We start from the raw sequence: 576,716 nt of genomic DNA on the forward strand, positions 1-576,716 counted from the left end.
AGTGGGGAGCCTGCTTCTCTTCCTCTCTCTCTCCCTGCCTCTCTGCCTACTTGTGATCTCTGTCTGTCAAATTAATAAATAAAATCTTAAAAAAAAAAAAAGCACAGTGACGTTTTTCATGTACTTCTCTACTTCTTTGTCAATAACTCTTAGAGCAAATGGCTCTTCCAGGCTTACACCCGGCCCATTGCACTCTCTTGACTCTGTAGAGAATTTCATGATAAACCCATGCCACTTGTTTCATTATCTCTCCATGGCATTTGATGATGCTTGTGACCTAGACATTACCCTTCAGCCTGGATCTGTCTAAGAGGATGTGCAAAGCAGAGTAAAGAAAGACTACTTTCTTTACTGTTGATGTGGAACAGGTTAGATAAGATACCTCCATTATCAGGTGACTACAGAAATCAACACTGCTGCATAACAAACAATGCCAAAAATCTCAGTTGCCTATACTAATAAATATTTATTCTCTCATTTATGCATTTGAAGGTGAGCAGGGTTTAAGCTGGGGTTTGGCTGAACCTGACTGAGCTCAGCTGGACTTGGCTTAAGGCTCAAGATTGGACGTAGATCTACTTCATGATTCTTTAGTTTAGGACCAGTGACTATCCGAGGTATGCTTTGCTGATTATGGATACCAGGAGGGCAAGAACCAAGTGAAGTCATGAGCATTCCTTTAAAGCCCTTGCCAATATGTCCCTGGATAAAGTAAGACACATGGCCAACCCCACCATTGATGGGGCAAAGAAATCTACTTTTGCTACTCGCGAGATACTACAGAGCCACACAATACAGATATTTCCAGCTATTGTTGTGTAAAGAGGCTAATGAAACCTCTCTGCAAAACAAAATCAAATATAAGATTCTATAAAAATTTCAGTAACAATCATTTCAGTATTATGGATATTGAAAAAAGGCAGATAATAGTTGGGAAGTATTGATTGCAAAAAATACTAAAGAATTTTGTGTGAGAAACTGTGGGAATATGCAGCTTTTTTGGGGGTTGGAACTGCTTCTATGCCTCCCCTCGCCCAGGCTGGTCTGTGAAAACTATAGTTTAATGAGGGTCCTGGTGGCCATGAACGTCAGCAGTTTTGTTCCTGAGTGGGAGGACTCAATTTGGGACTGGAGACAAAAACCCATGGCCTTGTCATTTAAAAGTGCCAAGCTCTGTAGGAAACAAATGGGAAAGTCTATAGCTTTGTTGGCCTGAGGCTCTGATTCTATTTGGGGCAAGTAGCAGACCAGCTAGTAATTTAATGTAGAGATTTGGGAGTGAGAGAGCCATAAAAAGGCTTAGTACACTTTCCACACATTCTTGGAATATTTGGGATGGTGAACTATGCACATGGCCAGAGGAGACCAAAAAGAGCCTAGTGGTGAGTAAAAGCCTGGGCATACTTAAGAACTATCTAAGTATGAATGTGTTCCCCGATCTACATGCAAAATGACTGGCAGACATTGGAAGTGCTTTTGGACTTGGAGTGTTTAAGCCGACTTCAACAAAAATCATTAACTGAGGGGCGCCTGGGTGGCTCAGTGGGTTAAAGCCTCTGCCTTTGGCTCGAGTGGTGATCTCAGGGTCCTGGGATCGAGCCCCACATCGGGCTCTCTGTTCAGCGAGGAGCCTGCTTCCCCCTCTCCCTCTGTCTGCCTCTGCCTACTCTCTGTCAAATGAATAAATAAAATCTTTAAAAAAAATCATTAACTGAAGCTATTAGTAATGCAGGGGTGAGTCCTAACAAGGTAAGCTGAAAATAATTATAAAAACACAATTTCAAAACCTAAGTAGAAACAGTAGGAACCATATACAAGGTGGGAGACAGATTCTGCAGGTTATGTTCATTAACATTACTTTAAAAAATCCTTCAGAAAAAAATCACTCAATAGGTAAAGCAATTTTAAAATTGCTCCATTATCTTATCTAAAATGTCCAGTTTTCAACAAAAAAAAATATGAGCAATGCAAGGAAACAGGAAAGTGAAATTCATACACAGGACAACAAGGAGGCCATACAAACTGAATTTGAGTGGGCCAAAAGTTTGAAATTAACAGATAAAAACATCTCAAAGCAGCTATTGTAAGTATGCTTGAAGAATTAAAAGAAACCAGGTACAAAGAAGTAAAGGAAAATAGGGTGAAAATGACTAAAAAATAGGAAATCTGAATAGAGCTATAATCTATAAAAAATAGATATTCCATATTTGAAAAATATGGTAACTGAAATGGCAGGTTTACTCGATGGGTCAACAGAAGGTTTGAGAAGCTAGGAGAAACAACTAGTGTACTTGAAGATAGAGCAATAGAAGTTATCCAGTCTAAAGGACAAAAAGAAAATAAGATTGAAGAACAGTGAACAGAGACTCAAAGACCTGTAGGTCAATGTCAAGCCTATCAATCTACTTGTTAATGGTAGTCCAGGAGGATTGGAAAGAGGGAAAGGGGAACTGCTGTTGGTTTTTGAAAAAATAATAACCATAAACTGCTAAGTTTGATGAAAAATCTTAATTTATAGACCAAGAAGCTCAGTGAACAGGAAGTAGAATAAACATGAAGAGATTCACATCTAGACGCATGATCACAAAAACTACAAAAAACCAAGGCAAAGAGAAAGTCTTAAAGCTGCAAGAGAAAAATGATTTGCTGTGTCTGGAGAATAACAATACAACTAATGGCTAACTTTTCATAAAAATGGCGGATTTAGAAAACAGTGCAAGAATATATCCAAATTATTAATAGGGAAAATAAAGTCTCATTAACCAAGAATTTTTCTATCCAAGAAAACCATTTTTCAAAAATGAAGGCAAAATAAAGACCTCCCCAGATAAACAAAAACAGTCCTGCCCTATAAGAAATTCTAATGACTGTCTTTCAGGCTGAAAGGACCAGGTAGTAGATGGTGACTCAGCTCCAGAGGAAAGAATGAGGGCTTCTAAAAATGTTACATGTGTGAGTTAATATAGAAGACTATTTATTGTTTTATTTTTTTCCCTCTAAGCAAGGACCATTGGGAGCCACAATTATGATGCTGTATTGGGGGGCTACATGCACAGATGTAATATGTATGACAATACTAGTACTAAAATGAGAGGAAAGTTGCTATTATTATTATTATTATCATCCTGAAGCAGAATGTGATAAATTGAAAATATATATTGTAACCCTTAGATGGACTATTAAGAAAATAATTTTAAAAATATAGCTATCAGAGGAAAGAGCAAGGTCCAGCTGTAAGCTATCTATACAAGGCATACTTTTTATTCAGAGACACAAGTAGTTGTGAAGTAAAAGGCTGGAAAAGCAAATAGTAACCATGGAAGAACTGGAATGGCTTTATTAATATGCAAAAATAGGGGTGCCTCGGTGGCTCAGTCGATAGGCATCCGCCTTCAGCTCAGCTCATGATCCTAGGGTCCCAGGAGCAAGCCCTGGATCAGGCTCCCTACTCAGCGGGAAGCCTGCTTCTCCCTCTCCCACCACCTCTGCTGTGTTTCCTCTCTTGCTGTGTCTCTGTCAAATAAATACTTTAAAAAAATTAATATACAAAAATAGACTTTAAGAAAAGAAAAAATTCTAGAGACAAAAAAACACATTTCATAATGATAAAATATTTGATAAATCAGGAAGAAATAGCAATTACAAACGTAGAAATATCTAACACCAGAATCCCACAGTACATCTAGCAAAGACTGAGAGAATTAAAGGAAAATAGGTAGTTCAATATTGTAGTGCTTGAAAATGTCAATATTCCTCACTTTGTAATTGATAAAAGAATGAGCTAGAATATCAATACGGATATTCAAGACTTGAACAATAGTACAACCAACTTGACATAAATAACATAGCTGACTCCATCTAGCAACCGCAGAATACACATCCTTTTCAAGTACACATAGAACTCTCATAATGAACCATATAACAGGACATAAAATGAGACTTATGTTTTCTGACTCCCTCAACATTAAATAAGAAATCAACAACAGGAAGCAATTTTGGAGTTCCCAAATATTTTGAATTTCACAGTATACTTTAAGAAAAACAATGAGTGAGAGGTGAAATCACAAGGTAAATTAGAAAATACACTGAATTGGATGAAAATGAAAACTAACATATAAAAATTTATGAGATATAGCTAACAGAGTGCAGAGAGGTATACTTAAAACTCTATGTTATTATGTTAGAAAAGAAAGAGATCGCCTATCAACAAGTTAAGCTGCCATTGCAAGAATCTAGATAAAAAGGAGCATATCAAACCTTAAGTAAAAGGAAGGAAAGAAATAATAAAGACCAGAGAAAAAATAAGCGAAGTAAAAACTAGAAAAACAGTAGAGAAAAATCTGTGAAAATGAAAGTTGGTTCATATAAATGATCAACAAAATTAATAAAACTTCAGCTAGAATAAAGAAGAGAAAAAAATAAGAAAAGACAAATTAGTAAAATTAGGAATGAAAGTGAGAGCATCACCACAAACTTTACAGAAATTAAAAGTATTAAAAGGGAATATTATAGGGGTACCTGGGTGGCTTAAATGGTTAAGCATCTGCCTTCAGCTCAGGTCATGATCTCTGGTCCCGGGATCGAGCCCCACATCAGGCTCCCAGCTCAGTGGGGAGCTTCTCCCTCTGCCTCTCCCTCTGCTTGTGTTCTCTCTCTTTCTCTCTCATATGAATAAATAAAATCTTTTAAAAAAAAAAGGGAATATTATGAACCACGTTATATAAAGAAATTAGACAATATAAGATGAGATAGTTAATATCTTGGAAAGATACATATTATCAAAACCATCTCAAGAAAAAATGAAATCTGAATATACCTGAAATGCATCGACTTCGAATTACTAAGAATCATCCCACACCAGGTGACGTCACCACTGAATTTTATTAAGTATTTAGGGAAGACACAGTATCAATCTTTAACAAATGTTTTTAGGAAAAAAACAAGGAGGGAAAACCTCCCAGTTTGTCCTTGAAGGCCAGTATTAGTGTAAAATCAAAGCCAGATAAAGATAGCACAAGAAAACTATAAAGCTTCAAACCCCTCAGATTGTTTTTCAGATTGTTTTTCTCATGGTTCACCTCCCCTTCCAATTTACCCCAACCCCTTTCTCTCTAACTCCCCATGTCCTCCATGCTTTTTGTTATGCTCCACAAATAAGTGAAACCATATGATAATTGACTCTCTCTGCTTGACTTATTTCACTCAGCATAATCTCTTCCAGTCCCGTCCATGTTGCTACAAAAGTTGGGTATTCATCCTTTCTGATGGAGGCATAATACTCCATAGTGTATATGGACCACATCTTCCTTATCCTTCATCCGTTGAAGGGCATCTTGGTTCTTTCCACAGTTTGTTTGAAGTGGCAGGGGGGTGGGAGGTCGGGGTACCAGCTGGTGGGTATTATAGAGGGCACGGATTGCATGGAGCCACTGGGTGTGGTGAAAAAATAATGATACTGTTATGCTGAAAATAAATAAATGAAAAAAGAGAAAACTATAAAGCAATTATTTCTAATGAACATAAATGCAGAAATCCTTAACAAAATATTAGTAAATTGAAATCGGAAACATATGTTAAGTTTATATATCACAGTCAAGTAAGATTCATCTCTGGAATGCAAGAATGATTTTATATCTGAAAACCAATGACTATAATATATCACATTAATAGAATGAATGACAAAAGTTGCATAATTTTTTAAATAGTCACAGATAAAGCTTCTGATAAAGTCAGTATCTATTTATGATAAAAATTCTTAATAAATTATTAATAGAAAGGAGCTTCCTGTACCTGATAAAGGGCATGTATGACTCTTAACTGTAGTCTTTTGACTATAATTGTGAGTAACTACAGTCTTTCCCACTGAGATTGGGAATAGGGCAAGAATATCCATTTTCACAACTCTATTCAGTGTTTTACTGAACATTTAAGCCAGTGTGATAAAGGAAGGAAAATAAAGGTCTTATGCTTTTGTATGAACAAAAGCCTAAAATTATATATATGTATATGTTAGAACCAATAAATGAATTTAACAAGGCTGCAAGATACAAAAGCAGTATATAAAAACCAATTTTTTTTTGGTGTGCATGGGTGGCTCGGTCAGTTAAACATGTGCCTTTGGCTCAGGTCACAATCCCAGGGTCTTGGGATTGAGCCCTGTCACAGGATTCCTGTTCAGCAGGGGATCTGCTTCTTGTCCGGCTTGTGCTCTCTCACTTGCACTCTCTCTCTCTCTCAAGTAAATAAAATCTTTAAAGAAATAAATAAAAATCAATTTTATCTGTTTCTATTAGCAATGAACAACCTAAGAATACATTTAAGAAAGGAATTCCAGTCAAAAATTTCAAAAAGAAAAAAATTCAAAAGAATAAATATAACAAAAGAACTGCAGGAGCTATATACTAAAATAGTATGAAACATTGCTGAGTGAAATTACAGAAGATCTAAATTCATGGAGCGATACATTGTGTTCATGGATTGTAAGACTTCTTAAGATGGCAGTTCTCCCCCAAATTATCTATAGATTTAATATAATCCCTATCAAAATTCCAGCAGACTTTTTTCTTGCAGAGTTTATATATATAAACTGATCCTACAATTCATTTTTATTTTTTTATTATTATTATTAAAAAAAAAATTTTTTTTAAATTTAACAGACAGAGATCACAAGTAGGCGGAGAGGCAGGCAGAGAGAGAGGGGGAAGCAGGCTCCCTGCTCAGCAGAGAGACCGATGCGGGGCTCCATCCCAGGACCCTGGGACCATGACCTGAGCCGAAGGCAGAGGCTTAACCCACTGAGCCACCCAGGCACCCCATGATCCTACAATTTATATAGAAATGCAAAGAACTTGATTAGCAAAACAATTTCGAAAAATAAAAGTTGGAGGGTTTACACTGTCTGATTTCAAACTTACTGAGGCTATATAGTCATCAGTGTGGTATTAGAATAAACATATAGGTCAATGGAACAGAATATTTTATAAATAATTTCTAAGATTTATGCTGAATTGATTTTCAAAAAAGATGCAAGCACACTTCAATCAGGGAAATAATACTCTACTAACAAATTGTGCTGAGACAATTAGATATCCATAGGCAAAAAATTTTGAAATGAACTTAGATCCTTACTTTATACTGCATACAAAAAAAAATTATTTCAAAATGGATCAAAGACCTAAAAGTTAGAGTGAGAACTGTAATATTTCTGGAAGAAAATCAGACAACATTTTTGTGACCTTATGTTAGGCAACACCTTTATATTTTATGTATTTTTTAAGATTTTTATATATTTGAGAAAGAGAGAGTGGCGATGCACAAGCAGGGGAAGGGGCAGAGAGAGCTGGAGAAGCAGGCTCCCTGCTGGCAGGGATTCAGATGTGGGGCTCCATCCCTGGACCCTGGGATCATGACCTGAGCCGACACTTACTAGATGGAGCCACCCAGGTGACCTAGGCAACTCTTTTTTAGATCTGATGTGAAAAGAATCTGTAAATGACGAAATGGATAAATTGGACTTTATCAAAATGAAAATATTTTACTCTTCAAAAGATGCCATCAAGGAAATGAAAAGATAAACCACAGACTTGGAGAAAATATTTGAAAATCATGTATCTGATAAAAGACACATACTCAGAATGTATAGCTCTTATAACTCAATTATAAAAAGACAACCCAATTTAAAAAAGGACAGAAGAACTGAGCACAACAAGTCAATCAGAGAAAGACAGTTATCATATGAGCTCACTAATAGGTGGAATTTAAGAAACAAAACAGAGGATCCTAGGGGAAAAGAGGAAAAAATAAAACAAGAGGAAACCAGAGAGGGAGACAAACCATAAGAGACTCTTAATCATAGGAAACAAACTGAGGGTTGCTGGAGGGGAGAGGGTGGGGGATGGGGCAACTGGGTGATGGACATCAAGGAGAACACATGATGTAATGAGCACTGGGTGTTATCTAAGACTGATGAATCACTGACCTCTACCTCTGAAACCAATAATACATTACATGTTAATTAATTGAATTAAATGAAAAATACTTAGAAAAATAGACAGATGATTTGATGACATACAGATGGCTAATAAGCACATGAAAATATAAAAATACTTGGGAAAGGTAAATTAAAACTAAAATGAAATATCACTACAGACTGGCAGACCAACTATTATCAAAAAATCCAATAATAGTGACTCATGTCAAGGCTGTGGACAAATGGAATTCCTTATATAACGCTTGTGAGGATGTAAAATGTTGCATCCACTTTGGAAAAGTTTGGCAATTTCTTGACAAATTAGACAGATGCTTAATGTGATGCCCAGCATTTCCACTTCTCTGTCTTTGCTCAAGAGAAAGGAAGTCACAAAAGTACTTGGATGTGAGCATTCATACCAGTATTATTTTTAATAGCCCAAATTTGGAAATGATCCGAATGTTAATCAACTCAGGAAAGGAGAAGCAAATGTGGTACATCCATACAATAGAATACTATTTAGCAACAAAATGGAATGAAGTTTGATACAGGCGACAATATGAATGACTTTCAAAACCATTATATTAAGTGAAAGAAACCAGACACAAAAGACAGTATGTGGTGTTTCTGAAAAAGGGAAAACAGTATAGGAGATGATAGCCTGGGATTGGGAACAGGAGATGGGATCGATTCCATATAGCATGAAGGTGAGATAAATGCCCTAAAATTGCACTGTAGTGATGGCTTCATTACTGTATCGATTTACCAAAAATTGAACTATGAGCTTACAGTGGGTGAATGTTATGGCATATAACTTAGACTTCAGTAAATCCGATAAGAAGTCACATGGTAACAAGTATATAATGTATAAATATATAATAAGAAGGAAGAGAAAAAACTGGAACAATAATTCAACCTGTCACAGTAACCAAATATACTTTTTTTCAAATCCATAAAATATGTTGGCGAATATTCTGGGGTGGTCCAACTTGAACTGGTAGCTTCTCCAGCCCATACCTAACATTGACTTCGATTAGCCTAGACATCCACATGTCTGTGGTTCACCTCTACATCCCTAGCAGTTAGCATGGGGCATATAGTAGGTGCTTTATAAATATTTTTTGAATAACATCAAGATATCCTGAAACTATAGTTTTTGGTATCTACTATGCAGCAAAAAACCACTCTCCATTTTCCAGTAACATCTAAAATTGCATTATAATTTTAAAAATATTCTCTTACGATTTCATTTCAGTTTGATGTTTTGAGTATTCTTGCCAGGAGAAATACATATGTAACTCAGAGTAGCCCAGTTATGGACCACTACTTGTGCAACTGTTTAGAGTCTTATGAAGCCCTGAAGCCTCTCTCACTCCCTTTCAAGTCCCAGCAGCCCAGGGTACGTTTCCTGTGTGCTCAAACGCAGTTTGACCCCCTGACATTCTCGCTGTACTTCTGGAAAGAGTAATTTCCGAGCTTGTCGCTGTTCTCACTCTTCCAGATCTGGGATACGGTGCTGCTTGCCTGCTGGTCTCTGCCACACTGTGAGCAAGCACCATAAAGACCAGCCAACAACTGGGCTAGGCACGAGGCAGCAACGAGGTGCTTTGTGTTTGTGCTTCTCCACCATTGGTGTTGGCCATATCAGGGGTACACTGGTGGCTGCCCTAAGTGCTCAGCATGATGAAGCTTTGGGGTGCCCTACTGTGGAACTGGAGAATATGCCTTCCTACCTTTAGGGTCATATCATGATAGAAGTGCCTTAAAGCAGTGATGCTTGGGCCCCAAAGTGTTTGACTTTTAGTTTTACTTATAGCCTCCTTTCTCCTTAGGCTTCAGACCTGTACCAGGGGAGTCATGTTAGGACCAGATTTGTGTCGTTTCAACAATACTATTCTTAGAATCCCTATTCTCCTCTGACTTGAGAGGTCAGTCTTGCCATATTTGTATTCTTCCCTGCCACTGAGTTCTTTAGGATCCCCCAAAATAGACTTCTATCAAGGCTACACCCGCAAGTTGACAGACACATTCAGATATGCTGAAAACATAGCAATGAATGATGGTTCAGTATGATTATTACTGACTACATTTGGAATCTCAACCATCATTATTAAGAAGGCCCTGGTTCAACACCCGGGACAATGGACTTCTTCTTTTTTTAAAACTGGACTGACCATTTCTTTCTACCTTATGAAGGTTATCTTTATTTAAAAACCAGAAATTTAAAATATAAAATTAATTTGTAATGTATTGTTTACAGTTTTGATAATGGAAGGGTTTCTTCTCTTTTTCTGGATTGTGGCAGCTGAAGCAAGACGATGAATAGAACAGAAGTGGTAAGTGTCACAGTGAGAGGTACGTCTTGCATGATCATTAAGTCTGAGTTTCAGAACTTGACCTATTGCATATGCTGAAACCCTGTCGTATCACAGGCTAGTAACTGCTTCTACAAGTGGATTATCCTCTTACTCCTCAGTAACCAAATCCTTGCAGTGGACCCAACTGCAAGCTTTACTTCCTAGCCTCCCGTGCACATCGATGTGGCTAATGGGATATAAATAGAGGAAGACTTCTAGAAACGCTCCTTAGGAATAAGGGGATGAGCATTCTTTCTTCTTTCGCTTCTTCAGGGGGATCTGATAGCTAGAATTTATCAGCCAGATTGTGAGTAAGTCTTGAGGATGGAAGCTATGTGATGGGAGGGTTGAGAAGAAAGATACAGTCAACCTGGGCCTCTAAAGGCTTTGAAAAGTCATCGTGGTGGCTCTGCTCTGTCTACATCCACCTTCTTTTAACCCTCTGAGCCACCCAGGCGCCCCTCCCTTTTTAAAAGATTTAATTTATTTATTTGACAGACAGAAATCACAAGTAGACAGAGAGGCAGGCATAGAGAGAGGGGGAGGCAGGCTCCCTACCGAGCAGAGAGCCCGATGTGGGGCTCCATCCCAGGACCCTGGGATCATGACCTGAGCCGAAGGCAGAGGCTTTAACCCGCTGATACATCCACCTTCTTTTAGATCTAAGGGAGAAACAATTTAGTTCTGTGTTGTTAAGATTCTTCTTTTTTTTTTTTCTGGAATATACAGTGGAGTGTGATTCCTAAATTATCCCATCTGCTAGGCACAAGAGAAAGATGAAATGTCCCTGGTATCAGAAGAATAAAGCCCCCGATTCAGGAGTGGTTGTTATTACAAAACAACATCGCAATGGAGCAGCTGTTACAGTGTCCAGTTTATCCTATGCATTTTAAATATTAGTTAAAAACAAATGCTTATGTTTATGAATCACAAAGTCGTAAATGTCTCTGAAGCAAAGCTGGTCTAAATGCTAAACTTCTGAAATTGAAGTCAAGAGAGGATAATTCTTTTTCCCATGCTGTGTCTCCTGGGGATTTTGTTTAAAACAATGCTAAATAAATCCCCATTCTGAGCCAGAGGATGGATCCCACAATGCCCTATGTCAAGTGTCTCGGTTCTTTTGGCTCTAAGGGAGGACTATTTATTAAAAAGTAATGCATCCATGTAATAAGAAATTGAAACAGTACAATACAATAGAAGGTGTCTTTTAACCTCCTAAAACCTCCCATCTATTCTGTTCTATAGATCTTAACTAAGAACTTTTCTCCACTTTATTGAGGTATAAGTGACAAAGTTGTAAAATAAAGTAAACAATGGTGACTTGATACATGTGTCTATTGTGAAAGGACTCCTCCCGTTGAGTTAACACATTCATCACCTAGTCACCATGTTATGCATTAGATCCTCAGATCTTGTTCAAAGAATTTTTTTGTGCTTACCACAGTGCTTAGTATATTTTAGTCTACTTATTGATTGAAAATTACTAAGGTGGTAATAATTTTCATAATCATAATATGTCAAAGATAAAATACAATTAAAATGAAAAACCCTCATAATCATTTCGTAGGACATTTTGGCCTCCAGATGTTGTAATGGGTTGAGTAATATCCATTTATCTAGAATTGGGTACCCCGTCATCTGAAAATGGTACCTTCTACCCAATAGCTCTCTTTTATATTTGCAAATTTACGATGTGAAGGATTCTCTTCAGAGAAAATCAGCTGGTCCCCTGACTGCTTCGTTTTCCATCTAAGGTCCCAATAAATAAAATCTGCCTGTTGTATGGGGGTGCCTTTAGCTGAAGCTGGTGGTGGGACAAGACAATGGGAAATTTGGGAATACAGTTTCCATAATGCAGAGGTAAGCCTGTGGCAGAGAATTGGGCTCAGTCTCTAGACACAAGTTATTAGAGGGGAGTGATGGTTCTGGGAGCGTGGACTGGCAACAGAATTCACCCTTGTCAGTGTATTTATTTCCGGGGGCTCCTGTAACAAAATAACACAAACTTTGTACCTTAAAACAATAGAAATTTATTCTCATGCAACATTGGAGGCCAAGATTCTAAACAGTGTATTGCAGGAACATCCTCCGTCTGAAGGCCCAAGGAAAAATTCCTCTCTTGCCCCACTCTCCCAGCTTCTGGTGGCTCCTGGAATTCCATGGCCCGTGGTGGTACCACTCCAGTCTATGCCTCTGTTTTCATATCTCTGTGTCCATGTCTCTTTCTTTTCCCTTGTAAGAACTAGTCATTGAAATTAAGGCCCATTTTAATCCAGGGTGATTGTCTCAAGATCTTGACTTAAGTACTCCACAAAGACCGTTTTCTAAATAAGTTCACATGTATAGGTTCTGGGTGGTCATATCTTTTGAGGGGCCACTCCTCAACCCGCTGGGGTCCACGCTCTGGCTCTCCAAAAATTTTATTTATTTATTTATTTTAAGTTTTAAAACATTTTTAAAATTTTTCATTAACATATAATGTATTATTAGCCCCAAGCTACAGGTCTGTGAATTGCCAAGTTTATACACTTGACAGCACTCACCATAGCACATACCTTCCCCAGTGTCCATAACCCAACCACTCTTTCCCTATCCCTTTCCCCCCGGCAACCCTCAGTTTGTTTTGTGAGATTAAGAGTCTCTTATGGTTTGTCTCCCTCCTGATACCATCTTGTTTCAATTTTTCCTTCCCTAACCCCCAAGCCCCCCACGTTGCCTCTCAAATTCTTCATATCAGGGAGATCATATGATAATTGTCTTTCTCTGATTGATTTATTTTTCTCAGCATGATACCTTCTAGTTCCATCCACGTTGTTGAAAATGGCAAGATTTCATTTCTTTTGATGGTTGCTTAGTATTCCATTGTATATATATACCACATCTTCTTTTATTTTTTTTTAGGATTTTATTTATTTACTTGACAGAGACAAATAGAGATCACAAATAGGCAGAGAAGCAGGCAGAGAGATAAGAGGAAGCAGGCTCCCCACCGAACAGAGAGCCTGATGCGGGGCTCGATCTCAGGACCCTGGGATCATGACCTGTGCCGAAGGCACAGGCCTTAACCCACTGAGCCACCTAGGTGCCCCATTATACCACATCTTCTTTATCCATTCATCTGTTGATGGAAATCTAGGTTCTTTCCACAGTTAAACATTCAGGTGCATGTGCCCCTTTGGATCACTACATTTGTATCTTTAGGGCAAATACCAATAGTGCAATTGCTGGGTCATAGGGTAGCTCTATTTTCAACTTTTTGAGGAACCTCCATACTGTTTTCCAGAGTGGTTGCACCAGCTTGCATTCTCACCAACAGTGTAGGAGGGTTCCCCTTTCTCCGCATCCTTGCCAGCATCTGTCATTTCCTGACTTGTTCATTTTAGTCATTCTGACAGGTGTGAGGTGGTATCTGATTGTGGTTTTGATTTGTATTTCCTTGATGCCGAGTGATGTGGTGGCTCTCCAAAATTTATGTCCATTGCATATGCAAAATATATTCACCCCAATACAACATTGCCCCAAGTCTCAAGCCATAACAGCATCAGCCCTTGGACTAAAATCTCATGTTATTATCATCAGCTCAGAGACCCCCAAGTCTGATAATCTAAATCAGGTATGGGTGAAACTATGGGTATCATCTATCTTGGGACAGAATTCCCCACCATCTGTGAGCCTGTGGACATAGATAGCAGGTTATTTGCATCCAAAATACAATAGTGGGACAGGTGTAGCATAGGCATCTACATTATAAAAGGGAGAAGTTAAAAGAAATGAAGGGGTCACTGGTACCAAGCAAGTTTGGAATCTGACAGGGCGGCTTTCATTAGGTTTCAAGACTTGAGAGTAATCCTCTGTGGCTTGGGGTTCCTTTCTTTGTGCCTGTATGGCTCCATCATCCCCTGCATCCTCAGTGAAAGCTTCATTGACCTTGAACTCAGGGTCCATGACAGTCTCACCTTGAGACAGTCTATCTAACTTTTTCTTGAAGAGTACCATCTGTTTGCTTCTGGGTATCTTTATAAATCAATTTCCTGCCTATAGAATTCTAGAAGTAGACAACCTTCTTTCATGTTGTCCAGTCTCTGTCCCTTCAATCCAAACTGGCAATGTTTGTGCTGGTATAATATTATCAAATCCTTATGGGCCTCCTGTGTATCCCAAGGGGGTCCACATCACTAGACAAGAGGGTTCTCCACAGATTCTTCCTGGATGACCTCATCTCTATTCTTGGCTTCTGTTGAGATGCTTCATTGGAAAATGAGTCACACACCAAACCTCTTTAGCAAAAGGTTGTCCAGCTACACTCTTGGCTTTTTCTACAGAGCAGGTTTTCTCAACCGTGAATTTCCCAATTTAGCATTCTTTGCAATATGGATAGACTGAGAACCTCTCAAATCATGAAGTGCTGGTTCCTTTTTGCTTAGCAGTACTTCCTTAATTTATCTCCTTCCTTTTGCATTTTACTATAAGCAGCAAGGAAAAATCAAGCAGCACCTTCAACACTTTGGGAATGTCCCCAGCTAAATATTCAAGTTCATCTCTTCCAAGTTCTGCTTTTCCAAAGTAGAACACAGTTTAGCCAAGTTCTGTGGCTTTTAAACAAGATTTGTCTTTCCTCCAGTGTCCGATAACACATTCCTCATTTCCTTCTGAGATCTCACCAGAAGTACCTCTAACATCCATATTTCCACCAGTCATCTCTGCAGAGTAATCTAGGATTTTTCTGTCAACCACCTCAGAATGATTTCAGCCTCTACCTATATAACCCAATTCCAAAACCACTGCCACATTTTTAGTTTTTTTTTTTTTACAGCAGCACCCCATTTCTGAATGTCAAAATCTATATCAATCAGTGTTCTACTAGAGAAACAGAAATGAAGGAAATATAGAAATCTCATTCTTTCTATCTAGTTATCTCTCTGTCTCAACGAATTGGCTTATGCGATTGTACTGGCCGGCTAGTCCAAAATCTGTAGGACATGTCAGCAGGCTGGAAACTCTCTGACAGGAGCTGGAGCTGCTGTTGCCAGGCAGATTTACTTCTTTCTCAGGGAACTACCAGTTTTGCTCTTTTGAAAGAAACAGAATTTATTGAGATAAAATTCACTCAAAGTATACAATTCAATGGTTTTTAGAATATTCAGAGATATGTACAAATATCACCATGGTCAATTTTAGAATATTTTTATTACCTCAGAAAGAAATTCTGTATCCTTTACCATTCCTCCCACCCCAACAGCCCTAAAGAACTACTAATCTGTTTTCTATCTCTGTAGATCTATCTGTTTTGGACTTCTATATAAATGGAATCATATAGTATGTGGTCTTGTAGCTGAGGTCTTTCACTTACCGTAATATATTTTTTTAAGAGTTTATTTATTTATTTGACAGACAGAGATCACAAGTAGGCAGAGAGGCAGGCAGAGAGAGAAGGGGGGAAGCAGGCTCCCTGCTGAGCAGAGAGCCTGATGCGCGGGGCTTGATCCCAGGATCCTGAGATTATGACACAAACTGAAGGCAAAGGCCTTAACCCACTGAGCCACTCAGACACCCCAACTTATTTTTAAGGTTCATCTTTGTTATAGCAAGTATAACTACTTCACTCCTTTTCATAGCTGAGTAATATTCCACTGAATGGATTATAGGATGTACTATTCAGTCCTCCATTGATGGATATTTGAATTATTTCCACGTTTTGGCTAATACGAATCATATTGCTATAAGCATTTGTATATAATTTTCTGTGTGGATATATGTTTTTATTTCTCTTGGGTATACATCTAGGAGCAGAATTGTTGAATCATATAATAACTTGTGTTCAATCATTTGAAGAACTGCAAGACTGTATTCCAAAATGGGTGGATCATTTTACATTCTCACCAGAATTTTTGAGGGTTCCAGTTTCTCCATATTCTCAGCATTTGTTGATTATCTGACTTGTTTTTTTTTAGCCATTTTAGTGGGTGTGAAATGGTGTCTCATTATTATTTGAATTTAGTAATGATGTTGTGTATCTTTCCTTGTGCTCAACAACTGCAATATATCTTCTTTGGAGAAATAATTATTTGGATACTTTTCTCATTTGTTATTTGTCTTATTATTGAGTGGTAAGAGCTCTTTATATTATATAAGATATCTTATCAGATATATAACTTGCAAATATTTCTCCCATTATGTAGGCTATCTTTTCTTTTTTGATAGTGTTCTTTGAAACATAAAAATTTTTTATTTGGATGAAGTCTAATTTATTTTTTCTTTTGTTGTCTGTGCTTTTGGTGTCATATCTAGGAATTATTTGATAAATGCAAGGTCATGAAAATTTTCCCCTATATTTTCTTCTAAGAAAATATTTTTGCCCTTTTATTTAGGTCTTTGATACATTTTGAATTTTTGTAAATTGTGTGAGATGAGATACTAGCTTAGTTCTTTGCATGTGACGATCAGTTAATCTATCACCAGTTGTTGAGAAAACTATCCTTTCCTATTGAATGGTTTTGGTATCCTTGTTAAAAATCAGTTGATCATAGATATATGAGTTTATTGCTAAACTCTCACTTCTATTCCATCTCCCTTCCATTTATCTGTATGTTTATTTTTGCCCATATAATCTGCTATACCACTGGTTTGTAAATATGTTTTGAAATTGGGATATGTGAGTCCTCCTTTATTCTTTTTTTTTTTTAAGATTGTTTTTTCTAATTAGAATCCCTTGCAGTTACATATCAATTTTAGAATCAGCTGGGATTTTGATAAAGATTGCATTGACTCTGTATTTCAGTATGGGGAGTACTCTCATTTTAACAATGTTAGATCTTCCAATCCACAAACGTGGGATGTTTTTCCATTTATTTAATCTTTAATTTCTCTTCACAATGTGTTGTAGTTTTCAGATGTTTTCCAATTATTTTGTTAAGTTGATTTGTAGTATTCTTTTTGATGCTATCATGAGTGGAACTATTTTCTTAATTTTAAGTTATATTGCTTATTGCAAGTGTACAGAAATAAAATTTATTTTTGTGTATTGACCTTGAATCCTACAACCTTGCTGAACTCATTTATTAGTTCTGATAGTTTTTTTAGTGGATTCTTTAGGATTTTTCTATATATAAGACATGTCACCTGCAGATAGACATAGTTGTATTTCTTCCTTTCCAATTTGGATAACATTTATTTCTTTTTCTTGCCTAATTGCGATAGCTAGAATTTGAACTAATACATTGGCTATGCACAAGGAGATCAGACATCCTGTCTTGTTGTTGATATTAAGGGGAAGCATCTTGTCTTCAACCATAAAGTATGGTGTTAGTTGTGGGTTTAGCTTTGCTTTCAAGGTCTTTCAGCTGATTGAATAACTGCCCCTACCCCGCCCCCAGATTACTGGGAATAATCTCCTTTACTTAAAGTCAACTAATTGTAGATGTTAACTACATGTATAAAATAACTTGACAGCAATACCTAGATTAGTGTTTAATTGAATAACTGGGGAGTATAGCCTAGCCAGGTTGACATATTAACTGTGATATCCAGGTTCTTTAAAAGGTGGGTGTACTCTGAGAACAAATGGCTATCTGTGTGGTATAAAAGAGGTATAATAGTGAAGTCTGTAATGCATTAGAGCCCTCTGGTATTGAGCCCTTTGAGGATTAAAAAAGAGAAGCACTCCTTTTTTCACAAGAGGGTTGTCAGGGACTTTAGCTCTGAAGTGCAGCATCACTGTTTTGGTTTCACTAACATCAGATTTTCTAGGCAGTTTCCTAAAATCTACTTTTTCCTTGAGCTTCAACTTGATGAGCATCCCACAAACACCTCAAATCTAAAATATCAAAATAGAACTAATTTCTCCTTCCCATGCTTTCTTTATCTCCTCTATTTTTGCTTCTGTTCTAGTCCCCGCCTCAATGTGTGGTATCATTAAATACATGATCTCTTAATTCAGAACCCTCAGAGTCATCCTAGTTTCCACTCTCTCACTTAACTTCTCATTCAATTAACACTAAATCCTACAAATTCTTTCCTCTCAGTTTCTTTCAGACTACCTCCTTTTCTAGTCCCTCCATTACTACCATAGGTCGGTCCCCAAATGGTCCTTGCTGCCTGTGGTCATGTTTATTCTTCACTGAATCCTCCACACCATTACAAGAATGGTTTTTCTAAAACCTAAATCTGATGACCAAATGCTCTTCTTAAAACTGTTACTGAGAGAAAAAACCTCTAAACCTCAGAGTGTGGTTAGTAGGGCCTCCATAGCCTGTTTATCTGTAGCCTTGTTTGTTATTCAGTAGCATGTCTTCAGCTTTACTATCTGACTCCCACCAAACAAGCATCAGAACAACAGCCATAACCCAAGTATTTGCATTTTCTTAAATATGTTATGCTGCTTTGTACTTGTTTTTTTTTTTAATTTAAATTCAATTTAGTTAACAAATAATGTATTATTAATTTCAGGGTAGAATTTCATGATTTACCAGTTACATATAACACGCAGTATTCACTATATCAAATGTCCCTGTTAATGCCTAGCACCCAATAACCTCATCTCCCCTCCAGAAACACCCTCTCCTTCCCTCCAGCAACCCTCAGTTTGTTCCCTACAGTTAAGAGTCTTTTATTCTTTGTCTCCCTCTCTCTTTTTATCTTATTGTATTTTCCTCTATGTTTATCTGTTTTGTTTCTTAAATTCCACATGAATGAAATAATAGTGGTATTTGTCTTTTCTCTGACTATTTCATTTAGCATAATACCCTCTAATTCCATCCACGTCATTGCAAACAGCAAGTTCATTCTTTTTGATGACTAATATTCCATTATATATATACCACATCTTTTTTATCCATTCATCTCTTGATGGGCATCTGAGCTCTTTCCATATTTGGGCTATTGTCAACATTGCTGCTATAAACATTGGGTGCATGTGCCCCTTTGAATCACTAGTTTTGTATCCTTTGGATAAATGTCTAGTAGTGCATTTGCTGGATCATAGGGTAGTTCTGTTTGTAACTTTTTGAGGAACCCCCATACTGTTTTCTAGAATGACTGAACAAGTTTGCATTCCCACCGACAGTGTAAGTGGGCTTCCCTTTCTCCACATCCTTGCCAACATCTGTTTTTTCCTGAGTTGTTAATTTTAGCCATTCTGACCAGTGTAATCTGGTATCTCATTCTGGTTTTGATTTGTATTTCCCTGATGCTGAGTGATGGTGAACACTTTTTCAAGTAACCATTTGTATGTCTTCTTTGGAGAAATGTGTGTTCATGTCTTCTGTCCATTTCTTGACTGGATTTTTTGATTTTGGGGTGCTGAGTTTAATAAGTTCTTTATGCATTTTGGATACTAGCCCTTTATTTGATATGCCATTTGAAAATATCTTTTCCATTGCCTTTTAATTTTGTTGATTGTTTCCTGTGCTATGCAAAAGCTTTTTATTCTGGTGAAGTCCCAATAGTTTTTTTTCCCCCAATAGTTCATTTTTGCTTCTGTTCCCCTTGCCCTTAGAGATGTGTCCTGTAAGAAGTTGCTTTGATCAAGACCATAGAGGTTGTTGACTGTGTTCTCCTCTAGGATTTTGATGGATTCCTATCTTACTTTTAGTTCTTTCATCCATTTTGAATTTATTTTTGTATATTGTGTAAGAAAGTGGTCCAGTTTCATTCTGTATGTGGCCATCCAGTTTTTCCAAAACCATTTATTGAAAAGACTGTCTTTTTTCCATTGGATACTCTTGCCTGCTTTGTCCAAGATTAACTGATCACAGAGTTGAGGGTCTCTTTCTGGGTTTTCTGTTCTGTTCCATTGATTTTTGTGTCTATTTTGTGTCAGTACCATACTGTCTTGATAACAGCTTTGTAATAGAGCTTAAAGCCTGGAATTGTGATGTTTCCAGCTTTGGTTTTTCTTTTTCACCATTACTTTGGCTATTTGGTTTTTTTTCTGGTTCCATAAATTTTAGGATTGTTTGTTCCAGCTCTCTGAAAAATGTTGATGGTATTTTGATAGGGATTGCATTGAATGTGTAGATTGCTCTGGGTAGCATGGACATTTTAACAATACTTGTTCTTCCAATCCATGAGCATGGAATGTTTTTCCATTTCTTTGTGTCTTCCTCAATTTCTTTTGTAAGTGTTCTATAGTTTTCAGAATACAGATCCTTTACCTCTTTGGTTAGGTTTATTCCTAGATATCTTATGGTTATTGGTGCAACTGTAAACAGGATCTGTTCCTTGATTTCTCTTTCCGTTGCTTCATTGTTTGTGTACAGAAACCAGCAGACTTCTGTGCATGATTTTATGTCCTGCAACTTTGCTGAATTCCTTCATCAGTTCTAGCAATTTTTTGGTGGAGTTTTCCTATCCATTTACTTTTTATTCTGGTTCTTCCATCTTTTCCTAATGCTTTTTCTGCCTATGGAGCTTTTGCACCTTCACACATTCAGGATGGCACCTACTTATCTTTAAGACTCAATATCTAAAGGACATGGTGGGAAGGTTACTTCCTCTTCAGAGATGGTTGAGGAAGAATTATATATGAGAAGATACACAAGAAGGTACTTTGCCAGGAATAGTTTTAGGAAATAACGTAGTTACTCAAAAAAGATTGAAACTATAAAACATCCAAACAAAATATTTACTTGGGACTCTAAGAAGTTGACAGACTTTTACTTTTTTTTATATTCAACCTTTCTAAGAGAATTTTTTTTAAAGATTTTATTTATTAATTTGACAGAGAGATCACAAGTAGGCAGAGTCAGGCAGAAAGAGAGGAGGGAGCAGGCTCCCTGGTGACATGACCTGAGCTGAAGGCAGAGGCTTTAACCCTCTGAGCCACCCAGGTGCCCCGGGAATTTTTTTAATACACAAAGTTACTTCACAATGTTTTCTTGTAGCTTTTTAAAAGTCTAATAGCTTGCATTGTAGGTATGACAGAAGCAATGTATATGTATCCTATAAAGTCAAAACACATCTTCCTCTAAAGAGTGATGTGGACTTTAATTCTATAGCCAACGTTATCCATTATCTTCTTGTTTATGGCAGCCATTTTTGTTATGTGTCATAGGACCTGCCATGAGTATATATTGTAATACCTACATGGTTGTCCTGAAATTTAATAAACTCACTTCTGGACTTCTGCACAGGACATTTATATCATACCCCCAAAGTAAGTTATCAGACTTTACGATGTCCAGGGGAAAGAAAAGAGAGTACACAAGGGCTTTATGAAGACTCTGCTGTATTTATGTGTGTGTATGTGGATGTCCAACATTTTTGTGTACATGTAAATATTTATGCATATGCAACAGATATTTCTGGTGTAGTTTTAAGTCTGTTTCCTCCCACCTTGTCCTGAGTGGAATGAAGTTAAGCTTGTCCTCATCTTTCTCAAACATTTTTACCCTTGACCGCTGTTACTAAGCCATCTCTTAGCTTATTCACTGTTCAAAAATTATCTAGTTCTTCTCATTTGTCTTCTTTCTATTTCCCAATTGTGAACTATTTCCATTTAGAAGACATTCATGGTAGGCTTTAGGGGTACAAAAATGGGGGTCCCTATTTCAAGAAATAACACTGAAAGTTTCAGTAGGGTAGGAGACTGATTCTTCCCGAGGGTTTTCTAGGAGATACTTTTATTTATCCAAATATTTAAATGATTGCAGCAGTCATAACACCATTTCGTGTGTCAGGTATCATTCGAAGAATTTAAAAACACTTAGCAATTTTTTGAACAGAACAAGGGGATCTCGTTGATTTGCACTTCAGAAAACTGCAAACCTAAAAGTTCTTAAAATCTTGGCATTTTTTTTCTGAAGTGGAAAGTGGCCCCTGGCTTCCACAGTGTTACAGGCTGTGGCATTCACTGATAAGCGAGCCAGAGTGAAGCACTTATTATCCTGTAAGATTACATTCCAGTTATTGCATAAGTACGTTTTTCATTATACAAATGTACTTCAGTGATTTTAAATCTTTGACTAGTTGTAATACTAAGAATACTTTACTCTCCACAAAGATTTTAGTTACAGTAGTATTTACTCTAAAATGCCAAATGATAAGGTCCCCTCAAATCTGTGTTGAAATGAGCAGGCTACAACTTCAGCTCTGCACGGTTACTGGATACCAGAAAGTGGGAAGAAGGATTCGCTATACTGGTGGGAATTGCCAAGAATTAGTCTGTGGCTTATACATATGATTTTTTCTCTGTGCATATGTAATAAGGGCAGAGTGACCTGAAGAGAAATACCTTAATATCACATTGGCCACATAGCCTGCATCCCAGGTCCCAGCTGGGGAGGAGGGGAAGGCATCATCGCCCTTCCTTTCCTTATGCCTGCCAGAAGACTGAGATGTCTCTGCAGGCCCTGGGAGCAGAGGAGGAGCAAGAGAGGGAGGAACAATTGTGGGTATTCATACTTCTGGATCAACCACAGTAAGCTGTCCTCACACCGCCTGTATGGAGACCTTGCTAAAAAGAAGGGATGTGTATCTAAGAGGTGATGTAAGGACATGTGTTTAGCAAACAGCTGTAAGAACACCCATGCATCCACCCATCTCCCTAGAAAGAGGATGAGAAGAAGCTGCTATATACATTAGGTAAGGGGATCTCCATGTCCAAATCTGCTTCCTGTGACCCCCGAATACCTTATTCTCAAACTCCTTTCGATGAAAATAGTCTTAGCCGTCCCATCTCATTTGAATATTCTTCAAGCTTTTTCTTGGCCCAGGGAGATCATTAAAACATATTTGGTACCATAAAGCTATTGAAGCTTCCCTTTTACTCTTATGAAATGATATTAGAATGAAAATGACCTCTCTGCTGCCCCCATTTTCCTACTGCCCACTCTTAACTAGTAGCTTGCTGTGATTGCTGCCATTGCTGATGGGGTTCCTGTCCGTGAGCATCTATTTAATGACTCAGGAGTAACTTACACGTACTGGGGCATGATAACAGCCCATTGAACACCCCCATTTCTTAAATCATAACATTTTTAAGGCTATGTTACTGAGCAAGAGTGGTGCTTTTTCAGCTAAAAGAAAAAGATCCAATGAATATTTTTGTGAAATGCATATTTATAGGTCAGAATTTCATTTATATTCGATTGTAATAAATAGGTGGGTTTTTATCTTTTTGGAGGGGGAGTGGGTACCCACTTTTTTTAAAGTGGGTAAACCAATTATTTAAAGGAATTTCCCTGATTCACCCTATTTTATGTTTCCTTTGTCTTCCCAAACCTAATGTGACAAGTCTGATACAAGTAAGACAGAAATAAATCAGAGAGAAACAAAATCTAGCCCTCCTTACAGCTTTCAGGATTAAATATAATAAAAGTAATGAATCCTGTTATGCTGAAAATAAATAAATTTTTAAAAAAGTAAAAAAAAATAATAAAAAATCTTTATTTCTTCTGTTAAAGGGAGATACAAGGTATTAGGAAAGACTATTTTAGATGAGCTCATACTGAGCTTTATGTGTTTTTAACCTAAGAGTTCTTCTGAAAATCGTTATTAATTCCACTTCTCTAAGGAATAGAGAGGAAGCAAACCAGAGGCATGTTTTCTAGGTAGGATGAATGCCTGGGAGAGTTTGCTTGAAGCGCGAGAACTGGGGAGCCAGGAGCACCTGGGTGGCTGGGTTGATAAGAGTCTATCCTCAGCTCAGGCCATGATCCCAGGGTCCTTGGATCGAGTCCCGAATCAGGCTCCTTGCTCAGCATGGAGCCTGTTTCTCCCTCTCCTTCTTCTGCTCCCCCTGTTTGTGCTCTCTTGCTTTCTTTCTGTCAAACAAATAAATAAAATCTTAAAAAAAAATTAGGAAGCCATTCATTTAGCTGACAGCAACACATCCCCCCCCCCTTTTTTTTTTTAAAGATTTATTTATTTGACAGAGAGAGAGATCACAAGTAGGCAGAGAGGCAGGCAGAGAGAGAGGGGAACAGGCTCCCTGCTGAGCAGAGAGCCCGATGTGGGGCTTGATCCCAGGACCCTGAGACCATGACTTGAGCTGAAGGCAGAGGCTTAACCCACTGAGTCACCCGGGTGAAATCAGTTGCCCCAGCAACTGATTTCTTATCTGGAACGGATGGAGCCGATTCAGTCTACTTGGGTCTCCAGTTAGGAATGCCAACAATAGGCTAGTGAGTCACATCTAGCCATTGGGAGGGAATTTGAAACTCCCAAATCTGCCTTGGAACTGTTTGATAACTGTTTTCATACTTCTCTCAGCAGAGCAAGAAACACAACAAGTACCTAGTGTTTCTAGTGAGCCAGATAAAACAACAAACACAAACATGGGTTTGTTGACTCCTTTCTTTCAGGTGTCTCTCTTGGTCATTGTATGGTATCCTCACATCTGGAACTCTTTTGAAGGTGGAAGGAAAAGAGAAAAGTGTATGAGAGGACTGAGAAGCGTGAATGAAAATGAAGTTAGTTCAGGAGGGAGGAAGACCTTCAAGCTGATGTAAAGAAAAAATCACTTTTTTGTCTGCTTTTCCTTCTCTGGACTTTGAATAATTTGGGGGCTCAGAAGATAGCAACAAAAAAGTAAGAGAAAGAATTCTGCTGACACCCCACTTTTCTGGAATGAAGAAGATCCAGTGGCTCTAATTTTTCTTTTGAAAACATCCTATAAGTAAAAGTAGGCCAAAAGGCTTTGCCCAAACCATTAACTAAGATAGTGCCAGAACCAGATTTTCTATCAACTGGTTCAGAAAAATTGCATTTTCCGTGATTAAAAATGATTTTCTGTTTTTTAAACACAGCCTTAGTAATGGAAGATAAGTAATGCTCCTAAATTGTCAAAACCTTGTAATTTCGTTTACAAGCCCAGAGCTATCTTTTTTGCTGTTTTATTTTTGTCACTTTCGTTTTTTCATCTTTTAAACTTTAATAGCAGATCAACATTTACTTATTAAACATAGAAATTAAAAAGGGGAAATGTTATGAAGAGTAGATCTATAAAATTTACTGTGTAAATTAATATTTCTGTTGGGCTTGGCTATGTTGAAGTTCCCATTGGCTTTCAAAATTTGTGGGATGGCACCAAAGCATGTGGGTTCCATTCTCCCTATACATTTTCACTCAGAAATTATTGACGCTGAAATGATTGTCTATAGAATGTACAATGCCCCGAAGAGACTTCATAACATCCTTTATTGGTTATTCCTCACATCGCATGTATGTAGTAAGTAAGAATTACCAGGAAGGTGATAAAGATCATATCCTCAGACCTGAGACAAAAACTCCGAAAACTCTCTCAATAACAGAGAGTAATGTTCAGGATCAAGGGATAGTTCTAACACTCTACGTGCGTATTTACATCCTTCTTAATGAAAATAGGACCTCGAGTCTCAAAGATAGCTTCTGCACTGGATACAAGGAAAAACTAAATCTTTACAAAAAATTGAGCTTCAAGCCACCAATTGGAGAATAAAAGAAGAGTTGAAATTTAGAGAAAATACTGTGGATAGATTTTGCTGCAAAGGCCTAGACTTTCAGGACACAGGACTCCACAAAGAGGGAGAGCAGGCCTCTGCAGTGGAATGACGAGGGCTCCTTCTTCAACGTAGGCAGGGAAACCATCCTCAAATACAAGCAGGGACAGGAGAATCCAGAAGGTGAGTGAGCAAAGGAATCATCACTGGCAGGATCATTGAGCTTTTCCTGAATTTTTATCTCTTTCAGATCCTTCCTGTATGCCACCTGCCTTGTTAAAGTAAGCCCAAGAAAGAAAGGCAAAGTGGCAAGAATAAAGAAAACCCTGGAAAATATAGAATAGGCCTCCATTACATGTCTTTCTGTGGTGTATGCAGAGACAAATCATCTGAAAGATGCCTCTGGTTATCCAAAATATGAATTTTTATTTTAGGCCCAAGGGGAACTTTATCATATTCTGCTCTTTGAATGGGATAGCTCTTCGCATATGTTTTATTTAAGAAAATAAATATGGAGATGGAAAATTATTTAAGTGGGGCAGAGTTAAGCCTTGGAAATGATCTTAGAATAAAATCTGATGAGGGTAAAGGCAGCTTCGCTTTTCAGAAGTTAATCACTTAAAAGAAAAATTGTGCATGTGTAACTGGCAATACATTTTGGAGAACTGATTAAGTTCAGAGGAGTTGACAAAACACTCAGCCAAATTTTTCAAAAAAATTTTTTAATTTAAATTCAGTTAGTCAACACGTTAGTTTTTGATTTAATGTTCAATGATTCATTAGTTGTGTATAACACCCAGTGCTCATCACAACATGTGCCCTCCTTAATGCTGTCACCCAGTTATCCCATACCCCCACCCACGTCCCTTTCCACAACCCTGTTTGTTTCCCAGAGTGAGGAGTCTCTCATGGTTTGTCTCCCTCTCTGATTTCTTCCCACTCAGTTTTGTGTCCTTCCCCTACTGTCCTCGGCACCATTCCTTATATTCCACATATGAGTGAAACTTGATGATAATTGTCTTTCTCTGATTGACTTATTTCACTTAGCATAATACCCTCCAGTTCCATCCATGTGATGCAAAAGGTAGGTACCAATTTTTTTTTTTAAAGATTTTATTTATTTATTTGACAGAGAGAGATCACAAGTAGGCATAGAGGCAGGCAGAGAGAGAGAGAGGAGGAAGCAGGCTCCCTACTGAGCAGAGAGCCCGAAGAGGGACTCGATCCCAGGACCCTGAGATCATGACCTGAGCCGAAGGCAGCGGCTTAACCCACTGAGCCACCCAGGCGCCCTAGGTACCAATTTTTAAAGACTTTTTTCTTATTCTTTGTAGGCTTAAACTGTCATCTAAAGACCCGCTGATTTTGCCTTGTCATTGCGGTTAGTGGAATTTTTGTGCTGTGTGATTTGGATATAATCCATATATCACCATGGCATAGTTGGTACATTTATTAGTATCTATAACACATTATTAAGTGGCCATAACATTTAAGTTCAGTGTGTTGATGAATACATCCACTATTGAGTTAATAAAGATCATTATAATATATGTAATATTTTATAAGCTTCCACTCCAAAACATAAAGAGATTGTTAGAGATAACTATTCCTAAGGTGAGACCACAAAGACACTTGCGATGCAGTTCTCAACTTCATTCCTATTTCCACCTAGCTGTGTAACATGTGTTATTAATACAGGGCTGGGAATATGTGAGGATGTGAGTGGTAGAGTATATTTCATCATTATTGTAGAATCAGCTATACAAATCTTTATCTGCCCTCTGGTAGGACTTTGCAAGTAACAAACATCCTACAAAGTTGATGCCGTGCTAAGTGGTTTAGACTTTGTCCTGTAAGGAATGAGAGATATTAAATAATTTTGAAGTGGGAGGTCCCTTGACCAGGGCAGATTATTTAAAGAGCTGTCTGGTATAGTGTGCTAGAGGGATGAGAGGGAACTGAGTCTGGAAGTTGGATGAACTCTCAAGAGTTTAGTGCAAAAGCTACAGAAAGCTTGGAGTGCAATAATGAGGGTAAGGAAGCAAGGGGTGAGATGGGTTCAAGAGGCAATTACAAGGAAGACTGAATTACTCTAAGAGGTGTGAGAGACGTGTCAGGTTCTTCCTCAAAAATTTGGCTTGGACAACTGGGTAAATGTTGATGTTACCCACCCTATCGGGAATATGGTAGAAGAAGCAGGTTTGGCAAGAGAAGAAAGAATATGGCCAAGTGTGGGACAGGTTGAGTGTCCAGTGCCTGAGGGGCGTAAGTACCACAGAGCAGCAGTCTCTAGCACATTTGGAAATCTGGATCTCAAGTCCAAAAAAATGGTTTGGTCTGGCATATAGATTTGGAAATTGCACGGTTGGTGTTTGGATTCTTGGAGTTGATGAGCTCAGTAAGAAATAAATCAGTGCAAAGGAGTTGGTATTGCTTCAGTGAACTTCCTGATGCAGTGTTCTTTCCATAATAAAAATGAAGCTTCAGAAAGCACAGGGAGTTTCTCAATATGAGGCTCTTGGCCCTCTAGCTTTGGAGAGGTAGCTCTCTACTGTTCCCAGTAATGATAGTTAGCATTGTTGCAAAAAAGGAACAGGTGGCCCTTTCCTCATCAGGGCTCATTTACTATGAATGTTTGTTTATCTCAATTTCTGCTGAGATCTTGGCCTCCATGCTCCTGGAATAGCTTCTAAAAGTATTGCCCACTAATGTATTCTTGGAATAATAGTGTGGATTTAGACTCCTGTGTGATACTGTAAATCATAAGATCTGCTGTCTGAACAGCTACTGGAGACATGCCTTTCTACATTATATTTGCCAACTTCACAGAAGCATGAAACCAGCTGTGTATCAGGCCTAACCATACTCAACATCTATAATACCAGTCTGCTTGGGAAATTCACAAAGTCAAGATGCTAACGCCATATTGGAAGGAAAGTTGGGATTAGTCAAAATTTAGGCACTGAATCAAGATTAACTTAGGCCAGTATGAATCAGTTTCTCGGGAGTTTAGAGTGTGGTAGTTAGGAATTTCTGTAAGTGCTTCTGTGATAAATATTTTAAAATAACTTTATCAGACAAATCTTCAAAATTAAGATTTGCGCTGGGGAAATGTACAAAATAAGTGTGATGAATATAATGTGAGTATCCAAATGTAAAGGGGAAAATTGTAGATGAATAAAACTAATATTTCTTTTCCACAGAATAATTGGCCAAAGAGGAAGAACAAACCATTTGCATACAAGAAAGAATGAACAATAAATCAATAAGCTTGATCATAGCTACATATAAATACATGAAAGACCATAGGAGATTATCCTTCTTATATATGACATAAACAAAGATAAATAAAATAATAAAAACTAAGTATTCGGGGCAGTAGAGAAAGAAGTACAAGTAAGATTTTACAAACTTATAAAACCATCCTAGAAAAAATTGGAAATGAAAACAATAAATATGATAGTACTGAGTGATCAATAATTCCACTTTTGGGGATGCAGCCTACGTAAATATTTCTAAGAGAAAAAATGTATCTGTTTTCCAGATGCTCATGGCAAATTATTCATCATATTAAAAAATTAGAAGCAAGCTTTAAGGGTTGGATTAGCAAATTACAACCTTTATCTTGATAAATGTGTGACCTATGTGGATACTTGGGAAATTACATAAAAAGTAGATTTAAATAAATGAAACACACAAGTAACATCACATACTTACAACTACATAAAATTTAAAAATAGATGTATGCACCTATAAAAGATTGGAAAAGATGACACAAATAGATAGTGTTTTAAAATTAAGGTACAGGCCAAAGAGTTCTTTAAATATAAATTAATTAAAAATGCTAATGCAGAAGAAAAGATTTTTAAATCTTTATTAGTTGTCTTAAGTTTAAGTTCCTCTCAAATTAAATGGGATGTTTAATCATTTTCAGGGGGCAGAGGACAAGATAAGACATAAAAATAAATGTTATATTTAACAAAATTCTGAGAGTGTTAGTGTCAGGGATAAATGTACACTCTTAAAAAAATTCAGAAAATCTCTAGTGGGTAGCATGCGTCTTTGGAAGGTCTTAATTAAGCCAACCTATTGTTCCTTATGCAATCATGTTAGTTAATTGTTCTTCCCTGTTCTTTCTTTAGATGTTGACATCACTGGATTGTTGTTAAGGTTTTGGTTCTAACATTTGTCGTGCCATCACAATGATTTCAAGTTAGAGGAAAACCTTAATAGTTTTGACCTTACTAAGTTGAAATTTGTAATAATTTAGGCAAGATGTATTTTAGTTCTCTGTGCATCAGCATCATACTGACTGGTCTTACTAGATCAGGCAAACTCTCCTGTGGCAAGATTTCTCAGGGACTACAGAGAGATTCTGGGAACAACTCTTCTCCAATCTTCTTTGTCTCTTGTCTGTCCCCATGAACTGTCTCTGTCTGAAATTTACCTGTTTTACTTAAGGATTTGCTATCAGCCAACACAAAAGTCCCTGGGGGAAGCACTCTAAACCAGAGGTCACAGTCTAGATCCTGCCAAGAAGTTGGGTCTTGTTCAATCCACAATGGTGTTTGTGTTTCTCCTCAGAATGTGAAGGCCTTTTGATAGGACATACACTTTTCCCTTCACTGGGATGCTCCTGTCGTCCTTACACCTGGCGACTTCATGCCTTTGCATTCACCACTTTAGCTGTGAAAAGACTCTCAGAAAACCATTTCAAAACATTCCACATTTCTTTCCTTGCTGTTCTCTAGTATAGTGTTTCCTATCAGAAGTGCTCACTGCCGCACGTATTTTCTGCTGCTTTGCTTTATGTTTATTAACATTTTATGGACACAGCCTGGGTTCTTCATTTAGTTGTATCTGCTTGAGGGCAGGGATAAGTATTAAATAGTTTTGTATCTGTCACCATGCCTAGTAGAAGGCCTTTTAGTCTAGGTGCTCCGTGACTACTGAATGAGAGAGATAATTGAGGATAAATAAAGAGCCTAACAGCAGATAGCATTCTATTCGTGTTGTCCTTTAAAGCTTGCAAACCATATGGATTATGTCCTTTGATCTTTCCCATCTCCTTTGACAGGAATGGGAGTGGTGACAGGGAATAGGGCATGAACACCCTAGATTCTGAGAAGGGAGTTGGAAGTTGGGATCTATACAAATGCTTATCCAAATACATTTCAAAATAGTGCTTTCACCCTGAATTTGAGTTTTAAGACCCAAATGTCTAATTACTGCTGTGTTACAAGAAATGTACAGTTGAGGAAATAGATACTGCTGCTATGCCTCAGTGTTTATGGCCCCACTCTTCTCTAGATAGAATTGCAGTAGGTGGAGTTGTCCCTGCCTCATGTAGTTGGAGTTGGCCATGGGACTAGTTCTGACGGGTGGGTTGCAGGCAGAAATGTATATAAATACATCTCTTTTCTTAGGACAAAACATTGGAGTGCCAGTTCAAAAAATGCAATCCTCTTCTTCCATATGGCTGCTGTCTTGATAGCACATGTTGCTTTGGATGTGACCTAAGACTGAGGCAATCGAGAATGTTCTATTGACACAGGGAGAACTATGCCTTGGTAATTGGCTAGAATTTGCAGGATTTGGAGAGTGTGAGAAGTGATCTTTCCTTGTATTAAGCATCTGTTGTTTTGGGGCTCTTCACTGCAGTATAGCCTTGACTGTCCTGATGAACAGTTCTTGGGACTGGGGTCAAGCACGTTGGAGGAACCGTTACTGACTGATTCCAGAGTGTGGTTGTCAAGAGTGTGGCCCCAGAGCCCAGTTGCCTGTGTTTCTATCCAAGAATCATTGCCAGTTCTTGAACTTCTCAGTTCCTCAGGTTTCTTAGCAATCATTTGGGATAATAATAGCACCTAGTTCATAGGGTTGTGGTATGGATGAATGAATTGCTTAAGGCAAAACACTATGAACCGTGCTCAGCAAGAGTTATTATTAATATTATCACTAGTCAGAAAGCTGCCCAAGATGATAACTCTAGTGTCTGGTTTCTTACCACTGAATCTGCTTTTTCTCTGTCTCCTATCATAGTGGCGTCATGGTTAGTCATGCTAAAAAATGTGGTACCTTCTTATCATGCTCTGTCACCAGCCATATTCAACCAGTTGCTGGCAGTTTTATTTTGACAATATAAATAAATAAATACTACTATATAATCTCTTAAAAATACATCCTCTCTTCTCTTTTCACATGGCCACATCATAATTCATTAGCACTGCCTAGATTATAGCAATAGCCTCCTAATTTGTCCGCCTGCATCCAATATTTGGGAAGCAGAATGATTATAGTACAGAGAGGATACAATTTGACCTTCTTGTCATACGACCTGACATTGAAGCCTGGCTCTATCTCTTGCCAGCTATGGGATTTGGGGAAAGTTACTTAATGTCTTTTTCTTCACCTATATAAAGGGGTACCAATATTTTCTTCACAGAATTGTTGAGAGATTATATGAAATAATTAAGGTAAAGCATTCAGTATATAGTAGGGGATCAATCATTCTTAATCTGATTCTTTTTCCTCCCTTGCATTTAGCCCAAATTGTTGCCAATATTATTTTCCAGAAGTCTAGGCCAAATCAAATTCCTTCCTTCCTTAGAACCATAGAGTGTAAAATAAAATGCAGATTCCTTAATATGGGATTCAAGAACCTCCAGAACCTGCTTCCATACTTTTATTTTTTTTTATAAATTAATTTATTTATTTTCAGAAAAACAGTATTCATTGTTTTTTCACCACACCCAGTGCTCCATGCAATCTGTGCCCTCCATAATACCCACCACCCGGTACCCCAACCTCCCACCCACCGCCACTTCAAACCATTACATTCCTCTTTGGCTTTGCATTCCATGGCTTGCTAGTCCTTGAACATGACTCTGAGATTCCGCCTGTGCTTTCCTTTCAGCATAGGATGATCTAGTTCCTTGGTGGTTATAGTTAATAATACGGTGTTGTATCCTTGAAAAGTTGCTAAGACAGTAGATCTTCAAAGTTCTCATCACTAGAAAAAGATCATAACTATGTGTGTGGTTGGGAGTCAACTAAACTTACTGTGGTGACCATTTTGCAATATATGCAAATATCAAGTCCAGTTATACGTTTGAAATTCATATAATGATACATGTCAATTACACCTTAAAACAGCCACTTCTTCTAAGTTCAGAACTAATGCCATATCCTCTGAGGTGCAAGACTTCCTTCATCCCTCTGTGTATCAGTAAGCTATTGCCATAAAATTGCTATGCTGTATGCCACACTGAAACTCAGTGGCTTAAAACATCAAGCACTCATTCCCATAGATCTCAGGGCTGGCTGAAGATGGAAGTAGGCTGGGCTCAGTTAGAGTGTCTAGTTTTGTTCTGCCTGTCTCTTCTTTTCTATTAGGACAAGCATGTTAGTTAGCCTAGACGTGTTCTTCTCATGGTAATGGTAGAGGTTTGAGAGCTCAAGCAAAAATATGTAGGCTTCTTGAGTCCTGTCTATGGAGCGGACACTCCATGAATTTTGCCTCATTCTGTTAGTTAAAGGAAGTCACATAGCCAAACCCAAAGACAAGGTGCCTCTCCCACAATGTATGGGCACTTCAGGGTTACCTGACAAAGGGTGTGGTCATAGAAGAGATGAGAAATTGGAGCCACTAATGCAATCTTCCACACTCTATTGGAATGAATGGGTCTTGTTTCTGGGATCCTAGCATCTTTACTTCTATCTCTATTATAGGGGTTAAATAGTTCTGCATTGATTGTTTCTTTGCTTACGTACTTTTTTTTTTTTTAAGATTTTATTTATTTGACACAGAGAAATCACAAGTAGGCAGAGAGGCAGGCAGAGAGAGAGAGAGAGAGAGAGAGAGAAGCAGGCTCCCTGCTGAGCAGAGAGCCTGATGCAGACCTCAATCCCAGGACCCTGAGATCATGACCTGAGCCAAAGACAGAGGGTTAACCCACTAAGCCACCCAGGCGCCCCTGTTTTACTTTCTTTAAACTTTACTTTCTTTAAACTCCCAGAAGGGAGGCAGAGATGTGTTTGACTTATTCTTTTTTTTCCAACAGTACTTAGCATCCTGCTTTTACATAATCAGTGTTTGGGTAATGTTTTTCAAATTACTATTTTATCTATCTATCTATCTATTTAAAGATTTTACTTACTTATTTGAGAGAAAGGGAGAGAGAGAGAGTATAAGCAGGGGAGAGGGCAGGGGAAGAGGGAAGAAGCAGGCCCCTCTACTAAGCAGGGAGCCTGATGGGGGGTTCGATCCCAGGACCCTGCAATCATGACCTGAACCGAAGGTGGACACTTAACCAACTGAGCCACCCAGGTGCCCCTCAAATTAGTATTTTAAAATTTAAACTGAACTAGCTAACTAAGAGATGTGCTTTAGCATTTTGTAAAGAGAAATTTATGAAGGGTTTTTGTTCAGAAAGGAAGAAATTCAGATATTGTTCCTAAATAGAGGCAAAAGAATTTTTCTCTACAGAGTCACTAAATTATATATGAATTGGTGCTCATAGCAATCTACCAATGGGTAAAAGAAAAAAATTTGCAAAGAAGGAAATTTGGAAGGGTTTATGAAATGTATTAGTAAACATGGATGCAGAGGAAGAGGTGTTTGTAAGATGTGAGAGAACATACATTTTGAAGTTTTTAAAAATGGGCATAATAATTTTTTTTTTTTTAGACTTTAATTTTTTAATAAACATATATTTTTATCCCCAGGGGTACAGGTCTGTGAATCACCAGGTTTACACACTTCAAGAAGATGTGGTATATATACACAATGGAATACTATGCAGCCATCAAAAGAAATGAAATCTTGCCATTTGCAACAATATGGATGGAACTAGAGCGTATCATGCTTAGCGAAGTAAGTCGGGCATAATAATTTTTAAGAAGGTTAAGAATAAGCACATTGTATACTGTGGCTTGCCAAAAATCATCATCAAAAACGCATTTATTAGTGTTCACTGATGATCCGTTGTTACATTGGAGATGGTAAAATGGTGAACCTCTAATTCTATTATTCCTTACGCATTTATTGACCAGAATGTTTGTAAAGAAGAGCTTTTCTTCCCTCTCCCCACCACCATTTCCTTCAAATGTCCCTGTGGACTAATGGAGTCTTCTTTATTCAATATCTCATAATCAATATGGTCATTATTCTTTCTCAAGCTAAAAGAGCCCCAAATTTGGCCAGTGGGAGATCCTTTCATCTGGATCGTATGTTCTTTTGATACGTCCCCATTAGTTTTAGAGCACTTCCTTGCCTTCAGGCCAAACAAGATATTCTGGGATCACCTTGTATTTTCCCTGACTCCACCAAAAATTAGCCATTTCTCCAAAGATTCCTGGTTCCTTTTCCTGGAGAATGGTGCTTAGAAACCAGGATCTGGCTCTGAGTGTGTTCACTGTTACTGTGAAGTCATTGCTTGTAGGTCCTTTTAGTGGACTTATATCTAAAATTTTTTATTTCTGTCCATAATTGCTGCACTAATACCATTATCAACAACAAATAACCTATTCAGAGTTTAAGATTTCTTTTTAATACTCTTTGTCCAATTATTAGGAAACAGGAATGTGAGAGCACAATCTCAAATTATCCCAGCAGATTACTTAGTAATTACAAAGAGATAATATACCTTTATAATTGAGAGATCTGGTAGATACCCCGAAATCAATGATCACATTTGCTATTATCAATAATGGGACACACTGACATTTTGTACCTCCTGATAATTTAATGCATTGGAGAAGTTCACAAAATTACCTTGCCAGAAATGTTTATCCTTAATTTATTCATGAGAAAAGAATCAAACAATTCTTGATTGTGAAGTATTCTGTAAGGTAATTTTGGCCCAGTCTTTCCAAAAATGTCAGTGTCTTGAAAGGCAAAATAAGATGGAGGAACTATTCTAGATTAAAGGAGACTTAAGAGAAAGGATAATTAAATCCAATAAGGGACATTCATGGGACAATTGTAGATGCTGAATACTGATTTAAGTGTAATTATAATCTATGCATATTAGAGATTATGAAGGAAGGAAATGTGCATTTATGTGGTACATTTGTTTTTGTTTTTATTTGTGAAAGAGAAACAAATTCTTATGTTCCATAGTAGGATGTCAATGGACAATGGAGAGGAGTAATGTAAGTGTGTCATTTTGAGCTGTGAGGGTTAGTGTCATCAGTTTGAATCACTGAGGGGCACCTGGGTTGCTCAGTAGTTAAAGGTCAGACCCTTGATCTCAGCTCAGGTCATGGCACTATGTTAGGCTCCATGCTGGGCAAGAAGCCCACTTTTTTAAATTTTATTTTTAAAGCTGAAAGTGGTAGCCTTTAGGGAGGGGGAAAAGGTGGTGGGAGGTCAGAGGACTGGTGTTGAACAACTTGAATATTTTAAACTTTGCTCATACAACTTTGACAAAACGAAAATCTCAATTTAAAAAGAAAATCAGTTTCAATTTAAAAACAGAATGAAAGGGACATTTGGGTGGCTCAGTTGGTTAAGCTGCTGCCTTTGGCTCTAGTCATGATCCCAGAGTCCTGGGATCGAGTTCCACATAGGGCTCCTTGCTCAGTGGGGAGTCTGCTTCTCTCTCTGCTTCTGCCTGCCACTCTGCCTGCTGTGCTCTCTCTCTCTGACAAATAAATAAATAAAGTCTTTGGAAAAAAAAAACCAGAACGAAAAAATGAGTGTAGGTGATGAAGAGCTACAGGGGAGAGGGATGTTGGGGCCAGACTGTGAAGGAACCAGCGTCTGTAAAGGGGAGTTTAAACCAAACTCCACTAGCGGGTAGCCTCTTGAGTGTTCAAGCAGGGTCATGGTGCTTCTGCTCCAATAAGGATGGAGAAGCTTTTTTAGGGTCTGCTTAGAAGTTACTCATTCATTTATTCATTCAGACACCGAGCTGGGTGTCTGCAGGGTTGTAGTGAACAAAATGTTCCAGCCTGTCGCCCTGGCGGAGCTCACTTTATGTACGGCTCAGGCTGATGTATAGAGTTGGGGCTTGTGAGGAATAATCATGCCTTGCCTCAGATTGGCACCTCAGAATTCTTTGAAAATGCTACTATATGTGTGTGTGTGTGTGTGTGTGTGTGTGTGCTCACGTGCACATGCTTTCCAATGGAATCCAGCACAAGTGATCTTCAAACACCTTTGTGACTCTGCGTGACTCTCAACAGCCTGTCCAAATCTCCCAGTTGGCTCTTCTTTCTGGTACTTAAGGCCGGAAATCCCAATTCTTTGTCCCTATTTCCTTGAACCCTGGTTCTACGCAGGATCCTTTGGCTGTGAATGGGAAGGGTGCCAGGTGATGGGAGCCCAGAGACCATCGAAAGTGGGCAGAGGTCACATCAATAAAAGCTACTCTGGAAGCTAAAAGGATGCTGATGGGGGTATGAAGATGAGGGGCTGCCTCCCCAGAGGAGGAGGCCAGTGCCTGCTCCAGGAATAAAGGCCTGCACAGAAGGAGGAAGATTCTAAAATGGAAAACCAATATTGGGGGAATGGATACCTGGATCACAAGGAAAACCCTTAGAAAACTTCAGACATGAAGTGATGAGAGAGAAGGGAACCTGTGAGAGGAGAGATACAGAATTTATCTCTCTTGTTTTACATTTGCATCATTATCAGACTGCCTCTGGTAATAAGATGTTTGAAAATGCCTTCAGATAGAGATGGGATCTTTCATCCATATCTGTAGTAAAAGAAATTAGGGCACATTTCTCAAGAAGCTTGATCAGTCATAATGAAACACCAGGAGTGCATCTTCTCTGCATCATAATGGTGAGACTAGAGGCCATTTTTTCCCCTTAAAGTATTTTGATGGGGTTGGGGGAGGGAAGAAAAGAAAAGAAAAGAAAACATATTCAGGTAGATAAAATCAATATTCTAAAGGATTTCTTAAAAAACAAACAAGAAACAAAAAAACAACAGCTAGTTTGGAAAAAGGGTTGTCATATCTTTGCTATATTGGAGGAGGAGGAAAAACCCAGTGAGGCAGTGCCAACTCTAACTGTGTTTAATTGGGGGTTATTTCCACTCAGGGTGTGTTCTTGCAGGAGTTGAGTGATGCTGGAAATAACACCATGCAAATTCTTCTCTTTATCCCAGAGAACTTACTATCACATCACAACTTCCATCCACTTTCTAGGTTCACTTATTCTTTTCTCTGCAAGTCTTGTATATTCCCCTCTTCTTTCCTCCCCTCCGTCCCTAGTGTATATTTTGGAAAAGAAAAGAGACTATGTCGGGAAGGGTTAAAGAAATGTTTCTCTGCATATACAATGCGAATGTGTTGTAGTGTATTGTTACAATGTACACAACAGGCTCAAGAAAATGCAGTGGATAATGAAGACTTCTGTAATTCTTGGAGGTCCGGCAGGGCTTCAGGCCAGAGGGGAGGGGGTGAAAGTTGTTTATCCCTTTGACAAAAGACTGCCTGGGTTGAATAATTAATATCATTATGATAAGAACAAAATAGATTCTTTTAAAAGAGTAATGATGGTGGAATCAGGATCTTAGTATGCTTGTGAGAGTTATTAAAATTGGATGCTCTGTGTTTCCTGTACACTTCAGGAATTGCAAGCAAAAGAAGATGGATTGGATTCAGTAGAATGCATTAATATGCATGTTGTCAACTGAGCCTTTAACGAATTATTTTTTCAAAGATAAAATTCGAATATTTTCTCTAGAAACTAGGAAGCCTGTTTTACATTAGGTAACGAGCAGAGGCAGACTGACTTTGAAGCTAATGCAGCTTCAGATTCCCAACCCTTCACTTGGGGCCCTTTCTTCTAAGGCTGTGGGAGAGGCCCTAATAATGTGTCCAAATGTTTTAGTAAAATTTGCAAAAGTAGCATATTTTAATTGCAACCATTTAAGCTTGCTGTCTCTTTCCACTCTAACTTTCTCTGTCTGATTTCCTCTCACACTGGGTGTCATTGGAGTGGCAGTGAGCATTTCTGAGATGAAGCTAAGTGGAGGTTGAGTTGGGAATAATTTAATTTGGGTTCAGTGAGATATATTTGTGCGGCTTGCCATCAGTTTCCTATAGAGTTAAGCTGTTGCCAGCTTTTTCAATGAAGGAACTCTGCAGCACTGTGACATGGAAGTCTCAGAGACCATGTGCTCAGTGCAACATCTCCTTATTCAAGCTGGGGCAAATGCTGTCTCCAGCTTACCTGAAGTTGCAGACTGCTTTTGTATTCCGTAATGCTTTTTTTTTTTTTCCCCTTTCCAATTTGTCTCACAAATAGAATATTTGACAACTTAGAATTTTTTTAAAGAATCAAAGTGTAGGATGTGAGGGCGATCTGGCTGTGACATCTGTCACCCCATTGATTGCCAGGGTTGATTCGGCTGATCTGGCTGGCTAGGCGGGTGTCCCCTTCCTCCCTCACTGCTCCATGTGCGTCCCTCCCGAAGCTGCGCGCTCGGTTGGAGAGGACCGTTCTTCGGTCAAGGGTATAGGAGTAGCTGCGCTCCCCTGCTAGAACCTCCAAACAAGCTCTCAAGAATCAAAGTGTAATGCTTCCCATTGGAAAGCCGTTGAAGTTTTGTACCATGAGTACATCAACATGAAGCTTCGAGAATTTTCCATAGGCTGGAAGGGAAACCCAAACATAGATTTTTTAAAGTTCCTTTAAGAGTTGATAAAGCTTGAGTTTACCACTTTATCTGCAGTTTGGAAAGGATTTTTGGACATTTTAAATGAAACAAGTGAGAAATTACAGATTGCTGTTTGAGCCATAGTTGAAGAGTTCTTTATTATATACATTTATTTGTTGAAGAACCAAGAGAAAATTCATATAATAATTTACACATATGAAATAAAAAATGACAAAAAGATTAGCACGACATCAATAGAAATCAACCTGACATCAAGAGGCAAATTGTAACATTTTTTTTTCAGATTATACCAAAACTGTAATTCTTTAAGAAAAAGGAGAAACTTTTAGGAATGAATAGGCTCCTGGATTATTTGATAATCCAGTAATAGAAGAGGAGTGAAACAAATGAACATTTTGGAAAAAGATTTAAATTTCTGGCTGGTTTGAGACAAAATACTAACATTGATGAAGATAATGCAAAACTTAAAATACATTGCAAACTGTCATCAGTTCAAGGGGTATTTAATATTAACCACTGTACACAGAAACTTGAAATCCTTGAAACCTTATGACTTATATATAAAAGAGATTTGAGGGGCACCTGGGTGGCTCAGAGGGTTAAGACTCTGTCTTTGGCTCAGGTCATGATCTCAGGGTCCTAGGATTGAGGCCTGCATCAGGCTCTCTGCTCAGCAGGGAGCCTGCTTCTCCCTCTCTCTGCCTACTTGTGATCTCTGTCAAACAAATAAATAAAATCTGTTAAAAAAAAAAAAGAAATTTGAGGTTTTCCCTAATTTGACAGCAATTAAAAAAAATTGCACTACTACCAATAAGAAATTTTTCTAAATGATTAATAATGAAAAAAAATTTTTTGAGCAACCATGGTAAAGGATAGATTTGATACTTTCTGTTACTTTCATATAAGTGATATTATAAATCATAATGTGAAGAATATAAAGTAAAAAATATAGAAAAGTGAACATTACAGAACATTTAGGCAAGAAGTAATAAAATTATAATAACAAATTTTTGTGGCATTAATATCAAAAAAATTTTTTTTAAGATTTTATTTATTTGACACAGAGAGAGATCACAAGTAAGTAGAGCAGCAGGCAGAGAGAGAGAGAGAGGAAAGCAGGCTCCCTGCTGAGCAGGGATCCTAATGTGGGGCTCGATCCCAGGATCCTGAGATCATGACCTGAGCTGAAGGCAGAGTCTTAACCCACTGAGCCACCCAGGTGCCCCAATATCTAAGAATTTTTTATTTCTTTTGATTTATTTCCTCATTTTAAGTAAATATTTACTTTCACATAAAAATTTCTACTCTTGGGGCACCTGTCTGCCTTCGGCTCAGGTCATGATCCCAGGGTCTTGGGATTGAGCCCCGCATTGGGCTCCTAGGTGGGCGGGAAGTCTGCTTCTCCCTCTCCCACTCCTCTTGCTTGTGTTCCTTCTCTCACTGACCCTCTCTCTGTCAAATAAATAAAATCTTTAAAAAATTTCAACTCTTTTCCTTGAAGAGGAACCCCAAATCATAAACTTCAGGCCTTACCCTGTGGTATCAGTGCTTGATATGAAAGATGTTGTGAGATAAATATACTCCCCCACACCTCCTGCTTCTATTGATTGACTGATTGATTGCTGGGCAATTCATGGGCTTTGCATGTGTTGACTGGGCCATGGACAAGAGTGTTCGCATCTCTTGGGATCCTCTCTTTTGGTCAAGAGAGCTGGCAGAATACCTCCACCAGTGTCATTAGCAGCCTCAGGTGAGAGTTTTTCCCTTGCTAAATGATACTGTGAAATATAATCCAACATCTTGTCTTTTTAGAGCTTTGCTTTTTGTGCTTCCTGACTAGGAGTTAGGAAATGCATATTTGCAATGTTATGAAATAATGTTCCAAATTTCATGAATCTGGATGATCCTTGAAAATGGTTTTATTGAAAAGCTTGTGGTCCCTGGAGGCAAAGGTCATTCATGAGACGTGCCAGGGAGTGTCAGGGAATCTGAGGAATAAGGAGAGAGATCTTCTCCCATTGAATGGACAATGGGCAATGAATACCATGGAGAAGAGATGCCACCTTCCACTTACAAGCTGCATGGTCTCTAGGATTAGCTTTTCCGAGCCAGAGTCAGCAAGATTGGTTTCTAATAGTCATTTAAAAAAAAACAAAAAACAAAAAACAAAAAACAAAAAACACAACCAGACAAACCCCAAACTTCATAATGTATCAAGGCACCATTGCATGCCTGGAATCGTGCCACTGTTAGAGGAGGTCATTGAGAGGAGGTGACAGTCAGTTGAGTCACAAGCTGGTTCTGGTTAATTGGAAGGTCCTTACCCCCTGCCCTGTCCTTGGAATGCCTGTTCTACCCATAGTTCTCACCTTAGGAGCCATGTCAAGGATACAGCTATGAGATCAGCTGGACTGCACACATGACTGAGCCCCATGAAGACCTCTATATAAAATCTTATGATTCTGGTGGGGAGGTGCTGAGATCCATTTATCTTGCAGCTGCCCAAGACAGGCCTTGTAGGCAAATGGTCTTGCCTATTAAAACTGCCACCCAGCAATCCGGAGTGGTCTCTCTTTTTCTTCAGTCCTTCCTCATTCTCCGTGTACAGGGACCAATTAAAAATTTCACCAGGGGAACTCCTGAGATTGCTAACCAACCATCAGGTGCTGGGAATAGATGGATAGTGTAGATGCTTGTCTAGCTCCTTAAGTAGTTAGATAAGTAATTGGAAAGACTGGAGAAATAAGTATACAATTTTAAGTTTAGCCTTATGAAATTGCCTTTTTATTATAGGGCAATGATGGTTATTTCCGGTGATTGGCAATTTCATATGATTGAATACCAACAGTTTCAATATGGTTGAACCAGTATGGTTGAACGTAAATAGCTTGTGGCAGTATTCTTTTCCTTTTGGGCCAGTTCTTCCTAATGCAAGGCCAAATGACCAACTTGGTGTGTGTCATATCTCTGGCACCCACATCATGCATGTCAGTACTATCCCCTAGTCATCTGATAACTGACCATACAAATTCCCCTACACATTTCCATGTGCAAACGGTGGGAGGCAGGGGCATGGTGGTGAGGGCACATACCTCATTGAAAAACTTGTAGTTGTTACAGAAATCAGTTTAGGCCTGGTGGACTGAAAATATCCTCAGATGAGGTGGGACTTGATCTAGAAATTGAAGGGAAGGGTGGACGTAATTAAGGAGTTGGAGAATTCATTTTTTCTTCCACACTTGCAAAAGTGAATGGGCTGGAATGGAATTACTGGGTTCAGAAAGGGATGAAAAGAAAATAGAGACGAACCACCCAATTTTGGTGAAGGGGATTCGAATAGGAAAGGGAAGGTGGGCTCTGTGTGGTTTTTTTGTTTTGTTTTTTGTTTTGTTTGTGTTTTTGTTGTTGTTGCTTTTTCAAGTAGGTTAAAGGTCAACGCTTGAGTGAGTTTGGGTCTTATTCTGAAGGTAATGGTATTCCCTGGAAAACTCAAGGAAGTGTTTCTGGAAAGCCCCATGGGGTCCTTGCTCTGCAACTTAACACCCCTCCTGGAATCCATGTTCTAACAACAGGAAATCTGCACATAAAGGGGTTTGGGTTGGCTGCTGTGTATCAAGGGGCACAGCAACTCTGGAGTGGGTCTCTGGAGTAGTCCTCCAAAGAGGTAGAAGATCAGCCCTACCCTGTCTTAGAAAAATAGCAATTGCCTACTTGTGATCTCTCTCTCTCTGTCAAGTAAATAAAATAAAAAAATTAAAAAAAAAAAAAAAAGGAAAACCGCAATACCATTACTGAGAAAGAGTAATTTCAGTATTTGTGTTTCCATAATGCTTTTGTATTTGTGTGTGCCTTTAGAAATTTTAGATGTGACCATTAAACCTAACAAAAACTAGAAAACATGAAAGAATTAGGTTCAGATTATTATGACTACGGTTTGGTCTATAGGACCAAATATACTTCTGATCTAATCTACATAGATCAAAGCTCCAAATGACTAGGTGTAACTGCTTCACACAGGAGTATTACCTGTGTGTTTATATGGCTGCTTCTCGGCAACGTTGGTGAGAAGTTCATGATATAGCCAATATGAAAATGCTCCACCACTATAATATTCGAGATCTTCGAAGAGACAACAGATCAGAATAAAAATGGTGCATACATGATGATATTAATATTACAAATAATAATACAGGTGGTGGTAAGTGCTATTAAAACAGAAAACAGGTTAAGAGGGAGAGAAAAGAAGGGCTGTTTGCTTTTTGCAAGAGTGTGGGTTCGCAAATGCCATGAAATGTAGTTTCATATAAGGATTATTCACCTGTCTCAACATTTTCTCTCCTCAAGGTCTTTCAATAACAGGATCCACTTTAATAAGAAATGTCCAACTCCTCGAACCTTCACTAGTTGTCAGTAAAGCACATATGTTATCTTACTACACCGTTTAGCCCTTAATTCCATTTGTTTGCCTTCCTTTGTTTCCCATTGTTTTCCCGGCAGCCTCGTGTACTCAGAATAGACCTTAAGCTTCTTGAAGGCAAGAACCCGGCTTTAAACTGCGCCCAGCGCTCGCGCCGCCCGTGGGAAGCAGAGGCTGGTGTGTGGGAAAGAGAGCAAGAGGTCTTACATTTCAAACTGCGGCTCCGCCTTTGAGATGCTTTCCGCAGCCGGGTGCGGCCGCCCACCGGGGGCACTGTCTCGCTCCCCACACCCCTTCGCGGCCCTTCCTCTTTGCTGTGCCCCACTGCGGCCAGCAGGAGGCGCCACGGACTCGGGTTAAGGCTTTTCCCCCCTTCTTACCCCCCCCCCGGCACGTGACATGGGGAGCTGCCTCTGCCGGAGTCTTAGCAATAGGAGTGAGGGGGTGACGGGGTTTGGGGGTGGGGTGGGGTGGGGGGTGTGGAGAAAGAGGACGCCCACGCACACACACAACACCCTAGGAGCAGAAACATCTTCCCCAGCTTCGTGGGTTTCTCCTCCCACCCGAGCCAGTGTGTGAGAGGTAGGTGTGTGTGCGGGGGGGGGGGGGGGGCACGTTTTTGGGTGTGAGACCCAAATGCAGACCGGGCAACTTGTGATCTCCCGCCCAACCCCCGTCCCCGGTGATTAATACCCATTTTTCTTACTCTCCCCCTCCTCCCCCTGCTCGTCTTCCTCTCCCGCTGCCGCGCGGTTGACTTGCACAACGTGCCCCCGCCCGCTTCCCCTCCCCCGGCTCCGATCATCACCAACTGGAATCTGGGCTTCTGCCTCTCCACCCCCCCCTTTTTTTTTTTTGGAGAAAGGAAGGTCCCCCCCCCCCCCCCCTTTTCAAAAACCACTTCCTTCGGCTTCTTCACCTCTAGGAAATCTCGGGGCTTTGCTCTTATCGAAAGTGCTCGTCAGGGTGATTTTTGATGACCACAGTCCAGAAGTGCTGGCGTCCGAATGCATTTTCTTTGGCTTCGCCACGAAGAGTCGTGAACTTCAAAACCCCGACCCGGATTATCAATCCTGCTTTGCAGGAAAGGAAAACCCTCCATCCCCGGCCACCCGCCACCCGTCTCCGGAGATTCTGCAATCGCCCAGGCGCTCGGAGTCGGTACGTAAATACTCGCTTCGGAGTCTCCTGTCTCAGTGTTGGGGCTTGGGGGTGTCAGGGAGATAAAGGATCCAAGCGGTGGAACCGTTAACTAACCTGGTGTTGGGTGAAGCTCTTGAATCCAGCAGAACCCGGCACTTGCTAATTTGGACGTGGCTTAAAATATATATACATATATATATATTTTAGGGTGAAAGGGGACGGCTCTCTCTGGTCTCTTTTTGGGAGGGGTGTTAATCCCCTTACCGAACGGAGAGGTTGGGCGTCCGTGCCCCGGGCCGGAGCCACGCGCCGCGACCATCCGTCCAATCGACACGTTGCAGGTGAAGCCCCGTGCGCTGCACATCAGCGCGGCGGCGGCGTGAGTGTGCGCGGGGGTGAGTGTGCGCGGGGGGTGAGTGTGAGTGCGCGCGCGGGGGCGCGTGCGCGTCGGGGGCGTGTGTGTGTGTGCGCGCGTGTCAGTGTGCCCCTTCCAAGAAATGCCCAGTGTGCACCCAGTGCACAATCAGAACCCATTGAGCACAAGCCTGGGGTGGGAGGAGGCGCTGCCGCTGGAGGGATGGGGAGAGCGAGACAGACATGTCAGCAGCAATGCAGATGGGGCTGGGGGCCGCACTTGCTGGCGAGTTAAGTGGGGATTGTGTTTCTGCGTGTGTGTGAGTGTGTGTTGCTCCCTGGTGCCGCTTCTCCCTCCCTTCCTCCTTCCTTACTGCTTCCCTCCTTCGCTCGCTCTCTCCCTCTCTCCTCTTCCATTCAGGTTGGCATTCCCACCTCTCATCCATGCCTGTCCCAGGAATGGTATAGCCAGACCTTTTCTGAATTATTTATAGACCGGTGCCAGCTGTTTTCAATTCCTCTCGTGTGCACTCTGTGGGAAATGCGGGGTTTCCTCCCCCTTTTCCTTAAAACGAATTGATATCTTTTTCGGAATGCATTTTTCTCACCCTCCGGGGACACTCAGATCGAACCCTGACCGCCTCTTTTTCCCCCTTAGGAAGGGGACGCTTTGGGAATGACCATGCTCCACGGAGGGACAGAGCCGGCCCCCAGCTTCTCTACACAGAGCCTCCTCCTCTAAAGCTCCAAAAAGCAAAAACCATAATTGCCAGAAGAATCATTTAAAAAATAGCCCAGCCACTAACCTCACATGCAAATGGAATAATTACTCTGGATTCTGCATTGTGAGCTGCTCTCCATATCCTGAATTACCTTTGAATTCAGTCTTTTTTTTTTTTTTTCCTTTGAATTTGCATCTCTTCAAGACACAAGATTAAAACAAAATTCACGCTAAATTGGATTTTCAGTTACCTTCCTTTCATTTATCCTTCGTCTTTCTTATGTGGATATGCCAGCGAGAAGAGGAAACTGGACATTCCCAACATGCTCACTCCCTTAATCTGTCCGTCTAGAGGTTTGGCTTCTACAAACCAAGGTAGGGCAAATTCTGTTTTATTTTTGTCTCACCTGGGGTAGGGATTCCTTGTTTATCTCTCTCTTCTAATCCCTCAAGTGGAATTTTTGGAAGAAAAGGCGATAAGATAATAAAATTTTGTTTGGGGGAAAAAAGGCTTTTTACAAAGGGGGAAATCTCCCATGTATGGCTTTGCTTTTCTCATCTAACAGGTTTTGGGTTTTGGGGAGGCAGTGGGGGTGGATGTATGGAGGGACGGAAGATGCTGGGTGACATAAGGGTCTGTGTATGTAGACATGCATGGGAGACCTGTGTGATTTTTGAGTTAAATAGCATTTTCTTCACCCAGGGCTACAGCTCTGATTTTTATGGGAATCTAGAAAAAAAATTTTTTTTCAGGCTAGCTTTTTCCCCTTGCCACTTCCATGCCCGTCTCCTGTCTCTACCTTCCTAGCCTTTTTTTTTTTTTTAATGCCCTTTTAAAAAAAATGAAAATAGTGATTATTGTGGTTGTTGCCCTGAAGTCCACTTGCTGTCTAAAGCATTGACACGGGGCCCAGAGATCCCGGGAGGCCTACTGCAGAGGGAAAGGTCTAGGTGGGGAATCTGGCTGGTCTAGCAACACCTGGAATTGAAGGATGCTGCAGTTTAAAAGGACTTCAGTCTTAAGCTTGCAAAGAAGGAATTCTGTCAATATTCTTTTAATTGATATTTTTTTCCCGGTGCTATTATTTTTGAGCTGTAAATTTCTCCTTCTGTCTACACATCTATTTATACCCACACATCCTCCAAGCAAACTGTTACTTCCACACTCTTGCAAAATGGCTATCTTGCAGAGTTCTAAAATGCTGTGCATGAGGAAGGGGTGCAGAATTCGACACGTGAGTCTTTGTGTTAGACAAAGAGATGTGCCGTTTGCATGTGTTTGTCTCTTACCTTAAAATGAGAATGAAGACTTTAACCCTCCCCCCCATTAATTTTTACAGTATGTGAAATGTGGCTAGGCAGTATGTTTTTTATGTACTTGGAATAGCAGGAGAAACGGAAAGGACTTAGCTAATGACTCTTCAGCTAGGCACTCATGCAAGGCAAGACAACTCCTGAGGCCGTCAGACCATCCACAGGCTGGAGGGCAGTGATGGTGAGCTGGTGTGCTCTTTTCCTTGGTCCCCTGACCGTCCACCCCCAAACTCTGAGGGTGCCCAGATGCAGAAATCAGGTTGAGATAATGATCTTCAAAATCCTGTAGCAGAATCATGGACATCAGTAGTCTTTCTGAAAGTATTCTCCCCTCGAATCTTTTTTCTCTGGCATTTTAATGACTATACTTAGAAACAATCCAAAATACTAAAGGGATTGGGGGAAGGAGAAGATCCTTGTCCTTCAGCATCAGACCAGAAGATAGTTCTTCATTGTCCAGAAGGGATGGATATCATCCACATTCACTACTCCCCTCTCCCCAGGCAGGTTTCCTTCTTTTGAGTGTTTAACTGGTAATCTGTGCCCATCTGTACTGTCAGCAGAATGGGAGGGTGGGATCCCGCTTTGAACCATGTTCTCACCATGTCTACAAATAGCTGAGGTTATCTGGTGTGTGCTCACCTTACAGACACCTGAGCTGGTTCTCCATCTGCTTCTACTCCTTCAAGTGGGAGGATGTATTCTTAATTTTCCTTCAAAATAGAACAGAGGTATGGGTGAGAACAGCAACTCCATGTGCGGTGGTTTCCTACGTACAGATGAGCAAGGTGAGGTGGGTGTCCCTAGGGCGTAGGCCCCTTTTCTCTCTCCTGGTGTCTGCAACGGTGTGCTACAGGCACTAGACCCTTCCTCGTGTTGGTTGGCATCCAGGTTGACAGCAGGCCTTTGGACAGAGTCTCAGCCACAGTCTCCTAGAATGCTAATGGGATTAAGCCAGGTTCTAGACCATCCTTACTTGGCCCTAAAGCTAGACAAAGGGGAAGAGGTTAAAAGGGGAGGGTGCTGAGGAAGAAGACGACTGGGTGGTAGGAAAGGTACAAAGAGAGGGGGAGCCATTCCAACTGTTGTTGGCTTATTAGGATTCAAGGTGGAATCACCACAGGTGGTCTGTACCTTTACCACAACCAAAGCCATTTTGGAGCCCTGAGGAGACAGGTATGTTGCGTGCCTGTGAGCAATCTTGGCAAGGCTGTCTCTGGGCCACTGTTCTCTCTCTCTTTATTTTTCCCCTCATGGCACAAAGAGCTGACTGGATTCTATTTTGTCTTCTCTCCTTCTGCCATCCCCCGTACAGTGTGGGTTACCTGAGGAAGAAATGTGCCTATTGGGGGGAGGAAGAACAAATTTAATTTCAGCCGAGGAGCCTCTGTGATGCACAATTAAGAAAAAACAAAACAACCAAAACTAATGGGAAATAAAGACTTCTCAGGCAAGCCTGGCTAAGGAGTTTAGATTGGTGATTTGAAAGGAAGCAGAACAACATGGTTGCCTTCTGTCCCTGTGTGTTTCAAGTGTAGCAAAGCATGACGGGTCTGGGATCACAGAGCCATGTGGCCAGAGATACCTGTTCACATGCAAGGAGAGGAGCAGGGTGTGCCCCTCCGTTGTCTCACTTCTTCTCAGCATTGGTTCCATTCCTAGGAAGGATATCTGTCTCAAGAGTCTTGCTTTGCTACTCCCTGTGTGTTGTTTCTGGCAGGAATAGATGCAGAGAAAGCAAAGAAGTAACGAGGCAAAATTAAGGGAAAGGAGGAGGACCAACACATTCTCTAGTCACTACTTTCCACACCAAGTGCCTTTCTTGTAGGCTGAATGCGAAGAAGAGCGCCTCCTTCTGGTGAAGGGGTTAACGGCAGGTAGCTGGATTTTGTATTGCTCTTCATCTCCGGAAGAATGGCTTCAGAACCTGGATCCTCTTCTTTGACCTTCAAGCACATGTACTAGCCTGTGCAAGGAGGGGCAGTGGGGCACCTGGGCGGCGAAAACACGGACTGAACTTGGTTGAGGGGATGAGTGGCGCTGGACAGGGAGAAACGGGACTGAGCTGAGTCAGCCCTTGACCACACCACCATTGCCTTGTAAAACATTCTCCCATCTCCTCCATGAAATGAGGTGAATCCAGGATGCAGGGCTTTGCTCCCCTATTTTCTTGTTCAACAGTACGAAGATGAAGGTGACATGTCCACTATGCTAACAAGTTAAAGCAAAAATGTCATGAATATTTATGGAATAGGATATAATGGGCAGGGGAAAGGACAGGTTGTATGTGAAAAAGTCGTAGCAAAATAAATAAATAAATAAATAAAAATCAGCCTATAGAAGCCAGGGGCAGGAGGGAAGTCAGGGTGGAGCTCACCATTCTAAAGGTTGGCAAACTGTTGTTCTGAGCGATAGCCTTTTCTCCATAATAAGGAGGGAGGGAGCTGACAAAGTCTCTCATCTCATGTAACTTGTTGGGGTCAGGAGCGATTATACTGGCAAGAGAGGTTCCTTTTCCTCACTGCCATTCTCCAGCCTCCTTAGAAATTCTAGAAATTTCTTCCTTTCAGTAAATTACATTTTCAGTTTCTGCTAGTGTGCATGCAATCAGATACGCGTGTCGTCTCTATAAATAAATATAGATCAAAAAGAGTTGCTGGTCTAATGAATTGTTCACATTTATTAAAGTGCATCCCCTCTTTGAAACCACAGAAGCAGTCTCCAGGGAGAGTAGATTAGTGGTTGAATTGATATGATCTTTCAGAAGGATGCCGAAGCTAGAAGAACCCAAGGCAGTCGGGATGAGGGAGGGGGCATAGCTCTGAGGAGGTGGGCTTTTGGGGGTGTGCCTATGGCTGTTAATGGTCTGTCTGTGGCCCTTACACCAGATCCATTGTGTGGATGTGCTTGTGGAGTTTTGTGAACTCGGAGAGGTGTGTTCGGGAACCTTTGGTTGGTTCGTTGATGTTCTCCATCTACCTTGTTTCTGTCTTTGCACTTCCAGTGTTTGCAGCTGAGGTTGGCAGAGAAGGTTGGCACGGTGCATATGTTGGCCCTCTGCTAAAGTCCTGTGTGACTGCCCTGAGCAGAATGGCTGCTTTGCCTTCTGGGTCTCACAGGGCTGGTTCATGATCATTACCATACTTTGATCCTAATTTTGTTTTTATGCTCTGTTAGCCTAAGAAGTTTGTGAGCTCGAGGACAGAGAGAGATATTTATCCATCCTGAAATCATTTGTTCTGAACACAGTGCCTGGCACATGACAGACACTTGAGAAAGATATTAGGTGAGAGGAGAGAGGAAGGGAAATATTAATTAGCAAATAAGGCTCTCTGTTGTTGGTTCGGGTGGGCGTGGGAAGGGTTTGAAGTTACCGTGTCCGGTGAGATCAAGAAGGTCAGAGCTTCATGATGGTTCAGAACGCGTTTACTCTGACCTTCTCATTTGATAGGTGAAGGAACTGAAATCCAGGGACGTGAGGTGATTGGCTTAGGTCGTGCCGCTCCTCGGTGGTCATGCTTCATGTCCCGCACCGCCAAACAGACACCAAGGTTATCTGTGGATGTCAGATGGCTACCTCAGCATTCGTCAAACTTTCTCGTCTATGGGAATCACCTGGGGATCTTGTTAAACATTGACACTCTGATTCACTCTGGGGTGGGGCCTATGATTCTGCATTCCACACACTCTCCAGGGATGCCACTGCTGTGGGCCTGGGTCTACAATATTCCTGAACCGAATTTTCTGTTATGGTTCACGTGGGCAGCTCCGCAGATGTATTCTACTTTTGTAACTTTCAGAATTGCTGCTTTTTTTTTTTTCCCCCAAACAGAAAAGATCCAAGAGGAGCCTGTGTGTTTCATTTCACCCACGTCCCCTCTTCTGAGTGTCTCCCACCATGTGTGTCTTTTTGCCTCTTCTTTTATCCTCTGTGTGTTCTTATTCTGGCCCTTTTTGTCCTCGATTCTTCTCTTTCTCTTTATATTCTTCTTCCCTAGATCGAGTTTATGTATTTATTAGTGTCTCTTAGTCTCTTCTCTTTCACGCTGTCTTCTTTTAACTTCATTTTTGTGTCTTTTGCTCCACGTCATTCAACAAACGTTTGTTAGGAACTTGTATTATCGAACATGGTGTCACAACAAAGAAGTAGCTCTGGTTTGTACCTTCCAGTAGCTCATACTTGAATGGGGGAGACATGCGTAAAGAGATTATTATCTGCTTAGGTAAGCTCTATGAGGAGGGACGCCTGGAAGAATGAGGTGGGCTTCACGGAGGGGTTGACAGTTAAATTCTGTCTTTAAGAATAATTAGGATTGTAGAAGGGGAGAATTGTCAGTTTAGGAGGATGGAGAGCAGATGGAGAGGCAAATTGGTATAAAAGGGCAAGTCTTCTGCTTTTCCTCATGTCCCTTAACCTGAGGAAGAGAGAAAACAGAAATGTGCTGGTTCTTGGATTAGGAATTTTGGGTTCCAAATGAGGAGGCCCGAGAATAAAGTCAGGGTCTTCTGAAAAAGATAAGGCAGAGGCTCTCATTTCTGCTTTAGTGATTCTACAGTTAATGAATCCCACTCCTGTTTATTAGGCTCGCCTTTGGAATGAGCAAATGATACAATTTTACTCTTAGACCACTGGATTGCAACTAACTTTGTTGATGGCCATTATAAAGAAAGGGACAGCTGTTTGTTGGTTTGTGGCCAAGGAGAGAGCTGGATCCTAGCCCAGGCCAGGCTACTCGAAATGAAGGACCAGCCTAGCCCCATGTATTTCCAACTAGTGAGCCTGAAAGTTGCCATGCTATTCATACCCCCGCCGCTGTCTTCAATGGCAGAAGGAAGCGATGGAAGATAAGGGGCTCAGTTATTCCCAGGGAATTCACAGAATGCTTTTTGGTAGCCTTTTTAGCTGACCTGGTGTTTTGGAAGCCTTCTTCCAAATGTCTTAGTGTAGAGGGGATGGAAAGACACCTCTAGCATTTGATTGAACCATAGGATGGGTGCCTCAGGGAGGATGGGTTTGACACGTGTGGTCCTCTGAATTTTATTTGCACCTTTTTCTGCTGCCCACCCCTCTACCCTTTCACCCCACCCAAGGTGCACCCGTTTTCTGTGTACTGGGGTTTGTATTCCTTCATTAGCGAAAGGATCCTAGGCTCCCCCTGTAGACTTTTTAAGGAGAGTATTCTGAGTCTGAAGGTATCTGGATGAGCCAGACTCAGCCCTGGCTGATTTGAGGGACATTTGTTCCCAGGTACCCTGAGGGGCGGGGCCGTGGAGGCGCAGTGACAAGGCTGCGCGAGGAGAGGGACCGGGAGAGGGGACAGGCCGCCCCGAGGGATCGGCAGGCGTGGAAGGAAACAGAAGTACAGGCTTTGACCCTGCTTGAAGTCCAGCTCTACAGGGAGGGGAGCATTTGGAGAAGAGAGCTTCCTAGATTAGGATAATTTAAGGTTTGGACTAATTAACTCACTCGACTCCTAAAAACCAGGCTGTGCTTCACACACGCCCTCCTCCATGTCTTTGTTCCCAGCCTCGAGAAGACGGTGAAGTTCCTTCTTGAGAAAGAAATGTCAAGTTTCCATTTCTCATTAATCTTTATATAGAGCCTATCAGGGTTTCAGCTGGTTTGAATTTCTGAGGAAATCAGATCTCATTTCTTTGTGAGAGGTGGGACTTCAGAACAACGGTGGGATAAAGCGTGGCATTGTTCGGATGGGGGGAAGAGAGGCGTCGAAGAGACTGGAAGCTGAGGTGATGGCTTTTATCCTCTACTCCAAGCTAATTGGACTCCATGAAAATGTGTAGACATTGCGAAGCAATCCCCCCACTTTCTAGGGACCTCACTGTGTTTACTCAGCTGCCATGGTGGCTGGTGTCTTTGGGTTAGAAGCCACTGTGTTCCATGTGTGTCCCAACGTGCACACACCCCATGTACCCATACACGCTAGGCTTGCACGTGTGTTGGTATATTTGCATAGTGTCTTACCCACTGAATAGCAACAGTAAAAAATAATCTGAAATGCATTAAATGTGTCTGCGGAGCTTAGGTACAGTCATATGTGTGTGTGTGTGCGTCTAACATGCGATAATAAGAGTATTAATGCTCTGAGGTACCTTGAAGATGATCTGTCCTCCACAACCCCCATTTTAAAGCTGTGCAAATAGCTCCAAGGTGTAAAGAAGACACACACCTGGGGCAGAGCCGTATCCCCTGACTTCCTTTCCAGTGCTTTCCCATTCACCGCCCTGCCCCTCAAGTCCCTTCGGAATGCATGTCTCTTCTGTTAGCTGGCGGTGGGCATTGCTCATCCATGTATCTTCAGAGCCCAGGGTTCTCCTTGGGGTGTCTTCAACAGTGTTAGGGATTTCCAGGGTGTCTGGGGGCTGCCTGAATGATAACGGACGTAGTGGTGGCCTTGAGGGTCAGAAGCTTCTTTCTTTTTCCATGTATGATATTTCACAGTGTGCGAGCCATTGCCTCGGGGCCTCGATTTTCTCATTTCTGAATCAGTGGGACAGGCTATGCAGGCCTCCCGAATCCCAGCTCAATAACAGAATCACCTGGAGAGCTGGCACAGACATAAACAGAAGCAGCTCAACAACAACAACACAAGCAAAACAGTGATGTCCATGCCCAGGCCAGACCCCACACTGTGAAATTAACACCTCTCAACAGGGGATCCAGGCAGGGGTCATTTAAAAATATTCCCCAGGGGATTCTCCCGTGTGGTCATGGCTGAGAACCACCTGGCAAGTTGATTGACGAGGCACCTGTTCTCTCTAAACATCACGCCATCCTAGTGCTTTAACCTCCAGAGGGAGACCCCATCGCCGTCAAGCAGATGCATGCCTGGTGGAGGGTCGCCGAGCTGGAGGGAGAAGAAGGGGCTGGTCCACGAGGGGGCTTAGCGTGCAGAGTACACACAAGGGGTGCGGCCTGGCGTGGAATTAAGTAAGACCAGGGCTGTATTTATTCCTGAGCTCTCTCACCCTCCACGGAGGCCTGGTTGCAAAGTTAGGAAAGTTAGGGAGCTGCTTTCCCCGACACCCTTGAAACAGGTGTGGCTGTGAACTGGGGCGAATGGCCCTGGGTTCTGCAAACCTCCTTCGTTCCTCTTAGTCCTTATTGAGGACGCCCCGTTTCTTGTTTCAGGGAGAAAGCCTCATTGCACTCCTTTCTGACACTGCCAGTGTGGGAAAACTATTAATAAATGGGGCTGGGTAAGCAGACCCTGATTGACTGGTGAGGGGTGTGAATGGTACAATTATCTTAGTGCTGGTTGGAATTCGCTAGCCACGTCACCCTCCCTCTCAGTGCCTGAAGTAGAATATTAAAGGCACAAAGAGGAGGAAGAGGGTAGGAGGCATTGAGCTTCGTTCTTCTCTGACTGTAACTTTAATCACTGCTTATTAGGCTTAGCTGGGTTAATAGTTTTCTCGCATCCTTCCTTTTGGGCTCCCTCCCTGCCCGTTTTAAAATAAATGTGAGCCTAAATGTAGAGGTAAGAAAAGAACAGATTTACGGATCTGTGTTCCTTTAAAAGAGACAGACCCGAGGAGAGTGAAAACACTAGTTCTTTTTTGGACATCTGTAAATAGTGGTTGGAAATGCAAGAGAAAGGTCATGAGTGTGGTTTGGACTCTCATTGGTGTTTGGTGGGATATGCAGAGGTGGGAGGCATTAAATATTTAGGAGAAACCCAAGAAGTATACTCACTGATCTGAATTTTTAGATAAATATTAGTTAACCCTGTGGACGGAAAACATCCCAATCACTGAGATACTGCAGCCGGTCCCCTTTTGTGTTTCTTATGCAGATCAGCGTTATCAGTGAGTTTTGGGGTGCAGGGGACCAGAGTTGATATCTTCAGCATGCATGGCTCTCCTTTTTATCACCTCGTCAGAAATTCCAGAATTGTTTCCGGGCTTAAAGGGGGAAAGGGAAGAATTTCAGTCTGTATCTGGTTCTTTTTTATGTCTGTTTCCTGGTTTTTCCTGCAGCTCCCATAGGAAGGACTACAGAAGAAATCCTACCCTGGCCAACTATCCAAATATGGGTGCTCAGATACGGAAGGTCTTTCTTGGGTCAGAGAATGTTGGTCCCTTGGATATTTGAAGAAAAAGTACTGAATGGGTTTTCTTAGAGCCTGCATACGGAAGAGAAATCACTTTTGTTTGTTGATGAATTTGTCATTTTTCTATGAGAACAAGATTCATGCTTTATGTCACTTTATGTCCTCAGTGCTTAGCAGAATGCTCTCCGCACTTGGGCAGTGCTCAGAAAATGCTGGTTGTCGATAAAGATGATGATGAAAATGAATGTGCATTGAGGATGAAGTTGACATATTTATACCTTTTATGTTTCCATTTCCTTGCCATCCAAGCACGTCTCGATGCTTTGGGTGAATTCTACTGAAGTTGAATGGATGAGAGTATCTTTTATGCTAGCTGTAGGCTAGGCTGACAGAATGAAAATATACCCATTTCTTAGTGTCTCCCCTCTTTGGTCTTTATTTTACATTGTGTTCAAAGAGGGTGTTTCTTCAAAAAGCTCTGACTCGTCACTAGTTATATTTTCCCCCTTTCCTTCCAATTCCGTGTCAATAACTGTCCATTCCTCCAGTCTGTCCCAAAGGCTCTCTCACCCATGAGGTCTTGCTTCATCTTCCCAACTTGAAATAAGCTCTCCCAAGTTGTTGGCTCACATCCTATTTTTATTTTCCCTTTGCTTGTAGCCGTTTTCTTATGCTGGCTTTTGGGGCAGATCCCTTGAGGGCCTTTTCATCTCTATCCCCCAAACACCTTCACTGCACTGGGCTTTCTGGAACGAATAGGATCATGGTTGTTCACCTTCTCCACCTCTCCTTTCTATTCTGCACTATTTGCAAAGATGCTTTGATTTCAACATAAAATTCAAGGTTGTCTCTGAAGTGTATGAATGATCTTTCAGTTGCTGTGGCGAGGAACCTAGTTTATTGATAAATCTACATTCGTGCAACTGAGACAGAGGTGGGGGAAAGGTGTGAGAAGGTCCTGGGATGAGATAGTCAGAATCCGTAGACCATTTTAGAGATAAACAGTGGAATGAAAATGTTAAGAGTTATTGTCGTCGGTCCAAACATAATAGTAATCCAAAAGGCGTTGTCTTGCCTTTGCTTAAGACAATATTCTGTTGAACTTGGGCCTGGAATTGGCAATAGATGTTTGTGGTGTGCCCATGATAGCCTGGGTTATGTTAACATACGTTATCACATTTTTTTTTTTTTAAGATTTTATTTATTTATTTGACAGACAGAGATTACAAGTAGGCAGAGAGACAGTCAGAGAGAGGAGGAAGCCTGCTCCCCGCTGAGCAGAGAGCCCGATGTGGGGCTCGATCCCAGGACCCTGGGATCATGAAACGAGCTGAAGGCAGAGGCTTTATCCCACTGAGCCACCCAGGTGCCCTTATTATCACATTTAATCCTTACCACAAGGCTGACGTTATTTTGTTTCTTGGGTGAACAGAGTGAGAATTAAAGAATTCAAGGTCACACAGCTGTGAGCCGCAAACCAGGCTTCCAACTACGTCCTTGATTGTAACTTTCTTCTCTTTATTTTGTTTATTTTTTTTTAAGATTTTTATTCATTTATTTGAGAGAGACACACAAGTTGGGGGTGGGGGGCAGAGGGGGAGAGGGAGAAGCAGTCTCCCTCCTCAGCAAGGAGCCCAATGCGGGTCTTGATCCCAGGACCCCGGGATCATGACCTGAGCTGAAGGCAGACGCGTAACCAACTGAGACACCCCACCCCTTGATCTTTAAATTATAAGGAGCCGCCTCTATTCAAAAGAACGTTGAGGGTTTATGTTGTATGTAGAGGAACCTGTAAGTAGCATGTACGTTGAAGCCTCAGCTGAGGTGACTTCTTGATCACGTCTCTTTGCATCTTGCTTTTGGTAAAAAGCAAAGTTGTTTTCAAATGAAAAATATGGAACCCTACAAAATAGCCAGGCTCTATACCTTACTTTAATTCAGTGAGGGCCAAGGTGAGGGATTCGTGGCAGTAGCAATCAGCATCTCTTCCATTTCACATGACGATTAAGGCTGGGACACCATCTTCTGAGCCCAGGTCTACCCATCTTTACATACACACCACCACCAAACTCGAACTCTTCTCCCTTTAAGAGGAAATAGTCCTTTCCTACTCATTTGGTTGTGGACCTTACGAAGAATGCTCATTTTCTGGTGCCCATTTCTTTCTCAGGCACTTGACTTCTACTTTGGGTGGAAACAAATGGCTAGAGTAAGAGAATGGCAGTCAAGAATATGGCTTTGTGGGGTGCCTGGGTGGCTCAGTGGGTTAAGCCGCTGCCTTCGGCTTGGGTCATGATCTCAGTGTCCTGGGATAGAGCCCCGCATCGTGCTCTCTGCTCAGCAGGGAGCCTGCTTCCTCCTCTCTCTCTGCCTGCCTCTCTGCCTACTTGTGATCTCTCTCAGTCAAATAAATGAATAAAATCTTTAAAAAAAAAAAAAGAATATGGCTTTGCTGTTACGGTTTGGTTATTAACAGGAATCATTATTGCTCTGTGGGTAAGACTCCCCCTTATTCCAAAACAAATATGAGGGAGTTAGTTTTGTTTCAAATATTTGGATTAACTTTTGACTCAGAGGGCAGTTTATATATAAACATATAATACGAAGGTTAAATTCTGTGTCTTTATTTTTCTAGCCAAGGCAGGACAGCCTCTCTTGGCACCACAAAGAGTTCTCGTACCTTAGCCCTACCACATGCATGTTTTTACACTGCTTTCCAGTGACTCCAAGTACAGTGGTATTGAGGAAGGAATAGTGTGGCCCTTGGGCCAGGAAACCAGGCCCGTTCTCACCCTTGGCTCCGTTCTGTGTGATTTGGGCAGACTCATAACCCTGCTGAGTTTACTTCCTCATCTGCAAAATGACGTCTTCATGAGGGACAGTTAATCTATGCACCTACAATGTTGTTACTCCTATCCATCCTGCCCGCAATAACAGCCTACAGCGGCCTTTTGTGCAGTGCACCTGCTCCCGGTGAGCAAGGGAAGAGGAAATATTTGTTGGAGAAGATAGGCAAGTGGGGGTCAAGTCACCAGTATTCCCAGTGCAGAGCAGTTCCAAGGTGTGTTGTGACCTGTGGTTGTTAGTCTTTTCGGTCCATGTCTCCACAGGTTCTCTGCCACCGTATTTGTCTAGAAAACGAGAGAAAAACTTGTCAAAAAGGGGAGCAAGAGGACTCTTTCTAGCTTTAATGTATAGAACTTTTTTTTTTTTCCGGGCATATCTTTTATCTTTACATGACCGAAGAAGAGTAGCTAGCGATGGAGATGGTGACACAAGCTAAGGAAAGCTTAGCCACGAAAGGCCCTTGTACCCTCAGGCCTTTGCTCCTGCCTCTCACTGTGTCGGCAGTGCCCTCCGCAGCATCTGTCCCTGGCTTCAGTCCTGTTCCGCCTTCAAGAGGCAGCTCGGGGATCCTCTGCTCCAGGTCTTTCTGGCCCCCCCAGGCCGGGGGCACTGTCTTCGTGCACCCATAGATCCCCAGTTTGAGATGATGCCCTCTGCATGTCTGTCCCACCCCCCCTTTGCCTCCTCTGGTGTGAATTTCTAAAGGGCAGAAACAGCCTCCCCTCCCTGCCCTATGTGTGCCTAGCAGAGTGTTGGCCCCTGGTGGACGTGTAATAACCAGCTGCTTACATGGCACGAGGGCCTACAGGCTCTGTGCTCTGTGCCTTCCGTGCATTTGTGAATTTAGCAGTTACAACTACCCTCGAAGGTAGGCATAATTATTACTTACATTTTATGCATGAGGATTCTAAGGCATGGAGAAGTTAAGACTTGCTTAGCTCGAGTGGCAGAGCCAGGATTTGAACCCAGCTGGCTGGCTTGACCTCACATTCTTCAGCTTTATGCTCTATAGCTTTATAGTAAGTTTTTATGGTTGCTCTGAATGATCAGAGACTTAGAGGAAACATATTGTGTGTCTGGTTTTACATAATAACGACAGTAGAAAGAGCAGACAGGGCACAGTGGGACTTGAAGAGTGGTTAGGACTTGGATCTGTAGGAATATTTGTGGACCTCATTCTCCTGATGGGCTAATTAATAAAATACTATAAAATATTAATATATATATTAAAAAATAACCAGGTCTTCCAGAAACCCATGGGAATCTGGTTAGTATAGTTATTGTTGAGTTTTGAATGAAGCAGGCTGTGTTTATAGAACTTGTGCTTCTGACCTGCTTGCTGTTTCCTTTTGGTTTCTTCCATTTTCCTGGCTGCTTGTTCCTCCAGGAGCATGTTAAGGGTGCTGGGTTCTGTGTACTCCTCCACCCATTCTTACTGCAGCCCAGTATGGTGATGGGTGTAGGAAAACAGTGACCAAGACCAAGAACTCACGAGTCAGACAGTCAGGGTTTCTGTTGTTGCCACTGTTAGTTTTGTGGGCGAATGTCTTCAGTTCTCTCTATGCCCAGATTCTTTATCATAAGATGAGGTGTTAATCATTCTGGCTTTTCAGTTACTGGGAGAGTTAAGCGAGTTGTTTCATTTTGAACAGTACTTGTTACAGAGTAAGGATTCTGTAAGTGTTAACTACTTGGATGGTCCATGGTCCCAACCTAGTCAGAGCCAGTTCAGGTGACAAGGGTGTAATGTAGGTGGCGGTTGTGTCTGAATTAGAGGCTTCCAGGTCAAGACTGGCATTGACTTCTTTGAGTATCTCATCAAATCATAACAGGCAAGAGAAGAATATATAGGGCCATGAGCTGACATGTTTCTAGAATGTTGAGAGGACATGACTTCTTAGTGCAAAAAAATGCAGAAGGTACCCATGGATGGGAACCAATTAATCAAGGATTTGAGGATTGAAATGAGCTCTGGGCAAAGTGACCATGAACTGATCAAACGTTGGACAAAAGGAAAAGCTATAAGGAAGTATGCAAACAAATGTAAATTTTGAGAAAGAAAGGAATGGTTTCAATGAAAGAAGGTAACAGAGGCAAAGACAAACCAGTGTGGATGTAATAATGAGAATCATTTGCATTTCTAGAGTGCTTTACGGTTTTCTAAGGGCTTTCCCATATGTCTTTCTTCACGACACATGTCTTTCTTCACGACACGTTTTTCTGGTCTTCCCAAGAAGCCACTGGGAAGAATCCTGGGCAGAAAGTCTCATCTCCATTTTACAGATGAAGAAATGGAGGTGTGAAGTACTCTAGCAATTGTCCAAAATTGCACTGTAGGGAAGAAAAAGAGGTGGAACTCAGCTTCAGCTTTTCTGAATCCCAAATCCCTTCAATCTCTGCCTCCACCTTGAGAGAGCTGGAGGGAGCAGCTTGTTATCGTGGTTGAGAAGCTTGAAGGAAGTCTAATTGGATAAACAAAGAATTTATTCTAAGAAGAAAAAAAAAATGACTTTCATGGGCAGGTGAAAATGTTTAGAAATTGTAAAAGTTGTGAAACCTATTATACATACTATACAAAATGTATATACAAAAGATAAAAGGGTTTGGAACATGAGAATTATTATTTCACTTCTTTATATTTTTCTTTATGTTCCAGGATTTCTACAATACAGCACATTATTTTCATATTCAGAAAAGATGAGTTAGGAAACAAAGGCAAGAACTTTAATTATATCAGGAATTAGATAGAAGGAAGTAGGGAAAAGTCATCTGCATACCAGCAGGGGTTGCATTCTTACATTCTTAGAATAGGGAACTGGTTACTAATACAGTCACACACGTGTGTGTGTGTGTGTGTGTATAATCTGGATTCTGTCATGGGTTAGGGAATCTAAAACCCAGTGAAAATTGGAGAGGATTTTATTTCTTAATTTTTAATTTTTATTTATTTTATTTATTATTTTTTTGAGAAGGAGAGTGCATGTACACACACAAGCAGGGGACAGGGGCAGACAGAGAGAGAGAGAATCTTAAGCTGTCTCCACCCACCGTGGGCAGCCCATCGTGGGCTTGATCTCACAACCTTGAGATTATGACCTGACCTGAAATCAAGAGTGGGACACTTAACTGACTGAACCACTCAGGTGCTCCTTTATTATATACTGTAATTTAAATTCAAGTTAGTTAACATATAGTGTAGTACTGCTTTCAGGAGTAGAATTTAGTGATTCACTACTTACATATAACACCCAGTGCTCATCACAACAAGTGCCCTCCATAATGTCCATCACCCATTTCGTCCATCCCCCACCCCATCCACTCAGCATTTTGTTCTCTGTAGTTAAGATTCTCTTATGCTTTACCTCCCTCTCTCTCTCTTTTTTAACCTTATTTTATTTTTCCTTCCCTTCCCCTGTGTTCATCTGTTTCTTCAATTTCATATGAGTGAAATCATGTGGTATTTGTCTTTCCCTGACTGACTTATTTCACTTAGTACAATACCCTCTAATTTTATCCACGTTGTTGCAAATGGCAAGATTACATTCTTTTTGATGGCTCTGTAATATTCCATTGTATATGTACACCACATCTTCTTTATCCATTCATCTGTTGATGGATATCTGGGCTCTTTCCATAGTTTGGCTATTGTGGACATTGCTGCTATGAACATTGGGGTGCACATGCCCCTTTGAATCAGCTTTTTTTTTTTTTTTTTTTTGCATCTTTTGGATAAATACCTAGTAGTGCAATTGCTGAATCATAGGGTAGTTATTTTTAACTTTTTGAGGAACCTCCATATTGTTTTCTGGAGTAGCTGCATTAGCTTGCATTCCTACCAACAGGGCAAGAGGGTTCCCACTTCTCCGCATCCTTGCCAACAGCTATTGTTTCCTGAGTTGTTAATTTTAGCCATTCTGACCTGTGTGAGGTAGTATCTCATTGTGGTATTGATTGGGATTTCCCTGATGCTGAGTAATGTTGAGCATTTTTTCATGTGTTTGTTGGCCATTTGTAGGTCTCCTTTGTAAAAGGCCATTTGTATGTCTTCTTCTTTCAAAACACCAGTTAAGAGTGTAATAAATAACCTCAGGTCTTGATGGCACATTCTAAAATGCCTCCAACCCAAGGCCACTGGAGGGCCAGAGGCTGACCTTTGAGAAAAATCACAGAGGCCTGGAAAGATACCTGAGGGCCAGTTTATAACATTAAAAAAAGAAGAGATGATGTCTGGAAATTATAAGTGTTAGATTGGAAAAAATATCAAACATAATAGTTAGTAATCAAAACCTTGAGGAGACCAGGGCACAGTAACTATCCAAATTGTTTTTGAAAGAACAAATCCTTTGGGGTCTGTGGTTTTATGAGGAGGACAGGCTTGGAAGGCTGTAAGAAACTGACTTAGGTAATTAAGAGAAAGAAATAGCAATGAAAGTTTTAGATCCGACTTCCCCTGAGAGTCTGTCTTTTAAACAGGAAATACTGGGTAGGCTAAGTAGTAGGTGCTCAAAGTGGAGCCCCATGGAGAATGGCTGCCCACACAGGTGACGCCATAGCCCCGTGGCTTGTTCACAGCTGGGGGGCCCTTGGGTTGAGGTGGGGAGCGTGAAGTGCCGTGCCTGCCTTCCACATCCGAACGGAAGAGGGGCTATGCTCCTGGCTGAGGGGCGAGTTGGTGTTGTGTCAGGGTTGGCTTCCCAGCTGTCAGAACAACCCTCTTTAGGGCCCCCAGGCGCCATGCTACCGGGCCCATTCGCTGCTGTGTCTCTGCCTCCCCTCCCGCGGCCCATTGGCATGCTGCGTGTGATCAGCAATGCCCAAAATGTCCACTCCGGATCCTCTTTTCAGAAAAACCCACCTTGATGGAAACAGTCCCAGTATTCCACACAAAGTGTGAGGGCGTTGAGGACCCCTGAGGCCCATCCATGGGTGCCAGCTTCAGAACCCTTGCTCTAGATTGCGTGTCCTGGGCCCGCCCTGGCAGCTGTTCCTCTAGTTATTTGTCTCTGGAAGGTGGGGACCTCGGGGAAGAATTTTCCTTGGGAGCCCCACTCCTTTGTTCTGCCAGGATTAACCAGCCTCGTGAAGTTATTTCCAGAATGTTTATGAGGCCTTGGGCTAAGTGCAGGGCTCCGGGCTCTTTTCTTTTTTTTCCCTGTGGAATCAGGCATAATGCCTGGCTTCTAAGAGCTGACAGACCAGAAACTGAGATTTGGGCAGAGCTAGCTGGAGAAGGAGGCAGAACTGAAGTGTCTTTAACATGGTCTATACCAAGTGAGGTAGGAGCGCTGGCCATCTGGCCATCTGGCTTAGACTTGAGTGAGCCAGTGTGGGCACTTGGGAGCTGGGCTGAAGTGCTCTGGAAGGAATGTAATTCAGATGAGACAGACGTAAAGCAACAGTAACTTCATGACTCTACCTACTGCAACAGCCTTCTCCTCATCTACCCCAACCACCTCCTGACTCTTGTCGAAGGCCCTGAGAACAGATTCTAGCCAGAGACGAATTCTCCTTTGGGACCCCAGAGTGACGACGACTTGATTTCTTCTAGAATCCCCCTCACCTCCCAATGGAGTTGAGATTCAGTGGAGATAACATTTTTAGATTTCCTTCTTGCCTTCTCACGATTGGAGCCTTGTTTCTTGTTTTCTCCCTTTTCAGGACACCTCAGGTAACAGTGTCCTCAGCATCTCTAAGCTGGTACTGCTATGACTTTTCAGCCAAGGCAGACCTAGGTTTTGAATAATGTAAGTCTAGAGGTAGACTGAAGCACCGTGACCACTGCTCAGAGAAGCAGCCCACGGGACTCCAGAGCCAGATCTTTGATGTTAAAGCGACTTCAGTTCAGAATCTCAAATTTGCCACTTGCCACCAGGTGATCTTGGATGAGGCACTTTGTATTTTGGCCCTCAGCTTCCCTCTCCTGTAAAATCCAAGTTATATGAAGGTTGGGTGCGGCAAGGTGTATATAAATGAATATTTTTTTAAGATTTTTTATTTATTTAATTGACAGAGATCGTAAGTCGGCAGAGAGGCAGGCAGAGAGACAGAGAGGAGGAAGCAGGCTCCTTGCCGAGCAGAGAGCCCAATGTGGGACTCGATCCCAGGACCCTGAGATCATGATCCGAGCCAAAGGCAGAGACTTAAGCCACTGAGCCGCCCAGATGCCCTGTGGCAAGGTGTATAATGTGTCCGGAACTTAGCTCTCTCACCTCTCCCAGCTCCCAAGTGAGCGGGGCTGGGTGTTCGCAGGAGGGCGGGAGAAAGAAAGAATAATGGTCCTTGCTGGCCTTTCCCATCTTCTGTTTCTCTCACACAAATATCTATCCCAGTTTCTCAGCAGTCCTCCGCTATGGCTCTAGTGTAAAGAGAAGAAATACAGAAGCCAAATGTGTTCCTTTCTGCTTACAAGGGGGACAGAGTGAAGCATATGGAATCCAGTGGCCCAGGCAATGGGGAGTGTTTTGAAATAGGTCTTGAAAATTAAGTTATGTTTAGTGGGTACAATCTGGGGAGACCTGAGGGCTGAGATCCTTGAGTTATTAGAGACAATGGTAGTTGCGAGGAGAGAGGGAGAGAGAGAAAAAAAGAGAGGTCGACCAAAGGAAAGAGAGGAAAGCCTCACATCCAAGACCTGAACTTCCTTGGCTTTTCCTCCACTTTGTGTGTGGAGGAGGAAAAAGACCGGGAGGGGAGAAATCGAAGAGGAAAGGTGGAAAGCAAGGGGGTGTAGAGGAAGACGGGCCCAGGCGGGGGTTTCCACTTCCCTGCCAGCGGGGACGGGTCTAGTGTAGAGTGCTTGTCTCCCTGTGGTCCCCAGAGAGAAGTGGTCCCCACTGCCCTGGCCACCTTCCCGCCCTGGCCACCTTCCCACCCTGGCCAATGAGGGAGTCGGCAGCAGCTTTGGCACGCTTCCGGAGGAGAGTCAGAGAGCGACAGCTGCTCTGCCACCCTGGGAAGTTCTGTCTGGACTCCGGGGAGTGTTCATGACCTCTTCGTGGAGGTCAGCCAGCCCGTCTGCCCGCCAGCCCCTCCGCAGGCTCTGCTGGGCGTTCCAGGCTCTGGGATGATCCAGCAGGCTGCAGAGCAGATCTGTGCCCTGGGTAACTCACTCCGCATACATTTCTTTGTCTTACTCCTGCCTCTGAATGGTGGCAGACAGACATTTTGGGAAGGAATTAAGCCTCACTGAGTTTACAGAATGCCAAGCGTTCAAACGGCAAATAGACACCAATTTTGAATTTTTCTTAGTTTGAGGTGATTTGTGTCGTGGTGCCTCCCAGGAGCATCGGCAGTTCAGGGAGACTCACCCACAAAATGAACGCGGTTTGCGGAAACCAGAGTTTCGTAACCGCAGGCTGGTGGGCTATTACTGGTTTCGGCGAAACCCTTTTGTTTCCAGGAGGAAGAGGGACGGTGTCTGTTCAAAGCTCTGGGTCCTGGTCTCCCCTTGGTATCGATCAGAATTGGGTGGGAACGAGGTGGGGTGTGCAGGCGAGAAGAGCCTCCCTTTGCTCCTGCCTCGTTCCTCGGTGCAGTTGGGCTCTAGCCCAGATGCAGCTGGAGGACGGAGCTGCTGCCAAGTAAAGCTGTGCTCCCTGCTGCTTGCTGTGTGCAAGAGCCAGCTTAGTGCACGTGTGTGCGTGTGCATGCGTGCATGTGTGTGTCTGTGTGCATGTGTGTAAGAGAGGGACCCCCAGAGAACATGAGAATATGAATGAGCTGTGATTCCTTCACAGGGTACGAGAAACTTTAGAGAGCATTCGCAAGGGCACTGATCCTGATTTGCTACCCGGGCACCAGTATATTTGAAATGATGCCCAGGCGCTTGTAATGTACAGCCAGGCTTGAGAATTGCCCTTGCAGACCTTCTGCCCCAGTTCGCCCACACCTGCTCCTTTGTCTCGTGTGTGTATGGTTAGGCTTCACCTCCAACAGTGAAGTGCGCGCAGCGTCCACTCTAAGGGAGCAAGCTGGTCCCGATTTCCTGAAATTCCTGGCTGTTCTTGTCTGCCAGTCCAATGGACCCGTGTTTCTAGAAGACATGGTAGATTGACTAAGTAAGTGTTCTTAACCTTGTAATTTTATGCACACAGCTCCTCATGCTGTGGAAATCACTGTTCTTAGATTTTTCATTGTAAGTGGGTTGTTGAGATTGCCCAGAGGGAAAGAACTTTCTCTAATTTTCATAAAACAAGTGTTTATTTAGCTACTCAGTTAAAATAGTCAACACTTTCGCTCTTTATTCCATTTTCTGCTCTATTTCAAAATAGGCACTAAAGAGTGTGTATGTTGGATTCGTGCGTTCTTGCCCTTTTCCGCTGAACCTCGGCCACTTACCGGCTCCGAGGATCCACCGTGTCATCTCCGCAGTACCTCCATTCGGATCTCAGGAACATTCCTTCCCTAACTTGCAGTGTGTCTTTCCTACCCAGTCCCCTGAGCACCTGGGTTCATCCTCCTTGTGACCTTCAGGCTTTGCTTCCTCTATTTCACCTGAATCACGGACCCTTGACTGTCCATGTGGAAGTGCTTGTCGCTTTCTTCCCTCCCCGTTCCGCCACTTTGTGTCTCATCACACTTTAATTTCTCCACTCCAGAGCCGTTCACCTGTGTCATACCTGCTTTTGCTGTCATGCTATTGAGGATGGTTGGAGACAGTCCCTGAGGTGAGGTCACCTGGCCTGCTTCAGAGTCCTTCCTTCTAGAGCTCCACTGTTACCAAAAGATGGGGTGCCTAGCCTTTGCTTACGAGCCCCAGAATGACGCGCTCACCCAGTTCTTCGACATCACCTTCCTGAGCATCTTCTCCGCGCTCCTGCTTAGTGGATCGCCGCATCTCACGTGGCTGAGAAAAACCACATTCCCTGTTATCGATGTCCATAATCATTCTCTTTTTGATGTAAGAGTTTACGCTTATCTTTTGTGTGCTGGAAACTCAGGAGGTGCCCTTCGCTGCATCTTTGGCAACTTGGATGTCCTTTGTTTCTGACGTGGTTCATGTGGTGTCATTTGGAGGTCTCTCGTCATGCTCGGGTCATGAAACTCTGTCTTCCCACTGATCCTTTATTGCTGCTTCCGGTGTGGCTGCCTTAACAACCTTTATCTGTTCAAAATAAAATTCCTTTTTTTTCCCCAACCTAACTTATCTTTCTAGGTCCCTGTTTCTTGGCTGAGAGCTAGAGTTCTCCCAGAGCCTCAGTCCTGGTCCTGCAGGGATCTTGTATCTCTCCCTCAGACCCTCTCCCCAGCCCCTGACGGATGCTGTGGAATCTGCTTTGCATGGGACTCCTTTCCACAGAAAGGCAGTAGAGCCTTGTGGTAAGAATCACGGACCTTGGAGCCAAACTGCCTGATGTCGGTTCCTAGTGGTAGAACCTTTGAAAAATCACATACCTTTCTGACTCTTGGTTTCCTCATTTATATAATGGAGATAATAATTGCACAGCTGTTTCACAATGTTGTTTTGAGGTTTAAATAAATTAATTGCTATGAAACACTTAGAATAGTGTCTGGCACATTGTGAGTGTTCAGCAAACAAATGTTGGACGTTATGATTGCCTCAACATATGAGGGGTTCTCTGGGGATCATTTGCCTCTCAGGGGACATTTGGCAATGTCTGGAGACCTCTTTGAATTTCATGACCAGGGTACCTGGAGGCTGTTGTCATTTAGTGGGTAGAGGTCAGTGATGCCACTAAGCGCCCTATAGTGCCCAGGACAGCCCCTGCTCACAGTTGTCCAGCCCAAATCTCAGGAGTGTTGAGGCTGAGAAGCAGTGCTCTGCATCTTGGCCCCAGAAGCTGCCACCATCTTCTCAAGGTGTAATCTAGTGCCCATTTCTGTTTTTTGTTTTTTTTTTCCCTTTGTCCTCAACTCTTTGGAAGGCTCACTTTATGACATGGTTTCAGTTACAAACTGATTTCCATGGTTCTGAAATCTACATTTCCAGTATCCTGATTATGTCCCCAGGGGTTTTCTAGAATAATCTCCCAATCACCTACTCTCCATATTGCAAGATGTTAAAGGTGGAAAAAAGACCCCGTGTTCCTCTCCCTTCTCCATTCAAATATTTCCACCGTTGCCAATGGCACACAGTCCTGGCATTGGTTCTCACTGGCTGCGTCTCCGAAAGCCCCCGCTTCGTCTACACCAATTTCTGCCAGTTCTTTCTCTGCATTGTTTCCTCTGACCCTCATTTCCATTTCCATGGCTACTGCATAGTGCAGGACTCTGGCTGGCTTCCCTGCCTCCCCTCCTTGCTGCCATCCTCCACACAGCTGCTGGAATTGTCTTCATTAAACACTGTTTTCCTCTGCTCAAGAATCCACAGTGGCTCTCCATTACCACTTATTAGCAAAAGGAAATTCCCCACGAAGCCCTTTATGGCCTGACCTCCCTCTCGGCTCGGGGGGGCCCCCCAGCGCTCACCCAAGCAAACCACAGCCTTTGTGTTACTCCCTCCAACTCACTGGATGCTCACCTGTCCGAGCCCCTCTTGTCCCGGTCTGTGTGCCTTGATGTATTAGAATTTCCCTTCCTGCAATGCCTTCTTCTCTCTTTTTTGCCAAACTACGTCTGTCACCTCTTTCAAAAGCTGGCTCAATTTGGAACTCCCCTAGGAAACCTTCCCGAATAACCCACCAGATTCTCCTTGTCCTATTACTCAATATTTCATTTTGGTCTTAAGTACTTATTAAACTCAGCCTACGTTAATTTGCACCTGCTGGTGTGTATAAAGAATCCCGAAGTATTTTTAAAGCTTTTCCAAATGTGTATGTTTCATTCCCCCTCCCCTTTTTTGCTAGTACTTTTTTTTTTTTTAAGTGAATTCCCACAGCCCAAATAAAGTGTATTGGATATAGCAGGACTTCAATAAATGATGTCTCTATAACTGTCATTTTTTTTTTCTTCAAAGCTCAGGAGGAACTCCAAGGGCATATTTTATGGGTGACTTTAAAATAATCAGCTCTTCCCTTGCTGCTTGTGTTGGGTGGGTGGAAGGAGGGCGAGGGGAGGAAAATCTGGATTTAACCAGCACACACCATGAAATGGCTGCTTAGGGGCCTGCCAGCGGGAGCAAGGATGCTGTGCGAGAAAAACACGCAGGGGCCACACCCTCCATACTTGCTAATGGAGGGCCTTCCTAGGGATAAAGGAGACAAGTAGGAATCTTCAAACACCGAGCGCTCTGGTTGCCATCACTTATGAGGTAACACCTAGCTGTGTAGCATTTTCCAGCCAACAGGCCAATCTTAAATATATTCTCCCCTTGGATTTATGAGGGAGACAATGATATTCCACTCTGCAGCTGAGGAAACTAAGGGCAGGAAAGATTAGGTGACTTGCCCCAGGGATTCGTGACTCTTAGAAATTCTGGGTTCTTCCTCTTGTACCCCACTCCCTTCCCTGTGAGGGTAAGGCTTTAGGGTCACCGTCCAGTTCTGCTTCCTGGTCTTACAGATTGGGCTGCTAAAAGGGATTCCCTGATGGCACCAGAACTCTGGACAGGTAAAGCCGGACCTTGGATTAACTCCTCATTAGTGCTCTTTTCACTTTATGGCCAACACTACATTTCATTCTTGATCCGTGGTACAGATAGATCTCTTTATGACAACCTCGAGGCCGACATTGTCCCACAGAACTTTCTGCTGTGATGGAAGTGTTCTGTATCTTTTTTAAAAAAATATTTTTATTTATTTGACAGACAGAGATCACAAGTAGGCAGAGAGGCGGGCAGAGAGAGAAGGAGGGGAAGCAGGCTCCCTGCTGAGCAAAGCCGGATGCAGGGCTAGATCCCAGGACCCTGGGATCATGGCCTGAGCCGAAGGCAGAGGCTTTAACCCACTGAGCCACTCAGGCACCCTGAGTGTTCTGTATCTTTGTGTTCCCATGTGATGGCCTCTAGCCACGTGTGGCTGGGGAGACTGGAGAACTGACAGCAGACACCACGGGCTGTTGCTTTCCACTTTGGACAACCATAGTGCTGGACTCATTGTTTTCTTATATTTGTCAGAATTAGTGGTTTACCTAATCTGGGTTTTCACCTACTCTCCCTTCCCCTTTCACCTGCTGGGAGGTCACCGTAAAGCATGAGGAACCAGGATGTGGGAGTCTGGAAGATCAGCAAGAGAGAGGAGAGAGTTTCTTGTCTAGGAAGGCCGACTGCTGTCCTTGGGTAGGAAGTGTTTGTGGACGAGATTCGTCCATCTCCAGATACTGCGAGCTCAGGACTCATACCTGGGGAGCCTTGGTTGGACCTCTTGGGGGAGAAGGCTGAGGAAGGCAGCTGAACTGTTTCTCAGATGCTGGTGGAGGGGGTTGGGAGAGGGTGCAGGGGCAGCTAGCCAGCCTTCTCTGGGTGGTCCAGCGAGAGGTTACTAAGGAGATAGATGTAGGGGCGCCTGAGTGGCTCAGTCGGTTAAATGGCTGCCTTCCGCTCAGGTCATGATCTCAGGGTCCTAGGATGGAGCCCTGCATCAGGCTCCCTGCAGGGCTCCATCTCTCTCCCTCTGCCTGCCATTCCCCCTGCTGTGCTCTCTATCAAATAAATAAATAAAATCTATAAAACAATAAAAAAATTAGATAGATTAAATGAATTCATTTGGTGCTTCTGTCTTTCATTTCCACTGAGAAACAGCTGAGAAGTACCTAGTGGCTGAAGCCTCTCTTCACAGCCCCCCTTCTCTGTCTGTTGTGTGTTTGTGTGTGTCAGTGTGTATACCCACATCTTTCTTCCCATATCTTGTGTTGCTGAAGAGGTACTAGTTACTGTATTTACTGAGGCTGGGACCCCTGCCCCCAACCAGAAGAGGCTCTTAGTAGCATGCTGAGTCCAGTGGAAGCACCCAAAAAAGAGAAACCCAAGAGAATAGTTAATGGAAACTAAAGGCCTATAATATGGCATGGGAGGGCCTGACCTTCTCCCCATTCCCCGATTTTTTCCCCATTCTTGCTCTTATATTCTGTGCAACTTTGATTTTAATCTAGTTCATTATTTATACCTACAAGAAAAAAAAAAGACTAAACTCTTTTTTAACCCAGGAGACATAAGTATTGGAGTTTCACCCTAGGTAAATTGAGTCCGTTGACACATGGAGATGAAAGATAGAGGAAGAAAGAACTTTCCTTAGAAATTCAGCCTTTAGGGTCACTTGGGTGGCTTAGTGGGCTAAGGTTCTGCCTTCTGCTCAGTTGTGACTCCTGGGTCCTGGGATTGAGGCCTTCGTTGGGTTCTCTGCTCAGCGGGGAGTCTGCTTCTCTCTTTGCCCCTCCCCTGGCTCATGCTTGCTCTGTCTCTCTCTCTCTCTCTGAAATAAATAAAATCTTAAAAAAAAAAAAAAAGTCAGCCTTTAATTACAATACTAGAGGGAGGGTTTTGACGAGTCCAGAGAAATGTGGAATAACATGACCTTGACATTAACTGTGTAAGGGACATAGCTGCTACTTATCCACGTAAAACTTTATCCTTTGCTCTTCATTGCCATGTATGTTTATAGGAAAGTAGAAGTGGGACGCTCTGCAGATCATGGGCCTACTGGTGAGCCCTTAGGGGATACTTGGGTTTTGCTTGTGATGTCACAGCTCATCACTGGGCAGACAGATGTGACACCACACAGGACATCCAGAGTCCATATGGAATGAACATTTGGGGACAGTGACTTGTCCCATGTCCCAGGAGAACAGCTGCTTGTTTTCAGACTGAGGCTTTTAAAAAAGAGTTAGGGTATGAGCATTCAGAGGAGTGGTGACAGAGAGAAAGAGCTATGGCCCTAATAAGAGAGTTTTGCAGAAATTTTCTCTGAGGAATATAGATTTCAAAAGCATAACTCAAATTGTCATGAGTTGCCTTTTAAATCAGAGATCTGATCTCATCTGCCTTCCCTGAAACCTTTAATGGCTCGTTATTGCATGCAGAATGAAGTCTTTGCTGTCCCTCACCAGCGTTCACAGGCACGTGCATGATGTCTGACTCTTACAGGCCTGCGGGCCTCCTGCCCGCTGCACGGCTTCTCCTCTCTCCTCCGCTCTTGTCATCTCGTGCCCTTGACAGACAGACAGCTTTGCTCAAGCTATCCCTCGTCCCTTCAGTGAGGTCCAGCAACCCTGCCTCCCACCAGAACCTTTTCAGAATTCTATCTGTTCCTCAAGGTCCTACTGGAATCCCACTTCCTCTGAGAAGCCTTTCCATATCCTTCAGTCAGGCGGACGTTTCTCCCTCCCACATTTTGATGTATCACTCTCTATTCTCAATGGCGCTTGTCACCACCGTGTCTGATTTTGGTTATTAATATCTGTGTCTGACTCTACTGCCTGATGGTAGGCCCCTGGAGGGCCAGGCTGCGTCTTGTTCATCTTCACGTTCGGCACGGAGTCTAGAAAAGTACACTGCATACAGTAGGCCCGTTACACGGAAGTGTTCTCTGTTGCTCAACTGAAACTCCTGGCTGCTTAAGCTTTCTCTGTTCATTTGCTTTTTATATGCCTGGTTCATCATTTGTAAGTATTGGGCAGTAAGTTTGGGTCCACTCCTGAAATCGAGCTAAGGAAGAAACTTGCGCCCTCTTGCCCAGCCCCCGCCAGTACATGACCTACATGATGAATTCTCCTCAGTTCATCTCAAAGTCATTTGGATGCAGAACGGGTTTTAGTGAAGGAGGATAAATGCAGTTTGCTTCAGTTAGAACTGGTTCAGCTTGTTTCTCACTCTTTCAGATCATCAAAGTAAGGCTGCGGATTTGAATGCCTCCCAGGTTCTGTTCGTTTGGACAGAACCAGGGTAGCAATTTAGGCCAGACTGGAAGCCCACCATAGACGTGTGGCGACACTTTGGATTTTGTTGTTAGCCTACCCGAGTCTTGAACGTTCCTTCAGGGCATTGGTTTTAAATGTGTGTTTTCTCAAATGGTATTTACATGTATTTACAGGTCAAATCCTGCTACAGGAAGTAGCTTGAAAATGAAAATCTCTCTGTACCAAAGAATGCCAGGTTTAAAACACATGGTTGGTTTGTTTCATGTAACATTCAATTGAATAGGATTTTTGGATTTAAAACTTACGGTCAAATTATTTCTAGTTTATTGCAGTATTTCATTTCCTTCAAATATCTTGAAGATGTTTTGTTAACTCTATAATCAATTTTGTTAAATTCTCTTCTCCCAGGATGGAAAAGAGATCAGGAGAGGTGAGCTGAGAAGAATTATTTATATATGTACCCTAAGAGGAAAAAAAGGAGACCAGCCTGAATTTGTCCCTGTATCAGCCTATCATGGAGGCATTTTATCTAAAGTGGACACTTTCTTCCATGGTAGGGTAATTGGTGGGCTCGGTTTTTCTTCACTTTTGAAACAAGTTGTGCTTTCTTTATGTCCTAAGATTTTCTTTTTCCCCCTTCACAGAAGAACAAGTAATTTTTTTCATGTGGTTTTTGAACGTCCCCAAATAGTTCCACTGAACTGGGCTCAGTCTATATACACGTAGACTTCTTTCTTCACCGCTCTTCGTCTTCGAAAAAAACTCAACAAATACCTTTTGGAGTTCTTTTTTTTAATTGTCCTACATACACAGATTACTGTTAACTTAGAGTGTGCTTGTATGAAAAACCCACACAAATAACATATCTGTTCTATTAAGAGTATTGAGGAGTATTTAGAAAAATAGGTTTCTTTTTCCTCTCTTTAATGATGTACTCCCAGTGAGAATCTTCTTACTCTCAATTCCCTTATGGAAATCGTGCATGTCAACCAGCTGCTTTGTGTGGCGGCCAGCCACTGTTAAGGTTGTGGGCATCATGGATAAAGTAGACTCTGTGCTGGCCCTGGAGGAGCTCACAGTCTGGAGGGAGAGACAGACAGATGAGTGGATAATCGTATTTTGTCTGATGAGTGCTGTGATGGAAGTAGGTACAGTGTGTGCGGGAGCAGGTGGGTTGGACACTTGGTTTCCATGAGGTCTTCCTAGAGTCTTGACAAATGGGGCAATTGTACAGCTCTACCAACCACGAACTGCATGTGCTTGGCTTTTGGAATCAGTGTGCTCTCTACAAACAGACCGGATTATTTGACTTGAATATCCTATTAACGAGACAAGCAAATTTGCCCAAGGGGACCTCTTCACCCCTTACATTTAGGCCGAATGCTTTTCACGTTGGGGTTTCTTATTCTGGGTTCCTGTCTACTGCTGGAATACATTTTCTCTAGTCTGTCTACCAAGTAGAGAGACCGTTGGGGGATTACTCTGGTTTTTCAATATTTCTGCCTCATTTCTGGCCTTGGAACTCCATATATGGGAGGTTCTTTGACCATGTCTAGAGTTGGCAGATTTAGCAAACGAAAACATAGGACACTCAGTTGACTTGGAATTTCAGATGAACAACAATAATTTTTTAGCAAAATACATTCCAGGTATTGCCATATTTGCATACTTACATTAAATATATATATATTTATTTATTTATTTATTACTGAAATTCAAATTTAACTGGGTACCCTGTGTATTATCTGGAAAGCCCTATTACCACTGTCCCTGGCTTCAATCTTCTTGGAAAGTTCCCAAGGGAGTGGGAAGTGTTTGCAACTTTTATCTCTAGAAGCACCACTCTGCGGGGGTAGATTTTGTCTTTTGTTTTCCTCTTTCCTGGTCAAGCTTAGCTTTTCTTTTTCTTTTTTTTTTTATGTTGTATGTGACTAGGCCTGTCAGTCAGAGCAACTGTGCTGAGCTTACTTCCGATATGGACTCTGGTGATATTAAAAATCTGGCCTGTCATTGAACTGCTTCTACCAAAGTGATATTGTACCTAAAACTTATTTTGCTCCATAAACTTGGAGTGGAAAACTCTTTGTAAGGAATGGTGTCCAAAGCATGAGTCAGAGGCACGAGTGTAGGCTCAGGGAGTGAAGGGCATCACTCACTGTCGGGCAGGGATCTGAGACATCTAATGACAGATCTGAAACCCTTTTTGTTTATTTCTTCATTGTTGACTGTGATCTGGTAAACTAAAACTCTGGGCAAGTAACTTCTAGATAGACCAGGAGTCAAACAAAGGCAATGGCAGTAATTGAATGAGCATGCTTTTGTTCACGCCAGACACCATGCTAAATGCTTACCATGCATGTTGACATTGAAACTTGATGACAACTAAATGGACCTTAGTACTCTTACACCCTCATCTTCCAAGAGAGGAACCAGGCTTAAAGAGGTTAAATAACTTGCCCAATGTCCCATAGTCAGTGACCACGCTGGGATTTGAACTCAGGTTGGTTTGATGATAGAGCTCCCACTTTGAACTATAACCTTACAGTGCGTGGGGTTAGGCTGGGCTTGGGTGGGGTGGAGGGGTGTCTCAGTAAACACTTGCAGGTTGATCTGTCTATTCTGTTTTAATGATTTCTAACAAGAAGGGGTCCCTTACAACCTCTTCAATAAGTTCCACCTCTGTGCGATGCCCCATTTTGACAGGTTGTTTTTCTATATATGAATATAATGTTCTTCCTTTGCAGTAAAAACCACTCCTTAGCCTCAGTGGAAATAGCAAACTCATCAGTATCTTCTGTATAAAGTGATAACTTTTCTTTTTCCTTCAGCCATCTCTAGACGGTCTTTTAGTTTCTGTAATTAACATCACCATCAAAGATCATTCAAGTGCCTATTTCCTAAAGTTTTGTACTCTTTGTGGCTCTCTCTTTTGAATTTCTTCTCAATTACATGTAGTAAGTGCATAGTAAATACAAATTTGATTGGCTTGGATCTTGCAGCCTTCTCAGCTGCAAATATGGCACCGCCGGGTGCCTATCAATAGGTGTGGAGTGCTTTGTGGGTTTCCTTTGAGCTGTACCCCTCTCGTTTCCTTGTTCACCAGTGTGCTACATTCTTCTTGATATGGTGGTTGGTGATCTGATTCAACAATTCCTGAACATGCACACAAATAAAAGGGTTTGTTAAGAATCCTGGGTCCACTAGGGGATGTGTGACATACTGGTGTGGAGGCCGAGAACTGTAGAGATCTCACACATGGTGTGATCATGAAACCATAGAGCTTCTCACAGCTGGAGGGATCCCCACGTCAGTGGCTCTGAGTGGATTGCAGAGTTCCCCTGCAGCTTTTATGTTTCAGTCCTTAGAAGACTACAGGAAGTCCTGTTGTCCGTCGGGCTGAGTGTTCAGTTTGAGGTTCTTGGGAACCTCTGGCAGCCCTGAGAAAAAGATTCAAAAAAAGGGTGAGGACATTTCCTGCCATTGATCTCAGAGGCCCTGTAGGATATGGGAGAACTTTGGAGTTAGAACCATTAGGAACTCTCTTTTTGGGATTTGTCTATAGCAGTGAAGAACTTTTGAGATGTCTGATAATTCTTTGACCCAGCTGAGGTTTGTGAGCTATACAGGCTGAAAATGTAGGCCCACATCTACCTTCCCACTGATTTCTGAGTTCTGGGTTCTTCAACCAGTAGACTCAACCCTGATCTGTAGCCCCAAGTGCTCTAGGGATTGAAGCAAGGATTCCCCAATGTCCAGCAGCCACACATATTTCTGCTGTCACCTGCTGCAAGGACTCACGGCCTTCGCTCTTGGGGACCGGAGATATGGGGAAAGCAGGAGGACCTCTGGGAGCACCAGTTAAATGCTGATTTAGCCAAACTCCTTTTTTGCAAACACTTAGTTCTTTCCAAAGAAAAAGGAGTTGGATGGTGAGTTTGTGGTTCCTGGGTTTCTTGAGTAGCTGCCCATCAGTTTAGAAGACTCAAAGTGCTGGTGACTCCAGATGGTCCACATGTCCACGGACTTCCCAGTGTTCACTGATTGCCTTCCTGACATTCAGTCTGCCTCTCTGAGGAACACAAGTCCTGATCCACCCTGTGGAGCAAGATGCGCCATCTCTGGTCTGCGGAGGGGACTGACAGAACTGACATTCAGAGGGATTTCGACTTTTATGGCTAGAGGTACAGTGGCTTCTTGCAGAATCCAGGTCCCTTAAGTCTGAGCTCCTCTTTGCTTCAGAGACATGGCTTTTGAATGAGCAGGCTTGTTAAGTCACCAGTGCTGGCTGTGCTGCCAGCAGCTGTGTTACAGGCTTCGGCATCAGAGCAGAGCCGGATGACTCTGGCAAAAATGATTTTGAGATGAGGTGTGTATGTATATATATATAACCTAAGACCCAAATAGGTAGGGCTGTGCTTTGTCTGTGAACAAAGAAAAAAATAGGCCTTCTTTGCTATTTACAGTGCTGTCTCAGCAAGGCACACATTTCCGCAACTTTAGTGCCCCCAGAGGACTGACAAAGGTTGCTGTTCTTTCATCGTGGTCCATTTTTGAATTTAGTGTTGAAGCATATGGGGCAGGGTTGGATTGATCCTTATGAGAAGAAAGCGTTTACCTGAAGGAGCCCCCCTGGCAGGGACTTTCTTTAGGCTCTTGCTATGAGGCAATGTGGCTATATTTGCCCCAGAACCTTCTTTTTTGTCCCCGTTCAAGCGTACTTGGCGTTTTGTATTGCATTTGCCTGTGCACTAGTTCTGGGTATCATCTCCTTCCTCCCAGCCTGGTCTACATGGCACTGAAAGATCATTGGCTTTTTCGAAAGCACAGATGCTGTACTTTCAGGGTCTGGGTGGCCCTGTGGGAACTTTTATCACAGTTTTCTTGCAGAGGTGTCCTAAGGAGAGTGAAAAAAAAAAAAAAAACACCACTTCAGTTTAAAATGGGATGCCCCAAAGACCGCAATGCTAAGAGTAAATATTCCAGTGTGGTGGGATTATAGTTAACCTTTTTCTTTTGTCTTTCCTAAAGGCTTAATATGCGTTTAATTTTACTTTTTAATGAAAACAGCTGTTATTAAAAACCATCACTGAATATAAAAAAAAAAAAAATATGCCACTTCCTTGGTTCCTAGAGAGGCCAGTAAACCTAGAGGGTGATAAATGACATGAGTTTAACATTTTGGAAGTGATTTGGAGAAGAATTCATGCTTCATCCTCGGCTTTGCACTGTATGTCAGTGATCGTTGCCATGGTGATGCTTTTGGTGTCATCAGCAGAGGCTTTGGGCTGCATCTGGGAAATGAGCCACAGCCACAGGTGGAGTCCTGTAGGATCACTTTTTATGTTAGGGTTTCAAGTTGAAAAGGAGAGGATAAACGGGTTATTGAAAAATATGAAATAAAGGATGGAGACTCCCTGTGGAGATCCTCTGTTACAGGAAGGGGGCTAGGATTGCTGTTGGGTGCGCGGGGAAGACCTGTGTAGGGTTGTGGCTGTTGCTGCTCCTGTCACAGACCATAGCGAGGGGGAGGCATGGTTTCTGATCTGTGTTACAACTGCCCTGGCCAGAGTTGGTTCACAAGCTTAGCAGCTTCTTGGGCCAAGCTGTTGACTCTCCCCTGCGGGGAGATAAGGAAGAGAAGAAAGCAAAAAGCAGCCAGGGTTGGCATAATCCTAGGACATGCATGTAGTGAGCCTCAGTCTTTGCCTACACCGTGGGGATACAGATAGAGGGGGTACGTGCCCCCAAGTTCATGATTTTTTAGTTACACTGACCAGACCACAGTCGACGGGAAAAGCAGAGGACCTGCAGTATTCCGGAAGTTCTCCAACTCTGCAGCCTTCACACTGGAGAGCAGATACTTTCCTGAGTACGTAAAAACTTTCAGGGAATATGAAAGCATGGAGAATTTCAAGGGATTTAGTTTCCACATCTTCAGTTTTCTACTGTATTCTTTCCTAAAACCAATCAGCTTAAGAAAATGCCATCCCCCAACCCTTCATGATCATTCTTTCTTCACTTTGCAAAAGAAAACCCTATCTCTCATTTTCCCAGAATTTTACTACATTGCCCTAAGGTGAAAGAATTTCTAGTGGGGCTGCATAAAGGGGTAATTTGAAATAGTCATGTAAGGGGGAACTTCTTTTATTGAATGTACCATAAACTACCCTTATAACCAGCTTATTGAGAGAGAGATTTCTAGTAAGAGCTTTTATATTTATTTTAAAAACTGTGGTAAAATACACATAAAGTAAAATTTAGTAAGATTTTACTGTTTAATGCTCCTCTAACAAAATTTATAACATGTATATGTTATTTTCACCAAAGGCTTACAATTAATACTTGTCATAACATCTCAGTCCAGAAAAGAACAGGTAAACACATAGAGCTTGTGATTACAGGTAATACAAAATAATCATAAACTTCACTTTATGTACATATTTTGGTTGCAAAGTGGTATGATAGAGAGTTGTCCTTAAAGTACTTTGAAACTTTCAAACATTACTACAAAATCTTGAGGGGGAGATAAGAGAGAGAAATACAGTGTTAGGGGAAAAAAAAAAAAAAAGGAATGATGTGAAATTTATGACACCTCAAGAAGAGCTTCATCTTGTATTTTATTAGTTTTTTAAGATTTTATTTATTTATTTGACAGACAGAGATCACAAGTAGGCAGAGAAGCAGGCAGAGATGGGGGGGCAGCAGGCTCCCCGCTGAGCAGAAAGCCCAGTGTGGGGCTCAATCCCAGGACCCTGAGCCGAAGGCAGAGGCTCAACCCACTGAGCCACCCAGGTGCCCCTTAATCTTGTATTTTAAAAGTGGATAGTGGTAGATAACAAGATATTATGGTATTTATATTCCATTAAATACATTAAAATCAGTGATGTCATGGTTTATTTAAAAGTGTTAGTATTTACTATATGCCAGAAATTCCATCCTTTGCAGCCATTTAGATGACCAAGAGAAAAATTTTATTGTCCATTTAAAAATGGGCACAGGGGTACATAATTTTAAGAATCCTTTTAGTGAGTAACTGAACAAAAAAGTTTGAAGATACTATTCATATTCCTCCAGCTGGAGTTTTTATATATTTCTATTAAGTTAAATTTGTGCTTTTATATATTTTATATGTTCTATTCAGTTTATACTAATTTTTTATATATTATACTAACTTCAAAACCTGATCTTCCTTGTTTCCTGCTTTGACCCACCAATCTCTTAGCTCAGTATCTCTATGAAGAGGTCTGAATCATCATCTGGAATGTTCCACAGAGCTGCCCAGCTCCGTTCCCCAATTAGGCTTGTTTGTCCACTGCTTTGCAATCATGCATTCTTATAATATGGGCAGTATTTTGGAGTCCAGGGTTACCCTGTTGGGCCTCGCTGTGCACAGTCATTCCTTGGAATTAAGTCTTTAATAGATGGTTTACCTCGAACTTTGAAGGCTTCCTACTCTGCTTCTGAAATCAAAGTTAGGTGAAGCACCAGTTGCTCGTGTGACGTGATCTTATAGACTTCAGCTGCGGTGGGACAGACCTGTTTTCCTGCCACGGTTATGTTGTTGATTCCATTCTTTTGGCAGGATGGGGTCTGGCGGCACTCCTGGGATCTGAGCCCTTACCCTCCTGACTCCTGGACATCCTGCCCCTCTGTGGCACTGCCACGCCTCTAGGCACCTGTAGGTGCTGGTTGTACCCATAGGTACTGGTGCTGTCTACTGTGCTCAGTGCAAAGGCAAGCTCTGTAGAGGGAGAAGCAGAGGGGGTGTATGTAGCTGCTGTCACTGGATTCCCAGGAACTTAACATTGTTCTAACAGGTAAGATCGAAGCTCAGGTGTTTGCAGTAGTAGTCAGTTCCTGCAGGAGCTTTCTCCACCGTCACACAGGCAGAGCCAGATGGAAGCCAGTAACACCCAGAAAAGCATCAAGACTCTAGGGATGCAGAAAACACAGTCTTAGGAAGGAAGGGCAGGTTAGTTACAAACTTGTAACACCTCCTAAAAATGCTTACTTTGCCCCTTCTCACTCTTTCTAATGTCATGACGATGATGCATTCAGTGGATTATGTGGTGGAAACCATTTGTTTGGTGGGCTTGTAGATTTTTTTTTTTTTTTTTTTTTTGCCCTGCCCCAATTTGCTTCAGGCCTTAGACCTCCAAACCCCTCATTATTTAGGAATTTTATTGAATCTCTCTATTCTAGAAAAGTACATAAGACTGGAAATGCAGATTATTTTTCTAGCCATAGCCCTCTGAGAAGTGAAGTGCTATATCATAAACAGCTCCCGTGTTAGAAGAACCGCACAAATTACCCCACTCCACAGTCCAGAGCTTGGAAAAATGAAAGCTCCGGGCTTACAAGAAAATAGGTAAGTGAAGCCCTGTTCTGTTCTGTGAAGTGACACATAGCCTCTCTCTCTGTCCGAGACACATAGCATCTGCATGAAAATTTCTCAAACCATGGGGTAAAAGTCTTCATAGTTATCTCTGAGTGACTGTGAAATACCCAGTAGGGGCTGCGCAGTTACACCAGGTCCCTCAGAGACATGGTCGTACTGCAAAACTCCCCCCGCCCCCCCACCCCGGGCCGCTGCAATGCAGAGGGGGCCCTGCCAGAACCTGGCCTGCAGAGGGCACAGTGGCACACCCAGCTATCAGAAGGGAACTCTGCTGGGCTCAGCCCTACAGCTGTTGGGAAGCCATATTGGGCCCAGGGACAAGCTTTGTACCTGTGGTATGGTGGGTGGTGTGAGCAGGAGAGTGGCCTTGCCGTTGTCACCTCTTCTGGGCAGCATGTGGTTAGAGAAGGGTTTTAGGAGATGACTGAAGGCATTTATGGGAAAGGGGTGTGTGGAAGTTCAGAGGATGTTTGAAACTTTCAAAGAAAGAGAGGAGAGAAAGAATGTATAAAATCAGCTGAGGTGGGTCATGAACAGGCGTCGCTGCATAAATGGGGGTTGTCCTTCCTAGAGTGGTTTTACAGATGAAAATTCAAGCAGGCACATCTGCATATATTGATAAAGGACTTTATGTTCGTTCACTGATTCATTAATTTGGTGGATGTTTATCGAGCGTCTCCTATGTGCCCTCAGCTGTTAAAGTGCCAGCAGCCGCACAGTGAGCAGGCGAGGCTAGATCCCTGCCCTGGCGAGGCCTTTGCTGCAGTGACAGAGATAATACACAGACGTGAATATAATGCCACAAAGTGATGAGTGCTGTCGATAAAACTGAAGACACATGAGGAGACAAGGCTCTATTTTAGATAGATCTGTCAGGACAAGACTTTTGGGTAAGGTGACATGGAGTGGAGTCAGGAGCCAAATGAGGGGGGTCATGTAGCTATCCGGGCTGAGAGTGTCTCAAGCCGAGGGAGCACACATGCAAAGACCCTGAGGCGGGAATATACATTTTCATTTAAGAGGAAGCAAGGAAGATGGGGGGACAGTGAGTGGGGCAGAAACGGGAGGCAGGTCACGGGAGAGTCAAGGGCCAGCTCATGTAGGACTTTGCACGCCGTGGCAAGAACTTGGGATTTTACTCCAGATTCAGTAGGGAACTGGTTGAGAATCTTGGGTAGGGATATAACGTCATCCGACTCAAGGATCCTTATGTAAGCAAATTATCATTCAGAAATCAGTCTTATAAATTGCCATTGGATTTGTACATCGAGCCTGATGGGTTCCTTGCATTTTGGATATAAAGAAAGTAGGGTAATCTCACAGTTACTGGCTTTGGACTATAGGCTCAGACAGACTCACAGATGAATCTTGACCCTGCGTCTTAAGATTTTATGACTTTGGAAAAAATGCTTAAATGTAGTACATTTCTCTGTTCTCATCCTTAAAATGTTGGAGTAATAATAAGAGCTACCAACAGGGCTGTTTTGAGGATGGGATGAAATAATAGCTCTGAAATGATGGCAAAGGGCCAGGCACAGCATGGAGCAGTGTCCCATGCATGGGGGGAGGGCTTGCCCTTGTCCTCTGAGAGGAAGAGTCAGGCCCCCTCATCTCCTGGGGTATTCCTGGCTACACCCCCACCCCATACTGCCTGCCGCTGGGGAGGCAGCTTTTCCCATGAATGGAGATGGGAAGGGCCTCTGCAGGGACCTGAGGGGTCAGGGACATGATCAAAGTGCCAGCCAAGCAAGGTGACTACGACAGCAGCTCTCAGGATTCTCTGTGATTTGTCCTCACGCGGAGACATGGTAATGAGATTGCGTTCTATCCCCAAGTATAGCGCTGTGTGCGCAGCAGGCCCTGGATAAATATTTGTTGGAGATGAGAATCCTTTAAAGTGATTATCGTCTCTGTTGAAGGATACTGTATTGTAAATTCTCATTAATTTGGATTCCTTTATGGTATGTGAATTCAGACCTGATCTTTATACTTCGTATGAAATGAAGAGTTGGGTATAAGTGACTTACTCGAGACTTTACAAAAAATAGATGATTACCTAATTTAGGTTTATCAGGACTTTCTTAATTAATTTGCCTTATTTTATTTTACTTATTATTCAGATGTATCTTCATTTAAAATACTACTTGGACAGTCATTAAAAGTCACAAAATAATCATTTCCAAAGGATGAGTTTTCATTAATTTTGATAAGATATTCTAACCCTTAAAAATTGCAGGTGATTTAGATTTAATTACATTATTCAGGGGTACGAGTTTAGGCTCAAAACAGTCAGTGCTCCGGCATATGGCTGATGAGCTGACAGGGTATGTAGGGGGTGGTAGGGATTGGAAGAAGAATTTTTCTCAGGCCCTTGAAAGCAATTTCCAAGGCACTAAACAGTGATAGGGGTTGCTGCTTATTAAGTGGATCAGTAGGATGTTCTGAATTTCAGGGCTGCCCTCCCCACCCCCAGTCCCATCCCTGTTCCAGTGGACAATTCCAATCCCCTCCCCACATCCACCTATAACCCACTAATGGAGTCTGTGGTCTCAGAATCCTTTGGCTCCACTGGAAAGGTAAAATGGTGGCAGCTGGGGAGACAGATTTGGATTTGCAGGTGGAAGATGGTCAAAGGCAGTCCCTCTTTCAAAGGTTTATAGGCTGGAGGATTCAAGATTGACTGCCTTGGGCCACACAGACTTGAACCAGTTGTGACTTACACATGTGTACCGTCTTTGACCTTTTGCCCAGGAGAGGGCAGTAACATGCTAACATTGAAGCTTTTCCAGTTGTCCTTACTAGACACTGTGAGAGCCTGTACAGAATTAGTCACAGCTGAGCCTCATTTTCGTTCTTCCCTCATCAACATTCAGTTTTACATTGAGTTGTTTCAACCTTTGGCTCCCATGATCTGCGCACATACAGACCCGGAAATGGCATTTTGCACCTGTTCATAGGATAGGAACAGGCTGGAAATCTGCAGTGATGTTTTCCTATATTTAATGCTGTTGAGTGCGGCAAGCCTGAGTTACCACTTCTTGGTGGTTCAACTTTAAGGGCATATTTTACCACTCTATCTCAGCTGTTGAGGTAGCGGTCATATCCCTGATTTTTCTAGACTAGCAAATCATGCTGTCCAGAGTTTACATCCTCCATCCTGCTACAGAGCTCTAGACCTTAAAAACACAAAGTCACACCCTGTCCTGTGCCTTACAGAGGGTTTGAAATGAGAGCAGTATTTTTCTTTTGTTTTCCCCTTCCTCTATCTTCCCAGCAGGAAGAGTTGGTGGTCTGCCTCAGCCTTGTCATGCATACAGCTAGGATTATTGGCTTTTCTCTTGGAGAACTTTTTGACCTCAAGGTCTATGGGGGAAGTTGTGTGCTAGTTGTGGGCATTTTTAGCTTTTGATCAGGCTTAATATAGGTGCATAACAGAGTCTCAGAATACTAAAAACAGGAGAAGGCATTGGAATATAAAATCATCCTCAATAGCGAGCAAAGATCTTCTGATCATTCTGGGCATTTGGCTTAGCTTTATTTGAAAGCCACAGAAAAGTGTGACTCGGCCCCTACCTCAACTCTCTCTCACCCACCTACTTGTGGGTGCAGGTGCCTTCTCTGGGGCCAGGGCCTCCCACAGGGGACACCAGCATAAATACAGTGGTTAATGAAAACAGCGGTAAGGAGCCCAGGGACCCTGTAAGAGAGGATGGACGGGATGAGTGCTGGGAGGTGAGGAGACGAAGGATGAGTGTGGACTTGAACCTTGCAGACAGCATAAGGTCCATAGTCACTGTGTTGCAGGTACAATGTTGGAAGGTGTGTAGAGTATGGATGTTTGTAAGATGCACTTGTGTGAGAGAGAGGGAGAATGAGAGAGAGGGAAGATGAAGATAGAAATGGAACGTTCACTAATCACAGAATGAGTGACTTAGCAGAGCAGTTCTCAGATGTTAGTGAAATGCGAATTTCACCTCTGCTCCCTCCTGTCCACCTTGCCAGGCCACAACCCATTATTCCCATTCTTGAGTGTTTGATGATTTCCAGCCATGGGGCTTCCGTGCTTCTGTGGCTTCTCCTGGGAGCTCGCTTCACACTCTGGTGAGTTTCAAATGTTTCTTGATACTCAGCCTACACTTCCCTTTGCTCAATTTCACCCCATTATCTCCTAGTTATACCCCTCGCACCATCCTCATAAATCAATCTCTTTTGCCACTTCATCATTTTGGTAGTTTGGAGAATCACCTGTTCCTGTGTGTGTGTGTGTGTGTGTGTGTGTGTCTGTGTGTCTGTGTGTTGTGGGAGAGAGAGGTGGACAGGAGAGCCAATAAGAAGATGAGAAAAACATAAAACCACTGGGGGACAATGCCTTCGGGCAGTGCCACATGGAGTTCTTTCAAGGTGAGGAGGTTTCCTTGTTCTGCTCTTCCATAAATCATAAGGCAGTCTGAGGTAAACCTCGTCACAGTGGGCCTGAGTGACTGTGTCACTCTCCCAGCCGATGTGGTGGGTGTGAAGGGCACGGGGCGCTGAGAGGTGAGCAGAGTGGAAGGGCTCACAAAGGCAGGCCCTACTGCAAATGATTTAAATCTTGGTGTCATTTCTAACCGCGAAACTGTAAATATCTCAGGGGACTGGTGAAATTTAGTGATAGGATCTGTGGGTTTTAACTTCTTTCTCTGCAGAGCTTTGTAAGCTTGCAGTGCATATTTGGCGGGTGGGTCAGGAGCCTGGGTTCCTGGGTGCTTGGGTCACTGTGGCTGCTTCCCAGCTCTGCCTCGAGCTCTGCTACCTCGAGGCTGCTGCTAACCCAGAAACACCCACCTCTCATTTTATATTCTGTGGGGTGGAACTATTTCTGGGATTAAGAACACATTTTGTGGTTTTGAACTTGCCCTGGATCCACCAGAAAATTTTAGAAACAAGATTTTAGGCCTCTACTTTGTTACAGATCAATAAAGTCGATCAGTAATGATCATATTAATAGATGACATTTCAAAGGCTATGCGTGGAATCGGGGCGCATGGCTGGCTCAGTCGGAAAAGCCAGACTCTTGATCTCGGGGTCGTGAGTTTTAAGCCCCACATTAGGTGTTGTAGAGATTACTTAAATAAACTTAACAACAACAAAAAAAAAATCCCACAAAGACTACATGCAGAATAGGCAGGGGGTAAGGAATAGTCCCAATTGTTTTGAGATGTTTTTTATTTTATTCTAATTCTCTACTTGGAAATTTCTTCTCTCTTTCCTGAATGGATGTTAGTCAGTCATGTTTGGTGTTAATGGCCAAAAAAAAAAAAAAAGAAAAGAAAAGAAAAGAAAAGAAATGAAACATTTAATTACCTTTTTAAAAAAGAAAATGTAAATCAACTTTGTTGAATTACAATTTACATAAAATTTACATAAAATAAAATTAACTTATTTAAAATGTACAGGTCAGTGACATTTGACAGATATACACAACCACATTACCACTACTCTAAAGAAAGAACATTTCAGTCTTCTTAGAAAGTTCCCTCTTAACCCCATTTTACTCCACAACTCCCTGCCCAAGTCCACCATCAGTATAATCTGTGATCCCTACAGATTAGTTCTTCCTGTTCTAGAATTTCACTTAAATGGAATTAGACATTATGACATCTTGTGAATCCAGCTTCGTTTGCTCAGCAAAATGTCTGTAATATTTGTCCATGATATTGCTCATCTGAATAGTTCCTTCCTTTTTATTGTATTTTAATTATGAGTAGACCATAATTTGTTTATTCACATGTTTATGGATGTATGGATTTGTTTCCCATTTGGGTTATCATGAATAAATCTGTGAAGAATATTTGATGTCCAAATCTTTTTGTGGACATATGTCTAGGAATAGAAATGCTGGGTCATATTGTTGCATGATAGAATTTTTTTGTTTGTTTGTTCTTTTACTTTCAACCTGAATATGCCTTTATGTTTAAAATGTGTTCCTTATAAATAGTCTAGTTGGATGTTGCTTTTCTATCTAGCATGAAAATCTCTGCCCTTTAATTGCCCTTTAATGTATATATTTATATTTAATGTATATATTTATATTTAATGTAATTATTGATGTGATTGGGTTTGTGTACTGTCATATAACTTGGATTTCATTTGTCTCTTCTGCTTTCTGTTGTTTCTTTGCTGCCTTATTTAAGGTTAATAAAATATTGTTTAGTGTTTTCTATTTTATTTTTTCTATTGAGTTTTTATTTATTCCTCTGCTTACTATATTATTTAGTAGTTTCTCTAGGGCTAACAGAATGCATTCTTAATTATGGTAGTTTCTTTAGAATCAATATTGTATCTCTTCATACTTCACAGATGACATTGCATATTTCCTCTTTCCCTCTTTCACTTCCTACCTCACACCAGTGACTTCCCCAGATCCCACTTCCCATTTTCTGATTTCTGCTTCCCACTTCACAGATGTCATCTTACAGCAGCGAAATTTCATTTAACTGTTCACTTTGTTCCTTGTAAGACTCTTATCTTAATTTTTACTTCTACACATATTGTAAACCTTGTTGTACAGCAATCATTTTTGCTTTAATAAACAATTTTTATGTAAATGATGAGAAGAATGACCACCCAGTCGTTTATATTTACTCATTTATTTTCTACTTTCAGTGCTCTTCACTTCTTCCCATAGATCTAAGTTTTTAAAATCTGGTATTAATTCCCTTCTATCCTTTCCCTTAGCTTTTATTTATCAAAAATGTCTTTATCTTACCGTTATTCTTGAGGGATATTTTTTCTAGTAATAGACTTCCGAGTTGACAGTTTTTCCCTCTTCTTTTTAGCTCTTTAGAAATATTGTTCTATTGTCTCTGGTTAGCAGTCATTTTCTTTAGCTTTGAAAGTTTAATTATGATGTACCTACATGGGATTCTGCTTCTGGTTTATATGAATCCTGTTTGGGGTTTGCTGAGCTTCTTGGAATGATAAGTCAGTGTTTTTCATTTTAGTTGGGAAGATTTTGATTGTCTTTTCTTGAGATAATTTTTTCCTGCTTCAATTGCATGCTTTTATCTTTTGTGACTCCAATTATATGTGTGCTGGATCATTTGATATTGTGCCAAATATCAATACGCATTTTTATTCAGTTCCCCACCCCCCATTCTTTATTTTTGTGCTGTGCTTGGACTCTAGTTCTCCTTACTGCAATCAGGAAATTGTCTGTAGGCAGAGAGCCAGGGTGAAAAAAGGAAAGAATAAATCAATGATATTATTAATCTGTCATCAAGTTCACCAACTCTCTGCTACCTCCAGTCTTCTGTTAGGTTCATGCAGTGATTTTTGTTCTTATTTCAGTTATTGTACTTTTTAATTTTTCATTTTAACTTTTATTTTTGTCTTTTTGTGGTTTCTGTTTTTCTCCTGAGATTTTCTATTTGTTCTCTCATTAAGATCACATTTTCCTTTAATTATTTTAACATAGTTTCCCTTGTTTTAAAACATTTATAATAGCTGCTAGTAGCGGCTTTATAAGATTTTGCTTGCCAAGTCTGTAATCTGGATCACATTTTCCATTTTCTTTATTTGTGTATATAATTTTATTAATGAATGCTGGACATTGTGGATAATTTGTTACAGAGACTCTGGATTCTGTTATTTTCCTTGGGAAAGTATTAATTCTTATCTTGCAGTTTGAATGCTGGCTGATCACCTTGAACATGTGCAAGCTTGGTTTTATGTTTGGTTATTGCATACCTATAGAAACCCTATGGTATTTCCCAAATTCCTCTAACTTGGGGGAACTCAGTCTGAATTCTGCTTTTTTTTTTTTTTTTTGTGAATCTTGTTGGGGTTTGGATTTAGCCTTTATTAGGGTAAGATTAGAGGAAGTCTTATTTTAGGGTGTGGTTCCTGTCCTTAAGAGTGGCATTTCTGGAATCTACTCTGACAGGGCTGGAACTCCACAAAGTGCAGCAATACCCTTTCCTGCCAGTGCTCAACCTCTAGTATCTATCTGTGTTTTAATTTCAACCCTGTAGTAGCTGCTATCTAGAAAAATCGTGGGTGTCTTGACCTGAGATGTATTTCTAGCCCTCAGCCATGGACTCATAGGGGATCTCATCTTGAGCTTATGGGGACCCTCCCTGTACATTTCTCTCTGCTAGTCCACTCTGCAGATTCCCGCGTTAGCTGCTCACAGCTCTCACTTCTGCCTCCGTAGCATAGTGTGACCACTGTGCTGTGCTGGGAGCTTAGCTCTCTGTACTCCAGTCAGAAAATTGTTTCTAGGCAAAAAGCCAGGGTGATCGCAGGCTGATCTCATGAATCCCTCTTTGCAGGAATTGAAATCCTGTGCTGCTTTCTGTCCATTGCCTGGAAACAGTTGCCTCGTATACTTTGTCCAGTTTCATACTCGTTTCCAGGAGGAGGGCTGGTCTGATACCAGGTATTCCATCATTGTGAGAAGCAGAAGCCCTCTACTTACTTTGATCTTTAACAATGGCTAGCATTTATTGACTAATAAATGCCTTGTGCTGGATACTCATCTATTTATTTTATGTGTGTTACTGCTTTTAATTCTCACTGTAGTGCCATGACATTGTGACTATTGTTACCATGGTTTTATAACTGAGGAAGCTGATGTGCAGAGGGTTAAGGAACTTGTGGCAAGACATCCAGCTAGCAAGTGTCCAAGAGTCTGGATTCAAACTGGCAATCTGACTTGAGAGTTCATGCTTTTAAACCATCTACTCCCTCTGGGAATATCACGCAGTGTCTGTTTTTATCACATAAAATATATTTTCCCTCCTCTAATGATGAGGTGAAGTACTTCATAAATGCAAGTATGATCCTTCACATGGGAACCCTCAAGAGAAGGTGTGGCCATGTTATATTTTAGGTTTGGTGTACAGGTGGTTTTGTAAGTCCTATTAGTATAACAATTACCAACTGTTGCTTATATTCAGGATTCATATGATACAGAGGGCTTCTAATTTCTTACTGGTCGCACATACTAGTCTTTTGAATAGCTGAGGCAGAGCCAAACTCACTCAGCCATGGCCCTGGAAAACCCCAAACTTTATCTTTTGTTTTCATATGCTTTTCTCATCTTTGGACCAACTGTTCCTCCTGTCATCTTTGTCTTAAAGTCCCAGGCCTTCTTGGCTGTCCATTCGTAGATACTTTGGGTTTTCTTTAGAAGGTAAATGGGAATAAGCATTTCATCTATTCAGGTGAGGCAGGAACATGAGAAATAAGATGTCAAGCTGTTGCCTTATGGTTGGGGCTTTTATCTGGAGACTAAAGAGAAAACCGAAGCAGACACTGTTTTCTGACTGCTGTTCACAGCTGCCTTGATGGATGACCAGGGGATAAGGATGTGTGAGCACATTGGACTTTGGTTATATCAGAATCAAAAGCCATGCTTTCCCTATAAAATGCTATTACTCTCAAGTGTATGCAGCAGCAAGGGGAAGCCAACATTTAGCACTCAGCTATGTGTATTGGGGTCTTGGCTCCTCACCAGTGATAGAGCTATGAATTTTGGTTAGTTGCCCCCATATGTCTCCCCATCATGTTATAATCATTTAATAGCCTCTGGAGGACAGAGGGTTGACCTAGGGGAAGAGATGTGCTAACAGAGAAGCTGAGCAGGGTGGCAGATAACAGATCTGGGTTCTAATCTGATTTTAAAATCATTTACAAGTACCATAATCTTGGGTAAATTACTTAACTGTTCTGAGCCTTGGTTTCACTGATTCTGAAATGGGAATCACAATACCTGTTTTATCCAACCTTAAGGACTATTGTGAGAGGATGAAATAATGTGTATAAAAACTCTATTATCTAACCTAGTGTCTAAATGATTTTCTGAGAGTAAAAGAGTCAATGGTATGCAACTTCTGGCAATTTGGTTATTGCACGTGTTCTGATTTTTGGAGAAAATATAAGTGGAACCGTTTGGCTGGGAGATTTGGACAATCACAGAGAAGGAGCACAGACAGGCTTGGGTTTTCTAGGAGTATTAGGGTCTGAGTCTTTGAGAATAACCGAAATGGGTTGCTGAGATGAGGTGGTGAGTTAGTGGACATTTTCTAAAGTCCTGGTGCTCAGCGCTGTGCCAGATGCTGTGGAGAACATAAGCAGGACCGGGGGATGGAGTTCTATCCCTTTTGGGCATGTAGTCTCCTCACAAGGTAAAACAGGGTGATGGTAACAGATGCTTCAGGAAACTCAGCAATTTGAGTCGAAACTCGGCAAGTTGAGGTTGGTGACCAGGAGATACTGAGGGGTAGGGGGAAGTTTTGAGGAGGAGGTAAATATCCACTGCTACTTTGACCAGTCCTCTTCACCTTCAGGCAGGATGAACCTCATTCTGTCAGCTTTCATCAGTTCCTCTCCCAAGTGGGGCTTTTCCAGGGCAGGTACTTCTAAACCCTTCAGCTGATAGGATCTGGCACAGATGAGGCGGATCCAGGCTCAGGGTCTGACAGACTGAGTAGACTCAGGCCCGCACACCTATAGCCTTTCCTTCAGCACTTACTGTCCCCTTTCACCATGGGGCTTCTGCTTTGCTTTCTTGGCTTCACTTCTAGTTCCTCGGGAGGGCAGGAGCCCCGCTGTGAGCCTTAGCTATCTGGGGAGGGTGATGCCCTCTCTGCAGATGTACGAGCAATACCTGAGCTATGCCATGGATATGGTTGCCTCGGGGGAGCCAGGGCTGGTAGATGGTGAAATTTTAGGCTAGAATTATAAATGAGAGGATATTTGGGTGGGGCCGTATCAGGTAGATGCCTGGGGAAATCGTGATTCAGTGGGTAATTAGCAAAACAAAAACAGATTGGTGTTCAATTAATCTGCTAGTCTTGGAGTTCAAGTAGTGACCAATAAAAGAGATAAATGGCTGTCACATGAAATTGGCAGGATGGAAGGTGCTGCTGCTGCAGGGAAGGGAGCCATCTTCTGGCCTTCATGTCTCAGTTAGGGTCCTGGCAGGAGGACGGTGGCAAGTTCAGAAGGTTTGGTTGAGGAGAGTTTGATAAAGGGGCTATTTAAGGAGATACGGGAAGAAGTAAGGACTCAGGCTGCATGGATGAGTAACAATCCAGGGACCAGAAGCTGTTATGACCAATGGCTGAAGGAAGAAGGGGAGGGAGAACGGTAGAAGAACTGTAGTTGTGGGAGAAGAGATTCTCAGGAGGAGCTGTTGTCACACACAGACACATGCGCACACACACACACACACACACACACAGCTCCCTCGAGTTCAAACACCACTTTACTATCATCTTGGAGTGCCAGCACACACATCACCAGTTTTAAATGCAATCTTTATACTCACTTTAACCAGGATCAGGATAGCACAGAAATTAGACTTTCATAATCTAAGGCCAGACTATTTTCTATTAGATCCTGTTTTGACCGCTAAGTCTAACACCAAAGGTCCCCCCAATCCTTTTGTTCTTGACTCAGCATTTCTCAGAATTTTTCTCAGCTCTGGAAATTGCTCTTAGCTCGTCTTACTCTTTTTGGTAGGAGGTTAGGATAGGCATTCAAGAAAGACTTTCCTGCCTACCCTGTGTTAGGACTTCTCTTCCATCATACTGTCTGGTTTTTGAATGCATGATACCTCTGAAAGAGGGCTTTGCGTGAAAACAAATACACCTGAATGAATGAATGAATAAATGAATAAATGAATGAAATAAAAATGAAACCTTTGCAGAGATTCAAGACTGGGGCTTTCTCTTTCCTTCTCAGTTCAACACATCTCTTCTCTGAGAGGAGCCTGAGAGTCCAGGCTCCTCTGGGCTAATCCGTTGTGGCAGGGACTTCTGGGCCCATGTTCCATCCTTTTACCTTTAGACTGTCTCTTTCTACCAGCTTCTTTTCAAAATTTCTTTAAATTTCTAATCAATTTAGCTAACATATAGTATATGATTAGTTTCAGGGGTAGAATTTAGTGATTCATCAGTTGCATGTAACACCCAGTGCTCATTATATCAAGTAGCTTCCTTAATGCTCATCACCCAGTTACCCCATCCCCTCACTCCCCTCCCCTCCAGCAACTCACGGTTTGTTCTCTATAGCTAAGAGTCTCTTATAGTTTGCTTCCTTGTCCATTTTTATCTTATTCTATTTTTCCTTCCCTTCTCCTTTGTTTATATGTTTTGTCTCTTACATTCCACATGAGTGAAATCATATGGTATTTATCTTTTTCTGACTGACTTATTTCACTTAGCATGTTACCCTCTAGTTCCATCCATGTCATTGCAAATAGCAAGAGTTCATTATTTTTGATGGCTGAAAAATAGTCCATTATATATGTGTGTGTGTTCATACATGTATATGTATGTATGGATGGATATACATACATATTATACATACACACACACATGCACATACCACCTCTTCTTTATCATTCACCTGTTGATGGACATCTGAACTTTTTCCATAGTTTGGCTATTGTGGACATTGCTGCTGTGAACATTGCGGTGCATGTGCCCCTTTGAATCACTATGTTTGTATCCTTTGGATAGATACGTGGTAGTGCAATTGCTGGGTCATAGGGTAGCTCTATTTTTAACTTTCTGAAGAATCTCTGTACTGTTTTTCAGAGTGTCTGCACCAGTTTGCCTTCCCACCAACAGTGTGGGAGTGTTCCCCTTTCTTCACATCTCTACCAGCATCTGTTGTTTCCTGTGTTGTTAATTTTAACCATTCTGACTGGTGTGAGGTGATATATCATTGTGGTTTCAATCTGTATTTCCCTGAGGTCCACTGATGTTGAGCATTTTTTCAAGTCCACCATTTGTGTGTCTTTGGAGAAATGTCTGTTCACGTCTTCTGCCCATTTCTTGACTGGACTTTTTGATTTTGGGGTGTTGAGTTTGATAAGTTCCTTATGGATTTTGGATACTAGCCCTTTATCTGATAGGTCATTTGCAAATATTTTCTCCCTTGCCTTTTAGTTTTGTTGATTGTTTCCTGTCCTGTGCAAAAGCTTTTTATTCTGATGAAGTCCCAATAGTTCATTTTTGCTTTTGTTTCCCTTGCCCTTGGAGACATATCCAGCAAGAAGCTGCTGCAGCTAAGGTCGGAGAGGTTGCTGCCTGTGTTCTCCTCTAGGATTTTGATGGATTTCTGTCTCACATTGAGGTCTTTCATCCATTTTGAATTTATTTTTGTGTATGGTGTAAGAGAGTGGCCCAGTTTCATTCTTCTGCCTATGGCTGTCCAATTTTCCCAACAGCATTTGTTGAAGAGACGGTCTTTTTTCCATTGGATACTCTTGCCTGCTTTGTTGAAGATTAGTTGACCATAGAATTGAGGGTCCATTTCTGGATTCTCTGTTCTGTTCCATTGATCTATGTGTCTGTTTTTGTGCCAGTACCATACTGTCTTGATGATTACAGCTTTGTAATACAGCTTAAAGTCTGGAATTGTGATGCCTCTAGCTTTGGTTTCTTTTTTCACCATTACTTTGGCAATTTGGGGTCTTTTCTGGGTCCATAAATTTTAAGATTGTTTGTTCCAGCTATGTGAATCATGATTGTGGAATTTTGTTAGGGATTGCATTGAATGTGTAAATTGCTTTGCATAGCATAGACATTTTAACAATATTTGTTCTTTCAATCCACGAGCATGGAATTTTTCCCATTTCTTTTTGTTTCCCTCTATTTCTTTCATCATAAGTGTTCTATCGTTCAGAGTACTGATCTTTAGGTTTTTGCTTGGGTTTTTCCTAGCTATCTTATAGATTTTTTTGTTTGTTTATTTGTTTGTTTTTACTAGTTTCTTCTATCCTGCTGTTTCTGAGCATATTTTAATTTCCTTTTAAAAACCTCCCTGAGGGGCACCTAGGTGGCTCAGTCATTAAGCGTCTGCCTTTGGCTCAGGTCATAATCCCAGGACGGTCCTGGGATCGAGCCCCATGTCAGGCTCCCTTGCTCAGCGGGAAGCCTACTTCTCCTCTCCCACATCCCTGCTTGTGTTCCCTCTCTTGCTGTATCTCTCTCTGTCAAATAAATAAATAAAATCTTAAAAAAAAATAAATAAATAAAAATAAAAACTTCTCTGAAACCTGACCTTGCCTTTTGAGCCATCATCATCTCCACTTACATTAACAACCATCATTTGTTTCAGATTATTAGCTTAGTATCTTCTCATGCTTTAATTACTCACAGCCCAGGTATTGTTGCTATCATTTTACTGAAACTGAACTCTCTTATTGTTTTTCTTGTCTCCAGATCTAATTGGCACTTCATTAGTTCTTCTCTTTGCTCTTTCTCCATCCTGCAGAGAATTAAGCAGTGGTCAACTTGGTTATTAGACATTATCTACTCTCTTTTCTCCTGATGCAGGAGCTGTTTGTATACACCTCTCATGGATAGCCATTTGGCCTCTATTTGAAGGCTTCTAAGGATGACCACTGCTTGATGAGGTAATAGTAACTGTTTGAACATTCCTTTTTTTTTTTTTTTTTTTTTTGAGAGAGAGAGCTTGTGCCTAAGTTGGGGGGAGGGGCAGAGGGAAAGGGAGAGAGAGAATCCTAAGCAGGCTCCACACTCAGCATGGAGCCTGATGCTGGCCTTGATCTCACAACTCTGACATCATGACCTGAGCTGAAATCAAGAGTTGAATGCTTAACTGACTGAACCCCTGAACATTCTTATATGAAGCACAAAGGCACCTCCTTCCAATTTCTCTATTCCTTAATTCTCTTTATTCCCTCTCTCTTTGAGAATTATTATTATTATTAATTGAATTATTCAGTTCAATTCAGTTCACTTTAACAAACATTATCTGAATGCCTATTCTGTACAGTGTGCTATGTACTTGGTAAGCATGAACAGTAAGATTCCAAACGGACTTTCTCAATTTTTCCAAAACTCTGAACTCTTGGTTCAGAGTTTGGGTAAGATGATAAAAAGTTAGTAGATGAGTGAATTTGGGTCTTGAGTTTATGAGCTAGTCTGATTTCCCTTTTATAGGTCAATCATTCATTAAGCAGACATTAACTACTGCTGGCTATGTGGTAGGTATTGTTCTAGGTACTAGAGATACAGTGATAAAGAAAACAGACAAAAGCTCTGCCCTGTATAAATATTAATAATGTAAAAGCATTATATAATTTTAGGGGCACCTGGGTGGCTCAGTTGGTTTAACATCCAACTCTTGATTTTGGCTCAGGTCATGATCTCAGGATTATGAGATTGAGCTCCACATCTGGCTCTGAGCTCAGCATGGAGTCTGCTTTTTCTTCTCCCTCCTGTCCTCCCCTTGCTTTTGTGGGCTCTCTCATTCTCTCAAATAAATAAATACTTTTAAAAAATGTATGATAAGCATGTTATAATTTTAGATAGTGTTATACTCCTTAACTAAAATAAAGGAGCTTCAGGGCTCTTCTAGATAATATAGTCATAGAACACCTTGGAGGAGGTGGCATTGGTGTAGATACCTGTTGAATCAAAGGGGATAGCCCATGGGGGAGCCAACAGCAAGGGCAAATGCCTGAAGACAGGAACAAGTGGCAAGAAGGTCAGTGGAATTGGCATATCTGGGTAGTAACATGTCTGGGTAATAGGAAGGTCAATGCAATTGCAGTGTAGTGAACATAAGAATATTAAAATATGAGATTGTAGGGGCCCCTGGGTGGCTCAGTGGATTAAAGCCTTTGCCTTTGGCTCAGGTCATGATCCCAGGGTCCTGGGATCAAGCCCCACATCTGGTTTTCTGCTCCATGGGGAGCCTACTTCCTCCCCTCTCTCTCTGCCCGCCTCTCTGCCTACTTGTGATCTCTGTCAAATAAATAAATAAATAAATAAATAAATAAATAAAATCTTTAAAAAAAAAAAAAAAAAAGATGAGATTGGAGAGGTAGATAGAGACCTAATCACTGGAGCCTTTTAGTTTATCGTTAAGAGGCTTGGATTTTTATTTTTTTGTTAGAAAGTTGTTGGAAGACATGCTTTGATTTATATTTTAGTCTAGCAGCAGTGTGAACAGTGTGGAAGGGGCAAGAGACATTCAAGTGGCTGTTTATAGTTTGGGTGGGAAATGATGGGGATTAAGGCTGGTGGAGGTGGTGGGCAGTGTTGGATTCTAGATACATGTTTATTATAGTGTAGTACTGACTTAACTTGCAGATGGATTGCAAAAGGAAGGGATTGGAGGAAAGAGGAATCCTGGGTGACTACACAGTTGGGTAAATGGTGTTGCTATCAACTGATATATGGAAGACTTGAGGGGTAGTAATTTTGGTGCAGAAAAAAAATTCAGTATTTTTTTTGTGTGTGTGAATTATTTTGAAGTATTTCTGATATTATCTACTTGAGCCTTCAGGTTGGAAGAGGTCAGGACTGGAGATACAAATTTGGGAGCCACTGGCATAGAGATGGTATTAAGAGCTATGAATTTAGATATGATGGCCTAGGTAGCTGAGGGGAAAGAAAGGTCAGAGAGTCCTATGGCATTCTAGTTTTAGAATTTATGAAAAGAGAGGGAGGCAGGAAGGAGACAACAAAGATGACCACCAAAGTGGGAGAGAACCAGGATACTGCAGGGTTATTAAAGCCACCAGTGAAAGTATTTTACAAGTAAGGGGATAGTCAACATTGTTGATTGTAGATGCAAGAGAAAGATAAGATGGTAAATTGGCTATTGGATTTGGTGGTATGGGGGAGGGGTCATGAGTGACCTTTATATAAGCAGTTTCAGGAGAGGGTTAAAAGGACAATGGAACATGAGTGAATAGTGTTCTGCAGGTATTAGGAAATGAATATCATGGTCTTTGTCTTCTTTTGTACACATTATACATACTGGTTTTTTCCACTGTTTCTAACATGATCTACTTTTTAGATTTTTTGATTTTTTTCAGTCATTCGTCAGACTGCTGCTAAATGAGCCCAAATGTTTCTAACCATGTCCAATCCAGAACTGAATATAGTAATCCATGTGTGATCTGTCCCATGTAGAATATATCAGGAAAATGATTTCCTTCGTTCTAAGTATTCTACGTCTATTATTGCAGCTAAAGATAGATGGCATTTCTTTTTCTTTTTGACAACCCCATTGAACTTTTGATTGATATCAACTTATCTAAGAGCTCTAAATCTTTAACACATACTCTTTCAAAGCGACTCCTTCCTGTTATTTTATAGACTTTTTATTTTTTTTTTAATCCAAGTGCTAGACCTAATGGTTGTCACTGTTGTACTTCATCTTGTTTGATTTGGCTTGCCAAGGTCTGTTTGGGGTCCAAATTCTGTCACTCAGGGATTAAGCTCATCTTTTTATAGGCAGGTTCCTATGCCTTCAAGTCATTAATAAACATGTTACTTGCCTTCACATATTTTGTCGAAGTCGGCAGATATAAATTATAAGTTATTGATACATAAATATAGCTGTAGACAGGCCAAAGGCTTTTTGAAAGCACAATTCAGCCATGAGGGAGGCCACATCAAGTCAGAGGGTCTGGTTCTTACTTGCCCCAGATCAGAGCAAATTGGGTAGCTGCTGTTGTCACCTGCATGTGTCTAGACCCGTTCTCTAAATCTCTTTCCAAGCTGGGTTGGTCCACTCGTCTCATCCAGTTGGGACCCTTGCTGACTGCAGCATTATTCTGTCCACTACCGTCTATCATGGCCTCAAAGATCTCATGGGAAACTCGGACAGGTATCACACTGAAATCAAGATTCCATATATTTACATTTCGCTGTGTCACCAGTCTGGCAGTCTGATCAATGAAATTTATTATAAGCTTTTATTTAGAAATAAGGTTAATAATAACTTGTAATAATTAACATTTATCTACTGTACTGTGGTGTTCAGAGTGCTTTAATCTATGTTTTCTCACTTAACCATCACAATAATCTGTGTTACCTAGGGTGCTCCATTTTGTAGGTGAAGAAGCTGGTCATTGAAGAAGTTAAGTAGCTTACGATAGGTTTCATGACTGCTTCTAAATGGCAGAACCCGGATTCAAACCGTTCACATGGGAGCCTGGAAATGGGTGTCTGGGCAGGTTACTGAAGCAGTCTGGTATTTCCAGGAGATAGGAGACAGAGGATGGCTGAAGCTTAATGCTTCTGTGGACACTCAGGACTTTGCTCAGGTATGTGACAGAAGACGGTTTTCAGATATCCATCACTTGTGGGGAAGCTCTTCTTCGGCATATCATGGGGCCTGGCTTTCCCAGATGCAGGAGTAGAGATGGGCAGAGACTATGTTGTTAAGACTCTCTGATTCCTGGCAGATGGCTAGGGCAGATATGGACCAATGGTGAACTTGTGCTGATTCCTGGTGGTCACATTTCTTTCTTTCTTTCTTTCTTTCTAGCAACCACTTGTTTAACAGCTCTGTTTTATAGCTGTTAAAAAGCAAAATTCAAATGAATAAATTTGAAGATTTATTGGTTTTACTAAGCAATTCATGAATCAGTCAGTATCTCATCTAGCAAGTAGAGAGCTCCAAGAAGTTGGACAATATGGAAGGTCTTTATAGGAGGGAGATGGTACAAGGAAGTTATTAGCCAAAGAGAAGAAAGGAGTGTTTCAGGCAAGGTCTGCTTCTCATAGTGGGTAAGACAGAGGGTCTTACTGGGTGGATTGTCTTATCTTCCTTTGAGGGTTGGAGAAGGGCCCATGTGACTAATATCTTATTGGTGCTTACCAGAAAATTCCTGACCGGTTAAGATGATATTTCTGGAGGAAGTTTAAGCTGCAGTTAGGTTAGCTATTAAGCCCTGGTTTGCTCACTTGGCCTAGGATAAGCGACTCCATTTTGGGCCTGTGGTTTTCTTTAAACAGAGCTTTAAAAAGAATCTGTGCAAGTTAGAGCTGGTCATATATATATATATATATATATACCACACTCTACTTTAGAGGTCCAGTTACTAACTGAAAACTTGGACAAGTTTTTAACCTCTTATATATTCATTCATAAAATGGGAAAAAAATGATAGTACATACTACATATAGGATTGTCTTGGGGATTAAATTAGTTAATATGTATGAAGTCTGATGATTCCTAAGAAGTCAGTAAACACTAGCTAGTGTTGCTTTGCTGTTATTCTGGTTAGTACCAGATGTATTGCTTTTTCACTGTTTCTTTTTCCCACATAGGTTTTCAGTTTTATCTTACCCATATTTGCCCTATCCTTTTAAGTTTGCAGATCATTCTCCTTGGTAGAATAGATGAAAAGCAAGATAAAAGTTGAGCACCTCTGCCTTCCCTCTGTCATCTTTTAACTTCCTGCCACCATACAAAGCTGTTTCTCTCACTTCCTGGATCATTTTCTTTTGAACACAGCTTTAACTAGGTTTGTGGGTTTTTTTTTTTAACCATTTTTTCTAAGCTTTAGCCACTTTTCTTACAAGTTTAATCCTTATGTTTTTATAACTGCCCTGTTTTTATATATTATGAATATATCCTGTTATGCATTTTGTTATATATTCTGATTTAATCTCAGAACTTTGTGGGTATCCATATTGTCTCTCTTAAGTATCTTTTGCATTGGGATTATTAGCTGTTATACTACTGGAATAAAATCATTTATTTATTTATTTATTAAGATTTTTATGTGTTTATTTGACAGAGAGAGACAGACAGCGAGAAAGGGAACAAGCGGGGGAGTGGGAGAGGGAGAAGCAGGCTTCCTGCTGAGCAGGGAGCCCAATGCTGAGCTTGAGCCCAGGACCCTGGTATCATGACCTGAGCTGAAGGCAGATACTTAATGAATGATCCACCCAGTCTCCGCAGAATAAAATCATGTAAACATTGCATATCTTTTAAATTACCTTCACTTCTTAGAAATGGTCATAAGTTCAAATTCATTATTTCCAAATTCTAATTTTCCTTCAGAAATCATCTTTCTAGACTACACATCTTACTAAATTACATATTTTCCACATTATCCCTTTCTTAGTTAGCACAAATTCCAGTAGGATGGAATTATCACTCACAGGAGTATTATTAGTTCTACATAACCATCTGGGGTAAGGATAGATAAACTACTACCTAGAGGCCACATTTGGTCTGTTATTTGTCTTTGCAAATAAAGTTTTATTAGAACACAGCCACACCGATTTGTTTACACGTCATCTATGGTACTTTTGCACTCCAAGGGCAAAATTGAATAGCTCTGACAGAGACCACATGGCCCACAAAGTGTAAAATATTTACTGCTACTTTATAGAAAAACATTGGCTGTCTCCTTCCTAGGGCTTTCTTGAGGAGGACGATTAAACCCCCTGTAGCAGCTGCCCTCAAAAGATTTCTTAACCTTCTGAGAAACACTGCTGTCAGAAGGAAAAATCAGATGCCCTGTTTAAAAAGAATTAAGCTTCTAGCATGTCTAAACAATTGAAGTCTCATATCGCTAACAGATCTTGCCTGTCTGCCAGTTTTGTGATCTCTTTCAGGAAATATTTTCAATATCCTCTGTCAGGCTAAGATGCCTGGTGGTCTACTCTTAACTGTGATATTATTTTCTGTCTTATTTTATCTCTCATCCAAATACTCTCAGTTATGTATCCTGCTTTGTGGATTTTCATACAAGTCTCTTACTCTTTAAATGCTTTCTATATAAGTTTGTCTTTTTTTCCCCCCTTAAAGATTGTATTTATTTGAGAGAGAGAGAACGTGCGCGTGTGTGTGCACAAGCAGAGGGAGGTGCAGAGGGAGAAGCAGACTCCCCACTGAGCAGGGAGCCTGATGTGGGGATTGATCCCAGGATTCCTGGATCATGACCCAAGCTGAAGGCAGACACTTAACCGACTGAGCCACCCAGGCACCCCAAGTTTGTCTTTTTTAAAAATATAGGCAGAGCCAGATAGGAGATAAAATCCTTGACTTTGTTCATCTGCTGCAGACTTGCTCTGTTCCTTATGGTTCAATTGTTGGACACCCTTTCCTGCTCTCATCCAGGTTCCACCTACCAACCAACAGGACCAGGATGGTACTAGGCAAGAGGGGGGGCAAGAGGGTCATGGTCCAGGGTGGTCTCTGAGTGTGTGCTATCAACTACAGGAAAACTACCCAGAAGAGCAGCTTCCTGGGAAGAAAGGATGCATACACTGCTTAGGTGTGGATGGTGGTTTGAGATTACCTGGGGCTCCGTAACCTAGGCATTAAGCAAGGTCCAGAACAAGAGAGATGAACTGAAGTTATGCTTACAAACCGGGGTTGGATGTTGCTTTTCGTAGTTCAGTGTGTGAAGGGACAGTTCCTTAAAAATGCTGGATTCTAGACATTCCCTGACCCCATCATCTCACCTCCATTACCTTCAAAGGTTCTGTCTTCTGAATTTGCCATTCTCCCCTGCCCTCTCCCCTGGTCTGGGTGTGCCCCTGCTGGATTTATTTCCTCTCTAAATTACGGCTTCATGCAAACAGGAATTCAGAATCTTGCTCCTTCTTGCCTCTTTTTTCTTTGCCTCTTCTGGTTCTCAGTTATGAAGTCTACTCTTTGTGTACCTCAGGTTTTTCTTTTTTTTTTCCCCCCGATGACCCCTTCAAATTAAAAGGAAGAAAATATTTTAGTAGGGAAAGAATTATGAGAAAAGAAGAGTTAATAGATTAATGGAAAAGCTGGGCTCTCTGTATTCTAACAATAGGTCATTCACAGTACTTATTGCAAGAACCATTAAAATCATCAACAGGTCATTAATGCTGACTTTGAACTAGCTCATCAAAATCTCTCTATTAATAGCCTTAATAGCTTTGGAAACTGTTTCAGAAAGCTTGAATTTTAACAGTCAGGAATTAAAGGTGGAGCAAAATGACTGTTGGGCTCCTTCAGTTTTAAGGACCCAAGGGAAATGCAGGACATTTGCGGTCCTTTCCAAAATGTGAGATTGTTGTGGAGGGCAGGGAATTGAGTTCTCTTATAAAACATCTTCTAGAGTGAATCGAGATAGAGTGGACGACATACTGGTCTGACCTGCCAAGATAGGCACACCTTCCTTTTCAAAATGGTGGAAAGGAAGCCATACTTTGAGGATGCTATCAGCAGCCATCTCAAAAATGACAGCTGTCCTACTTTCTTTTGCAGTCCTTTCTTGACATAACAGATCTCATCTTGTTTGAGTCTTTTCTAACACGGTACTCCTGAATTACTCCTTAATTTCTTCCTGTTATTCCTGCTTATCATGGGCTGTGTAAGAGGATTTTGCAGAAACTGGGGTCCTAGATGGATCAAGTCACAGAGGAGGCCTTGAACTGAGTCTACCATCAGGGCCTGGGAGGTGCTGAGAGCTCTTCCCAAGGTGGAATGTGGCAGACAAGGTGGGCAGTGTGACACAAAGTCAAGGCTGTTTCAGCCACTTCCTGTCCCTCTTAGTGTAGGGGTGGTTTTTGCTTCAGACATCCGTATGTGATACGTGGATTCTGCCTTTTATATGTTGTTAAAGCAAAGATTTTTTTTTTTTTTTCCTCTGAGCTATTAGGGGTAAGTTAGCATTTTTATCATTATCTTAATTTTTCCTTTATGACTGTGGTCTTCGGGAAGGTTTTGTCCACATCTATGTCTGGGTATATATGGGGGAGAAGAAGAAAATACCACCTTTGCACACTAATCTCTAATTTTATAACTGAGGAAATTAAAGAAACTGTAGATTAGCACTTTTAGAGTGCAAGATCTTACACAGAAATAGAAGAGTTAGCATATGAGGATCGTGTACTTTGAGGAGTATGTGCAAATCATTATGACATGAGAAGGTATAGATAGAGATGTCAGTGTGGATACACATTCCAGATCTTTCTATCCTTTCACTCTGCTTTAACCACTGTGAGGCTGAACCTGGTTTGTGTAATGACTGTTCCCCCATCCCCCACTGATCAGATTAGGATTGGCCAATGGGATGCAAGGGGAGAGAGAGCATCAGAACAATGAGGCTTGAGGTCCATTCCCCCAGTTTCAACCCTATTACTGTGTCTGTACCATGTTGTGGGGGTGGTAATGGCTGCCTTCTTCTCCCAAAGGCCACAGATGCCCTAGGGTGACCCCTCTCCCAGGGCCAGCTCCGCAAGGTTCTATTATTAGCTGCCTTACCTTGCTTCTGTAGGCATCCAGGGGTTGTAACAGATCCCACTGTTGCTAGACCCAGGGTGTTTCAGCCAACCACCTTTTTGTTTTCCCTTGACTCTGCTCACACATTTATAGATAGTCTCTTTGTTAAATTTGCCTCAGTCTCCCTATTTGGGATTGCCATCTGTTTCCTTTGTGATCCTGCTCGTGCAATACTAGATCTCTTATAGCTACATATTATACCTACTACCATGTTCTCCTTTTATATGCTGTATGCAGTGTGTACCTTAGGTCTTTCTCAGCACCAGCCAGGACGTTGTGCTGGTTAGCTCCCTCAGAAGCATTGCTTATTGATACTGAGGGGAGCAACAGGGGTAGGAATCCCTGTTCCTTGTAGACTAAAACAAGGAGTCTTGGTCTTGGTTTTTTCCAGTAATGAGAAGAAAATGCCTCTTTCCTTCCAAATTCTCCTTGCAAGTAAGTAGACTTTTTAGTTGTTGATGGGACAGCTTCGTCTCCTGGCCCAAAAACAGTGTAGGTGAATTGTTGTGGAGACAGTGTGGGGTTTGTTGGGTGACAGCGAATATCCAGTTGGGCTGAAGTTAGGCTGACCTCAGCCTTGGTCTTCATCTTCCCTTGGTCTTCATCTCCCCTGTGGAGCCTGGGAGGCTGAATGCTTTTGGTAATCAGCAAGTAGGGCGCTTAGTATTACATGGAGCAGTTCTTAGCCTCAAGCAAAGATGGTGGCCTCCTTATATACTCTCCACCCAGGAGTGCATGGCTCCTGGAAAAGAAGGTCAGTATTATCTTAGCATTCATCCCTCTACCCTGGATAGCCTGTTTCATTTTTATTACACTTCTCTAAACTCCACTGGGTTTATTCTGTCCCTATTCTTTCTCTTTAAAAGAAGGCATGTACCTAATAATTCAGACAATGTACCATAGAGGTCACTTACCATGGTTGTACTTTGCTAATGTCTGATGTTTTATTCTGTGTGCAATATAGAACTTTAATGGCATTTTAAAGTGCCTCATCTCAATATAGTCTCCTGTCTGATTCTCTGCTTTCACCTTAGTTCTAAGGTTAGGCGATTTGTTCTGTTGCGTGAATATTAGAATCATTTCTTTCTCCCAGAAAAAAATGTCAATGTGAATTTTTTTTCAAGTTCAATTAAAACATGGTAATTTTTAAATCATTTGCTTTGTCTGTAGTGGTATTTCTTACACTAGTGCCTCAAAAGGATCTTGAGAATTGCTGAAGGGCCACATAAATAGAATGTGTACTATCTACACTTAGTAGTGGCTGCGTCTCTAGTCACTGGGCTTTTTGGTTCTTGTCCACAGAAAATGATATTGGCTAATATAAGGTGGGGGAAACATACATTAGACTTGAAGGGAAAAGAAAAGGGAAAAAAGCCATAGAGTCCAAGGATCAAGATGGCAGGAATGAATACATTTCTTTTCTCCAGAGATGTATTGTTGGAACAAATGATTCTTGGTGGTTCTATGGTGTCTGAAGTTTTTGTGATACTCTCCTTAAAATTCAAAGTCCAGGGAGAGGGCATTTTTTGGCCCAGCATGGGCCATCTCATTTGACAATCCCATGGAGATTTTACTCACTGGGGGAGGGGATTTCTCAACATACCACTTGAGTGTTATCATCAGCAGGAGAGCGGGTACCAGGCAGGCAAAGCCAGCAGATGTCCACTTCAGCATCTCTCTTCAGTCTTTTGTTTATCTCTCTTCCAGATCATTAACTAAGACGTTAAATAAAACTAGACTTACCACGGGTGCCACAGGCTCCCCACCAGGCATTCCTCTGACTATGTGCATTATCACTGATAATTGTTTATTTGCCTTTAGTCAGGTTTTAGCCTCTGTGATGAGCTTCACACAACTGCCAGCTCGAATTTCATGTAAGGAATAAACTTTCACGAGCTGCTTTTAGAGTCAAAATGTATTACTTCATGGACTGCGTGCTCCTCGCTACTCATTTTGTAATCCTACCCCAAATAACAGTTCAATCTGGAAGACTGCCATGTAGCCAAAACATCAGCCTTTCCTAGCCAAGCTTTGGTTATGTGAGTGAAGGCCTGGGCTGGGATGACCAGGGGTACCCCGTGATCTGCCATTCTGGCTAATGAACTGGAGACACAATTTCGATTTCAAACAACCTGCTGAAGCACTTTAGTGCTCTCTGAACTATTGAGGAAAGATTGAATTAGACTCAGTATAGGTGTATAATCTAAGCTTATTTTAGAGTATTCAAATCCTGGGAAAATAGGTAATGATCACTGCTAATGTGTATGGGGGACATTACTCCATGCCAGACACCTTATGCTTTGCCTGTATCATCTCTCTCTTGAACCTTCACCCCGATCCTAACAACCCTGTGAAATAGGCACAATTATTATCCTCATTTTCCTGATGCAGAACCTGGTGGCGAAATAACTTGTATAAGGTTACACATTGAATAATACATATTTTACAGACTTTCACCTCTGGGGCATGTTGCTGCTTGTACTGGCTAAGAATTTAGTTCCCTGTCCGTCTATTCACTGATTGCTCAGTGCAGTGAGTGAGATCTGCACTGACTGCTTACTATGGGCCAGGCCCTGTTGGAGGCACACAGTACAGAAAGCATAGCTTAAACATGGTGCTTTTCCTGCCACGAGGGATCTTGCATTATGGTAGGTAAGCTAAGATATATATAGAAACTCAATTAATTGAGTGCTGCATGCTCTGATTGTGCAGTTCACGGGGAGTGTATAGACTCAACCTGCCTGATGCTGCTGTACCATCTAGAATCTTTCTGGAATAGAACTCAGGAGCAGCTCAGACAGGTGGGTATGTAGGTAGGAAGGCTGGAATAGATGTTCATTGTGTCTCTTAAGTCTTGCACCAAGATACTCATCATTGTAAAGGGTGGAAGTACGTCCTTCAGGTACTGAGAGTACAAAGTAGCCTTCTGTAAGAGTTATTTTCTCTTAAGCTCTGTATTTTATCCTGAAATTTTACTTTCAAGTGCCCTTTAATTTTATTATAAAGTGTCTTCATAGTATTTCTGTGATTATTTTAACACAAAAATCGGTTCCTAAAAGTAGATGCAATGGAAATAAGATACAAGAACATGTGCCACATTTCCCCAGGCTTTTACATATATCTGGTGCCATTAGGGTTGGTATGGGTACTCCAGTTCATGAAGCATGGAATAGACCAGTGTATCAGTCAGGATTCACAGAAGCCACCATGTGTATTTTGAATAGGAAGTAGTTCAACACCAGGAATTCAAGGCTCCCGAAACCATTGGAAGGTTGGGGGAGGAGGGGCCAGGGAAACCCCCTTCAGGAAAAATGTAAGTGTAAGGACTATAGTGGACAAGGGGGTGATTCTCAGGAGATGCCTGATGTCACAGGGATGTGCCAATGCCCAGCTACTTGCCTCCACTTGTCCCTGGCGTATAGTGGCTTCTGCCCTTCTGCCTTCCCCATCTTACTCTAGTATCTCTTCCTGGTGGAGTCCAATCAGAAACTTGGCAGCAAGGGCATTTAGAAAAGGTAGTTTCTGGACTTTAGAGACCTGGCTTGTAAGAGGGAGCTTAGAGATGAGAGTGATGCTGGGGACCAACAAACAAATCCTATGCAATTAAAATATGGCATTTTGGCCTAGGATAAAGCAATATCATCTCCTTCCTTGTTTTCCCTGCTGCAGCCCTACCCCTTGAAACTTTCTCCTTCAGAAGCTACTGAATCAAGGAATGATGTTTGAATTACAGGCATGACAGAGTTGGGGAAATTTCGTTTTGTGGACTCTCCTCCTTTATTACACTTTCCTGCTCTTTACCTTCTTGGTTCTCCCACTCCCTTCTTTAAAGGAGGAGAAGGGCTGTTAGACTCAGGATTGTGCTTGAATTCCTCTGGGGGCTTTTTTTTTTTTTTTTTTTTTGTCAGCCTAGGCCTCTCCAGAGATAAGCTCTTTAGGGGAGACACAGGGTGAAAAGCTGAATTGATTGAAAGGATTTGTAGTGTATTCCTCTGTGGGAATGTGATCTTTCTCCTTTGGTGAAGGGAGTTAAATGCTCCAGCCAGTTCATCTGCAACATCACTGATCTCATTTTCAAGATGCTTCTGATATGGACCCAGAGAAGAAGATTTGTTTTTCTTAGTCAGTGAGCTCCCATTGGCGCTCTGAATTGGGGGAAAGGGAGCTTTCCATTCCTTTTCAAGAAGACTTCTCTTTTTCACCTCTCACCTTTCAAGCAAGATCTTGATCAGAAGTTTTCTTTGGCTCATTTTGATGTTTCCCTACATTTTTGCAAATGGATATCACCGTTTTTTTTTTTTTTATTCAAATTAATTAGTTTAAGGCAATAGACCATCTTAAAAGATGGTATTATGTATTTTGTTGTTGTTATTGTTGTTGCTGTTATTTTGTCATTAAACCTCTAAGAAAAAAATGCCATATGGCCTCTACCTGGCATCTTTCATGTCAGACAAGGATACTATTTCCAGAATGTTGGGACCATTCCATAAGTGTGTATTAGGGATTGTTAGTTTAGAAAGGAGTTTGAATTTTAGAAAAGTTGTGAGAGAAACAAATGATTTAATTTATATGCATATTTTATTGAAATAATTGGAATAAAATCTGTGAAGAATGGGAGTTTGTAATCTTAAATGTGGTTTAGTCTGCTTTGAGTATCAGTTGCATATTGGGACTCCTAGATCTCTAAACTGTTAGGTACATTCAGAAGGTCACCAAGTACCAAAGTTAGACACTGTGACTCATAAGATTGGACTTAAGGATGGCCAGGTCTGCATGCCTATTTATGGGAAGGTTTGGTTATGTGCATGTTAATGCATTGAAACTAAGCAGGTAAATATAGAGATTTTGGGTTCTGTCTGTGGAAGAAAAGGAGCTTTGCTCATTGTGGGAATTCCCCAGAAAGGGAATTTGGAAGCAGGTGCATCTCTGTTATTAGGTGGAATTAGAAGTCTTTATTCTCTTTGAGAACAAGTGAGGTAGTAAATAAGGAAAATAAATAAAAATAGTTTGGTTGGATTCCTAGTAGTTTTGAGTGGGTGGAAAGATTGAGAAGGATTCTGGAGAAAGGAAGCTGACTTTCAAGTCAGTGTTTCCAAAAGACATCACAGTTGGGAGGGACTAAGGAATCCTTTTCCAGCTTTATTTTGAAAAAGTCATTCATCTTGGAACTACAGATCCTATAGGAGAAGATCCCAACTTCATAGTGGGTGGTCTGTGAATTAATTATCCAGACGCTTTTAGGGGAGAGAACAAGTAATAATATGCTTTCTTTTAATATGCTTTCTTTTCCCTTAATCAGTGTCTTCTTGCAGAATGTGAAATGAATAGAAAATGAAAAGGAACTGGGTTGGTCAACTCTGTTTGTGACTGATAATTAGGTGAGGGGTAAGACGCCAGGAGTTTTGTGGACATTTCACTCAACATGCTTAGATTTCACACCCTCAGACTCCTATTAATGGATAAATGAATGGCATTTCTTAGATTCAACTGAACTAAGACTTACTAACTTCTCTTTTTCATATACTTTATCTTATATCATTGTATTTAATCTTCCCAGCAATCTCATGAAGTTAATTACTATTCCCCTTTTACAGATTAGAAAAGTAAGGTCCAGAGGGGTTAAGAGACATGTCTGTTTAAATACACACTAGGAGAAAAGGGGAGACCTGGTCTCAAAAGCTACATCTTATAGATATCTCATGGCCAGTCCTATGGCCTACTTGGTTCTAGTTTCTCGGGACCTGAATTCTATCCTTGATATTGCCAGCTGACCACTGTGATGTCTTTATTTGGGAAAATCCACCCAGCAGGTCCAAAAAGCCTGGTGAGGTGACCTAATTTATAAGAGATACAAAAAACCCTGCAAAAAAAAAAAAATTGGATGTTTTCTAGCATATAGAATAATAAGCAGAAAGAAGCATTTTTTGTATATTCTGGAATGTCACTTAAAATGAGATATTCTTACAGAATGGAACATATGTTTTTCATCCAACTGTTATAGACAAGTTTTGAATCTATATTCAGTTATATTACTAGATAGTTTCCTGAGAATATCTAGCTTCCCTCTGAACTTGGGGGTGAATTTACCTTCTTATAACTTGGCCTCCTAAATGTGGCTTAGAAGATCAATTTTAAGACTCTAATGGCATGTCAGAAAAATTTCCAACATGCCCACATTTACTTTGGTCATTGTTGTCTCCTTCCTTTCACTCTGCATCACTCTATTGTACTGTACTTTATAGCCACTTTTAGCCTTCTGACATTCCTCTCGTTAAATTCACTGTCATGTAGCATCTCTTCTCTTTTTAAAGTACTGCAACACTTCCCAACATAATCAGTCCACTCTGATGATCACCAGCCCTCTTTAAAATCACTGGATCATCATCCTGTGGTGAGCTGGCTACCTGCAGTAGTGGTTTAGGGGTGTCTCTTCCAAGAAACAGCAAACACTGTTCACATATATGGTGGATGGTGGATTGCTGGGGCTTTGTAAAAGCAGCAGAAGCCTTGATTATGTTGGGGAGGAGACATTTTTTCTCTACCCTTCAAGATTCTTCCAGCTGGTCTAAGAATTAAATTGACATGAGACAATGAGATCAATAGGAGAAAATCAAATTTAATACTGTACATATGGGGAATTCACACAGACGTGAGACTTCAAAGACAGTCAGGCAAAATGAGATAGGTTTGTCATGCTGAACTAAGGAGAAGAGGGTAGGCGTTTGGGACTTTGAAGGGAAGGGAAGCAATTCACAGGAAGATGAAAAAGAGTGACTGTCTGATAAACAAATGTTTGCGGGGCCTCAGAAAGAATGGGATGTACAAAGGAATTTTAACAAGCTGACTTTGTTAAATTTCTTCCTGTCTGTCACCCCTAGTTCATACTATGTTGTAGTTACTTATGGTGAGAGCCCTCTTCCTGGAGCAGGTTCTCTTATCTAAATTCCTTTTAAGCAGTTAGGTAGAATACTTCCTGAGCCTTTTGGGCTTTGATTTTAGCGCAAAATAATCTGCATGGAAAAACAGCACATTTTGGGGTCATCTGCCCTTTGCCCCTACAATTAGTAGGATCATGGGATTTTGTTTGCAGGCCCCAAATAGGCAAGAGCCTTTTTATAATGTGGTGTGACCCAAAGGAACATGATGTTCTTGGACTGGCCACATGGATTTGGAAGAAGGCTAAGGGAGCTGGGAAAGACTGGGAAGACTGAGAGTCTCCAAAATGAAATGGGGCCAGTTTGGGGGCTTGCCCCCGGTTTAGAAGGCTCATTTCATCCTTGGTGTTTTTGACTGTCTCTCACATCCACTTCCTTAAACGTAGCTGCCCCATTCCCAACCTTACCTGGCATATTTCTATCCATTCTTCAGTCCCAGCTCAAAAGCTACCTCTTGGTAAAGCCTGCCTTGACTTTCCTGTGGCACGTGCTGCTCTATTCCCTGTGTTCCCAAACAGCTTGTGTGGACAATGTACCTTGTGTGTTGTAAATACTTGTAGATTTGTCTGTGACTGAGCTTGGAGCTCCATTGTCATTTGTGACTTTCTGGCATGTAGTAAAGGCTAGATAGATATTTATCAAGTGAGCAGATGGGCTTTTCCTCCTGTGCCCACTCCTCTTACTCAGCCCAGGGTTGTTCTTTGGTTTTGTTTTATTTTATTTTATTATTTTTTTGTCTAGGGCAAGTAGCTGAGAACAACCCAGAGAACACATTTAGCACCTTGGAATGAAGGTCATGAAACAGTGCAAGGCTCACGCATTCCAAGCAAGAGGATGTCTTCTCTCTCAGTCCCTTAGGGCCAGTCTCAGTTTGGCAAAGATGATAATTTGCGGATGATTTCAAACCTAACAAACTTTCCGATTGAAAGTAAAAGCTAACTTAATATTCTTTATTGCTTCTTGGAATCTGATCTTGGCAAGATTAATGTAAAAAATACTGTGAAGTAATTCTTGTGGAATTTTGACTCCATGGAATGGAAATGCCAGGGATCTCATTTTCAAAAAGGTCCCCGGAGTTTTGCCCCTCATCTTCATGGGTTTTTCCTTGCCGGCCTGAAAGCTCTGCCCTTTGGTGAGACACCCCACAGAGTAATCCCCTGGTGGCAGGGGAAACTCTTAGGGACTGTTAAAAGGAGACTTGCAACTTACATACATTTCCCCCAAAGGCAGTGAATCGGGGGAAATGTTGGTTTTAACCTGCATTCTAAAAACAAGCCTTCTAGTTGCCTTGTGATGGAAGGGCGCTGGAAATAGCCCTGGAGTGACCTCATTCTCCTGTTCTACCAAACTGCCCTTGATGGAGGTAGCAGTGGCCAAATAGAGACACCAGCCAGGTGGTTGGAAGGTTCAGATGTCTTGTTCCCCGGAAGAGTGGCTGGAGTTAGCACTTTGGCGACAATGGCAGTGGCTCTAAGGCGCTGTTTTCCAGTGCAGAATATAGTAGCTGCTGGTCCTATGTGGCTACTTACATTTGAATTCATTAAAATGAAATGAAATAAAAATTCAGTTTCTCTGTCACTGAGCTGCATCTCAAGGGCTCATTGACCACAGGTGGCTGCTGTGTTGGACACTGCAGATATAAATTGTCGTCACTGCAGAAAGTGCTACTGGGCAGCGCTGCTCCAAGAAGCTGGAAGCCTGTAATGGTTATATCTGCAAGATGCCTGACTTTTCCAGAATGGCCAGGAGCAGTCCGGAGAGGTGCAGCTTAAAATAGAGAGGGAGGTCAGTGAATACTGTTCTTTCACCTGTGGCCAGGGGTTGGGTGATGCCTTTGGGAGCAGCTAGCAGGTCTGAAACACAGCTAGTGGAGAGTGAGGAGGTGGAGTGGTTGAGACTCAGGCCACCGTCTAAGTTACCATGTGGCTGACGCATGCCGGAAGTTACACTGGTTGCTTTCACTTCTGTTACGTTACTTCAGCCCCTGCGTACTGGCTACCTGCCTACTTTTTACAGATGAGGAAGCCGAGATCCAGAGGATCCAGTCAGGTGTCAAAGGCCGCACGATAGTGGGGTCTGAGTTGGAACCGACTGCTTCTAAGTCAAGTTCAGTGTTTTTCTGGCTTTAGGGGTGGGTGGAGCAGATGGGCAAAGGACCATTAGTGAAAAGGGGAGACATTAATTTGAAGAAATCAAACTGTTTGCTCCATCCGGTTGTAACCCTTGGAGCCTGGCTAGTGCTCAGCCTCATGCTCAGGGTCTGTTGTCAAAGGTTGTTGCTATCGTGGATTTTTCTTCCATGGGAAGCTTGAAGAATGGGATGGTCTCCTGCATCAAGAGTCAAAGAAAGAAACAATATTTGTTAGGTACCAGTACTGTTCGGTGTGTGCCAGATACGGTTCTGAAGGGTTTTGCAGAAGTAACTCATTTAACTCAGTAACTCATTTCCGTAGAACTACCCTATGAGGTCGATGCTCTCATGATCCTGATTTTGTGGATGAAGAAACTGAGGCTTGGAGAGGGAGGGTGTACCGTCCAAGGTCACACACATCCTGACCCTGTACCCTCAAGCACGAAGCACGGGGTGGGAGGCTCACATGAGCTTGTTCTTGCAGACCTGATAATGCTCCCTGACACTTTAAAGGTGGCTTCCTGCCAATCATATTAAATATCTCACTTCCTCAGGAGTATGAATTTCTCACAGTGTCGTTCACATCTCGTTTCCTTTAATCTCTAAACCTATGAAAAGTCATTCGCTCTCACCTCTTTCTTAATGTTTCCCTCCTCTCCTTCCTTCTCTAACCCGATGGTCTCCCTTCTCTCTTGCTTTTCCTTCTCCTATTTCTCTGTGAGTGCCAAGAGACCCCAGGTGGTTATTATGCACTGCGTACAGTTGCTGAACTGCACACCGCGTGGATGTCAGCCAGTGATGGAAGGGCTGCGACATCAGCTCCATCTTAATGACCACCCCTCTTGCCGAGTGGCCAACTGCGGCCAGTCCCCTCCCTGTGTCAGGTGCAGCCCCCGAAGGGAGAGGTGGGGGGTGGGTCACATGGGGCCTGGTAAGTCCCTGCCCCCTTGTTTCCACCCCCCATTGCCTGCACCTCACCCTGGCCATGCCTGTCTGGCACCCATTTCCTCTCTGTCTGTAGCCCTGCACTACGTGGCAGAGCTTCGCGGTCCTGACAGCATGGGCAGTCAAGCCTGCCTTTTCCCAGCTAAAACCTTTCTTTGTGAGGAGGCGGAAAAAAACCCAAGAAGGAGGAGAATGAAAGAGCCCAAAGGAACAGGAACTAGAATGCGTTCTTCTGGACAGACTTTCACAGCTCCTCCACTTCTGGCAAGGCAGAGACACTGTCTGTGAACCCCCCAGTGGCTTGTGCAAATCTTTGCCCTTATCCCATCATTGTGGAGGGTGCCTGTGTGTGCCCTGGGGTGGGGGGAAGCCTCAGGCCTAGATTAGGAGTCAGGACAAAGGGAGAGAGATGAGATCATCCTCCCTCCCAGCCATGGAAGGGAAGGGACCTTCCAGCAAGGCAGAAGATAGGCTTTTGATTTATTGCCTGAGGTGAACACGTAGCCAAGAAGAATTGTGTAAAGTGTAATAAATATTGACACAAACCGTACAAAGTTTGTGAGTTGGTTCCTGGTTCCCAGGCTATGAGGTCAGAGCAGATTTCTGAGACTAATTCACTTTTGCGGATAGCCGGATGGCTCCCTTTCAGCTCACTTCTGGGGCTTCTCCCCTCCCCCACTGGCACCTCCAGCTTCTACCAATATTGGTGTTGAGGTTGAGAGTCCAATCCTATCCCTAGAGGCTGAACCTGTGATCACTCATTCATTCCTTTATTTGAAAATATCATTTTATTCTGCTTTAGGCTCATTATCTCTCACATTTTTTTCCCTTATAAATTCTGTGCCAACTGCTAGAAATATAAAAATATATGGGGTCCAGTTGTTTTCTAGAAGAATTCCTGGTCTCCTTGAGGAGACAGATAAGACTCAGCCTAGTGTCCCAGTTAGAGGTACTGTACGATCTCATGTGAGGGCAGATCAGGGCTCGGAGGAGGAGGTCCAGCCCACAGACATGCAGGTGGGGAGGGGTTGGAAATGCCTTCTAAGTGAAGGTGATGCTTGGGCTGGCTAGGTACGGAGGGAAAGACAGGCTGCCCCAGGCCCCCTTCAGCAGAAGTTAAGGCATGGAAATGCGAGAATGCACGATAGATTTGGAAATCTTCAAGTAAAGGGCAGTAGGTTTGGAGTAGATGGGTTCCTGAGGAGTCATGCCATTAGAGGAGAATGAAAATTTATGGAAATGCAAACTGCAAAGATTATTTTATGTCACGGTAAGGGATTACTTTGAACTCTATCCTGAGAGCTGTGGGAATCCACTGAAGAATCTTTAAACAGAGGAGTGACCCAGTGAAATTTACATTTTATTAAAAAAAATTCCTTGGGAAGTGGTGTGCTGGGTGGCTCAGAGTGGGGTGATTGGGCGCAGAGCTCGTGGAGAGGCTCCCGGTGACCCTGGGCCAGAGTGGTGGCAGGAAATGAGGTGGAGGGTGGAGTGGGGTAAAGGGATTAGCTGCCGGAGGGGCTGCACCGTCCCTGGGCTGGAGAGAGGAGGCCTGCCTGTCGCTGGCATGATCGTATCCGTCAGCAAACAAGTTCAGTTCATTTTTCATCCTTGCACCTAACACCAAACAAAGCGTGATGAAGGCATCGGCTCTTGAACATGCTCTTTGGAAGAAATTTGGGAGTGTTTATTTGCATGTCCTATCAGTGTTGTGAGACTCTAAGCTCCTCAAGGGAGGGCACACCGTGTATTTATCCCGTCCATTATGTGTGGCATTTAGCACACCAGGATACTTAGTAAGTCTTTAATAATAATAAGATCTGAGCCCCAGGAGTGTTATTGTATTTGTCAGTGAAGGAAGAAGTAGGTTTGGAAGCAGTTTGGCTAAGTTTAGTTTTATAAGAAAAACCTCACTTATTTGAACGGTGGAACCTCTTGAAACATAATCTGAACAGCTTCTGCTCTTGGTTTTCTTAGGTAAGTATTTTTCATTGGCTTAATTGGGTGATTGTTTCCTAAAATACAGGAGGGGTTATTTCTTTGTTGTTCAGTAATCTCGGACGATCAATCAACCTGTCTTTAAAAACAGAGTTTTGTTTTTTGTTTTGTTACCAAGTTGGTTGATAGTTTCTAATTCAGGTCCCTATTCTAATCTCTGATCTTTATATAAATCCGAAGAGCTCCCGTTATTTGTCTTGTTTGCAACACTCATTTTTTTCTCTCATGTTCACTTCCTTGTCGTGGTTATCTTTATTACTCTGGGATGTTACTACTTTAAGACCCTCTCTGCCTTTTCTCTTTCTTCCTGAGTCTTTTCTAGTCTTTGTAGCAACTTAATGGCCAGGAGGCCATCAGCCACCAGGCCTCTGCATATGTTGTATTTTCACAGTGCATCAGTGCTGGGCGCCAGATCGCACTGTGCCCCTGTCCGTTATGATACGTCCTGTTTATATTTTTCCCTGAGACTTCCATAAGCCTGATCAGAAAGTTTTGGTGGATTTAAGGACAAAAGTCACTATTTCTGGCACTCCTCCTACATTTGGGCTCCAGATCCCAGGAGATGCAGCACATACCCAATGGCCCCATCCTGAGGGTACCATTATCACTAACTCTTACAATAGGAAACTTAGACTTTTGAGCTCCTTGTGTGAACCCAGGTAGTCCTTATTAAAGAGGAGCTCTCATGAGGGGGTGGTGCTCTATCTACTTGGGCTGTTTCACAGCCGGCCTTGGGTTTTTATGGAGACTTCTACACATAGAAAGAATAGTAAGTCAACTTTCATGAAGATGTGTGTAACATGGCTTGCCTGTGACGTGGACTCCGGAGCTCCAAAACTGGCCCTTTGAGCCGCCGAAGGATCAATGAATTTGACCTAGCTTAAGGAAGTTAGAAGGAGAGAAGGAAGTATTCTTAGGCTGCTTTCCTAGAACCTGCCCACATTACAGAGTATGAGCCACTGCCCGTTTCTGCTCTGCACAGCGTGTGCACATAATCCTGGGCTCCTTCTCCTGATCACTTCCTCCGTTTACTGAGCATTCTAGAGTCCGTTAAGGTGGTCCTTTTCTTGGAGCAGTCCAGCAGTGTGCTTTGTGTCATGCTCTTCTCAGACCAGTTTGAAGGGCCTTTCTGCAGTTCCAGGCAATCAGTGACTGCACTGGGGGTCCATTTTGTGAGATGTCTCAAGCAAAGGGGACATGACTTGAAATAAGTCATATAAAAACAGTAGAAATAAGAGGTGTTTTTAACCTGTAGGAGAGAAGGACAGGGCAGGGTGTGAGTTTTCTTTAAGTATGTGAAATGTTGTCATCTGGCAGGGGATTAAACTTGCCCTGTGTCTTCCCAGGGAGCAGAACTCGGTGCAAGGCAAAGGGAGATGTTAAGTTCATCATAGGGGAGGGCTTTAGAGGGTGATATTTAAGAATTTTCGGGGGTGGAATCAAGCTTTTTGAGTTTAAATCCACCATCTGCCTGTATTTAGCCATATAAAATTGGGTTAATTTTTAAACCCTTCTAATCTTTAGTTTCCTCATCCATAGAATGGGGATAATATTAGCATCCGTCTTATGAATTGCTATGTTATCTGCTGACATGATGTCAGTTAAGTGCTCTTTATCATAATTCACGGTGAGTCCTGGGTATTGCTGGGCCCTCTTACAATAGTACCGGGGCCTAACAGCCGTTTCCAGCATTTCCTACAACTGAGCATCGTCACTTTTTTTTTCTTTCAAATTTAGAATTCTTCTGCATATTTATGTGTGGTGTTCTTATGTTTTTCTCGGCTGAGGGAAATTGATAGAGAACTACCTACCTTCCAGCGTAATTTAAATGACATAGATAGTCCTGTGAACTTTAGGAAGAGTAAAGTATACAGTGTCGTGAATTCAAAAGAACTGGAGAATAGGGTAGAATGGTCGAGGATGCCATTTTGAATTTGGCGAAAGTTGGATTAAGATTTTCTCTTTTGGGGGATGACTGAGTGGCTCAGCCAGTTAAGTATATGCCTTGGGCTCAAGTCTTGATACCAAAGTGCTGAGATCTAGTCCCACATTGGGCTCCTTCCTCAGTGGAGAGCCTGCTTCTCCCTTTGCCTGTCATTCCCCCGCTTGTGCTCTCTCTCTCTTTCCCTGACAAATAAATAAATGAAATCTTAAAAAAACAGATTTTTTTAAAATAAAGAAATGAAATTTTAAGATTTTAAATCTATTGTACACATGTCCAAGTAAGGCATTCATGGGCAGTAATAAGTAAAATGACATTTACTTAAAAAAAAAAGATGAATTACTTTATCCTGAATTTAAGAAACATTGGGTTGAGATGATAAAATATCATTTTAAATTTCTTGACTTCTTGCTTATGCACTTAAAAAATCGAGAGATAACATACACACAGTAAAATGAACTGTATCAAGTGTACAGTTGGGTGAGTTTTTACATATGTATTTATCTGTGCAGCTACCCCACAGATGAAGATAGAATCATTTCCAACAAGCCAGAGAGTTCCCTCCTGCCCTTTCCAAGTCTGCTTAGACTTCTGTCAACCTTAGATAAGTTTTGCTTGTTCTTGAACTTGGTGTGAACACAGTCCAGGAGTATGTACTCTTGTGTCTGGTGACTTAGGCTTCATATCTTTTTAAAAATTATATTATTCACCATATAATACATCATTATTTTCTTTCACATCTTATGGGTGAGATTCTATCCTATTGTTGCACATAACTCGTTAATGCAAAAAGCTTATTTCTAAATGGCTTTCCATATTACAAATAAATCTTTGGAAGAAATGTGAGGCTGGAAGGAGTCTTATGCAACTTCATGTCCATGTCCTTTGATTTACAAATGAAGCCTCTGAATTAATGATATTAAGTAATTTGCATAAATAACTAATGGCCAAGTAATAGGGTATGCTGTATCTTTGCAGAGATAGATCTATTGCAAACATTATTCTCAGTGAGAGTCATGCACACAGTGTCTAAATTATACATAGAAAATGTGAATTATTTAAAATTACAAATTATTATGTTACAAATTAATCCTGTTCACCATGGGACGGGCTTTTGGGTTGTATACACATTGTGACAATGACATTTTTAGGACAGTTTATTGTGATTATCCAGACAAGGAAGTCATTGTCATTGTGCCCATTCACACAAGTCATAAAGCCCTATAGACGAGAAACTGGAATTGCTTCTGCTAGAATAAATTCTAAATACACACATTTCCATTTCTCTGTCTCCTGTGTCGGCATGCACATGTGCAATCACAAACGCACACACTCACAAGCACACATACACCACCTACAACAGACCATGTAAAAAGACGTTACATTTTCCAGAATATAATCACTCACCTCTCTATCATCAAATGGGTGATTGTCTCTCTACAGCCTCAAAATGAAACTCAAAATGTTGTTCTTGAGATTGACTCAATGTAGCAAAGCTGTATAATAAACTGGGAGTAGATGGGAGGGTGTAAAGCCTTGCCCTTCAGTCAGCTTGCTCTTTAAATTTTGATTCGGAAAGACAAGAGGTAAGACCTGGAGTGCCTGTGGATTTGTTGGAGTTAGGAGGCCAGACACAAGCTAGAATGAATAGAGGATAAAAAGATGCCATTTCTTCTCCAGGAATATGGCAATCAGGCTAATCAGCCTGACCCTCTGGCTAAAAACAAATTAAGATCCTGGGTTTAAAGGATCTCTTAAAAGCATCGAATTGCTAAAAGAGAGTAAGGAATTGGGAGGCTGAAATCCCAAGGCCAGGAAAAGCACTGGGAGTTCTGTTTGCCCCCTAGAATTTGCTGATCCTCAAAACTGAGCAGCAGTTTTGATGGCCTGGTAAGAGAGGGCAGAAAACAAAACTTAGAATGCAGTCCAGTTGGGAAAGGGAAGACCTCCCCTGTTATGCTGGAATCTCTAAGCTATGAATGCCCACATCCCATCCCCAAGCAAGTGCACACAGAGAGTTGTCTCCGGACTGAGCAGAAGGGAAGGTGGGGAAGCGAAAGAAAACCTGTCTCTGAGAAGTGGTTAAGGACAGCAGGCATCAGAGTACTTACAACCCCTATTTGCATAAATGGATGGTCCAGAACCAATCTGGCAGGGAACTTAGTTTGAGGTGGTTCTGGGTTCCTGGTAGTCTTAGTTACCTGGCAGAAGCAAATGCAAACTTCTTTGGAGGAAGATACCTTTGTCCTAGACTCCTGGGACCTACCTCTCCCATCCATTTTCAAGGGCAGTGAGCAGTACCCTCAGAGGTAACTAGCACACAACAAAACCAACAAGAACCAGAAGAAACACCAGAGTGCAGAGACAGATCGGCAAACCCTCCAGACTTTGGAAATATCAGACCTATATTATAAATAATATTCTTATGGTATTTAAAGAAGTAAAAGACAAGCTTAAAAATATATCCAGGAACTAGAAAAGTAAGGAATATATTCTAAAATATTTGTAAACAAACAAACAAAAACCAAAAAATCCAACTAAGAATTTAGGGATTGCTCCTGGGAGGCTGGAGGAGAGCAGGTGGGCGTCCCCCCCTCAAATGGCGGGAGACAGGTTGCATGAGTGATGCACATCTCCCACATTGCCCCTGAGCCAAGGAGGCTGACACTCAGCCTCTGTAGGAGGCAGAGCTGGATCCACAGGAACCCTGCCTTACCTACTACTCAGCGGCTTATGCCATAGCAGGAGTCACTGTTGTCGCCGAATTTTCAGTGGGTTTTCATGCACGTCTTTCTCCTCCACCTTCTTCTCTTTAGGGATCAGCTCTGCTCCAGGTCCAGTGCCTGGTACCTGCAAATTAAGCCAATACAAGACAGATTAAGGGGAGAAGAGGAAGAAAAACTAAAGTATAACTCAATGCCTTGCCTGGAGTCAAATGTACTTAGGTGACACGTACCAGCTTTGCGAATTGATGGGCCATGACCCTTTTCAGGGAAAAAATTACTCAAAAATGGCAGAAGTGTTTATGGAATGTGAAGAAGAGCTGGAAGCACAGCAGAAGGAATTCAGAAGTTGAGGAGGAGGGGGAGGATGAGCACTTGCCGATCTCTGTTGCAGAGATCCCAAGTTCAGAAGCAGCAGGGGCAAACATTTTGAACAGGGTAGACCTCAGCTCATCTTCAAGGGGACTGAAGAATGACACACTCAGGTATTACTGCTGCATGTCAGCTCACAGGTCAGTCCTTGTGAACCCAACATCAGATCCAGCGGCTGCCTCACCAGTGAATTTTCCTCCTGAATCTAGATCTTTGGATAGTTCTGTTATTCAGGCTTTGCCTAGACCTGTGTTTCTGAAAGTACACAGTCATCCCAGGGATACATTGCATATTACTTATCAATATCAGTGATTTCTGGACTGTCAGGGGTAGTCTTCCAATATGATTGGTTCAGAAAGCATAAGTGACATTAGACAGTGTCATCACTTTTATGATACCTCAGCCGGGAACTAAGAGCCTAACCTGTTCAGAAGTCAGGCAATATACTTAAATTAAATAGGTACAGTATTGAAAACTGTGCTATCAAAATATGAATGAAAGTATAATCAGGAATGAAAATTGCATAATAACAAGCTACTTAAGATTGTAAACTGGGCCAAGTAGTCTTAGTTCTTAATTTAGAAAATTGTCAAGAGGCTATTGTAGCATTTTATTCTGAAGACATACCTTCATAGTTTCATTAGTTTAAAAAACTCAAAGTAATTGTTAATGGTAACAGTTTTTATTGAGCTATTAATATTTGTAAGGCTTTGTGCTACATGCTATACATAAATTAATCTCTTCTAATGTCTATGAAACAGGCCCTCTTGTTCTTGTTTTCTTTTCTTTTTTAAAATTTATTTTTTATTTATTTTCAGCATAACAGTATTCATTATTTTTGCACCCAGTGCTCCATGCAATCCGTGCCCTCTATAATACTCACCACCTGGTACCCCAACCTCCCACCCCCCCGCCACTTCAAACCCCTCAGATTGTTTTTCAGAGTCCATAGTCTCTCATGGTTCACCTCCCCTTCCAATTCCCCCAACTCCCTTCTCCTCTCTAACTCCCCATGTCCTCCATGCTATTTGTTATGCTCCACAAATAAGTGAAACCATATGATAATTGACTCTCTCTGCTTGACTGATTTCACTCAGTGTAATCTCTTCGAGTCCTGTCCATGTTGCTACAAAAGTTGGGTATTCGTCCTTTCTGTTGGAGGCATAATACTCCATAGTGTATATGGACCACATCTTCCTTATCCATTCGTCCGTTGAAGGGCATCTTGGTTCTTTCCACAGTTTGGCAACCATGGCCATTGCTGCTATAAACATTGGGGTACAGATGGCCCTTCTTTTATTTTCTTCTTAAAAATTTTAAAAGATTTATTTATTTGAGAGAGAGCACGCGCGCACGTGCTTGCATGCAGGTGAATGAGGGGAGGGGCAGAGGGAAAGGGAGAGAGAGAATCTCAAACAGGCTCCATGCCGAGAGTGGAGCCCCATGTGGGGTTTGATTGCGTGACCGTGAGATCATGACCTGAGCCGAAACCAACAGTTGGATGCTCAGTTGACTGAGCCACCCACATACTCCATTATTCTTATTTTATAGTCAAGGAAACTGAGGCTCACAAAGCTTCAGTAATTCACTGAAGGTCACACAGCTAGCAAATGGTAGACCTGGAATATCAGTACAGACTCATACACAGTTTGTGTGTATGCTACATAAGTATGTAAATGTTCTGTTGCAATGTGTATTTTTTTTTTTTTTAAATGGAAGCATTACCTTAGGGCAACAGTTTTCACAGTGTAGTCTTTGATCTTCCTGAGGATCCCCCGAGACTCTCTCATGGGTTTGGGAGACTGTCATAATAATACAAAGATATTGTTTGCCTTTTTCACTGTGTTGATACTTGCACTGAGGATGCGAAAGCAGTGGTGGGGAAAGTGCTGGTGCCTCAGTCTGAATCAACTCAAGTTGATTCAAGACAGTGGTACCAGCCATACTAGCAGTTTTCCATTAGTCACTACTTTGTACTCACAGTAAAAAAAATACTATAGTCATACTTTGTTTCCTTAATGAAGTATGAAAATGTTATTGATGTTAGCTCTCTACCCTTGAGTATGTGTGTTTTTATACTGTTTTCTGTGATGCAATGGGTCATATTCATAAAGCTGTCGGAAGCATCATGTTTATCTTGCAGAAAAGCACTGTGTGATTGACTTGTGAGCTCAACCACTTTTTTTTTTGTTTGTTTTAAAGGTTTTATTTATTTGACAGAGCAAGCAAGTGCACAAGCAGGGCATTCAGCAGAGGCAGAAGGAGAAGAAGGCTCCCCACTGAGTAGGAAGCCCAGTGCAGGCTCCATCCCAGGACCCTGGGATCACGACCTGAGCTGAAGGCAGACGCTTAATCGACTGTGCCACCCAGGCGCCCCTCAACTACTTACTTTTTAAAAGTAGAGACCATTTTTACTTGGGGTGGATAAAACACCAACTAGAACTTCTAGGAGCAAAAAATAATTGGAAGTAAGAACCATATGATTATTTCACAACAGATTTATATACAACTGAAGAGAGAATTAGTGGAATAGAAGATAAATCAGAAGAATCATCTAGAAGGCAGCAGGGAGAGACTGTTCCCAGTGTCCTCCTTGACAAAAGAAAATGTAGAAGCAAGGTTAAAATGCATGGAGAGTAGACTGAGAAGTGAAGGCAAAGAGCTTCTCTGCATATGATCAGAGTTCTAGGAGTAGTGAGAGAAAATAGGGTAGAAGCAGTATATTTGAAGAAATAATGTCCTAGATCATAGATCACACACGCAGATCCCATGATCACATCATAAGGGTAAAATTTTTATTTTTATTTTTATTTTTTTAAAAGATTTTATTTATTTATTTGACAGAGATCACAAGTAGGCAGAGAGACAGGCAGAGAGAGAGGAAGGGAAGCAGGCTCCCTGCTGAGCAGAGAGCCCTACGCGGGGCTTGATCCCAGGACCCTGAGATCATGACCAGAGCTGAAGACAGAGGCTTTAACCCACTGAGCCACCCAGGCGCCCCAAGGGTAAAATTTTTAATTTACTAGAATTATGTAACAGTTTTAAATTTGTATATACCTGAAATATGATAACGTAGCTGTATTTATCTAAATGTATATTTACGTACATTATGAATTAGATTTAGAAGAAAAGATCAAATGTACAGATTCAAGAGTTATAATGAATACTAAGAAACACAAATAAATGTATTTTTAATTTTGATTTTCAGATGATTTCTGCCTTAAAATATACATAATATTACAGCAGAAAATCAACTACATAAAGAATATTTTAAAAGAAGTCATAAAAATGAAGATTAGTATAAAGAAATGATCAAGAGCAACAGCAGAATCCAGAAGATAGTAGAAACTTTATGTGCTGAAAGAAAATAACTAGTACTTTAGAATTTCATAACAGTAAAAATATCTTTTTAAGAATGAGGTAAAAGTTAAAAAAATAAAAGAAAATGAAAGCTTGAATTTTAGCCATCAGTACTGAAGGACATTCTGAAGGTTATATTTTAAGCAGAAAGAACATGAGCTTAAGATAAAAGTTCTGAGATGCGCGATGAAGAATAAATATTGAATCTAATTGAGTATTAACCATTTATAACAAAAATAAGAATGAATAATACCAATAGAATTAAAAACAGGGAAAGTACATAACAAAAATGCATAAATTAAGTGTGGAGGTTAATGGGACTAACCTCTCTTAAGACAGTTTTTCTATTTTCTGAGAGAAGGGCAAAAATTTTAACTTTAAAATTTGATAAATTAAATAGATATGTTTTAGTTTCAACTATAAAGTAGAAACCAAGTATAACTTACAATTAGTAGATGGGAAATAGAAGTGACAAAAATATCCAGTCATCCAAAAGAAGGAAAAGAAAGAGAGAATGGAAAGAAACACATGACAGGCAGTATGAATAGAAAACACAAGATAATCACTTTAAGTCCATTAATTGCAGAAACTATAAAAATTCTCTACTTAAGTAAATAATTCTCAGACTGGGTTTAAAAAATCTAATGATACACTGTTAATGATATGTTACAAGTGACATATCTAAAATGTAAGGACACTGAAAAACTGAGTATAAAAGGTTGGAAAAATATGAGCCATGCAGTATTAACCAAAAGAATGTTGATTTGGCTGTATTAATATCAGATGTTAATAGACAGATGGCTCACTTCAGTGGTGAAAATTTTAGTGTACTGGGAAGATCTAAAACTTTTGTATTATCTGAACTTAGTAACATGACCTCAAAATACATGATATAATTAACAATTAAGTTGCTGAAGGAAAAATAAAAACATTCACAATTATGATAAGAGATTTAACAAAATCAGTCACAGATAAAACAAGCTAACAATAATTAATATAGATATACAAGATTTGAGGAATATGATCAATAAATTTGACCTAACCGATATATGCAGAACACTGCCGTAAAATGGGGCAGAATACAAACATTTTCAAGTGTACATGAAACATTTAAGAAATTGATCATTTACTAGAATTTAAGTCATATCTCATTGAATTTCAAACGAGTGAAATCAAGGTCAGGAGACCTTATTCTTTCTAATCACTGTGTAATAATTAAGCCAGAAATCAGTAGCAAAAGGATAACCAGAAAATCTGATATATTTGGGATGAATCACTTATGTGTTAAGGGAGAAATCATCATAGAAGTTCAGGAACCATTTTGATTTGAACAATAACAAATTAGCAGATGCAGATGAAGCAGACTTTAGAAAAAGATTTGTGGTCTTTATTACTTATATTTTTTAAAAAAGGCTGAAAGTCAATAGATATTTGTCTCATGAAGTTAGGTAAAGGCAAATAAGATAATCTAGAAGACCAAGGACAGAAGGAAGGACTCAAGATAACAGTATAAATGAAAAAAAAGGGATAATAAACATATTCATAAAATCTGAAGTTTTTTTTGAAAAAAAGAATCTTTTGCGCTTAAAATGTCTGGCAGGACTGGTCATGAAAGAATGATAAAAGGCACATATAATCACTCTGTGGAATGAAAAAGAGGGTAACCTTAGAAATGCCACATAAAATAAAAAGATAAACTGTTAGAAAAACCGTATGCTGGTGGCTTTGAAAATGTGGTTGAATAGAAAAATTCTTAGAAAATAGAACTCACCCAAACTGATTCACAAGTGAGTAGACAACCTAAGAATTATGATAATCTTTAAAACATTTAATCGGGGGCACCTGGTTTGCTCCGTTGGTTGAGCCACTGCCTTCGGCTCAGGTCATGATCCCAGAGTCCCGGGATTGTGTCCCGCATCATTGGGCCCCCAACTCTGCAGGGAGTCTGCTTCTGTCTCTGACCTTCTCCCCTCTATGCTCTTTCTCACTCACTCTCTCTCTCAAATAAATAAATAAATAAAATCTTAAAAAACAAAACAAAACAAAACTAAAGCATTTAATTGGTAGTAAAAGAAATCTTCCTAAAAGGAAAATGCCAGGCTCAGAGGACTTCACTGGCAAGTTTTGTCAACCATTAAAGGAAGAAAACTTTTACATAAATTCTTCCAGAGAATGTAAAAAGAGATGACAGTCCCTAGTTTTTGTTTTTTTTTCCTTGTTTGTTTTGGTGTTTTGATTATGTTTTTAAAATGAAGCTTACATAGTCTCAGTACCAAAACTCAGCATGGCAGATTGGTGGAGAAAAGAGACTTTTTAACTTTTAATAAATACTGGATACATTGGACATCTGTATAAAAAAATGTAAAAGGTTCCTCACTTCTTAGAGCATACAAAAACCAATTCTATATGGATTTGAGATGTAAATATAGGAGATAAAACTATGAATAACAGCTAGAATAGTATCTCCTAAACTTGGAGTAGGAAATTTTTTTAATATAAAACAAAATATTCCTAATAATAAAAAGCAAGTTTGATATGTTCAACTACATTACATTTATGATTTTTGTATCATTATACCATAAAGATAATGAAAAGACAGAGAGTGGGTAGATGTATTTGTAAGATATAGCTGACAAAAGACTCATATTCAGGATTGATTGCACTGTTCAGTATGGTAGCCAGTAGCCACATGTGGTTATAAAATTAAATTAGATTAGATTAAATTTACCAAGCCGTTCTTTATCTTTCTTAGCCACATTTCAAGTGCTCAATAGCCATATGTGCCTACTGGCTACCATACTGTATAGCCCTGGTTTAGATTTCTTTTTTAATTTAAATTCAAGCAGCCACCATATAGTACACAAGTGTAGTTTCAGGTATCGTGTTCAGTGACTTGTCCGTTGCATATAATACCCAGTACTCATCACATCACATGCCTTTCTGATTTAGATTTTTTAATGAAATATATATCCAGGGTGCCTGGTGTACAGTTAGTTAAGCGTCTGACTCTTGGTTTCAGTCAGGTCCCATCTCAGGGTCCAGGGATCGTTCCCCTCATCAGGCTCTGTGCTCAGTGTGAAGTCTGCTTGAGATTATCTCTCCCTCTCCTCTGCCCCTCCTGCTCGTGCGTGTGTTCTCTCTCTTAATAAATAATTTTTTTAAAATAGAAATATATATCTAGAATATACAAAATATAGTATCTCTATGTCTATATAAAGTGTTCATAATTTATAAAGAAATGAATATTCTTGTATAAATTAATAAGAATAAAGTAGAGAACTCTGTAATAAAATGTGTTAGTAAAAAGGCTTCAAAAGGCCTTTCCCAGAAGAGGATATCTAAATGGGCAATAAACATATGAAAAGATGTCAACCTCATTAGGAAGCAAAGGAATACAAATTGAAACCATTACATGTTACCACAATATGTTCAACTGATTGGCTGAAATATTTGTACAAATTAACAATACCAAGTGTTTGTGAGAACATAGATTAAGAGGAAGTCTACTGCTTGTGGGAGTGAAATTGGCCCAATTTGGAAAAGTAGCTTGACTTTGTGTATTAAGTTCGAAATACATAGAGGATAAGTTTGAAATTCGAAGGCAGGATCTATATTTGTATATGTATATATACCTACATATATCTCCTGCGAATACTACATAGAGGTTAAAAATCTTACAGAATGTCATGCATTATTGTTCTAGGTCTTGGATAAGAGTTGACATGGGAGACTAGCTCCAAACTGAAATTGATCCAAAAGTCTTATCTATATTCCAGTGTAGACAAAGAAATTGAAGTACACTTGTAGAATGGAACAGTGTATAGCAATTGAGGGAAATAAATCACAGCTCTACCCAACACCATGGCTATTATCTCACAAGTGTGATATACAGTAAAGGAAGCAAAATGTGAAATAGTACATATGGTATGATTCTATTTATGTACTGTTATAAAACTCTACCATACTACTTACGTATATGTCACTAGGTGAAAATTATAAAGCAAAGGAAGAAAATGATTATTATAATACTCAGTAGGGCTGGTGGTTTCTTCCGCTGGTAAGGGAGAGGGTTGTAACAAAGGAAGGGCACATGGGTCTTTTGGGATATTCTAATAGGTTATTTTTTATTCTGGGTGGTAGTTATATAGGAGTGTTTGCTCTAGAATTATTTGGAAGAATGAATATTTGGAAGAGTGAATACATGAATATTTTATGAACTTCTTATATGAATATTCCACAATAATAATAAAAAAAAGGAAGCCCTGAGCTGCATATATTTTTTGAGTATATTTGAAAAGGAATTATCAAGGAGGGATTTTTAAGAGTTATATGAATGCATTCAACAAATAAAACCAGGGAGAGATCATTCTAGGATGGGAACATTGTGAAAACAGTATGGAATGGAAGACAAGCAAAATGCTTGTCAATATTACCTGTATCCTTTGGGGAGAGGTGGGAAATAGATGGGAAATAAGGCTGTTGCAGGTTACGTATATCAGAGTTTCCTAGACTTTAACTTTCCTCATCTGTAAAATGAGGAATTTTTTTTGAAATTATTCTTCAATTAAAAAAGAAAAAACTCTTCATAGATACATCACTTTCCACAAGGCACATCTGCAGATTTCTTGAAAGAGAGCATAACCCTACTTAAGTCCCCATGAGCATCAAATTGAGTAAGAAAAATCTTCAACATATCAACATGCTATTCTTTGTTTATGTCACCTAACAGAATGTGGATAATGGCAGTTTCCCCATTTGATTTATTTAATTACAGATGAATCATTTGGTTTAACTCACTATTTTGATGTAGAAAATAATCATATCTAATATTTATAGATTTTTAAAATATATATTTGGCACTTTTAACAACTATGCTATGTTGCTTAGAAGAGCTTCTTGGGGCAAAAGGAGACACCTGTTTGAACGTTCCCGTCTGTTTTCATTTTCATTTGGATTGAACATTGGCTTATGTAAGTCACCTCTTCAATTGCCCTGAGAGGGCAATTGAACTTGGCACAGACCCACTCACTTTTGAGTCATATCATAGTGTCTTGTCTTATTTCTACAGAACATTATGCACTTTTTTTTTTTTTTTTAACTTTGAAAGAGTTAGGGGCCATGCACAAGTTAGTGTCACGTGTCTAATATGGTCTTGATCTAGCATCTAAATCTTTAATAACATTTTGCGTTGAGTCAGACGGTGCTGGACTCTAAATTTGTCTTCACCTTCTAAGCTAACGTGATCTGAGGCAAATGATTGGCTTCTCTGAACTTTAACATTCCTCATCTGTAAAATGAGGAATATAATTCTTACAGAAGCCTAGAACGGTATCTAACAAAACCCAATTCTCAGTAAGTAGTGGTATAGTAAAGAGTATTGATAGTAGTAGTTCTTATTTGCAGAAGGGGATATGCCAGGAAATGCAATAGGTGGGTAAGGAAGGGCATTTGTGGGATATCTACATTTGTGCTCTGCCTTTTGAATTCTACCCACGCCCAGAAAGCCGGGGGGCTCTAGGCACATAGTGGCCATGTAGTGGCAACAAAGAGTTCTTTCCCCTGTGGTTAAAAGCACCAGCCTGGAGATCAGGCAGGCCTGGGTGCAAATCCTTGTTCTACCATTTATTATTGTGTGACTTCTGGCTAGCAACTTAATCTATCTCTAAATATTTCTTAAAATATTGAATATTAAATATAATTACATGTATAAATGGCACAGCAGAGTGGCTGATGCAGAATTATTCAATAAATCAATATTTATTACTATTGTTTCCCTAGGTATAGTTCTAGTAATCAAGACTATAAGGAGCTGGGAATGACGAACAGGGAAAATTCCTTTATCTCAGGATGGGACCCTGTTGGGTCCCATTTGCAGCCTGCAAATTTGGTTAGCTGGGAAAGGAGAGACAGAGTATTTCCTATTATTGTTTCTTTTTCATCTCTCTTCTCCTCATTAAAAACGAACCTTATTGGCTGAGCTGGTGGCTGTTTAAGATAGCTCTTTTTTTATTATGAAGACGATGGCAGTGGGAGGTAGGAAGATGAATAAAGACCATATATTTACTGATTTTTATTGTGGTAAAAAGCACATAACATAAAATTTATCCTCTTAATTATTTTTAAGTATGCAGTACAATAGTTTTAACTGTATCCACATAGTTGTGCAAAAGATCTCTAGGACTTTTTCCTCCCGTGGAATCGAAACTCTAGACTCATTGAATGACAGCTCTCCTTTCTTCACTGCCCCCAACAACTACCATTCTAAGAGTTTGACTCCTTTAAATATCTCTTATAAGTGGAATCATAAAAATCATTTTCTTTTTGAAACTGTGTGACTTCTGGCTTATTTTGTGTTGCATAATGTCCTCAAGTTGTGTCCATATTGTAGTATATAATAAGATTTCCTTTGTTTGGTAAGTCTATTTGCAGGTTTTTTTGTTTTTTTTTTTTTTTTTTAAGGAACTACTGTACTGTTTTCCATAGAGCTGCACCATTTTGCATTCTCACCAAGAGTGCAAAATAGCAGACGTGGGTACCAATTTCTCCATATCCTTGCCAGCACTACTTACTATTGTTACTTTATAATGGTGATCATAATGGGTATAAGGTGATCCCTCACTGTGGTTTTGATTTGTATTTACCTGATGATTAGCGATGTTGAATGTCTTCATATCTTTGTAGGTCATTTGTGTATCTTTGAGAAACATCTACTCAAGTCCTTTGTCCATTTTTTAATGGGGTTATTTTTGTTGTTATTGTTGAGTTCCAGAGGTTCTTTATATATTGTGGGTATTATTCCCTCTAGCAGGTATATATTTGTAAATATGTTCTCCTATTCCATAGGTTGCCTTTAACTCTGTTGATTGTTTGCTGTGCAGAAGTTTTTCAGTTTGATGTAGTCTCATTTGTCTATTTTTGCTTTTGTTGTCTGTGCTTTTGGTGTCCTATCCAAGGAATCATTTCTAAATCTAATGTCATGAAGCATTTCCCCAATTTTTTTTTCTAGGTCTTTTGTGGTTTCAGGTCTAGCGTTTAGGTCTTTAATCTATTTTGAGTTAACTTTTGTATATGGTGTAAGGTAAAAGTCCATCTTCTTTATTTTGAATGTGGATATCCAGTTTTTCTAACACCATTTGTTGAAGAGAGTATCCTTCCCTCTTTTTGGAGCCTTGACACCCTTATCAAAGATCATTCGGCCCTACACGTGAGGATTTACCTCTAGGCTCTCTGTTCTGTTCCATATACCTGTCTTTATGCCAGTACCATACTGTTTTGGTTACTGTAGCTTTGTAATGTATTTGAAATACATTTGTAATATATTTAAAAATCAGGAAGTATGAGGCCCCTGGCTTTGTTTTTTCTTTCTCAAGATTATTTGGCTCTTTGGAATCTTTTGAGATTCCATGCCAAATTTTAGGATGATTTTTTTATTTCTGCAAAAAAATGCCACGGAGATTTTTTTTTTAAAAGATTTTATTTATTTATTTGACAGAGAGAGAGATCACAAATAGGCAGAGAGACAGAGAGAGAGAGAGATGAGGAGAAGCAGGCTCCCTGCTGAGCAGAGAGCCCCATGCGGGACTCGATCCCAGGCCCCTGGGATCATGACCTGAGCCGAAGGCAGAGGCTTAACCCACTGAGCCACCCAGGTGCCCCATCCACGGAGATTTTGATGGAGATTGCATTGAGTCTACAGATCAGTTTGTTTAGTATGGATATCATAACAATATTAAGTCTTCCAAACCATGAACATGATATCGCTTTTTATTTATTTGTGTTTTCTTTAAATTCCTTCAGGAATATTTTGTAGTTTTCAGTGTAAAGGTCTTTTACCACCTGATTAAGTTTATTCCTAAGTATTTTATTATTTTTGATGCTACTGTAAATGGGATTTTTAAAAAATTTTAATTTTCTTTTCAGATTACTCATTGTTGGTGTATGGAAACACAGATGACTTTTGTGGATTGATTTTATATCCTGCAACTTGCTGAATTCATTTATTAGTTGTAACAGTTTTTTCAATGGAGTCTTTAGGGTTTTCCATGTGTAAAATCATGCTGTCTGTGAACACAGATATTTTTACTTCTTTCCCAATTTGGATGCCTTTTATGTATTTTTCTTGCCTAATTACTCTGGCTATAAATTCTATATTGAATAGAAGTGGTGAGAGTAGGCATTGTTGCCTTGTTTTTGATCTTAGGGGAAAAAAGTTTTGTTTTTCTTAAGATTTATTTATTTTATATGTAAAGAGAGAGTTTGTGTGTGTGCCTGGGTGGGGGGAGGGGCAGAGGGGGAGAAAGGTAGAGAATCCCAAAGCAGACTCTGTGCTGAGCATAGAGTCTGACATGAGGCTTGATCTCATGACCCAAGATCATGACCTGAGCCAAAACCAAAAGTCAGACCCTTAACTGACTGAGCCAGCTAGGCACCCCCAAAACTCAGTTTTTTACTCTTGAGTATGCTGTTAGCTGTGGGTTTGGTATTTATGTGGAGGTAGTTTTTTTCCTTTTTTTCTTTCTACCTCCAGTTTTCTGTTTTTATCATGAAATAGTGTTGAATTTTGATAAGTGTTTTTTGCATTAATTGAGATGAACATGTGGTTTATGTGATTTTTGCCTTTCATTCTATTAATGTGGTTTATTATAGGGATTGATTTTCATATGTTGAACCATTTTTGCATTAAGTAATTAATCCCACTTGGTCATGGCATATTATTCTGTTAACATGCTAGTTTGGTATGTTAGTATAATTAAGGATTTTTACATCAATACTTACTAGGAATATTGGCTTGTAGCTTTCTTGGAGTTTTTATCTGGTCTTGGTAACAAGATAATGCTGGCCTTCCCAAATGAGTTTGGAATTACTTCCTCTTCGGTATTTTTAAAAGAGTTCAAGAAGGATTCATGTTAATTCTTCTTTAAATGTTTGGTAGAATTCCCCAGTGAAGCTATGTGGCTTTTCTTTGTTTAGAGGTTTTTTTTTTTGTTGTTTGTTTGTTTTGTTTTGTTTTGTTTTAACAGAGAGTGAGAGATCACAAGTAGGCAGAGAGGCAAGCAGAAAGAGAGGGGGAAGCAGGCTCTTTGCTGAGCAGAGAGCCTAATGTGGGGCTCGATCCCAGGACCCTGAGATCGTGACCTGAGCTGAATGCATTGGTTTAACCCTCTGAGCCACTGAGGTGCCCCTGTTTAGAGGTTTGTGACTATTGATTTGGTCTCCTTACTAGTTACAGTACTGTTCAGATATTTTATGTCTTCATGATAAAGTCTTGACGGATTGTATCTTTCTAAGAATTTATCCATTTCTCTTAGATTTCCCAATTTGTTAGTGTTAATTATTCAGAGTAGTCTCTAATGATAATTTTAATTTCTGTGACGTCAGTTAAAATGTCTCCTCTTTTATTTCTAATTTTTGTTATTGGAGTTAGGTAGTCTACCAGAGGGTTTTTAATTTCATTGATCTTTTAAAAAAAAATAACTCATAATTTCATTGACTTTTTTTTCTATTTTTATTTACTCTATTTTGTTTGTTTCTGCTTTAATCTTTATTATATCCTTTCATCTGCTAAATTTGGGTTTACCTTACTCTTTTTTCCCTAGTTCCTTGAAGTGTAAAGTTAGGTTATTGATTTGAGATCTTTTCTTCCTTTTTAACATAAGTGTGTAGCACAATAAACTTCCATTTTCATACTGTTTTAAGGCATCTCGTAAGTTTTGGCATGTTGTGATTTATTTTAAGTAAGAACACAGTTATTAAAATAATGTGGGCTCAGGACATAATTTTTCAGTAGAACTAAATGATTAAGCCATACTTAAATATTGTTATTTTCCCAATAAAAATTGTGCTCTTTATGTATCTATCATTTATCAATCATTTCTCTAATATCTGTCTATCAGTCTGTCTGTTTTTGGACTGGACCTTCAAGATTACCTAATGCCACATCCTTATTTCCCAAAAGGAAGACACAGGCCCAGAGAGATAAGTATCTTGCCTGAGAGCTAGCCACTTACTTCCAAGGGTCCAAGGGCTCCTGACTCAGTGGGAAAGCCTATTCTTGCTATGGACTGAAAACAGTTAAAAGTCAGCAGGCTTCAGGAGACCATTCTTGGGAAATGATAAGTAAGGAGGTTAATATTTTAATTTGTTCTCTTGTCAAATGTTAAAGATTTGGAAGTCTCTTAGCTGGTCATGTTTCTGTACTCTTCATTCCACAGTGGTGTTTCTCTCCTCTGTGCCTATTTGTAACTTTGGGCTTTCTCAGTGCATTGAGGAAGTGGGAATAAGAAATCTTTTTTTTTTTTTTTTTTTAAATAGGCTCCATGTCCAGCATGGAGCCCAACCTGGCACTTAAATTCACACCCTAAGATCTAGACCTCTGCCGAGATGAGATCAAGAGTTGGATGCTTAACCAGCTGAGCCACCCAGGCTCCCTGAGGAGATCATTTATTTAGAGTACGCTAACAGAAGGTGGTGGAGTGATTTGGAGAGTCTCTGCAGCGAGGCTCTGGCTGGTCTGGGGCTCTGATTTCCTCTCATGAAAAGGCATGAGTGAGGCTGACTAACCTGAGAAGCTCCTAGGAAATATGTTCTATCAATAAGAAGCTTCTCTGATACATCGGGCTTTCCCCTAGTTCCTGTCCGTTTCTCAGGGAGTTGCCAGGGAGGTGGGAGGCCAAGGGAGGTTACTTCTTTTTAGGGCAATCGAAAAGAGCAAGGGGTGGAGAAATTTAAATGTTCACAATAGTTTAAATAAGCAGCACCCTACTCATTGTAATCATTATCACAAATAGCATCTCTTATGGGGGTAAAGAGGCCGGGCATTTCTCTTGGTACTTTACATACATTATCTCATTTAATTTTCACAAGAGTTCTTCTGCAAGGTAGGTTGTTATCTCCACTTTACAGAGGAGAGACCTGTGGATAAGAAAGTTAAAACGTTTATTCAAGGTCACTCGGCAAGTATATGTCCAAGCCAGGTGTGCTCTGTCTAGTCCTTGCTAGATAGTGTAATTTGTAGTCTATCTCCTACTTGGCCCATAAAGTGATAATCATCTTTATGTATGGCGTCCTGAAGGCCCCCTCAGACACATTTTGTATTCTGGACTTTTCTTTTCAAGGACTTGACTTGTCCCCAGAGCCATGAGATCACTGAGGGAGGGTAACTGAAGAAATGGAGTGGACTTCTTAAATACGACTTAGGGAAATTATTGCCACGTAGTTGTAACTTATGTTCATTTTGAAGATATATTTCAGATGTTACAAACACCACCGTGGCATTAGTGATAGTTTGCTTAAATGATTTCTAGTCTTGTCACTTTATTGGATTCTTTGCGTGCCCTTGCTGGCCAGTGGTGATGCCACAGGCCTTCTGAGGGACTAACCTATTGCTTTGCTCTTCTCATCGGACACCCTATCCACTGCTTGGTCCTTTTCCAAACGTCTGCCTTGATCTTTAATTACAATCCTCCGGTGGACTTGTCACAGCCAAGCTTATCCTGCACCTTAGCTTTGTCAGCTCTGCACTCCTGTCCCGATCTTCTTCACTATTACTCATTTCCCTTGGCACGATCCTGCTGTTCTCAGCTCTGAGTTCATTGCCAGTTAAAGGAGACTCGGCAGTAGTAGAGCCCTCTGTTACACTCCATCTCTCCTCCGAAATCACACTGTAATCCCATTTGCATACATTATTTTCTACTTTATTATCACCCATTAAGTTTTTGTATGTAGAAAATATTTGATTATGGAATTGCCTAAATAGTATTGGTGAAATATAAAACATATATATTCTAATAGATACATATAGATTTGGCAGAATAAAAGGGAGTTAAGGTGTTCTGCCCAAGTGGTTTAAGTCTTGATTTCATCAATCTGTGCTACATATAATATTGCTCTATTTAATAGGCACAAGGATCTTAAGCCAAAAGATACCTCTAAAGATCCTAAAGTTAGAGGAACTGACATAGCATGAAAAGGATCTGAAGATCTACATTTAAAAACTTTTTCTGAAGCCCTCAGATAATAAGCTTAATAAGTCATCTTGAAATACTTTACACAGGCTAATCACAGCCACCAAGAAATCACAAAGCCGGGATACCTAGCCTAATGTTGTACAAGAACTGTAAAATATTTATAGTCTGCAGAGTTCAGTTTACATTATTAATTCACTTTTCTATCATTTCTCAAGAACTTCTGAGATTCTTGGCCTTTCAAATTTTGGAAAAAGCTGTTTTGATCATAGCACACCAACAAAACAAATACTGTTTTAGCCTCTACTTTCCGTTTATTCTGCTAATTGAGCCATTAGCGACCACCCAGGACAGTCATTCACAGATCAAAGAGCTCAGCCACCCACTCCCAACAGCTTTTGAAGTCCCTTCCTTATACAGAATGGTTCATGTGCAAGTGTTCATTTCCTGGGTAGGGGAAGAGCTAGGAGTTACTGCAGCTTTATTTCAGCTTTTCGGTTTCTTACACTCCCAGCACTGGGATGTGAACTTGGCCATATAAATTAGTTTGTAAATTAATAAATTAAAAACTGGTAGTCCAACCATACTGGCTTTGTTATGGGCTGGCCATGAGACTCTGAGAAAATTTCTTAGCCTCATAATTTCTTTGGGCCTCAGTTTCTTCCTCTGGCAAGAGAGAGGGTTGATCTAAACCAACCCATACAACACTTAGTTGCTTTTATATTCTTTATTATGTGTCTACACGATGCACACACAGTCACAAAATTTACACAATGTACACGGGCCTTTATATACACACCAAAGAGGTACAGTCCTTTAAACTTGATAACTCAGAATTAGATCGCTTACTTTATAGAAATGGTTCTTTCCGGAATGATTCATTATGTGATTCCTTTAAGTCAGAAGTAGGAACTATCTGACCCTAGACATATTTATGCACTTAACTTATCTTTATTCAGCTAAAGGGGTAAGTATTTCATATGCTTGTAATTGCTAAATCCCACCATGGCTTTAAAAAAATTCAGTGGCAGTACCTGAAAGGGGACAGGAAGAGGCCGGTACTCCACTGATTTGTTTTTCTACCTCATTTCAGTTTTATTCTTCTTTCCTTCTTTGTCTTTTCTTATTAAATGACTGGTACAAATACTTGAAATGTATGTAAAATAGAACTTTAATAACATTTTTTTCTGATTGAAAGTAACATATGCTCATTGTGTAATATTTGGAAAAAATGGAAACATTGGTAGAAAGAAGAAAAAAAAACACTTAAATTCTAACAAAGATAATTGTTGTTGACATTTTGGTGTATTTCCTACCAGCATCTTTCTACTCACTTTTGTATAGATTGTATCATGCCATTTTTTGTGCTACTTTTTAATGTAATACCACAACATAAGGGTTTTTATGGTATTAAAAACTCTTAGTAAACATAATTTTTAAGGTTATTTAGCATTCTGTCTTATATATCTATAGCATAATTTACTTAATCACCTTCTTACTCCCAGCCATTTAATTACTTTCCATTTTTCACTATTGTAAATGAAGCTGCAGTGAGCATTTTGGTATATAGAGCTTTTCTGTCTATATTTTACATTATTTCCTTAGGATAGATTCCCAGAAATTTGAATTTACAGGGTCAAAGGTAGGACCACTTTTAAGGCTTTTGGTCCATAATACCAAATGGTTTTTCCAGAATTTTTTTAATCAATTTATACTCTTTATAGTAATATGTGAGAGTGCCTTTTCCCACCATATCCTGTTGACTTCCCTCTAAAAACTAAATAAATAATATTTATGATTTGGTAGGTAAAAATTATACTCTACTGCTAAGTTAATTTTGATTTGTATAATTAGCAGTGATATTGAACAAGTTTCTGTTTGTTAATCATTTGTAGTTTCTCTTTTGCGAATTTTCTGCTTATACCTGCAGTATATTTTACATTCCTGATTATATATGAATGTAATTTTGTGTCATCAGTATATAAATCAAATGAGTGCAAACTTGCCTCTTCCTTTAAAAATGTGTTAAGTTGCTTGTTTGGTTGTTATTGGTTGATTTTTTTTCCCCCTCTCGGCCATTAGTTTCTCAAAATCATAGTTTTAAATAGCAAGTTGTCATGCTGTACCTCTGGGTAGATGGCTTTCAGATATCTGAGTTTTATGTATAGATTTTCAGGCACACATCTGTTAAGTAAAGTGAGATATGCTCATGTATGTCTTCATAGATTTCCGGATAGTTGATTGTACAGTCTGTAGCCTTCTTATGTTCTTTGCAGTTTGGCATTAGTTAGTAATGATTAAACAAAGAACTTAATGAGTTTTTTTTTAATCAACTGTTTCAGTATATTTCTTCCTTTATTTCTGTGGATTTCAGAATCAAAAGTCAAAACTTTTTCACATTGCTCCTTTCATTTGACATCACAGCTTAAGGACTATCCTGTTACTAAAACTCCTTTAAAAATAGAATTTTAATGGTTCCTGCTACCCATACCTCATTTCCAGCATCTGTCTTCTATGTTATACTCTTCACCAGTACAAGGAAAACAGGGACACACACTTCTTCAGTCATTGGCCATATGATTAGAAATCAATGTGTGTACAGGGCCCGTGAATATTTTATTGATAATGGCGATGAAATAGAGTGCGTTAGCTATTTTAAAATATGGCTGCTCAGATATTCAAAAGTTGTTTGAAACAATTCAATCAAATATATTTGTTCAAAAGCACTTTGATAGGCACCAAGTGCTAGTCATTGGTCAATGCCGATCAAGTTGTTTGAATATGGAACAAACCCAGAGCCATCTGGTTCATTCTCAGAGAATATTTTTGGTCATGTCACAACTCAACTCTGACTGTAGGTTCTCATCCCTGATGACTGTTGCTCTGAGTTTTGCTTACTCTAGTTTCATAAAAGAGAATGTACTTTCAAGATGTCCAGTGAATCAGCAAGCTAGAGAATTCCCTTCTAAAACCTCAGTAACATTTTGTCTTCCTTGGGGACTCATTTGATAACCTCCATTCCCTTAAAGTCTTCAAGAGAACCGTATGGTTAAGAGGGAGGACACAGCTAGCACTTGCGGCTCTCGCTTGAAGTCTTGGTGCTTCGCCATTTTTTCATATACCACCAGGTTTTTGAGAGTGTTTTGAGAGTGTTTTGTATTTACAGATTGAAGTGTTTTTATACAAGGTAACATTCCTTGCCTCTAGCCCTTCTGTACAACCAAATGGGATAAGCAAGTTGTGGAAGAATAGGGAAAATGGGAGTAGAGTAGAGAATACAGCTGAGTATTGTATACAGTAGAGTAGAGAATACAGTGGCCTCTGTACTCTCTTGGCTTATAGTACCTGGGAATCTTGGGGCCTCATAGGCCCTCGGGTCACTTAGGGGATCTCATTTATTCCATTGCCAGCATAGGAGGGATAAATCTAGCCTGTGTGACATTTCATTATGAGAATTTGAAATAGTTTTTAAAAAATAATATTCTTTATAAAAGGACTAGGACTAGAGAACCATGGGGACATTTTATTGAATTTGACAGATAAGCATAAAATACAAATTAGAACTGGGCCATTGGGAGATGGAGCTTCTGATTTCTTTCTTCCTTTATGTTATTATAGCCCTGAATGAAAACCTTTTCTGAGAGTTAATTTAAGAATCTCACTTTGGTTCTTTGGGACAGTTGTGTTTAGCCTGTGAAATTTCATTTCAGTTCCTTTCAGTGATTATTTGTATGTGAATCACAAGGATAACTTCTTTGGGTTGAAATCTGGTCTCTGTCATTTTTTAACTGGGCAACTGTGGTTGTCATGAGGAACCAATGATGCACCTGAGCATGGTGCCTGGTGAAAAGAAGTATAAGTGAATATTAGTTATTATCATTTTATTTATTAGATTTTACAATCCTAAAGTACAAGGCTTATTTTATCTTTATATTTTTGACAACTTAATAGAGTGCCTTGTAGGTTGTGGGCAAGTAACTGTTGAATTTGTCTTAAGTAGCTTCTCTTGGATCTGAGCGCATCGTTCTCTTCTGGTAGCTTTGGTGGTGGTGGTGGTGGAAATGAGGATAGTGGTGGTTGTGGCAGCATGTGTAAGATACATGTAATTTACTATTCTGAGGCTAAATAGAGGACTCAACTTTGCAGGTGCCAGTCTGACACCTTTTACCAGCACCATTGTAAATTTCACTTTAAAAAGCTTTGTAAACTGCATTCCTTTTTTTTTTTTTTAAAGAAAGGTTGTGTGGCTGCATCTGTACAGTAGGTGAGAACATTTAAATTTAGAATTACTAAGGAGACTGTCAGATTTCATGAAGTTAAGAATAAAATTCCAGTTTGGCAGTGAAGTACTATGACCCTCATTGCATTTGTAGCACACCTGTCGAAAGGCACTAAATAATGTCTTGGAATGACCATTATAGGTTTAAATGTAATTCAGTGGAGCCTGTAATTTTCTCAGGGCTTAGTGAAGTTACAAGCTGGTCAGGACCTTGAAGGGAGGAGGGGCAGAGCACTGATGCAGGGGGATGCAAGGAAGATGCTCTTCCTTCTTGAATAGGAATCACAGTCTCATTAAAAGAAAAATGCCAGAGTCTTGGCAGAAAACATAGATTTGCATATTATTCACTTGCATTTGCATATTGAGTTCAAGAGGCTCTATCTTCAAGTATGTAAAATAAATAGTGTAATCTGGTGCAATTGTGTTCCAATCCAGTATCCAGGGCATTGCACAAATGAAATACATAACACATTTAAAAATCACATTCCAGAAGATAAAAAATGACAGTCAACTAACATATCAGTGATTTCGACAGGGAGCAGAGGTAGTGGGGCATGGCCAGAGTACAGGATTGAAGGAGGCACTGTCCTCAGGTGTCCTCACCTGCAGAGGAAATGTGCTTGGATGGGTGCTGGACCCCCTGGAGTTTGCAGCTTTCCAGACCATGGTGCCCAGGGTTGTGCTTCTCTCCCAGAGTGGGAAGTCTGCATGGCACCCGAAGGGTAGGGTTTCCCTTTAAATCCACCCTGGTCTGGGCAGAAGTCATAATGGGTCCGGGGTATTGGTGAGCAGGACTCTGGACTTGACAGCCACCATCCAGTCTGTTTCACTGACTCTTCCAGTTTGGTTTTAGAAACCTAAATACTTGAGCTGATTTGGGAGACAGCAATGACTTAAAAAGTGGTGTGGGGGAAGCACAATTCCATAATATTGACAGCCTTCCTGTGGTACTTGCTCGTCTCAACAAATAGATACACCCAGTAAAAATAGTGCTGGCTGTGTAAATGCTGCTTTATGATAGTCCCTTAGCTGCTTTTTCCAACTGGATTGCTGCCCCTAAGCTTCTCCTAAATAGACCGTCTAGTGCTGCCACTGTGCCCATGGAATGGTGGTGGGACCCACCCACCCTGTTACTTGCTGACAGTCAGATATCAACATCCAGGTTGTTAGGCTCTGCTGTTTACAAATCTCCAGTGTGGCTTTCAGAAGCTGTAGAATGGTTCATAGGAGAGTCTAAGGACAGCCGTCCTGAAATAGTTTGCTTTCCAGGGGTGATAGCTAGATGGGCAGACCTCACAGGATGTTAAAACCAAGAAGATCTGGGAGAACAGACAGTTGGGGCAAAAGGAAATTCCTAGAGGCGGTTAGTAATAACACAGATAATAAGAAGTGGCAGAATATCCAGGAAGGACTGAGAAGACACCCATTCCTCATCAGTGTTGAAATAATATCCCTAATGTTTAAAGCCCACAGTCCTGAAAGATTTGACTTTAGAATGTCATGGAATCTTAGCAGTCCTCACTGGGGAAAGCAGGGGAGAAGACAGCAGGTGACATCAGGGAAAGTAGGACTGACGCAGCAGTTGAGTTAGCTTCAAAGAGAGATGGCTGGAGGATACACCAAGTGGTGGTGTCCAAACAGACACAAGGAACTCAGGGCCTTCTTGGGAATCTGGAGAGCTTTGTGTTCACCTAGAAGGCATAAATGCAAGAGTCAAGCAGAAGTTCAGGGCTCTTGTTGGCGAGCTAGAGTTCAAGGCAAGCCTCCAGCTGTAGCAGGGGATTGTAGATCAATCGAGGAAGCTAGCTATGGACTCAGGGTTGGCATGGCAGGGGCTGCTGGTGGGCAGCAGGGTCTCGATTCCTCCTAGGCATGGTGAGGACAGAGTTAAGGTAGACCAAGTCAGTCCCCACTGGTCCCAGAGACCAAGACTATTGCCTTGATCAGACTTCGCTTAGAAGCCTACAAAACATAAATTCTGCTGATCAGCAAGGCTGAAGAATGACTGACTGATGGGAGCTTTGTTCGCCTGATTACACATCATTGTACCTGTTATCACGGTGTATTTTAGTTTTCTGGGCTCATATCTACTTGTGGGAAATGCACTTCTCTTTGCCACTTGAATGACAGTCAGGTGCATGCCCGTTTTACCAGCGCAAAAATCCACCCTTGGTGCCATTCTGTAAGCCCTAGGAGCTTGAGAACACAAGCAGTTTGGAAAAATATGGGTTTGGCATGGTCTTGGGGAACAGAAATACGTTGCTGCTGTTCACACTCTGATTTCACATGCCAGCCACTCTCTTTAGTTTTAGGTAAGTCACTTAACCTCTTGCTCTTGGTTTGTCTATTTACAAACTGGGTGTTTAATGCATGCCTACCTCACAGAGGTTTTGTGAAAATTAATTAAGTAAAGGTTAGAAAGTAGTTAGAAAATGGAGCTCTAAATGTTATTAAGTTAGGTAATTATACTGTGCTTACCCAAAATTCCTTTAGCAGACTCAGATACGAAAGCTTCTTTATGCCCTACGCCAAGCCTAGTAGGTGGCAAAATTGTTTTCTTTGCCTAGAGGTATTATATAGATTGATTTGGGGGTTAAACTTAAGTGTCTGTCTCCCCCTTTCTTTTCTTCCTTTTTAAGAGAGAGTGTGAGCGTGAGTGGGAAGGGGCAGAGGGAGAGAGAGAGAGAGAGAGAGAGAGAAAGAATCTTAAGCAGGCTCCATGCCCAACACAGAGCCTGACCCAGTGCTTGGTCTCATGACCCTGAGATCATGACCTGAACCAAAATCAAGACTCAGATGCACAATGGACTGATCCACCCAGGTGCCCTTGTCTCTGTCTCCTTTCATACTCATTTCACTTGTTCCCTCTTCCTTTTTCATTTCTTCGCCTTCTCTTTCTAATGCCAGTTCAGCTATTTCATTGTTTGCCCAACTGACTTGGAACTGGGACAAAGGAGCCAACAGGCTTGTCGAGGCGGGTGAAGGTGGATGGGGACTTCACCAGCCCTGGGGCCAAGTCCACAGCCACTCACACAGAGCCAAAGTCACTGTACATTGGAGGAAGTGACATGGTATCCTTTCTCTTTGAGAGGGAAGGTGCTAGTAAATGTAATCCCTGGCCACAGACATCAGAAGTAAATACCTGGGGGCTTATTGGCACAGAGAAGCATTTATTGATACTCTCACCTCTTCACTACCGTTCCAAAGAAATAAAATACATGAGATTCACAAACCCTTAGTCTTCATTACTCACTTTGCATAATTATTACTTATCCTAGATGAGTGGGTAAGTGTAAGTAAGACTGCAGTAAATCCCCAAAGTGTTCTGGAAGCAGGTTGCTTTGACTAAGAATTGAATTAGTCTTTTAGGAGTTTTGATTTCGTTTTCTTTTATTTTTTTTCTGCTTCCATTCATGCTATCTCTAGCTGATCTTTTTGTAAGCGTTCAACTGAATTCTGTTTCTTATCGCCCCACCTTATGTATAATTTTATGTATTACTTTTTATATTAGTTTTTTTTTTTAGTTTCAGGGATAGAGCAAGGACTCCTTTTCTCCCTCATGACTATTTCTCTATACATACTTAATGAGAGCATTTCAAAACATCAGTGATGGTTTATTTTATATTCATAGAGCTGCATATACACTTATAGTGTATGTTTTTGTCTGTGTAATTGGTACCTATTAAAAAATATTTAAGAAGTCACTTTTGTTACTAAATTCTTATAATCTGTTTTCATCTTTATCCATATTTTTGTTTCATCTGTATCATCGAATGTTTCTTCAGAAGCATTTCAGCTTTTTTTCGTAATGATTTTCCAGCTTGGAATGTTTTTATGCCCTGGCATTTTGAAGGGATGTATAGGGTAGCGATTAAGTGCATGGACACTAGAAATACATGCCTAACTTCATATCCCAGCTTCTCCATTCAGAAGCAGTGTAACCTGCGGTTACTTAACTTGAAAATGTATTACCAGTGGTAGAACTAAAAAAGCGTAGCTTAAAATTTATGCTTAAGTTTTGTATCCCTCAGTTTATTCATCTGTTAAATGGGCTAAAAATTGCATCTGCCTCATAGGGTTGTATGAGAATGAAGTGATTTACTGGATTGAATTACTAGAGGATCACATAGAAAACATTTGGAGTATGGTTATGATACAGGAAGTAAGCGTTTAGGAGTGAGGGTTGATTCTGTGCACTTCTATATTATGGTATCAGCATTCCCGAAATTATTTTGTTGAGAAGCCCTGAAGCCCCTGGAACTAGCTTGGGTTAGGGAGTTTGGGGAAGGGTGAGTATTGGACTCCCTGCTGGAACCAAGACAGCTGCTCATGGGCATGTCTCCATCCGTCACTGGCTGATGTCTTGTCTCTGTTTCTCTGTCTGTGCCAATCTCCTTGCCACCTGGCCCTTCCTGAATGCTCGTCAGTGCTCCTCAGCTCACTCACTTCAACTCAGACCTCACCCAGCCCACCAGGCTGTTCAGCCTCACACGTCCATTGCCTTCAGATAACATTAGCTTTTCTGAATTCAGATTGCAGTTTTCCTAAAAACTTCCTCAGGGCCCAGCCCTGGAGCAAGCAAGTTCCCATGATGCTGTGTGGGAACAGATGATAAAATGCATGCTTCTCCAGAGGCAGCATCTGACCTGAAGGTCTCCATGGCTTTTCAAAGGAGAGTTCATCATGGGGTGAGCTGTTGTAAGAGTTCTGTATAAGGTGAACCGATCCGTTCTGGTCAGTTCTACGAAATAATGTCGATTGTGGCCACAGTTCGAGAAGCACTGGTCCGAGGCTTCTGTGTACTGGTGGATTGGATTGGGGAGCCTCTGGTTTTGATGCCCTCCTCGGTTCAGCACATCTGTACCTGTGGTGCCCCACAGTATCCCTTGTGGCACTTGTGAAAGGTGTGGGTCCTTAGAGTTCTGTCTCCAGAGATTCCACATCACTTTTTCTGGGGTTAGGACTGCGGATCTGCAAGGTGCCCACGTGTTTCTGAGGTGAGATGCCTGCAGATCATGTCTGGAGGACCCCTATATTCTGGATGAGTTCTGTAATCAACTGTCTACTTTGCCTCCACTTTTTTCCCCTCTGGGCATGAAGACTGTCTTATGAACAAATTGTATTTCAAAAATCCATTTATGAGACTCTTGCTTAAACTTGAGGAAGTTTGGTGGATTCCCGAGACCACCTAAAGTCTAGTTAAGCCTTCCTTTGGATTTTGTTGCCAGCACTTCCCAGACTCCTTAGGTGGCCGCCATGCTGATGTGAATGATGTGGGGATCTGGATGTGGTTCACAGGCAGGGGGCAGTGGTGGGACCTCGATCAAGGCAATAGACAGTGAAGTAGACAGGAAGGAAGAAAGAGTGAAAATTCTCACATGAGTGGGGAGAAAGAGTTTCTAACCACATCTGGGTAGTCAGAAGGGTCTTCTCTTTTATGTGTTTTCAATTTATTTAATTTTATTTTTTTAAGATTTTATTTATTTATTCATGAGAGACACACAGAGAGAGAGAAAGGCAAAGGGAGAAGCAGGCTCCCCACTGAGCAGGGAACCCCATGCGAGACTCCATCACAGGACCCTGGGATCATGACCTGAGGCAAAGGGAGACGCCTAACCATCTGAGCCACCCAGGAGCTCTGTGTTTTCAATATAGAGAGAGATTTCATCTTCCTGTAGTTGACACTTAACTCAGTTTTGTTTTGTTTGGCCCTGATTGCCCTTTTTCTGTGGTTTAGTGTTTATCTTCCATTGTCTACCAGATTTTCTACAACTCTGTAGTGCAGACCCTTGGAAATTGGTATAAAACACATAGAATTTACTTCCAAAATTGTCTCCCATCACTGACTACGCCACAGATGTCGGTGTAGAGGACAATTTTAATACAATTTTAGACTCCCACCTTCTCTGCATCTTACGGCATTTTACTTTTCACCAATTTCAGATCTATTATCTCCTCTCCAGCAATTTTTTTTATGGCCTGATTCTCTCCTACGTGAATAGCTGTAATCTCCTTGGTGCCTGCTTACTTTCTTTTAGTCAGTCTCACAGACTCTAACTAAAGTCACCCATCACAGGTGCTAATTTAAACGCACTGCTCCCTTCTCTCAAGTCTCTATGAGCAGCCAAGCTCATAGAAGGACTCTTGAAGCAAAGATGGAAAAAATATTTTCAGTGAAGGAAACCAGTAACAACAACAACAAAAATATAAACCCTGATTATATATACATATGCACAATTAAACGATTTTGTTACACTAGAAATAGAAAGGAACTTCCTTAACCTAAGACATCCACAAAAGCCCTACAAGTAATATCCTACTTCATATTGAAAGACTGAATGCTTTACCTCTACGATTAGAAACAAAACAGGATGTTCCTTGTACCTTTCCTGTGAAAAATTGTATTGGAGGTCTTAGTTTAGTAAAACTAGAAAAAGAAGTAAAAGGAAAAAAAATAAAACTGCTTATTTGTGATCATTTGGGTAGAAGGTGGCAAAGAATATACCAAAAAACCCACTACTAAAAAATAAGGAAGTTTAGTGACATCACAGGGTACAATGTCAATATATAAAAATTAATTGTACTTATATATTCTATCAATAAATAATTAGGAATTACAATATAAAAATAAATTATGACATCAAAAACATTCATATACAAATACTGAATCACTATACCTCAAAAAAAAAAAAAAAAAAAAAAGGAAGGGGCGTCTGGATGGCTCAGTGGGTTGAGGCCTCTGCCTTCGGCTCAGGTCATCCCTGGGGTCCTGGGATCAAGCCCCACATCGGCCTCTCTGCTTAGCAGGGAGCTTGCTTTTACCTCTCTCTCTCTATGCCTGCCTCTCTGCCTACTTGTGATCTCTGTCTGTCAAATAAATAAATAAAAATTTTTAAATAAAAAAAAAAAGGGAAAAGAAATCCCTAATTTCTTTGGGTTGCTCCTCCTACAATAAGCCTATTTCAATCCAAAAAAAAAAAAAAAAAAAAGAGAGAGATTTTTAGGGGTAAATTTTATAAAATATTTGACTTAGTATTGAGATATTAGCTCTCAAATTTTTGTATAGACCCAGCATAAGCACAATAAAAATCCCAGCAAGATATTTTTTGTAGAAATTGACAGCTGATTCTAATATTTATCCTGAAAAGCAAAAGAAGTCAGAACAATTTGAATAAAAGGGTAACATTGGAGGACAGATATTGTCTGATTTTAAGACTTACTACAAAGCAACAGTAATCAGGATAATGTGGTATTGTCATAAGAATAGACATAAAGATCAGTCAGGCTGAAGAGAGCTCATAGGTAGACCCACACATATATAGTCAATTTATTTTGACAAAAAAAGAGAGAATTGTATGCTATGTGAAAAATTAACTTAGAATGTGTCATAGAACTATCACTAGAAAATACAAAACTGGGGCGCCTGGGTGGCTCAGTCGGTTAATCATCTGCCTGCTCAGGTCATGACCCCAGGATCCCGGGATTGAGTACCGCTCAGCAGGTATTCTCCTTACTCCTCTACCTCTGCCCGCCCCCCCACTTGTGCTCTCTCACTCTCTCAAATAAATAAATAAATAAATAAAGTCTTTAAAAATATTTATGTCTTTGGGAGAAAAAATTTTGTGTCTTTGGTTTAGGGAAGGATTAACTAGATAACAAAGAGCATGACCATAAAAGAAAAAATTAATAAATTGAGCTCATTAATAATAAAAACTTCTGTTCTTTGAAAGGCATTGTTGAGGAAATGATAAGATAAGCCACAGAGCAGGAGAAAATATGTACAAAATGCATACATAAAGATGTTGTTTCTAGAATATATTAAGAAACCTCACAACTCAACAGTAAGACAAACAACCCAATTAAAAAATGGGCAAAAGACATTTAGCCAGGACAGAGACAATAGTAAACAAGCACTTGAAAACATCCTCATCATTATTAGCTGGCAGTAAATTCATATCAAAATCACAATGAGATATACTAACCATCCTGTAGGATGGATAATGTTTGAAAAAAAAAAAAAAAAGAGAAGGAAGGAAGAAAGGGAAAGGGAAAAGGAAAGGAAGGGAAAGAAGGAAGGAGAGGAAGGAAGCTATAAGACCAAGTGTTGGCAAAAATATGGAAGAACTATCAGTGGGAATACAAAATGGTGTAGCCACTTTGGAAAAATCTGTTTAAAAGTTAAAATTATTCTTACCATGTAGCCCAGCATTCCCAACCCTAGGTATTCTCTTAAGAGAAATGAAAACTTGTTTACAGTGAGAACTACATGTGAATGCTGTAGCAGCTTTATCCGTAATCACCAGGAGTGGAAACACCCTAAATGTCCATCTACAGTGAATGGATCGACTTATTGTGGCACATCCGTACAAAGGAATATCACTTGCTAATTAAAAAGGAGAAAGTGCTGATCCTTACAACAGCATTGAGGATGCTCAAAAGCCATTATTTCAAGTGAAGGAAATCTGATTAAAAAGGCTGCATAGGGTATGGTGGTTCCATGTACAGTATATTTTGGAAGAGACAAAATTATGGGGACAGCAGTCAGATCAGTGGTTGCCAGGGGGTGAAAAAGTGCAGAAGGTATTAATTACAAGGGGGCACAGGGAACGTTTTGGGTTCCCTGATGATGATTTATGGTGATGGTAATATGGTAATATTAATTACCATAATAGCATACAATTCTCTCACCACTATTAAGATGGTGATGGTAATATTCTATGTCTCGATTATGGTGGTGCTTACATACTGCATAGTTTGTCAAAACTTATAGAACTATATACCTGAAAGGGCAAAGTTTGTTTTCTTTTTCTTTTTCTAATTGCTTTATTTGAGTTGCCTGGGGAGCTCACTTAGTTGAACATCTGACTCTTGGTTTCAGCTCAGGTTATGATGTCAAGATTGTGCGATTGATTGATCCCAGACTTGGCTCCTTGCTGGGTGGGGAGTTTGCTTTTCCCTCTCCCTCCCCTTCTCTCCTTTTCCCTCTGCCATGCACACATACTCACTTGCTCATGCTCTCCTCTCTCTCTCCAATAAATAAATAAATAAATACTAAAAATCAAAAGAAACTTCTTTATTTTGGGAGAGAGAGAATCTCAAGCAGACTCCTTGCTGAGCTTGGAGCCCCATGCGGGGCTTGATCTCACAACCCTGAGATCATTACCTGAGGCAAAAACAGGAGTCAGATGCTTAACTGACTGAGCCACCAGGTTCCTTCTTGACCCGGCAAATTTTAATGTGTGCAACTTAGACCTCGGTATAATTGACCAAAAAAATTTTTATTATTAGTTAAAATTTACATGCTGGTATAGGTATGAGTGAATAATTTGTTAGTACCATTTAATAATAACAAACCTATATACTCACGTAGTGCCTTTCAATTTGTAAGCTACATCCATACCCATTTTCTCATGTAAGTCTCACAACCCTCAGAAATAGGCATTGTTGTTCATGTTTTGGAGATGAGCTACTTCTCTGAGGTTCAGTGAGACCAAGTGATGAGCTTAAGGTCACATAGTAAGTCTTATTTCAAATCCAGGACTTTTCCCACTATTTCTCGATGCCTCTTTAAGAAAAAAAAAATCATATTTGCCAAATTTGAAAAAAAATTGTCATTATGACTGACTTGGCTGTTCTTTCTTCTCCTGGATTAGCTAGGATTTCCTGCTTTGATGCCTTATACTTATTCTCTGGTCTACACCAATCCCAGGGAGCTTCCTGATGTTTAGCTCACCTGCCTCCCTGCTCTCACACATCCCGGACCAGAGCTCTTCTGCTTCCTCTGAAGTACAGGTCTCCTGGGAAAATGCTCTCGATAAGCCCAGAGTCACCCTGTGGCACCCACTCTGTCCCCTTCCTCTTGGCAAATGTGACACGTACTCTTTGTGTCATATATAACTAGTTGATCCCTGTATTATTTCTTTGTCTGTCTCCTAGAGAAATTTGTGTAAGAAAGAGCCATGTTGACTCTTGGTGAGGAGACAGATGGAAATTTGGAGAATTGGTGTGGGAATGAATAATCACATGACTTGTGGAAGAATGACTGAATTTCAAGGCATGAATGATTAATTAGATGCGAGGGTAAAGACTTAGCAGCTCCTTTCATTAAACTCTGTGGAGCCCAGGCCGGATCAGTTATGTCCCATCGGCCCATATCCCTGTATCTCCAAGTAGATTCTGAAGGGAAAAGGAGAATAGGAAAGAAGATGGCAGAGTTTAAAGATAGACAAACATAGTTTTGTCAACAGAGGAAGGTGATTCCAGTGGGGATATTTTGATGTGGAGTGTGAGAAGAAGTCAGAGGAAAAGATGGTTGTATGAAACCATTAGGACATTGCATCAGGTGATGAAGGAAGATTTTGGTGCTAAAACTGAGGGTTTGTCTTAGACCTGAACATGAATTAGGCAAGGGGAAAGGACAAGGGCACCTGAGGAGCTGTGGAGACATTTCAGATGTGTTAACTTTGAAGTGAGGGCAGTTAACCAAAGAGATGGATACAGGTGTAAAACTAGGCCTCTCTTTATAGCTTAGGAATGAGGAGGATTTGAGTCACAGGCTGGGTTGGGGAACGGGAAAGTGGAGGGTTGTGGTTAAATGCTGGGTGGAAACAAAGCCCTCTGGAGAGGCAGGGTGAGGAAAGAAAGAATGGTCCAGAGAAAGTTAGAGAGCAGAGCAAAAGGCTGCCAGGTGTGGGCTGACTTAGGAGATGCAGAAAGGGCAGGTGGCGGGAGGGATGGGGCAACGGGGAAGAAGCAAATGATATATCTTGTCAACACATCCAGGGACAACTATAACAGCAGAAAAAAAGGAGGCAGCTAGAATTGTTCCCACACGTGTGACTTGTGACTTGTGTCCAGGTAGTTCTAATCAAATGGCGTGGATAAAAGAGTGAAAGCACTCAGAAAGAACTCCAGAAAAGGAAATGTGAAGAAAAAGAGAAGATATGTGAGAAGCAAGGTGAGGCATGAGATGAAGGGGATGGAGTAGGAAAGACAGAATGAGTGAAGATGAGACATTCTTTCTCTCTTTTACACACACATGTGCACACACATCAGCCAGAGTGAGGCCAGAGAGGAGCTGAAAAGTATACAAAGGTGGCCTGAGGATGAAGGGTTTCATCCCTTCGTGAGGTGAGGCTGTGGGGTTTCCGTGAGAGCTTCAACGAGGCTGAAGAGGCTGGTGACAGGAACACACAGAAGAGCTGGGGGAGCAGACTCAGGATGGAGGTGAGGGGAAAGAGGAGTCTGGAGTTCCCGGACAGGTGCAGGCAGTAGCCCAGGGTCGCCATATTTAGCTTCTTGTCACCACAGGGAAACATTCGCGTGGAGAAGAGGACTGTTTCCATGAATACTCTTTCCATCAGGAACTTCCCTGAATGACATTTCATAAGTGCTTCGGTTTCTTAATCCTTATGAAATTGGGGTCTTAACTTCTAACCATGGCACTGTTACCAGGAGGCAGACGTGGACTTTGGGTGCTGTAGTAAGTCAGCCCCGCTGATGTCCCAAACAGCTCTTCAAGGCAGCTGCCGTTTCCTTCGCCTTGGAAGTTGAGAATGAACTGGGTGTAGTGATGGAGGTCTGTCCCTTCCCTTCCTTCCTGTTCTTGTTATCTCCTTTTTTTTTTTTTTTTTTTTTTAAACAAAAAGACTTCCTTTGAGAGAGAAAGAGAGAGCACAAGCAGCAAGCAAGGGCAGGGGCAGAGGGAGAAGCAGACAGCCTGCTGAGCAGGGAGTCCAACATGGGACTCGATCCCAGGACCCTGGCATCATGACCTGAGCTGAAGGCAGACAGATGCTCAACCATCTGAGCCACCCATGCGTGCTTGTATCTCCTTTTGTTGCCACTTTGGCAGTGAGTCTCTAAGCACCTTCGCCGAGCACCCACATTCCTGTGCATATCTTTTCAGCCTTCTCCCCAGACTGCCCTTTCCATGGACTCTAGCTGCTGGCCAGGTCATGCTGTTGCCCATCCCTGACAAGCTTTGTGCCTCCCTCCTTTTCTGCCTTAGTGTCGCCTCACTTGGGTGCCTTCACTCGGGCCCATGTCCTCCTCACCTTATATTCCCTCAGAGCTGCTTCCGGATGAAGTCGTCCTCAGGACTCAAGCCCAGAGCAGTGTTTCCCTGCTTACCTTTCTGCCATGCGTCATTCCAGGGTTGGGGGAACCGGGTGTGTCTTGTCTCAGTGCCCGGGTGCGTGTCCTTGTGGGCAGACGCCAGGCCCAGCCTCCTTGGAACACCTCACTGTGATTCACACCATGGGCCTCAATAAGGATTTGTCGACTCATTGGATTTTTGAGGTGAAAGGGATTGGGGCTCTGGTGTGGGGTTGTAAGTCAGGATCCTGCTCTCAAATTCTAATTTTCTCCCATTTACAGAGATGTAATGGGAGATAGCAGAACGTCTTGACTTACATATACTGTGAAATGATCACCACAGAAGCATCTGTCTTATATATGAAAATCTAAGTTAAAATTGGAAAGTCAGAGATACCCTGAGTACACTCCTGGTATGTGGATGTCCAGACCTCTGCCCATGGATTCCGGCATGGCTCGTAATGGAGTTAGGTTAGGCAGGAGCTTCGTTTGGCCTTCGTGGGGCATGGGAAGGAGTGCAGACCGTGCCTGTTGTCCCTGCCATTTCTGTGATGATGGCGGACATGGTAGTTCAGGCCAGATATACATGCTGTTCCAGCAGTATAAAAGTTCCAGATTCAGAGACAGTGGCTATGTGTGTTCTTTAAAACAATATAAAATTTGAAGGGTGACCAACTTGTGACTCCATTATTAGGGTTACAGCAAGGATTCAGACATTTTTTCATTCTTCTTCTGTTTTAACTTCTGCATATTAAGGGAAAAATGCCAAGTGAACTGTCACATATTGACTTGAAGTATCGCCTTTGTGTTTTCTTGTGTTACTGTATTTCTTGGTTTATGCTTTGGCTTATAATTTGTCAGGGGAAATTGATTCTAAAATCCATTTTTTTTTTCCCTTGCAGCGGATTCCAACCAAATCAAAGAGAAAATTAAAAAAAAAAAAAAAAAAAAGATGTTAGGGTTTCATTAACCAGTCTGTTTCTTCAGCAGTGTGAAGTCCCATTTAATGACCACATTTTCGGGTGCCTGGGTGGCTCATTTGGTTAAGCAGCTGCCTTCGGCTCAGGTCATGATCCCAGCGTCCTGGGATCATGTCCCACATCGGGCTCCTTGCTTGGAGGGGAGCCTGCTTCTCCCTCTGCCTCTGCTGTGCGTGTGCTCTCTGTCTCTCTCTCTGGCAAATAAATAAATAAAATCTTGAAAAAAAAAAAAAGAAAAAAGAAAAAAAAATGACCACATTTTCCTTCATGAAAATGTTCTGCCTTTCTCTGGACTGTGCTTTGTAGTCATTCTGATAATTGCTTGGTGTGTTTTTCTGATTCCCGATTTTTTTTTTTTTTTAACATTCCTCACTCTCAAAATGTTCTCTTCTAAAGGCTGTTCTCTTAGAATATTCTACAGATGTTTATCCACCCTTTGCAGAGGGCTGGGCACTTGGAGAGCATTGCTGCTTATGATGCTGCTAACCAGGGCTTGAGCATAAGCAGAAAGCTTTATCAAGAGAGGCTATACTTTATTCTAGTGGGGGGGGGGGTCGAATCAGATTCTGTTTCTGCTGTTTTGAAGCTAAGAGAGGTACCTAAGCATCTCATGGAATGTGGGAGGAATCTGTATTATTTATGATTAGAGCAGGAAACAGATGACACCCTGAATTGGTTTAGTTTGAATTGAGTTAAAAAAATGACTGTTTACCAAGATGTGGACAGTGCATAGAAACTACGAGAAGTAATGCAGTGTCCCAGAGCTAGAAGCAACTTGGTATAGTTCTTACCATCTGCAGTCTCCGAGGAGGAAAGTGGGAGTAATTTCTGGAATCTGGAGAGGGTGCTGTGTGGAGAGAGCCATGTGGAGAGAGTCATTTTAGGGAAACTGTGATCTTTAGTCACGTGATACAACCAACCCGTAGCAGACCTGTGGGGAAGGAAGAATGAATGGTAAATGCCCTAGACTGGTCTTTTTGTTCCCCCGAGCTCTAGCTGGTGCACTCCATTGGTCAAACCCAACTAGAAGCCAGACAATGAGGAAGCTTGTTGATGGGCTTCAGACAGGTTTGCCTCCCAAGGCTCAGAGTCAAGAAAAGTAGAGCACTGAGCTTGAGGGGAAAATGGAAGATGGAGGGATTTACAGATTTTTTAAAGCTAGAAGAGACTCAGAGAGCAACCAGCCGTTCTTCCTTGATAAGGAAATAGAGCCACAGAGCGGTTGAGTAATTCTTTCTAAGTCACGTGGCTGGTTGGTGGCAGAATTGTTATTGGGCTTGAGATTCCTGATCTTCAGTTCTGTGTCCCTCTGCTACAGCATTGTTATAGAGTAATCTGAGAGGAAGGGGAAGAGAGGAAGAAGAGGAAGGAAAATTAGAGTCATGTTTCAATTTATGATTAATTCTCTGAGGAGATGCTCAATTCCACACGTGTTGTTAGAGGGATTTAAACAAGGTCAGAGTTCAGTTATGATTGATTGTGTGGTCAACAAATATGTCTATGGATGGTAGTAATAAAACTTGCATTTTATATTAAGGAATATATGAGTATGTCTAGAGTTGGCCTAATACACAGCCAGCTTGAATAGTGTAGCTTTTGTTCCCTATTGATTCCGGCCCTGCTCTTGTGCTTTCTGTGAAGTCTTTTATGGCCTCAGCATCTTGTTTTAAATGTAGGCTCCAAGTGAAGGTGGGATCACATATGGCTGCTGTGTTTCATCAGCAGAATCATCTTAGAGCTCAGAGGCCAAGAGTAAGAGGGCTGATTATGTACATATGCATAAGTCATTCATACAGGCATTGATTCACATAAGTATGTACACATGCAAATAAACACTCAGGTACCTAAGCAATTATCAGCTAACAACTTTGACCTAGGAATGATTCCTATATGGTTTCAAGAAATTGGAAATGGTGTTGGGGTTGGTAGTATTTTCCTTCATGTTATAAGCCTTGGGGAGTGAAAGACCTAAAACAGTGCCTTCATTTCTATGTCAGTATTGCTGGAGACAGGCAATTCATTGTGGTATTCTTAGGTACTCATTCATTGGTTCATTCATGAGCTGTCATCAGTAAATGTTTATTGAGCACCTGCCCTATGCCAGGCACTCTCCTAGGAATGGGAGATAGACAAGGAACATGGACGTGATCTTTGCCTTAACTTCATTAAGGTTTGCTGGAAAGACATCTTACTAGCCAGAGTAGTGAGACTTGGGTTCTCCAGGCAGGGAGAATCATTGTTAGTGAGTGATGATGTGAGTGTTTTGATGTCGCTGAAGTTGTTATATTACTTTGCACAAAATTTGATGGTTGTTTGGTGGCTGGTGGGGAGAAGGAGGAAGTAGGTGCTGCCCGGTGGGAGGACTTAAATATTATTTATATTGGATATCAGTTTATTACTTATAGACTAGTTTTCTAGTTTTTTAGAGAACAATTTTAGTAATATCACTTGACTTTCTAAATTAATACACAGTAAAATTGACTTTAAAAAAATATACAGGCTTGTGATTTTTAAAACACTGGTTTAGATTTATCGGCACAGTTAGGGTATCAGAACTCCCTATTGCTGCCATTTTATAGCCACACCCTCCCCAAACCCTAATATGTTTTGACATGTGACAACCATTGGTATGTTTTCCATTGGTGTCATTTTTAATCTTCCTGAGAATGTTTATATACATGGTATTATGCCATATACAACATTTTAAATCTGACTCTATTCAGTCACTATTTTGCCTTTGAGATTCACCCATGTTGTTGTGTGCCTCAGTAGCTCTCTTTATCATTGGGTAGTGCCTGGCTATTTGTACCATAGTTTATGTACTAATCCACTGAAAGATATATAGATGGTTTTCAGTTTTTGGCAACTCTGAAAAGGTATTGTTTAAACAGTTGCATGCAGTGTTTCGCAGAATAAAAGTTTTCACATTGGTTAGGTAAATACCTTGGAGAGCCAGTCTACACGGTAAACTTGTTCAACATTATTTGAATTCTAAAAACAGTCTTCCAGAGTGTGTACACCATTCATAACCACAGTGATGTATGAGAGTCTCACATGCATTCTATAACCTTGCTAGCCCTTGATATTGATGCTTGAGATATCTATCTACCTGTCTATCCATCCATCCATCCATCCATCCATCCATCCATCCATCTATCCATCCATCCATCTATGCAACTGTGCATCTATCCATCTATCTGTCCATCCCTCCCTTCTTCCCTCCCTCCATCTATCTATCTGACATTCTCATAAGTGTGAGGCTAGGCTAACTTTCTAAAATAACCCATTTCTAAGGTCAATGGATATTGTGGAAGCAAAAGAGGATGGTGTGAGAGAGAGACTCCTTTCTAAGTAATTTGAGGCAAAAGAAAGTCCTTCTCTCCCTCTGAACAGAGTATATTCACATTCAATGAATAAATGTCAGGTACCTACTATTTGCTGGATGCTTTCAAGTAAATTGTTTAATATTCACAACAACTCTGTGAGGTGAGGATAAACACCCCCATTTTTTAATGAAGAAAACGAGGTCTGGATAATTTAAGTTATTGGCTCCCCTCCCCACAAAGTGTCAAATCCAGATTTCAGTTCGAGATCTCTTTGACTTCTAGATCTTTTTTCCTGCGCTTGTGTCAGTATCATTTTATTAGCAGGTATTATACCAAAGTTCACATTCACAGGATCCAAGGGACTGTCTTAGAAAATTCTAAGGCATGTGTAATTAGATTTTAACAGGAAGATAGTACATACTCTTATTATAGCACAGCCCTTAAAAAGTCAAAAATAATACTGAGAATTTAGTGCAGTTCTCTGAAACACTAGAAATGAACTCTGTATGCATAGTATCACTTAAAGCAAAGTTCCATGGGATTCTAACACACTTCTGTGGATGTAAATTTCCATGGCAAACATCAGTGGCTTGCTTTCTTCACTGTGTCATAATACCCTTCTAACTAATATTTTGTTATATATATATATTTTGAAGGATTTATTTATTTATTTATTTACTTATTTATTTGAATGAGGGGGTTGGAGAGAGAGGCAGGGAAGGGCAGAGGGAGAGGGAGAGAGAATCTCCAGCAGACTCCCCTAACCCCACCCCCGAAGTGCAGAGACTGACTCAGGTGAAGCTGGATCTCATGACTTTGAGATCAAGACCTGAGCTGAAATCAAGAGCTGGACACTTAACCAACCATGCCATACAAGCGTCCCATATATTTTGTTATTTTTGTAATTTCGGTGTATTGTTTCTTCCTGATATCCCAGGCAGAATTAGGTGGACTTCTGTGGTGCCCTGGGCATGCTCTATTATAGCTTTTGTCACATCGTACTGTAATTTCCTGCCTTTTTTCTGTCTTGGCCATGATACTGAAGGCTTCTTGTAGATTGTATCACATTCAGTGTTGGATTCACCTTGTAGCATGTTATCTGGCACATAGAAAACATTCAATAAACACTTGTCAAATCAGCCAGTCTTCACCAGAATCCTGTGAAAGCAGCGACGAGTCTCACGTTTTACAGATGAGTGGGCGGAGGGTCAGAGAGGCCAAGAAAACCGACCCAAGATTGCACAGCAAGCTAGCAGTAAGTGTAAAGCATGTGTTTTTAACTCCACAGCTTTCTTCTGCCCAGCACAACATAGCAAGATTCTTGTTGCTTGGTGGCACTGTGGTTTACAGTAGAGGTTTTGTTGATGGTTATAGTGGCTGGAATATACTGAAGCAGTGGAGCAGGTCACCTTGGGGGACTTGGACATGGCCATTTTCAACACCCATTACTTAGGTCTTTTTTTTTTTAACACAGGTTATTTATTTGTACCTGAGAACACCAGTGTTTCTTGGTAAGTGTCTATAGGTCTAGAGCCCAGCCCCTTCCCTGGCTCACAGTTGCCCTCCTGATATCTTCCTTTGACCTCCTTCCCAGTTGAGATTTTCCTGCTGCTCTGTCCTGTGCTTCTCTTTTTGTCATCCATCACCCATTTGCACTGCTCATCCCCCTCCTCCTTAATAGTCAGTGACAAGCCAATAATTTTTATTAACACTTGGAAATGCTATTTTGCTGTTAAACCAATATATGCAATTGCCCTAATCAGCTGCCAAATGGTAGTCATCAGAATCAGGTTTCAAAAGGTTTGGATTTCAGCAGGGCTGCCCACACTGTCCTTTGAGGCATATGAATTAATTATAATTAAGAACCATGTGCAGATGTTAGAAGAGAAACTTTGAACAATTTTGGTGTCTGCTCTTGCAGAATATTAAAGGGGGAAAAAAACCCCATGAATGAACTGTTGCTGGTGAGAGTACAGATAATCATCTACGTTTGTATTACACATTTCTATTAAAATGCACACACAGAAAGTGATCTATAATCCTTTGTTAGTTATCTGTGCAACCCTTGTGTTAAGAACTTGGGTGACAGTAGAAGCAATCCTTCTGCTTTGTACATAAAGCAGGAAGGAACAGCTCAGATCAAAAAGCCCAGATTTAGCCACTGGAAGTGTTGTAGGACAAGGAAAGTGCTCAGATGGTAGGTCGGCTTGGACCAAATAAGAACAAGAAGGCTCTTATTCAGCAGAAGTCCTAAGAAAGAAAATTTATCTGCCAAGGAATTCAGTGCGACATTAGTCCTTTGCAGTGATGAGGGTGTCTTCACACAGGGGTTAAAAGGACTGGCGGTCTTTGGAAAGGGCATTCTTGCCTGCGTTGTTTAAGAGGATTTAATGGTTCATCTGCTGGGTCACGGGTTTACCTCTATGTTTTCCCTCTCTCATCTGTCTTGCTCTTCTCTGATAAAACACTTTCCCAGTAGCAAGTTAACTAAGTCCCTGTTTCCTTTGATTTTCTATAATCATTGTGGCTATGGTATGTTGAAATGCATTTGGGGTTGGTTCTGCACAGGAGTGTCTTTAGATAAGTACATACCCTAACAGGACTGTTTATTGGCATGCTGGTCACTACATTAAAAATGGATTCAGTATGCTCATGGGATATTTAGGTAGACTTTTCTTTCATCACCAGATTCATGAGTACAGAGTCTTAGCACCTGCCCCCACTGCCCAAACTACCAGGATTTCTTACTGGGTTCCTTTCTGAAGAAAGGGCAGGGTCTATAGAGTTCAGAAGCTCTAAGAGCATAGTGATTGATGGTAATAGTGTGAGATTGAAGGAAACAACAATGCAGAGGGAATAATAATGCAGAGAGAAATTTTAGGTTTAAGCCAACTGAAATCAAAGATTCATGCCTTTTATATGTTATTTCTACAGATTTAGATGATGTTTAGATGATAGTTAGCAGACCCTAAATGCATTTGGAGGATTGAAATTGGGTTTCCAAATGACCTGAATATATAGACAGCATTGTAATTCATTTGCTAGAAGTATATATTGGTTTTGTATTTCAGAATAGCATTAGATAGTACATGTTTGACATCTGTGATATTCACACTTTCTGTATCAGATGGTTGGTGAACACATTTATTTCCTGAGCTAAGCATTCTGAGTCAAAAGTACCTTTTTGGTTCAGCATTTTCTCTGCTCCTCTAAATTTGAATTTAGAAAATACGACTCAAAATTGACTTGGAACTTAAATTTAATTTATGTTAATTAAAAAATTTGATTTTGGATCTGTTCTGCAGAGTAGAGTTAATCATACTTCTTTGTTCATAGCACACTTTTATTACTGGCTCAGATAAGGACATCTTATATAATTAATTAGTTATTTCCATACCTTTATCTTCCATATACATTTTAGAATAAGTTAAAAAAAATCCTTTAAAAATCTTGCTTTTAAATTTTGATAGGATTGACTTGAAGTTATAGATTAATTAGGGAGAAAACAGAACTCTGTAATAGTGTAATCACATCAGTGAATGAGGTATATGATTACATTGTTCAAGCCTTTTTTTCATACCCCTGAAAATGTTCTCTCCAGAGTTCCTATGTATTCTTTGTTAATTCCTAAATAGTTTAGATTTTCTTTTGCTGTTATGACTATCATGTTTTCTAGTTGGTTAAAAGAGAGCTGTTGATGTTTTCTAAGAGTATTGTTTATCCAGCAATCATACCCTACCCTTATTAAAAATAATAGTTTTTAAATTCTATTGGACTATCTAGTAAAGAATCATCATATCTTTATATAATGCTAGTTTATTTTTCTTTCCTTCTTATTCTTCAAAACTTTTGTTTTCTGGGTGCCTGGGTGGCTCAGTTGTTTTCAGCTGGTGTCATGATCTTGAAGCCATGAAATTGAGCCCTGGGTCAGGCTTCACAAACAATGGAGAATCTGCTTGAGATTCTCTCTCCCTCTCCTTCTGCCCCTCCCCTCACTCACACACACACACTCTCTCTCTCTTTAAAATAAATAAATCTTAAAAACAACAACAACAACAAAAAACCCTTTTGTTTTCTTGACTTCTTTTATTACCAAAATTTCTAGTAGTAGTGATAGCACTAACCTTGTTTTTTCCTGAATGCCAAAACAAATATGATCAAGTCTTTAGTATATTTTTGTACCAGGTAAAGATTGATGATCTTCTCCATTTCCTAGTATCAAAGAATTTTTTAAAAACATACACTAACATTTATATTATAAATAGATTTTTCCCTTAATCAAGTGTGTTTCCATCATTTTTTTTTTTTGAGATAGTCATGTAAATATCTCCCTTAATCCATTAAGGTGGTAAATTATTTTGGTTTATATTTTGAAGTTAAGCCATCCTTACATTCCTGGTATAAACCACACTTGATTATGATTATGATCATTTTTATTTTTTTATTTTAATTTTTTTAAAAGATTTTATTTATTTGAGAGAGAGAGAGAGAGAGAGTAAGCACAAGCATGGAGAGGGGCAGAAGGAAAAGCAGACACCCCACTGAATGGGGAGCCCTATGTGGGACTTGATTCCAGGACCCAGGGATCATGACCTGAGTCAAAGGCAGACACTTAACCAATGAGCCACCCAGCCACCCTGATTATTATTATTATTAAAATATACTATTTTTTTTGTTTAGCTAATATTTTCTTTGGAATTTTTTTTTTTTTACCTTTATGTTTATAAGTGAAAGATGATAATCTTTTCTTGTACTTTATCTGGATTTAGAACTAAACTTCCTTTGTTTTTCTATTTTGTTCAACTTATAAGAACAAGGCTCTCCACTTCTTACTTAAAAGTTTGGTAGGCCTCTGGGCATCTGGGTGGCTCATCAGTTAAACTTCCAACTTTTGATTGTGGCTCAGGTCATGATCTCAGAGTCATGAGATCATGCCCCGTGTAAGGCCCCATGCTCAGCATGTGGTGTGTTTGGGATTCTCTCTCTCCCTCTCTCCTGGCTCCTCTCCCTCTTTGTTCACTCTCTCTCTAAAATACATAAATATAATTATTTAAAAAAAAAGCTTGGTAGTCCTCATCTATAAAACCATGCATACCTGTTCTTATTTTGGCAAAGGCTGAGTGCGTGGATGGTAGACTGGTTTTGGAAAATTATAACTGGGAGACTTTAATAACCATTTTATTTTCTTTAATGATTATTAGTGTATTCAAATTTTCTATATCTTCTTGAACCTTCTTTTGCTTTTTTTTATTAGGTATTTATACATTAAGTTTAAAAGCAATTCATTTTCATAATATACTTTTATTATTTTAAATGTTCCATCATACACACACACACATTGTCCCCTTTTCATTGTCAATTTAATTTACATTTTCTCTCTATTTTCTGTGATTTGTCTTGTTCAGAACTTTGTCTATGATAGTCTTTTAAGCAATTAGTTTTTGGTTTTGTTTTTTCTTACATTTACCTTGTGTTTCATTAATTTATGCTTTTATCTTTATTATTTAATTTCTCCCTAAGGTTGATTCAAGTAATTGTTAATTATTTTTCATTTTATGTTTTATTTTAAATATTTAAAGGCATAGACTTCTTTGTCAATTGTTTTAATTGTGCTCTAGAAATTTTGATATTTAATGTTTCCATTGTTACTCTGTTCAAAGAACTTTTTAGTTTCTTGTAATTTCTTCTGTCACTTTAGAGTTACTTGGTTCTAAGTTTTAAAAAGGTTTTTGGATATGTGATTTTTTTTTTAGCTACCTTTATTTTTAAATTTTTTAAAATTTTTATTTATTTTTAAAATTTCTTTTCAGTGTTCCAGAATTCATTGTTTATGCACCTCATTGGGTGCTTCATGCAATACGTGCCCTCCTTAATACCCACCACCAGGCTCATCCCACCTCCCAACCCCTCCGCTCCAAAACCTTCAGTTAGTTCCTCAGAGTCCATAGTAATTTAGTCATGTTATAGAAAAATGTCAGTTGTTTCATATTGATTCTTTAGAATTTATTGAGTCATTTTTGTAAACTTAATATTTTCCATGTACTTCAAAAGAATATATATTCTGTATTGTACATGCTTATCTGGATTTCTGAACTAGTACAAGCTTATGACTCAGGCTTTATTTTGTTGTTGTTGTTGTTTTCTTTGTTTGTTTGTTTGTTTGTTTTTGTTTTTGAGGCAAACAGCGAGAGGTGGGGCAGGAGGAGAGGGAGAGGGAGAGAGAATCTGAAAGCAGGCTCCATGCCCGGCTGGGAGCCTGGTTTGGAGTTTGATCTCACAACCCCAAGATCATGACCTGAGCCAGAGTCAAGAGTCTGATACTTAACTCACTGAGCCATCCAGGCGCCCCTCAGGCTTTGTGTTTTTGATCATTTATGCCATTGCTTATAGTTTGTCTGTTGGATTTATCTGTTTCTCCCCAGGTATTTTAGCTCCTACCTCACACATGTTAAGCCTAGATGTTAAGATTCTGGTATGATTATGATTATTGTAACATTTTGGTACCTGTATGTGACATCTCTCATTGTCCCTTCTAATATTTTCACATTTGGACTGTATCTTGGTATTAAAATTTTGATAGCTATTCCCACCTCCAGGAAGGTTATACTCATTTATGCTTCACTTGACTTACACTGTGTGAGACTCCTTGTTTCCCCACACTCCCTAATATTATGAATTCTAAGGCCTGTTTTTATTGGTAGCTTGGGAAACTGGACCTGATGCCTAGTTCTGGCACTTACAATCTTCATTTCTCTCACTGCAAGTCATATTCTAATCACAGTCTCCTTAATTGGTTCACTCCAAACAGCATGGTCCTGACTGCATTACGGGATGGTGCTTGGAAATTTGAGTTAATCATCTATTAAATCACATTTTATCCTTCCTGTTGGTGTTGCCCCAGGACTCAGTTTTCTCTGGGGACAGGATTGGCCCAGATCCTCTCTCAGACGTATTTTCCCTTGGAGTTGCTGTGGGCCAAGTGTGGATTGGTTCCTGCTGTAGTTACTGTGTCCCAGCTGGAGGCACAAACCACAGCTGCTGTGGTCTTCTGTTTGTCAGACATCTGGTGACCCCTCGCCTTGTGCCTCAGGGAGCAGAGGGACCGGAACTGGGTAGTCATGTCTCCAGTCCTGCCCCTTTGCTGTTGGTTCTGCCTGTGCACCCCAGTGCCTGATTTCTAGCTATCATGGTCTGGGGGTGACGAGCTCCCCATTACTGACCTTGGCCTGAATGACTCTGAAATTTTGCTTCACTTGACTGATAAGCCAAGTGCAGCCAAGTAATCGAGCTGAGCTTGCTGCTACCCTGACGCCATTATAGGGCATGTTGTTCCGGGAGTTATATCTGTCCAGGAGCTAATATGTCTTGCCCCCTGTGACATTCTTCTTAACATTCCTCTCAGCCTCAGCCTGCCTTTCTCTTACCCCGCCTCCCACATGCTGACTTTCTGCTTTTACAAACAGCTAGTCTCCTTGAACAACTTCTGTAGGAATTTAAAGGTAATATCCTTTGCATCTGTAGAGTACTTTCTATTCTTCAAAGCACTCCCATATACATTCTGCCATTTGATCCTCACAAGACCTCTTCCAGGTATTTAGGTTAGGGATATATCCTGACTTCCCTGCCGAGGACATGGTGACAGGATTGGGCGACTGGTTCATCCTCAGAGGCTTAGTTCATGCGGACCTGATGCCACAGTGCAGTTGGGTGTTGGTTGGTGATTTTGTTCATTCATTCATTCCTGTTTTCTTTTATTCATACACTCTTATTATATTGAGAGGCAGCAGAAAGGGAAGAGCAAGGGTTTGGGGACAGACACGTTTTAATACCACCCCTTTTCAGTGGTGTGGACTTTGTCGGGTACTTAACCTCTCAGAAGATCAGGTTCCTCCTTTATAATATAGGGGAAAAGTGTGACTTATGGTGTTTATATGTGATTTATTAATACATGAAAGTTAGCTGGCAGTAATAGAGTCTGGCATATGGTAAGTTACAGGTCAAATGTTACTATAAATACATCATATATAAAGTAGGTTATTACTATAGATAAAAATGGTCAAATGTGGACAGTTTTATAATGGTAGAAATTCAGTGGCTTATGTTTGTTGAGTCCTTCCCTATGGTCTGTGAAGCCCTGCTAGACTCCAGGCATGCCAACAGAAATGAGAAGGGGTGTTTGTGTGTATCTTCTCTTAGACTGTGGAGGGTAGAGCCTGGGCCTCTTCCATCCCCCACACCAAGAGCAATGTCTGCCAGGTGGTCAGGGCTCCATAAATGCTGACTAAGCCTAATAGCCCCTACTTGCAAGGAGAATACCAGCTAGTTAAGATAGGCAGTTACGTGCAGTCACATAATTATATAATTACAATAAGCAGGTATTTAAAAACATGCAGGCTATCGTGAGAGCCCGGAGACGACAGCACTCAGTTCTTCCAAGGGAGAGGGAAGTCTGGTGGAGGGTTGGGGGCAAAGCAGCATCGAGCAGCTCCATCAAGACTCACTGTGGTCTGTCTCAGGAAAGGAGAAGAAGCACTTTGCTTACCTTGGACAGAAATGGACAGCATGCTTTCTCTCAACTGACCCCTCCTAAGGTGCGAAATTGAGTTTGTATTCAAAGCAGCTTCTCTGTTTGTCTCACTGCCCCTGTGTTGCTGGTATCTGCTTTAATGTATTGCTTTGTAAAGTGCTCTGCTCTGTCCTGAGTATAAAAGCAATGCACTGTAAAACCAGGTTCTATTCTTTGGGCATCACATCTAGCCATTGCATAACCAAGTCTGATATATTGTGTGAGAAGAAATAGAAGAAACCAAGAGATATTTCAAAAAGAGCAAATAAAACACCAAAATGGGAGTGGAGAGAGTGTAGAGTGCATTCAAGTTAATAAACTGTCATGGCAGAGTAGACCATTTTCAATGTGAGGGAATCTGATTTAGGGACTTGTCACTGTAGGGCAGAATATTATTGGAATGAAGTTAGCTGCTGGTTTTGCCAAATTCAGGATCTTTTGGTTGTCCTTGAGAGACAGTCTCTGGAATCGAACAGATTATTCTTATAATTATTATTTTGCGAATAGCTCTTTGAGGTGCTCAGCCTCTCTCTCTTCCCCAAATGTTTAGTGCCGCTCACCCCCGTACAGCATTGCTTTGCTTTAAACTCCAGGATGAAGATTGTGTGCCCTGGACCTCTTGCTAGGTTGGATACAGTTCATCAGCCTGGGTTTCCAGGGCTCACAGAGCCTGGAGAACTGTCAGGAGTGAGCTGTGCTCAGGTGAGAACCACTGAACTACTTGTCTTGTTGAGAAGCGATAGACGATCAATACAGCTCTCCTTCTTGGCAGTGTGGAAGGATGAGCACCACAGCAAGAGTTCCAAAATCTTTTCTGCCAAGAACTAGATTGGATTTTGTGCTTTTTGAGCCACAAAATGTCCCCAGCCTCTCACGCCTGAATCCTTAATGCCCTTTGCAGTCAGTCTGCTCAGACCGATGCTTCTTTATCTTTCTTTTCAATATCCTCATTGTTTTCTTTCTGTTGGTTGAACTCTCAAACTCTCAAAGTTTTTAGATCTCTGGTATCTTACCTTTTCTGTCAAGCAAGTAGGACGTATTAAGCCACACTTTCATCCTTGAGCTTTGTAGAAGAATGAGAATCCTGACTTCTGATTTTGGGTACAGTTTGTAGAATATTTCCTTGGAGAACAAAAATGCTATATTTACGTATTGGCATGCTGGTGTTATAATATTACTGACCTTGGGAAAATTACATAACTGTTTTGAGCTTCAGTTTCGCCATTTGAGAAATGGGGATAAAGGTGACTAATTTATAGGATTTCTATGAGGAACGAAGAGATTGCTTATAAGGAAATGCCTAACACAGGGCACAGACTATAACAGATGTGCCATAATGATTACTTAAAACAAGTCAAAACAATGTAAGTGGGGTGAGTTCTATTTAAATAAGAAGAGCCCTTGGGGGATGGCAAGAAATGTAAAGAGAAATGACCAAGCTCTGTAGGGAGCCGTGTCCTCAGTCTGGTGTACGGTGTAAGATTTAGGGGTATACGGGGAAGCAAAAGGCAGGAGTATGTTGTGGGTAAACAGTGGTGAATTTGTGCAAACATGGAGTCAGTCATCTTAAGGAAGTTGCTGCTATAGGACGCCGTGGAAAATTCTTGTAACATGGCTGTAACATTACTAGATATCAGTAGTATTTGTCCACATCACTGTAGTTTGATATAACAATTCACAATAAAACTATTCCTTATAGGGGTCCCTGGGCATCTGACTCTTGTTCTCAGCTCAGGTCTTGATCTCACAGTCATGAATTTAAGCCTACTTAAAAATAAAAAACAAAAAGCAAAAATCCTATTCCTTGTGATAATAGACTATAATAGACCCAAAAAAATGACAATGGAGAGGCAGTGTGGCATAATGCAATGGAATGCAAATTGGCTGAAAAGCCAGAAGATCTGGATTCATGTCTGTTTCACTTAATTGGTACACAGCATTGGACTTTATAGCTTCTTTGAGCCTTAACTTTAACATCTGTGAAAGGGGAATGATAATATCTTTTTTTTTTCCCCTTGTTGGTAATTGTTAGGCTCCATTGAGATGTTTTTTAAAGTACTGTCTATGTATTGGTTTTATGTGTTTCTTATTTTTTTGTTTGTTTGTTTTGTTTTGTTTTAGTAGTTGTAAAAGTCAGTTACTTAGAGTTGTTGAAGAATCTTCAGGCTCTTGTCCTCTTTGAGGTGAGCATAGAGTAAAGGGGCTTATGTTTCTGTAGCTCCCCATTGCTGGCTTATCCAGACCATGTTTTGTTCCTAGCCTCTGCTGAGTCCATTTTGCTGCTCATTTGCCTGGTCTCTGCCATGCCCTTGGCCCAAGAGCAATTCAAGGATGGGTTGTGGTAGAAGTGCCAGGGATCCCATAGCACTAGCGAGACCCCTTCTTGGAGATTCCTGCATTTGTGCCCTTGGCATGATTGCCTGGACCCCTTGTGTCCTCTTTCCCTCTTTTGCCTCTGTTTGCTGCTGATGCCCATAGCAGTAGCTTTCATGGTTTTGCTTAAAGATTCCTGATGCTTTAGAAAGCTTCGTTTTCTTTCTTCCATTTTGCCTAGCTGACAGGAGAGATCGGACACTAGGCTTGAAGACAGACATGGGGTATGATGATCAGAGAAAGGAGATCAGGCCCTTGACTTGCAGTATCCAGTCCCTAACAAGATAGGTCATGGAGTGGGGTCATAATGTAACCATTCTCTCTTTGCGTTTTCAGGGAGTCGACGAGTTGAAGATGAAGCTCAGAGCAGAGTGCTGTTCTCCCAAGTTCTGGTTGGTGTTGGCTGTCCTGGCCGTGTCAGGCAGCAGGGCTCGTTCTCAGAAGAGCCCCCCCAGCATTGGCATCGCTGTCATCCTCGTGGGCACTTCCGACGAGGTGGCCATCAAGGATGCCCACGAGAAAGATGACTTCCACCATCTTTCCGTGGTCCCCCGTGTGGAGCTGGTAGCCATGAATGAGACAGACCCAAAGAGCATCATCACTCGCATCTGTGATCTCATGTCTGACCGGAAGATCCAGGGCGTGGTGTTTGCGGACGACACAGATCAGGAGGCCATCGCCCAGATCCTTGACTTCATTTCAGCTCAGACTCTCACCCCCATCCTGGGCATCCACGGAGGCTCCTCTATGATAATGGCAGATAAGGTAAGAGAGAGTGATGGGGGTGGGGCAGGGGGAGGGTTTTGTCAAGAACTGAACTGCGCCTCTGTTTGAATGCAAAACTTCTAAGAGATGGAATGGAACTAGAATGCGCTGAATCAGTAGGTAGATCAGGAATTAGTCCCTTCCTTCAGAGATGAAAGTGAGAAGGGACAGGTATTCAGAACTCCTGTAGTCTTGAACAGGGTCCATGTGCTCTTAAATGGACTCCCTGAAATGACGACGAGAGGTTGAAGCTCATAGTTGTGTGGTACATTTTCTTCAAATATGTGCATGCGTAGCTCCTTTAAACCTTTAAAGTAAGGCGTGCTCTATTCTTTCCTGGAAACACATATTACTCCCCCACCCTCCCCTGCCCCCTGCGGCTCCAAGCCTATTAAAAGAAAAATTCCTTGAGGCAGGTTATTTGTTTCCTTGAAGATACAGATGTCATAGAGAAGTACTCCTCACTAAGTTGTCTGTGCATGTCACACGTCGATCTACACCCCAGAGTGGATTTTATTCCATGGAACCAGTAGCAGCTGCATTTTCTCCATGCTTAGAATTGAAGGCAGTGGTCCTTACCCTTGGTGACCCATTGGGTCCCTTGAGGAGCTTTCAACACTGGGGACGCCTGGGGCGCACGCACACCCAGAGATTCTGAGTGCAGCCCGGATGGCCAGCTCCTTGAAAGCTTCTTGCATGATTCCAGTATGTGGTTAAGGTTGAGCCCCGCAGCTTCGTGGCCTCAAAGAAATTGTATAGTCTTCTGTGTGAATGTTAGGCTAACTGTTCTCTGACAAGCTCATGAGCGTCTGACCGTGATGCTTATTCTCTAATTGCAGAAGGTGTTTTGTTTGTGGTTTTATTTTGTTCTTCCTTTAAAAAAAAAAAAAATTATTCAGAGATTTCCTTCATTGATTGTTGCTCACTGCTTAGGTGCAGTGCTCCTCCCATAGACCTTGTCCTTTGCAGTTATCATGTCTTAGAATGATTCATTTCACTCCAATTGTGGGATTTATTGCTTCTCATCACTTGGTCTCTATCTTTGCATTGTCCTCTTCTACTTCTTATCGTCACTTCCAGAACTGTAGTTTTGTACTTAAAGGACATGCAGTGGGGTCACTGATGTTTGTAAGCACCGCAAAAGCTAGGGCAGACAGGGCAAAGAGTGCTCCTTGGCCAGTTGAGAACCACTACAGTGCGGGGTTTAGCAGGCTCCAGCAACTGCGTGCGATCACTACCGCCATCTGTCGGCCGCGGGCAGAGATGACGCGCTTCTGTTAGGGAGCTGCCTTTATTCAATCTAGGAAAGGTCAAGTGGAAGTCTTCAAAGGAGGGGCCACCGTTGCACAGGAGAAAGGTATGCTTCCATTCACCTGGGCAAAGGTAAATGTGTTAGAAAAGAAATTCTGGTACTAGAAGTCCATGCTGGGGGACATGGTATAAACTAAACCAGAATGGAAAATAGAGACCAACAGTGACAAACCCATTGAGCTTTTGCTTCGGATAGATTTTTTTTTTTTCTTCTTAACATCATTGTCCTCAGCTGATGATGTTATATTTTCGCAGTGGTATTTTGAGGGCACGATGTTGCACTGAAAGAAGGCCAAGGTGGATGAGCCAAATTTTTTGAATCATAAAGAAGTGCATGCTTATGTTGAGAGCACGACAGGTGAAAATGATTTTTTTTTTTCTTTTTTTTTGGTTATGCGGGCTATGGTGCAACTTCCATTATTTTAGCACTCCCGCCTTCCTGCCCCCATAGGAAAGGTTACTGGCTACACTGGTTAGTTGTTTCTCTGTTGTGCCTCTTACGAATATGTAATGAAAATATCATCATATGGGGTAAGCTGCAGACCATGTGGAGGGGCTGAGCTCTTTTTGTTCATTGATTCGTTCTAGGTGCTTTCGTGTTTACTGTGTGCTCAAGTACATAGCACTTTGCGTGTATAGTCTTATTTTTTTAAAAAAGATTTTATTTATTTATTTGACAGACAGAAATCACAAGCAGGCAGAGAGGCAGGCAGAGAGAGAGAGGGGGAAGCAGGCTCCCGGCTGAGCGGAGACCCCCATGAGGGGCTCAATCCCAGGACCCTGGGCTCATGACCTGAGCAGAAGGCAGAGGCTTTATTTATATATTTTTAAGATTTTATTTATTTATTTGACAGATCACAAGTTGGCAGAGAAGCAGGCAGAGAGACAGAGAGGCAGCTCTCTGCCTAGCAGAGAGCCTGATGCAGGGCCCGATCCCAGGACCGTGGGCTCATGACCTGAGCTGAAGGCAGAGGCTTTAATCCACCGAGCCACCAGGCGCCCAGTGTGTATTGTCTTATTTAATACTCTTATAACTCAGCAATCTAAGTGATATTATTTAACTCCTTTTGACAGATGGGGAAATTGAAGTTCAGAGTGATGAAAAAACCATAGACAAAGTGAGGTAGCTAGTAACTGGCAGCCAAGACGTCAACACTGATTGCTGGCTCCAAAGGCACATGCTCTCTTGCCTCTCCAGAAAAAGGCAAGGCTCGTCAGGGTCTCATGTATTTTTCTATTCTCTACTTTGTCCTTCCCTATATAGCGCCGTGGTAGATATTACCTGACTAAAATTCATCTATCACTTGATTCATAATGGCAGAACTGGGATCTGAGGAGAGAAGTAATGAAGAGATGAGACGGCGTAGTGCTTGGATGCAGCCTGAGTCCACAGTGGACCTTTTGGTTCCTACTTCTGGGGGTAAAAGGGAGGACTGAAAGCAGTGAAGTGATGGTAAGGAGATCCCTCTCTGGTCTCTTAAACCTCCCACCATGGCAGCCACACCCAAATATTCCATCTTCTCTTTTTCTCTTTAGTGGTTTTTAGGCAATTTCCTAAAATAGTCTAAAAAATATGTAACTGACTTCTAACCTGAAAAGATTTCTAAAATGTGGGTAGAAAGAAGAAAAGGAAGAAAGAAGGAGGTCCTGAATACCACAGAAACTGGAGAGTGGATGGAAGGCTCATCCCTGAGGGGTCAGACACCTGAATGGGCTGGAAACTGCTGAGGAGGGTGAGCAGGGGACCGCCCCCCCTCCGGCTGAGCGGGCAGCAGCGCCAAGATGCCTGGGATGCCCTCCCCCCAGAGGGACATCTGCAGGGTTAAGGGATTTGCATGAAGGCAAATAAAAAGAGTCCCCCAGATCTCAGAGAAATAAGCTTTTGGGGCAAGTTTCAAAAATAAAACATCTCAAGTTCTAAGGCCAGTTTTGTTTTATTTTTTTTTTTAAATAGAAGTTTATTTTTAAGTACCATGAACATATTTTACAAACCTAGAACGAGGACACGGAATTGGACAACTATGAATCAACTGTGCGGCCACAGGACAAAACATTTTAAAAAGGAACTGATGCAAAAAATCCAAGAAATGCAGCTTTGCCACGGCCTAGTCTTTGAGGTACAGGTACCATCTGAAGGATGATAAAAAAGCCTTTCCTTTTGCTTCCCCCTTCTGGAAGATAGGTAATTGCCATGCCATTTTACCTCAGTTTTGTTGTTAGTTCGTCCAAGTAAAGCCCATTTACTAAGTGTTCTTGTGGATGGTTATATTGTAGGAATAAAGCCCCAATGGAAGGAGTTCATAATGGAAGAAAACATGGATATGTAGATTTTTGACCGGGGTGCGTGGGTGGCTCAGTGGGTTAAAGCCTCTGTCTTTGGTTCAGGTCATGATCTCAGGGTCCTGGGATCGAGCCCTGCATCGGGCTCTCTGCTCGGCGGGGAGCCTGCTTCCCTCTCTCTCTCTCTGCCTGCCTCTCTGCCTCCTTGTGATCTCTGTCTGTTAAATAAATAAATAAAATCTTAACAACAACAACAAAAAGACTTTGACCAAAGTAGAGAGAAACACAAATTCAGCATGTGGTCAGATAGCCTTGTACTCAGTTGTTTTTTTGTTTTGTTTTTTGCATATGCTAATTAATGAGTACAAACATTAATGAGTGTCTACTTTCCTAATGAGGAAATGTATTCTATACCATGGTGGAAAAAAAGCATGGGAGCTAGAAGAGTAGAGCTGTTAGAAGTTCTGAATTTGCAATCAGAGCTTGTGTTAGCCATCACCTCTAGATGTGGGAATCTGGACTACTCACCAGCCACTCACTCTAAATATTGATCTCCTTGCCTGTATAGAGGGGACCATAATACATATTATAGGGTGGTTGAAGAGAGAAAATACATAGCAAATGCTTCACTATGTGTCCAGCACAGCATTCTCCTGGCTAAGCTGAAGGTCATATGGAACAATTTGAAGAAAGGGAAGTTCGATGATACATGAAAAGAGTGGGAATTGAATAGAGTCCTGGCCAATTGTCGAGATACTTCTGAACTGGAGGCCGACCAAGAAGAAAGGTCAGGTAAAAATCAGGGGAAGGGCTCTGATATGTGAGGTAGGACCCTTGGTCATTCCCCACCATGAAGCCAAAGCTCATTGATGGTATAGCTGTGCCATAGCCAAAAAAGGCACATTCAGCTATGGAAATGCTCTCAATAGGAGAGTACACTTAGGTACCTATAATACAAACTGTTGAGAATAGTAACAGAGACCATTTAAAAAGTGTATGAGGATTGGGAGGGAGACAAACCACAAGATATTCTTAATCTCATAAAACAAACTGAGGGTTGCTGGGGAGGTGGGTGGGAAGGTTGGGGTGACTGAGTGATGGACACTGGGGAGGGTATGTGCTATGGTGAGTGCTGTGAAATGTGTAAGACTGATGATTCATAGACCTGGACCCCTGGGGCAAATAATACATTATATGTTAATAAAAATAATTAATAAGAATTTTTTAAAAAGTATATGAGGTGATTTTTTGGCAGTTTTCCCTACCTGTGTTTAAAGAGTCTCTTTTATTTTGTCTTGTTATAAATGCTTTTATTCTCCCTGAGATCCTGGGTGTAGGATGCCCATCTCAGTCTAAATAATGAACTAAAGCTAGATGACCTTATGTTTCTTTTTAGGAGGTTTCTCTCCTGCTTTGCTGAAATCTTTCTTGGGTTTTCAGATTTTAGTTCAGAGAGGTTAAATAACCCATCCAGGATACCACAGCTTGTGAATAATGGGAATGGGATCCAAATCCCAAAAGTAGCTCTCTTGAAGCTCATGCTTCCTGTTGATACAATTCTGCCTCACAGAACCCTAAAGTAAGAATTCTAAGTCCTGAGTTTTAGTCTGCATTCTCATGAGCTTTGAAAATTTGAATGAACAAATAACGTAAATTATCTGATACTCAGCTTATAGTTTAAGAGATTTTAATTTTGTTTTCTGCCCTACCCACTTCACAACACTTTGAAGATACAGTGAAATAAAATATGCAGAAAACTCTGAAAAAGTACTGTACAAACAGTTGCTTTAGGTGAGAGAATAAAGAGCAGTGTGATAGGGAATGACAGATTTACTGACTTCGGCATTAGGACCAGGGAAAATGGTTTGGGTAGGAGGTAGCAGGGAAAACAGGAAGTGGAAGTTACAGTAGGATCAGGCAAGAGGACACAAGATCTGCTCTTTAATGCTGCAAGAATGGAAAAGGGCATGCCAAGGAGACGGTCAGGGTCTGAAAGTAGTTGTGCTGACCAGAGTGCAGTAGGTAGCTAAAACAGGTGCCATATTCTGTATCTCATTCCTAATACAAGGGCATGTGAAAATATTCTCACTCTGGTGTGTGTTGTTATGATTATTTCCTTTCTAAATTGTTTGGTTGAGGGATGATGCTTTGAATAGCACTGTAATTTTTTTGCACAAAGTGCTGCATTTTGAATCTAAGTGGGGCTAGGAACATGGCCTCCACTCTTCATTGGCCCTATCTTTTCTTGCTCTCTTCCTTACTGGCTGTGTCTCTCCCAACACACATCTCATGGCCATGTGTTTGGAGAGAGTGGTTAAGCCAGCAGTGACGTGTGACACTGTAAATAGACTCTTGCCCTCCAGTTGCTCGTGTGGGTCTCTATATCCAGCATAATCTGGAAACCAAGATGGCTATGCTACTCACATTTTACTCTGTGCTTCGTCCTGAATTTTGATGTCTTTCAGTTGTTTACCTTGCTTGTGGTTGTCTGACCTGTGGTCTTCCTGGGGACTGAATACTTCAAGAGCATACTGTGGTGTTACCATACGGATGAGGAGAGTTAAGACATAGTAAATAGGACAGGAAAGCAAAAAATCTTGATAGAGCATGCCAACTTTGTGCCAGGTGCGATGTTAATGAGCATTTTAATTCTAATGTGATCCTGTGAGATAAACAGTAGTAGTATTAGGTTTTAGTTGATGTGGAACCTAGATTCAAGTGCATACCAAGGCCAAAGTGACACGGCTGGAAGAACAGTGGGACTGCGATCCAGATCCAAGTATGTTTGACTTTAAAAGTTTTTTTTTGGCTGATTTTGAAACTCGCGGTCCACACGCTGTGGAGTCAGAAAAAGGCTGGGATAGTATTCCCTGCCTAGAGGTCTGTTACTCCTCTCCCATCTTACCTCCTGCCTTGTACTATACTTGGGGGAAAGATGGGTGGCCCTTTCTCTCTAAGACCCCGTACACATGGCAGTGGTGTGGCCCTCACATCTGTGTGGATTCCAGGCCTTTCCACCTGTGTCGGTGGGGTGGGTGTCTTGTTGGCCAACATACCCTCCCTTTTAAAACTGGAGCTAGGATTTGCTTTCAAGAGACTGGCCAGTTGAAGTCCAGGTGCAGATTTAATGCTTGGAGAAACTTGGAGAAGCGGGAATTACTTTAGGCATTTATAGACCTGGAAGCACCTGGTGCTAGAAAGTAACGCATGAGCCATCCTGTGTTTCTCCTCCATCCTCCAGGAAGGTGATGACATATCTATAGGAAGGCGGGGGTGGGACACGGAGAGAAGGCAGGCTTTGGCGCTGTTAGTCTGGAGCGCTGTGCCTTCACCAGCTACGTGAGCTTAGTGATGCTTTTGAAGCTCTCTGAGCCTCGACATTTCCTTTTGCAAGATGGGGACAAAATAACACCTAGTTCTCAGTGGGTAGTGAGCTTTACGAAGCACGGTAGCTTGATAAACCGGAGGTCCTTTCTTGTATCTTCATGTACGAGACCATTTAACGCTTTGAAGGCTGTGGGATCCTCATGTTTTCCTGTTAACTGAAAGAGAAACACTTGGGTTGTTCATATCTTTCATTTTAGGCCTGGTGGATAAGCAGTGGTTTGGTGGGCTCTGCCTCTGCGGTAATGCATTTATTGATTGTGACACGGGACACGATCAGGACTTATCAAGATGTTAAAAGCTGGAACATATAGTGATTTCAGTAAACTGATACACACAGGGCATAAGCAATGAAGATAAGTCAGGAACATTAAGAAAGAAAGCCTAGCAGAATAAAATAGTGTTTGAGCTTAGGGTCGCTCATAGATTTGGAAGTGTTGATTTATAAGGAAGAGGGAGTTCTTAGATGAGGGACATATTAAAGGGGCTCGGTAGGAAGTAGTGACTTGTTATATATACAGGGGCAGGGGTCCAGTTAATTCACTGTCACCAGCCAGCTTTTAATTGATCATACCGATACACCTAGAAATTGGATTATGGTTTCTACATGAAGATTATGATTTCTATATGAAGTATATATTTTTATTCCCCTTTCTGAGTCTTCTTTAATTCTTTTTGCCTTATTCTTAGACAATAGATCTATGTTTTATTCAAAATTATATTTCTGTGGTCTGAGTGTCCAGCATGCATGAGAATCATCTTAAAGGCCAGTTTGATTCCATTTTTTTGAGGACAAAAAATTGTGGCTACAATTCTCTTTTACAGTGACCAAGAACACCCAAATTACTGTGTGTTGTTAGCCGGTTGCAATGAGCAAAGAACTAACATTGATTGGTCATTGACTTTTGTCAAGCTCTGGGCTAGTCACCTTATGTGAGCTTAAAAATGTTATTCTATTTAATTCTTTCACTGCATTTATGAGGCAAGTATGATGTCCTTTTTCACAGATAAGGAAATTGTAGATCAGAGAGATTAACTGTTTTGCCCAAGACCTTTAGGTGGTGATTTGCTCATATTGGCTCGAACTAATAGGTGCTTACTGGGGTCTCAGAACAAGACACCTGGAGATGGGGACTGCTGGGGGTGATTCAAGTGATACAGTGAAGTCAGGGCTGACTTCTGGGATTCCCTTGGTATTTTTGTCATGGTTATGAGGATGCTGTCCTAGCTGTAGGCATCATGCCCATACTCAAAGAAGGAAAAGGCGGGGTGTGGATATTAGATCAGGAGGAATCTCCTCCACGTCCCTAACCTCATGAGCTCAAACGAGGTCATGTGGCCAACTCTGTGGGCATGGTGAGGCTTTCTGGTGGAGGTGGCAAAGGGGCAAAGGTTGGGAATGACTTTTGGGATTAGTCAGAAGCATCTCTCCGAGGAAGTAACTGTTAGTCTGGGACTTCAACCAATGTCTGTGTGGTTTGAAAGCTTGAACATCTCTCATGTCATTCTCTTGGTTCACATTAAATGCTGCTTTTGTGCCCTTTGTCTCATCTCCTCATATTTCCTCCAGAACTGGGACCTTGGCTCGTCCGTTATTTCCTTTTTTCCCTTACGTATCAATTTATTCCTTTCTGCTGGCATTTTTTTTTCTAGCTTAGTGTTCCTCAGGAGATACTTGGAAATGTTTGGCAGTGGGGATGGGGGGAGGGAGGTTTGAGATTTCATAATGACTACCTTTGTAAAGTGTGTGTGTGCGTGTGTGTGTGTGTGTGTGTGTGTGTGTGTGCATGTGTCTGTGTGCTTTTGGTTCTTAGAACCTGGAAATGGGGCATGTTGAGTGTCCTGCAGTATGTGTGATCGTACCCAACAGTAAAGAATAGGTCTACCCAAAATCCAGTTCTTTCCCCCCTTAACCATATTCAGATCACTCTCATATTAATAAACATAAAGTCCTTCCTTAACCCTAGTTCTCCCTTCCTCTTTCTTTTCTTTTGACAGTTAGGCTCCTTAAAAAGTAGTTGGATTGCTGTTTTCACTTCCTTGTCTCTCACTTTCTACAAAACGCCAAATCCAATGAACTTTCTGTCATTCTTGACCTTCTGCAGCATTGAACACTGTTGACCCTTTTAGTGCTACTCCAAAAATTATGATGACAAGAGTAATTAGGTTTGTCATACATTTGGTGACAGTGGGAAGGAGAATGACTAGAATTTAGAACATGGGTAGGTCATATAAGTGGAAATGTTCTAGTAAGCCACTGGATTTGGACTTGGAAGTAGAGGGAGTGACTTGGGCTGGAAATATAGATATGAATCTCATTAGTGAGCAGAGGGTCATGGAAACCAGAAAGTGAATGAGATGGCTTAGAACTAACAAGTGGACTTAGGAGAGAGGTGAGTCAAGGACAGAACCACCTTGGGGTGCACCATGGTTTGAGGGACAGCCAGAGGGGGTGGGGATGATAAAGGAGCTGAGATATTTATATTGGAGGTAAGATGAAAACAAGAAAAATGAGGAAAGAGAGGCATTATAGAGACCAAGAAAGAGTTCTAAGCAGGGTAGTTACCCGGTCTAGAAATCAACCCAGGACACTCCCTTCCCCCTCAGGATGGTTGTGCAAACAGTGAGGAAACCCTGTGATGGTCCTCTTCCCTCTGGGCTCTGCAATGACTGATGATGTCAGTGCTGGCCTTCCTCCACCCTTGTCTACACTGCCACGTGGCAGGGTCCCTCTGTGATCTTTCAGAAACTCAAATCTGATTGTTAAACACTTTTGCTTAAAACTCTGCCCTGGTTCTCCACAGCTTGGAACAAGACATCCTCTTTGATCTGGTCCCAGGCTACCTCTCCAGGATTTTCTCTTAACCTCCCTGCCCTTGAAGAGTAATGTCAAGCCACACTAAATTATTTATCACTCCCTGACTGGTCCTTGCTATTTCGCATCTCTGTGCCTTTGTTTGTGTTGCCTCCTTTCCTTAGAATCTCCTCTGCCCTGTCCATCCAGAAACACCTACTCACTTTCCAAGAGAAGTTGTGGTACTTCTGTGAACTCTCTTCTGACTCTTATCTTCAGAGAATTTACTCCCCCCACCCACCCACTCCACGTGTGCCCTATTTATGCTTTTATCATATCCTGTCTTATTTACCCATCTGTCTTACTCGTTCTACGATGAGTTCATTGTAGATCAGGGCTATACTTTACTAATTTTTGTATTCCAACACATGCCATCGTGTCTGATGCAATAGTAGTAGCTAACTTTGATGAAACAGTTAACAATGATTAAACTCTGTGCTCTATATACACTGTAATGGGTTGAATCATGGCCCCCCCAAAAAGATGTATCTGTGTCCTAACTTCGGTAACCAGGAAATATGACCTGATTTGGAAAAAGAGCCTTTGCAGATATCATTAAATTAAGGATCTCTGGGATCTCACTGCCAAGGTTGTTTCCCAGCTTTGGCATTTACTGTGTGATCTCTGGCAAAGTACTTAACTTCTCTGAGCCTTCGATTCCTTCCTATAAAATGGTCATATAAATAGATCCTATTTCTTAAGGGTATTAAGTATGGTTATTGAAAGTGCTTCAAAAAGACAGTGAGTGTGGGTCTATGAGAGGTTTTCGGTTAAGTCCCCATTGAGTAAATGAGTGAGTGAGGAGGATGATGTAAATAGAAACCCAAGCCGTCTTAGTGATCTGAACTCGCCTCGTTCTGTGCTGCTTGGGCACAAACTTTGGGAGCTCTGTCCAAAGTGCTCTGACATTCTAGAACCCCCCACCCCCACCCCAGGGCCTGGGCCAATGCTGAAAGTGTGAGGTGTCAGCATTCTGGGCAGCTGCTTCACTACTGGGGCCTTCGGTGGAACTTTGGGGCAGTGAGGGCTGTCATTTAACCCTGGGACTTCCCTTTACACACTCCTCTCCTGGTTTTTGTTCTCGCTTCTTTGTTTTGGGTGCATGTGCATGCGTGTGCTTGCATGTGTGCGAGTGCATGTTTGTATGTTTGCAAATGTGGTTGCTGCTCTCTCTCTTTTTTTTTTTTTAAGATTTTGTTTATTTTTATGATAGAGAGAGATCACAAGTAGGCAGAGAGGCAGGCAGAGAGAGAGGGAAGCAGGCTCCCCGCTGAGCAGAGAGCCCGATGCGGGGCTCGATCCCAGGACCCTGAGATCATGACCTGAGCCGAAGGCAGAGGCTTAACCCACTGAACCACACAGGCGCGCCGGTTGCTGCTCTCTTAATCCTTTCCAGTGCACAGGATGTTGCATCTCATCCAGGGCTGCATTCCCAATCCTAAGTCCTCCTGCTTTTAGATTTTTCTTCTTCTGTACCCAGGTCAAAATTCGTGCCACTTTTCTTTTTATTCTCTTTCATTCTGTAATTTCTGTAGCCCTTATCATGGCTATAATTAATCATACTAGTTTTTTTTTTTTTAATTACCTGCCTGTCCTGCTAGACTACAAGCTTCATAAGGGGAGGAACTATGGCTTTTTCATTTTTATATCCCCAGAACCTCATATGTAGCTTGGCACATAGTAAGCCTTTAATACATTTATTAAACGTATGGATGAATTAATTATTGCAGTGCAGCAGATGTCAGTTGCAATTAAGAGAAAAGTATTTTAAACCCAGATGAAAATGGATGAAAGAATTAATCTCTGGTTGCTGGAAAATACATTTCTGTCTCTCTCTAGGCTGGTATGGCCATCCCCCCTCTCCTACTCACATCTGTCAGATGCTGGCAGTCATCAACTCGCCACTCACTTTGAGAGTTTTAACACCTATGTCCATGTTATTTCTAGCTCCCAGACATGGCAAAAGGGCCGCCTCAAGTTAGGGGTGCATTCGGAGGTAGCAGAGTGAAACTTCCATGACAAACATTTGGGGGACAGGGATAATCTTGACTTTATTAGCCTACTTTCAAAGGAGGAAGCAAAAAGACATAAGCATTTTTTTTTAAGTTCTGGAAGATAAACATGTGCGATTCACATGACATACTAATCAGCAAAATATCACCAACTAAATTTAATCAGTGCAATTAAGTTTCCAAAGGTAGTAGCAAGAGATTTTGAAACTTTTAGCAAACAGCATCCTTTCTCTTTTATTTATTCATTCATTCAAAAAATATTTATTAGGGGGTGCCTGGGTGGCTCAGTCAGTTAAGCCTGACTAATGCATTTGACTCAGGTCATGATCCCAGGGTCCTGGGATGGAGCCCCTCATCAGGCTCCCTGCTCAGCAAGGGGTCTGCTTCTCCCTCTCCTCCTGCCTGCCCTCTCTTTTCCTCTCTCTCAGATAAATAAATAAAGACATAAATCTTTAAAAAAAATTTATTAGGCATCTACTGGATGTCAGGAACTGTCCAAGGTCCTGGAGCTATGGCCTGCAAGAGAGACACATCCTCATGGTGCACTGACTGACAATAAACAAAGATATAAATTAAACAATATTATTCTGGAGGTAAATTTTTTAAATGAAAATAGCAGGAAGGGGTATCATGTAGGGCTATTTTAGGGTTGTCAGGGTAGGTCTCAGGGAAGGTAACCCTTGAGATATGTATGAGGAGAAGGATCAAGATGCATGAAAATGTCAGGAGCAGCATTTTGGCAGAGAGAAGAGGAGGTGTGAAGGCCTTGAAAAGGCATGTTTTTGTTGTTTGTTTGTTTTTTAATGAGTATCAGATGGTCAGGAAAATTAATTGAAGGGTGGTAGGCAGTGGGAGACAATGGTAGAAAATGAGGCCGAAAGGTACCATGGGGCCAGATCATGTAGGGCACGAGAGTCTTAGAGTGGAGTTGGTTATTTTTCAGTTCAGTCCAGAAGGTGTAAGAAGGGAGTGATGTAACTTGACTTAGCCTCTTTTCTGGTTGGAGATGAATAGTATAGCGGATTGAATATATATACCTGGGAGCCATTTTAAGGCATGTCTCCACATTTCAGAAGTTCGGTGACCTTTTGCTATGTTGTGTGACTTCTGTGATCTTGGGTTTTATTGTTTTTTTTTTTTTTTTCCCCATTGCTATGATGGTGGGAGTATTCATCAGCTTCAGAGTTATTATGAGATGAAATGAAATAACCTTTAAAGGACTCATTACTTTGCCAGGTACATACCTGGTTTTTAATAAATGGCTGGTAATGTCATTTTTAGTAGCACTGAAATACAAATTCCTCGTGAATCAGGAATGATTTTCTTTTGATGTATCTATAGACTACACAGCCTTCTGTTTTTTTTTTTTTTAAGATTTTTATTTATTTGACAGATCAGAAGTAGTCAGAGAGGCAGGCAGAGAGAGAGAGAGGAGAAAACAGGCTCCCCGCTGAGCAGAGAGCCCGATGCGGCACTCGATCCGAGGACCCTGAGACCATGACCTGAGCCGAAGGCAGAGGCTTTAACCCACTGAGCCACCCAGGCGCCCCCAGGCTTCTGTTTTGTTTCATTGTTTTTACAAAGTTTGCTTCCAGACCTGTAAACAAATTAATAGAGTATCATAGGCAGTCAGAAGCACTAGCTGCCTGTTGCTTCCAGTTGTTGGAGTTCCCAGACACCACTGTCCTGTGGCCAGTTCCTGGGCTTGTGTCTACATAGTTGCAGTCTGATATAATTTCCCCTTTTCCCAAATGGAGGTGATAGCACTGAGAAGAGTGACATTGGGAATGGTGCATTTGGGGTAAGATGTTGGGCTAAGAGGTGTGGCCATTGAGAATGGGAGTTAGTGTGATGGCTCAGCCATTCAGTGCAGCTTGCCTTGACCTGAGGACTTCTGGCACCATCCCTCCACCCCCAAGTCCTCCTGGCCTGCCACCCTGTGTTTTGGATATATTCTGTTACCTTGACAACATGTTGTCTAGAGTTGTAAGGCACAGCAGCCTTCAATGTCAGAGCGTCATCATGTTGCTAGGACAACAGACTTCATGGAAAGCCAGGTTCCACTGGAGTTCCTACATGCTTCTGCCACCCACCCCTCCCTCCTCCTCCTTCTGCCTGCCCGTATGTCCACTGCCTTCCGTCTGTACTCTCACTTCTTCTGCCTTCACAGATCAACTGTCTGCATGGTCCTTCCAGCTCCCTCCAGCCCCTCAGCCTTTATTCACTTGCCATTCAATGTAGTGTTCCTACTACTTATATAAAAACAAATATTGTCAATTCTCAAACAATAAAGCTGCATGACTTAAGAAGCTGAGGGGATAGTGGGAACAAAGGAGTTAAAAAAACATCCAGAAACAGGAGAAAGGAACTTGATAGAATTTCTTTAATCCAATTGTACAATGTGTTCTTACATTGACCGGACCTGAGAATTAACAGAGGGTTTTATTTTATTATTATTATATTATTATTTTTTTTAATATGAATTTTCTGGTTCCATACCCAAGTATTCTTTTGGGGTAAATCCCACTAATTGCTGTTCTTACAAATATCCATTAAGGGATTCTGTGATACTGCCAGGTTTGGGGACCACTGGTGAGTAGAACACGGCATATTGTTCTGATGATAAAGTTTTCTGAATATCAGTATCTACCTGTTGAGCTTTTCTGTTTATGGTCCCCAGTGCAATGCAATCATGTGGCTGTTTAATAATTATTAAAAAGCAGGAAGAGGAGTTGGAGAAAGATGAGAAGAAACTAATGAGGAAGAGGAGAAGGAAAGGGAGTAGCAATTAGAAATTATAAGGAGGGGCCATGGAATTGGGAATGGGGGAAAATCAACCATTAGGTTGATTTTGGTGTTTGAAGTGTTTTGGTCTTGGCTCACTTCACATGCTCTTTGGGGTATGTTGGGACTCCTGGATTTTCCCTCATTAGTAAGAGACCTAGGTGGGGCATAGATCTGGGGTTTCAGAAGAAATCAGCTTCCTCCTGTTCCCTCCTTTAAAAAAACTAAGTTCCTACTAAATGTTAGTGCCACACTTTATAGCAGACAGGGTTTTACCTACATTGAGCAGATTTAACCCTCAGAGGAGCCCTAGGATTTTGATAGGAGGATTATTCTCCTTCTTTTACAGATTGAAGAAACTGAGGGTAGGAAAGGAAGGTTAAGTGGCCCGTGGTGACACTGGTCATGGCAGTGTGGAAACGGGTCCCCTTGCCTGAGTGACAGTAAAGCCCATGGAATCAGCAGTGTGTTGCACTTCCTCTTGAACACTTTCCATTGCTAGGTCTTCCTGGGACATCTAGCTTAACCCAGGAAGGGAATAGCCCAGCTGTCCAGACAGTGGTTGACTGGACTTAGCAAAGGTGGTTCCCTCCTCTCCCAGTCCTTCTCAATTAGAATACAAACATTCAGAACGAGAGGTCAGCTCTGAAGGCGGGAGGAGAGTAGGATGAGAGATAAGGAGCAGAAAGGGAAGGAATGTTGGATGGGAAAAGGACTTGGGGCTGAGGTCAGGCCCAGTCTGATGGGGCCTGGGACGGAAGCAGCATGGGGGCCCTGGTTCTTTCCAAACTCTGGACTCTCAGGAGTGGACCTAGATCCTGAAGCCCAGGACTCTGTGAAGGGTTTGCTCCAGAATTTGACTCCGGGGTCAGGTCAGACTCTTCACGATGTTTCTGGGGTTATGGGGGTGGATTTTTTCCCCTAGCTTTTGCTGTGTGTCAGGAGAAAGTGAAATCAGATGTATGTCAGTCTAAGACTCATCTCAGCAGTTGTGGAATCTGAGGAATCTGACAAAGAGTAAGAGTATCTCTGTCTCATGGTCCCGGATGGCTGTGGGTCTCGGAGCAAACTAGATGCTCCTACTTCCTGAATGACCTTAGAGAATCCACTGTAACTACTGTTACCTTGGACCAAAATCCTTGCCAGTTCCTAAAGGGGGTACCCAAAGGCTGCTTCAACGGACGCCTCATCATCCCCTTCCTCTGAGACCCACCTTTTCCCTGGGCCTTCTGCATGCACTCTCCCTTTTAGTTTCCCCAATGATCAAAGGCCTATTTCTGTGCCAGAGTGATAGTCAGGTGTCTGAATGGTATCTGGTGTCACAGTGGAGGGACAGATATCTAGGTGGGCTCAGGCAACACGTGTGAGAGGCAGATTTATCTCTCAGTATGGCAGCCCATGCCAAAGGGGGAGGGTCCATTTGTCTCCTTCTCTTCTGATTGGGACAACACACAGCACACAGAGCGTACTCGGTACGTATTTGTGGGTAATGATAGATCCTTTGAAATCAGATGGGAACAGGCCATATGCTCTTGGAAAAGGGCCTACATTGCAAGGTGGGATGGATGAGTGAAATGTGTTTTTGCAAGTTCTTTTCATCTCTAACATCTGTGATTCTGTGAATAATTCTCTTCCCCTTGGCCCCTGCTGGCTGCTTACCTGGGATCTCTGCCAGAGCCCTCCCCAGCAGCCCCCTGGCATAAAGATCACAGAGGGTCTCCCACTCCGGGTGGATGGTTCTGGAAGCCGAAGTTGCTACTGGAAGTAGGAAAGAAGGTATGTATCCCAGGGTCAGAGCCAGGGAGAGAGGAGTTTGGGCAGAAGTGTGAGTGCCCATTTCTTAGAATCAGGCAGGAGAGGAGTGGGGGAACTTCAGCTGAACTTGTCAGCAGCAGCAACAGTAGCAGCTCTGGCTACACACATGTTGCCCGTGGGAGCTTTTCTCAGTCTGAGCAGCAGGACCCAAGACAGGGCTCGGTAGGGTAGAGAGCAAGGATGGCGACCAGAGTCCCAGTTCTCATACCATCCTCCTGCCAAAACATTTCCCCAAGGGCAGCTAGTGTCTGTATGAGGAGAAGCTCAAAGATAGGAATACTACTTGTACTACTTGTCTTTTTTTTTTAATAGATTTATTTATTTATTTATTTGAAAAAGAGAAAGAGAGCTTGTGTTTTTGGGGGGTGCATGCATAGGAGGGAATGAGAGGAACAAGCAGACTCTGGGCTGAGTGTGGAGCTGGACATGGGCTAGATCCCACAACCCTGAGATCATGACTCCAGCCAAAACCAAGAGTCAGATGCTCAACCTACTGAGCCACCCAGGTGCCCCAAGAGATAGGAATACTGTTGTGAATGCCCTGGTCTCTGATCGCTGTTGTTCTGAGATGAGATTGGTGATGAAGAAATGAAGAAATTCACCATTTCCTTGGTGATGAATTTCACCAAGGAAAGCAGTGTGGCCTTTGGGTTCTGGAATTTGTTTCTTTGGGCCCTTCAGTTTCTGTGCCCAAGGGGAAGTAGAGTTGCAGTAGACAGAGAGAGCGAAGCAGGCTCCCCTCTGAGCAAGGAGCCCGATGCGGAACTCAGTCCTGGGACCCTGGGATCATGACCTGAACTGAAGGCTGGTGCTTAACTGGCTGAGCCACTCAGGTGCCCCCAAGCCGTTTCAATTTTGCACACCACACGGAGAGGGCTCAAATCTGACTTTGCACTAAGAATTCTTCGCTGCCTTTTACTGCCCCCTGAGAGTCACCTTCTAACCCTGGGTCCTTCTTTGTTTGTCGCTCTCTTAGATTCTTTGATTTCTTCTCTCTGTTCTCCTTTCCCTCCCCTCCCTGCTCCCTGCCCCCCGCATTATCTCATTTCTGGTTCGTGTTTCTCTGTCCTTCTCTCCCGTTGTCCTCTCCCCTATCTCCTGTGACCCACTCTTGCACGTGACTTAGACTTTATGCGGTGCATGAAAGCCATCTTCATGCTTCATCCTGTCAGCGTGGAGGTCCCTCAATGGCCTACCTTAAGACCTGGCATAGTTAGAAATTCCCAGGTGGTCTGGTCTTGACTTTTGGAGCTGACAAGTGTTAGTTTTACAGTCTGTGGCAAGTTGGTCCAGTTGCTCAGAGCTTGGCACGTAATGAGGCCAAGCAAAGATGTGTGCCCTGTCTCTGTAGAACCCTGCGAGCTCTCTCCCTCCTGGCAAAGATGACCTCCAGCCACGAGCTTTCATTTTCATGCCCTTGGTCCCAGAGGGGGTGTGGCTAAGGAGCTGCAGCTGGATCAGTGCCTCATTTATTGGTAACAGACATCGGTGATAACATTACACATTTTTATTTAATGCTTATTTTGAGGTAATTGTACATTTACCTTAAAAGGCCTACAGGTATGTACACAGATTAGCTCTAGGACTCAGGCCCAGGCAGACCTGGACTCAGAGTCTGGCTCTCTTCCTCATTAATTCTGTGACCGTAGCCTGGATACTTAACTTTTCTCTGCCTCACTTTCCTTCACTGTGAAATAATGATAAAAAAGAACTGTCCTCTTTCAGTCTCCCTCTGCCTGCACTTCTTCCTCGTCCTCTTTTGTTACTAAATCTATTCTGGTACACTGTTCTGGTACACTGTTTTTCTTCTTTCTTGTTCTTTCCTTTCACCAGTGTCTCTAGAACACTTCCTCCCTGCCATTCTTCTTTCATCCCTGTTTTGTGCATCTCTTTCCATTTTGCCGACTCCTGGCCCATCGCTCCGCCTCCATTTTTGCTTCCTCCATCATCACCCCTCATTGAATTTCCTTCCCAAGGCACGTTTCTCGATCCATTTCCTCTGTCATTCACTGTTTCTGGGCCCTTTGTGGCTTCTGGGAGAATGTGCAACCCTTAATTATTTATAAGCATGAGAGGATAATTACAGAAATGATTTAATTACTTTTTCACATAGATCCTAATAGCGGCTGCTGGGCTAGGTGATGGTGGAATTGGAGCATATCAGCAGGCACACTTGATAGGAGGAAAGCATTGGTTTAAGTGGGTTTGAGGTGCAGTAACGTGAGTAACGTGTCTGTAGAAGATTTAATATCCTATGTCAAAGAACTGATAAAAGAATCCCACAATATAGGCAGTTATGCACAGCTAGGATTATGTAAAATGGGAGGTACATGTCACTTAATTGAGGGGAGAGGGACTGGGGCTATTTTAAAAATTCGCCTTGGATCAGGTAGGTAGTATGGTGGATGGGATACTATTGCTCATTTCGGGTCGGGGGAGGAACTCCTTCTGGCTTTTCTGTGGGGCTGAGTGGGATGTTCATTTAGTGGCATTGGGGCTACAGTGGAAAGAGCCTAGACGGAGCTCAGTCTGGAAGCCTGGTTCTCATCCTTGCTCATAACCAGCAATAGCTGTTTGACCCATCAAGTCCCTTAATCTCTCATAGTCTTAGGTATTTCTTCTATCAAATGAAGGAATTGAGATTTATAACATGGAGAATGCTTCACTAAAGGAGAAAATGGCACAGAAGTTTGATGAGGAAGACTGATTTTGATAAACTAAGATCTGGAGGCCGTTATGAGAAGTATGCAGCAGTCAGCTATAAAAGCCTGGCAGAAAATCCTTTCTAGAAGTATCTGATATGATGTTTAAGAGAAAAAAATGTTGAATGGAGGAGAGGGGAGCAGCTGAATAGGGGGAAGACTGAAAAAAGGAGTCGACATGAGTAGATTAAAGATAAACAGAGGAAATGAGGAACAGTGACAAAATGCGAACCTATATTGTCACGTTATGTTTTCAGACTGTGTCCTTTCTGACAGTTGCCGAGGTTTGGCATACGGAGAGCTGTAAAGAGAAGGCTACAGTTCTTTGAACGCAGGGAGGAAGGGAGAGGGGCTTCCCGAGGAAGAGTGCGGTGTCCTCGTCCTCACACCACCCTGGTCCTTATCCCTTCACAGAAGTCCGGATGAATGTACCATCGTGCTACGGTTCTTTCCTGGAGTTGGCCTAATTTTCTAGATTACCAGGTTGGCCTATGGTAGTACTTTGACCTCAGCAAAGTGCCAGTCCTATCTCATAGTACACAGTCTAGCAGCTATTGTGACATAATGAATTGCTGTCCCTCCACTTGGACTCGAGGTGAGGGATAAAAGCAAACAAATTAGGGTGGGGAGGGAGAGAATGACTTTTTTTTTTTTTTTTTTTTTTTTTTTTTTAACCTGGTTCTCTTGTGTCTGCACAGGAGATGTGGTCTAAGATGATTGATTAAAAGTGTATTAATGAACTGTCAGATAGTAATAAAACTGAATATCATTGAATTAATTTTTGGTCTCTCTATGATGAAAGAACTGTATGTTGGAGACTGCATGAATTTATGATAACCATAGCAAGCATATTTGGATGAAGTCAACTCTGTCTGGTTGGGACTCTTCCGTGATCAAAGTAACTACCTACAGGCTATAGACAGACCTTCCCTTTCATCCAAAAATGGAGCCCCGAGATGACCCCTTTACTTCTCATCTTGAAGCATCCCTCTAACATCCTTAGGAAAGAGGGACTCAAGAGTGCATGGAAATTTGTGTGCAACTGGGGGATTCATACTGGAAGGGCAAGGAAGCTTCCAGGAAGAAAGAAGAGGGAAAACCAGAGAGAGATCAGAAAAAAAACTTCACAGTGTGTGTGGCTGGAGATTTAAAAGTATACCTTAATCTTACGTTTTATGTTTTACAGTTTTCACAATGAATTTATGTGCTCTGTCTTAATTCGATACGATAGTTGTGTAAGATGGGAAATAGAGCATTAGACTGTTTCTCTGTGAAATGATAGCCACTATCACCACCCCCATTCTCCAGAGAAGAAAACTAAGACTCTAACAAGGTAAATGATACATCAAAGACTGAGAAATTTTAAGTGGCAGGTCTGGAACTAGAATCTAAGCCTTCTGGCCCCAATTTAATGGCTCCAGGAGAAGAGAACCATGTAAATCACACTGAAGTGTGTTCAGTGGCTGTGAGCAAGCTGGTGTCTGATCAGGACAGGGGAGGGAAGACAGGATGAAGAGGGTCTGGCCTGGGAAGTCTTTGCGGACCTTGGCTGAGGAGATGAAAGTTGAATAGAGTTCAGATGGACTGGAAAAGATCACAAAGTTCTTTATAGGGAAGAAAAAGAAGCTATGGCTGTAGTAAGTCTACATGCTGAAGAACCTAGACTATTAGAAATGTTGGGCAGCTATCTAGGATGGAGATTCGTGGGTGAAGGCCCATGCACAGGAATTTAAAGATAAAGGCAAGGATTAAACTTTAGCAATCATGAACAAAAGACAACCGCATTCCAACAAAAGATGGCAAACCCAAGTGTACAACTTCTCACCTTCTCTATCCTCTCTTGGTGGGGGGTGTGGCGGGGAGAGCCACAATTAAAGCTTTTCACCAAGATACACTTAAACCTGTTCGGAACAAAACCCAGAATGGGCTGGGACATTTTCCCTTCATTAACACTTCATTAAGCTTTGTCAGATATAAGCCTCCTAGCCAGATCCTGGCAAGGGACTCTTACCGAGGTGATAATGAGGAGAAAATGTACTAGGTTCTTGGCCTACTCTGGAGTTGTTGAATGTAGACTGAATTGTATTTTGATAACATTGGCTTTAAGATGGATATTAAACACCATTTTACACTGGGCAGTGTAAATAGAATCCATAGGCACAAACAGAAAGAGAGATGCATGCCAACATAACATGACACATTTCGGTGATTTGGTGATTTGTTACAAGCAAATGATCAAAACCTGAGTCATTTGGATTTAGCAATGATAGGATCTTGATAGATTTACAAATGGTATCTATTATGGTTTTGGAAATGTGTCTTCCAAAAATAGACATAATAATCTTGTGTGACTCTTGAAATGTTGGTGCTTCTAGCCCTAATTGATGTCTTTGGCTATTTAATATTTATTAATTACTGGGTTTTTTAGAATTAAGTAGTGCTTGCCTTCTAGTAGCTTTTCTGGTGTTTCTAAAAATCCCCTCTCACTGATTTAATATACTGCAAAAGTCTGAAGGTGCAGACATTTTAAGAGAAAGAAAAGTATTTGTAATCTTTGAAGAAGCTTTTGATTTGATCATCCACGAAAAATTGGAAAAAAATTTAAAAGTGGATTAAACGTGAATGGCCCCAGAAATAGTCAATGTGGACACAGTTGACTGGAAGATTATACTCAGAATAATCAGCAACCTGATGTCAAACAAAATTGGGGAGGTATGTGTGTGCATACATACATGTCTGTATATTCCAGAGAACATGACAAATGGTATAATGTGTTTTCAAGGTGTTTTTCCTTGGTCCAGCGTTGATACTGTAGTTTGTTTGTTTGTTTTTTAAGCAGTGTTGTGACAAAATAAAGCAGATTTCCTTAAAAACAGCAAAGTAAACCACTCCAATATTCCAAAGGGCAACTAATTGGAAATGAGTTTGGGAGGGGAGAAGGTTGACATTTATGGAATACTGGCTCTGTGTAACAGCTTTATGTGTCTTATCTCATTGTAATTCACTTAATTATTTTGCTGGTGAAAAGCCATCTCTTCTCCAGACCTAACTTTCACCTGATTCCCTTAATGAACTATAGATGTTAGCTTTCTTTTAATGGACGTTTTCACAAAAAATGTCAACATTAAAAAACATCATTGAATTATTGGATGATTAGCTCCTTGAAAAGTGGTCTTCGATTTGTTTAGTCACTCAGTGAATGCGAGTGAGCACCCAGCACATGTTGACATGGAGCAAATCACTGAGGCTTCGCAGTGAAGTTGGAGAAACAGACGGACAGAAGTAGGATTTTGATCCATGCTAACATGCAGAATGCATCAGTAAAGGAGTAGAAGGGCACGGAGGCCAGATGAGAAAGACCAGATTTAAGAAACTAAGATCGGGGAGGCTGTCGCAGAAAGTTTGCAGCAGTCATCTACAAAAAACGGTGAGGTCACCTTTAACCTTTTAGAGACCTGCCATAGGGCTTCGTGAACTGATGCACGTGAAACCCTCAGATACAGATACTGACGCTTGGCAGGCACTTAGGAAGAACACTCATGAGTGTTCATTGAGTGTGGAAAATAGAAACAAATAAATTGAAACAAAAGTCCTGCCTATAACACAGTGAGAACCCCGTGTGACTGAGCGCAGAAGATGTGGAGTGGTGAGTGTGGCGTTGGAGAGTGTGGTTCTAGAATGCTCCCGGAAGTCCCCTGACCTTACTGTTGACAGCGCCTTCCCCAAGCCCCCACTTCTCACTTCTGCTGGGAGTGCTCCAGTCTCAGGGGAGAATTTAGTGCTTCTGGCTCACAGCCTCTGCTGCCCATTCCTTAGAGGAGACGTTTCCTGGTTTCTTGATTCTAATTACTTGGTAATGAAGAAGGCCGTGGTGGAATGATCTAGGAGGATGTCTTTATTTTCCCCATTAAAGGTATTTTATTTTAAAAACTTTCTATCACATTAAAAAAAAAAAGTGGGGGGGAGGGAATGGGTATTAAAAATAAAACTAAGAGGTACATAATCTCAGTGTAAAGGATAGTCCTTTTAAATTGAATACCTTCAGTTGTATCAACACTGCATTGTTCTTATTTTTCTTATTTCTCTGCGGCCCAGTGATAACTTTGTCATGGATTGTCATTGATCCATGGACCGGTGTTCAGGAAGCACTGGTGTAGATATTATTGCTAGAGGCAACGTTGGCAAGGAAATTACTTCTACGAGCTATGGTTCCAGATGTGTCCCCTGAATGGTTGCTCTGAAGCCTGACAGGCTGGGGGCCCTGCTCATATCCTGCATCTCTGACAGAAATTGCAGCGCAGCCAAGAATGTGGCACTGAGCTTCTTGGGCATGTCATCACGCTCAGTGGCTGACTGATGAGGCTCAGGGGTTGAGGGGGAGTGAGCGATGTACTCTGTCTTCACTTTAGCAAGCCTTTATTTCTGTCCTGCAGGACATCTTCATCTGTAACCTGAGAAAATAAAATACAGATCCAACTTTCTGGTTGGAAGGTTATTTCAAAATTGTGGTGTGGAGGAGAAAGGACAGCCTGGGTGAGAGTTCTGCCTCGGTCATGGCTGGTTGTGTGATGCTGGACAAGGCGGGCCATTCATTGGGTCTCCGTTTCTTTGTCTAGAGGAGGAGGATCATGTCCCCAGGGACTCACCAAGATACCTTCAGTTTTCCAAAAACCCAGAAGTAACTTCATGTTTACCTCCAACGAGGCTGCTTAGGCTAAGATGAGTGTACGTTTCTTGGCTTTGAGTTAACACTTTTTTTTTTTTTTTTTTTTGGTGTGCGGTTATGCTACTCCAATACCATGGGCACTTAATAAACAGATGGGATATTATGTCCTGCCCATAGTGAGGACTGATTTTCCTTTACTACTTCTTGCTTCTGCCTCCAGGAGAATCATAGGTTTATTTTTTAGAAATGTATAAAAAAAAAATGATAGGACAAACGACTCAAAGCTCAGAATGGAAGGAATAAAGAAGATTTGTATATCAAATATAAAAATCAGCCATGTAATGTTATTTCTAAATTAAATCAACAAAGAAATACCCATTGATTTTTGGACATACAAAAGGTAGAAAATGATTTAACTCAAGCTGAATAGTACTTTGCTGAGTGCTTTATGTTTTATTATATCTGGTTATTGCATTTAACTGTATTATCTTAATGATATTATTCTGACGTTACTATAACCCGATGAGGTAGATGTTATTAGTCCCATTTTATATAGGAGAAGACTGGGGCAACGAGGACCTAAGTGGTTGTCAAGATTGCACAGCAGGTGAGAGTTATAACCAGGATTTAAACCGGGCATCTTTGGCTCTAAATCATGCGATTCCCCCTGCACCGATACATTCATTCATTGTCACTTCCTAATGCAGAGTAAGGCTCCAAGGTGCTCTTCTCAGCCCTGGAATCTTGTTTCCTATCTTATTCTGTTGTGTTTCCTTTTTTTCTTTCCAATGAGATGACCCTAAATTCCTTTCCAGCCTTATGTTTCTAGAATGCCTGGAATTCTTACCAAACGAACAGGTTGTGGAGGAAGTAGAGCTGGCCCCAGCGGTATGGAGGGGCGCCATGGTGCAAAATGGAGGCTCCAGAACGAACCAGAGCAGTGCTTCACAGGCCATGGTAATATGCCTCATGTCCTCTTAGAGAAGTGAAACATACTTCACCATTTGAATTACAGGTGTTTGGGCCTTCATTCCAGGATATACTTCTTCCTTTGGCTAGGTGGGGAGAAACATTCCATTGTATTCTGAAGGATTCAAGTGTAAAAACATTCCATGATTTCCATATAATGTAAACATACACTTGTGTGCAGATTTTCCACTGTGGAGATGTTTGACATGCTTTGAATGAGCTGTTTTGGTCTATTTCATCAAGTCAGAGCTTTTGACCTGGTTCTGGCTCACACTACAGCTGAATTTTCAATAGCCAGTTAATAATGCTGTCGGGTGGCTTTTCTTATGCACATTATTCTTGGTTCTGGGATTTTCTTGTGCCTGTCCTTGTGTCTCTGAGGAGTGTGGACCACAGTGGCATAAATCTGAGGCATGCAGTCACAAGTCTGACACGTGGTTCTTCCAGTTGGCTCTGCTTCTTGGAGGCTGCATGACCTTGGGCAGATGGCTGAACCTCTCTGAGCTAAAGTTTCTTTGTCCATGAAACGCTAACGGATGATGTAATGATTAAAATGAGATAATAGCCGTGAGAGTGCTTTGTTAAGCTGTAAGCACCATGCATGCATTAGGTGTTGTTACTACTCAGGTTAGAGGAATTGAAAAGAACCCAGGGATTTTCACCCCGATGACTGGATCTGGGGTTACATTTCATCGGGTTGAATCACTTTCAGATTGCCGTCATCTGGAAAAGGTTCTGGCCCAAACCTTCCTTCTGTGTAAATAAATCATGGTAAAGCTGCTCCTGGGCTTCATCACTCTCATTCAGTGACTTCATAGACGTTACCCAACCTGTCTCCCTTGTTTTGTGGACGTCTGTGCTCATTATGCCATGTAATTAATTTTAAGTGATGGAAAATCAGCCTGCCAGGCTGCTGTCAAAACCACCAGATTCTTTGCTGTTTCTCTTGTAGATTCATTCACCTTTCCGCACATGCATGCTTCACATGCCTGAGCTGACTTCACCCCAGAGTGTGAACAGTTGATGTTATAAACAGAGTCCTTGATGGCACCTTTTCTGCCACATGTTGGCAGAGCGAGCAGGTGAAAGGGCTGGCCGAGAGTGGTGCAGGCACTGGGGGCCCCACTAAGTGAATGCAGATCCCGTGACCTCCCCAAAGGAATGCCGCTGAGCAAGTCAGCCTGCCAATGAAGGTGAGCGTGTGAGTGCCACAGTGCCTGGAATGACATCGAAGGGGAGAGAGATGGGCTTTATGCCACCTTGCCTAAGCAGGACACCAGGAATAAGCTAATAGTTCCCTCTCTGCGAAGCCCCCGAAATACACTGGCCTCCTGAGCAAAATGTCTGGCTTCTCCCTCCCTATGTCTTGGCAGCTAGGTTAGAGATCCCCTGTGTCATGTCTGATCATGTGACAACTGGTTCAATGAAGGTTTTGACCCTATTAATCCTTCAGGAGGGGTCAGGAGAGGGAACAGGTGGGGTCGGGGGAGGGAAGAAGACCCTGACCTTGTGGGAAGTGGAGGCCCAGTGGGTGGGCACTGCAATCACAGGAGCCCATTTCAGTAATGTGACAGAACAAGCATGTACTGTTCAGACATGTTAGAGTGCACATTATTTCAACTGGTGGATGGGGAGTGAACTAAGAGGGTAAGATGAGAGGGATGAGAGTCTGGCAAGAAAAACAGTGCCAGAGTCTGGGAATTTCAGTGGCTTCAGGGTGGGAAATGGATCACATGGGTGCTTTGGGCCATGACTGGCCAGTTTTGTTCCAGGCCTGGTCATAAGAAGGGTTTTAAGAAGTGAGTTTATTAAAAAAAAAAAAAAAAAAAAAGAAGTGAGTTTATTAAACACTTGATTTTCCTCTCCTTTTCTCCATTTGGCTCATTTTTTTCCATTCTCACCCCTCTGACACACAGCCTTTTGGCTCATTTATTTTTTGTAACAATGATTGGTTTCAGTTTTCCACTTGTATCTCCCTTCTAAATTTTTTTTAAAAGATCTTATTTATTAATTTATTTGAAAGAGAGAGAGAGTGCGCGCTTGAGTGTGAGGGGCAGAGGGAGAGGAAGAGAGAGAGAGAATCTCAAGCAGACTGTGAGCTGACTATGGAGCCTGATGTGGGGCTTGACCCCAGGACCCTGAGACCATGACCCGAGCTGAAACCGAGAGTCACATGCTTAACTGACTGTGCCACCCAGGTGTCCCATCTCCCTCCTACATTTTTAAGTTCTTTGGTATTTATAGAGATCCCTCTGGGAGAAAAGGAGAATTGCAACCAAGGAACAATATAATGTTTTCTATTAAACAGATATTTATTCTTACTTGTAGGAAAGGCAGTGCATTCATGGCAGCACCAGGGGAGGCTAGGGGAGGTGGTCTTTAGCCCCTTCACAGATTTTAATCAGCCCCTCCCAATACACATCCCTCCCACCATGTGACTTACCCAAATAAGCATACATAATGAATGCTGACATGGTTTGCTATGAAGGGCACCCTCAGCACAACTCCTCAATCAGACTGCCAAGCCCAGACCCCTCTGTGTGGAAATCCTGAGCTACCAGGAAGAATAAGGTGGTGGTGAAGAGCAGTGACTATGAAAGTCAAGTTGGGTTCTGCCCACTCCCAGCTGCTTGAATTTAGGCAATCACTTAACCATTTAGAATGTCAGGCTCTTCCTCTTAAATCAGGGTGATAATACCAAGCTTGTGGGGAGGCCTTACAGTGCTTTGGGAACCCTCTCTGTTTAGAGGATGGGATTGGGAACCCTCTTTGTTTGGAGGCTGCCCGTGGGCCAGGCACTACGCCTTCTCCTCCCCAGATGCCTCCTTCAGGCCTCCCAACCATCCCATGTGAGGTGAAGGTAATTGTACACGTGAGGAAATTGAGGGCTTTGGGGATTATGATTTGATCCAGGCCACGTGTGTGTGGCGTGATGCAGAAGGAGATATCCCCAGGAGAGAGATGTGCTAGGTTGGAGGGGATGTCACAGGGGCAGGGGACGGGGGGTGCGGAAGGTGTTCATGGTGGCAGAGGTGTGGTTTCCTAGAGTCTGGGACCTAGTGAGGCCTCTGCCATGAGGCATGGCCCTTCTGGACCAGAAAAGGCCCATTCTGGGCTAGAATGTGTATGGACCAGGAAACTTGCTGGTGGAGCACAGCAGAGCAAGTGGAAATTTCAGCTTCCTATATACTAAGACTAAATCTATGCAGAGAATGATTTGCTATAACCCAATGAACATAAAAGGGGGAGAAGGAAGCGTGGGATAACAATATACACCTGTTTTCATTACTGCTGTTGTCAGACTAAGAGGAGAACGCTTTCTCCTCCAAGGTTACTGTGAGGCACACTTTCTACCCATGGGCATCTGGGTGGGCCGTGGGGTATGGGCCTTTTTTCCTTGGTTTCTGGCTTGACCCTCACCTGCTGGAACCGCTGTGTTCACTGTGCTCTGTCTTGAGAAAAGCCTGGGGCCCTAATAGGAGAAAATTGAGAAAGGCACGTCAGGACGGAAGGCCAGGCCAGAAAGGATTTTTTGTAGAAGGGAAGGTTGCAAATGAATGCGGAAGGCAATATGGTTGAGAATTAGTTGCAAGGTAAAATAAATGCCGATCCTAAAGAGCATGGTTTGAGTAATTAATGTTCCAGATGGGAGAACAGTTTTATATTCTTATTCATATTTTCTAAAGGTTCAAAGCCACCCAGTAAACTGTTTCCTGAATTCCTGTCGTCTCTGGCTTGATCCCAAAGTTCCACACATGGCAGGACTACATTTCGGCATGGCTTCCAGGTGGCTTTTTAATTTTTTCATCCATGAAATCTCTTTTTTTGTGCATCCCGAGGCCATAATTCACCATGACCCCCACCGTGGTGCCATGAATGGGTACCACGTGTGGCCAGAGTTTTCCTCTGCTCAGCCCTGTGGCTGCTGAATCACCTTTCCCTGTGGCACAAGACCACAGTCCCCTCAGGGTCCTGGGAAGCGGCCTGGGCATAGCCCAGAAGGATTGATGCTGGGGCGACAGTTCTCCAGAGGAAGGTTGAAAAGTCCTGGGTTAGCATCTACATACATGCCTTTGGGAGAATCTTCCTTAAGATCAGGTTAACTCTATGCAAATACAGTCCCCAGCCAGCCCAAATCTGAGAGGAAGGCTCCAATCCCCAACGTGTCTGAAATCTCCCTTGAAGAAGCTCCCTTGTGCTTAGGAAACGTATCCTTCTGGCCCCTGGCAGGCTTGGGGCCGCTGATTTCTCTTCCAAACCCCCTATACTCTTCCCTTTCTTCTTCTTCATAGTTGAACTATTTAACACCATGTTTAAAGGCATGCCTGGCTGCCTTGTGGAGATTCAGAGTTGCCATGGCAATGTGGCCTGTTTTTCCAAATTAGGACATATTCCTGTTGTCTTTCTTCTCCTCCTCCTCCTTCTTCTTCTTCTTCTTCTTCTTTTAATGTGGTATGTTTGCTCTCTCACACAACTCTTTGCTACATTAAGTCCTTCCCTCTCCTTCTCCCCCAGAATGCTAATTTAAGTACCTGTCCTCAGGACTGGATAGGTCCTCAGCCTAAGGGGGTGCCTCCCTGAGGTTCTCCCACCTCCCCTCATCCCACTCCACGTGTGGCTGTGTTGGTGGAGATGCCATTTCAGTGACCTTCAGAAAATCCTTCCTGGACTTTTGCTCCTGACTCCTGTTTACTCCAGGCTGGGCTGATAGCGAAGGCATTTCTGTTTTCTATAAAAACCAGTTGTGAATGTAAAGAGGTAAGGAAAAGACAGCGGCAGCTTGAATGTTAAATACTATTCCACAGAAGTGTCTTCCTAATAAGCACATGATTGTTTAGGAGACTGTTTCCTGTGAGAAATGGGGCTTTGGATAAATGAGGGTGCATACACCTTGACTTTTCCCTTATAAGTCATTGTGGGATCCCATGGCAATAGGGACTTCAAATTAGGCATGCTCTGTAATCTGAGAGCAAGGACGGAAATTGGTCAATGCTTTAAATGGGGGGTGGGGAGCAATGAATATAAGTGTTCTATTCCTTGGGAATTATTTCTGCTTCGTAGATGGTAGATAATTCTTTGAGCCACTTGAGTTATTGTCTGTGGTGAAAATGGGGGAAGAAAACCAAAAAGAAAAGTGAGACAGATTTAACTCTCTTTCTTCTCACTTTCCTTCCTGGTGCTCCATCCTTGTCCTTGGCACTAAAGGTCAGTTTGAAAAGGTTCCTTTGGTCCCTAGAGCAGGGGTGCACAAAGTCAGCTGCACTTTGGAATCATCTGGGGAGTTAAAAAATATACAGATGTCTGGGTCCCTTCCACAGGGAGTCTGATGTAATTGTTCTGGGTTGCACCCAAAGGTAATTTTAAAGAGGAGTGCTCTAGGTGATTCTAATGTATAACAGAATTTGAGATCTACTGGCTGAGATGGTGATTGTCTTTGGAACATAGATATCATGGTTTCCAAAAACTGCAAGTAGCTGTCTCTGAAATCCTCGGGAGAAAAAGGCACATCATTCTCAACCCCCTCCCTTCCCCCTACATATCACTTTGAGAAAATGTGAGGTCCTCATGGAACATGACCATTCTCTGACCTATTAAAGGGGTTCAGGGAGAACACCAGGGCAATTAGCTGGGTAAGCAGGCGGGAGCGGTCCCAGGGCCAAGGGTTCCCAGCAGATGGGGAGGGGGGCAAGAAGGGAACCCAGGCAATGTCAGGGCTTACTAATCTGAGGGCAAGGAGAGGGACATAATGTGCTGTTGTGGTCACTCATGGGTCAAAAGATGGTGCCCTTAGTGATAAGCCCTAGACAAACGTGACTTGGCATTTTGATTTACTTCTGGAGCTTGACTGAAAGCTGCTGAGGGAGCTTCCTGTGGAGGGAATAGTCCAGTTCTGGATGTTCTCAGATAGAAAAGCTGTGCTTTCACCTTTTTCTTGCCTCTGCCTGTGGGCAATGGGCATTAAGTAGAGCAAAAGGTAGTGAGCCTTCAAAGGACAGAATTTTGATCACAGTCAGGAAACATCACTAGAATAACCATCAGTTTTGTTTTGTTGTTTCCTCTGTGATATTCATTAGGGAGGGATCCTGGGGTTGTAGGAAGGGCCTGATACCTGCTTTGTCAATAGCAAGCTGCAGTCCTGTGGAGAAGTCCTTTATCCTCTGGGGAGCTTGTTTCCTCCTCTAGGACATGGAGTGGGAATGAGAGTGAGGGGGACTGCCAGGGTCTCTTCAGTTGTAAGGATGTTGTTCCCATCAGTCTCCTGTGGGCACCTGCCATTTGTTAAAACTTACCTGTTTGGTGGCAACATGGTGACAGCCCCATTTTAGACCAGTGTCACAGATAAGGCAGATGAGAGGAATTACAAATTTTGAGTAACTTGGGCTCAGAGATCACTCAGGAAAATCAATGAGGAAACAACTGAATTTATAACAGAACATGTCTTTAGTTACTTAAAGAACTGGACTTAGGAGTCAGGGAAAAGCTATGGAGTAAAATTAGAAGAAGGCCAAGGTTCTGGGGAGGCAGACAGAAAGAAGGTGCTGATGTCCATCATGACTATCCCAAGGCAGGTTCTGTCGTCTTCACAATTCTTTTATTTGAGTGGCTGCAAGTCTCTGGATGGATTAATTCAAACTGTGCGATGTCCTAGCAGTCAGCCATCTTGCAAATTCAAGGCAGATTCACTTCAGCTATCTACTTCCAATTCAAGAGATAGTTGTTTTTTATACCATACCCCATGGCAAGTATTGTTCTAGAAGCTTTGCAAGAAGCTTTGCGACCACAGCAACAACTGAAACTTTAACAGTGACCATTTGTCTACTGTATGGAATACAAGTCATGTTCATATGACCTCCTTTGTTCCTCAAGCCACTTCCTCATTCATTTGTTTATTCAGTAATTATCTACTGAGCACCTACTGTGTACATTTTAGGCACTGGGGATACAAACATGAACATGGTCACTTTCATCATGTAGTTCACAGCTGAGCGGGTCATGAAAGAATCCTAAGTGAACCTAAAATCCCAACTGTAATAAGTATTAGGAATGTGACCTATGGGGTGGTGTAATCAGGACTTCGCTTAGTCACTGCAGTCAGGAATGCCAGCTGGGAAAGAGGAGGTACAGTGATCATGTCAGGAGAGGGTGTGTGGTCAGATAGGAGAGTCAGAAGGAGGCTCGTGGGGCTACAGCCGGGAAATCAGGGAGACAATTAAGGAAAACACAAGATGGGAGACCATCACTACACATAGTTTGCTTTCAGAGTTTCGTGGTGGAGAGACCACATTGGATAGGGAACAGCAAAGAACCTCTTCACGAATGCTACTCAGAGGAATGTGAGTGTTGTTTGTCAAGAGGGGCCTTGAGAGATGGGCTGGCTCCCTAGAGGTGGATATGGAGTGGTGGGAAATGAGGCAGAAGGAGAACGAGGGTCTACGAAACCTGGCGTGCCTGGGAGGGACCGCAAATACCTGTTTTGGCTTTTCTAAAATGAAGACATCTGGGGAGTAACAGAAAATAAGGATGATAAGGAGGAAAACTGACTTTATTCTTTAGGAAGCAGCACATTTTTGAACCGTGGCAGAAGAATACAGAAAACTCCATTTCACTGACATCAAAAAATTCAAATTCAGGCAATAATGAAAAACTGTATTTTATTCATCAGGGTGACAATTTTTTTTTTAATTAAAATGCTTTGTATTGGTGACAATGTGGGAAAATAGACACTCTCATAAATTCAAGATAAGAATGTAAATTGAAATGACCTTTGTAGAAGACAGTTTGGCAATAAATGCCTCAGAAATATGTATACCCATTATGGTTGTTCAACTCCTAGAAACTGATCCTATGACAAAAGTCCTTTTTGTCATAAATATTTATTTGAAAAATGGTCATTAACATTATTTATCACTGTGAGGAATTTGAAACATTTTACATGTTCTGTGATGGACCACTTAAATTAACTCATAGTATGAAGGATAAACAGTCATTAAAAATCACATTACAGGAGAAAAGAATATTTAATGAAATGGGAAAACATCGCATTCTACAAACACATGAATAAAAGAGGTTGTACCAGTCAGCAAATACTTACTGAGTTCTGTCTAGGTTCAGGACACTGTATTAGATCCTGGGGATGGGGGTGTAAAACTCCAGAAGCTCATAGCCATTGGGATGGAGGACTTGTACGCTCTGAAGTTTTTACCTAGTAGTAGAGTGGCAAGGCGTATACTGGAGTACACTGGGGAACAGTGGAAGACTATCTCCTGTGTGGTGTGTGTTTTTCTGTGGGTGGAGAATGAGCACAGGAGGAGCCCATGTATGTGAAAATGAATATACTGTGAACATATGGGCATTTATAAAAGGTTGATCTACAGACACCAGAGGAATAAGTTCTTATCTCTGAATGGAGGTAGTGTAGATGATGTAATGTTCTGTGTGTTCTTTGCAATTCCCCAGTTTCCCACAAGTACTAGATATTCTAATATTCTTACAGTAAGGATAAATATTTATAAACAAGTAATGTTTATAAAAAGAGAGGTCTTAGGAAACGTGCTAAATTTTCATGGATTCCATTTTCACTTGCTAACACTACCTTTCTTTTGTGTTGTATAGTAGTATCAGCCAGTGCCAATAAATATAAAACATGTTCCCTCACCAGGGGGAAAAACCCACCTCTACCTGTAGAAGCATGTATGTATTTGGCAGCAGAGGCATGAAAGGCTTCTGTTATATAAGCAGATGGCCCCGAACACCTTATAGGAAACCAATGAAAAGCAGAGTGCTGCTTATTGAATTTATTCCGGGCCAGCCGACTTGTTTCTCTTAAAAGCAAGTCAGATTACTTTTTGTTTCTAAGTAAGTCAGCACAGGCTTTACAAGGTGGAGTAAGAAAAGAGACTAAAAATATATAACCAAGGAAGGCAGCCTGACCTGGCCTGACCTGGCGCAGAGATGGGGCCTCTAGTCTGCTGACTGGGTCTGAAGGATAAAATTATGGAGCAGTCACTGAGTTCCCCCACATGAGGCTTTTGTTTCTCCTTTCTCCTGTCCTTGCCCAGTTTGTTGCCATTCTCCTGGTCAGTTTCAGTCCCTGTCAGTCCATCACATTTACGGAGTGTTGCTGACCAGCGGTGGACATTATGTTAGTCTCACTCTCTCTGTCCTTGGCTTTACTCACCAGTCCTGTGCCTTCCTGCCTCTTAGGGACAGAGCTGGCATTTCTAGGGGCCAGAAAAGCTGGTAACTTCCCATCTAAAAGAGAAGATCACCGGCAATTAGTAAACACACAGACTTCTCTTACTGCTGACACTGTCATTGGGGGGCAATTTGGAATTTACCTGCACTGGTTTGATAGGGAACCAGAAAGTCAACTTACCTGTGCTTTTCACTACACAGCTGTTATGAGGTATCCTATAGATAAGCTAACGCTTATGTTGGCTCTAGAGATTATAGCATTCGTTTTTTTTCTCCAATTATATTCTCTGTAGTTTCTCGACAACTCTCATTTTCATTAAGAAATGAAAGAAATGTTATCTCTGCATGTTTGTTATAGCATCATAAAGCTAGAAGTCATATGTCAAAACAAAACAGAACAACAAACGTATTCCTTAAGGTAGAAACATGAATAAGTTGACCTTATTTGTTTCATTTTTTGCAACAGTGATGGTTTTCTTATCTGAAAGAGCCTATATGTTAATGAGTTAAATGTGTCTAGGTGTGAATAAGTCAGGAAAATAATGCAATTCAGTCATAACACAAGGTATAAAAATGAATTTACTGACTTTGTTCTGCTTTGGTTTTGGATCTCTCTCTGAGTTAAAATCCCCTACCTTAGATGCTTCCCTCTATAAGAGCCCTTGCTTTTGTGGAGTATGTTTTATGTGGGAGTTTAAAAGGACTCTGGCTTGTTGACAGACCTCAAACATTTTCTTTTCCATTTTTTTTTTTTAAAGATTTCATCTATTTATTTGAGAGAGAGGGTTGGGGGGGGGAAGGGAGAGAGAAAGCATGAACAGGGGGAGCAGCAGGCTGAGGGAGAAGCAGGCTCAGTGCTCAGGGAGCCTATGCGGGGCTCGATCCCAGGATTCTGGGATCATGACCTGAGCTGAAGGAAGATGCTTAACTAACTGAGCCACCAAGGCACCCTGGCAGACCTGAAACATTTTCTGATGACACAGTGACAGATTAACCATCTCTGACTGCTAGATAGTGGGTCTCAGGTTCTTTGCAGAGTAGATTAGAACTGCCACACATATTCTTGTCTCATATTGGGAAGAGGGAGGAGAGGATGTTTTCTTCAAGGTGGCTCCTTTTTTTAAGACAGGGCTCTGTCACAGAGGTTCCATAGTATAAGGACGGAACAACTGCTTCTGTAAAGAGAATCCTCCTATTCTTGCCTCTGAATTCAGGGATATCCTCACCTGAGAAACAAAGAGGGAAGTTTTCTGAAATCTGGACAGGTTCACCTACCAGGGCTGCTGTTCCTTTACCGCCCACATATCTCCCTCTTAGAGATTTCCATCACCTATGATTCCAAATTCAATTTCAGCAAAGATAAATCTCAAATACTCAACCAAGTCTCAGCAAAATCCACATTACCATTAGGTCTTCTCAAATTCATCTTTTAAGCCAGGACTGCAGATAATGAACCAGGGGTGGGAGTGTTGAAAAAACAATTGGAAAGAAAGGGTGTCCGCATCCTTCAGAGCTTAGTTACCTTGCTGCCTTTGCTCTTCATTCTAGATCACAGTCTTCTCTCCATGTGTTCAGAATCTTATTAAAAATGAACAGTTTTATTTAATTCAACAAATATTTACTGAGCGCCTAGTATATGTGGGTACTCTCCTATGTGGTGGCTCTTCAGGGATGAGTAGACATGGCTCAGGTCTAGTGGAATTTGCATCCTCTGCTCTTAGGGATGTCTAGATAATAAAGACAGTAATTTCACATAGTGGTTAAGCTATGAGAATAAAATAAAAGGGAATCTTAGTGCAGAGTGACTGGGAGAGTAACTAGTTTAGATTGTGTATTCAGGGAAGATATACTAAGGAGGTAAAATTTTAACTGACATTAAATTATAAGAGGCACCTATGTGAAGATATATGGTAGACAGAATCTAGGAGGTTAACAGCGAGGGTAAGGATTCTGAAGTGGAATCATGGAGAAGAAAGCAAGCAAATGTGGGTGGAATATAGTGAGCAAAGGATGATTAGTAGGACTTGAGTTGAAAAAGGGGGGGGTAGGCAGCAGATCATCTATAGTCATATAGACCATGATAAAGACTTTGAATTTAATTCTACATGTAATGTGAAGCCATTGGGGGTTTCTAAGTGCAGACAATATGATCTGATAATATTAAAAAAATGTATGAGACTTTCACTTCCAGCCATGAAGGAGTAAAGCAATCTGGAATTACCCTTCCACCATAAATAAGAAAAGTAGAGGGGAAGACAAAGAAACAGCTGATTTTTGACATTGGGAAAAAGTGTTATAGGAATATTATTCCTGAGAAAAGGGAAACAAGGTTATCCAAGGTTGTTTACCTGGAGATAATTTGAGGACCAGGCACAGGACTGATAGCCCAAGCAGAGTTCAGCAATCTCACCGAGCTGATGAAACCAAGATTAGACTTGGGAGGCTGGGCAATATTTTTGTGAAACACAACACCCCAAATGAGAAAGAGGTCCAGAAATATGTATAGAGTTCCTCTTGAGTCTTTGTCCAAATATCAATCTGTGCATATTTTTGGTGAAATTCTATCAAATTGGACAAGGGCAATTTCTGAGGAAATAACGATTATCAAAGAGCCATAAGAAGAATAATTCCAAGAGCTCCCATGGGGCCAGTTTCCTAAAGCTGGCTTTTAGTTCCCTAAAATCAGAGAAGAAAGACTCCACTGAATATGTGGGCAATCAGTAGAGATCTCAGAAGGGCCTAGCCTTAGAGATCAGGCTAAATTTGTTCTGAAATAAAAGCTATTCAAGAATGCTATAGAAAGGAACAAACTAACCTAGAAGTAACTCTGGCAGAAAATTAGTAGTAATTTAAAAAATTACTACATACACACTTACCATTTACATACATATACAAAGCAGGAAATATAACCTGTAAACAGGAAAAAGAACCCCAGCAAAACATAGAAACAGATGCAGAAATAAGATGTTAAAATATAAGTAAAAGACGCTAAAAGAGCTATTATAAATATGTTCAAGGATGCAAAGGAGGACATGAACATGATGGGGAGGAAAAAATGGAATATATATTTTTAAAGCACTCAATGGAATTTAAACAAAGGGAAAATAAAACACTCAATATTTGAATTTAAAAAGTAAACTGGATGGTATTAACAGATTAGGCATTGTAGTACAATAAAAAGGAGCTAGAAGACATAGCAATAGAAACTATTCAAAATGAAGCACAAAGAGAAAAAATATAATAAAATAGGAACAGTTTCAGTGACTAGTAGGATAATATCCCTCAGTCTAACTTATATATGATTGGAGGCCTAGATGGGAGAGCCAAAGAAAAAAACTACTGAATTAATGCCTAAAATAGAATTCCACATTTGGTGAAAACTATGAAATTATTTAATAAATATAATTTTATAAACGTTATAAATCTACAGATTCAAGAATTTAAGCAAATCCCAAGCATTAAAAAAAAATGGAGAAAATTATAATTAAGGCACATGATAATGAAATTGCTGAAGACTACTGATAAAGAGAAAAATCTTGAAAATAGCCAGAGGAAAAAAGCACATTACATTTAGAGGAAAGATAAGAATAGTAGCATACTTCTCATCAGAAAGTATGCAAGTCAGGAGAAATAGACCAATGTCTTTAAAATACTGAAAGAAAAGACTTCAACCAATCATTCTCTACCCAGCTAAAAGATCTTAAATATGAAGTTAAAATAATGACTTTCATGGGAACAAAATGAATTAATCAGTGATACATTTGTACTTAAGAGATATTAAAGTTTTTAGCACAAGAAGTATGGTACCAGATAGAAATTTGGATCTAAACAAAGGAATGAAGATCTTCCTAAATAGTAAATATGTGGGAATTTACAAACATTTTAAAATGTTTTTGAAAGATAATAGATTGTCTAAAGCAAGATAATAAAAATGTATTGTGGATTTTAGATTATATATTAAAGTAAAATGTATGATAATAATAGTCCTAATAATGGAGGGGTGAAATTTGCTGTTGTAAGTCTCTTATACTGCCTGTGTAGAGGCGTAGCATTATTTGAGGAAAGAGTGTAATAATTTAAAGATCTATATTGCAAATCCTAAAGAAATCATCAAAACAATGACAAAGGATATACAGCTAGTAAGCCAGTAGTGGAAATAACAAAGTATTATAAAAACTGGTCAATCTAAAACAAGGCAAAAACAAAACCAAAACAAAACAAAACAAAAAAACAGAAAAAAAAGATACAAAGGATAGATGTGAAAATAGAAAACAAATGAGCAGCAAAATGGTAGATTTAGAGCTAGACATATTAATAATTATACTAATGTAAATGTCCTAAATGCTCCACTGAAAGGCATAGATTGTCAGATTTTATGAAAACCAAGAAATTGATATTAAATATAGACATAGATAAGTTAAAGGTTAAGAGATAAAACAAGACACATTATACAAGTGCTAATCAAAAGAAATTTGAATAGGTTATATTAATAATCAGATAAAAATAGACTTTTGGACAGAGAATATTGACAGTTATGAAAAAGAACATTTTATAATGAAAAACAGGGTCCCTTTTTTCCCCAGAAGATGTAATAATATTAAATATGTGTACAGCCACCCACTACAAAATACGTGGAGCAAACATTGATGCGTCACTGTTGGAAAAGAAAAATAAACAAAACTACATTTGTAGTTTGAGCTTTCAACATTTTTTTCAGCTATTTACAAAACAAGTAAGCCAAAATATATTAAGGCTATAGATGACTTGAAGAACATTATCTACCATCTTGACCTAGTTGAGTTTTGTAGAATACTTCATTCAACAACAGGAGAATATATGTTCTTTTCTAGTACATACATAATATTTATCAAGAGTAGGCAACATTCTAGGCCATAGCATGAGTCTCAATAATCTTAAACTGATTGAAAGCTTATGAAATGTGTTCTGTGACTACATCAGAATTAACAGAACTGTACCTGGACATACTAAAAATTTGGAAATTAAACAATATACTTCTAAATAATACATGAATCAAAAAGAAATGACAAAGATAATTAGGAACTATTTTAAAGTGGATTACAATAAAAACAATATTTGTGCAGCAATAACTAATGCAGTGCTTAAAGAGAAATTTATAGAATTAAATGCTTAAATTAGAAAAGAAGCAGGTCTGCAATTAGAAAAGTTCTGCAATCAATGATCTAAGATTCTGTATTAAGAATCTAGGAAAAGAAAAACCATGTTAATCCATAATAAATAGAAGAAAAGACATTATAAAAAGAGGAATCAATGAAATGGAAAATGGACAAATGAAAAAATAAGCAATGAAACCCAAAACTAGATCTTTGAAAAGATCAATAATATTGATAAACCTCTAGCAAGACTGACTACATATTAAAGAGATTAAACATAAATTGCCAATTTCAGGCATGAAAGAGGGACTTCATTATGGATCCTACAGAAATGAAAAGACAAAAAAGTAGTATTATAACTAACTTTATGCCAGTAAATATGACAACTTAGGTAAGTGGACGAATTCCCTGAAAGACACAAAACTATCAAAGCTTATTTAAGAAGAAAAGATAACCTGAATAACTTTATATATTTTAAAGAAATGGAATTCCTACGTAAAATCTTTCTTACAAAGATAACTAAGTCCAGGTGACTTCACTGTTGAATTCCACCAAATATTTAAGGAAAGAATAATATAAATTCTATACAAGTTCCTCTAGGAAAAAGAAGAAGGAACATTTTAAAACTCATACCAAATGAGACAACATATGGTACCAAAATGAGACAACATATTATATGGATACTGTAAACTAATATTCCTCATGAACACAGAAGCAAACATTTTCAACAAAATGTGAACAAATATAAATCTGGCAAGGTATAAAAAGATAATACATCATGTTCAAAAAGTATTCCAGGAATGCTATATTGGGTCAACATTTGAAAATCAGTCAATGTAATTCACCATACTGGCAGGAAAAATAAAAGAGAGAGAAGGAGAGAAACCATATGATCATCTCAGTAGATGCAGGAAATCATTTTGACAAAACTCAACAGTCATTCATGATAAAAATTGTCAACAGACTGAGAATAGAAGGAAACTTCCTCAACCCGATGAACTTATCTATGAAAAACCTGCAGTTAACATCACAGGAGATGGTGGAGATAAAGCAAGGATATTTGCTCTTAACTGTTTCTACTTAGCATTATACTGAGGGTTGTAGCATACTCAGTAAGTCATGCAAAAGGAAAGGAAGAAGTAAAAGTAGTATTCTTCACACATGACATGATTCTTTTTATTTGTTTAGACAATTGTAGGGAAGATATATAAAATCATTAGAACAAACAAATGAATTTAGCCAGACCACAGGATTTAAAATTGATATAGCACAATAAGTTGTAATTTTGTGTACTGCCAGAGAACAATTGGAAATTTAAGAAATGTAAGTGAAATGCTATTTACAATGGATTAGAAATGTAAAATATAGAAAATGTAACTGAGAAGCATTGCTCAGAATGATTGAAGACCAAGTAAATGGAAGCATGTATTGTGTGCATGGATCAAAAGTTTCAATATTTTAAGGTTCAGTTCTTTTTACTATAGTCTTTAGAATCACCTAACTCTCAATCAAAATGTAATTGGGAATTTTTTATATAAATTGACAATTTATTATAGAAAGTTTATGAGAGGGGCACCTGGGTGGCTCAGTGGCTTAAGCCTCAGCCTTTGGCTCAGGTCATGATCTCAGGGTCCTGGGATCAAACCCCGCATCAGGCTCTCTGTCCAGCAGGGAGCCTGCTCCCCCCACACCCCCCGTGACTGCCTTCCTGCCTACTTGTGGTCTCTGTCTGTCAAATAAATAAAATCTTAAGAAAAAAAAAGTTTATGAGAATACAAAGGACCTAGACTAGCCAGTAAAATTTAGAAAAAGAATGCAGATGGAGGACTTAGACTATTTGATTTCAAAACTTACTATAAAGCTACAGGAATAAAGATAGTGTGCTGTTAGCATAGGGATGATATATAGATCAGTGGAACAGCATGGGGTTTATAAATGGACCAATACTTCATATAGGTTGATTCTCATTAAAGATGCTAGGGTAATTTGGGGGAGAAAAAGACCTCAGAAAAAGGTTGGAACAATTGTATATTCATTTGGAAAAAGAAATGATCATTCTTTTCAGGTATTTCTATGGAACTGCAACTTGAAATCATAGATTATGTACTTTGGATGTCTTTTATGTAAGAAAGATTGGAGCTATAGTCATCAAATCAACAAAGAAAAGGCTCTTTTTCTATATCAAAAGATTAGCAAATGGATGCACATTTCTATATTTTAGATTAAAGTAAAATATATAAGGAATAAATATTGTTTGCTTTAACCACAGTTTTGTATCTGATCCTGATCTTATCAGACAAGAGGACTTCTATCATAGTGACCTTGTGTAGTTCTCATGAGATTTAATTGGCATGGAAGGTTTTAAAAATTACCACATAGTTTTACTTCTTAGCTATTTATCTCATCAACCTTTGTCTCATTCTGTTATGTTTTAGTTACTTTTCCTCATGAACATGCTTTATTAGACCAAATAGGTTGCAAGTGCATGAACTGTGTACTTCTTTGTAGTATAGTATGACCATCCTCTAGGGCCTGATGCATTTAGGTCTTCAGCTACTGCTTGACCAATGGACAGCGTGGAACTACACTACAAATGCCTTTCAGAATCTGTTAGATTGTTTGGTTCCTTTTGACCAAATTATGAGGAGGGTGGTACCATTATTTTTAACTAAGTATGTTTCAAGTATGTTTCCGTAATTTTTTCATGGAATTCTCTCTTTTTGCACATCAAGATTCCATTTTGAAGCTCCTTTGTTACCAATTCATAAGGCTTCAGGCCCAGCTTTTTAAGAAACAACAGTACAGAAAGAAGAATGAAGAGATGCAGCAAAGTAAATTGCTTTGAATCTCATTCTCTGGTTTTCATTTAGTTTGTTATATATGTTAGAGTTAGGACATATTCCATGGTTAGGATTTAGAATATTTATGGACCATCCCTTATTGCTTCATTACCTCCCATATTTATTCTTATAATGGAGAAAGTTAGTAATGTTTAAAAGCCTTAGAAACTCCAAGGAACGTATTCCCTTCATTTTCAGTTTGGTTGGTAGAAAGAAATCTGGCTCTGGATAGGATAGCGGGCTTGCAGTTCTTATGAATTCAATGGTTCACTTGATTATAAGCTGCTTGAAGATAATGGTCATATCTTACTTAATCCTATATGGCTCCAAAGTAACTTTTCACAGTAGGTGGTATTTTTTTCTAGAAGATGAAATGATCAAGAGTCTCTGGTTACTACCTGGGCCAGGATTGATCCTAGGCAAATGGTAAATGGTACTCCTTCCCACCTATTTTTTTTTTTTTAATTTTTAAAACTTATTTTCAGCATAACAGTATTCATTGTTTTTGCACCACACCCAGTGCTCCGTGCATTTCGTGCCCTCTCCCAATACCCACCACCTGGTTACCCCAACCTCCCAACCCCGTCCCTTCAAAACCCTCAGATTGTTTTTCAGAGTCCATAGTCTCTCATGGTTCACCTCCCCTTCCAATTTCCCTCAACTCCTTTCTCCTCTCTAACTCCCCATGTCCTCCATTCTATTTGTTATGCTCCACAAATAAGTGAAACCATATGATAATTGACTCTCTCTGCTTGACTTATTTCACTCAGCATAATCTTTTCCAGTCCCGTCCATGTTGCTACAAAAGTTGGGTATTCATCCTTTCTGATGGAGGCATAATACTCCATAGTGTATATGGACCACATCTTCCTTATCCATTCATCCGTTGAAGGGCATCTTGGTTCTTTTCAGTTTTGCGACCATGGCCATTGCTGCTATAAACATTGGGGTACAGATGGCCCTTCTTTTCATTACATCTGTATCTTTGGAGTAAATACCCACTAGTGCAATGGCAGGGTCATAGGGAAGCTCTATTTTTAATTTCTTGAGGAATCTCCATACTGTTCTCCAAAGTGGCTGCACCAGCTTGCATTCCCACCAACAGTGTAAGAGGGTTCCCCTTTCTCCACATCCCCTCCAACACATGTTGTTTCCTGTCTTGTTAATTTTGGCCATTCTACCTGGTGTAAAGTGGTATCTCAATGTGGTTTTAATTTGAATCTCCCTGATGGCTAGTGATGATGAACATTTTTTCATGTGTCTGATAGCCATTTGTATGTCTTCATTGGAGAAGTGTCTGATCATATCTTCTGCCCATTTTTTTAATATTACTGTCTGTTTTGTGTGTGTTGAGTTTGAGGAGTTCTTCATAGATCCTGGATATCAACCTTTGTCTGTACTGTCATTTGCAAATATCTTCTCCCATTCCGTGGGTTGCCCCACCTGTTTTTATATAGCTCCTTTCTTCACTTCGCTTCTCTTTTTTTCTCTTCTCTTCTCCTCTCTTCTCTTCCCTTTTTTCCTTTTATTTCTTTCCTTTCCTTTTCCTTTTCTTCTTCTTTTTTTTTTAACCTTCTTTTTTTTAACCTTTCTCACTTCTGCCTTTTTCCCTGACACCAGTCCCTGTCTATTACTCAATTGGCCATTAACTAATCCCTGGTCACAACGAACTGGTCATTAGATTAGCCTTAGCATTTTTTGTATGGGTAATCTGGTCACTCCCTTTCGGAATCTTTTTTTTCCAAAGGTTTCTTTTTTATTATGTTCCATTAGCCAACATATAGTACATCATTAGTTTTTTATATACTGTGGGCCTGGTATCCAAAATCTGTAAAGAACTTTTCAAACTCAATACCAAAAAACAAATGATCCAGTCAATAAATGGGCAGAAGACATGATCAGACACTTCTCCAAAGAAGACAAACACATGGCTAACAGACATATGAAAAAATGTTCAGCATCACTAGCCATCAGGGAAATACAGATCGAAACCACAATAGATACCACCTTACATCAGATAGAATGGCAAAAATCAACAAGACCGGAAACAAGTGTTGGCGAGGACATGGAGAAAAGGGAACCCTCTTACACTCTTGCTGGGAATGCAATTTGGTGCAGCCACTCTGGAAAACAGTATGGAGTTTCTTCAAGAAGTTAAAGATAGAGCCACCCTATGACTCAGCCATCGCACTACTGGGTATTTACCCCAAAGATAACAGACGTAGTAAAAAGAAGGGCACATGCATCCCAATGTTCATAACAGCAATAGTCACAATAGCTGCAACATTTTATTACATCTTCTTAAAGGCAGAGGGATGCATCTCACAGTCTAAGTTTAGGCTCAGGAATGACCTCTGCCGAGGTCATGGTATGTGTAAGGATAAACAGAGCCCTCCGTCCTGGGACCCTTCTTTACTATATTGCTTGGTTTCAGAGGAAGAGAATGACTTTGCCTGAGGAGCTTGAGAAGCTCCATGTAAGAAATGATATTTGAGCTGGACCGTGAACAATGAGCAGTGAATTTTTTTTTTTTTTCCAATGGGGAGGTGATTTGGGGTAAGGGACGGAGGTGGGAAAGAGGAGCAGTCATAAAACATTACAGAAAAGTGGAACAACTGCCTGGGCAGAGGTAGAGATGAAAGAGTGGGGTATATTTTAGGAGCATGGAGTAGTCCTGGGTAAATGGGGCAAATGTTGCATGGTAGGAAGTGGAAGGAGACTGGAAAAACAAAAAAGCAAAGAAAGCAAAACAAAATACCAGACTGGGCTGGATTGTAAAGGACCATGTATATGATTCAAAGGAGTTTGACCTGTGGGCAGTGGAATGATTAAATTTCTATTTCAGAAAAATGGAAAAAGGGAATGATCAAATTTCTATTTTAGCAAGCCCTCCTGGTAGTGAGACCAGTTATAAGGTCGTTGCAGTAATCACTCAAGACATGGTAAAGGGGCAGCAGTGGGGAAGAAGAGAAAGAAGGATTGCCTTTTAGATAATTAGAAGATAGAATTGATAGCATTTAGTGACCAAATTCTCCCTTATCCCAGTTCATTTATTCATTAATTCCATCAACATTCATCTGGCCCCCTAATGTAGGCCAGACACTGTGCAAAATACTTGAGAAGCAAATAGGACATGGCTTCTTCCCCTAATAAGCTCAAAGTTCGGTAAGTAAGGTTGACATTTAACAATTAAAATGCAGTGCAGTGAATACTGTAGAAGAGGTAAGCAATGTGTGCTGTAGAAGACAGAGCAGAAGCCCAGGAGTGTAAATTCAGTGTTTTACTCACTGTTGCATCCTTACCACTTGGTTTGAGTTGGGGAACCTACTAGGTGCTTAATATATTGAATAAATATTTGAGCTTGGATGAGGACGTATATGGGCAAAAGAATGACAACTCCTTTTCCTCTGTATTGTAGGCTAGAGAAGACAACTTTCTCTTGGTTTTGAAAAGGGAAAATGTATCAGACTGTGCCCCTTAGTGGTGGGCCTTAGGATGGCATTAGATACTGGGTTCTAAACCTCGTCTCCTCTTTTCTCTTAGGACTCATGTAGATTATTTTGGGGCCTAAAGCCTCTGAGAGTTGGCTAGCCAGAGAGTAGGGTCAGAATAGCTGTTTGTCGACCCTTTGTTATTATCCTTTGGGATTTAGTAAGCTCTTTTAGAAAGTGCTAGATTACTCCATCAGAGATAAGGGAAACTAAAGGAGAGACTGTGCAAACTCAGGACAGAGATTAAAGGAGAGACCTAACCACAGAACCAGAGAAGGAGAATCCTTTGAGGAAGGTGAAACCCCAGCACAGGAAGCTTACATTGATTGTTCATTGCTCCTGTTCACCAGGAGAATCTTCATTTAATTCTCAACTCTGCAAATTCTGTATTTCATTTTATTACGGAAGATGGATTGAGTCAATGGTATTTTAATGGCAACTAAGAAATCCAATAAATTCTGCAAAATAAAGCATTTCTGTAATTCATTTATTGTTAAAAACTGACCCAATGTGAATTCATTTGGCAGCAAAATATGACCTGAAGTGTTGTGAAGCTATTTATGGTTTAATTGAATCTTAAAAGTGTCTATGTTTTTATGTTTTGGGGGAGAAACATTTATGTATTTGATTACAGGGTCTTGCCCTCAATTTCTGTAGGGTGATGTTGGTTGATATTCAGTAAATGGGCTACTATATTACTTTTTAAAATCTGAAAATTTAAAAATATCAAGCCTCCTCCTGCTCCTGGTGTTTTAGATAAAGGATTGTGGATTTATATTTCCTTCCAGAGATTAGTAAAGGCTTTTGGACTGTATGAATGGGAGTTGAGAGTGTTTTTAATTGAAGAATAATTAACATATTTTTCTTCATCATAACAATATTGTGTTTCAGGTGTACAAGGTAATGATTCGGTATTTATATACATGATGAAGTGGTCACCACAATAAGTCTAGTTACCCTCCCTCTAATTACCGAGTTGTTACGATATTATTCACTATATTTCCTATACTGTACATTATATCTCCATGTCCTTATTTTATAACTAGAAGATTGTACCTCTTAATCCCGTTCACCTGTCTGTCCATCCCAGAGCTGAATTTTGAAGATGCACAGAAACCTTGTTTTGCTTCTCAGCTGAAGGTAGTATTATACCCGTTATGAGTTTGCTAGGGCTGCTATGACAAATGCCACAGACTGGGTGGCTTAAACAACAGAAACGTATTTTATCCACGTTCTGGAGGCTAGAGGTCCCCAAGATCAAAGTGTCAGCAGGTTTTGTCTCTACTGAGGCCTCTCTCCTTGCCTTGCGGATGGCCTCCTTCTTCCTTTGTCCTCCCACAGTCTTTCCTCTGTATGTGCCAGTCCCTCATGTCTCTGTGTGTCATATCCTCTCCTTATGAAGACCCCAGTCAGATTAGATTAGGGCCCGCTCTGATGGCCTTGCTTTAATTTTATTGCCTCTTTAAAGAACTTATTTCCAAATACATTATGTTTTGAAGGGCCGAGGACTAGGGGTTCGGTGTATAAATTTTAGAGGGACTAGAGTTCAGCTTCTCATACTCCCATAGGATGCTTGAAAATGCATGAATGTATTTTTTTGGATATTACAATGACGGTTGAGTGTTAGTCTCACATAATGGAGACGGGCCATGACAGCTGAACAGCTTGTGGTGTAAGAGAGAGCCCCATGTGCTGAAGTGTCTGTCCAAAAGGCCAGCAACCCCTCGAGTGTGAAATACTCAGGGAGGATTGAAAGAAAGGTGTGGATCCATCCCTGGGATGTTGTCCGTCAGACGGTTCTGTCTTTAATGGGAAGTTGAGGCCTGGCGATCTTAAAGGAACGAATGTCCTCATCTTGAAACTGATTTCCACCGTCCCCTCTTTACTTACTTTTTACTTGATTCCATTAAGCGTCAATCTGGACTTTGTGAAGGAGAAATAAAGCACAAATGGATTCCACTCTATGAAGTTGAGATCAGAGTTGGCCCCTCAGTCTCTAGGAATAATGAGGATTTTACACTTTTTATGTTTCCTCAACTTACTCGTGACTCTTAGACTAAAATAACAGCCCTTTTAAAAAATAAATCCTACCTTGCCTCCAGGCTTATAGTGCTATAATATAAAATTGCATGCAGTGCTTAGCACAAGTGTTCAGATGGCCAGGGCACAAATTAGGACACAGAAATGTGCCTCTGGCAGGTGTGGGCTCCGACATCCTCCTAGAATGGCCTTTGTTTCTGGTGTGTCCCTTTTCTTTCCCACTGGATCCCTTGCTCCTGCCTGCCCTTTGGTCCCTTGCACGTTTGGAACCCTGCAGTGCTTTACAAATATTGTCACGTTCATTAGAGCCATTATACGCCGTTAATTAAACTATCAACCAGTGCATCATAACGAATGTTAGAATGGCAGCGAAGGGAATCTATTTCTTGGGCCTGTGCTGCCCAGACTGCACTTCATTTGTGTTTTCTTGAGTCATGCTGAATTATTCAGTCCTCTCTTTACAATTTCAACATCCAGGAGAAACAAAAAACTGTAACAATTGCCGCTACAATACATAAATAAAAATGAATAATTCAGAACTCCTGTCTTCTTTTACTCCCCCTTGTCTAACTCTGACTGATGCCGGCTTTGCTTTCCATTTTGTGGTACTCGGCACGGCAGGGGGAGGAGAATTTTCAGGTTTGGAGATAAAGACATAGAGCATTTCAATTGTATTCCCCAGAAGAACCATTCCTGAGCTGCTGGCAAGTCATGGCCCCACTTTAATCCTCTCGGTTCCTATGTGTGGGCTCCCCCTACCTACCCTCTACCCATCATCAGGTTATCCGAAAGAGGTTAAAACATCACCACCTTTTCTTGGTCAGCAATGTTTGAAGCCCTTTTGTATTCCTTCTCAACAATTTTACCAGCCGCTGGCACCGCAGGTTCTTCTCAGACGGGAAGCTTTTGTGCATTTGTCCATTACATGCGTGGTTGGGTCAGTGGCCCAAGTGCCTTGCAGGAGAAGGAACTGAAAATGGAAATGGGAGGCCGAGAGTCCTTGCTGCAGCACCCTGGCTGGGCCAGGAGCTTGTCTGTGGCCTGTCAGGTTCCCAAGCATCTGCTGGCTAACAGGCTTCCCGACCTTTTGCTTGCCCCCCATCCCAGTCAATGGTCTCCAGCTTGGCGAAGGTACACATCACAGAGCCAGGATCCAGACCATCACACTGCTGGCTGGCTGTCACCCCCTTGAAGGGACAGGAGAAAGAGGCACAAAGGTTACACACCTTGCTAAATAATCCATGCTTCCTTCTGTTGGAATTTTCTACCTGCTTCTAGAAGACCATTTTTAAACTTTCGCTCTACTTTCAAAGTCATGACCAAGGGATGGAAACAGAAAAGAAAGAAAACCCTACCAAACCTCCATTTGACCACCACTGAAAAAGAATAGGGGAGAGCCTCTTTGTACATTCTAATAGTTAATTAAATCTTTCATGTTTGTGTGCTGGCCTCCCAGGCAGACAAAAGAGGATAGAATCACCCGATGCATGGGCTTAGTGGGCCCATCTCTTTAATATACTACTTGGTAAGGTTTTTATTTTTGCAATGTTAGCTTTCAGGGTTTTGGCCTTTAGGTTTTTATTTTTCTCTCTTCATCTATTACCTCCCTCCCACCCTCAATAAAAGAGAAAGAAAGGATCATCAGATTTTTTTTTTCCTTTTCTTTCAGGGACAGTAACATGTATTAATATAACTAGGTGAAAGCCTGGTTGGGGCCCCACTTTCTCAACCTACCCTTTATTCATTTGTGAGGGGTTGGGGGCATGTGATATGGAGGTGGGTGTTGGAGCAAAAAAGGGAGAGATGCTTCAGTTTCAGAGGGCCTGGAGGCAGAGTCCCAGAGAGCGGTTTCCATGGCAGTGCTATGGAAACCAGTTTCTGCCGCTCACTCCTTCCCAGAGTAGAATTTCCATGCTTCGTATAGCTTGGGCTCTGAAAAACCCTGCTGGCATCTCATCCCAACTGTGACTTTATCACTGTGACCTCATTGTAACCTATGTTCTGACTTCTTTAAATAGGGATAAATCGGAGGGAAAAAAAAAAAAAAAGAACCTGGTCCAAATCACTGTTATGAACTCTAAACCTTAAATCTTCTGTGCATTTTCCAGTAGGATGGAGAGAAAAATTAGTTTTACTGTGTATCGGTTGTCATTTCCATACACATCCACTCTTCTGGATTCCATTTTCTGGCATTGTCAAATCCCACAGTATTACAGATGTCAACTCCTTATGCCTTTTTAAAAAAAATAATTTGTTGAACTAAGTGTATGGGATGTGTTTCTTTAGAGATCTGTCATCTCCTGTACATGTGTGCTGATTTTCACACATGGGGATCAGATGAAGGACTGTGGAGGATTGCTCTTCACTTTGTAAATGTCTCTCGAGGGTATGCACTGCTGGCAGAGAGTTTGTGGTATCATTTCATATTTGGAGAACAGCGTGTGTGTGTGTGTGTGTGTGTCCTGAGATAGGGTCTTGATTTATATTTGCAATGATCACCTACTTGTGGTCTTTTTTTTTTTTAAGATTTTATTTATTTATTTGACAGATAGAGATCACAAGTAGGCAGAGAAGCAGGCAGAGAGAGAGGAGGAAGCAGGCTCCCCGCTGAGCAGAGAGCCCGATGTGGGGCTCGATCCCAGGACCCTGGGCTCATGACCTGAGCCGAAGGCAGAGGCTTTAACCCACTGAGCCACCCAGGCGCCCCACCTACTTGTCGTCTTTTAATGAGAAAATTATTATGTAGGGAATGACGTCAGAGCAAGCCCATGAAAACAGTTCTAGAAGAAAAAAAGGCAAAAGTCTATAGCACATTGTTAGAAGGGAGATAGAAAATACTTAAGTAGTTTAGCCACCTTTCCACTTCATAGTGGGCTTGAATAAATACCACCAGGCAGTATTGTTTGCAGTAAGTGCTTATTTTTTTAGACTTTAAAAACGGTCAGACTTTTTTTTCTTCTTCTCTTTCTTTCTTTCTTTCTTTTTTTTTTTTTTTTTTAACTTTTCTGGTTCTCATATTACACAGAAACATTCCCCTAAGCCCATTGTTAGACTGTGAATACATCTTTCCTACAGTCTCTTCAAATGTCGTTACACATGTCCCCAGATCTCCCTTCTCCAGTGACTCCATTTCCCTCCTCAATAAACAACCCACCCTTAATTATTTTTAATCATTTTCTGCTCAAAGAATTTGTGAATCCCTGGATACTCAGTGATTGCTTTATTCTGATGGTGTCAGAAGCTCCTGTAGATATATTTTCTACTGTCTGTTCTCTGTTCTCAGGGGTGCCTGATACTAAATGGAAGTCCTGAAACATAGTCCTGTCATGTGTTTTTTTTATTTGAGAGGTTCTCGTGATTTAACCTCAGTACCGATGTATTTGCACTGGTCTGAGAAAAGGTACCTTAAGTAATGCTTGCATATCTGCTTCTCACCTCACTTTTTCATTCATTGATTCAACCAGTATTCGTTTGTTCATGCATTCACCCTTCCATTCATTCAACCATGGATGGGTCCCAGATGTGTAGCAATGTGCTGTGTATCCGCCATGCCAAAGAAACCCAAGATACCCAGTTGAACCCTATGGGATTGTTGACACTCCACTGCTTTTGACCTAAGAAGGGAAATTTTATATGCTTTAACCTAAGATAAAGGTACAGAATAAAAAGACCTAGAAAAACAAGATTGACAGAGGAAGATAGCATTTTAAAAACCAAAGAGATGAAAGTTCAAGAAGGAACTGTGACAGGAGGAACTAGAAAATGAGAATCCAAGCCCTCTCCGCACGCAGGTTTCTGTGGTGACCATACCGTCGTCACTAGCCACATGTGGCCACTTCGGTTTCCATTTAAATTAGTTAAGATTCGGTAAAATTAAAAAATCCCTTTGTCAGTAGTTTGAGCCCCAGTTCAGGTGCTCAGTAGTCACACGGGGTGGGTGGTATTTGGATGGGACAGCACAGATGAAGACATTTCTGTTTCCACAGCAAGTTCTGCCATAGAAAAGCCCCATCCCTGAAGAGCTGAATAAGGCAAGAGAACTGAAACTTCCTTGTGAATATCTGTAATGACAGAGAAGAGGTTTGGTGACTTGGAGGAGCCTCTGGTTATTCCCCTGAACTTTATTAGTTCTCTTCTTAAGTCTGGTAGCTGTTTCCGAACAGTGGCCCCAGTGAATTTGGTCACAAATCCTAACAGATAACATCAGCATCATATTATGAAGACACCCCCGACATGACTACACTCTCAGCCCACCCTCATGGCTGAGGGTCACATCTGAAGTCTGACCTGGCCCTTCTTTCTCTTCACCATCCCTCTGGCCGAGACTTAAGTGTACGCGGAGGAATACGCAGAAGCGGGAAGCTGTCATTTGCCTACCTTCCCCTCTTTTGAAAGAGTTTTATACTTGAGGCCCTAAGTTCCTAAATCCCAACACTTTCCAGGTTACCTGGTAACTCGGATGTTTGATCCCAACTGTAACTCTCTACTGTCTGAAATAGATTGGGATGACTTTTTAATCTATGGCAGCTTTCTTGTTTTATCCAAAAGGATCCATTTGGGGAACTCCTGGAGGGGTGACACATTTCATCATTTTTGCCTCTGAGTCATTGCCCACGGTGATCGGAAGACGCCACCGGTGGCGCCTGAGAGCACACGTACTCAGAAACATAAACACTGTCAGCCTTGTGCTTTTCAAATTGCCCCAAAGGTGAAGCTGCACAGCTTAATTAAACCAAGGCTGAGAGAAAACGGAAGACCTCTGAGAAGGGTAATTTTGTTGCCTGCATTGTTAGATTGGAAGTACCTTTCCTGGTTTGGATGTACTCACTTCTAAAAGGGAACGCATCCTAAATTTGTCACTACTTTTACTCTACACCTTAGTGAATGAATTAGCACTTTGGCGTGAGGCAGGCCTGGGTCTAAGTCCATATACATGACCTCTGGCAGGTGCCGTAATCCTCCTGACCTCCGGTTCCCTTGTTTGTGTAGAGTGCTCATTAGGATGAAATGAGAATGTGTTTACAGCACCGGTGCATAGTAGGTGCTTGTGAATTTTGGCTGTTCTGGTTACTCTTACTTTGCAGTCGCTGCTGTTACTGCTGCCAGCAAAATTTTTAATCCTCATCCTGTTTCCAACTCCCGGTACCCAGAGTCCCAGAGTGGAGTAATGTTTGGAATCTACGGCATTCTCACATGCTTGCTTTGCCATCTGGTTCTCATTTTTGCCCACTCTTATTCTTTCCTTATATCATAATTCTGATATTCAGTATTCAAATGGATGACTCTTTAAATAGCTTTATTGCTTGGTCTTTACTTTGCTTGATTTACAGTTTTCCATAAAATTTCCCCAAACTTCTCAATTGATTACCGCATTAGAGTCGGGATCCCAGTTTACCATGCTTCACGAAATGCCTTTGCTGATCCCCACAGCGGTCACTTTGAGGGCAGGGCCATTAGCTTTCCATTCCCAATGCAAATGACTTCATGGTTTTAAATATCATGTCTCTGTGATGGACAGCTTGAACAGCGTATCTGTCTTACTATTAATTTTCTCTTCCACTTCCATTACTTTCTGTTGTGATTTAATCTCTTGCAGATACTTCAGATTTAATAGAGTAAAACACTGAATTCTTTATTTCATTTGCACTTTTTATTTGTCGGATTTCATACTCTTCTTCGTCTGTTGAATGCCAAGCACTGGAACGGAATCTTGCTAATAGACAATGTTCAAAGTTGAAATAGGTTTAGTAGCGGAGGACAAGAGGAAAACCGGGGGGGGGGGGGGTGTTATGTACAGATGAAAATAGAGGGCGGGAGAGAGCTTAAATAGTGGGAAATGCAAATAGAAGAGGGGAATCAAATTCTGTCCAAATGCCTCATCCCCAAAGTGGTTTCAGCCAGCATTTTGCTAAGGCTGTTATTCCCATGTGGAAGAAAAGAATGCTTGCATTTTCTTGTGGTTTCTTCGTCAGGGTACACCACCAGAAGTGGTGTTATTGTCTTGAGCGTAGATAGGGGCTTGGCAAATATTTGCTGAATTGATTTTTTTATGGTCAGGTAGACTGATTAACTGAGAAATTTAACACTGCCTATGAACACCACTGTATTTTAAGAGCATAGGATGTACTTCCTTTTTTTCTTTAGCGACTTCTGTAAAACAGTGGCCATGGGTCATGGAGCCTTTGAAGGATCTGGAGAAAGCTAGAGACCCCTTTTCCAAAAAGATAGCCACGTACCAAATTCTGCATATGGTTTCAGGGGATTTGTAGATTCCCTGAGGCTATTCATGGAGCCCAGGCTTAGATCCCTGCTCCATATTCATAGAATTCCCGTGACATCTTCCTCATTCCTTATCTCCATTAAAAGATGACCCCGTGCTCTGTTCCAAACCAGAAGTCTTAGTGAGTGTCATCCTCTACTTTCTGCCCTCTAGTCAGGCTACTTGTATTAGTGCCAGATCTTGTAGCTTCATATATTAAGTAAATGATTCTTTTTAATGAAGGAAAATGCCTTTTGTAGTGCTCACATAAGTCATCACGTCCTGAATGTCATTGTGCAGGCATTGGGAGGGTGCCTCTTTCTGACAAAAATGACCATACTTCTTACAATGCTGGGTCATCTGTTAATAGGGCCTGTACCCTACAGAGTGGGAATGGGCCAGCATGGAGAGTTCAGTTTTCATCCTGACAGCTCAGTTTTATTTTGCATCTCCCTCATTATCTCCTTCCACAGTTACACACGTTCAATGCCCATTTATGGCAATTAGGCCCCTGGTCTTGGCCGGTTACCATAGGTGTCAACGGTTAATGATGAGACAAATGATTCTTGCTGCTGGATTCAATAAATTCATCCTACTCAATGTGACAAGGAGCTAATGTTTTATTGCCCACTGGTACCTTAATCCAATTCATACAGTTGGACTTCCCTACACGATGGCAAACCATTGTTTGTGGAGGTAATTTATGAGTATTGGAAAGGAGGAGAAGACAGGCTTTCCGCAACCCTCTTTTTTTTTTTTTTTTTTAAAGATTTTATTTATTATTTATTTGACAGAGAGAGAGAAATCACAAGTAGGCAGAGAGTCAGGCAGAGAGAGAGAGAAGCAGGCTCCCGCTGAGCAAAGAGCCCGATGCGGGGCTCGATCCCAGGACACTGAGATCATGACCTGAGCCGAAGGCAGTGGCTTAATCCACTGAGCCACCCAGGCGCCCCTCTTGTTGTAGAGTGTGGGTAACTGGCCCAGGGTTTGGATATATGGATCGAAGCAGAGAAGGGATATTACTTCTTGTTCTCTGATTCACTTGACAGTTAGGAGCAATCAACATTTTTGAATACCTACTGTGTGCCAAGCCCCATACTGAGCATTAGAACGCAAAAAGTGTTAAGAAGAACACAAAATCTGCCTTCATGGTAGCTGTAGTCCAGAATGAGATATAGACATACAAATTGTTCATTCGGTAATAACTGGAATTGTTCTCCTTTTCTGGGGCCTGCAGTAAGGGAGGCAGGATGCTGACAAAGTATACAGGCTCACTCACTATAAGAAAATCTTTTAGAATGATGAGGTGTTTATTCAACTACATTTATTCAACAAACATGTACTGAGTGCCCATTGTAGTCTAGACCTTGGGAATACCGTATGGACAAAGATAGTCCCTGCTTTGATGAAACGTACATTTTCATGAGGGAAACAGAAACTAGATAACACAAAAATATAATATGAGACAGAACTAAGTACTATGAAGAAAGTAAAGCAAGGTTAGGGGATAAAGAAAAATGGAGAATGGGGAGGGGGTTCTTATAGAGAAAATGCCATCTCTGAAGAGGTGGCATTTAAGCAAAGACATGAGGGTGGGAAGGAATGAGGAGCTTTCCAGGTTAAGAGAGCAGCAAGCAGAGAAGCTCTGAAGCAGGAATGAGTTTGGCAGTTGGAGAAAGATGGAGAAGCCCTCCTGGCTGGAGCAGAGCAGACAGGGGAGGAGCAGGAGATGAGGTCAGGGAGACAGGTGGGTCCCACAGACCAAGCCAAGATGTCTGAACCTCGTTCTGCACGTGCAGAGAAGGAGTCAGAGGGTTGTGTGTTTCCAGAGGACTACTGAGTGTTGGATGAAGATTAGGTGGTGGGGTGAGGGCACACCAGTGGAATGGGGGCCAATTTAGAGAGATCGACTGATTCATTTAGTATTTTCCGTAGTTCTACTTCATCCTAACTTATTCCTGCCTTTGGGGAGCCCATCTTGTAGTGCACCTTGCTGATTTCTCTCTTCTTTTCCCTTGGTGAACTTTTTTGAAACGAACCCTCAAGATGACCAGTGGGAGTGGCCGATACTCCACTTTATGCGTTCTCTCTTTCTCTCTCTTTGGCATGCGGTTCCTTGCCTTAGATCAGGATTTTCAGATTTTGAGTAATACTAATTGCCATTGTTTTTTATTTCCAACATTAAAGATGCCAAGCATATATTATCATCTCTTTTAATCCTCGCAAATACTCTGCAATGAAGTTGTTGTTATTCTCTTTCAACAAAGGAGGACATGAAAGCTTAGAGAGATGATGTCATGGCCACATGCTAGTACCTGATAGCGAGGACTTGATCACAGGCCTCTTGGCGCCCAAACACTTGACTTTTCTACCACACCACCCTGTCTCGGAGTTGAAGAGCAGGGTAAGCTTATTTGGAAAGTTAGGAAATTGGCTTTTCCGAGAACTGGTATACTAGAGCCGGTGGTTCTCATTGAAAGGTGACTTTGTCCCCAGGAGAGATTTGGCAGTATCTGGTGGTATTTTTGGTTGTCACAGGTTGGGGTAGAGAGTACTACTGGTATCTTGTGGGTAGAGGCCAAGGATATTGCTAAACATCCTACAGGATGCAAAATGACCCATTTATCAAATAATTATCTTGCCCAAAATGTCTGTATTGCCAAGGTTCAGAAATCCTGTTTCAGAGTTATTTTTCTGCATTTCTGATCTGTTCATAACTTTAATTAGCAAATATCATCAGTTATCACCCTGTTTATATTTCTTTGCTCTTGTTCTAGGAGAAGTTAAGGTTTAGCTAGAGAAGGGAGACTATTGCCAAGCTGTATTTGGTTTTGTTTTGTTTTTGTCAATGAGTGGTTGTCTCCTAGCACCATTTTCTCTATCATTGATGATATCCTGGGCTCTGATTCTAGGGCTCAGGAGTCCCTCAGGCATTCTGAGTCATTCTGGTACTCGAAGTCATAAGGTTTCTGCCCTGAACTTTCCCATTGCTTCATGCTGGTCTTCCTCTGGGGTGGCTTAGGTCAGGCTGTCAGCACTGGAAATAGCCCTTCTACAAGGAAATTGTGTGAATTGGGAGCAGGTCAACGCTAACTCCCTCCCATTACCAATCTCAAAGTGATCCTAGAAGCTGTGAGATTTGGAACACAGTCTAGTAAGCAAATTGCCCTCTACCCGATAGCACCCCTTCAAGCTTTAAAATGCTGATGCACACTGATGGGAGAGACAGAATGACCCCTGCCTCCCTGCAAAAAAAAAAAAAAAAAAAAAAGTGTACAATACAATCTTTATGGCTTTCTTAATCTAGGCATTACCATAATTCAGAGCTGCTAGTGCAGAGGGCCTTATAAAGGTAGCAAGTTCTCTGTACATTTGTATTTAATTTTATAGCATAAAAGGTCATCTGTGGTCATCATTTGTTTCTCGAGGTCAGGAGGTTCATCCCATTACTTAAAAGGATAAAAGATAATGTGTTATGTTTTCGCTTTTTAAATGTCCCATCAGGGATGCCTGGGTGGCTCAGTGGATTAAAGCCTCTGCCTTCGGCTCAGGTCATGGTCCCAGGGTCCCGGGATCGAGCCCCACATCAGGCTCTCTGCTCGACGGGGAGCCTGCTTCCTCCTCTCTCTCTGCCTGCCTCCTCTGCCCTACTTGTAATCTCTGTCTGTCAAATAAATAAATAAAAATTAAAAATAAATAAAAAATAAAAAAAATAAATGTCCCATCAGAGGACTTGTCCATAGCTGGGTGCCTTGGGTGAGGCCCCAATTCCATGACAGCCTCTCTCTGCAGGAGCGTGGATATGGAAGCAGGCAGAGGGTCCTTGATGTGGTGCCCTGCTTTAAGGAGCCTGTTGACACCTTTACTTTCCCTCCGACTTGCTGATGGCACAAAAAAAAAAAAAAAAAAAAAAAGAAAGAAAAAGAAAAAGAAAAAAAAAGCAACCTTCTGCTTAATAAACGTCTGCTTGTAATATTCTGAAACAAGGAGGCTAATCAAAGGCCCTGTTCTGCAGAACAGGGACGCTAAATGACAAGATTAATTTCCGTAATCAAGCAGCTTAATTTGGACATTTTCCCCCTCTCTGTTGCTGATTGAAATTGAGGCAAATTTCGCAGTGGTGAGATTCTGTCCTGGCCTAGTAAAGCTTACTTACTGGGACTGGAAGAGGGGGGAGGCAAGGTGACGTGGTCAGGGAATATAAGGGGAGGGAAGTGTGAGGGGAAGGGCGTCACATGAAATGAAATGTGAACGAATGCAAGAAAGTGACTGGGATTTTTCTAGGACCTCTTGTTAGAAGTGGTATGAGTCTTTCATGCGGTTGTCCCCACGGTTGACCACTCACCGACCTGGAATGTTTCCATCAGAAATAACATCACAGTTGTCATGGAGATTCATACGGCCATAGCGTGCTTGGGCAGAAGAATCCCAGAGAGATCTTCTCATCCACCTGCTTCTTTTCATAAAGCAGCCCCACAAATGTTAAGGAACTCGTGTCCTGTTCATTAACACCAGGCATAATTTTAGGCCAAAAAGTCAAGATGCTTGAGCAATCCCATGGGATTTGCAGGAAAAGAAACAGTAACATGGTGATCTTGTGTTTATATAAAGTATTATAATTTACAAGGCACTTTCGGCATATTTAAATGGCAAGGCATGCTGCTCAAATTAGAGTTTGAACTGAATATTTTTGGATCTTTAATAATACAAATGATAACAACCTACATGCTTATTGTGTCTTACAAAAGCAAACACCTCGCAGTGGGGGTGCAGGCATCTTCCTTTCTCTTGTGCTGTTCTCAGCATCAAAGAGTATTACTTTCAAGAGAACACCAAGTCCTACCAACCTTGTAGTTTAGCATTAACTCTTTGGAATTTTGAGTTTCAGGTTTTCTTTGGTCCAACCTTGTTGAGTTTATGAGGTTATTTTATGCTGTGAGCCCTGGTGGGAAATGTGGTGGGGTGGGTGCATTTGTGGGCAAGAAGCCAAATAGCTATAGGGTTTAACACTGACATTGTCTTTGATTCTCCATGAGTCATGGGACATTTCTGGGCTTCAGTTTCTTAATTGTAAAATAGGCATGCTAATTCTGATCTGCCTCATGGAAGAATAACTAATAAATTATTTCAACGCTCTTCCTAAATGTAGAGTAACCAAATAAATACCAAAAGATGAAATAGAGCACCTGGGTGACTCCGTTGGTTAAGCATCTGTCTCCGGTTGAGGTCATGATCTTGGATTCCTGGGATGGAACCCGTCATCGGGGCTTCTCCCTCTTCCTCTACCCTTCCCCTTGCTCCTGCTCTCTCTCACTCAGTCTTTCTCAAATAATAATGATTTAAAAATGGTGAAATAAATGGCCTCCCAAATAAAATGTGTTTAGGGAAAATTCAATCAAGACCAAACTGGACTGAAATTAGTAGCTGAGCAGCCAGGCTGTGTGTTATGTTGGGTATGAGAGAGGGGGAAAGTTAATCCTCCATAAATCCATGTGAACTCTAGGTTAGCACAGAGAGGTCTGTGTGGACTGACCACTGTGCCCATTAGCCCTAGCCTTCATGGCCGGGATCTTAGAGAAGTAGGGCTGGGCCAATCTGTTTATTCATTTAAAAGGTATTTAGTGACTACCCATTATGGGCAAGGTGCTATTGCTTCAAGACACTCTTCCAGACCTCATGGAGTTTAGAATTTATTGGAGGAGATAAAACATAATCAAGGGTATATAATATAAATCTCCATGAGAAACACTGTAGGAACTGTAAAACTAAGTGTTATATATGAATGCAGAGGGGAGTTTTAATTCGTGTGATCAGAAAAAGCGCCTTTCAGGAAGATTTGAATTCCAAGGATTGCCATGGGTAAGGACAAGGGCAAAGAGGAGAGCATCTAGGTGGGGTCGAGGACCAGCATGGCCAAATGTGAAAATGTATTCATTTTCAAGAATGAGGAGTTTAGATATCTTGCTCTTGTATTTCCATTGAAAATTTAGGACTAAATCCTAGGTAGGGAGAGATTATGGAGAGCCCTAACGGACTGTGGAGAGCCTGAAAGGCCTAAGAATGTATGAAAGTACAAATTGTAGGAATAGCAACGTAAAACATGGACAGAGCACACTGAACTTACTGGGATGCAATAGGAATAGAGAGTGAAAATCAATTTCATAAAACCCAAGTAATGCACAGTGTAGGGTGGACAAGCCATAGAGGATTAAAGTAGCATTCAAAAGATTTCTCATCTAAATATAATAGCTCACTAACAAAAAGAATCTGCAGAAACCACAAGACACAGTGATACCAGGAAGAAGAGGCAAAGAAGTTTGACAGGTGCATACTTGACTAACTTGGAATGCACATTCCAGTGCAAAGATGTAATTTGGCAGGTTCAGGGAAAGAGGAAAATGGGTAAATAATGAATAAAGCACTTGGTGAGGTGACAGCTTGCATTGAGCGCAATGTAGTGTACTTTACCTAGACCAGAGGGACATAAAATGACTGATTGGAACAAACATAGCTTCAGGTTCACAGGCAGAAATGCAAATGCCCATTTGGAGCTGATTCTCCATCAGCTGAGACTTGGCTGTGTGTAATCTTGTGTGAACTGCTGTTCTGCAGGAGTGTGTCTTCCTTTCTGGCTCCCGGGAGAGCTAGGAGTCTGGTCCTACCCTTTCCCCACTCACTGTAGGCTTTAGGGTGCTTTGCCTAAGATAGAAAGTGAAAGAAGTTTTTTAATTTTTTTTTTTTTTCCATACAGAGGGAGAGCAGCTAAGGGAGAGGGAAAGAATCCCAAGCAGACTCCCTGCTGAATGCAGAGTCCCACAAAGGGCTCAATCTCATGACCCTGAGATCATGACCTGAGCTGAAATCAAGAGTGGGAAGCTTAAGGGACGAAGCCTTAAGAAAGAAGGCTTTTAGAAAGGTGCCCCAAAAGAAATCTTTTAAAAGAATTTTTGTGCTTGTTCACAGTCCCTAGCATTTATTTTTGTTTTTGCATTTTTTAAAGATTTTATTTGAGAGAGAGAGTGAGCAAGCATGACTGATCACAAGTGGGAGGGGAGGGGCAGAGGCATGAGCAGACTCTGTGTTGAGCAGGGAGCCCCATATGGGGCTCAATCCCAGGACCCTGAGATCATGACCTGAGCTGAAGTCAGATGCTTAACTGAATGAACCATCCAGGTGCCCCTGTTTTTGCATAAAAAAAAAATGTTTTGGTTCAGTTTATATGGAAAACTCTTTAAAAACATCATAGTAATATCAATGAAAAATAATCTAATTCCAGGGAACAGGTATTGAGGAATGTCCATTTAGGAGTAAAAGGGGGGATAGTTTGAAACATGATGTCTAATCTCAGCTCTGATAGTTACTAGTTGTCTGAACTAGACAAGTGACTGGATAGCGGCCATCCTCTGCGAAGCCATGAGAATGTGTGATGGAACGTGCATACCAGCCCACTGCCCGGCACAGGACATGAGCTTTACTTTCTTTTAAAATTAAGAGTAACTTTATTATTTTTCTAATTACAAAAGCAGTACATGCACATTGGGGAAAAGTTGGAAGAGAAGGGAAAAATTAAAGCAGACATCATCTCACCAGATAGTAGTTAGCAATCTAAACATCTCTCGGTGTGTGTTATATAAAATCAAAATGAGGTCATACTATGCATATTGTTTTGTATCCAGCCTTTTTCTATTTATCAATATATAACGGTCATTCTTTCCTGTCAGAAACCTTCTGCGTCATTTTTAATGAATGCATAAAACTATGCAATTTAACCAAATTTCCAAATGGAGGGGGTTTACAAATAATACAATGATGGGACATCCTTGCAGAGAAATTCTTTTTTTTTTTTTTTTTTTGGTATAGCCTTAATTATTTTCTTCACTATAAATTTGCAGAAGTGGATATGCCTGGTCAAATACTATCAACATTGAGGCTTTGGATATATCTTATCAAACTGATCTCCAGAAATTTTAAACTAGTTTGCATGCTTATCAGTAGTATATGAGAGTATCTATTTCCCCACCTTTGTCATAAGGAAAGAATGTCTTGCATATTTAGGAAGGTTAAATGTTCTTGTTTGAATTTCTATTTTAGTTAATTACAGGGAACTTTTAAAATATACTCACTAGCCACTTGATTTTTCTTTTGCCTTTGTTCCGTTTTGTGATTCTGGAAGGTACTTTAAAATGGCAGCTCCTCTTTCCCCCTGTGTTTGTCTTCATGATTTGACTTAGTAAATTATTAATTTTTGCTTACATATTTGTTACTTTGGCATGACTTTCCCCTTCAGGGAAGCATCATTTTAGTCGTTCTCTGTATCCTGAGCAGCCAGGATAAGTAAGGATGCAGTAAGCATCTGGTAGGTGTGTGAATGGATAGGTGTCAGTGTGTGAAGTTAAGCTGGGGTGACACCCCTTTTCTGCTCACCCAGAGTCCACGCTGTCAGTGACTGGGGGTAGCAGGGCTCTTCTAAGCCATGCTTATGAGCTGAGCTCAGAGCTGTTCTCAGGGACCAGGCAAGAAGAAGTCTTAGTTTGACAAAAAGGGGAGGACTGTAAGACAGTGCGCAAAGAGGCCAGGAACTGTGGTACTGAGCCTGGTGGTCAGTACAGGACCAGGCGGAGGCCAAATGGGGGACAGCTCTGTGACAGGGCTGCATTTCTTTTGTTTCATCAAGTTTTTTTCCCTGTCTGACACCTTGGAATTATTCTATCTGATTTCCTCATTGATCATCTCACCCAGAAGGAGCTCTTTGGAGTATAAAGGATTCTTGCTATATTTATTTTTTTTTTGAGAAGGTTATTTTCACTCAGCAAAGACCAGTTGTTTTCATGTTGGACAGTGGGGCCATTTCTGTAGGCTGACTGGGATGTTGTCACAGGTTGTCTGTCCCCTCAGTCATTTGGAAGTTGGAGCTGGTGTGTGGCCTATCCTGGTGGTATTCTCTTGCCTTCTTGCTCTTTCTCTCTGGAAGTCCTATCTTATGAACTCCTCATATTTATAGGGTAAGATACAGAAATGAAAAAAAAAAAAAAAAAAGGAAGGACATTGATACTAGATAATAAGTTATTTATAGATTCTTAGAAGGTTTTGTTATCTGGGAGTCATAGATTGTGATCTAAACATGTCATGATAGAGCACAGAGTGTCTTACACAGTCTAGTCATGTTGGTAATATTTGCACAGTATATTTCATATAATGCACTTAATGAATATTTACTACTTATATTGACTCAGTTCTAAATCTGTGTCCACTGTCATTAAGTACATATTGGTATGGCAAATCTTGTTTTATAACAAATTGTGAATTGGTTATAAAATCACGAAATATATTGTTTGTTGATTGCTATTTTAGTAGGGACAGTTGTTTAATAAATCTCCCACTTATTAGGCTTTCAACCATAAATAAAAAAGAAAAAGAAGATAAAGCTCCTTGAGGAATATATTTTTAATTTGTATAAACTGTTAATATTTGTTGATTTATTAGAATATTCTCTTTGAAATAAATAACATATCTAGGCCTTGCGTCTTACATCATTTGCTTATATATTTAAATCAGAATATTACATGACATTTAAGATATGCATATGCAGTAGAAAATGAATTTTTGACATTTACTTGGTTTATTGGATCATTGTGGATTTCCAAGCCTTGTAACTTAAGTTCATGATAAATGGTTTTTGAACACGTGACATCCAGTTTGGCCCTTCATAGAAGTAAAGTGAATCAGTTTATAACTTTTTTTTTTTTTTTAGTTTCAAGAATCTTCTGCCCAGGAATGCATGTTGGTTTCCTCTTGTAATTTCTGTGGTTCTGAGACTAGAGATGTTGATGCTCCTTGGAAGCCTGAGAGGTGGGCAAAGAATGATAGTTTAGACAACTAGTGGAGATTTAAGTAAATTTGTACATGAAGAAAAACCAAGAAAATATTAATAACTTTGAAGAAACTTTAGCCAAGAGTGATACAAAAACAACGGTCAGGAGTTTGGATAATGGGAGTCCAACTAAGGATGACAAGTACCGTCAATGAAGGGAGGGCAGGAGAGGAGGTCATACGATGGTGCTCCACAGATCAGGGAACACTGCAAATAGTCCACTGTACCACAAGCCTTTGTTGGGAGAAGGCAAGTAGAGGCTAAAAAAAAAATTAAAAAAAAAAAAAAAGATTTATGCCCAAATGTAGCAAAGGCAGCAAGAAGTGGGGTGGGCTTCAAGGTTGACATTGAGCGCAGCTGTAGGTAAGTCATTCGGTTCTAAGTGTGGTGCAGTAGGAGACGTTCTTTAAGGGAACATGAGTTGGACCTCCCACTGGTGCCGTATTGGATGCCGATCAAGGAGCAGAAAGGCATGCTTTAGTTGGATTTGAGGGAGCTGCTTTGTATTCCCGTTACCAGAGCTCTTTATATTCTGGGGCTGATCTTTCGTCAACACCAAACGGATGGCTCATGTTGTTCAGGAAGGTCCCCTGGGAGAAATAGAGTATTCTGGAGCTCTGACATCTTCCAGGAAGGCTGCAAGTTTCAGGTCTGGCAGATTTTCATAGTAGGATCCTAAGTGCCCTCCGTCTCCCTGCTTAGCACACTCTCCTGAAGCATGCGTTCTGTCACCCTCTCTCTCACCACGGGGGGAGCATTTTTAACTTGCCTGCACCCCCTGCCATCTCTGGCAGTCAGTTTCTCACAGAAACAATCTGTGATGCTCCTGACCACCTCCCCTCCTCCTTCCCTTTTCCTCCCTTTCCTCCCTCCCTCCTGCTGATTTGTTATTATGTACTGCAGCTGCCCGGAGGATTTTAAATAGACCCATAATGGCACAGCAGCGCCTCTTGGAAGTTTAAATATAACCTTCTTGTTAATCTTGTCTGTGGCGGCAGCAGGAACAGCACCTGGAGAAGAAGGCGATGGGCAGGAGAGGCCCTTGGGGTTCTACCCCTAGATCATGGTTTAGCAGTCTCTCAGGTGTCCCAGGATCCGACAGCATTTGGACCCAACCTCATGGTCGTGGCTCTGCCTCAGTTGAAGTGCATTTGGTGTTAGATTGATAGTCCCTAGAAATGTAAGCACGATGGAGAAGAGACCCCCGGACAAGGGGGAAAGCTCTACCTTCTGCCGAAGTGTCACTCACCCCTCTCCCCGCCTTAGCATCCCCCTTCCCCCGCCCCAGAGGCAGAATGTGTTTGGTCTTATTGAGCCTTTGGCCCTGTATGGCGGCCTGGAGTGGGAAAGGTAGGTTGGTGTCAGTTGCAGGAGTGGCCCGGATTCTTACGGAAGAGGTGCATACATCATAAGCACTTTCAGTGCACGGTCTAAGGGCCTCAGATGGCTTCCGGACTGCCCTGACCCAGGGCCATGAAGTTGTTCAGGAAGAGAAGAAAGACTGCAGATTCTGGCCCCAACCTGTCAATGTTTTCTTAGACTTAACAGATGTCAACCCCTAATATTAATTCAGTTGTTCAGTGACTATTTATTGGGTACTGGTGATGATGGGAACTGTTCTGAGATCGGTGAAAGAGAGCGGCTACAGGGAAATGAAGTACCTTGTTAAATTCAAGGAAGATCTTGATGTTGGAATAATAAACTGCTCAGAACAGAGATTTTTTGGAGGATGTGTCCTAATATCCATCTGGTTCTGTTGCTTCATGTAGAAATGTTCTAGGATGTGCTGCTTATCCAAGGATAGGAATAAAAGAGAGAAGAAATTTCATGGGGGAAAAAAGAGTTTTAGTTCGATAAAGTATAAAGAACTATGCTAAACTCTTAGTTTTGGTGGAAGAGATAGGGGAGTATTTCTCATCTTAAGGCAGTTTCCGACATAAGAGGAGAGGCTGAACATATCATGATAAGCCCATCAAACTTTGTTATGGTATATTTTTGAGTATGTGCAGAATTTATATATATATATATATATATATATATATATATATATATAGCTCTATTTTATACTGTGAGGTGAACATCGTTGTTTTCACTTTGCATAGGAAGAAAAAATGAATACAAACAGATTAGTTTCCCCAAGGTCAGCCAGCTAGAAAGCTGTGGGACCAAGGCATCTGTCTCCATCTAAGATTGTGTGCTGTTCATCTTTTTGTCCCTATAGGGGCTAGTACGATGTATATAAAATTACAAAATTCACACTCTTTTTTTAACTGAGTGATTGAATGACGACCCCATGTGATCTTCTTTAAAACACTACAATCATATATTCATTTCACAATAAGCCCATAAAAACCATTTTAAACATTTCAGTAAAATGGTTATGAGGAAAGGGGATGGGTCAGGAATAACCTGGGTTATTAGGCCATAACAGGTTATAGTCATACCTGTGGGCTATTAAGGAGACATCCCAGGTCACCGTAGACACACCTTGGTAATTAGAGGGACATTCCATGTCACAGTAGTCACACCTGGGGAATTAGGGAGACATCTCTGGTCAAGGTAGACCCTCTTGGAGTTTTAGGGTGACATTCAGGTCAGGGTGGACCCACCTGAGGAATCAGGGAGCTATCCCAGGACAAGGCTGGGTGTGATTGATTGCAGAATGCATTCTGGAGTTTTGCTATTGGAAATATAGCCTGAGGACCAGAGGCATCGGTATTTTCCGGGACCTTGTGAGAAATACAGAGTCTTTTCGCTTCAGACCTTCTAAATCAAAGCTGTGACTTAAAAGATGGGCTTGGGGGCTGCCTGGGTGGCTCAGTGGGTTAAGCTTCTGCCTTCGGCTCGGGTCATGATCTCAGGGTCCTGGGATCGAGTCCCGCATCGGGCTCTCTGCTAGCCAGGGAGCCTGCTTCCTCCTCTCTCTCTCTCTCTCTACTTGTGATCTCTCTCTGTCAAATAAATAAAAATCTTAAAAAAAAAAAAAAAAAAAAAAGATGGGCTTCGCTGAGACTGAGTAGGGAGAGAGGCTTTTTACAAAGTGGCACCTGGAAATTATTGGAGGTAGGAGACAAAATGCTGGTGAGGTATTAAGCACTGCTAGAGCATCACTGAAGTGAACCAGCAGGAAGGGCAGAAAGGATCACAGGAGGGTAGCTAGCCGGCTTGTATCTTCCTGTGGGAGAACAGCTGGACCCTTCAAGTTGACCAGCGCTGTTTTATAAGATTTCTAAGAATAAAGATAATACCAAGCCATTTTTTTTGGATTTATATCCACTCAATAAGGACATTAATAACTTTTAATTCTCTATTGATATTGAAACCAGTTGTCACTTTACTCAAAATATATAGTTTTCTATCCAATTGCGTGAAGCTGGACTTATTTGACAGGTCCTGCTGTCTACTCATATTTTGAGAAGAACGTTAGGGATTTTTCCAGATTATTAGCACAGTCATGTCTGAAGTGAGTGAAACAGAATGAACCAGTCCCTGGCCCAGATGGGAACTGATTTCTCTACTTTCGCTGTTGCGGTTGTAAAGGTACAATTGATGCGTATTTTTAATCTTCTGTTTATGGCAGTGAGTGAGAAATACAAAGGCTGAATGCTTTGTCTGCCTTTAAGGAGCTTGCTGTCTAAATACAGAGAAGTGGAGGTGTCATATTTCTTGTCATAATAAAATCTTTGAGGTGAGAATGAGCAAGGCAGGTATGACAGGTAATTAGGAAAACTAGTGTCTTGTACTGTTTTGCCACTAAGTTTGTGTTCTTGGAAAACACCTTAATTCCCTTCAGGTTTCACTTCTTCTCTCTGTTAAAATGGGAAGTTGGGGCTGGGTGGACTCTAAGGTCTTTTTCTGATCAGGCTCCTAAGCCCGCAGGAAAAGGGCAACTCAAGGGGCAGAATCATGGATGAAGTTTGCCTGGCCAGAAGGAAGGGACTAGATGTGCTATAGAAAGCCTGTTTATCTCACAAAGGTTTTTTAAATGAGTTGATCTTTTTCTTTTTTCTTATAAGGTGACTTACTACTTGCATTACTAATTACCTGCTTTCAAGGTTAATGGACATTTCCATTTCAAATGTTTCTAAAAGCTTTTCGGAATTGAGGAAGGGCTTTTCTGGTCATTTGCAAGCCCAGCTGCTGTTGATCCTTGCCTGTGCCCTATAGTCACAGTTAGGCTCCCCTTTGGTCCTCTTTCCTCCACTAATCAAGTGAGATTAAAGGGAAGGATGATCGATGAGGAGTCTGGCTCAAAGTCTGAGTGCCTAGGCCTTCATTTTATGGGTCTGTACTTGGTCAAGTTTTCAGGCAAGGACATATTTTACAATATTTAAGATACATGTTGTTCCCTGAGATCATTCTATATTTTCATTCATCTTTCTCTGGCAATATCAGAAACAGGTGTTCCATTAATAGCTCACATTTGTTGGACTCTTACTCCTTGTCATGTACTGTAAAGTACTTTATATATATTACCTCATTGAATTTGTACAACATAGTGAATTGTATGTTGTTATTATGTCCCATTTTACAGGTGAGAAAACCGAGGCTTGGAGAGTTTGTGCTAGGTAGCAGAGTAAAGTGCATGGCAAGGTCAAATCTAATTCCTCCAAATGTGAAACCTACTTTTAAAAAGAATAATAATAAAAATAATAATTATTATAAAAATTATTATTATTATTATTTGACCCTGCACTAACCTGATGTTTTCTTCTAGAGAAGGCCTAACCCATATTTTAAGGGTGATAATCCCCTTCTGGTGTTACCTTGTACTCTTAACTTTAGATACCCTAATAACACTTTTTTTTTATCTTGTTAGGTGACCAAACTCAGTTAGCTTATTGTCTGCTAAATATTTCTAGATTTTTGCCCCCCTCTACTCAGTTAGAGTAGGTTCTCTGCATGAAGCAGCACTTGTTCCGGTTAATTTTACATGCTGGGTTCTGCTCCTGTCTCAGTGATGGCCTCCAGTCATTTGGAATTCTGCTCGATGAGCTGAGCAGCATTCTGGTGGCTCCTCTAAGTCCTGAAACATCAGAGTGGCCCAAGAAATCCTACAGCTCTGTGGCCTTCCATAGCCATCCCAGGAGCCGGCTCTAAGCATGGGGCAGCGCCTCTCTTGGCCAGGCTACCTGGTAGTGGAGAAACGGGGCTGAATTTCAGCACATACCTGCAGTGCAGTCTGGCTTCTGTGCCCAGGAAGACGAGGTGGCCTGGGTGTCCATCTGGACTCCGTGATCACCTTCTGGGAGGCCAAAAGCTGAATTAGATTGTCATGGCTGAACAGAAAAGGGCATTTGTGTATTCTGAGGCTTGGCGAGGAGAGAAACAGTTGCCAGTATTTGGTGGAGTTTTATCTTTCCGCTCTGTGGCTAACATTGTTTATTTGGAGCCTCATTTCTTCTGGTGACTGAACTGTCTAGAGCAACTTTGTGATATCTCTGTCAGACTATTGGAGAGGAATTTCTTGCTGGAGATGTACTGGCGTGAAAATATTTTATTTTCTTGGATGTCTCTGTGACCTCTTGGGTGGGGGAGGGGTGGTGTCATGGTAATGGAGTTAGCTGAGGTGTGGTAGTTTATCCTGGTGATTACTCATCATCCTAGTGGAGTGTTTAATTTAGTGAAAGGTGTCTTTGCAGTTGCAGTGAAATGGACCTGGTCCTAGAAAAGCATCTAAGGGGTTATTGCCATAGAAACAAGGTGGGGGGGGGGGGTTCCTTACTCAGGAACATGGAAGTATGTAAGCTAGGTTCCTTTCCTTTGCTTTAACTTTTTTCCACTTTCATGAAGGTGTGGAAGAAATAGACTTCCGAGGAATCAAAAACCTACCCTCCTCCATTTTTAGTTCCTAAAAAGTCTGATGGAAGAAGGACATTACTGATTATGTCCAGTGCTGAGGAAGATTTTGAAGAGCACTGTTGGAACCCACCGTTCACACAATTCAAACACACGGGCCAAACCGTGGAGAAAGCCAGGCCCGGCGAGGGCTTCTCCAACATGTACTTGTCAGTGAGGCGCTGCACGGCGACTCTGGTTTTGGAGCTCTTTGGGAATCAGCAGGAAGTGGATTCAAACAAGGCAACGTAGGCCAAAGAAGGGTGGGAACCACATTTGCAAACCACATTTGGCAAGGTCCTTAGTGCTCAGTTCATTCTGTTTGCAAAGGAGGGAAGGTTCTGAACACGTTTGGCCAGAGGGTAAGTGTGGCCTGAAATTTTGGGGGGACCAAAGATTGGTGAGTTTTGTAATTTGATCCAAAATATTCAGGTCCACTTTGGGATGACTTTGAATTTTAGACACCACAAATGCTGTCAGGAATATTGCATGTAACACCAGTTTCCCCAGGCCTCACCGTGTTCTACCTGCATAATATTGGTTAACAGTCCAAATCACATTGGTTCTAGCTTCCTCCTCCTCATTCGAGACCAGGGTCCCGCACAAAGCCAACATCTGCAGGTGCTTTGGGGAGTGCTCAGGAAGGTATGGCACATGTTTCCCAAACACTTCTAGTGTTCTCTTTATTGGGAATGGGCATTTTCTGTGGGTTTCCTTCTCCCCCTGCCTTGTGTTACTCCTGCCATTTCCTCTTGTTTTATTCGCATGGCTTCTCCTTCTGTTGAGTTCACCTCTGCCTGGCACCCCGACCTCTCTCCCAGACCCTGCTGTTTTCTCCCATTGAGACCACAGCCTCCTTGCAGATAGTACGGTTTTCCCACTAAGCGCCTGCCTCACGTGCACTGGGGCCTTCGTCATGCCAAAGCTTCCACGCTCTGTGATGAAGTATGTTACATACCGTTACCAACGCTGGATGCTTGTGACGTATTTCTTCTAAAGGTTTTAATGAAACAGCTTTCAAGTTTTTACTTACACCACCTCCTTCCTTGTCCCCTGAGGACACACACAGCTTGGGCTGGATGATAGGGTCAAGTGATAGCTATCAAGGTGGCTTCTGAGCCATTCATCCCATCCTGTGACTACTGCATTGTTAACAGACCAAACACTTTTTTTTTAAAGATTTTATTTATTTATTTGACAGACAGAGATGACAAGTAGGCAGAGAGGCAGACAGAGAGAGAGGGGGTGGGGTAGCAGCCTCCCTGGTGAGCAGAGAGCCTGATGCGGGGCTTGATCCCAGGACCCTGAGATCATGACCTCAGCCGAAGGCAGAGGCTTAACCCACTGAGCCACCCAGGTACCCCCAGACTGAACATCTTTTGATTCTTTCTTGTCTTAGTCTTCCCTAGGCTGCTTCTTCATTTCTCCTGAAAATAGACCAATGCAGAGCCCACTCCTCCAGTTTCCAAGGCATAACTGAACACTGAAAATGACGGTGCTGGCTCAGCTGGGACATGACCTTCTTTACTGGTCCTGGGCCAGTGGCTGCCCTCTAGGAAGTGAGAGGCCCTGCTTTGAGTTGTGGTAGGCACCCAAGGCTAATTGACAAGAGCACTGGACATTGAGTCAGAATGCATGTTATAATCATGGCTCTGGCAACCACCAGCTCTATAACCTTGGGCAAGTCCTTAGTATCTCTGACCTTCAGCTTTCTTGTCTGTACATTTGAGTTAAAAATTCCTAGCTCACCAGGCTGCTGAGAAAATGGCAGAGCTAATAGAATGGTATTCTTATGGTTAACTCAGAAATTGTAATACACACACACACACGCACCCTAATACGAACTAGAGTGTAGTATATTATCTACGGTACCATCATTTGATTCTTTTTGTCACTTTAAGTTTTGTGACTCTTTTCCACAAAAGGTAGAATGTTAGCTCTGTTGTCATGAACAGATTCTGGTTAAGTCCTTTCAGTTCTGTCTGTGCCGCCATTTATTTATTTATTTTATTCTGTAGCTATTATATGGTGACCTGTGCTAAAATAAGGAAGTACCATGCAGAGGGCTCCCCGAGCCATCTTCTCCTTTCCCTGATGGGGGACCCCAGCTCGAAGCCCCATGTCTCTTTGGACAACCTGCCGTATGTCTGGGGCAGAGCCCCAACCTTGTCACTGCTGCACCAACGCCAGCCCCTGGCCTTGCTCTGCCTTTCACTCCTGGTCCCACTCACTGGCGTCTTATTTTAGCCCTAGTCTTGCCCAAACCAAACTGCTCACCTTGGGTCCTGCTTTCAGCACTGGATTTGGTCCTAAGAATGGTCCTAATTTCACAGTAACAGCTTCAACTACAGGAACGGGTATCTTAGCTATGTTTGAGGTTCCTATTACATATTTTATAAAATCACTGCCCATTGGTGTTTCCCACTGCCCAGTGTATCACCACCACACCTCCAAACTCCCCTGCACCTCCTCCCCCACCACCAAAATAGAAAAGAGACAATTTTCCACAGAGGGTTCATGGGAGATGACTATCATGAGATGTAATTACCCCACAAGTTATGGTAAACATAATGGGAGGCTTCTGGGGGCTTCTTGCTTTTGTCTTTAACTATTTGGATCCCTCAAAAGGAGAAATAAAGACATTTCATCTGGGTCAGGTGGACTTACGATTTAGGGAACAGTAGAAAAAAATTAAGGTCTTTTTTGTTTTTGCTTTTAGAAGTGAATCTATGTATCTAAGGAAAACAGAGATAGTGAGCTCAGAGAATGATGATTCAGATCAGAAGGAGTTGGGGATGAGGGGGTGGGAGGTCTGAGGGGCAGGACAAGAGGAGGCAGGAAGGCACGGGAGGGGCAAAGGTTGGTACAGAAACATGGGGCTGAGGAGTCAGGTCCCTGCGGGGTTATTGTGCAAGGGCCCAAAGACCCTGCAGGCTGAAGATCAGAGAGATTGACTCAGAGGGACCATGTCTGTGACGGACAGGCAGGTTGAGGCCAGGAAAGCTGAGGATAGATTTGTACCTGGACTAGAGAGGCCATGCATCCCCTAGTTCTATAGGAGCTCTGAAGTTTGAAAGCTGGACAGACATCCCAGGAGAGGGGCTGTCCCCAGCTGATAACCTCAAGTATCAGGTATTTCAGGGGCTGCAGGCAGATAGCGATGAGGATGTGTCCTGCCTGAAGTTCATGCCAAGCTTTGTTAATAAGAAACTCTCCTTCCGATTTGCTTCACCTTTGTGATCATGTATAACCTGGTGCCCTTCCACATTTTGGTAAAAACTAGTCATGCCCATAAATTATTGCATCAGAAGCTCTATGGCCTGAAGACATTGTGCGTGTGGGTGTGGAGGGAGAAGGGAAAGTTGCTTCTAGTGCCTACCGCTTCTAGTGCCTACCGCTTCTCCAGCCTCCACCTCAATCCCTAGTGCCTACTGCTTCTCCAGCCTCCACCTCAATCCCTAGTGCCTACTGCTTCTCTAGCCTCCACCCCAATCTTTTCCCCTGGTTTCTCTCCAGGTGGATTTCAGCTGATACGAGTGGTAACAGGAAATGCTGAAAGACGTCCTATTTAATCAGATAAAGCAATAGCTAACATTTATGGGACATTTATTTGTTGTACTCATTGCCTTGCCAAATTCTAAGGCATGGAATCAAGGAATCATTGAATCCTTCCAACGCTCTTTGTACTTGGGTCCTGTTATTAGAGCCCATCTACCATCAAGGTCAATTTCTCTGAATATTCAGAGTCACTAGGAAGCCAATCTGGAGCTGACACTCAGGTGTAACACCAAGGTATTTACCGCCCAGATATTCTTCATTTTGGGGTCTCTTGAGGTGTGAGAAGGACTGGCCCAGGGGACGTAGACCAGCCCCCCCCCCCCCCCACCGAGCTGTAGTACCCTTTATTCCCATTCCCTGAGTGTAAACTTAAGCTATCTTCCAAAATCTTCTTGCTGGAATATGGAGGGCATGCACATTTAGTTTAATAGCAACATCCCTTTGCGGTTATTGCCACTTAAGATCTCAATTGGTGACAGGATATCATTAGTGCACTATTGTCCATGGTTTATCATTCGGCTACCCTGGCGTGGGTCCTATAGAAGCGTGGTTGTATCTGTGAGTTTATAACCTCCGGCATGCAAGGGCTATGGATAAAACACTCCTTGGCTGTTTTAAAAACATTCTCTCTTGTTTAATGAGGTTTTTAAGTGTATGTAGGCAAAGAAGACCAAGACTCCTTAAGAGGCCTTTGGCAAGAAGCTCCAGAGGTTTATCTGGGGCCGACTTGAAATGTGGAGATGAGCTATTAATCAGATGGTCAGCAAATTAAGTGAGTTCAACATTTGTAGGAGGTTTATTGCTCCATCGCTGGTTTTGTCTTCCATTTGCTTGGAGGCAGCTCAGGCGGGAGGCTGATGGGCAGAGCCGAAGATGGCCTTCATTGGAGAAAACAGAGATGGTTTCTCCTGGCAACAAAGGTGGTTCCAACAGAGTCCTCCGAGTTCAAAGGGAGATGCCTGGGCTGCAGCTATTAATACCTTCCCTCAGATAAACAGCCTTCCTGGCTGGGAGCAGGGTTTAACTCCCATGGGAAGCATCAATACAGAGAAATTAAAGGCTCCCCAAAGAAGGGGAACCAAAGTTTATATAAGAGGCATATGACATAGTCTTCTCAGTGGACACCAGGAGATTTCTGTGTCTAAGTAACTGGAGTACCTTTTGGAAATCACTCAATTTTTCCATCCCTTGGTGACCTCATTTTTAAAATGAAGGCATTGGGGTAGATGACCTCCAAGGCTCCGTTAAGTGCAAAAATTTTACGATTCTAGCAAAGTCTTGGCAAGAATTGAGTGTATTGATAAGGTCTTTATATTGAGATTTTTAAAGAAGATCTTATTTGTTTATTTGACAGAGCGAGAGAGAGAGAGCACAAGTAGAGGGAGAGGCAGAGGGAGAGGGAGAAGCAGGCTTCCTGTTGAGCAGGGAGCCTGATGTGGGGTTAGATCCCAGGACCCCAAGATTATGACCTGAGCCGAATGCAGATGCTTACCCGGCCACCCAGGTGCCCTTTGTATGAGATTTTTAAATGATACCTTTCTATAATTAGTATATAATGGTTATGATCTGTAGAAATAACAGAAATGTTATGATTTTAATAGTTACATTTGCTGAAAATAGTATATTTGCAGTTAACATTCTATTGAATTCTGTGGTGGCCTCTCTGATATACTAAGAGCTCAGCTCTGTCCTCAAATCTCAGCATCTCTTCTTAGGATCAAAGTGGAAAACTTCGTCACACAACGTCTCCCTTTCTCTGATGTTCCCTGCCTTTGGGAGTGATCTTACACCTTTCCACCTCTCCCACCTGAGTCTCTCTCCAGCTGCCACACACATAGTTATGGCCCAGATGGAAACTGGTCTTTTTCCTTTCCTTCTACCTACCTCCCTTAGCTCTTAGACGTCAGGATATTAGTCCCAAAGGGACTTAAGATTCCAGGGGACTTCATGGGCATCCACGATGCGAATTGTGACGCAATTGTAGATTGGGTGCTGACCAGTCTAGTTGGTGAGATAAAGCTGAGACCTTTATTCTTAGACGTGTGGGTTCCATGTTTACACCAACTATCTACCTTTCCCTTTTCTCTTCCGTATTGAGTGACTAGGAGCAGGTCTGGCAGCTTATTTACAGAAGTTGCTCTCATCCGCCTAAATTGTATCTTCAACCATGTTGATGAGTCTGTTATATGAGCTAGTAGTCTTAGTTTACCAGCCTTTGGAGAGTACTAGGATATATGGAATCTTTAGATAATTTGCAAACCTTATGAAAGCTCGTATTTTTCACTGTCTTCCTCATGAGACCGTTTTCTAGCTGAATTGGCTATTGCTTGTGTTTCATTTCCCCCCATTCTGCCGCCCTTTGGCAGTGGTGCTTATCCTAAGCTCTACCCATCCCGCAGCGGGAGGGGGCTGGGGAAGAAGCAGAGGCTCTGTTATGTCAGCCTTCAAGGAGAGAATATTCGAAATCGAGCCGATGTTCGTGACAGGCAGATACACAGCACTAGAATTTGAAGACTTCTATCTATGTAAGGGCATTCTTGAAAGCAAAGACCCATCTTACCTGCCATTATCTCCCTCAGTCCTCGATTGTCTAAAATAGAATCTTCGCCTTTTCTGATGATACATGTGAGCAAGGGGATCAGTGGCTGAAGAGAGGAGGAGGAGCACCACTGTAGTCTATCTTCTTTCCTAGGGGGGCTGCTGGGGAACTTACGAAAGTTCTCCATGTAACAATCCAGGGATACTTTGGCGGGCCTCAGTGAGCCTGACTGTTCTATGCAGTCACTTGTTACGCCTGTTCTTATGGGTCTTAAGCAACACACAGACACACACACACCCCTCCTAGTCGGATCGGAATTTGGGGAGGTAGAGGATGGACATATGAAATAGCAGAGAAGAACTGTCCATCGACGTTTCCTCGGAGGAGGCTGCTGACTGGCAGATTTTTTTTCTTTCTTCTTTGAAATCTGCATTTGTTGCCTCGCTTTTGTGGAAAGTCTCAAAAAGGGGGCACTAAGTGCTCTTGAATAGGTCCTTTCTCCACTCCCTCCGCAGCCCCTGCTGCTCTCAGTGGCAGCCCCAGCCCACTGTGCCGCTGCATTGATGAAGAAAGGGACTGGACAACAGGCACAGCTGCAAAAACAAGCCAGGCCACTTTCCCTTTCTTCCCTTTGGCGTTACTGAAAGAGCTATTTCCAAGCTTACACGGTTCACCTGGGCTTGCATTCAATCAGGGCTACACCCGTGCCCCCCCCCCAACCCTGATACTTTGGGAGCAAAATCAGGCCCATTCCTGGTTCCTCAGGCCTTTCGTTGGCCGCCAGCCTCTGGACACTAAGACACATAGAGCAGCCGCAAGCCCGCTGTCCTCACTGTGTACGTGTGGGCACCAGCGCTGCGAAGTAGCTGGGTTGACCACTGATGTAATTAAAAGGGAGTGCGATTTTGAAAAGCAAGTGAGCTCAGCTATGGCCACTCTTTGGGAGGCCAGGATATCAAGTAGGAAAGAGGGAGATGGCCATGCTGTGGACATCCATGCTATGTCTGTGGCTCCCACGGAGCTGCGTGCTGTTGGGAATATGGGAACTTCTGTTCGGTTGTACATTAGCAGGGTTACCGGTGCACTTCTCCTGCCACTTGAATCAGAGAAGCCAGAAATTTTCTTAATTTGGTTTTATATTTAATTTCTTCCTCTAGCTTGGGAATCCTGGCTGAAGAACGATGAATGGTGACAGTAGCAGGAGAAAGTGAAGTCCGCCTGCTGGGTTTCCATCAGGCACTTGAACTGAAAAAAGTGGGCAAAAGGCAAAAACTCTCAGGCTCTGCTGGGGAGGCCAGTCAGCAATTATATTTTCCTGGGTGGTGGAAAATGAGCATAAAATTGGGGACTCGAAATATCTGATGCTCTAACGCTGCCGATGACTCCGTGGCTTTGGGCGTGTCATTTAATTACTTCGTGCTTTGGCTTCATTTATTACAATAAATATGGGAGGTTGAAATGGAAACGTGGTGTGGCATAGAGTATCTACTCCCGGAGTCCTAGATTCACACTGTAGCTCTGTTGCTTAGTAATATTTGACCCTGGACTGGTCAGGGTAACCCTCTGAATCTCAGTCTGCTCAGCTAGAACACGTGAATAGTAGTAACGATAGCTATGCCATTCCAGGATGGCCGTGATGATTAAGAGAATGCCTAGAGAATGCCTAATGCGGTGCCAGCGCACGCCGCATACTTGATAAATATTATTATTAGTGGTGCTGTTCCTATTATTATAACGTTTTTATTACATAAAGGTATCGTGGAGGATTAGGATCACTTTTCAGAGTGGGTGGCTTTGAGTGGGATTTTGATTAGTGGGAAATTGCAAGAGTATGAAACAAGTTGGCCAGAAATGTGAAGGTGGGAGCATAGAAGACATGTCCGTGAATGGTGGAGGCAGACCAGTGAGGCTGGGACAGAAGGCGTGCGGGCGTTTTATTGTGAGACCAAACCGGAAAGTGGTGTTGGGGTGAAAGTGGGAGGAATGTGATTGGCCATTCGGGTAGCTCACACTGTATTCTGTTCTGTACGTGATGTGACCGGTTGAAATGTTGTGAGAAGGGGAGTGACATGATCATACCTATGTTTTATTACATGTGTACTATGTTTATTATGTACATACTACATTTGTTACTGTACATATTATTCAGATGGGCTTGGAATAAGGATGGATGTTAGGGGGCCAGCTAGAGATTGATTTTAATAGAGAAATTGAGAGATAAATGAGAGCTTAAAGAAGGTTGTGGGAAAAGAGGAAGGACACAAACATAAGTTATTACTGAATTAGAATCTTTTCACTTTTTCTTTTGAATTAAATTATTAGAAACTGAAATAGAACACAAATATTTAAAAATAGCATCAGTCAGAAAGAACATAAAAACAGCATTTAGTGAGATGGGTTAGTCTGCCATTATTTTATGTGTAATACACCATCCAAAACTTTAGTGGCTTAAAGCAGCAAATCCTTTACTATTTCTCAAGAGCCTAGGAGTCAGCTGGACAGCTGTGTGTGGGCTTTGGGTTGGGCTGAGTTCTCTCATGTCTGAGTGTTAGCTGGAAACGGGCTGGTCTGAGATGACCCCAGCAGGGATGGATGGCGCTCTTCCACATTTAGCTTCTCATTCTCCATTGGGCTTGTCCAGGCTGAGTCTCAAATCACAGTGGGCTTCTAAGAAAGAAAGCCAAATGTGCCAAGCCTCTTGAGGTCGAAGCTGACAACTACCACAGTGACATTTCTTCCACTTCATACTGACCAACCTGAGTCATGAGGCAAGTTCACTTGGGGAAGGAAATAGATTCTATCTCTTGATGGGAAGAACTGGACAGTCCTGTAAAGGAGCGACTATCCAGGGAGGCCATCAATCAAAGCCATTAGTACATTCTTTCTTTCACATGGGGACAGTTCAGATAGAACTGTGTGTGTTCACATCACAAATGTTTGTTGAGCATTTATTATATTCTGGTCACTACTCCAGACTTTCCTGTCTTCAGGAAGCTTCCTTTTAAGAAGGGAGAGAGACATCTATCTTCCTAGTTAGGACACAAAGAGATATGTATGTCCTCTGTTAGTTATACATTCAGTCCTGCCTTCCCCTTCCTTACCTGCTAAGAGGCAAATTCTGAAGATACTGAACTCTCAGGCTCAGACTCTCCAAGTTCTTGAGCTAATCTATATCAGGTCTGACCAGCAGTTCTAGAGTTTTGTTGCCTGAAGGGGGCTGCTTTGTTTATTTATAGTAATTTTATTTCATTTTATCCCCCATGATCATTTGCTTCATTACAGTAAAACATACTTTGTTTCATGGAAGAGCCCCAAGACCTTCGCCAGTCTCTCCAGACATTCACAAACCTCAGTCAGCCACCTTGGTCCATGTGCCCCAGAGCTGTGTGCCTAGATCATGGTGTCTTAATTACCATGATGTTTTAGCTTCTGAAATATTTCTCTGTTAACACCTACTTCACTCCGCCTGTTGCTTGGAACAAAGGGCTGCATTTCACCCTTCTGTCTCTCTGTGGTTCTCTAAAAATCCGTTCATGTTGATGTTCCTCTTGTCCTATATTTTAGAGATCAATAGAATGTCTGCAACTCATTACATGGGGAATCCTGTTGCCTATCAGCAGAAAGTAGGCATTATACATGGAATCACTAACTTATTCTCCTCTTTAACTCTGGTGCCTGAGTCCTTCCATTTTTTTGCATCCTGCCCTTTGATTACTAGAGTGGGAGAAGGATGAGCTACCCTGGGGGATTGGAATGAATTTTCAGTAAAGACATTGAGTAAGGTGAAGCTCTTCCTAATTTTTGGTGGCATATTATAAACTTTGATTTCTTTATTATTTAAGTTAGACATCAATTAGACAAACAATAGTTTCTTATGTTAATCATATTTTTAAACTTTCTCACCTGGTCCTTGGGAAAGTTTGGTTTCTTTTGGGAACTACAGTGTCCTTGGGTGAAGTCGTTGGTATTCTCTGAATGTGGGAGAGCTCTGAGTGTTCACACAGAGAAAAATGGACTGGATAGGTCCATTTTCTCCATCTCCGTAGACTAGAGGCTGGACACCTTCAGAGTTTCTGGCTTGCTGGTGAGCTGTAGTTTGACCTTTAGTGGGGAGATATGATGAGGCTAGATGTGTAATGGGGGAATAAAAATACGTGGCTGACTCAAGTCTAGAGCAAAGGGCCTCTGAGGTTGGATTCACCAAAGTGAAAGATAGTTCAAGAATGGTGTCCAAAGTGGAACAACAAAGTAGTGAGGGTATTTTTTCCTCGAATGTGTAAGAAATGAGTCTCATTACATTATTGTCAGGAAGGTAGCCACATTGAATCACCTATTTTAAAACTGGAGAAGCTGAGAGATAATCTAGAATTCTTTTTGTATTTTAGTGTAGCCTCAACCCAAAGACAAAAATGATATCTTACAGTCTGACAAATTTATCCCCTGAGAAGAGGAAAAGCATAATTCTGTTCATAACCTCAATGGCAAAGATCATCTGAATATAGAAGAGGGACATTTTCTTGCAAACTACTTAGAAATGTTGACAGTTGCGGAAGCCTAGTGCGGAAGCCTAGTGCCTGGTTGCTACCAGGAGAGTGAGTGAGAGTGAGTGTGGTGTGTGTGTGTGTGTGTGTGTGTGTGTGTGTGTACCTCAAGAGCCCCCTTCCTTCCTTTCCTCTGTGTCACCTACATAAGTAGGAAAAATAAAAATGATTCATTTTTCTCTGTAGCCTGTTTCTTTCCCTCAACAGACCTGCTGACTGGCCTATGCTTTCTAATTATGGAAAAGTGAAGCCTATTTCATCAACTAAAATAAATTCTGACCCTGTTTTAGGTTTAGCCTCACTAGCTCGAAGTCCAGCACATAACTCTGTTGACATAATTGATCCACAGACACTGAAGAGCTAAGGTGTGACTCTAGTAATAACACATACTCTGTGATGGGGGTATATATGTGTAATTACCTCACATTTATATTATAGTGTTAGACAGAACTGACACAGTTTGTTCACATTTTACTACATAGATACCATATTAATAGACTCTCTGAAGGAAACTTAAATGTCATGTAGTTCAACATCTCACTTAATGCAGGACCCTGACAGGTGGCCCTGAGCTCTTTTTGTTTGGAAAACATTGGAACATTTTTGGTGGCAGGGAACTTGCCTGGATGACCAAGAGGATCCATTTCATTCATATGTGAAAATTTTTCTTTATATTGAGACAAAATTTCCTGCATTGTAACAGCCATTTTGAGGGTCGTATTCTCCCCTCTGGAGTTCCTTTCCACCATTTTGTCCATCTGGCTGCCTTTAGGTACATTATGATAACTCTCAGGCAGTCCCTGAGGTTTTTTTTTTTTTTTTTTTTTTTTAACTAAAAAGCCCAATTTCTTCACCTGTTTCTCAAATTCAATGGTTGTCATATGTTTCATGCTGGACATTGGATCCAAGTACAGTGATCAGTTCCTTGTGTTCTGTTTACTGTTAAATCCAATGGAATGATCATCTCCCTTGTTTGGTGCACTATTCTTCTGTTAAAAAAGCTTAAGATGGTATTAGTTGCTTTAACAGCCTGATTTCCCAAGTTCACAATTAGCTGAGATTCAAAGTAAGCCAAGACTTCCCATGCTTTCTTTGTGCAGTTGCTTTTAAATTTAACCCAGTTCAGTACCATTTGCTGAGTTGATCTCATCTTTTTAGCCTGCCATATATTTTTGAAGTTTGATTCTCCTCTGATACCTCCGTCTTGTTGTCATGTGCATATTTTATAAATTTGTTGAAGCAGTCTTCTCCCAGCATACTAACTAACACGAGACTCACTAAGGATCCCTTAGTTATCCATTAGAGATACCCCTTTAAGCTACTTCTCCATTTTTCCACCAAGATTTCATAAGGGTCTTTGTTGAGTGTCATGTGGAAATATTCAGCCACATCTGTGATCAGGACACATTTCTTCTTGAGAAAAATAAAATATAAATGCATACCATGTGTACAAAATGGCTTTCGTGGTTTTTCCTCCTTGTGCAAGTTTCATAAACCATACCACTTACCCTTGCAAAACATCTTTTATATTTCTTGGCAGAGTTGTTCTTACAACACTTTTTCTGAGCCTTAAAAAGATATCCATTTTTCTCTACAAATAATAACATATAACCGAGATCTGCAAATATTCTTGCTCTTAGATTGTTTCTGACTCTTGGATTTTGACTTTCTCCTCTATAAATTTTTCTGCCCTGTAATTTTATAGACTCCTGCTCTCTGTTTACAATTTTACCCTTAATAAAAGTGAGTTCTTTAGCTTCCCTTCCCTCCATTCTGTGTAAATCCCTTAAATCCCAACTTTCCAGTCATTAATATTCCCATTTCTCCTGGCATCTACAGGATTTTTTTTTTCTTTTTTTAAAGAGTTTTGGGAAACCTGGTGTTTCTGCCATTTATTGTTGAAATGAAGCCATGACTAGGGATGGATACAACACCTGCTCAAAGGCCACATAAATAACATTCCATAATATTTGGGAGGGTAAATCATGGTAAATGCTTTTCTTTGGCTAAACCACCATGAATACTGGCTGGAATTCAGGTATAGAGATAGAAGCTGCTTACATAGGTGAGGAGACTCATGTAAAGCATAGCTCTGTGGTGAATAAGGATTCAGACACCAGATAAATAAAAATTGTACCTTTCCCTGTTTCTGTGCTTGGGCTGAACTGGCTAAATTCACTTTTGTGTTACCTTTGGTATGTCTAGGCCAGGGGAGGCATCATTTAATCTGTTAAAGATAGGGGACTGTTCTAAGTCATTATCCTCCAACCGGAAAAAGGCAGTGGCTGGGCAACAAGTTCTTAGAGAAGCTTCTTGATGTGGTGACGCCAGTTCTCTTGGATATTGAATACAAAATTGGGATGCAGATAGTAATATTGGGAGACGCAATAGCAAAGCTATGCTGGTGATCACAATAGCTAACATTTATGGATGTCTTGCTATGTGCCAGGAATTGTCCCTTCCCACTGAATTCTTGTAACAATCTTAGGAGGTATGTACTATTATTATCGCCTTTTGACAGGTGAAAAACTCAGACACAGAGATGTTATTTTCCCAAGATGAAGCAGCAAAGAAGTGGTGGCACTCTCAGTAGCCAAGTCAGGCATTCTGGCTCTGTAGAGTTGCACTGTCCCATAGTAGCCCACTAGCTTCCTGGGTCAACTGACCACTTCAAATGTGGGTGGTCTGAATGGAGATGTGTTGTAGGTGCAAAAGGTACACTGGGAACTGAAGGCTGTATATGAACAAAAGGTTGTGAATTACCCCAATAATAATTTTGATATTGATTACACATTAAAATATTACTTTGAGTATATTAAATTAAATTAAATATGGAACTGAAATTTACCTGCTTCTGGTTACTTATTTTATTGTGTTTATTCAGCAATTTAAAACTATGTATGTGGCTCAAGTTGTACTTCTGTTGGACAGTGCCGTTATAGAGCTTAACTCTCAAGGACTGCTATTTAGCAACAAACAGATAAGCAAACCTGAATATTGTAATATCCATGAAGTTAACAAGGAATGAAGAAAATGAGAGCAGAAGAGTTTGTAAGTTGTATGGGGTCCTGTAAGGATGGGAGGATATATTATACCTAGAAACTGAAAAGGACACAGAGTCAATCTGGGGTAACTGGGAAGGGTGTTATTTCTTCCTGAAATTAAAAGAAACTATTTGGTCAGGAATGAATTGGTTTCCTAGGAGCCAGAAAATCTCAGAACATTGGTCTTGGATTAAAGTATATGAAACCAAAGTAAACAAGTAAGTCAAGGGCAGGACCACCTAAAACAGTGGGTTTGAGATGATTTTATTACAAGGAAGACAGGGAAGAGATAGAGCAACATTTTCAGTTAAATAAAATGGAATCAAGTAAGATGATTCTTAATGAGCTGCTCAACTAAGTTTTAACTAGTGAGCCACAGTGTGGTTGAATAGTAATTAAACTATGGACCTACTTTTATACTACTTTGTAACAGATGATACATGAAAATAGTATGGTTGCTCTGAAGCCTGTGAGTATACCGTCCTCCTTCTAGGGTTTCCCACAGTCTGCATAAAGGGCTAATGCCTGACAGACCTGGGGCCCACAGCCCTGCTCTGTCCCTAAGGCCACCTTTAGTTCTGGTTGGCCGGTGAAGGTACCGATTGTTAAATCTTTTGAATATTATCCATGCTTAAGGAAAACTGTGACCTGTAACTTCTCTAATTTCATGTAGTTTGCACCATCCTGTAATATACTCAGAGGAAGTTTGTATTCTCCAGAACATTTTTCAGAGAGAATAATATATTCTCCACAAGAAACAATTTGGAAATTCCACCTGGAGTGGAATTTGAGTTTCAGGGATTTCAGAGTGAAAGAAAGGGTTCTCCTTGATATAGTGAGAGATTCATGAACAAGGATACAAAAGCTCCAAGGATAGGAAGATGGTAGAGGGAGAGGCTGGAGAGCATGAGTGTGGAAGTCCACTCTGGTAATCAGTATGGCCTGTCCTTAGCTCTGTCCAAATCTTACATGAGAGTGCTAGGCTCACAGGATGGATGAAAGAGGTAGATTCTTTCCCCCTTTATTTAGAAACCAGTTAAGTCTGGACTTGCTATTTCAACTCACTGGGTAGGCCAGAAGCAGACAAGCAGGAGAGAAATGGCAACCTGGAGAGAGACAGAGAAAGTAAGGCAGTGGAGTTGGAAGTAAGAAGTTATGAGAGATTTTTTTTTTACTGTTCTGGCTTAAGAATTGATATTTGGACCAAAGTCAGTAAGACCGCCCAAGAATAGGAGGCACCACCTGACATGTGGGCTACAAGCACATACTTAGCTCCTCAAATATCCATTGCATATAGTCTGTCTTCTGAATATCAGTGTTCCTTGAGGAAGGGGGGACAAAGGAGAAAGGCAAGCAAGACTCAGGAGGAGAAATTTCCCCCAGGTCTCCATGATGAAAAGGCACCAGATGATATGGCCCCTTCCCCTGTTTAATTTTCAAGTACTCCCCATTGCCTACCTCCAAGTCTAAACGCTGTAAGCAGAATTCCCAGTTTCCTGCTTATAAAATGGGAATACCACTTATGGGAAGAAAAATACATGTGGCTGATAGATGTGAAAAATGTTTAGCCTCACTCTAATGAAAAATACAGAAATTAAAACAACAATGACAGATCACTTTTCACTGACCAAATTGGCAAAAATTTTAAAGACGGTATGAACTCTGGCGTATAGTGAGATCAGCACTTTTCAGACGATGCTTACAAGAGTGTGAAACAATATGATATTTTTGGAAAATAATGTCTAAAGATGTATTAATGGCTTTTAAACAGTTAATATCCCTGATTCTTGCCTAATTCTGTGAGACTGTCTTCGTGACATCAGATGTGCAGACAGAAAAGCAGAAGCAAATATATCCCTCTCAATACTGTTTACTAAGCATTTACTGTGTCCACCACTACACTAAGTACTTCATGGTATCATCTGGTTTGCCCTGTGAATCAGGTGCATTGCTGACCCATTTTACAGGCCAGGAAGCCATGGCAAGAATGGCTAAGTAACTTATATAAGTCAGCAACTAGCCTGTCAGCGGTAGAGTTCTGTTCCAACCTAGACAATGCACCGCAGAGCTCCTGCTCTTAACCCTGAGGCTATAATGCAGTCGAGTGCTTACCTATTATATTATTTTACATATACTTTTTGTTCTTCTAGAGCTCCTCTAGAGCTTCTCTAGAAGCTTCTATCTCCGTCTCCAGCCTTTAAACTAGTGTCTGGTGCTTATGAGGTCCTTGATAATTAATCTGCTGGAGGAACAACCTAACAGAACCTTTATTGTCCTTAGAGCCAACTCCTCACTCATGCTTAAACTGTTCCCACTTCAAGAATTGGCTTCTTGCCCTGTGAATAACTAGGAATCATCACCACCACCACCATCGTCATCTTACCTGTCCTCCATGAAAATGTTCCTGCTTCCTGCTTATGTGTGATCCTTTTATTTTCTAAGCCCTGTGACACTTATGTTCATTCACTTCCTGATAATGACGTTACACTTTGCATTATTGTTTAATGTTCCAGGTGTCAGAACTGCAAACTCTTTTCCATAAAGGATAGCTTCCCATGCATCTTGCATCCTCCTTAGTGCTTAGGAAAGGGTATTCCAAGTAGTGTTTGTTCAGGAATAATTAAATTCATGTTATGGTTATGAAGGAAGTATATAAGGTGAGACTAATCATAAAACACATTCCCCAACCAGAGCTCTTGATAAAAAGACTTAAGCAAAACATTGTGTTTTGGCACCATTGTATAAATTTATAATTTCTCAATTATATGAGAAATTACTTTGTACAAGTGACCTTGCAAGATTAATAACCCAGTGGGTGTTAATCCCTTCTGCTAGGCCCTTGTCCCCCAATTAAGGCCTGTAAGATCAGACTAAATGCCTGTTCTAGACTCAACAGTTTCATTATTCCCATCCATATTACTCCTAATTTCTATCCCAGGGATGAGTATTCACTGATCAAGTTGTCTTGAACCCACATTGAGCTAATGAGCCATAATTAACCCACCTGCATGTTTACCTTTCATCTCATTACACTTCTGTTTTTTCACTTTTTGATAAAAACTCACTTGCAAAATTAACTAAATTGGGCCCAAAGTGGTTCTATCTTTATCTAATGTGTGTAACTGGTTTGGTACTCATTTGTACCAGTCATCAACTTGGGTGAAAAGAAGGGTCACATCTTTTGGTGTTTGATTTGCTGTTAAAACTGTCTCCTAAATTAATAGGAAAAGCAAATTTCACCCTTTGAAGATCTTCCTAATATCCATGCCAGATTTCTCAAGAACACCAAGAGTTTACTAACGCTACAGTTCAGCCTGATTCTAAACTTCAGATGGAAAGAGAACTGCAGTAGAGCAATCCTTGACCTTCCCCCCCACCGCCACCGTTTGTCTTTGGCTTGCAATATTTTAAGTGTATTCATTTTCTCCTTCACTGATCCCAAGATAGGTCCAATCTTCTGGGATGTTTATGTCTGGAAGGACTTCCAGAATCAGCACTATCAGTGTTAAAACTGGTCTTCCTTTGTGAACTTCCAATTCTTTACATAGAGCTGGGTTCATATTGAAGATTCTCCATTATCTCATGGAGGATTCCCTCATTTTCTTTTTCTGTCAGTGGTCTCAGTCTGGACTATAACAATGTACAGAAGAGTTTCCAGTAATTTCAAAGAAGTTGGAAGGTTGGAAGTCTCTTTTCTCCCAATAGGATCTTTGACCCCTTATTACTTCCCCCACCTCTTCTCCAGAGATCAGTGTTGTCCATACCAAGAATGATAGTTTTGTTATGCTTCAAAGTCTTTCACTTCTCCCCAAGGAGAGAATGTGTTTGTTGGTCTGTGAGTGCTTCTGGGAAGATTTAGACTTCTTTTCCAAAGCGATTCTCTGTGCTCGCATGATGAAGAATCAGCCAACAACTTTTACTAATGTTACGGTCTATCTCACCATGACCTGCTTCATGTATTTAACATATGTGTATTCTCTATGTATAGATCTTTCTGTGTTGACTCCCTTCTGCCTTTTTGGCATGTGTACACATCGTGCAGGTGTATGCGTGCACGAACTCACAACTGAGAACATTGGCGCTTTTAGATAACATAAAATTGAATTTGAGGGAAAAAAAACAAAACAAGGAAAATTCAGGCCTCTGAATAGAGAAAATTTTGACTCTTTAATAGAGCCTTGTGGTTTCAATATGGCTTAGATGGGAAGGAATTTGTGAAGTTTGTGCCTGAGAATCTGTGCCCGAGGTTTGGGTATACAGGAACAATGGTCAGTTCAACAGATCTGACCATCCAATTCCAACCCAACACCCCCACTGGAGTCCAGCTGTTCAAGGGTTCCTACCATTCTCGTCTTTGAGTGTGAGATTTCCTCACAACTATAATCAATGACATCACTGAGTTCTTCCAGAGAATGAGCCTCAGATCATTTATTTTACCATTGAGGGTTGGTAAGAATAGAGGTTGAGATTTTGCTAAATGAGAATACATTAGGTACAGAGCTGGGGGTGGTTTTGATGAGGAGGAATAGTGTTGGTGAGTGTGATTATTTTTGTAGACCTGTGAAGATATTTAGAAATGAGTTGATTTATAAAAGAAAAAACAAATCTGTTGCAAGGCTGCTATGTTGCCGGTGATAGAAATGTACTGTCTTAAGGGATCTGGATATTTAGAATTTAAACTTATTATTTCTGCCTGTCTCCTCTTACTCTTAGTTCAAGTATTCTGGGTTTTAAGCGTCCTCACATATTTAGAAAGTGACAGCTTAGGAGCCCATGCTGTTCTGAGTTGTACCAAAGGTCTGGTCAAGCTCAGAAGCTGTATTTAATTGAATAGAATGGATGTTTACTCCATGAGGACCCTGAAAACGATGAAGAATTTGTCAACCAGTTTGTGAATACGCACAAAATAAAACTTTTCCTTGCTTATATATTTTGGCCATCATATGTGGGGAGCACAGTCACACTTTATTTGTCTGAAAACTGACTGTGTGTCAGGCACTGTGCTAGGCAGCTTCCTGTGTGTTGTCTCATTTGATCTTCTTTACAACTCTATAGAGGAAGAATTAGCACTTCTATTTTATAGGAAGAGATAATGCTTGGGCAAATGAAATAACAGCCTAAGAACACACACCTATAAAAAGTTTCCAGATTTGAATATGAATTTTTAAATTCCAAATCCAATTCTCTTTCCATAGCCGAGTTATGCTTCTTCTCACTGGTTTGTTTGTTTGTTTGTTTGTTTTTTGACCTTGGCTTCTTAGTAAATCTTTTTATTTATTTATTTTTTAGAGGATTTTATTTATTTGAATAAGAGAGAGAGAAAGAGAACACAAGCTGGGGTGGCAGGGGTGGGTGCAGAAGACTCCCCACTGAGCAGGAAACCCAATGTGGGAAATCAATCCTAGGACCCCAGGATCATAACCTGAGCCCAAGGTAGACGTTTAACTGACTGAGCCACCCAGGTGCCCTAGTAAGTCTTCTTTTTAAATCCATGCAAGTTTATGCCTGAGAAAGAGATGAGTATTTATTTGTATCTATTGCATAGCTTGTTAAAGGAAAGCATTCATTTTTTTTTTAAAGATTTTATTTATTTATTTGACAGAGAGAAATCACAAGTAGATGGAGAGGCAGGCAGAGAGAGAGGGAAGCAAGCTCCCCGCTGAGCAGAGAGCCCGATGCGGGACTCGATCCCAGGATCCTGAGATCATGACCTGAGCCGAAGGCAGCGGCTTAACCCACTGAGCCACCCAGGCGTCCCGGAAAGCATTCATTTTTAATCTCCGAGTAGACTCTAAACCATCAAGTACTTTATTTGACTTTCTTTCCAAGTGATTTGTACCGACTTGCTATGCCACATTCTATGTTAGCCATGTGTTACATACTAAACAAACACCAGTGGCTGGATAAAGGAAAGATAGATAGGAGAATGCTGTCAGTGTATGCTGTTGCCCTTTCAGGGATGTGCCTGAAAACTTGGGAGCTGTGCAGAAAGCTCTGGTTGCAAGCTTTGTGTTGAAATACTAATCCTAAGGGCTCAATTAAAGTTATTTCACCTTTAATCTCCAGGCTAAAAAAACAATGTAACCTTCTTCTACACATTAAATACTTCAGAAGTAAGTCTTTCTGACAATTACTTAATCACCATTGTACATTTCCTGATACCCTCAGAATGAGCCAAATTTGGTCAAAGCCAATGAACATTCAGTCCTTTTGTAGTGATCATGGATAGACAGGTCCATATGAGATCTTGCCTGGGAGTTCAGAAGACTGAACTCTAAGTTTGATGGCTAAAGCCAGGTCTTCCATCCTAAACTCAAAAGGAAGTGGGAAATTAATTGATTTGAACTGAGTGCAGAGCAATTGTAGGTACAGTGAGGAAAAAGTCAAAGATTGGGGTGAATTTAATTTTGTTCAGGGTATGGTACTAGAGAAAGAAGGGCAAGGTGGGGGAAAAGATTGGGGTGAATTTAGTTTTGTTCAGGTATGGTACTAGAGAAAGAAGGGCAAGGTGGGGGAAATTTCATTTCTTGCAACTGTGGAGAATAAGATATAATTAATATTGTTGGAGTTATTAAAGTATCATAAAGATAATTTAATAAATTTTTATTTAACAATAATAATAATATAATTACTACTTAACATTAATAATTAATGATTTAATACAATATTGTTAATAAAATATTATAGCTAGTAAAGTGGGAGCCATATGCAGATTAGCAGAAATCCAAACAAAATAGAAGATCAGGTAAAAATAAATAGCTCCTTTTCTGAAATGTTATGAGTTGGCCTCAAGTTGCAGCAACAGCCTTCCCCAAAGCCCCGTAGAGCTGTGTGTGGGTCCTGGTGGCCTTGGAACCAGCTGTCGCATCACTTAGGTGTCTTTGCTCTTTTCAGTGTACATGTACAGTCTGCCTGTAATCTTTGGTACGTGACATCATTCGCCAGACTTTTTTCTTTATTTTGCGGGCACATTTACAAGCAACTTCTTAACCCTATCAATGTGTGTCAAAGGGATATTGTTTTGCTAAGCATCTTAAGTAGTATTTATCTCCAAGGATACTCTAAACTATCAAGTACATCATTTGACTTTATCTCCAAGTGAGTTGTACCAACTTGCTGGCCCAGTTCTATTAGCCATGGGTTATGTACTGAACAAACACCAATAAGCAGGGCCTTGGGGGGCAGGGTCTTACGTGAATGACCTTGGATTACTAGAGGGGACTCTGTCTAGCCACCCTTTCTACTCCAGCAGTCTCAGGCTCAGCAGTGATCCTCACCAAGGTGAAGGTCATCTAGGAAGATATTTTCCCCATGAAAGTGGAAAACTGTAGAATAGATTTCAAGCAAGAATGATATAAAACAAGAACATAGTAACTCTTGGTAGCCTTTTTATTTTTAGTTAGGCTCTTTTGATTGGCAGAAGCAAAGACCAGCTAAGTTATTTCAGAAAAAAGAAAAAAAACACAAAAACAAACCAAGCAAAAACAAAAACAAAACCAAGATACTGGGTAATTTATCGTGAGCTGTACCTGGAAAGAGCTAGAAAGCCGTGAGGAACTAAGACCATACCAGGCTGGCGACCTGCTGGGTCTCTCAACATTTTGGTCTGTATTTTGAAGTCTTTCTGATTCTCACATGGATCTGAAGACCTCTACTTCAGTCCTGTTCTGCCATTCCATAGCTTCTGTTTTTTCATTGTTTCACAGTGCGCATGACCTTGCTTTGTCATGGGCCCTAATCTAGTTCATGTTATAGATAAAAGACCCACCCATTTTTCTCTGGGTTTTGGCTCTGATTCCTAAGAGAGACAGACAGTCTGATGAGTTGGGGCTCTTCTTTTCAGATCAGGCCCAGAATGCTTAAGGACAGGCTGCATCAGCCATGCATCCACTTCTGGTGAGTAGTACTTGTGCTGTGCGAAGAGAAGCTGAGCCTGTGGTCAAGGGAGGTTAATCTGAAGGAAAAATTAGGTGTGATTGATATACTCCTTGACATATCAAAGGAGGAGGCTTAACTGATTGTGCCTCTAGAAGTGACTCACTGAGCAACATGAAAACCCTCTTCTAGAATATACTTAATAAATAAAGCCAATTAGGTATCTGAAATGTTTTGTTGTGACCAGTGCAAGAGATCTTTGTCTTTATGTGAAGGAAAAGATAGGGGAACCTGGAAATTATTCTCAGGGTTAAGAAGTTGAAAGAATTAAGGAGAAATGAGTTTACCCTTCATCACCAAAGTTCCTTACTGAACTTTTGCGCTAACTGAGCTCCTGAGGACATTGTGTCCCACCCTGTTTACACCTGGAATCACCTCTGTTTCAGCTTGTGTCTTTTTTTTTTTTTTTGAGAAATGGTGAGAACTGTGTTACTATGTTATTACTAAGGGATGCTATTGTTACTATAGAGCCATTCAATTTGATGAGGCCCAAAATAAAAGATCTTAGAATATATACTTGCTTTGCTAGTAAGAAAGTTAAAAAAAAAATAATATCATGCTTTCTTAATAGACTTGGAGGCAGTTTTGAGAACTGATAGCATTTAGTAGTCATCTGTGTATTTTTTAAGTGACTAGGGCTCAGGGACTTTCAAACTAAACTCGAGAAAATTTGGTATCAGGATGCTTTTGTGAGTTGCTTAGATTTAAATTTGCAATCCTACGTCATCTCAATGGAAGGAATGCTTAAATGATTGACCTCTTGACCAAGGTGCAGAATTACTGAAAGATATTAGAGAGCCAAAGGGTCAAGAACACAAATACACTTAGAGAAGGGAAAGATAAGAATTAACATTCCCCTAGCTTTTCTGAAGGAACACTGAACAGAAATCTTAACAAAATTAGTTTGCAGTTATTGGGAGAGAAGAAAGTTTTTAAACTGGATAGCTTGACTTCATAAAGGACGAGTCCTGTCATCCTAATCCAGTCTTCTGAGATGAAAATGAAAGACTGGATAGATCAAGTAGACAGATTTATATGTAATTCATTTAGACTAGAGTGCTATGGATATGATACTGTATGGTATGTCCGTCAACCCCTACATTGCACCTGAGATAGTGGACACCGGACACCCGTAATCCACCTGAGGACAAATCAAAGGCTGAGTTCAAGGCCAGTGTTACTTTTGCTTCTATCCACAGTCATATTTGGATTGAAATGCATGGGTGCTTAATTTTCTGACTGCACAGAGCTAGTGGGAGGATTGGCAAGGAGAGAGGTAAGTATAAAGAAGCTTAGGAAATGTAACAGTCCAACCATACTGCCCTCTGTTCTCATCATTCCTATGACATATTCTAAAACTCATGTTATCACTTAACTTAAGAAAGTCATCAATTATTTGGTATATTTTGATCTTACCTTCCAATTAGCTCACCCTAAGGATGAGGATGATGACTTACACTTCATCTCGACCTCCTGCAGCACCTCATATGTATTTAATAAATGTTTGATTAACAAACAATAAGGTCATAAAGGACAGGTTGTATGATGTCTGGTAGAAGAATACTGCAGGGCAATAACATGCGCCAAATCTATTACTCATTAGTAGTACCTATGTGCTAGAGAATGGGTGTATAGGAGTAAGGCTTAAGGAACTCACGAAAATAATCTGTATTACTAGCGATGAGGTAGAATTTAACTAGATGACTGTGATCATTCATTCTGTGGGTTCACAAAATAGGAGGTATAGATGGTTCAGATGGAGCTACAGAGATGGTTAAAGAAAGCTTGAAGATGTATGGGGCACTAGTTGAATGTGTGCATTCTGAAGTCATACCTAGCCAGATTCTCAAACCAACGGTGTCTTCAGGTGAATTACTTAATGTCTCTAAAGCTCATTTTCTGTTGGTGAAATGGAGGGTCATAGGGTTTACTTCACAGGTATGTGAGAATTAATAGACATAATACATGTATAGCATGTAGTACTCTATAAAGCAATTCAGTAAATATTGTAATGGGAACTATATGTATCCTTCTTAAAGCAAGCCATCATCTATCTTGAAATCAGTTTGATTTAGTTCCATAAGAATTTTGAAGGCCTGTTACATGCCTTTCATCAAGGAAAGCATGAAAGCCAAAGGGCTGACTCTGCAGCATGATGGAATCAAGATAGACGTAGGGAAGAATTTCTGAAAGTCAAGATTACCACTGGCCTAAGTAAAGGAGGAAAATTAAGGCATTTTCTTTGAAGATTTGGTAAATCATCTAGTTCTATCTCATATTCTCCCAAAGTGATTTAATCATAGACCTTTTCTAAGTAGGACTAGTGTCCTCTCAAGCCACTGTAGTTAATATCTGTTCTTTGAGATTTGGGGCTGGCATTATTTAACAGAGTTAAATAAGCCATGCTTATAAAAGATTGACATATTGGCACCTTTTAGCAATACTGAATTAATATAAAAATGTTGTTGCTGAGCCATAAGGAGGCTCCATTTTGTTTTGTTAACATGGATCACGATTCAACAGCCAGCTAATGTAAACCTGATAGCTTCAGGTGAATTTCTCTCCTGCCACTTCTAAAGATAATGAGACTGTGTATGTAAGACTCAGACTTGTCTGAGATGATTCATCCACAGGCAGAAGCCCAACTGTGAAAGATCCAGATTAGAGATTAATAAATGCTGCATCTGATTGTAACAATGACTCTTCTCCAGAGAGTTCTGAACTTCTTTCTGTTTGGAATGCCAATCGGCATTTTCTTTTAAAGAACTTTTTTTTCTCCCGTGCTTGCATGCTCCCCCATCAGAGGAAAGGTATTCAGGTGAAATGCTATGCACTATAGAAATGTTGAAGACTATTAAATGTGGTTTAAAAACAAATAAACAAACTTCAAAATAAGAATGAGTAAGTGGGCCATTTGTTTACTTCCCAAGTTCTTATTTACAGGAAGGATCTCGCCAGTTTTGATCTGTCTCTTGAATGAAGGCTACTGCTTGTCCCCATTTGGCTCATCTTCTAGAGTCAAGTTGAGATATTGACAGCATTTCACCTCCCCAAGACCCTAGAGAGAAGAATGGAAATACTGGTTGGGCTCAAGGTATAGACCACTGGGGACATTCCAATGGAGTTTTTATCCATTTAACTATAGGACTGTGGGGAAAGAAGGCAAAAAAGGAAAGATCCTCAAATGGGACTGCGGTGTAGCAGTGACAAGGTGGTTTCTGGAAATGTTGGCAGAGTTGGTACAACTGAGTCAGAGGGCACAGCCTGGGCCAGAGGAAGTGACCCTTGAGTGAGTTAGAAGCTAGATCTGCCCTATTCTGCCTTCTAAACCAAGTATTCCTTCTTTGTATGGGTAAAAAAAAAAAAAAAAAAAAAAAGAAGCATAGGTTGTTTTCAAGGAATCGTGGACAAGCTCATGTGGTTGGAAAGAATAGTTTTGGTGTGCTTCTCTCTGTAGCAGTTGAAGAGCTGGGTATTGGTTCTAATAGATGGTGTCATACTCTCAGTGAGACTTATATCCCCATGCCATCCGGAGCATGAGGACAAGAAAACGAAGAGTATGCGGTTAGGAATTCTGAACCCTTAAGGATCCACTTTTAGTGTTAATAACCAGCAGACATAAATGAGGCATAGCAAAAGTAAGAGTTGAATAATTCTGGAAAAGGAGAGCAGTTTTCCTGCTTCATATGAAATGAAAAAAGTCTCAAGTCATCTTGGATGCAGCCAGTCAAATACGGGGTACCAGTTTCACTCTGTTGATGCCATGCATACCAGAATCTGAATGGTAAGTCTAGGGAAGGTCAGAGAGCTGGGAAGCCTGGACCAAATCCTGCCAGGGGGCTGCCTGCCACAGCGTGGGGGCCAGCAAGCTCTGAGAAACCTGGTACAATTCAGATTGGCATGGCTGCACAGGGAGTTGAGATAATAATGTACAAAGCAGCAGACTGTTGGCACTCCTCACGTGCTAATCATCTCCCTGTTAAAGTCAGGCAAGGGGTGTCAGACTTAGGCTGGCGATCTGCAGAAATAGGGAACAGAGGCCAACATCAGGGCTGTTGGCAGTTTGTCAGGGACTGTGTACAATAGTTGGAACTTCTGAGTGGGCAGCCTCATCCAAAAGTGATGGAAGAAAACTCAAGACCATGAGAAAGACACTTAGTCCTTTGGATTGGACCCATGGTGAGGCTGTTAGGAAGGAAGGCTTCTTCTGGTTGGACAGGTCTGTACTCAGCCAGGCTCACATCAGGTGCACCAAATTCTGGGCCTAGAGGAACCCCATCAGCTCTAGAATATGTGGGTAAGGAGAGTTCTTGGCCAGTCCCAGTTGAAAGATTGGAAGACATGCCTGGTGATTCAAGTTCTAAGTCCTACAATTAAGAGAGGCCAAGATAGGCAGGTGCTGACGAGCTGTTGAAGACATGTATATATATTTTTAAAATGCCTGTGTGCAATTTTATTTTCATTTCTGGAGCCCTTCGAAATGCGTTGCCTCTTTTAGACGGAGGACCAAATTGGTTTGGGAGATGCGAATAAATTCAAAGCCGTGTTGATTGTGAACAGCCGTGCTTTGCTGATGTGAGGAAGCAGTGATCAGTTTTCCAATCCAGGGACATAGGAATACCGATCACCGGATGTTTAGTGAAAAAAAAAAAAAAAAAAAAAAGGAAGAAAGAAAAGAAAAAACAACAACAAAAAACCAAAACCAAAACCAAATACAAAAAACCCAAAAACTTCTCAGAAAACTTTTTTCTACCATTGGAGATACTGGCTTGTTAACCTGTGCCAAATGAGTATGACTGGTCCAAATTCTAAATTCAGGAATACTTTGTCTTTCTGTATGGAGAAGGAACAGAAGCACGAGAACTCCCTGTTTTCCAGAGATCTCTTAAAAGACCCATGTGTATGGACATAATCACTATGCCTAGAACCAGTGCTTTTGTTATTTTCAGCAACAAATGAGGTGCTGACACTCATCGCTTGATCAAATACAAAAGCCTCCTCTATCCTTCCCCTCCTGTGAGCACCTTCCCTCTTCTGTACTCCCATTGGTATGTGAATGTGATGTTCTGATCAAATATGTATGAAGAGATGGGAATGTTAATTTATTTGAGACAAATGTCAACATCTTTATTCTGAAAAACGCTGCTAGTCAGTCAAATACCATCCCCAGCATGTATTTAACCCTGTCCTTTCATTAATAACCACAGTTCTTCTATAAACTCTACCCCCTTGGCTCACATTAAGTGGAAAGACTTCAAAAGCATAGGCAGTTTGAAAGGTAGTATTTCATGCCTAATATTTCTTTTGTTTTCCCTTTCGGTTTTATTGTTTAGTTTTATGTTGCCTTTCTTTTTATCCTGTGAAATGCCCAGATCGATAATAGTGTTGGCCACACTATTTTTTTTTTTTTTTTAAGTAGGCTCCACACCCAGTCTGGGGCTTAAACTCACAACCCTGAGATCAAGAGTCACATGTGCTACTGACTGAGCCAGCCAGGTGCCCCCACAATCGATCTTTAAATTTACCTAAAAAATGTAGTCTGATAATGATAATTCTACTGTCTAATGAATACTGCTTGTTTAATATTTATACTATTTTTTCTCTTTCCATTTCACTTTCTTTTCCTACTTCTCCTTTCCCCCCACCTTCTTCCCTTGCATTTATTTAAAAGTACTTTTCTTCAACCATCGAACTTGATTGTTGTTGAACTTGTCAGCTTGCTCTTTTATAGAAAAGAACCTCTTAATAAAAATACAAGCCAATCCATCTGAGAGTTGTTTTGATGTGCATAATGGAGTAGGCCCTAGAGACGAATTTTAATTTAAGATGAAATGAAATAGGCTTGTTAAGATTTTGGCAGTCCTGATACCTTACGAGGGAGCACAAGCACATTCTAGAAGTTCTCTTAGTATTAGCCAAGCCCTTTTCTCCCTTAGTTAATTCTGTAATTCATTTGGGTATGCTAGTGAGAGGAACTCTGCCTTTTTATTCTTCTCTTATTGCCCCCTCTGCCTGTCTTATAATAAGCTTTCTTCTTGCTATTATTTTGTCTCTGAGTTCTGCAATAGGAAGAACCTTGTAGACATTCTCAAAGTGAATACCTTTAGTTTGCTTCTCAACTGTGCCTTACGCTTAGCAATTGAAGCACATCCAAGAAGGAGACTCAGTCAGTGAGCAAAATGGGGCAAAATTCAAGGAGAAAGCCATATTATCTTCTGAAAAAGCAAATAAGAAAAAGAATGCTGGCTTTTGCAAGAGTTGTTTAGTTATCCAGAATGGCTCTTAAACTAGACTGATCTGCTTGAAGTTTTGTTCCTGGGCTTTTGAAAACCCAGAGTGTTCTTGGTGTGCAGAGGTTTAAAAAAGAATGGATCTGGCATTTAGGAGGCAGGAAAGATCCTGATTCTCCACCAGTGAGCTTCCATCTTGTGTTTCATTTATGATATTTCTGACTAATGGCAAGGCTGGAGAACATCAGGCATTTTCTCTGTCTTGCAAGGCATTGCTCACAAAACTCTGATACTACTCAAAGGCACCCAAAGTAGCTAACACCTGCAGCCTTAGTCACCTGAAAAACTAATAGTGTAGAATCAGAATTTCTAGTCTCCAAAGGAAGGGGTTTCTTAGAGTTAGATGGGGAAAGAAAAATCCTTTCTTTATTTTGGGAGAGAAAAGATTTTATCTTCCATATTCTGATTCTACTCTGCTTGGTGTGAAAGAAAGAAAGAAGAAATAGCTAGGAGTAGGTGGACAATGGGCAACCTTGACCTCTCACCCCATCTTGGGGTAGATGGACAGCCTTCCATACTTGTTTCCTAAATCTGGTGGTAGTACAGAAACTTTTCAGATCGTCTAGCAGTTCTAGCCTTTTATCAAACACAGGTCCTCCTAAAGAACTGAATTTCAGGGGTGCCGCGCGCCTGGGTGGCTCAGTGGGTTAAAGCCTCTGCCTTCGGCTCAGGTCATGATCCCAGGGTCCTGGGATTGAGTCCCACATTGGGCTCTCTGCTCAGCGGGGAGCCTGCTTCCTCCTCTCTCTCTGCCTGTCTCTCTGCCTACTTGTGATCTCTATTTGTCAAATAAATAAATAAAATCTTTAAAAAAAAAAAAGAACTGAATTTAGAAGTACAGGATTTTCTTTACTCATATACTAGAAGGAGGGACTGGAAGGAAAATCAGATTTATTTAATCTGATTCTATATTAATGTTCTAGCAGGATCCTAATCCCTATGATGTTATGAAGTGCTCAGATTATAATAATGTGAAAGACTTTGTGATACTAGAAAAACATAATCTCAGTGGGAAAGCCAAAAAAGATAAAGTAGATTTGAGGATTATCTGGTTGCAACATCAGTTACTACATTTTTAAATTCAACAGACATCTACTATGGCCCCATTTCAGGTACTGAGTTGTGGCAGCAAACAGTGATCCTTGTCCTGGTGTTTATACTCTAGTTGGGAAGAGGCAGTAAGTTCATAATAAACATATCAAACTACTCATATAGTCTGTCAGATGGTGATAAATGTTAGGGCAAAAAGAAAAAGTGGAGTAGGATAAGGGGGTCAAGCAGGTGTTGGTATTCCCCTGTAGGGTCAGGATTGGGCTTTATTGAGAACTTGAGGTTTTAGCAAAGACTTGAAACAGGTGTGTGTGAATACCTGGAGAGATGGAAGAAGAGGGTTCCAGGCAGAGAAAATAGCTAGAGGTCTGGAGCAGGACTGTGTATGTTCAAGAGAGGTCCCAGTGCCTAGACGGAGTGAGAGAACCATTGGCAGGGTGGGACCCGTGGGACAGTGGCAGTCCAAATCGAGGGTGTTGGCTTTTTCTTTTTAGTGCATTGGGAAGCCATTGAGGGTTTGAGGCAGAGAATACCATCTTATGATTGAAGTTTTAAAAGGATTGTCCTGCTTCTTTGTTGAGCACAGTCTGTAGGAGGCTGGAGGGCAAAGGCCAGGAGACAAGTTGGCAGGTCCTTACAGTGACTGGCTGAAGGATGATGGTGGCTCTGATGGAGCTGGTGAAAATCGGTGGTGTTCTAGATACATTTTGAAGGTCAGCAGTCATGGTTGGTTGATTGGATATAGGATTCCAGAGAAAGAGAGGAGTTGGAACTGGAGGGATTGACTTGCTTTAACAGAAATGGGAAAGGCGGAGTCCAATCTTGGAAATGCTGGCCATATTTCTAAGATACCCAAGTGGACATGCAGGATAGGTAGTCTGATATGTAAGTTGAAGTTTTGGAGAAAGAAGTGTTAGAGGAATTTGCATATAAATAGGGTTTCAATCAGGAGATTGGATGAGATCTCTGAGGAGGTAAATGTTGATAGAAACAACCTGAGGCCCAAGGATTAATCCTGGGGGACTCAGCTTTAAAAGATCAGGAAGTAGAGGAGGAACCAGCAAAGGAGACAGAGGACTAGCAGCCAGTAGCTAGGAGGAAAGCCAAGAGACCATGAAGCCCTGGAAACCAAGGAAAGAAAGCCTAGCTAGGAGCCAAGTGATCAGCCATGTCAAATGCTCGTCATAGGTAAGGATGAGTGCAGGAGTGCTGGCAACACTGACTCCATCTTTGGCCCCATGCCTTGTGCCCAGGTGGTACAACTTGAGGTAACTAGTAGAGGCTCCCTTCTGGTGCACAGGTGTTGCCACTTGAGATAACTGGTAGAGATCCTGTGGTGCACAGATGAGAGCCGCACTTTAGATAATTACCCTATGACCTCAGCTCCATGCTCCTCACTCCACAAAAGCTGGAGATTGAGGTCTGGAGAGGGATGGAAAAGAGCTGTGGAGTGCTGGAGATCATCCATCTGCCCATTCCTCGGTAAATTGCTCTGATCAAAATTCTGGGTAAAGGGCATGGAATGGTTTGCTTTGTTTTTTGGCATTAATGTGTCTTCTCAGTCTGGAGGGTACCTTAGTGACCCTAACAGTGATTGCACGTGGACATTGGAGTTGGCAGTATCAAGGTCACCTCTCCTTCATTCGACAGGAGGAGTTTTAGTGAAGTTGAAAGTCTGGTTGGAGTTAGCGGAATAGAGAATGAGAGAGGAGGAATTGGAGGAAGTGAGTATAGATGATGTTTCCAAGAAATTTGTGGTGGAGGAGTAAGGAAGCGGCCACTAGTATTTTCTGCCTGTCTGCCTGGCTCCACGGGGGAGCCCCTCACATCTTATAAAAGCATGGTTTATATATATGTAACTATTCATAGCTGATTTCTGTGAGGTCAGTATGTGTCATCAGCACAGAAATTTGGAAGCAGATGAGACCATCAGTTATTTCGGTAATCTTCACCCAATAAAGGAATCTTCTTTTTAAATATTAATTCAAAACCACTTTTTTTTTCATATGCCACCTAGGAATCCAGAGATGAATAAGGCACAGCCCCTGCTCTTGAGAAACATGTTTTCATGTTTCATATAGGATGGACTATATGCCTCCTATGTGATAAATATTAGGATAGAGGCACATGCAAACAATTGTGAAAGTACAAGGCAAAGAACTAACTTACCTGGGGGAAGTTCAGAAAGAGGATACAAATGAAAAGCTGACACTTGAACTAGACCTTAAAGGCGAGCATGACATTTTCCAGGCAGAGTGCTGAGGAGCATCTCTTTATCAAATAATAATCCAACTCCTGTTTAAATGCTTATAGCAATAGAGAGCTCACTACTTAGAGTTTCATTCTATTCTAAATTAACTATAATTTTTGCACACCTGTTTCTTCTGTTGAACCGAATAGTGATGTTTAATATTCCTACTCATTAGTTCCAGTTTTCTCTGTTGGAACTAATGGGTAGAGACTTGTCTTTCTAACATAGAGGTCATTTCTGTGTTTGAAAATAGATGTTTTTTTTTTTTTTTTTGGTTTAAGGCCACTTCTTTTCTGTTTTGAATAAAGGGAACTGAATAGTCTCATGTTGGGTTCCCAAGGAAGCGGACCCTGAGACCAAGGTGAGCACACAGGAGATTATTAGGGAGTGCTCTTGAGATCATCACTGTGAAAAGGGAAGATCGGGTAGGAGGAGGTAGAGGGAGAAGTAAAGATGTGATGTGGTTTTAATGGAGGCTCCCACCAGCCCTGTTGGGAAGTTTTGAGAATGGACTGATCCTTCAGAGGTGTCTAGAGTCCGGGCAAGAGGACAAGGTCTTTATACTCCCTGACCAGCAGTCATTCAGGGCAATTTATCCTGGAAAGGGGTGGGGGGAGCGTGTGACTTTGGGCAAGGTGGTTCTCTCCAGCTGATGCTATTCCCAAAGTGGTCTGACAGCTACAATGTATCGCCAGGGGCATTAGCAGCAGCTGTGGTGGTTTATCCCTTATTTCCAAGTGGGTCTGTAGGGGATCTGGGGGATGGAGAAGATAAATCTCACATGCTACTAACTCTGTTTTGGAGACTGAGAGCAGAATGAAAAAGGGCTTTTTGTTTCTTATTAGCAAATAAATACCATGAACATCTAAGCGATGAGGATTCAATCTAATGGTTCTAGACTGATGGGGTCTACTGTGCAATTGTGTCTTCCCTGTATTAATTATTTCTGTTTTGGTGGCCCTTTTTACATGAATGCTTTATGGATGCTTGTGAGGCAAGGTGAAGAAGTACATGCAAGCAGTAGAGGTGCCTGGGAATCATTAGGAGATAAAAATGTAAGTGGGGGGAACATAGTGAGCTGCCAACTGAATTATCTCCCTGTCCTTCATCCTGGAAGATGACAGTTCTTGTGATCGCAATGCAGGTTGGGTGCCTGCAAAGACCGGTGTGTGACCACCAGTCCTTTCCACTCTGTGCACACGTGAAGATTGTTCTTTGATTTGTGGCTTCAGCTGTAGTTTGCAGAGCCTGTCACTGCCTGCGACTTAGAGTTCGCCCAAAGCTTTGTTGAAAAAGAGCTGTCCCATTCCCGGCTGCTGTATACCAGATTGATGTGTCAACTAAATTAATAACACTGGCTGGTCATTATACCGCAGAACACTTGCCCAAGCTGTAACTCTGTCTCTTGATTTCTGTTTGGCTTCATTAGCCTCTTCTTGGTGCCACAGACAAAATGGGCATGTAAGGTATCCTTTATTTAATGAAGGATTGGCGAGATAAAAAGTTGAAGGGGACATTGGTGGGAGAGAGGAGTCAGAAAGGATGATGGCGGAGGATGATAGAATTAGGTGGGAGGAGGTTATGGTGGCGATGAGCTGGAGCCATATTAGTTTTTCTCTTCTTACTTTCACCTTATTTTATTGGATTTCTTCACATAGTAGCTGGCTATTTCTTTAGGAGCTTTAAAATTGCAAGAGAGTTTTAAGACTGAGAGAAGAGGGTAAGTTTGGTTTATACTAGATTAGTTTTTTGTTTTCATTAGCATGGGCTCATTTACTATGGACCCTCATGGATTATCTCTCAGGGCTGTCTCTCCCTGTGTATTTGAACCAGCTGTCGTCTTCCAACAAATGGAGAATTGAGGGTATTCAAGAACCTCTTTGTGATAAGATATTTCCCTTATCGTAGAATGGGTTGAATTCCTTTGTTTACAGTTGGAATGCTGTCAGCCTTAGCCTGTACATTTTAAGGTATATTTGGAAGCTTTTGTCCTTTTGTTATATCCACTAGGTTTTGCGAAAACCCAAGTGGAAAAAGGGAATCCTCAAGTGAAACATTGTTCGGAAGTAACAGGAAAACAAATAGCTTTTTCTCTAAAGCTTTTCTGGGTGGGTGGTTCTGTCACAGACCTTCCTTTCCTTCTGTGGTTCTCTGTAGACCCATGACAAGTCTTGGAATAATTAAACTTTGTTGTCCTGGAATCCCACTATAATCCTAAAACCTAAGGACAAAGTCACCATTACCTGAAGAATAGTACTTGTGTTGTGGTAGGAGACCAGGGCAGTTGTGTCGGAGGCAGGGGCTGGTCACAGTTTGGAGTAAGTTCACACAAAGTCCATATTTTATTCTGAATGGATTCCCACTCCTCCCACCATTCTTTCTCCCATATCTGCTCTACTTATCTGAATTCTCCCTGACCAGGGAGTTTAAGCCAGAGGAGGGAGCTAGGATAAGCACCATTTTACCCCTAGCAGAAAGAACTGCCCTCAAACAACTAAGCATCTCCTGTTTCCTTCTGAATTGCCTGTGGAAAATGTGAAAAGTTCAAGCCACATGAAGCAATCATAGCTCGGCAGAGCCAAAGGGCTGGCAGCTTTCATTGCCGAATCAGGGTCTGTGGGTAGCAGCTGGATATTTCCCAAACTGTATTTTTTTCAATAGTGGGTGCCCCCCAAACACTCAACAATCTCCGTTGTACAAGAATATGTTCTGGAACGAAGAAATCACTGTATAATTTTGTTTAAAAGCCTGGTCTCTTGTGACTGTACTGTGAAGCTCTAGTCTGGGGGGATCGAAAAGAACTGCCCCTTTTAGACACCAATTTTGTCCTCCTGGATTGTTATAAAATGGGGGTGAACAATCGGATAAAAGATAGGGGCACTGACAAGAAAAGAGATGCCATTACCCAGGAGGAAGTCGGGGGAAATGGATTGAGAAAGAAGGCCAAGGCCAAGAGGGTCTTCATCTGTGGTTGCAGATTCTTCTAGCTGGAAGGCAGAGCTAAAATGCAGGGCTTGACATCTCAGAACAGCAGGTGAAATACGGCTTAAAGTGGGAGAAATTTAAAATGGCTTCTCCCTCAAAAGGAGGGAGAAAACCTACACATACTCAGAGTTGACAGAAGGCTATGTGTATGATACACAGGTCAGACCGAGACCCGTGGTGTTAGACAGGTAGGAGGAAGAATAATCTCTATGTGCGGCTCTAAACTCTTATCATACATGAGCTTGAATCCAAGTCCTTTTAACCTGTAGCTTAGGTACACAGTCTGCTCCTTCCTCTAACTTGTGTTATCTCCTTATCACGGTGGAAGACGAAAAACTCAATGTGCTATTAATCCAACAGTTATTTCTTTATAGAAAATACACTGGCCAAACCTTCTTCTCCCTGATATCCATACCAGAGTACCTCCCACCTACCAGGCCAGTGTGCTTACACCACCTCCGTCTGTAGGTTTCCGGGTAGATGGATGGCCTTTCCATTTATTCACTCTGAGTGATACACTTCCATGGTTGTGATCAGTTCAGAAGGTTCCAAAAATGAAAAGCGTGTGTAACCCTAGAGCTCATTTGACAGCGAAACCTGACCTGAGCTGATATGAGGCCATTTAGAGTCTTTATCCCCCTTAATGCGACTCTTTACATGTCTTGCAATAGAAATATTAACATGTTTGATTGTAGGAAGCTCTTTTGTGCCCCAGGGATTTCAGACAACACGGATGTAGACCTGTGTTGATTCTCCCCCTAGAGTATAGAAGGTGGTTTTAGGAAGGAAGGTATTAGAAATGTTTGCAATTCCAATTCAAATATCGCATTTTAAAAGGTGTGTGAAAAAGTAAAAAATGAACATAAACCTTTGTGCCCAGTTGATTCAGACTCTCCCTTACCATCTTTGTTTTTTTTTGTTTTTTTTTTTTTGTTTGTTTGTTTGTTTTTTACCTTTTTACTATTCTAGGATGAATCCTCCATGTTTTTCCAGTTTGGCCCATCAATTGAACAGCAAGCTTCTGTAATGCTCAACATCATGGAAGAATATGACTGGTACATCTTTTCTATCGTCACCACCTACTTCCCCGGCTACCAGGACTTTGTAAACAAGATTCGCAGCACCATCGAGAACAGCTTCGTGGGCTGGGAGTTAGAGGAGGTCCTCCTGCTGGACATGTCCCTGGATGATGGAGATTCCAAGATCCAGAACCAGCTCAAGAAACTTCAAAGCCCCATCATTCTTCTTTATTGCACTAAGGAAGAAGCCACCTACATCTTTGAAGTTGCTAACTCCGTAGGGCTGACTGGCTATGGCTACACATGGATTGTGCCTAGTCTGGTGGCAGGGGACACGGACACAGTGCCCTCGGAGTTCCCCACCGGGCTCATCTCTGTGTCCTATGATGAATGGGACTATGGCCTCCCTGCCAGAGTGAGGGATGGAATTGCCATAATCACTACCGCTGCTTCCGACATGCTGTCTGAACACAGCTTCATCCCCGAGCCCAAGAGCAGTTGTTACAACACCCATGAGAAGAGAATCTACCAGTCCAACATGCTGAATAGGTGAGTGAGGGACCCAAGGCGTCCTGATGGCAGAGGGTCGGGGGAGGGCCTTCAGGACTGGGGGTGGAGGTTCGGAAGCGCTGGGAAGAGCAGTTCAAGACGTCAGAGGGTGAAGCCGGCCACTGAGATGGCAGTTCTTAGTGATGGTGGGAGTGCTTCAGGTCCAAAGCTTGCTGTGCTGGGTTCCTGTTCTGAGAAATATTCAACAGCTCCCGCTTATTGATCATTTCCTCCACACTAGGTGTTACTCAAGGGTTTTGCAGGTTTGACCTCATTTAACCCTCAAAGCAACATTCTTTTAGGGGTTTAAGAGTTGTTTCCACTTTATGATCCAAGAGAATAAGGGTCGTGGGTGTGAACGGTCCATAGTCGGTCTCCAAGGAAGAGGCTCAGTCTCTCATACTTGACTGCCACGGAAGACACAATGGGCATTGACATGAGGGAGGACCTACTGGTCCCTTTACTTAGGACCGCTGCTATACTCGGAGGGAATGGACAATAGGTTACGTGGGTCTGGAGGCACATGAAGAGGATCCTTCCCTCAGTTTTTGTCTCCTTCGCTTCCTTCTGCCTTTTAAGTGTAAGTGTGGGAGTGCCGCTGTGGAAGCAGCTTCTATGGTTGCTCTGAGTCTGATTTCTCAGTAGGAAGGGGACATGGGTGGAGTTCCGCTCCCTTATCTCCCCTCCAAATCCAGCCATGATTCCCAGGTATCCTCTTGTGGGTGTTATGTGACTGTGTAGGACAGAAGATTCTCTGTGAGGCTTCTGTGATTCTGTGATTTGTAGAAAACCACCATACACAAACACTGTAAAAACTCAGATAATGCAGAAGACTACAAAGGAGGAGGAGAAGAGAAAAATGGCCTTAAAGCCAGCGAACCAGAGATAGTCATTGTGGAAGTAATTAGAGAACATCTTTCCAGCTATTCTCTAATGCGTGTGTACCTATATGCATATAAATCTATAATTTTACATTAATGGAAACGTGACTATAATAACTTGACTTTCTCTGACTCTACAATATGTTTTGGGCCTCCATTTTACATTCTTTCTGAATTATATCTGACAAATAGAAAACTATGCAGAAAGCACATTACTCTGGTACCATCCAGCTTAAATAAAATATCAAAGCGTCCTCTGGGGAGGTTGAAACACAATTAGTGGAGGCTGAAGGTGTACCTGCTTATACTTGTTTAACCTCTGGGAGGGAGTTGGACTAAAGCCGCTCAGCAACTCTTAAATCAGAGTAGCAACTAAAGCTGACTTTTTTTTTTTTTTTTTAAAGGTTTGTTTTAGAGAGAATGAGTGAGCTTGAGTGAGTGGGGGAGGGGCAGAGGGAGAGGGAGACTCTTTAAACAGACTCCCCACTCAGCGTAGAGCCAGACAAGGGCCTTGATCCCAGGACCCTGAGATCCTGACCTGTGTCAAAACCAAGAGTGCGCCCCTCACCCCAGAGCTCCTGTGATCCAATCCTAATATTATCCCATTTTGAACTTTGCTTTTTGCCATGCCAGTTATTACTACGTTCTTGGTTTCTTCCTCCCTCTCTAGTCATTCTGTCTCAAAGTCCTTGGCATGCTTTTCTTCCTTTTAGACATCTCTTAAATATTGGCATAAAACTCAGGGTTTTGTCCTAGACCCCCTCTTTGTCCTAGATCCTTCCATTGCCAGGACTATAACTGATGTTTGTGAATTGACTTCTGGCTGAAACCTCTCCCTTGAGCCCCAGTCTGTATCACCAACTATGAGAAGATAGGCTCTTCTGGCTGCCACAGGGCCTTAGAACACACCATATCCGAAGCTGAACTGCTTTCTCTTCCATTCCCCTCCCTCTTCCAGGCGGATCTATAGTACATGTAAAGGCTGCATCCTATTACCCAGGGGCCTCAAGTAAAAATTGCCCAGGTGTCCTTGCTTTCACTGCCCTCCCCTCTCCCAGTCTTCTAGGAGACCATCTCCTGCTGCCGTTTCCTGTGGATCCCCTCTGGAGTGCTCTCACCCGCTACATTCCAGGCCGTGCTCCTGGTTGGCTCTTCTTACCTGTATTACTGCAGGGCCTCGTAAATATCTTATGGCTCCCGGTCCTGCATCCTTCCAGTCTACATCGCGGCCAGAGTGATCAAAAATGAAAATGTGATTTCATCACTCTCCTGCTTAATGCCTTTCAGTGGCTTTTCGTTGGTTCTGTAATGAAGTCCCATCTCCTTAATGTGGTTTATAAAGTCTTCCACTGCATAGGCCAGCCTGTCTTTCCAAAACTGTGTCCTGCTGCAATCTCCCTTGGACACTGTATCCTTACAATACTGAACCTGCTTTAGTTCTTTGAAAATACCATGTTCTTTCTCACTTCTAGCTCTTTTCCCTGCCTTAAATATATTCCCCAGGAACCCCTTCCCACCAGTAGGTAAATGCTGATGCTCCTTCACCTGCCTCCTTTCCATTCTTCAGGCTTCAGTCCCAGCCTCACTTCCACTGAGGAAGCTGTTCCAGACCCTGGACTAACAGGACTCTGTTATGTGCTTTTGCCACATCTTCTGCTTTCCTAGTAAAGCCACTTTTGAGATGGCTGTCATTCTGTGCTGTGTTATGGTTTGTCCCTGCAAGTTCTGGGGAAGCAGTGACCTCTCTGTCCTACTTATTTCCATGCCCCCCACCCAGTGCCCCATGTGACAAAAGAAAGAAAGAAAGACACCTGGAGTGAATGAGTGACCTCCTCCAAGATGCTGAGCTGCCCAGCGCATTTACCTCCCCTGGAGGGTTTTTCTTGTTCTGCTGCTTTTTGCAAGATAGTAGAGATTTCCTTGGAAAAGCTTACTGTTTATTTGATTCTGTACCTTCAGGTTTTCTCCCATGGTCTTTAGTGTTAAGTTAAAATCCGATGCCGATTACTCTGCCAAATAGTAGTTCATTAAAACCAATACTAACAACGAAGACTCTCTAGACCAAAATGTCTGCCACACGATGCGAGGAAATGAAATGAGTGTTAACTTCAAGTCCATCAGTTTTCGTCCAGGAATACCTGCTTTCATCCTAAAACTTTGTCCAGGTAAACTGTCAACCTATAGATATTCTTATTTGCCATTTGGCTTACTTTCTGTTAGAATGCAAGTGTTCCCTCTGAAGCCTGGTCTCTGACCACTCTACCTTTAAAATCGCAGTTGGTTCTAACTTTTGTGACCCTGTCTCGTGGTCACTCAGAAAGGGAGACCTCCTCAGACGTTGTCATCAAGACGGCCACAAGTACCCACCGCCATCTTTGCCAGCGCAGCAGTCCTAAAAAGAACAGGGATTACTCAGTCCAGATGATTCATAAATTCCTTGAGTAGCAGGGTAGAGCCGAGAGTCCACCTTGATTTCCCACGTGGACTGCATAAGACGTGTCTTCAGATGCATCAAAACACTTTCCCATGAAGGGCTTTCCTCTGTGAACTTTCCCTTCTGTCCCAGTTCCCTGATATTATTTTGTTGAGGGGGTGGTTTCCTGTGTCTGTCCCGAGATTTCTCCTCTTGGCCCTCTCTGCTGTCTCCATAACTTATCCCTCACGCACCCCCATCTGTTCCTTCCCTCCTCTCAATTGCGGCTCCTTAGGGCACTTGAATCCAATCTCTAGCCTCTCTTGAGAATATTTTAATATCCTTTTCTATCAAGGCCCAGAAAGGATTGGGGTTGACTAACAGGGACTGTAAGGAGCTAGCCTCAAAGTCTGAGCTATTACCGTGTGGCACAGCACGCAGAATCATCAGTGGAATTCAATTAGGCGCACTCAGTCCCAGCTCCTCTTACTTCTCCTGGTCTGAAAGCAGCCTCCTCCCCCACTGTCCTCCCCCTTCAAGAGCTCTGGTCTCACTAGGGTCACTCTTTTAAATAACAAACCAAGCAGCCGCACCATTTAGCCACAGCAGGAGATCTTTGCAAATAAAATTGTTGCAAATGGTTGGTTGTTTTATGAGGATGATTTTTCTTTGGCTTGCTGCTTTTTGCCACAGCAGTAGGAAGAAACCTCCTTAGGGGGGGTATCTGGAACTGACCAGCCCTGGGTCACACCAGAAATCCAGAGTCAGGAAGGGGTTTCTCCTCTTCCCTTCTGAAAAACCAGGAATGTTACCTGGCCCTGTCCTCTCTGGAAGCTTTGTAAGGGGGAGGTAAAGCTCCCATTTCTACCTGGCCAAATGATGCCTTTCTTTCTGGGTAAGGAAGGTTCCTAAATCTAGACTTAGGGAACAGGGATTGGTGACTCCCTGTTATTGCTGAATCCCAAAGAGAGACACACATTTGAAGTGATTCACCTGTTAGTTACCAAAGGAAGGGTGTTTGTTTGTTTCTTTTAATGACACACAGGCATTCTCAAAGAGGATCCTTGAAATAAACATTATATATCAAGGTATCAGTCCACATTCCCCACTGATAACTTCTTAGCTCCTTGAAGCTTGGCTGGCCAGATATGGTTTTCGTGACTGTTTCCAGATAGGTTCTAGGTTGCTGGACAAGTCTAGCAAGGTTTCAAGAAAAATATAGAAATCCAGTTAAATTGCAATTTTAGGTCAACAATAGCTAATTCTGTTAGCACAAATCTGTCCCCAGTATTGCATGGGGACATACTGATACTAAAAGATAACTTGTTTATCTGAAATTCAGATTTAACAGAGCTCCCATTTTGTTTTGTTTTTGTTAAATGTGACAACCCTGTTTTGTACACTAATAAGGATTAATTTTCTGTTGGAACTTTGTAGCATTCATTTATGCCTTATTAGTAAATGTGATCCCATGCCCCATACTGTTGCCCAAGACATGCTGAGATAGAGTTGTTTTCCAACTGGGAACTTTATTTGATTGAAGGAGTTGAATAATTTCTTCTGTCGTTTGTTCTCTAAGTGAAGGATCTTCTTAGTTCCTGAGAAAAATCCTAATGTTTTGATACCAGACGATCTGAAAGTGTTTAGAAAGTGATTAGGCCCATCATCTAAGCCTGTCTTTATTCCCCTGAGCTAGAGAACAACTGTTAGCTATTAGTAGGCACGCGTCTATATTTTTCCTTTATCGCTTCCTCGGGGGAGTAGGTAATGGTTATTTTCCTTTTCTATGTGCTCTCCAGTACGCTGCTGGTCTATTTCTGTTGCTCAGGTGGTGGCACACTAGCCCTTGACCTCCAGGCTCGCTGTATGCCCTGAGGACCCGCCCAGTGCTCCCAACTTTTAGAAAAAAGCAGGTGCTCTTTGAGATGGCTGGATCTCAACAGCGCAAACCTCTTAACAAATCTTGCCGTATTATTCCCCCTGATGTGCTCCAGTGTTCCTGCTCAACATTTGTTTTGTAGCCATAAAGGAGCTATCTAAAAGGCCAGAATCCTCCTCCTGGTCCAGTGTTTGAGAGCTGAGGACCGCTGGTATGAAGAGCTGTTAAGCTCTTCCTAGAACTGTGATGAACTCCATGCTCCTCTAACCTTGAGGCAGGCTCCCTAACCTCAGACCCATTGTAGTAGCTGCATTGTTCCCAAGGGATGCCCACTTGACTCTCTTGGCCTGAAAAGTGCTGAGAGGTTAAGAAATAAATGAGGATTTGAGTCCATTCATTTTCAGACCCCACGGGCAAGATCTGCTTGGTCATTACCCATCTTTTCATTAGTAAATGTTCACAGAGGGCCATGCACAGACAGATCTCTGGGAAGGCAAATACGTATTGTAGGTTCACTTCATGTAATCTACCTGTGATTAGCCAAAAGATTCCGTGAAGGCATAGTTATCAATGGATTATTGAGCACGGTGGCCCTTCACCTGATTAAAGAAATCCTCTGGAGTCTAAGGAAAGCTACATTTTCATATGAAATCCCTAGTACAGCAGGACACACCTGTGTGTGTAGAGAGAGATGTTATCTGCTCAGTGGTGTAGGAGATACAAATTGAGGGAACAGTAAACTCAGGAATTTCATAACCGTCCTGAAAGATCTGTTCAGTGCTTTCATTATCCTTGGAAAAATGACTCCATTATTGAGGTTTACTCAGATTCTTGTATTTTCTTCTCATCTTCTACATTCTCCTACTGGATGTGTGGTCATTTCAGCAAGTGGTCTTAGCTTCCTTCCCTTCAATTCAAATCTGGGAAGAGCATTCATGAATGTTTAGCACTGAGACCCTTCCATGATTCTTTCCACAATAACTACCTCATTCTTTGGCTGACTTGTACAATTTAAAATGCACCCGTGACATCGTTGGTGTTTCTTTCCTGTTTCTTCTTTTCCATTTTCCTCCTCCTCCTCTTCCTCCCTGCTCTTCTACTTCTTCTTCCTCCTTAAAAAACAAACACAGAGCTATTATCAGTTGGAGGAAAGGGCAGGAGATAAAAAAGGAGTGAACGGGAAAAGACTTCCCTCTCATGGGGGGACAAGTTTGTGGTGGGAGGCGTTGCGCACATTGTGCTGGGAGCGAAGACACAGGTGGTCCGTTGTCCGTGGGAAGGAACAGAACAGTCTCGAAGAGGATGGAAGCAAGAGCCGAGCATGGTTGTGGCTGCCAGTGGAGAACAGCAGATTCTGCCTCAGGAAGGACACGGGCCTTGGTGGCAATGGTGAGGGTTAAGAAGAGAGTCATAACGTCTGTGCTGAGAAGCAGCCAGCCTGCGGAGGTTGGGAAGTCCATTGTTGGTTGTCTTTCTGACTCCATATGGCACCGCAGGCATCATGCAGTCACCGAAGATGATCCTTGCAAAAATCCTGACCCATGCACAGATCTCTGGGAGACGTTCTTGATCACAGGACAACTTGGATGCCCCTCCCTCCCAAGAACTCACAACTTGGATGCCCCCCCCCCCAAGAACTTATTACCCTCATCTCTTGCTTCATTGCTCTTGGTAGCCCTCACCTGACCTCCCATGTACATTTTATTCTTAAGTACTTTTGTTGTCTTCCTCAGACTTCACGAGAACAGGCTTTTTTTTTTTTTTTTTTTTTTTTCTTAACCTCTGTGTTCCCAGCACAGTGCCTGATGGCACTTGATAAATATTTGGCAGATAAAAGCATGAATGAAGTTGGGAATCACTGCCCCATTTTGTTTTTAAGAGGTTTGAGGACAGGGCTGCCCAGCTTAGGCGGTGCCTCAAGCCTCGGGTTTCAGCCCCTCACTCTGCTGTGCATTAGCCAAACTTAAAGGATACCCCCATCCCTGAAAATCAAAAATCAGAAGAGTCCTTGGCTGAGGGTCTAATCCAACCCTTGCAATACATGTATTCTCAGGGAATAGACAGTGGGAGGACGAGTGATGGTACAAATGTGGGGTCGGAGTCTCAGGGTGGTTCCTGAGCTGTTAGAGGTGGGTGCGGGGTTGGAGGCATCACCCAGGTGTCCTAATGGCAGGAGTGGCCCTCTTCAGAGAGCGTGCACCCTGCTTGACCGTGTCCTCAGCAGGGCTGGCCGGTAGCCTGGCCTGTCCTGTTAACCTTTGCCCCATGATTCTTGTTCCCTTGGTTCTTACCCAGATAAGGGTGCAAATTCACAGTTAATGGGAATTGAAGCTGGCCTTATTTAGGGATTGAGTGGGAGTCCTGCCTCCATCTGCTTTCTCTTCCCACCAGAGAATAAAGGCTGGCTGGGTGGAGGTAAGGTTGGAGGCGAGTTGCCAGAAAGCTCGAGCGCTGTCATTTATGGTTACAGACATGGGCTGGAAGCCTGAGTGAAGGCTGGACTGCAGCCGGCCGAGGTCCGCCTCCTATGAGCATCTGGAGAGCAGAGAGAGTTCCATGGCTTTTGCCTCTATCTATGACCTCACCCATCTCAAACACATAACGGGTTGAGGCTTTCTCTCACCTCTCTCCAGTGGAGCTGTTAGGAATACATAGGTGGCCCTCTCCTGGAAAGAGTTTTCCGGGGCCCGATGTGGCTGGTGAGGATTTGGGAGGAGCGGGCCGGTCAGCGTGACTGCCGGTCAGCAGACGGCGGGGGGCTGAGCCTGCCCTGCAGACAGGGCCCGGGGGGAGAAGCCCGGAGCCGGCTAGCCGTGGGCGCTGGGTGCAGAAGAACCTTCCCTGTACTCTCTCAGGGTTTTATTGGTGGCTCCTTCTCTTCCGGGAGGGCCTGGCGGGGTTAGCCTGCCCAGACTGGCACCAGTCCCCAAGCTGGGCCGGCTGGTCACACATGAAGGAGCTGCTGCTGACAGATTAGAGCTCCCCGCTGCTGAAATCTGTTCCCCCTTGTCCGGCTTCCAGCAGCAGCAGCCGGCCGGGGGCTGCCTGCTGCCTCCCTCACTGCCCGGGCTTTTCTCTCTTCCTCATTCATCACTGCTTCACTCCACCCCACCACCTTTCTTTCCTCATTTCCATCTCTTTCTGGCTGGGGTTGTTCTGTTCATTGATCTTTAGCTGTCCTCACTTCTCACCTGCTTTCATTTAAAAGCCTTCATGTCTTTCCTGCCTTTTTCCTTCTGGTGTTCCCAGAGGACCGTATGTAGAATTTTTGCGTGCACGTGTATATATCCACGCGGGTATGTGTTTCACATTCACAGAGCACATATTTACATGTGTCCGTTTGTGTCTGTCCGGTAGAGTCTTGTGTTAAAAGAGCTAGATAGAAACACTTTTGCATATTAAATTCTCCCATTCTTCTTTTCCACAGAGACTGTTTAGGTGATCACCTGAGAAGGCTTGTCTGTGGGCCAGACGTTGGGAGGGATCCTGTCACACGGCTTGCCTGGAGTTTGTTCTGTGAATATTGACTAGCTCTTTCCTTCCAGTCTTAATTCCATTTTCAATGTCACAATGAGTGTAAGAATGATTGCTGAGTATTTCTGCCACATTCACTGTTTGGACAAAGGAGGTAGACTCAGGAGTCGAGTGGTTCTACATACTTCTAAGAAACCCAGAAAGGTCGTCTTTTTCAAAGGACAGATTTTCTCCTGACAACACAACAGAAAAAGCCATGGAAGCCACACTGTGACACTATTATAGTCATGCAAAACAGTCCTTTTCACAGTTCCCTGGGAGAGATCACAGAAGGAGTCCAGACGAGGATTATGTGTCAGAATACATTCAGTGTTTGACATCAGGGCTGATGATCACAGACTTCAAGCTCACAATCCTGCTAATAATGAGGATGATAAAAATGACTATTTTCAGACAGAGCATCTTCATATATGTAATCTCACTGAATCATCACTACGAACCCATGAGGGCTTCTTGGATCTGCTGTGTAGATTACCTGGGGATATCAACAGAGAAAACTCAGATACTCACTCTTCATTTTCCCAGCGGCATGTCCATATACTCTCACCCGCTTTTCCCCGCTCTCCTTGAACCACAGTTATCAGGGACTTTAGGCCAAAAAAAAAAAAAAAAAAAAAAGCACAGTAGAATGTCATTATAATGTAGTTTATCATTACATAGATTTTAATGTGTCAGATTCATCTCATTATTGACTAGAGAAAAAGCCACACATGTGTGTGTGTATGTGTGTGTGTGTGTGTGTGATAGACTGACTTAAAGTAGTGATCCCACAGGCTGCCCAGGGTCATTATTCTCCTAGTTCTGTTAGCACACTGCACGTATGTTCATACAGACTTACCCCCTGTTACCTGGGAAAGCACAGGTGATCTATGTAACAACCTGATCTATCTAGGGCATAACCCAGAACCATGAAGAAAGCAGCAAAGGGTTTTAGACTCTAAATCACTGGTACAAAGTCTTGTCCTAAAGGAAATGTGGTTTATTTTAACTTAAAGTTCATTTACTCTAATTTTATATGTACCCTTAAGAAGCTTGTGGGGCAGTTGTGTTACTTAGGGCCTGTAGGGTGAGTATCCCAGTTTAAACAGGATATGTAAACATATATATGCAACTAATGAATCATTGAACGCTACATCAAAATCTAATGTTGTACTATATGTTGGCTAACTCAACATTAAAAAAAAAAAAAGGGTACATCAACATAATCAGGTGGTCTGTCCAGAGCTGATATGGTAGCTGCATGATTGTCAGGACCCAGATTCCTTCTAGCTTTCTGTTTTCCCCTCTATAGGATCTGGTCTTCATCCCCATGCCTGTACCGCCCCCAAGCTCCAGTTTCCAGCAGCAGGTGAAAGTTAGGAAAGAGGACGATCTCATCTAAGGCGGTTACCCAGAAGTCCCATACTTTGCTTAGAGCTAATGGTCAGAAATCAGTTAGTGGCAGCGGACAAGTTCAGGTTTTAACCTGGGCAGTAAGAGACCCAGTTAAAAATCAGATGGTCAGGGACCCATCTTTGGTAGGTGACCTGTTGTATTGGAGATACTTGCTTATCTGATTTCCCAGATCTTACAGCTTAGAAGCAATGAACATGATGGGAATCAGGCAGGGTAACTGACAGCATTAAGAAAGAACTCACAGAATGGTGAAGTGCTTAAAATATTAGAAAAACCCCTGTCTAAGACCATCTGGGGCGGACTGCACGATACTCCCCAGGAAGAATATGCCCCCTTTAAAACATTCCTGTGGAAAGAATAGCCTAGTCATTGTTAGGTCATTATTAAGAGCTTAAATTATATTGATTATCTTTGGTTTAAGAAGTCAGAGAACTCTATAATATCTTTCTAAAATTTTCCATTTAAAAGGCTTCCTATAATCAAGAAAAAGCTTGGTACTTAGAAATACTAAGCTTCAGCAATTTAGAAAATTTACTTAAAAAAAAGGTTATTGAGTGAGTACTATGTGCCAAGTGCTGTATAAGGCCTCATTTAATCTTAAAAGTACTGTACGGAGGCATTATTACTTCCATTTTTCAGAGAAAGAAACTGAGATCCCGAAAGGTTAAGTCACTTGCCTACTTTACTTGGGTTTCAGACCCAAGTCTTTATGGATTTCAGGTGTACTTTGCCCCATATTGTCCATCTGAGGGTCCATTCCGAGGGCCATCTCACTGCTGAGCAGAGTCAGTTAGGACTGGGACACACATGAACGCATTGTTAACCTGAAGCACAGGGTGGTTTTGTACTAACACATTTCCTTTCTTGACCTCTGTGGAATTCCCATCCTAACGTCAGAATAAATCCAGAATCAGTCCAAAAACAGCAGCTAGAGTCCGCACACTAGGGATGTCCCGGTCTGAGCCCTGTTTCCCTCCCTGTCCCAAAGCGTGTCACGGTTCTGTTTACCGGCCTTGCTATGATCTTGCTCCTGTCTTCCTTTTCTGATTGGAAAGGATGATATATATATATATATATATATATATATATATATATATATAAAATTTTTTTTTTTCTTCTTCCTGTATATTCCAAATTCCTTTATGCTCTTTCTGGGACAACAAGAACTTGTAGTCTTTGTGGACCTGAGAGTCCTTGGAATGGAAGCGGGAACAGGCTTTCTGTTCTAAAATCTGCAGAAACTCCTGGAGGTGACAGACCCATTGGAAATCCTGTCAAGGACGTGTAATAAAACAAAACAAGACCTTGGCCTCTGTCATGATTTACAAATGTCCTCCAGGGCCACTATTCATTTTTGACAGGTGGGATAAGTTCACATTTGTTTAAAGCGGAAACTTGGCCGGCGATTGGAGAAAAGTACAAATGATCCTATCAGGAGTGAAAGAAACGTGATGCCTGGGGGCCACTCCTCTGTGCCTCACACTGTTACGTTTGCTGATGACTGACTTAGTGATACGTTTGCTATGAATGTGCTGAACCCTTTGTGAGATGGTGGGTATACAGACAATACGCAGCCTCCATTTCATTGGCCCCGTAAGGAAGGGGGCATCCAGAGAAAGTTCTTTTAATTAGCTGACCGGGGCCTATTTTTCTTATAACATAACATGACTTGCCCAAGAAGCTAACAGAACAAGCCTAAGAAATGAAGATCAGAATTTCCGAATACTGTAGTTAAAAGTATCAGGATTTTCCCAGTACCTCTGGACACCAGGCCATCAAGGATCCCTTCTGATAGAGAACAAGATAATGGAGTTAAGGAGGAGAAAAGAACCATTTTAATACAGCAGATTCGAGTGTAATTCTTTGATCTTATAGTCACAAATGATTAGCCACCTGCAAGCTCAAAACCTGCAAAGGAGAGTCTTTTGAAATATATACCAGAGTCCCCGTCCCCACAGGTACCCAAATGCACTTTGAGTGCTGGCTCACCTACAAGTTTAAAAATAGGAGCCCCCGTGTTGCCATGACTCCCAGTGGATGTGCTTGAACTTCAGAATACCTGTTAGCCAGGGTCTGGCTCAGAGCGGCCTCTAGCGGCTCCATCCTCAGGGACGTGCTTCCTTCCTGGGTCACGCAGTCCAGGTCCCGAATTAACCCACACGAGACAAGTTGAACTCTTCTGTGCTCTGAAACATCCTCCCTGTGGTCAGCTCTTTGCAGAAATTTTCTCATCGGCGACAAGTGACAAACCAGTTGGCACCCCCCATGTGCTCAGAACTGTGGGGTGCGGTCCAGGCGTTCAGTGTCTTGTAGGGGAACCAAGATCTGCATCCCACACATGCTCAGCAGCAGCAGGGAAGCTGGTGGGAGAGGTAGTGATGACAAATGAGGTAATTCAAATAAAGTATGTTTGCTCTGATCATCAGGAGTTAACATTTTCCTTTTTCAGCTGAAGGAGCCTTCTGAGATGTCGGATCCAACAAGCTCAGGGATGTGTTAATGTGCTGACCTGCTCCCGTGTTGTCCTCCGTTCCCTGTGTTTTGAGTTCCTTGTGTCCATGCATCTCAGTCCTCACCCTGTGGGGTTAGAATTTCCTGGGGAGTTTGAAGAAACTGTACAGATCTCAAGGGCCTACCCTGGAAAATTCCGATTTAGTTGGATGGGAAGGGAGTAGAGGCCCTGGGAATGACCATCTCTTAAGAGCTCCAAAGTTGATGCTAAAGGGCAGCCAGGGTTGCGAATGGCTGTTCTCAACTTCATCGTCCTTTTTGTGGCCCCAGTGACAGGAATGGGGTGAAAGGCAGTGATAGTTTTGCATAAATTTGAACTTGGCACTAATAAAAGCATCCTTTCTTTCATTCTTTCCCGATGACCAGTCTAAAAATTGGGATTCCCTATTAGTGCTGTGAAATTCAAGTTCTGGGAAGGGTAGAGGATTTGGACATCTCATCGGCGATGATCCCCTTGCAGGTGGCCCATGATTTCCTGATATGGTTTTTGGTCCTTTGGCTTATGCCCCATGTGTCTATTTTATGCAGAGAGGCAAGTTACCGCCAGTAAAGCTAGCAGCATGAGTGTCAACCAAATCTGACTTTAAATGGTGTTCCAGTTCTTCTGTACATAGTTTGATTACAAACCCCAAAGAAACAGAACTTTAAAGCTTCAAAAAAAAACTTTAAAGCTTCAAGAAAATGATGTCTGCTGGTCTTGAGAAATTTATGCTTTGCTAAATTTTGGAGTGTACAAGTGGTTTTCAAATGAAAGTTATTAGCACTAGGAAATGATGTTATTTGTATTACTACGCTGTTATTCCATTTAATGGAATTGCTCCCTAAAGTGCCACAGAATGAAATCAAAGGGAAAACAATTTAGAATGAGGAAGACACAGGATGAGGGCCAAGGTGAGAAAGGAAATGGTAGGCCACCCCAATCTCTCCACCCTTCCCTGGAGATGAGGACAGCCTTCCTTCATGGAGACCGATTGAATTGGCCTTGATAATGGTCTGGCAGGGGGTTGCAGGTGGTCTCATAATGTGTGGCATTGTTGGGATTTTGGCTGCTGTGAACAAACAAGAGAGGGAGACCACAGTATAGCTTTGGAATTGTATTAAGGAAAGACGTAATTTTGTATAACAGAGCAATGCCATCTGTCCGACTAAAGACTTTGCATGGCATAGGAGACTTTATGTTTGTCCAAAAAAAGAAGAGAAATATCCCCTATTCTTGTTAAAGCCCTTTGTGATTTCTAAGAAAACCATGACTGTCTCTAGACACAGTCACCAAGTAGGTGATGGTTAGGTGACTGCTCTCATTGCCTTTAACCTCTGGCTTCTACCCACCTAGCCATCTCTCCCGCATTTATCACAAAGGTGTCTGGCTGAACAGACGGCGTTTTGCATCCTGTCCTTAAGGCCATCAGACTTGGATTTCCTTGAACAAGCAGGAGGGAATGAGTCCCAAACACTTGTTCTTCCCTGAGCTCCAGATTCCAGATCTGAGCTGTTCTGTGGAGTTTTCTGTCATCTTTTCACCAATAGCATAGCATGAGGGAGGAATGAAAGACTTATTAGAAACATTTATTAATTGCTCCAAAGTGCATTTTCCCTCTTTGGGTCTCAACCAGGAACGTCTACTCAAGGTTAAATTGAAAATGTCTCATGCAGGCAGTTAAATCTTTATTTTGTATATGCCCAATGACTGGTACCATAAGTAGGATTATGTGTGTAGTTGGTTGTTTCCAAGCATATAGAGGTTTTTCCAGATTTCCTAGCAGGGACACACCAGACCATACTGGGTTTTGCATCGGAGGTGAAGGGTGGATGGAAGGAGTTAGCACTATTACACTGCAGTCCTCAGAAAGTTCTGGAGCTGTGAATCTTAGTGCCTGTGTGCCACGGACATTCTTAGCTCCCTTCTCTTTACAGGGATTTATTTTCCCTTCCTGGCATTGTTTCCATCTTGCCTCAAGTGACATCAACTTCATTTCATCCCGGCTGTTTGGTGTAGTCTTAAGAACTCGGCAGCGTGGAGAAGTGGAGAAGGGTCATGGTGTTTAATCTCCCCAGAGGACCTCACTGTGCTGCCCACCATGCTTCTGTGTTAAGTCAGAGGGGTGATCTGGAAAATCCATGTATCTCCTGGAGGAGCCAAGGGGACAGCCCAGAGTTGCCTGGTGGGGGTTCCCCCCACTTTTCTGTGGGAGATGATAGTTCATATCTCAGTGTTGTCAGGAAGACTGAGATAGTATTTCTTTTTCCATTGCAAAGGTAAAATTGTAAAGTGGGGAAAGAGAAAGCAAGTGCATCATTTTATTCAGCCTTTGAAATCTTTTGGGTCCTGTGTAAAGGACACACATGCTAAGTCCATCAGCCCTGGCAGTGACACGTGCTTCACATTGTGAGCTTACCCCCCCCCCCCCAAATGCCTGTCTCTTCCATTCCTTCTGAGCCCTGGGAAAGGATCCTACTTCTCCACACTTGGTTGTACCAGCTGTCGAATCAGTCATTCTGGTTATTAGTAAGCAATTGACAGGAGATAGAAAAAAGGAACAGGACCTATCTGAGGGGAAGGAGACACTTCAGAAATGAATAAGAGCAGGGCGTGATCCTAGAATGCCTAGGTGCCGGGGACCCTGGTCAGAGCCCCAGAACATGTGGGGAAGGGAGGGTCCACCCTGACAGAGGGAAGATGCTATGGAAGGAGGAGCAGTGTTACAGGAGGAGAGCGGTCTGCCTAACATAGCATTGTGCTTTGATAAGAAAATGAAAACCCTGCTTTTGTGAATTTTATTCAGGGCTAAGGAGGGGTGTGTGCTCAAAATTTCTCCAGCTAGGAGAAATTTGGGCTTTCCTTTACCAAGGGGGAAGAACAAGGGCCTGATCAGACTTCAATTCCAAAAGTATGACAAAAACCCCACTAAGTGTCCTCCAAGAAGAGGATGGCTGGCAGTTGCATTGGATGATGAAAAGCCCATCACCTGGACATCTGTGTTTTTTGTTTTGTTTTGTTTTGTTCGATGGAGACATTGTCATTGAAGACCTGAAAGTGCCTAGTATAGACTTTCTTAAATCAAGATGGGGATGAGGAAGAAGTCATAGCCCATGACTTACTGAATTACGTAGCTTTTAGTATGCTGTAAATAATGAAGAATTGGATATCTAGAGCAGAAGGCTCACTTTTCCATAAATCTCTGATGGTTCCTTTTTATACATTGGATGGACTGTATAGTCCCTAGCGAGCCATAAGACTCTTGAATATCTGGGTCCAACATTCATGTTTGGGCTTATCCACATCTCTCTTCCATCTCTCTACTGTGCCTCAACGTACACTGCTTGGCATCCGGCAACTTTCAATGACTGGACAACATGATTGCCTGTTCTCTAAATGTGACCAGTTTTTTTACTACTTCCTATATCTGCATGATTTGTTCTCATTAACCCGTGTTCTCACTAACATTCCTCTTTGAGTTCCCCTGGTGAATACATGAATGTCCTTTAAGATCTGACTCAAGTGTCGTCTTCTCATCCTGATGCCTTCTTTAACAATTCTAGGCAGAATTAGTCATTCCTTTCTTTGCACTCCAAAAGCCCAGTGTCCATACCTCTATTATAACACGTAGAGGTGCAAAGCAGTTCAAATTAAAAGTATGTCTGGGAATGTCTAAGGTTGGGAATGTCTTTTGTAGCTACACCAGGACTCCTTGTACAGAAGACTCATACATATTTTATTGAATGAAAATGTGAATGAATCAATAAAGATGGAAGGCGGGGCTTATGCATGGGGAGTGAAAGAGTGATTATTCGTTTTAAAAATTAAGTATGCTATCCTTCATGTGTGAAGGGGAGTTTTCTGATTCATTGGCAGAAAAACATGGGCTCTGAACTAGTTTTCAACCTCTGCTTTATGTGCAGAGAGGGCTCATGTGGTCTTTTGCCCTATAATCAGTGACACCTTTGGACATGATTCCTCCCTGCCCTTTGCTCCTTTTCTATATGCCATCAGTCAAACTCCAGTAACTCCTGCATGGCCTCTAAGTTATGTCAGTCTTTTCTCTGCTTCCATAGTCACTGTCCTCATTGACTTGTGCCTGGATTCTTAGAACAAGCTGCTCCATGTCCGTTTAACATCACACAAATTATTTTATCCACTATCAGATTTATAATTTTCAAATATCATTTGGATCATTTTGCTCATGTGATTAAGAACCTGTGGGGACTTCTCTTAGCCAAATAGAAATTTAGCATGGCAGTCGTCCTCCCTGGATAACAAATTACTGATTTCAAAACCTGATCTCATATTAACTTTCCAAAAGGCATGACTTTTCTAGGCAAAACTTTCTCTTTCCCATCCAGACAACGTGGGCCATATAGTGGAGGAGATAATCTGCAGGGAGGCAGGAGAACATGGTTCTGATCCCAGCTTTGTTACTAATTAGCTGTGTTAAAAGTCATTTTGCCTTTACAGACTATGGTTCTCTCATCTGTAAAATAAGGTCTTAGGAGAGGTGCTTGCTTGGTAAGAATTTGGAAGAGTTGAGCCCTAGGTATGTTCTCTGTGATTCTCCCATCATTTGATTCTTTGATTTTATGAGGTATTAAACTTCTGTGTTTCCTTCCAACCTTATGATCAACGAAGTAGCTTGAATAGGTTTTGAATCCAGAACCTTGGCTTCATCCCTGGCACACTGTTCTCCATCAGCTAACTGCACTAAGATGGGAATGGAGGGTAAGGGCCTCTGTTTTAGCCTGCCTTTTGCATAGATCCACAAAATACTGGGAGCAGTCCTTTTTCGGATTAGTTTTAGTTTTTTATTCAGCCAAGCTTTTGATTCACTTGATAAAGAAAAATAAATGGGCCAGATTTGATTTTCTTTGATTGAAAAGATTTATTTTCTCTTCTTCCTGCCTCAGCAGACACTAGCCTGCATGTATTCACAGTCTAGTTACCCAATTCTGGGCTGTCTGAGTTCCTTGAATCTGCCTCTTCCTCTTCTCAGGCCTAATTTTTGGTAGAGCATTTATGTTTTAGGAAACCCGCCTAAGGATGAATGAGGTCAAGGTCAGGATATGGGCCTCAAACCACTTCTTGTCAGCTTTTCTTATTTGATAGGGTTCTACTAATGGAATTGTTCCCGTGCTGAATTTTTGTGGTATAACCACATCAACTCTGCCCTCCACCACTTTGCTCCATCTCAGGGGAATGACATGTGCATCCTTCCAGTTGCATGTGTTAGAAATTTGCAAGTCATCTTTACTTATTTCCTCTCCCTCACCCCTTAATCTAACCAATTTTCTAATCTTACTTTTTCTATGGTAAAATATATTTCAGATTTCCCCCATTTCCCCTAAAGCCCTAGTTAAATCAATCTTTCTCTCTCTCTCTCTCCACACACACACACACACACACACACACACACACACGATTTTTTAATGTTTGTGTCTTCCTCAGACTAGACTATTAGCTCCATGTTGGCAGCAATGCATTGGTCTCCCACACCACTGCATTTTAATGCTTGGCACTTTAATTGGCTCAGAGCAGATACTCATTAAATATTCGTTGAATGAGCAAATTCACTTAAGCTAATTTTAAAATTAGGGTTTGTATTAAAAGACTTTATTAAAGACTTTAAGTTCTATTAAAGACTTTATTTCAAGTTCTATTCTTAGATTCCTTATATTTTCAACAAACAGTGCAGCACCTACTCTGTGCACAGAGGTGTACTCATTGTGAAGGACAACACAACAGAAAATACATGTTCTGATTCTTTTCAGATTTTAAATTTAGTTGAAGCAAAGCCTGCACATACAAAAAGGTTGAGTGAAAGTGCAAGACAGAATATGACAAAATGCCTCAAGTATATAGTACAATTAGTATACTATAGTCAAGGAATGTTGTCTAAGTAGGCTGAAGTTGCAGCCTTGAAACATTGTGGAGGATTTGGAGGCAGTGGAACTTGACTTAGCCTTTGAGAAATGTGGAATGTAGAGGTTCAAGCAAGGTGACATTTCTCTAGTTGGGAATGATAGCATGAACAGAGTTCATGAGTGTTCATGTGAAGGTTATATTGGGATCAACTGAACCTGCATGGAATTATAGGCCAGTAATAGGGAACAAGTGTGGGGGTAGCAGTGGGACAGGGTTGGTTTTTTGAAAGACAGTGTGCTATAGTAGGAAAAAGTACCATATTGGGAGTTGGCATCTTGTATGTGACCTTAATCAAGTCATTTACTCTGTTTGCATCTCCTCCAAAATAAAAAAACAAAGTATGATAAAGAGCATGCATCAGCAAAAGGTAGGATTACATCAACTTTTAGTTATTCTGTATTATATTTTTGTAAAGGATTTGAATTAGATACTGCTGGCATATCTGTCTGCTTTATAGTCTTCTATGAAACAACCTATTTAGTTCTCTAATCCTTGGCTTGGGCTGAATGAGGGTCACTACTAACTGGTAAGTCATGGAAAACCCTGAAAGTTAGATTAATGTCATTTAACCTTATACTGGGAGGTAACCATAGGAAAAACTTGATTGTGTGGTTATTTTAAGATTAATCTTGTATGATTATATGAGGGAATGGGAAAAGTGACCCAAAGGTGAGGAGACAAGTCAGACCTACTCCAAATGCAAGGTGAAAGGGCCAGAATTTTGTTGAATCTGGAGGAGGATCTGGTGGTATCCCATATAGAGATAATACAGGAGATGTGATATCAGAGTTAGCTTTTCAGTTTTGAGATTGAAAGGATGGTGATGAATCAATGGAAATTGATCAGTTGAAGTAGGAACCTGTTTTTCACAGAAGCTGTATTAAATTCTGAGCTGAGGGCTGGGCATGTTAGTGGGGATATCTTGAAGTGCCTACAGTTATACATTCTGGAATGTGAAGTTATAGCTTTGAAATTCATCAGCATAGTGTTGATACAATCGTCAATGGCCAGCTGAGAAAAGATCAATTCTCTCGGGAGAGGAGTATATAGAGAAAGTAAACTGAGATTCCTACTAAGCCACCCAGAACAGTTGGAGGGAAGGAGGAGGCGGAACATTCAGCAAAGGTCACAGGCCTGGTGGAGGTAGAGGGAGGATTGTGGTCAGCTCTGTAAGGGGCAGGTTACTGAAGTCCAAAGAAATGACTTTTAAGAAAAGAAAAGGGGTCAGTGGTGTCAAATGTGCAGAGAGGGCAGACATTTGTGGACTATACATATCTTTTATTTCCTCTTTGATACCATTAATGACCACTAATTGGAGATTGATTTTTTTTTTTTTTAAATTCAGGCCCATTGCCTAATTTCTTTTATCACTTTATTATTTTTTAAACAATGTAGGGAAAGAATTAAAGGGAAGGGAAGGATTTAAGTATTCTCCCCTATTACCAGGTATAAGAAAATGTTGGTGGGGAAGTCGCTTAATACTCACTGCTGGTAAAATGAAATTGGGGCCCTTTGCACAATACCAGAAGCCAGATGGGTTTCTTGCTATCCTGGCCCCTAGACCTGTTTGCTTAGTGGCTTTGGCCAAGTTGCTTAAACCCTCTGAGCCTCTTCAGCTGTATGAACAGAGGTAACACTAAAGGCTACCTGTTATTTTTACTCTGGTCAAATGAGAATGAATGCAAAGTTTTTAGCAAAGGCCTGATACAAAGAAGGTGCTCATTGTTATGTTTGTTTGTTTGTTTGGTTGTTTTTTTTTTTTTCTGGATTATCCCTGCTCATATTGACATTAACAATAGAGAATTAAATAGAAAACTATGTTTATTAAGTGTACACATTGAAGATTGTATTTTCCTTTGTCATTTTTTTCCCCAACAGGGACAGATTTCTTCCACTCACATTTCCTAAGACCAAAATCTGTATGAAATCTGGGCAGCTATGTGCTCCTGAATCTTCCCTGCCATGGGCTCCCAGCATTGATTAGTCTAAAGCATGGAGATAGCACATTTGTGAGGAATGCTGAGGAACAGGCCTGGAAATGCTACTTGATAGGAGAAATGAAGTGATCTTAATCTCTCAGTGTGTTCTACTGATGTCGGAACAGGGAATCATCTTGAAAGGGGAAAAAAAAAAGTGTATATTTCTGAGAGCAAGGATGCATGTGCTGACAATTTAGATTTTTGCCCAGAGATGCTGGCATTTTCTTTCTGGGGGCGGTTCTTATGTTTCCAACAGTGTTCCCACTGCATACCATGTTCTCTCCTCCTCCCACCCCCCTACCCATATGTCTTCCTCTTTGTCTCGCCCACCCTACTCCTGGTTTCTTTCTATCTCTCTCTTCTCATAGGTTATTTCCCTTCAGTAGCAAAATGAATCCTGTCACAGAAGATAGGGTTACTTTCCCCAAACCCATTCTCCCCATCTTCAGCTATTTCTTTTCTGAAAGTTCTGGAATCGGCAAGAGATCTGGAAGAAAGAGTCCTTTCTCCATATTCTGTTTTACTTCTCCCATGTTTCTTTCTCCTCTGATGATTCACTTGGCATCGTTCTCTCTCCCTGTCTTCCCTAAGTTGTCTTCCCTGATAGCTCTTCCTTTCCTCCTCCTCTGAGCCTGTCTCCCTATGAATTGGCTAGTCCCAGCCCAAGAATGATCTGGTCTTGGGAATCATCATCATTCAAAAGTGAAGACAGACAGAGAACCACACAGAAATGGGAGGGACAGAAGGAAGGAAGGTTCCTGAGAATGAGTTTGGACATAGGTAAAAGTGACCTGAGCAACTTGATACCGCTGGAGGGATGACAGTGAATTATTTGGGACAAAGAGTTATGATAGATGGCATGACTCCCTGGGAATAGTTTACATTACCCCTCACTCCCATGCAGGGGAGAATGTTAGGTTATTGTTAGCATGTTTTGGTTTCTTGTTTGAAGCACAGGGTAGCTAGTGCCAAATAAATGGCAGAAAAAAACCAGAACATCAGTCTTAGACTTAGGTAATTGCTGACATTACCTCTTACCCAGATGGAGACACAGTACCCCAATGAAAATACCATTGCATTATGTTGTTTGATTTATGTTGAAATGTGCCCCTATTTATGCATATAGGGGTTTTACTGTTGGACAGTGAGGGAGACAGGTTTCTTTTTGTTTCTGAATACTTGAATAAAGAACTGAAAATAGATACCAGTGCTATGCAAATAAAAATCCAGAAAAAGAATTGATGGGTAAGAAAATGCTAGGTTATTTGGATATACTGACAAGAGTTATGCTAGTTTCCAGGTGACTGTTGGTAATGGTAGCAGTAGAGAATTATATTCTGTCCATGTATCCATTCATGCATTCAATTTTTACTGAGCACTGGCCATGTGCTTAGCCAGTTCTAGGTGCTGTGGGAGATCTACCACGTTTACACTTGATAACTATGATTAAAGAATTCTCCATATTCTCAATATTGAAGCACCCACATAAAGAATGTATGAATTGGCATCCTCTCTGTCTGGGCCTTTTCTCCACATTTCCTTTCTTAAAATTATCTCTGAACCCAAAAAATATAGTTCTGTCTCCTTAGGGATTGAAGTGCCAACAAGACAAAATGTTGGCTTGAGATTTTTTTTTTTTTAATTTGATGTTTTTATTTTTTAATGTGTATAGGAAACATTCTGATGCATGGGGAGTTACAGGCACTCTTTAGTGGCTGGTTGATGAAATATTGGAGAACTACCAGTCAGTGGTTCTCAAAAATTGGGTCTAAAAAAAGTTTCCAGCCCTCTCTATATGCCTTCCCACTCTTCTGAAAAGTGCACTGACTCTCTTGCTCCAGTATTACCCTACCCAACGTACAGCCCTGGGGTGGGGTGGTGGAAAGGGGTGGGGGGCACTACTTAGTATATTGCTCTTTGAGAACAACCTGAATCCTGGGCTGTTGAATGGAAGCAAACTGATTGCATTTAAATCAGATCGAGAAGTCATTCATTCATTCATTCTTCAGCCACTGTTTACTGAGGGCCAACGTCACTCCTTGCTCTGCAGGTAGAGATAAAGGGCTCACAATCTCCAGTGACAGGAGTGGCTAAGAAAACAGCTGAACTGCCAAATGCAATCAGTTTTACAGGAGGTTTGCCTGCAATGTGACAGCGAGGGCTGACACATAGAATAGGTGAAGCTATGCCACCGCCCTGCCCAGAGGAAGGGGGACATGCAAAGGTATGTTTCTGTGGACCCCCGGTTTTTCCCTTACGAACAGCTTTACATATTGCCCCCCAACACTGTTACTCAGAGCTGTTAATAGGAACATGGTTTGCCTTTCCTAGCCTTTACCCGCAACTCTCCCTGTTCCCCGAAGAAATCTCAGCACCGGACCCTCCCTCCTTGACAAATAATGACCATCTACGTCTGTATCCTTTTCATCATTTCATACACTGTAGAATAATGGATAAAACATTATGCTTTTAGCAGGACTAATCACCATTATTATCACAATAACAGCAGCTATTTGCTTCTTACAGTTTTTAGCATTCCGTCCCATTTACCAGCTAGACTCCAGAAAGGTGAAGGAACATGCTGTGGTCTCACAATTAACAAGGACACTCTAGAACATGGATCGCCCGATTCTAAAGCCCCAAAGGACTAGGTGCAAATACTCACAATTCCAAATGGTTTTCTACGCACCCTTGGTGACATGAAGCTCCAGCGCCATGTTTTAAACCTACAGATCAGTTGAAGAACCTCCAGTGAAACATAGGCTAGCGGTGACTACTGCTGGACCCTCGGCCATGGGATATAGCACACAAAAGCGCTGATCTGGAAGTCAGAAGACCTACATGCCAGATCATATTCTGCCTTCTCCCGGCGGAATACACTTAGCTGCTTCGTGTCTCAGTTTCTCCTCTTCTGTAAAATGAAGAGAATGAGTTAAATGATCCCAAGGTTAAGAGCCCAGACTTTGGAGCCAGGTTGCCTGGTTCAAATCCTGGCTCTGCCACTTTCTAGTTGTGTGACCTGAAGCAAGTTATTGCATGGTTTTCGAGCCTCCATTTTCTCTTCCCAGAAAATGGGGATATTAACTGTACTTATAGAATATCTGACTTACAGAATTGTTAGGAATATTAAAGAAGTTTATAATTTTTTTTATATAATTTTTTATTTTTTATAAACATATATTTTTATCCCCAGGGGTACAGGTCTTAATCTCACAGAAGTTTATAATTTTTTAAAAGACTTTGTCTATTTATTTGACAGAGCACGCACAAGCAGGGGGAGCAGCAGGCAGAGGGGTTGGGAGAAGCAGGCTCCCACTGAGTAAGGAGCCTGATGTGGGGCTCGGTCCCAGGACTCTGAGATCATGACCTAAGCTGAAAACAGATGCTTTTAACTGACTGAGCCACCCAAGTGCCCCAAGAAGTTCATAATTTTAACTGGTTAAACAGTGTGTGGCTTAGGGTAAATGCTATATAATTGTTTCTTGAATTAAAAAATTGGTCCCTTCAGTTCCAAGGTATTATAGGTCTTTGAAGCTTAGTTATACTGGGAGTAGAGAAAGTACAGGTTACAAAGGACTCGTTTAGAAGGGGAATGCTGAGATGGCAGAGTGTTACGATGACTTCAGCAGGAAACTCAAGAAAGGAATGGAGTGTAATAAGAAAGTTTGCTATTTCATTGGCCTAGGTGGATATTCATGCCAAAGATCTTAGGGAAGCAGAGGGAGGTGGTATCGTGCTTTGTGACTTCCAGACACAAAGCTGAACAATTGAAGATCTGCAAGGAACTTAGGCCTGGTCCTGTGGTCTGGGGTGTCATTAAGTTCATTTCTTAGTTAATACAACTGGCTTGCTTATCTACCCACTCCCATTCTTGAAGGCTACCCTGGTTTAGGGGTCCCTTCCTCCTGGCGCTGTGAGAACTCAGGGTCCGGTGAAGTCGGAGTGTCTCCTCCAGCCTTTGGGTCCTCTTCCCTGGACATTGTTTCACACACAAATCCTTAGCACCATTACTTGTTAAATAGAGGGAAAATGAAAATATTCTAATTGCCTGCATTCCAGTTCTATGATGTTTCCCAGTAGACTGGTCTATCGAAATAAATCCCAGCAAGAAGAAGGCAGAAGCCTGCAGGCATCTGTGTATCCAATCTGATCGGTTTCCGTCATTCTTGATCAAGTCCTGTCTCTTGCTTATGCTGGGGCCCAACTTGTAGCTCCTAGCTGTCCTTCAGCTCCTAGCTGTTAAGAAACGGTTGTTTCAAACAGGGACCCTGAGCCTTGGCCTCCTCATCTGTGTGACAGGAGAACACTTGCAAATGTAGTGTGATGATGAAATAAAATGCAAAGTCAGAACTCGTCAACCAGAGCACTGCCCCCTTCTCCCTCCCTCCTTGTCTTCACTGTCATCTGCCCACCCTCTACTCCCCTCCCCTGCCAGCTCCTTTCCTCTCCTTCTTCCTTTCTTCCTTGTATTTAAAGTGACACAGTTTGGTGACTAATTCCTGATCTGCTCTTTGATTTCCCCCAGAAAGGGATCCAATCCCTCCAGGGGACACTGTTGTCCTGGGGCTAGGCAGTGACAATGGAGGAGAACAGTGCCCTGGGAAATGGAAATGAGAAGCAGAGTCACACCCAGGGAAGAGTGTCCTCAGAGGGGCTACTGGTAGGCCCAGAGCCAGAGGGATGGCAGTGGCTGAATTTGTGTTAGTGTTCTGTCTCAAGGAGTTGTTTGCCCTTAACTGTCGTCTTCATTTACTGAAGGTTATGGGAGAAGATGAAAGGAGAAGATTCCTATCTCTTGAGAACCCACTTAGACACTATAATAGAATGCATTAGTTTGGGCAGTGATTTCTGGAGTCCCTGGTAGGGCCAGGATCAGTCTCAGGATTCTTCATAGCTTGCTTATAATTTCTGTTCCTCAGAAATAGCTTGTCTTAGCCTCAGCGCAAGAAATTTCTGTGGGACACAACAGAAAATAGGAACAAGGAGACTGAGGTGGGGAAAAGGGAGGCCAAGGCAAGGTGCTTCGTTGAGCTGGGAGCCGTGCTGGTGGTTGGTGCTTGAGCCCAGGCCTTTCTTGGAGGGCAGACCAGTCAGGTAACCAGTTCTCAGCCTCATGTAGTCCTTCTGGTCCAACATTGCTACCTCCCTAATCTTGGGGCCCCATTCACAATATTTAGCCAAAGTTGTTCCCTCGTCCACTGTGTCATTCACTAGGCCACCAAACCATTAGCACATCAAGAGTGCCTCTAGGAGTCCTTGCCAGACCTTGATCCTTAATTCACAAGAAAGTGCTCCCCTGCCAGTAAATTCTATATCCCGCTTTCACTGCCTCAAAATCCCCTTCCACACATGCTCCCTGCTTTCTGCAAGCTCTATATAGGCCAGGTCTTTCCCGTACAATTCCTTTGGTATGTAAGCTATTTCTTCCTTGCTATTTGCCTCTTGCTAGGAGCTGTGTTTTCTCGCTGTACTTGTGCATGACCAGACTCTGGTGATTGGCCTGGAGGGAATGAAGGGAGACAGGGCGTATTTCCCAAAGGGCAGGAGTCCTGTGGAAATGCACTTGCTTTAGATAAGGTCTTTGCCCCCTCTCTAAGGTCAAGTTTGTTTCCTCTGACAATGCAAGAGGAGCTTCTCTTGAGACCTTAGAAGTTTTAGGAAAAATCTTCTCTCACTGGGTACCTACACGTCCCCCTGTGGGGCTCAGGGTCCCATTCTTTTCCCATTAGGATTTTCATGTAGGAGAGACCTTCAAGGGTTGTGCCTTGAGTCCCTTTTATGGTATTGTCACTTTTGCAGTTCATTCCTGGGTGTGGTTTTCCTCAGTCTGCCCTGAGGCCACAGGTGAGGCAGGTCTCCTTAAACAGGGGCCTGAGAATCTTTCTGGATGTCACAAAATACCTTGGCTTGATAGCTGGTTGCCCTGACCCTTCCAGGTCCTTCTTTCTAGACTCGCAGCTATTTGACAGAGCCACCACCCAACCTGATCCATCCCCCTCTGCCTCCTTGTCACCCCACGCCACCACAGGGGACACTCTCAGACTTTGTGGTGCTGGTCCATGCCAGGAGCTACTGCCATTCCGCTCACCCCCAGCAGCGGGGTCTTTGTTAAACGTCACAACCCCAACCGTAGCCACTCCTGTAGTGCATGATCTTACCCTGAGTCCTCTTGAAGGCAGAGCCTCGGGTAAAGACTTCTAGATAGGTAGGTTTTCTTTTTGTTTTGGTTTGGTTTTTCTGAAAATGATTTGGAAGGAAACAGGAGCTGGGGACCAGAAGAGTGTGACACGGCAGGAGGGAAAATTGATACAAGGTTATGTTACTGGGTTGAGCATTGCTGAGGGCAAGCGATCCTTCATCCTGCCAGAATCCTCCAAGGAGTCTTTAAAAATGTGTCTGAGAGCTGTGTCCTGAAAGACGACAGGGGGAAGCGTTGGTTTTTCTGCTCCTATTTACTCCCCCACACTTCTAGGTGGCATCTAGTTTGGATGTAGCATGGCCTCATGGCAGCAGGGAAGCCCCAGGGCAAGAAGCCAGCACTGGACAGGCTGTGCCTGAGAGGAGGTACCACACCAAGCTGGCTGTAGCCTGTGCAAACACCGTCCCCTGGTCCATGACTGGCAGAGTTGGGGAGGGGGAGGGACCGAAGGGGGACACCCTGTGGTGCTGATGCTCATCTTCTGTGAGACTAGCCTCCTCCTTCATGTCTGCCTCCAAGCGGTCCAGCAACTCGGTTTTCTCCCCAGCCCCTGGGAGCACAGCTGTGAGGACAAAGCCGTGCATCTCCTGTTGGTCCCGCCTAGCTCCTGCTACATTTCCTACTATGTTCACTGTCTCCCACTCCAAAATGACTTCACACTCTCTCTTCTCACTTCAGACCTAAGGCTCTTCCTCTTCTCTAACTAGCACTCTCCTCTGGTAAATCTGCCTTCTAATCCATTGAGAAAATGGAATTATTTTTTTTCCAGGAACGTCTTCATTTTTATACTACCAAATCAACCAGCCTGCCTGCCATCGTAGCCTTCACATAATGACCAGAAAGGCCGGCGTGGCTTTGGCTTTGTCAGAAGCCCTGAACTTGGTAGTGCGTTGGTTTCCTATTCAAGTGCCACAGCCTCCCTTTTCTTTTCCTATTGTTTTATTTTTTTCATCATGATGAATGTACCTTTTAATCCCCATTCCCTATTTCCCCCACATGTCTTCCCTCTGATAGCCATGAAGTTGTTCTCTGTAGTTAAGTGTCTGTTTCTTGGTGCGTCTCTTTTTTCTTCTTTGCTCACTTGTTTTGTCTCCTACATATGAGTGTCACTCTACATATGAGTGAGATCAGATGATATTTCTCTTATTCTGTGTTGCTTCATATAGTAATGAGTGTTACTGTCACTTGGTTGTTACAAAGGTTTTCTCTGCCGAAGTGCCAAATGAAAACAAATATTTTAAAAATTTATTGGAGAATTTAGGTACTTTTCCTGAAAAGGAGCTATGTCCAAGCTTTGGGATTTTCAACAAATTACCAAGGTGATTTATTGACGTTTGTCTTTTTTTTTTTTTTTTTTAAGATTTTATTTATATGAGAGAGAGAGATAGTGACAGAGATAGTGAGAGAGGGAACACAAGCAGAGGGAGAGGGAGAAGCAGGCTCCCTGCTGAGCAGTGATCCTGATGTGGGCCTCAATCCCAGGACCCTCGGATTGAGGCAGACACTTAACTCACTGAGCCACCCTGGGGCCCCTTGATGCTAGTTTGATTAGCATGGACAAGTGAACTAAGGAATGGGTCTACACCTGAGTCTTCATTCAAATGGGGAAAAGCAAACATGAATACCATGTGGGAGTGACAGGATGCCCTGTGCACACTACTTCTACAGGGCATTGCTTCCGGATGCAAGAGGATCAGTATGCGGAGGAGGGCTAGGAGTGATGGGTTCTACACAGGAGTGACAATCTCCTCTGTTGGATGACGGGGGTAGGTCAGCTTCTGGCTCTGGAAATGGAAGAAGATAAGTGATGATGGGTGAGAGTGCATCTGGAAGTGATTTCGGTGTGTGAGAGACTCGTTGGGGAGGATTCGCACATGAGAGGAGGCGTGTGGGTGGATGGTGGCCTCTATCTCCGTGAGTAGTTGAGCCTGGGCACACGTCTGAGCCAAGGAGCCAGGGCAGGACTCTCGTATATTTTAGAGTGGGAGGCTTGGTAGATAAGGGCTGCTTTAGTCATTTTGCATGAGTCTGGGTTGGAGAGAGGTGGAGATGCATGGAAGCCTATTTTCTCCTCTGTTGCCATTTACGGCATGAAGGGAACCAGTGAGTGTACCCCTTTTAAAATTAAATACACCAAAGCCACGTAGTCAGTGATAGCCCTGTGTTGCATTAACTTTCTCCTCTCTACCACACTTAAGCTCATGTGACAGAGTGTGACTACCTGGGGTGTCATGTGGTTGACTAAAGGGGCTTCCGGATCTTCGTGCAAGGCAGCATTGTAGTTTTTCTTCTTCCTATTTTTTACCATCTCTAGTCTCACAGGAGATTCCTAGAGAAGCTTCCCAACACCATACAATGCTGTAGGGCAAAGCAAGCAATTTACACTTGGGTATAAGCCAGCAACAGCTCCTGCTTCTTCCCCTCACCTCACCCATTCATCTGTGAAACTGCCTTGGTCCAGGTGTTTACCCTTTTTCCTGGGGACTTCCTGCTTGGCACTTGAAGGCTTGTGTGGACTTTCACAGCTGTGGTTCTCTCCTTAAAATACTCTTCGTTGAGAGACACCTGGGTAGCTAAGTCAGTTAAGTGTCTGCCTGTGGCTCAGGTCCTGATCCCAGAGTCCTGGGATCGAGCCCCCCACATCGGGCTTATTGCTCAGTGGGGAGCCTGCTTCTCCCTCTGCCTACTGCTCCCCCTACTTGTGCTTGTGCTCTCTCTATCTCTGACAAATTAAAAAATAAATAAAACTCTTCTTTGAGTTTTTTGAATGATCAGTCTGAGAGGCTTTGTTTCCTCACCTTAAGAGTAAAAATGAGGAGGAAGAGCAGCCTATATGACCTGTAGATGTTGTTGTGGGAACTGAAGTCCCACTCCCCACCCCCAACTCTTCTACAGAGAAGTACACAGGAACAGCCACAGCTGAATCCCCACTGGAGGGAGTAGAAGAGAGAGTTGGGTGTGTGTGTGTGTGTGTGTGTGTGTGTGTGTGTAGACCCTGTCAAGCATAAAGAGAAAATGGTTGCTCATGAGAGCGAAGACTTCCTTCCATAAGAGAAGCATGAAATCATCATTGTAGATTCAAGAGACAAAGCAGGTGATGGAGGAGAGAGAAGAGGAAAGATGTGACAGAAAACATAGGAAGGAATGGCCCCAAAGAGTGCCTCAGTGTCTGCCCCTGTGCTCCATCTGGGATTTGCCAACCTGGTTTTTACTCTGAGTGGAAACTGTGGCCATCGGGGAAGCTACCTCCAGACACAATGAGATTGTGATTCGTAGAAAAAGCACAAGTTTGTTTTCCATTTTTGACCCCCCACCCACTGCTGGGCTGTGCTTTCAGCTTACCTCGTGTTTTCTGTATTTTTTACTTTTGATTTAGGACAGCGAAGGCATAGGTAGAGTGGTTTCAGAGAGATCGGAAATCCTGAAGAAGAAGTTGACCATCTGTCATAGTTTTGAAAAAAAAAGGAGTGGTTCTTGTGGGTTTTCTCACTTCCACTTCATTATCATCCAACACATATTTATGGAATGCCTGCTGGGTTCAGACGACGTGCCAGGAGCACTACTGTACCAGCTACAGTCTCGGGCACATTTATAAAGACACCAGATTTATTTTGTGGTGCTATGTTGTCCGGCAGTTTTTCTACCATTTTCCGGACGAGAAAACTGAGGCTTCCTCTCTAACTTGCCCAAGGGCTTGGTGATGGCAATAACATCCCAAGCAGGGCTCTCTGAGTTTAATTCAAGTGATCTTTTCTGCTATTCTTTTATTTTAAATCAGAATTTTATTTTAAATCAGAATTGCCACGCTCTGCCTGTTTCCTAAGCCGCAGTGTATGTTAGAGTCAGCCAGACTTTGTTACAAATCCCAGATATAACTACTATCTATTTAACTTATATAAAATTCTCTGTGCTTCAGATTTAGCAGATGTTAAAAAAGAGATATTAGTTCCTTATTTTAAGGATGTCTATGATTGAATTATTATGCACATATACACATATGTACAGATATACCTATTACCGTTATGCATAAATGTATTCTGTATAGCCTCACATAATCCATAATACGGTTCTTAGATTAAGAAATGCTAGTCCTGTTTCCCTCATTCCCTCTTCTGATGAGAATTCACTCTCCTTTTCTGTGCTTGCACAAAATTTAGTCGTTTTCTATTCTCATGATCAAAGAACCAAGCCCTTGCATATTTAGTCCCGTTAGGGTAGGATGTTACTCCAAGGACTGTCTCAGTCATAAAAGCCAAAGATGGAAAAACTAACACCACTGCGTGTAGACAGAACAGGAGTAGAATGATAGGGAGGCTCGACAGCTCTCAACCCTGCCTCTATTTTGTGTTGTCTTGAAGAATATGATACAGCATTCATTCCCACAGGATGGATTAATCCTTCACCCGAAACTGGGAGAACAGAGAGTTTCTTTCATTGAAAACATTTCATTCTTTCTACCTGCTCATTCCATCCCCCTCATTCCATCCCCCTTGTCTTTCATCCTTGAGATTTCCACATTGATCTCTTACGCGGTGTTGTTTCTCACTGCATTGTCTTCCAAAGCATGTCCTGTTTCATCGGCCTTCATCCGCTGTGACAATAAAGCATGTGGCCTGTTCAGCCGCGGTCCCTCTGAAAGAGTAAGATATCGAACGTTAGAAAAACCTTGGGTAAGATGCTGCTGTGTGATTGCTGCGGACCCTGAGAGCTTAGGACATGTTCATATTAGGCATTTACATTACTTTTGGCTCATAGCATGACCATTTCTTTCAACATATTATTAATTTTTTAATCCCAGTGTAGTTATACTGTGTAGTGATTCAACAATTCCATCCATCAGTACGCATCAAGATAATTGTGTTTATAATCCCCATCACTCATATTACCCTTTGTTCTACCCCCCTCTCCTTTCTGGTGACCATCAGTTTGTTCTCTATAGTTAAGAGTCTTTTTTTTTTTTTTTTTGGTTTGTCTCCTTTGTTCCCCCTTTGTTCATTTGTTTTATTTCTTAAATTCCACATATGAGTGAAATCATATTTTTAATTTTTTTAAATTTTATTAACATGTAACGTATTGTTTGCCTCAGGGGTACAGGTCTGGGAATCATCAGTTTTACACAATTTGCAGCACTTACCCTCCCCACTGTCCATATTATCTAAGTCCTGTGTCCTCCACGAAGTCTTCTTTGACTTCACCTCCCCACACTGTGCTCTCTTGTCTCTAAATTTATGCAGCATTTATTGCCTGTTGCATCATCCTAGTCCATGTCCTCATTTAATCAAGGGCTGTTTATTAAGATGTTTTTCTATTCAAAACTTTATCTTAGGTTTGCTGTGGATACAGCGGTAAACTAAATATTCGTGTTCCTGGGAGTTTTCAGCCTGGCAATGGCTTAGGTTACCTGCTGTCCATTGATAGTTTAGTTGTCTTTTTTGTGTTTTTCAGCCCTACAGAAAGGATTTTGGGGCTGTTAGCTACATCAGCTACAGGTTAATGATCTGGGAATTGATGTTGTAGGGGAAGTAAGTGAACACTGGAAGAACACTGCTTTGCATAGGGATCAAATTCCTCTACTTCCACAAATCTTCTGGTTACAATAGACATTAAAAATTATAATGTCCTAAAAAAAAACTTGTACTTGTATCATTATGGCCAATTTGTTATTGCTTTGTCATCAAGAGGTCATTTTTGCAATATGCTTCTGGAGCACAGATAATCTTGTATTGCTGACTTGAAAGATCAGTGTTCAGTTTTCCCTGAGACCATTCTTTTAGAACATAAACACTAGACTTCTTAAAATGCGACTTTACCTGTATAATAAGTATTCTAATAAGCAGAGAAACACAGTTCAAGGAGCCATTCATTCATTTGCTCACTTATGCATATAGTCATTCATTTTACAATCATGCATGCATTCGTTCAAAACCTTTACTAAGTGTTGATTGCATGTTTCTTGTCTTAGAGGATGAGGAACAAAGACAATTCTTTAACCTTCCATGCACGACTATTTCTGAACAGTCTGATAATATTAATAGCTTTGGTAGTCGTTTTGTTAATTCTAACCAGAAAGAAAAATATTTGTCAGTGAAATAATTGCAGTAAGTTTAACTTGAATACTGTTAGCTAGAATTTGGGGAGTTCACTTTCTGCCACATCTGTATTATTCTAGAAGTGAGTGTTACCTGATGATAGCTGAGAGGCTTCAGAAAAGTGAATGAATGAATACATACATAGTAATTATTCTCAGAATAACTCTCAGTTCACTCTGTCTGGTCACTTAAAATTTTGTTTGACTTAGTCTTTGTAGTGAGCACGAATGTGTTCATTACTTTTACCCTTATAAGCTCCATCACTATCCGGAATTGAGTACCGTAAGACCCGCAGGATACCAGCAATGCTCCAGGAACTATGAATGAGAATATTTACCAAAATGATTATGCCACCATCTTCAGGAGCTTGGCACCTAATTTAACCTTAATAATGTGGCTATAGTGCATAGAGACATATTTCTTAGAATTTTGAAAGCTCTTGGAGAAAACTCCTTAATTTGGTTCTCTAAAGACTTAGGTGCTTTATGTCATAAAATCTATTCCCAGAACATTTGATCTTCTAGGCTTTCTTATCCATTTGGGGGTAGATGGAAAGCTGGACACCTTCCCAGAGTTTCCTGTTAGGCTTGAGAATAAGGGGGGGGGGGGCAATCAGTACTTTTCATCAAAGTTCAAAACCCACACAATGCTTAGGGCTCAGCAGGACTCTGTGGAGTGGGGACATTTTATGGAGAAGAAATGACCTCCTTTTCAAAGAGCTTCAAGTCTAGGTGACCTTAAATCATAAGCATAGAAACATAATATTTCTTAGAATTCGCAGGTCCCTAGAGAAACTGTTTCTCTCCAGTGAGTCTAAAGAAAGAATTGTTCTTTGTTCAAAAATCTTCTCCATATCAAGCCTCTGTCATGGACTACTTTTTTTCTCCACCGTATCAGAGGAAGCATCTTACTGAATAGATCTGCTTTCCTCCTGTTTGCTGGGAGTTATTAAAAGAGCTGACTACAAACAGATTTTTACTGCCCGAGTGTGGACTTACATCAGGTAGCACCCAATAAGACTTGACAAGCTGACATCTCTTATCCATCAGCGGTGATGGGTGGGGGAGGGATGACAGGAAAGAGAGAATCTTACTCCCACCTACTTTCTGAGAGACGGACTTTGGTTGACTGATATAGGGCCCATTTTTAGAAATCTATTTAATTTCTGAGTTGGGAGTTTTAGAGATTTTGTTTATAAACTATAGGGCTAGAAACAATACCCATCTTGTCAGTGCTGAACAGAATCTGAAAATTACATACCCTTCAGGTCACAAAGGAGCAATAAGATGAGTCCTATTGGAGGAAGGAAAAAATCCTTACAAAACTCCAGTGACAGAGCATCTTAAATGCTGCATTGTTCTCTAGCCAGGCAGCCTAACAGTTCTGTGTGGTTGGTAATGATGTCAAGCTTTTGTTCAGAAGGAAGAAAGGTCTTATAAACCCAGATTTCCAAATATGTAAGCTTTATAGCGCCAACTTTTGTCCCATCCTCTGCATATTTTTCTTTCTTAAACATTGGTGACACTGAATTTTTTTTTAAAGGAAAAAGTAGCAGAAATTACAGCCAGATGCTGAGTTGTTCACTTACAGAATTTTCGTTTTACACGTGGAATGAGAGATGGATACATGTGACTTCTTGTTCTATTAAGGGTATGTTACAAACACTGATGGCTCATTCCTAGGAAAGAAGTAATTCTTGGCTGCCTTTTCATTGGAAGAATATGAATATTGAATTCTGCTTAGATAATTTTCAGGATAATTAGATTCTTTGATTCTTTTGGAAAGAATCTAGTGCCACTTTAGTGGGGGAGATCATACTGGTTGTCTTGTGTAAGCTGGGGATCTCTTAAATATGTGCAGTCTAAACCATTAAGGTCAATGTTCTTTGAAGATCACTTGCTAAAATTATTAGAGCTAATATGAACGGAGATTTGGTGGAATGAAATCATCAATGTCTGCTAATTATGTTTGCTACAAGCATAAAAGTAACACATCAAATGGATTGGGAGTAGGAGTGAAAAATCATGTTATAAATGTAGAATGCCTTTCGACCAAGGATGTTAAAAGAAGTACCTAACATTTCTCAAATTTATTGTGAATGTTTTCTATCTTGTTGATTCCCTGTTAAACTTTTTTTTAATTTTTAAAATTTTATTTTTCCTTATTCTTCTTTCTTTTTCTTTAATTTTTTATTTCTTTTGAGCGTAATAGTATTCATTGTTTTTGCACCACACCCAGTGCTCCATGCAATCTGTGCCCTCTCTAATACCCACCACCTGGTTCCCCCAACCACCCATCCCCCTACCCCTTCAAAACCCTCAGATTGTTTTTCAGAATCCATAGTCTCTCATGGTTCACAGGGGTGCCTGGGTGGCTCAGTGGGTTAAAGCCTCTGCCTTCAGCTTGGGTCATGATCCCAGGGTCCTGGGATCCAGCCCCACATCAGGCTCTCTGCTCAGCAGGGAGCCTGCTTCCCCCTCTCTCTCTGCCTGCCTCTCTGCTTACTTGTGATCTCTGTCTGTCAAATAAATAAAATCTTTAAAAAATTAAAAACAAACAAATAAATAAATAAATACATTAAAAAAAATTATATTCTACCTTACTCTAGGGGGCCAGCATCTTGAAGAGAAGACTATATGCTATTTTGGATTTCTCACATTCTTTAAAACCTTACCTTGCACACAGATATGGTCACGAAATACTTACTGAAGTGAAATAAATTGGAATGAAGAAATATTTATATTATAACATATCCTGAATAGAAATTAAGCACCAAGAGAAGTTATGTCCAGGAATAGTTTGAAGATGTAAGGTGGCTAGAACCTTGGGAGATAATGATCATATTAACATAACATAAAATTTTGAAAATGAATCATGGAACACTATATCAAAAACCAGTGCTTTTCAGAGTCCATAGTGTATATGGACCACATTTTCCTTATCCATTCGTCTATTGAAGGGCATCCTGGTTCTTTTCATAGTTTGGCAACTGTGGCCATTGCTGCTATAAACATTGGGGTACAGATGGTCCTTCTTTTCACGACATCTGTATCTTTGGGGTAAATACCCAGGAGTGCAATTGCAGGGTCATAGGGAAGTTCTATCTGAGGGGTTTGAAGTGGCGGGGGTGAGGGGTGAGAGGTTGGGGTACTAGGTGGTGGGTATTATAGAGGGCATGGATTGCATGGAGCACTGGGTGTGGTGAAAAAATAATGAATACTGTTATGCTGAAAAAAAAAAAAAAGAAAAAGAAAAAACCAGTGCTGGGTAATTGAATTTAAATAAAAAATTTTTTTGAAGTTAAAAAACACATGCCCTATACTTTATGGAAGATAATTTCAAAAGCCGATAGAAAGGACTGGCTTTACTTGATGTTCAGAGACTAAAATATCACCTAAAGATAAGATTCTAATGAAAACAAAGCTCACTAGATATTTCATCATATATTTTAGATGTATATTCAGTGACTTTAGACAAATGCTTTCATAGGTGGGACCCATACCTCTATCAAAATACAGAGTATTTTTGTTTCAGACAGACCTCATGCCCCTTCCTAGTTAATTTCCTACCTACCACTACCACCCTCAACTGCAACACACAAAAGCTAACATTATTTGATTTATTGCACTATAAATTAATTTAGCCTGTCTCAGAGCTTCATATAAATGCAATCATGCAATACAGGCTATTTTGTGTCTGGCATCCTTTCAACATAATGTTTTGAGATTCAACCTTGATGTTGCATTTATCAGTAGCTCTGATTTTTTTAGGCTAATATTCCATTGCATAAGTATATTAGAGTATGTTGTTTCCCATTCATGAACATTTGAGTTGCTTCTAGTTTTGGCACTCAAGAATAAAAATGCTGTCAAAATTTTTGTTCAGATCCTTATGTGGACATATGTTTTCATTTTTCTTGGGTAAATACCCAGGGGTAGAATTTTTGGGTCATAGGATAGGTATATGTCTAACTTTGTAAGATACAGCCAAGCCATTTTTCAAGGTGGTTATGTAATTTTAAATTCCCACCATAAATGTAAAGTGTTTCAGTCAACAGAGGGAATATTATACAGGAAACTGGAGGGCTGAAGGAACAAAAAGAGAATAGTGGGAAGTAATACCTTTAAGAATAGCTCTTGTTCCTGGAGCTAGGGTTGTGGTTATCAGAACTTAGAAGTTTATAGGTTATGTACACAGTCATGGTCTCATCTAAATCTCATATGGTACTTAGACCTCCAAGGAGAAGGTACGGCCCAACTGTTCTTGTTACCTTTAAGTCACTGACTCTTTTTTCTTCTGCCAGTGACATTCTGTCACTGCTTCCATTTGGAGGGGATGTTTTATTTTGGCTTCTAAAATTTCCCTTGACTTCTCTTTTAACTTTTGTTTCAAGAGTGTTTGTGATTGCCTGTTTGAGAATTTTTATAACAGCTGCTCTGAAATCTTTCAACATCTGTGTCATCATCACATTGTTGGTGCCTGTTGTCTTTTCCCTTACAAGTTGAGCTCTTCATGGTTTTGTGTATTTTGAGTAACTTTAGATTGTATTTTAGGTATTTGGAATATCATAAGATTCTGAGCCTTGCTTAAAGCCATCAAGTTTGGTGTTACTTTGAATTCTGGTGTTCTCTTCCCAATATACATGTTGATATCTTGAAACCTCCAGTAGCTGTGTCATGCCTTCTGTCTAGGTTTTGTAGTTGTGTTTAATGGGAGGAAAAGTTGGCATTTGCTACGTTTTACCTGGAACCAGAAACAGTAAGCTTGATTTTCAAAAATATACATTCGTAAGATTAAAGAAAACCCACTTATTCATTGTATCTGGGTTTATTATTTATTGTCTGGTTACCACCATTAGAATTTAAGCTTCATAAGAACGAGGATTTTTATGTTACCAGTGTATGTCAAATACTCAGAACAGTGTCTGGAACTAAATACCCATCAAAGGCACTCAATAAATATTTTGGAATGAATGAAAAATAAGCTGATAAACAAGGAATAATAGCAGTTTTGCAAGAAGATAATTTGAATGACCAACACTTGTGACATTATATAAGTTGATTAACCTTTCTGCTGTGTATCAGTGTCTTCTTTTAAAAAATGGGAAAATAATATTTATTTTATAGGGGAAAATGTAGAAAGTGTTTATCACATTGTAGGTGCTCAAAAACATAGATTCAGTATTTTCTCTCCCCTCCTCTTCAGATGCAGAGACAATAAAGGTAACTTAAGCTTTGAAGAAAAAAGAACAACCAAAAGAAGGGATCATTTCACAGGGCTGTTGATTTTGTGTAAGTGGATGACAAATGAAAGCAGAAATATTCCATTCCTATTTTTCTTCCATCTTTCCTATTAAGGAAAATGATCTTCAAATGGGAAAGAATAATATCATAGACTTGGAAGTGAGTTGGGTTTCACAAGTGCCTGCCTCTTCTTAACCTCCCTCAGGTTAAGCCCAGTTCTCTCTGTAAAGTGGGAGTAATACAACTCCCACAGATTTGTTTTAAGTGTGGCAGAATAAAAATCATGGGGGGTTGGGATAATGGGAGGGCATAGATTCTCCTCATTCCCCAGCCTGTCAAAATGAATCTTATAATTGCTAGCTCAGTTCCAAAACAAGCTCTGATGGGCAGTGGTAAATTGGCAACCTTATTAGTTTAGTTGCTGTTGACCTTTTGGTCTGGTATGGCTGGGCTAAGTTTGGCACAACTCTCTGTCTGCTGAATCTCCACCTACTCTTGACTTACTCCTACCTCCTTGATGCCTACAGATGGAAACACCACATCCATTGGTCTTCCAGCTTTGTCTGGGGACTCAGCTTGGATCCACATCAGAGAAACTCTCTACCAGAGCTCTGTAAGAGCTCTAGAAGCCTGTTTCTCTCACCCAGTAACCTTGATCAGTACTTGTTACTGGTTCTCAGGGCATCATTTCTCAGCCAAAGAGTTTTACTGTTTTCATTCCTTTTTTTTCTTTCAGGTATTTGATAGAAATACCACCCCCACCAAATTTCCAAAAACCTAAATAAAATTTCTTCACTCTGCTGTCCACCAAGCATTCATATTTTATTATTTTCACATTTTCCACCTAGCCCATGCCCTGCACCAAACAGCTCCAAATAGGTGATAAGTAAAAATTTCAGACTTTAAGACTGCCACACGCTCATGCAAGAGATCTGTTAAGTGTTCAAAAAAAAAAAAAAAAAAAGCCTTGATTTAATTATTCACTGATAAGACACTATTTATCTTTTCTTTAGATAACGGCAACATTCTAAACACTGTGGGAAGATGCTATTAATGTCTTGGAAACTCTATAAATATATTGCTAACGGACATCTCGGAGTATTCAGTTCTGTTTATGATTCTTTGGTGTCATAGCTGTTGAATTCAGGGAGATATAGGGATTGAATATGGAAAGGGGGTCAGAAGCTTCTCCAGAGTCACAGACATAATTTAAAATATGTCCTTCACAAAGTGTGAGGAGCCCTGCTTAACTGGCTATTGTCCATTCTGGAGATTTTTCCAAGATGCCACCTGATGCTAGGGTAGATCTGCTGTTCTCCTTTGAATAAATCTCTAGGATGTAAAAGGAACTGTAAGACCTTCATTAATAGGGTGAGAGGTGACCAGCTTGATAATTGGTACTTTCTTCAAGAATGAAAGCAAAACGAGACTTCCGTTTACCATCTCAGGAGAGAACAAGCCAAGAAGCTAAACCAAAATCATAGGGATGTCTTCATTTTTATCATAATCTGTGTTCTAAAAATTCATTCCCACTTATCTACAAGTGCATTGTGATTAAGGAAAATATTTTTGAACAGAAAGGGACTTATGTACGTCTTTATGGGCAGCAAGAAGCAAAGGGTGGGAGAGGCTGATTTCCATTCCATAGCCAGGCTCAACAAGAGGCTTGGCAAGGCATAATGAATGTGGTGCAAGTTCTTGAGTGGAGGGAAAAGGAGACCGTGTCCAGAAAGCCTGTGTCAAAGGGAAGGAGACAGCCATGTGAGCTACTGTCTGGGTCTGGGATGAGGCAGGTCAACATTTCTCCCACTATAGTTGACTGCCTATTGTCTACGTCTATAGCTATGCCAAGCCAAGGCAACCAGGGATTGTAGGGGTCTGATGGGTGCAGTGACAAGGTCCAAACACAGTGATACAGTGAAGGAGATGTGTACTCCAGCTTGGGGATTTTGGTAAATATCTTTACAGAGAAGATGGCATCTGTGTTGGGATTTTAAAGGCTGTTAGGACTTTGGTTAGACGTGGCTGAAGGAAGGAGGGATGAATTTATAAGCGCAGGCTACAGGAGGAAACATGTGAGACTCACTTGGGGTATATTGTTGTCCATTGAGTGGTACAGCATAAAGCTGGACTTTAGATCTGTAGGAGGCATGTTGGTGTACTGGAAAATATGGTTAAATAATGAGTCTGCCTTGGCTTTTTTATGCTCTCTACTGATTGAGTTCTGCTTAGGTCACTGGAAGAAACTTTATTTCATTTCTGACCATGTAGTCTCCCACTGAGAAAATATGGGCTTATGCATTTTTCTTTTGATCTTGACAGGGCTCAAATATGATCGTATTGGAGGATGGCACTTCTGATGTCTAATCAGAACTTAATTCTATCACTAATCCCCGCTTTTCCTCAGCCTTATTGATCCTCAGCCTTTTACCAGTTCCAATATATTTCTGTGATTAGTAAACACTGAGAGTCAACAAATCAAATAATTGGAAAGGACCTCTAGATGTCATTGTGCCTATAGGTAGATGATTTCCAAAGCCTCCCAAGATGGAGATTTTTAATTCTCTCCTTGGAGCCTTCTGGAGACAGAGACTGACAGTCTCCATCAAGTGGTTCATTCTAGTAATTAATCAGCTGGAAGGTTCTTCTTTATGTCTAATTGAAATCGTTCCTGATGTAACTTAATTTATTGTCTCCCGTTTTGTCCACTCTGGGCATGGATAACCAATGATTACTACAGTGCTAATAGTAACCCTTCATGAACTTGAAGACAAAATCTCATCACCTTTCTACCCTTATTCTCTATATTGAACAACTCCAGTTTCTTACACTGGTCACCAAAGGGTTTATTTCCATGTCTTTAGCTATCTTTATTGAAGTTCTCTGAACTGTTGAGTTTCTCTACATTATTTGAAAATAATTCCTGTAATGAGCAGGAATTTAAGTTGAGCACAAAATAACTATTTGGGAGATTTCATCGGTGACTTTCCATGTGAAGTTCATAGGCCATTTTCAATGGAAGTAAAAATGACTGGACCAGGTTTTAGGTAGGGACATTGGGAACACCGTGCATTTTTTTAAAATTTATTATTTTTTTTACAGACTTAATCTCATAACATAATATAAGTTATAAGTGGTGTAACTATGTTTTTTGGAATCCTTGTAGACATGGTCATGTGCCTTGCTGTTATGAAATGACTTACAGAATTACAGACCTAGAGAAGACAAGGCACTATGCCTTATATTGTCCACTCCCTTTTTGTCTGATCAGTTTGGGAGTGTTTCCTCTAGTGTATTTTAGAGCACTTTGTCCAAAGAATCTGAAAAAATAGACATAATGATTACTGCAAATAATTGTAAGAATATATGATATTTATTTGCTCGTGAAATGGCTTTGTGATTTATGGAGAGGTTAAGGAGATAGTGGGTAATGGGGATTAGCCAATGTGGAAGAGCAGGGGATAAAATTCAACATTCATTAGATACTTCTTATGTGTAAAGCACTGTGTGAGGTACTGTGGATATGCAAAAATGGGTAGAGATGGCATATTACCATCAGAGGAAAAGGGAAAAAAAAAATAGGTAAGATGGTCCAGTCAGGGTATGCCGGTGTGATGACACATCAGCATCAGAGAAGGAGAATCTAAGGAATTATCAGTCATGGGAATGTTCCACTGATATCATCCATTTGACACTGATTTGTCAGATAAGAGGAAACTGGCTCCTTAAAATTTGGATCTAAGTAAAAGATGAGGAATGTCAAGTGTCAGTGACATGCGTTTTATTTATACACAAGGAAACAATCATAAAAATAATTAAATTCTTTGAGCTTTTATAAGACCCCAGACAAAGTTCTCTATTTTTCTACATGTATAGTTCATTTAACCCTCACAGCAGAGCTAATGATGTGCACACTGTTTTATCTGCATTTGATAGAGAAAGACATGGCAATGAATAGGGAGAAGTCTCATGGGAATGACTGGAGTTGGGGGGTCTGAGTGTGATGCAAAAAGTTTATTTGGAGATGGTGTTAATAGGATTTAGGGATGAGGGGCCCCACATTAGGTGGGTATCTGGGTCCTTCTCCAGTTGGCGTGGCACCGAGGGATGGTGGGGTGACCAAGAAGGACTGTAACGCTGCAGGCTTACTTCAGCATATTTCTGAACACAGGTGAAAGCAGAATAAGAGGTTGTCTGTAGGTTGTGTCAGGATTTGGTTCGAGTCCTCAAGCAATGCTGGGTAACTGCACGTGTAGGGATTGACCGGTTGAACACTATGTTCCATAGGGATGGCATCCTGGTTCTCTTTATCAGCCCTTCTCCATTCTTTCTCTTTTCTCACCTGTGGTTCTGTTCTCCTCTGAGATCCCTCAGGGGCCATTTTCCCCTGGCCCTGCATAGCTGCCGAGTGGTTACCTATCTGGTGAGGTCTTCCTCACTCCATTGTGCCCTTGGAGCATAGACCTCACTGCTGGCCTCCCAGTGTCTGCCATCACACCTTTCCTAGCTGGGACCCACTATGTTGTCTTCTCTTCACATAATTGGAGATGCCACCAGCGTGACCCCATTATTTCACATGTCCCTGATAAATCCCTGCCTGACTTCATTTCTCCCACACCTTCAGAACTCCTGTCCCACCTATCTCCATTCTTGCTCACCCCTAGTCCCACCACAGCCTGTCTCTCACTTTGGATTGCAGAGGCAAGTAAATGCCTGAATCTGTACTCTGGGTGGGCTTCTGTGTGAGTTTAAGTCTGAATCTGAATGTGATTGCGAATAGGAGTGACTGTATAGAGGTGGGTACCCAATTAAGGGGGTAGTCGGGACCCTTCATAAATGCGTGTATGTGTTCTTTGGGTGAGAAGAGGCAGTTGGGAGTAAACTGATGGAGGTTGTGGTCAGCCTTACTTAAAATAAAGAAAAGGTTAATTGCACAAAAAGGCATGCCGAGGAGGGTGATTACCTAGTTTTTATAAATTGAAAACATGTTAAATTTCCATTATGACCTTGATCAAATTTTGGTTAATCATTCAATGAAATATTATGAGTTTTTAAAAATATTACATATTCTTACATGTGTGTATGTGTGTGTGCATGTGTGTGTGTGTGTGTGTGTGTGTGTGTGTGTAGGGAAGAGATGAAAGTATTAAGTGAAAACACAAGGTTAGAGCAGTTGTGTATAATATAATCTATATTTCTATTGCATTTATATATTCTTGGAAAATGTCTGAGAAAATTGCCAACATAATTATGTGGTTACCTCTGGAAGGTGACATTATTTCTCTTAACTGCATATTCTGATTTGTTACAGTGAAAAATAAAAAATTACAAGGTTGCAAGACAACAGCAATGTTTTAGGAGCAACAGAAACACGAAGAGTGGGAGCACAGGAAAAAGTCCTCTGTTCCAGCCAAATAAGGCCCATTAGCCTTTCTTCCCCTCCTCCAGCTCACCTGATAAGAGGGGAATCACTTAAAGGAAGCCCACCCACTGCACAAAATCTCTTCCCAAAGCTTCTGCCCAATTAGAAATTTGTTTGAGTACATCAATACTCCTGGGAGGGCAAGCATTTATCAGGGATTTGCAGAACTGTTTAGCCCACAAGTCACATTGGTGCAAATTAGAAAAAAGTATTCATTCCTCAAAACCCTTTCCTGCCATGCACTGGAAAACCATGATGATGAAAACACGAATTGACCACGCTTGTATCCTGGTGACCCTCCCGCGTCTGTGCAGGGACCTGGCTGCACACTCGTAAGCAACAGTCCTTCCCCGTGGTGTGAATGTAATGTGTAGTCTGCTTTCCTCCGGGTCTGGCTGACACCTTAGCTCTAAGGCATGGGAGTTGAACACATCATGTGAAGGGAAAGGAGGAACAAGCAGGAAATGTAGAACATCTTGCCCAAGATGCCTGAGAGAGCTCTGGAAACTTTGGACAGCCCGAGACAACTCGGGGCATCAAACTAAGGAAGAAGAGGGACCTGGGAGGCCAGGGTCTAAGAGAATAGAGGAAGAAGATGGGAATCCAACACTGTACTTCCAGTTCTCAGCGCTGGTCTGTGCTCTCCCGTGTCTTCCTTTGCTCTCCCTTGGAAGTGAGCTGAAGCCCCAGTTTATAATCAGAATTGCCTCCCAGCAATGGAGAGACTTGAGCTATTGTGGTGTGGAGGGCAGATTAGTGGGCTCTATGCCTGTGGAAGGCAAATTAATGGGGTCTATGCCTGTGGAGGGCAGATTAATGGAGTCTATGGCTGTGTTGAAATCCTGATGCTCATTTAACAGCTGTGCTGCTTGGTTTCAGCACATAGCCTCTTAAGACAATTTTCATTCTAGCTGTTTCCATCTATCCCTGATCCACCAAAGTCGGGAGCCCAAGAGCAGACCAGGAAACCCATAGATCTCTGAGCAAACAGATGCCATGTGCGTGCTCTGGCTGTGTTGTCATATGATGAAGTGCTCCTTGGGTCGAAGCAGTTTTGATTGATTGGTACATAAAGTAATCAACTAAAAAGTAAATACTTGAGATTCCCTCTTTAAGGGAAAGATCCTGGGAAGTGTATTTTTGAACTGGTCAAATCAGACATTTTTGTGTTATTTATTTATTTATTTATAGGTTTTTAGAAATCTATTAGCATGAGAGAGAGCGTAAGCACATGCAGGGGGAGCAGTGGGCAGAATAAGGAGGGGAAGCAGGCTCCCTGCTGAGCAGAGAGCCTTATGTGGGGCTCGATCCCAGGACTCTGGGATCATGACCTGAGCCAAAGGTAGATGCTTAACCACTGAGCACCCAGGTGCCCCTAAATTAGACATTTCTAACAGTTCTAATTCTTTTACTACGGGAATGATCGTAGAAGCTGCAGAGGATTTATCTAAGGCCCCATGGAAAACAGTTCCTGGGAATGATAATGAAAGAACTGTGAGGTACAGGAAAGAGATCCATGAGTCATAAGACATTCATTATACAAATCTTAATTAAAGTGATTATTAGTTGGCAAATTGCTAAGGTTCTGTATTGCTGAAATTATTCAAATTAAAACAAAACAAAACATAAAACCTTCTCAGAGTTTGAATTGACCAATATTGATTTGTATAGCAAAGACACTACCCTTCTTTGGTAAAGGAGTTGCATACAGATTTTTCAAGAGGCCTTCCAGGACTCTTCTCTTGGCAAATCTAAACCTCTACCTTACTTTACATTTGTCTTTTCTCCAGAGAACTCTGAACTGAGGTTGTGTTCAGGAGGGTGGGTACCATTCTCCCCTGGATCTTTGATTGTTAGTCTGGAGAAGAAGCAATAGGAACTTGAAACAGCTGTTCAACATGCAGATTTCAGTGGATCCATTCTGGGCTTCCTGTGGTCTAAGCCTGCCTTCACCAGCAGAGCAGACCCTCCACTGGGATCTGGCCTGGATTGTGCAGTGGTAGTGAATTCACTTAGAGCAGATACTGCTGTTGCAGTTGGTGAGATGAACTTTGTCGTCTTCTAGAACAAGAACCCTGAGAAGGCAGGGACCATGTCTGTCTTGTTTGCTACTGAATCCCCAGAGCCTAACATGTAATAGTTGTTTGAAATTAGTTAAGTGAATATAGTTAAAACAATAATAAATGAATAAATAAGTATTGTAGAGGAAGGTTAGTGGGGTCCCTGAGCAGAAACTAAACAGAAGTTTTTACTTCGATAAAATTATATTGACTGGATTTCTAGTCCCCCAATCTGGATTTTACTCTCTGAGTCAGTAAGTGTCAGGGCAATAATCTGTCCTTACCAAAACATAACAGACTGAGGTATTAAACAGGTGCCTGTTAGTAATAGTTTCCATTATCAATTCTTCATAACAAGTCACCTTCAAACTTACTAGTTTCCAATAACAACAATCATTTGGCTAATGGTTTGGCAGAATGGGAAGGACTAACAGGGAGCGCTTATTTTAGCTCCAGGTGGCATCAGTTAGAATGACCAGAGCTGGAGGATCTAATTTCAAGATGGCGCATGCCGATAGCAAACCAGGGATGGCTCTTACATTAGACTCAATTTTCCTCCACGTAGACCTCTACGTTTGCTACTTGGGCTTCCTCAAGGCTTGGTGGCTCGTTCCACCTGGCACAGTGTTACTTCTGTCTTGTCTTGGTCAAAGCAGGCTCCACCCAGTTTGGGGGAGGATGGGAGAAATAGACTACCTCTTGAAAGAGGAAGTGATAAAGAATTTGTAGCTATTTTTAATGAACTTCCAATATTCACTAAAAATATCTATTAGGAAGATTTTTCTACTGGTTGATTGCTCATTAGACTCTTCCTCGTAGGGAAGTTCCACAGTTAACTAGATCACATAGGTCAAGAGGAGGGGGTTAGTACTTGGCTTTCTTAAAATTCCTGCCAATTGCCCCTTCTGAGCTGTGGCAAATAAATCCACTGTTTTACTTAGGTTGTATGTCAAAAATGTCCCTGCAAGTGGCATTTTTAAGAGCTCCAGTGTGCTAACATCTCCCACCCCATCCTCCCCCAAAAACAGACTACATGTTGCTGCTCTTCAAAGAACTCCTCTTCTATTGAAATGCTGGAGTTGCCATGCTGAGTTTTAAGTTTTAAGAAGATTCCCTGGTAGACCAGATTCCCTGGTCTAGACCACAGGAAAAGAAGCAAATTACCAGGTCTGAGAGGCTGGTGTCACTAAAGTTATGATGTACCTATCTCAGTCCCCATCTTACCTGCAAAGGTATTTGGATAAGAAAAAAACATTTTTCCAGGTGTAGTCCTCTACAGTGCTAGAAAAGTCATTGGTGTTGGTTCTTCTTTTATAAATTTCAAATGGCAAGTTTCCTTTGTCAGTTCAATCTTTCTTCAGAGATTCCTGTTAAACAAATTACATATGTTAATTCCTTTGATTCTTTTGCAGTTTTCTTATACCTTTAGAATGACTTGGAAAAAGATCCAGGCTCTGCTTAGTCTACTTTGACTTAGGAGACCCAAGTAGCAATCATTTATTAATTACCTATTAGTGTTAGGCAGTATAGTTAGTCTCCCCACCAACACCCCCCCCCCCCATAAACATCAGTACATCTTGGGTATTTGGGGAAAGGAAGCCTTCAAGAGGCCAGCTCACCCAGGCCCGCATCACAGTGCCATCACAGGTGGGACGTGAGCTCAGGTCTTTCTAATTCCCCAACCTTTGTGATGTTGTATGTAAACCCCTATCAGCCACAATGGGTTGAATTTTACTAGTTTAATCTCAGAGCCAACTTGTCTCCATTTCTTGAGGGATTTGGTCCCAACCCATAATAAACTGACTTAACAAGCTATGGTAGTGATTGCATATTTTTTTATTCTTTATTTAAATTCAGCTGAGTAAACATGTACTTTATTGTTAGTTGCAGGAGTAGAATTCAGTGAATCACCAGTTGTGTATAATACCAAGTGCTCGTTACGTGCCCTCCTTAATGCCCATTGCCCAGTTACCCGTCCTCCCACCCAACTCCCCTCTAGCAACCCGCAGTTTGTTTTCCAGAGCCTCTCTTATGGTTTGCCTCCCAATTTTCATCTTATTTTATTTTTCAATCCCTTCCCTTATGTTCATCTGTTTTGTTTCTTAAATTCCACATACAAGTAAAATCGTACAATATTTGTCTTTCTCTAATTAACTTATGTCGCTTAGCTTAATACCCTCTGGTTCCATTCACACTGTTGCAAATGGCAAGATTTCATTCTTTTTGATGGCTGAGTACTATTCCATTGTATAATCCACATCTTCTTTATCCAGTCATCTGTTGATGGACAATGATTACATTATTTTTAAGATGATGCATAGATTGAAAGATTGATAGAAGCAATACGGAAATTGGAGGCAAGAGAAAATTCACCTAAAATCCCACCACTGTAACATAAGTATTTTAATTTTATTCTAGCCTTTGACATGAATATCTATTTGATACATTTGCCATCATAATGTACATCCTGTTTTTCACTATGCTTTTCAGATGATGTTGTGATGGATGAATTTTTCCCCAAGCTTCTACATATTACAGTAATAGTTTTCATTTACTATGTAATATGCTGTGCAGATGACCAAAGTAGATCCTTTTTTTGGTTTGTAAAATACAATTTATACGCACATACACTCACACTTGAAATTTCACATAAGTATGAGAAGAATGCAAAGATTTTTTTATTGCACACATAGCTAATACTGTTTTATTTTCTTCCAGGCTTTAAAAGGTTTAAAAATTTTTTGGAAATGTTACAATTTTTTTTTTTATCCAGACACACACACGTCATTTTTTTATGTACAAAAGTGGTATTAGCAACTGCAGTTCGTGTTTTCACGCCTCCACAAAAGGCATTTGTTTTCCTGATGCTTTGTTCTTGTATAGGGACCCTCCTTGGGAGGATTGTGTTGTTTTCACCAGGCCGGGATTTGTTGGGAATTGGATACATCCCTAAATGTGAAATCACGTCTTGCACATCAGGCAGCGTCAGTATCAGACAGCGCACACATGCCTCCATTAGCGGTGTGTGTTATGCATTCATTGCCTCATAAACCATGGAGCAAGGCTGATAATGATGTGGAGAGGTGACCTCTGGCTAAAAGCGGAAGCTGGGAGACACCGTCCTATTCTGGGCAACGTTGGTTACATCTGAATAAGGTCCCAGGCTATGGCCATACCACCCCGAACGCACCCGATCTCTTCTGAATAAGGTTCCAGCCTCTCAGTTAGGAACACTACCTACCTGATTGGGAATGGTCTATTTATCATTCTACATGTGAGATGGGAAAGTGAACCTTATCTGTTACTTTGGTGCGTATTTCAGAGGCGCCTGTTGAATTGGGTACAGAAGACTCATTTCCAGCAGGAGTAAATACCATGTAACAGCAAAATGTTACAGGATCAACGTTCTCTGCTTTAATTAACTGTGGAACAATAGAACGGGCATAGGTTTGCTGTCTATGTTCCATACAGTGAAACATTTTTAAAATGGGAATTTCCTGAAATGCACAAAGAAGTACAGAAAATCCTATCTCAGATACCGTGTTTTCACCGCACAGACATCATGTTCACGTGGGCCACATTTGCTTCAGATCTCTTTAAAAGGCGATGCTTCATTGGTGGTTATTTCCTCCCTAAGCACAATCTTGGGAGAATGGAAAACAAAACAAAACAAAACAAAAAAACACCTTCAGGGATGAGGAGCGTGGAGGCGGGGCCAACATTCCAGCCTTTCCATTCTAGGCCCTGCTCTCAGAATGTCACTGCCGAAGGAAATGAAGTTCCCCACCCCCAGTGCCAGTGTCTACAGCACCCACAGAAGAGAAAACAAGGGCTAGAACAAAAGGGAAGATGAAATCAGGTGTTGCTCAAAGCTAGTACAGTGACAAGGGGGAAAGGGGTAGGCTAGGAGTACAGGCAGAGCTAGATGTTAATTGCACCATCTGTGAGTGTGTCAGAAGCCCTGATAGACTCAATAGACTTTTTTTTCGTCACATCCAGAGACAAGCTGCTTCCTGAATTGGATGAATTTTAAGGTTATGGTTACACATTTAAAAAGTGAAAATTGAGGCTTTTCCCATTCTTTGCCTCTCTCCTGAGTTGTGGGAGTAATTCACGGCAACTCAGAATTTACATCTTGGAGCAGACTTGCTTGATGGTTTGTCTTCATTGCATGTAGGGGGAAAAAAAAATAAGCCTCATCAACCAGGGCCTGATTTTCTAAGAGCCCATCATTTAGGCACTTATTATCCTCTTTGTGAAGTTTCTAGGTCTTTTGCTTTTCACCCTTATCCCTCCTGCTGGGATTTGGTCATTTGGCTGCTTGTTAGGACATCCACCAGCAGGTGTGAAGGAGCAAAGAGAACAGTGAAAGCACCATTAAGTTTGCTTCATGATAGCTCTGTAAAAGGCTTGGTGCGAGAGAATTTTGAACCCTTTGCCTATGATAAGGGCTGGAGTTATCTATTGATTTGGGTTACGTATGCCCTCCCTGTCCTCCATTTAGTGCCAATAATGAAGAGTTGACTTGCAGAAAGACAGAATGGAAGGGGACTGCAAAATACAGCCAGAATCGCAGTGAGCCATGACTTAAACATGGTCCTGTAATACAATGCTGTGATGAGAGGGAGCCAGAGTCCATATGAGTTCACTGAAGTATCAAATTGGTGTGCAGTTTTTCTTCTCACTCAGCATAGGTCAGCCACACATTAAAGTAGAAGTTTTCAGTTGGGGGTGAGGCTGTAGGGTGGAGACAGATTCTAGAATCACCTGGGGCAACTTTTGCAAATTATTTGTGCTGGCGTCTCTGCATGCTAACATTTGAGGGGAGGTCAGGGTATAGACTTTGGAAAAATTGCTGAGGTAATCATGCAGTCTTGTCTCTCACTATGTAAAAGAGATGCCCGTGATTTTGAGAGGGCCTGAGCAAGAAGAATGAAAATAGTTAAAGAGCCTCCAAAAAGGTGAAAGAAAGCAGAATTTCCAAATCTGAAGAAAGGAGGGCTTCTGAAGTAGTTTAATTACTTTTATCAGACATGCCAAAGATGGGGCACATGACTAGCTCCTGCCTTGTGAAGCCATAATCTCCTTCCCCACACAGCTTCTGGTCCTTCAGATCATTCTCCATGCTTCTGCCAGCATGCACTTTCAACCTGAAAATGCTTGTGTTGCCTCCTTTCTAGGTCTTTGTTTAATACCCCAAGCTCTGTTTCCTCCTTGACTCTCCCAGCCTTCCTTCTCTTTCCTCTTGCAATTTGAGTAAGAACCAGTCAGCTCATTGCTCACTTTGAAGTCCTAAAGAGGGGAGAGTTACAATAAGAAAGGCCATACATGCAAGGTGTCATACCTTGAGAGTGGCCGGCAGAGCTCAGAGCCGTGCTGCTTCTCCCTGTAATGAGCAGGAACAATGGATGCAATGAAATCCATTACACTTCACATTCCACATCCATCTACTGGGTTCACAATAGTCTCTTAGATTGTCTTTAGGCATTTCATCACCGTTGCCACTACTGTGTTTGAAATTCACATTGTTTCTCTTATCTTGACTCTGAGCCCCTTAACTTTTCTTCATGCCAAGCATATCTTTCTTAACAAAAAAAAATTAATTAGAAAAACTAATTGGATCCACTTATCTGCCTTGTTTGAAAACTCTTTTTGGTTACTTATTTATCCAGATAGAGCATCATGTGTAAGACCTTCATAAATGACCTCAGTCTCTCTTTTAGGCTTAAACCTTGCCACTGCTTTTCCTGACTATAGTGACCTTATTCCCTTTCCTCCATCCTAGCCTGAAGCCAAAGTATCATCATTTCTGCAGACATTTGCCTTTGCACATGTTTTTCCACATGCTTCTCTCTTTTCTTCCAGGTGAACTCATTCTTTAAGACCGAGCTAAACTGGGGCACCTGGGTGGCTCAGTGGGTTAAGCCACTGCCTTCGGCTCGGGTCATGATCTCAGGTTCCTGGGATCGAGTCCTGCATGGGGCTCCCTGCTCAGCAGGGAGCCTGCTTCCCTCTCTCTCTCTCTCTGCCTGCCTCTCTGTCTGCTATGATCTCTGTCAGATAAATAAATAAAATCTTTAAAAAAAAAAAAAAAAGACCCAGCTAAACTAGCTCCTGCCTTGTGAAGCCATAATCTCCTTCCTCACACAGCTTCTGTGTCCTCTCCTATGCTCTCACTTCCTGGTGTTACTGTACTTAGCATGTTGTACTTGTGGGGTCACTTCTTTCTTTCTTTTTTTAAAATTCATGTGTTTTAATTTTTATTTATTGTTTAAAATTTTTTTAAATTTATTTTCAGCATAACAGTATTCATTGTTAATTTTTATTTATTAAAAAAGTTTTTTTTTATTATGTTCAATTAGGCAGCATATAGGACATTATTAGTTTTATATGTAGTGTTCAGTGATTCCTTAGTTGTGTATAACACCCAGAGGTCACTTATTTCTACGCTCTGTTTGTATAAGAGGGGGCAGTGGCAGGCCAGTATTTAGAAGATGAGGAGGAGGGAAAGGACAGGTGAGTGGAAGTGATGATGCACATTTCATGCAATAGTTTTCCATTCTGAAATACATATATATAAAGCTTTTGGGACATACCCAAAATACAGGTTATTTTATTTCTTTGATAAATGCTTCTTCTTGTCTGTTTTCTCTTTGGAGAATTGACTGGGGCATCCCTTAGGAATCTCATTGCAACTTTTCATAAAACACCAAGCTCCTTGTTCTTTGTCTTTGACATCCCATCAAATCCTCATTATTCTTCCGAGTCCATCACCTCTCAAGTAGAAGGAATACAAAGCCTCAAGCTTGAACAAAGGGGAAAATGAAGATAGGCAAAGAGAGATATACATACATATATATGTATATACATATATATGTATAATTTTTTACTGCACTCATGGAAGGGCTATCTTCCCTTTCCCTAGCCCTGGACTAAGGGATAAAAGTTTAGCTCTTCTCAGAAGAAGGCATTCTTTTTTTTTTTTTTTTTAAGATGTATTTATTTATTCATTTGAGAGCGAGGGCATGAGAGTGTGCATGTGTGCATGTGTGCATGTGCGTGTGGAGGGGGAGGGGGAGTTGCAGAGGGAGAGAGTCTCTAAGAGACCCCCCACTGAGTGCAGAGCCTGACTCAGGGCTTGATCCCATGACCCTGAGATAGTGACCTGAGTCAAAAGGAAGAGTCAGAGGCTTAATTGAGCCACTCAGGTGCTCAGAAAAAGGCATTCTTTTTTTTTCTCCCATGATAAGTTCATGCATCCTTGGTACCACTTAGGGGGTTGAAATAGAGGGGAAAAGTGGACGTGTGGCCAGCAATATTAATTTTCATATATGCATTTCTGTTTGTACCCCAATGGTAGGAAACAGCTAGTGCAGTAAGTTAAAAAAGTATAATTTGGGGATCAGAGAAATGTCAATTTTAATTCCCTTCTGTCATTAAATAGCTATATGACTTTGACAAAATGAGTCACCTTTCTGAGCTTTAGTTTCCTCATCTGTGATGTGGGATTACATGGGTAACACATGCAAAATATCTGTAACAGAGTAAGTGCTTGGGAGATGCAATTAACGTCTTTTACTTTTTTCTGTATTCATAGTATCTGATGTATTTTTAGGGCCCAGCGATCATTTGTTGCATAAACTTGACGTTGCTCTTGTCAGTTGCCTCACCCTGTAAATTTCTATTTTGTTGGCATTAGCTTGGGAAGAGATTCCTCAAATGTTGGGTTGTATAAATATGAATCAGAAGGATGATGTTATTAAGAGGTACAAGAACTAAGTTTTGAGATAAGGGATATCAAGGGATCTTTTGAATTCTTTGGGATTTTTATAGCAAGGCCATATGATGCAGGGAAGTACCTCTGTGGATGGATAGAGAATAAAGAGTGCTTTTATTTCTCATTCAAAATTTAGCTGTTTATTTTCCTTTAGGACCTAACTATTCTTGCTTTCTGTCTAAGCCCTTTGGTGTAAACTATGTTCTCTTCTCCCTAGTTCACCCCTTCCCCATCTCCCACCAACATTTATACAAGAGTGATTCCAAGAGTAGTTGGAGATCTGGTGCTGGTCTCAGGTTCATTTTTTAATGCCAAATGGTGTTTTTCTATCCTGGTGAATTCATGAGGGCAATTCAGCTAGGTTCAATGAATCTACCACTCCCAGGGGTGAGGAAAGGCTTGCTTCCCTACTCTTTACCAAGAGTAGGGGAATTCCCAAGGGAGTAGGAGGGGAAGGAAGTGTGCTTCATTGGATGATTTCCATACCTATCTATACAAGAGAACCACCAGGGAGCTTTAAAGTGCATGTTCTCGGGCTCTATTCCAGGTATATTGAATCCCTGTCCCTGGGGTTGCCCTCCAAATTCATATATATAACAGACTTCTCAGGTGAGCATCAGAGACCCAGCATGGCCTCTGAGTATAAAGCTGTGTGGAGGAGCGCCATGCTATCTTGGGGCTCTCGATGAATGCTATGGGAAAGCACAAAAACCCTGGAAGTCTTGATGGTTCTTTTATGTGATACCCTAAAGTTTTTGCTGGATAATTGTAAGTGTCTCAAGAAAAAGATCTTTCCAAGCACCTAGTTTCCACTAGTTGTCTTGACTATATTTTTTCAGTGGGCTTCCCCATATGTTACAGGGATAGATTTCACCAACAGGCAAGCAGCCTAGACCGTTGATGTAGGAAATTTGCACCTGTCTTTACATGTCCAGTAATATTTTCATTAATTTTATTTCCCTTCCTTAAGCCACCTGAAAAATGAAAAAAATCTATTCAAATCTATTCAAATGCAAATGACTGCAGGCAAAAGAAAGGAGTGAAAGAAAGCTAATGGCTATAGGGAAATGATTTACCTCACTTTTGGCTTTATTGAGGACTCTTAAGCCTCTTCTCTACCATCCTGAGACCTTCCTGGATGAAATTTTGATTGGGAAGCAGCCACATTTCTTTGCCTTCTCACTTAAACTGGGGCTTTGGGGATGGTTAGAAAAAGAAATGGGAAGAAGAGTTCAACTTACAAAGATCATTTATCTTCTCTGGTGGTTTTTGTCCATTGCTGAGTTCTAATCTCCTCTTTCCACCAACACCTACTTACTTGGATCTTGACTTATTTTGGCAGTTCTCTGTGGATGTGATGTGGTTGCCATGGAAATGTTATCCAGCATGCTGCACGCTGCTTCGTCTTCTCTCCCTCTCTTCATTCCTCTCCAGCGTGTGCTTGCGCCCTCACATTATCTCCCTCTTGTACACCCACCCCAACCCCCTTTGTAATTGAACACATCAAACACTGCGTTTCTTCAGGCTATTTTGCTCCTCTCCCTCAATCACATTGAATGTGTTTTAATTTTATATAATCCAAGTGACCTCATAATGATTGGAAGAGATGGAAGGAAATTGACTCAAAATGCTAAATTCCTCTAGGTTATGCTAGGATGCCCAAATATGAGGGAATTCAGGCGAGTGTTAATCAAATTAACTTCCCTCTGCTTTCACAGGGATTAAACCTTTGCTGAGGTTCAGAGAGACTTATTAATAATAACTTTCTGATTTCCACCTGGACTACTACTTCATGTCCTGGTGTTATCTACAAAGGAGAAAGTCTGAACTATCCTCAGCTCTTAATTTCCCATCTGTGAAACATTCGCTTTGTGTATTTTCTGCATTGACCCATAAATATCTCTGCAGATACTGACATCCTGGATATCAATCAAGACTTGAGCCAAATATAGAGAAGATCTTAGTGTGAATATTTGAAAATTCACCCTCACTTTCTCTTCTACTTTTTAAAAGAGATTTTATTTATTTATTTTAGATAGAGAGAGAGAGAAACAGGGGGAGAGGGAGATAGTCTCCAGCAGACTCCACACTGAGCATAGAGCCTGGCATGGGACTTGATCCCACAACCCTGAGATCATGACCTGAGCCAAAACCAAGAGTCAGAAGCTTAACCAACTGACCCACTCAGGTGCCTGAGTATTATTTTTTCTCTGTCCCTAAACTAATGAAATGAATGTACATTGGTAAAGAACTTGCAAATATTATTTTATACATATGTTTCAGGTTTCCCCAATGGTTTTAGTTTCCAGATTAAAAGAAACCATTGCCAGAAGCCACAATAACAAAAAAATTAGTATTTCTTTTTCTTTCTTATGGAATAAGATTTGGGTGGGTTATATGATTCTCATGGGTGGAGAGATGTTCTCATGGACAGTATAATGGGGAGAACATTCAAAGAGGGGAAATTTTTAAAGGGCCCATGCAAGAATGAAGTCAGCTCTGCTTTTTGTCTTATTGTTTTCAGAAAATAAAGGTTATAGGTATACCCTCTTTAGAACTTCAAAAAAATCAATATTTAGAGAGTCCCTTTCTTCCACATGAATTTGTACTAAATGGGGTGTGTGTGTGTGTGTGTGTGTGTGTGTGTATGACATAGAAGGGGTGGATGTTGGGGGGCTAGAAAGTGAGAACATAGCAGGGGAAACTTCCAAGACTAGTCTTTTGGAAGTTCAAAACAAATCAATAAGTACTTATTGAATACTTAACACAAGCAAGACACTAATTTGGATTCTGCAAAGGATAATAAAAGGACAAGATTTGATTCTTACTTCGACTAGTGTATTGTCTATTATGGGAAAGAAGATACACATAAAAAGTTAAGTAACAAAAAGCAACAAAACAGGTCAGGTTGGTAATGAATGAAATACTGAAATGTAAACTGGCAGCTTGAAAGGGCAAGGAAGAGAGAAGAGGAAAGAGGCACCTTGAATGTCACGAATGTGTAGACAGGGGGTAAGATTTGACCTGAGTCCATAAACATGAGCAAGATTTGGATTACTCAATTGAGTAAAAACAGAAGAGAGGTAGGAAAATTCATGGGACAGTGAAGTTGCTGCTTGACTTCAGCAAGGATTCATATAGAGGATGAGAAAGCTCCAAACTGATAAATGGGGCCAGGCTGTAGAGAGTCTTGACTGAAGGTGGATTTTGCTCTTGGTAATGGGGAGCCATTGGAGAGTTTCGAGTAGATAGTGACATAGCACTAAAAAGTCTAACAGGATTAAGTTCAAGTGGTATGTGGCGGGGTAGGGGATTGATACAAGGTAGAGAGCCCAGGAGGGGTCTGGGTATGATATGAGATATGACAAAGCCCTGGTTTAGGATAAAAATTGTGGGGTAGAAAGGAGGGGACAAGTGCAAGAATTATATTTGTAAAAACAGGAATGTGTTGAGGGACTCATTGGGCATGGGAAACTAAGAAAAAAGGAAGTTATCAAAAACACCTGAGAGGTTTCAAGACTAAAGGAATATTTATATATTAATAGTTAATATTTACTGAGTGCCTACTATGTGTCAGGCACCATTCCAAGTGCTTGGTAAATACCAATGAGAGAAGGGAATTAGAACATCAAGTGTTTTTAGAGGAAAGGGAAAACAACTACATCTCTAGCACTAAGAATTCGTAACATCAAGCATGAAGTGGAAATAGCCAGCGAGAGATAGAAATGAGGGACGTGAAAGAGGTCAGGGCCACAGGCATAGAATCGGGACTTACCGTACACTTAGAGGAACGTTCATGTCCTGAGAATGGCTGAAATGAACAGAGACCCTTACTGAATTTCCCAGAAATCCTCCAAGAAGGAAAAAGAGAAGCAAAAACATACTGGAAAGAAGGTAAAGAGCAAGTGAACCAAGTGCTGAGAATACTCTGTGTATTTGATTGTTCAGATCATAACTATCGTTCTGCCTCCCCTACTGAAGATAACTGATAGTCGATTATAACTCAAAAAAAGTATTTTAATATTGTATTTTAAGTCCAGAGAGAGGTTGGATATTCTGTGCCAAACCAGAATCAACTTTTTCCAATCTTAACCGAGCCAAATAAAAATTCTAGCTCTTGTCGTCTGTCTCTAACAAGAACTCCAAAAATATGGTCCTGAACTTTCATAACTGACTTCTTCCCAGAGTGTGATCTGAGGACTAATTCCTCCGTAAGTCCAGGCAAGCTCACTGCTTTGTGGTTTGTCTCCTGTTTTCCTATAAGGCAAATTAATTCCATTTCTTCACTTTTTTTAGTTAGTGCTGGTGAAATATGACAGATGGACAGCCGCTGGAGTCTGGAGTTTGCTTGTTATTCTGTGAATGTATGTCCTCCACTCTTTCTTACGGCTATGGAGAGGCAGTGTGCTGCATCCTCTTCTCTGTAGAACCTCCCTTACGAGGCTGGCACGAGGGAGAGTTAAAGGCAACTGATGCTTTATGTGGTGATGTAAATAATGATGAAGAGCCCAGGCTGTGGAGCCATTAATATCTGGGTTTAGATTTTAGTTCTAGCACGTTAGAAGTTTAGGACTTTGTTGATTCTCTTTCTCTCGGCCATTGCTTCTCTTGACAACATTTTTCTTAGTATGAGGCAGTGGAAGGAATATGGGTTTTAGAATCACTCAGAATTAAGTGGGATCAAATGCCAGTGCCACCAACCTTGGACCTCCATTATAATGTGATCTATTATTTTATAGCATTGCTGTGAGAATTTAAAATAATGCAAAGCCTCCAGAACGGAGCTTGGCATGTGCTCAATAAATAGTAGCATTGTTAGAGGTTGGTTTTTTTTTTTTTAATTGAATTTAATTGAATGACCAGAACAGAAAATACAACTTCCAAGCAATTTCACTTATAGGCTAGACAGCCATCAGATTCATTTACCTTGGGGAGAAAAAAGTCTGAGAAAGGGACAGTCTCAATCAGTCTATTTTGCATATAATGGTGAACTACAGCTGACATTTTAACTGATCTGACTGGTTCTGATAATGCAGCTAATATGAGTGGTCAGCACAGTCTTTTCTTCATTCATGTTGTAAAGATGAAATTCTTTACTTTCTGTGCCGGAATTTGAACACTATGAGGACTAGTGGTCTCATTGCTAAAAGACAGAGGAACTTAGCTTGGACTTGGCTGTGTTAAGTTTGACCTGATATCAGAACATTAAGTTAGAATGGTCCAGTCAACTGAAGGTCGGGAAGGAGATGGGACCTCTGATGGAGATTTTGGATGCCTTGATATAGAGGGGATTTGCTGATGTGATGGCTATGAATGAGTTTCAGAGGGAGAGAGCAGGGGTGAAAAACAGTCTTGGGGTGCACCCAAGTTCAGGAGTTTCAAGTGAAAATGGACAGAAAAGGAGAGAGAACTAGCCTAAGAAGTATAAGGAGAGTCAAGAACTTATTTTGTTTTAAACAACAAATAAACAAGGAAAAGGAGAGTTGCTGAAAATTTGGGAGTGTCAACCATTAAAACCTGTATAGTGTCAAGAATGATGTGAAGCAAAGCCCACTGATTTTATTTTTGTTGACCTTGCTTGGATTATTGATGACCTTGCAAGAATGGATCCAGTAGAATGATAGAGGCAAAAGCCAAGATAGCAGGGGTTAGGGAGTGAGGTCTGGTGGGAAAAAAGGGACAGCAGGTTTCAATTACTTTTTTAAAAACAGTTGGAAGTAAAAAGAGGTAGAAAATGGAATTACTTTTCAGAGGTTTGAAAATAAATCACTTTGTGACCTGCCCTGGTCATCAAAGAGTTAATGGTATAAATGCACAGTAATTTCAGAAGCGTTAAAGAGCATGTTTCCATGGAAACATCAACCTACAGAGGGAGAGAAAGAGCTAGGATCCCCTGACAAAGAAGGAACAGCAGAGTTCTAGCCCCCACACAGTACAGCAGGGAGAAATGATTACATGTTTCTTTTAGCTTCCCTGTGAAGGATGCATTTGGGGTTCATGGTGCTGTCCTTTTGAGGACAAGAAACAGGGAAACAGAGTTCATTTTAAATAAACTCTTGCCCTTACCTTGCTTCAAATTCTGACTCAAGGGTCAAGTTCGTTTTAGAATATTGGAAAAGATCAATGGGTGTCTTTAAGTAACTAGCTAAAACTAAATAAACAAGTAATTCTGATCTTCCCCTGACCTCTCTGTCCTTACCTGATCTAGAAACAGTGCCAAAAAGTATTGTGATTTAGAACAACACTTGAAAACACTCTAGAAACATAGGCTGTGTTTTTGGCCAGTAGCCTTGGACCAGCACCTTTGCGTTGGGGTTTCCATCTTGGTATATTCTCCTTAATTATATATGCATTTCATCTCACAGTTTTTAAGTCTATGAAACCCTTTTCATTACTGCCCGGTATACATTTCCTGCATCTTTGAATTCAACCGTACTTTCAGGGATGAGTCTTCCCACTCAGCTGTAGTCCCAGAAAGCCATTCTTCCAGACAGTGCTACAGGAGCAACATAAACAAAGTTGCTAACCAACTTTCCTGATGGTTCACTTTCTCCACCCCCATTTTAGATTGAACTTTGCATCTCTTTTGTCCCCCTGGTCTTTCCCTGGACCCTAGACTCAAAAACTCACTTTATTTTCTATGGGAAAGGGGTAGATGCGGCTCCCAATTCGGTTTTCTGAAAATAGAAATAAGTTTTTGAATGTGTCAGCAGCCTCCACTACTGTTTCCATATCACATCTGTAACATGATGTGATTATGAAGTGCCTGTCTCCCCTAAAGACATAATCATCACCCAGGCATCTTGACTACTTTGTCTATTTGAAACTGTTGCCTGACCCTGGAATATCCTCACTCTTTTGACCCTCTTTCTCTCCCATTCAATACAGTTGATTCTAGAAATCTCCATTTTAAGACATATGCCAATCATTATAGGGAGACTAAATTACAACTCCTTTGTCCATGGGTGACAGCTCCTCATAACTTCCACTCCCAATTCTCGTAACTGAAGCCATCTCGCTAATTCATTTGTTCAACATTTTGCTACCCTTCAGTAGAGCTGCTGGAGAGAGTTGTGAAATTAAGCCTATGGTAGCTACAGAGGGAGTAGGAACTGTGTATATGGCGGTACATATATATATATATGTAAACCTCAGTGTTGTGATTGGGTATATCTGTATACCCAATGTGTAGATTTTGTTGACCACCTCAAATGTAAGAGAGAATAGAGAAGGACCCCAGAACAGAGAAGAACAAATGGAGGAAATAGAGAAAGATCAAAAAGGAGGAGAAAAATCCCCCTTGTTCTTTTCCCTTGATATCATTCCCAGGTCACTCTGGATTCTTGACCAAGAGTTTCTTGGGTGTGTATGCCCAAGTTTTCTTACAATAAGTCTTGAAAGTTCACAAGAAGGAAAAACTCCCAGTCAAAATTGAATGTCCTAGAGAAATCTTTGCCAGTCATTGTTTGACTGGTCTTGGCATAGCCCCTGAGTAGCGATGCCAGCTCATGAGCTAAAATGGATGTCAGAAAGGCAAGCCTTCACCTTAAAATTATTAGTAAACATAAAGAAGAACATCAGTGTACTCAGGGATCAGCCAGCCTTTGACCTTTCTTGGTGTTTTCTCTGGGAAGGTCCCACCACTTAGCTTTGATAGCCTGTAGGTCTATATTCCAACAGATTGAGCACCTAATCTGTGGAAGAGGAAAGGGATTTTTTGTTCAGTGTTTTTTTTTTTTTTTTTAAATGAAAGTGAGTTTAATCGATGTGTATCATGGCAGTATGAATTCAAAAGGAAAAAAATTCCAGTGGCAATAACATCATCCGTAAGTTCTTAACTCCTTCCCACTGGGGAGTTTTACTTTTCCTACCATCTCTAGTAACTCTGGATTTTCTGTAGCAGTGTAGCACATCTCACCCCCAACAGAGGTGACTAAAGGCTGTGGGCATGAGGACAAGAAAGAATTCCCTCTCCATTATTATTGAGTTTTATCCACAGTTCCCTAAATGAGAAACAGCTTTACTGTTCAGCACACTTCACTGACATCACAAGGGTGATTCACTGTATTGTACACTTGAAACTAATAGTATACTGTGTATATTAGCTATACTGTAATTTAAATAAAAACTTAAAAAATATAATGTAAACCTCAGTGTTGTGATTGGGTATATCTGTATTCCCTATTAGGTATCCAATCTAAGCATTAAATGAAGTAGAGTAGCAATAAAAGTTTTTATTGTTTTTTGTTTTTAAAAGGTGACCTCATTAGTTCCCTAAGGAATACACAAGCAAGAGTGGGCCTCTTACAAGGGAATGTTAAAAAGTATTACACAGCATTCAAAGCAGGGCTCTGGGAGGTCAGGATGGGGGTCATTTTGAGGTGTCATTTATTCTAGCCTAAAACTATGAGGATATGAACTCACCTTTTGCCTTTCTCAGGAAGTGAACTTTATATTGAAGTATGATTAAGTAATTCCCCACTACACAAAACCTCACAGGGGTTACCAATCCTAGTTCAAAGACAAACATTCCCGAGCCTTCAGGGTTTGGGATATTGTGGGAATGAGAGGAAGTATCCTGGATTGGTAGTATAATAGAAAAGCAGTGATCCAGGAATTGGGAGACTCAGACTCTAGATTTAATGTGCCAAAGAGAAGCAGCATTTCCCCACGCTTCAGGGTATTTGGTTCTAACTAGGAAAAGTTAGACTGATCCAAAAGTCTCTGCAAAATAGCATTCTCAGAAGCCAAGCAACCTTAAAAAAAAAAAAAAAAAAAAAAAGATAATCATCACAGAAGAAGCTAACACATAAGGTTCACTAGGTGATAGGTGCAGGTCTAAGTCTTATATGTGTATTGAATTACTTAATCCTCACAGCTATCCTATGAGGTAGGTACTATTTCTATGCACATTTTTTATGGTGAAGAAATGGGGAGAGAAATTAAATGATTTGTGAGATCATACAACTTCAGAACTGGCAGGCCAGGAACTTGTGCAGAGCTCATCTGACTCCAGTGTCCTTGCTCTTACACACCACATTGCAAGCTCTGGTGGTGGTGGTGGTGGTGGTGGTGGGGTGTGTGTGTGTTTATTACATATTACATTCCTTTCCTCTTTGCTTAACCTCTTCTGTTCTCTTATTTGCTTTCTATTCCTCACTACTAAGCATTGTCATTCATTTAGGTGTAGTCTATTTTATGAATGAGGACCAGTTCCTGGGTTTGATCCAGAGGGACCCATCAGTCAGTCCAGAGGAGAACTGTCCCCTGGCTACGGCCTGTCACATTGACCCCACTCAGCGAAAGGGTGCTGCAGGTGGGCAGGAGTGAGGTCATTCCAGCTCATGGCCAAGCCATCTCCCAATGCCCACTGATTGAACATCTTTCTAGAGGAAAGTTAATGTTCTCTGGCCTCTTACGCTCAAGCTGGGATTGTTGCGCAACTTCCAACAGTGCTCTTCTATTTTCTTTCAGTTCACATAAAAATAATTCGTGATATTCAGTCATGAAGCAGAATTTATTTTTTTCTCTCTTAGACCTAAGGGCCTGAGAAGCCTTTTCATTTGCAGTAGATGGTGAGTTGATGCTTCACCATTTATCCCTTGCACAAATGCAGCTCAACCCAGACTGCTCAGGGCCCAAAGCATAGTCCTCATCACCAGCAGGCAAGAGGAAGTATATTAAATTTATATCAGTCAGTCCTCAAGATACTTTACTATCTCATTAATTTAACACCAATGGATTTAGAATTTAAATAACTAAATAAGGACTAGCCTAAACTTGAAACTTTTATGAGTTGTGAAGAATGGTTTGCAAAATAAATTAATGATATAAACACCATTTCAGAGCAAACGTTTAATTTACTGGAAGACAAACTACTTTTAATCTTTTTTTGGAGTAATTATAAATTAATATTACAATGTGCTCTTTAAATTAGTTTTCCCTGAGGTTCTCTATTAAGTATCATTATACAGAAATAAGGGAAAAGAACTGCATTCAACAGCTTAGGAAACTGGTATTTCTAAGTCTTTTGTTTAACAGCATGGTTTAATATTTTTGTATATGACATTATAGGTTGAAGGAAACCTTTAAAACTTCTTGAAATCCTTTTTCCTTGAAAAGAAAACCATGGTTGGCACGAATAAAATAATTCATTTTCAATATTCTTGAAAATATTGCCACGCAGTATAAGAACCAGGGGGTCTAAGATTTGAACAGAGGTTGTGACTGCAACATCCTTGCTCTAAAATACCACATTACGCAGCTTGGGTGATGGTGATGGAGGGTGTGGGGCAGGGTACACAGTGCAGTCCTTTCCTCTTCAGTTATTTTTTTGTTTCCCCTTATGTCTTTTCTACCAGCATTTTGGGGCATTGCCCAGATCATCATTTGCATGTAGGATGTCTTACCAATGAGTTACCTCTTCTGGGTTTAATCCCACAGGAGCCCACTGGGCAGTGGACACTCATCCCTAGCCATGGGCTGCCATGTTGACAGCATTCTATTGGATGGTTCATTGTAGATTCCCTTTGATAAGCATGAATTTCTAACTTGGGCAAGTCAGAAATTTCTACTTTGTTTATCAAACTGTAACACCAGCTGTCTAATTGTTACACATCTCTGCCTCTTTCCCCCAATACTGGTGTCTAAGTAGGTAAGCTTTTAAGTGTTTTCAAGTCCATGGTTTCTAATCCTGTGAGGAATTGTTTCTGCTATTTCGAGAAAAAAAATGTGTATATGAAGTAGTGCTAAGTGACATAGTAAAATGGTTAAGAGAGATAAGAGAAAGACTGAAAGATGTGTGGTTTTGTTATCCGGCTAATGGAATGTCATAATGTAACAACCACAGAGGAACTAGAGAGCACATCAGAGGAACATCCCTGTGCTCCCCTCATCAGGTGTGTCTGGTGGTACGAACCAGCCCATTTTATGGATGAGGGACTTGAAGGCCTTAGCAGGTGAGTTACACACCAAAGACTCAGTTATTTACAGAGTTATGAAATTTTGGAGTTAGAAATTGCAAACAAGGGGTCAAGGATTCTGGTCTCCTGTCTGGAATTGTTTTTCCTTTATTCCTTTGCTCTTAACATCTAGAGGATAGAAACTGAGAGTAGGAAAAAAAAGCCACTGTTTCTGAGATGTGGCAGTGTGAGCGGGATGTGTGCTGGACCCAGGGTGGGGATACCTGCATCCCATTTCCAGCCCTGTCATCTGATCTTGGTAAAAGCCATGAATCCTCTGGACTTCATCTGCTTCATCTAGCAATGAAAGGATTGGATGAAGTGAGAGACTTATCTTTCTTATTACCGTGTTAACAGATACTAATTAAGAAATCCAGTGCCTTGTAAAAATCTGGGGGGCAGAATGAGTATTGCAGTGCCGAGGCTGTTGGTTCTCTGGGAAGATTCTGGCAGAGCTCTTTGGGATGCCTCCCCCACAGGACATACTGCTAAATCATTGCTTTAGGTACCACTGTGGTGCAGTGGATGAGCTCTGAGTGGCATGGTCAAAGTCAAAGAGGCGCAAGGGCTTTCTTACCTCAGCTTGACCTCATTAAACCCACTGGACTATGACTTTGGCCATGTAAAGCAAATGTATTGGCTCAGAGCCCATCGGGGTTCTGAGGCTCTTTCTGAACGAGGAGTCAAGCAAGAAATGAGATGCATTTTATCTTACGCAGTCTGTACTGGGGATCTGCGGGGTCCAGGGCATGACACATGACATGAGAATGATAAAATGCACATCTGGGGCTTGCAAAACTGCTTTCACTTCCCTTGGTGGTAATCATGAAAAGAAGGCCAAACTGGAAACCAGAAGACTTAAACTCTAGGCCTGAATAGGCAGGTCACCTTGGAAAAGAGGGTAGCATCTTGGAGCCTGTTGGCCCCTTTCTAAACTGCGAGTTCTCGATGGATAGCTTCTAAATTTTCTTCTGATTCTAACAATTTGGGATTCTGTGTAATATTAGAACTTGATGAAACACAGTAAGGTTTCTTATGGGTCTATCTACATCCTAGAGACTAATTAAACGATATATGTATATTTATATACCAAGCCTTGCTGGGGCTTCCAGGAGTCTCGAGTCTTCTAGGAAAAGCTTCTGAATTTGGCTGCCACTTGAGCTAGGCTTTCTGACTGTACACTTGAGGACGGCATGTTTAGAGAAAAACAGAAGAACTGTGGCATCTCCTAATTATAGTTTAATCTTTTATACATGGAAGCTTTGAGGTTTTAATTAATGTTCAGAATTGGCAAAGTGCAGCCAGATCCAGGGGTAGTTGGATATTTTCAGGCCTGTGGAAAGTTAAATTGGCTACTACGACCATTTGACCTAGTTTATCCCCCTACGTGGAATGCAGTCTCCACTCCTCCAGTGTATTCCATTGGTAATTGGGTCTTGTTAAAATGTAGTTATCATACTTTTACTCGGTGAGGTCCAAAATGAGGCAGGTTTCTTACTTTAGATATTCAAATCATGCTAATATATTCTTTTTCTGAATTTTTCCTCTTATATAATCTTTTATTTGTATCCTATTTTCTGTGGTCTTCTATCAATTATTGCATTTCATGAGCACTTCAAGCTTACCTGAGAAGCTGGAGGGTAGAGTGGTGTTTCCATTTTAAAGAGGAAAAACCGAGGTTCAAGCACTGAAGTCCCACACCTAGAAGTGACCACAGTCCCAGTTATCTTTTTTCACAGTTCTGTTAGTAGTGAATGGATTGCCTTGTTCTGCTATTCAAAGGGCATCCTTGTTCAGGGCAGGTGAATATTTGCAAGGTCCTCACTGCTAACTAAATGTTGGCTCATCAGAGAGAATTACTCAAAAAAAAAAAAAAAAACAAAAAAAAAAAACACCACAATGTGAATGAGTAATCTATATTCTGCTGAAGGATATGAGTGGTTAAAGTGTACTTTGGAAAAGAATATTTTGTTTGTTGTCATAAAATTTATCAATATTTGGTAAGTGTAAACTGTGTGAGAAGGTCCTAGATAGAATAAAATGATCCTGTTGAGTTGGAAGAGAAAGGATATCCCAGAAAGAGTTTAAAAGAAAAATCAGAAAGGAGTAACTAGAAAAATTTAACTATAGAGCAACTACCTTGCCCATAAGTATGGTTTATTTTCTGAAAGTTTGAATTTTAAAACTTGTACACCCGATTCGATGCTGTCCTCTTCAGAGAAGTCATTGTGAGATGCCATTCTTGCCACTTATTACTTAAATTATATTTGGAACTTCTCTTATAATTGCTTTTGAAATAGACACTTAAAAAATCACATATCTTAATTCAGGTAAAGTCAGAATTATTCTGAACCATGTCCAGTAAAAAGGAAGGTACTTAAGCCAGGTGACTTATTTCTCTCTCTTTCCCTTCCTCTCTTCCCTTTCCTTCCTTTCTCCTCTTCCCCTTCCTAAAAAAAAAAAAAAAGAAGAAGAGAGAGAGAGAGAAAACTAAAATTTGTTTGCGTGTCTCATTAACCTTCTCTGTGAAGAGTTCCAGAAATTATTCGAAGCAATGCAGTATTATTGTAATAAGAACATACTTTCCAAATTAATTACATTGGGTGCTTAAATTCTGGTTTGTTAATTTAAAATATTTTGTTTTGTGTCTTTGTAATTCTTTCTTGGAACAAATTATATATGGCTTTGCCTGGAGTGTTGAGACTGTAAACTACAGGAGACCTGAGTATAATTTTCCAGCTGGTGATGGGCTTGAGCAAGCGGCGTGGAGCTAAGAGATGAGGGGCAATGCAGTGAATGGGGAAGATGCCACATGGAACATTGAGTTGAATTAGGAGTGCTACCCTTTTACCAATGGGAGGTGTCCAGAAAGAGCAGCCAGGGGATAAGAGGAGGGGACTTGAAGTCATGGCATGTGATAACTACACTAAGGAACAGGAAACATTAAACCTGACGTGGCATATGACTGTTGGGGTGGGGTGGTGAAGAGATCATGGGACTGGGAATGTGGCTTAACATGTTATCTCTGTTCCCAGTTAGCTGTGGGACATTGGGAAAATTTAATTTGACTTCTCTGTGCTTTGGTTTACCTATCAAAGCAAAATTCTAGAACTAAATGAGCTTAAGTTTTCTTCAAAGATTAAAATTTATACGTTAGCCATGATAAATGTCTTTGAATACTTGAAGAGCTTTCCTGTGGAAGAAGGATTAGACTAAGACTGTATAATATCTAAGGAGAGGGCCAGGATCTAGGGGTTCCAGGGGAGCAAATTTCAACTTGAAGTAAAAACAAAACCAAAAACCTTTGCCCATCAGTGAGATAGCTACATTGAGGTGGAAGGTGCCGTGATAGCAAGAAGAACTAAGAGAGCCAATCTTACGCTGTAGAGGGAAAGCATAAACTGTAACAAGTGGTGAACTAGTTGATCATGAAAGTCTCTTTTAGTTCTGAGTATCTCTCTTCTTTTGTGGTCCTCGGTGCTCTTGATTGCATTTGTGAAGACCGTAAGACCAGAGAATGACAGGCTGAAGCCCAGGTGGCTCTAGAAGTAAGAAGGTGTTCCATGAGGGTTTGGCTCATGCTCTCTAGTCATCTTTAAAATTGCCTGAAGGATATGCATCTTAGTATCCTTGTTGCTTAACCAAAGGTTACCTGGATGAATGAAGAATCTCACAATTTCACTGAATAAGAAGACTTAGAAGGAGAACATTTCGGCTGCCTTCTGATGCATTCTTCTTCCCTTCAGTGTGTTAGGAACTGTTGTCATGAAAAATCTGAAGCCCCTTGGAAACCTTGCAGAGACATGTCGCATAGCGGCATCAGGCCCAAGGCTCTAGAGTAGCATGTCATGTGAAAACTGGGCTAATCATTATTGACTCCTTGGGCCCTTATGGTAAAGGGACATTAATTACCATCCCCACAGTTGCACTAATGTGGTTGTAATGAGCACGCCTGTGGGAATCCCTAGCGAGGGAACCCTTCCTCAGGTCAGAGCAGTCAACAGGGGAATGGTGTGAGCTGTAGGTGCAGGTGTGAGGAGGAAGACCGTTTCATTGGTCTGACTCTAGTTACTTCCGGAGTTCCTGGTCATTTATGTGCCTGTGCCTGGAATACTTTCTAAAATACCTCCCCTCCTTCCCCACAAACCCCTGGGATTTTCTGTTCACTCTACACAAATGCAATAGCTCTGGCTTCCCGATACATCTTGTGCAACCAGTGCAACCCTGACTGCTGCACTTATCACACAGCTCTTAGAAATATGGGCTGGGCTGCATCTTAATAAGCGTTCAAAAGTGTGTGCATATTTCTGGGAGGCAGAGAGACCTAGTGCTCAATATGCCACCTTTCTTAGCAGAACATTGTCTTGGTACATTCCCACTTTCTTTTCTTCTACAACCTTCACCCTTTAATGGAGTCCTTCTAGAAGTGAATAATTGTTAATGCTTAAGGAGGGTTGACTATGGACCAGGCCTTGTGGTAAGTTATCTCATTCAAGCCTTACAGACCTAATCAAGTAGGTTTCTTTTTATCTTTTCCTATTATTCCTATTATTTGAAAGTTTGGAATTCTGTGCAAACCAAATGGGAGCTGGAGGGATACCAGTTTTCTTGGTAATATTTGTATATCGATGTGTCTGTCTCCATTTACCTTTCTCTCTCTCTTCCTAACTATCTTGTTGTTGGCTTACCTTCTTCATACCAGTAACCTTTTCTTTTATTCTGTCTTTACAGGTATCTGATCAATGTCACCTTTGAGGGAAGAAATCTGTCCTTCAGTGAAGACGGCTACCAGATGCACCCGAAACTGGTGATAATCCTTCTGAACAAGGAGAGGAAGTGGGAGAGGGTAGGACATATCTTTTGGCAATTCTCGAGCAAAGTAGATGGGATAGGGCTATAAGATTTTGCAACACATTCAGGGAAAACCAAACCAAACCTTGATTTTGGTTTCTGAGCTGGGAAGTAAGAGGGCAGTATTTTGAAGAACATAGGAGAAGCTGTTTCTCAAACTTGCATCTTTATTTTCTTGCTCCTTTGGTTAATCAAGAGACTATTTTCTTTATGCATTACCATTTTTATTGGTTATGGTACTGTCTGAATCATGACTTTGTCCTAATGGAAGAGAGTATACGTGTATAATATAACATAATTTGGTGAAGAAGTCAAATCAGTGATACGATTCAGAAATTGTATCCTACATAGTATCCTGGGGAAGTTGATGAAACCTAATTTGTAAGCACGCAGGTTTGAATTTACTGTGATTGCAGGTTTGCCGTGCTAGGCTTTTTTCAGGACCTCTCTCACTGCCAGCTGATCCCAGTGTCTGAAACTCTACCAATTGGAAATTAATTTCTGTGGGTGCTGGACTACTGGTGCTGGACTACTTAGGCTCAATTTCTAGCTCCTCTACTCACAAACTTGTCTACTTAAGACCTTGGACAAATCTCTTAACTACTCTGCCTCAAGTTTCCTCATCTATAAAATGGGATTAAAGAACAATAGTACCAGGATGCCTGGTTGGCTCAGTTGGTTAAGTGGCTGCCTTCGGCTCAGGTCAGGATCCCAGGGTGCTGGGATCGAGTCCCACGTCCGGCTTCTTGCTCAGCGGGGAGCCTGCTTCTCTCTCTGCCTCTGCATGCTGCTCTGCCTGCTTGTGTGCTCTCTCTTTCTCTCTCTTCCAAATAAATAAATAAAAATAAAAAATCTTAAAAAAAACCCAATAGTACCAAGATCACAGCATTGTTATGAAGATTAAATATATTAATATACATAAACGACTTAGGTGGCTGGCACATAGTATGTACTTAATAGGTATTTGCTTTTATTGTTATCCCTGATTCCTACTTAAATATAGAAGTTCCTGAGAGTAACGTCAGCCTTGGTGTTTCTTTTGTATGTTCTTCAGGTCATTTGTTCTTTGAGGTGCTCTGCTGAGAAATGGTTCTATGGATAAATAAGGTTGGGGATGACACCCTCTGCTTTCTCATTCTGGGAGCTTCCTAGAACATGTCAACTTTAGAAAGTTCAGAGGAGTCCTATCAATAGCAAAGAACCATCTTTAATTTTACTTAAATCTGGTATTTCCCGAATTTGTTTTACTCTGAGACACTTTTGTTCATGAAATTCCTGTTCTGTAAAACATGCTGTGATACACTGATTTAAGACAATTTCTATAGACTCTGTGGATCAGTTGGCTGAAACAAACGTCAGGATGTCAGCATGGTTCTGACTGGAATGGGGACCAGACTATATATTTCTAGAAGGAATAGCCAGGAAAAGAGACCAGGGATAAATTTCTTGAAATTCACCATCTCGAGAGAGCCCTGGACAGGTAGTTGTGTGAATGCTCACCTGGGAAACAGCACGTGTGGCTCACGTAGTGGAAACCCGGGGCCTTATTCTTCAAGTTGAAAGAACTCTATCTATCCTGTAGTTCCTTACCTCAGGGCACAGCTACAAGGCAGAGAACATCTCTTGCATTCTTGATTAATGTTGCACTCCCTCTGCTGAGTTATCATTTGTTCAGAAGTGCTTTCCCCTGGGCTCCTGCTCTTCACCCAATCAAGCCGCTTTCACTGCTGCTATAGAGACATAATAATTTAAGAAGTATTCTGGGACCTCATGTAAAACACGTACTTCTGTGTGTCTCCAGGAGAAGGGTTATTACTAACTGAGGCTTCATACGTGGATCAGAGATGTCCAGCTGGGGTAGCTTTGATGCAGTAGACTCATGATGCCTGCCTCAAGTATGGGGCATCTCACACCTGTCTTTCCTTAAAGAGACACCACTTCCTGTCACTCATGCTGACTCCTCTAGGCTAGAATCTGAGGCCTGTGACCAGCCCCCACTTTCCAAAACTAGACACACCTCCCTGGGATATGGATCCCTTCCCTTCTTAACAATTCTACCTTTACAGTAGCTCTTGAATTTATTCCTCCTTATATGAGCCAGGAGCCATGAGATAATTTTTTAAATGGGCCACCCTGTCCGTGATGCCTACCTTTATCCATTCAGATAAGTCCCAGACATGGCTACTAGAATGAGTTTCCTAAGGCACAACTCTGATTACATTCTTTCTCTGCCCAAAACTTGCTTGGAGTTTCTGTGGTTTACGCATCAGGCCCAGGCTTTCTCCTTGCATTTAGGACTCTGATCTACCTTTCAAGGTCTATCTTCTCTCCCTTGCTATTTCTTGTCTCACCATCAAGCTACACTGGGCTCTCTCTGTACATCTTGCTTCCTACAGTGTGGCATGACGTTTCCTTTTTCTGGAATGGGTGGTCCAATTATATAAATCATAACCATCCTTTGAAACCCAATTAAAATATTATTGTCTTCTCTGATCTTTGACCGAGATACAATCTCTCACATTCTCTTGTCCCCTGTAGCTTTTGTTTCTACCTCTGTTGTAGCACTGTCAGATCTGTTGGTGTGAGAGTTGCATGTATGTGTGCTTCCAAATGGCAGAGGCTGTGTCTTTATATCGCTTTGTCCTCCCAGCAACTAGACAAGCGTATTGCATAGAGCAATTCAGTAAGTATGTGTCAGATGAATGAGAACCATTGCATAATACAAGAGTCTAAAATCTATCATTAAGAATCCAAGTTTATGCTATTGCCCTTGATGCAATACCTCTTTTTTGAGACAGAGGAGAGATAAAATCTTTATGTATATTGAGTTTTCATAGATCATACTTTGAATGTACTAGGGGAGCTTGTTATTTAAAGAAAGTCTGTGGTTAATCTTTTTACAAGGCTTTTTGGGAGGCAGTGCGATCAGAGAAAATTTTCATGCTGACTTGGTTAAATTAGGAAACATTGTTAAAGAGAGGGGGGTCTTTACTGTTTATTGAGTTCACAGAGCCAGGAGGCTCCCCAGTGTGGAACCCCTTGTTAGGGCTCACTTGTGGGCAGGAAGGGTGGCAGGAACCAGGCACAGACCTAGAACATGTCTGAGATATGCTGAAATTGTGCCCTGGGAAGTATACATGGGAAGTATTTTTTCCCCATTATCCTGGCCCCCAGGATGCTCTGTATTCTCAGGATTTCTGATGCCATTCTAGAAGGTTCCATGTGGTCAGGGAAGATTTAGTGGCTGTGGACTCCATAGAGGTAGACACAGGGCAAAGAGTCTTCAGTGAGGAGATGGACCCTGGGAAGATAAATGGAGAAGGAATCTAGATTTGTGGAGGAAATGAGGGCTAAAAGACAGGACCCACAGCTTCTGGTCATGCCCCTAACTAGCTAGGTGACCTGCTCTTTTCACCTTTCTGGATCTTTCTTTTCTCACATCTAAACCCATGGCATGAGATTAAGAAGACTTCTAGAGTCCTCTCTGGCTCTAGCTTCTGGGATTGCAAATTCCACATTGCAAATAAGTAAGGGCTTGGAATGGAGTTGGGGTGTGAGCTGAAGCATATGAAAGGAACCTGAGTTTGTTTCTAAGAACAGTAGCTCCCAGGAATATTTGTCATTCTTGTCATAAATACCATCTCCTAAGAAGGCCTTCCTTGATGACTCGAGCTAATGTTGCCACCTAGTCAGAACAGCTGATTTTAATTTTCTTCAGTGTATTTTCTACCTAATGTTTTGCCTGTTTGCCTGATTGCTTATTGCCCATCTCTTCACACCAGGACAGATGCTTCCTGGAAGCAAGGACCTTGTTCACCTCTGTAATCCTAACACTTATGAAGAGCGCCTGGCCCACAGTGACCACTCAAAGGATAACTGTTAAATAAGTGAAGAACCCATATGCTTAGGGGTGTTAGTTCACTTCCGCCTGAAAGTCTCCCAGGTAGACAGACTGGTTTACTGAAGAGCATGGGAGAGCAGGGGCAGGCCCCTCGGTGGGTGTGAGCAGCGCAGCTTTGGGGTATAGGGTGGGGGGCCATTTTAGCGAGGCCCAACTTCCCAGGGGTGGCAAGCCTCAGCAGCTTTCAACAAGAAGCCTCGGGCTGAGGAAGACGCCCTCAGATGCTGGTGTAAACCATGTGATGGGCCATCGCTATATTCTTTCAGGCTTTAAAAAGGAGTCTCGTGACCGTTGTCTTATATATCTGGCTCCTTCTGAAAGACTTGAAGTCCAGGCAACATAATCTGGGACTGAGCATGGTTCTGGAAATCAGAAAGAGCCAAGATGAAACTAAAGAGGTACTACACATTGGCTAATGGAATTTAAATGATTAAAAAAAAAAAAGCTGAGTTGAATGTCCCCTGTTGCCATTTATCAGCTGCATAATAAACCAGGCGACCAAACCACCTGACTCTACTTCCCTTTTGTAAAATAGGGTTTTACACTGTTATAAAGATCAAAGGAGATTTTATAGTAAAACACCAGTTAATAGTGACTGCAACATTGGCAGTATTCAACAGATGTCGGTCGGTGCCCTCCTTCTTCACTGAGGTAACATTGCGCTCAGTTCTAAATCAGATGGTACAGAAGGGGATCCAGTAAAAAGAACATCCTCTTACCTGCGATTCTCGGTTCCCCCATGTCCCTCCCCTGAGAAATCATTGTTTCCAGGGTCTTATGTATTTTCTCTGAAAACACTTAAAGCATATAAAAATTTTATGTATTTACTCAACCTCCTTAAAAAAACAAACAAACAAACAAACAAAACAAACAGCTCCTGCTCTTGTGAACTCTTAAGGATATCCTATGTAAGTAGCTACTAGGGAGGCATGGGGCGGGGGCTAGCCTAGCGGAGAGCTCTTTGGATCAGAATCACACTCACAGAAAGCTGAATAATCTCTTCGGTCTGTAGGGACACGGAAAAGACCGTTTCACAGGGAGTGCACACATACATGTGTGCAGGGGCAGCATGGGGGAGTTGGAAAGGGCAGGGGATGGTTGACAAATGTGTGCAGAGTGGCTTTATTTGTAAGTCTTGTCTCTAAGTGTGGGACAGCTGCATTGACTTGCATTAAAAATAGTCTGGCTGGGAGAAGCACTTCCAACGAGCATTCAGGCTTCTGTCTTTATCAGAGCCTCTCATGATGTGCTTCATTGCTACCGCTCTCTGCTTCCATTTAATCGTTCCTAAAATGGGGATAATAAAAATGAAATGCAGTGGGGGTGTGTTCTGAGTAATGACTTCAAGAAATGATGATGGTGCATTTTCAGGCTGTAAGAGGTAAACAGTCTTTGGAGGGACTGTCCGGGTCTGAATCGCAGGAGAGTATGTATGGGTTACCTCTCTGCTTGCCTTTCCCCAAGGATAGGAGGCGGATTTTATAAGCCCACTTCCTCTTCTCTGCCTCAACCTATCGGGAAATGCCCTTCTTTATGTAGATTAAAACAGTCTCAGTTCATCTGGTCATATTTTGGCTCCCCAGATCCCAGTTATCATCCAAGGCTTGCACTGCTGAAATATTACAGCTCCCTCTACCCCTGACAGAAGGGCTAGGAATAGAAGTACTTAGCACACACTGCTGGGCCTGTAACAGTATTTATGAATTAATGGATCAATCGTGGGGAGAGAAGAAGGGTACTAAACCGGTAGAAGGAAAGTCCCCAAGAGTGGCAACAGCAACAACATAATAAGACCAAATGCTCTACCAGCATCTGGAGCCTGGGATGGAGGAGGCAGGTTATGAGATGCTATATGCCTCCAACAGCCTCATAGCCAGGAGACAGCGGCAAGTCCAGGCTGGGGTTGCTCTGCAATGCAAGCACCTGAGGGTGAGGGGGATCGTATTCCAGAATGATCCGTTTGGTGATGATACGACAGAGGTTGATTGCTACTGCGGCAGGTGCTGCTTGAAAGTTGTTAACTGACAAAATAAACAGCCACTCCATCTCCTCCCAGGCATGCGTGCACGTGTGCACACACATGCACACTCACATAAACAAATGCACACACATACACGCAGACACACCACACCCAGACACACACAGATACACACAGAGACACACAGAGACACAAACATATACACACATATACACAGACACAGACACATACACATACACACACACAGAGACACACACATACTCAGTCACTCACGTCCAAACTGACAGACTGCTCATGAGCAGGAACCCGTCTGTTTGGTTATCTGCGGTGTGTCTGTGCACAGCCCAATGTGAGACATTACTGAGTAAATACTCTGTGACAGCCCGAACACACCTGTGCAGTGTTCCACCTCCCACCCTTGAAGGAGGGGCCAGGGAATAATCCGAGCTCTCTTCAGACTCCACAGAGGTTGTCCAAGGAGGTGAAACAGAAGCTTCTCATGTTGGGGGTGTTTGTTCTGGGTCTCCTGATACTGCCATTTGACAACATGCTATTTTTAGCAACTTGAAACTGAGAACTAATGTGCATCATTGGATTAAGGGATTAGAAAACAGGATCCGTGGAGGAAGGCTATGGGAATTGGGTTTGTTAAGGGGAAGAAGAAAAGGCATCGAAGTGATGACTTACTCTCTTTAAATGTATGAAGACTTAGTGTACCAAGTGTTGAGATCAGCTGTTCACTTTCTCCTCTGAGACAGAACCAGATAAGTGGGCTTAAGATCAAGCAGAGAGGATTTATATTAGCTATAGGGAGGACTTCTTAATAGAGAGAAGTTTTGAGTAGTGGAAATGTTAACACCACCAGGGGATGACTTCGGAAGTCCTAAAAATGGGATATGTCCTCCTCGCTCTGCAGTATACAGCCCAGCCCAAACAACCGTGCATGAAGTATGTGGCTTTAATTTTTCCTTCCATTCTCCCTCCCTCCTTCCCTCCCTCTCTCTCTCTCCCCCCTTCTTCCTTGTGCTTTCCTGCCCTTCCTTTCCACAAAGAATTTATTGAGCACCGACCATGAACCAAACATTGCCCCCACCAAATTAGTGTTGTAGCTTTCCTAGTGGCTGGGAAGGAAAAGGAGAAACAACATTTATGATTTTCTTATAAAGATAATTTATTAAAAGACTCACTATAGACATTTTGCTTACTAAAAACACTTGTGGGGGATAAGATAAAATTTACCATTATATATACCTACAAAAGTATTTCAAAGAGAGGGGAGCCTGGGTGGCTCAGTTGGTGAAGCGTCTGCCTTCAGCTCAGGTCATGATCCCAGGGTCCTGGGATGGAGGCCTGCATCAGGCTCCCTGCTCAGCAGGGAAGCTTGCTTCTCCCTCTCCCTCTCCCTCTCCCCCTTCATGCTCTCTCTATCTCTCAAATAAGTAAAATCTTAAAAAAAAAAAAAAGGTATTGCAAGGGCAAAGGTGCTTACTATGACACTTAAAATGTCTATAACTTAAGGTGGTGTTTCAATCTTACTCTTTGACATGGTCCAATAGTTGTGTGGATGTTTCATCTTTCTTGGTTAGTAGAGACTCTGCTCCTATTCATGACCGTGGCTTACAAACGGAATGCCTGAATGACATGTTTTGGCTGCCTTTCTGAGTTGTGGTTATCACAGCCTCTCCTATCCAAGTGTTCCCCTCTTGTTCCCTGAGCTCCCAGAGCCATGAAACACCCTGTTCATTAACCCCTTTCCTGGGGTTCCAGAAAGATTCCACTGGGTGGAACACTGGTCTCAACACTGCTCTTATTACACTTGGTCCACAGCATCGAATCTAAAAAAAATTTGAAGAGAAGAACAGGATGTATTGAGGGAAGAGACTTCAAAAATGTCATTTCAGAAAGGCTAGTCATCTTCATGTTGGTCGTCAGCCGCTGAACAAAGGGATGAAAGAACAAGATAACCTTGGTTGACTTTACTTTTGAAACCTATACATGCTGATGGAAGAGGAAAAACAGGCTTGAATGTGGAGAGTGAAGCTCTGGCATAACAAAACACAGTAAAGAGGAAAGCACCCCCCAAAGTAAAAGGTGGCTGTCATCCATCTTGTTTAAGTTTTATGGAGATTCTCATTTCATGATAATTATCAGTGGTTGGCTCTTGAATCCTCTGAACTCTCTTTCTAATTTCCAGGTTATAATACTTCTTCCACTAGTGGTATTGAAGAAGAGATAGTGGTATACAGGTTAGAAGTCTCTTGTGTTTATATGCAGGTCAAAACATGTAGGATTTTCTTATCGTAAAGTCTGTAAATACTAAATATTAAATCTTTGTATTACATTTCTTCCACTTCTCACTGATGCTTTTTTCTGTGTATGTTGTGTGTGTGTAACACAGGGAAATACAGTAGAATTGAGAGTACAAATTTTTTTCTTTAAGATTTTATTTATTTTTTTTGACAGAAAGAGACGTCACAAGTAGGCAGAGGGATAGACAGAGAGAGAAGGGAAAGGAGGCTCCCTGCTGAGTAGAGAGCCCATTGTGGGGCTCAATCCTAGGACCCTGAGATCATGACCTGAACCGAAGGCAGAGGCTTAACCCACTGAGCCACCCAGGTGCCCCGAGAATACAACTTATGAACAGCTTATAATCTACTTTCGTCTCTTACTATAATAGTGTGGATGTTTTCCCATTTCGTTATTATCCAAATCATGAAACTTGATGAATGTCTAATATCCCATCATGAGAATATATCCTATTTATGTAGACTGGTCCTTCTTGACCAGATGTTTGTGTATTAAATAAAGACTGATACTCATGAAAGTAATTACAGAGTTTTTGATGGTCCAACTTTGATGCCATAAGACTATTTTTCAGAGTAACAAGTTTGACCACTTTTCCTGTTATCTAATGTCCCTAGATGCTAAAAATGAGAGTCCTTAAGCTGAGAATTGCTTGGGTAATATTAATTCACTAACAGCCAATGGACATAGATGTAATTGGAATGGAAGGTTCTCCTTTGTGATTCCTGGTCTGCAGGGTCTTCTGGAGGTTTTTTTTTTTTTTTTTTTTCCCTTTTGATCTTCTGGTTGAGTGTGTTACCCTCTAACTTTGCTGATAAGAATATTTCTTATGTTTAATAGTTGTAACAAACAGAGAATGGGGTTGGCCATGTGGTTATCTGTCTGCAGTTTTCATCATTGGGATCATTGTCTCGAGAGTTAGAGGCTTGGAAAATTCAGACCCATTTTCCCAAGGAACTCGTAGGCCTCATGCTTGGTGTGTCAACCCTTCTTGAGGTATTTTGTTCTCCATGGCACAAGAGGCAAGGAGGAAGAGCGCTCAATCCCCTTCTTGCACCAGTGGGGGCAGCCCTTGTCTAACTCATGTGATCTATAGGCTGGTGAGCCCTCCACATTGTCCAGGCCTCTCTAACAGGGTGCTATTCTTTTTATACTTTTACGTATACTTTCTACATACATTCATGGCATGTCGACTTGCGCTGAGATCTGAAGTTTGACATTAAAACTATAATATCTGGATGTCCTATACACACAAGCTCTATTGACTTAGCATGACAAGATCATCTGCTTTGGGTTTTTCCTGCAGTGATGATGGATTTGTACTAGTCCGTACACAACCTCGCTCTCTGCAATACTTATATATGAGAGCTGGCCTGGAGCAGGATAAACAGAATCCATGTACACAAGGAGAAAAGCTCTGACCTTGGCATGTTAACTCTGCTAATCGGCCTGCAATACAAAGCTTTGAAAGGAAGTATTGGCCAATGAAGAAAATAAATGGTCTTCAAGAATGAAAGCTATTAACAAAAAGCCTGGATACAAATCTCTTACAATAGCCACTGAACTCCAATCCTTTGGACTGATTTTATTATTTTCTCTATTAGAATTATCTCTATTCATAATTTGGCAAACACTTGGTTCATTGATGGGGAACATTTGGTTATATGTACATGTATGCATGTCTCTCTATCTGTATGTATGCATAGATCTATTCTATATTTACATAGAGACAGAGAGCTGGGAGGAGAGAGGGAGGGTTTGAGATGGCTTGGAAGTTCTCATCTGGTATAATCCAGGTGTTCTCCGCTGTCATAATGGCTGCCCACTGCTGGTTTAACAGGTATTCTAGGACTTGGCTCTGTCAGTTAAATGTTCTGAAGGTTTAAACTTAAAGCAAATCTGTGCTAGGGGAAAGGCGAGAAGAAAAGTGTGATCTTGGGGAGGCAAATAAAGAGACTGATGGGCATCTAGTAGAGGAAAACCATTCCCCTTTGCTATATTTTCCAGGGGACACGACATTCTGTGTTTATGCCAAACTGCTCTAGATAGCCTTTCGCATTTTTCTATTTCAAGTGTTTGGTGTAGGATATCTTCTAAAATCATTGTCTTTGGCTATTCCTGTATTATGTACCATTTTTCTTCATTCATCCTCTAGGGAAAGGAACTTGCTGGCAAAGGAACAGAATAGTACCTCGCAAGTAGAATTTCTGGTGGGTAGTTAAGCCACCTCAGCATTCTCTTTATAGAATAGTAAAACAAACAAGACCTTTATTTTCCCTCTAGGAGAAGGGAAAGATGTGCAGTTCTAGAACAGGCTAGCCTAGAACTGAGCTTTGGCCATTGAGGCAACTGACATTGATAGAACACTTTATTAACAAGGTGGTTTACCAGGAACTTTAGTGTATATGATCTCATTTTGATTCCTATTAAACCTTGGCATATGCTTGTACAGATAAGTAAACTGAGACTCAGGTCACATGATTTGCCCAAAGGCACACAGATGAGGGGCAGAGCTGGGTGTAGACATTTATATCCAGCTCCACTGACGTCCCGTATACATTGTGCCTTAACAGGTGAAAGCTAGAAGAATACAACTAGACTGATAGGACCAAAGTGTAGCAACATTAGTGGGAACAGTTGTGTAGACCAGAGGACAAATCACACCATGGAAACGCTTGAGACAGGGAAGTAGTAGCTGTTAGCCCAGATCGTGACTGGCTATTTCAGAGTAACATTTTCCTGAGATCAACAAAAAGGAAGAAGGGAGAGAGGGGGGAGGACAGGGGCAAGAAAGAAAAGAACAATAACACACAAAAAAAGCTTTTCTGTATTTCTGTATCCCTGTACCTCCTCACTGCCTATTATTACACACACACACACACACACACACACACCCTCTTTTCAGTGGAGAGCAAGAACCTATCTCCTCAAAACTATGAGGACAAACACATGTCTTTCACTAATAAAGGCATAGCCACCTACAGAAACAGCTGTCCAGGTCCTGATCTCGTCGAGGGGATTTTCTAGGAAACTGTTATCTTCTGCATACCAGGCTCTTCTAAAAGGCAGCCGCCATGCTGGCGGTGCTGGGGCCACGCAGCCCCCTTGATCAGACAGCAGCTGGAAGTGTGGAGAAATGGTGAAACACCAAGGGGAATTTAAAATAGCTGACCTACAAAACAGCCCTTAAATCTTAGGAGACTGACATGAAATTTTAACTTAGCTTTACATAAAACACAATCAACCAAATATTTTATGAACTCAACTCACTAAAAGAGAGGAGTTTGGGGACCTCATGTAAAACAAGAGGAAGGTTCATTAAGATTACATATATCTTACATTAAATATATATATCTTTCATATATATAGTTGAAAGAGCCAAATTCAATGAATAAGAACACTCATATCCTGTGATTCATCACAGCCGATTAAATGTGTCCCCAAATGCAGTTGTGGGTCTCACTGCAGTACATGTTAATTTAAGAGGGAGGAGTATTTTTTTATTTAAATTATCATCTATTTATGTTTATAGTTCTCTGTCTTTGGCGAGTGACACTTGTCTCACATTTACAGTAATGGGAAATTTTTAAGTGCATTTCTAAAAGGAAGACTATTGCGTATATTAAATTAAAAATAGCCTAGGTGATACGCAGATATGGACAAAATTGCTTCAGTGGTGACTGAATGAGGGAAATTTGGGAAATGGTTCCACAGGACAAAGTGTACTCCCTACCCCAGCCCACGGGTCACAGCATTCAAGACTGACCCACCTTCCCATTTCCTTCGTCCTTCATCTCCCTGCATTTAGCCCCCACGCCAACGTAATTGCCACTAGAGCTTCTCCAACACTTCTTGTACTTTTATGCCTATGTGCCTTTGCTTATGCTCTCCCTTTAACCCTGGATCATTAAACGTGTCCTTTCAGGCATAGTTTAAAGGCCAAGAGGCATCATAGCTCACCTCTGCACAGCACAGTGATTTGTCTACAGAAGCATAAATGAATGTTGTTCCACCTTTCTTTTCCTCAATTTCATCTATAAAATGGGAAGAATAGCCATGAGGATCAAGTAAGTTTTAATTCATGTCAGATTCTTAGTACAGTATCTGGTTTGTAGCAAGTGCTTTGCAAATGTTCAGTTGCTTTACTGAACGTATTGTAAACCAGTGATAACACAATCGAAATTGGGTTCTAGACAACAAGAAAGGGAAGAGAAATGACAATGGCATACACAGAATGAAGTTGAATTTTGGGCTTAGTCACAGAAAGAAAGGCACTGGGAAATAGCAGACTTCTTGACATGCTCAGTGATAAATCCGTAATGAGCCACCTTTCCTCCTTTGTTGTTAAACTTTTTGCACAAGGATTTTTTTTTAAAGATTTTATTTTTGGAGGGGAGAGAGAGAGCACAAACAAGTTGTGGGGGGAGGGACAGAGGGAGAAGCAGACTCCCCACTGAGCCAGGAACCTGACATGGGACTTGATCTAAAGACCCTGGGATCATGACCCAAGCCAAAGGCAGATGCTTAACCAACTGAGCCACCCTGGCACCCTACACAAGGATTTTTAAAATATTGAATCTTAAAATAGTGGCAAAGTCCATGACTTGGTATGGCAGCCCATGCTGGCCCATCAACCAGGCATCAGGGAACTAAAAACCTCCTTTATTAGATTTGTCATATTTGTGGGCTGTGGGTAACCTTTGAATAACAACCAAAACACATTAAACAATAATGACAGTTTCTGAAACCTTGTAGTGTGTCCTTGTGCCATTTGATCTCCTTGAGTTTTGTTTCATTGTAATAAACCGCCACTTTGTGGTTGGTGATAAAGAACCGCCAGGCTCCCCTTCATGGCCTCCCTGCTGTGTGGTGAGGAGATTGGCCCACAACCATTAAAGGAATTCCTTCCATAAAGAAAAGTGGTTTATGTCAAAAGACAGTCCTAGTCAGGGCCAAGTATAAAGGGGATGATAGTTAGCAATCGATGTCTGAATAGTGTTCCACAGTTTGCCCCACCGGTGTCCTCAGTGTGGTGTCCGGACCAGTAGCTTTGGCAAGCCTAGTACCTTATCTGAAATGCACAACCTCTGGCTGTACCCCAGAAGCTCCAAAAGCGAGGCCCAACGATCTGAATTTTGACCTAGAAAACGGGATAGTTTATCACAGACGTTTCCTTTTCACAAGGACAAGAGAAGTATTTGTTTAATGGATATTTAAGATGGCCACTCTGTCATTGTCCTCCGTTCTCATTTTATTTTCCAGCCATTAACTGTGAAATAAAACTGAGTCTCTGTCCTTCCATAAAGTGGAGGACAAACCCAGAAGCCTGGCAAGAAGGAGTTAAGGCCTGTCCCACTCACTCCAAGAGATTCGGAATTACCCATCCCTGGGGTATGGGGTATTCAGAAACTCCCCGCTACTAGGCTGGTAGTCTGGGTTTATTCATTCAGCAGATTTCTCCAGAATCACTACCAAATGCCAGGCACGCTTCTGGGTGCAGGGTAAACAGTAAGAAGACCAACAGGTTCCCTGCCCTCAGGGAGTTTATGTCTTGTTAAGGAAGGTCAGACGATGAACACATCAAGAAGTAAATAAATGGGATTTCAGAGGGCACCAAGGTGCTATTAGGGTGGTGAGAGATAGCGTGCCTTGGCTCTTGGCCACATGACATCATCCCCCAGAGGGAATTTTGGAAAATGGCTTTATTATTTTAAGTAAGTTGCCAGTTTCATTCCTAAGGAATATGTCCAGTGGCTGTTGTTTGAAATTAACAGTAAAAACTTTTCACAGTGTATTTATAAGACCTTTGCTTAAACTTTATATTGATCCTGTTTTATATTGAGACCCCACCTCTGAGCTGCGGGGGAAATGTGGATAGTATTTGATCTTCCATTTTTCCCCTAGGTTTCCGAGAATTTGGAACTTGACACATTAGGCTATAAACATCCCAGTATTGACTGATTTTTCCAAAGAATCAAGATGCATTAGGCCCAACTGTTTAGTAAGTTGCCTGCTTTAACCAGAAGCAGGTGAGCAGGACACTGTTTTTGCAGCTGTTGGGGTAATGACTTTCTCCATTGTCTCCATGTGACCCTGGAGGTCATGATGTGACACTACAGGAGGCCTTAGTGAGGATGTTTAGGAAAGGCAATAAACTGCAGTCCACAGACTGCTTTGGGATCATAGACATGTTCTGTGTGGCTCAAGAGAGGTGTATTTAAGATTAAATTGGTTTTTGGCATTTAAGAATTTAGAGATTTCCCCTTAGAACTTCAGATCTCTGGATTTCCTGAAGAAATTGGGGGAGTGGCAACACCGGGCTCACATTCTGCTGGACCCAAGGGATGTAGCCTTCTTTGGATGGAATGCACCCTCTCCAGTTCAATCCAGTCACTCCCCTCTCCCACTCCTAACCGCCCCCCACCCCCCCCCCCCCGCCACCCCCAGCCAATGTCTTCTTCCTTTTATTAATGATCTCCCTAGTTCTTATAGAAGTTTGAAACTCACAGAACTGAAGTAAATTCAGAAAAGATTCAGTCCCTCCTTAAGATCTAGAATGTCTTCTTTGAGAATGGGTACATTCAGGTTTAAGGAACCTGGTATTTATGGAACAGACAGGGTCTTTTGATAGCTTACTGCAGTTCACCTTGGAGTCTCTAGGGGGCAGCTGAGAATTCCGAGTACAGTCTTTAAAAGGACATCTGTGTCCAGGGCAAATACAGTTCTATATTGCACTGATTTTCCAAATTATTGTAGAAGGAAAAAGACATTACCTATCTAAAGGGATTTCTGGTGATCAATGAAATACAGAAATACAAACTGTTGATACCTTCAAAAGTTTTAGGTATATAAAGTTTGTGAATCTGGCTTTTTTTTTTTTTTTTTTTTTTTTTTTTTTTTTTTGGCAAAGTAACAGGTAATCCTAACTGGACAGACATCCTGGAAAGGCTTCATAGGGGTGAGCTTTCAAGAGGAATTTGAACGACCCAAGGGCATATCCTGGCGAAGAGGTGAAGGGTTCAGGCAGAGGAAAGACTCAGCCAGGAGACTAGGAAAATGAAGGAACGGGGTCAACAAATAAAAGAAATGTGGGATAGGAAAAACTGAAATTAGAAATGAAGGAGGGGACAAATGTGCATCTTAACATAGGAACAGAAAACTGATATAGATGAAAGACAGAGTGATGGAGTCTGAATGTAGTGAGAGAACAAGGGGACTTTGGAGATGCTCTTCTGAAGAACGGAAGTAGGGAAACAGAAAGGAAAAACAAAAAAAAAGCAGAATCAAGAAATCAAGAAAAGAGGTTGAAATGGTCCCAGCAGAGGGTCCCCACTCAGACGAGATTTTGAGCATTCAGAATAGAAGGCAAAGAGCGTTAATCATAGAAGTAGTAACACATGTATCTTTATGTGTGCCCGCTGACTATGGATATAAGGGGAATGCTTGGTCTCTTTCTATCTTGGAGACTCTGCAGACTTCCCTACCCCAGCCCCAAAGTTAGAGACACTCTGTCTCCAGATGGAACTTTCTAGTATCCAAAGAACTACAGTGAGTGTATAGCATTTTCTCCTACTCTGCAAAGTTCAGATAAACTGTTCCTCTTTGATCTCCATTGGCATTTCTGCTTTCCTTGTGAGATCAGAAGCTCAAAGTCCCTGGAAGAAGATTGCTTTTCCTTCCTGTATTTAGAATCCTCACTTCTTTTTTCAGGAAGATTCAGTTCAATTCAACAAACATACTGAAGGGCTTCTCTATGAAGGACCCTGTGCCAGATGCTAAAAGGAGAGAAAGGTAAACAAGATGCCCTGTTCTCCTGAAATGTACCCTCTTAAGAATGCTACGTGGGTATAATACAGGGAAGAATAGGATTGTAGTAGGCAGTCATGAAGATAACCCCCAAAGATCCCCATCTGTATTTTTTTTAATTTTTTAATTTTTTTAACATATAATGTATTATTAGCCCCAGGGGTACAGGTCTGTAAATTGCCAGGTTTACACACTTCACAGCACTCACCATAGCACATACCCTCCCCAATGTCCATAACCCCACCCCCTCTCCCTACCCCCTTCCCTCACCATTCATATTTTTATTCTCCACATGAATCATTGGCCACTTAAAGATTAAAGGAGGAAAATGCCCAAAACTGAATATAAACCTGTTGTACTCAAAGCTACAATTTCTTTTTCAGAATGGGAAGAATCCTGTTCCATCTTGAGTGATAACCTCTCTTTTAGGCAACAGTGTTTATTTGTGTCTTATTCCAAAAGTATGATAATTGTTCATTAAGGAAAACCTAATAAAAATAGAGAAAAACATGGAAAAGGAAAGTTCACCTCGAATTCTATCATCCAAAGATAATTTCTGATTACTTTTTGGTTTCCATTAGCCTGGTCTTTTTCTTCTATGTTCTTATATATTATAAATGTGCTTTAGAACTATAAGTGCATATGGGGCACCTGGGTGACTCAGTCAGTTAAGTGTCCAACTCTGGATTTTGGCTCAAGTCATGACCTCAGGGTCATGAGATCGAGCTCTGCATCAGACTCTGCACTGGGAGTGGAACCTGCTTAAGATTCCTACTCACCCTTTCCCACTGCCCCTTCCTCCCTTTAAAAAACCAAAAGAAATATAAGTGCATATTTTTATAAAATTGGGATAATAATATATATCCTGTTTTGTAATCTATCTTGTTAAAGATGTTTTGTGAATAGTGTGTCAAATATATATTATTAAAAATCTAAAAATATGATATAAACTATGTCATTAAGTATTTATCCATTTATCTATTATCTATTTATGTTCATCTGTTTATCATGTAATTTTTAGTGCTGTGTATTATTCCATTCTTTAGAAACGCTGTACACATGTGACAAAATCCCTGCACCTCTTTGTGCCCCCCCCACACACACACAGAACAAAATCTTGGCCATGGCTCATTGGTCCGAGTGTGTTGGCAGTAGCAAGATCACTTCTTTGTTGGTGTTTGCCTCAAATCACTCACTTCCTGGTAAACTGCTGGAGGAGAGAACACCAACAGGTGTTTCGGAGAATGCCAGGACACCTGCCTGTGTTGGCCCTTCCCTTATTGCTAAACATGAACCCTGCTCCTTCTCTAAGCAAGCACAGCCCTCCTGGGACTGACGTTGGGAGTTGCAAATCTGTCTCTTGGTGCTTTTCCCTAAATGCCTTTTTAAACATGCTCAATAATAGATGAGCACCTGGGCCCTTCTTCACAAAGGAGAGCTCGGGCAGTTTTTAGAACATGAAAAAGCTATTTGGCCCTTTCGAGCAGATTCTTGGAACATCCCCAATTCCCCAGGATACCATTTAATAACTACTCGCTCCAGGACAGCAAGTGGTTTGCCTGGTGGGTTTTGTTGCTCTATTTGTTCTTTGAATTAGTTTTTTAATCCTGGACTCAACTTTCACTGCATCTTTGTAACCAGTCGTTTGGCATGGATGTTCCCAATCTCCATCCCCAATTTCTTCCTCTACTCTTTCTCTCCCTACTGCTACATAACTCAAGCCAGCGTCTACTGCTTGACTCGGCCCTAGTATCCCAGAAACAGGTGGCATCCATTTCCTTCGGCCTATGAAGTCTCGGCTCTGCCACCAATTAGTGGGTTACTTTGGGCAAGTCACTTAATGTTTCTGGCTTCTCTTCCCACATCTGTGAAACAAGAGGGTCGTGTTAAATCTCTCAGGTCCCTTTTAGTTCAGACAATCTGGTTTTAAGCTCGTATTTAGATTTCCTACGGTTCTCTATGACATATGTTCAGTGACAACTATTTGTGCATCGATTATAAGAAATTGTTTATTTTTAAACTTCATTTCCTACTTTGGGCAGCCAGTCCTTCAGTATCATGAGCTTTATTAACATCTACCTTCTGGGAAGGGGACTAAGAAGGGAGGCTGAATTTTTCCGTCATCCTGCTTCTCTTGCCTTTGTAGTAATCTGCAGTAGTTATAAGCTAGAGCAGCCTTCTTTGGAATTTTGCTGGCAGGCAATCAGGGAATAGCCTTTGACCATCTTTGCCTTATACAGAACCGTCTGTGTCTCCTTCATGAAAGAGACAATGGTGCTAAGAGTCAAGCAGAGCCACCTATGTGTCCTGTGTCCCAGCCCCACTGGAAAGCAGGCTCTACCTCTTCTTCTTTACTTTCTTTGTTTTTTTTTTTTAAATTCTGTGTTTCTTGATATTGTTTTATAAGTAATGACTTCTCTCTCTCTCTCTCATCTCTCTGTGATCCTTTTCTTCAAAATTTGAAATAATTTATAGGGCAGGGTAGTACTTTCTTTTTTCCTTGTGATATTTTAAAGTCATCATTCTATTCTGGGACCAAATTTCATGTTCATGCTTTAGGTTACTGTTCATTCAACAGACTTTTAATCCATGCCAGCAATGTGATGAATGCTGTCCTCCAAGAAAAGAGTGTGAGGAAGATGAGAAGATTGACATGTAGGTGGAAAAAGCCAGAGATCGTGAGGAAAAAGGAAGGCATTGCAAGAGAAGCTAGAAAACGAGGAACAGTGTAGACTCCAGCCAGGGCAGGAAGCCAGGGAAATGAAGGGAAAGGAGTCAAAAGATTGAGCAAGTCAAAATTCTAATGGGTGCCATCCCTTCTAAAGAAGATTCTCTCAAGGGACAGGCACCCTGACTGATAGGCAGTAAACTATTAGTAATAGCTACCCTTCTGTATTACATCAATATTTATAAACTAGGCATTGTGCTAAGCATGTTACTTATTAATTCATTAATCCTCACATCATCCCTATGGAATCAGTATTTATGATTAAAAAAACACCAAAATAATCATGAGGGCCCAGAGACATTTAGCGGCTTTCTGGAGGTCACACAGCTAGTGGGTGGAGGCCCTAGGATTTGGAACATGCAGTTAGACTCCAGAGGCTATACCAAATACCACGTACCACTGAATGTAGCATAGGAAAATATATGGTCCCATTCACATTCTGTTGGGGGTCCAGTATGAGTCAATGCACACTAACTTCTAAGTGTCCTGATGCCTATGTCTTTTCCCCATCAATTCTTGCTGCTCTAAAATTCAAGCCTCTTGCTCTGTGGTTGCCGATGGTATCCAGCATTTGTGCTTTTTAGCCTCAGGCATGGCTTGAGTATGATTAGCACTGGTTGTGGTCTGGCAGCATGGTTCTATTCTGGGCAGAGCCAGGTTAGCAGAACAAGCCTGGGAAAAGACATGACGTTTTGGCCCACAAGATTCCTGGTACACAGAGTCATGCAAGTTACGTGGCTTTTCACTACCCTGAATGTCTCGCGCTTGATGGTTTTTCTTGTCTGAATGGTGATTCCCCCAAGATGATATGCAACTAACACCTCACTAATTTCTAGCCTCTCCAGTTTTCTCAAAAGCTTAGTACAACTATGCAAGTAAAACAACTGCCCCAGCTTAGGTAATTGCTGGCTTTTTTTGTCCTACTCAGAAGGAGAAAGCTGTGGAAGCCTGGCATATTCTGTTCTGTTTCATCCCATTGAAATGTTGTTTCTTGTTGTTCCTCTCCTCTTGGATAGCTGGGAGCCTCTGTTTCTCTTGTTTGTAGACCTTTGGAGTGGAGGAGTAGCCAAAAGTTGGAACAGAATGTCATCCTCAACCTAAGAGCTATTTTTTAAAAGATTTTATTTATTTATTTGATAAAGAGCACAAGAAGGGGCAGTGAGAGAGGGAGAAGCAGGCTCCCTGGGAGCCTGATGCAGGGCTCAGTCCCAGGACCCTGGGACCATGACCTGAGCCGAAGGCAGATGCTTAATCCACTGCGCCACCTCGGCACCTGCTAGGAGCTGTTCTAAGGCCTCAGACTGTGCTCTGTAGACCTGGAGGGCAGTCTAGCTTTATTGCATTGTCAGTGCTATTATAATAGGTGGGCAGGGATGCCTGGGTCTTCACAATCTGGCCAGTATCAGGCCAGAAGAGCAACACTCACCAGCAAAAAAATGGCCAGAACTGGACCCCAGAGCTCTCAGCACTTCCAGTTACAAGAGAGAATAGAGTCAGCACTCAGGCACCGCACCTTGCCAAAAATGAGTGTCTGCAACAGAGCCAGGGAACTCCTGGGTAACGAGCAGTTGGGAGAGCTAGTGCCGAGGAGAGCTGGTGCCGAGGACACCTGGTGCACCTCTGTGCTGTGTTGCCCTGCAGGGCTCTTACCTGACGGTTTATGCAGACACTGCAAGATACAGCCCATCAGCTGCAGGTGTCTTGAGATGGGCTTCCCATCCAGATTCTCGCTTTGGTCTTTCATACACAAACATGAAAATGGGAGGAGTTCCCTGCAGATGAGAGCTCCCGTTCTCCAGCGTCCTACTTCTCAACTTGCCCACATCTTCAGATCTTTCCCTGTGGCTTCTTCTTCTTCACAAGAACACTAGGGAAGCTTTTCTTTTCCCTTGCCACCTCTTCTCTTTTTCTTTCTAGCGAGCCCTGCAGTAGGCTTCTCATTACATCTCTTGTCATGGTGATACCAGAAATAACCTCTACCTCTCCTGTCATGCCTTTTAACCCAGGGTTCCCGTGAGCCACTCTCAGCCCTCATTGGCTGTGCCATCCCTCTGCTTTTGGGTCACAGAGGGAAAGTACTGGAAGCATGGGTACAGCTCTTTTTTTTTATTTTTGAAAGTTAGGGGAAGTACAGGAAGTTGAGAACAGAGTTTTTGTGATGGTTCCTGACAAAAATCATACATTCTGCTCAGCATCTGGCTTAACATATGGTTCCACATGGTGTAGCCATATAGGAACCATAGGTCTCTACTGCAGGAGAGAGGAAAGAGGAACCATTAATGTGACCAATCAATGATTACAGGCAAAATATGCCTACTGAAAGTGGATGGTGACATACTTATTTGGAACTGTGGACTATTACTCAGTGTTAAAAAAAAAAAAAAAAAGGAAGGAAATTCTGCAGTATTTGAGGATATGGATGAACCTTGAAGCTATATGGTAAGTAAAATGAGCCAATCACAGAAAGACAGACATTGCAGATTCCTTTTATATGAGGTATATAAAATAGTCAAATTCATAGAATCATAGAGTAGAGTAGGGGTAGGAGGAAATGGGAGTTGCTAATCAGTGAGCATAAAATTTCCATTATGCTGGATCATAAGCCCTAGAGGTCTGCTGTTCAACATTCTGCTTGTAGTCAACAGTACTATACTGTGCACATAAAAAATTATTAAAAGGGTAGATCTCATGGTACGTGTTCTTACATGAAATAAAATTGTTAGAAGTTTAAAAATAAAATTAAAACAAATTTGAGGCAAACTTATTTCACGTGGTTCATATAAAGTCACAGTGTTCTTGAGTTCCCCCTGTGTATACTTGATGAACAGAATGGAAGTTGTCTATCGGGCTAACACCGTACTATGTGCTTCTATTATAATTGTCCTTCCTAACACCACTGAAACTTCCTAGCTTTCAGTCCAGTAAATGGACCTACTACCTTCCTGACCTGTCTTTGGTAATTGACACTGCCGACTACCACCTCCCCTTCGTTCCCTTCTTATGGTTTCCTCTCTGGTTTGTCTCCTTCCCTCACAGGTTTTCCTTCTGCGCCTTTCATCCTCACTGTTCCCTTGCCTACCCTTGTTTGTTGGTATCCCCCAGGGCTCCACTTTTGATCCTTTCTTCTTCTCACAGACCTCTCTCAACCCATCCCTAAAAGCGATGACTTCCAAATCCCTACACCCATATTTTTCTCCTGAGCCTTCAACCACATTCTTAAAACTTTTACTTTTATGTTCCACAGAGACCCTAGGTTCACCAAACACAAAACTAAATTCCGCAACTTGTTCCTCTCTTTCCAGTGTATTTTTTTTCTAATATTTACCTTGGTGCCACAATCTCCCCAATTATCCAAGGTAGAAACCTGGGAGCCCTAGGTGATTCCTCTTTCTTATCTATCTGTCCCATATTTACCTGCTTCTCTTTATTTCTTCCCTTATTGCCTTTGTCATTTATTGCGTGCATGACTACAATTGCCTCTTTCCCTGACTCTGATCTGGTCCTATTTTAATGTATCCTTCACACAGTGCTAGAAGGATCCTTCTAAAACATAAAATTATTCATGTGGGTTCTCTGACTAAAACTCAGCAATAGCTCTCTGGTGACATCAAGATAAAAACTCAAAAGCCATGCTGGGGAGCTTTAACTTTCACTTTCTGGCTCCAGACTCCTGCAGACTACTTCATTCTCATTTTCCGCGATTCCTCAACTTAAACCCTAAGTTCTATCCATAAGAAACTGATGGCAGTTCTTTGAATCCACCATACTCTCATCTCCCCGCATATGCTTTTCCCTTTATCCAGGAAGGTGGGCTTTTCCTCTTCTGCCTCCGACCTTTTCCACTTGGCTAACTCGTAATGACTCTTTAAAGCTCAGTTCAGTTGCTCAGTTCAGTTGTTGCCTCCGTTGGCAAGCTTTTCCTGACCTCCCTGCAGGCATGATTGGAAAGCCGAACATGAGCGTTCTATTGATTGATTGATTGATTGATTGATTTGACAGACAGAGATCACAAGTAGACAGAGAGGTGGGCAGAGAGAGAGGGGTAAGCAGGCTCCCTGCTGAACTGAGAGCGGGATGTGGGGCTCAATCTCAGGACCCTGACATCATGACCTGAGCCGAAGGCAGAGGCTTAACCCACTGAGCCACCCAGGTGCCCCACATGTGCTTTCTTGAATGAACCGATGCAGACTTCATCCCTACACTTCCCGCACTTTATTGTACTTGCTCATTTATAAATATCTCCCCTCTCCAGACTGCAAGTTTCTGAAGAGCAGAAATGGAGTCTTTGATCTCTATGTCCTTAGTGCATAATGTAGCTTAGAACATAGTAAAGGCTCAGTACATGGTAACTGAAAGAATAGATAAAGTCCTAAATGCTTATTTAATCTCACAACTTCCTTCCAGCTAAATATTATCCCAGTCTTACAGACAAGAAAACCAAGATCTGCAGGAAGTTGGTCACTTTTTCAGTATCCCACAAATACCAAGACATAGAGCAGAGTGAGTCTGTCCAGACCTTATAGATATTTTGCATAGGCCAATGGACTGGTTTCTATCTACCAGGACTCCGAAACAGCTTTCAGTGCAGAATGTTTTTAAGCTTGATTAGGAGAGGTGGAAGGGGAAGAGTACATACTAAGGATCTAATGTCAGAGTTAGGCTGAGTGAGAAAAATCATCAGTAAGTCCTGAAGCCCAGTGAAACAGATAAACTTTATACTGGCATCTAATTTAGTCCCAGAATTTCTCATAAGGCCAGTAAAATCAATACCAGCTCACACCAATCAGCTGATATTCACTGAGCTACCATTATATGCATGGCTCCTAATGGAAAGATCTGGGAGACAAAAGAGTAGAGCATAAGAGGCCATGTTAAGCCTGTTGCATTAAATGACATTTCCTACAGTCATTTATTCATTAACCATATGTGTGTGTGTGTGTGTGTGTGTGTGTGTAGAGAGAGAGAGAGAAAGAGCACACATCTTCTGTGTACCAGGCACTTATCTAGTATTCTAGCACTAAGATTCAGTTAAAAAAAAAAAAAGACAAAAATCTCTGCTTTTACACAGTATTCATTCTAACTGGAGAAACAGAAAACATTGAAACTAAGTAAATTATACAGTATGACTGGTAGAGATAAATGCCCAAAGAGATAAAGCAAGGAAGGAAGTATGAAATATAGCAGAGACGGTGTTACAATTTTGGGTAAATAGCTGAAGAAGACCTCATTGAGAAAGGGAAGCACACCTGAGGCACAGAGGGGATGGATTGGAAGTTACTGAACTGAATGAAGTGGGACTTTTTTTCTCTTTGCCAACTGATGGCAATGGGATGTATTTCCTTGTTCGGAACTCCGGAGGAAAGAATGGAATCTCCAACCCTTAAGATTTTGTTGGGAAGACAAGTCAACATGCATGTAAAGGGAATCTTCTGTCATCTTCATAAGAGTGCACACATTAAGTTCTGTTGAATTTTAAGTGTGTGTGAGAGAGAGAGAGTCCCTCCTCTGGGGTCAAGGGAGACTTATTATGATCTGACTTGCCTCCAAAAGGAAGAACAGAATTTATGTTGACAGAGGAGGAAGAATGGATTTGCAGGTAAGGTAACACTGTGAAAGAAGGAGAAAAAGCACAGGGACAGTGTAATGGGAAGACAAGCAGAGTGACGGAATAGGAGGGGACCTTCCACACAAAACAGTGGGAAGGAGTGAGCTCATGAGGTTGGTGTGGGATTCCTGAGAGATGAAGACTACAAATAGCTAGACTCTGGAGGGCCTTGAATGCCAGGCCAAAGTGATTTCTTTTCATTTCCACTTTGTTCATAAGGAGAGTCCTTGCATTAACATTCCGTTGAGAGAACCAAAGAGTTCAGAGCTTCTCTCACAGAGCATGGCATGTGGTGGTGGGTGCTCCATGAAGGCTTCATTGAAGTGAATTGCTGGTCATCTAAGAAGGGCATTGTAAATAATGGGTATAATTTTTGAAGGCCTAATCATGTAGTTCACATCCACATGGAAATATTTGACTGTTAGAGCTAAAAGAGGACTTTAAGATATGCTTCTCCAGCCCCTCATTTTTCAAATGAGAAAAGAGAGAGCTAGAGCTTTGAATGATTAGTTCAGCTTGGTTGATGGGGAAGATGGGGTTGTTCAGGATTACTTTTCCAACTACTTCTTTTGGGGACTTTTCCCCACCAGACAGTTCTATCGCTTCCCCATACAGGCATTGTGCTCTCTTGATCTAAGTCAGTATTTCTGATGGGTAGTCCATGGAACCCTAGCCTCACATGATCCACTATGAAAAACTTACCTATTGAGTTCACTTGGGAGAGCTTGTCCACTACATATCATCATCTTGAAAAATTAAAATGCACATGGGAAAAATATAGGCTTTAAAGTTCCTGTAATAAAGAAAATTGTTTAATTTTGCTGTAGCATTTCTCCAAACATATTTTACCATGCCTTTTTGTCACTAAGTACCTATAATCCTGTGGAACTCTCCAAGGAATCATGAGCAATCAGTCCTCAGCACCAGCTGGCCTCTTGCTAAAAGAGCCTCTATAGTGAAAGAGGAAGGTAGATAAATCCCAGAAGGGGAAAGCCTTAAAATAATCAAGGAAAATTAGCCAATTGAGAAAAAGCCAGTGCTCCTCCTTCTGTTTTCTGTCTTCTCTGCCTGTCTGCCTGCCTTAATTCCTTCCCTCAAAAGAAATAATAATAATAACTTTTGAGTGTCCACTCTCTGTGAACTATCATGCTACCAAGCTATGCATATATTATCTTGCCTGTTCCTAATAACCCTCTGGCAAAGTTAGTAACAGGCTCTCCAAATGAGGAAAGCAAGCTCAAAGATAGTAGGTAATATGTCCATCCTCATGCAATTTAAATTAGTGGCAGAGCCCAAGTTCAAACCAGTATTTAATTAAAGCTAGTATTTTTGTCTGTTGTGCTCGTCTTCTCATCCCTCTCTCTGTTTCTACTGTCCCTTCTGATGTCAACCACACAATGCAAAAATGGTAAAACCAATCCCCTAACAAGCGAAAGAAGATACTGGACTCTCAAGGAGATTCAACAATGAGGCTTCTATATCTGTTATGCCTCTTAGGTATTCAATTTAGCATGTAATTTAGTTTTCCTTAACTAGATCACAAGATCCCCCAGGGCAGGGTTTTGTTAGGCATATTCTAAAGTCCTCATTTCACATTGCCTGTGCATGTCTTTTACTTGGAAGGTGAAGATGATAAAGTCCAGAAATATTCATTGATGTCATACCCCTTTTCGACTAGACCCTCCCTTTTACCATAGGAGGTAACTGCAGTAAGTTCTTTCATCAAAGAACAAGTTGTTTTCTTTGTGACAGTGGGAGGGAATTTGAAATTCTAGAAATTCTTATAGCAAATGACAGTCTGTCCCCTTAGGTCTTTCACACCTGCCACCTGGTCTTTCATGACTTAATGTCATCTAATTGACTGCATTAAATCTGGGGCAGGCTGTGCCTTTCACCATTGCTTGCTCTAAAGATGGCAAATTCCAAGTGTCTAGAAGGTTGTTTAGTTATTGATGTGCATGCTCCTCTGTCTTACCAGATTATAGACTCTGGGAGAGTGAGAACTGTTTCTGTCTCACCCCTTCTTTCCTCATAGCACTTGGCCCTGGGCCTGGCATGGTATACGCTCTCAACTGTTTGTTGAGCCCTTTCTGATGCTGTGCTTTAGAAATTGAGCATTATGATGGACTAGATAGAGCTAAGGTTTATCCTACTCCCTATATGCTCCTGTGTAATTTGGTATGTCAAAATTTTGATACACCTATTTTACTACTGTTCCAGTAATTTAACCGAGGCACATATAAAGTACAGTCCAAGTCTGCCCAACAGCAGACAGGCCCAGCCAAGCCTCACCAATGAAATTTCAGCCTTTATGATGTACATCAAACAAATAGCCCTTAAGATATCTGAACCAGTGCTCCTTGACTTGTCAAGCTCAGTCAGCCCTCTGCTAGCTTTCTTTCATCCAACCCAAACCAATTGTATTGAAGCAAAGCTGCAGGTTTCATTGTTACCCAGCATTAACCCAAAGTATGGAACCTTATTCATAGCTCTAGGCTCCTGCCTCTGGAGTATTCCTGGTGGGAGGCTCATTACTGTGACCCTCAGAGCTTTATTCTAGTTGGAACAGTTCTTTTTTGGAAGACATTCCTTTAATTCCACCTTTGAGTGGATGAGAACCTCTCTCCAATGCTAATAAGGCAGCCTCCTCCATCCTACTCTACCTCTTTTGTCTCTTCTTCTCCTCTCTCTCAGAAGTGAGGAGTGGGAAACATTCCTAAACATGATGGCCAGGGAGGGGTGCATGGGGAAAGGAATAAATATTAAAGTTATTTAATTTATAACTTCAAGACCATGTGCATTATTGATTTATAACTGCCAGAAGTCACATTATAATCCTGTATGTGTTAATATCTCATCAGTTGTAATGCCATTCAATGAGAAGAAAAGCAATGAAAGGCAGCATGATGTATTGAGAAGCATTTGACCCCTGAGCTTTAGGGAAACTTAAGTTTAAATACGAGTTCTGTTGCTTACTGGTTGTGTAACCTTGAACAAAGTTACTGACGTTCTCAAAAGCTCACAGGCCTAAGTTCTCCAAAATTGTTTTCCTATTGCATGAAATAGAGATAACAATTATATTGGTTTCCTGTTGCTGTTCCCACAAACCTGGTGGCTTTAACAGCACACTTATTATCTCAGTTTTGGGAGGTTAGGAGGCCAGGCACGTCTTTAGGTTTTCTCCTCAGGGTCTTCGAACACTGCAGTCAAAGGCCTGCCATGCTGTGTTCTCATCTGGAGGCTCGAGTGAGGATCACTCTGCTTCCAAGCTTATTCTGCTTTGTTGGCAGAGTTCACTTGCTTGTGGCTCTTCAACTGAAGTTCTTACTGAGTATTGGCTAGAGGCTGCATTCAGCTTTTAGAAGCCACATGTGCTCCTGGCCATGTGGCTCTTCTCTGTAGGCAGTTGACAGCATGACTGTTTGCTTCTTCAAGGCCAGGGGCAGAACCCTCCAGGCTGACTTTTTAAAAATTATTATTGTTTTCCAGACTTAGGGCCAAATATATTTAGAAAATAGCCTTATATTGTTCTTAGAGAGAATTATTTACATATCCCTAGTATAAGAAAATTTACTTTTGTCTCCAGGAGCTGAGTTGATTATCATTCATCTTTGAAAAACAGATGCCCTTGCATAGTGCATTGAGGAATTTTAGTTGATTGCTGATGTAATTGATAATATTTCTTTTATAGTATATACTATACTGAATGAACACTAAGTCAAGAGACCAGGGGAGCATGACATATAGAAAAGGTATAGAACTCCATGGCCAGGAACCTAAGTTCAAGCCCTACAAACCCACAAGCAAGCTCTGTGACTCCACACAATCTGAAACTTCAGTTTCCCCCCTTTTCAAGTGAGAAATCTGAAATAAAATATTGGTTGTTAGAATATTCACAAGGAAATTGACAAGCATCAGAACATCTCACACATAGCTAGCATTCAAGTATTTGGAACTATATGTAAAGAAGGAATATAACAAATAAATATGGATTTTAGCAAATCCTAGACTATTCACAGCATTAGTATAACCCTTCTTAAATGTGTTCAGAGTTATCATATTATATATGAATGTCATGGGAAAGCAAAGAATGTGTAGTATTCTACACATTTATTATGCCACTGAGAATAATTATGCCCTTAATCAAGAGAGAGCCCTAGCCTCTCAGATCTGGAACACACATTTGTGGTCATCTGATTGGAGCCCTTCATTTACCAATGAGGATAAGGTCCAGGCTGCAAGGTTGGGTGGTCCACCTAAGGTCATCTGCCAAATGGCAAAGATGGAATGAAAAGCCAAGGCCTTGCTCTCCCTGCCCAGCTCCCCCCTCAGAAGCCAGAGTGTACATATGAGTGATTCCCAGGGAAGAATGGCAAAAATAGGTAGTGACTTTTATGTTCAAAACAATGAGGTGTTTTTTTTTTTTTGTTTTTTTTGTTTGTTTGTTTTTTTAAGAAAGAAAGTTACATTTTGAGCGGTGACTTTGGTTAATTTCATTTCACTGGCATGGAGCTCCAGCCTTGAATTGCCAGAAATGTCACAAATTCTACCTGAGTGATCCCAGATTCTGAAGAGAGAGGCTTCTGTTTTCTAAACTGAACTTGTTAAAGCCCATGCACATACATTTCTTTTGACAAGTAAACACGTAAATGTGGTGTCGCACAGGGCTCAGTCCTGGATCCACTTCTAGTTAAGATTGTCATCAGTGACTTGGATGCGGCAACAGCACACTCATTAAGTTCACAGATGAGACTGAATTTAAAGTGGAGGCTAAAGCCTTGGGGGATGCGATTAGAATTGGAAATGACCTCAACAAATTGGACAAGTAATCAGAAACTAACAGGATGCAGCTCAGTAAAGACAAGGGCAAAAGGAAGCTGGGAATTCAAAATAAAGGCAAAAAAAGCCTGAGACATGGAAATGGCCAGGTCAGGCTAAGAACTCCCGAAAGATATGAGGGTAACGTGGCAGGGTGACCAGGATGCCCATCAAGTGTATGTGTTTGCGGTCCCCCATTTTATGGAATGGAGAACTATGGTTTTGAAATTTTGGTGGAAGGTTTACCACCTAAGTGCTGCCTCTTATGATAGAATTATGTCCATTGGAAAGTAACCTGGTATAAGAACTCATGGTTAATATTGGTCCCAAATCTTAAAAAGTCCAGTGAAAAAAACAACTCTGTTATCTTCTGGCTCTCAGATAGGTAATGAGTATGGTTGTTACCTATTCAACCTACTGAGTGCGTAAGCTCCTTCCCTCAGTCATACATTTCATTCCTGGAGGTACGGGGCACCCTGGCTATTCCTTGGCTCTGAGCTCCTTATTCTTTTTATTATTTATTTATTTATTTATTTATCTATTTATTTATTATTTTTTCAGTGTTCCAAGATTCATTATATATGTATCTCACCTAGTGCTCCATGCAGTATGTGCCCTCCTTAATACCCACCACTATGTGTACCCATTCCCCGACCCCCCCCCCTCCAAAACCCTCAATTTGTTTCTCTGAGTCCACAGTCTCTCATGGTTCATCTCCCCCTCCAACTTCCCCCCTTCATTTTTCCCTTCCTTCTCCTAGTACCCTCCATGCTATTCCTTATGTTCCACAAGTAAGTGAAACTGTATGATAATTGACTTTCTCTGCTTGATTTATTTTACTCAGCATAATCTCCCATAGTCCCATTCTTGCTGATGCAAAAGTTGGGTATTCATCTTTTCTGATGGCTGATCTGATGGGTGAATAATATTCCATTGTATATTATGGACCACATCTTCTTTATCCATTCGTCTGTTGAAGAGCATGTTGGCTCTTTCCATGGTTTGGCTATTGTGGACATTGATGTTACGAACATTGGGGTGCATATGGCCCTTCTTTTCACTACATCTTATCTTTGGAGTAAATACTCAGTAGTGCAATTGCAAGGTCATAGGGTAGCTGTTTTTTTTTTTTTTTTATTTTGGGGGGAATCTCCACACTATTATCCAAAGTGGCTGCACCAACTGCATTCCCACTAGCAGTGTAAGAGTGTTCCCCTTTCTCCACATCCTCTCCAACACTTATTGTTTCCTGTCCTGTTAATCTTGGCCATTAATAATAATGGTTCAGGAGAGTTTAATATTTTTGTTACTATCATTCCTTAAAAGCAGCATGTCACTGAGATGCCTGAACGTTTTGTCTACATGCAGCATTCTATAGTGTCTAATTATGTTCACTTGATGTGGACTCAGACTAGAGGAACATAGACCATCAGGAGAAGTCAGCCAAAGAGAACCCATCACATAGTGAAGGGGAAGGAGCTGGAGTGATGAGCAATAACCATGGGCAACAGCTATGGGAAGGAACAGAGGGAAGGTGGGATTGTGGGAGAGAAGGTTGGATTAACAACAGTGGGACAGGAGACAGGACAGAAATAGGGGTTTTGCCTATGATTTTTAAATGTCCTACTCGCATTCAGAGGCCTGAACTGCATTTACACACAGTTTGTCATTTACGATACATGCATTTGATATCCGCATGTTACAGGTAGGAAGACAGAAGGAAGGGGCAGTGTGGTTACTCATCCAAGGGCATGCTAAGTAGAAGAAGTAGCCTTTGACTCAGGTTTGTGTGACTCCAGCGTCTGTTGTTTTTGGTTTTTTGGTTTTCAATTTAACTGAACTGACTATAAAAATGGAGGAAGAGAGGGTGAAGGATAAGAGATGAGGAATGTGAAGGAAAAGAACATGGGAGAGTCAAGCAGTGAAAGGGAGAACAAAAATGAAGAGAGAAGGACTAGACAAAGGAGAAGAGGAAAAGAAAGAAGGCACAGTGATAGGGAGAAAAAGACAAGAGCCAGGAAGTGAATGTGAAGTGAAGTGAAGTGAAGTGAAGTGTGAAACCCCAGCAGAGGACAGTAGCCTTCTGATAAGAGCGTTCTGAGAGTTGATGGAGACATTCTTCTCCCAAGACACACCAGTGCTTTTCCAGTCTTCCTGGAGGACTGCGTCCTGTTGAAAACTGCAGAATTTATAGGAGTTAAAAGGGAACTTGGTGAGTCTGTTGGAAAACAGGAGGATGATTAAAAGGGCAGTAAGTGGAACACGTGTGGAACTTTAGAGGAAATGGGACGTTGAAGTGACCCATTAACAGTCTTCAGGTATGAAAAAGCTATCAACATTGTGACTGCTAAGAACTGCAGAATTTATCTGGTCTTAGAGCAGACCTCAGTGTCTGTGAACACTGTGACAGCTTTTACTACATTTACCCCTGCAGAATCTTTTTATTTTTATGATCTCTCTGAGGCACGTCTGAAACTAGGGTCTGCTCTGACTGGTTGCCACAGTATGTGACTCCGGTAGCACTGTTCCTGAAATTTTACTGGGGTCTTTAGTAGGATGGGAATGCTCAGAACTAGACCTCTGGAAAAAATGTGGCTTTGTGGGAGACAACTGGGTTTACATCCTTGGCACTGAAATGTATTGGCTGGTGACTTTGGACAAGTTACTCAATTTGCCTGAATATCAGTTCCCTTCTCAATAAAAGGGAGAAAATATAACTTAACCTCACTGTGTGTGTGTGTGTGTGTGCGCCCCACACATATATACACCTACCTTCCTCAGGGCTTGGGTGATGGGAGGTATTCCATAAATATCATCTTTTATTTCCTTTCCTTTTCCCATGGAGTACAACAAAGATGAAGAGAGGGGCTTATCTTCATCCTGGACTGTCCTATATAGGGGAGCCAGAAATAGGGTAATTGGAGTAAGAGGATGGGTTATGTCCTATGTCTAGAAAATTCAGGTCCATTCCATTACCGTAGAGAGGGGCAGGATGGGGCTTGCTTTACCGAAGTCACCATGAGTACACATTCTCTGGGTAAGATTACTTACTAGACGCTCCCTCCACCCCCATTTGCCAAGTGGTTCTTCACTGTTAAAGGCTGACATCTGTGCTCTGGTTCTTGCATTTTTAAGACCGAACCATTTTGAAATGAGCTCAAGTGCCCTCCCATAAGTGGAGAGGGACTCCTACACCTCAGGAGGTAAGTTTAACTCGCAAGTTCAAAAGACTCTTTCTCGTGCTTTTGATGGGGATGTGAGGTGTAGCAGGCTGAGAACCACAAACCCCAGCTCTGACTCTGTTTAGAAAGCATGGCCTTTCCCAGATATTATTTTCAGTGATCAGTGCCCTGTGATTGCCTCTGCCGATATCTTCCTTTTGCCGGTGAACGCATGTCCCTACCCATTCATTCAGCATGTAGTACTTTCTTTTGCATATAGACATACCTTGGCCTTGGTTTACTACTTGCAAAAACAAACAAACAAAACAAAGCAAAACAAAAAACCCCAACAAGTTCCAAGTCCTTTAAATGTGTTATTGCCATTTCTAGGAATTGTGGGACACCTTGGACTAGTCTCTTAAGAGACTTTTTTAAGTTACCTTGTAAACCGCCGTGTAGAAAACAGGGTCAGGGAAGGTGTCCTTGTCATATCTTGTGTACTTAAAGTCATCGCAGATGGGCTCTTGCTCAGTTTCTTTGAGCAGGTCTTGCTTGTCTGTTTTCTCTTATATCGGCTTTGGCTTAGGTCAAGGAGTCCATAACTTTCACCATCTGGGACAGCAGAAAGATGACAGCAGGTCTTTCTGAAGAGTAGAAACCTTTCTTTCCACTTCAGTGGGAAATCTAATCTCATGTCTTTTAAATCCCCTTTGCCAGACAGACCTGCACACTTATTTACAGCCCGGTGACATCATTTTGGCCTAGACTCCTAACAGAACTCGGTTGGAGTTAGTGAAACAATTTACTGGTGCAGAAGGAATTTTGCTTATTTGGTACATAAGGTGGAAGGGAAAGGGAAAAGAGTGTGCAAATGTTTGGTGGACTATTTGTGAAGGCTTCTTTGTACATACAGCTTCTATGTAGGTATTAAGGGCCTAATGTCCTGAACGGGGAAGAAAACTAGTAAACCTTTTCATCCGGGTCCTGTTTACACATAGGTCATAAAGGATAATGATTTGTTAGCTTAGGTAAAGCCCTGTGTCGTGATTATTGTTCTCATTTTGAGAAAATGCTGACTAAGCCATGGACTATTTCTTGCAACAAATACAAAATGTATGGAAATTCTGACATTTCCATTCTCTGGTAGAGGCCAACACTTTGCTAAAAAATGAACATCTCAGTTAAGAAGACCAGTTGATGTTTTTCTTAGGGAAATGTGTATAGGTACACAGCTGATTTTCTCATGGTCCTTTTCTGTACTTTTGGTTTTTTAGCTTCTTGGTATAGACCATGAGCGTTATGACTAAAAATATAGAAAGAGAGCAGTGAGCCTAATTATGAATGGAAGTTCTACCACTGGGTTTAACACCAACCTCACCTGCTCAGGGAAATCTTGCCTGTCCCCCAAGTTTAAGTTAGCTCCTCCTCTTGTACATTACTCTACCACCCTCCTTTTTCTGTTAGCTTCCAGAATATAATCATTGCTTCTCTATCACTGGTGTTTCCTAGATGAAGGCAAGATTATACTCTCCAGTCCCTTGACCTGCAAAGTCTTCTGCATGTGAATGTCTTTCAAATGTATCTCCAGTCTGGAACTCTCACCTGGATGCAGACTCTTGTGCTTACCCTACTGACATTTCTGCTGGGACCTCTGACCAGTGACTCAGATGCCCCTGTCCCAAATCAAACTCTTGATATTCTCTGCATATCTACTTCCTGCCCTCCATCTTCACTTTAGCCAGTATTTACTGAGAGCTTTTTCAATCCCAGACCCTGTTCTGAGTGCCTTACAGGCATTAACTTATTTCATCTACATAACAACCCTACAAGGTGGATATTATTAACATCCCCATTTTACAGAAGATGAAACTGATGTACAGAAACAACTTGCCTGAAGTCCTAGGGCTTGTAAGCAGTAGATCCATGTCATTCTCAGGCTGTGTGGCATCCGTGTCCATCCTGGCCTCAGCCTAATCACTGTTCCTCGTAGGGTCCCTGTAGACCATATCACCCATTGTTGGGACCCAAAACCTCAGAGTCATTTGGGATTCCTCTCTTTATCTCTACCAATTCCCAATTCACCAGCAATCTGGTTGTTTCCACCTTCTAAACATAACTTGAAACTAACCAATTCATACTTCCTCTGTTGCCACCACCACAGTCAGAGTCACCCTCATTTCCTTACTTGCCTTCTGCATCTACTCTTACTCCCCATAGTCAGTTCTCTAGGTCACAGACAAAAGGGTCCTTTTAGAACATAACCGTTCATATCAGTTACTTGTTCAAAACCCTGCAATGGGTTTCCATCAAACACTGATGATCCAAAGCCTCCCTATGTGGACTGTCTCCTCCCAACCCTGCCAGACTCCTTTCTACCACCCTTAATTTGGGTCCCCATCTCCAGCTGAACTGGCTGACTTGCTATTTCCAACATACTCCAAGGAACATCCCATCGCAAGATCTTTGCCCTCATGGAGTTTTCTGCCTGAAACCTTCCTCCTTCAGATAGTCACGTGACTCTCGCTTTGTTCAAGTCTCTGCCTGTCACCTCTGTGTAGAAGACTTCCCTGACCACATTGCCTGAATCACATCACACACCATTCTCTTTTCTGTGCTTTATTTTCTTACTAGCAGTTCTCTCTAGCTGCCATTTTATTATAGATCTGCTTATTGTCTTTCTCCCTGCCTATAATGTAAACTTCTGGAGGGCAGGAACTGGAATGTTCACCTCAATTCCTGGCACCTAGATGATTGCCTCTTTCCTGATAGGTGTGTAATAATATTTGTTGAATTCATGAATTAATGAATTAAAGAACAAAAATGTATATTTGCATTTTAAGTATCAGTACATGAAAGTTCTTCTTGGGCTCATGATTCCATCATAAAATGCCAGAGGTGTAAAACGTGCAGTTTAATGTCAGGAACTCAAACACAGACACATTTCCTCACAGCTGCTAATTGCCTAAATGAAGCATACTGTCTTGCTTAAAGCAAATAAATGGCTAGATTCAGGGCACTGAGAGCATATTTGCTCTCAGGGTAAATATTCAGGGCTTATTTGCTAAATCTTCTGTGCTCACACTTAACCTTTTGATTCCTACTTCTGTCTGCTGTTGTGTCTGTTGATTCCAATTAGAAAATTATCTTTGTAGAAAATAGTGAGACCAAGGAGGGGAAATGTAAGCCCAGATATATGCTGCTTTTGCATCCTCCAGTGCTCCTCTCAGGGCTCTGAACTAAAGGTTCTCTGGGAGAGTGCTATCAGGGTAGTGAGGGAGGGAAATAGATAGGTAATCTTCTTCACCCAGAACGTAGCTCTTAAAGAGGGCCTATTGATTTCCCTTCTTTATAGAAATCAGGGGAATAAGGCAAATACTTGTCTCCCCTTGTCCAATCCTTGTTTAGTATCCTGACTGTTTCACCATCCCATTCTCATTGTGAAGAGATTTTCCCCATACTCCTCTACATTCTATGTTTTAAGACTCCCTTTTAGCATTGGCATCCCATCAGGCCCCAGAACAAACATTCTTGCTGAGTAAAACAGTTGGTGTCCTGCCCTATTGGATCCTCTCTTGGCCCAGGGACCTGAATGCAATCCATCACTTGCTTGAAGTGCCAACACTGAGGTGGTTTTCATGCATTGGCAGTAAGCAGAGAGTTGTTGGCTAAAAGGAGGTACAGAAAGGTCAAGGTAACATCATTTGAAAGTTGCTACCCCTCTTTTGCTGAATTTTGTCATAGCTTCCCAGTAACACTCCTTCCTAGAGTGGACTGTTGTGTACAGTATTCCATTGAGCTCTAGGAAAAATCAAGGGGAGTGTCACGAGTATGGAATCTTCAGAAATTACAAAAGTAACACATGATAGTGGGAAACAATGAAACAAGGCCCCCCACCCCCAGCTCACAACCCTCCCCAAGCATGCCTAACATGGTGGAGGCTGTAGGTATTTACCAAATAAATTTTGTTTGCTCTTCTTTATGGCTGTACAGCTGGATTCTATGTCCCAGCTTCTTTTAGTTAGGCATGGCCATGTGACTGATGCCTAGCCAGTGCAACACAAGCAGAAGTGATGGGTTGCCCCATTCCAGACTTGCCCCCTTCCAGGCTTGCCCCATAAGATCCTCCCACATAAGCTCAATTCTGCTCCTTTTCTCTCTGGCTAGCTGGGATGGAGACCACCCCATGAGGGCCTGAAAGCTTCATGTTAAAGATGCCAGAGTCTCTGCTGGCTTGGGTCCCCAAATAATTGCATGCAGGAGGCTGCCTTGTGCCAACCTCAGTACACTGACATGAACTAGTTATAATCCATTATAATGTGTTATAATCCTTTTTATAAGCTATTTGGTATACCAGTTAGCTGATCATAGCTGCTACATGGGACATTATAAGTTGTTTTTTAATATGTACATTTCTTTGTTCCCCTATTTGATTAGAAGCTCCTTGAAAACAGAATCTGTGTCATTATCTTCCGTACACCTCTGCAGTTTCTCACATAGAGCCTGGCATAGGACACGTGATCAGTAACTAGTTATTGGTGTATAAGTACTGCGCGCTAACCGATTGCGCCACTGGAGCTCCAATAACTAGTTATTGGTCAGAGAGTTTATTTTGACCTGTTACTCTAGGGTGAATTAAAACACGAGTCAGAACATGGCCAGATCATATGGGTTTTTCATTTTGCTTTGGAATCTGTCTTGGGTTTGAAGGATCTCTTATGTATGTAGAGCAGCTCAGAACTGACATGATCAGCCAAGTGTGACACACATTTTTTATTATCCATAAGTGGATTATCTGCTGTGACCTAGCTCTTCCATCATTTTGGCACATTCCTCATATCAACAGCTGTGTGGTAGGTGCTGAGAAGGGCCCTGAGCCTGAGCCAAGAAAGAACGAGAAACGGGATAGGGTTGGTTTGGGAGTGGGTGCTCCTGCCACTGACGGGGTATGAGCTGTGAATAGATTCTTCCAGCAGATAAAACATTGATTATCTTTTTACTATTAAATTTATCTCTCTTATTCTCTATTGTGAGACATAATCAGGAGTTGAAAATAGGAATATTGCAGTTGAAATGAGGCAGGGTATTGAATAAACCCCTTTCGTAGGCAAAAACGGAAATTTTTCAAATCAGTTTGGCATCAGATCTCTTCGAGGGAACAAAAGACATTTTATTTTCACCAGCTAGCTGTAGTCAGGCAGGTGACACAGGGTAAATATTAAAATCCTTGCCGTATATGGTGATACATTTTATTTGCAGCCCTTGATTAATCCAGAGAAAACCCTGCCAGCCTTCCACCTCAGTTGCAGGGCCCAGGGTCCTCATGAACTTCCTGCCATCATGACCTCCACTCTGCACCCTGCCTCTCAAGAGCCCTTGGAAAATGAGAGTCCTAACCAGAGGTTCGCAAACTTCAGCATGCATCGGGCTGCTTAAAACCCAGATTCTTGGGTTCCATGCTCACAACTGCTTCTTCAGTCGGTCTGGAGGGAAGCCTAAGAATTTGCCTTCCTGACATGTTCCAGATGCTGATGCTACTGGTCTGGGGACCACACTTTGAACACCGCTAGTCTCACCCCCTTCAGCCTCACACACACATGCCCAAGTATGACACCCTGACGAGGGGAAGGAGCCCAGCAGGGACAGCTCCCTTTCCCATAAAGGGAGATTAAAGCTGTAAATGAAGCTGTGAGCAACTCCTGGCACTGTCACCTAACACCATTGACCCACACCATCTCTTTTGCCTCTCCAGATGTGTTCCCTCACTTCTCCCATTATAAAGTGAAGGGGTCATCAGAGAGGAGCGGCTCTCAATCCTGTGGCCCATTAGAATCACCTGGGGAGTTTTAAAATAAGGCTATTGTCTCCTTTATTTAAATTTACTATTTCATCCTGCTTAGAGATTCTAGTAGAACTGGCCTGGGGACAGGGTTCAGGAGTTGGCATTTATTTACGAGAGAGCAAGAGGGCACATGTGCAAATGTGGGACGGGACAGAGGGAGAGCATCTTTAAGTCGACTCCACACTGAGCACAGAGCCTGACATGGGCACAGCCCTGAGATCGTGACCTGAGCTGAAACCAAGAGTCTGAGGCTTAGCCCACTGAGCCACACTGGAGCCCCCAGGAATCTGCACTTTAATAGTTTTACAGGTGACTCTAATATAGAGCCTGGTTGAAACCTATCAATTCTCTCTAGATCACCTCCAGATCCAAGAGTCTGCATTTATGCCCCCCTCCTGTGGAATCCCATCATGGTTTTCTGTCCCCCCACCCTCTGTCCAGGCCCCCAAACCTCAAGCCTCACCTGACTCTTTGCCCCGACCTGTCACTTACTTCTCTTTATGTGCATGATGTTCTGTATACTGTGGGGCACAAAGTCACTTCATACCTCATTAACTTCCTCTGCTTAATTAGGCAGAGGACAAGTCCCAAACAACTGAAGAATACATGGAAATTCACTGATGAAAATATAAACAACAAATGAGAAGCCCTTTTAGAACTCCAGGAAATGTGAACTGTAGAAGCAGAGAAGGGAAGGGACCCATTCCTAAAAAGTGACTTTGATTTGTAAAGTCACACAGAGTTTAGTATGCCTTTCATTGAATGTTATCTCCCCATTGTTTATTCTCCCGGGCTGACCCAACCCCATTTTGTTGTGATTTCTACAGATTTCACGCCTAGTTTCTATTTACAACAAGTCACTTGGATGAAAGGAGTTCTTTTTCCCAAGTTATCTTTTACCCTTTCCATAAGCAAAATGACATAGAACTTGGAGGCAGTGTCCTGGTACTTCAGCTTTTCCCAGACACACTTGTTTGGCAGCCACCAAGATGGTGGACATGAAGGTAGTGGCTTTGCCTGGCAGGAGTTCAAGGGCTACAGGTTTATTTTCCATTTTATTTAGGTACAGATGTGGAATTTCCAAGTGCCAGTGGGATGTGACTTTACTTCACTTTCATTTTATTCTGACCCTTTGTGACATGAACTGGAAACACTAGAGACGACTTTCTTTTCTGGACCTCACCTGTAGCTTTAGTTGGTGGCCCCTTTCCAGTTTGGTTGTCATTCTCAATGAGGTGCTTTGTTTTGTTTTCTTTGTGGTGGTTGCTGTTGGCTTTTGTTCATTCCCGATCAAATGGCTTTAGTTAAGTTGAGGGACAGTTTAGTTGAAGTGAGGGACACTGAGGCAATTTAGTCATTTAAATCCACCATGTGCTCTAGACAGGAGTCCAAGCCTGGTGCCTTTCTGCTAATTAATTCCCCATGTCAAGCATCTGGAAACCCGCCTCTTCTGCCTCATCTGAGTTGACTAATTAATTAAGCTGTGTTTGTAAACAGGCATTTTCTCCCCCAGCACTTTTTTCATCATCTGTTTCTTTAGCCACAAGCTGGTGACCCCATTTAATGGTAAACTACCTGGCCAATAATTTTGCTCTCCTGCAGACTGAGAAGGTTCCATTTGGAGGCTGCCCAGCACCATGGAAGAATCCCAGGCTTTGGAGGGAAGCAGATAAGGATTTCTATCCAATTCAGCCATTTTTTCTTCTTCTTTTTTTTTTTTTAAATTCAGGTATCTTTTATTCCAGATATTTATATTTGGTATTCAGCATACATACACTTTCATACATTTTATTTATTTTTATTTTCTTTATTGTATTATGTTAGTCACCATACAGTCTATCATTAGTTTTTGATGTAATGTTCTGTGATTCATTGTTTACATGTAACACCGTGCTCCATGCAGTCCATGCCCTCCTTAATACTCATCACTGGGCCAACCCATCCCCCCAGCCCTTTCCCCTCTGAAACCCTCAGTTTGTTTCCTGGAGTCCATAGTGTCTCATGGTTCCTCTCCCACTCCGATTTCTCTGTCTTCATTTTTCCCTTCCTTCTCCTAATATCCTCCATGCTATTCCTTGTGTTCCACAAATAGGTGAAACCATATGGTAATTGACCTTTTCTGCTTGACTTATTTCACTCAGCATATCTCCTCCAGTCCCGTACACATTTATATAAAAGTTGGGCGTTCATCATTTCTCATATTTAACAGAGAATCAAACTCAGCAGGGTTAAGAGACAAGGTCCCATGGCTCATGGGAGGCAGAGTCTGACCCAAGTCCTCACACTCCTGGCCAGTGGGTTTGCTTTGAGATCAGGTATTCTCCTGACCTTTAAGAGAGGGTGTGACACTGGATTTTAAACTCTGGGGGGAGAAAAGTATTACACAAGGTATCTCAAGAGCACCATATACGGAAAATGATGAGATAGCACCAATACTAAAGGTGTTGAAATACCTACTAGAGAAACATCATTCAGTACATGGAAAGATATGGACAGTTTATCTGCTGAATTTCCCATTCCTTATCATCTTCCTCTGTCCCACCAGCTTTTGCTGGTTTGTGGAGGAGTTGTTAGTAATTGTTGTGATCCAAAGTTATTAACTAACTCCAATAGCATTAATACCTCCATTTGGGCAGTTTGATGGACATTTGATTCTCTCACCAGCCCTGTGAAATTAATAGAATATACATAAGGTACTTATCTCCCCATTTTGCCGACAAAGAAACTCAGATTCCCAGAGGCTTGGTGATGTGTCATGTTCACAGGACTTCTCAGCAATAGTAGGGCTGGGCCTGAAACTCACCTTTGTTCAGCACTCTTTCAACAGCATTAAAATTAAGAAGTACTTTTACATCAGTAAGGTACTTATTTATATTAAAGAACTCTAAAGAACTTGGTGCCATTTTGTCTTTTAATTTTACATCTGTCATCATCTTGTTTCTAACTTCAATTTTGCCTGATATGTGTAGTCTTTTCCAAGGTGGATGTATTTCAGTTAACCTCTGCTGTGGAAGAACCACCCCAAAACTTAGTGGCTTGAAACAACTACCATTGTATTACTCACTATTCTTTGGGGCAGCAGTTTGAGTTGGGGATGAGCTGAGTGGTTCTTGGTTTCATCTCACACGGCACCACTCATATAATTTAAAATTATATGTTATATTCTCCTTTTAAAATTATATTCTGCATGTTTGCCCATCCTCAAGGAGGCTGGCTCAAGTTTCTTCAGAGTTATCAGCAACATTCCAAGAAGGTAAGGCCCATTGTACTGTCACTCATCGAGTCTCTGTATGTATCATATATTTTACAATTCTGTGGGTCAAAGCAAGTCACAAGGCCAAATCTAGAGCCAATGAGAGAGGGGACTATGCAAGTATGGATATTGGAATATAGGACTCATTGTGGGTACCACTAATAAAATGACCTAATGTGAATGGCTATAAAAATAATTTCTACCTTATGAGACTACCCTGAGAGTTAAATCAATAATGCACGTGTCTTGCTTTTAGCATAGTCCCTGATACATAGTGAATGCTCAGTAAATATTAGCTAGTATTATTAGCAGAACCACCATCATTTATTATTATTAGCTACCAAGAACAGGTTCTCCTTTTAAAATCCCACTCACTCATTTGTTCAGCTAACATTCACTCAGTGCACACTGTGGTACAGTTCCTCATGCTAGGCATTGCAGATATAATAATAATAATAATAATAATAATAATAATGTTAATTTCCTACCATTGAGGAAACTATAGTCTACTAAAGGAGACCAGACACATAAGCCACCAAATATGTGTGTTATATAGCAAGTTCGGTGATTTAGATATATACAGGGTATTTGGAGAGAACAAAACAAGGCTGCCTAACCCCTCAACCCAGCCTTTGGGGCATGGTAAGGAAAGGCTTCTTGGAGTAGATACCACTTATGTTGAATCCTAAATGTTGAGTGGTGTCATTCAGAGTAAGATTAAAATAGAGAATTCCAGGAAGGGTGAAGCCATTCTGATAGGAAACACAGCATAGTGTGTTATTATCAGATCAAGGTTAAGGCTAGGAACCTTGAAGAGATTAACTTAAAAAGAAAGCAGAAAGGCCAGAAAGAAGAGAGAAAGGAAGAGAGGAAGGGAGGGAAAGAAAGGGAAGGGGAGAGAGGAGGGGAAAGCATGGAAAATAACGATGTACTCATCCAGGGAGGGTGGAAATCATTCTGTAGATGAAGGAGGAGGCACTGACAGTCTTTGAAAAGGGTAAGGGTGGGGTCAGATCTGAAGGATCAACAGGTCATGCTGGGGGCCTGGTAGAGGATGGACTGGAGGTGGTAAGACTGAGGTTAGGGAAACCAGGCAAGAAGTGGAATGCGAATGGAAGGTAGTGTGAGATCCTTTCCTGCCATTTCTGGCTTCCAAAGCTGGAGAAAGCCATTTCATGGAGAAAAGGAGTGACTTTGGGATAGCATAGTCCAGAATATTCCAGAAAGACTGTTTTGCACATACTTGGCAGGTAGGCGTGTCCACAAAGTTGGATGATTCTTCCTCAGGAGGGTGGTGGAGCTGGGATAATCTTAGAAGGAGTGGTATCACTAGGGAGTTAGTCCTCTAGTCCTGGCCTCAGTGAGGTGTGAGGAAGCCATTCTATGAATTCCACGGGGCAGGGCATCTCCTTAGAAGCCTATCTTTCATGATTTTTTTTTCTTTTCTCTGTCATCTAGTCTTTTTAAATTATAATGTATTTTCAATGACTTTGACCTCTCCTATTTGTGCTCCTTCATCGCCTCGGTGATTTTTATATGTCTTTTCAATGTTCATGCCTTGTTTCTTTTCATATATATTCACAGCCTTATGTCGTGGATTTCCTGGATGATCACACTCTCAACTATGCTGCTTCATTGTCCCTGAAAACACATTCATAATTATCAGAGTTTACATTCAGATTTGTGGTCTGGAAAACATTGTCATTATACTTACACAATATGTTCCTTTTTCCACAATCCCTCCTGTTAACTTTCTTTTCAGCCCTTGCACACGAACACCCTGCCACACTAAAAACAGCTCACTACAGTCTCACCTGATGAGGTCCTGGTCCAGTTCTGGCCACCTTTTCTAGCTCTGGATATTTTGCACGAGAACCCAATTTTCTTTGGGGTCGCTTTACTGAATGTGAAACTACTTGCATCATTTTCCTTAGCATCCTGAGATATACTTTGGAGGTGCACTGGCCCACGGTGTCCAAGATCAATGATCGATTCCTGTGTGTTTTCAAATAACCTTTTCTTTAAACATCTTAAATACATTTGAAATTCAGAGAAGGATCATGAGGAGGGAATGTGATGAAACTTATTACCAGGAGGCAAAGGGTCGAACAAGCTGGGATCCAACCAGTAAGCAGTGTTTGAAGAGCAGTAGTATAACCATCGCTGGCTCCCAGGGGTCTCCCATGAGAATTCAGTGCCTTCTGGGTGGTGGCACTGCTTTGCATTCCGTGCATTTTATCCTTCAGCCGCTCTGCATTCCTAGGGCCTCTAATGCTGTGGCAGGCCCGAGGCATGCCTATGGAGAGCAGGACGGATGAACTATTCTGAGTCAGTACCATTTGCTGAGCATCATTATTACTCCATGCCTGATCCTGTTCTTATGCCTCTTATAGAATACTGGAGGCAATACAGAGTAGTGGGGAAAAGCCAAGGTTCTGACATCAGATCGCCTGGGTTCACATCTTACTTCTACCACTTGCTTTGTCAGGGAGAGCCCCAAGACAGGGATCTTACAGAAACCTTCTGCTTAGGTTTCTAATGCTGAAGAGGGTTTGTGGAAGGGGTGCATGGAGAATAAAAAGGGAGATAGAAGGCATGGGAGGTTTGGCCACGAGGTTTGGCATGTGGGCCAGTTGGAAGAAGATGCTAAATTGGTGGACACTGAGACCCCATGACTGTCCAAGTCATCCCCTCGAGGCCTCGGGGTCAGGGGGCCAGGTGGGAAATGCAGTCACAAGCCACTGTCAGACTTGACAACAGAAACGTTAGCTCATTGGCCCTGCTTAAATCCAGAGCTCTGAGCTTGACTGTGGGGCCTCCTGCTTCTTCTTCCCTTGGCCCTAGGCAGGGGAGCAGTTGCTCAGGAATGGCGAACTGGTGAGCCAGCCCACTTCGTGGCTTCTGAGATGTTCACAAAAAGCTGATGCTAGATACTACCATGAGCACCACAACTGCTGGCATTTCCTCGGGGCTCACTGTGTTCCAGGCATTCCACAAAGCAGTGTATGTACATTATTTTATTTGACTTTTATCAAAATCCCATGGAGATAGTTTGAGTTATTCTCTATGGCCTTTTATAGGTGAGATAAACAATGTGTGATGAGGACTTGCTTTGATTATAAAGAATAGACACCCAACTTGAACTAGCTTAAGCAAAAGGCAAATTTATTACAAGTATAACAGGCTCTCTCATCAGAACCCACAAAAGAACTATGGTGGGACCTCTAGAGTAGCTACAAGCCAGGACTCCGATGCTCTCCGATACTTGTCTCTGGCTGCTGGCTTCATTCTTCTCTCTCTGCATAAAAAACAGGTTTTTTCTTATGCTTGCCCACTGCATCTGAAATTTTTGTATTCTGGCTTATGCTACTGGGGTGACACTGACTTGGCACTCCTTTTGGTCCTGAGGTTACAAATCCCAGGGATTTCACCCAGCAGTCCGGTCCCCTGGCCCTGAGGCCAGGGGATGGACTGAGAAGTGCAGTCACATGACAGCTTCCACAGGACCATGCAGTTGCGAGAAACAGTGCACAAAGGAGGAGAAACTGAACTAAGGAAAGAGGTCGGGGGAGAGAGTGAGCATAAAGAGTCAGGTGGAAGGTGGCAGGTAGATAGAGCAGCAGGCATCCAGAACAGAGAGTTTAAATGGTTAGGTCAAACCATATGATAATTGACTTTCTCTGCTTGACTTATTTCACTCAGCATAATCTCCTCCAGTCCCATCCATGCTGGGTATTCATCCTTTCTGATGGCTGCATAATACTCCATTGTGTATATGGACCACATCTTCTGTATCCATTCATCTGTTGAAAGGCATCTCGGCTCTTGGGAGAAGGAAAGGAAAAATGAAGGAGGTGAAATCGAAGGGGGAGATTAATCATGAGAGACTGTGGACTCTACAAAACAAACTGAGGGGTTTGGCGGGGAGGGGGGTGGGGGAGGAGTTCGCCCAGTGATGGGTATTCAGGCATGGATTTCAAGGAGCACTGGGTGTTGTTATACATAAACAATGAATCTTGGGACACTACATCAAAAACTAATGATGGATTGTACGGTGACTAACATAACATAATAAAAAAATAATAATGATTTTAAAAAATAAATAAATAAAAAGTGAACGGTTAGGTAACTTGTCCAGAGTCACACACAAACCAAGTCAGGACTCAAATTAGGCCTTTCGGACTTCAAAGCTTCTGTGCTCAACTAATAGGGCAAAACAGAATGAGGTAGTGGACTGATTGAATGAATGAATGGACTAATCAATACATTAGTACATTCACGCATGCATGCGTTGTGTCTATTACGTATATACACAAATACTTGTGAAGCCAGTGCTCAAATCCAGGAAGTCACATTTAGACACTACGCACCTCCCGTTTCCCCTGACAGCTTCTCATTTGAGGATCAAGGAGGAGAGTAAGAAGCCAACCTCCATGACTGGAGCCTGTGTCCTGGGCCCCAAAAGCAGATGCTAGCAGCACCCCTGGCGTCCACCCACATCCAGAAGTCAGCAGCCTGGCTGAGCTGTGTTCTGGGGCGAGCCCATGTTCTGAGCGTGTTGCACACACATCCAGAGCCCGGCGATGTAGGAGGAAGTGTACTCGGGGAAAGCAGGACGAGCCTGGGTACTGTTGAAATTCGACCTGCACGTCCCTACCTGCCTCCCTTGTGTCCCAGAGGGATGGCGCTGGGCTCCGTTTGGAAGCTTCAGAGGAGGGCCTTTTTTGGGAACAGGGAGCTTACGGGAGATGGTGGAGTTCAACTCCCAGTGACTAAGCCCTCGTAAGTCCCCAGATGGGGCTCTGAGGTTCATGTCCGAGGACAGGGGAGCAGCGGCTTGGGAGATTTCAAACACTTCAGGACAATGTGCTGAACCTTTCAGTCTATTTGAGCCTCTGTGGCAAGCTATGAACAAAATGCTCTGATCTAGAAGAATGAATGCCCTTTCTAAAATCTTCATCTCATCCCAGGGTAGGGTTTATGAAGAGGGAACACCTGGCTCTTTGGGGCTTTTTGGATTCAAGGCCTTTGCTAAATCTAGAGGGGTCACAGCATTTTTAATCCTTGTGGTTTCTGTTTTTATTTGTATGAAAATAGCACACAAAACCAAAAGAATTGCACGGAGTTTACCCTGACACATTGTAATGAATTGAGTTCAAGTTTGAGAAGTTGGAGTTTGTTCAGTATTTCCCCCTTGCCACTTGCAAGGAAAACAAACAAACAAAAACAAACAAACAAACAACAACAACAACAAAAAACCCAAAACAAAACAAAAAACCTGTGTTTCTGGGAGTAAGTTAAGCATGTTAAAGAGTTGTACCCATGTTTCAGTCGTAGGCATAATAGTGATAATGAAGAGGGGAGAAGGAAGAGGAAAACGGCAAATACTTGCACAAAGCTGAGATGTACCAGGCCCAGAGAGATGAAGTAATTCACCAGAGGTCACACAGCCTGTCAGTGCTGGGCCTCCCACTGCCACCTGCTACCGTCCTGTCAGGCCTACACTGCAGACTTGCCACAGAGCCTGTAGACACAACTATCGTTAACAGTTTCTGGAAGGCTGGGGTGGGGGTAGGAGGCTACGGGGTTGAAGCCGCCTCCTCTCTCTCAGATCACAGTAAGGTGAGGAATAAAGAGGTCTGGAATATTCTCTTGACAACAGGGCAGACTGAAAGAAACATGGACTTCTAGAGTCAAAGAGGTCCGGGATAAGACCCTGGACCCTCAGTGAGTCTGTGTTTTGTCTGTATTATGGGCATCACAACATTCCCCCTTCTGGGGAATTAGTGACCAAGGAATGCCACGACTCCCTGTGAGGTTCCTGGCCCAAGGTCTGGCCCTGAAGAGCTGCAGTGATTCCAGTATTATCGCCGACTTCATTCTCAATCGCAGGGCCTCATCCTTCTTTCTCTCTCTCTAGGCCAGGTTTCTCATCACATCTGTTCATGGAGTTATCTGAAATGCCCATAACTGCCCTCTGCTCCCCAGGAACTCAGAGGCTTCCAGCCATAGCACCCCTTTCTACCCTAGCTCGCCATTTCTCCCTTCCTCTGCTCTCCAGAGCAGGAGACACGGCGAAAAGAACGAGTCGAGGACAAAGATCTGTCCAAGGGCCTTGCATGGCGGCACGGTGTGGGAGGAATTCACAGTCCCCGGGAGTCCCGGGCGTCAGGGAGAACAGCCGAGACCTGGGGTGACAACCACTGGCTCCATCTCCCTGGGAGACCTACACCAGGGCCAGGCAAGAGTGGCTGGCTGGACCTCCCTGTGGCCCGTGTGTCCCCAGGCTGCCGGTCCCCAGCTTCCTGAGCCCCAGAGGAGCCATAATAGGCCCAGGCGGTCATGGATCAAATTTGAATATGGAAATTACTTGCTAATGTATTTTTCAGATGGTGGTGTTCTAAACCTAGATATCACTAGGTATGCAGATGATTGGGAGAAGGGGCTTCACGCTGTCCTGGGGGCCCTATTAGGTTCTCAGCGCACCAGATTTCACCATTATACTTACAGCAGTGCGCACAGGAACTGAGTCAGTCCTGGGCAGCTCTATAATCAGGATGCTGGAGAGAGACAGAATGGAGAGAAGCAGTGTGTGTGGCAGCCTTTGCCTCCAAAGGCCTTTTTGGGGAAGAACACCAGAATTCAACCTGGTGCAGCCTATGGAGGCTACTGTGTATTTTTTTTCCCCTGGTGACAACACTCAGTGATTTAGAACACACTTGCTCAAGCCAGGACAAGGGACAACAAGAAATAAAATAGTGCGGTCTCTGCCCTAAAGGGCTTAAAGACCTATTCAGACACAGGGATTTGTATATCAAACTCCAGCTAGCATTTTAATATCACAGCAAGAGGGGGTGGTTGACTGGCAAAAGTATTCCGGAAGATCAAACAGAGCTTTTTCTTGGAGCAAGGTGAGCAAGCTCAGCATCTTGGAAGTGAGGAGGCCTGAGAAGGGCTGAGAAGGATGCAGAGCACTTGAGAGGGATAGGAGGACGGACAGAGGGAAGACTGAACAACACGGAGGCAAGGCTACATGTCCATCAGACAGTAGAGGACAAGCTCCGTGCAAAAGGGAGGAGCGAGGAACGCATGAGCGGGGGTAGATCTTTTGTTTTTAAAGTGGGAAAACCAAATGTTCCATGTATAGAGACATGAGCCTATGAAAGTAAAAAAGGTAAAGGTAAAATTCTGTGCATTAAAAAATATATATATAGCAAAAACAGAAGACAAAGCTCAGAGGGAGGACCATATTTCAAGCATGTCTGACAGATAGAGGGTAACTCTCCTGCTGCACCAGGAGCTCCCTACAAATAGATAAGAAAGACAAACAGCTCAATGGAAAATGCGTGAAGGATAAGACTAGAGGATAAAAGGGGAAAACCTAAATGCTAATGTGCAGAGGTGCTCTCACTCACTGCGAGCCAAGGAGATGAAAATTCAAGCAATTAGATGCCGTTTTTCTTTCCTTTGATTGGAAGATGTTAATAGTGTTAAAAATCTAGTGCTGGAGAGAATGTGTGCAATGGGCACTTGTGTTCTTTGCTTATAGGAAGTTCAGTCCCTACATACCTTTGGGAAGGTATTCCCAAAGAACATTTAAAAGCATAAATATCCTTTTATTTTGCTTATTCAGATTAATGAACATGAATGTGTTGGAAATATCAACATATGTATTATGTATTTTGGTTACATTTATTTTTAGGAAATATCCTAACTATTTACTAATAGGGGCACACCTAAATGCATTGAGACATGTCCATTACTAAAAATACCTTGTAGCTGTTTAAGGGAGTTAGTGCTAACTGGGGGTAAGCCCATAATGTATAATGAAGTGGAAAAAGCAAGTTGCAGAGACAAGTGTATATTATGATATGATTTTGGAAAACACACACATGCACCCACACACATGTCCCCCTTTTCATATATTTGTGTATGTATTTTGTATAATATAGTGGGTGGCCATACATCAAAATGTCCTTTTGGTTCCCAGTGATGGGGAAGAGGGGCAGATATGGAGGAATAAATATTGAGCAAAATGGGATACTAGCAGACACTCAACCTTTAAACTTTTAAAGGTTGTGCTAAAATGAGTGGCTTTAGGGAAGAGAAATGGGAGTGCCTTCCTAACCTCAGACTTCTGCTCTGTTAGGAGTCTCAGACCTGGCGCGGCTTTGGGACAGAGTGGGATGTGTGTGCAGGCTGCCTGGCAGGTGCTGTGCCTGTTCTTTTAGCATGGTCAAGGAAATCACATGTAGTTTTAAGTTTTGTATTTTTAGGACACCTGGGTGGCTCAGTTGGTTAAGCATCTGCCTTCTGCTCAGGTCATGATCTTGGGGACCTGGGATCGAGCCCCGCATTGGGCTCCCTGTTTGGCCGGAGTTTGCTTCTCCCTCTCCCTCTGCTCCTCCCCCTGCTTGTGCTCTCTCGCTCTCTCTGTCAATTAAACAAATAAAATCTTTTAAAAAATATGTAAAAATTTTTGAGATTTTGCATTTTTAAAGTCAGCAGAATGCATACAATAAGCAAGTGTTGAGTGTTAGAGCCAGATGCCATCTCAAACAAGAAACAAAAACACTTTGATTTTTGAAAAATAACCTTTGACACCTAAAGAGGCTCTCATAAGTGCTTTTGTTCTAGGATCTTAAAAAATTACTTTCTGTGCCGATGAGAGAGGCAGTCCGGGGAGACTGATGTCCTTTGCTATCTGTGCAAGGACTACGGCAGCCTTCACAGCAGCTGTGTTCTGCCCAGGCCCCGCTCCCTTCTCCATGATGACACACTCACCAAAGGGACAAACTCAGGGACTTTCAGCAGGAACACGGTCCCTGTGGCTGCCTTTTTTACGTGTGGCCTTCTCAGGGTTTCAGTTTCACTAGTGGTAATGGAGGAAATCCTTTAGCAAAAAGGAAGACTTTGAAGTCTAAAATCACCACAGATCAGTTCTCTGGAATTTTCCTGAGCGGAGGCTATGGAATAATATGTGGCAGGTTTGTAAGGTAGACTTCCTTTTGAGGAGAAGTCCCCAGCTGAACAGGTGTTCAGCTTGTACCAAGTGTACCAAACCAGAATCCCTAAAAATGACTCCATGTTTTTCTGAGGAAACTCACCAGAGATTTTTTTTTGGGGGGAGGGAGGGGTCTCTTGAGAAAGATGATTTCAGTCCTCAAGAGCTCTTTTTAAATGTTAGTATGGAGAACAGCCTTTTTTATAGACAGATGTTGTTGGTAAATGTGTGCCTGGTAATGATGTTTGTTTAGTGCTTATCTCTGAGGAATTCAGAGCACTTTATAGGCGTTTTCTTCATTATTTCCTCAAGGTTTTTCTTTTTCTGATCATATTTTAACTTCAGCTACAAATTCTTCATTCAGCTTTTCTCACTGTATTTTCTCTGAAATATCTGCATTTCCGGTATTACAAACTCACACCAGCCCGGATATTCTAGGAAAGCATTTAGAAGTTTCCCTTTTAGTGTCTCAGGCTTCTCTTTGTCCTCTTGCCGTTCTTCGTCACTCTGAACAAACCCTCCCATCTATAATCTCTCCACCATACTTCCTCCCTTTTAAACAAGTTGTTGAGACATACTTATTTTTCCACACAAAAAGTTCCTATTATACTTAGCTGTTCACTTGTTTCTAAATGCTTGCTCCTTGCCTTGAGGTAGCTCATTTGAGGTGATTAAACATGGCCTTTCGCATGAGCACTGTGTATTGGCATTGAATCTGATATTTATGGCGGAGGGCTCTTTTTCTTTTCCTTTTTTCCTCCCAAAACTGTTTCTCCTTTCAGTCCTGGGGAATTTGTGAACTTCTCGTCTTCACGGCAGTCATCCTTGAAGAAACAATAAAAAAGAATCATTACTTGAAGACGAGCTAATCTTTTTGTGTGAACAAACCCGACACTTCCCTCCCTTGAGGAAATAATCACGTAAAATGCTTTACACTGGATTCTAATCAGGTGGAAGTGTGGTAGGGAACCTCCGTCCTAAAAAGATTCTGGGATCCTGAGATTTTATGCAAGGCACCTTAGAAATCATTCCCTTATTCTACCAATTTGGGCACTGAGACTCAGAGTTTTAAACAATTGTCCATGGTCACAAAAATACTTAGGGTTACATTAAGAATTTAGGGTAGGAGACAAGACACCTGAAAAATTAAAGTCACTAACTGCCGTAGTGAGTGGCATGAGATAACGAATGATTTGGTAACCCTGGGCCATGTGTGGGCTGGCAAATGTTTAATAACTGGAGGATGGGCGAGGGAAGCCCTGAATTTCGGTGTTTGCCAATTTCAAATTAGCCCCAGTTAATTTCAACCTACCGGTGTGACATACCAAGTGGTTGGGAAGGGATGAGTGCTGTCCATCTGGCTTTCTAGAAAATGAAGATTGTCCAACTAGAATGAACAGATCTTTAAGGAGGAGGAGAAGTGAGCTAGGCCGATTCTCCCCAACATCATACCTTTCAGCTGTGAAGGGCTGTCCTTGGTCTCTCCTTGAGCAACTGTAGGACTTTGATCCTTTGCTCTTGCTACTGCCTGGGTGGATAGACTACTCTTTGCCTCATGCTCTACCACATTTCAGGGCCTAGCTCAAAGATAAGGATCTTCACCAGGCTTTTCCCCAATCCTTTCAGAAATAATCACTTCTATTCTGAATCCCAGAGTACTTTAGTTATACCTTTTGTTAGGTAATTACCAAAGCCTAATTTAATCTTCTTATCAAGAGATAGTGTCTTTCCCCCTAGACTGTCCTCAGAGGACAGGGATTTTGCTTTATTCCTTCAAGGTCAGAGCAGCAGTGTGGGTAGTGGGTACAGCCCAAGGTTGGGAGCCAGAGCGTTCTGCTTCAAATCCTGCTATTACACTCACTCACCATGACGATGTGGGTAAGTCATCAAACCCCTCTGTTCTCAGCTGTGAAATGAGACATTAAATAATAGTCCTCATCTCACAAGCTGGCTGCGATGATTAATGAGATTTTTAGAATGTTCAGTGCCTACTGTATCCTAATCCCTTGCTAAATGCTACCTGGTATTGTTATGTGTAACATAGCCCAGTGCCTGGGACAGAATTGGCATGCAGCTGCTCTAGGTTGAATTGAACTAAAGTGAAGCAAGCAATGACAGGGCTCGCTCACTGGGAAGCTGAGAAAAGGTGGGGCCTCCGTATGCCCGTTATTGCTGGATGAAGGAGAATGATCTAGTAAATAACAATCATTTGATCGTAGAATTATAGGATCAACAGCTAGTTTCCAAGCTGTGGTGTGATGGATGAGCAGCAGAATGGGATCATCTGTGCCCTTCCCTCACCTCACGTGCTAGATACTGTACGGCCATAAACATACCGTTTGTTATTGCAATAGCTCTTATAAGACGCTGTTAGTTGACGTGTCTCCTTTTAAATACTGTGCATTTGCTTTTCAGAAAAAATCTAAGTGCTCAACGTCATGTATAAATATTACTAAATTTCATTCCATTTGGTTTAGCCCATTCCAATTAATTCCTATCACTCCCAACCTTGAGTCTGCAGTGCCGCAGTTCGTCCATCCCATTTAGCCTTGTGCTCTGTGCGGTTTTGTAAGCGTTGCTTCTGTTTGGTTTTAGCAAACTCAATGCAAGCCACTTGTAAGGACAGAGTCTCTGGACCTGTCAGTTAAAGACCTCTTTCCCAGCTGGCACTGATTCATTAAACAATCTTTTTTTTTTTTTTCTTTTTGGGGTAAATATTTTAAACTCTTTTCAAATCTATCAAAGTATACAATAATCGATACTATGTTGTTGTACCATGTTGTTCACAAGGGTGTCGTGAGAAGCTTGGCCAGAATGCTATCTCTGCAGCATTTTGTCTTACAGAGAGAGTCAATCCATTAGAAAAGGAAATACTGCTGGCTTGTTGAAACCTGTTCCTGATTAACCTATATTAGCTCTCAATGTCAATAATCTCCTTTTCCACTATGAACAAAAGGTTCATATTTCAAAATAGTGATGTTAACACTGTCAAGGTAGATTAAGCTGCATGCATACCCCTCGACCATCTAGGTGAGAAATTTGGACACATCCCGAGGGCAGTGAGAGGCTGTCGGAATTCTTAAATAGCGATTATATAACCAAGTGATGTTTTAGGAAGAGCCATCTGGCAGCAGTGTCCACAGTGCACTCCGGGGGGTGGGGACGCTGTGTGAAGTTCAAAGTTGCCTGCAGTCATCACACAGTGGGCTGCTGCACCCCTGGACTACACCAACAGCAGTAAAGCTAGAAGAGAACAGATTTGGATGTAAAAGAAAAGACCCACAAGGGACTATTGAGAAAAGATAGTAAGACTGAAAAATAAATAAAAATAGGTACATGAGGGATTCCCAACCTTTCCCCATCCTTGAACATACAGAAAATGATACCAATTTGGCCACTGGGATAAATAGGGCGAGTTGGAGGTGACCCAACATCACGGGTCCCCAGGATGGGGGACTCCCTTCCCCCAAGTCCTGCCTCCCTTCTAACCGCTAGCTGAAGACATGAATATCCCCATATGGCTGGGAAGCTATTTGGATAATTCTGCTTGGGAAATAAGTACTCTTAGCAATATGAAGAAAAACAGACTTGCACCAAAATAGGACCTTCGGTTCGGAGAAGATGATACACAAAAAGGAAAGCAAACATTTGGTTCAGTGCCTAATTCTGAACACAAAAGTAAAATATGGCTTATACACTTGGAAGAAAACTAGCACCAAGGTTAATGACCAACAAGTCGGTCCAGGACACCAAGCCACTGTCCATGGTACAGTGATACAGTAAAACAAGGGCTGTGGCTGTACAGACCTACTAGGTGTCTACTAGGCAGGTGGGAGGGAGGACAAATGACACCTAAGAAGTTACTCGGGAGAGACCCAACTAGACAAAAGCAGACATGAAGGAGTTTGGGTTTTGTAGGAATGTGGAAATCTAAGCCAATTTGCTTGAAAACTTATGAAGTGCTGCCCATCTGCTACTCCTTATTGATTTATGTACTTAATAATTAAGTAGTTTTGTAGTCCTGGGGCCTCACTTTGACTGCTAATTTGCTTTGTTGCGTGGAGGAAATTATAGATTGGAAAAATGCAGGAGCTTACAGTCCATAATTCCTGGGGTAATTGAAGATGTTTGGTTATAGAAAATGAAAAGGTATAAACTCCAGGCAGAGTGAGAACAAGAACCCACCAACAAAGTCCTGCAGATTCTATTACAACAACAGGAATGAATGGCTCTTCGAAAAGATAATGGAAGCCACACATTTCTCCTGGTGATTGGCCGCAGGACCACCACGTGAATGATTCCAGGGGGCACCCACTTCTCACACTGGAGCATGTTTGAATGGCACTCCCTGAAGTACACAGCCTGTGTACACAGAAAGACCTATGTGATTCATCCTGGAGCTCCCACCCAAGCCAGCAGATGCATTTCTGCACTGACCCATGGCATTCACCACCACCCAAGCATGCTTCCTTCCCTGGCTAAGTGGCATCAGCCTCCTTTAACCCTGACTTCTCATTTTCTTCCAATTCAGATCTACCCAGTTCTCCACAATGGCTTCCCACTGGACCTCTGTTACAAGCCAAAACACATCCTTCTGGCTCATTTGCTCCAGTCATTCTGTTGACCTTTCCAGAGCTATTTGCTGCTCTCACTATCACGCTCCTTGTTACAGTTAAGTGGGAAAAAACCGGCAGTCACACAAGGCAGGAAAGTTTGGCACCCTCCCAGCACTTGTACGGGCTTTCGTGTTAGCACTTACCATCTATTGCTGTAAACATTTGTTTACATTTCTGACTCCTTGACTCAATGTGAGCTTGACGGAAGGACGGAAGGATGCCTCACTGAGCCCTGAGGTTTTGCAGGGTGCCCAGCACGTGGTAGATCCTCTTACCAATGTTTGGTATGTGAGTGAGCAAATGAATGTATTACCTTTCTTACATACGGACATGGTAGACTCCTTTTGAGCATACAGGTTTAAAAAGAATTTCCTCTCTATTACATATGATGCCTGTGTCTGTTTACCTGGGTGATGCCAGGAGGGGCTGCTAAGGTCTCTTGCCAGTGGTTTCTGAGTCTCTTGTTTACCCCTGTGCAGGTGGGCAAGTGGAAAGACAAGTCCCTGCAGATGAAGTACTACGTGTGGCCCCGAATGTGTCCTGAGACAGAAGAACAGGAGGATGACCATCTGAGCATTGTAACCCTAGAGGAAGCCCCCTTTGTCATTGTGGAGAGCGTGGACCCTCTGAGTGGAACCTGCATGAGGAACACAGTCCCCTGCCAAAAACGCATAGTCTCTGAGTATGCCCCCTTCCCCAGTGCTCTGGGTGGCGTGGGATAGGCAGATCTAATAACAGCTGTCGGCACCTGCCTGGGTAGGGACCTGAGGCATTGAATGAATTGGGCACCAAGTTGAATTTTCAGTTACTACTGGGCAGTGAATTGCTGAGCAGCCCCGTGGTTCTGTCCAAATCATGACCTGAGAGACTTGCTGTGAACTATGCTCACATAGCTCTGTCCTTGCCTGGTCTCAACAACTGGAATGTCCAATTTAGAGCCATTTAAATTTGCACTGGCATTGAACCATATTTCCTTGAGCCATTGTGCCCTGAAATTTTGAGATTTAGAAACATTTTTGGAAATAGGTAAAAATAACCTGCGATCCCATTAGAAGTCAGATAATGGTTCTCTTTGGTGAGGGTGGGAAATGCCTGGAAGAGAAAAAGAAAAGGGGAATTTTTCTGTCTCTCGATTTGGCGCTGGTTAAATGGGCGCATTCAGAGTGTACAGATTTATCCAGTTGTACCCTGAGGGTATGTGCACATTCCTGAGGTACATTATACTTCAAAGGAGCACTAAAAATTGTGAGAAAACACAGTTCAGTGTGGTGAGCTAATGAAAGAACTGCGGTTCTGTGGTCTCATTTATTTCCTCACTCAGGGCTGGTACACATTGTGCTCAGTGGTGAAGGGGAAGACCTGCTTTTGGGTTGGAGTTTTAATGGTAAAGGGTAATATCGGCCTTGTTTTGTTTTTTTTGTGTCTTGCGTTGGTTAGGAATAAAACAGATGAGGAGCCAGGTTACATCAAGAAGTGTTGCAAGGGATTCTGTATTGACATCCTTAAGAAAATTTCTAAATCTGTGAAGTTCACCTATGATCTCTACCTGGTTACCAATGGCAAGCACGGGAAGAAGATCAATGGAACCTGGAATGGTATGATTGGAGAGGTAAGTGTCCAGAGTGTCAGGGCCATTTCTGCTTTTCATTTATTATGTTTCACGTCAATACAAAAAAAAAAAAAATGCTCCTTTATAAATTTGAGGAAAGAGAAAATAGTAAATAGACTTCCTGTTCCTGCTCTACTAAGGAAACCCCTGCGGGGCTCGGTCTCCCTTGTGGTGGCCCCTTGCCTTCCTAATTAGAGCATTGTGCCTTTGTCCCAGGTGGTCATGAAGAGGGCCTACATGGCGGTGGGATCGCTCACCATCAATGAGGAGCGATCCGAGGTGGTCGACTTCTCTGTGCCCTTCATAGAGACCGGCATCAGTGTCATGGTGTCACGCAGCAATGGGACTGTCTCACCTTCTGCCTTCTTAGGTAAGTGATACACTGGCCGGCGTGAAGCAGGCCGACATTCAGGGGAGGAACACGTGACCAGGCTCTTTCAGCCAGGAGGTGGTTTTCTAGGGGAGGTGAATTTGGGGGACTTTCAAAATCAGTTATTCTCCCACGTGAAGACTGAAGACACCCAAAACCAGAGGGACAGTGTAAGAAAACAGTGCTGGGCTGGCCGTCAGGGCTCCCCCTCTAGTCCCACTCCTGCTGCTCACTCATCACTTGACCCTGAACCGATGTGCTCCATCCTGGGCCTCAGTTTCCCTCATCCATATAAGAAGCCATTTCAACCAGCTAATCTCTGAGGCTACTTTCTGCTTTAACAATTTCTAATTCTTGTTATCATCGAAATACCTTTTTAATGATCTTCAAGAATTGAGTTCCACGCTCCCAGAAGAGGTTTTCTGGTTTTACCTAGTTTTTCTGAGCTTTGCCAGATTCAACAGATTCTACATTTGCTTTCACTCAACCCCGTCCTTCCTCGTGTGGTACTGTACTTCTCTACTCTCCAGCATCAATTTTGTGTCGAAAGCTTTAGATGTGATATAAGACCCGGTGAAATAAGGCCAAGATTTCAATTAGATGAGCTCCTCTGTGAGCTCATACCCCCATATTTTTTGCAGGGGCCATGAGAGCACGAGGTTGGAAAATAAAATGTCACCTTGAGTACAGGACATTGGGCTAGGAGATAGGAGGTCTGGCTTGGCCATAAACAAGCCGTAAGCCCTTGGACAAGTCACAGACTCCCTGAAGGACAGGAACTTTTTTTTTTTTTCATGAGGATATTGAAATAGACCTTGACTGATGTTTCTTGAAGCTCTATCCAGCGGGCAGGGGGCAGGGGGAAGTTTTTAATTAAGGTACTATAAAGTGGAGTTATAGGTCCCATAGAATGTTCCCATAAATTGCTCCAGTTTCTCAGCTCGCCTTCTCACAGTGAGGCGATTCTGGCCCTGCCAATTTTATGTGACATGTTATTAGACAGCGCACACACTATGTGCAATCCTCATAGCAGTTTTATGTATTTCATTTGCTTTTTTCCTTTGCAAGGGTAATTGGAACATTAAGAGATACAGACGAAACTACATTCTAATTCTAACCTACCAGTACAGCACTCACCTCAGCTTCTGAACTGGAAGAGCCAGGGATATATCAGCATAGCCCTACAGTGACATAGAAGAGTGTGTGTGTGTGTGTGTTTAGAGGAGAAGCAGTTTTTGCAGGGGTCAAAGAAGCCAACATTTATTGAACATCTGAACACCTGTTAGGTGGTGTTCCAGGCATCACTGTACGTCCTTTTTTTACATTATCTCATTGATACTCACTGGTTATTTTTATACCCATTGTATGGCTCAGGAAACAGAATCTTAAACCCATTAAGCAATTTCCCAACGACCTGATTAAGGCCCAGATGTAACTTCCAGATTAAGGCCCAGATGTAACTTCCAGTTCTCACGGGGGCATTTCGGAGGGCAGCTCCCAAATCAGGCACTGGTGTGATGGGCAGAGACGAGGAAGGGATAGAACACAATGAGGAAGTACAAACTTTGCCCCAGAAGACCTCAGATTATAAACTGGCCCTGCCACTTTCTGAGTATGAACTTGAAAAGGACCTTGACTCCAGGAAAAGAGATATGGTAATACCATAATGAAAGGGCCATTCAAAGGATTCTATCAAACATGCGGTCAAAGTACTTTCTTAAATCTTAAGAACCAATACAAATGTTTTTGTATTCTGTGGGCAGAAAGTTGCCCTGGGCTCCATGGGGAGAAAAAGGAAGCCTGGAGAGGATGCTTTTACTCCTTGTTCCCTAATCTTAGACAACAGTGAAGTCAGGGTAGGATGGCAATCAGTGAGAACCGAGGGGGCGGGGGCTTCCCTGCTCCACCGGATAGAGGCTTTGAGTTAAACGAGCTGCCACTGAAAGCTTTTGCATTTCACGGTGGGTTATGGGCCTTATCAGGGTCCTTTTTAAAATGTTAAGTGACCAGGTTTTTATCATTCCCTTCAAAGTGCAAAAGTAAAGTAGGTTTCATGTAAAGAAAACAGATTCTAATTTCCAGCCAACTTCTCCCCTTTCTCAAATTCATCTTTATTAATGATTTGGGAAATGGAAAAAACAATATGTTAATTCACATGGTTAGGAGTTTACAATGTGATGTGACAGCTCAAAAGGCCAGAACTATTTTGAGACACAATTGAGGGAACATCGTACCATGGGAAAGAATAGCAATTGTCCCTTTTTGTAGGCCTTGGGAGAGGTGGCTCTTGGAAGGCACTGTTCAATTTCTAGACACCTCCAAGCCAGAGAGATTGAGATCCGTGGAAGAGATTCAGCAGGGATGATTCAAGAAATTAAAGAAACACATGCAGAACATTCTTGCTGTCTTGCCTTCCCATCAACCCTTTCTCTTGGTGTGAGGGAACAGCTCCTAGTTGTTTTGTTAATTACAGCCAAGCCATGTTATCCGGTCATGGGCCACTTACCCACTGTTACAGATACTGACTGTCAAGGTGGATGGATTTTTTTTTTTTTTTTTACATTGACTTCTATTCTCTTGCTCTAATGATACCCCATATACACCACATTCAAGTGGATTGAAAGGTAAATGTAGGCTAGAAAGTTTAGGAGAGGTGAGGCAGGGGGCAAACGGTTACTCATTGGGTGTGGTGATTACTGAATCTAGTCAAGCCTGAAATGGCGACTCCGTCTGTGGAGAATGAATTGGCACGCCAGGTTTGGAAGCATTGGTGAAAGCTTCTCCAGGCCTCCATCCTCTGGTGTGGCCATCTAGGGGACAGCATCAACCAAGACCCAGTCCCCTCTGATTCAGGTACCCCACTCCAATGCTTCTTGCAGATACACATTTCCCAGCAATAGCAGAAACTGTGTCAAAAATTTCATAGGCAAGAAGCTCTCCTCCTCGTGTGTTTGAAAGAAAATAGACCTTGACCTGCCCATCAGGGCAATGGAGACACTCAGAGACCGCCCATCACTCCTCCCCCACCCAGGCCCTGACTCTCGGGAGAGACGCAACACACCTGTGGTTTGTTTCCCCCTCACGAAATACATGTTGCCTGAGCAAATGAGTATGCAGATTAATCAGAATCTGCTTGTTCCCTGTGTTAATTCTGAGCACTGATTTTTTTTTTTCCCTTCCCCAGAGCCATTCAGTGCTGACGTATGGGTGATGATGTTCGTCATGCTGCTCATCGTCTCAGCCGTGGCTGTCTTTGTCTTCGAGTACTTCAGCCCTGTGGGTTATAACAGGTGCCTCGCTGATGGCAGAGGTAAGGTCGCCTACGACTGTCGCATTTCTGCGCAGGTGTCTCTCGTTCTTCATTCCGAGTCTCTCTACTCCTCATTTGGTGTCTGCCTGCTTCCTGACTTCCCCATTTCTGGAAGTGAACCCACAGCCTTCTATGTCAACAGCTTGACAGCTCATTAGAGGTCCCCCCAATTAAGAGATTAGTCTGGATCTGTATGTCCCTTGCTGGCAGAAGCCTCACCCGGTGAGCCCAGTTCTACCCCTGGGGTAAATGAGAGGAAAGCTGGCCGTGTATTCGTGTAGCATAAATGTGTCAGAGGAAACTATTTTGATAACCTTAGGCTGTGAGCAGCCTGTCTGAACAGATGGACTAACTAGGCAGATAAAGCCATATATTAAGACTAAAGAAAATTGGGCTCCCCGAGATAGATGCTAGGTAGCTGTGGCAAAGGAGTTCTCCACCTCTGAGATGCAAGTTCTCCAAACTTGTGACCCTGGCTCATCTACCTCTGCCAGGAAGCATACACATTGTGGGCCGGGGAGGGGGGGTGTGGAAATTAAATGGCCAGCAGATAGCACTTATCGCCTATCCCTACCATTGGGGGCAGTCCAGTTTTCTGGCTCAGTGGGTCCAGAGATACAAGGGCTGCCCCTGTGTTCAAGCCATTTACGAGACTTCACAAAACATTTACTAGATTCCTGAAGGGGGGACTTGGGATCCCCGTAAACAACTCATCCAAAACTTTTTGAGAATCCCACAATTAGGAACTACTACACTTTTTTTTCCTGAATCTTCTCCCATCCAGAATGAGCTTTCTTCTGCAATCAGGCCTCTGGGAGGAAAGTCCTTTTTAAGTCCAGCTACACAAAGAATGATCTGTGGGGCACTTAGAAGACAAAGATGCTTGTACTCCATTTTCTAACATTCTGACTCACTAATTCCGGGTCGGTCTTGGACCACTGCTCTGTGTCAGAGTAGTGGTTTTCTACCTTGGTCGCAGTTAGAGTAACCCCCCATCACAGTTTAATAAGAATCTCCGAGGTTGCGGGGCTAGGCAGCAGTGTTGTGTCAGAACTCCCCTAGTCCTTCTCACAGTCCAGGCTCTGAATCCCTGCCACACGGGGACATTTCCAGGTGCGGACCTACCTTCTTCGGCTCACGCATTCTGGCCTGGAAGTTTCAATGTCTTCACTATATGGTGCAGTCAGGGGATTTGTGCCTGTGCTAGAGAGTCTTCCAGAAGCCATGAGCTCCCCCCATCCTGAGGGGTATGATTAGTTACAAGCGAAACATCTGAGAAACCCCTAAGTACATACATACGTTGACAGCATCAAGAATGGAAGTGAGGATGTGCTGTCCCTTCACCTTGAAAAAAGGCAAAAGATCATCTAGCCACAAAATCCAAAGCCAGGGCTTTCAGTTACTTACTTACCAAGGGGCACCTGTCTTCACAAAGGATTTCAGCATGGGACCGCTTTAAATATCAAGTCTCTGGGGCATTTTACAGTGGAAAGAACTTTGATTTATGAACAACTTTGGAGTTACACATCTGCTCCATGAAGTCAGGTCCCCATGCACAGATGTGTGTGCACAGTTAGATATGAGGCTTGACGTGTGTAGTCACTGATTTACTTGTCAGAGCAGATGCTCTCAAGATCACAGATCGCATTGTAAGACCTGCGCTAATGTGCAGTGAAACTGTGCGCGCAGATGTTTATTTCCGCTGTGGAGGGGCATATAGGCAGACCCAGACATCAGGCGAGATTTTGCCATTGCCAGACATGGAAAGCAGCAAGGCCACAACAAGTCTGGGCAGAAGCCTTGGCACTATGGATGTCAAGGTTGGGTGGAGGAAGGTCAGAGACAGTCTGCCTTTCTGCCCTCCGATGCCATGGCCAAGCCAGGGGTCTATGACTTCCTCTCTGGATGTCCTGATATTCTCATACACAGGAACTGTCATGATCGGAAACCCAGCTGGGATTCATTGGCCTTGGAGTGGGGTCAAGGTTGTCCTGGAAACATTTGGTTCTAAGTGCTAGAAGCTAAAGAAAAATTAAGGATAAAGGACATTCCAAGCCATTTGGCATCCGTGTGAATAAAGTTGTAGCAGGTCCGTGATGAAGGTAGAATATTCCACACAATCCTTGTTGACCTTTTTTGAAGTTGATGTCCTTTCTTGGTCGATACAAATAGAAATTTTAGGAACAGCAGAAGTGAGGATGCGAGTGTGGCAGTAGTGGGGTTGCTGCCTTTGTCATTCAGTTTTTGTGTGGTCGTGAGGGTCTCGTCTACATTGGGGTAGGAAGCTACCTCCTCCAGGGAGGGGGGTACTCCCAGAAGAGAGGCACAGACTCTCAACTAAAAAATGCCTGTGTCTTAGTCGGAGGGTTTCCTGCTCTGAGCGGGAACTTACCAGCTGCATTTGTCTATGCAGAGCTGGTATCTCTGTTTAATGAGAGCCTGTGACTCTGTCGTAACTTCCTATCCTTGTCTTTTCACCATGACAGAGCCAGGTGGCCCATCTTTTACCATCGGCAAAGCTATTTGGTTACTCTGGGGTCTGGTGTTTAACAACTCCGTACCCGTGCAGAACCCAAAGGGGACCACCTCCAAGATCATGGTGTCGGTGTGGGCCTTCTTTGCTGTCATCTTCCTGGCCAGCTACACTGCCAACTTAGCTGCCTTCATGATCCAAGAGGAGTATGTGGACCAGGTTTCTGGCCTGAGTGACAAAAAGGTAAGAGGACCGTTTGAAACCTCCCATCGTTCCCTCAGTCCCATTCTGAGCCATACTCGAAGTTCTCATATACCTGTTAATTTTCTCCATCTTTAGAACTGGCCGTTCTTTCTTGTGTCTCCTTAAATTGGGACCTGGGAGCAAACATCAGTTTCCCTACTGAAATAATAGTGCTTCGCATTTGCTTTCTGATTTGTGAAAGGTTGGCCCCAGTATGCCCCGGGCTGCAAATAAGGGGCTTGGCGTGCTAGCAGTTTCCTGAGAATGGGGTACCTCCTGCTGAATGTGCTTGGGTGGCCTGTCAGCACAGGGCTGCCCATTTGGGGTGTTGTTAGGGGACCGCCCTCTGCACCCACACTGAGGGCTCTGGTCCATTGTGGCCTTCATTTTCCTCCCAGTGGTATTTGACTGTGGGCTCTCTGTTTGTTCATCGGCATGCTTGTGTGTTCCTAGGGCTGAGAAGGAGAGTAGTTCACAGTGTTCCCAAAGAAAACTGACTGCTATTTAACTTGATGATTTCCCCGTGTGGTGCTGATGAATAGGTAACCCCCATATCAACTGCAGACCTCCCTGGTGAGCTGTGCAGTTGTGAGACGAAGGAAAGTGTCCACTGGTTTGCATATTTCTGGACAAGAATGTGCCAAACCTGTCCTAAATACCATACTCTCTGGGTCTGCTGGAAGCATCACGGTTCTGTGGGCGATCTGTCTCCTGAAACTGTGATGGTCCAAGAGGAGTGAGAGGAACTACCTCCATGGGGTGTCCAGTCGAACTCATGGATGCCCCACATCATTCTGGAAACTTCAACTCAACAAATTTCCTACCCTTTGTTTCCTTCAGATTTAGAAAATGTGATTTCCCATCCCTGTCCTCAGGTTGAAGCTATGAGGCATGGACAGGTGTGGCTTTAGAACACATAGGTCAGATAATTAATGATTTCTAAGGAGGAGTAGGTCTCCCCCCAAATAAATCTTTAAACCCTTAACAAATGGTTTGAGAAGAGTAAGAAGGAAGAGCTAATCTTTTTGAGGGCCCACGTTCTGATTTCTCCATGTAGTCATCTCTACTCGCCAGGAACACTCAACAGCATGTGAAGAAGGTAAACAAGCCTCTAAGGGAATGGAAAAAAAACCCAAAACTATGTGTACATATTTGGATCATTCGCTGTGTTTACCCTTTCGTGTTACCGCTCTCTTCAGTTCATCTTCCTTTATTTTCTTCTTCTTTTTTTCTTTTAAATAATACCTCCCTTTTTATTTCCTTCTCCCTTATTTTTAGGTTTTTATTTACTTCTCTCTTCTAACGCATGATTTATTATTCATGTATTCATATATTCCTGCATTTATTACTTAATTCATTTTAAACATTTCTCTTTGTTCCTTCGTCAACATCTTTTATCATTATGATGCTGGCTCAGAAAAGTTGAATGAGATACCTCCCTTCACCTCCTGTTAACACCAATTTTTGTGCCTGTTTGTCTAGCCTGGGCAGTAGTGGGGTTAAGAACAATTACCTCCTCAGGGCTCTACACTTGAATGTGGCATTGGTGAGATGGACTGTGACTGTCCTAAAACAGGGATGTGGCAGTAGACGATGTCCTCACACGTGGATTTGTCAGAGGTATGGGAGACCATATCCTGATGTCAGGCTCTGCAGAAGTGTGGTGGATTGCATCCCCAGATGCAATATGGCAGGACTATATTGCCATGCCATCCATAATATGGCAGATGTACCGTGGAACACGGTCCTTCTTGGAGCTCTGACTACTAAGTGAGGGATCCACCATATTTATTATTTTGTTTTCTTCAGATATCTCTGAGGGTTACTTAGGACACTGTATTTATCTCCCCTATACATTCATGAGCCACCGGTTGACAACTCTACAATCTTCTATTTGAGATAAGCCTAAGTAAGATGCAAGGAGATTGTTGTCCCAATTGTGGTTTAAAAAGGATATATCGTTCGAGGTAGCTTACATAGAGAGGTTGTGCACCTGTCTGTCCTTCACACCACGTTGGTTATGTTCTGAAAAGTTAGATCCCACCCATTCTTTGCTTAGAGAACTTCAGCGGCTCCATTGCATAGAGAATAAATACGTTTTTCCTGATGTGCCTCTGAGGGCCTTCACGTGTGATTCCCACTGAGTGTGGTCGGCCAGGGCTTATACTTTTGCTGCCTACATCCCAGGCTTCTTGACTTCTTGTCCTTCCGAGCCATGCCTCTTTGTCTGTGATCTGCCTGGGATATTCTTCTCCTGACTTCTTCACTCACCAAACTCCTGTGGAACTCTCAAGGCTCAGAGTACAGGTCACTTCATTTGTGGAGCCTTCCTTGGCTCATCTAGACAGCGAGTCATTTCTCCTGTGACCCGGCAGTCTTTCATCCCTTCATTAATAACACCTGTCTTCCACATTATTCTGTCATAATCTGGACACCTGGACCTGACTGGATCTCCCCTGTCTGACCATGAGCTCCACTGGACCATGATCATAATCTGGTTATCCTGTTTGTTTTTTTTAAAGTCTGGGGGGAGGGGGCACCTGGGTGGCTCAGGTGGTTAATCTTCAGCTTAGGTCCTGATCCCAGTGTCCTGGGATCAAGCCCCATATCGGGCTCCCAGCTCAGCAGGGAGCCTGCTTCTCCCTCTGCCTCTGCCTCTCTCCCCTGCTCAGGCTCTCTTTCTGTCTATCTCCCTCTCAAATGAATAAATAAAATATTTTTTTTAAAAAGAGCCTGTGGGGTGAGGGCTAGGCATTAGAGCCTATAGCCTATTATAGGCAAAGAAAGCAACAGGAGAGCAAGAACCCTTTAACAGCTGCCTAATTTGAAAATACTTGAAAATGGTTATCAGATACATTTTAGAACTTTACAGATGACAAAATCGTAAAGCGTAAGCATCCTACGAGACAGTGTCAACATAATTTACATAATTATAGCAAACATTTAAGTAACTAATGACATATAACGCACATCAGTGTCAGGAATGCTAATACAAATCAGAAAGAGGGTTTTCTGAAAGTGCACTTAAAATGTCAAAATCGATACTAGTTTCCCTTCGCAACACCTTAAGAAAACAAAGTCTTGGGCTGACTCTGCATGACAGCAAGTGTATTCTGTGAATTTAGAAAAAGAAAAGGTAAAGAATGAAGTCGTCAAGACAGGAACATTGAGAATAGAAATGAGGTGATTTTGAAGACTCTTTTTTTCAATGGAATTATATTTTCATCAAGGAAAGTAACATTTAAAATGGAAAAGAGTTCTTAAACTTGTTTTCACTATCACGGATGGCTTATCTTCCATACAACTGAGATCGAGTGGTAGATATCTTGGAGTGATGATGGGAAGGTATTTATAGCCATTAAATTTATATATCTTTAGGGATTTGTCTTCAACTTGATGGCAGATAAGTGTTTTCCAGATCTCATTTGTGAAGGTACAGAATCAGAACATTCAGAGTTAAATTTCCGTGAAAACCTATTTTGGGGCTCCCTTTTACTGGACGGCTTCCATCTTGCAGTAGCACATTACATCAGTGAGTTGGGAATTATTCCACTACATGCTGTAACTAAATATGGGTGCATGTTCTAACATTTAGCAGCCCTACTGTACAGTCCATCAGTTCCCCCAGTGGGAACAGAGTGTAAGGAGGCCTGTGACATCTTTCTGCTCCTAACAGAGAGTGCCCCATGCTCATGTCCCTGTGTCTCCCCTACCCAGATGGGTTTCTCAGTTTGTAGTCTGCCAACCATAGAAAGGAGGGGAAAGAGCTTGGCCACCAGGTGAAGGAAGGTCCAGCCATATTTGCTGGGCCCTACTATGTACGTCATGCACATTACATCTATTTTATATGTGTCCTCTGCTTATAGGTATGACTATTCCCATTTTACAAATGAAGACCCCGAGAGTCTGGGAAGTTTCCGGACTTCCCTAAAGTCCCACAGTCTCAAGTGACAGAGCTAAAGGTTTGTGTCCCTGTGTGTTTGGCTCTTAGACCACTTCATCAGGACATCTCCCTTGTAACTCATCCCAGACAAAGTTATGATGTCAGGAAGGATTGGTATCGACGCCCCTGCTCCCACTTTTCAGGGAGTTATTGAATCTCTCATTTAATGATTTCTCTGTCAGTTTCACTTAACCCTGAGGTCGCCATACACTACCCCTACCAGGACTACCATTGCTACAGATAAAGATAATAACAATCCTGACTATTATTAATATAACTTCAACAATGACAGCTCTGCTCACGTTTTTTCAGTTTGTACAAGCCGGGCATAAGGCCAGCTGAATTACACAGACAATCTTATGTAATGGTGCTATGAATGTTTCATTTGTTGATGAGGAAACTGAACCTGGGAAGGGTTAAGTCATTTTCCTTCTGATGTGCTTGCTGCCTCCAGCCCCTAAGCCCTGTGCCATCCTGTTCAGATCACAGGGCTTGGTTTCCATTCATCTTCTTTCTTCCTATCCTACCATCTTCCTTGTCAAAGCATAGCAAGTTAGATCCTTTTCCTCTCCCAAAAAGCAGGTATCTGATGAACTGATAGTATTTTAACATTTTCTTTTTCTTTAAAAAAAAAAATTATTTATTTGAGAGAGAGCATGAGCGGGGTAAAGGGGCAGAGGAAGAAGCAGACTCCCTGCTGAGCAAGGACAACACCCCCCCACCCCCACCCCTGATGCAGGGCTTGATCTTGGGACTCTGGGATCAGGACCTGAGCAGAAGGCAGATGCCTAACCGACTGAGTCACCCAGGTGTCCCTCATTTGCACTTTCTTTAAGAAGTTTTTCAGAGGCATTCCTTTAAAAAGAGAAGGGCGGTGATTTCTAGTACTTATACAGGCTGATGGTCCACACATTGACTTTAACCTGAGCCTGTTGTGACCCTGAGCTTTAAGCCACTGTTGGATGATGGTGGGAGAGGGGCGGCAGCAGGGGAGAGAAAGAGAGGTTCTGGAGTCATGGGGTAAAGGAAGCAGAGGCTGATGTCTGACCGTTGGGTTCCCCAGGTGTTTGGCATCCTCTTGCTTCACACATCCCTATCCCTGTGTCCTACACACCCACAGTGCATTTTGTGGTTCTTTTCCTCAAGGAACTGTAGGAATTTTTATTAACTTTAAAATGTCTGAACAGTACCTGTCTAATTAATGAGGGCAACCCCCTTTGCCTATACATTGAAGGTACTATCAGGACAGCCTTCTAACAGCTAAATGAGGACTCATGGTTTTTCTAGATATTGATTATTCTATGTGAAGTCCCATAGCATCTTGAAGTCCCCTTATATGCATCCTTCTGGAATAGAGACCTTGTAGAACTTTTAAATCAACATGCGAACAAGTCCGTATGCATTCTGGAAGAGAACCAGCCTGGTGAGAAGCCTATACACACCATAGTACACTGATATGTAATGAATGGATGGCATTTGAGCACGGGAGGAAATGGGTCCTGTTCTTTCCCTCGTACAGAGGTGTCTTCCTTGCCCTATTCATTTTAGGCAGAAAGCCAGTGAGAGACAGCTGACCTCAAACTTGATCTGCCACGCCTTGGTCCTGGCGCAGACCTTCTTGGTCAGATCATGGAATACGGAGCCAAAAATAGCTTACTAGGGAAAGTGGCAGGCATGACTAATGAGCCAGGGAGCTAGAAATGGGCGCCTGGACTGGACCTTCAGGTAGTTGAGCAAACTAGGGTGTGATTTCTTACGTGGGAGTCCTGTGGAGCTGTCAAGCAACCAGTCTTCTTGTAGCAGCTGGTCGAGAGCAATTCTGGAGGATGTGATAAGAAAAGAAAACTCCCCCAAGCCTGGGAGGACGCAGGGCACAGGGCACACGTGCGGAGGGGAAGGGACACCTGCACCTTATGTCTGTCAATTACCAGAACCAATCTGACATTGCACGTGGGACACTACCTCAAGCACGGAGTCCTCCCTCATTCCTTGCAGGCTGGCCTACATCCAGGGGCCCCCAGAGCAATGACTAGAGCTTGCCCAGCCCCAGTGGCATTGCTCAGGGTCGACTCTCACCACTTTGTTAGTATTATTTGAGAATGGGACTACTTTTGCCCACTTCTGATTCCTGAGTTCATTTTTGACTAGCCTGGACACCTTGACCGAGGCATCTAGTGGGGCTTTGCAGTGGTCACCCTCCCAGTCCCAGGATGCAGATATCTTGGCACTGGCTAGTGGGCTCCCAAGGGGGGGCCCAGAGTCTCCTTTCTCTCCTTTCTGTGTACCCATGCACAGCATCAGGCTTCATTGTGTCGCTCTCTCCTTGAGTGACCCTTCCTGACATTCCATGGCTCCCTACACAGGATTCCTCACCCCTGACCTCTTCTGTACTGTTGGGGTTTATCATAAGTTGAATGGACCACCCCCCCCCCAAAAAAAAGATACGTTCATGTCCTAACCCCTGGATCCTGTGAGTGTTACTTTTATTTGGAAAAAAAGGTCTTTGCAGATGTGATTAAGTTAAGGATCTCAAGATAAGGTCATCCTGGACTACCCAGGTTGATGCTATATCCAATGACAAGTGTCCTTATAAGAGAAAGGCAGAGATTTGACTCAGAAAAGATCAGGAGAAGGCAGAAGCAAAGATTAGAATTGTTGCAGCCACAAGAACCATCTGGAAGCTGGAAGAGGCAAGGAACAGACTGTCTCCTAGAGCCTCTGGAGGGAACACAGCACTGGCACTTGGATTTCGGACCTCTGGCCTCCAGAACTGTGTGAAAATAACTTAGGGTTGTTTGAAGCCACCATGTCCTTGGTAGTTGGCTATGGCAGCCCCCAGAAACAGATATGGGCCTTTGCGACTCTCCTCTGACCTGCTCTCTGAGTTCCCCGCAGATGTTAGACTTCAGGGTTTCTCCTACTCATCTCACCCCATCCTTCCAAAGTGGCTGTTTCTTACAGCAGGATCCAGTCCAGCCCCTCTTCTCACGAATCTCCTTCACTTCAAAGAATTGATCGCCATTACACTGAAGATTTGCAGATGTATTTTCCACACCACAGAAGTCTTCTGCACGCTGCTGAATTTTTAGGGAAATAGTCAAAAACCCAAGTGTCCTTGAGGGCTCCCGTTCGTGCTGCGCTTGGGGCCGACACGTGTGCACTTCCCATGCAACCTTCTCCTAGACCTTTTCGTAGTAATGTCATTGTCAAAGGGGATTAGAGACAGGTTTTTGTGCGCTCCATCATTTCCACAACTCTTTTCTGTGGACAGTATTATTAAGGCACCCCTCTCATATTCCGGATTGTGTTGCATTGTTCAAATCCCAGACCTGGAAGGGACTTTATGTGCTCCTAAGGCACTGGGGACATCTTTCTCAATAAAGGTGAACAGATGTCCTCTCTGTGTGGATGAACCCATCTTCCTTGTTAGATTATTTGTGACACAGGAGTGCACGCTCATATATATATATGTGTGTTCATATGTGTTTATGTATATATACATGTATGTGCACACCTATGTGTGCGTGCTCATGCATGTACATGTGTGTATACATACACATACGTGCACACATGTGTATACATACACATAAGTACACACACAGTTGTCCTTTAAATAGCGTGGGGGTAGGGGTGCCAGTCCCCTGCACAGCAAAAAAATCTAAGTTTTGACTCCCCAGAAACTGAACTGCTAATAACCTACTGTTGACTGGAAGCCTTACTGATTACATAAATAGTCAATTAATACATATTTTGTATATTTATAGGTATTATTAACTGCATTCTTATAATAAAGCTAGAGGAAAAAATTAAGAAAATCATAAGGAAGGTGGGAGCACCTGGGTGGCTCAGTGGGCTGAACTTCTGGCCCTTGACTTTGGCTTAGGTCATGACCTCAGGGTCCTGGGATCAAGCTTCACATCAGACTCCAAGCTCAGCGGGAAGTGTGCTTGAGAATTTCTCTTCCTCCCCCTGTGCCCCTACCCCCTCCACTCAAGTTCGCTCACTCTTTCTCAATCTCTCTCTCTCAAAAAAAAAAAAAAAAAAAAAAGGGAAAAGAAAAAAAATCACAAGGAAGAGAAAATGCATTTATAATATGGATCAAAAAAATACTGGATCAAAAAAATCCTCATTTAAGTGGACCTGGGCAGTTCAAACCTGTATTGTTCAAAGGTCAACTGTATATCCATCCTCTAAGAATACATACAAACAACAAGATAACGATCTGGATAGCTAGGAACTTGACACAGAGCTACGTTAGGAACACAGTTTCACCTGTGCACAGAACATAAGCTTTACAATATGGATCTGAGGAAGGTTGTCCTTCTTATACAGAAAAAGAAGAAAGTTTCATCTCATTCTGTTGATATTAGAACCATCATTCTATGAAATGAATCAAAACAAGAGAAAATGAAATGAAGGCAGGGAGGAAGGAAGAAGGAAAGAAATAGAAATAAAGGCAGAAGGGAAGGAAGAAAAGAAAAGAAAAAAATCAGAACTAATCTTTGGCTCTGTATAACTCTTCTTAGAAAGGTGTCCCTAGGTAACATATAAGAGGAAGAAAAGCCTTCCTGGAGCCATAACATTTTTTAAAAAGGCAATTAAACACAATAGCATGAGTATGAATTCATAATTTCCCCACCTCCATTGAACAGAAGTGAGCCCCACCCAAAAGCCAGCAATAGGCAATAAATGATTTCAGTTAAGAGAAATCAGAGCATACAGTGTGGCATGCATCCTTAAGTTTTATGTGCTCTGGGAGTGGGAGAAGCTTGAGCATGTCTTTGAGCTGTTCAGATCATACATTTATCTGCCTGGCTTCCGTCTCAGGCCTCTCTCCGTCAGGCTGTCTCGGGCTGGGGAGAGCTAGAGGCTCTGGGACCCCCAGGGATGTTGGCCTCTACTTCCAGCTGAGTCTCTGGTCCTAAGAAAAGACAACTATTCCCTTTAGCTGGCTATGGAAGGCAGGTCCCTCATTCTGAAATTGACTTACATCAAAGGAAAACAAGAGAGGTCCTCAACATCTTTTTTTTCTCTCATTAAAAACAAAAACTAGAAATAAGTATTTGAGTGTAAGGGGGCTAAACTTTTTATGCTCGTTAAATCTTAGCTTGTGGGTTGAGGATTTATTAAGAATTAGTGTTTCGTGCTGGGCAACTAAGTTCAAGTCCTTGGAGACAAATTAACATAGCTGTGAAAAGTTAGATGTGGCCAAAGGCATCAGGCCTAAAATGAATTCGGTTTGAGAGATGCCACAGTTGTATCTACGGTAAACACTGTGGCCTGTGCAGGCTCTGGGCTCTATGGATGTTTTAACCTTTTGCCTTTCCAGTGCCTGCCTCCTTGTCCTAATGACGGCAAGAGTGGACGAGGGGCCCAGTGGACTGTGTGAGGCCTGTTCTGTTTTTGGAAGCTTTCTGCACAGCAGGGTACATGCTCAAGCCAGCGGGGGCCTGAGGGCGCCGGAGGCTGGGGAAGTCCAACCATGTTGTTCACAGTTCGACGCTGGGTTTTCCTCTCCAGCATGGCTCTCGGGGAGCCATGGGGAGACCACCCACGGCCTATGTCTCCTCTGGTATTTCACCCAGTCTTGTCTGGGGGGCTTTGATTCAGAGTATCAAGGGTGTTACCTCCGCCAATATGATCCTGAGAGCTGCCCTAGTGGAGAGAAGAAAATAAGGCGGCAGGAAGCTCCCTCAGGGTGCACACAGCTTGGACTTTGGGGGAGAGAGTCGGGGGGGGAAGAGCGGAGTCTCGGGTCCTCACTTTAACAATGAGATGGTCAGTCCGTTCGACTGGATCTTTCTACTGTGGAGATGCAGGAGAAGTGGCTGCCTGGGAAGAGGTGGCAGAAAGCAGAGTATGAATATCAGAGTCACTTGGGGGAACCTTTTCAGATAAATGGGCCTCTCAACATGCAGGTGGAAGTTAAAGTACAGGTTTGTAAGCACCCACCTAACAGGATCTGCCAGGAGGCGGCCGGGAAAACACGAGTACGAGAAGGGTCATGAGAGCAAACTGCTTTGGGGGAAGTTATTAGGGCTCTGGCATCCCCCTTTTCTCCCACTCCCCTCAAACCTCCTGGAGGTGCTCTGCAGAGGTTGTTCGGAGAGCTTGGCGTTCACCCTCTGCAGTTAGCATGGAGAAGGGCTGACGCTGGCCTGAGAGGACAGGGTGACAGGTCTAGGTTCCAGCCAGTCACTGGTGTGTGGGCCTTGGTTCCTCTAGTCAGATCAGGCCAGGAAGGCAGGAGGGAGTTAGGCTGGGCCAGGACTACAGGCGGGTATTTTTAGAAATCCCCTGCTCAGGATGAAGCAGCCGAAACAGAAATACGCAGGAAGGGCATCATTTGACAGAGAAGCCGGAAGGACCCATGTAAGCAACCAGGTGCCCTCTGGGAGTGGCAGACCAGTGTTCTCCCTTTGAGAGAATCTCTGAAGTACCCATGAACTTGTCTGATATGGGGAAGAGTCTTCTTTGAATGCTGGCTGAGCGTAGAGACCGTCCATGCTAGATCACCATAAGCCCCTCAGGTGAGGACTCTCCTGCTCCAGGGGCCTTTCCTGTCTCCACTGCCTTTCTTCTCAGCCCAGAATGGGGGGTAAACAGCTCGAATACAAGATCTGTAATGGCTGCCTTCGCTTGGGCTTTTGTCTTGGCCAGCTCGTAGTCACTGGGATTCCTGGGGCCAAATCTGCCCGATCCTCTCTGCCCTTCTTACTGAACATGTGATGAACTATGTAATGGGCAGGTGCTAGAGGTCTGCTGTTAGACTTCCCATCTGTGGCTACTCTTAGTCCTCATAGCCACCCTTGAAGGTAAAGATTAGTGACACCATTTTCCAGATGAGGAGGAGAGTTCTATAAGGGTCAAGCAGATTCCCCGAAGTCACATAACTAGCAAGTGAGGGTGTCAGGGTTTGATCTGGGGAGAGCTGCCCCGGAACCTGCAGCTGCCCCATTTTACCACCCCGACGGAGCCGTGTGTCCTCTCCGTGCGCTCCTAGAGGTGTTGGCCTGAGGCGTCAGAATCCAGTCAAGCCCCCTCTCTTGGGGATCTGCCTGGCCTGCCTCCTCAGCTTCTCCAGGTGGGGGAGTGATGGTGGACCCCCACGGAGAGTGGATAGACCACTCTCTCCCCAGCCGTTAGTGCGCAGGAACTTAGAAGAGACTCTCTTCGCTCGAATCTGGGCTCTGTTGTCTTTGTTTCTGAATTCATAGTCCTTTGCACGTCTAAAAGCTGCTGACTTAATGAGGGTTGACGCAGAATGTCACTGGGGGCTGAGTTTTCTCTCTCCTGGGAAGGAACCCGTGTACTTACTTAATCCAGCTAGAAAGGAAAAGATCCCACTCTCAGGAACCTTCCTCTGAGAGGAAAGGGCAAGAAGGCAGGGAAGAAAGAATTGGAGAGGAGGGAAACGTACGCCATGGCATCCCTTCATCTTCATCACTGTATTGGCTGTTTCTGAAGTCCCCATCGCAAGGAGACCATGAGTAGCTCAAGTCTGTAAACCACCTTGGTATTAAAACTGTTAAATGCTTAGTTCCTGAAAGCTTGCTCCCACGCCTCTCAGCTTATCGCTAGCACCGCAGTCTGATCCGAGCGAGGTGCACGCCTGTTCCGTTGCTTGCAAGAACTGATTGCCAACAGACCCTGAGACAGCTGGGACTCAGCCTTTTTTGGACTGAGTACAAAAGAGATGTGGAGCTGGGTGTCATCCTGGTACTAAAGAAAGAATGCTGGGATGTCTAATGATGTCTCCTAGTGGCCTCAACGACAGATTGAACAAGATGGCTAACAGCATTGCGTTATGAAGGATGCTGCAGCCGCGGCCCCTCCCGAGCATGGGAACCTTGAGGGGAAGGAGCCTTTTTTTTTGCTTCGAGAAAAAAAAAAAGTGCATTTGAACACAGGACTTTACCACTCACAGGCCTGTATGTGACACACCCACCCATTGCTGCAAACACACGCACGCACACACTCCCACAGAGGGCGCAGATGCAGCTCTGACTTGGAGCACTGAGCAATTTTCTGCTTTTTCCTTTTCTCCTTATAAAAGCGCGTCAAATTAATTGCAGCCAATTATGTACAAATCCCTCTTTCTCTCTGCCAATCAGGGCTGCCTGAACGGGCAAGAGGCGCTCTCACCTGCTTCATTATGCAAATTGATATTCAAACGTGGAAGAACAATGCAGCCTTCAGCACAGCAGTGGTTCCAGGTTGCTAATGAGAAGAGGCTGCCGTCAGAGGAGTTGTTCTCATCCTCTGATGCTGACTGGAGAAGGCTGGGAAAGCTTCTGGTGGAGATGGGGCCGAGTCAAAGTCAGCCCCAGTTTCCAGAGCGCCCACTCCCCCGCTGCAGCTCAGGCCCCCACGGGGAGGGTCACTGCCTGGTCTGACACGGTTCGGGGTGGTTTGGAGTCCACGTAGTGTAGACAGGGCACCTTAATTCCTTCATCATCTGACAACCATAAATACATTTCCCAGGACACAGCGGGCATCTGGAAGCATGAGGTCAGGTGTGGCCCTCAATGTCCCAGTGCTCAGAATGCCTGTGGTCAAGGTCAAGTGTGATCCACCACACCAATATGCAAAAACTGTCCACACCCACACACACAGGAAGAAATCAACACACTGAGATCTCACATGATGAGATTAATTTACTGGGAAAAGGACTAGCTGTTCGTTCATTCCAGAGCTACTGAGTGCAGCGAAAGAGATCTTTGATTCCCTGCTAACGGGGCACCTTCTATAATAGCTGCCTCACCTGGTTGCCTTGCCTCTGCACTTCAGAATCTCTTGAATTGGAATGACAGTCTCGCCCCTCAACCCCAAGTCGTGGAAGAGAGACTTTTAACAAAATTATGTCATTGTCACTCTGGTCCTCTCTGCCAGGGCTGGGAGAGCCAAACACCACGTGCAGCAGGGCGGGGCACTCTACTTGGCTGCTGTGGTCTCAGTGACGTGGACTGGGGCTAGGAGGAGGTTGGTGCTGGGAAGCTGGGCAGCTTTCCAGCTCCCAGGAGGAGTCTTCCTAGGGCGACTTCAGTTTCCGGTTCCAAGTGCTGTGAAACCACACATTGTTCAGTACACCCGTGTTCTAGGATGAGGCCCTCCAGGTTCCCAATGACCCAGACAAGTGGCCATTCTGCCACCAGTCCTCCCTCCTTTGGCAGTCCCAGCACTGCAGGTGAGCTGCTGTGTACACAGAAACCCAACACGACATCCTTATGGCATCTAAGGACGTGTGATTCAGTAAAGGAGTCGGAATCCCTGAAAGAAAGATAGCTCCCAAGGCCGTCCACGAGCTGGGCCAGTTGGTCTGTGCAACCACTACTTTTTTCAAAATGGTTTCATGTGCTAATATTCCTAGTTTCCACATTTACAGCAAAAACAAAAGGGTTTTAAACTCTTTGCCTCTTAAAATGCAGATACCTTTGGGACATTGAGTGATGGTTTAATCACAGATCCCGGAGACTCTTTTTTAGATCGTCTTCCCCTTAACACCTAGATGTGATCTGTTTGGGCTGCAAAAAGCAAGGGTTTTAATTCTGTGGACATGGGTCAGGTAGGAGGATAGGGACCGTCAGGTTTTGGATGGCCTGGAGGAGAGCTGAGGAAAGTGCCAGCATGAGTTGGGTTTGGGTTTGAGCATACAAAGTGGAGTGCAAGGGCCAGCCCTGAGCCCCAAGCAAGGGAAGTAACTTCTCCTTTCTTCAAATGCTTCATCACCCATCTCCTGCCCCCACAGCATGTCCAGATTGGGTAGGCTAGACTCCTTCCTCCTACTATAGCCGGTGGCCATGTCTGTTACCGTCCACTGAAATAAGTGATCCACTCTAGGCTCCTTGAAGCAACAGACACTACTTCCCATATCTCTCTTCAGCTCCTGGGACGGTGCCTGCTACATCTTAGAAGTGTGTTAAGTGAATGAATGTTCCCAGAACACAAGCTAGTAGCATGAACACTAAAAGTCTGTCCTCCTATGGATTAAATGGCCATTCATGAGTTAACCATCTACAGTATTGTTTCTCTGGGGAAATCTATTTCTGTTTCTGAACAGCTGATTTATAAATGAACGGTGGGGACAACATGTTCACAGGTTGGAGCCAGCCTATTAAAAATTGCATTTCCGAAGCCAAAAACAAATTGACCTTTGCATGATGTTTTCCTTTGCAGTGTTAGCAGCCATGGCCCTTGTCTGTGGTAGTCACTGTGTAAAGCCACGTCTGTAGCTCCAGCCTCAGAGAATGGACCAGTCCTTAATGACCATGAGTAGCATTCCCCGGGCTAGAAGCTTTACATGCTCTGTCTTGTTTCCTTATCCTCCCAAACCTTATAGGCGGATGCTGCCTCTGCTTTAGAGAAGAGAAAAGTAAGATTCAGCCTCTACAAAATGTGGGCTATGACTGGGCTCCCAGACCCCTTCAGTGCTTCAGGTTCCCACTTATAAAATAGGGATAAAAATGTTGCCTATGTTAGAACTATTATTCTAGTAACAACTTAGAACACCTGGAGAGTGCTCAGAACAGAATCCCTCAATCAATGTTAGGACTCAAATCCTATGGCAGACCCTGGGTTCGGGCCTAAACCATCTCATGTAGCTCATGCTATTTCCAGTAGATGATTTAATATATGGCCTTGACAGTCACAGACAGTCTGCTGCTGATCCACTCTAGAGCCCACTGTGTGGCCCCCTTGACCCTCCTGGCTCCCTGCACTTGCCTATTTCAGCAAGACTTAGAGTGGGGGTGTCAGTGAGGGGCTGATAATGTCAGGGCTGGACAGGCTGAAATACATGTTTCTTCCTTGGACAGGCAGGGCAGGTCACTTCTCTGGGCTTAGATTCCCAGAAAACAGCTCTGGATCCAAGGCTGCCTGGAAAAGGGCATGGGCCAGAGGGGCCTTGTACCTCTTTCAACCAGCCTTCTAAGTCTTTCTTAGCCTCCTTCTAGCTGCAGAGTAAGAACTCAGTGCATGTTTCTGAACTCTGTCTGTCACCCATCACTAGGATAGAAAACAGTTACTTCCAGAAGAATCTCCTTTGACTACTGGGCCCCACCCCTAACTGTTTCTTACAGGAGTGGACAGATTATAAAATTGGGTTTCTCTTAAAGCCTTTTCTGCTCATGTGGTCTGTCTTGGCAGAGAATCGTCTGTCCTTTCTGACTCTCAGGAGAAGCACACCCAACTGCTCCCACCTCAGGCTCTCTTGGAGACTTAGGAAAGAGCCTCAGTATCTTTGGCAATTATTGGTGAAACCACAGGATCACAGGATTTGTAACATTCTTGACTTTATCATCATTACCCATGTTGATTAGATTATTTGGTAATGGAAATTATGTTCTTATTGCTATAAATATCACTATGCTATCATAATTTGTCCACTAATGGAGGAAATTCTGATGCTCCCTGATGACCCTTTTGCCATTTGGAAAATTCCCAGAATTATAGATTCCGTGTGGGTTTGGGGGAGCCGAGGCCCAACGGTCTCAGTCCCTAAAGCTCCTCTTCTAGGTTCCCAACCCTTTCGTCCCCCAAACTCCTTTGGGTCTCTACCAGCCAATTCACACTTAACATGTGCTGTCTTGGTGCCCCTGACCCTGCATACGTGTACAACACAACCAGAACGCCAGTGTTCTCTAATCAGTCTCTTTGCTTTCCAGTTTCACCGCCTGACCTTTATTTATTCAAGAGATAGACCCTACATGTCTTACTGGAACAGGGTAAATAAAGGCAGGTCTGAACAGCTCTGTGCAGGCCTGCTCCCGCTAACCTTTTTGTCAGCCCTGAGCTCAGAGTCCAATCACACAGTCGATCTCGGGAGTCCTAGAAGTTGCTCAGGACTAATGCCTAGAGGCCCTGGAAAAAGAAAGACCAATAGTTGTGCTTCTGCATCTCAGACAGTCTCTCCAAAATCCCTCTGCCCCTTGGTAAGCCCCTTGTTCAACCAGGATTCTGCCTCCTACCAGAATCCTGATACTTTCCACAGTTCTTTGGATTGACAAAGGCCTGTTTGTACCATCTGGCTTTTTTTTTTTTTTTTTTCAGTTTTTCCATTCCCTGCACTTAGCATAATACCTAGTACATGATAGCAATTAATTCAGCAAGTATTTATGGGAATGGCCATCAATGACGCTATGGGTAGGATTGCCGGATTTAGCAAATAAAAATGTAGGGCACCCAGTTAACTTTGAATCTCTGATAAAAGTGGCAAGTGTGGTTTTAGTATAAGTATGTCCCAAAATTTTGTGAAAACTCTACATGTGAGGTATTAGAAACGTGTTGAGACTGCCCATGTGTCATAGTCCAGTGAGCAAAGCAGACACTGAAATAGTTCTTAAAACAGAAGATGGTAAGTATAGAGGAATTTCCTTGGGTGCTCATTTTCAAGGTTAAATAAACCCAATCTTTTAGGCTTTTACCTTAAAATTTGTTCTCTTGTCCTTCACTCACTTTCTTAACCTTCTGAAATTTCTTTGTGAGTTACAGAAAAGAGCACACAATGACCGTAGAGCCCTCCCAGTGGTGTATCAGGGACCTGACTTTTCCTTCCCACCTGCCACAATTCCTATTACTGGCTCCCTATTTAAATAGCACCGAATTGTTGATTCATGCAGCTTGTGGTCCACTAGGGCTCCGCAATCTTTTTTCACCATGCTTTTGACAAAGCCAGTTCCTGTCACTTCGCACTTGAGGGCACTCTGGTTTTACATTCTGTGAGAGTTACTTTGTATGTTTCCTAATTGAACTTTATCCTTTTAATATCCTCTTTCATCATGCCGGACTTACTATTTTGAGGTTTAATTCTGTTTCCCAAATGGCCAGCCATCCAATCCAATTGAGTGTCATAGCAGATTTAAAGAGCAAGTTTTCCATCCCATCACTGAACTTAACTAAGGAAAATGAGACCTTTCCTATTGAGTAAGTTACCCCACACTCCCAACTCAAGCTGATCACATCTCCCCTTTTACCAAGTATCCCACCCACCTAGTCCCAGGGTTCTCTTTTTTGATAAAGAAAAACCTATTTCTTTATAGCTACTTTGGCATTGGCTAGAGACTTTCTCCCGTTCTGTTAATTGACTCCTGATTTGGAATTTATAGAATAATTTTAAAGTAGGCTAGCTTCTCTATAAACCATTGACCAAAGGAACACGACACATGTCCTTGGAACCATTCAAAGGACTCAGTGGCCTGGTGTCTTAAATGAATCATCGTGGAGCTCAGTAAGGGAACACTGGAATAGATCCTACTGGGTAGCTGAGACAGTGTCTCCGTTAGTGCATATTTCCTTTGACGAGGTCCATTCAGGATTTAAAAAAATCTAAGTGTGGAATAGATTCATCTAGATTAGTTTCCCAAATAAGGTGTTGCAGTTCATAGGCAGGCTGTCCTGCTGGTAATCCTGTCTCTTCAACCCATTTGTTCATTCTACCAAAAGTCTCTTCACCAAGCCTGGAATGAAATTCACCTTGGGTTTTATTTTAAGTGGAAAAGTATATTTTAACATGTTTATCTGATGCCAGCTTGAAGTGTTCCTCTGAAGATGCACATGGACCAAGCTGGGGAGACTAGTTTCAAAGAGGAAGGCACTTACAGGTGGTTTATTGTTGGAAGCAAGAGTTCTCAGGGAACAGTGACAATGTGTCCCTAAAAGGCAGTCTAAGCTCACAATATCCTGTAGGTGGGCCATCAAATACGCATCTTATCTAAAATCTGGAAGAGGCTCTAAAACAAGATTATTTCTCTCTCAGGCTTTCTATCTTTTTTTTTTTTTTTACATTCGTAGAATTATATGTTATATGGTGTGTAACATACTAATAACATTTATCATATTTGTCATATTTGTCTCTCCCTGCTATACTATATCCTCCATGAGGACAACAATTTTTGTCTCTGTTCACCAATATATCCACCATAACTATGCAGAACCTTGCAAATAGAGGTGCTCAACTATTTGTTGAACAGATTAATACTTTAGCCAATCAGTGCCTAAGATAGTTATCTAATTCATTGGGTGTTCGTGGTATAAGCCAATACTTTTCTTCCTTTCTTAGTCATTTGGATTTGAGAAGCAGTGGAAGGTAGCTTCATACCTAATGGTTTGGGGGTAGATAATGTAGATCAGAAATATTTGACATTTATAGTAGCAGATAGAATTTGCTCATCTTGTGGTTTCTACTGTTAAATCATCCCAATTGAGGAAGCAGTATTGGAGAAGAGTAGTGAATGAAGGGTGTCTCCCACCCAACTGCTATTGTGGTTTGTCAGATCTTAAATTACAAAGTGATTTCAGGACTTACTTGGCTAGATACTTGATGTCTTCGAAGCCCTGATTACTCCCTTCCTCCTGCATGAGAGGACCACAGTGGCCCGTCTGTGTTCGTGCCAGTTGTACACAGTTCTTCGACTTCGCCTTCTCAACCGCCAGCTGTCCCCTGGTTGTTTCTGCTCTCCCGTGATGCCTCTAACAAGAAGTGGCCAACCCTGCTGTACTGCAGCGGAACCACTCTCCGCTTTCATAGGGGAAGAGAGATAAATGATAACAAAACAAGCTTATATAAATAGGAATTATTAAAAGGAGAAACGGTGTCTAAGATTTTCCTGGAAGCAATACATGTTAAACGTAACCTCTTAAGCCATCTATGATCTTCTGTGTCTAAATCCCTTCTACGCTATAGACGTGTAGCTTCTATATCCCGGTACCGTGACATGGAGCTGATGGCTATGAGCTCACAGAATATGCCTGCATGGAGAATAACCCCAAAGAGGAATGTGAATTAATGTCGTTCGGAATGATTTTCACCAAAAGGGTTGGAAGTAAAAGGACTGTTTGGCTTAACCCTCAGTCAGTTGGCAAAATTAAATTTCATTCCTCTACCTATATGGCTATTGATCTTTTACTTTTGTAGCCATCGTCTTAGAATAACTGTGTTACCGTTGTAATTGGAGGACCATTAAGGATGACTTAGGCACGTTGAACTCCCATTACCCCTTACAGGCTGGGGCCTGCCTTGGCTGTGGTGCAGGACAGGTACCAGTGGGCTCTCAGTTCATGTGTGGTAAGGTGGTGGGAGCCGTGGAGAGGGGACAGAAGCTGGGAATGGCTATTTGGTCTTGGGTAGTTCATAAAAAGCTATAAATACTCAAACTCTGTTGAGGCATTTTACTAACTTCATCCCCTTTTTGGCTTGTAAGACACTTTAGAATTTACTAACAGAGTTTACTGTTATTTAGAAATTTGCAAGGGCTTCTTTGCTGCAAATGCCACCAGCAGATTATAATTTTATCAATAATATTGTCATCTCTTTTTAGTGCCACCAGACTTAGACCTGCATCATTCATGGTATAAACTTTACGCTTGCAAGATAACTACCATCTCTCTCTTCAAATGAGATCAGGTTAACAAAGGATAAGTATGTACAGTGAGGAAATCACTCAGTAGGCATTTCCCAAACCGTGTTTCACAGCTTACTGAGTGTTCTAGGAAACACACTGGGTCTTCTTTAAAAAAAAAAAAAAAAAAAAAATCCATGGCAAAATTGGTTTGGGAAAATTCTGTATCAGGGTTAAATAAGCTTCTTTACCAAATAACTTGTCAGAACCCTCCTCTGAGAGGGTCCGCTGTGAAGCCCCATAAGGCATGATGCAGTAGGCACTGTGGTGTCACTAAACCTCCCTCCCAGCCCTGACATTCTATAAGCCGGAGTGGCCCCAGCCCAGGGCTGACTTTATTGACTAAGGCAAGAAGTTCTGCTGTGCTGTAAATGGGTCACAGTGTAACCGTGTGTGCTCCTGCTGGCATTTCCATTTCTCGGTGTGGAATTGACTGATCTGATTGATTTGCCAGGAAAGCAGAAGTGTGCCTGTTCCCCGTGACGTGCCTCTTCCTGGATCCTCACTTGCCCTAGGCCCCACCTGGCACGGTCCATTGGCAGTCCTATCCCCAACCCCGGCTTCATGTTAGGAACCTTGGGTTATCATGCTAACAACGGGAGCGCTCCAGAATTCATCAGGGTATCTTGCATGTGGAAATCCTGATGGTAACTTTCAATATTCTCCCCCAAACTTTGTAGGAGCTGTTAGGACTGCTCATGAGGCTCCCGAATCCCAGTTTCCATGGTGAATCCATCTGTACCCTTTCCTTAAAATCTTTAAAGGCTACTTCTCTTTGCTAGCACCCACAGCTTTTATAAAATATCTGCAGCATTCCATGTACTCTCCCAGGCTGGTCTGAGAGGTGGATTGGATGGCCAGAACACCCCTTTGTTAAGTGTCCACTATGGGTAGGTCGAGGGAGCACAGCCGAGGCCACCTGTCACACACAGGCTGACTTAGGAACCAAAATCAAATGCCATAGTCCTCACACCTCTGTTCCACTTCGTCTGCGTGTTACCATAATCATCTCCAATTCTGTCACATTTTTGGTGCCAAAGAAATACTCATATGCATTGTCAAGTCCTAAATTTGACAAGCTCTTGTGGGATCTCAGATCTGACATATTTTTTGAAGGGAAGATGGAGAAGGTGCCAGGAAAGATGTCCTCAGCTAGCACGAGGACGAATTAACTCCTTAGTCACCAGATAGGTGAGGAGAGCACCAGCTCTCAGAAATCCCGATGTTCAACTTCAAGTTGGACGGGGATGCGTTCGCTAGGAAGGAGTATACTTTGAATGATTTTTTTTCATCTATAACAAGTGGTTCCACAGATCATTCATTCCTTTAGTCATTCATTCATTCATTCACATCAAGAGATTCTAAATACCAGGGATGGTTCGAGGCACTAGTGATACAGCAACAATCACCACAGACAAAATCCTCTCCCTCACATTGCTTGCATTCTGAAAGGAGGGAGAAGAAAATAAATATAAAGAACAGTTATTGACAATATCAGGTGTTTACCTGCTAACGCAGAGCAGAGAAGGGAGATAGTGAGTGCCGGCAGGGGAGTTGAAATTCTAGATGGAGCGGCTGGAAAAGGGCTCGGTGAGAAGACCATCAAGTCTGATCTGAAGTCAGCGAAGGGGAGTGATGGATATCTGGGGCTTTCTGAGCGAAGAGAAGAGCATGTGAAGGCAGGAGCTTGCCTGGCACGTTCCTGGAAGTGCAAGGAGGCCAGTGTGGCTACTGAGGGACAGGGGAAGGAGGGAGGTGACAGATGAGGGGTGAGGTGATGCTGACCCTACCGCTTTCCCTCCTTCGTCCTCCTGAGTATACAGACGTGCATCCTGTCAGAGCTGCCATCTGATGGCTTTGTCATGTGTTCCTCCCATTATATTGCCCCCGAAAATCATCCAGACCCTTAGTCATTTTCCAGTAAATATCCCTGCCCCAGGATCTGTGCTCTTCAAGCTGTGTTGCTGTGACTCCATAATGTCACCTCTGCACCATGGTAAACACCTGGCGTCCTTCCGAGCCTGACCCTTCAGGGTGCTCTGTGGTGTAGCTTCTGGCTGTGTGCCAGCTCAGTGTTCCAACATTCCCATGTACAGACATCCTTTCCAACTTCAAGGAAGTCATAGCGCTTGGGTCCCTCCACACCTTGGCTCACACCATGCCTCTTGCCCCAAGTGCCCTCCCCACTCAGTAGAAGCCTTGGCCAGTCTGGAAGAGCTCCATCTCTCCCTCCTGTCATTGGCCTCCTAACCCACCCACACATGATGATCTCTTCTCCCTCCAAACTCGCAGAGCCGTGACTTGCCTCACATCTCATTTGGAACTTGGCACACTCACTTCATTGTTGGATTCCTCTACCCTGCACACATTAGCTGAACATCTGTTTTCTGTGCATAGAACTCTGGGAGGTGTTTTATGGTTCTTTGAGGACCCTGGGTTTGAATCCTTGCTCCGCTCATTTCTAGCTGTGTAGCCTTATTCAAATTACTTACCTCTCTGGGCATCAGTTTCCTTGTCTGTTAAATGGGGATAACAATATACCTTGTAGGGTCGATGGAGAGATGAGTGAATGACTGTATGTCAGTTGTGCATACGTTGTTGTAGAAGGGTTAGCTGCTTCTCTCATTACACTACCATTTTAATTTCCAAATGTACAGAAACGAAGGGATTGTATCTGTGGCCTCATTACATTTCGGATATTCATTTCAGAGCCCAGTGACTTATGCATGGGTTATAGTCATTAAATGTGTGTTGATGATATTTTATGGTCAGACACTAGACTTTGCCAAACACGTAAGACTTCAGAGTACAGGCATGACGTGGCAAAGCTAATATTGAAGTAAATTCATCTGCTCAGATCTCCTAGCTCCGGGCCAGACCTCAGATAGCTCACACAAACTCTAACGCTGTCATCTGATTTTATGATGTATTTTAGGAAATACTTATTAAGGTTCATATATCCAAATTTTGTAAAATGCCAAAGAGGTACAAACTAATAACCAGATTCCAGGAATCTGAAGAGCTGGTATGTTTTACGTTCTAGATGCAATTCTGGGGACACTGCAGGAAGGCAGTGACTGCAGAAGCATTCTGTTTCCTCCCTTCCCCCGCCCTTCCTCCCACCTCAGCACCACACTGAGCCCAGAGAGGTGAGGGTCTCCTTCCCCAGCAGCACAGCATCCAAAGTTAGGAAGACAGATTTACCAGGCTTCTCCCATCCAACAGTGAATTTCTTCATCTGCAAACTTCCGTGTGTTTGCTGCTATGGACAAGCAGTTCTAATATTAACAGAGCTAATATTAGTGATAAGAGGAAAAAGAACAGAAATGACTCAGGTCTTCAGTGCTCACTATATGCTAACTCCTTTTCTGGCAGTCGCAGAATGGTATCGGGTTCTCTAGGGGCCCAGGAAGAGAAGTGAATTACTTTCAGCCCTTCTATTATATTCCTGTGTCTTCTATGTTCTATAATGTTATCATTAATTGCAATTCAGTCACTTAGTCTGAGTGAATTTGAACACTGTTCTCTCCAATGAATAATTTATGATGAAATGTAGAATAATTGTTTTTCCCTCCCACCTCCATCCCAGATTATAACTTTCATGAAAGTGTGGAATCTAGAATGTTCTAATCCATCACTGTATCCGCAACAAGCTTGTTCCACAGGGAGGGTCCTGACCCCCGAGTTTTGAAATAGAGGCTTTGTAATGGGATGTTATGCCTTATTTCACTGCTTAGAATATAGTTGAAATTCAGTTTCAAAATTAATGGCTTGTTTATTAAGTTGTTTATTAACTCAGTTAATAAGTGATGGAGCTCAGATTTGAACTTCAGTCTTTGGAGATTAAGATTCTCCCTCTTCCTCTGCCCTTCCCCACTCCTCTCCCTCTCTAAAAAAATAAATGAAATAATTTTTTTAATTAAAAAAAAATAACAGAAGAGAGAAAAGACACAAAAAGTGTTGCCCTTTGAGCAGGGGATGCACATGTGACCCAGCACTCCTGGGTGTTTACCTTAGAGAAATGAAAATTTATGTTTACCCAGAAACCTGCACATGAATGTTACAGCTGCTCTTTTTGTAATTACCCCAAACGGAGAGTAACCTAAATGTCCTTACATGGGTAAGTGGATAAACAAGCTGACACATCCATACAATGCAGCTCCACTCAGCAATAAAAAGGAATGACCTACAGATACACGCAACCGCATGGTTGCATCTCAAAGGCATTATTAGAAGGACAAAAACCCATCTCAGAAGGTTACGTCCTGTATGATTCCATTTAGATGACATCCTGGAAAAAACGCCATTTATGGAAATAGACAACAGATCGGTGGTCACCAGAGGTTAAAGCAGGGGAGGAGAGAGTAAAGGAGCAGCAGGAGGGAATTTTGGCGGGCGCGGGGGTGGGGGGGTGGTGATGGAATTGTTCTGTGTCTTGATTGTGCTTGTGGTTGCAAGATTCTGTATGTGGTTACAATTCGTAGGACTAACGAGGGTGTAGTGTTTCAAAGGTATGTGGCTCCAGTTGGGGGAGACAAACACCCTGGAGATGGGTTGGGGTAACAGTTGCCCAAAAGTATGAATGTGCTTCATGCCACCATCCTGGGCACTTACAGATACAATGAAAAGGGGCGCCTAGGGGGCTCAGTCGTTAGGTCATTTTGGCTAGGATTTTGGCTCAAGTCATGACCTCATGGATAGTAAGATGGAGCCCTGTGTCGGGCTCCACGAGCAGCACTGAGTCTGCCTGAGATTCCCTCCCTCTCCCTCTGCCACTCCCTCTGCTCACACTCTCTGTCCCTCTCTAAAAGAGATCAAATCTTTATTTTTTTTTTAAGATTTTATTTATTTGTCAGAGAGAGGGAGAGAGAGCGAGCACAGGCAGACAGAATGGCAGGCAGAGGCAGAGGGAGAAGCAGGCTCCCTGCTGAGCAAGGAGCCCAATGTGGGACTCGATCCCAGGACGCCGGGATCATAACCTGAGCCGAAGGCAGCTGCTTAACCCACTGAGCCACCCAGGCGTCCCAAGAGATCAAATCTTTAACAAAAGAAAATGAGACAAAATTTTGCACTAAATTTAATGTTATTAATACTTTTACCACAATTTTAAAATGAATGAATGAATAGAATAAGAAATTTCACAAAAATAGTAAAAGTTAGTACTAAGAGAAGTGGTGAAACAGGGTAGGCATGGTAATGAGAATGATAATGGGGAGTGCTGGGTAGGTAAAAAAAAAAAAAAAAGTGGGCCCTTCAGGATTCTGATGTTCTACTGCAGCCTCATAATTAGTAATATGGGCCAAACGCCACCCTTGTATCTGATGTCTTCCTACCTTTTCCCGCGGGTGCCTTGGAAGGCTGAGTGGCATTTGGGCATTGATCCTTTTTGTGATTCAAATGAAAAAGCGGGCAGAATGGGATGAATATTTATGTGCAGGATTGTCAGGCTTTGAAGACAAAAGCCCCCAGATTCCATGTCCCATGTGGATGGACCCTGCAAACAGGGCATACGGTGTCTGTTCCCCGCAAGGTCAAGTTCCCGGTTTGCCCTAATCCGCGTATGCTGACCAGACTCCCACTGAATGACAAGGACCATTTTTCAGGGCAGCCAACTACCCCAGAAGGCATTTTCTTGCCACCTTCTCCACTTTAGTAGAGCTGCCATCATTCATAACATCTAATTCTAATTAACCTCGCTGGGCTTTGTCTGGTGCTCAGCACGACAGCCTGCGCACAGTCAACATTTAGGAGGGTTTTTGTTTTGTTTGCAGAACCTGCTCTTTCTCCTGGCATCACGTCCTCAAAGACGTCTCTAAAATGTTTCCTCACTCACCACGGAATCTAAGCTGTGTTGGGGGAGGGGTCTGAAAGCAGAGGGATTTTTGCAATGTAAACCAAAGTTAACTTCCCATCTCCACCCTTCCAAATCCAGCCCATCCTCCCTGCTGGCTTAAATCCAGCCTCCTCCATGAAACCCTCCAGGCTGGTTGCAGCCTTTCTCTTTCGGAATTCTGGTGGTGCCGGTCCATGCCTGTGTGGTCTTGTGTTTTATCTCGTTGTGCACCTGCCATTTTTCATATTCTTGGGTGGGAGGGTCATTGTCTAGAGATGCTTCTGTTTCTCCTTGCTTCCCCAGGTGTGTAGACCATCTGGGGGGCTCAAGTCCTGCTCTGCCCCTCTCAATCTCTGTCCTCCAACTTTTCCTTCATGCTTAGACCTCTGGGCTCTTTCTAACACAAAAACCTACTCTTAACACACTGCTGGAGTCCTTCAGTTGCTTCTGACAACAATGGAAGCCAACAATAATGATAGCAGTAACAGTATGGTGTCTTGATCACGTGCCAGGCACCATGCAACATTGTGCCCAGACTAACTGCTTGACTATTGAGAAGCCTGATTGAGGTAGGCTCTGTTATTAGCCCCACCGTACAAATGTGGAAACTGGGGCACAGAGAAGTTAAGCAAGATTCTCGAGGTCACACAGTGCTCCAGCAGCAGAGCCAGGATTTGAATGCAGACAGTTTGGCTCCGGAGGCTCTGCTCTTTCTTATCCCCTAGAGCATGAACTGGAAACTACTTTGCAAAGAATTCAAAATTCAATTCCCTTTGTGATTCCAGGTTCTGTCACTGTCCTCAGCCGTGTTGGGCTCTGACAGTGACAAGGCACGCGGGATCTTCAGTCATGCCCAGACCCTTTCACCGCCCTATGTCTTGGCACACCTGTCACTATCTAGAAACTCCTTTGCCCCTCTCGTTGAAGGGGAAGGCTCTCTCTTCCAGCCTTGACCCCCATGCTGCAGCTTCCGGACTGCTGGGTAGGCACGCCTGTGCCCCAGCATGACTCACATGCTTCACTGCCCCCCTCCCCACACCGAGCTCATCCCTGGTCAGGCTTTTGTGTCTGCTGTTCCCTGGCACCGCTCCACACTCCCCCTCAGTCCTTGGATGCCTGCTTCCTTCACATCATGTGGGTCTTCACTCAGATGCCACCTGCTCTGAAGGGCCTGGGCAGGACAGCCGGTCAGAACTTGTTCTTCTGCCTGTCACTCTTTCCTATCTGACAGCTGTTTCAGCTCCTTCCTAGCCCTTCGTTTGCACTCCATGACATCGTCTGTGTTCCAGTTATCTGTTGCTACACAGCGAGCTACCCCAGCACCCAGGGGCTTGAAGCAAGAACCATTCCATGGTGTTTGAACATTTGGTTGGGGGTGAGGGAGAGTCGGGGTCATATATTTGGGCAGGGCTCGACTGGCTGATTCTTCCACCTCATGTGGCATCAAGTGAGGTGACTGCGGTAGTCATTGGGCAGCAGGGCTGGGCTGCAGGGTCCATGATGGCTTTCGTCTCCTACCTGGTACCCTGACTGGAGTCACTGGAAGCTGGGGCTAGGCTGGGATCTTGCATGGGACTGTGATGGCTCCAGTATGGTGGCCTCAGTGCTCTTGGACTTTCTGCACAGTGGACTGCTTCCCCGGAAGTGAGGTTCCAGGAGGCCCAGGTGGGAATTGCAAAGCTTCTTATGACCTAGCCTCAGAAGTCCCAGAATGTTACTTCTGCACCTTCTGCTGGCCAAGCAAGTTGCCGAGGCCTGGCCAGAATGAAGGGCAGGGAACATAGACCTCATCCCTCAGTGGGAGGAGGAACAAGGAATTGGTGGTTGTCTAGGAGTCCACTACATTTAAAGAGGGGGCTCTATTATTTGCCTCCCTCCTTTACGATGTGCACTCTATAAAAGCAGCATCTTCTTCTTCTTCATACTGTGTCCCCAGCACCCGGAAGAGCAGGTGCACGTGGCAGATGCCGGCAAATCCTTGCTGAGTATCTGCATGAATGAAAGAATAAAGGGGTGAATAAAGGAATGAATGAAAAAAAATGAATGAATGTTTACATCTCTGACTCTCTAATAGTTAAATCTTTCGAAAACAGAGCTGGATTTTCTTTTTTCATCTGTGTATCCATAGTTCTTAATACAGTCCTCTCCACTAACAGATGCTTGGCAAATATTTACCAAATGAATTGATGCATTTTAATTATTACAGTTAAAGGAGATAATGTGAGTTATTACCAGCAAATACATAGGTGTTGGATACAGGTAAGACTGTGAGTGAATTAATAATGCCTTATACACATGAAAATAAGTTTGTATATTTCTTTAATAAGTAAAATGAAATGGAGCAGATCCCTGCATACCTTTCCCCTTCTCTCTGCAGAAGGCTCTATGAGAAGGTCTCTGTTGGGAAGGCGGCAGCCATGGCAGCCCCAGGACCCTCCAGTCCCTTTGTCTTTGGGAGAGGGCAGGGGCCTTTGCTCCTGGCCTTCTAGCACCTTTGTCTTGGCACGGCTGCCAAGACTAATTCACTTGGAGGTTACTAAGATGGGGGCTGAGACGATGGTCTGAACAGCTAAGGGGGCTGAACTCTGCTTCCCTGCCTCTGTCCAGGAGAATCAGGTAGGATGACAGTTCTCAGCACATTCAGCCTGGTTTTGCCCTTGTGCAAGTGCAGGCCCACAGTGATTGCTGGAAGCCATGTGTTGATTCCACGGGGTGAGTGTGAGTCAGCACTTGATGTGCCGAAAAGGGAAGGATACCCTCCCCTGGGGCCCCACTTCGAGCGAGCCGTCTTCCATCCCAGCACACAGGCGTAGGGCTCGTCAGCCAGCCTCGGAGTTGGCAGTGGGAAGGCTCGGCTCCCAGAGGTCAAGCCTCAGCTTGTCCTCCTGCTTCCCCATGTGGCCTTGGACAACTTACTTGGTCTCTTCTGGGCTTCAGTTTCCTCACCTGTGAAGTGCGGCTGATCCTTAAGGTTCCTTTCTGCATTTTTATTTCTCTGTCTAAATCTGTTGTTATAATTCTAATCGGCAGATCTCTGGAAAAAGTTTCTATGTTCAAGGTCGGCCATTACATGTTACATTACTCATTATATTTCATGAGGAATACTGTGTTAAAGGTCACTACCATAAAATCAGACAGAATGTTTTAGTCCAGTACCACTCTCCTTAGTGTATTTGGGCTTTAAAAATTTTTTTTTAATTGTTTCTTGGGGTCCTCCCTGTTCTGTGGATTTTAAGATGCTTAGTTCTTGACAGGCCAAAATACTACTCCCTTCCCAAGCCCCAGAGAGCACTGATTACTATTCAGGTTAAACAAGTGCTCTGTAATGCCTCACAGCTTGGGGTATGGTTTATTACGGGACATTTAGTGGAAGCATCAAGGTATTTGGAAGATCATTGTTTCCTTCTTCCCCTACAGGCCTCGCTGAACATGCAGTTCTCAGTGGTCATGAATTTTAGTCAAGTTCAAGTTCCCATGACAGTTTTAAAAAATTATTTAAAAAAAAAAAAAAAAAAAACTGAGTTTTATTTAAACCTCACAAGCTGGGACAAGAAGTTTCAAAGAAAAAGCCAAGCTCACTCCTGCTTCTGCATTGGTTAATTCTAGGGCAGCAAACTCACATTCCTGGTCACCAGAGCTGGCCTAGTTTAAGGAACAAATTGGAGAACAAGAGTTTCAGGAAACACTGGCTAACATAAGATAATTTTAGATATTAAAGTTTCGCCCTCACAGAAGCAGTTAATAATTTTTAGAATCCGCCATGTGCCAGATATTGGGTAAAGTGGTTTCCTATCTATTATCTTATTATTGATCAAAAATAATGCTTCCAGAAAAACGGGGCTCTGTAAATACAAGTAACTTGCCCATGTTCACAGCTGGTCAGAGAAAGAGTTAGAAGCCAAACACAAATTATCTGCCTCCAAGACCAGTCCTTTCCAAGACTATACTTTCCCATTCTTTCAATGCTGGCTGGTTCCTCTGATTCTTAACTTCTGGAAGATGCTTTCAATCAGAGCCCTGCTCTGTTTTCATTTACTTCCTTTAGATTTTTAATAGCTTTAATTGATTTTCAAATATTTTCTCTCTACTGGTGGCTTATCTCTTCATGATCTTAACTGTCTTTCAAAGAGTTCTTAATTTTGATGAAGTCTAATTTTTTTTTTCCTTTCTTTTGGTGGATTGTGCTTTTGGTGTCATATGTAGAAATCTTTGTGTAACTCGGGCTACAAAGACTTTTTCCGGTATTTTCTTCTAGAAATATTATAGTTCATATTTAGGTGTCCGATTCACTTTGTGTTAATTTCTCTGTATCTCATCAGGTGTGAAATGAAGTTTTTTGGTGGTTTTTTTTTTTTTTTTTTTTTTTTTGCATATGGATATCTAATTGTTCCAGCACCATTTGTTGAAGACACTCCCATCTCCACTTTATCTGCCTTTGCACCATATTTGTTGGTGTATGGATGGACACTCTACTGTCTTCTGATTAATCTCCTTATTCTCTCTATGCTAATGTCACACCTTCACAATCACTATCATTTTATGACAAGTCTAAAAGTCAGATCTTATAAGACCTTCAACTTTTTGCCTTTTTTGGTGAAATTATCTTGTTGGCTATTTTAGATCCTTGATCATTTCTTTAGTTTTTATTTATTCAAGGACATAGTTATAAAACGGCATCTGGAAATCTGAAGATGACTTAAAATTTAAAGTTATGAAATAGGAGTCCTGAAACTTTCCATAATCTAGCTTCATCAGGAAGTGAGGCACTCAGGGCATCCGATCCCATTTGGTTAATCAAAATTATTGTGTATACCTTACGTGGATTGCCAATTTTTAAAAAAAGTAGAAATATAATAATTTATACTGGAATAGAACTGGACATGATTTCAACTGTCACTGATGTTTCAGAAAATACTCTGGGCCCTAGAATATCTTGATCATTGTGAGCATCGGTTGTCACTGTCCTAGCAAAGTGGGGAATCACTGATTAAAGGGAGTCCATTTATTCGTACTGCTGCCCACCAGAGTACGTACTCTGCTTTTGATTTGGGTGCCTTTTTTCAAACAAGTGAAGGGTTATAATTGACAGTGATAGGCATAGCATTCTGTCCCTTCCAATAAACATATTCCTGTTTACTTAAACTTGCTATCTGCTGTGCATAGTGAGGAATACTATTAATTAAGCCAATTGATCCCAGAGAATGTTAGCCATTACTACCACTGCATGACATTGAGCAAATTACTTGTCCTCTTTGCCTCAGTCTTCGTCTGTGAAATGAGAGGCTTGGACTAGTTAACCTTGAGTGACTTATCCAAATCTAAAATTCTTAGTGACTCTTTTATTCACTTAAAAATCACAGCCCTTTCAAGACCAATTAAGCAAAAACTCTTAATGGCAAAAAGCACCGTGGTAAATCAGACTGGGAGCCTTTGAGTCAGGAAAGTAGTAGTCTTTTGATGCATCACAGATCACCTAATACTACTGCATGACTCTGCTCTTGACTATGGCCAGCTCTGAGCCCTGAAGATGACATTTGTGGCTCCTGGTGCTGTGATATTTTGTGGTTTATGAAATCCCCATATTCTGAAAAGCTCCTGAGCTTTCCAGGTCAAGGAAAAGTGAAAGGAGAATGTCTTTAATCCCACACAAGTCCAGAGGACCAGAGACCTCTTAAGTTTGCAGGTTAGAGTTTAAAATACATCTCCAAAGTCAATGGTATAGTATTGAAACCAAGAGGACTTAACATGTCTCCATTGTCTTTCGTATGCCAAGGTACGGCAGCGTTACTCTGATCTGTCTGATCACAGGTGTACTAACAGAATGGGAGGGTTGGAAAGGGAAGCTTACTGGGGAATGCACAATACAGACATGAGTTAAAAATAATAGGAAGAATCTGTATTGTGGACTCACTGCATGCAAGGTGCTATGGCAGGCACTTCTTAGACATTATATCCTTTAATCTACATAACAGCCTTGAAAAATAGACATTATTGTCTTCCTCTTGCAAATGAGGAAATGATGCACAGAGAGTTCATGTTATTTGCCCAGGGTCGCACAGTAGTAAGTGATGGAGCTGATCTTCAACTTACATCTTTCTCAATCTAAGCTCAACCTCTTAATGACTGTATCAAAGGCTAGCTCTCAGAATCTAGCCAGCTCATTTAGTGCGTACTTGCATTTGTAGTGTAATAGAAACTAAGAACATAAGTAGTCCTTTTGGGTAGACTTGATGGAAGAAAGAACTCAGAAGGTGTCCTGAAGAAACTGCTTTGAGTTACTTTTTGAGATGAAGGACATGAATTGGCCTCAAGAGAAAAGCGAGTTCATGCTGAGGGAACAGACTATTTGAGGCCATGAAGATACAAATGAATAAATTATTTGTTCAGGAAGCAATGTACAGACTTACTCATTGCAGGGCAATACCAGAAATAAAGCTTGATGTCATAGGGGTGAAAAATCTAAGAGATTTCACTTTGTTATGCTGGGCACTGGAGATCCACTCCCAGTTCTTAAGCAAGGGAAGAAACATAATTAAAATTGTATTTTATTTTGCAATTTATTCTATAACTTTTGTAGAATACATAATGGGCTTTTAATGTATCAAGGGAGGTCAAGAGAAAATTTCTTAGCAAAATATATTTGATACCCAACAAATTATTTTCGGGAGTACATTGTAGCTCATCCCACTGAAGTCCTATAGCTTCCAATGGTGCAATGACAGTGTATTCAGGCCCTTAAGTTAAGAGGGCTGGAAACATGTTTTACACAATTTTCAGGTATAAGGGTGACTAACCCACTGCAGTTAAGCTCCATACTCCCATCATCACTGATATTGAGCAGTATGCATAAATGGAACACACAAAGGTTATATATTAAATCCAGGGTTGGGCTGCTAGAAAGCCCTCAATGATATATATTAAGTCAAGTTGAAGTCCTCTTTCAATTAGCATCCACTGTTCCTGAGTGAGGGCTGATGTATTTGGTGAACTGTAGCCGGGTGCCTTCCCTATAAATCCACGAATGCTAACTTAATATCTCTTCACATTTTCTGAAGCATTTTCTTCCTTTCTCTCTCTCTCTCTCCCTCTCCCTCTCACTCTCTTTCTCTCTCTCCAGTTCCAGAGACCTAATGACTTCTCACCCCCTTTTCGCTTTGGGACTGTGCCCAATGGCAGCACAGAGAGGAATATTCGCAATAACTACGCAGAAATGCATGCCTACATGGGAAAGTTCAACCAGAGGGGTGTAGATGATGCATTGCTCTCCCTGAAAACAGGGTAAGAACTGCTTCCAAGCTCAGAGTCTTTAATGTCTTTCTCACATTTATTAAATGTACACTGAATCAGGTATATTGTGCTTGGGTGCCAAAGTTAAACCAAAGAAGACTGCATTTGCTTTCCGTGGATTTCCAAGTTGAATTTGACAATATAATTCAGGCCAGTAAACAAAGATTCCTATGCTATCAGATACCTCTATGTATTTTTGTTTTACAAATTATATTCTACTTCCATTAATGTAACCATGAAACAGGAATGAAGTGGCCATAAAAGTAGAAGGGACGAGTCAAGGCTAAGGTTCATGTATTACACATGAAATGCACAGCTGTTGACCAGAAGGTGAAAATGAATGATTCTGGGGTCTTGTGGATAAGGGAGAAGTGAAAGAAGAAAAGGGTGAAGGTTTTTAGATAACAAGCAGTGAGAATGTGTTGACTGATCTCCAGGTACAGTTTTTGTTGGTGTTCTTTGATCCAGCTTTATACTCTAGAAAGTATTTGTTAAAAGGAGCTCACAAACTGCAGATATGTGGGCTTGCATAATCCCAGCCACATTGGTCCCTTTATCCATTTGGCCTCTCGAAGCCACAGCTGTGGAATAAGACAGATAATTGAGCATCATAGATATTGGGACTTAGGGGTAAAGGGGTCTTATAACTGATTTCCTGTGTTGTATGATGACTAGTCACACTTGGACCTCCCAGTGGCTCCAGTTCTGGAAAAGCCACCCAGATGCCTGTTTACTTAAATACTGTTAGACTCTGTCTTATCACCATAAAATCACAGGAGGTATCAGGTAACGGGATTTGAGCTTGGGCATGGGACCACCGTGGTAGGTTGTCTGGCCCCTGGTATATACACAGTTGACAAGCATATTGGAGTTTGGGGGGTTTTTTGGTGTACCACTTTTCTATCGGGTACTTATGGGCTTTTTGGAAAATGTTTCATATCTTATCGTACCATAAAGGGCTTATTTTTCCTCAAGGAAGGATAAAGCTAACTTACCTTGTAAATGTGAAAGGGAGGACGCATGCTTTTCTTTCTTGCAGACCTCTCTATATTACCTACCTATATGGCTGTATCTGAATTTCTTTCTCTACTTTTGATATGTTTAAATGTTGGTTTGAAATATTGGTCCAGGCCTTCTTGCCATTACCCCTAGTTGTACTCCCTTCCCTGCATATTCCTTCCTTGGAAAGTGCACTATATAAAATGAGATTCCTAGATGTTTCGGAACTTGTGAGGTCTGGATGTGTCTATACGTTGGGTTCTCCTGTAGTTGCACACATTTGCTCTTAATAAGCCTGTGCTGCTACCACCCAGAATGCTCCTTTCTTTCCTTGTGCTGCAAAACAGAATATTGAAACCTTTCTGACCACAAAAATAGCATTGCACAGCTATTGAAACACATACACCTACACTTATCCCCACTCTGGACTGTAATGAACTGAGAAATGAAAAATGTTATATAAATCTAACCCATGCTATTTGTTGTTATCATCGTGATGGTTACTTTTCATTATTTCGGTTATTATTTCTATTGATTCCTTTTTACTCCTTCTCCTTTCAGACACAGCTTATGAGTTGGCTTCAGGCCCAACTTACATTCTCATCGTTCCCAGTGGGAGGGAAAGAACTCCTCCTTTCAACCTGAAATCACATAAAGAACAGCCTGGGATTTAGGCTTTAGATTCTGGCTGAGTTCCAACTCGAGCCTCACTTTGAATGGGTTCTCCCCATCGCTTGCTGGAACCCTACTGCTTCATATTAATGGCCCCATAGGTAGTTTTGTACTAAAATTCCTCCACCGGGTGGTTTGTTTGCTTCTGTTTTGCACAGGAAACTGGATGCCTTCATCTACGATGCAGCAGTGCTGAACTACATGGCCGGCAGAGATGAAGGCTGCAAGCTGGTGACCATTGGTAGCGGAAAGGTCTTTGCTTCCACTGGTTACGGCATTGCCATCCAAAAAGATTCTGGCTGGAAGCGCCAGGTGGACCTTGCTATTCTGCAGCTGTTCGGAGATGGTGAGTCAAAGATGGCGGCTCTTCTGATAGCCAGTCCAAAACACCGACCCTTCTTTCTTCTCCACACCTGTAACCCCAGCCTTTCCAGAAAAGTAACTTTGGGGATAGGTATGAGTATGCTAAGACTGCCTAACAAAGTACCATAGCTGAGTGACTTCAGTGATAGAAATTTGGCTCACCGTTCCAGAGGCAGAAGTCTAAGCGTCAGCATTGGTTCCTTCTGAGGGCCTCAAGGGAGAATCTGTTCCATGCCTCTCCCCCAGCTTGGGGTGGTTTGTTGGCAACTGTGAGCATTCCTGCACTCGTAGACACATCACCCATCTCTGCCTTCATGTCTGCATAGCATTTTCCCTATGTGCCTGCTGCCTGTCTACCTGTGTGTGCCTGATTGATGCCATTTTTAAGGATGCCAATTATATTGGATTAGGGGCCCACCCTACTCCAGGATGACCTCCTCTTAACTAATTCTGTCTGCAATTACCTCATTTCCAAATAAAGTCACATTTCAAGGGATTGGTGATGAGGACTTCCAACAGAGGACTATGGCATGAGGAGGGGAGGTGTTGGACAGGGACACAATTCAACCCACAACTGGGTGAAATTTAGGAGAAAGGATTAGAGTAGTTGGTCAGGGAGGTATGTGTCAGGATCACGAGGTATGATTAAATTTAAAGGATAAAGTAAGAGAAGCTAGTATAGATACATGTGGCCAGAGCAGTGGATAGGCCTTCAAAAAGGTCTCCAAAGAATGGATCCAGAGAAATGGTACAGAAATATACTTGTGGCCTTCTATCCATCTATCCATCCAACCCTCTCTCCCATCTTGCTCTTTCAGCTAGAAGAGGGAGGAATTGGGGACAGGGTCCTCTGAGGCCGACATTCATAAGGTACTCCCCAGTGTCATCCTGGGAGGAGACCAAGCAGCCAGCTTGCTTTGGGAAAAAAATCTCATCTCCACTTTCTTTTATTTTTTTTTAATTTTTTTTTTAATTACTTTTCAGTGTACTAGGAAAGTACATTGTTTATGCACCACACCCAGTGCTCCATGCAATACCCACAATACCCATGACCAGGCTGGCCCAACTTCCCACCCCCCGCCCCTTCAGAACCCTCAGATTGTTTTTCAGAGTCCATAGTCTCTCATGGTTCACCTCCCCTTCCAATTTCCCCCACCTCCCTTCTCCTCTCCATCTCCCCATGTCCTCCATGTTATTGGTTTTGCTCCACAAATAAGTGAAACCATATGATAAATGACTCTCTCTGCTTGACTTATTTCACTCAGCATAATCTCTTCCAGTCCCATCCATGTTGCTACAAAAGTTGGGTATTCATCCTTTCTGATGGAGGCATAATACTCCATAGTGTATATGGACCACATCTTCCTTATCTATTCGTCTGTTGAAGGGCATCTTGGTTCTTTCCACAGTTTGGCGACTGTGGCCATTGCTGCTATGAACACTGGGATACAGATGGACCTTCTTTTCACTACATCTGTATCTTTGGGGCAAATACCCAATAGTGCAATTGCAGGGTCATAGGGTAGCTCTATTTTTAATTTCTTAAGGAATCTCCACACTGTTTTCCAAAGTGGCTGTACCGATTTGCATTCCTACCAACAGTGTCAGAGGGTTCCCCTTTCTCCACATCCTCGCCAACACACATTGTTTCTTGTCTTGTTAATTTTGGCCATTCTGACTGGTGTTAGGTGGTACTTTCGTTATACTTGTGTCTTCTGCGACCCTCTTCACTTTGTTGCCTGGAGTACCTACTCTTCCTGTAGTCTCCCAGAAGCATATCCAGTTATGCAGGAACAGCCTGACTCTGCTTCGCCACACAGGCCATCAGCCGGGAGGTTCTCTAAATTATATCTATAGAACCTTCACAGTTAGGGATGAGATGAGAGGCAGAAGAACACAGCTGGATTATAAGATCCAGGTGAAGTTGGTTGTTCCACTAGTTAGGAAAATCATAGTTTGATCAAAGCAATGAGTGAAAAGTGATTTGGTTAACACTGAAAAGATAAGGAATTTCTAGCTGGAGTGCTAACAGGCTATGTTAGTACGAGGGCTTCTGGAATTCTCATGTAGCTCTCACTCAAAGGCAATTAACAGAGCCTCTGTCAGTAAGGAAGGGCGGCAGTAGGGATGACTGGGAGAAGTTGCCAAAGCTCCAGTCAGTTTACGCAAAGTTCAAATTTTTAGCCAAATTGGAGTTATTAAAACAGGCAGTTTAGTTCATGAGATTTTCAGAATTTTGTTTGCCTAGAATCGGATGCACTCTAGGGCATGTGGATTCCTTCATTTTCCTTTTGTCTAAGGTTTCTGCCTTGCTAATTCCTTGTATCCAGTGAAGTAGATAAAGGTTATTGTCCCCGGCATGAATCGAATTAATCAAAGCTTCTCTAAGTGGTGTTACAAGGAGGCAGGTCTGAATTCGGTGGTCTTGTTTGATTCAAGCTTCTCCTCTTCAGTCTTAACATTTCTCTTTCCCTCTGCAACAAGAGATCAGTAAGTGTGAGGGTCCGTGGGGAGACAGTCTCCCTGCTTATCTCTTTCTGTCCCTCCTGCCCCAGCCCCATCTGGTTTGCATATTTTCAAGAACAATGTTCTGAATCTCGTGTTTAATTAATGTTATTTCTTACTATCTTAAAAATAAAATACAAATGCTTACTTAGTCTGATACTCAAGCTCTCAGCAATCTTGCCTCAACCTTTTTTGTTCAGCTTCCTTTGCCTCCTTGCACTCTGGCTGAGCTGTTCTGCATGTCTTTCCCAAACAAACCTTGTGTTTTCCCATTGATCGTGCCATTTCTGCCACCTGGAGCGCCTTTTCATGCAAGTTAAATTAAAATGTACCCATTCATTCTGTCCCTCTGAAGTCCTACCTTCCTCGTGAAAACCCACTGGCCACCCCATCCACAAAATTAGTCTCCTGAATTTGAACCCCTGTTACCTGCATATTGCTAGTCCTATTAATTATTTCTATACCAATGGCGACTGGATAGATAATGGAGAGCAGGGGTAATGCCTCATATCTTTATGTCACTGCAGTCCCCACACTGAGCTGTCACTGAATACTTTTTGAATACATGGGTGAGTTAATATATATATATAGTGATATTAATAAAATTACTGAGAACTTTATTTTCTTTCTCCATGTCTCCTTCTCTCTCATGTTCTTCTCTTTCTTCCCTAATACCCCTTCTTGTCCCCTTTCTCTGCTCTTCTGTCTTCTCTCTCGTTTTCCTTTCTGCCATGTGTCCAGGAGAGATGGAGGAGCTGGAAGCTCTCTGGCTCACTGGCATTTGCCACAACGAAAAGAATGAGGTCATGAGCAGCCAGCTGGACATTGACAACATGGCAGGCGTCTTCTACATGTTGGGGGCAGCCATGGCTCTCAGTCTCATCACCTTCATCTGCGAACACCTATTCTATTGGCAGTTCCGGCACTGCTTTATGGGTGTCTGTTCTGGCAAGCCTGGCATGGTCTTCTCCATTAGCAGAGTAAGTGGTTTGATGGAGGTGCTGGGAGCTTGGGAAGGACGGCTTAGTCTGGCACTGCGCGACGCAGGGAGACCCAGGCGGGCACTGACTCCAGCCTTGTGCAGCTAAAGCCAGAAACTACATCATGTACGTTTCCCCAAGGGGTCGGGTGATAAAATTTCAGGTGGCTCAAAAACAAAACAAAACAAAAAAACAGGTGATATTATTTTTCCTTCAAGGAGCAGCTTTGTGTGTGCGGTTTGGCATTTGGTTCCCAATAAGAACTGACAGATCAATCAAAATGAAAAATTTGGCCTTCTACCAAATGCCTTCCATCACCACTAGTTAATTCTGTATGGGATGTATTAATCATTTAATCTTTTTTTTAAAATCACATCTCTATTCAAATAGTGAAATGTAATATATCTCTCTTATTCTGACATACAAAGATATATTATTGGTAGTTCCACTGTTCATGCTGTTTTAACCATGTGTGAGTTGTGGGGAGTTAAAGAGCTTTACAGAACCTTCAGAAGTAAGTACTGATCTATGAGAAATTTACATTCCAGAAACTTCCTTAATTGAAACACGAGTATAACTCTTAAGGTGTTCTTTACTTCGGTCTTTTTTAAGTTTCAAGTCCAAAGTGAGGATCCGGAATTCAGTTTTAAATATGAACAGAGGATCACAGGGGGACGGTGGGGGGAAACAGGCCTCTTTTAATTTCATCAGTAAGGTTATGGGATTCATTCATGAGACGTGACCTCAGATATCCTTTTAGAATAGAGGTCTAGATTTCAAATATAACTAACTTCGGCTCTAATGGAGTTATGTAAGAGAATGGATTTCTCATTAAGTTGTTCTATCTTTTCATAATTTCCTATAGTATTTTAGTGATAGAGAACAGTTTCCTCTCTGGCTGTGAGCTGATTCAAGCCATTCAGTAAGTAAGCAGGAAGAAGGAACGTGTGGTCCCTGAGCCACATTGCTCCATGGTGCAGTCCTTTCTAAGGTCCCGGATAGGGTGCTGGCAGAAGCAGTGGGAGTTGATGGCCTGTAATAGAAATCCCATTCATAGGCCTACAGCACAATTAAGGCCTTTGTAGAGGAAAAACTCTCAGCACTTTCCCTTAGCTGTAATCAAAAAGGGTTAGAAAGCAAGGAGAGTAACTGTACCTTGAAGGTCTCGAGTCTCACTACTGCCCTCTGGGACGGCGAGGCTCACCTCACCTAACCCTCTCTTCTTTCCCACTTAGCTGCAGTTCTCCATTCTGATCTTCTCTGCTCTCCTCCCCATCTACCAGGGCAACTTCCCTTCCAGATCACTCCCCTTTGTTTCAAAGACCCAATTCAAATGACCTCCCCGTCACATATTTCCTTGCCAGGGAGAAAAGTTCCAAGGGTGTCCGCTTATCAGGGCAGAGAGCAAGACATTAGCAGCCTAGCTTGACTTGGGACTTGACCCCAACCCATTACCTCTCCTGGACGGTGTTCCTCAAGGCCTGGTACACAGAGCTGCACCAGGGAGTTCTCAATCAATACTAATTTGTCACAATATTAATTATGTATGATAAGATTAAGGGAGTGAGAAAGTATTAGAAGGAAACCAGGAGCTAAGGAGAACAAGGGAATTATTTATTCCTATTCAGTACTTGCTATCTGTCCCAGGTCTGCCCTCCCACGGTGTAGGGCACAGCGGGAGAAAAATCCTTCTTTGACCCCAGGGCTCTCTGACTCTCTGTGAATTTGGTGCATGCTTGGCTCAAGAAGAGAACCCCTCAGCCATTCTTTGGTGACCAAAACCCTAAGAGGCACTCAAAATGTGTCAGCGCTAGAAAAGAGTGGCTCTTGTGAGCGCTGAGCTCCCCTGTGCTGTACAGGCAGCCGGGGTGGCTGGCCAGGACAGAACAGCCCTGATGCCCATGGCACATGGCTGTCGATTTCCAGGCAGCCGATGGTAATTTTTGCCGTCTGTTGCTATCACGACCTCATTTTTAAGGTGCGGAAACTTAGGCTTAGGAAGGAAAATCAATGCAAGTCAATGGTGGAGTGGCAGTGTAGAATGTCATGTCTTCTGATTCCAGTCTATTTGCTCAAGTCACCTGGAGTGGCCGTGTCCCCTCTTGGAGAGCCAGGCCATGAAGCTCAGCTCATGATAGGAAACTCGCCCAACTCAGATGACAACTCGGGCGAGCTTCTAGCCCTGTCAGCCTATCAGTATACTAAGACTGGTTCATGCTCTCCCTGACTTTTCTTCTCCAGCGAGACAGATGGTAGTGGGGTGGGGGGACGAGCGTTGTCCGTGGAGACCTGACCCATGTCCTCCTCTTCCCGCTCCAGGGTATCTACAGCTGCATCCATGGAGTGGCGATTGAGGAGCGCCAGTCCGTGATGAACTCCCCCACCGCGACCATGAACAACACACATTCCAACATCCTGCGCCTGCTCCGCACAGCCAAGAACATGGCCAACCTGTCCGGCGTGAACGGCTCCCCCCAGAGCGCCCTGGACTTCATCCGACGCGAGTCATCCGTCTACGACATCTCCGAGCACCGCCGCAGCTTCACGCACTCCGACTGCAAGTCCTACAACAACCCGCCGTGCGAGGAGAACCTCTTCAGCGACTACATCAGCGAGGTGGAGAGAACTTTCGGTAACCTGCAGCTGAAGGACAGCAATGTGTACCAAGACCACTATCACCACCACCACCGGCCCCACAGCATCGGCAGCGCCAGCTCCATCGACGGGCTCTACGACTGTGACAACCCGCCCTTCACCACGCAGCCGCGGTCCATCAGCAAGAAGCCCCTGGACATTGGCCTCCCCTCCTCCAAACACAGCCAGCTGAGCGACCTGTACGGCAAATTCTCGTTCAAGAGCGACCGCTACAGTGGCCACGATGACCTGATCCGCTCAGACGTGTCCGACATCTCCACCCACACGGTCACCTACGGAAACATCGAGGGCAACGCCGCCAAGAGGCGTAAGCAGCAATACAAGGACAGCCTGAAGAAGCGGCCAGCCTCGGCCAAGTCCCGCCGGGAGTTTGACGAGATCGAGCTGGCCTACCGCCGCCGGCCCCCCCGCTCCCCTGACCACAAGCGCTACTTCAGGGACAAGGAAGGGCTCCGGGACTTCTACCTGGACCAGTTCCGCACCAAGGAGAACTCCCCGCACTGGGAGCACGTGGACCTGACGGATATCTACAAGGAGCAGAGCGACGACTTCAAGCGTGACTCGGTCAGCGGAGGCGGGCCCTGCACCAACAGGTCTCACCTCAAGCACGGGGCGGGCGACAAACACGGCGTGGTCGGCGGGGTCCCGGCTCCCTGGGAGAAGAACCTGACCAACGTGGACTGGGAGGACCGCTCCGGGGGCAACTTCTGCCGCAGCTGCCCCTCCAAGCTGCACAACTACCCCACGACCGTGAGCGGGCAGAACTCGGGCCGGCAGGCGTGCATCCGGTGCGAGGCTTGCAAGAAAGCAGGGAATCTGTACGACATCAGCGAGGACAACTCCCTGCAGGAGCTGGACCAGCCGGCCGCCCCCGTGGCGGTGCCGTCCAACGCCCCCAGCGCCAAGTACCCCCAGAGCCCGACCAACTCCAAGGCCCAGAAGAAGACCCGGAACAAGCTGCGCCGGCAGCACTCGTACGACACGTTCGTAGACCTGCAGAAGGAAGAAGCCGCCTTGGCCCCGCGCAGCGTGAGCCTGAAAGACAAGGGCCGCTTCCTGGACGGCAGTCCCTACGCCCACATGTTTGAGATGCCAGCCGGCGAGAGCACCTTTGCCAACAACAAGTCCTCAGTGCCCGCTGCCGGACACCACCACCACAACAACCCCGGCGGTGGCTACATGCTCAGCAAGTCGCTCTACCCCGACCGGGTCACGCAGAACCCTTTCATCCCCACTTTCGGGGACGACCAGTGCTTGCTCCACGGCAGCAAATCCTACTTCTTCAGGCAGCCCACGGGGGCGGGGGCGCCGAAAGCCAGGCCAGACTTCCGCGCCCTTGTCACCAACAAGCCGGTGGTCTCGGCCCTTCACGGGGCTGTGCCAGGCCGTTTCCAGAAAGACATCTGTATAGGGAACCAGTCCAACCCCTGTGTGCCTAACAACAAAAACCCCAGGGCTTTCAACGGCTCCAGCAATGGGCATGTTTATGAGAAACTTTCTAGTATTGAGTCTGATGTCTGAGTGAGGGAAGAGAGAGGGTTGAAGGTGGGTACGGGAGGGTGGGGCTGTGGGCGTGTGGTGCGCATGTCACGGCGGGTGACGGGGGTAAACTTGGTTCCCATTTGCTCCTTTCTTGTTTTCCTTTATTTACGGAATCCTGGAGTTCTGATTCCTTCTGAGGGCAACCCCGGTGACCAGCACCGTCTCTCCTCCCTTTCCGGCTCTCTCCTCCTTCCCCACCTGTCAGTCGCTTCTGGTCGTGGGAAAGAGTGCGGTGGGCTCGCTCAGCACAGCACCGGGAAGGCAGAGTGGAGAGAAGAAGGGGCTGCGCGCAGGCTTCCTCCCAGCACGGAAGGACTGTTTGCCACCCGCGCGGAGCAAAGCGGGAGAAACAAAAGGAGGCCGCGTGAGCACAGGATAGCTCTTCCCAAACGGATCTTTAGGTGTAGGTGAGAAAGCAAAAGCGTCCCAATGGGACCATTTAGCCTACTGCCTGTGAAGGCAAAGAGGCTTTTGCTAAATTCTTGCCACTTCGGTGACATCTCTTTGGGGCCCGTGTGCCATGCAGAGGGCAGGAGGCCATGTGTGTTTATATATAAGCCAAAAAAAAAAAAAAAAGTTTGTTTCAATTCCTTGAGACCCATTGGTGGTGAACTGGGACAGAAAGGTCACGGGTGGATGACGGAGAGAACATCAGAGCCGTGCTGTGTGGTGCATTTGAGGCAAGAGAGGACAGACTGCATGTGCACGAGTGTCCCTGTACACTTGTATGTGCCTGTCGTCTACACAGCCACGCAGTCAGGGGCCTGTACCTGTAGACAAGGTGACCTTGACTCATGACGCTGTTTCTTCCAACGTCCCCAAACAGTTGCTCGGTTTGGCTTATATACAAACAGAGATGGTCGCGTGTTACCCGAGTGTTGGCTGTCTCTCCCCTTCACCCTTCCTGAACAAGGAGGATGGAAGTTCTTGACCGAGAAGATGATGCGGTCCAGACAAAAAGGGGATGAACCATCCTACAAGAGCAAGGTGCAAGAGTAACTGCTCTGTGGTTCAACCTGCTTTGACCGAGAATCTTCCAGGAAGGCGACCGGGAAATAGAAGCAGCCCTGATTCTTTGGCCCACGCTCGAGAGCAAAAGATCCTCTAAAGCTTTCCTGAGCTTTTTACACCTTCAGCTGGCCCAGGTTTGGGGAGGAGCTAGGTCAGGCTGGAAGAATAGGGGAGCTATGTGTGGTAGGGTAAGTGAGAGAGGGGGATGTTTTCAATGCTTTGATCCCTTCTTACTTAACCTGGAGGGAGGAGAGCTTGTGCCACAGAACTGGTCACAACTGATAGGGAACAGACAGATGGCTAAGGGGAATGAGCTTGCTCCGTGAGTACAGCTCAGGAGACGCGGAGGGAAGGGGAGAGGTTTGGAAGTGGAGAGGGTGTGGGGGAAGGGACTCCCTCACTACCCCCACTGGGTCTGGCTCCCTGAGAATGTGACCTTGAACCCCATGTGGACACTCTCAGTAGAAGCCCTTCCACCTTCCTGCTGCACCTTCTTTCCCTCCCAGGTGTACCATTTCGAGAATAAAAATATATATATAAATATGTGTATTTATATATATATATATCTCTCTAGAGAGAAAACTCCAGGGATGAGGGTACTGGCGGATGCAATGCCCCCTTCACTAAGTCGGACACTTGCGAAGGGAAATGAATATCTGTCACTGCTGGTCCTGAAACTTGGGGAGGGGGTGTTCTGCGGGTCAGCTCCACTGTCCTGCCTTCCTCCCCTTACCCAGGGTGGCAGCCCAAGAGCCCCGGGTCTGTTTGGAAGCTTGACTGCAGGATCTCCATGTTGCACACAGGACACATAAACCAGAAAGGTGCTCAACCTCCTCTGGAAGGAAGCTGCCATGTCTCTTCAAGTCACCCCCTCCAGGGCTGCTCTTTGCCTTCCTGTTTGCCCTGACTCACTACCCTTCCTCATTCCCCGCCCTTGACTGCTGTCCCCTGCCCTCCTCCTTGATTTTTACCTCAGTATCTTTCATTTTAAAGCCAACTGAAGGCCTTGTAAAGCTATGTTTCCTTTCTAAAACGAACCTGGGGGCAAGGGGCTGAACCTCTCACAGATTTGGAGAGAGGAGCGTGGAGTGCTTTACCTTAGATTCAAGGAAAAGACTTTGAGAGAGAGGACAGAGGGTGTGAGGCGTCTCCAGGAGGAAGAAGGAGAAGGGCCATATAAACATTGCTTCACCCTGACTCTGTCCGGGTCAGGGGCTCCTCCCCTCACTCTTCCTCTTACCTCACCCCTTTCAAATAAAAAAAACCAAACCAACTAAACCTAGCGAACAGCAATCTAGAACAAAGGGGGCTCTGTCGGTCTCCACTGGTGACAGAAATCAAGATGGTGTTTATTTCATATGTAAATATTTTGTTTTCTAATTAATTTTGTATAGATACAGTGTTCTCTTGTGAGTATTCAGGGTGGTGGGCTGGAGGGAGTGGGGTGGGATGGGAACGAAGAAGGGGAAACGTGTTTTGCTAAGGGTTTTCATTTTCCATTGGGGGAATTGTTTTGTATGGCTTTTGCTTCAGGGTGTCTGAGGACAAGTGTATGTGAATGGAGGCCACTGTGGTGAAAAAGCCAGGGAAAAATAATTTGTTGTCCATGCCTCCCTGCCTCACCAATCTTCTTGGTCCATGAGAAGTGTTCATGCCTGTCCACCTGGGCTTGGCACTGCGTCCGGTTTGACTCTAAGCGAAACCCAGGTCCCACTCCTATCTTCTAGGTAGACCCCAGCTTACCACATTCCATGCAAAGCCAAGCTGGGGGCACCATATTTTCCATGTCAGCACAGGGAAAATGGATAGGAAAGATTCCCAAAAGGGCTTAAATCAGAATTGAGGTCAAATTAACCCTCAGCCTTGATGTGGCTGAGAGGTTTCAGGAAGCTCAGTCCTGAGAAATCTCCCAAACACCCCCTTGTGATGTCAAACAACCATCTCAAACCCGCTCTTTCTTCCTAGTCCCTGAGTACTGGCCCCCTCCCGACTCCCTCCCTCACTCCTTAGGGATCAGCACTGCAAACACACCCAGAAAATTCCCACTAAGTCTACTCTTGGAAGCATGTGATATCTGATTACAGGGAGGTCGCCCTGGATATATGTCTTACACATGTGCATGCCTTTCTAGAAAGATAACCAGATCTGCTCAAAACTCAGTGGCCAGATGATTCTCTTGGGAAGGTTGCAGAAGTTGGTTTTAGAGGTAGAAGGGTGGGTATGTGAGGGACCGTGCCAGTAGTGACTTTATTTTGCCCTGTCCTCATTTCTGCACTCAGGAAGGTGCTATTTGCCTCGAGCCAGGGACCCATACCTGATCTTGGATTGACCAGACGAGCAGAGTTTCTTTCACTGGATCATTTGTTTTGTGAAGGGTGGCCGCCTCCCTCAATCAACCATGGGGTGAAATGCCCAAATCCATTGACACAAGATGTTACATCCTATTTTGTCCTTTCCTCCCATCGTCAAAAGCTGTCAGCTGGATAATTTCATTTTTCTCAACCTTTTCCTTGGCCCCCTTGGTCATTTCTCTTCAGCTGGATTTTTGAATTGGGACCAAATAAGGTACTTGTGGCCTGCTCAAGAAAACTTACAGAAAGGACGGCCAAGTCTTGTCAAGTTGTAGATGTTACTTCATTCCAAAATAACAAGCCAGTAAAATGCATGAGGATGAATTCAGCAGTAAGCCTCTTCTACTCCCGATTGGTCTGCACAAAGACCCAATCAATCCAAAACTCTGAGATTCCACAGACACCCTTGAGAGCACCAGTTCCAATTTTCTTTAGAATCCATGCTTTCTATCTTTGGTGTCCCCTATCATTCCCTTCCACCAGGAAGTGGGTTGGTGGGTGTGATCCTGTATCCCTACAGTGGCGATGCTTAAATCTCAGCATTTCCACCAACCTCAGATGATGTTCCCCTTGAATTTGCCTGAGTCAAGAATGTGCACACCCTTCAGAGTGATGCATGTGCAGTGGATCTTGTGATTTCAAAGTATGTCGCTGTGTATCTTCAGCCAGAACGTGGGAAACATTCTCGATGTCAATTCCCCCGTACTGGCCACAGCCATGTTGTGATTGGGGGGTGAAAAATCCCAAATGATTTCATTAAGTGTTGGTGGTGTCAGTAGTGCCCAAACGCATGTGTAATGTGATAAAATAGGAGTCTTCTATACAATTAAGTGACTGTCATCTGCCCAGTCTTCTGTGGCCATGGGGAGTTGCCCAAGGTGAAATTCTCCACACGGGAGGTGAAAAACTACTACCAAAACTGCAGCGTGCTGGTCACCTGCACATCTCACTTAAGAACTAGGATTTCTTTGTTTTTGCTTTTTGTTTGGCTTTTAGTTACTCGGAGATTTAGGGATAGAATAACCAGATTGTTTGGGCAATAGCCTTTGGAAAAATGCTATTCCAGAACTCACTTTATTCTTTTAATCCCCATCTTTGTACGAAAGCCCTGTTGTTGCTTGTGTCTGTCTGGTATGTTAGGAAGTGTTCACGTGTGTGCGTATGTGATGCAGCTGCAGTGCTATCGATGAATGCATTGGGCATTTCCAGCTCTTGTGGCCATAACTCCTATGCTTTCTGAGCCCAAAGCCATATAAGAAATGTGTGCTCAGTAGACTGCCAGACACTTTGGTAGGGCATTTACATTCTTCACCTGAGTGTCATAGACTCTTCTTTCTGTCTAAGGAACTGATCATGGATGATGAGCAGCTAAAGGTGGACAGTTACACTGGAATGGGTCTGGCCTTACAAATAGTGTACGATCCATGGTGTGACTTCAGAGGTCCTAAGAGGACCTTTTCCTTTTCATTTCCTGCCTCACTTCAACTACTGGCTTCCTACATGCATTTTTTCCTCTAGCACTGAGCTGCTCATCTGTCATCTAGATGAAAATAATCCCAGGAAAGGTGACATATTAAGCCATATTAGGGATTTATACATTTAAACACCTAGTTTACATTAAGATTCTTATTTCTTTTCCTGGGAAGAATAATACAGGAGAAGATAGTCATGATACGGAAGAGGGAGAGAGCAAAGAACAGAGTGGAACAGAGAAGGGAGTGAAAAATGCAGGCCCCAGAGTATAAAGACATTTAGACCATGTCACCCTCTACGTGCTTTTATTTAAGGCTCATGGGATGCAGGGATAGGGCTTCTAGGTAGGGATTATTTTTAACAAGCAGTCACATGAGTGTGTAGTTTGTGAGTTTCTAAATTCAATGCCTTAGAGGACAGGTAAAGAATTAGGACTCTTTCTTTCTGTAGGAAATAGAAGACTGGAACTTGTTCTCCCTTATAGGTAACTGAGTAGGCAGCTGGAAAGATCATAGTGAATCAATGTTATGATAATAAAAAGGTACTGTACTTCTCTGTTCTCTATCCCAGTTCACTTAATCTTCCAATTTAGGCATTGCTCTATGTTCTGTGTGTTCCCACCTCTGGAGGGGGTGCCCAGTGATCTCAACATACACTAACTGTTAAGGAGCTCCCATACTAGCAGGTGCTACTTAACCAGTGGGCAGTTCTTTCTTACACCTACCAGATATTTGGGACACGACTAAGATGTAGATTCAGCAGTCTGAAAGCTTCTAATGCTGACCTAGATCTAGGATTCCAGTCTAGTTTGAGGGTTCCAACATTACATAAAATCATGGGCTCTCTGAACACATCCCACCTCCATCCCATTCCAAAGACATTTACTCAGCTGTGCGGGAGCCCTGTGGATTCTATCACTTTAAGTATCTAGGGCTATCTATTCTCAATACAAAGAACTCTTACCCCATTAAAAAAACAAAACAAAACAAAACAAAAAAACCTTAAAGGGAAGTCAATGCTATTTCCATGCCTCAGAGACATTAGTGAAGTTTGGAGACTCTAATTTATGATAATGAAGCAAGGAAAAATAATTTTATCCAAAGAGTGATGGGTTAGGACAGCAGTACTGGGATTCAGTGGGAAAAGTTAGAAGTCATCCCTATTTCTCTGCCAGAATGTCCATTTGCATCCATTTCAGAGCTCATCACAATGAGCTGCTGGCACTATTTTGTGTTTTAAAACATAATTGCTGGTGTGATTGCAAGGGTGAGGACTCCTGATGAGAACTGAAGGTGGCAAGTGGAGTGAATGAGTAGAATTCCCCATAGCCTTGGGACTCTGGTGTGTAGAATCTGTATCTTTGCAAAGGAAACAAATAGAATTCAGCACCAGGATTAAGGGTAAAAGCACAACACTAAGCCCAATTTAAAAATGTTATTTTTCAAGATTTGGTTTCCACACTTCAAACCTGAACTCTCTTTGTTTTTAATTATTTTAATAGCATTATGATCTAGGGGGTGAAGCGGATACCAGTACTATGCAGGAGTCAAAAATAAAAGCTCTAATTAAGTACGTTGGTTCAATTAAGCCAGTGTCTGTTGAGCACATACTATGCCTCTGGACTGGTACTGTGAAGAATATAAAAGATTTTCAAATGGAGTATATTATACTCCCATGCAATATATGAGTGCAAAAGGCTCAAATATTTAAATGTATGTATTATGTTTGTAGTAATAGGTATGCACAAATTAATATATTTATACATGCAAGTTTTAATTTTTTCTGGTTTCAGGGTGTGAATAAAAGGTATTACCTATTGTTTGTTTTAAAAAACACTGGAGAGATTCAGCTCTCCCCATCACAGCCAGGCCTGGACCTCTCTCCTTTTTGGGGGGTGGGGGTGGGGAATCATGCCACCTCCTGGGTCTGAAGCTCTGAAATTCCCTCTCTGGCCACAACCTTGCACTTTCTGATCTTATCTCCCTTCCTCTATGCTCTATCTGCTGTTCTGGTCCATCTGTTTGGTCTGTTCTCTCTTCACCCGCATCAGCAATATGCTCAGCAGCACTCACTTTTCCTCTTGCCTTCTCAACACAACTAATTGCCTTTTTTGTTTTGTTTTGTTTTAAGATATTTATTTATTTGAGAGAGAGAGACAGAGCACATGCATGAGCTAGGGTAGGAGCAGAAGGAGAGGGACAAGCAGACTCGACGTATAGCATGGAGCCTGACATAGGGCTTGATCTCACAATCTGGAGATCATGACCTGAGCCAAAACCAAGTAAGATGCTTAACCAACTGAGCCCCCTCAGCCCCCTGCCAGTTGCTTTTCTAACTCTGCATCCCATCCTGCAATCATTTGTTCCACCTCCAAGAGCAGAGAGTCTTCTACCTATGCTAAGAGCACAGATTCAATCCATTTAGTCTTACCTGAACCCTATCCAGCTTAGACATCTTTTTATTTCTCCAGTGTTACATCCACTTCATGTTTTCGAGTGGCTGTTAAACTTGCTTTCCATGTTCCTTTCACTTTCACTGCCTCTTTCAATAGGCAGTCTTTCCTACTGTCTTGCTAAGAGCAGGTTTTTGGGGTTCTCCTATAACCTCTCTACCTCTAAATCCCTGCTGTCCTTCATTCATCTTTTCCGCCCTCTCTCCCAGCTCAGTGTCCCTCATCTCTGTGCTCTGCTGCCTATTCTCTGACCTGTTCTAGGTCCACTCCAGCCAGCAGTACTTCCTTGGTACGTCCTTCCTCTCTTTCACACATCTGCCTACCGCCACTTCTGACAGCACATCTCCCATCACTAAGAACAAATCCTACACAGTCTCTAAAAACAAATCTCTCAGTCCAATTAGACTGTTAAATTCCTGTCCTCTGTTTATCTTTTCACTTCCGACATTTCCCCAAATGGTAGCCTATCTTCACTTTGTCACCTAATGCCCATGGCTTAACTTTTAAACGTGGGCTGAGCCTTGGTCACTCTACTGAAATCACTCTGTGGCAGCTTTCCAATGAGCTTCTTGTTACAAAATCCAATAGCCCTTTCTCCTCCCTCCTCTTTGGCTTCATGAAGGCGAACCTAAATTTACCACTGGGAAGCAGCACGTTCTGGTTCTCATCCTAGCCCTCTGGTTCTCTCTCTGTGTTCTCTTGCTGGTTCTGTGCTTCCTCCTATCCCCTCAGCATTGACTTACCATAGTGTTCTGAGCTTGACCCTCTTGTCCTTATCTCCATGCTTCTGTAGCAATATTTTTGTCTTCCACCACTTGACAACTCTCTGGGGATAAATTTCAAATCTTTACACCTAGCCTCTCCTTTTCACTTCAGCTTAATGCACCTCCTGGACCAATCACCTCCTGGACGATTTCATTTTGAGTCAAATACTGAGACAATCCCTGCAAACCATGATCACCAAATTCCCCCTTCTGGTTAAGGGTACCACCCTTCCTTCTCTCACCAAACTAAAGCTTTGCAATGACTTTGCCACCTCTGTCTCCCTCATCCTGTGCCTCTAATCCTCTGGAAAGCCTGTAAATTCTTACCCGTAAGATTTCCCAGTCTCCCCATTTCATTCAAGCCCTTCCTTCTAGGCTGAGTGATTTCAGTATCTTTTAGCATGGTTCCAAGATTTTTCTCCTCCTGTCAGTATTCACTTCCTAAATATAAATTAAATGTCATTCCCCAACTTAAAAAAAAAAAAAATCCAGTGGGCTATACTTGCCACAGTTCAGCAACAAGAATACCTTCTTGTTATTTGCCTGTGGAAGCCCATGAAGCAGGACAAGCTGAATCATACATTTGTGTCTTACCTTTCCTTACCAACTTGTTTTCCCATGTGTCTTTCCTTCAACTGCTTCCTTAGCCCAGATTTCTCTCCTCCATCTCTCCCGTCTCCATTCTTCTATAATATCCATCTCCCTCTATACAGGTCTTCAAGAACAGAACAAATGGACCACCATATCCACCTTCCTTCATCCTAAGGAAAAAAAAAAAAAAAACTATAAATATGCCTTTTGTGAGTGTCCATAGCACTTTAATTAGATCTCTCTAGTGATAGCTATCACAGACCCCTCTTATTTTATGATTATTTATATATCACATCTCACCTACCAGATTATAAACTCTCTGTGGTGGTCAGGGGCCGTACATGTATTCATCTTTTTTATCTCTTGTAGCACTTATCAGTGCATCTCGTATATGGAAGGCACTTGTACATATTTGATATTATAAATTAAAATGGAAAAGAAGTCACTTTATTCTGCCCAGAGGATACTTGAATCTGCAGTAAAACCCAAGGTTGAGTCCCTCCGCTTCTATCTCTCTATTTCTGCACCTACCCATATCACAGCAATATGCTGAACGTATATATTTTCATGGTAATTATTATTTCCAGTGGGAATTTGGATTCTTTGAAGCTTTGTTCTGTCAAGTTACTCTGTGACTGTTTTATGGTTAGTAGTACTTGGAATACTACACATACAGGAATCAAGTATGTATCAGAGGGAGATATCATGGAGGATATTGATCAAATGTTAGGTTTCCACACTTTTCAGATGCTTTCAGTAGAGCTTGTCTCCAGACACTTCACTCCTGGACTGAGTTTAACAACCTGACCTACGCTGGGATTGATCTGGCTTTGATGCAGTCTGTAGCCTTTTATCCCCCTTTGTTTTGGGGGGCGTGAGGCGGGGGGCGGTGCTGGCAGCAATGACTTGCAGCACCAGAAGGACCTTGTCACAGTTCAGGCTCACTAATCCCATATTCAAATGAGCCCTGAATGGTGGTTCAGTAGGACTGGTATATCGTGCTGTACACTTGGTACTTTCTGCACCTGTATCTATGCTCGGTCAGATTCAAGAAACTCTCTGTGCTGCTCACAACCTTGTCTTGATGCTATCTCCTCTTTTCTGGGCTCTCTGGATTCTCACTGTAGCTGAGGCTTTGTCCACGGGACTCCTTCCCCCTCAAGGGAAGTCAGAAGTTGAAATAATCAAGCACTCCATTTCTGATCTGTATTGCAAATGAAAGTAGATTAGGATTTGGATGAGCTGACTCAGAATTCTAGTCTCTTTAGCACTCCTTTTTCTCTAAATGTGAAGGGATTCATTACCTTAGACTTGACAACATCACCTCTGACTTTATGGCTCTCCTATCCCTTTATTCCTAGAACCCTGCTCAGCTCCTTGTGCCTCCATGTTATTCCACTAAGCAGTCTGCCCTGTTCCTTCTAGTCAGTGTCAGTCCCTGTTTGTCCTCCTGATGAAACTCTTGGAGCTGCTACTGTCCTTTTACTTAAGCCGCTCTGGTACCTGATAATGTTCCCTTCTCCTGGCCAGCTTCATCTATAAATCTCATTATGTCATTGATCATGAATTATTCTCCTTTGGGAGGCCATCTTCTGCCACTGTGTGCTAATTTAAAGCGTACTATACAGAACTGAGCTCAAATAAGTTACAGGCCGTGACAAGTCTCTTCTTCAAAAAAGCGAATAAAGTCCATTCTTCATTGAGACAGGAGGGAGGTAGAGGAAATGTGATTGGCAAGATGGGACAGAATGTGACAACTTGGGAGGCACCCTAACAAAAATTAAAATGTAAGTCTAGAAGGAGAATTTTTCTTCTTCAAAGTCCTATCAGGTATAGACAGTCCTGCTCCTGGGAATGGGGCAGTTAATATTTTAGAGCAAAATCCAGCTCATTGTGTGTGTGCGTGTGTATAACTTTTTTAGATGATGAAGCACACACACACACCAATGAATCAGAGTCTGATAATAGCTAGTGGGAGGGTAGGAAGTCACCATCCTTATAAAGGACATTCATAATTCATTTTTGGACCAATGGAATGAAAATAAATCTAGGAAGTCGTAATATATCCATAAGGTTTTTTTTTTTTTCATGAGGTGTTCATCAATTTTTTTTCCCTATAAATACCTGAAACATTAAGGCAGAATAAGAGGAAGAAAAAAGTTAGGAAGTCTACAGTGGAGTTTCGCTTCATGTCATAAAGCCAGGAGCCAGCACTTGAGTCTCTTGGATCCTGAGACTTGGGTTACTGGTTTTGATGATAGCTTCAGAAAAAGGGCAAGACCCAATGCTGATGACCTTCCAGATGTCTGTCTGCTCCTTTAGTTCCTTGGAGTGAAAGCTCACTCAAACTTAGCTTATTCCCAGGGGATAATTGGACTGAGGATAGAAGTACACCTACCTGATTTCTATTTTCACCTGTAATCTGAGATGTAGCAGAAAAGGAAATAATTTTAAGAAAATTAAAAAACACTTTCTGAGGACCACCTTTGTGCTCAGGTATAGACTGGAGGTTGTTTGTTCCAATGCCAAAAATAGCAGGGAAGGGGACAACTGTCCAGAGCACCACTAGGAAAGCAAGAAACATATCACACCTGCCTTCGGCCATAACTGTGCCTAACCGTGATGAGTGAGGGTCTAGAACCAAACACATCCACGAGGTCCTGCCTGTCCACAGGGGGTCAGGCCATGCATCAGCCCCGAGCCAGTGTCCCTCAGACTATGGAGCCCACAGGCTCCTGGGCAGAGAGGAAGGGTTCCCATCACACTACCCTGCCCCACAGACTTTAAGCCACCAGGCCATCTTCGGTCTGTCCTGCTTGCATTAAGAGATTCATGTCTGAGATCTGACAGGAGTTCAGCTTCTCCTGTGGATGTGGCCACAGGAAGGTGAAATGTGCTGAGCTGCCTTTTCTCCTTGGCTAAGGATATTACTTATTTTCAGAGGGGACATTAAAACACACACACACACACACACACACTAAAACATGCCTGCCTGAAACCTCAGTCATTCAAAAGAATCCTCCGTGTAGTTAACTCCCAATGTCACTGTCACATTTTAATTATAATTGATCATTTTCTTTTGAAATTAAGGGCTATTTAATATTCCCTCTGGCTGCAATAAGAACCATCTGGAAACCACAGTCTGGGCCATAATGTTGCCTCTGCCTGAGTTGTGCTCCCACATATTCACCCAGACAGCACAACTGGACCTGATTTGATCTCTTTGCCATGAGCTCCTCTACACTCGTACACATCCCCAATACATACAGTCTTAATGGACTCAAAATTGTCAATTTTAGTCACCTTATGGAGAAACAGGGATACATTCCTGGTAGAAGAAAGTGCTCATTTAGAGCAGGATGGACATATTCTACCTTATCAAGCTAGTGTTTTCTCTTTTGTTCTACCTAGCCTGTGGATCACTGACTACTCAAGATTTGACAGAGTGTCTAGGCTTTACGTGAAAGGAGCATTTTATTTGAGGTGGAATAACCTAGTTGTCCTGTTTCCTGTTCTTATCTTAGCCTGTGGAATTTGCGTGGAACTCTGATGTCCTGTTGTTGGATCCCATTGATGCTAGAAAGATGGAGAGACAGAAGCCATCCCTGCACCCACCCCAGCAAGGACAGACAGTCCTATCACTCAGATACATACTTATACATATGTGCCAACATCTATTCTTGACAACACCATGAGCAGGAGTGGAGAAGTCTATCTTCACGGGGGACAGGAATGGTAATACTGGTCTTGAAAGATTCAAGAATCTTTCCTCTTCCAGGGTCAGGAGCAGGGAAAAGATCAAGACTTCATGACAGTAGGAAGCAAGGACCCCAGAGTAGCCTCCAGGTAGATTTCTTACTGAGAAAATTAAAATAGTAAAAATACCCTTTCTTTGATGCAAATGTAATTGGAAGACAACTCGGGCACTTAGAGCTTTGTTTCCCCTCATCCACGTATCATCTCTTGCCTTCTCATATTGCTCTTTCTCAGTCTGGGGATCTGGAGGTAGTCTATGTCCTGAATCACACACACTGCACACTGTACAGATGAGAAGTCAAGAGTGCACAGAGCTTGAACATGTGCATAGTATTTAATGAACCCAAGCCAGAGTCCAATAAGCCTAGCAGCATCAGCCCCTCTGTATTTCAGTGACTGAGGACAGAACCTGCTGTGCATGCTGGGGACCTTGGATCCCAGAGCAGAGACGACATGGTTACGAGACTGCTCCTGAGTTTTGTAGGCACTTCCACAGATAAGGGCAATTACCTTGGTTATTTCTTGGTCGTAGGCACAAGACATGGAGCATATAGAAATTTGAGGAGTTGTTCCTTGAGCATTCTTCACTTAATTCTTTTGTAGAAAGGCCCTGAGCTATGGCACTTTACAGCCTGCTACCCCTCCTTGGAGGATAGCATTTCTAGGGTTACCAGCAGTCCCTTTAGGCTATCACCACATTTAGCCTGTGTAAATCCAAGTCCTCAGTATGTGAGTATGGGATAATCTACCACAACCATTTCTCCAGATGGCCTTTTTAGGCATGGAAATATGATCACCTTTTAATTTTACAGATGAAAAAGTTGAAGCACAGCAAAATTTGATGACTAGCCAAAACTAAGGTTATTTAGGAAATTCTTGGCAGGACCAAAGCTTGTCTGAATTTCCAACCCTCATCTTAGCTCACTCAGTAATGCTACCTGAATTGTCCATCCCCACCTCTTGTTAATAACACATCATTTTTCTCTAGTGGGCAAAAATCACTAAGGCCAGGCAGCTGATTTATCCAAACCTGTCCCATGGAATTTTGTCTTCTTTGTAGACCCATAACACACACACACACACACACACACACACACACTGCACAGAGTCCTCATGACTCTACAGAGACAAGTCAGAAGAGTTAAGAATAAGGCAGGAACTTTGAAAATCAGAGAGTGGTAGAAAAGTTTCTGTATTGAATCGTTGAAGGCCAAATGACGTAAACATTTTTGAATTCTGTGGGGTAAGACTATGAATAATTTTTTATTAAAATTTTTTTATGTAGCATGTAACCCACATAAATAAAAAACTTAAGGAAAACTGAGGCAGAGGCTTTCTTGCAGTGTTAATATGGGGAAGGGAATTTTCAGGAATGCATTCAAGGAAATCGAGATGCTCTGAAGGCATCAGAAGCTTTGGTCAGCCCACAGTGAGCAGAGAACCTCAGGGGAGAGTCTCCCAGACTCTTCTGGGTACGCCTATAATTTAGTTAAGTTTAAACACAGCAAGCCTGATTCCAATATTAAGGCATGCATTTGTTCTGGAAACAAAAGTAGAAGTTTAAGGAAGTTCACATATACAATGCATCCAGAAGGAAGGCTTTATAGCCCCTGGATCCATAATCATTATTGCCTGCCTAAAACATGAGGAGGGGAGACTTGAGCATTATAAAAACTAATAAAGTTCTCTTCAGAATTTTATGAAACTTTGATCTTGCCCCCAAGATTATAATGGTGAATTATTTAAGCATCCAGAGCCCGGGGATCCTGCAACCACCTTCTCCTGAAATCCACCTGTTCACAGATGAATGGCATCGAGCTCAGGAAGTAATCAATCTTTCCAAAGAGGATAGTGTCTTTAGTTTAATCCTGCCACAGAACAGATTTTAGTTCATGTATGGAGGGCATTCTGTTTATACCAATAGCAATAAAAGAGCTCTAAGTGTCTTAGCTTAATGTAGAAAAAGAAATTTTTTTTAAATTTCATCAGATCATCATGTCCCTAGAGGGAAGACAGGACAGGAAATAGGAAGGTGGTAAAGTCCTTAAATGAGTGAGTGGGGAATCTTCTGTATCATTGATTGCACAGTGTAGTCATTCCCAGGAACCTAGTTTCAGGAAAGAACATGGGCATAGAGGAGGTAAGCTTTAATGTAGTCAGATGATGCAGAAGAGGGTATTAGAACTCCCCTTAAGCTCAAAGTTTAGAATGAAACCAATTATAAATGTCTTCTCTACTTTTTGCTTCCCAATGAGCCACATGACATTGTGATGGTATCATAGTAAACCAAGAGGTTCCATGGTGACTTCAGCCTTCACATGAGTGCCATTAGGGATATGTGGATCATGATGTTTTTCATGGATAAGCAACGGGGCCTGGAGCCATGAACATTTGGAGCTTCCTCATCCCTTGAGGTGACTTTTCCCTGTTATACTACAGCTATATCCTTTTGTGGAAGGGGGAGAGAGAAAAGGATTCATGGGTACCTAAAAGCATATAAAATAACAGAATTATTCAACTGAGCATCTTGTGCTTAGTATTAAGATTAAATAGAAAGGAGGAAGACAACCTCAAGCATGACCTTGAAAGGATAGCTCAGTTAACATTATGAAGGAAAAGTTTGACAAAATTCATGTCTGCACAAGACTGAAGCTGCTAAGATGACAGTCTACATAAAATGAGAGTACTTTCCCAGTTGGGGTAGATTTTAGTGATCCAGGATGCTCAGTGTTTTATGGAAAGGCAGACCAAGGTAAAGTCAATTTCAGAGCCGAGGAATCCCTGCGGAGCAGTGAACTCCACAGGAGACTCTATTTCTTAAACTCTTTCTCCCTGAGACAAGGAGCAGGATTTAATTCCTCTGATATGGTGGCTTTGATTCCTTCCCAAATCAGGCTTGTCCATTTGGTCATTGGCACCTGGACAGCTCACACCTCTCCTTGGTCTCTTGCTTTCTCTGTCTGAGATGAAAGAATAATCTGTATAACCTTATTTGGATAAGGGCTGGTAGAGAGATAAATGAGACCAAGAACAAAACTGCTATCTTCTGGGGCAGTTACCATTGTTTTCTGATATCCTTTGTTTCCTTTTCATTTTCTTTGTCGTATCAGAGGGAAATCTACTTGGTCATCGTCAATTACACAACCTCTTGGCAAAGTTTGCTATGGAAGTTCATGAAGAACAAATAGAATCAGCATATTTCATTTAATCCTGACCATTTTGCGGGGGGGGGGGGGGTTCTGTTCTCTCCCCCAAAGCAACCTCTTCTTTGAGGTACTTTATCTCCTCTTTCCTTTCCTGGCAGCCATGATCCAAAACAAATTTTAGTGGTTGGCACTGAACAAAGAGAATAATAGCTGTAATAGGAAATAGACTGAAATACCTATGTTTTTAGCAATTGCAAAGTAGGTTTTAGCATTGAACCTTCCAGGTTCCTTACTGGAAACTCTTCCTTGCCTCTCAGTCTTCTTGGCAGCTCTCTTGATTCCTTGTCATGATTTTAGTTTCCCTCCTCTCCTCCACTCCATGAAGGAGGGATGTGTTCCTTAAGCTGCATTGTTATCTAAATTATTAGATTGTTAAAGAAAATCTTGGTAATTTCTCATGGTTTTCTCATTATTTTTTAACTTAAGGAGATGGAGAAGGTAAAAAGAAAAAAAAAAAAAAAGGACAATGATAAGCAAATAAGAAAGGCCTTATTACCAGGTGCTTCAATTCAAGGTCAAGTGCTGGGAAAGTATGTGCCCTCCAGTGACAGCCTTCAGTTCTAATAGTGGAGAAGGGTGTGCTCTGGAATATTAAGCAATCTTTGTGAGAATGTACACCAGGGCTTTGACTGAGGTGCCTGTCGTGTGCACAGAGACATTTGTGGTTGTTACTTCTCCTCTCTTTCTTATTGTCTCAAAGCACAAGCCCCATATGATGGAGGATGCTTGGGTTTCAGTCTGAGTGTGCTGGTGATATAACACTACCCTGAGACCACAGAGTTTCTAAGTATCTTGCCCAGTGAGTTGTTGTACATTATTTTTTTAAGCATTAATACCGTGTCTCCTTTGGAATGAAAGAGAAAAGGTGAAACAGGAAACAGATTCAGTGACAAGTAGACAAAAAGCTTTATTCTGGAAAGTGCCCCTCACTGAGCTGAGAAAAGTTTAAAGGCAATGAAGGGAGAAATTAGGGTAGAATGATTTGAGGGTGAAAAGATGACGACACCAACATCCAGGTGCTCTGGTCTATTCCATAAATGATTTGTTTGCTGTTCCCTATGAGCTGTGGCAGAAGGAGAAGCTTTGCTGCTGTTGGTTGTTCAGAAAAATGGTGACAGAATGAGTTTAGAAAGAGGCATAGGCTTCTTTCCAGGAAGACATTGATAAGCATTGTACCTTAACTCTTCAAAAATTCATCTACAGACCTTTAGGGTCTCTTCTCAAGCGATTTCCACTCTCCGGTCAAGAATATTCTGAGTTGAAAAGCCTTAGACCCATTATGATTATATTTACTTAAATTGGGAAGCCAAAGGGCACTGTGAAGAACAAAATATATCAGGGGAATAGAGTTAGCTGAACCTTTTCTTCAATTTTGGAATGATTTTGGATCACAATGTTAGGTCACCTCTGAGAGAGAAAATCTTTTAAATAAAATTATTTCTTCTCTTCCCCAGTGAAAACACCAGGTTTCTAATCTGATTACTGTTTACTTCAGGAAGGAAATTGGTAGATTAGATTACAAATAGGCATTTTATAGATTGATTTAATCCTGAGTCTTACACATATTAACATGGAATTTACTGACTCAGACATGATCTTTTAAGCTATCAAATAATACTAAAGGGCAGTAGATCATACGCTCTGTGCAAACCAGAAATGCTAAAATGTTAGATAATCTTCCCAAATACTCAGAATCTCAATAAATTCTACTGTACCTACACTGGATTTAGGAATTAGGCAACAGAAGGAGAGAGGCAGAGAGCCATTGATTGAGACTCAGGGTCATTTCTTTTTTCGTTATTAAAGAAAAGGAAAAAATCCAAGGACAGTTCTCAAATCAGAATGTAAACTCTACACTTTCATTTAGGAATTTGATTAAAGTTTAAAGTAAATATTCAGATTTTTTTTTTAACTAAAACCCCTTTTATTGGGAGATTTGGCCTGCAGTGTAGGAGCATGTTTTTAGAAAGATGGCTTATTCACACACTGCTATTTATTGAATGAGAAGCCCATACCCTGGATACGAAATAGAACAATATGAAGTTTATGCCCTTGTGAATCTTACGTATTTATGAGAGGAAATAGACAATAAATAAATTTCAGATACTTCAAAGTGCCAAGGAGAAAAACAAGGCAGAATGGGCGGGGGGGCGCGGTAGGGGACAATATGAAAGGTATGGGCTGCTATATGTTTTCTAGGGTGGACAAGAAAGTTTCTATGAATAGGTAACATTTAAGCAATGGCTCAAATGGGAGTGAGCCTTAGGGCTTTCTGTATGAGGGTTTTTTCAGACAAAGGAAAAGCAATTGCAGAGATCCTGAGGTCAAACCACATGCTTAACATTCTTGAGGGAGAGCCAGGATGCCCCTGAATAAGGAGAATGTAAGAGATGAGGTCAGAGAGGTGGCATTGGCCCACAGGCCTTGTAGGCCAATGTTAAGGGTTTTTGCCAGGAGCAAGAAGAGAAGTCACTAGAAGGTTCTGAGTAGAGAGTGATATGACCTGACTTCCATTTTAAAAGAAGCATTGTGACTGCTGTGTTGAGAATATACAAGGAGAGTGTAAGCAATAGGAGAAACAGCAAGGCAAGTTAAGAAGCTATTGCATTAATCCACGTAAAAAATGACAGTGGCTTGGGCCATCGTGTTAGCAGAGGTGGTAAAAAATGGTTGGGTTCTGGAAATGTTTTGAAGGGTTTGCTGATGTATTAGATATTAGAGTGACCCTAGAAGTTTTGGTCTCAGCTACTGGAAGTTTGGAGTCGCCATCAATAAAATTGAAATCCTATAGATAAAGCAGATTGGGGAAGAGAGCCTTATAGTAAGTTTAAGATGTCTGAGAGACACCAGAGCAGATTAGGCTGGTTAGTCTATTGGATATATGAGTCTTGGGTTTAGGGAAGAAGTAGAGCCTGAAGATAGAAATTTGGAATTCATGGGCATTTAAATGGTATTTGAAGCCATGAAACTGAATCCAGGGAATGAGTAGACAGAAGAGAGTCCCTGGGCCAGAGCCCCCAGAGATGAGGAGGGAGCAGCACTGGAAGGACCAGCAAGGGGTAAATCAATGAATAAAATAATATTGTTTATCCATTGATAAACTGAGAAAGAGATGTTCTCAGTGGACTGGTGGGAACACAGGCATGAGGGCAGTGCACTCATGAAAGAGTGGGAGGAAAGGAAGTAGTGACAAGATGAATTAACATCTCTTTTAGGAGTAAAGGGAACACAGAAATAGCAGTAGGTGTTAAAGGGTGTGAGGTCCAAGGAAGGATTTTTTTTTTAATTTTTTTTTTAAGATGTGAGAAATAACAGCCTGTTTTATGCTGATCAGAATGACCCTGTAGAAGGGGAAAATTGCTGCTTAAGGGGAAAAGCTCATTGCTGGAGGGATGTCTTTGATAGTGTGAGAGGGGACGGGATCCAGGGCACAAGTGGAGGGAATAGCTTGAGGAACCTAACCGGGCAGTTACAGTAATAGGAGGGCAAGACTAAATTTGGGCCCAAATGGAAGCGGGTTGGTAAATGTGATGGTGGGAATATGTCTTTTCTGATTGGTAACTTTTTAGTGAAATACAAAGGAGGTTCATCAGCTAAGAGTCAGAATCAGGAGCAAGTATTGGAGATTTTGGAAGAGGGGGAGGCATGAAGGACTTATATAGCCCATCTAGCAGATGAAAAGCAGCAAAGAAAATGTAGGAGACTTGCTAGGTGGCACAAAGAACTCCCTTGAGGTTTTTAAAATCATGAGGTTAGAAGCAACTTAAGATATTTTCTTCGGCTACATCCAGCTTAGATAGGGTAGAGAGTTGGATTTAAGTGGGGCTGGGGTTTAACCAGCTGAGTACAATGAAGGGAGCAAGAGACACAGTTAAGGGCAACTGTGAAGCAGTGATTATGACTGGCCATGGAAGCTAAGCTAGGTGAGGAGAAAAGTGAGGGGTTTTAGGGAATCAGGAATAAGGACATATAGTCAGGGACGAGGACCGAGATGCGGCCTGGAGTCACCAAATGACTGAATCATGTTCCAGAAAGACTAATCTGGAAATTAGGAGCTGAGTCAGAGTGGGTGCCTGAGGCTTCCACTACACAGAAGTCGTGGTTATTGGTAGAGACACAGTCTGGGTCTGGCGTGGGGTTGTGAGCTGATGGTAGGTGGAGACAAAGGTTATTGAAGGAGCAGAGGCGGAGGAACGGAGAGGCCAGGATGTGGGAATAATGGTTTACGTGGCTATGGAAGGCAACACAGATTATGACTGGAATGGTACTACAGATAGTGACTGGAATGCGGTGATCCAAGAATATTTAAACAGCTGCTTCAAGTAAGGGAAGCAGCTAGTGTAGTCTTGTGTGTCTCAAAGCTTGTTTGTTGTTTTGTTTTCTTTTTATTTTAAGGAAGGGTGAGGGATGGTGGTCCAGATATGGCAATGAGAAGTAAGGAAGGTGCCCCTTCCACCTCTAGGCCCAGTGGCATGAGGAATGTGGGAGAAGAAATGCCTGCCCCCTGAGAAGGATACAAGGTCTTCAAGGAAAGCCAAGTTTCTGTGGGAACAAGGAGAAAGCAGTTGTCAGGGTTGTGGCCAATGATGAACCACTGACTCATGGATGGATTTGGAGACCTCATCAAGGATGGGAAATGAGCTCAGATGGGAGATGCCTGGTCATCTGGGAATGAAAGTCTAAGGGGTGAGAGCTATTCTGACTTCTCATGGAGACTATACCAAGCAAGACTTAAAGGCATCTTGGATCAGTCCTGATGGTCTCTTTGTCAGACTGAGATGGTAAGGTTTAAGTGCTGGAGGTAGAGTCTTGCCAGCAGAATGGAGTTCCGGTGCCTCTTGTTCAAATCCTGATATTTGGGTGTTTTTTTTTTTTTAAACTTCGACTAAAATCTCTATTGCCCTCTTTGGTGGGCCATAGCTTATTTTTATAGATGTCAGCAAATGGGATCGTGAGTTGAAGCCACATTTTGACTATTTGCCCTGGAAATTCCAGAGCACATTTTCACAGTAAATCATGTCCTTCCTATTTTCAAGTCTCCCAACTAAGTTAGTTTCCTTAAGGGAATCAGAATTCTTTGTTCATCTTTCTCCTCATTTATCCTTAAAAAAAAAAAAAAAAAAAAAAAAAAAAAAAAAAAAAAAAAATCAAAGTAAAAGGATTGGAAAGCAGCTTTCCTCAGTTTTGCTAAATGAAGGTGTTCTCTGGCTGATCATTTTCATTTAGTATTTTCTTTTGTTAGAGAGGAACAGGGGCACAGTAGCATAGGAGATGATCAAAAGTCTTTAAAAGATTTGGGAGAAAAGTTTGGAAGAGCAAGAGAGAATTAGATTTGAGTGGGGCTGCATGAAGAGGACAAGGCTTATAGGGAGGGCCTGAAGAAATCCGAAATTTCATGAAATAAAATTTTTTCAGGAATAAAAATCCACTGTGTTGGGTTTTGGATATTGAGCAAGAGCAACCTAGAGTCTACGCCCAGGAACATTCCACATACTTCTGACACAGATGGTGTGCTGATTCTGTTTCATTTCCTGTGCCCTTTGAGGGGGTTGGGGGATACCTCTCACAATTTGAAAAGATACTGAAACTGTCCAACAATCTCTGACCATCAGGAAAGGGACCACTCAGTGTACTTAGTCATCTTCCTGCCTGGCATTTTCCCAAAAATACTAAATTGTGTTCATCCTGGCTTGTGAAATGCCATGTCTTGGTTCTTGTGTTGGAAGGCTATTGCAACCAGTTCAAGGGGTTATCCTGTGCTTCATGCACTGAAGACTAAAAGGAAGTAAGTCAAGCTAGCCAGGCATCATCTTGCCATGCCTTCTCTTTGCTTTCAGACCTCTGGGCCTGCAGCCTTTCAAAGGTAAGCAGAAAACAGCATGGCTTCCATTACCTCTGCCTCAGATTTCCCCTAGTTCAGGTGGCCTGCCACACGTGGTTAATGGGGTACGCCTGTTTGTTAAGGGAATTTGCAGGAAGTGAGGGGCAAATCTTCATAGGAGCTTTGTTACCCAATGACCATCCCAGCGTAATACTTCAGAGTAGACTTGATGCTTGTGGAAACATTTCAGGGAGCTAGGCAGCATGTTCTGGTGGAAATCAGAGAAGGGACAGGATAGGGCAATGAGCTCTTGCCCCTGAGGGCAAATCTCTTTTCTTCCACTTGACAGGAGCCAGTGTTCGATCGGTGTCATAATTACTCTTAGCCACAATGACTGGCGTGTGTGTGCCCATGAGTGTGTGCGTACACAAATGTATTTGAGTGTGAGGGGGTGATGATGATGGAAACCACAAAATACAAATCCACTGTAGGGTTGGGTTGCAAACTCAGAGCCGCTCCCCCTCCCGAGGTCACATGGCAGAGGGGAAACGTTCATAATTTTCCCAGTGTAGTAGGCTCCCCAGGGAAAACACAGAAGACTCAGGCTTGCCTTGACTCTGTGAGGCTCAGATCCCCCCCACCCACCCTGGGGCCGGCTCTCCTTCCTCTTGACTCTCAGATCCCCAGCCCACCCACCTCCAAGTTCTTTTTTTGTTTGTTTGTTTTGTTTTGTTTTCTGTAAATATATATTTCTTATTTTGGACGTGCAGGGATCAATTGAGATTCTGGAGTGGGGGGAGGGGGTGGATGACTGGGTCTTTTTATTTTTTCCTTTCTCTCTTGGATTTTGGTGTTTGAACTTGAAAAAAAAATAATTACAAGTATATATATAAGCAAATGACTTACCTTAAAAAAAAAAAAAGAAATAAGTTGATTTCATTCTTTTGATTTATCTTGTTTCTCATTGGGGTTGGGTGGGGGTGGGGGGTCTTTTGGGTGGAGGGCTTTTTTGTGAGCTGTATAGATTTCCAGTTTGGACTTGTTCAAATGATGCAGGAACAAAAATTAAAATGAATTTAGAAAAAGACACAACATAAAAACAAGAAAAACTTTGTGATGTATAAAAGCTGTAAATAGTCAAAGATTCTTTCTCTTTTCTAATGGCAAATTATTTCTGTCACTTTATATTCAAAAAATAAAGAAACCTACCACAAATTATCAGGGTAAAAAAAATCCAGAATCAGAGTTTTGTTTTGTTTTGTTTTTGTTTTTGTTTTTTTTTGGAGGGGGGGTGGTCTTTATGCCTTCTTTACTATGGCTTAGATAAGTGTATTATAATAAGATGTTGCTTGGGAAAAATCTCTTTCTCAGTCAGTTTCTGGATGTCAGTGGTAGTCTGGAATCATGACTCTGGTTGAGTTAGGAATCGGTTTCTGCTAGCTGATAATTTGGTCTCATGGTAAGGGGCTGGGGGAGATTAAATGATTATGATCTTAAAGCCATTTTTTTCATTTCTGTAAGATTCTTTACTCCATTATAACTGTCATCTACTTTTCTTTGTCTTTTCAGCATGGAAAATTTTAAACATATTCAAAACTAGACAGAATGGTATAATGAACTCCCTGGGTCCATTGCCCAGCTTCAATAATACCAAGTTATATCAATCTTCTTACAATCATATCCTATCCCTTTCCCCATCTAAATTATTTTGAAGTAAGTTCCATAATTGTATTAACTTAATATGTGAATATTTCACTATGTATCCCTAAAAATTAAGGACTCTAGATTAACCTAAATATCATTATGACATCAAATTTCAGCAACAATTCCTTGATAGCAAATAATTAGTTACTGTCCAAATTTCTAATTTTCTCAAATTTAATACTGTTTTATAGCTGTTTTTATTTTCATCATAAGCTAAATAAGGTCCAAAGAATTGGTTGCTATTCCTCAAACTTATTTTAAATCTATAGGTTCACCCTTCAACTCTCTTTTTTCACTTTGAAATGTATTTGTTAAACAAATGGAGTCTTATACTATAGAGGTTCCCACAGCTGGTTTTGCTGGTGGCATCCCCATGGTAATGATTAACATGTTCCTCCATCCTCTGTATTTCCTATACATTGGTAATTGTCTTACTCTTTAATGCATTCTTCTTCCATTGCTTAGAAGTATCAAGAAAGCAAATTGGACCTCATTTTAACCAATGTGCAGTGCATTTAAAAGAACTCTCTAGTCACATACATCTTCCAGATGGACAGAGCAATATGGATCTATTCACAAGATGACTCAGCTCTTCCCACAGCCAAGACAAAAAACAAAGACTTATTCTGGCTTTCTGACCTGTCCTTTTGGCTAATACATTTACCTGAATTGCCTTCTTTTCTTCTCTAGTCCCAAATCTGTTACTAACTATATATATATGGGTATTGGATGATTTCTCTTACTATACCTTGATTTCTAAATTATTCTAGTTAAATGATATTTCTGATAATAAAAGACAATAGCATAGATACATGTAACATTTCAAATGGAACCGATAAAGCACATTCCAACATCACTTTAAGAAGAGTCATGGGCTCCTCCTGTAATTCTAGGACTGGGAAGGACTTTACAGAGAACCCATTGCTAAGGAGCCACAATGAACTATATGTGTGGCAAAGTCCTAGCTGGAAGCCAGAACTTCTAGTCCCTAGTTCAGGGCATATTCCAAGAGGATGTATTATCTTTTTGGAGTTATTTTCTCAGACGGATTCTCTGAGAGGATTCCTCCTGTATTTTCCTCTCTCCTGGAAAAAAAAAAAAAAAAAAAGTTCCCTTTTTTTCTGAGCATACCTGAAAGTAGACAAACATTAACTTAAAGCCCAAATTCTCAGACATAGTAATTCTCTTCGGTTATGAAAATATTTATTTAAATCCCACATTGTCCTTGAGCCATAGAATTGCTTTAATAAAAATCTGGAATTTGCACAGTAGGTTCAATGTAAAAACCTGAGACCTGTTCTTTTGAAAAGTTGGGAGAAACAGGACTTCTACCCGAATCTTGGCTCTAGTTTTAAATAAGGGAAACTTAAGAGTAGGTATCTGAATTCTGGTGGGAACCCCCAGTAAAAACTTTGATCATGACAACAGCATCTCAACAAAACAAAAAAGATAGACTCAATTGACCAGGTCACCCTGTAGGCATACTCAAGACTATAGCAGGTGTCCGTTCTTTATACTACCTGCCTCACCCAACACCTGGGCTTTCAGATTAGTTAGCTCAGAGCACCTGTGTTCTTCCCATCCCTATGCCACCCTGAGTTCCATTACAGTGGAACTGTATCAGCAAGCAGAGTCTAACGATAGGCTGAGGGGGCACCAAGTCTTGTCCCCCTCAGCCAACTAACTGTCCCTGAAAGATGAGCTTCCCAGGCTGCTCCAGGATTGCCAGTTCTCTGCATTTGTCACTCAAATATATACCCTGACCATTTGATTTAAATATTTCTATTCTCATCCTTTTATAAACCCCAAATGGTCATTTCAAAAATATAAGTTATTCTCAGGAAGCAACTTCTTGCAGGATTCTAGAATGACCAAGAGAACGGGAAAGACCACCAGAAAGGTGGTTCTGATACAGAGTCTTGGAGCCTGTCAAAGATCATATGCCAAAGTGTTCATCTGTGGTCTTTAACAAATTTTTCAACTTCGATAGACTTAAGATTTTTTTTAACTTTAAACCCAGATGTCAACCTGCCTGCCTTTCCCCTGACAAAGTTTGCCTACAACCGTAGTTCTTGGTTTCAGTTGTATATTGGAGTAATCTGGATGCTTTTAAGAGTTGATGCCTGGGTCTCATCCTCCCAAGATTCTAATCAATTATTCTGGGGTACAACTTGGGCACTGGGCATTTTAAAACCATCCCTCGGGTGATTTTAATATGCAGCCACAAGAAGAACCACCGCCATTGCCAGTGTATTTTTGAGAAAGGAGGTTTCATATTTACTTCTCATTCAACTCAGTGCTGCAGCTGCGGTCTGTGGTCATTTTCGACCTCATTGAAGACCACCACTGCACAGATGTTCACCCTCTGGAACTCCTGGCTTTCCTGACTTGCAGATGAATATAGGAAATGTTCCATTTACTGCCACAATCCATTTCTTTAATGTTGCATACCATCACAATACTTGGCTAAATATAGCTATACTATAAAGTTAGTCTATCTAGAGGAAATTCTACAAATTTTAAATGAACATTAAATATGACTATTCTCGTGATCATAGAAGGAAAAACAAAAATGTACACCTCTCATAAGAGATGATGAATATTCCCTAACTCCTGGATTTACTCCACAATTATAATGATCTATGACCTTCTTGGAACACACCTCTTTTCTCAGCCTTTCGTAACTTGAGTTCTGACTCTCCATTTCTCTCAGGGAAAGTTATCCTAACTGATGTTCTTTGCCAAGGGATTAACCTCCTCCCATCTGCCAGGCAATTCCTAGGGTATTGTAATCCCCCCAAGAACATTTCCATAATCTGAGTAATTCAACCTGTCTGACATCCCAGGGGGCTTGATCAGGACAACCAAAGGTGGGCTTCAGTCTTCCAAATCCAAGCTTCTTTAATGTGCCACCCAGCAGAGTAGGTGGCAAGTATCATCCCACAGATAACTGAGTCTAAAATAAAGGTCAAACCTGGGAATCCTGCAAGTTGATTCCAGCAGGAAATGATTATTTTTATTGGCACAGATTTTTGAATATCGAAATTTGAATGTCTCTAGATAGTATTATCTCTTGAGTTTAGCATAATTCCTATTATTTCTCTTTACTTGTCATACCTTAAAAGCTAGCTCAGTCTGCAGCATTCTCCCCCTTCCCCACCACCTCTCCTTGACACACATTCAATTATGAGTCCTTCTCTTAATTGCTACAGCATACTCAACAAAATTGTGTTTCTATCATGGAAATAGCATGTCTTGTTTGAGAGCAAAACAGTGACACTGTTTCATATTTCCTCCTGCTTTCCCTCTATGTACCAAGGTCCCACCAATGACTAATAAAATGGTCCACTACTTATGTAGGCCATTTAAGACCATATATCATTTAAGAACACATACCCACAAAAGCTTTGAATGTCAAGTTTTTCTCTCTCGCTCTCTCTTTTGCTTTTTTTTTTTTTTTGCTTTTTTTGGAGATTAAATTTAATATTTGGGTAGATCTTTTCCTAATCCCAAAGCACAAGGCATTATAAGTTTTCTCCTATCCAAGAAACTCTTCAGACATCAGAGGAAGGGGGGATTTTTCCTTCAAGTTACACCTAAAGCAAACTACCATTTGATGTGCACGTATTATCTTCCAGGCCTATTCATTCATGAGCTCATGTAAGCATTTCACAAATATTATTGAGAAATTCATCAACTTGCCCGAAACCACACAGCTATCATTTAAAATGATTAAAGAAGACAATGTAAGTGATACAAACTTCACTTGACACTTCATGCAGTGGGCAATCTCTGGTCCCAAGTGTCCAGAGACCTGGAAAACGGGCAGAAGATAGGAGTCTTAGGACAAAGAATAAAGAATAATGGGTAAGTATTGAGTCCAGGGTTGGCTTGATGTCTGGGGATTGATTGATTGGATATGCTGTGTTCCTGGTCAAGCAGAGCATTTATGGGGACGCAAAGTTTTATGGGTTTTAGATTTCAGATGTGGCATCCCACGCAGGAGTGGCTCCCTCCTGGGCCTAGAAACTTCTATCAACACTATTAAGTAAAAGATCAGCAGTTCAATACCAGCAAAGCTGATCCCAGACACCCCACTCTAACCATGAAGTCAAAGAGCTTGTAGCTTGCAGAGCTACTGAAAGGAGCAAACAATAAATGAAAAGCGATTCTGGAAACTACAGAGTACTCTGGATGAAGGGAACACCATCTTATTGTGTCTAGTTATGGCTTGGTATTCACTTGCCTGTTTCTGATACTCAACAGTTAGTTAGTCATACTTTCTTAGGCATCAATCTTGGCAAATCTTGTCCCTTTGGACCCTGTAACACTGTGTTTTGTCCAAAGTGTCACATTTGGCAGCTGTCAGAGAAAGTCATAGACAATGATCTTTGCAAGTGAAAATACCCATCACCTCTGCCACTATAGATATTGTCTATTGAATACTTAATAATTACCAGCCCTGTGCTAAATATTTCTCATATATCATTTCATTTGTTCTTTGTGGCAACGCTGGGGACAAATCATATTTCCCTCTCCATCTCTCATTTTACCGAGAAAGAAATTGGGGGTTAGTGAGGTCATTTAACTCACCTGGAGTTGCACAGGTGAATAGATACCTCTTACCCCAGAAAGTTTCCACTGTAGGCCTTTAAAGGCCCACACTGCCCTTAAGGCATGTTATTTTTGTGGGAGCCTGCCTTCTGGCCATGCCTAATCTAGAGGTTTTCAACTTTGGCTGCATTTTAGAGTTACCTGAGGAGACTTCCAAGATGTATTTGCTAAATTCTCGATATTTTGTAAAAGCTCATTGGATGATGCTAATATGGAGCCAAGGTCAGGAACAAGTGATTTCATATAACGCCATAAAATAAAATCAGGACCACCAGATAAGGGAGAGGCTGGAACAAAACTTCTGAGGCCCAGAAAGCAAAAAGGACTCGTGGCCAGAATATACAAAATCTAGAAATGGTTTTTTGCCCCATCTGTCCTTTGGGGATGTGTCAGTTATTAAGTCAGACCAAAATGTTTAATGTTTGCATTCCCCAAACACCCTTGCTTGCCCTGCTTTGTATTACTAGAGTTCATCTCTGCAAGCTTCCTTTCTCCTTTGCCAGCCACTTGATGCTAGGCTCTGCCAATAGAGGGCGCCAGAGGGGCACGGGGAAGCTGGTGAGTCAGCCTCTGCTTGGGCAGCTGGCCCCTTAATTTGTCCCACACCGGTGGCCAGTTCCCAGGATTCTAGAACTCCCTCCAGCTAGTTTCTTCCCAGTCAGCCAGCTTGGGCTCCTGCAGCAGCCATGTTCTCACCACAGCAGCTGACTCTCAACCTTGCAAAGTTCTCATGTATGAAGTCCCTTCCTTGGGTACTCTTGACAAGTGGAAGACCTTTTCTGCAGAGTTGTCTTTCACCTTTCCAGTAAACAATTCCTCCACAAACAATGCTTCCAGTTAAATTTTCTATATTCGGTTTATTGTTGTGGTTTCCGTTTCTTTACTGAACCCTGATGACCACATTGGGTTGCCCGAAAAACTTGTTTGCAGCACCAATCCCTCTTGTCATAGCCCAGCTGACAGATCACCAAGTGGGGATGGAAAAAAGCTTTGCACAAGCTCCCTTGTGAAGTCTGGATAAGCATGTCTGCATTATACAAAAACAGATGTCATGTTCAGGAAACAGATCTCATGAGTGTGGTAGGAATATGGAGATCCATCTCAACCGATGATTTTAGTTAAGAAAAGATCCCCTGAGCTAGACTTATTTGTTCTGACGGTTAATAATGCTGGACTTCTGCTTTGTTTCCATTCTATATCACAATGGTAGGAGCATTCAAGTTAATTAATTTGCAAACTGCATATAATTAGGAGACGTACTTCTTGACATCCTTAGAGAGATTATTATATTTACATAAGATTAATTACATAACATATAATTTATAGTGAATTTTCCATGTAACTTATTTAGTAATAATATAATTTATGTAAGTAGATGCTTATACCTTTTTATGTGTTATATTTGTTCTGGTGATCATGGTGGTGCAGGGAGAGATGAGGAAGGCTTAATTATTTTGTCTGAGTCTCTCTCTCTTTTTTTTTTTTTTAAGATTTTATTTATTTATTTGACAGATCACAAGTAGGCAGAGAGGCAGACAGAGAGAGAGAGGGAAGCAGGCTCCCTGCTGAGCAGAGAGCCCGACTCGGGCTCGATCCCAGGACCCTGAGATCACGACCTGAGCCAAAAGCAGAGGCTTTAACCCACTGAGCCACCAGGCAACCCTGAGTCTCTTTTATTTTAGGGTAAACTTACTGGCAAATTTTGGTAAAGCTGGTCTGCTCCAAGTTAACGCTGATTACAGAAATGGGGGAGGAACTATGATGAAGATTCCTGGGCAAAATCCTATGTGAAGTGCTAGGGGAGGAGCAGAGCTCCCGCTACTTCTACTTATTTTTGTTCATTCATCCAAATATTTACTCAGTGTCTACTCTGTGGCCGACATTGTTCTGCGAGTTAAAGATACAAGAGCTCACAAAACAGAAAAAAAAAGTCCTGGCCTCAAGGAACTCCTGTGTTAGCACTTAATTGTGTGGAGTCTTGAAAAGTCATCCATGGCCCCAGTGAACGTGGGGATTGACTTCCAGGCAGGAGGCTGCTCGTGCCCCTGCATTTGACCCCACATAGACAAGCCTCTGTGTCCACAATGAATGCATTCATTTCAGAGAAGGGGTTCTCTCCCAGACAACTCATTTTGAAGAATCCCTCCACAACAGAGTATGAATACCATACCTGGAGTGAGAAATAGATAGACTCCTGTATAAGACTATAGAGAACTCTGGAACTGGGGGATTGAGAGGAGTGGAGAGGAGGACAGAAAGAGGTAAGTGATTCGGGCAGAGAAAGTACTTCCATGCAGCGGTCGTTTCGAGGCTTGCACCGCTCTCCTGTTATACAGGAGAGCACTGGGGTACGTGACTTGTCCAAGGTCACTAAATGAGTAAAGACCAGGATCCCAGGTTGTCCAAGCCCCACACTCTCTCCGCGGCACCGTGCTACCTTCGCGATGATTGGCATGGATCATCACAGAAATTTATGTTAAGAAAAACATAATATAAGGCAACGAGACTATTGTGACAGAAGGGAAGGTAAAATGGAACCAAATACAGAGACAGATGCACAGCCTTCCTTATGATTCTGATTTAGTCACTATAACAAAAACCTCACGTGAAGGAAACAACTTGGCAGGTCCTTTCTAAACATTTACCACCGACAATTGACTCGTATGAGCCCACAGCATGTGCTTTGGCTCCTCTTACACCATGGCATCAGGATGTTGCTATCATTGCACAGGTGCACCTGAGGAACTTCCAAAGTGAGGGCTGCATTTTAGCCCCATTTCTGCCAGTGTGCAATCTGATTCCCCACCTGCTGAGCCGGCTCTGGAGCCCCTGGTTGTCATGTCACTCCCTCGCCATCCTGTTCAGTCAACGAGTACAGATGTCTTCCTTACACGCAGGAAGACATGCCGGGTGCTTGTGGAGGCACTGCCTTGCTATACCTCTGGTACTTCAGGCTCTACAATCTTTCCGCCCATCCTGGAGATTTTGTAAGGTGGGGATCCCCCCTTTCCCTGATCATTCCATGCAGCTGTCCCTATCTAGCAGGAAAGACAGATGAGAGAAATTCTAGGTTGCCATAGAGCCGCTGGAGGAATTCCTCTCACCCTCCCCAAACCCAGCCTTGGCCATTGAGATGCTCTCGTGCCACACTGTCAAGGGCGCCAAGTTCTCGGCACCTAATTATCTGAAGATGAACGTCCTTGTGTCTCCCAGCACCATCACTCTTGTGGGTTCAGAGCCACCATGCCTTTCTCCTTTCAGGGTGAACATCAGAGAAGCAAGAATCCAAGGACTTATTGTAAAAAACAGCTGAGGGATGGAGAAAGGCAAAAGCAACAACCCACTTGGGAAGAGACTCTCTCAAGAAGAGTTTGGAAAGGGTAGTGAATGCTTCACTACACAATTTTGTGAGGACTGGCGGAAGGAAGGGTAGCATGAAACCAAATACAGACCCAGATTTCCTGTGGTTAATTTGCCCTTCCCAGTGACAAAACAAAACAAAAACATGGAAAGTCTGATCTTCCTCTTCTTCTCCACGTGAGGGTGAATGTCAGACATGGGTAGGGTTTCTATTTTTAAATTCAAACCTTTCTCTCCCCTCCTAGTTTTCTCCTGAGTGGCAGGATCAGTCAGGCACCGTGACCTTAAGAGAATACTTTCCAAGTTAGTGCACGCTGTCTTGTCCCTACGAGCCTTCCAGGAAGCCAACCCAGCTCTCCCCACCAACTTCTTGCTCTGGGACTGTTGGCTTATAAAAACAGAGGGCCATATCCTGGGCCTGGATACATCTCAACCATGTGGATGTTTCTGGGAAGACCACGGGCACCTCTAACACTCGCATCTCCCCCTGCAGTCTGGATGCATGCTCCCTTCAATCTATGGGAACTTCCTCGGCCACTCTGCCAGTTAAATCAGAGGTCTGGTTTTCAGGCTACTGTTTATGAGATGTTTTTAGAATTTTGCCATCTCCACGGCAGAGAGCAAAAAGCTCTAATCTGCATCACATGGGAAGATAACAGGCACCGTCCCATGAGCCTCCATAGAAGGCCTCTTATCATGTGGATCTGGGTCCCGGCGAGTGGCATTCAACCCATAATAGTCCCTGTTCTTTCCCCAGTTACCCAAAGCCAATGGGTACAGTGCAGACGCTAAGTTAGCCTTCACAATTTAGATGCCATAGGTAGCTTCATATTTGGATGGTTAAGAAAGGAAAAATAATAACTTAGCCTTACTCGGGCACCCGCAGAGTCCCGGTGTCCCAGAGCTTTACCGCCTGCATCTCACAGACCCATTTCCTGCCCTTTCTGTCCTCTCACAGATGCAAGCCTTCCCTGGCGGAGCCTGGCGGCAGTGAGCCATCTGCACAGGAGCAGAGCAGAGCCACTGAGGGCCAACGGCAAAGGGGAGCTGTGCGCAAAGGAAACAGCAGGGCCACCAGGGCACCGTCCATGGGGAGAGTGGGATTCCATTGGCTGGAATTTAGCCTTATTCTGAGATATCCCCCCAACCCGCCCCCACCGGCCCCCACCCGCCCCACCGCCCTGCCTCACCTTATGAATAGCACGGCAGACTATTACTAAGACTTTTAACATAACAAACTTTTGCGTGGACAGAGCAGCTGTTTCTACCACGGTCCCTTTCAGGCCAGGGATTCAATGCACATAACAAACATTTTTGTCTTCAGGTGTTGATCCTACACAGTGGGCAGATGAAAAGCAGCCTTATCCAAGTCCCAAAGAAAGGAGAAACTGAGGCATTCAGTGATTTGAGGACTTGCCCAAGGCGACCCAATTCAGGAGCAGTGATGAGGTCTTTTGACTTGGAATGATCTGCTGCCCAGCACCTTACTGCATAGCCCAGTCTGTGTAGCTGTACATACCAGGTATTCAGCAAGATCCCAGAGAGAATGGGCAAACTGGGAGGAGTTACATCCGGGAAACTGACTGGAGCTTGCAAACAGGCTCCCTAACAACAATGTACCCCCTCTGCGCCGTGAGGTCTCACTCTTTAGATTGCCTTTCCATTCTCTCGTACACCTGGGCTCAAAGCCTGCGTCGTCTTTGACTCTCCTTGGGTCTCTACCCAACATGAATCAACTGCCAAGTCCTGTCAAATCTGCTTGTGAAAAACATTTAAATGCCCCCGCCCCACATCTATCTGGTCAGGCCCTCTGATGTCACCAGGACACTGGCAATGGTGTCCTGAAGGATCCTCTCCCCTCAGGCCTCCTCACCCTAACCCTCCTTCAAATCTGCTCAGTTGACCTCACAAAAGTCACAAAACCCTGGCCATTTCCTACTATAAGTCATCCATGGCTCCCTACTGCCTACGCATGAAATGTGACATTATGGTCTGGCCTCTTTCCTAACCTTCTTGTCTAGTGTTTCCTTACACAGTCAGAGCTGAAGCCCACTTGATTTATCTACTGTTCCTTGGTCACACTTTCAGTCAGAGTCCTATTCATACTCCCCATTTAGGAAAAACACTCCTATATTTCTCCTCTACTACAACCCTGAACACTTCTTCTTTCTTTCTTTTTTTTAAGATTTTATTTACTTATTTGATCAAGAAGGAGAGAGAGAACATAAGCAGGGGAAGAGGGAAAGGGAGAAGCACGGGGAGTCCAACTCAGGGCTCCATTCCGGGACCCTGGGATCATGATCTGAACCGGAGGCAGACACTTAACTGACTGAGCCACTCAGCTTAACTGACAGAGCCACCGAGGTGTCCCTGAACACTTCTGTGACAAGATGCGTGGGTCTTCCTTTGCCAAATGATTTTGCAGCACCAGCTGTGTGTTCTAGAATTCAGCTGAGTTCTGACACTATGTACCTGGATAGAGCATCAGATCCCACAGGCTAGGTTCTCAGTCCCACAAGAGTGCCCCTGCCATGCCAATAACAAGTCCAGGTGGTTGCCTGTGCTTCTAACTGGCCGGCTCTGAACCGGCGGATCCTAGGACATTTCTTTGAGTTTGATTACTTTGCAAGAACGGCTCACAGACCTCGACATTTTATCTACTTTATTACCAGTTTATTATGAAGCTCGAAACAGCCTAATGGAAGAGATGCATAGGGTAAGCTGTGGGAAGGGGTGCGGAGATCCTGTATCCTCTTCACAAGTTCCACTTGCCCAGCGCTACCTCGAGGTGTCCACCAACCCAGAAGATCCCACCAGAGCTTCCAGCTTTCATGGAGGCTTCATTGTAGAGGCATAACTGATTAAATAAATTAAATTATTAAATTATTATTAAATTATGGGTTAAGTCCATCTCTGACCCCTCTCCTCTTCCCAGAGATGGGGGGGGGGGCGGTGGGTAACATGGATCTGAAGGGTGCAACCCTCCAGTCACAGGGTTGCTCCTTCTGGCAGCCGGCCCACACTCTATGGTTATCCTGGGTCTTAGGTGTAGTTGAAAGGAGCTTTTTGTGAATAACAAAACACACCTTTCCGTCTCTTATTCCTTAGGAAATTCCAAGAGCTTCTAAAGCTCTGTGCCAGGTATGGGGACAAAGACCAAATACATGTTTCTTCTTATAAATCACAATATCTTACCTCCTCCACCCCATAAAATGCTCCCTCAGACATCACTTCCTCCTTGAAGCCTTTTCCAGTCACCCCAACAAATGTGACCTCTTCTTTCCTTGATGATGACCCCTTCTTTCCTTGGCATGATGCCATGTCACTCGCATGCCTATTTTTTCTACCTTGTCTCAACATCACACTGGATCAGCAGGTTCCAATGAAAGAGACCACCATGGCTACGCTTCTTTACCCTCAGAGGTGTGAGCAGGGGCTTAGTGCAGAGGCCAAGTTGAAACAATGCTAGTTAAAGGAAATGGAGGAATTGGGGCAGGAGACGCAACTTTGCCTTTCTTTACATTTTTAGTTTCCCTTTCATCTGCTCCTTTTCTCAACAAATATTTGAGCATCCACTCAATGCCAGGTAAATGCTTGTTACTGAACATATAGCAATGATCAGACCTGACAAAAATCCCTTTGAGGTGATCCGCAAACAGGTGAGAGCGCTAGGACACAGGATGGGGATTCGTGCTGTGAGGAAAAGTGAAACAGAGAAAGGGGGAGAGAGTCTGGGGGCAGGGGCCAGGGAGGCCTCCCTGAGAAAGTTCCATGTGAGCGCAGTGGGAGCTAGCCCTAAAGCATCCCCAAAGATTCCAGGGTCATTCCCCGAAGAATGCAGGGAAGAGCATTCTCTGCAGTAGAAATGGCCAGTGCAAAGGCTCAGTGTATGGAGTAAGTGTGGTGTGTTGGGGAAACAGCTGGGTGACAGGGGTAGAAAGAAGGAACAGTATATGCACTACCATCTCTTTTTCTCTTCTACCTTCACTGACTTCTAAGCGAGGCTTACCATCATGGCAGACCGAAGCAATATTAGCAGTGCCCAGGGCTTAGAGGGATCAAACACTGGGTCCCTTTCCCTGGGTCTCACTCAGTGGAAGGCATACCAGCTCTGGCTAAATAATATAATAAGAGACCCATTTTCTCTGAAAAAAGTCCTCATTTGCCAGTTAATTGTATTGCTAACATAGCATTTGGATAGCTGCCTAGCTTTCTGTGGCTGTGGCATTTCAGCATCCTGTCCCTGTGACTGATTCCCAGGTGCAGGGGAGGCAAACAGAAATCAGATAGGAACAGAAAACCCAAAGGGAGTGGCAGAAAGCTGGGCAGCCCAGCTTGGAGCAGTGAGCACACCCATTCACTCAAGAGAGCCTGGAGCAGCTGAGTCCAATAGAGGAGGCACCCCCGCCCCCCACCCCGAGCAACCCCGGGCTGTTGCGACACGTGCTGCAGGACATTGTGTCGACATCTGCCAGGCACTAACTCTTGTGTTCCCTCTTTACAGTATGAGCGAAGGTCTCCCAAGTGGCCTGCCCTGCCTATGTTTCTTTAACCTTCGACTTGTCTGGATGTGTCTTTATTCCCACTCTCCTTCATGCTAATGGTTTTGCTGCAGAGCCATACATCGCTGCCTCAGAAGTTCTGGGAGCACCAAGCTGAGGATCGCTCGTGTCTTGGGGTCAGTGTGTGTAGGGTCTCTAAATCAGCCTTCTCAGAAACGCTGGCTGGTCTGCCGACAGCCCTGCTTCCTACTGAAGTAGCGTGCTGTTCCTTAGATTTAACTTTCTTATCCAGCCTCCAACAGAGAATGCACCTCGGTTTCCCACCTCACTGCTTCAACTGCCTCAATACTGAGGTTTCTTAGCAGCCCTGGGCATTTTCCTGTTTGCCTTCATAGTAGTAATAACTGGACGAAGCAGGAAGGTGTGCCGCCACCTACTTGTGTCAGCTGGTCCTCGCCATGCTGAGGTCAGGGTGTAGCTACGATGATTGTCCTATAGGGAAGAAACTGTTAAGCGAACGACCATGTTATCTACTTCCGGTCTTTGTATTGATCATTTTTATTGTTATGACGTGAATGTACATTTCAGGGCTAACTGAGAAGAAAAAACCAAGTATGTTGTGAGCACTTTCTGAGAGGTCTGCCTGACCCCTGTGTGACCCCAGGCAGCGGGTCAGGTATTTTCCATTTTTAGGCTGAATCAGGCAGGAACACTGTGCGGTAGGTATTATTGGTCTCGTGCCTTCCATGGAAGGAACAAAAGTTGGGTGAGGGTAAGGAACCCTGTTTTCCATAGCTACACAGCTTTGGTGACAGCTGTGAGGTCCATCTGACTCCACAGCTCGTGGGCTCCTACAACCCCCACTGCTCCTGAATCTGGAGAGGGAAGAAACCTTGCAATGTACCAAGCTCTGAAATTCCAAGTTGATATGAAAAACAGCATGCTGGAACTCTGGGTGAATGGTCGCCCTGGTAACGGGGCCGCTTCCTGTGGAGTGTGCCAATAGCACACTGGGGGCTGATTCCAGGTGTGGGCAAAGCAGCTCGGAGTCCAGAAACAGTGCAAGACCATGAGAAATAAAGGACCCCAGGAGTTCACGGGCAAGGTCATTCACTTGAAAGTCTGGGTCATTTTATTTCCCTTCACTGAACCTCTGGGTGGTGTGCCAAATCGGGCGTGGATGGCAGCACATGGCCTTGTACTCTCCTCCAGATTCTCAGGCCACAAATTATCTTTCTTCACAACTCAGCTCACTCTTTTCCCGGGTACATAAATAATCCAGGCCTCTCTTGTACTAAGAAATGTCCTTCTCCATTTCTGGGTCCACTTATAGCTATAATCTCATTTAATTCCCATCAGAGACAAGTCTCTGGAAAAAGCAACCATACCCTATTTATTGAGAGATAACTAGAAGAAAGAGAGAAAGAACTAGATGCCATTCACTGGACCGGGTGGCTCATGTAATTCTTCTCAAGACTACCCAGTCCTATCATCATACCCATTCTACGGACTGGTAAAAAAAAGGTGACATAACCTACTAAGGCCACATAAGCAAGGAGTGTCAGAATGAGGGTTCAAACTCATGTCATCTGAGAATATAAGTTTTATGAAAAAGGATTTTCATCTTTTTCTCGTTGACTGATATATCCCCAGGATTAGACGAATGCCCCAGAGTGGATGTTCAATCGATATTAGCTGAGTAGATGAATCTATCATTGGAGCGTCCCCCTTAATCACCGTGTTATGCCCTGCCTGCTTCCTTTCCTACTGTTGCAATGCTAGGCTGCCCTTTCTTGCCACCTGATTTCCTCCTCACCTCCCTACCCCCTCACCCCTGAACTTGCTCTGAATAAGCCAATGAAACACCTTCCTGGCTTCCTCTGTATTATGTGACCATGGAGAACTACTTGTTCAAAGTCCCTTTCCTTGGTAGTGTTAAGTAATGGCCATCCCTTGAAACGGTCCTCCCACCTCCCTGGCAGGTTTCAGGGATTTTTTTTTTTTTAAACTATGTTTCTTCTCTACAGCCCATCTCTTAAATATTGGGAGGCCTGGCCTTTAGCCCCCTGATTTTTACTACACACACACACACACTCACTTACACCTAAATCCTTATATTGCCAACCCCAACCCACAGTTTCCAAATCTATGGCTGTGAGCAAACCAACGTCCAAGTGCCAGGATAATATTTCTGCCTGTCTGTTACATGCTATACCCGGAGGTCTCTTGGTGGCTTCAACTAGTCCCTCCTCCATACCTCTTCCTTCTCCTGCAACCCCTCCCTACCTTAGCAGATGGCACTACTATCTGCTGGTGGTCCAAAGCACATCCAGGTACAACTGCCCTCACTGAATAGTCAACCACTTCTGTCCACTTGACTGGCTCGGGACCCTCAAGCCTGATCCTCGTCTTCACCGTTCTTCCGGTGTAGCCCTGGAAGCTACCAGTTATGAGTGGGAAGCTTCCGGTTTCCCCACCACGCCCACACTGCATCCCTGTCATCTCTTTCAAATGCTGCACTATATCGTTCAAGAGCCGAAAATTCATTAATTTGAGCTCCCTGTCACCTACAAGATGGAGTCTAAACTCCTTGCATCCCATGGACACTTCTTCATCAAACCCTGCCCACTTTCTGGTCTCGTGTCCTGTCAACTTCCGGCAAACACCGGCCACTCCACCGAGGTGCATTTTATTAAAGATGCCGTGATCTTTCCTTCAGCATGTCTTCTACTCCTTGGTACATTCTCCCCTTTCTCTCCACCTCACCCCCATCTTCCCCCGCTCCTCCCACATCACATCCTTATTACTCAGCAAGACTCCGGCCCAGGGTCCCCACACCATCTCCTCTGTTGAGATCTTCCCTGATGTCTTTCACTTCAGGCACAATTATCCTCCCACAGTGGCTGCAACACTTCTCCTTTCTGGCACTGTGACACCGAATTTTAAAACGAAGTCCGGGACCAGACATCTTTGCGTTAACAGGGCCCATCATGAAAACTCAGCACGCTGCTTAGTTTTTCACTTAATGAATCTTTTCCAGATAAATGAGTTGGTAAGTCAGTAACTAAGAGAAGGAATGACTGAGAAAAACTGGATTCAGGGCTCTGGTTACCCAGAAGTTGCTTAGTTAGTGTAATAAGAATGAGTAAAGATCCTTAGATAGGAGAACGATTTGGCTCAGAGACAGTTGACTTCTCTGAACTTAATTATATTTCTTTTTCAATTAGAATTGTCTTAACTAAACCTCCAGCAATGCCGTAGCTGGGTTACTTGTAAACCTCAGAAGGGAATATGTCATTTAACTTATGCTCAGCGCTGTGTAATTAAACACCAGCTTCAGCGCATGTCATTTCCCGTGTATGCCTGTTACCATACTTTCATTTGTAAAGAAATGAACGTTGGGCTGGTGGCCGTGGAGAACTGAAGGATTGAGTCATTCATCTATTCCAGTCAAGGAACATCAGCGAAACACATCGGTTTAGAGCACTGTTCCTCAGCCTGGGTCTCAACCCAGTAGTAAATTGTGAAATCAGTTTAAGGAGTTATGTCTAGCCTTTTTAATGAACTCAAGCGGAACAAAATCAAACAGAAAAGACCAAAGAACATTCTTCACAGTGGAATGAAAGATCAGTATTAGTATGTGAAACTTTTGTTTAAGGTGCGTGTGTGTGTGTGCATGTGAGTGGGTGCACACATGTGTGTGCACGTGTGTGTGTGTGTGTGTGGTAGGTCCTACTGTAATATTTCTTCCTGTGGGTCACCACCAGATAGTTAGAAAATACTGGTTAAGAGGGTGAACTTTCCTGAATATTACTGGTAATGAGCTTTGTTGCCAGCCCCCTGGGAGACACTGGACAATTGCTTAACCACTCTAAATGTTGGTTTTCTCTTCTATAGAATGAGACTAATAACCTGCACTTCTTAACATTATTATGAGTATTAAGTGTGTTTAAAACATGTGAAACAAATACTTGGAATAGTGCTTATCACAGAGTGAGAAGTAAATGGATTTTAATGGTATTATCATTATTATGATCTACGATGAAGAACTATACTAGATTTGAACTATTAATCTCATACAGAAGAGAGAAAGGATTTGCAGAACACTGGCTCATAGATACATAGGAGCACAAATTCAATATGAGAAATAGAAAATGATGTTCCTAATGTGTTGAGTCATTAATTCAATTGAACAGACATTTATTGAGCATCTACTACACAGTTCCTATACTTCAGAGATTAGATTCTATATTCATACTACTTCTACTCAAAAGAAGTCACAAGGCCAACTGTGGACAAGAATACCAAATTGTGGAGTTCTGGTCCTTGAGCACTTAAAACATAGTGTAGAAGCAAAGGTGTGAGAACAAATGCCTCACTGAAAGGGAATATATACTAGATACTATATTGATGGTCTAAATAGTGCCACAAGAGAATGAAGAAAATTCTGGCTAAAGACATCAGGGTAGAGGAAGAGGGGAGTAATAAGAAAGGTTCTTTTTGAAAATGAATATTATTTAAATGAGAGAAATAGAAAGAAAAATATCCCAGGCCAGGAAAAGGACATGAGCAAAGGTATGGAGAAGGGAGGTTGAAATGCGAATTTACAGAAGGAGTCTGGAGTCAACAGGAGGACTATAGGAGAGAAGAATGGAAACAGAGGAAGAATAGGATTTGCTGCCTTTGACCTTGTGGTCACCAATATGTGCATCTTCCTCAGGATTTCTTTTTTCCAGCATCCAAGCACCTTGTCCCATGCTCCCAGCTGAATTTCTCTTCCACTGCCATTGCAGCAAGGCTTTGACCTAGAGTGGTCTTCCCATCCACTGAACCTGCCACTTCTCCCACTCTCTCTGACTCTCACACATCTCTGTCCTACATATGTCTGAGCCTCACCTTCACCTTCATTCCCCCACAGACACCATTAACTCCTTTGGCCTCTTCCCTTTCCTGGCAACTTGCCAGGCAAAGCCTGAGCCTCGTTAAACCAAACTGTTGCCTACTCTGTGCCTGCTCCCTAACTGGTGATCTCTTTAAAACAAACAAACAAACAAACAAATAGCATATTGTGCTGTTTCACCTTAATTCATGATCACACATTTCAATTGGCATCAACACTGATAATGAGTAATCCTATATTCTTCCATAGTATTGCTACTTCTACATTCCCCCAAATGACTGTTTTATACTTGTCTGTAGAACTAGTGCATACGATTGTTTTGTCACTTACTGTGTTAATCTCAGTGTGCCTCCGTTTCCTCATCTATACAATGAGGATAATAATGAAGCCACCGTATAGGATTTTTAAGAGAATTAAATGAACTAATGAGTAAAGCATCTGTGTGCTGCCTGATACGTACAAGTTCAATGGAAATAATTACTATAATTATGGTTCTCCTCTCTTCTTAAAGACCATATATCCTTAGCTCTCTTCCTATTCATTTCTTAATTAATGACCTTCCCTCATACTTTATTTGGACAAAAAAGCAATTGGACAGCAATTCTATCTCGCTTTCCCCAGTTGTACCACCTTTCTGGTATCAGTACCATTGCCCTTTAAAGACCCTCCCTTCCTGCTCTTCTCTGGAACCACCACTTCTCTTGTGCTCTGGACCTATCTCCTCTCACTTCCAAGGACTTCAGCCCTGCAACACTTTCCACTCTCTCCTGCTTTCATTAATATTTCCTCTCCACTGAATCAGACTGTTTTGTACACAGACCTGCTCCGGTATCACTTAACTTTGAGAGAAAGCACAATTTTCCTCTCAAGCACTACACCTCATCAACTACTCTCATTGCACTTCTCATCTACAGAGCAAAACTTCTTGAAAGATGTTCTTAAGGTCGCTTTCTCCATTTCCTGTCCTCATAGTCTTTCTTCAGTGCTCCTATCAGGCTTCCAGTCCTACTACTCCGCTGAGACTACATTTGACCTAAGTTGCTGTGACTCCCATGTTGCTTCTGTTTCTGTATTTCTCTCCTTAGCATTCCACACAGTTGATCATCTTCTCCATTTGGAAACATGTTCTTATTTGGCTTCCATGATACCTTTCTCTCTTAGTATTCCTTTCCTTCTTCACTAGTCACTTCCTTACAGACAGCTATGCCGACTCTTCCTCTCGTGTTCAATTCAAAATATCCTTATGTCCAAGCTCTTGGCCCCAGGCCCCCTTCTCTGTTCTATATGCACACTCTTCCTAGGTGGCTTCACCCCATCTCATGGCATTACCTATGCTGCATATCCACTTTATCTTGAACTTTACTGCTATCTTGAATTTTTCCCCCAACTTAGCTGCCTATATGAAATATTTATATTTATTTATTTGGCTACTTCATTTGAAAGTTTAATAATTATCTTAACCCTAGCATGATGGACAGAGAACTTCAGATTACCTACCCCATCACTTGCCACTGCTTGAAACTTGCTGACCTCAATAAATAGCATGTAGTTGCTCATGCCAAAAAAATCTGTCAAGTATTTTTGGTTTCTCTCTACCCTTCACCACTACATCTAAATCATCCAATCCTGTCCTTTCCATCATTAGGCTATATTGCAAATCAACCCATCCCCTCCATCTCTACTGCTCCTGCCCTAATATAAGCCAAGGTAATCCTTGGCATTTTCACCCTATCTACAGTTTATTCTCTACAGAACATGATTTTTAAATACACAAATCAGATCATGTAACCTCCCTTATTTTTTTTAAAGATTTTATTTATTTATTTGACAGAGAGAGATCACAAGTAGGCGGAGAGGCAGGCAGAGAGAGAGGAAGGGAAGCAGGCTCCCTGCTGAGCAGAGAGTGTGGGGCTCGATCATGATCTGAGCGGAAGGCAGAGGCTTTAACCCACAGAGCCACCCAGGCGCCCCTGTTACCTCCCGTTTAAAAACTCCTCCAATTGTTCCCTGTATCACCACACTTGAACTAGCAAACCAACTAACTCAGTAGACTGACCAACTGATCCCTCACTGAACTAGCCTCTGCCTTTCCCTCCAACCTCATCTGAGAACACTTGTCCCCCAGCTCTTACACTCTTCTTGTGCCAGCTCTTTTTGTTTTTTTTTTTTTTTTTTCAGATTTTTCAAGATCTTGACGACCTTTCTACTTGCTGTTGTCTCTGCCTGAGATGCTTTTCCAGCAATTCTCACAGGGCTGGCTCCTTCCTATCCTTAAGTTCCCAGGCTAAATGCCACATCCTTAGGCCATCAAGTTACTCCACCATTCCACTTTATTCCAGTCCTCTTTATGGCACTTAATACCAATGTATTTATTTTTTTGATGTCTGCCTCCTCTCTGCTCCCCATTAGAGAGCAAGCTCTATGCAAGTTCTTCTGTCTATTCACTGCTCATCATACCAACAGTGCCTACAACTAGCACATTCTTGGGATTAAGTAATTTTCTTGCTGCATAAGGGAGAAGCAATGGCTTTTGAGCTTTGGAATTTAGGTTCCACGGGGGCCATAGCCTATTGAAAGGAGTACTATTCTCCCACCCTTCAAGCCCCAGCCTCATCAGCCACAGACCAAACCCACAGAAACCATCCTTGCATCCTATTGCCTAGTCGTCCTTCTGCCTCAATACTTCTCACCTAGATGACTTTGATTACCTTCTAATGATAATCTCTGCCCACATTCATTCTACATGATACCACCCCTGATCCAATCTATTCTACATACCACCATCCATCCTTTTAAAATTCCACTGTCAGGGAGGAGCAAGATGGTGATGGAGTATGAGACTAAATACCATTGGGTCCCAGGAGTTCAACTAGATAGTTATCAACCATTCTGAACACCTACAAACTCAACAGGCAATCAAAGAGAAGAAGAGCAGCAACTGTAGGGACAGGAGAGTGAACACCTTCTGAAAGGTAGGACGTGCAGAGAAGTGAGTCCCAGGTGATATACAGGAAGAGAAACAGCAGGGGGAGGCAAGCTCTACTGGCAAGCGGTAGAGCAGCAGAGCACAAAATCAGAACTATTAAAAGTCTTCTCCACTGAGGGGTGTCACTCCAGAGGCTAACCTGGGGTGGGGGGCGGTGGAGTCCTCTTAGGGACAATGTGGCCTCAGGACCCCAAGGGTCACAGAAAGACCGGGGGTACCTGAGTGCAACAGAGCTCCCAGGTATCAAAGCAGGGAAGCCACTGCAGAGACAGAGCCAAGGAGGAGTTCTCAGCTTGTGGGTTACCTTAAACCATGATTTGGACACAGTTGGGTCACTACTCTTCGAGCAGGGTCCCCACAAATGGCAGAACCAGGGAGACTCACCTTTCTTCATTTGGAGGAGTGGCACAGGAGCGGTGCAGGAATCTGCTGGGTTTGGAGACTCCAAACAGGGCTGTGCTCAGAGACAGAAACACTCGGTCACAGACTGGGTGAGCTCGGAGTGTGGCCAGAGACCAGGGAGATGGGAGTGATTGAGCACTTTTCCCCTGAGGGCACACTGAGGAATGGGCCCCAAGCACTCAGCTCCTCCAGGCTGGAGACTGGGAAGCCACCATATTCATTCCCTTCCTCCAGTGCTCTATGGAAAGCGCTCAGGGAACAAAAGTTCCAGAGGGTGACCTGAACAGATTCCTTAGCTTGCCCCCTGGCAAGGGTGGTGCAATTCCGCCTTGGGCAAGGACAATTGAGAATCATGGCAACAGGCTCCTCCCCCAGAAGATCAGCAAGAGCATCCAGCCACGACTGAGCTCACTGATCAGTGAGAACTGTAGAACTCCAGAGTTAAGGGAAAGCAACACATAGAATTCACGGCTTTTCCCCATGATTCTGTTTTTTAAAAATTTTTTTTAAATTTCTTTTCACTGTCCTATGCAATATGTGCCCTCCATAATACCCACCACCAGGCTCACCCAACCTCCCACCCCTCTCCCCTCCAAAACCCTCAGTTTGTTTCTCAGAGTTCACAGTCTCTCGTGGTTTGTCTCCCTTTCCAATTTCCCACAGCTCACTTCTCCCCTCCATCTCCTGATGTCCTCCATGTTATTCCTTATGCTCCACAAGTAAGTGAAACCATATGATAATTGACTCTCTCTGCTTGACTTGTTTCACTCAGCAAAATCTCTTCCACTCCCGTCCATGTTGATACAAAAGTTAGGTATTCATCCTTTCTGATGGAGGCATAATACTTCATAGTATATATGAATCATATCTTCTTTATCCATTCATCCTTTGAAGGATATCTTGGTTCTTTCCACAGTTTGGTGACTGTGGCCATTGCTGCTATGAACATTGGGGTACAGATGGCCCTTCTTTTACCTACTTCTATATCTTTGAGGTAAATACCCAGTAGTGCAATTGCAGGGTCATAGGCTAGCTCTATGTTTAATTTCTCAAGGAATCGCCACACTATTTTCCATAGTGGTCTTTCAAAGTTAAGTTTTTAAAATTTTATTTTCTTCTTATTCTATTTCTTTAAATTTTTCCTCTTTCCCATTTTTACCATTTTTAACTCTTTTATCTTATCAATACCTTTTTAAAAAATCCTTTTAAATTTTCATTGTCATAGTCATAATTTTGTCTATCCCTTCATTGTATTTAACCCTATTTTTTGTATACATATGGGTTTTTCTTTCTTTAAAATTTTGGAATACAGTTTCTTCTAACAGATCAAAATATATCCTAAATCTAGAGCATGGCTTTGTTCTAATCTCCAGCCTGATCACATTCTTTCCTCTTTTTTTTTTTTCCTTTTTTCAACCAACTTCTTACCTTGTCAATTCCTTTTTTAGAATCTTTTTGGATTTTCATCTTTACAGTCATATTCCATCCCTTCATCATGTTTATCCTTATTTTTTGTATATATATGTTTTTCATTCTATAAAATTTTGGAAGGCAGTTTCTTCTAACAGACCAAAATACACCCAAAATCAAATGTATGGCTGTGTGTGTATTTTTTTTCTCCTTTCTTCTCTTCCTGGTTTTGGGTCTCTTCTGATTTGGTTAGTGTATTTTTTTCTGGGGTCATTGCTACCCTTTTAGTATTTTGTTCTCTTATTCATCTATTCTTATCTGGATAAAATAACAAGACAGAAAAATTCACCTCAAAAAAAAAAAAAAAAAGAAAAAGAATAAGAGGCCATACCACTGGTTAGGGACCTAATCAATACAGACATTAGTAAGATGTCAGAACTAGAGTTCAGAATGATGATCAACAAGATGCTAGCTGAGCTCAAAAGAAAAGCATGGAAGATATTAGAGAATCCCTTTCAGGGGAAATAAAAGAACTAAAATCTAATCAAGTTGAAATAAAAAATGCTATTAATGAGGTTCAATAAAAAAATGGAGGCTTTTGGGACGCCTGGGTGGCTCAGTTGGTTAAGCAGCTGTCTTCGGCTCAGGTCATGATCCCAGCATCCTGGGATCGAGTCCCATGTCGGGCTTCTTGCTCAGCAGGGAGCCTGCTTCTTCCTCTGCCTCTGCCTGCCATTCTGTCTGCCTGTGCTCACTCTCTCCCTCTCTCTCTGATAAATAAAATCTTTAAAAAAAAAATGGAGGCTCTTACTGCTAGGATAAATGAGGCAGAAGAGAGAATTAGTGATATAGAAGACCAAATGATGGAGAATATAGAGCTGAGAAAAAGAGAGATAAACAACTACTGGACCATGAGGGGAGAATCTGAGTGATAAGTGATACCATAAGATAAAAGAAAATTAGAATAATTGAGATCCCAGAAGAAGAAGAAAGAAAGAAGGGGGCAGAAGGTATATTGGAGCAAATTATAGCAAGAATTTCCATAATTCGGTGAAGGGAACAAGCATCAAAATCCAAGAGGCACAGAGACTCCCCCCCTCAAAAATCAATAAAAATAGGTCAACACCCAACTAATAGCAAAACTTACAAGTCTCAGTGATAAAGAGAAAATCCTGAAAGCATCTCAGGACAAGAGGTCTGTAACACACAATGGTAGAAATATTAGGTTGGCAGCAGACCAATCCATAGACACCTGGCAGGCCAGAAAGGACTGCCATGATATATTCAGAGCACTAAATGACAAAAATATGTAGTCAAGAATATTATATCCAGCTAGGCTGTCATTGAAAATAAAAAGAGAGATAAAAAGCTTCCAGGACAAACAGAAACTAAAAGAATTTGCAAACACCAAACAAGCCCTACAGGAAATACTGAAAGGGGTCCTCTAAGCAAAGAGAGAACCTGAGAGTAACAGACCAGAAAGGAACAGAGACAATATGCAATAACAATCACCTTACAGGCAATACAATGGCATTAAATTCATATCTTTCAATAGTTACCCTGAATGTAAATGTACTCAATGTCCCAGTAAAAAGACATAGGGTATCAGAATGGATTAAAAAAAAAAAAAAACCATCAACATTATGCCTTCAAGAAACTCATTTTAGACCAAAGACACTTCCAGATTTAAAGTGAGGGAGTGGAAAACAATTTACCATGCTAATGGACATCAAAAGAAAGCTGGGATGGCAATCCTTATATCAGATAAATTAGATTTTAAGCCAAAAACTATAATAAGAGATGAGGAAGGATAATATATCATATTTAAGTGTCTGTCCAACAACTAACAATTTTAAATATCTATGTCTCTAACATAGGAGCAGCCAATTATATAAACCAATTAATAACAAAATCAAAGAAACACATTGACAATAATACAATAATTGTAGGGGACTTTAACACATCCCTCTTTGAAATGGACAGATCATCCAAGCAAAAGATCAACAAGGAAATAAAGACTTCAAATGACACACTGGATCAGATGGAGATTACAAATATATTCAGAACATTCCATCCCAAAGCAACACAATACACATTCTTCTCCAGTGCACATGGAATATTCTCCAGAATAGATCACATCCTGGGTCACAAATCAGGTCTCAACCAGTACCAAGAGATTAGGATCATTCCCTGCATATTTTCAGACCACAATGCTTTGAAACTAGAACTCAACCACAAGAGGAAAGTTGGAAAGCACTCAAAAACATGGAGGCCAAAGAGCATACTACTAAAGAATGAATGGGTCAATCAGGAAATTAAAGAAGAATTGAAAAAAAAATTCATGGAAACAAATGAAAATGAAAACACACCTGTTCAAAATCTTTGGGACACAGCAAAGGCTGTCCTGAGAAGAAAGTATATAGCACATGCAAGCCTTTCTCAAGAAACAAGAAAGATCTCAATTACACAACCTAACCCTACACCTAAAGGAGCTGGAGAAAGAACATCAAAGAAAGCCTAAACCCAGAAGGAGAAGAGAAATAATAAAGATCAGAGCAGAAATCAATCAAATAAAAACCAAAAGAACAGTAGAACAAATAGATGAAACAAAAAGCTGGTTTTTTGAAAGAATAAGATTGATAAATCCCTGGCCAGACTTATCAAAAAGAAAAGAGAAAGTACTCAAATAAATAAAATCATGAATGAAAGAGGAGAGATCACAACCAATACCAAAGAAATACAAACAATTATATGACCATATTATGAGCAACTATAAACCAGCAAATTTGACAGTCTGGAAGAAATGGATGCATTCCTAGAGACATATAAACTACAAACACTGAACCAGGAAAAAATAAGAAACCTGAACAGAACTCTCAACAAACAAGAGCCCAAGGCCAAATAGCTTCCCAGGGGAATTCTACCAAACATTTAAAAAAGAATTAATACCTATTCTCCTAAAACTGTTCCAAAAAATATGAATGGAAGGAAAAGTTCCAAACTCATTTTATGAGGCCAACATTACCTTGGTCCCCAAACCAGACAAAGACCTCATCAAGAAGGAGAATTACAGACCAATATCCTTGATGAACATGGATGCAAAAATCCTCACCAAAGTACTAGCCAATAGGATCCAACAGTACATGAAAAGGATTATTCACCACGACCAAGTGGGATTTATGCCTGGGCTGCAAGTTTGGTTCAACATTTGCAAATCAATCAATGTGATACAATGTATTAATAAAAGAAAGAACAAGAACCATATGATACTCTCAATAGATGCAGAAAAAGCATTTGACAAAACACAGCATCCTCTCTTGATCAAAATTCTTCACAGTGTAGGCATAGAGGGTACATATCTCAATATCATAAAAGCCATCTATGAAAAACCCACAGCAAATATCATTCTTAATGGCAAAAACCTGAGAACTTTCCCCCTAACATCAGGATCATGGCAGCACGGCTCATCATCACCACTGCTATTCAACATACTACTAGAAGTCCTAGCTTTAGCATTCAGACAATGAAAAGAAATAAAAGCCATCTGAATCAACAAAGAAGAAGTCAAACTCTCTTTGCCAATATTATGATACTTTATGTGGAAAACCTGAAAGACTCCACTCCAAAACTGCTAGAACTCATACAGGAATTAAGTAAAGTGTCAGGATATAAAATCAATGCATAAGAATCAGTTGCATTTCTGTACACCAAAAGCAAGACAGAAGAAAGAGAAATTAAGAAGTTGATCCCATTTACAATAGTGCCCAAAACCATATGATACCTAGGAATAAACCTAACCAAAGAGGCAAAGAACCTGCACTCAGAAAACTATAAAGTACTCATGAAAGAAATTGAGGAAGACACAAAGAAATGGAAAAATGTTCCATGCTCATAGATTGGAAGAACAAATATTGTGAAAATGTCTATGCTACCTAAAGCAATCTACATATGCAATCCCTATAAAAATACCATCAATTTTTTTCAAGGGTATGGAACCAATAATCCTAAAAGTTATATGGAGCCAGAAAAGACTCTGAATAGCCAGAGAAATGTTGAAAAAGAAAACCAAAGTTGGCAGCATCACAATTCCAGACTTCTAGCTCTATTACAAAGCTGTAATCAACAAGACAGTATGACAGGGGCACAAATACAGACACATAGATCAGTAGAACATAATAGAGAGCCAGAAATGGGTTCTCAACTCTATGGTCAACTAATCTTCAACAAAGTGGGAAAGAATGTCCAATGGAAAAAAGATAGTCTCTTCAACAAATGGTGTTGAGAAAATTGAACAGCCACACGCAGAATGAAACTGGACCATTTCCTTACACCATACATAAAAATAGACTCAAAATGGATGAAAGACCACAGTGAGACAGGAATCCATCAAAATCCTTGAGGAGAACACAGGCAGCAACCTCTTTGACCTCAGCTGCAACAAATTCTTCCTAGAGACATTGCCAAAGGCAAAGGAAGCAGGGGGGGAAATGAACTATTGGGACTTCCTCAAGATCAAAAGCTTTTGCACAGCAAAGGAAACAGTCAACAAAACCAAAAGACAACTGACAGAATGGGAGATGATATTTGCAAATGACATATCAGATAAAGAGCTAGTATCCAAACTCCATAAAGAACTTGGGTGGCTCAGTGGGTTAAAGCCTCTGCCTTTGGCTCAGGTCATAATCCCAGGGTCCTGGGATCCAGTCCCACATTGGGCTCTCTGCTCAGCAGGGAGCCTGCTTCCCTTCCTCTCTCTCTGCCTGCCTCTCTGCCTACTTGTGATTTCTGTCTGTCAAATAAATAAATAAAATCTTAAAAAAAAAAAGAACTTATCAAACTCAACATCCAAAGAACAAATAATCCAATCAAGAAATGGGCAGAACACATGAACAGAGATTTCTGCAAAGAAGACAGCCAAATGGCCAATAGACACATGAAAAAGTGCTCAACATCACTTGGCATCAGGGAAATACAAATCAAAACCATAGTGAGATACCACCTCACACCAGTCCGAATGGCTAAAATTAACAAGTGAGGAAATGACAGATGTTGATGAGGATGCAAAAAAAGCAGAACCCTCCTACACTGTTGGTGGGAATGCAAGCTTGTGCAGCCACTCTGCAAAATAGTATGGAGGTTTCTCAAAAAGTTGAAAATAGAGCTACCCTATGACTCAGCAATTACACTACTGGGTATTTACCCTAAAGATACAAATGTAGTGATCTGAAGGGGCACGTGCACCTGAATGCTTATAACAGCAACGTCCACAGTAGCCAAACTATGGAAAGAACCTAGATGTCCATCAACAGATGAATGGATAAAGACGATGTGGTATATATATACAATGAAATACTTGTAACTATCAAAAAAAAAAAAAAAACAAAAACAAAAACACCAAAATCTTGCCATTTGCGATGACATGGATGGAACTAGAGAGTATTATACTAAGTGAAATAAGTCAATCAGAGAAAGACAATTATTATATGATCTCTGATATGAGGAAGTTGAGAGGCAGGGTGTGTGGTTGTGGGGGGAAGTGTGGGAAAAAATGAAACAAGATGGGACCCTGGAGGGAGACAAACCATAAAAGACTTAATTTCAGGAAACAAGCTGAGGGTTGTTGAGGGATATGGGGAGGTATGGGGTGGCTGGATTATGGACATTGAGGAGGGTGTTTGCTATGGTGAGTGCTGTGAATTGTGTAAGACTGATGATTCACAGACCTGTAACCCTGAAGAAAATAATACACTGTATGTTAATAAAAAAAATCTTTATCAATCACTTATTACAAAAAATAAAAAATAAAATAAAATAAAATTCCACTGTCACCATATTGTTCTCTTGTCCCAAATCTTACAGCTTTCTGATTTTACAGAATGAACTTCAAAATCCTTAGCCTGTGCCAAAGAACCTTTTGCAATGACTGTGAAAGCTGCCTCTGGATACAGAAAGAAATAGTAAGTGTCTATAGTTCAGCAGCTGGAACACTTCTGAAATGAGTTATGCTCCCTTTCCTTTGCAGCTTGAGCAATTATTAAAAATGTGCAGCTGAAAATTCAATGCCAAATGTCCCAAGAGTAGTATCTGCTGCTCACCGTACCAGAGCTCCTGAGCAAGGCCCACAGCAAGCAGCACCCAGGTACCTGAGCTGAAGCCAAGAGCACTTGGAGATGATTTAAGCGTTCCACAAACACAGAGTTCTTCCAAAAACAATCTGGAGTATTTACCAAGGTTCTACAATTGCTTCCTTTGAAAAAGACTTTGGTGGGTTCAGTGAGTGATCTAGTGTGTCATGACCTCTCCTTCTTTCATTCTTTTGATTCAAATCAGTCTGGACAATCCTAACAGCCCATTCGAATAAGACTGGGAACTTTAAAAAACAAAACAAAACAAAACCGTTGACCAGATCCTATTGCATTTGAATTGAATCAGAGTCTGGGGGGAGGGGGGGAGGGGGAACCAAGTATTAGGGTTGCACAATCCTGAGTCTAAGTCCCCCTGACACCCTAATTGAGAAATGAAAGAGAATGGGATGAGCTTGTAGGAAGGAAGTCTTCAGGGAGTCATGCTACTTCCTAGAACAGTGAATACCAGAGTTTTAAAAACTACATGAGTGTGGGGTAGAGAGAACAGAGAAAGGTAGTGGGCATAGCACTAAGGCATTGTGAGGATTAAGGTAAGTAGAATACTGGCTGATATTTGACAGTTAAAATATGTAATATTGGACAGCTCTGCTCAAAGTATACTTACTTACCTCTACTGCAATCTTGTGAAGAAAGTATTATCATGCCCATATTACAGATAAAGAATCAGAAAATTAATGGCCAGCGAAGTTGATATGGGACCCGAACCCAGAATCCAGAACCCAGTCTCATCTCCCACCCCTAGTAACAGCAGCCCCAACAAACAAGCACTTACATAGAGGGCTGACTGTGTACAAGGTGCAGCTCTAAGCATTTCACATGTCTCATCATTCTGATCACATTATCTCCAGTCTGGAGGGGAGGTGCCTGAGGTACTAGCTGGTAAAGGACTCCACCAAGACCCCAGCAACCTCCTCCAGGAGCAGGAAATCAGAACATCTTCGGCTGTCTTCTCGGAGACCGATGCTTCTGCTGATCTCCCCCTGGAGACAAGGAATGTGTGCTCATTGGCTTGCCCATTTTCAAGAAAATGCCTGACAGCTTCTTGGCAGTACCACATTTATTATTTAAATGTTAGCCTAGAAATATGTCCCGGAATGCAATGGGGAGCCCACAGCAGACAGGCAGCTAAGAGTATGCATGGAGGCAGAGTCCCTTCAGCCTTCCCAGACGTGTTGCTGCAGTAGGACATTCCCAACTCAATCTCTCTATGAGGGGAGCAGGGCTCTATAGATGTCACTGAAAGATGTCGTGGGCTGTAGTGAGGCCCCTCCTGCTGCTTCCTGGTCCATCTGCCTTCTGGGTGAAGAGTCCAAGTATGTTTAGAGAAGTGGGTGGTTCATAGTGTTCATCAAGGCTCCTTGACCCTGAAGAGCACACCGTGCTGGAGACCACAACTTTTTCCTTCCTCCCCCTCCCATGACTACATACCATCTGAAACTTCTATCACATGAAATGCCTAAATGCATGAAGAAAGCTTAATTTGAAAGGGCCCATCCGGTGTCTCACCAGGAGCCTTCTTTCTGTTCATCTGTTAAATGCACCCACTGTTGAATTTTTATCTGGGACTAAGGAGCAGACATGCTGTCTTTCCCAGGAGTTAGAACACTTCCCTGATGACACACTGTCAGACTGGCTTTCAGAGGAAAAATTGGCATTAGTGATGGGAATTTCAGGTAACTTGGCAGAGTTGAAAAATCTGTGTTCACTTGTATAGGTAAGAAGGGGCCTTCGCGGGTGTTTGAGCAGAAGACTAACATGGGACCTACTTTTGAAAATCAATCTGGCAGAGATGTGTAGAATAAATTAGAGCAGGGAAAGGAACAGTTGGTTGGAACATGGTGTTACAAAGCCAAGGTCTTGGAAATGTTGGCACAGAACATGTGGATTCATCAGCACAAACCATTCTCACTGCTAAAAAGCCGGTCAGAGAGCACAGCTAACTGATGATGGATTTATATTAGGAGGACAGCACTTAAAATATGTGTCTACCCTGAGCTGCTTTTATCTTCAGATACCATATTAAGGAAAAGCTTCCATACATCTGTCATTACTGAGTTAGTGGCCTCCTTGGTACATTAAAGCTTCTATTTTCAGACATGAATGTCCTAGGCAAGTAACTCTATTTCAAAGGTATGAGGATGCTATTTCATCTCTCTTTATGTTACGCAGGGTTAGATGCGGGCAGAACTTTCTTCTTTTACCACTCCCCGCCATGAACTGGCTCTTCTCTCTCTTTGGGGGATTTATCCCAGTCTGGGGCACTCCACAGATCAGGAGAACCACCCTTCCTCTCGCTGCCCATCAACCTCCATCATGGCCGCCATCCTCCCCAGGTCAACCCAAGCACTCACTAAGGGGGCACAAACTGGCTCCAAACTGAGCTCCAAACTGGCACAATGACAGACAACTTCAGGGGCAAATTGCTTGTCCTGTCAGAGGGGTCTTTCTGATCCCTTGGCTAAGTCTTGCCATGACCTACAAGTGCTATCATCTCTGCTGTCTGCATATAGTATGAAGCACGTTCAGAGCAAAAGAGAGATCCAGACCCAGGTTCTCATGAACCTGGGCACCGTGTTTCTGCATATTCTTCCATCTCTTCAGCGAAATAAGCATAGGGAGATCCTCACTCAAATCCTGCCATTGTGGTTCCTGTGCCTTGGTACAGAAAGCTGGATATGTTACAATTGACAGTTTGGGGAAATAGGTTTTTTAATGATTCGGAAAAAAATTGCTAACTCACCATGCAGGCTGCATTCTCCCTTCCCCTGCTCTCCTAGGAGCAACAAATCAGCTTTCAAAATTTTCCTTCTGCCAACTGCGAACCTCAGGCAGGGATCTAACTCACCTCTATTCCCCTTCCTTCTCTACCTCTCTTCCTCTCAAACTCTTTCTGTATTTCCTTGGCTCGTATCACACCACTTCTTTTCCTTTTTCCCAACCTCCTGCCTTCTCCTCACCCCCAAATCAAGCACAACCCTCTCTATTCATGTTAGAGTATCTCCTCCCCCAACAAATGGCAACTCCATTGACCCGGGAATCTGATGCAAAATCCTAGAGATTATTCTAGATGGGCGGTTGTCAAACTCGAACTGTATCAGAATCCCCTGCAGGGTTTGGTTAATATTCAGGTTGCCTGGTTCCAGCCTCAGTGTTTGTGATGCAGTTGTTGATTCAGGAGACCTGAGATGGTTGAAGGCCCCCAAAGGTGTGTTTCTAATGAGTTCTAGGGGATGCTGATGCTGCTGGTCCAGCGATTACAGTTTGAGAACCCCTGTTCCAGAAACTTCTTCTTCCTTGCTTTTCCCTTTCCTCCCATCTAGCAAATAACTGATTGATTATCCATTGGTCTTTGTCTCCAAATTAGCTTGTCCCTCCACGGCCACCCACCAACACAGTTCTAGTTTGGGCTTTTGCCATTCTTTCTCGAACATTAAAATCACCCGCAAGCTGGACTCTCAACCCGGCTGGACAAGTTCAGACCCCATTGCCCCCCTGACCAAAACCTGCAGTGGCTCCCACACTACCAACAGAACATTGATTAGCTTCTTCATCATGGCATATAACCGGGCCCCCTCTACCTCTCCATTCTCCAACACTCCCCATAGTAATGAAGCGCCAGAAATTCCAAGCACAGGCCCTGTGATTTCCATTTCTCTCAGATGCCATCACTTTTTCTAAACCACTCTTCCCAGCTATACATCTTGATTCTCAGCTAAGGCTTATCTGTTCCTAAACCCTTCTTTAGAACTCTATGATGTCTTCAGTGGCCCCTCCTGATTTCCCCAGCAAACCTTACACTATTCCTTAGCACATTCTATTAAGACGTTCTGTTTGCACATCCTCTTGTGGCAGGAAATTCATGGAGATTGGTCTTTAGCAGTTAGGTCAGTGAATGCTTGCTGAACTGGATTTCCTCTCTCCGATTTTTCTCTCCTCCTGCTGATCAGCCCTGTCCTAATCTCCTGCCTCTACTTCCCTTGATCTGCTCAGAAGAGATCAAAGATCTTCAAAGGGCCAGTAATGACTGAATTTTGACCCACCACCAATGGCTGTGCTCAGTCCCTCTGTGAAGCTGAGTTTTATTTTCTCGTGTATCTTTAATAAAACAACAGCTCTACTTTGCACAGAATCAGCCTTCCTCTTCAAAGAGTCTGGGTTGCTTTACAGCTCTGACTCTGATACTCTCAGTGGAACCCTATCAGGAGAGAGGCCCCAAAAGAGATTAATGTGGCACATTTAAAGGCCAAAACCCAAATCAAATACATTCTTTTTGCTGTGTTCATGAGTCACCATGGCTGAAAGAACCTTCAGTTCTGCAGGATTCAGTATTTCTAGGGTTTCATTTTTAAATTTGAATAAAGTCAGACTTGTGCGTGCTCGTTCATGTGCCTCTGACCTCAGAGAAAGTGGGTAGAGATAACAGAAACCAGGTACAATCCTCAGTGTCAAATGTTTTGTTTACTCTTGTCCCTTGGGTTCTTTCTGCTTTAGCTTTTTGGTTGAGAAATTACATGCTCAGACGAAGATGCCCACAACTTCTTAGCCATCTGTGTGGTATTCATGAATAACACGCATGACACTAAGAATGTAAATGGGTGAAATTGATGAGATTAGTAGAGGTTAATGTAATATCTGCGATTAAATTTTTAACAGAGGCAAAGTGAATAAATTTTGGAAATTAAACAACTGACAGTGTTTCATTGGATCATTTTATGTACTCAGTATATGCTGCACACATTCTCCTATAAGCATATGCAAATGTATCTACCTCGCATATTAAATAGCAGAGGAGGGGATGAGAAACGCTTTAGGTGCACAAAATATTACATTTTCATTATTATTATCACTGCGAACTTGAAACGCTTTTTATTGGAATCATTATTTGCTTGGAGAAATTTGCTGAGTTTGGCAATTTTCCACGATCATGAATTTCTCTGTCAGGCAGCAGGCCCTCCGGAAAGGAAAAGGGTAAGTAATGCAGACAACCGGTTGGAAACGAATCCTGTTTATTATCAGAGCTTCTCTGGCCTGACTGCCGCGTCCTCTGGCCATTAATAGTCTGAGCCACCTGTCCCACGCCTGCCATTTCTGAGAAAGAGTCACAGTTTTCTGCACTAGGTTGTTAGATGTTGGGAGACTAACAAGTGAAGAGACTCAAGGATTCTTGCCAGCAGCAACTGCCTTGATCTAGAAGCATCAGACATAAGGAAACTCTGCGTTCTTTATCCTAACAACTTGCTAAGGGATGTTCGTGACAGCTGCCCTGAAATGTTGACGGAAGCTCAGCTTGAGGTGTGACATGGCGGCCCACCCTACCTGTAGAGCGTAGCCTCCCTCAAGCATTCTCAAGAGAACCATTCGTTGCATCCTGGGGAATGCTCTCTACTAACAGGAGGAAGAGTAAATGAATGGTTTTTGACCATTTCTTTTTTTTTTTTTTTTGCCCTTTTAGAATTAACCTTTACTTCATTTTCTAATGCTAAGCCTGGAGTTTTGTGACTCTTTTTATTGTGATTGTCTCACTTTATAATTCTAGATTCGCAAATATGAATGAGGAAATGTCCAACCAAGTATTTAGGGCTGTCTGGCTTATGAGCCATTGATCCAAATAACGAGGGTCTCCAGGGTTGTAAATGTCAAAGAGCTTAAACCGGCAGCATCCAATCCACTTGGCGAGGGTTTCCAAACAGTGGGGTGTAGGTATTTTTACTAATGAATACATTGTAAATAAAAAGCGTTTCGGCTGACCTAGTTGAAATTTGGCAAATGTGACTGACTCAAACTCAGGAAAGGGATATTAAAAAATAATGAATTTAATAAAGAAGTTTTATTTTAATTCAAAATTTTTTATTAACTTCATTGGTTTTTAATTTGTTTCGTTTTACAGTTGAATCTATTGAGCCAAAAGGCTCAAATTAAGGATTTGTGTGTATTGGGGCAGATCACCCGCACTGAATTATAAACACACAGGTCAGGCTACAATTGCGCAGATCCTGGTTGGCCTAAAAAATGCACATGAATCAATGTTATTGTGTTCATGAGAAGAAGGAGCACAGGAAGATAAGAATATTTGCTTGGAGTAACAGTGACTTCGAAAAGTCCAAGGCTGCACAGAACACAGTAGAACATTCAGCAAAGTATCTTTGATGTTTTATTGTTTTCTCCTCTATAATCCCTTCTACTTCCTTTCTGATTCCTTAGACAGAACACGTCTCAACAGTGATCACAATAACTACAATTTACAGAGCACTTAGGGTTGTGCTCTCCATGAAAGCTATATAATAATCTTATGGATTTTAGCCCATTTTATATATAATAAAACTAAGGCACAGAGAAGCTGAGTAACTTGCCCAGGATCACGCAGCTAGTAAGTGAAGGAGGCAGGACTTGAATGTAGACAGTCTGATCAAAGAGAAATGAACAAAGCACCACAGATTTCCTAGTCCTATTGCAATTATCGTCTATAGCAGACAAGAAAATGGAGAAATTTGATCCGCCATGTGGGACCAAATGATGGAATTGGTCAAGTTCCCAGACTCTGGAGGCCATAAGTAATCTGTCTCGCTCTCCAGGCTCAGAAAACATAGGAAATATTTTGTTGTAGATGTGGTAGGCAGCCTTTGAGATGGCCCCCAAAGATCCTTAACTCTTTGCATTTACGCTCTTGTGTGGTCTTTCCCATTTTATGCCAGGTTTGGTCTGTGTGACCAATGGCACATGGGCGATGTTCTAGCTCGTCATTGCCAAGATAGCTTCTACAGGAGTGTGGCTTCTGTCTTGGTTGCCCTCCTGTATGTACTCTCAGATCGTGGGTGCTGGGGAAGCCAGTTGCCATGTGATAAGGACATTCAGGAGACTGGAATTGCCATCGTGGTGAGGAACTGATTTCTGCCAGTAACCACAGGAGTGAGCTCTGGAGCAGATTCTCTAGCCCCTGTCAAGTGGGTTAGTCAGCACAACCTGACAGCACCACCATCTAAGGGCCAGATTTCTGACCCTTAGAAATTGTGTGAAGTAATAAATGTTTATTGTTTTCAGCTGCTAAATTCTGGGATCATTTGTTATGCAGCAATAGGTAGCTCTAAGAGCCTCCGTGACTTATCCATGGTTTCGCTTTCCATGGTTGTAGTCACCTGTACTCACCGATCCTGCTAACTGCCCTCATAAGGTCATCAGTAGCCTAATACTACATCCCAATGTCTGCATCTTTCCCCCCACCCCATCTCGTCACGTGGGCTTTGCATCACTCATCATCAGGAGAAGAGTGAGTACCATACAATAAGATACTATGAGAGAGAGAGGAGAGAGACCGCATTCACAGAACTCTAATTGCAGTACACTGTCACAATTATTCTCTTTTATTATTAGTTGTTGTTAACTTCTTACTGTGGCCAGTTTATAAATTAAACTCTATCATACGGAGGTATGTCTAGATAAAAACAAAGTCTATATGGAATTCAGTACTGTCTGCATTTTCAGACCCTCCCTGGGGCTCTTGGAAAGTACCCCTGTGGAAAAGGAGGGGGGCAGCTGTACTATAAGTTGTGAGGGAGAAGACAACATTAGCAGGTGTGTGCCAGAAGCTGGGGTAGGAGACGGGTGTAGGCAGACCCCAAGGTAAAAAGAGATGATCTCCATGATCTGAGCGAGGAAAGAAGCATTTGATTGCAGAAGGGCAGCTTTGAAGTTCCAACATTTTTTATTTGTGTGAGTCTGCAATCACGAATGAAGGTGGGCAGGGGTGCTTCATGCAAATCAGCATTGATGAGAAAGCGTGAGGTAACGTGTGCCCCAGGGGAATGGGGTGGAGGTTTCCATGAGGAAAGTGCTAAGGCTAAGACACATGATGAGTTTTGCAGGTGCCTCTCCAGCTTCCCTGCTTTGCAAAATGCTCCGTGTTGAGGCATAGAGCTCTGCAGGCCACAGGAATAAGACGAGATTTGACTGGGGAGGCCTCTCTGTGGCAGCAGGAGAAAGCACCACAGACTCGCCAGCCTTCCACAGTCCCACAGTTAGAACTGAGGCTCTAGAACATCAGGGAGCAGCTGAAGGGTTGCTGGGCCATAATCAGAGAAATGAGTTTCATGTCAAGATCACCCACACCTTGGGCTACACCCTTGCCACCTTGCAGAGGGCCCTGATCCCAGGCGTATTGGCTTTCTAGGGCTGTCGTAACAAAGTACTATACACTAGGTGGGTTAAAACAACCAAAAAATCTATTCTCTCCCAATTCCGGAGGACAGAAGTCCAAAATCAAGATGTCAGCATGGCCATGCTCCCCCCAGAGGCCCTAGGGAAGGCTCCTCCTCTAGCTTCTGCTGGTTACTAGCAGTCCTTGGCACTGTTTGCCTCGCAGACAATCCCCCAATCTCTGCTTCTGTCTCCCTGTGTCTGCATCTCTGTGTTCAAAGTCTCTGTTCTTATAAGGAGACCAGTCATGAAGGACTTAGGACCCACTCTGTCTTTAATGACATCTGCAAAGGCCCTCTTGCCAAAGAAGATCCCATTCCCAGGTTTTACATGGACATGAATTTGGGGGGACACTATTCAATCCAGTAGGCCAGGGGTAATCTGGTTCTCAAATCAGTCTCCTCCTTGTCACCTATTCCAGGCAAGTCTGGTCCGCAAGTGTGGCAGTCCTGCCTGACCCTTCCACAGACTCAGCTTCCATTTCTTTGACCTCTGCTTAAATGCTCCCCTGAACTCCATCTGCCCCATCTCTTCTGCCAGCCAGAGCAGCAGAGCAGCCAGCTGACATAGCTCTGGTCTGGGAATGAGGAGACTAGGGCTCTGGCTTTGAGCCCAGTTGCTACAATGGGGTTTTAACTTTCCAGATTATCTTTCTTCCCCATCTATAAGATAGCCAGGCATCGGGTGCCTACACTCTAAGAAAGCCGTGTTTGGGTACACATATTTCCTTGGGCTCTAATGCCACAGGTATGATTGAAGAAATCGGCAACGTATCATTAGGTATTTGCCTCCTCTTTTCCTTCAACAGATTAATATTATCAACAGTGTATCTTGACTTTCCAGATGCCTCTATCTTAGACCTTCCCGTGTCCCTTCCTATTTGGCCAGATCCTAGAAAGTGCACCCAAGGTTCCTGGCAGAAATATGAGCCCCTCAGCACTACAACCTTCCATATCGGTGACACCAAAGCCTCTGGTACCAGCATGCCTCCCTCACGCAGAGAGGCCATGCCTTCCAGGTCAAGGGAACATGCAACCAGTAACTGTCCCCTTGTTCTCCTAAATCTTGGCTTATTAGCCTCCCCTTTCCCTTCTGAAAGGCACTGAGCTGCAGGCTCCCTCTGCCTCTTTTAATGTGCCCTGTTGTGTTCCACACCCCACTGCCATCCTTCCCGCAAGGTATTCATTGTGTGTCTAAGCAGAGTGTTGTTGAAGCTGTGTGGGCTTGAAGAAAGTTCATCACGCACAGCCCAGCCCCTGAGTGGGGAGCTTGCTGGGGACGCAGGTGGCTGTGGGCTGCACTGCTGAGATTTCCTCCGCCTGCGGGCCTCTCCCAGCATGCTTCCCTCCAAGAGGGGTGGGGTCTGACCCCTGAGCACACAGTTCCAGCCTGGATGCCTCAGGGTACCTGGGAGTGTAGCCTGTTCCCTTGGGAGGCCAGTACCCTCAGTTTCCAGTGTTATTTTTGGTCTCTGGTGATGCCAGGCTAATCTAAGACAGGAAGACAGCATGCCAGGCAAAACTTTGGTTTCCTGTACCTCCTCCCCTCTCATGTTTCTGAAACCCCAGGTTCGTGGCCCAGGGCTTGCAGGGAAAACCCCACCTCTTCCTTTGATGAAATGGAAGTTCCAGAAAGGTTGAAACTCAACTCTAAGTCCCTTCTATTAATTTGAAAAATACTTTGAGACCCAATTTTAAAAATCCACCCAAAGAACTTGGATCTTCTTAGAGGACTAGGAATGACAGCTCCTGTTCTGGGCCCAGCACAGGGTTTGGGAAGCTGGCATTCCTCACTGTCCACATCAAAGCAGCTTCTCCACGTAGCACAGGCCTGAGGGGCTGAGGCCCGAGGGCAAGAAGCATGGGTGAGGCAGTGAGGGACACGCCCAGACCGACTTCCCTCTTGCTCAGTCTCACGGCCTTCAAGTTAGTCCAAGCTGGAAACTTCACGCTTTTCTATAGCAACACGAGGAGAGGATTTTATGCATCTTTGAAGGAAAAAAAAGAAGAGAAACATCTGAGAAGAGAAATGATGATTGTGTGGAGACCGAGTTGTTTGGCAGAGGAAGAAGTAAAGCTCGGCAGGAGGCAGCCAAGACACAGAAATTCGTCCTCGGGCTGTGGTGGAACTTGGGAAGCCTGTCTTCACTGCATGAGCTGCAGGGCTCACCCCTGGAGCCTGGAACCACTTGGAAGCTTTGGTGAGGCAGCCAGAAAAGACACTGGTGGCTCACCATAGCTCTGGGGCCAGTGGGCTCTGGCAGACAGACAGACAAACAAAAAAAGGACTTAGTCGGTTCATGTGGCTGCTGTTGAGAGACTTGACATCCTTCCAGCACAGGGTCTAGGAAGTAGGGCAGTGTCCAAACCTGCCCTTCGTGGTGTCAGGGCTCATGGAGAAGATTGACTGTCGACCTGTATGAACTAGGAGCTTGCCTGGGGACAGCCACCATGGGGCTGATAGGCTGCCAGGGACAAACCAGTGTGATCACCTTCCGGGGCGATGGGCTGAAAGGAATCTGTAGTTACCACACATTCCTCTCAGCTTTGCTTCCCTCTGTAGTCCTTACTGCCCACTCTGCATCTACATTAGAGTATATACTTGACTTGTCTGCTTGACATCTGCCTCCCATACCATTACTGGAAAATCCATAAGAGCAGGCTTTGGGGGCATTTTGTGCCAGTGCCTGGCACACACGAGTACTTAATTCATACAGTTGAGATATATGATGAAATAAATGAATAAAAGATACTCATAACTGTGAGACACTAGATCTCACCTTTTTAAACAAAACATAGTAAGTATTGCATACTCTTTGATCGCTTTACTAACTCCCTAGTGTCTGGTGAGAAGAATAAGAGCCATTTAAATACGGGGGGGGGGGGGGAGCCAGAAAGCCAAATAATAACTTAGTTTGCCAGGGCTCAAGGTAAGTAGCTGAATTCACCTTTTCCCTTGAAAGTTGAAGAGTCCTTTTGCTTCACAGAGCACTACTTCTAGGAACACAAGCAGTAGATAGCCCTGTGTGAGCTTCCGAGGATTCCTAGCTGGGGAGTTTTCTTTCTAAGTCAAACAATGTGTAGATAAACTTGATCATCAGCCCTGGAATCCAAACATCTCAGACTTACAATATTGGAAACACCATTGCAGCTCACCAAACTAGTACCCTTCAGACTCCGGGTGGGGAGGAGGATGGGGAGGTGGGTAGGGACCCATGGCCATGGCGGGTAACAGTGCCTATGACCTTATGACTCTCCCATCAGGCCGAGTCCCTGTTAGCTATGTGCCTCGTTGCTACTTCATTGATAACTATTACTCTTTGTGCACCAAGAGCATACTGTGATTTGGCTTTGAAACAAAAAGTTATTGTGCATACACAGAAAGGGACAGAGACAAAACAGGGCAAAGATTTGATAATAGTAAAGCACATGTTTGATATTGGCAGAATGAACACAATTCTTGATTTCTTTGCAAAGCGACACCATGCGCTTTACAAGACAAAAGGAAGGAAGGTGCCTATAGTAGATGAAGTTTTGTTACATTAGTTCACTGATGTGTGCCCCCAAATTGACATATACCAAACAGCAGGTGCCATTTTCAAAATGTGCTGAAGAGTTTCAGCAGCTCAGAAGAAAATCTTTTAAGAAATTCTGCATTCCACTTATTCTGATGATGCAGAAGCTGTCATTGTGTGGAAAAACATAGATGTTGATAACTCTGATTTGAAAACAGTTTTAAAAAGTTAAATTCTCAATATGGAACAGTTTTAGGGATTCCCTAACCAAATTATTTGGCTTACATTTTGATGTATGCACATCAGTAATACAAAAAAAATTCAATTATGTTTAAATAGGCTTAAGAGCTCTTTTAAAAAATATTAAATAAAAATAAAAAGCACTAATACATTGTGTTGGCATTTTTTTCTAGTATGTACAGTCAAGTTAACTCTTAAATTTTATGATATGCTACATCTGATGTAATATGACATCTTATTTTGGACTCTCATCACTCCCATTTTGTCACACTTAATTATTCAATAATATTTTAAGATTTTTTTTTTTTTTTTTTTTTTTTTTAAAGAGAGAACACATGCAACAGGGTTTGGGAGCAGAGGGCAAAGGGGACAGAATCCCAAGCAGGGTCTATGCTGACCAAGCCCCAATACCGGGCTTGATCTCACAGTCCTGAGATCACTACCTGAGCTGCAATCGAGTTGGTCGCTTAACCCACTGAGCCATCCAGGTGCCCCCACATTTTTAGATTCTTAAACAATATCCACAGTCATTTTGTTCATGAATTTAAATTTCACAAATACAATAGCTTAGCAAAATTATCACAGAACTGTGGTGAGATGCTTCAGTACTAATTTACAGGATTTCTATGCTGACCTCTTGTGAAACTGGCTTATAGGTGAAGTTCATGGTGAAATCCTAGGAGTTTAACTCTCGAGTGACTGAAACATAATATATTAATGGGAAAAAAGAATCCTAGCCACAAGAGTATTACCACACATTTCAAACATCAAAGAGATGGCCTCTAGGATAAACGTTGTCTACAGTATGTAAGCATTGAATTCTTAGCTACTTAGAAAAAAACTACCAAATTTCTTTCTCAGAAAACCAGCATTTCATTACTGGGAGGCAAGCTCGGTGTCGGCTAGTATAATTCAATTCCTCAGTATGTCCTTTACTGGCATGGTGCCTGGCACTTAAAAGACAGTCCATAAATATTTTTGAATGAGTGAATAAAAATCACCCCTGCTCAGGCTACAGGGGATTACACACCAAATCCTCAGTTCTTAGAGATACAGTGTAAGATAGTAAGAAGCACGGATTTGGAAAAAGATGGATTTGCCTTCTGGCCACTTGTTAAGAGTAATAGAGCATACTTATTGGGTTCTTGGGGAGATACATTGATGTAGTACCAGTAGAACACTTAGGGTGAGTAAAAGATAAATAGAATATACTAACAAATGATAATAATAATAATAACTATTATTATATTCTATATTATATACTATTATTATAGAATGTGATAAGTACTTTTAGAAATACAATGTAGGTAAAATGAGCATATTTTAGTAGATTAATTATAGTAGACCTACCAGTGAAGATGGAGTTCTTTATCTATCATTAAGGCTTAAAGACTGGGAAGGGGAAGCTTGCAAGGTGCAAAGACAGGGAACCAGAAAACAATAATCATATACCCGTATACAGGTAAAAGTATAGGCAATGCCTAAGACTTGCACTGTCCAATGTGGTAGCCAGAGCAATATATGGGTACTGAAACTGAAGTTTTAGTTAACTAAAATTAAATAAAACTCAAAATTCAAATGTGCTAGTGACTACATGAGGTTAGTTGCCAACATGTTAGACGATGCAGCTGTAGAACATTCCATCCTTGCAGAAATTTCTACTGGGCCACATTGCTTTAGACTGTAGTCTCTGAAAGTCTTATTACCCATGAAAATTGTTACCAATCATAAAAATGCTTATGGAATTTCTTGGTCCCTACCATCTTTAGAGAAGTAGTTCTGCTGTCTAAGAAGTACTGTCTGTAGGAGACAATATGATGAGGTGGAAAGAGCACTATTTGAGATAGAAGATCTGGGTATTAGGTCTAACTTGAACAACAACCAAGCAACTTGCTTGAGCAAGTCATTCTACTTCCTTCTTCCTTAGCCTTTCGTCTTTAAATGAATGAGTTGATCTGGATATCCAAGTCATTGATAGCTCTTGGGCTTGGGAACTCCAGTGAACAGCTGTTAGCTTCATACCATCTGCTGTTTTGCAGCTCTGCACAGCTCCAGTGGGGTAAAAGAGAACAGCCATGGTAAACAGTAGTGTTAGGAACTAAACATTTGTGCTCCGCCCACACTCCCTCAAATTCACATAAGATCCTAACCCTCAATGTGGTGGATTGGGATGTGGGCCTTTGAGAGGCAATTAGCCAGGAAAATAGAGCCCTATCATATGAGATTACTGTCCTTACAGAAGAGACCCCAGATAGCTGCCTCCCTACCTTCCACCACATGAAGACACAGCAAAAGATAGCAGTATATGAACCAGGAAGTAAGCTCTTCCCTGACACCAAAACTGCCAGTGCCTTAATCCTGGGCTTACCAGCCTCCAGACCTGTGAGAAATAAATACTTGTTATTTAAGCCATCCATCTATGGCTAATTTAATACAGCACCTTGAATATACTGGGACAACTATGAACAACAAACTGTGATTTTGCTCTATCATGATGTACTCTAGCAAACTTCAAAATCTCTCTGTCAGCCTCCCTCTCTTATGATGGCCCCATGTATTTTGTGCATATCTTCCCTTGTTACACTGTCATTACCACTCCCTGTAGATTATGAGTTTCTAAGGTGGGCTCCTGGTTTATTCATCATTATTTCTTGAGCACCTAGTGTAGAGGGAGAACTCAAATTTGTTAGTGGATGTCTGAATAAAGATGGATCCATTTCTGACCTTCTTTTATATCCTCATAATTCAAGTACCCGTTAATGGATAGCAGATTAAGCCACTTTTTCAAGACAAGCAGAGGATATGGAATCCCGGACCAGGTTAAACTGACTCTGAGGCCTGTCCTCTTCTCTCCTACCACACTGCTTTTCCATAGACCCTGTGTTTTTGTGATTTGAATTTCTGTTCCCTTTCTGGCTGTTAACTCTAAAGACTTCAGTCCTGGTGGGTTTTTCTGGTCTGGTCTTTTAGCCTCTTGAATTCATTAGACTCAGTCTGTCTTCTTCTATATTCATATACCCAATGTATTTTAAGCTCTAATTCCAGCCTCACCCCCAACATAACCACTGAGGGAAAAACATGTAAAATCTCAGTGATTTGAGTAAGAATATAATAGCTATTCTCATGTCCCTTGAGAGGTATCTTCTTTTTTCCTTCTTCCTGCCACTTCAAAAATTTATTGACAAGACCAAAGAAAGGTGAAAATTTCTTGGGTGCTCAGAGATGACTCAATGTGTCGTTTCAACATCTCTTAATATCCTATTTATAAGAAAACAAAAAACAAACAAACAAACAAACAAATGAAAAACCTGTTTTTCCCCTGAGAAATGAGAAAGTAAACAGGTCTAAGAAATGAAAATGAAGTGGAGGGAAGTAGTTCACAGGATGAGGGATCTGACCCACTGCTACCCCCATTTTCTACAGCTTCCCCATTTCTAGGCATTTGAGCTTGTGTAATAAGTTTACCTCTACCTCATTGAAATCTAAGTATCTCCCACACTCCACTGCCTGCTCACCTGTCATGGTATGTGTATGGGAGAAGGGGAACTGGAGAATCCACCTCTTTCCTAAATTCAGGAAGAACAGGGTCTAGCTACTTGAAGAAAAATCTTTCTGAGGTAAACAAAATTGTAATCAGAAAACAGTATTTTGTAAATCAATGTAAACTGGTAATTTCTATAACTGTGTCATACCTTTTGTTTCAACTAAGGTCTGAAAACAGATAACTTGGTTGGCATAGCTGTGGGATCCTTGATTCTGTGATATTCATTTGGGCCAGATGGTAAACATAATCGGATGGATGGTGGATTCAGACTGACCACAGCATCCAGACCAGGTGAACCTCTCTGGTTCCTCTGTCTGTCTGTACCATCTCAAGAATATGCTCCTCTTAGATCTTTAGCTGGTGGCTGATTTTCCTGTAGGGGAAGGCCCTGCCCAATTCAAGCTGTAACTGTAAGATTCCATCCCCATGGCACCAAAGTTACAAACACTCTCTCATAGGTATCACCTTTCCCCATCTGCAGTTTTCCAGACTGGTGTCTGTTTTGTATCCCACCGTCTTGTGTCGTCAGACTGAAGATTCCCCCCAGATGGCCATTCAAGCTGCCCTCGATTAGTGTCAAGCTGCACTCAATTAGCTGTTACAAGCCGGCCTTTTCTACTTTGTCTCACCCTTTTTCCTTCGTCTTCACCCCATAAAGTGGCTCTTCAGTGGCAGTGCTGTCTTCCCTCGAGAAACTTTCTTTGATCAGCATGTCCCTCTGAACCCAGGAACGCCAATTCTTTTTTTTTTTTTTTAAATACACTCTTTATTTATTTAAATATGTTTTTCTTTTCTTGCCTTAGGATTTCCTCAAGTTTTTAATTATTTGAAGGGTTGAGATACCTAGCCTATGTGGGCCTGATGTCTAATCGGTCTTCCCTGGGAACCAGGCTCTCTCTGATACCTCACCCAGAGGTAGCCTTGCACAATCTCCCACCGAAGAAGGAGACTCACCAGGAAAATGCAAAGGTGCTCTACAGGTGGCATTTCCAGTCACTTTCTGAATTATGGTCATTTGGGATTTAAATAGAACTCCAGGGTCCTCCCCTGAAGATCAGTATTTAATTCATGAATTATTGATTCAGCAACTCCACAGCTTGGCATTGCAGAGAATTGTAAGAATAAATGATACTTTTATCTTCCTTAATGTGGCATATAGTTTAATGGGGATGTGAGATGTAATACACAGATGACCGCATTATGCAATAGAAAGTGATAGACACCGCATATTGGATACAATTTGCTGAGAGATCCCAGAAGAGAAAGAAAACGTACCCACTTTTCAGAATTAGGTAAGTCTTACTGTTTGCACCTGTGCTTAAAGGACGATAAAATTTCAAGAAAATGCAATCAGAACAAAAGCACCCTGGAAAGGTAACATGCCCAGTCAAGACATGAGTGTTTGAAAGTGACATGAAGTCCTCCCATTAGGCTGGAACATGGCTGCGGTGGAGAAGTTGGAAAAGGAGATTGATTGAAAACGAAGCTCAGAGTTTCTTGAAAGCCAGAAATGTAGGCTTTATATCTGTGGAAAATGGTAAACTGCTGATAGCTTCTGATCAGGGAACAATCTGGCCTGTGATTTGAGAAGATTACCCTGCCAAGGGTGTACGAAGAGAATCAGAAGAGGAAGGGGCTGGATGCAGTTACTCAGCTTAAGCTGACTAACAGAACAAACAGAACTTGCATCTCAGTGGCTTACACAAAGGTAGCTGATTTCTCATCTCTGCACACATTCACACCACACTGGCAGGGATTCTGCTCCACCAAATCCTTATCAGGGTGCCCAGTTGCACAGGCTTCACTCTGGAATGATAGAATTCTCTACTGTAGGCAGGAGAGCAGGAAGCACTGTTTACACCTGCTCATATTTCTGCCCCTGTTTCACTGACCGGGGCAAGTTATGGGTTCACACCTTACTTCAAGGAGGTCTTGAGTACAGGGGAACATCATACAGTAATGGAAAGGTGACATAAGACAGGAGACTGACACTACCATCCAGGATGGGAGTGATGAGGACCTGGGCTAGAATGGCAGCAGAAGACATGAAAAGGAAGGAAAGAATTTATGAAAGAATAGAGACAGTAAACAAGATCTAGATATGAGTAGACAAGGAGGAAATGTCCTGGAAGCTGGTATGAAGCTTTTGAATGTGTTAGTTGTGGAGTTCGGGACAAAGAACAGGAATATGTGAAAACTGCCCCGGGATCCTCTGTATTTCTCCACAGCACCTAGAGAATGGGGAGTTGCCCCATTGAAAACATATTTATTTTATGTATCCCTAAAGCCAATGGATCCTTCAGTGATTTCACCTGGAGGCTGAACAATATAATTTGGAGATGCTGAAGGTCATAATAAGAAATAGGTGTACCAAGAGGAAAAAAAAAAAAAAGAATAACTTTCCCAGAAATAATCACACAGCTTCAGTTCTTTGTTATATTTAACAGAGGGATGTGATAGCTGCAATATGAATGTGATATTCTTAAACTTATATTTCAATTAATAAATGACATTTGATACTTTGAAGACTAGATAACCACACTTTCTACCCATAATAAAGACAATTGTTTTCTCTACCTTTATTTCTTTTACCTTTATTTTTACATGTATTTATTTATTTTGCCAACTCAAGAAATGCTGAAAAGTTTATTGATACCTTTATTTTTGGTTTTACATCTCATGTCAGAGATTATGCTAGCCCTACAACTAATGCTTGGCATTAGTACAGGATAAATGATTCATACGTTTTGATGTGTTGGGAGTTTTTAAATACCTTTTCTAAATTAAATGTGAGATTTGAGTGGTGCTCAAGGCTTTCTTACTTGAGTCTGGGAAACAAAAACAACCATAAAAAGAGGTCAAAGCCTATTCTGGTGATAAGCCGTTCAAGCCATATTTCCCATGATAACCCCTATCCAACTCTCAGCAAGCAGTCAAAGGAATGACCCCCTCTTCCTTTTGTTTCCCTGGGATTTCTGAGCTAAATCTGAATTTCTGGGCTACACGAAAGCAATGAAGTCAGTGATGTCATTTGCTGAGAAAACATCACTGAATGTATTACTAGTTGTCTTCTGTGGAACACTCTTTGACTCATATGATTTCAGGCATGACCTTTAATTCCAAGATGGTCCTGTCAGGGAGGAAGTGGAACCAAAGAGACAAACTGTATTCTGAGGGAAATGGGTGCCACCACTCTTGCCACCCACCTTTCCAGACTTAGCAAGTAGGACGTTTGCCTCATTGTGTAGGTAAATGGCCTATATCCTCCTCCCTCAGCTTGTGCCATGAGGGAGTCTCCCTTCAAAGCCCCTATTCCAACTGGAAGCACTGGTGGGAAGTGCTCAGTTGCACAATCGTGTTGTGCGTGGGCTGTAAGCCGTGGGCAGTGACCTTTTCTATGACTTCACCTGCATACAACAACTGCCAGTAAAAGTCAGAGACAAAGGCTACCTTTAATTGTCCTTTCTCAGAGACTGCTTTTTCCCTAGAGACAGACTTTGCTGGGGCGTTTTTGAGCTGAGTCCAGCAGACCCAGAAAATACGGCGAATGAGAGAGCCAGGTTTTCTGGCAGGAGAAAGGAAACCAGCTTTCTTGCTCAATGAGGGGCCTATGACAAATGAAGTCCAAGTGCATCGTGCCACAGTTGAGAAAATGCTTAGCTAGCTGGAACCCATGGTTAACTTTCTATAGAGATCAGTAACGATCAATAGAGATAGAAGTATGTCATAGTGCCCTCAGCCTTTGTCATCAGGGCACAGAAACCCTTCAGCTCAGGTTATAGATGCTGGTGGGGACTCAAGGAAGCAGCAGTTAAGGAACAAGGACACATTAAAGAGGAGAAAGGCTTCTATACATGCCATCAGTTTATAAATGCACCTGTCATCACCCATGCAAAGCAGGTAGAACTTTTCCTGCTCCCAACCACTTCCTGCTTCATCTGCCATGTTGTCCCTTCAGAGCCCTCTTCCGGCCTGTCCTGAATGAAAAACTGGGGCTTAGGGATGAACATTCAGGTTGATGTGTCCAGGGTCCTGCACCATTCTGGGAAGAGCCTTAGTTGCTGATCTACAAGCCTACCAGTTGGTGACATGGAAGAAATGAACCCAGTTTCTGACCAGCCAGCTCCAAGCCATTTTACCTTTGTGGCAATATTTGTCTATAAGTCCAGTCACTTTTAGTTGCTGATGTGTCTCTGTTTTGACTTACCGTGGCTCCATGGTGGCCCCAGCTCATCAACTGGGCATTAGTTTCATACTCCATGAATGAACACGGGGTTGGCAAATGTGAGAAGTAAGCTAAACCTATTCTCTATGTTGAGGCCACATGCATATGAGCTGTAGAGGCCCACAGCAGTCCCCAGAAGATCCCTTTCTTAAAATACCTCCCTCACATCTCAACCCTGTTAGGGATACACGCCCCCCCTTTAAAGTTCAAAATTATTAAAGTCCAAAGTTATCAATAACTTGCAACCCTTTCTGAATAATTTTAATCCAGTTATTTTCCTACTTGCTAGGATATTAGTGATTTTTATTGGGTTGGCAGGTTTTGCCTGGTAGGGCAGGCATACGAGACTTGCACTCCTTGGGGCTTATCAGTGTTCAGAGAGCAGCAAGATAGCCCTGGTGTGGGAGTTGAGTTGGGGAGGGGAGAAAAGAGACTTGTCAAAGACAGACTGCCTACTTTTCAGTTTCATGTAAGTTCTGATGTTTATCCTGAATTGTACGCCCCTTGTTTTGTTTGCTTGTTTGTTTTATAACCCCTACCGGTATCATTTGGTCGACTGGGAAGCAGCGGCTGTTACTTCCTACAAGCTTCCTAAAGGGCACTTTGTCATCTGAGATATTCATGCCCTGGTGGCTATAGCATATCTCAGCAAAAAAAGCATAACTTTGCAATTAATTATGATCAAAAGACTGTAAATCTGGCTGAAAAGTCCCAAATATTCCAAGTATTTTTCGGGAATGTTTCATCTGCTGCCTGTCAAAACTTTCCCATGAAATGCCAGGCATGCTGAGCCATTTGTACTACACTGTTGGAACTCGTGGTGTCTCAGAACCTTGGGTGGAAGAGAGTGTTTCTGAGGTTCTTGGCATGGACATCCTTTATTCCATTACTGGGCTGTTTTTCAGCGAAGTGTTAACTCGGTGGACACTCCTTTCTTTTCCACATTTTAGGTAAGGAAATGGAGGGGCAAGGAAGTCAAATAATTTGGCCAAGTTCATATAGCTAGAAAATTGCCAAGCCTGAATTTGAATTTGGACCAATTAACTCCTAAAACCATTTTCTTAATTACTCTTCAACCCTGCCTCCTAGAATACCAGATTTCACGTTGTTGGTGTCAAAGTCCATTGTTTCAGGTTATCCAAAGATCTGAAATGTCTCTGAAAGCTCGGTTGGAATTATTCTGTTTACTTTTTCTCAGCCAGAGGCCAAAATACCTTCGTTTGTTATAGAGTCCTGATCTATTAAGATTATTTTATCTGGTTTCCTAAAATTGAGATCTTCTACTCACCAACAGGAACAGAAATGCACACTCTTTCCTCAATATTTATGCAAACAAGCCACAAGCAGTGTATTTTTTAAAGAAGATCTTGAGAGATACCATCGAATCTGTTTCGATAGAGCTCCATTCTGACAGGCCTGACACCTGTCTCCATGACATTCTGGAACTGATAAAAAATCAGATAATATCTGCAAAATTATTTTTGAAAAGCTGAAAGGGACATATCAGTAAATACGGTCTTGTTATTTATACTGCTGCTGTTACAAAACACTTTTTTATTTGGTAAAATTTTAAATAAGTAATTTCCAAATGATCTTTTTTGTTTCAAAAATGGTAACCCATGCTATATACAGTAACTCAGAGTATTGGATTAGCATAACAAATTTAGCTGGTGATACTAAGTAATAGTTTTAAATAGTTTGATATTTTTTTTATAACTGATGACTACCCAGATTAACAGTATTCAGAATACAATTTTATAAAATTATATTTCTTTCTAATTTCTAACAAATTCATGTATATTTCTAGGAATATATATATTATCTATTATATAATTCATATACAATATATAAATATATGTCATGTGTAATTATTATATTTAATTATTAATTATATATTAAATGCAATGTATTATATATAGTTAATAATTGGTTATTATATGTGAATTGTATAATATATATTACATATAGCATATATTAAATATAATCCTAGAAATATACATGAATTTGTATATATCTATATACCTCATGTCACCTATATCTATATACCTCATGTCACCTAAATTTCAGCACAGGGTCAGGGCCTCCAGTACTGGCCAGAGAGTGAGCATGAAAGAGAAATTGAAAGCCAAGCTTTGGGGTCAGCCAGCTGATTCTACTCCAGTTCCTCCACTCACTGTTTGGCACTGGCATAGTATTAACCACTCTGAGCCAATTTCCTCATCTCCAATACAGTGCCCATCCCATAAAGTGTTTGTAGAGTCAAATGAAACTAAAGCACTTAGTACAATGACTAGCACATATGTAATCCCCCAGGGTGAAATGTTACTATTTTAGGAATATTAAGAAGGAATATTTTCCTTTTGGCCACACATCAGTGTTTGATTGCTTTGCTAGCATATTCCATTTAGTATACCAGAGAATGCAAATTGTTTTGAAAAGGCATGTCCTCATGTTTCCATAGCCTCGCAAGCAAATTTCCCCCAACTTTTTATTTTGAAAAATCCCAAACCCACAAAATAATGGAAAGTCTGACAATGAAGATTCATTTATGTTTCACTCAGATTCACCAGTTGTTAGTATTTTACCACATGTGTTCACTTCGCCCACATCTCCATTCATCTTCTTTGTCCCCCACCAAACTTTGAAAATAAGTTACAGGTATCATGACTAAAATTTATCCCCAAATACTTTAACAAGTATCTCCTAAAGACAACCATGATAATGCTCAAGAAAATTCATATGGGGGCACCTGGCTGGTGCAGTGGGTAGAGAGTCCAACTCTTGATCTCAAGATCATGAGTTTAAACCCCATGTTGTGCATAGAGCCTACTTTAAAAAAAAAAAAAAAGAAAGAAAAAACTCATACTAATACAAGAATATCTTCTAATCTAGAGCTCAAATTAGTTCTCTTAGTCTCCCATGTCTTACACAACCTTCCTTCTTCATTTGATCCAGAATCTAATCAAAGTTCATATGTTGTATTTATTTGATACATCTCTATAGCCTCTTTTTTTTTGTTTGTTTTATTTATTCATTTAACAGAGAGGGAGAGTACAAGCAGGGAGAGCAGCAGGCAGAGTGAGAGGGAGAAGCGGGCTCTCTGCTGAGCTGGAGCTGGATGTGGAACTCAATCCCAGGACCTTGGGATCACGACCTGAGCCAAAAGCAGCTGCTTAACAAACTGAGCCACCCGGGCATCCTTCTATAATATCTTTTAATTAAGAGTAGTCCTCTACTTTTTTAAGAAAATCTTTCATCACATGGGCATTTTAAAAAGTTCAGGTTAGTCATTTTATAGATTTTTCAAAATTTGGATTTATATGATGATTTTCTCATGAGTAGATTAAGCATTTTTGCCAAGAATACTACAAAGGTGATGTTGTGACCTCTTAGTGCATCAAATCAGGAGACAGAACATCAGCTTGTCCCATTATTGATAATGCTGAATAGGTTCAGTTGGTTGAGAAGGTGCCTTCTGGGTTTCCCCATTGCAAGATGTCATATGTTTTCATTTGTAATTAACATATACTCTATAGAGCAATACTTTGAGATTGTGTGAATATCTTACTCCAGTAACCACCCAGTGGCTTTATTACCCATCGATGGTATTTATCTAACTTACTTGGGTGATTATAAAATGGTTTCCTCATAATTCTATCATTCCTTCTATATCTATAGTTGGCATTCTTCTTTAGGAAAGCCCACCTCCCTTTTTTTGTAGCAATATTTTAGACTCAGCAATATTTTACACGTATCAAGGATTCTTCATATTATTAAGTATATTATTATAATCTCTCACTATTATTATTCTTTTTGATGCTTGAAACTTTGGCCATTGTGATCCCCTTCAAACTGCCTCCTTCTTCCTCCCTCCCTCCCTTTCTTCCTTCCTGTTAAGTAGGTTCCATGACCAGCGTAGAGCTCAACACAGGGCTTGAACTCATGACCCTGAGCCAAGATCAAGAATCAGATGTTTAACTGACTGAGCCGCACAGGCGCCCCTCCTCCTCTGTACTTTTAACATAATGCCATCCATTTTTAAACAATTCCTTGCTTTCTGGTACAAGATAATCCAGAACTTAAACTTTCCATGCCCCATAATTAGAATGAACTGATCATGACTCCATCATGTCCTGGCTCCTTTTAATGGTGAGGAGATAGTCTTACAGGTAGTCAAGACTAACGAGTAAAAATTTAAACACACATATATGCCACTAGTTAATCTAATGCCACCTTTAATCTAACAAAAAGAAGGTCTCTTTGAAGCAGCCACATTATGGGAAATTAAACTTCTCACTGGAGGTCCTTCTGCTGTTTGTTTGGAGTGGGGGGGCATTTTATGCTTAGTAGAGTTTATCTGAGGGGATGTGGAGCAAAGCCTAGGACAGGATCTTTTTGGCTGATCAGATACAATAATTTGTCCCATTACCTGGTAAGTTTTGTCTCAATGCTAGTTAGAGCCATAAACTGAGCCACAGATTGCTATATATATGCTGTGTGCATGTATGAATATATGGATGAACTATACACATTCTAAAATCACATATTTTATCCACTGAATATGGAGACTGAGAATCCTTCCAGGAACTCACAGTTTTGTTTTGTTTTGTTTTTTTAATTCCAATCAATGTTCAAGTCTTGGGGCTAAGAGAAGGAGGTAGGGGGTCTTTCTGCCTTGGCATATTCAGGCTTTAGCTGAGAGCTACTTTCAGAGTTCAAGTATATTCATATACTCTGCTCTCAACTCACCTAAATATCTTTCTTTCAGTCACCTCCCAGATATTCGTTTTGGGCATCTTCTTTTGAGTTCTTAATGCTCACTTGATTTCCCTGCAGTAGGCAACTGGCATCCAGCCCATGCTTAATCTTAGAGGACAGTTGGGGGTAAATGTTCTCCTATTTGGTCCAGTAGTGAAGCTTCTCTCTCCTCTCTCCTTGAGGCTTGCAGCACATCTCCATTTCATGCCTCTTGTAGGACCCTCATCACTGTTTGTCAATATTATTCTCAGCTAACATTTTTCTCTGCATGTATAACTAAAAATTTTTATCTTTGGGGGTTATTTGGTTAAGATTATTTAGGAAGTTTAAATTAGAATTACCAGCTCTTGAGTCTCTAGGAGTGTTTAAGCTGATTATAAAATTTATACACAGCTCTAGACTCCAGCAGCCTGAACCACCTTGGTCATTTGCAAAGAATTTTTCCACTCATCTATTCTTTGAATTTGTATGGCCTTTTATTTAGGGTGATGGTAGATTATATTAAATTTGAACAATTCCTTTTTTCTTTTTAAAGATTTTATTTATTTATTTGACAGAGAGAAAGATCACAAGCAGGCAGAGAGGCAGGCAGAGAGAGGGGAAGCAGGTTCCCTGCTGAGCAGAGAGCCCCATGTGGGGCTCAATCCCAGGACCCCATGACCATGATCTGAGCCAAAGCCAGAGGCCTAACCCACTGAGCCACCCAGATGTCCCTAGATTATATTAAATTCAAAAGTCAATGTCTTCTAGCTTCATCTATCTATAGCCTACCCATTCTTGCTTTTATTTGGAATCTCACCAAGTGAATTTGTAGAGACTCAAAATACTTACCACCCAGACCCCAACAGTCCACTGAGCCCTTTTGAGTCTGTCCTAAGAGTGAAGGCTGCCTGTAACATGTGTTAGACCTCTTCTCAGAAATCTGGGGAGTGTTCACTCTGCTTCCATGAGTGCACACAGCCCTATCCCCACATTCCTCGTTGTATGGACCATTGAGTCATCTCAGGATTCTTTGTTTCAGAAAAAAGCCAAGATAGTTTAGGAAAACCCCAAGCACCTCACCTGCCCCAGCTGCCTCCTGAGGCTTGACAATTAAAGTCCTCGGGGGTGTTAATAGACATTACATTGTTGTGATCTTTGAATTGCAGCCTGTGGACTCTTTTACCCTGCAAACACAGACGTGTTGTCGGGAATAGAGCATGCTCCTGCAAGGTACCAATTTAACAACGTGCAGGACCCATGGCCTTTGTACTTCTCCCCCAAAGCAAGGTCTCAACTAGACTGGGCATGAATTACAAGGGAGTTCCACTGTGGACAGCCTGCCTACAGTGCCAAGAAAGGCAGGAACACACATTATGAACACACACTCTTAGTAAAAGGAGCTGTGCCCAAATCTGGTTACTACACAAACAAGCCAGAAACCATGTATTGAGGGGCCCTTGGCTAGCTCTTAGCACCATGCTAATAAGAGTCAGTGTGATGTATCAGGAAGAGCAGAGCTGGTGAGTGAGAGTACCTCTTCTCGACTTCTATGGGCCCACAGTCCAGAATGATCATCGCCAGGGGGACCAAGTCTGAAAGGAGAGGTCCCCAGGTTCAGGCTTGTTCAGAGATTGCCCTTATGGTCAGTGCTGGGTGGCCTGGGAGGTTGACCTCTGGTGGAGTGATCCTAGGCATGATGGCACAACATGGGAAAGGAACTCATTCAACGTCTATGGGAGAAACAAGAGTTGATGGAGTGGCTCAGATGACCATCAAAGCAAGCGCTGAGACTCATGAGGGATCAGCTTAGCTCAGTGATGCTGCTGAGCCAGCCTAAGGGGTGAGGGGGTGACTGCACTCTGCCAAAGCCACTTCTCCTCCTCCACCACCGGGACGGAGTCTGGGACACATGGCTTGTTGAGACAAAAGAACTCCCACTTATCTTCATATCGAAAAAAAGCCACAGAATTGCTTTCTACTGAAAAGATGATTACGTTTTATTAATTAGAACATAAGAACTTTACATGTCTTATAAATAAAATGGAACCGGATACGTTAGTGGGTGAGTGTGAATCCCACACACGCACGGTGTGATTTGGTTCTTTTGATGAAATTCCTCCCTGATAATTGGGCTCTCTTCAGTTCCTGAGAAGATGAATTAGGCTGCAGTGTTGGCAGCAGGCTCCCTTGTGGCTGTGAGAGCCTTGTCGGGGAAAGGCGCTCTGCAGCCCCGGGTCTGCGGTGTGCCTGTCCCCTCCTGGGCGCTGTGGGCTGTGTTTCCTCACAGGGAACGTGTCGCAGCGTGCCTGGCTCTTCCTGCTGTTGCTTCAGTGACAAATTTCCATGATCACTTACATAACATTTACAATGAAATATACACTGATAAAACCCCCTTTGGCTGACGACAGTAAGGAGCAAGTACACAATAATTATGACATAAAGTGAGATTATGAACATTTCCTACTGTTGGCCGGAATCCATTTGCAGAGAGGACTCACCCATGTCTCCTCAACTATCTCAGAGTAAGTTTTCACGTTCCACGCTGCGCCCTGAGAAGATCAAGCCTGTTCACCTTGAACAACATGCCAGGGGAGGGGTTCAGTCGGTCCCCAGCAGGTCCCCTTGTCAGTTGTGGTCTCAGAGGACTAGGAACCAAAGCCCAGGTTGGCTCTTGCCTTGCTGAGCGGTCAGCTCACCCACCAACTGGAAGTTCAGTTTTGTGTGCCCATACCCCAGGCTGTACACTCCAAGAGGGCAAAGGCCACACCTGCCTTGTTTATATCAGTCATTTGCTGCAACGCCAACACACAGAAGCTTCTCCATAATTATTTACGAATGCAAAGAAATGAAATGACTGATCTGGAAAGCCATAGTTAGGGTCCACCCTGAGTGTATGATAGGATGCAAATCTGCACAGTATTGCCTTCCATTCACACATGCTGTCCCCTCTCCTCGCCTCCCGGGGCCTTGTCTATGTCCAGGAATCTTGGGCTTACAAGGTTGACATGCAGGAGGTCTCCTTGATGTTTTAGTTGATGACAGGACAAGAAGCCTTCCAGGGGATTCTTGAAAGTTCATAGAAGTGGATATATCTTTGGTGCTGGGATGTCTGACGCTGTGACGACAATGTGAGGCTGACCTTCAGGTTGCACCCGTATGGGCAGCCACCATTCTGCCTTCTAATGCTAAGCTGAACCTCTGACCTCCTTGACCTTCAGTTTCTCTATTGTTTCTTTTCCCTAAATGGGGGGATTATGCTGCTGTGAGGACTTCCCTCCACAGTTCTTTATTTTTTAGGTAGACTTTTTATTGACTTACAACATATTTGCAGAAACATATACACATCATGAGTCAAGGTCAATGGATTTTCCCAAAGAGGGTCCATCTGAATAACCAGCACCAGGATCAATAGAGCTTCCCAACACCACAGAAGCCCCACTCGAACCCTATTGGGTAACCCACGATCCTGACTTCTAACAGCATAGGTTAAATTTGCCTATTTTTACTTTATATAAATGGAACGATATAATGTATATTCTTTTGTGCCTGGCTTCTTTTGCGAAATAATTACGTTTGAGATGCATTCATCTGTTGTGAATAACAAACGTTTGAATAATATTCCATTGCATCAACATAACAACATAACTATATTTATCCATTCTACTGTTATGGACATTTGTTTCTAGTTTGGGAATGCTACGACCTTTCTTATACATGTCTCTTGATGCCCGTAGGGTTGTATTTTGTTGGGGATATTCCTAGAAGTGAATTGCTGGGCTATAAAGTATATCATGTTTAACTTTAGTAGATAGTAGTGAAGAGTTTTATAAATGGTCATATAAACATACACGGCCACATGCAGTGTTTGAAAGTGTGATGGCTCCACATAGTCACAATACTTAATGGTTCGAGGTTTTTAATTTCAGCCTTTCTGGTGGTATATGGTAGAATTTCACTGTGGTTTCCCCTGATGACTATTGAGGCTACGCTCCTTTTTAAATGATTATGGGCCAATTGGACATCCTCAAAAACACTATTCATGTCTTTTACCTGACTTTTTTTTTCTGGATAAATAGTTGTCTGTCTTTCTTATTATTGATTTTTTGGGATCTTTTGTATATCTTGGATATAGAAAAGATATAAAAATATAAATATGTTCTCACACTGTGCTTTGCATTTTCTTTCTCTTAGTATTTTTGATATTGATAAACAGGTCTCAGTTTTTATGAATTCCAATTTATGATACTTCCCCTTCATGATTTGTGCTTTTTATTTTCTAGCTAATAAATTGTTCCCTGTGCCATGCTTATATTGATATGTTCCTATGTTTTCTTCTAGATGTTTTGTAGTTTTACTTTCATGTTTAAATCTGTAGTCCACCTGGAATTGATTTTGGGGTATGGGGTGAGATAAAATTCATTTTTCCTATTTTTTAAAAAATATTATTTATTTATTTTAGAGAGAGAGCGTGAGTGGGGAGGGTAGAGAGAGAAGAAGAGAAGCAGAGAAGAAGACTCCTTGCTGAGCTGGGGAGCCTGCCATGGGCTCGATCCCAGGATCTCTGGGATCATGACCTGAGCAGGAATCAAGAATCAGAAGTTTAACCAACTGAGCCACCCAGGTGCCCCCATTTTTCCCCTTCAGATTTCCAATCAAGCTAGCACCATTTTCTGCAAGGAACACCTTTTCCCCCTGTCATAATCCATGTGACCTCATACTGATGGTCCACTTCTGGGCTCTATTTTGTTCTATTTGTGTATTTATCTTAGTGTCAATACCACATTGTCTGAATTACAATTACTTTATAATAAGCTTTGGGCAGTAGTATGAGGGCTCTAGCTTTGTTCTTCGAGAATGTCTTGCTTTCCTCATCCTGTCACATAGCAATATAAGCTTTAGGATCAGCTTTCAAGTTTACGCACACACACACAGCTGCTAGAATTTTTATTATGATTATGCTGCATTTATAGATCAATTTTGAGAAAATTTAAACCTTTACAGTTTATCAGTACATTAACATGGCATATATTCTTTCATTTGTTGGGTCTCTTAGTTTGTCTCAGTAATGTTTTATGGTCTGCAGTGTGGTGGAATTACACAACTTTCTATGATTTATTTATAGGTGTTTATGTGTTTGATGCTTTTAAACTGTAACTGTTAAATATATTTCCGTTTAAAAATGTGTTGCACATTTATAAAATACAAATAATTTCGTATTGATTTTAAGTCCAGCCTTCTTGGTAGTTTGAGTTGTTAATTCGGATAGTTCATCTGTAGATTTTTTTTGGATTTTCTACATAAGTTATTATGCCATCTGTAATTAGTGATAACTTTATTTCTTACTTTTCAACATTTACACTTTATTTCCTTGTCTTACTGCCCTGACTAGGACCTGTGATACAGTGTTGACTCTAGCTGGAAAGACTGCAGTCATTGTTTAATGCCCAAGATCAGAGAGCCTGACAGAGTTTTTAGTCACCTGAGTTAAAGAAAGGCCTCCCTTCTTACCAAGTCAAGAAATCTGAGCCTTTGATACGCTATGAAACTGAGCAAGGGAGTTGGGTGAGAGGTGGTACAGAAGAAGGGAATCTGCCCTAACAGAAATGGAACATGGCAGACCTGTCACACCTAGGCTTTGCCCACCCATGGCAAAGTGAGAGCGTGCCATGTTTTAAGAGGAGATGGAATGTCATCAGTGGGAAATAAGGATGTGCTGGTCTTCATGAGGCCCTATCATCCCTCCAACACAGGAGGACCTGGCTGACTCAGCAGAATCACCAAATCTTGGACTTGGAGAGCATGTCATTCAATCTTCTACCCAAGGCAAGAGTTGCCGAGAGTATCTTAAAGAATTTGGAGTTGGAGGATGACTGTGGTCATCCCCACATCCAATAGTGTCACCGGTAACATCCCACCAGCCCTTCCACAACCTCTGTTTCTTTCTACAGCTTCAGAGTTACCTGTCTACACTCCTTACTAAGCCAGAGATGGTTCTTATATTGTACCTTGGCAGCCACTTCTATGGGCTAAATTTGAATCTGCTACTTACAGAGCACTGAGTGAGTGTGCCCCAGGCGAGCTGCCTCTCATGAATACCGCCTGACCCCAGGGCAGCCTCCCACTGCTGCGTCCTGCTGAGGAAGCCCCTTCTCTTCTGTGCCCTTTTCCCTTGCCCTCATGTTTAGATGATGCACAGCCCTAGGCACTCTGACCCTGGCTTTCAGTGAAGCCTGGTGTGACCCTCATCTGGCCACAGTGGATGGTGAAGACCTTATCTAAAGCAGGATGAAACGCTAGATACTGACAGGGCAATTTTCATCAGGTTCCTACTCCTCTGCCCCTCCCTCAACTCCCTCCACAGATCAATCACAAGGTATCCAACCCTGCTCTTTTGCAAATCCTTTTCCATTTTCCTGGTCCAATCTGGTGACTAGTTTACAGGGTAAGCACCCCCAACCCCACGGTCTCCCCTTTCCTGTCCTTGTCTCTCTGGTTTTTCACTGTACTTACTCCCCAGGAGGCTTGTCCATGTTAGAATCCTGTTCCTGGTCCACAGCGCCTTTGGACTCCTGCTCTGGACACGAGGAAAGGCCGGGTCCCAGGACCTGGTCAGTAGCGGGATCTGTCACATGGATATTATGGGGCACTGGTTTCGGCTCACTCATCTCTCCCCATGGCTCACTGTGGGAGCCCGAGCTAGAGCCTGCACAGCCCCTGTGGCAGGAAGCATAAGGCACACGCTGCCAGCAGAATTCTTAGAGTCCCTGTCACTGAGAATTTCTCCTCGTAAAAGAGAAAGAGGTTGAATGGGAATGACAGATCACAGGTTCTCTCTCTCCTTTTGTGTTTGTCTCTCTTTCACCTCTCCCAGCCCTGTATGCGGCTGCTTTCAATTTCTCAACCCTGAAGGGGGAAAAAATCCCAGGGACCCACAATGCTGCAGAGAAGAAGCAGTTACTCCAAGGGAAGGAAGGAAGTGGGGGGGGGCGGTTCACATGAGATGCGGTGGGAAGAGGCAGAGCCAGGGGAGTGTGGGGAGCTGTCCTCCAGTGCCTCTGCAAGTCCTCCCCTGGTGCCTTCATATGCATTCCCCACATCACCACCAGGACTGGAACACGAGCTGCGAATAATTAATTTGTATTGAAAGAGGGTTGTGGGGTTGTTGTGGGGTTTTTTGGGTTTGGTTTTTTTTTTTTTTTTTTTCTGTCTGCAGACATTGTGTTCTGCTTTTGCCATGACTATAAAGTCCCCAGCACAATTTTGGATTTAATTATAGCCCTATTTCGAGGGAATTAAAAAAAAAAAAAAAAAAAACCTATGTCAGAGGCTCAGATAATTGGTGATGCCAGGTGGAACTGAGGCATGGGTTCTGGGGACCAGAGCCATAGCTTCCGGCTGAGTCAGATCTCATGGACCATTCAGCTGGGTTTTGATGGGGTGCAGGCCTCCGACAGCCTTGCCCTAGCTCCAGAATTAACTTTAACCTGGTGCCAGGAGGGATAGTCATGGAAGGAGGTGACTTTGCATAGTGCTGCAAACCAGCTCCTAACTTTGTCCCCAACCCCCATGCCACACAGAGCCCCCCCAGTGTCCTGGTGACCTCAAACCAGGTCAGGATTCTTCACAGTGGCATTAACATTAGATTCCTTAGGCCAGTGCTGAGCCCCAGAATCTAAGTTTCAGACATTCCCTCTGAGTCTCGTGAAGAGACCTGTTTGGAAACCGGGCATGAGGCTTTGGTCCGATGGGTGAGGCTGATGTTTCTGACTAAGAGTCAGCGGGAGACGAGAGGCATCAGCAGGAGTTGACCACATTGCAAGATGGGCTTCGGTTAACTGGTCCAGGAACTTGATATCTCATGGACACTGAGAGAGAGGGCAATGGCAGAAAGATAGGCAGGGAAGAGGGGAGAGAGGGGGAGGCCATGTAATCCTTGTCAGCAAGAGGAGCACACAGGACCCAGGGTGACGAAGGGGACAGTCTAGGGAGAAGGTGCACAGTCAGGGCCAGACATTTAAATGTTTCCCTGACCATCCTAGGTGGCCCGGGAAGGGATTTAGAGAGGTGAATCAGGGTTGGAAGTGTCCAAGAGAAATTCTCATAGATAGAGGAGTTAGGTATTTATGTGTACTCTTGATAGAAATTTTTACACAAAATTTCACAACGTATTTCCTTTTGCAGTAAGGCCTGAAATTATTAGCCAATATTTGAAAACTATACAGAGAGGGAAAGAATGAAGGCTAAAGGCAGCAGAAGCAGAGGGAGAGACACACTAGGCCGAGGGTACCAGAGATAGGTGATCACTGAAGAATCAGGGAGAGGAGAGACCCCTCAAGGGACTAAGTCAAGAAAGAAATACATAAAGAAACTGGAGCAGCCAGAGGAAGAAAGTTTACTGAGACTCCAAGAGAGGAAGAGACATACATACATACATACATACAGAGAGAGAGAGGAGAAGAAGAGCTCTAGTTGATAAGAATGTGTTCCCCGAAGCAATTACATTGGCTTCCTCGCTGTGGTCACACTCGTCATTTTCCTGTCTCAGCCTCACAACCACCATGTTAGCTGTTCCCAGGCATCAGTCCCAGGTGTTCATCGTGGGTGTTCTGCCTCCATCCCTCCTGTTTCCCCACCACCCATACCCATGAGCGCCTGTGCTCCTGATGGTCTCACAGAGCAGCCCATTTGTTCCATTTCTCACAGGGAACCAGGTGCCTCCGAGGCAGCCCTGACAGAGGAAGGGTCCCAGACCAGCTATGCCAAGATGGCTTCCTGGCTAACAGCAGCTACACAGACTGCTGGTCCATGTGCACGCCGCCTGTGGGAAGCACCATATTCACATGTATGGGCATCCAGAGCCTGGGTGACAAGAGGTAAAAGTAGTTCTATGCAGTAGGACTTAATGAACAATGTTAGGCATTTTTTTTTAATTTTATTAGATTTTTAAAAAATTTTTTATAAACATATAATGTATTTTTATCCCCAGGGGTATAGGTCTCTGAATCACCAGGTTTACACACTTTACAGCACTCACCATAGCACATACCCTCCTCAATGTCCATAACCCCACCCCCCTCTCCCAAATCCCCTCCCCCCAGCAACCCTCAGTTTGTTCTGTGAGATTAAGAGTCACTTATGGTTTGTCTCACTCCCAATCCCATCTTGTTTCATTCATTCTTCTCCTACCCCCTTAACCCTCCATGTTGCATCTCCACTTCCTCATATCAGGGAGATCATATAATAGTTGTCTTTCTCTGATTGACTTATTTTGGTAAGCATGATACCCTCTAGTTCCATCCACATCATCGCAAATGGCAAGATTTCATTTCTTTTGATGGATTCATAGTATTCCATTGTGTATATATACCACATCTTCTTTATCCATTCATCTGTTGATGGACATCTAAGTTCTTTCCATAGTTTGGCTATTGTAGACATTGCTGCTATAAACATTTGGGTGCACATGCCCCTTCGGATCACTACGTTTGTATCTTTAGGGTAAATACCCAGTAGTGCAATTGCTGGGTTGTAGGGTAGTTCTATTTTCAACATTTTGAGGAACCTCCAAGCTATTTTCCAGAGTGGTTGCACCAGCTTGCATTCCCACCAACAGTGTAGAAGGGTTCCCCTTTCTCCACATCCTCACCAGCATCTGTCATTTACTGACTTGTTCATTTTAGCCATTCTGACTGGCATGAGGTGATATCTCATTGTGGTTTTGATTTGTATTTCCCTGATGCCGAGTGATGTGGAGCACTTTTTCATGTGTCTGTTGGTCATCTGGATGTCTTCTTTGCAGAAATGTCTGTTAACGTCTCCTGCCCATTTCTTAATTGGACTGTTTGTTCTTTGGGTGTTGAGTTTGCTAAGTTCTTTATAGATTTTGGACACTAGCCCTTTATCTGATATGTCATTTGCAAATGTCTTCTCCCATTCTGTCAGTTATATTTTGGTTTTGTTAACTGTTTCCTTTGCTGTGCAAAAGCTTTTGATCTTGATGAAATCCCAATAGTTCATTTTTTCCCTTGCCTTTGGCGTTGTTCCTAGGAAGATGTTGCTGTGGCTGAGGTCGAAGAGGTTGCTGCCTGTGTTTTCTTCAAGGATTTTGATGGATTCCTTTCTCACATTGAGGTCCTTCATCCATTTTGAGTCTATTTTCGTGTGTGGTATACGGAAATGGTCCAATTTCATTTTTCTGCATGTGGCTGTCCAATTTTCCCAACACCATTTATTGAAGAGGCTGTCTTTTTTCCATTGGACATTCTTTCCTGCTTTGTCGAAGATTAGTTGACCATAGAGTTGAGGGTCTATTTCTGAGCTCTCTATTCTGTTCCATTGATCTATTTGTCCGTTTTTGTGCCAATACCATGCTGTCTTGATTATGACAGCTTTGTAATAGAGCTTGAAGTCCAGAATTGTGAGGCCACCAACTTTGGCTTTCTTTTTCAATATTCCTTTGGCTATTCGAGGTCTTTTCTCGTTCCATATAAATTTTAGGGTTATTTGTTCCATTTCTTTGAAAAAAATGGATGGTGTTTTGATAGGAATCGCATTAAATATGTAGATTGCTATAGGTAACATAGACATTTTCACAATATTTGTTCTTCCAACCCAGGAGCATGGAATATTTTTCCATTTCTTTGTGTCTTCCTCAATTTCTTTCATAAATACTTCATAGTTTTCTGAGTATAGATTCTGTGCCTCTTTGGTTAGGTTTATTCCTAGGTATCTTATGGTTTGGGGTGCAATTGTAAATGGGATTGACTCCTTAATTTCTCTTTCTTCTGTCTTGTTGTTGGTGTAGAGAAATGCAACTGATTTCTGTGCATTGATTTTATATCCTGACACTTTACTGAATTCCTGTACAAGTTCTAGCAGTTTTGGAGTGGAGTCTTTTGGGTTTTCCACATATAGTATCACATCATCTGCGAAGAGTGATAGTTTGACTTCTTCTTTGCCAATTTAGATGCCTTTAATTTCCTTTTCTTTTTGTCTTATTGCTGAGGCTAGGACTTCTAGTATTATGTTGAATAGCAGTGGTGATAATGGACATCCCTGCCATGTTCCTGACTTTAGTGGAAAAGCTTTCAGTTTTTCTCCATTGAGAATGATATTTGCATGGTTTTTTTTTTAATTTTTTTAAAGATTTTATTTATTTACCCGACAGACAGAGATTACAAGCAGGCAGAGAGGCAGGCAGAGAGAGAGGAGGAAGCAGGCTCCCTGCTGAGCAGAGAGCTCAATGTGGGGCTCGATCCCAAGACTCTGAGATCATGACCTGAGCCAAAGGCAGAGGCTTTAACCCACTGAGCCACCCAGGCACCCCTGCGTGGGTTTTTCATAGATGGCTTTGATAATATTGAGGTATGTGCCCTCTATCCCTACACTTTGAAGAGTTTTGATCAGGAAGGGATGCTGTACTTTGTCAAATGCCTTTTCAGCATCTATTTAGAGTATCATATGGTTCTTGTTCTTTCTTTTATTAATGTGTTGTATCACATTGATTGATTTGCAGATGTTGAACCAACCTTGCAGCCGTGGAATAAATCCCACTTGGTCGTGGTGAATAATCCTTTTAATGTACTGTTGAATCCTATTGGCTAGTATTTTGGTGAGAATTTTTGCATCTGTGTTCATCAAGGATATTGGTCTGTCCTTTTTTTTGATGGGATCCTTATCTGGTTTTGGGATTAAGGTGATGCTGGCCTCATAAAATGAGTTTGGAAGTTTTCCTTCCATTTATGTTTTTTGGAACAGTTTCAGGAGAATCGTAATTAGTTCTTCTTTAAGTGTTTGGTAGAATTCCCCTGGGAAGCCATCTGGCCCTGAACTCTTTGTTGGGGGATTTTTGATGACTGCTTCAATCTCCTTACTGGTTATGGGTCGGTTCAGATTTTCTATTTCTTCCTGGTTCAGTTGTGGTAGTTAATATGTCTCTAGAAATGCATCCATTTCTTCCAGATTGTCAAATTTGTTGGCATAGAGTTACTCATAATATGTTCTTATAATTGTTTGTATTTCTTTGGTGTTAGTTGTGATATCTCCTCTTTCATTCATGATTTTGCTTATTTGGGTCCTTTCTCTTTTCTTTTTGATGAGTCTGGCCAGGGGTTTATCAATCTCATTAATTCTTTCAAAGAACCAGCTCCTAGTTTCATTGGTTTGTTCTATTGTTTTTTTGGTTTCTATTTCATTGATTTCTTCTCTGATCTTTATGATTTCTCTTCTCCTGCTGGGTTTAGGGTTTCTTTCTTGTTCTTTCTCCAGCTCCTTGAGGTGTAGGGTTGGGTTGTATACTTGAGACCTTTCTTGTTTCTTGAGAGAGGCTTGTACTGCTATATATTTTCCTCTCAGGACTGCCTTTGCTGTGTCCCACAGATTTTGAACCATTGTGTTTCATTATCATTTGTTTCCATGAATTTTTTCAATTCTTCTTTAATTTCCTGGTTGACCCATTCATTCTTTAGAAGGATGCTATTTAGTCTCCATGTATTTGGGTTCTTTCCAAATTTCCTCTTGTGATTGAGTTCTAGCTTCAGAGCATTGTGGTCTGAAAATATGCAGGGAATGATCCCAATCTTTTGATACCAGTTGAGACCTGATTTAGGACCCAGGATGTGATCCATTCTGAAGAATGTTCCATGTGCACCAGACAAGAAAGTGTATTCTGTTGCTTTGGGATGAAATGTTCTGAATATATCTGTGATGTCTATCTGGTCCAGTGTGTCATTTAAGGCCTTTATCTCCTTGTTGATCTTTTGCTTGGATTATCTGTCCATTTCAGTGAGGGGAGTGTTAAAGTCCCCTACTATTATTGTATTATTGTTGATGTGTTTCTTTGATTTTGTTACTAATGGTTTATATAGTTGGCTGCTCCTACGTTGGGGGCATAGATATTTAAAATTGTTAGATATTCTTGTTGGACAGATTTTTTGAGTATGATATAATGTCCTTCCTCATCTCTTATTATAGTCTTTGGCTTAAAATCTAATTGATCTGATACAAGGATTGCCACCCCTGTTTTCTTCTGATGTCCATTAGCATGGTAAATTGTTTTCCACCCCCTCACTTTAAATCTGGAGGTGTCTTCGGATCTGAAATGAGTTTCTTGTAGGCAACATATAGATGGGTTTTGGTTTTTTATCCATTCTGATACCCTGTGTCTTTTTATTGGGGCATTGAACCCATTAACATTCAGGGTAACTATTGAGAGAGATGAATTTAGTGCCACTGTATTGCCTGTAAGTTGACTGTTACTGTATCTTGTCTCTATTCATTTCTGATCTACTACTTTTAGGCTCTCTCTTTGCTTAGAGGTCCCCTTTCAAAATTTCCTGGAGAGCTGGTTTGGTGTTTGCAAATTCTTTCAGCTTTTGTTTGTCCTGGAAGCTTTTTATCTCTCCTTCTATTTTCAATGATAGCTTAGCTGGATATAGTATTCTTGGCTGCATGTTTTTCTTGTTTAGTGCTCTGAATATATCATGCCAGTTCTTTTTGGCCTTCCAGGTCTCTGTGGATAAGTCTGCTGCCAATCTAATATTTTTACCATTGTATGTTACAAACTTCTTTTCCTGGGCTGCTTTCAGGATTTTCTCTTTGTCACTAAGACTTGTAAATTTTACTATCAGGTGACAAGGTGTGAACCTATTCTTGTTGATTTTGACGGGGGGCAATACATAAGACATATTACCAATGTCTGTATTGATTAGGTCCCTAGCCTTCGGTACTGCCTCTTGTTCTTTTTTTTGTGGTGAATTTTTCCGCTTTGTCATTTTGTTTAGATAAGAGTATATGAAGGAGCAAGTAAAACACTAAAAGGGTGGCAAAGACCCCAGGAAAATACACTTTAACCAAATCAGAAGAGACCCCAAATCATGGGGGGGGGGGGAGAAAGGGGATGAAAAGAGGAGGTTCAGGAAAAAAAAAAAGAAACAATTAAAAAAAGAAAATGAATAAAGAAAAACCATAAAAAATAAATAAATAAATATATATATATATATATATATATATATATATATTAGATAAACTAATTAAAAAAGAAAAGGGTAAAAGTTTAAAAAAATTAGCAACAGAATAAAAATAATTTAAAAAAAACAAATTAAATTAACTGCAAGACTAATGAATCATGGGGAGAAAGCCATGAGTTCAGTGCTTTGCTTTCTCCTCCTCTGGAATTCTGCTGCTCTCCTTGGTATTGAACCTTCCATCCTTGGTAGGTGAACTTGGTCCTGGCTGGATTTCTTGTTGATCTTCTGGGGGAGGGGCCTGTTGTAGTGATTTACAGTGTGCCCTCAGAGAATAGCGCCCAATAACTCCCGTCTCCCTGGCCTCCAGCCACACTCCAAGCTCACCCAGGCTGCGACCGGTTCAAGGTAACCCCGAGCTGAGAGCTCACTCCTCCACTCTGTCTCTCTAGCCAGCTTCCCTGTGCTAATACCTGCAAGCTCTGTGACCTCATACACCCCCAATCCTTCTGTGACCCTGCGGGACCTGGGGCCATGCTGACCCCCTGTGAGCTTCACCCTGGTTTAGCCTCTGAAGCGAAGTCCCTCAGCAGAACAGACTTTTAAAAGTCCTGATTTTGTGCTCCCTTGCTCCGCCGCTTGCTGGGAGCCAGCCCCTCCCACTGTGGTCTATCTTCCCATTGCTTTGGATTCACTTCTCCGCCAGTCCTATCTTTCAGAAAGTGGTTGATTTTCTGTTTCTAGAATTGCTACTCTTCTTCTCTTCGATCTCCCATTGGATTTGTAGGTGTTTGCAATGTTTAGATAAGCTATCTAGCTGATCTTCTGCTATCTGAGGTAACCTCAGCCTGCTACTTCTCCGCCATCTTGACTCCTTCCTATTAGGCATTTTTAAGTGTTTCATGTGTATGTTGTGTTCTCAGTGAATTCTTAAGCTAATCAAGGGTTGGGCTCTAGCTCTCAAGGTCTCTTCAGCTGTGGTATTTTATCTGTGGGGCTACGAAAGCTTGAGTTCAGAAAGTGTATCAAAAGAACAATTATTTCAATGGCAAAAACAGCTTAAAGACTAGAGAAATTCAGCCTTTTAATAAAATGGTTATTTTCCGGCAGGAATTTCAAAAGCCAACTTTTTTTCATAGCCCTGAGTTGGGAGCTATAAAACTCGAACATTGCCAAGTAAATCCAACTTTGGATATAGTGCTTTTGGTAAAGGGACGTGCCTGACTTTTCCTTCATCCAGCCACATTATCCTTAACACAGTCTTGTGACCATGATCACCTATGCCTCCCCCTGGCCCCTTGCAGAACCAGCCTTTGGGTAGTCACCACAGGTCTCCATCTGTGCGGTATCATTTCTAGGATCCTGGAAATGTATCTTTTGCCCCTTACAATAAGCCTTCCCCACCTGCACCCAGTCTTAGGGAGAGCTTTAAATTCCTTCTGGACACGTGCTCTGTTCCTTACTTTGAGATAGAGCTTAAAAAACAAAAATACAGGGGCACCTGGGTGGCTTAGTTGGTTAAGCCTCTGCCTTTGGCTCAGGTTATGATCCCAGGGTCCTGGGATGGAGCCCCACATCGGGCTTTCTGCTCATCGGGGAGCCTGCTTCTCCCTCTCTCTGCCTGCCTCTCTGCCTACTTGTGATCTCTGCCCAATAAATAAATAAGATAAAATAAAAATACCTGGCATGGACACAGATGGAGACTCAAGAGCAAATAACTAATTATGTCCTCAGAGCAGGAGGGGGTAGGTGAAATTATAACCAAGCCACCCAGTCTGCACCTGTGTGGGGAGATACCCCTGGGCTCCTTAGTCTTCTTCTAGGGTAAAGCCTCCCCTCCCCCCACCAGCCCCTCACCTGGGTCACCTGGTGAGTAATACTCAGCTGTTTATTCAAGCATCCCTCTTTCCTGGTAGAGCTTAGTCCCTCCTCCTGCCCCCATCGCCCCCAGGGCATACAGCCGCCACCACTTTTGCCTCAGTCCACACTGAACGAATTCTGCGGGGTACGGCTCCTCCAGCATAAGGGGAGCTGCGCAGAGGCGTGAACTGAGCATTCCTCATCTGTGTTCTCTGGCTCTGCGCCTAGGGCCCAGTACACAGTGGGTGCTTAAGAAATACTTCTTTTGAGCTGAATTCAGCAGGGGTAGAGGAGAGGGAATGTGGACTGGAGAACCAGATACGGCTTTGACCGAACGCCTCAGAATGGCTAGCTTGGTGACTTTGGGCAAATGGTGTAACTCCAAGCCTCGTCAGCAAAAATGGGCATCGGCATCGTCAAACCAACCTTAGTGACTAAGAGGATTTCGGGACATGATGAAGACACCCATCAGCACAGGTGTTCCGCGGCTGTCCGTCCAGGGAAACCTGTGATGAAAGCTCGCCATGAATCAGCGGCCGGGCAAGTAGGTGTGCGCTTCACACAGCCCCTTGGAGAATAGCTCTCCACTTCCCCTTGGGAGAGGGGTAGAAGGGACTGAGAAACGGAGTGTTGGTCAAAATCAGGAAAGAGAATCAGATGTAGGCAGTTGGAGGGAAGTCTCAACCCTGCCGGATATAAACTGCCTCCCAACCTCCTTTTTCTTTCCTTCAGTAACATTGTGGGTTGGGCTTCATCATTCTCAGGTTTAAAAAAAAATCACTGGTGCTTTCAACTTGGAGCTCAAACTTGATTTAAATCTCATATCCTTTACTCTCCCCTGGAGCTTCAGGGTGAGGTGAGGTAATGGAGGCCACACACGGAGTAGCTGTGTGCTTCCCCCACCCCAATTCAGTTGTTAAATCCTAACCCCTAAAGTGGTGGTCTTTGGTGGTGGGGCCTTTGGGAGGTGATTGGGTCACAAGGGGGAGCCCTCATGAGTGGGATTGGGCCCTCATAAAGGAGACCCCAGAGGGCTCGCTTGTTCCCCTCGGACAGGTGAGGACACAGCAGAATGATGGGAAGATTGAGAGAGACCACCCAGGTCCCTGGCACTTTTCATCAGCAGTTCTGGAGTGGAGAGAGGCACAGTCTAAACTGGGAACATGGCTGTTCCAGCACTGTCTTTGAAGTCTAGCTCCCCACCCCCCGCGCCGCCCCAGGCTGTGGTGGCCCAGGGTCTCAGAAGGGAAGTAGTGGTGTCAAGCATGGTGTCTTAACCGACAAGCTGCTGAGAGCAGTGGCGTGGCGCTAGCATGAATTCCATGTGCTGAAGGTCTGAGTGTGACTTCCCAGACAGCACGGGTTTGGGCGGGGGCGGGGGAGGAACACCAGATCAGAAATAGCATGTGCAAAGGCACAGAGGCACAAGAAACACTGCTCTGCTTGGAGGCAGACAAGCACTTAGGAATCACCAAAGAGTACTAATATGAAGGGCTGGTAAAGCAGGCCAAGGTCAGGTCAAGGAAAGGCCCTCTCCGGTCAGGCAAAAGAAGCTGGCTTTTATCCAGTGGTGATGGAAACTCTGAAGGACATTTAAGCAGAATTATGTCATGTTGGAAAAATCTCCCAGGTAGCTCTCAGAGGGTGGATCACGGGGACAAGATGGGAGGGCAGGAGAGTGGTCATGGGGCTCAGCCAGTGGGCACAGCTCTGGTGCTCAGCTACGCCCTGCCTCCTCTTGCTGCTTTCCACCAGACTCCTTCAAGCAAAGGTACCATCTACTTGTTCCTGGTCACTTCCGCCACCCTCGCTCCCTGGGCCTCCTTTCCAGAGCTGCCCAAATGCAGGTGGGCTGGGGAAATTGTCAGACTCAGTGCTCCAGGCAGCACTTCCCCTGCCAGCAGGGGAAGGGAGACCTTCCTTTTATGGAAGGCCTGGGATCCTTCCTTGACAACAGCTCCTAGGTCCTTGCTTAGTAACGGAAGATTCCCCCTCCCACTTTTCAAGTTCTCCCAACAGCGGCGCCCACGCAGGCCCCACCACACTCAGCCTGCCAATGGCACCCCCTGCTGAGGCTGCAAGAAGGGACTCAGCCAGGGCCCTTTGTGCACACCCTGACACACACACAGAGGAAGAATGACCCTGCCAATGGAGAGAAACACCAGGGTCTGTGCTGGAACCCATGTGATGAAAAGTGGTGTCCTGGTGGTCTGAGCCACACAGAACTAGGGAACTCTAGATTGGACCAATTATTTAGAGCCTCAGTTTCCCTAACTGTAAAATAGGAACAATCCCTTCCTTTTGGGGTTATTTTAAGAATTAGAGATAGTGTCTGTAACATGCCTTACTCACGTAGAGTTATGGCACCTGCGAGTAACTATTCCTGTTATTATCATCCCTTTCCATAGCAGCCCTTGAAAGCCTCCCAAGAAGGCTCCCTACCTCACTTCCCACCCTAGAATATCACCTGTCGAAACCCTGCTAAATTCAGGGCCCCGTCACAAATAGTATAGGAGATAAAATATATAAGACAATAACCCCTTCCTTGGATTGTTTACAAGAGATGTCAGAATGGAATATTTTGCTTAGAGCTAGATTTTAATAGAAGGTTTCATGTATGCTTCCCTTAATAGATCTTCTCAGACTCAGGTTTCAGGGCCTATGTTCCCTTAAGGGGAAAGGAAAGGAAAAGAATGTATTGTTCAGCTTAACCCTGAGCCAGAAATTCTTAATATGAAATGCTTTGATGCATGTGCATGTGCAGCTGAATGTATTATATCTATGAGAGCCAAAGAAAGGTTGAAGCTTTTGTCAAGGACCATCAGGAGATGTAGTAGGAAGACACCCCCCCCCCCAAACTCCCTTAGAGAACAATGACCAAAGACAGGATCTTGGGCAAGTCGTCTGACTTCTCTGCCAATGGCAACCATAATCTGCTCTCAAATCACAGAAGAGTCATTGAATCTGATAAAATAATAGTCATAAATATTCCATAAATGAAAACATTAAATCTTTAGTAAAAGATGATTGAGAAGTGGGACATAAGTCAAGCTTTATATGGGTGGATGTTGGAGGGCTGATCTGTGAGACGGGAGAAGGTATTTCAGACTACAGAACTTGGCAAGTGGTCTCTTTTCCTAAACCCCCCAAGGTCTCTCTTCCTCACCCTCAAGATGACACCCAAGGCCCGTAAAGAGAGAAGGAAGACAGAAGACATGGATTCTTTCCTCTCAAATAAAGAGGCCGAGCCACTAATACTCACTGACTGCCTCTGCCTGCTTCCCTCCCCACCAGCGCCCGCACTGTCCTTCCCTATCATCAACGTCCTCCGTCCTCCGTAAGACTATCTGTAGATGACTTGGCAGGCTGCTGGCTGGCATCATCTTCTCCATCATCAGCCTGACTGGGAAGATCCTTCCAGAGGGGTGGTCACTGCATTTGAGGTTCACATTGAAAGCCCTTAGCTTGGAATCTTAACTCCTCCAACCCATTAGGATATTATGACACTAATTAAAAAAAAAAAAAAAAACCCCTGAGTATCTACCTCTTATTACCTCACTCAATGTCCACAGCAGTCCCATGAAGTGGAGTTCTATTATTATCCTCATGTTACTGATGAGGAAATGGAGGTATTGAGATTGAGTAACCTACATGAAGTCACACAGTCATCAGAATACCTGACACCCAAAGCTCTGCTCTTCACCACCCTCTTGTGACTGTGAACTTAGAATCAAGTATGGATGCCCTGTTACCTGAAGGACATCTTGAGGTTGTGAGGGGATTCCAATAGTTCCCTGGAAAGATGAAGTCAGAGGAGAAAGGACACCAAGACTTCTCATTTCATAGATTAGTGAGAAAACTGGAATTGATAAAAGAGCAAGGGCTGAGTGGCCATCCTGGTAGACAGGGCACTGGAATAAACTAGCAAACGTTCTTCTGTCCCAGCTGGCATGGAGGCCTTGGGCAGGACAAGTGCACTGGGCCTCAGTCTCATCCTCTGAAACATGAAGATCTTAGGAATGGTGCTGTCTGATTCCCATTTGGATTCTGCTGGAAAATGATGTGATCTGGGTTTCTCGCCATTCTCCAGAATGCCATGGAGGCCCCTCCTTCTGGAGGAAGATCTTAATAATTTCCTCTTCACATCTTTGGAGTTTGTCTCCAAAACAGAGTTGACAGTTGTCATTAACCATAAGAAGACGGATGGAGAGAATGAAGAAAAGGAGAAAAACACATCTAGAAGACCCCCCCTTTACTGGTGCCTTTTTTTTTTTTTCTTTAACTTCTTCTGGCAGCCAAATAACACATCTTGTCTCAGAGAGGCTTTCGTGGTATATAATTTAAGACCTATAAATAGATAACTGTTATTAACAAACACATACACACACATTTTTCTCTCTATTCAGACATCAGCAGAAATATTGCAGCTAGAGGACATAAGCTGTTTAAAATGGGAGGCACCTTCTTCTCCCCTCCACCAGCTGGATGGCTGCACCTGTCTCTTTCTCTGCCTTTTGCTCCCAACTCATTTTATTCTTCTACATTTTATTGCATCTCTGTCCCCCTTAAACTGCTAAGCCCCACCCTCTGTGTTCTTACTGTGACCTTTCTGTAATGCTTGACTCTCTCTTCTAATCACTATGCCTTTGTCTTTTCCTCATTAATTATCAGTCCCCTCACCCCTTTCTGAAGGCAGTTTAAAACCTTATTAGTCCATCCTAAAATCCAGTCTGATGCAGACAAACAGGCATGGATACAACTACATGAGCAGAAGGAACTAATACATAAGGGTTTATGGAGATTCACATCAAAAAGAAGCAACCTCAAGAAACAAAAAAGACAATAAAATCTGCTACTGCTTTTTACAGAAAATTAAAATCATGGTCAGATCTGGCAGGATAATATAAGATGATAGATTCATTGATGGTTAATATATTAAAATACACATGTATGTGGCACAATATAGATTCCAAAGAGCTTTTAAATACATGATCTCACTGGAACCTCAAACCAATGAGCTAGAGGGCAGAGGGGACATGGAGACTGAATGAATTTATTCTCCTCCCTAAGATACCATAGCCAGAGATGGAGAATCCAGGGCCAACATCCAGTTTTGTGTGACCCCCAGGAGGTAGTCAGATAATGACCATCTTAGTCTTCATCACAGTGATTTTTAACTGCCTCTTTACTTGTCTTTCTTCTCCACTCCTCAGCAAATTCTTTGGTGGTATTCCCAGTGCTAGGAAAATGCTCAACACAGCAGGTGGAGTAATAAACGTTTTGTCAATGGATGAATATGTGAATAAAGAAAAAGATAGAGGCATTCTTGCATCTTCTCCCAAAAGTCAATGCTAAACTAAGGGGTAACTAGTGTGAGTTATTACTTGGGACATCTCCTCGAATCACCTCACACCATCCTGTTTGCTCAGGATCCACATTTCCCATTCAACCACCAGGACCCCGGCCTCTTAGTCAATGCTATCATGTCCATCCAGACAGTCTCCACTCATTCATATCCCATCTCTACACTAGCGGTGTTCTGCCTTGCATTAGTATCTGCCACGGACCCATCTCCCCTCCTATCCCATGCTTTAAGCTCCTTAAGTAACCATGCCTTATTTAACTTTCTCACTCATTAACTAAAGGAGAAATAATATGAATTACAATCTGCCATATGCCTGACATTATCAAAGCCCTAAGAGATTTATACTTTAATCTTTATCTTATGGATGAGGAAACAGACCTCAACATGCATAGGTAACCTATCGGAACACATAATAAAAGGCTAATACATATTTTTCTAATGAAGGAAGGAAAGGTGGTGCAGGCAGTGGGTGATTGATCTGGGATTCGAAGCCACTCCTTTCGGATTCTGTAGCCCCACACCATGAGTGACTTATAAAATCAATTAATTGAAAAATCAACCCCCCAGTCCCCAGTCATATGTAATCATCATCATAATTTCGCAAACCTATTTTAATCTTTTCTTCCAGCAAGCATAAGGGCTAATATGCACAGTGCTTATCCCCAGTGCAGTTTTGTTTACATACAGGGGGACCTGTTATTAGTTCCGTTTTTCAGACTAGGGCATGAAGCTATTTCCTACGTGGTTACCAAATGAGTGAGGATGGCTCTGGGGTAAGAGGCTAGTTCCCCAACAGGATGCATACCCTGTCCTTTCACTAGTCCAACAAATAAAGCTTCTTTTACTTGCTTTTTAAAATATCCTAGTTTTCATGTCTCCAAAAGGAGACTCGGGGACCGAAATGTAGGCTGTCAGCACTCTCCTCTCTCGGAGGCCCACCCATCAGCCGCACACTCTACTTGTCAATACTCCTGGACATTGCGCATTGTGATCTAGAAGGATCCTGGAGTTCTCGAAAGTCCTAACGAGCCTTCTGAGCAGGCAGAGTCAGTTCTTTTCTCTCTTGTTTTGGTATTAACTATGCTCTTGCTCTCCCTCCCCTATTCTTCTTATTCTCCTTCAAAGCCAGATAAATCCTGCTGGTGTTTCAAAGCCCAGGGGAAACCTTGCCTCCTCTAGAAAACCATCTCTGACCCCAACGATCTCTGCATTGCTGTTTTTCCTAAATCCCAGTTTCCCTGATAATCAAGACTCTTTAATTGTTTCCTGTTTCTTAGATTGTCATCAACTAGATTTTCAATCTCTTTAAGATAGGAACCTAAACACTAGAAACACAGTAAATGAATGGTAAATAAATGTCAATCCCTTGAAACCCGGAAATACACAAATGCTCAATATGATAATGTCCAAGAACAGATTAAGCTGAGCCCCCGTTAATCTAAATTAACCGGAGAGAACTCTCCATTACTCAAACTTCCCAGACAACAGACTTTTGGGCTTCTGCCAACTGGGCCAGTGTTTCCCTGAGAGCATGCATTAGTCACAGAGGTCAGGCCTAAGGAAGGCCTTGATCTGACATGAGGAGCCAGTGAGCCCTGGTGAGACACTTAACGTCCATGTCTGCTACTGAAAGCCATGAGGAAGCAGGGCGTGAGGCTGACGCAGAGCTGCACCTCTATTCACTGCCCTGCACAGCATGCTCTCTGAATCCTCTCACAGCAAACTGACGCCTGCGCCAAATGAGGCAAGAAACTCGCCATCCTGCCTCTCCCAACAGCCAGCCGCTGTTGACATCTGGGCCACGGCCCCTCTTCAGGGAGGAAATGACATATCCCTTGGACAGTGGGTTCCCACAGATGAGGTTATGAAGTCTGGTGAGCACCATGCAAGGTGGTGTGTTTGGAGGCTGGCACTCCGGCCCCCTTCTCTCAAGGCGGGGGCACATTTTGTGTGCAGGCACTTCCCCTCTTTCCCTCTTGCTCAGAGTCTGTTGGACACCAGTGGCCGATCACATCACACAGTTACAAGTCTAAGCTGCTCTCTTGGGTTTTGGAATTTTAATGTAGGAAATTGTGTATTCCCTAAAAATAACATTTTAATCACATGTCCTCTAGATCCGAACGGCAGGAGGGCTGTAATATTACCAAAGAAAAGACAGGGACGTCAAGATCCAGAATTCAAGGTCAGTTAGAATATCCCAGGTTCCGTTTCTCAAAGTTGTAGGGGGCACTTGTCACTATGTATCTTATAACAAGACTGACTATCAGATTAAACAGAAACTTCTTCCGAACCACTGTTGAAGGTAACAAAAGCTTTCCTTGGCAACTGTCATTTAAATGCCTGGCTTTCATATGGGGGTGAAATTACAAATGTAAAATTAACTACCAAGGCCCGGCACAGATCAACAAATTTATAGATAATTCATATTTCTATTCATATTTCTATTTCTTTTTTTTTCTGCCTGTATATGTGCATAATTCAGTAGGTAACTGCTGAGCCTAGAAGAGTGAGCAATTGTGCCTCTATTTCCTCTTCTGTTTTTTTTCATAGCTAATGTTTAAAAATACTCTTTTGAAATGCTAAGAGACTCTGAAATATTTAAGTAAACAGAATATTAGGTTGAGAACCTAAGTGTCAAACAACAAAGAAACAATGTAGCAATTTGCTATTTGGTAGACAGAATATAGAGCCACCTTGCAGGAAACAAAAAAATAAAAAATAAACACTGCCTGACAATAGACCTACCAAGCAGATCCTACAAAAGGGCAAAGCAACAGCAATAATAAGTCCCTTGTCTGGGACAAACTGGTTTTTCATTGGAAACCCCTTTCAGACGTTAATCTCATTTCATGCCAAATCGCAGAGATGGGCAGGGTTATTGCCCCTATCTTACAGGTGAGAAAACTGAAGCTCAGAGAGGTTCAATTACTTGCCTAAAGATACACAGCTATGTGGTGATTGAACCAATGCTCAAACCACATATTTTTACTCCAAACTCGGTGCTATTTTCAGGATGCCACGCTGCAAGTTGGAGGCATTACATACCTCTGATCATCCCTTGTTTCTGGATAAACCTAGTAGAATATCTGTTGTTGTTGTTGTTGTTGTTTTGAACAACTTTATTTAAATGTAATTAACATACCATTCAATTCATGCAGTTAAAGTGCACAATTTAATGGTTTTAAGTATATTCACAGTTGTGCAACATCACCAAACCAACTTTAAGATTTTCATCACCCCACAAAGAAATCCTGTATCCACAGATGGCCACCTCCCCACATCTTCCCCACCTGCTTCCCATACCCACTCTACCCACCAGCCCCAGGAGATTCCTAGTCTCCTTGATATTTCTATGGATCTGTGTCTATTCTGGACATTTTGTAGAAATGGAATAATACAGTTTGTGTCTTTTTATGTCTGGCTTACTTCACTTAGGATAATGTTTTCAAAGTTTATCTCTACTGTAGCATGTACTTTGTTCCCTTTTACTGTTGAATAATATTCCTTTTTAAGGATTTGCCACAATTTATTCATTCATCACTTGATGAACACGTGGATTGTTTCCACTTTTTGGCTGTTATGAATAACATTGTTATGAACTTCAGTGTACAAGCTTTTGTGTGGCTTTGGATATATGGCTAGGAGTAGAAATGCTGGGTCATAAGGAAACACTGTGTTTAACATTTTAAGGATGTTCCAGACTATTTTCCAAAGTGGTTCCACCATTTTCCAATCCCACCAGCAATATATGCGGGTTCTAATTTCCCCACAACAATCCTCAGCAACACTTTTGTATTATCTCTGCTTTTTAATGTGGCCATTCTAGGGGGTATAATGGGGTAACAGACATTTGTTTTTTGTTTGTTTTGTGATTATTGTTTTTATTGAAGTGTAATTGACACACAATTCCTATTAGTTTCAGGTGTCTATCATAGTGGTCTGGTATTTTTATACATTAGAAAATGATCTCCATAAGTCTAGTTACCATCTGTCACTCTACAGAGTTATTACTATATTGTTGGCTATATTCCCCATGCTATACTTTTCATCCCCGTGACTTGTTTATTTTCTAACTGGAAATTTGTGCCTCTTAATCTCCATCACCTATTTTACTCATCCCCCCAACACTTTCCAATCCTGGTAACCAACAATTTATTTCCCCTATCTATGAATTTGTTTCTGTTTGGTTTTGTTTGTTCATTTGTTTTATTATTTAGATTCCACATATAAGTGAAATCATATGGCATTTTTCTCTGTCTGACTTATTTCAGTCAGCATAATACCCTCTAGGTCTATCTACGTGGTCATAAATGGCAAGACCTTATTCTTTTTTGTGGCTGAGTAATAGTTCATTGCATATATCACCATTTCTTCTTAGTACATTCATCCAGCCATGGACATTTAAGTTGTCCCCATATCTCAACTATTATAAATAATGCTGTAAGGAACACAAGGGTACATATCCTTTCAGATTAGCCTTTTCTTTTCTTCTTCTTCTTCATCTTTTTTTTTTTTTTTAAGATAAACATCCAGAAATTGAATTGCCGGATTGTATGGTATTTTTATTTTTTATTTTTTTCTGTGAAACCCCCATGCTGTTTTCCATAGTGGCTGCACCAGTTTGCATTTCTACCAACGGTGCACGAGGGTTCCCTTTTCCCCATATCCTCATCAACACTTGTCATTCCTTGTCTTTTTGATAACAGCCACTCTGGCAGGTGCAAGGTGATATCTCATTATGGCTTTGATTTGCATTTCCCTGATGATGAGTGAAGTTAAACATCTTTTCATGTACTTGTTGGCCATCTGTATGTCTTCTTTGAAGAAATGTCTGTTCAAGTCCTCTGCCCATTTTTTAATTGGGTTGTTTGTGGGGTTTTTTAAAATATTAAGTGGTGTAAATTCTTTATATATTTTGGATGTTAACCCCTTATCAGATGTATCATACAACCTGGAGAAACATCTTGGATAGAACTTTTTTTCTGGCTGCCTCTGGATTACACGCATAGGATTATCGTTGTTATCAGTGCTTTATAGGTAACAACTCTATTGAACTGGCCCTTATTAAAACAAAGAAACAAAGAAACAAACAAACCAAAAACTTACAGCTAAGGACTTCAAAGCAATTCTATCCAAATGAAAATCCAAACCCTGAAGGGCTAAACCACTATATTCTGGAGCATGTGGAGAGCAGAGTGTCTCACCTTCATTCATCCTCTAATAAATCCCGGAAGAGGGGTTAGCAGCCCATGACCAGAGAAGCCCTGTAGGACATGGTGTCATTCATAGGCAAAACCCCTTGTCAGAGCTCCTCTCACTACCCCAAACCAAATGAGATATTTGTGAAAAAATTTTCAAATGGCCAAATGTTACATAAACATCAAGCATTATTGTCACTTTCATATTCGTGAGCTTCCTAGGAATACTCTTTGTCTTACTCCCCTAACCCTGCCTTCCATATTTGCCAGTCCAGCACCTATTTTGCATATAGTAGGCTCTTAGTAAAAATGTATTGATGTTACTATTGATTTTTAGACCTTAGGATATCCCTTCTAGGAATACTTTCTTAAAGCTGAAAAGATTTATTTAACTCGTAATTTCAGCAGGTTAGGAAAGGATGGGGTTCATGTAATGGTTAACCTCCTTTTAAGTTCGACCTTACATAAGCACTCAAGAGCATTCTGGATAGTCAGAGCCATTTGCTGTTTCTAGAATGCAGCTGCTGTTTCTTACTTACCAACATACTGCTCCCCTCTCCTGAACTATCCTTCACTACTCCACATTTGCCTGGAAATTATCCTTGAAACAGAGCTCAGGTGTCATCTCTTCTGGGAAGGTTGTCCTATCGAAGACCTATCTAACTCCTTACTTCATCTCCACTTTTAGACAAGCCAGCAGCCTGCTGTGATCAGTGACCTCGTTCCTCTCCTCTAAGGGTGGTAAACTCCTTGAAGTTCATGACTTAGTAAGTTTCATATCTACAGTACCTAACACAGTGCCTGGCCCATTCGTGGTGCTCAGTTTACGTTAAATGCCTGTCTGGTGCCAAGAGCTGTCGCAAGAGAAGCTGGAATGAAGAATGGAAATGCCTATACAAGTTGCTCTGTCAGAAGGCCTGACTCAGACTCTGGGTGTCCTCAGCTCCCAGGTGGATAATCCAGGAGTACTTCCATGCAGTACTTACCGGAAGTTTAGCCTGGCCATTTGCCAGCTTTGGTGGGTCAAGTATCTTCCATGTCTATCAACAAAGGGAAACCACCATCCAGTAGGGATATCATCTCTCCCAAACCCATGCAATTTTTAAAAAGTCATGCAGTATGGGTACACATACAGAAAAGCATGTAAGCCACATACATATGTTTAACAAAAGAAAAAAAGAAGAAGAAGAAAAATCAAAAGGACACCCACATATCCACCAGCCAGGACAAGAAAAGGAACACTGCCAGCCTCACAGAAGATTCCATGGGCTTCTTCCTGATGACAGCTTTGCTCTTTGTTCCTGGAGGTGACCACCATGCCGGCTCTTGTGATCATATTTCCTTGACTTTGTCTATGGTTTTAGCACTTGTGTATGCAACTCTAAACAATAAATTTTGCTTCCCATATTTGAGGTTTATATGAGTGGAATTATTCTATCTGTATTCTTTCATTAGGCATCGGGTTTGTGGGATTCACCCATATACCTGCATGTGTTAGAGCATTGCCATTGCTGAATAGTATTGCGTTCTGTGAATAATGTACAGTGTAATTCATCTGTTCTTTTGTTGATGGATATTTGGGTTTATCAAAATGATAGTTATCACAAACATTGCTACTATGAATATTCTTGTGCTACTTGGTATATATGACCAAAATTTAGTAGAGTATATGCCTAGGGGTTATATTTCTGGGTATTTACATTTCTGGGTAATAGGTTAAATAATGCATAACTTATTTCCAGATGGGTGCACCAATCAACACTCTTGGTCAAGAAAAATTCCCAATGTTCTGTCGTCTCTTCATTGATGAACTTTTGTCCATCTAACGGGTATTTGTGGAAGGAATCCCATTGTGATCATATTTGATTTCACTGATTCTTTTTTTTTTTTTTTCAAAAATTTTTTTTTTTATTTGTTTATTTGACAGACAGAGATTACAAGTAGACAGAGAGGCAGGCAGAGAGAGAGAGAGAGAGAGGGAAGCAGGCTCCCTGCTGAGCAGAGAGCCCGATGCGGGACTCGATCCCAGGACTCTGGGATCATGACCTGAGCCGAAGGCAGCGGCTTAACCCACTGAGCCACCCAGGCGCCCTGATTTCACTGATTCTTAATCATATATCTAGTGGTAATCATATTTCCTTTTGTGGAAGTGTCTAAGACTTTTACCCATTCTTCCAATGGGTTCTCTGCCTTTTCTTCAAGATTTGGGGAGATTCTTTAAATATTTTGAATACCAGTCTGTTGTTTGTTATATGTGTTGTGTTGTGGTTTATACTTGTATCTTTTTTAATGTTGCCATTTGTTGAAGAGAATGTCTTGATATCAATGTAGAAAAAACTTACAAATGTTTTCCTTTGTACTTAGTAGGGTTTCTTAGATCATAACAATATCTTTCCTTACAGATTTTCCTTCCAGCTATCATCTCAACCCACTGAAATCAACTTTTATAGTAAAATATGAGGTAAAAATCCAACTTTTTTCCACGTGTATACCTAATTGTCCCAACAATTTGCTGAAAAAATCCTTGCTTCCCCCACTGATCTTGGTATCTAGGAGAGCCAGTGGATTCCCTGTTCTTCAAGAGTGTCTTGGATATTCTTATCAACTCTTTGTATATCCATCTGAATTTTATTTTATTTTTTTAAAGATTTTATTTATTTATTTGAGAGACAGAGATCACAAGTAGGCAGAGAGAAAGGAAGAGGCAGGCTCCCCGCTGAGCAGAGAGCCCTATTCAGAGCTCAATCCCACGACCCTGAGATCATGACCTGAGTCAAAGGCAGAGGCTTTAACCCACTGAGCCACCCAGGTGCCCCTATCCATCTAAATTTTAAAATCAGCCTGCCAAGTTAAAAAAAAAAAAAAGACACAAATTCATGAAGCTTTGTAGGTTTGCATCACATTATAACAATTTGAGAACAAGTGATATCTTTCAAAAAACTGACTATTCTGATTCATAAATTTCATGTATCTCTCTACTTATCTCACTTTCTTTTTTAATGTCTCTCAATAATACTTTGTAATTTTCTTGTAGACATTTGGACAAAAATATTTTCTTAGCCTTATTCCCAAGGATATCATCTTGTTTTATGTGATTATAATGGTAGCTCTTTTATTTCATTTGTAATTTGTCACTCGATTATATGAATTAGATTTATTGTTTAAGTATTGAATGTGAATACTATAACCATGTCAAACCCTCACAATAATTATAATAATCTCTTCGTGGGTTCCTTTGGATTTTCTATGCATAATCATATCATCTGTGAATAGTGACAGTTATTTTCCCCCACTTTTCAATTCTTATAGCTTTTATTTCTTTTTATTATATTAATGAGCTGGTAAGCAACTCCAGGACAAAGGTTAAATAGAAGTGTAAGCGGGAATTCTTTTTTTGTTCCAAATTTCCAAATGAGAACTCTTAAAGTTTCAACATTTAGGGTGATGTTTGCCATAAAATTGTATAGATACCCTTTGTAAAATTAAGGACATTTCATTCTATTCTTGTTTTGATAAGAGTTTCATTATAAATGGATGTTGACTTTTACCAAATACTTTTTCTGCATCTCTGCTAGTCACACCATTTTTCTCATTTTTTTTCTTTTAATGTGATGAATTACATGAATTGCTTTTCCAAAGTTACACTAATCTTGCATTCCATAGATAAGCCCAAATTAGTCATGGTGTATTTTTTATGCATATTGCTGGATCTAGTTTACTAATTGCAGTTTATGTTTTACATTTACATTCATGAGTGAGATTGGGCTTTAATCTTCCTTTCTCATTTTGCCTTAGTAGAGTGTTAGAATCAAGATTAGGGGTAGTGTCATAAAGCATAATGAAAGATTTGTCCTTTTGTTCTATTGTCTAAAGGAATGTGTATAAGTTGGAAATACTTCTCTCTCGAAAATTTATAGAACTTTCTGGTAAAAACCATCTGGACCTAGAGAGTTCTGGATAAGAAGGTTTTGTTTTACTAGCTAAAGAAAAATTCAAGATTGTTATTTCTTCATGAGAAGGTTATTGTGTGTTATATTTTTCCAAGAAGGTATACATTTAATATTTATTTTAATACATTGGCATATATCCTATTATTATCTTCTCAATGTGTGCAGTGTCAGTAGTAATGTCTACTTTTTCACTCCAGGTATTATTTGTCAATTTCTTATTTTTTTATCAATCTCACCAGAAGTTTTTCAATTTCATTCATAGTTTTGAAGAACCAACATTTGGTTTTGTTTGTTTTTTTCAATATATTTCTATTTTGCATAATATTTTTCTATTTCTTAATTGTTTTTCTTTCTTCTACTTTCTTTGTTTTTATATTGCTTTGTATTTTCTAGTTCCCAAAATTGAATTTCTAGCCTATGTTTTTTTCTAATTCATACTTTTGAGGCTATAAATTTCCCTCAATATAATGTTTTAACTGCATCTCTTGCTGTTCTGGTAACTAATGTGATAAAGAAATAAAGCAAGCAAGCAAGAAAGCAAAAGAGAAAGAAAGAAAGACGGAAAGGAAGGAAAGGAGGAAGGGAGGGAGAGAGAGACAAGGAAAAGAATGGAAAGGAAAGGAAAGGAGGAAAGGAAAAAAGAAAAAAGATAAAGTCCTAATTTGTAGCATGTCAATTCCATATATCTGTGTTGAAAGTACCCAACCATGACTGATTTCAAGCTGCTAGTGGGTTAACAATCAGCTGGAAAATTTCCTGAATATTTAACTGTTGGCTCTTATAAGCTCTTTCAAGCCAACTCCAGCATGCTACTGGCTGTATGTCCTGAATTTTAAATAGCATTCTCACAGTTGTTTAGTTCAAAATATGTTCTGATTAACACTAAACGTTCTTTTTGGCTATACTTCTTTGATTATTTAGAAGTGTGTGTGTCTAAATTTCCAATCATATGAAAATATTCTTGTTAACTTTTTTTTTAAAATTTCTAGCTTAATTGCATTTTTTCAGCTATTGCACCTTTTTTTTTTATTATGCTATGTTATTTACCATACACTACAACATTAGTTTTTGAAATAATGTTCCATGATTCATTGTTTGCATATAATACCCAGTGCTCCATGCAATCCATGCCCTCCTTAATACCCATCACCAGGCTCACCCATCCCCCATCATGCATCCCTCTAAAACCCTCAGTTTGTTTCCTCGAGTCCATAGTCTCTCATGGTTTATCTCCCCCTCCGATTTTTTCATTTTCCCCTTCATTTTCCCCTTCATTTTCCTAATCTCCTTCATGTTATTCCCTATGTTCCACAAATAAGTGAAACCATATGATAATTGACTTTGTCTGCTTGACTTATTTCACTTATCATAATCTCTAGTCCCATCCATGTTGTTGCAAAAGTTGGGTATTCATCCTTTCTGATGGCTGAGTAGTATTTCATTGTATATATGGACCACACTTTCTTTATCCATTTATCTGTTGAAGGGCATCTTGGCTCTTTCCACAGTTTAGCGATTGTGGACATTGCTGCTAGGAACACTGAGATGCATATGGCCCTCATTTCACTACATCTGTAACTTTGGAGTAAATACCCAGTAGTGCAATTGCTGGGTCATAGGGTAGCTCTATTTTTAATTTTTTGAGGAACTTCCACACTGTTTTCCAAAGTGGCTGCACCAACTTGTATTCCCACCAACAGTGTAAGAGAGTTCTCTTTTCTCCACAACCTCTCCAACACTTGTTCCTTGCCTTTTCAATTTTTGCCATTCTAACTGGTATAAGGTAATATCTCAATGTGGTTTTGATTTGAATTTCCCTGATGGCTAGTGATGATAAACATTATTTCAAGTGTCTGTTATCAATTTGTATGTCTTCTTTTGAGAAGTGTCTGTTCACTGCATTTTTTTAAATTTATTTTTTATTTATTTTCAGCATAACAGTATTCATTATTTTTGCACCACACCCAGTGCTCCATGCAATCTGTGCCCTCTCTAATAACCACCACCTGGTTCCCCCAACTTCCCACCCCCTGCCACTTCAAACCCCTCAGATTGTTTTTCAGAGTCCATAGTCTCTCATGGTTCACCTCCCCTTCCAATTTCTCCCAACTCCCTTCTCCTCTCTAACTCTCTATGTCCTCCATGCTATTTGCTATGCTCCACAAATAAGTGAAATCATTTGATAATTGACTCTTTCTGCTTGACTTATTTCACTCAGCATAATCTCTTCCAGTCCCATCCATGTTGCTACAAAAGTTGGGTGTTCATCCTTTCTGATGGAGGCATAATACTCCATAGTGTATATGGACCACATCTTCCTTATCCATTCGTCTGCTGAAGGGCATCTTGGTTCTTTCCATAGTTTGGTGACCGTGGCCATTGCTGCTATAAACATTGGGGTACAGATGGCCCTTCTTTTCACTACATCTGTATCTTTGGAGTAAATACCTAGGAGTGCAATTGCAGGGTCCTAGGGAAGTTCTATTTTTAATTTCTTGAGGACTCTCCACACTGTTCTCCAAAGAGGCTGCACCAACTTGCATTCCCACCAACAGTGTCAGAGGGTTCCCCTTTCTCCACTCCCGTCCAACACATGTTGTTTCCTGTCTCGCTAATTTTGGCCATTCTAACTGGTGTAAGGTGATATCTCAATGTGGTTTTAATTTGAATCTCCCTGATGGCTAGTGATGATGAACATTTTTTCATGTGCTGATAGCTATTTGTATTTCTTTATTGGAAAAGTGTCTGTTCATATCTTCTGCCCATTTTTTGATATGATTATCTGTTTTGTGTGGGTTGAGTTCGAGGAGAACATAGGCAGTAATCTCTTCGATATCAGCCACAGCAACTTCTTTCAAGATATGTCTCCAAAGACAAAGGAAACAAAAGCAAAAATAAACTTTTGGGACTTCATCAAAGTCAAAAGCTTCTGCACAGCAAAGGAAACAGTCAAGAAAACAAAGAGGCACCCCATGGGATGGGAGAAGATATTTGCAAATGACAGTACAAACAAAAGATTGATATCCTGGATCTATAAAGAACTCCTCAAACTCAACAGATAATCATATCAAAAAATGTTCACTGCATTTTTATTAGAGATCATGTCAAAATGATTTCAGTTCAATAAAATTTCTTGAGATGAGTCAAAGTCCAGAAGTAGTTGATAAAGATATATGTGCCTATAAGGAATACATTTTCTGCAATAGTCTGATGCAATGTCCTGTATCCATTAGGCCAACTTTTTATCTGGTTTAAATTTATTGTAAGTTTTTCTGTAAGATGTATCCATGACTGAGAGAAGTACATTAAAATCTCCCATCCTGATTATAATTTTTTTCCTCTTGTGCTTCCATCAGTTTTTAGCATACACATTCTGAAGCTTTCTTCTTTTTTAGGCTTTTTACCTATTTTAAATTGTAATAGTTTTTGTTAATTAAAGCATGTCATTGTGAAATTATATCTTTATCTCTAAAGATGTTTGTCAATTTTGCTTCATAACTAATTAATCCTTCTAAGATATCTGTTGATTAGTATTTATCTGCTATATTTTTTTCATCTTTTTATCTTTCACCAGTTTGTATCCTTTTTTAAAAAATATTTTATTTATTTATTTGACAGAGAGAGACACAAGGAGAAAGGGAACACAATAAGCAGGGGTAGTGGGAGAGGGAGAAGCAGGCTTCCCACCAAGCAGGGAGCCTAATGTGGGGCTCGATCCCAGGACCCTGGGATCATGACCTGAGCCAAAGGCAGATGTTGAACAACTGAGCCACCCAGGTGCCCCCACTGTTTTGTATCCTTCTGTTTTAGACATGTCTTCCAAAATACTATATACAGGAATATGTATCATATATAATCTAGGCAGAAAATCTTTGAGCTTTGATGTTGTTGTTGTTGTTTACTGGAGACTTTAATTCACTGAAATTTGCGTAGGATCTAATATTTTGGAGCTAAAAGTCTGCCATCTTATTTTGTGCTTATATTTGCTCTATTAATATGTTTCTTTTTCTTTCTATTATTGCCTTATTTGGATTTTTTTAAAGATTTTATTTATTTATTTGAGAGAGAGACAGTGAGAGAGAGCATGAGCTAGGAGAAGGTCAGAGGGAGAAGCAGACTCCCTGTGGGGCTGGGAGCTTGATGCAGGACTCAATCCTGGGACTCTGGGATCATGACCTGAGCCGAAGGCAGTCGTCCAACCAACTGAGCCACCCAGGTATCCCATGGATTTATTTATTTTTATTACTTATATTTTCCTTTTATTAGTTAGGGAGTTGTATACTCTTTCTATTCTTCTAGGATTTATACTAAAAAATATAACATACATAATTTATACAATTTTTTAAATTAATGATTAATCATGTTTATTACAGATAGTGTAAAGACCTTAGAACACTTAACTTTATTTTCTCTCACCACCTTATATGTTAATTTGGTGGATGTTTTCATTCTTTTTTTCTTTTTTTTAATTTGATATGGCATAAATAAATTATTATTGTTTCAACAATCGAGTACACTTATAATGGAATACATATTTATAATCTGGTCCTTCTCTTCTTCTGTTGAGAAGAAAATCTACCTAAGGACAGATATGTGTCATAAAGACTGGAAACCCAGAACAGATGGTGAGAAAAGACTCATAGTTGCTTGGCCTGACTGATAGAGCCAGATTCAAGGGGACATCTATGAGCCAATGGTCAAGGTAGAGCTCTGGTCAGAGTTAGGTGAAAAGACAGAAGCCAATAAATCCAACTAATAAGATGAGCAAAATTCTAGGTGAGCAGTTGGGAACAGATGACTGGGGCAAGGAAGGGACAGGTAGGACCTAGCAAGTTGTTCTGACCATAAATATAAGACATCACAATCAGAAAACCTACAAATTGAAATGTCTCCCAGCACAATCTGGGAGTGTCTTACCATTTGCTGAATGGGGCATGAGCCCACGGATGTTGGTAAATAAGGTCAGAGAGCTGGAGACTGAAGAGAAATAGAGGTCAGCAATAAGAGCAGATCTTATCCCATCTGTTAACACTTCCTATTCGAAGTACTGATTTCCAGATCATAGCATATTGCCCAGCACTTAACAGGCATTCAATAAATTTCTGTTGACTTATTTACTAATGCTTATTAAATAAACGGGACCATGCCAGTCTTTAGAATGATAAAAACATGAATTGTACCTGTTTTCTAATCTCAGGGTACTTATATTTAGGTGTTGAAGTCAACATTTAACTAAAATGTAAAGCAGGATGACATCATGCTCAGCAGAACTTTAAATGCCAGTGTGGAGCCATGAGCTCTACATGAAATTATCAGCAAAGGTTTTAGACAGGAGGTGGCAGGCTTGTTTGGAAGGATCAACAAGGGGGCATCTTTATGACAATGACAGTCCCAGGGGCCTCACTAATATTCTGAACCTGTGCTTCCTGAGTTATTAGCCCTGAAGGTCAGGGCAGGACTTGCTCTGAGCCCTGAGGGTTAAGTCTGGCAAACAAGGAAGAGAGACTCCTCCTCCAACCCTCCCCTCTCTTCCCCCACCAGTTGACTTGGAGAACTGTTGTCTCTGCTTCTTATGAGTTTCCTTCCCATCTTGTGATGCTTGTCACATTCTACCTCGTGTCCCAGAGGTACACATCCTGGAGCATTCTGAGGTTCTGAGACTAGGAAATGGACCAAGGCAGATTCTTGAGGCTGTGCAAAGCCCGTGATGAAAAGCATCCCATCTATTCAGCACTAGATGGAGAGCCAGTGGTGGACTATACCTTCTTCCACTCCAAGCCCCAGATCCTAATGGAGTTTTCAGGACAGCAGAGAAAGCAAGTGAAAGCACTCTGTGTAGCTTCCACACCCTTTATGCAAGAAGGTCCCAGGTCTTCTCTAACACTCAGCTTTCTCATAACCTCATGTTAGCACCAGAGGAGTCTCTGGAAGGAGAAGCAACACATAGAGGCTGCCTGGACTCTCTCACCTATGTCTTCCTGCCTATCAACAGCATCCCAGGATCCCAGACTGAACACCTGCTCTGACCCCTAAGGTCCCTTAAACCCAGCAGCACAGTCAGGAGCCATCAGATTACTAGTGGTGTCCCCCAGCTCTCGAGCAGTAGGAGAAAACCTTTACCTGTGTCACTTCACAAACTCCCTCCTTCTCCATGCGACCTTTCCTGTGATAGCTCCTTTCTTTTCACTTTTTTAAAAAAATCTTGTTTCACACTTTTCTGTTCTGCCTTCTAGTTACCTAGACTTTATGTGTTGTCCCACACAAAAACTAGAAGTCTCTCGAGGGTGAAGTCATGTTACATTTGTAACATCACAGAGTCTAGCATAGTACCATTTATCGAGTACTAGTCAAACAGTAGGTAAGTTAACAAGTAGTTATGGTTGAGTGTTAAATGCCAGGACTGTGCTACACTCAGAGATGGTCTGTGGGAAGTAGTTTGGGCCTAAGATTTGGCTAACGAACTAGGTGCCTATAGCCACCATAGCAAAGCAAATTATGATAAACTGGGCAACTTAAAAGAGAAATGTGTTATCTCATTGTTCTGGAGGGTGGAAGTCCAAATCAAGGTGTTGGCAGTGTTGGTTCTTTCGGAGGTTGTGTGGCAGAATCTGTCCCACATCTCTGTGCTAGCTTCTAGTAGTCCCAGACATTCCTTGGTTTAGAGATGGCTTTCCATTTATGTTTTCATCTGGCTTCATGATTAAGTTAATGTAATGAATAGAAATGCTGTGTACATGAAATTTATTTATATATAAATTCCCAGTGTAGACCCTGGCTCGTTTTATTTCTCTGGTTCTGCATTTGCCATCTTGTGTGTGTTTTTAGTGGTTATAGTTGTCATGAAAATGCTGCCTTCATGTGTTCAGGATCTCCTCTAGTTTTATAGAGGTGAGGTGCTGCCTGATGTGATAGGGTTCCCTTTGCCACAGGTTGGTGCGGCCTTGATCAAGAAGAAAGAAGTCAGCACAGACGGGCTCCCAGAAAGAGAGATTGAAACCTTGGCCATCAACTCCTCCTAAAACATTACACAAATCATGCTCATTTTCCATTCTGAAAGCATGATCTGTAACCATTCTCCTAGGATTGACAGCTCCTGGGAGACCAGCATCTATAGTCTGCTCAAGGCTAAGAAGAGGGTTTGTCACATATCACCTTCACTCAGGCCCCACATCATCCCTCAGCGTGCCCTGGCTATGACCCAGCTGCCACTTTTGAGAAGTGCCACAAACACTGGATGTTCCATAAATGTTTTTGGCATCAGTGGTGGTGGTGGTGGTGATGATGGCCAGGGTGATGGTGGAGGTCCTAGTGATGCCGGTAAACTATGGTGGGGATGGTCACAGTGCTGGTGACAGTGATGGTGGGAAAGGTAGTACTTTAATTTATTGCTTTAGTGACCCTCATGACCCTGAAGTCTGGTAAGAAGTGGAATCAGGCTGTAGAAATTTTTATATTCCTTCTAATTCCTGTCCCAGTGCCTTTCCTACTGTAGATGCTAAGTCAATATCTGATAACAGGATAAATAATCGATATGATCATTTCCTATTGAGGTCTCAGTTCCATGCTTAGGAAGCGAATCCTCACTGCAACTTAATAGCTCTGTGACCCTGCAGCATTTACAGGGACAAATTTTGACAAAACTCTATCTGAACAGAGTAAGCTGCCAATGTATGAGCTCCATACATAGTATTATTATCTTAATTTGGAATTTATTTTTTAAAAATAACGAAGTCTCTGTTGGCTAGTCACGGACCCTGAGAACCTCTTTGCACACTTTAAACTCCAGCATGCAATGGGTGAACTGTGAGGGCACTGACATTCTGCTGTCCACACCCATCTGTTTCTGCCCCTACACAATGCTAACTCTGGGGCTGCAATGAAGATGGAAAGTTTATAAATGACCGACATGCCAATAAGTGATGACTCAGCAATTTAAAAAAAAAAAAAAAAAAGGACTGGAATTGTTGGTATTGATTCATTAAATCAAACCTCATTAGCAGTGACTAATGTTTCTAAGCCCTCTGCCTTCAGGAAGGAAGCACTAAGCACCTGGCCTTAGACACCACCTTCCCCTCCCTATTGTAGTACTTTTCAGAGAGGGAGGACACAAAGGTAAAGAGACAGGACAGTGCCTCATCTACAAATGAGATTCTCTATTAGCTTGGATTGCCTTTCCACTGTTTCTTGTCAATTTCTTTTTCTTTTTCACTGATTGTTCCTCTGTATTTTCTCCCCAGTCCTTCAGTAAGGTGTTAGACTACCTCATCTCATTTATTCCTAAATGAGAAGAGGAACCATATTCAGGAAATAACCAAGGTCCATTTACAATTCCTTCTAAAGGCATTTTGTATATTTCAAGAGAGTGGTAAATCACTAGCTCAGCGGAGAAACACTGCCCAGCCTTGGTGTTAAGTCATAAATTACTCATCAAGATTGAAAATCCTCTACCTCTACCTCTGTCTCTGTCTCTGTCTCTGTCTCTGTCTCTCTCTCTCACACACACACAGCCTTCAGATTAAACGAGCCTTTTTGAAGGGGCTCCTGAGGGTGAGGTGACAGTTGAGGAGAAGAGACAAGTGCCCAAGATAGAGCTGTGCCCTAGGCAGGGTGATCGTGCCCTGCTGGAGGTACAACGGTTTGCTGTGAGAACCCGAATGAGGCCAGCTGGGATGCTTGGAAAAGTCAGCTGCAGCCCATTTTAATCAGGGCTTTGTTTTTCCCAGCTTTGTTAGTAGCTGATTGTCTCAATTTTGTTGGGATCCGAATCAGCTGTTAGCATTGTGGAACTAACCAGACCCGCGATGCTCTACGTTCTTCTTAATAATAGCTCACATTTATTTTGTTCAGCTTTCCCACACAGCCTCTACATACATTATTTCATTTTACCCTCCCACTATCTCTGTGAACTCACTTTGGCAGAAAGCACGGGTGGCCCAGGGCTAAGCTCAATGCTGCCACCCAATAGAAATTCACTCACTGGGTTTTGTTGAATGGGGTTGACTGACCAGCTGGATGAAGGAAATTACCTATTTAGGTTGATTGACTTTCCCAAAATGTCATAGCTCTTTAACAATGTCCCTGTCCACTCTGTCACCATGTACTACATAATTAGGGACCAGCCAGTCCCCAGGTGGCACTAGTCCTCTGCCCTGAGATTCTTGACTTTACTAGAGTTAGCGTATTTTCCATAGGGCCCTCAAGATTTTTTGCAGTTCCATACTGATTTTCAGGTTTCAAGATAACAGTCAAAGATTATCAGTGTTATCTCCATAATTATCAAAATTCATTTGGTAAGAGTATAAATTATATAGGTATAGGCCTTGGCATTAATCAAAAATCACCTTTCTGCATTTCCATTCTTTTGCCAGATGGACTTAAGCACTATTAATGACCTAAACTTCAAGTGAAATGGTTTATATATTTTTAATATTAATTATATTTATGCCTAATTTTTATTCAAAAATAATATAGCCACAACCTTAAAGACACAGAAAAAAATCACTTAAACTCCTACAACATTAATACCAGCTTCATCTTTGCATATCAGCTCCCCAGGGGTGTTATAGGACACAGTGATAGTGACAATTATAGTTTCAGATGATTTTTTTCCTCTTCTTTCATCAATTACCAGTCTATCATATTTTTCATAGCATTCCACTGACATTGTAACTACCATTTTAATAACGCATAACATCCCACCACAGTGATACACCATCATTTACTGAATCTTGAACCTCGTTGTTAGGCATTAAGTTATTTCCAGTTATTTTTTATAATAGATAAAATTACAGTGAAGGTATTTTAATTACAGACCATAGCATTTCGCTTTGATGCCCATGACTCATGAGGACGCCCAGATCAGAAGCTGGATTTGTAAAATTCAACAATGATCATTGTATAGAGACTTACATTTTATATTGTGCTATGGATACTAGAATATTGTAAGACACAACTCTCTCAGAAATTCACAGATTTGCTGGAAATGGGATAAATGCCCAATGAGGTCATGGAAGCTATAGAAGGTACAGCAAAATATCCTCACACTTCCCAGACACTGCCCAAGAGCTCTGAGCACTCTGAAAATGTGCAAGTCAAGGGAGGTGATCGGAAGGTAGACAGAGAGGATGGGGGGCAGCGTACTTGCCTCCTCCGGGGCCTGGGTGCCTGCCCTCACCCTGTCTCAGAGCAAGGCTATGCTTCACTTACCTGCCAAATACGTAGCCAGTCCAAAGACATTAGTGATGGGAAATAGGTGAGCCCCAAATGTCAGGGTGAGGGATGAACTAGAAGAGCCAGGGGAGAGCGACAACTCACAGAATTGGGTCACAGACCTAGAACTGCACTAAAGAGAACAGAAAACGCCCTCAGGGCCAAGACATGGGCGAGATTCTCCAGGGGAAACAGGCGTTGGTATTTGCCTCCCCATTCTACAAGGTAGAAAACGTGCCTGGAAGCACATTAATGCTATTGACCAATGTGATAATGTTTCGCTTGAATATCCATTTAACAAACCTTTCTTGGGTATCCACAGGGCTTCTGTGTTCTGGAGCTACACTGGACTTTTGGGTGCATATCCGAATAAAATGTAGCTATCTTGAAGAATTTCATAAAGCATTTAAGGAGACAGAGTTAGCAACAACTATCTATCTACAAGACAGAACACAAGAAAATAAGTGGTAAAACTGGAGTGTTGCCTTTGAGTGGGGTGGTTGAGTGAAGGGGCTGAGCAGATGTGGCATTTGGGTAAGGCCTTGGAGGCAGAGGATTTGAACAGACCAAGAATGGAGCAGATGGTGGGTAGCGGGACATCAGGTTGAGGCAAAGACCCTGGGGCACGAACAAGCAGGCTATGCTTGAGTAGCTAAGAGCAGTCTGTTGTGAGGGGACTAGAAGCTGTTCCCAGAGATGCTGTGGAGGCTAAATTAAGAAAAGTAGGTGGGGCCGGATTGGGGAGGATCAATCAATGCCAAGGGGTGTGAACTGACCCTTCCATCCATGGAAGGCTACTGAAGGGGCCAATGAAGTCTCCCACCCCTTGGGAGCCCTGGATGTAGAGGAAACTCACTTCCAGCATCTCACCCATTACCCACGAATTTGCCCCCAGGCTGTGATTCTTACTGGGATCACCCCACCTAGGATCTGGAATGTCCTGGAGTGGCTGCAGCCTCTGGCTCTGGCCACACAGCCATTGCCCTCTTACCTCCTGCACAAGGCTGAAGAAGCTGTCCAAGCTCTCTTGTGCACCCAAGATTCTGGCTCTAAGCCAGACTTGCCTTTGCCACCCAGGAGTGGTACACAGACCCCCCAGATGACTGAGTCTACCCTGTCTCCAGAAAGGGGAGGAGTAAACTCTGAATAATCTAGGGCACCAAGGAATGGAGCTTCCCTGTGGCTCTGAAACAGCACAGCCCCAGAAATGCAGTCAGGAGGCCTCTTGAGGAATCCAGCAGGCCCTCTGCATTGACTCTCCAATCCACGTGGCATTGGGCATTATGCCCAGGACAAAAAGAGCATGGGGAGTGAAAAAGCTGGAGTCTTTTTGACAATTAGGAGCAAAGAACAGAAAAGGGCTATTTTCTAGTTCTTAAATCTAAGACTTAGAGAGGCCCCATCCCATTTACATGGTGCATCTCTGAGATACCGGTTTACTCAACTAAATTTAACTGAGTAATTAATATTTGCACAAAGTTGTATTGAATGTTCCTTTGGATGCAGAGGTGAAACTGACACAGATCCTTCTCTCAAAAACATATAGTTTTTATTAGAAAATGAGACATAGCCTTCAGAGAATGCAGGTGATATTCTATAACCTTTGAGAGGAGGAATTGACTTCTTCCAGCCTGGAGAGTGAGACATGGGACAGAAGGAGGCCTCAGGAAGAAGGTGATATTTGAATCAGGGGAAAGGGGAGGCATTGAGGCATGGGCAGAATCTGGGCAGTGGTAGATGGGGACTGGGGGGGGGGGTATTCCAGGTGATGGAGACAGAAATGTTAACAGCCTAGAGGTGGAAAGGGGCCGAACTTGTAAGCTGCTTGAGATCAGAAATGTTGCCCTTCGTTTCTGTATCCTCAGTGCCTTGTTCAGTAGCTCAATAAAAAGCTATTAAATAAATGAATGAGTGAGTGAATAAAGAGAAAGTCGTTTGACTTAGTTGAAGCATAGGGAGCATAAAAGGAGTAATGAGAAATCATGTTGCAAGGGCACACCTTGAGTGAATGTAGACTTCATTCTGCCTGGAATAGAGCAATGACCGACCATTTTTAGCAGGGCTGGAATGTGATGAAAGCTCTGTTTCAGGCAGATTAACCTGATATGTGAGACTGATCTGAGTGAGGCAGAGAGACCATTCAGGGGTTATCACTGTAGTCCAGGCAAGAGGTAACAAGCCTTTGAATTAGGGCAGCAGCAATGGGAACAGAGGCAGGCACAGGTGTGAGAGGTAACAGGAAGCAGAATTGACAACAGACAGGCTGTTGGGGGACTGGGGAGGGAGAGAGAGAAGGAAAGATAACAGGGAGGTTTTGAGCCTGGGTGGTGGAAGGACAGTGATGCATTAGCGAAAATAAGCAACACAAGGGGAAGTGCGGGTTGAGAGGGCAGAATACGAGCTCTGTTCTTCACACACTGAGATGTGGAGATGCTTTCTGTTCTACCTGCAACATGAATCAACTCTTTACTGGGAAAATACATGAGAGTGGTGAATGGGCTCCCCAGGCAAGCAGCCGCATCGTGCCATATTTATGGACTGGGTCAGGACCCAAGTCACTTCCTGAATGTTGATTTCACAGGCAGAATCTAATGGTGCTTTACACGGAGAAGTTTTTGGAAAAAAAAATATTCTGTTTTAATAATGATTTGAGATAAAAAGCCTGCCAGCATTCTTCCTTTCCTTCATTACTAATGAATTAGGAGATACTCAGACCTAATAAAAAAGCACATAAAAGGCTCGTAAGCTTCCTTCCCATCTTCTTCACTAGTCAGTCACTTTCATTTTATAAAGCTAGAATTTCCAGTTTTTAAATATTGCATAAGAGCAGTATTTGACTGTGGTTTTAACACTCTATTTCAACAACAAAAGAAGTATTGAATAAGCACTCACTATCGACTGGTACCATATCAGAATCTCTAAAGATAGGTTGGAAAGAAGAAAAGAAAAGGCTCCCACCATCACAGGAGCCATGGTCTAGCGGAAGAGATAAACAAGTAAAAACAATGAGTACATACAGCATAGTATGTTCCAGGCTAGAAAGAAATTTGGCAAGAAATTTGAGAGTTATTTATTCTATCTTCAGAGAAGGAATTAGGGAAGACTTCATAGAGAAAGTGACACTTGACAACGGATATGGAAGACTATTGTGGAACAGTGATAGGTAGTCATTCTATATAAAGATAGAAAATGAAGAATGAAGACAACTGTTTGTAGGTTGAGTTGGAAGAAGGAGATAAGCACAAGAATTAAGGACCAGACCGAAAATGGACATATGTCCATTACATATGTCAAATGGTGAGGGACATAGACCTTTTTGATCAGGTGGTTAGATCAGCACTCAAGATGGGTCACTGTGGAAACACCATGGAGAACATCTTTAAGGGATGTGAGATGGGGAAAGGACAGAAGTTGGGAGGTCTTGTCACCATTAAGGTGATAGATGATAAAAGTCAAAGGACTTGCTTACAGAGGCAAGATTAAAACACAGTGGATGGTTTTAGGAAAGAAAATCAAAAGTTTCTGCACAGCAAAGGAAACAGTCAAGAAAACAAAGAGGCAACCCATGGAATGGGAGAAGATATTTGCAAATGACAGTACAGACAAACGGTTGATATCCAGGATCTATAAAGAACTCCTCAAACTTAACACACACAAAACAGATAATCATATCAAAAAATGGGCAGAAGATATGAACAGACACTTCTCCAATCAAGACATACAAATGGCTATCAGACACATGAAAAAATGTTCATCATCACTAGCCATCAGGGAGATTCAAATTAAAACCACATTGAGATATCACCTTACACCAGTTAGAATGGCCGAAATTAGCGAGACAGGAAACAACATGTGTTGGACGGGAGTGGAGAAAGGGGAACCCTCTGACACTGTTGGTGGGAATGCAAGTTGGTGCAGCCTCTTTGGAGAACAGTGTGGAGAGTCCTCAAGAAATTAAAAATAGAACTTCCCTAGGACCCTGCAATTGCACTCCTAGGTATTTACTCCAAAGATACAGATGTAGTGAAAAGAAGGGCCATCTGTACCCCAATGTTTATAGCAGCAATGGCCACGGTCGCCCAGCTGTGGAAAGAACCAAGATACCCTTCAACGGACGAATGGATAAGGAAGATGTGGTCCATATACACTATGGAGTATTATGCCTCCATCAGAAAGGATGAATACCTAACTTTTATAGCAACATGGATGGGACTGGAAGAGATTATGCTGAGTGAAATAAGTCAAGCAGAGAGAGTCAATTATCAAATGGTTTCACTTATCTGTGGAGCATAACAAATAAATAACATGGAGGACATGGGGAGATGAAGAGGAGAAGGGAGTTGAGGGAAATTGGAAGGGGAGGTGAACCATGAGACACTATGGACTCTGAAAAACAACCTGAGGCTTTTGAAGGGACAGGGGGTGGGAGGTTGGGGGAACCAGGTGGTGGGTATTAGAGAGGGCATGGATTGCATGGAGCACTGGGTGTGGTGCAAAAATAATGAATACTGTTATACTGAAAATAAATAAAAAGTAAATAAAAAATAATTTAATCGTATACTTGAAATAAATATTTTGAGATTGTAAAAAAAAATCAATTGTATTTGTTGATTAAAGAAAGAGAGAAGACTTAGGATATATCTTAGATTGCCAGATGATGATCTGACCTATTAAAAGAAAAATACATGAGCAGAAACATTTTGGGGCAAAAAGATTTTGACTTCAGATTTGGGTATATTGAATTAAATATCTTTGGAGCCATCCAGGTACAGCTAGATATACTATGTGTGACACATGGGGACAAGTTGAGAGCTAAACATTAAACATGGAATTAAAGCCATGGAATTCATAAAATTATTCGGCAAAAGATGGAGAGTGAGAAGAGAAAATCTTCAAGGACAGAATCTGGGAATAGTCAACCTACAGAGAATGCAGTGACGTTTTCCTATCCTAAATTTCCTAAACAATTTATTCCCTAAATTGTTAGGATAGGAAGGGAAGGAAAGACAGCTGCAGAGATAAAGGTGGGATTCTTCATTTACTACAGGTACTACAGCATGGCTAGTGCTCTCTCAACCCTGAAAAATCCACTACAATTTACTCAATGGTATGTATTCCCTCCTTTTGAGTCCTTCCAATATAGTGCACCTCTCCTAAAACATGTACCACATGCATTTATTCTTTACTTCCTGCTATATATCAGAGACTATTGGGGAAAGTATAATAAATAAGATACAGCCTTTATCCTGACAAAACAGCAGACTAGTGGAGGAAAGATTATAAACGAACAATTGTAATGAAATGGGATAAATTATATATATATATATATATATATATATATATATAATATATACTCATATAATAATATATATTACATATGAATATATAATGCATATATGTAAATTTATGTGAATACATATAATATATATATGAATTCGTGAATTACATATGTGAATATATATGCTATATATTCATGTGTGTGTGTGTATGTGTATGTATGTGTGTGTGTGTGTAATGTAAGTAGTGACTTGGAGCTGGCTCATACCAGGTCATTCCCTACTCTGCATCCAATGACATTAAGTTCGTGGCTTTAAATCAGCAATGGTGGAAGTATTTACATAATGGAAATTAGCAAAAGCAAATCATTATTTCTCTCTCCTACAGAGATGGTTGTTAAACATTTATCATCAAATCACTGGACATATCAAAAGTATGCAAAATGGCAGAACAATACAGGGGGAACCCACTTCCTGGGGGAAGGGAAGGGTCTTGATAAGTGGGTAGGAACTCAAAGGCAAGGAGAGAGGGGAAGATTTGTAACTGGAAGAAACAGCTGGTGCAAATATAGAGGTGGAGAAAGCCTCAGCTCTAGAAAAGACATAAAATAGTGAAGTGTGAAGGGATAAGGGAAGTCCTGAGCCTGAAAAAAATGGGTTTTGCCCAGATCATGTTGGGACTTACATGCCCAGCTAAAGATTTTGAGGTAGGAAGCCATTGAAGCATTTTGGGTAGAGTAGTTACATAGTCATTAAATATTTTAGAATGCTCTTTCTGGAGGTATGGGCCAAAGGTGGTGTAGCAAACTACTAGTTATCCACCAAACTCTGGTCTTCTCTTCTTCAAAGTAATAAGCTTTACTTTCATCACACAACCATCTATCTAGTACATTTCACTTTCAGTGATGTAGGGTTTTGCAGCTTAGTTAGGCCAATGAGATGGATGTGAACAAAAGTTCTTGTAGGTCATTCCCAGGTTCAAAGACAAGGAGTTTATCTGGTACTCAGATGAGACTGTATCCATCTTCAATCATGCAAATGGAAATAACATCCTAGAGAAAGCAAAGCAGCAGGGTAGAAGGAACTTTGGCTCCCGAAGTGACCCCATGGAGCACAGCCACCCTGTCAACCTGTACTTCTTACCTCCAGGTATTATGATACAGAGAATTACTTTTTTTAAGCCACTGAACTTAATTTCCATTCTTGACAGTGTAAATCTTCCTAGACTTTCTCTTCCATCGTAAAAAGCCATGAAACTGGAAAATACATAAAGTTACTTTTTTTATTAGGCCTTGAAAAATAGGAAGTATGAGACTGTGACTGTTGAGAAAAGGGAAATAAAAACACACAGGGCAGAGCATGGTATCTTATGATCTAGCATTAGAAGGCAAATTGTGTCTTTTGGCTTTTCCGTCACACAGGTCTGTCCAGGTTCAAGTAGGGAAGCCATAGGCTCTAACTCTAAACCCAGAAGAGGGAAGAGCATGGGGGACCAAAAACACCCTTGTGGCCACATTTGAGAAAAGCAGTGTGTCACACCTACCCTGTGATCCAGCAATCCCACTCCAAGATATTTATTTACCCATGAGAAATAAAAATACATGTCCATGAAAATACTTGTACCTGAATATTCATAGCAGCATGTTCATAGTATTTGCATTCAATCCAAATGTCCCTCAGCAGGAAAATGGATAAACAAATTAAGGTATATGCATATAATGGAATACAGCACAGCAAGAAAAAGGAATGGATTAATGACAAATGATCATCTGAATGAGTTTCATAGACATTATTCTAAGCAAAAAAATGAAAGAGTGTATCTGTATTATTCCATTTATATTAAGTTCTAGAACAGGCAAAACTAATCTTTTATGAAAAAACAAATAAGAAAAAATGATGGTCTATGGGAGATGACAGTACTGACTAAGAAAGAGTGTGAGGGAATTCTGAAATAATGGCTCTATATCTTGATGAGTATAGGATATTTATAGATATAGATATATTCATTTGCCAACACTTAATGAATTGTACACTTAAGACCTGCATATTTGGGCGCCTGGGTGGCTCAGTTGGTTAGGCCATTGCCTTCCACTCAGGTCATGATCCTGGAGTCCTGGGATTGAGTCCCGCATTGGGCTCCCCGCTCTTCTGGGAGTCTGCTTCTCCCTCTGACCTTCACCTCTCTCATCCTCTCTCTCAAATAAATAAATAAAATCTTTTTAAAAAAATCTGCACATTTACACTGTTTACATATTTTACATAAAAAATCAAATGTTGAGGGACGCCTGGGTGGCTCAGTTGGTTAAGCAGCTGCCTTCGGCTCAGGTCATGATCCCAGCATCCCGGGATCGAGTCCCACATCGGGCTCCTTGCTCGGCAGGGAGCCTGCTTCTCCCTCTGCCTCTGCCTGCCATTCTGTCTGCCTGTGCTCGCTCTCTCCCCCTCTCTCTCTCTGATAAATAAATAAAATCTTTAAAAAAATATATTAAAAAAAAATCAAATGTTGAACTCTAGTTAGTAAGTTTAGTTTTAATAGTTGCACAGATTAGGAATTCTAGAACTATTTTTTGTTTATTCTAGACTTGAAAAAAATGAGTAAATATAATTGAAGATCATGAGAGTCAGTCTCTTACTACTGGAGAAAAGAATCATGCATACAGGGTGCCTGGGTGGCACAGAGGGTTAAGCCTCTGCCCTGGGCTCAGGTCATGATCTCAGGGTCCTGGGATTGAGCCCCACATTGGGCTCTCTGCCCATTAGGGATCCTGCTCACCCCTCTCTCTCTGCCTGCCTCCCTGCCTACTTGTGACCTCTCTCTGTGTCAAATAAACAAATAAAATCTTTTTTAAAAAAAGAATCATACATACAAAAAGAGGAGAAGAAATGTGTCCTATAGCACACATGATTTTACTATGTATGTATATATTAATCCTATCTTTCTATTATATACATGCATATATTCTAGTTCTGTCTCTTGAGAAAGCCTGGAAACAATGATGGGACCACTAAGTGTATGTAGAACCCAGATCCTGGTTTGTAAATACTATTCTCCATTAAAAGGAATAAGCGTTTGTTGGAGAAAAGACTCATTCGTGGCAGGGAAAAGAGGAGATGAACCTGAAATATCTTTTTGCATATGAATGTAAGAAATGTCAAAGAATGGTGGGAAGATATCAAAAGGACACAAGAGTCAGCTGAAAGGGGCTCCCACAGGCCAAATCAGGGAAATCTGAACATCAAAATAAATAATGACTGTAGTTGATTATAACACATTGAATAAAATAGGAATCCATAAGTTTTTACAGATATAAATAAATATTTATTAAAGAGCCCCAGTGAGTAAACACAGAGAGAATGAAGTGTTTAGAAAACCATCAGTGGATATTAAAACCACTGTGTGAAAATTTGATGAAAGACAGGATAGAGACTTTGGGAACTATCCTCAAACTATTTCCCCATAAATTACTTATTATTTGCAACAGAAGAAGCAATGACTTAATGGAAACAAAAACTGGCAAATACCACCTTAACCAAATAAAGTTAATATCACCAGGATTGGGACAAACTGATATCACAGACCTGCCAAAATGATATTCCAGCCCGAACTGCCAAGCCTGAATTTACTCACAAAGAAATATCAGACAAACTCAGACTGTGTTCATTCTACAAAATAACTAGACCGTACTCTGAAAAAATGACAAGGTCAAGCAAGACAAAGGAAAGCAGAGAAACTGTTTCAGATTAAAAGAAGCTAAAGAGGCATGACAACTGAATGAGATTTGTAATCTTGGGCTACACTTTGGACCATGGGAAACAAATCTTATGAAGAAAGTTATTGATCTTGATGAAGTCCCCAAAGTTCATTTTCGCGTTTGTTTCCTTTGCCTTGGGAGAGAGATTTTGAAAGAAGTTGCTGTGGCTGATATCGAAGAGGTTAATGCCTATTTTCTCCTCTAGGATTCTGATGGATTCCTGTCTCACGTTGAGGTCTTTTATCCATTTTGAGTTTATCTTTGTGTACGGTTTAAGAGAATGGTCAAGTTTCATTCTTCTGCATATAGCTGCCCAGTTTTCCCAGCACCATTTATTGAAGAGACTGTCTTTTTTCCTGTATATTTTTTCCTGTTTTGTCAAAGATTATTTGACCATAGAGTTGAGGGTCCATATCTGGGTTCTCTACTCTGTTCCACTGGTCTATGTGTCTGTTTTTGTGCCAGTACCATGCTGTTTTGGTGATCACAGCTTTGTAGTAAAGCTTGAAATCAGGTAACATGATGCCTCCAGTTTTATTTTTGTTTTTCAACATTTCCTTAGCAATTCAGGGTCTCTTCTGATATGGACTCTGAAAAACAATCTGAGGGTTTTGAAGGGGCGGGGTGTGGGAGGTTGGGGGAGCCAGGTGGTGGGTAGTATGGAGGGCACGTATTGCATGGAGCACTGGGTGTGGTGCATAAACAATGAATTCTGTTACACTGAAAAGAAACTTAAAAAAATAAATTAATTTAAAAAAGAAAGTTATTGGGAGGATTAATAAAACTTGAATATGGACTATAGATTAAATATAATCTATCATACTAATGTTAAATTTTGAAAGTTTGAATATTCTACTGTAGTTATATAAGAAAATATTCTTTTTCTAAGGAAATATGGAAATACATAATGAAGCATTTAGTTGTAGAAGGTCATGATTCCTCAACTTACTCTGAAATGGTTTACAGATGGAAAACACACACACATTAGGCATGAGAGAGATAGAGGCAAAATATAAATAGCTAGCTTGTGTATAGGCCATATGGGAATTATACAATTGTTACAAATTTTCTGGAAAGTTTGAAATTATATGTAAATAAAATAAGTCAAAACAAGCCTGGGAAGGAAAAAAGTGACAAATTCTAGAGAGGTGTAATGGGTTGATGGAACAGACTATGGAAAATACTTGAAATGATGGGGTCACTTGTAGGTTTCTGATGGAGAAATTAGGTGAATAGTGATGTTATAAAGGAAAGAGTCCACCCATGGGAGATGGGAAGGGTGAGGGTGGGGAATGAGATTCTTTGGGGCAGTGTTGAGTTTGGTTGCAAGTAAAACATCTGGGTTGAACTATGTAGCAGGCGGATGGCTAGACTAGCACCTTCATGCAATGAGGCTATGTGGCTCAAAAATCCCTCAAGGTGGGAAGAAAGAAGAAACTCAAAATCACATGGTCAATTTATTCTATTTGCTGCAGCTTGACTTGGTCATTCCAGGGTACAAACCTAGACTATAGGTCCAGTGATCACCTTTTGAAATCAGGAGGTGTTTGAGTAAGACAAGGACTTGATGACGCAACAAGAGCGGGTGCTTGTTGGTACAGCAGATACAGCATGGAGCACATTTCCCCAAGATGGACTAATATGGGCTCTCCCAACACAGCTACTCCTGGGAGACCTCCCCTCTCTAACTTCTCTCATGACTCATCCTCTCATCCAACCCCCTTCCCAACCTCAAGTCAGGGGGAAAAACTTGACCTAAGAGCCCAAGGTCCTTCAGATAGACAAATAGATTCTGAACAGTATAATAAAACATTTGCTTGGATCACATGAACTTCTTTAAAAAAATCTCACAGAATTCAACTCAACTGGTTTAATAAAGACTTCAATTCTTACTGTCTATGCCCAGTTCCATCATGGTGAATCCTTCTTAGTTATGGAATTCATCTCAGCAGGGTCAAGGTGACAAGAATTGATTCCAGTTCAACACTTTTCTGGTTTTTACTGCATGTCAAACACACAACCTACTTTCTAGTCAGGTCCAGAACTCTACAATACTACCCAGCTCCAAATTCATTCTAGCTGCTTTTAAAAATATTAGGAATTATTTCAGATGCACAAAAATTATACAAAAAATGTTATGAAGTATTTCAGATGCATAAAAAATAGACAAAATCATGTTAGTTTCATGTTACTGCCTGATAAACTTAGCAGTTAAAGATGACACTCATTTGTGAGCTCACAGTTTTATGGGACAACAGGCATATCACAGCTGGGTTCTCTGCTCAGGATCTCACACTGAAATCGAGGCTTTGGTGCACTACTTATTATTCATCTCATGTGCGGCTCAGGGTCCTTCTCCAAGCTCATTCAGATTGGTAACAGAGTTCAGTTCCTTGCAGTGGTAGGACAGAGATCCCATTCCTTGATGGCTGTCAGCTGGGAATACCCTCAGCAAACAGAGGCCATTCTCAGCTTGTTGGCACATGGTCCTCCTCCATCTTCAATCCAACAGCAAAGACTTTCCCTCATATCAAATCCCTAAAG

General features: G+C 42.0%; 1 protein-coding gene across 2 annotated transcripts; it reads left to right on the forward strand.

Moving 5' to 3' along the window:
* The first annotated feature begins 44,729 nt into the window (after positions 1-44,729).
* Positions 44,730-448,685, forward strand: GRIN2B (glutamate ionotropic receptor NMDA type subunit 2B). 2 transcript variants are annotated; one of them, XM_059186007.1, is made up of 14 exons: positions 44,730-44,959; positions 45,954-46,391; positions 168,764-169,192; positions 273,798-274,396; positions 343,385-343,499; positions 398,997-399,199; positions 399,955-400,126; positions 400,343-400,496; positions 403,681-403,806; positions 406,293-406,522; positions 438,811-438,971; positions 440,810-440,997; positions 444,261-444,499; positions 446,819-448,685. In XM_059186007.1, the coding sequence occupies exons 3-14, from the start codon at positions 168,782-168,784 to the stop codon at positions 448,673-448,675; spliced, it is 4,455 nt and encodes a 1,484-aa protein (XP_059041990.1). In that variant the 5' UTR covers positions 44,730-44,959; positions 45,954-46,391; positions 168,764-168,781; the 3' UTR covers positions 448,676-448,685. The 2 variants fall into 2 exon arrangements, with proteins under 2 accessions (XP_059041990.1, XP_059041991.1); XM_059186008.1 differs by lacking the exon at positions 44,730-44,959 and having other exon boundaries at positions 45,780-46,391.
* Positions 448,686-576,716: the final 128,031 nt, after the last annotated feature.

Source organism: Mustela lutreola, chromosome 8 (genome assembly GCF_030435805.1).
Source record: "Mustela lutreola isolate mMusLut2 chromosome 8, mMusLut2.pri, whole genome shotgun sequence".
NCBI classification, from domain to species: domain Eukaryota; kingdom Metazoa; phylum Chordata; class Mammalia; order Carnivora; family Mustelidae; genus Mustela; species Mustela lutreola.

Coding starts and splice junctions, on each gene's coding strand:
- GRIN2B (XM_059186007.1), top strand. CDS start 168,782: ATGAAGCTCAGAGCAGAGTGCTGTTCTCCCAAGTTCTGGTTGGTGTTG. Junction 400,497..403,680: donor CTCACCTTCTGCCTTCTTAG/GTAAGTGATACA, acceptor TCCCTTCCCCAG/AGCCATTCAGTGCTGACGTA. Junction 403,807..406,292: donor GTGCCTCGCTGATGGCAGAG/GTAAGGTCGCCT, acceptor TCACCATGACAG/AGCCAGGTGGCCCATCTTTT.